General features: G+C 37.1%; 1 protein-coding gene and 1 long non-coding RNA gene across 18 annotated transcripts; one reads left to right on the forward strand and one right to left on the reverse strand.

The window, feature by feature from the left end:
* Positions 1-151,411: 151,411 nt before the first annotated feature.
* On the forward strand, positions 151,412-393,667 carry RNF180 (ring finger protein 180). Of its 17 annotated transcripts, none has more exons than XM_073995134.1 (11): positions 151,812-152,075; positions 186,890-187,024; positions 188,913-189,406; positions 198,190-198,285; positions 199,655-200,614; positions 203,608-203,643; positions 313,519-313,744; positions 335,711-335,836; positions 369,679-369,794; positions 379,204-379,327; positions 390,592-393,667. In XM_073995134.1, the coding sequence occupies exons 4-11, from the start codon at positions 198,238-198,240 to the stop codon at positions 390,651-390,653; spliced, it is 1,698 nt and encodes a 565-aa protein (XP_073851235.1). In that variant the 5' UTR covers positions 151,812-152,075; positions 186,890-187,024; positions 188,913-189,406; positions 198,190-198,237; the 3' UTR covers positions 390,654-393,667. The 17 variants fall into 17 exon arrangements, 14 of the variants coding, with proteins under 14 accessions (XP_045249696.2, XP_045249699.2, XP_045249706.2 ...); XM_073995135.1 differs by having other exon boundaries at positions 189,288-189,406; XM_073995137.1 differs by lacking the exon at positions 151,812-152,075 and adding an exon at positions 152,189-152,327.
* LOC141407141 (uncharacterized) lies at positions 381,423-386,777 on the reverse strand. The gene is made up of 2 exons (XR_012414540.1): positions 381,966-386,777; positions 381,423-381,631 (listed from the first exon to the last, which is right to left on the reverse strand). It is a non-coding gene; the product is annotated as an uncharacterized lncRNA (long non-coding RNA).
* Positions 393,668-498,915: the final 105,248 nt, after the last annotated feature.

A 498,915-nucleotide genomic window follows, 5' to 3' on the forward strand; every position in this document is an offset into this window, starting at 1 on the left:
AGAGGGTATTTCCTGAGTAATGACTTAGTAGTGACAATGTTGTCTATCTCTTTGATAGATGCAGCAGGAAGATAAGGGTGAGGGTCCCCCGTGAATCTTTGACCAGTCTGTGCACTGTGAGGATGGGGTGGAGCCATGGGAAATTCCTGCCATTTGCAGAAGGGAGGAGTCTGGCCTCTCCTGTTCCTGTGTGGAAAGCCTGCTAGCAGGATGCCGTCTTGCTTTGCTGAGAGTTATTTTTCCTTTTTCATTTTCACCCAATAAATTCTGTTCCCCTTCATCCTTCAAAGTGTCTGGGTGCCTAACTATCCTTTTTTATGTGACAAGACTCTGGTTTTTTTTCTACAACATCTTTACAGAAATGAAACAACTTAACATGCCTGTAATGAAATTCACTATCGGTAAAAATTGACAACTGTTTGCATCCATAATTTCTAAACTGTCCATTATGAATGACTCTTCCCTCAACCACTGAGCTGCAATTTTTCTATTCTGCAGCCACCACAGAAGCTGGGACCAGTAATCTCTCCCCTCTCAGCCCACAGGTTTTACATGTATACACAGTGTATGTGATAGCCCTGGTTCCATCAGGAAAATGTCATGAATGAACAGGAAAATTAGCCAATAATCTAAAACAGTAACAGCTAAAGGCTAAGAGGATTGTCCTGTTAATTCATGTTATAAGGGATCACGAGTTTAGTTTACCTAAGAAAGATTTTAAGAAATCAGTGGTCTTGAAGATTACCCCATATTCATGATTCAAAGCCCTCCCAAACTACTCTCCATGTCATTCCCCAGGATGACATTGGTCGATCATAAATCCTCTGCTCCTGATTACTAATTAGCCTCATTTGCCTGTGATTGTATTTATTTGAATATTACTTTATACGACATCTGGCCTCATAACCAAAGCAACCAGAAATGGTACAAGCACTATTGAAGGAGGCTACCTTGTCCTTTGACCTTTTTCGCTAAGATCTCACAAACTGAACAATACTACCCATAAACCCATATACTTTAGAGGGTTCCCATTACGACCCTCCTCTGGTCATGGTCCCCTCCACAGTCAAGGAGTCTGTGGAGCTAAGTGTGTGAGCCCTCTAGATAATTCTCCAGATGCCAAGGACACCAGAATTACTGGCCAAGATACCTCAGCTCATTTCCAGGACCTATGAATCCACAGACTGACCGTGCTGCCGATACATACATCCCTAAATCATATGATTCACTTTTGGGGAGGCAGTGTGCCCAGAGCTTAAATGAGAGCTGGAATGTCCACTCACATGCATTTAAGGTACCACTAGATGTGGGACAAAGTATCAATAAGAAGAGGAGAGTGGAAAATAGCCTCTGTTAAGCAAAGCTTAACTGGTGCCATTGTTTTGGACTAGCCTCCTATACTAGGCCCCAGCAAACCAGACCAAACCAAAAATGAAGTCACTCTATACTAAGTGACATATAATCAAACTGAAACTTTAAGGAAGCAAGTAGACCCCCAAAAGTCCAGTTTATCCTGAAAACAGGAGAGTCACAGCAACCAATCAGAAAGAGCCAGTCTATCTGAGTCAGTGCAATAAGGAAATACCCTCGGCTTTAACCCTTACAAAAAAAGTGACCTGCAGTTGCCTGATGTTAACCAATCTGCTTTTAAAAAGTATTCTGTTTCCTTGTTCCCACCTTGCAAAAATGAACCATTCTGTCATGCTCAGCAGAACATGCATTCTATTTTATAGAATGTGATATCATGTAATTCTAGAATAACAAATAAAAGCCAATTATATCTTGAAACTAAATGTATTGTAATTTCATCTTTTGACATCTCCATTTCAGCTCTTGCCACTACCCCTCAAATGCTAACAATGTACTTTCCACAGTATCTTACTAAAATGTACACATTCCTCTGAATTTACTGACATTCAGAATTCACATCCTGAATTCACATTCTATTTCCACTAACAAAATCTAATAATTTTCCTTCCAACAGTAAAAGAGTTTTCTTTCTCCTAGACAACACTACTCAACGATTTAGGGAGAAAAAAAGAAAACATAAAGGTGATCTAGAGGCACACAGCTCTTAAGAAATGCATACCCTTGCAACTACTATATTTCATAACCATATTTTCTTAAGAAGAAATTAGCTTGAGCCATTTTTTTCCCTCTCATCACTCATTTAGGTATGGGCAGTAATATGGCTTGGCTACGTCCCCACCCAAATCTCAAATTGTATCTCCCATAATTCCTACATATCACGGGAGGGCCCGGTGGGAGGTAACTGAATCATGAGGGTGGGTTTTTCCCATGCTATTCTCATGATAGTGAATAAGTCTCACAAGATCTGATGGTTTTATGAAGGGGAGTTTCCCCGTACATGCTCCCTCTCTCGCCTGCCACCTCGTAAGACGTGACTTTGCTTCTCCTTTGCCTTCAGACCTGATTATGAGGCCTCCCCAGCCAAATGGAACTGTGAGTCCATTAAACTTGTTTTTCTTTATAAATTACCCAGTCTCAAGTATATCTTTACTGGTAGCATGAGAACAGACAATGTAGGCTGCTAAGTTAGGTTTGGCATAGTTTACTGAGATTTGTCTTATTTTTCCTTCTGCCTCCTTCTCTCATTTCATGGAAGTGAGCTCTCCATTGTGTCAGGCAGAGAAGGCCTAGAGGAGTTGGAAAACTGATGTAGAGGCATTTTCTTTAAATTCATTTTTGTTTTCTACACTTTAGCTCTTACCCACAGACAGACCTAATGAATAAACCCATAAGTAAAAAGGCATCAAATGGCTGCAATGAATTAACATTGTGCATACTATCAAAATTGCCTATGGTATGAAGCTGTCACAGTCACATAATGAAGAAGCAGAAAGGCCAAATGTGTAGAGTGTAGGGACCTGTGCACATTGCCCAAGAAAACAGAGCCAAAATACAAGTCCAGCTCTTTCATTAATACCAGTAGTCAATCTTTCTTGATCAACAGGAAAGAAGTGAGGAAAAGAAAAGGTAATCTGTGCTTCTTACTGCTTCTAGTAAAAAGAAAAGTAAATTAAAAAAAAAACTCTATAGTAATATGGACTATATGGTAGAATTTAGCATAAAAATAAAATTATAAAGGAGGATGGAAAAGTGTACAAGGACAAGTTGGGGGGGAAAAAACTCCTGTCACATGATTTTTCCCTGACTATAAAATTATTTTCCAAGGCAGTCATATCATATATAGCAATAAGAAAAGCAAAATGATTATAGAGAAAAAGAATTATAAACGACTCATTAAACTTAGAGCAGCACTGTTTATTGCACAGCTACAGGGGCATTGTTACCATCTATAGGATGGTGCCCTTTGGTTATGCAACAAGGTTGGCTGCCAAGAGAACAAGTAGAAGAATTAGAGTAGATGTCTGTCAACGAGCTTCCCAAATTAGGGAATTAAAGAAAGATGATATCAAGAATTGTTTATCAGTAACAGATAATACATAATTTAACAGATAATATATACCATGAATCTATAATCACATGAGTCCTCAAAAGTTTATATACAATAAATGGAAAATGTTAATCATATTATGACAGAAGGCACAAGTAGGGAGGGTGTAAATGAATTCCACCAAGTCATAGGCTGGGATAATGTTACTAACTCCCAGGCCAGACCCACAATTTCTTCCAAGCATTTAGTCAACTTAACAGAGCAATCTGACTTCAGGTGAACATTTTGTGGCACCTTGATTCTGCAGGCAATTTCAACTGCTTTTAGATAACACTTCCTCCAGGCTTCAGAGGCATTGTCACTTTATGGGATGGAGGAACTAGGCTATTACATATCACAAAGCTGATGGTAGCTGAATGATCAAATTAATTCAAATTAGTTCAGATGTGAGCAAGATCCTGAATAAAAAAGACAGCCTGAAGCACTGAGGAAAAAATCTAAAATGGAAATACATTGAGTTACAAAGAGGATTTTAATGTGCTACCACTGCAATCTTATTTAATAACCTCATTAGAGAACAATAAGCAAGAATAGAAATTGGGGTTCAAAGTTTGTAGAAGATAAGGTAAATTTGAAGTCACTAAATTGAAAAAAAAAGTACAGTGAGAGAAATTTCAGGAAGGAAAGATCCATAAGCAAGAAATAAAATTAGATTCAACAGGGTATGAGCTAAACATCTGAGTCTAAGAGGAACCAAACTTTCAATACAGGCCAGAAATCTTGAAATACAAGTTTGAATGGTCATAGTAAGAGACAAATCTGCAGCCTGATACAACACTAACCTCATCCATTGTTGCCTGGAGTTCCCAAAGGGAAGGTGGCCCACTCTGTACAGTTTTAGTAAAATAGTTACTTCTTTCATAAGAATGTGACACCTCCATCCTGTCTGTCTGCACCTGTACCTCTCTCTTTCTGTTTACGGTTAGCCAGTTGGCTCCAGCCACCATTGTCCATGTCCTAGATGCAGTGTCCTTTAAGACTGGCTCTCCCAACCTTGAGAGGATGTCAATGGCAGCTGTGACTGTGAGTTTCGGATGTATGCGAACACAAGAAATGCATTCATACTCTTGTGCTTTTCTTGAAGCTGGTCTTATGAAAATGTTTGTTTTGTTTGCATGGTTTACCCTGTTTAATCAAGACTGAAACTATTTTTAAAATGGAAAACAATACTTGAGGCTATAGTGCTTTAATTCAAAAGGAGACAGTTTAATGGTGGAATTTCAAATGTTGTGATAGATTCACGGGATTAAGACACTTGGGCAAAGAAGTTCAACTGGCTCTCCTAGAAACTTCCCCAGAGATAATTGTCTTACTTGCTTACACAGAAGCCTGTTGACATTTGCTTACACAGAATGGTGAGCTATCATCAAGATGGAAAGGTGAAGTTTTGCTCCATTTGTCTTTCTATGATAGCCTGTTAGAAAAGGTACATCAGTAGTCATGACTGTCTATATTCTATGCAAAAATTAGTACCTAAAATAATCTGCCATCCCTGTCTCCAACTAAACTGTCATTTGTATTTCATCAAGATTAGGAGAAGAAACTGAGGGACACAAGGATGAGAGATGAAAAAATTTAGAGCCTACAACCATAGCCTCCAGAGAAACCTCACTGGGGGCTCTGTACCTGAGTAAGTATCACAAAGGCACAAGTCACCAGAGGAAGCCCCTGAAGGAGAAGAGGGTTATAGTAAATGGAGTTGAAGAGGCACTTTTAGCAAGTGTGACTTCCCCTAAAGCTCTGTGTTTGGAGGAGTCAACACCCTTGAGCACTCAGTTCCCCTGGCTTCCGAAAAGCCAACCTTGCCCTCTAATTATCTCAATCATAGAAGACACACGGCTCAAGAACTAAAGAAGAATGTATTCATTGTTATGTTCCATGTGCCCAGGCTACCTACCTGAGTTAATCACCTTAGTTCAAAAATGTTTTCATTAATCACTACTCAATTCTTTAATTCCAGACAGTGTAATTATCATTTCTAAGATGATTTCCTCCCAAAGTAGACATACTCCCTAAAGCCATGTAGTTTCTTACTTGTGTTTTATTCATTTCCATTTTCAATCTTCTTCCTCTTCCCCTCAATAGGTTATGAATTCCAAGACTATTCAAATGAAGTGAAGGTAATCCTCCCTTTCACTTTTGCCTTTTTTGGATAGGGACCAGACCTGGCATTCCCTGTTTTATCCTCATGTTAATTGTTCTATTTTCCTAGTCATCTGACCCTTGCCCTTATCTGGGCCTGCAGTACCAATTGGTGATTTTTTTTCATCTTCAAACATACCAGCATTCCTATGACTGCCTGCATCTCTCTGTTTTCTCATTATGTCCTTGGACAGTCCTGCCAATGATTTAACCATAGTTTGATTTAGCATGACCTCCCCAAATTGCAATGACATAAAGTCCTCCAAAAAAAGCCAGATGCTCTCCCTGGCAGTAAGAAATTTATGCCATCCATGTGGATGGTAAGAATAGTCTCTGCTGGCAGAACAGAGTTGGTGTACACACAAGACACACACACACACACACACACACGGGAGAATCTAAATGCAGTATCGGCTCTATACTGAATGTGTATCATATCCTGGTCTTACAGATCTTTCGTGTCATGTATAGTGGATGTATTCGTGTATATATGTGTATGTGCAAGTAGAAGAAACTGACTTTACCCTGGATTTTGTTCTATCTACTTCCATTTTTCTTTCTGGATGACTACTGTAATAAGGAACTTAATTCAACAAATATGTTGTGTTAGTCCATTTGGGCTGATAAAACTAACCTAGGCTGAATGACTTATAAACGATAGAAATTTATCCATCACAGTACTGGAGGCTAGGAAGTCCAAGATCAAAGTGCCGGCAGATTTGGTGTCTGATGAGGGCCTTCTTCCTTCTTCATAGATACACATCTTTTTATTGAAACCTCACATGGTGGAAAGACAAGAGAGCTCTCTAGGGTCTTCTTTATAAGCTCACTAATCTCCACCCTCATAACCTCATCACCTCCTGAAGGCTGCACTTGCAAATACCATAATCTTGCGGGTTAGGATTTCAACATAAATTAGAGAAGACGCGAATATTCAGACCACAGGGTATGTCTAGCCCTTACTAAATGTCTGACATTGTAGGTATGATGGGATACCCAGAAATGTATAAAACATAACACCTAACTTTAAGAAGATTATTTTCGATAAGGAAAATAATAGAAAACAAAAACTTCCTCAGTCTTCTAGGTTAGAGAAAGAAGGCCTTTGTGACAAGCAAATTTTAGGTTCTCATTTCAACAAGAGAGTAGAAGTATAAAAACAAATATAAAAAGATTGTTAATTTGCAAGCTGTTGGAGAAAGGTCAATAGAAGGTAGGAAAAGGATGAAAATTCTGGCTTTAATGTGCTATGTGAACTAATGCAGTTGGATTTCAGGTGGGACTGGCTCATTAGTATTGTCAGTTTCCACAGAAAAATCAAACATATTACTTTAGGGTTTAGGGTGTAACTTCCTTTCAAAGCACAAACAGTATCATATTACTACTAGTAAGGGAGAAGAAAGGCAAGCAATAAAACGATTCTGGGGAAAACAGACTAGAGCAATCATCATTTAAAGCAGTCAAACAGCATTGTAAAAATTGTTGTTTTTGAGGAGGCATTATGAACTCAAGCATGAAAAAACAAATCAAATACTCTTGCTTTTCAATGATTGCATGATACTTTATTTGACATTGGTACAAATAATTTCTTATCGAATTATAGTCCTATTAGAGATATTTGTAGCAGAGATAGCCATAAATTCTCTCATTTCTATCATTTCTGACTTTGATCTTCTTTATGGCCTAGATGTGAATAAAGGGTGTACTCACCACAGCTCTCTGCTGTTTGTAAAATGGGCCAATAGTGCTAACCGCAAGTTTCTGATAGAGTTTGGCTGTGTTGTGATCCCAGGTTCAGCCCAATTCCCATTGCCAGGGACACAACACAGATCTTATAACTGGTTTAAATGGCTAACCTCACCGAGGACAGGGTTAAGTCACCCTTATGTATACAAGAAGTAGATGACAGTGTCCTCACAGGCCTAAGAAAACAAATCTGCCTCCCGAGAAGCCATCCGCAGTACTTCAAATTCCCGTCATTAGAGTGACCCATTTCAGTTAGTTACACTGCACCTCCAGCAGACTGCCTAAGAGAGGTGACACATTTCATTCTTGTGATTAGCTTAGTGAGTTTACCAAATGGGAGAGAAAGTCACACAAAAGAACCCTGAAGAAAGGAGATACAGTTCTCTTGGGCTGACCTAGTCCTAGTGCACATTACTTACCATGTCTGTAACTCAGTTTCCTTATCTGGAAAGAAGGCCTCACATTAGAATAATAGATTTGGAAGCATTTCAAAACTCTTTAAAATCTAATGCTATAAAAAATAGACTATTAAATCCACTGTCATAGGGGGATTCTGTAAATAATCTGTGCTTCCCCGAACAATACAAAGTGTATTTAATAGTGCATGCCGCCTCCTTCTCTGGCCTTCCAGTTATTTTCCTATTTAAAAAACTTATTCCATCTTGTTTTCCCCTAGGGCTGCATTATCTAATTCCTTCAAAAAAGAAAACAAATATTGGCTTTAAGTGACTCCAAACCACTCTGTGTTTCATTGAAAGGCAAGGCCTCCCTGGAATTCCTGAAAATAACGAGTCTAATTCTCTCTTATGCACCAAACACAACAAAAATGAGTGTCCTTCCAACTGCTGAGGACTCTGTAAAGTTAGGAAGAAACCTGAAGACAAAGGCCACTCAGCTGTTCCATGCTGCTTAAGTAACTTTCTGTAACCCCTATTTGGTAGACTAGGAGTTCTGCTCAAAGGATCACATCCTTGGAGCCCAGGTCATTCCAAACCTGTCTAGTAGAGTAGCCATCCCCCATCAACTCGCAGTTCCCTATTTAAATCCAAAAGCTACAGGTTGTTGCAATAGCAGAAATAAATGTTACAGAGGTAGGACATTATATATTGTTCCAATGATAGACAAATCAGACAAATAAAACTGATTACTGTTGTGAACCCCATTTTACAGCTGAATAGAAAGGTTTAGAAAGTTTAAATTATATGTCCAAGTAATTGATGTAGAAGATAAATGTAGATTAGAGAGGCTTTAGTTAAGGGAAGAGAGAAAGAAGAAGAGGAGCAGGTTGAGAGATAAGAAAGTAGAGCAAGGGCTCTTTTGGTGAACTTACTGATGTCATCTAATATTCCCTGAAATCGCCCGGCATATTACCATGCCAAAGTGTGAGAAAGAATTTGAATCATCTGAAATTGCTTTCTTTATGAAAACTTTTAGTAAATTCACTTAAATTAACTTAGTGTTATTTAGGCCTTAAAATGAGGTGAGCCTTGTCAGATTCTGTTTTCATTGTTTGTCTGATACCCTCAGTCAGCTCACCCCAGGATGGAACCAGTGCTGCTTAGAAAGTGCAAGCTCCAGGAGATCAGAAACTGGAATAAGTAAAGAGCAAATGTCAATTGACTTGAGCTCCCTTTCCCTTTTCATGTTATCCTAAAGAACGAATCTAGGAATGTCATCATTCAATAAATTGAGATATTTACAGCAGCCTTTATAGAACTGTAAAAGATGGGTTCTCATTAAAAAAAAAAAAAAAACTGTGGTGAAAAGCATGTCAGAAGTAATAATGGTACTCAAAGATAAATGCTTGTGCAATAAAGGAGAAATGTTCATCCGTTTTATTTTTATAAAGAACTATCTTGTATTGAATATTGTTGGTTTCTCAGCTCAATAAAGCAGGAGTTGCAGCTAAGACTTTTCAATATGTTTGTCCTGTTGTTCATCAGATAACTATTGCTGCCTTAAAAGTCACCCCTAAACTTAGGAGGAAAAAACAACAATATTAATTTATTTCATAGGTCCTCCATGTCAGTAATTTGGGAGCAGTGTGGTGGTGTGGGTCTGGCTTGGGATCACTCGTGGCTTCAGTCAGGTGGTGGCCGTAACTGGGGTTCTCAAAGATTTATTCGTTGTTATGGCTGGGGCCTGAGCTGGGAATAGTGGAGCAGAATCTGGAAGAAATGGGGCTTCTCATATTCTCTCTGTGTCTCTTTGTGGTCCCTTCTCATGGTGTCTCTAGGATGACAGTTTCAAGGTAGCCAGTATTGTAACATGGCAGCTAGGAATGTAAAGGTTTATGTCCTCCGAGAAAGCCAGGGGAAATACCACGTGTTATAAACTAACCTCAGAAATCATGTAGCAAACCTTTCTCCACATTCTATTTGTCAAAGTAGTAAAAAGGAACTGCCCAGGTAGAAGTGAAAGGAGCTGGGCACATTCCTCAGCCCCCGGGCTCGAAACTCCCTGAGCCCAGTACAAACACCACCTGGAAAGTCTCCGATAAGGAGACAGCCGTTCAAGGTTACTGAAAGCGCGGGAGCCAAAAGAATTTCTTTGTTCCCCTGCAACTTTCGGGCTATAAAAAGCAAACGCACGCATTGATCGGGGCCCTCTTGTATACTGTGTAAAGGAGGGACCAAGTTCGAACTTGTAGTAAAGATCTTTGCCGCTTGGCTTTGACTCTGGACTCTGGTGGTCTTCTTTGGGGAACAAACAGGCATAACATGTGGGGGCTCGTCCGGGATTCCCCAAGCCCACCAGACCCCTGGTCAACGGATCTGCTAAGATCGATCTACTGATAGGTGAGCTGGCTCGTCTCCATTTGTCTGTCTGTGTCTGAGTGTCTGTTCTGAATCTGAATCTGTGACTCGCGAGGTCTGAAACTGAAGCTGGCACAGTCCTGGCGGACGCGCTATAGGACAGCCAGTGGAGACTGGTGGGAGACGTCCCCTGGCTCTCTTCTGATTTAAATTGTGATCTGAGTTGCCGGAGCGCGTTCGCAATCCGGGCAACAGCTGACTCTGACCCCGGTCCCCGGGTGCACGCTCGCGGTCTGAATTGCCCCGGTCCCCGGGTGCGCGCGTGCGGTCTGAATTGCCCCGGTCCCTGGGTGCGCGCTCGCGGTCTGAATTGCCCCGGTCCCCGGGGTCTGAATTTCCCCGGTCCCCGGGTGCGCGCGTGCGGTCTGAATTGCCCCGGTCCCCGGGTGCGCGCTCGCGGTCTGAATTGCCCCGGTCCCCGGGTGCGCATGTGCGGTCTGAATTGCCCCGGTCCCCGGGTGCGCGCTTGCGGTCTGAATTGCCCCGGTCCCCCGGTGCACGCGTGCGGTCTGAATTGCCCCGGTCCCCGGGTGCGTGCTCGCGGTCTGAATTGCCCCGGTCTCCGGGCTCCCGGCTTCCGGCGCCGCACTCGCAGCCCTGGTCCCCGGGCTCCCGGCTTCTGGCGCCGCGCTCCTGGCCCGGTCCCCGGGCTCCCGGCTTCCAGCGCGGATTTCCTTTACAGGGATTCTAACCCACATTCCTTTACAAAAAGAGACACAGAAAGTGAGACTGGGGAGAGGGATAGAATGAGTGAGAGAGAGACCATAAGAGATGGGAGAGGGAGAAAGTGAGAAGGGAAATCGGAAAGAGAAAGGGGAGAAAACGGCAGACGTGGAGAGTCAGAGAAAGAGACAGAAAAAAAAAAAAGAGACTGAGTATAAAGGAGAAAGGACACGGGATGACAGAGAGACAGAGAGAGAGAAAGCACGTGCGAATGAGATAGAGACTTAAAGAAGAGACCCTGTAAGTATGTCAATCAAAGATTTAGACAGAAACGGAAAGATTAGAGAGAGAGATAGAGGGAGGGAGCAGGCGGAGGGGAGGCGGGCTCGCTGAAAGTAACTTTAAAAGGCCGGGGGGGCGGACGCAAGGGCGCACTTCGCGGACTAGCCCCCCCCCCAGCCGCCTGACTCCACGGTGGCTTTACCCCTTCGGGAAATAAGACCCCCAGATGACACAGGAATCCCCAAGCTCCAGTACTGGCCATTCTCCACCAGTGATCTGTATAACTAGAAGACTCAGAGTGCTCGGTTTTCAGACAACCCCAAAGATTTACTGGCTTTACTGGATAGTGTCATGTTCACCCACCAGCCCATTTGAGATGATTGTCAGCAGCTCCTCCGAATCTTGTTTACCATGGAGGAGCGAGAGAGAATACAGGTAAAAGCTAGAAAGCTGGTCCCGGGGGACGACGGTCAACCGACTGCTAACCCTGACCTCATAAACGCGACCTTTCCTCTGACCAGGCCGGCGTAGGACTACAACACGGCAGAAGGTAGGGGACGGCTACACCTTTATCGCCAGACTCTAATGGCAGGTCTCTGGGCAGCTGCTTGCAAGCCCACTAATTTGGCTAAAATATATTCTATTTGGCAAGAAAAGACAGAGAGCCCAGCCACCTACTTAGAAAGATTAATAGAAGCTTTTAGACAGTACACTCCCATAGATCCAGAGGCTCCAGAAAGTCAGACAGCTGTTGTAATGTCTTTCATAAATCAGGCAGCCCCAGATATTAAAAAAACTCCAAAAATTAAAAGACTTGGAAGAAAAGCGGATTCAAAACCTCCTTCAGATAGCCCAGCAGGTTTATAATAACAGAGATACTCCAGAAAAAAGGCAATTTAAGGCCACTAAAAAAGTGACCAAGGTCCTGGCGGCAGTAGTACAGAAAGAACATCTACAGCCAGAGTACACCCAACCTAGGCGGCCCCCCAGGCATGATAATCTGAAAAAAGACCGATGTGCCTACTGCAAGGAGGCTGGCCACTGGGTAAGAGACTGCCTCGCTGCTGCCCAACCCGGACCTGGATGTCCCACTCCACGACTGCACTGAGGTACTAGCTCAGGTGCACGGAGTTCGAGAAGACCTGCAGGATCACCCACTTCCTGACACCGACCTCGTCTGGTTCACTGATAAGAGCAGCTTCATACATCAGGGCCAGAGATACGCTGGAGTGGCAGTGACTTCAGAGACTGAGGTAATCTGGACGGAACCCCTGCCCCCAGGGACATCGGCCCAGAAGGCCGAACTAATAGTGCTCACCCAAGCTCTTACCTTAGGGGTGGAGAAAAAGCTGACGGTATATACAGACAGCCGATATGCTTTTGCAACAGCGCATATACATGGGGCCATTTACAGGGAGCGGGGGTTACTGACGGCTAAAAAAAAAAGAGATAAAAAAACAAGCAAGAAATCCTAGCCCTGCTAACAGCCCTATAGAGGCCAGAAAAGTTAGCCATTGTGCATTGCCCAGGGCATCAGAAACTAACTACTCCAACTGCTCAAGGCAACTTTCTGGCGGACCAAACTGCAAGAAAGGTGGCGAAGGCTCCCGGCCAACTCCTTGCACTCCAGCTCCCTGACCTGGGCCCCCGGGACTTGCCATATTTCCCTGATTATTCAGAACAAGATCTCCAGTGGATTGACAAGCTTCCCCTGAAACAGATCCAGAATAGGTGGTGGACTGATACTAATGACCAAACCATCCTACCAGAAAAATTAGGACAACAAGTGTTAGAACACATCCACCGAACCACCCACCTGGGTGCTCGGCGGATGATAGACCTGATCAGATGCTCTAAGCTCAAATTCAGACATACAGCCGAGACGGCCAGCAACATCGTGACAAGTTGCAAAGTCTGCCAGCTTAACAACGCCTACCCCCAATCCCAGGCTGCAACGGGAACAAGGCTTAGAGGAACCAGGTGCGGTATCTACTGGGAAGTAGATTTTACTGAGCTAAAGCCAGGAAAATACGGGTATCGGTACTTACTTGTCTTTGTAGATACTTTTTCAGGGTGGACTGAAGCATTCCCCACCAAGAAGAAAACTACTCAGGTTGTAGCAAAGAAAATCCTGGAGGATATCCTCCCCAGGTATGGCTTCCCCGTCCAGATAGGGTCAGATAATGGGCCGGCCTTCGTCGCTAAGGTAAGTCAGGATTTGGCTTCCATCCTTGGGGCAAATTGGAAACTACATTGCGCTTACAAGCCCCCGAGTTCAGGACAGGTAGAGAGAATGAATCGGACCTTAAAGGAGACCTTAACTAAATTAACTATGGAGACTGGTGCTAATTGGGTGGTCCTTCTCCCCTACGCTCTGTTCCGGGCCCATAATACCCCTTACAGAATAGGCCTTACTCCTTATAAAATTATGTATGGCAGACCCCCACCCTTAGTTCCCGGCCTAAAAGATGATCTGCTCAAGTCTAAAACAGAAAATGTCTCTGAACTCTTATTTTCCCTACAAGCCTTGCAGAAAATTCATCAAGAAATCTAGCCCAAGCTGAAGGAACTATACGAGACCGGTCCCCCGCCAACACCCCATCCGTACCAACCGGGAGACTGGGTCCTAGTCAAGTGACACCGACAAGAGACCCTAGAACCCAGGTGGAAAGGACCACTCCAGGTACTCCTAACCACACCCACCGCCCTGAAGGTAGAAGGCATCACATCGTAGATCCACTACACCCACGTCAAGCCAGTGGACCCAACCTCCGATCTTCTGGGACCAATCACGGCGGCGGCTGAAGCACCGGACGCGTGGACTGTGGACAGAGCTAGAAACAACCCCTTAAAACTCACCCTGCGCCGGCAGCATAGCTCACTGCAAACATGCAGTTAGGTAGTCTAACCCTAACGTTAGTCGCCCTAGTGGCCACTGGAGAAATCACAAAACCAGCTCATAATCCCTTTGTCTGGAGATTCTGGCTTTATGAAAACCGAACCCACCCTGGGCAACCTCATAAGCCCGGAAAATTATTGGCCAGTGCTGATTGCCCTTCCTCAGGGTGCAACAGCCCAATTCTACTAAATTTTACTGGTTTTCAAATAGCCAAACCTATAACACCAATAATATGCTTTGAGTTTGATCAGACTAAATACAATTGTAATCACTATTGGTGGCACCAAAATGCCGGCTGTCCTTATAACTATTGTAACATCCATAGACCCCGTTATTGGGGAGAGAGAAAACAGTTAGACCCTAAGTGGCCCTTCCATCGTAGACAGGATAGAGACTTTTCATATACATAGATAGTTAGAGACCCCTGGAACTCCCGCTAGACCACGCCTCAACATGGGGCTGTATACTACTCCGCCTCCTCCACATGGCCTAGCAGTCATCTCTATCTGTGGCGAGGCCTAGTACAAGTACTGCCCCTGGTCCACAGGAATATCCAATGACAGGAAAACAGACTAACACAAGACTTACGTCCTTTCTCCTGGTTAAAGTTATTACAAGAAGGACTAAAACTTGCTAACCTTACAGGACTTCATAGCCTGTCTGGCTGCTTTCTGTGCGCCACTCTAGGGCGTCCACCGCTAATCGCTGTCCCTCCGCCATGGGGATCCTCTACCTTTGCCCAAGCTAACAACCTCCGAAACCTCTCGTATGCTCCTATCCTGAACGTGCCCCTATACCTAAACCCCAGTCAGGAGAAGTTTCCCTACTGTTTCTCAGGAACCAATTCCAGCCTCTGCAGTATCACTGCAACGCCCCCTAATATCACCTTAAGGGCTCCATCAGGCATATTCTTCTGGTGTAATGGAACCTTATCTAAGAACCTACCTAGTCCCTCTGTTAATAACCTACTGTGTCTCCCTGTCACATTAGTTCCCCGGTTGACTCTACTAACTGCTGGCGAGTTCCTAGGGTATACCGGTAACTGGACTAGTGCTGTTATTCACCCAGACCCTAGACCAAGACCTGCATGAGCCATATTTCTCCCCCTCATTGCAGGAATCTCCCTCACCGCATCCTTCATTGCGGCCGGACTGGCGGGGGGAGCCCTAGGTCACACCCTCATAGAAAGTAACAAGTTGTACCAACAATTTGCTGTTGCTATGGAGGAGTCGGCTGAGTCCCTTGCCTCCCTTCAGTGACAGCTCACGTCCCTAGCTCAGGTAACCTTGCAGAACCGGAGAGCCCTAGACCTACTCACTGCAGAAAAAGGTGGTACATGTATATTTCTAAAAGAAGACTGTTGTTTCTACATAAATGAATCAAGACTTGTAGAGGACCGGGTCCAACAGTTACGCAAGTTAAGCACTGAAGTAAAAACACGGCAGTTTGCTTCAGCTGCAGACCAATGGTGGAATTCCTCTATGTTTTCTCTGTTAGCCCCCTTCCTTGGACCCCTGCTAAGTCTACTATTTCTGCTTACCGTAGGACCTTGTGTTGTTAACAGAATTTTACAATTTATTAAGGAGAAATTTGACACCGTACAACTCATGGTCCTCAGAGTCCAATACCAACCTGTAAACGCTGAAACAGAACCAGACTTATAAGACCCAAGATTGGCTCTAAAGATACCTGAAAAGAAGGGGGGAATGAAAGGAGCTGGGCACATTCCTCAGCCCCCGGGCTCGAAACTCCCTGAGCCCAGTACAAACACCACCTGGAAAGTCTCCGATAAGGAGACAGCCGTTCAAGGTTACTGAAAGCGCGGGAGCCAAAAGAATTTCTTTGTTCCCCTGCAACTTTCGGGCTATAAAAAGCAAACGCACGCATTGATCGGGGCCCTCTTGTATACTGTGTAAAGGAGGGACCAAGTTCGAACTTGCAGTAAAGATCCTTGCCGCTTGGCTTTGACTCTGGACTCTGGTGGTCTTCTTTGGGGAACAAGCAGTCTGGGCATAACAGAAGGCGAGGGACAAAGACCCCCAGTCTCTCAATAAAGTGACAACATCACACTGGAAGAAGAACATGTGAGATTTTCCATCTTCTGAAAATATAACCCACTACATACTGATTCTTAGAATTTGAATTCAAAATGCAATCAGCTGAAATCTACAAATCACATAACATTTACAGACATTAGTGAGTTATATTGGATCTGCACTTCTCATTATATTTGTGGTAGCCCTCAGCATCTGATACAGGGCTTTATTCAAAGTGTGATACAGGGCTTTATTCAAAGTGTTTGCTTGGCAAGTATCTATGGCCTTGTCACAATGCTGTTTAGCTAGAAAAAGAAGGCACAGATAGTTTCTACTCCTTCTTAAGTTGTTGTGTGAACAGGTTTAACCTCTCCATGCTTTTACTAATCTGTAAAATGAAGACAATATTAGCTCTCTTTCCTATATCACATAATTTATGAGAATAACCCACGTATTCATGTCCCACACAAATTTGGAATTACAGTAGGAAACCTAAAATGGTAGCAGAACCATATTCTCTTTGTCTCTGACGCCATTTGTAGAATTTTAGAAATTCCAACCTAATTGAAATTACGGCGTTACTTTGGAAAATTCCAGGGGCCTGACTGGCATGCACTGTCCTGCATTGTATTTCCTTCTTTACAGTTCCTGAATGTGATGTCTTAGGATGATGTCACTTTGCTCAAGTGGGAACACCACTAGCCATCTCTATTAGTTCAATCCATTCATAAGGAATGTTGCTTTGTGCTCTCTAGGACTCAGCCGGGGGCTGTGACAAAGAGAAATCACACTAGCAAATGTCATTCTGCTTTCAAAATCACCTTTCTCCTTTAACAACTGCTTGCCCTGCAACCATATTCTTGTATATTGACCCCTGATACTTTAGTAAGAACTTCTTTCCAGTAAGCTGTTTACTCTCCATGTGAACAGAAACCCAGCTGGCCTGCCTTACAGCCTGTCCAAGCACAGCCAGACACCTCAGTCCCCAGATTAGTTTAGGCTTTGCTGATTTCATCTTTCATGCCAATTCCAACTGATGAAGCATAGCTGACTGGAGTAACGGAGTAACCTAGAGTAGAGAGTCCAGGATCAGGAAGAAGAGTTCCTTGATCAGCTAATATTGTCTGCCAAAGGCACAGGAGGAAGAGAATGGCAAGAACAAATCTCAGTGTTGTTAGAGCTAAACACAAGCCAAGGAGAAAAGGTGCAGCAATATTCCTGGCCTGCAGGTTGAGTGAGGATGACAAGAGAGAATTGCTAAGTTTGTATGAAAGCTACAGTCATCGTTGGGGGAGAAGAAGACTAAAACAGAAGAAAACTGTGTGACTCACGAAAATGATAAAGTGTTTTTCAAATAAACTATTTTTCCTAATTATGAAATTAGTCGGTTACCATAAAACATACAGAAATATGAAAAAATATAAAGACATTTTAATTACTTATTGCACTATCTTCCATTGCCAGTATTTGTATGTATTTCTTTTTAGACTTTTTCTATGCATACACATAGTTTAATATTTTTATTTTAACTTATAATCAGCTTCAGTATTTTCCTATGACATTATATAAGGAGTTGTGAATAGCACTATTATCTTTTATTATATAAATTTACCACAACTAATTTAATTAATATTTTATTCTTAGAAATTTGGATTGTTCCTAATTTTGCAGTTAACACAAGGATAAACCATGGCAGGCAGAAGTCAAAGATGGTCTCCAAAAGTCCCGGTCCCTGGGGTACACAGAGTTATCCAGTCAAACACTAATCTAGGTGCTGTTGTAATGGATTTTGCAGATGTAATTAAGGTCTCAAAGCAGTTGACTATAAGATAGGGAGATTATCCTAATCAGCCCGACAATAACATTAGCCTTTAAGCCTCGGTCTAGAGGTCAAAGATAGGGGAAATCAGAAATTCAAAGTACAAAGGGGATTTGACACACAAGAATTTCTTTGTCACTGGAGGTGGGAGACGCCGCATGGCAAAGAATGTAGGTGGTCTCTACCGGCTGGGAGCAGACCGCAGCTGACAGCCTGCAAAGAATCATGGACCTCAAACTGCAGCCACAGGAACTGAGTTATGCCAACAAACCGAATGATCCTGGAAGCAGATTCTTCCCCAGAGTCTCCAGACCAGAACTCATCCTGGTTGATACCTTGATTTCAGCTTTGCAATACCATGAGCAGAGAATCCAGTCATCTTGTTGTAGGCTTCTGACCTATATAACAGTGAGCTGATAAATGAGTGTTGTTTTAAGCTGCTAAATTAGTGGTAGTTTGTTATACGCCAATAGATTACTAATATAACACACTTATACACAAATTCTTATGCATATCTCAGATTGTTCCTTTTTTTTTTTTTTTCTTTTGAGACAGAGTCTCACTCTGTCACCCAGGCTGGAGTGCAGTGACGTGATCTCGGCTCACTTCAACCTCTGCCTCCCGGGTTCAAGCAATCCTCCCACCTCAGCCTTCCAAGTAGCTGAGATTACAAGCATGCACCACCATGCCTGGCTACTTTTTGTATTTTTAGTAAAGACGGGGATTCACCATGTTGGCCAGGCTGGTCTTGAACTCCTGACCTCAAGTGATCCCCCTGCCTCAGCCTCCCAAATTGCTAGGATTACAGGCATGAGCTACCTTGTCTGGCCTCAGATTATTTCTTTAAGATTTATTTCTAGACATAGAATTACTAATACAAAGAATTTCAGTACTTTGATTCCATATGCATTATCAAATTTTCTTCTATAAAGGTGTGACAATTTACACTCTTACTATATATGAGTTGTTTCACTCTACCTTTACCACCTCTGAATGTTATCATTTTTAAAAATAATCCTTCCAAATTTACCTGTATTTCCTTCTAGTTTTCTTATGGTTTGATTTTAAGTAGTTAACATTTTAATCCACTTAGAATTTAGGTATCAAGTATGTGGTAGGGGCTTCACTTTTTTCATTTCATCTCTCATATTATTAATATGGGTATTTTATATTGAATATTAAATTAATTATTTAATAAATCCTTTTTTCATTAATTTATGACACACCTTTTCAAAATCTAAATTTTTATATACCCTAATGTTTGTTTCTAATTCATCTGTTCAGTTCTACTGATCCCATAATATTTATGTTAAAGTAATATATGTTTGAATGAACATTAAGCAGCTTCTATCGACAGACTCAAGAGTGTGGTACATTTGGAGGATCAGCAGAAGAGATTTTATAAGGGAAACACAGAAACCTCCAAAAGCAAGGAAAAGTCATAACAGGACAACCTATACCTTAGAAATGCATCTGAAAATTGACAGAAAGGCCTGTTACTGGGCAGCCACTGTGGTCTCACTTCCATTGGCCATGTGACTTCAAAAGACTATTTGAGGATCTAGGATGGCCCATTGTAGAAAAGAACCTCAGGTTTTTGATTTCTAACAACTAAACTAGCTAATGATATATCTTCAACCTCCTTCACCCTTCTAAATATTCCCAGCTATTGAGTACCTTCAGCTCCCTAAAGCTGGTTCTATTAATATTGATTTGCTTTTTCTTCCTTAGTAATATAAATTATGGCTCTTAGCTTGTTACTGAGCTAAGATGAGTTCTGTCTGAGTATGGGATAAAGATTACATTTTCCAAAATTCCTCAGAGATAGGTAAAGTCACGTGACTAAGTTCTGGCCAAAAGAATATAGGCAAGTATGTCATATGTGGTATCCAGTAAGTATCCTTCAAGAGATGAGGTTCATCCTTCACTTTTTCTTTCTACTTCCTGCTTGCTAAACTGTGGAGTGATGGTTATAATTCAAGCAGCCATCTTGAACCATAAGGTGGAAGCCACATGTTGAAGGTGAAATAATAACAACATAGAAGGACCTGAGCTCTTAATTTTCATTGTGACATCATACAAGCTCTTTACTGCTTATCTCCTATCTTTGCTTACCAAAGAGAGAAATATACTTTATCTTATTTAAGCTGTTGGTATTCCTAGTTTCTATTACTAAGCAACAAATATAACCATAACTGATTACCACTACCCACAAGATGGAACAAAGAGTCTCTGGCTATCTCCGCTAGAAAACCCTTATTTCCTCCAGATTTCTCACATTGGAGTATTCAATACAGTCCACCAGAACCTACCTTTTATTCTGTCTTTTTCAGTGTGAGGGATAAAACCCTATGCCTTCTTTCAAGCCAGTACCAGGTTGTCTGTTTTATATGACTACATAGGTCTTTTGATTCAAACGATAGCCTAATTACCTATTTTGACGTATTGTACAAACAGATTAATACAGTAGATTCTCAGTGACACAACAATATCCAGAACTTTGAATCAAAGAGCACTGACAGGCCAATAAATAAAAGGCACTGCTGTAATAAAATAGAAGCTTAGAACCAGTGTATATCAAGACAGAAAAATGTTATTGCCATCAAAGATACGTATTGTGTTCAATTTGAGTTGGAGAACAAGGGTTAGTGCACAGTTGGAGTGAAAAAGAAACAGTTGCAAGTTTTCCAATCACAGGCTGAAATGGTGGCTGTCATCTAAACATATCTCAAAGCATTTTATGGTACAGCCACATATATTATGAATAGCAATAGGAAAGAGATGACTTGGCAAGGCAGAAGGTAGGATGGTTAACATAGATGAGCCCCTTTCCATTAATACTCTCCCTTGGATGAGGCACATATGAAATCATCTATAGCTCAAGAAAATATAGTTTCTGGAAATTCAAGTGCCCACAACTAGCTGAGTGTCTTAAGTTTACAGCTTTTGATCAAGCTGATTGTATTTTTTTTCTAAATAAATCAAAACCAAATATGAATCCCTAAGAGAGAGTAAATCTGAGAATATCAAAATATTGATTTATTACGATACAGTGTTCTATTAGTATAATCATGACACCTAAAATTGATCTTATAGATTCAAGTACTAATACAGACAACCTAGAATTCTAATTTCCAAGGCAACTATTCAAAAACTCATTGAAAACATTGCTTCTAATTCTCATAATTAACTCACATCACTATCCAGGCCTTTTTAGTATAGTTTAACCTTATGGATGTCCTATGTATAATGACCTTGTACATCAAACAAGTTATAATTATTAAAAATATGCTCTCCTTACTATTAGTACTTCAAAAACATGTATGACTGCCAACAACAATTTCTATTAGGCATGAGGCAATTAGAGTTAACACACTGGAATAATACAAAAGCAAATAAAAATGTGGTTTTAGATAACCTGGGAATCCTTACAACAGGGATTATTTCTACAAGGCTCTTGAAAGGACAGGAAATAGCTCCCAGGACCACATGAATGAACTTTTGAGTACTCAGGACTCCAAGATGAGCATACAGCTGTAATATTATATGTAATCTACTTTGAAATAATTCAGTACAAACAGTGTTACAAAATGTGAGAATTAAACCTAAACTACAATCTAAGGCATTGTGATATGGTTTGGCTGTGTCCCCACCAAAAATCTTATCTTGAATTGTAATCGCTATAATCCCCACCTGTCAAGGGAGAGACCAAGTTTGGAGGTAATTGAATCATGGGTGCAGTTTCCTTTATGCTGTTCTCATGATAGTCAGAGTTCTCATAAGATCTGATGGTTTTGTAAGTGTGTGGTAGTTCTTTCATTCACAGGAAGGACTGCCACTTTGTGAAGAAGGGGCCTTGCTTCCCTTTCACATTCCGCCATGATTGTAAGTTTTGTGAGGCCTCCCCAGCCATGCTGAACTGCAAGTCAATTAAACTTCTTTCCTTTATAAATTACCTCGTCTCAGGAAGTTCTTTATAGCAGTGTGCAACGGACTAATACATATTGTTAGCATTTGAAGTAATCAGGAGTTCACCCTCCAGGACTGGGGTTGCAACAAGACCCTCAAATATCAATATCTGAATCTGCACTAGACAGTTTGTATAGTATTACAAAGAACCTTACAAGTACATTTTCACTGCTGAAATTAGTGATGTTCAAGATACGTGTTTGGCTTGGAATTTTATACAGGCACCTCTGCCCTTCATGAATGAAGTCAAACTCTGAGCTATATGAGCTATTTATCTCCATATCCTTGTTTGGATCTTCCTAATTATTTCTGTAGGTAATTACTATTTTCTATTTTCAACTGCCCACGTTTCATGTCTGCTAAAGGGATTTCACACATTAGAGTCCTTAACTTCTAAGGGCTCAAACTCTTAAAACTACCCAGTGCTTCCCTTTACAGTTGTAGCATGAAGCCTAATATCTCTGAAAACTCCAGAGCACCCACACCTTCATTCTTCTTTCTTCCTTGTCAGGGATTGTTGTGAAATTATTGGACATCATCTTATGTTTCTTTTCTGCTTTCAAATCATAGATAAGAATATGTTTGTCATCAGGGAGAGTCACATGATGAGGTTGGAGTAGTTTTCTCCACAAAACATTGTTGAAATCAATTAAAGAATACCTAAATAAATGGAAAGATATTTCATGCTCATAAATCAGATGACTTGATATTGTTAAAATGGCAATACTCTTCAAATTGATCTACAAATTCAATGCAATCCCAATCAAAGTTCTAAGTTGGCTTTTTGAAGAAATTGAAAAGCTTATCCAAAAATTCATATAGAAATTCAAGGGACCCAAAGACTCAAAATAATATTGAAAAAGAACAAAGTTGGAGAACTCACATTTCCCAGTTTCAAAACTTGCTACAAAGCTACAACAATTGGCCAGGTGTGGTGGCTCATGCCTGTAATCCAGCACTTTGGGAGGCCGAGGTGGGCGGATCACAAGGTCAGGAATTCAAGACCAGCCTGTTCAATATGGTGAAACCCTGTCTCTACTAAAAATACAAAAAAATTAGCTGGGCATGGTGGCACATGCCTGTAATCCCAGCTATTCAGGAGGCTGAGGCAGGAGGATTGCTTGAACCCGGGAGGTGGAGGTTGCAGTAAGCCAAGATAGCGCCATTGCACTCCTGCCTGGGCAACAGACTGAGACTCCATCTCAAAAAAAAAAAAAAAAAAAAAAAGCTACAACAATCAAAATAGTGTGCTACTGGCATAGATATAGTTACAGATATATATCAACAAATATAATTGAGAGTCTAGAAAGAAATTGTTACTTTTTAAGGCAATTTATTTTTAACGTAGGTGTCAAAACAATTGAGGACTGGATTAAGAAAATGTGGCATATATCCACCATGGAATACTATGCAGCCATAAAACATGATGAGTTCATGTCCTTTGTAGGGACATGGATGAAGCTATAAACCATCATTCTCAGCAAACTATCGCAAGGACAAAAAACCAAACACCGCATGTTCTCACTTACAGGGGGGAATTGAGCAATGAGAACACTTGGACACAGGAAGGGGAACATCACACACAGGGGCCTGTCGTGGGGGAGGGGGAGCGAGGAGGGATAGCATTAGGAGATATACCTAATGTAAATGACGAGTTAATGGGTGCAGCACACCAACACGGCATGTATATACATATGTAACAAACCTGCACATTGTGCACATGTACCCTAGAACTTAAAGTGTAATTTTAAAAAAAGACAATTGAGGTGGAAAGAATAGTCTTTACAACAAATAGTGCTAGGACAACTAGATATACATATGGGAAAAAAATGAAGTTGAACAACTACCTCATATCACACACACACAAAAAAAATGAACTCAAAATGTTTAAAGACCTAAATTTAAGGGCTAAAACTATAAAACTGTTAGAAGAAAATATAGGTATAATTTTCATGGTAAGACAACTTATAGAATGACAGAAAATATTTTCACATCATATATCTCATAAGGGACTTGTATACATTCTATAAAATTAATGAACCTTGAAAACAAAATCTTTCACAAACAGTGAAAGAAGTCAACCACAATGAGTTGATGGCTGCACCACACCAACATGGCACAAGTATACATATGTAACAAACCTGCACATTATGCACATGTACCCTAGAACTCAAAGTATAATAATAATAAAAAAAAAACAAAAGAAGTCGACCACAAAAAAGCACATAGTGTATGACTCCATTTATGGTGTAGTGCCCGCACAGGCAAATCTATAGAGAGAGAATGTAGGTTAGTGGTGGCCTAAGACTCGTGGGGAGGTCACTGGGGAGGAGAAAAGAGTTGGAAAATGGAGGATGACTGCTAATGGGTACAGCGTTTTTGATGGGAACGATAAAAAAAAGTTCTAAAATTGATTGTGGTGATGTTTGTGCAACTGTGAATACACTGAAAACCACTGAATTATATACTTTATGAACTGGAAGCTATGTTAATAACAACTCAAAAAAGCTATTATTAAAAAGTTAGGAATGCACTTTTGAATATCCTGTCCCTAACTAAAATAAAATAAAAAGACCAAAAAAATGGTCAATTTTATGGGAAAACAAAATTGTGTACTATTGTTGCTTTAATTTTTAAGATATTTTATACCAAACACACACACACACACACACACACACACACACACACACAAAACTCTGGTGAGCACAGTAGGATACCTTCAAAGTAACAGACATATCAAACTCTGTTTCATCCTGTATCCATACATTTAATGGTGAAACCTGTTTCCTGATCCAACAGGGTTAGCTAATGCTTCTGACAGAACATTGCCATTTTCTCCAAATGAATGATTCATGTAAAGTCCTTGTCAGAGCACCTGAAAAGATTTTTTAAAAAGCAGGGTTTTCACTGGGTTTATAGGAAAAGAGTGTTTCAATGTTTTGTGCCTGCTGGCTAACAAAAAAATGCATTATGTGGCAGTGTTTGGTTCATAAAATATTTCATTTTTACAGTTCTTGTGATAGCAGTGTTGTAGAGTAGGAAACTCAGTTTCTATCTTTTTTTAGTTGCCAGAGGCTTCTATTTTGCCAATGTAATCTGACAATTATGAACAGTTGATTGGCCAACTCAATTTACAACACATCAAATAAGGTATGGTGCAAGATTTCTCTGTAATTCTATATTGTACATTCTGTATTGCACAATTCTGTATTGCATTGTTCAAGATGAGCACAATGCAATACAGAATTTATTTGTTTCTGTATAAAGCTGTTTGTCAAGTAATGAGTTTGACTAAATAGGAATCTCATCGACAATATTTATAGATGAATACCTGATTTGCCACAGCTACTTTCAAAACAATGTCTCAGATATTCCAGAGATTTATAATTCTCAAGCACCAGTACTTTTAAGATTCCAATCATTTTAATTAAAAATGTACACCAATATAAATAAGGTCTTATGTATTCCTTTTTCTGTGCTTGCTATGTGATCTTAGACAAAATTAGATACCTTTCTAGACCTCAATTTTCTCATAGATAAAATGAGGAATTAAACTAAATGATTTAAAAATTCCATACTGGTTCTAATTATTCATAAATCCCTTCATTCAGGAACAATTTTTTGAGAACTGACCCACATTAGCCAATGCACTAGGCAAGAGGTAAAGCAACGTGAGTGATTTATAAGACTAAACATAAGACAAATAAAATGAGAGTTTGATCTCATAAAGTCTTTGAGCAGTATATGAAGTCTCATGAAAGAGATATGACCAAGGTTAAGAAAATAAAGAGCATGACTGACTTCATTCTAAAGGAAGCTTTCAAAAATTTCATGAAGAAAGGGACAGTTGAGTTCAAAAACCTTTAAGAAGAAATGGGGCTTAGACAGACAGAAATTGAATCAGGAAGGAGTAATTATTTAGCACATGCAGACCATAGTTGAGTGCACATAACAAAGCAATATATTTCCCCCCAATTCAGCCCCAGCCCTTTCCTTGGAAATTTGAATTCATATAACTATTTTTATGTGTAAATATAGTTACAGTTTTTCATGGGCCTAAAAAATTTACCATTTGTGAAAGTCTTAATTTTTTTTTAAAGAACAGAGATAATCATGGCCTTAGACAGCTTCATATCAGTTGGCTGTTGCATTGATTTTCCCTCTTGTGACAATCACAGGCAAGACACAGAGCTGCTAATATCTCTTGGCAGACAATGACTTGAAAAGAGTGCTAGTATTTTGTATAAAGATCAGCATATGCTACTCAAAAAATAAAAAAATACTTGTCCTTTTCTGGTTCAAAAGAATGCCATTGTGGAATATCAAAATTTACTACATTATACTATGAGTAAGAAAGGTGGAGAGTCATGGGCTATTTATACATGTGTAGCCATGAAATCAAGACAAATGCATTTTATATAAAGCCTTGTAGAGTTTTCTTTATAGACACACACACATATACACAGACATAAATATATGTATATTCACTATTTTATATTATCTCATTATGTCCTCCCTACACGAATGAGGTAATGACTACAATTACCCTTTTTTTGATGAGGAAATTAAAGCACAACAGGGTTAAATAACTTGATCAAAGTTGCTACTAGCAAATAGCAGAGCCAGATTTCGAGTCTATGGCTGTCTGATTCTAGAACATGCACTTAATTCCTCTACACCTGAGCGTCACTATCTATTTGCCTAATTAACAGAGACATTGCAGAATTCTGCACCTGTTTCACTACAAGTATAAAAACAATATCAAGCCAACCAAAGGATGAGATGCACTTATAATAGTTTCTTCACCTGAGATTTAGTCTCCCAGGTGCAAATAATCAAAAAGCATATTTAACATACCAGGAGACTTCAATAGAAAGCTCGGTGGCAAGATGCAGATATACATTGGATAAAACCTGAAGCTTATTGAGCCATATACGTATTTATAAGCCTGAAGATGTTAACGCTAGCAAAGGGATTAAAACAAATGAGATGGTACTTTAAAATATTCCCTGGAGAGATTAAGAAAAATAAAAGCTGTCATTGGGAAATACACACACACACACACACACACACACATACACACACACACACACACATAGATACCAACACACAGAGAGACAGACAGAGAGAGAGGCAAAGATAATTTTTAAAGTCAGAAGCTATTAAGCATAGTTCTCAAAAATTGAATTGTTACTGAAAAAAAAATATTTCAGCAGTCAGGAAGCAATAAAAAGTATCCGAATAATAGTAACGGTTGTAAAATCTTCCAAGAATTCAACCATTGAAGTAGCTGACAAAGAATAGCTGGTATATTGGAAACTGTCAGAATTAATAAAAGTTTGTGACTAGCATTATAAGGTCAGAAGAATTGGTAAGCATGTTTACTGATTTACTCAAATTATCAATAAAAGAAAACCAAAAGATTAAATATCTTGATATTCAAATACCTAGAAAAAAGAACTGAAATTTTGGGGAAATATTAGATAGTAAAAATATAATTGCAGTTCAGAGACTTCCTGAATCTATGTGGAGATTATTTTCTATGATAAATAAATATCCGTGTTAATGCAAATAGCATCCTTAAGGTAAATTGTTCTATTTCTACTACTTAAAGCATCCTATAGATAAAACGAGAGGTCTGATCTCATAAAGTCTCTAAAGTCTCTAAAATGAAGACTTTATTTAAATAAAAACTCTAAAGTCTCATAAAGTCTCTAAAATAGGTGAAAAATACATGATTTTGATAGCAATAATTATGTATACATTTATAAGCATGATGCTCCCAAAAGAAGTTGTATCAAGACTTTTGGCCAATTGATTGGTCATACTATCATTATACAACCATCATTTAATCTGAAATTATAAAATATAGTAACAATGAAAGCCAGCATTGAAAAATTACATGAAGGTATAAAAATTACCTATATTTCAGAGTAAAAAGAGAAGACAGTAGAATCTCTAAATAAAATGGATAATAGACACACTTTTAAAACATAGGAAGGCCAATACTTAATTGTTATTGTGGCAACTGAAAATGGAGTCCTATGAGCCTAACTCCAATCTCTGCATTCTCGGCTATGATTCATGTGCTTTCAGCTAGTTACTTAAAACTCCAAACTTCACTTTAATAATCTGTTTTTAAAAAGTGATAATAGCATGCAGAAATAAATTGAAGTAAAATATCAAGGGCTTTCCCAGAATGCCTGGCACATAGTAATGCCAAACAAATTTTAGCTATCTTCCTCCCAGAAAGAACTTTCTGTTCAAAGTTCTTTCTTCTGGAAAATTGGAAATGTGGTATAAGTTATAGACTTTGAGAGGCTTGTAGCCTTGTTCGAATGATGAAATATATACTCAGGGAACAGTTAAAGATTATGAGCGTTTTATAATAAATATAAGTACTAACTGTTCAAAAAACAGAGAAATCGAAGAAGGCACAAATTGTGGTTAACTATAAGGCTACAAGAGCAGATAAGACCTAAGAAGGATCCTGATGTACAAGCAGGTTTGGATATGTGAAGGGGAAGGAGGAGCCTTTTCCAAGTCACAAGAGCAATAGGTCTGGAAATTGGCCCTCCACCTTCCTGGCACAATCCAGCCAACCCAAAGCTTAGCTTCGGGGAGCAACAGCACCAGACACCATCTGCTTGTCAGACTTACCTCAAGGGGGCTTTCATCTATCTCAGTCAGCTTTACCAAATCCCCCTTCCCAATGCATTTGCCTGCCAGGGTCCTCACACTCTCCAAAACTACTTCCTGCCTTAATGAAATTTATGAAGAGAAACATCAAAATTTGTTATTCTGAATCAAGAGGTTGGGGATGTATCAGAATTCCTAGGGGACAGAAGAGCACGTGAGGAGGATCTAGCATAGGTAATTCTGATACCCCACACTCTAAGAACATCTGACATAAATTTTATGCTAAAGAAATCAACAAGAGTCAAACACTAGCAAGACATCAATAGAAGTCAGACATATTAATAGATGTGGAGGCAAAACAGACAGAATAGCAGGAACCAATGATGTGTGGTCATCATAAAGAGCTGAAGAACATCTCAGGCCAATGGCATCTGTGTGGAATATTTAAAAATTGATATATGGCCCCAGAATACCAATATTTTATTCAGTACTTTTCAACAGAGTGTGACCTATGCAGCTGAAATTACCAGGCTTCTCTTTCCAAGTGAAAAAAGTATGCATTCAATCTTTTCCCATCCTAAAACAGGATTATAAATGACAACAGACCTCTCAAAATCATGGCTTCAGTTACATAAAAATCAGTCTTATGTACAATGTGGAGATGTCAGTTGGTCCTGTATCTGAGATTCAGCCACAGCCACATACAGATTATCAGGCAAGGTGTGCAAAAATGGTGATCATGACAGGTAAGTGTTTACAAAATGAGAGTTCCCTCCCTTGCAGACAACTGTGCAGCAGCATACAGAGGTGAACAGTGATGCTATACATAGCTCCCGCTAACTGATATGCCTATCAAGTATGTTTCCATCCTAAAATGAATGCAAATTGCCCTGAGTACTTTTTAGCCTAAATTTAGATGTAAAAATATGGTAATGGATGTGCTTTCTTTCATATCTAAATATATTGCTGCTGACCCTGCATTATTAGGGCACACACTTGAGGCCAGCTCTCTCAGTGTCACTGATGGATTTGCAGGTCACCTATAACCAATAGCAGAAATCAAAACAAAACAAATCAACCTAACCGGAAATGGAGCTTATGGAGGTTACAGTGAGATTCTAGCAATTTCTTCACCCCTGAACTTATCCCCATTCCATTGCCACCCCTAAGACTTTTAAATCAGGGAAATAACATTGTCCTTTGAGAGTTCAGCTCTCATATTAACACACAGTTGCACTGAGCAGAGAGATGCCAAGCTACTTTTGAGATAGAATGGCCTTTAGATCCACAGGATCTCACTAGGTGCTGAGATGAAGTGAATGTTTTCAACCTTCCACACAAGAGAATTTTCAGTTTTCTGGCTCAGGTTCCCCATAAGTAAAGCTCACCCTCTTAAGTGGCTTAGCCAGACCTATTCTAGGCTTACAGTGTTGCAGAAAAGGAAGAATGCAAACAAAAAAAAAACCAGGAAAGTGAAAGTAAGGCCAAGAGTAAAATGGAAGGATCCTTGCTTGCTAGATGAATGCCCAAGCTCCCATTCTTCCTTTCATATGAAGAATTTGCACATGGCATTAAAATGTTGGAAAAACCTTTGGATAAAACAGAAGGAGAAGAAGTCAAGTAAAGATCTGCAGATGGACCAAAATGTCAGATTTAACAAAAGTTTGGGGATTTCACATGAGAGTCTCTGAGAAAATTGAAGGATGCTAAAGAACTGCAAAAGAAAGAGAAAGAGTTTTGAAAAGTGTTTTTCTGAGTTTTAATTTGTATCTTATTACTGTTCTGTGAGAGATACAGAAAAAGAAATAATATTTTCAAAGGTGATTTTTGTAAAGGTGACTATATGCATAGAATGAGTCACCTGAGACCCAAATAAATTTTCATACCTATAATCTGATTAAATATATTAACATATGTAAAAAAGATTACTTTTTAATGTAAAGCTTATCAAAAGTAGGACTTTAAAAAGTAGGACTAGTCAGGCATGAAAACATACGAATCTAAAAAGGAGATGCTCCAAGGCTGGTGCCTAAAAGCCTGCTATAAGAACTTCCCAAGAAGGGAGTGTTGGCCCAAGGACTGCCCTCTCTGGTTCCTGGAACAGATCACTGTTTTTGATGACCTAATGATTTGGGTTATGACAGTGTGATGTCATTCATATTTAAATCCTGTAAATGATCCTCCTTGTTCTGTCTCCGTTCTCACCAAACAATATTTTGTATCCTGCCTAGGGGTCTCAATTTTCCTACCCTATGGTACCTCAATTAGAATTTCTCACTTCAAAAGCAACAGAAAACCCAAGTCAAAGTTGTTTAAAGAGTAAGGGAACACACATATAAAAATGGCTAAAATTAAAAATCTTAATAACACAAAATGTTGACAAGGATGCAGAGAAACCAAATCAGTAATCTATTCCTGGTGGGAATGTAAAATGGCACAGCCACTCTGGAATACAGATTGGAAGTTTCTTTTAAAACTAAAAGTGGACTTACCATATGACCCAGCAACTACATCATTAAGCATTTATTCTAGAGAAATGAAAACATGTTCACACAGAACTTTGTATGCAAATATTTATGAAAACTTATTTGTAAGAACCCAAAACTGGAAACTACTCAAATGCCCTTCAATGGGTAAATGGTTACATAAACTGTGGTGGGTTCACACAAGGAATACTACTCAAAATTAATAAGGAATGTATTATTAATACATGAAACAATTTAGATGAGCTTAAAGACAACTATACTGAGTGAAAAAAGGCATTCTCAACTGGTTGTATACTGTATAATTCCATTTATATAATACTCTTGAAATTAAAGTATGGTAATAGAGAATAGATTAGTGGCTGTGAATAGCTGAGGATGAAGGATGGGAGTCTTGTTGGCTACAAGAGGTAACACAAAGGAGCCTCATAGGGATGGTGCAGTTATGTGTCTTAACTTTGGTGGTAGTTACATAAAGCTACCTGTGTAATTGAAGTTCATCAAACTGCACACTCACGCATGCACACAAACACGTGTGATGTATGTATAACATAAAATCAGAATGTGTTCATGGATTATACCAAGGTCAATTACCTGGTTTTAATATCACACAATAATTATGCAAAATAACATTAACGTTGTGAGAGGCTGAGTGAACGGCACATGGGCATTTTTATTCATTTATTTGTATCTTGCTATAAATCTATAATTATTTCAAAATAAAAAGTAAAAGAAATACTAATTCAAAACCTATGTTTCTTTATTCCCACTGATTTATTATATACTATGTCAATAGGAAAATTGAATTGAGAGAGAAATTTGGGTCTAATAGGTAAATAAATAAATAGAGTTATTGGTTCAAGTGAATGGAAATCCAAACACAGTGTGGGCTTCAAGTTTGGCTGACCCAACAGCTTAATGTGTCACTGAGGACCTATTTTCTTTTCATTTCTATATATTCCCTTCTTCAACGACTGTTTCATTCTGAGTAACATTTGGGGCAATGTGTTCCATTGTACATGTTCAGTGGAATGGAACATATTTCTAAGATTCCAAGAGGGATTCAGAAATTCTTCCTAACTGGACTGCTTAGGTAAGGAAATCACATATTCTGATTCCTCAGACCATTCAAATTTCCTATTTGCCTGAAATTATTGTTATTAATACCTCTCCCTTTTCAAATGCCTTAATGGAATATGTTATTTTCTCATTAGGCCAAACATGGTCTACACTGAGAACTGATCTTCTGGACTCCAAAGGCAAGTTATGGCTTCCTAGCCAAACTTCAGGTATTACTGGGAAGGTATTACTTGTTGCTGAGTTAGCAATTAAAATTTTCCACTAGATATGAACCATTATGTTTCTGGTGGAAAACTAATAAATTGGCCTTCTGCTTCATACATTAATTTCTATGAGCTTGATTAATGTGAAACATACCTGAAAAATAAATTTGTTTTCAGTGCTCATAATTTTGGAAACTGAGCCTCTAAAACTGATATTTGGCCACTAGTAAATTCATGAAGATGATGAATACTACTTGGAAAATAGCCAGCTGGCTTTTCCCTAGCGATTCTAACTTTGCTGTTGCATATTTTCTCCATTGGTACAAGTTTGTTTAAAAATCTTAATTAAAAATGAAGGGAAGGAATAAGCAAATATCCTGTAAAGTTAAAACAGAGGAGATAGTCTCTTTGAATATGTTAAGTGGCATAAGCAAAAAGCTGCTAAATTGTTGTATAAAGAATGAAATTCAACATACTTACTAAAAACAATGCAACAAACACTTTAGGTCTAAGCCAAATCGCTCATGCATATCCTAAAAGAATAATATATCCTGTTAAAATTATATTATCTTCCTGTCAGAAGGAAATTATTAATTATTTAGAGCCATGAATACATTTTTAATATTTGTTTATGTTGAGCTTTGACACATACATTTTTATTTTTAAAACAAGGTATCTCCAATTTGATAGTCAGATATAAATTATTACATGGCAGATTAAGAACATTAGAAAAGGTGCTGAACCTCAATTCTCTCACCTTGAAAGTACCTGGATACTGCAACTGTCTCATAATGGACTCCCTTATTTCCGACCCTACACGTTTCTGTTTCTTTATAAAGCTACAAGTTCATCAACCTATCCTAGAAACAGAACCAAACTGACTCTGTAAGCCCCTTTTATTCACCTACAAACTTGCTCTTGCCTTATGAATTCCATCCCTGCTATGCTATCCTATCTTACTCATCTATGACCGAGTCTTTACTTTCTAATGGCTTTGTCTGTCTGTGCTAAATTGTAGAAACCCAGCTTTGCCAAGGAAGAGAGTTCTTGGGAGAACTTGAGATCTCTCTGGCATCAGGGGTCATACATGAAGAAAAAGACTGACAACAGCTTCTCATCTGGAAAATGCTAAAAACTGGAGGTTGGCCAATGTGGCCTCTCAATGGAAAAACAGAGAGAGGGTAGCAGTGGGAAATCTTACACTGTGATTATTTTGTGTGGCTAAAATGTATAAGTTTTTTGCGATCCAAGTAGATCCCATAGAGAGTAGCTAGGCTCAAGCTATTTTGAATTTATTTTGCACAAAAGGGTGGCCAACAGATGTCAGAGAATCCAGCTCATCAACAATGCATTTCATGAGAGGGGTTGTTCTAAGAGTTCACTAGAATATGTTGCTTATATCACAGAACTATCTACCATGGGAATTTTTCAGAATATCCATAGAATCCATGTCCATACCCAATTTAATAGCCAGGCTTTTGATGCCTACTATGTAGGCAGATTACAATAGTACCAGTAAGACCATTACTCTTGTTCCTCAAATACTTCTTTTCCCTCCCAGCCTCAAAAGAGCCAAATCAGCAAAGAAGAGATGGGAAGACGAGTGAAAAACAAAACAAAAGAAAACAAAAAATAGGCCACACGCACCTCCTGCCCTGTGGCAAGTCCCAGTCAGGGGTGAAAGTCACGAAGGGAAGAAGAATTTTGAATTGAGTGTGAGCTTAACATTTACACTTAAAATGGACAAGACCTTTTAATGTCTGAAAATGAACTGTTATTATGGAAGCCATACTCATAATAGGATATAACAGAAAGGCTAAGACATCTTTCCAAGATATCATTAGGGGCAGGGAAAAGAGATTTGAAAGTAGCAGTTGGTCAAAAATAAAGCCATTTTCTGTCTGAACCCCACCAATTCCAGATTGTTCCATTAAACAAGGAATACTCACATGCACACATACACATAGTATTCGGACTGATTTTTTTCATTTACTACCATATCATGAATAATTCTCATAACGTTAAATATCCACATCCTTTTTCTGACTTTGCAATATTCCTTTTCAAAAATACACTGTAATATATTTTACTGATTCCTTATTATTGGACATTTAGGTTATTTCCCCTAAGTTTGCTATTACAACCAATGCTATAAAAAATAACTTTATATTAAAGATTGGCCTCTAACCATAATTCATTTTTTGGAAAAAATCTCTCAAAGTGAAATTATTAGATCAATGAGTATAATCATTTTTAAAGCCTTGGATATATATTGCCAATTTCAAAATGGATAATTTAATAAATGTATATTTAATTAATATCTATATCAATAGCTTCTCAAATTCTGCTAAATTTATATGCATTTTGTCAAAATTAAAAGTTAAAAATAGAATATTTACGATAACAAAAATTATGTTGTATAGCATTTAGCTAAAGAAAAATTCAGCTCACAGAGCAAGATGGCCGAATAGGAACAGCTCCAGTCTCCAACTCCCAGCACGAGCGACACAGAAGACCGGTGATTTCTGCATTTTCAAATGAGGTACTGGGTTCATCTCACTAGGGAGTGCCTGACAATCAGTGCTGGTCAGCTGCTGCAGCCCGACCAGCGAGAGCTGAAGCAGGGCGAGGCATCGCCTCACCTGGGAAGTGCAAGGGGAAAGGGAATCCCTTTTCCTAGCCAGGGGAACTGAGACACACAACACCTGGAAAGTCGAGTAACTCCCACCCCAATACTGCATTTTAAGCAAACAGGCACACCAGGAGATTATATCCCACACCTGGCCGGGAGCCTCCCTCATTGCTAACACAGCAGTCTGTGATGTAACCGCAAGGCAGCAGCAAGGCTTGGGGAGGGGCGCCCACCATTGCTGAGGCTTAAGTAGGTAAACAAAGCCGCTGGGAAGCTCGAACTGGGTGGAGCTCACAACAGCTCAAGGAAACCTGCCTGTCTCTGTAGACTCCACCTTTGGGGACAGGGCACAGCTAAGCAACAACTAAAGCAGCATAAACCTCTGCAGACACAAACGACTCTGTCTGACAGCTTTGAAGAGAGCAGTGGATCTCCCAACACGGAGGTTGAGATCTGAGAACGGACAGACTGCCTGCTCAAGTGGGTCCCTGGCCCCTGAGTAGCCTAACTGGGAGACATCCCCCACTAGGGGCAGTCTGACACCCCACACTTCACAGGGTGGAGTACACCCCTGAGAGGAAGCCTCCAAAGCAAGAATCAGACAGGTACACTCGCTGTTCAGCAATATTCTATCTTCTGCGGCCTCTGCTGCTGACACCCAGGCAAACAGGGTCTGGAGTGGACCTCAAGCAATCTCCAACAGACCTACAGCTGAGGGTCCTGACTGTTAGAAGGAAAACTATCAAACAGGAAGGACACCTACACCAAAACCCCATCAGTACATCACCATCATCAAAGACCAGAGGCAGATAAAACCACAAAGATGGGGAAAAAGCAGGGCAGAAAAGCTGGAAATTCAAAAAATAAGAGCGCATCTCCCCCGGCAAAGGAGCGCAGCTCATCGCCAGCAACGGATCAAAGCTGGACGGAGAATGACTTTGACGAGATGAGAGAAGAAGGCTTCAGTCCATCAAATTTCTCAGAGCTAAGGGAGGAATTATGTACCCAGCGCAAAGAAACTAAAAATCTTGAAAAAAAAGTGGAAGAATTGATGGCTAGAGTAATTAATGCAGAGAAGGTCATAAACGAAACGAAAGAGATGAAAACCATGACACGAGAAATACGTCACAAATGGACAAGCTTCAGTAACCGACTCGATCAACTGGAAGAAAGAGTATCTGCGATTGAGGATCAAATGAACGAAATGAAGTGAGAAGAGAAACCAAAAGAAAAAAGAAGAAAAAGAAATGAACAAAGCCTGCAAGAAGTATGGGATTATGTAAAAAGACCAAATCTACGTCTGATTGGGGTGCCTGAAAGTGAGGGGGAAAATGGAACCAGGTTGGAAAACACTCTTCAGGGTACCAGCCAGGAGAACTTCCCCAACCTAGTAGGGCAGGCCAACATTCAAATCGAGGAAATACAGAGAACGCCACAAAGATACTCCTCGAGAAGAGCAACTCCAAGACACATAATTGCCAGATTCACCAAAGTTGAAATGAAGGAAAAAATCTTAAGGGCAGCCAGAGAGAAAGCTCGGGTTACCCACAAAGGGAAGCCCATCAGACTAACAGCAGACCTCTCGGCAGAAACTCTACAAGCCAGAAGAGAGTAGGGGCCAATATTCAACATTCTTCAAGAAAAGAATTTTTAACCCAGAATTTCATATCCAGCCAAACTAAGTTTCATCAGTGAAGGAGAAATAAAATCCTTTACAAATAAGCAAATGCTTAGAGATTTTGTCACCACTAGGCCTGCCTTACAAGAGACCCTGAAGGAAGCACTCAACATGGAAAGGAACAACCGGTACCAGCCATTGCAAAAACATGCCAAAATGTAAAGACCATCGAGGCTAGGAAGAAACTGCATCAACTAACGAGCAAAATAACCAGTTAATATCATAATGACAAGATCAAGTTCACATATAACAATATTAACCTTAAATGTAAATGGACTAAATGCTCCAATTAAAAGACACAGACTGGCAAACTGGATAAAGAGTCAAGACCCATCAGTCTGCTGTATTCAGGAGACCCATCTCACACGCAGAGACATACATAGGCTCAAAATAAAGGGATGAGGAAGATTTACCAAGCAAATGGAGAAGAAAAAAAGGCAGGGGTTGCAATACTAGTCTCTGATAAAACAGACTTTAAACCATCAAAGATCAAAAGAGACAAAGAAGGCCATTATAATGGTAAAGGGATCAATTCAACAGGAAGAGCTAACTATCCTAAATATATATGCACCCAATACAGGAGCACCCAGATTCATAAAGCAAGTCCTTAGAGACTTACAAAGAGACTTAGACTCCCATACAATAATAATGGGAGACTTCAACACTCCACTGTCAACATTAGACAGATCAACGAGACAGAAAGTTAACAAGGATATCCAGGAATTGAACTCATCTCTGCAGCAAGCAGACCTAATAGACATCTATAGAACTCTCCACCCCAAATCAACAGAATATACATTCTTCTCAGCACCACATCGCACTTATTCCAAAATTGACCACGTAATTGGAAGTAAAGCACTCCTCAGCAAATGTACAAGAACAGAAATTATAACAAACTGTCTCTCAGACCACAGTGCAATCAAACTAGAACTCAGGACTAAGAAACTCAATCAAAACCGCTCAACTACATGGAAACTGAACAACCTGCTCCTGAATGACTACTGGGTACATAACGAAATGAAGGCAGAAATAAAGATGTTCTTTGAAACCAATGAGAACAAAGATACAACATACCAGAATCTCTGGGACACATTTAAAGCAGTGTGTAGAGGGAAATTTATAGCACTAAATGCCCATAAGAGAAAGCAGGAAAGATCTAAAATTGACACTCTAGCATCACAATTAAAAGAACTAGAGAAGCAAGAGCAAACACATTCAAAAGCTAGCAGAAGGCAAAAAATAACTAAGATCAGAGCAGAACTGAAGGAGATAGAGACACAAAAAACCCTCCAAAAAATCAATGAATCCAGGAGTTGGTTTTTTGAAAAGATCAACAAAATTGACAGACCACTAGCAAGATTAATAAAGAAGAAAAGAGAGAAGAATCAAATAGACGCAATAAAAAATGATAAAGGGGATATCACCACCAACCCCACAGAAATACAAACTACCATCAGAGAATTCTATAAACACCTCTATGCAAATAAACTGGAAAATCTAGGAGAAATGGATAATTTCCTGGACACTTACACTCTTCCAAGACTAAACCAGGAAGAAGTTGAATCCCTGAATAGACCAATAGCAGGCTCTGAATTTGAGGCAATAATTAATAGCCTACCAACCAAAAAAAGTCCAGATAGATTCACAGCTGAATTTTACCAGAGGTACAAGGAGGAGCTGGTACCATTCCTTCTGAAACTATTCCAATCAATAGAATAGAGGGAATCCTCCCTAACTCATTTTATGAGGCCAACATCATCCTGATACCAAAGCCTGGCAGAGACACAACAAAAAAAGAGAATTTTAGACCAATATCCTGATGAACATCGATGCAAAAATCCTCAATAAAATACTGGCAAACCGGATTCAGCAGCACATCAAAAAGCTTATCCACCATGATCAAGTGGGCTTCATCCCTGGGATGCAAGGCTGGTTCAACATTCGCAAATCAATAAACATAATCCAGCATATAAACAGAACCAAAGACAAGAACCACATGATTATCTCAATAGATGCAGAAAAGGCCTTTGACAAAATTCAACAGCCCTTCATGCTAAAAACGCTCAATAAATTCGGTATTGATGGAACGTACCTCAAAATAATAAGAGCCATTTATGACAAACCCACAGCCAATATCATACTGAATGGGCAAAAACTGGAAAAATTCCCTTTGAAAACTGGCACAAGACAGGGATGCCCTCACTCACCACTCCTATTCAACATAGTGTTGGAAGTTCTGGCTAGGGCAATCAGGCAAGAGAAAGAAATCAAGGGTATTCAGTTAGGAAAAGAAGAAGTCAAATTGTCCCTCTTTGCAGATGACATGATTGTATATTTAGAAAACCCCATTGTCTCAGCCCAAAATCTCCTTAAGCTGATAAGCAACTTCAGCAAAGTCTCAGGATACAAAATTAATGTGCAAAACTCACAAGCATTCATATACACCAGTAACAGACAAACAAAGAGCCAAATCATGAATGAACTTCCATTCACAATTGCTTCAAAGAGAATGAAATACCTAGGAATCCAACTTACAAGGGATGTAAAGGACCTCTTCAAGGAGAACTACAAACCACTGCTCAGTGAAATAAAAGAGGACACAAACAAATGGAAGAACATACCATGATCATGGATAGGAAGAATCAATATCGTGAAAATGGCCATACTGCCCAAGGTAATTTATAGATTCAATGCCATACCCATCAAGCTACCAATGAGTTTCTTCACAGAATTGGAAAAAACTGCTTTAAAGTTCATATGGAACCAAAAAAGAGCCTGCATTGCCAAGACAATCCTAAGTCAAAAGAACAAAGCTGGAGGCATTACGCTACCTGACTTCAAACTGTACTACAAGGCTACAGTAACCAAAACAGCATGGTACTGGTACCAAAACAGAGATATAGACCAATGGAACCGAACAGCGTCCTCAGAAATAATACCACACATCTACAGCCATCTGATCTTTGACAAACCTGAGAGAAACAAGAAATGGGGAAAGGATTCCCTATTTAATAAATGGTGCTGGGAAAATTGGCTAGCCATAAGTAGAAAGCTGAAACTGGATCCTTTCCTTACTCCTTATATGAAAATTAATTCGAGATGGATTAGAGACTTAAATGTTAGACCTAATACCATAAAAACCCTAGAGGAAAACCTAGGTAGTACCATTCAGGACATAGGCATGGGCAAAGACTTCATGTCTAAAACACCAAAAGCAATGGCAGCAAAAGCCAAAATTGACAAATGGGATCTCATTAAATTAAAGAGCTTCTGCACAGCAAAAGAAACTACCATCAGAGCGAACAGGCAACCTACAGAATGGGAGAAAATTTTTGCAATCTACTCATCTGACAAAGGGCTAATATCCAGAACCTACAAAGAACTCAAACAAATTTACAAGAAAAAAACAAACAACCCCATCAAAAAGTGGGCAAAGGATATGAACAGACATTTCTCAAAAGAAGACATTCATACAGAAACAGACTCATGAAAAAATGCTCATCATCACTGGCCATCAGAGAAATGCAAATCAAAACCACAATGAGATACCATCTCACACCAGTTAGAATGGCGATCATTAAAAAGTCAGGAAACAACAGGTGCTGGAGAAGATGTGGAGAAATAGGAACACTTTTACACTGTTGGTGGGATTGTAAACTCGTTCAACCATTATGGAAAACAGTATGGCGATTCCTCAAGGATCTAGAACTAGATGTACCATATGACCCTGCCATCCCATTACTGGGGATATACCCAAAGGATTATAAATCATGCTGCTATAAAGACACATGCACACATATGTTTATTGCGGCACTATTCACAATAGCAAAGACTTGGAATCAACCCAAATGTCCATCAGTGACAGACTGGATTAAGAAAATGTGGCACATATACACCATGGAATACTATGCAGCCATCAAAAAGGATGAGTTTGTGTCCTTTGTAGGGACATGGATGCAGCTGGAAACCATCATTCTTAGCAAACTATCACAAGAACAGAAAACCAAACACCGCATGTTCTCACTCATATTTGGGAACTGAACAATGAGATCACTTGGACTCAGGAAGGGGAACATCACACACTGGGGCCTATCATGGGGAGGGGGGAGGGGGGAGGGATTGCATTGGGAGTTATACCTGATGTAAATGACGAGTTGATGGGTGCTGACGAGTTGATGGGTGCAGCACAGCAACATGGCACAAGTATACATATTTAACAAACCTGCACGTTATGCACATGTACCCTAGAACTTAAAGTATAATAATAATAATAAATAAATTTTACAAAATAAAGAAAAATTCAATGTTAAATTAAAATTCAAATTTTCAATAAATGATCAAGGTAATCATTTATGAAAATAAACAATTAAAAATAAATATAATAAATACAATATATTATATAATAAATAATTCAAATCTACCTATAAACTGCCAGCTTCAAAATAATAGTCCTCTACATATTTATTTAACTTCTGGGCTTTTGGGTAAAGTCGTTTTAATGATACCCACTCTGAATATCTATTTGAAATTTCCTCACCTAGAAACCCAAAGAACAAGGTCTTTCTTCCATGAGCAAAGACTTTTTTGGTAATAGATAGGCTCCACGAATACTTGGGTCAAAAATAAATGTCACACCCAAATGATCAAAATAATCAGACTGCAGTAAAGCCGCGTGTGTTTTCTGAGGAAAGAAAATATCTGTGATGAGATATGGTTAAACTGGCTAAGTGCCAAGCATAAAGTGTTGTCATGTTTTCTGAATATAAACAGAATAGTTCAATAATCATAATTATTGGTCTGTGAGCAATAGCAGCAAATGTTTTAAAATTAATATTGTTTATAAGCTATGTGTAAAGTATTTTCATGTATGCCATTTCACTTGAATGTCATAACACATCTACAAGGTAGATTGTATTATTTTTATTTTTTTGTAAGTGAGAAAACTAAAGCTCAAAAAATTAGTTGGCTCACTTATAGACAAGCAGCTCTGGGACAAACATAGCCAGGAGTCAAAACTGTACCTTAATTTTAAGTTCAGACTTTTTCTACCATGGCACTGTGCCTCATGGTAAATATATTTATTTGTTTGTTTGTTTAAGGAATAACTCATTGAACATCACTGTGTTCCAGGAATTGTTGTCAATGCTGGTCCACAATGGTAAAGATAACAGAAAAAAATCCCTTCCCTCTTGTATCTTGTGATCACCGGCAGGAAGTTGAGGAAGAGAGAGATAGCAATTAAAAAATTATTTGTAATATCTCAGGGAAAAGAGAGTGCTGTGAAAAACAAATCTGCATTAGAGTAGACAGAGTGATTAGAGGTGCTGATATGGTCTGAATTGGTGTCCCTGCCCACATCTCATATTGAATTGTAATCCCAGTGTTGGAAAAGGGACCTGATGGGAGGTAATTGGATCACAGGGGCGGATTTCTCATGAATGGTTTAGGACCATCCCCATTGGTACTGTACAGTGAGTGAGTTCTCATGAGATCTGGTACCTCTCCCCTCTCCCTCACTCTCTCCTGCTCCAGCCACTTGAGGTGTAATCTCTGCCTTTGCCTTCCACCATGATTATAAGTTTCCTGAGGCCTCCCCAGAGGCAAAAGCCACTATGCTTCCTGTACATCCCGTGGAACCGTAAGCCAATTAAACCTCTTTTCTTTATAAAATACCCAGTCCCAGATATTTCTTTATGGCAATACAGGAGCAAACTAATACAGAAATTCATACTGAGAAGTGGGGCATTGCTATAAAGATATCTGAAAATGTGGAAGCAACTCTGGAAATAGGTAATGGGCAGAGGTTGGAAGTTTGGTTGGCTCAGAAGAAGACAAGAAGATGAGGGAAAGTTTAGAATTTCCTAGTGGTTTGTTGAATGCTTGTGACCAAAATGCTGATAATGATATGGACAATGAAGTCCAGGCTAAGGAGCTCTCAGATGGAAATGATGAACTCATTGGGAACTGGAACAAAGGTCACTTTTGTTATGCTTTAACAAAGAACTTGGAGGAATTGTGCCCTTGCCCTATGGATGTGTGGAAGTTTGAAATAGAGAGTGATTATTTAGGATATCTGGTGGAAGAAATTTCTAAGCAGCAAAGATTTCAAGAATTGACCTGCCTCCTTCTAACAACCTATGCTTATAGGCATGAGCAAAAAAAAAAAAAAAAAAAAAAAAAAAAAAAAAAAAAAAAAGACCTGAAACTGGAACTTATATTTTAAAAGGAAGGAGAATGTAAATGTTTAGAAAATTTACAGCCCAGCCATCTGGTAGAAAAGAAAAGCGTGTTTTCAGGGAAGGAATTCAAGCAGGCTTCAGAAATTTGAATAAATAAAAAGGAGCCAAGTGCTAACATCCAACACAATGAGGAAAAGGTCTTGAAGGCATTGAAGAGACCATCCTGGCAGCCCTTCCAATCACAGACCCAGAGGCCTATGAAGGAAGAATAGTCTCATAAGTCAGGCCCAGGCTGCTACCACCCTGCACAGCCTCTGGAGACTGCTCCTGCATTCCAGTCACTTCAGCTCCAGGCTGAAAGTGTCCCAGGCACAGCATGAGCCACTGCTTCAGAAGATGCAAATGGTAAGCCTTGGAGGTTTCCACATGGTCTTAAGCCTGTGGGTCCACAGACTGTAAGAGTTGAGGCTTGGGAGCCACCACCTAGATTTCAGAGAATGTATGAAAAAGCCTGGATGTCCAGGCAGAAGCCTGCTGCAGGGGTGGAGCCCTCATAAGAAGCCTCTACTAGGGCAGTGTAGGGTAGGGGGATGTGATGTGAAGTCCCCACACAGAGACCCTACTGGGCACTGCCTAGTGGATCTCTGAGAAGAAGGCCACCATCCTCCAGACCGCAGAATGTTAGAACCACTGACAGCTTGAACCATGCACATTGAAAGCCACAAGCACCCAACACCAGCCCACAAGAGCAGCCACAGAGGCTGACCCCTGCAAAGCTACCGAAGTGGAACTACCCCAAGGCCTTGTGAGCCTACCCTTGCATCAGTGTATCCTGGATGTGGGATGTGAAGTCAAAAAAGATTATTTTGGAGCTTTAAGGTCTTATAACCTTAAACTTGCTGGGTTTCAGACCTTCTTGAGATCTATAGTCCCTTCCTTTTGGCTGATTTATCCCTTTTGGAATGGGAACAATTACCCAATGCTGATACCCCCATTGTATCTTGGAAGCAACTTTTTTTTTTTATTGCATCACGGGCAGAAAGGACTTACCTTGTCTCAGATGAGACTTTGGACTTTGGACTTTTGAGTTAATCCTGGAATGACTTAAGACTTTGGGGGACTGTTGGGAAGTCATGATTGTGGTTTGAAATGTGAGAAGAACATGAGATTTGGGAGAGGCCGAGGTGGAATGATATGGTTTGGATCTGTCCCCACCCAAATCTCATGTCAAATTGTAATCTTCAGTGTTGGAAGAGAGGCCTGGTTGGAGGTAATTAGATCATGGAGGTGGATTTCTCATGAATAGGTTAGTACCATTCCCCCTTGGTACCATATAGTGAGTGAGTTCTCATGAAATCTGGTTGTTTAAAAGGTATGTGGCACCTCACCTCTCTCCTTTTCTTCCTCCTGGTCATGCCATATAAGGTGCTGGCTCCCTCTTCACTTCTACCATGATTGTAAGTTTCCTGACGCCTCTCCAGAGGCAAAAGCCACTATGCTTCCTATACAGCCTGTAGAATTAAAACTCTTTTTTATATAAAATATCCATTCTCAGGTCTTTCTGGATAGCAATGCAAAACAGACTAATACAGATACCATTTAAAATTCAGTTCTTAAGGAAGTTCTCTTGGATGAGCTTGACCATTGAGCAGAGACCTGACTCTGAGAAATCAAGCTAGGAAGATATCTGGGACAAGATAATTCCATGAAGTGTGTGGGAATCCCCTTTTTAACACGAGTTACTCTTCTTACAGGATAAGTAATAACAGTCTTGCCTTCTATTAGCTTAATAGTTATTTCTAGAGGCAGGGAAATGCGTTGTTTAAATAAATAAGACTTATTGAAAGAAGGCAAAGATTAAATAGCATATTCACCACCCAGATGCAAAAAGTTAAAGCTTCTGGGATTTCTACCTCTAACTAGTATGGTTTTTAAATACGCATAACGTTTTCTTGCCAGACAGCATTGGAGAACTCAGGTTTTTGGTTTTTTTTTTTCAAGAAAATCTCACAAATTATGCTCAGTTTCAGATTAATTTAATTTAATCCACAATCTTGTAAATATCTTTTAAAGACATTTACTAAGAGATAAGAAGGGGTTTCTTAAATATATCTTTTTATTTCTTGTGTTTTGTCCATTTTTACTGCATCTATCTTTTTTTTTTTTTTTTTTTTTTTTTTTTTTTTTTTTTGAGACAAGGTCTCACTTTGTCACCCAGGCTGGGTGCAGTGGTAACATCACAGCTCACTGCAACCTCAAATTCTGTGCTGAAGTGTTCCTCCAACCTCAGCCTACTGGTTAGCTGGGACTATAGGTGTGTGCCACCACACCTCGTTATTTTTTTTTAAGATACGGGGTCTCACTATATTGCCCAGACTGGTCTGTAACTCCTGGCCTCAAGTGATCCTCTCAGCTTGGCTTACCATGGTGTTGGAATTACAGGCCCAAGCCACCATGACTGGTCTCATTTTCATTGATCTTAAAAAAAGATTATAAGCATTCTTCACTAGATGTCATAAGTCCTCAGCATCAGGTAATGAGATATAATTTTACATACCTGTTGCTTTAGTATGAGATATTAGAGCTCTTGATTATCCAATTACTTGGATAAATGAAATAAAGAAGATTATTATCCCTAATAATTTAGAGAAAGCTTTATAGAAATAATTGTTGGAGATACTAAATAAAAGAATGGTGAAGAGATGACAAAGTTTTAATTTTCTTATATGGAAGGCCTTATGATGTAGGGTCTGTGTAGCGGCTAAAATCCATAAACATATTATTGCTACCTTTTTTTGAGCTCTTACTCTGGAACAGGTCATATGCTAAGCACTTCACCTGCATTGTGGCAGAACCCCCTAACAGTCTTCTGAAGTAATTACTATTAATATGGTTTTCCTTCTACTGATAAAGAGAGGCTAACTTAGCTTACCCAATGTCCTATAACTAGTAAATGGCACAGCCATGATTTGAATTCACTGCTACAGCATAGGCTCTCACAGAACCTGCTAGACTGACTTTCTACAAAAGTCTTATTCCCAGCCTCTCTACTGGTGTTCTAACAACCAGGAAGTTGACTAAAAGCAACATCAGATTTAACAGCCACACATAATCCATTGTCCTCAATTCAAGAAACCTCAAGATAGGAAATGGAGCAAGATTATGGAATAGAAAGCTCTACCAATTGTCCCCTCTGCAAGGACACCAAGTTAACTATCTACACACCACACACACACACACACACACACACACACACACACAGAGAGAGAGAGAGAAAAAAAAATAAAAACCTTTATGAGAATCAAAGATTAGGTGAACACTCATAGTACCTGGTTTTAACTTCATATCATGGAAAGAGTCACTGAAGAGATAGAAAAAAACAGTCCTGAATCACTGACACCACCTCTCTCTTACCCCTGGCAGCAGCTGTGTGATGAGGAGGGCATCTCTGGACACTGAGGAAGAACACATCAATTGTGAGGCATTGAACTCAGTGACATTCTATTAGAGCAGAAAGGAATATTGGACCAAATTTAACTGACAGCCACCCACAAAGGGAGTATTTAAAGCAGCCCTAGCCAGAGAGGAATCACCAATCCCTGTGGTCCAAACTTGAGTACCTGCAAACCTTGCCACCGAGGGCTACAACATTCTGTGTCTTCAAATAAACTTGAAAGGCAGTCTAGGCCATAAGTACAACAGTCAGGTGAGTCCTAGTGTTCAACTAGGCCCAGAGGCAATGGACTTGGAGGACACAGAACCTACTGAGATACCAGCTAGGTCAGCCAAGGGAGTACTGGCATCACCCCAGCCCTAATCCTAGGCTGCACAGTTTGCATCTCCAAAGAAGATCACTTCCTTCTGCTTGAGAAGAGGAGATGGGGGAGTGGGGAGGACTTTGTCTTGCATCTAGAATTCCAGCTTGGTGACAGCAGGATAGGGCACCATTCAGATTCATGAAGACCTTATTCCAGGCCCTACCTCTCAGATGACATTTATAGGCATACTATGGGCAAAAAGTGAACGTGTTATCTTAAAGGAAAGGGTCCAGTCCTCCCAGCATTTATCACCTGCTTACCGAAGAGCTCTTGGACCATGAATAACCAGCAGTAATACCTAGGTAATACATTGAGGGCCTTGGGGAAGCCTCTGACACTTGCTGGCTTCAGGTGAGGCTCAGCACATTACCAGCTGTAGTGGTTACAAGAATAAAACTCCTTTAGTTTGAGAAAACCTGAGGGAAATATAAAGGGGACTTTGTCTTACATTTTAGGTACCAGCACAGCCACAGGGGGTGTGGAGCACAAATCAGGATGTTAGGACCCTCAGTTTCAGAACATGACTCCTGGATAGCATTTCTGGACCTGCTCTGGGCCATATGGGAGCCCACTGCCTTGAAGAGTGAGTCCAAGGCCAGGTAGCATTCACAACAAGCTGTCTTAAGAGCCCTTGGACAGTAAGTAAATATCGGTGGCAGTCTGGCAGTACTCCTCATGGCCTGGGGTGGCAATGGCTATGGGGTGAGGCTCCTCTGCCTTTGGAAAAAGGAGAGAAGTAGTGGGAAGGAGTGCATCTTGTGGCATAATGCCAGCTCAGTCACAATACAATGGAACACCAGGCAGACTTCTAAGGTCTTTGACTCTAGTCCCTGATTCTTGGATAGCACTTCTGGATCCACCTGAGGCCTGGGCGACCTTGCTGCCTTGAAGAGAAGAAAACAGGCTGGATATCTTTTCCACTTGCTGATTAAAGACCCCCAGGGACTTCAGCAAACATAGGCAATAGCCAGGGAGTGGTTACAGCAGGACTTGGGTGAGACCCAATGCTGTTCTGGCTTCAGGGATGACCCAGAACAGTCATATTAGTGATGGTGGAGAGATGGGTGCTGTATCTCTCCACCCCCAGATTTGGGTGGCTCAGAGGAGACAGAGAGACTCTGCATGTTTGGGGGAAAGTAAGAAAAGAGAACAAGAATCTCTGTCTGAAAATCCAGAGAATTTTCCCTGACCTGGTTCAAGACCATCAAGGCAGTACCTCTATGAGTCTGCAAGAACAACAGTGTTACTAGGCTTACCATGTCCCCTAAAGCAGATACAGCTTAAATCATAACATCCAACTCCTTTCAAATATCTGAAAAGCTTTCCCAAATAAAATGGCTACAAATAAGCCCAGACAGTGAAGACTACAATGTATACCTAACTCCTTAATGCCCAGACACTGAAGAACATCCATAGCATTAACATCATCCAGGAAATCATGACCTCACCAAGTGAACTAAGTAAGGCACCGAAGCCCAAACCTAGAGAAACAGAGACATGTGACCTTTCAGACAGAGAATTCAAAATAGCTGTGTTGAGGAAACTCAAAGACATTCAAGATAACACAGAGAAGGAATTCAGAATTCTATCAGATAAATTTAACAAAGATTGAAATATCTAAAAAGAACCAAGCAAAAATTCTGGAGCTGAAAACTGCAATAGGCATACTGAAGAATGCATCAGAGTCCTTTAATAGCAGAATTGATCAAGGAGAAAAAAGAATTGGTGAGCTTGAAGAAAGGCTATTTGAAAATACACAATCAGAGGAGACAAAAGAAAAAGGAATAAAAAACAATGAAGCATGCATAAAGGATCTACAAAATAGCTTCAAAGGGACAAATCTAAGAGATATTGGCTGTAAAGAGGACCTAGGGAGATAGGAGTAGGTTTATTCAGAGGGATAACAGAGAACTTTCCAAACTGAGATAAAGATTTCAATATCCAATATGAAACGGTTATAGAACATCAAGCAGATTTAACCCAAAGAAGTCTACCTTGAGGCATTTAATAATCAGACTCCCAAAGGTCAGCAACAAAGGATCCTAAAAGCAATAGAGAAGAAACAAATTACATATAGGAGAGTTCCAATATGTCTGGCAGCAGACTTTTCAGTGGAAATCTTACAAGCCAGGAGAGAGTGGCATGACATATTTAAAGAGCTGAAAGAAAAAAAAAAAAAAACTTCACCCTAGAATAGAATATCCAGTGAAAATATCCTTCAAATATGAAGGAGAAATAAAAAATTACTCAACAAACAAAAGCTGAGGGATCTCAATACCAGATCTGTTATATAAGAAACACTATAGGGAGCACTTCAATCAGAAAGAAAAGGACATTAATGAGCAATCAGAAATCATTTGAAGTTTCAAAACTCACTAGTAATGGTAAGTACACAGAAAAACACTGAATATTATAACACTGTAGCTGTGTTGTATAAACTACTCTTATCTTAAGGAGAAAGAATCAATGATGAACAAATCAAATATAACTATAGCAACTTTTCAAGACATAGTACAATAAGATATAAGTAGAAACCACATAAAGTTAAGAAGTTGGGGGATGAAGATAAGGCATAGACTTTTTATTAGTTTTCTTTTTGCTTGTTTGTTTGTGCAAATAGTGTCAAGTTGTTATCAGGTTGGAATAATGGTTTATGGGATAATATTTGCAAGCCTCATAGTAACCTCAAACCAAAAAAAAAAAATGGAGACACAAAAAATACAAAGCAAGAAACTAAATCACATCAGAAGTGAAAATCATCTTTACTAGAGGAAGACAGGAAGGAAAGACAGAAGAGAAGACCCAAAAACAACCAGAAAACAACAAAATGGCAGGAGTAAGTTCTTACTTATCAATAATAGCACTGAATATAAATAGACTAAACACACCAATCACAAGACATAGACTGACCGAACTGATGAAAAGACAAGACTCATTGATTTGTTGCCTACAAGAAACACACTTCACCTATAAAGATACACATAGACTGAAAATAAAGGGATGGAAAAAAATATTCTATGCCAATGGAAACCAAAACAGAGAAGGAGTCATTATGCTTATATCAGACAAAATAGATTTCAAGACAAAACTATAAGAAGAGACAAAGAAGGTCACTATATAATAATAAGGGGGTCAATTCAGCAAGAGGATATAACAACTGTATATACATATGTGCCCAACACTGGAGCACCCAGATATAGAAAGCAAATATTACTAGAGCTAAAGAGAGACATAGGCCCCAATACAGTAATAGCTGGAAACTTCAACACCCCACTTTCAGCATTGGACAGATCATCCAGACAGAAAATCAACAAAGAAACATGGAACTTAATCTGCACTATATACCAAATATATCTAATAAATATTTAGAGAACATTTTACCCAAGAGCTGCAGAATACACATTCCATTCCTCAGTGCATGGATAATTCTCATGGATAGACCATATGTTATGTAACAAAACAAGTCTTAAAACATTTTTTAAATACTAAAATAATATCTAGCATCTTCTCTGATTACAATGGAATAAAACTAGAAATAAATAAAACTGAATTTTGGAAACTATACAAATACATGGAAATTAGTATGCTCCTGAATGTCCGATGAATCAATAAAGCAATTAACAAAATTGAAAATTTTTTTGAAACAAATGATAATGGAAATACAACGTACCAAACCTATGGGATACAGCAAAAGCAGTACTCAGAGGGAAGTTTATAGCTAAAAGTGCCTCTGTCAAAAAAGAGGAAAAACTTCAAATGAACAATCTAATGATTCATCCTAAAGAATTAGAAAAGCAAGGGCAAACCAAACCCAAAATTAGTAGAAGAAAAAAAAAAAAGGATTGGAATAGATATAAACAAAATTGAAATAAAAAACCACAAAAGAACAATGCATAAAAATGTTGATTTTTTGAATAAACAAAATTGGCCAACTTTAAGTAAGACTAACTAAGAAAAACAGAAAGAAGATCCAAATAAATAAAATCAAAATGAAAAAAGAGACATTACAACTGCAGAAATTCAAACGGTCATTAGGGCTATTATGAGTCACTAAATGCCAATAAATTGGAAAATCTAGAATAAATGAATAAATTCCTAGACCTATACAACCTACCAAGATTGAATCATGAAGAAATCCAAAATCTGAACAGACCAATAATGAGTAACAAGATCAAAGCTGTAATAAGAAGTCTCCAGTAAAGAAAAGGCCAGGACCTAATAACAATCCTACTCAATAGAACTAATAACAATCCTACTCAAACTATTCCAAAGGCCAGACGTGGTGGCTCAGGCCTGTAATCCCAGCACTTTGGGAGGCTGAGGTGGACAGACCACTTGAGGTCAGGAGTTCGAAACCAGCTGGCAAACATGGTGAAACCCCATCTCTACTAAAAATACAAAAATTAGCTGGGCATGGTGGAGGGCACCTGAAATCCCAGCTACTTGGGAAGCTGAGGGAGGAAAATCACTTGATCCCGGGAAGCGGCAGTTGCAGTGCACGCCAGTGTGGGTGACAGAGTGAAACTCCATCTAAAAAAGATAATAATAAATATAAAAAAAGATTCCAAAAAATAAAGGAGAAGGGAATACTTCCAAACTCGTTCCATGGGGCCAATATTACCCTGATATCAATACTAAACAAAGATATCAATAATAAAAACTACAGACCAATATCTCTGATAAGTATTGATGCAAAAATTGAGCAATATATTAGAAAAATCCTTCATCATGACTAAGTGGGATGTATCTCTAGGATGCAAGGATGGTTCAACATTCAAAAATCAATCAATATGATACATCATATCGACAGAATAAAGGACAAATACTATATAATTATTTCAATTGATGCTGAAAAACCATTTGATAAAATTCAACATCCCTTTATGAGAAAAACCCTCAAAAAACTGGGGATAGAAGGAATATACCTCAACAAAATAAAAACCATATAAATCAGACCCATAACTAGTATTATACTGAATGGGGAAAAACTAAAAGCCTTTTCTATAAGATCTGGAACACAAAAGGATGCCCACTTTCACCGTTATCCAACATAGTATGGGAAGTCCTAGCTAGAGAAATCAGACAAGAGAAAGATATAAAGGACATCCAAATTGAAAAGGAAGTAGTCAAATTATCCTTGTTTGCAGATGACATGGTCTTATATTTGAAAAAAGCTACAGACTCCACAAGAAAACTATTAGAAGTGATAAACAAATTCAGCGAAGTTCCAGGACACAAAATCAGCATAAGAAGTCAATAGCATTGCTATAGGCCAACAATGAACAATGTGAAAAATAAATTAAAATGTAATCCCATTTATAATAGCCACACATAAAATTAAATACCTAGGAATTAACCAAAGAAGTAAAAGATCTCTATAATGAAAACTATAAATCACTGATAAAAGAAATTGAAGAGGACACAAAAAAATGGAAAAATATTCCATATTCATGGATTGGATGAATTAATATTGTTAAAATGTTTATAGTACCCAAAGCAATCTATAGATTCAATGTAATTCCTATTAAAATACCAATAACATTCTTCACATAAATAGAAAAAACAAATCTAAAGTTTTATGGAACCACTAAAGATCCAGTATAGTCAAAGCTATCCTAAGTAAAAGGAACAAAACTGGAGGAATCATATTACTTGACTTCAAATTACATTACAGAGCTATTGTAACCAAAACAGCATAGTACTGGCATAAACACAGACATATGTCAATGTAACATAATAGAGAACCCAAAAACAAATCTATGTACCTATGGTGAACTTATTTTTGACAAAGGTATGAAGAACATACATTGGGAGAAAGACAGTCTCTTCTATAAATGGTGCTGGGAAAACTAAACATCCACATGCAGCAGAATTAAGCTTGAGCCCTATCTATCACCATATACAAAAATAAAATTAAGATATATTAAAGACTTAAATGTAAGACTTCAAAATATCAAAACACTACAAAAAAATTGGAAAAAATCTCCAAGACATTGGTCTGGGAAAAAATTTCTTGAGTAACCCCACAAGCACAGGCAACCAAAGCAAATGGGATTACATCAAGTTAAAAAGAGTCTAAACAGCAAAAGAGATAATCAACAAAGTAAGGAGACAACCCACAGTATGGGAGAAAATATTTGCAAATTATCCATCTGACAAGGGATTAATAATCAGAATACATAAGGAGCTCAAACCAATTCTATAGGAAAAAAATCTAATAATCTGATTAAAAATATGCAAAAAATCTAAACAGACATTTTTCAAAAGACATACAAATGGCAAACAGGCATTTTAAAAGGTGTCAACATCACTGACCATCAGAGAAATGCAAATCAAAACTATAATGAGATATCATTTCACCCCAATTAAAAGGGCTTATATCCAAAATGTGGCAGGCCAGGTTTCCATTAGCAACCAGAACAGTCAGTTTCCACTAACCCTTTACTATAATGCTGGTGAATGTACAAATTAAACATTAAAGAACTGGAGAAATTGATACCTGAGTACAAGGGCTGGAATGTGAGAACAAACTCATTACAACTCAGCCTGGGTTTTCTCAGACCCTAAAGTCCGATCAAATAATAAAATCTTTCTTACACATACACCTCATACCAGGGCCCACTTAAGATTAAGAAATTTTCCAACACTCTGGAAAAAGCTTTCCAGACCCTAGACCCTAGTTAAAGATTAGATACAGATCACATGAGACAGTCCCACTTGTAGGTACACTTGTAGGTACACTCCCAGACATACGCAAAGAGCTTAGAATATATATAAGCACTGGAGAAAAATGTATAACTTTGAGTTGATCTGGTAAGTTACTCCAACCTTATCCCTATAACTAGTTGCAGAAATAAACTTCCTTCTTTCCCAGTCTGCTTGGACCATGAGAATCTTGTTCTGTCCAGGTACAAAAGACAGGCAATAACAAATGCTGGCAGAATGTAAGAAAAGGAAACCCTTGTTCACTGTTGGTGGGAATGCAAATTAGTACAGTTTGGAAGTTCTCCAAAAAACTAAAAATTGAGCTACCATATGACACATAAATCCCACTGCTGGGTATATCCAAAAGAAAGGAAATTAGTATATCAAAAAGATACCTGCACTCCAATGTTTATTGCAGCACTGTTCACAATAGCTAAGACTTGGAAGCAACCTAAATGTCCATCAACAGATGAATGAGTAAAGAAAATGTGGTCCATATACATAATGGAGTACTATTCAATCATAAAATAGAATGATATCCAGTCATTTGCAACAACATGGGTGGACCTGGAGATCATTTTTTATTATGTTAAGTGAAATAAGACAGGCACAGAAAGACAAATATTCATGTTCTCACTTATTTGTGGGATCTAAATATCAAAACAATTGGGCGCATGGACATAAAGAATAGAAGAATGGTTCCTAGAGGCTGGGAAGGATAGTGGGGTTGGGCAGGGAGGTGGGGTTTGTTAACGGGTACCAAAAAAAAAAAAACAGAAAGAATGAGTAAGAGCTACTATTTGATAGCACAATAGGGCGACTATAGTCAATAATAACTCAACTGTACATTTTAAAATAACTTTAAGGGTATAATTGGATCATTTGTAAATCAAAGGATAAATGCTTGAGGGGATGGATACTTTATTCCCCATTACGTGCTTATTTTGCATTGCATGCCTGTATCAAAACATCTCATGTACCCCATAAATATACATACCTACTATATACCCATAAAAATTAGAAATAAAAAATAGAAAAGTCTCTTACTTTTCAAAGAAATGGCAGTGAACTTTGGAATACAGGAGTATACCTGAATTTTATTTTAAAAAACTCTCAAAATTCAGAGATACTCACCTGGATGTCTCAAGTAGTTCAGTGAGTTCAATGTATGCAAATTGGAAAGACAAATAAAGGATCAACCCCCTTTGGGAATTAAGAAAGACTTGCTGAGTTCTGGCTAGGACTAGAACAGATTTATAAAAGGCACAGCCCTGCCCTACTGCTTGACTGAATGATGGGAGGCAAAAGACAATGACTCTGTCCTTCCCAACATGATGCCTGAGACATAGTCAGCACTCACCTGTTGAGGAAAGGAAAGGGGGCAGAGCAGAAACCCCTATAAAGAAGATAAACCTAGAGAGAGGATAAGACTTAAAACCACTTATGGAGTAACTCATCACCCAGTACAGAACTGGCATAGGCTATTTCAGCCATCCTGAGGCCCCTGAGCCAACTTCAAAGGCAGGAGAAAGCAGTGGGTAATCCCTGACTGCTGAAAGCCAACCTAGACTCAAGCCTGAATAGCTTTCACTGTAGATCTTTGCTTCCCTATCAATACATGGCCTGATAGTGTCTCTTCTAGGCTCTGGGGAAGAGTTCTGACAAGCTTTTATCATGCATTAATTTATTGTCTTTCTCCTGAAAAGAAATATTTTCCTGACAAGTTAAAAATCTCTCTCTGCAATAAAAATGCCTTCAGCCTTTCTGAGCCATCACTGTATTTAAAGATTATGTTCTGGAAAGATGCTGAATCGAAGTCTTACAGACATTTGCCAGGCCAGCATCTGCCCATCACCCAGAAGCTGCAGTTATTACTTAACATTCCAAGTGGGATATAAGTGTAACCCTTGGCAACCAGAGAGGATTCTCAGTTTCTCTTGTCCTGGGCTCCTGGTGATAGCAGTAGAAGGAAGACAAACTCTAGGCAGACAGGGGAGCATCCTCAGTGAAACCCAACCTTCAAAATAAAGACAGGTTAAAGCCTGAAAATCAACCTACAAGTTTTGGATAAATCTATGGACCAGATTGAGAACCTCTCTTCATGATTAGCATACTTTCTTCTGATTAATCCCTACCCTTCACCTATTTTACATATACCTACCCTTGCCTAATTGGTTTTTTACACTTCCATGCCCATCTTTGAGTGGTGGCTTTTTTTATGCTTTTTTGTATACTCAAAAACCAACCACCACACACTCCCCCATTCTGAGCCCATAAAACCCCTGGACTCAGCCACACTTGGGACAGCTACCCAACTTTGGGTAGGGGGCTATCCCCTTCAAGTCCCCTTTCCACTGAAAACTGTTCCATCACTCAATAAAACTCTCTGCCCTGATCACCCTCCAGTTGTCAGTGTAACCTCATTCTTCTTGGACATGGGACAAGAGCTCAGAACCCATTGAACAAAGGTACAAAAAAGGCTGTTACACTCAGCCCTCTACTGGCATCTGGTAGACACCCCATGCAACAGGAAGCAGCAGTGAGGCCAGACAAGCCCAGGAACAGTGGGATGGAGTAGGGCAATAGGAATGAAAGAGCTCTTAACATGCCCCCATTCACCAAGGTGCAGGCAGCAGGAACAACACTCACTTTGGGGCTCCAGGGTTGCTGACGTCTTAACATTTTTCAGGTGCTACTGCATTCCCCTCATCCAGATTCCAGTGTTCAAGGTGGAAGCAGGTTGTGGCATGCTCACCCCAGACAGGCTGGAGCACAATCAAGCACAGCCCACCAGGCCAAGTGGGCGGGGTACCTCCAGCGGTGATTTCAGAGCTGAGTAAGGCTCTGGACAGCTGAAAGCCCTGGACCATGAGGCCCTGGACAGTGTGGTCCAGCTGGCAAAGCAGCACTGAAAAACTCCTGCATCACTGGTCTGATAATGAACAGCCCTAGAAGAGAAACCCCAGAGGAGAGAAGGGTCTTATAGGTGTGTCTATGTGTTTGTGTGTTTACACCCAAATCTTCTCCTCTACCCCATGTTTTCAGAAGACAGTGGCAGTTATAGTATAAAGTCTGCACAGTTGTATTACCAGGTACTAGAAGCAGTCTAGAAGGATATGAATGATGAAGACTCCAGAGGAAAAACAGATAATAAATATTCTGGATGATTTTCAGGCAGAAGCAAAGAGAAAGAGGGGGAGCTTTGTCTCTTTTCTTTCTCAACTATATGCTTATGAGGGTATATGAGGGAAATTCCCCCCAAAAAGTGAATCATTGAACAAAAACAGATAAAAGCTCAACAATAAATCTCATTAGTGGAGATCCCAATACCTGGGAACTGCAAAATTGAAACATTTCCTATAGCGTTTTATAGCACTAATTACCACAGTGTTCATGTCACACACATAAACATCATTAAAATCAGCAGGAGGGAAGCTTCTTCATGAGCCAGTGAGGAGAGATCAGCAGCAAATATTTCATTTTCCACTGAGGTTGATATTAAAGGCAGACTTAATTTGTGCCAGAACGAGATTTTACCAAGAGTAAGACCATGCTAGCCAGCAAAGTAACTGTCTTAAATGCTGGATTCTATCCAATGACTATTAATTGGCACCTCTACTATTTTCCAGGCATATGCTTGTTGCTGAGACACAGCCTTTGTCCTCTAGAGCTCTCACAATTTGTCTGAGTTCATCATCACAAAGTCTCTTTATCATCCCTAAGTATGCTCCCGGCTGGAAAATAATTTGAGCAAATGAACTCTTTTGAGTAGCATGTATTAGGGTTCTGTGGTTTTAGACACACACACACACACACACACACACACACACACACACAAAAAAAAAAAAAAAAAAAAAAAAAAACACATACGTAACTCACTTTTAATCAGAGGAACTCTTTTTTCAAACAAAATATACATATAAACCAGTCCTTTCAATATTTTTGCAAGATATATAAGTTTGCTTTGAACCCCTGAATTTCCCACCCTGTGGCAGTGCAAAGATACCTGTGACTTCCTGGGACTGGGTGGGGCATGGTATACTTTGCTTGGAGACAGACACCTCCAGTGAAAATGCTGCTTATGTTCTGTGTTGTGTTGATGTGAAAACATTCTTCTCATGATTTTCAGCACTCACCATACTCACACAAATCATTTGGGGTTAATTGTTTTCAAATTATTGAGGAAACATAAAAGTTGGACTTCAAAAATTATTCCTTCTAGAAAGTTCTTTCTTCTGCCCCTCCACAGGGAACTTTCCACTATTCTTTCACCACAACAGTTTCCAACCTCATACTATTTTGCTAGCACCTTTCTTTACCCCCTATGATAGTTCATTTTATGTGTCAACTTGACCAGGCCACAGAGCGCCCAAGTATTTGGTTAAACATTATTCTGGATATGTCTCTCAAGGGTATTTCCAGATGAGATTAACATTTTAATTGCTAGGCTGAGAAAAGCAGGTTGCCCTCTGTAATGTGGGTGGGCCTCACTCAATCCACTGGGGACCTGAATGGGACAAAAAGCTGAGTAAGAGAGAATCATCCTACCTCTAACTGCTGAGACAACTCAGGAAACCCAGGAGTCCTGGGCAGACCATCAAATTAGGCATCTGTCTGTCAGCCAGTAGACAGCAGTTTCCTAAAAGGTTGAGGCACAGAAGTAAAAACTAAACAAAGATCTAGAAAAGAATAAGTTGCTATAAAGTGAGATAAGGATGAGGCTGCTGGAGGAAACTGTGGGAGCAAAAAACCTCAAGTGCACCCTAAGTGGAGTATGAAAATGGAAAGGGGATTCCAGCATTGGTCTGCTGCTAGTCCCCAGGTCAAGTGCCTTACAGAGAAAGTAAATAAGTCTTGATCTTTTTTTAGCCTGTACCATTCCCACTGTGAAACCAAATAGTACTGTCAATAGAGGACTTATGGCAAAGCAATTCAGGCTATAATGCAAAATGTATCTATAGGTAGTAGAAAACATAGTTGGTGAAATATGCATAAGGTATTTCAGTAATATTTACATTTTATACATTCTATTTCATAATTAAAAAGATGAAATCCGGGTATGGTGGCTCATGCCTGTAATCCCAGCATTTTGGGAGGCTGAGGCTGCAGGGTCACTTGAGACCAGGAGTTTAAGGCCAGCCTGGGGAACATAGTGAGACCCTATCTCTATTTCAGAAAATAAATGTTGTTATCAATATTTTTAAAAAATAATGATGATACAAATGGAATAAAATAGTATGTTGAAAGGGGCCAGATGGTCTTAGATTCATTGGAGAAGTTTTGGAGGTTTTCGGTTTTGTGTTTACATTTTTCTTCTAGCGTTTCTTATAAACTATCATAAGCCTCCTTAACAGATTTCCCTCCTCCTCAGAGCTCATTTGAGTCTGACCTGAAAACTACATTATCATACTCAGACTATTAAACATTCAAAGTTTAACTTATTCTACAGACATCTTTAGGCAGCAGAGACAACATAGTGTAATGACTAGAAGAATAGATTTTGGAACCAATCTGCTTGGGTTTAATTTTAAGCTCTACCACTTACAAGCTGTGTGACCTTGGACAAATTACTTAATGTCTCTGTGCCTTAGTAAAATAAAGGTAATAATAATACCTACCTCCAATATTTATATTGATGATTTAGTGAGCTCATCTTTATTAAGTGCTGAGATAGTGTCTGGCTCACACAAAATGGAATTTTAGTGTTTATGTGCCAGTCATTATGTTGGCTGGTGAACACATGGTACTTGTTTTCATGAAGCTGACATTCTAATAGCTTCCAGTGGTCTACAAATAACTAGCTACAGGAAGAGTTTGTTTTCCCAGGACAGTTGTTACCTGGAAAGAGTCCTCTAAATGGAGGAAACAAAAATTCATAGAATAAATATAGTCAAAAAAAAAAAAAAAGTTTTGGCCCGGATTTAATCTTTAAAAAGGAAACTCGGAGTCATGATAAAATGTTATTTTATCTTATGTTTAACAAAATGTAGGTTATAATTGCAACAAATGATAAATTTTGTGTTAGGTTTTTTATGGGTAATTTTTTTCCACAAAATATATAGTATGGCAACCTTCATATCCCATTAGAATTTTTATAACATTTTTGTAAAGATGAGCTCATTTGTAAGAATGTTGGCCAGCTTCACCAATTTTCTAATGCCTGGGTATGCAAATTATTCTCCTTTGATGCTCTTGTCATCATCCTTGTTAATTTTCTCTTAGCTTTCATCTTATGAATAGTTTTGTGTTTATTTCAGCATTTATCTGGACTTCATGATTTCCTATATTTTGGGGTTCATGAAATTTCACAGCAGTTCATTAACATCATATCTACATTATATTATGGAATGTTTATAGCATCCAACAACCAGAGGGAAAATGTCAAAGATATTGTGGTGATAGGTAGATATTATTTATGATAAATGAAGAGAAGTTTTAGAAGAGTTGGGGTTAATATTATAAACTGTCAGCTAATTATTGACTCTATTCATGTTTTATAATTTTTGTTTCCCCTTATAGACTCATGACTTCAGAGACTAAGGTTATTAATAATCACGCTTTTCATATTAATAAAGGTAGACAAAATAAGTATAATAATCAAAGTATGTACCAAGTTCTATAGGAGTAAGCAATAAAAAGCAGTTTATTCTACCTGGAAGAATTGAGCCTATTTTATGAGAAAGCCAGTGTCCTTGAGCTAAAAATGACAAATTGAGTAGTATTTCAACAAGACACAAGCATTCTCAAATTAATAAAGGCAGAAGAGGTCATGTTATTTTTAGAAAATCATAAACAATCTGCATAGGAATTGTTAGAGGGCTGTAAATGTGGATTTGGGATGGAGGTAATGGAATAAGAAATAGGTATGAACAAATGAAGAAAATAACTATGGTTGCAATGTAAAGATTACATTAAAAAGATAGACGATTGAGGCAAGAAATCATATTAGAAAGTTATTTAAATAATCCCATCATGCCTGAACCATGGCTTCCCTAAGAACCCTGTCCTTTCTTTATTTTTTGTTCTTTGCCTCTCTCTCCCTTACTCTATCCCTTTTCCTTAATTTCCTCCCCACTCCCACTGTTCCACCTTACTTCTATATATAACTCTATTCCTTTTAATCTTAAATGTCCAGTAGGTTCATATTGCCCAGGGAATAGCAGACAAGAAGGAACAAACGTCATTCAGGTCTGCTGAGCCACCATTTGAAGGGAGCAGGAAGCAAGGCTTTCAGTGAGCTTCCACATTCCAAGCTCTAAGCTGGCACTTGACATATCTTATTTCAATTAATCTTAACATGCCTATGAGTTAGGAACTCCTGACCTCACTTTTTAAACTGAGGCTTTGTTGGTGAGACATGAATTTACTTCCAGGTCTACTTGACACTGAATCTATGCATCTGAACCACACTTGTACTAAGTAGTGAAGGACAAATGGGTAGTAGAGTGAGGCCTCCACTGTTAGCATACTGAATTGAAAGAGAGATTTAGGCATTAAAGAAAACAACATAATATTCTAAGCCACAGGTGCTTGCTATTTTTTTTTTTTTTAATGTTACTCTTGATTTTTTTCCCCCAAGTCACATGTAGAAGATTGGTCTAAGTTGAATGAATGAACTTCCTCAAATAAACTTCCTCCATGGAATTTTTCAAGAAATCACAACCCAAACTCTATATGTTGATAGCATTACTGCTTGCCTATTTCTTACTTATCCCAGGTTTATATTGTTTTAATAATTATCTAATTGCCTTAAAGCCAAACACAATGACTTACACCTATAATCCTAGCACTTTGGGAGGCTTAGGTGAGAGGATCACTAAAGTCCAAGAGTTTGAGACCAGGTTGAGAAATATAGCAAGACTCCATATTTACAAAAAAAAAAAAAAAAAAAAAAAAAAAAATTTAAGAAAAATTACATTAAAAAAAAAAAAAGCAGAAAATCCTGAATTAAGTTCCCAGGGTAAAAATTTTTGAGGTAAGTCAGAAGAATAAAAAGAGAATGCCTTATATTTAAATTCAAGAATTCATTCAATAACTATTTTGAGTGCTGATATGATTTGGCTGTGACCCCACCCAAATCTCATCTTGAATTGCAATTTCCATAAACCACATGCATCATGGGAGAAACTTAGTGGGAGGTAATTGAATCTTGGGGATAATGGTTTTACAAGGGTCTTTTTCCCCTTTGCTTGTCACTCATTCTCTCTCCTGCCACCCTGTGAAGAGGTGCCTTCTGCCATGATTGTAAGTTTCCTGAGGCCTCCCCAGCCATGTGGAACTGTAAGTCAATTAAACGTCTTTTCTTTATAAATTACCCAGTCTCAGATATTTCTTCATAGTACCATGAGAATGAACTAATACAGTAAATTGGTACTAGGAGTGGGGTGCTACTGTAAAGATACCCAAAAATGTGAAAGTGACTTTGGAACCAGGTAACAGGAAGAGGTTGGAACAGTTTGGAGGGCTCAGAAGAAGACAGGAAGATGTGGGAAAGTTTAGAACTTCCTAGAGAATTGTTGAATGGCTTTGACCAAAATGCTAATAGTGATATGGACAATGAAGTCTAGGCTGAGGTGGTCTCATATGGAGATGAGGAACTTGTTGGGAACTGGAATAAAGGTGACACTTGCTATGCTTTAGCAAAGAGACTGGAGGCATTTTGCCCCTGACCTAGAGATCTGTGTAACTTTGAACTTGAGAGAGATTATTTAGGGTATCTGGCAGAAGAAATTTCCAAGCAGCAAAGCATTCAAGGTGTGACTTGGGTGCTATTAAAGGCATTCAGTTTTATGTATTCATAAAGATATGGTTTGAAATTGGAACTTTGGTTTAAAAGGAAACAGAATATAAAAGTTAGGAAAATTTGCAGCCTGATGATGAGATGTAAAAACAAAAACAAAAACATTTTCTGCGGAGAAATTCAAGTCAGCTGCAGAAATTTGCATAAGTAATGAGGAGCCAAATGTTAGTCACCAAGACAATGGGAAAAAAGGTCCCAAGGCATGTCAGAGGTCTTCATGGAAGCACCTCTCATCAAAGGCCCAGAGGCCTAGGAGATAAAAAGCTTTTGTGGGCCAGGCCTAGGGAGTTGCTGCTTTGTGTAGTCTCAAGACTTTGTGCCCTGTCTGCAGTCTTGGCTAAAAGTGGCCAATGTAGAACTCAGGTCATTACTTCAGAGGGTGCAAGCCCTAAGCCTTGGCAGCTTCCATGTGGTGTTGGGCCTGTGGGTACACAGAAGTCAAAATCAAGGTTTGGAAACCTCCATCTAGATTTCAGAGGATGTATGAAAATGCCTGGATGTTCCAGGCAGAAGTTTTCTGTGGTGATGGAGCCCTCATGGAGAACTTCTGCTAGGGCAGAGTGGAAGAGAAATGTGGGTTCAGTGCCCCACACAGAGACCCTACTGGATACTGTCTAGTGAAGCTGTAAGAGGGCCACTATCCTCCAGAAACCAGAATGGTAGATCCACCAACAGCTTGCACCGTTTACCTGGAAAAGCTGCAGACACTCAATGCCAGCCTGTGAAAGCAGCCAGGAGGGGTGCTGTACCCTGCACAGCCACAGGGGTGGAGCTGCCCAAGGCCATGGGAGCCTACCTCTTGCATTAGTGTGACCTGAATGGGAGACACACAGTCAAAGGAAATCATTTCGGAGCTTTAAGATTTGACTGCCCTGCTGGATTTCAGACTTCCAGGGGCCTGTAACCCCTTCATTTTGGCCAATTTCTCCCATTTGGAATGGGTGTATTTACCCAATGCCTGTATCCCCATTGTATCTAAGAAGTACCTAACTCGCTTTCAATTCCACAGCCTGACAGGTGGAAGGGACTTGCCTTGTCTCAGATGAGACTTTAGACTTGTACTTTTGGGTTAATGCTAGAATGAGCTAAGAGTTTGAGGGACTGTAGAAAAGGCATGATTGTGTTTTGAAATGTGAGGACATGAGATCTGGGAGGGGTCAGGTGTAATAATATGGTTTGGCTGTGTCTCCACCCAAACTTTATCTTGAATTGTAGTTCTCATAATCCCCATGTGTCATGGGAGGGACCCAGTGGGAGGTAATCGAATCACGGGGGTGCCAGTTTTAGAATGGGGCTTTTCCCCCTTTGCTTGTCTCTCATTCTCTCTCCTGCTGCCCTGTGTAAAGGTGCCTTCTGTCATGATTTTAAGTTACCTGAGACCTCCCCAGTCATGCTTAACTGTGAATCAATTAAACTTCTTATCTGTAAATTACCCAGTCTCAGGTATTTCTTCATAGCGGCATGAGAACAGACTAATAGAAGTGCCTACAATGGACCTGGCACCATATGAAGCTCAAGGATAGCATGATTGATTATAAATCAGTCACAGTTTCTTTCTTTGTGGTGCTTATATTTCAGTAGAAGAAAAGTGCATCCCTAACATATATAGTAATTAAGCAATAGTAGGAAGATATCAGGAGAGGTAGGTGGATGTCTTCAAAAGAGAGAGCCTTAGCAAGTAGACTTTCTCCACCATTTCCAGTTTTTCATTTCAGAAATATCCTGCTCATGCATCCACACATTATACTTTAGATTAAGGTAGTCTCCCATAATGCCCGGGGGAAAGATGGCATGGGAACTGGGGGGAGAGAGAGAGAGAGACAGAGAGAGAGAGAGAGAGAGAGATAAGAAAAAGAAGAGTGGTAACAAAGGGAAAAAATGGGTTATCTGGTTCCTTTGGGCCATTCAGTTAATAGAAGCCTACAATTCCCTAGAGGAAGATGTTACATCTCCAATTGCTGCCTCTTATGTATTGTCTGGGAAGCTAAGTCCAGTGGACCTGAAGGATACCTGCCATGGTGAGCGGAACTGATCTCAGGCTCGGTGCTGTGGAGGGGCCTGAAGGTTGCCCTCACACTGCTCACACTCCTCACTAGGGTGTTACTCTCCTGGCTCTAGAGACACTACTAGCCTAAACTACTTTCAGAAAATTATGAACAGTTAATGAAAATTGAAATTCACTGCAGGAAATCCAAAAGCTGACAGAAGAAGCCCAAGCTAAAATCTAGAAGAGGTGAATTCCACTAAAGAAAAATTGATGGAAAAGATATATGAGAAGATGGAAAAGATATATGAGAAGACTTAAGAAGATAATTTAGAACACAAAGAAGATTTTCTAAGTGTTAAAATTATGACATTTTAACTTTAAAAGTCAAAAAACAAAATGGCATTCACTGATGAGAATCAAATTTGTACTCTGGGAAGACAAAAAGAAAAAAAATAGTTCCTAATATATAAACACAAAGATATTTTAATTGTGAAGGAAAATGCAAGACCCTGGAAGGGCAGATGGAATAGTGATATGGACAGGAGGCAGGGAAATACTGGGTACAAGAGGGCGGTCCCCTCAAGCTTGGACCCATGGTACAAAGTGAGAACGTGCATTCCTGTTTTCCCACCCAAATGTTGCCTTTGCCAAAGCCATCCTGGCCCATGCTGCCCCCTATCCTGTAACCATAAAAACCCCAGACCTCACCAGTGGAGCAGAAGAGTGGCAGAGCAGCAGAAAGTGAGAGAAGAGAAGAAGCAGCCAGACGTTGGAGAGAAGCAATTCGACTTCAGAGGGATGGTTTGATGGCAGAACCTTGGAGAAGAGTTCAGCCAAGGGCAGCTGAATTCCAGGGAAGGACCACCTTACCACTGCATCCCCTTTTCAGCTCCCCATCCTGCTGAGAACAACTTCCACCACTCAGTAAAAAATCCTCCACATTCACCACCCTTCAATTCGTTTGTGCAACCTGATTCTTCCTGGACACTAGACAAGGACCTGGGTGCAGGTACAAGAAGTTGTCGCCTGGACCATCCACTGAGCTGTTTAACACTTAAGCTTTCCGCAGATGGCAAAGCTAAAAGAGCACACTGTCACACATGCCCTAGACACTGCCACGGTCCCACACACAGTTCTGCTCCTGCTGATTGCCTAGAAGCACTTGTCCTGGTCTCTGTACCCACTCACCTGAGCGCTTCCCCTTTCACAAGGGGTTGAGAGCTGTGAGCTGAGTAAATGAGCCAACCCCTTTGTGAGTCCTACAAAGGGGACAGGGAACTATCCGATTTCAACAGTAAGGACAGATCCAGAGGAGAAAGGAGAATAAACAGGGAAGCAATAATAAAACAAATAAATAGATAAAAATTATTTAAGTAGCAGCCTCTTGGTGTCTAAACATTCTTGAGCCTAAGAGAGCTTAGGGACTGAGGCCGTGCTGTCCCTCTCCCAGTTGTGAAGAGGCAGCTCCATGTGGATTTTCTACTTCCAGTTAGGACAGAGTAAGCAACATCACATCCTCTCTCTCTCCCTCTCACTGATTATAACAAAAAACCCTAGACAGGATGCATAAATAGACTAACTGAGGACTGAAAAGTAAATAAGAGCAAGCAGATTGAAGAGAAATATAAAGCAGAAAGAATAAGCAACAGGCAGAGATTTTCTTTAGGGCTGTTTTCTTCTCCCATGCCTCTGGGCTTAGACTCTAGAGCAGCCAGAATCCTGGAACTGCACAGAGGGTATAAGTGGAAAAAGCGCCAAGAGAAATCCTCTTTCTGGCTGGAGGACCACAGAGGAGTTTAGGAGGGTCGCTGCAAGGCAGAGGCTCTGGGGAGAATCCCGAAGTTACCCCTCATCCTTTCACTGTCTATGATGTTAATTTTATGTGTCAATTTGCTTGGGCTAAGGGATGCATGCTGGGAGTATCTGGGAGGGTATTTCTGGAAGAAATTAGCATTTAAATCTATACACTAAGTAAAGAAGATCTACCCTCACCAATCCATTGGAGACCCACCCAAATAGAACAAAAGAGGTGGAGGAAGGGTAAACTCCATCTTCTTGAGCAATGATATCCATTTTCTCTTGTCCTCAGACATCAGAGCTCCTGGTTATAACAATGGTTCCTCTGTTTCTCAGGTCTTTGGACATGGACATTCAGTCCACCAGCTTTCCTGATTCTCCAGCTTGCAGACAGCATACCCTGGGACTTCTCATGCAAGCCAGTTCCCATAATAAATCCCTTCTCATATGTGTGTGTGTGTGTGTGTGTGTGTGTGTGTGTGTGTGTGTATGTGTATATATATATGTATGTATATATACACATACACACACACACACATGCACATATATATATCCTCATTTGTTTTTTCTGTCTGAGAAACCCTGACTGCTCACACGATGGAATGCTACACAACAGTAAAAATGAATGAATGGAGCTACATATGCCAATATAAATAAATCTAAAAGCTATCATGTTAAACTAAAACAGCAGCAGAATCATGAAACAGCCATTGCAAAATTATAACTGAGAAAATAAAATAATTTGACCTAACCAACTCCATCTTGCTTCTGATCTCCAAGCTGTCCTTGTTCATTCCTGGGTATAGGCTGAACCAACTTTGGGAGGACCTTAATTTATAGTTTGAAGCAAAAATGATAATGGCCCTTTCCCAAAACAAATCCCCTTATTGTCTGGAGAATAGTCTACCTTGGAGGACTAATAAATTAGCCAAAAGACTAGAAATTATGGTATAGGAGTCATGCAACTAAAGACCACAAGATTCTGACCCTCCTCAAATTGCTCCTGGGAATAACATCATTATTGTAAAACCTAAGGTCAGTGCTTGAGATATTTTGCAGACTCCACACTTGATGGATCAGCTGGCACCACCCAGATCAATAAACTGGCCCGACTGATCTTGTGGCCTCATCTTAGGAACTGACTAAGTGCAAGAGGACAGCTTTGACTCCCTGTGATTTTATCTCCAACCCAACCAATCAGCACTCCCAACTCATTGGTCCTCACCCACCAAATTATCCTTAAAAGCTCTGATGCCCAGTGGTCAGGGAGAGTTATTTTACAGATAACAAAACTCTGGTCTCCCACAAAGCTGGTTCTGTGTGAATTACTCTTTCTCTGTTGCAGTTCCCCAGTCTTGATAAATCTGCTGTGTCTAGGCAGTGGGCAAAGTGAATGGTACAAGACCATGTGCATAACATCTTAAAACATCCAAAGCAATTCTACATTTTTATTAAAATAAATGCATGCAAAGGAATTAAAACCATGAACTCAGGGTGGTGGTTATGTCTGGAAGAGGTAGGAGAATGTGACTGATACTACATAAAAGACTTCAATGAAAGGTATATATATATATTTTTTTTTTTTTTTTTTTTTTTTGAGACGAAGTCTTACACTGTCACCTGGGCTGGAGTGCAATGGTGTGATCTCGGCTCACTGCAACCTCTGCCTCCCAGGTTCATGCAATTCTCCTGCCTCAGCCTCCCAAGCAGCTGGAATTACAGGCACACAGCACCACACGTGGCTAATTTTTGTATTTTTAGTAGAGACGGGGTTTCACTATGTTGGCCAGCCTGGTCTTGAATGTCTGACCTCATGATCTGCCCACCTCAGCCTCCCAAAGTTTAAGCTAGGTGGGAGCTACATCGTTGTTATATAATTATTCCCTATATTTCTTCAGTATACAAAGTGATACTAATTTTACTTACAAACATTGATGCAAAAATTCTAAATAAAACATTAACAAATTAAATCCATGAGTATATAAAAAGAATAACATACTATGAAAAAGTGTTTATTATATCCATCAATATAATTCATTACATCAACATTTAACTGTGTATTTGAAGAAAAACGACCCCTCAGAGTTTATTCCAGTAATGTAAGGTTGAATCAACAGCAGGAAATCCAGTAACATAATTCATGGCACCAAAGAAAAGACAAATCCTATATGATTATATATTATAAATGTCATTTGATTACATTCAAAGGCTAAATAGATATAGAAAAACTAAACATATTATTTTAGAAAGCCATTTACTCCTCCAAAACAGAAGTTTTATCTCCTTGAAGTCTGGGTATTTGGTAAAAAATAAAAAAAGAAGTTTAAAAAATTATATATTTACCAAAAAAACAAGAGCCAACATTACAGTAAAAACAAAATGTTAAAATCAAGAATAAATCAGAAACAACTTTATTGCCATTATTTTTTAATATGGTTTTAGAAGTTTCAAGCTAAAGCACTGAGACCAGAGTTGAAATGATCAATTCATATAAGTAAGAAATAAAAAATAAGATCCTACATCCCCAACCAATTCAACAGATCCCCTCTTGGCCAAGAGGACCCAAGGGAAATCTTGGAAGCCGTGTTCCCAGCAGCCATGACAGTATGGGAGGCCAGACAGCCTCATTATACAAACAACTGACCAAAAGATTACTGGATTCTCTTGACAGCCTGACGCCGCCCCGGAACACAATGGTCAACCACCACCAGGAGGCACCAACCATGGGTAGTACCTGCCTAGATTTAGATCTCACAGCCAGATCTCATGGCCCTCAGCCAGCTGACTGCACATGCTTTTTGTAACTGGGATTGTTGTGAAGTGCTATGGAAATAAAAATTTCTGAAAATAATAGAGAAATTTAAGAAACAGGGGAATAATGAAAGAGATATTTGCTTTTCCAGATATTAAAATTTATTTCAACTACAGAAGTGTACACTTAAATATGGTTAAGATAATAAACTTTTTATGGTTTTTTAGCACAATATCACATATATCTCTTAGGGATTGTGTTAGCCAATTCGAGTGTTGATTTAAAGATCTGCTCTCTCATCTGGGAGATTTTCAGAGTACATGATACAAAGCCAGTATGCTAGCTTTGTGACACCCTGATGGGAGTACAGGACAAAAGGCATCTCCCTCAGCTATCTGTCCCCACTTTAAAAGAAATCTGTAAAAGTCCCACCCAACAATTCTATTTGCATTTCACTGACTAGATCTGAGTCACTTGGCCATACCTATCTGAAAGCAAGGAAAGAAAATATAATTTTCTATTATAGCTAGCCTCACTGCTACCCCAGGGAAAATTAGGGTTCTGTTAGTAAGGAAGAAAAGAATACAAGACATTGGGTAGGCAGCTTGAAGTCTGCCATTCTACTGTAATAAATATAGCACAGTACTAACATAGCAACAGAGAAATAGCTGGGCAGAACAGAGTAGCAGTCTTGAAATAGATACAAGTATATATGAGAATCAAATTAGATATTATATGTCAGCTTAGAGGGGAAAGATGTTTTGTTTAATACATAAATGGTGCTGGCATAATTGGCCTCTCTGGAGGAAAACAGTTAAACACCCGTTTTACATAACATATAAAAATAAATTACTAATAGATTTGTAATTTAAATGCCAAAAATGAACAGGAAGAAAATTTAGAAAATAAATAATTTTAGAGTGGGAAATGTTTCCTAAGCAGAAAAGGAAATGTAAGCATTACACAATTTGAATCCATGAAAATGGAAAATCTACATGGCAAAAGAGCCCATAGACAAACTCTAAAGATGATCAATAGATTTGAAAAAAAGAAAACATAGCACATGTGAGAAACACAAATTAGTATTTCTAAAATATCCAAAGCTCCTGCAAAATTATAAGAAAATCACAAACAATAACATAGAAAAATAAGCAAGGGATTAAAAACAGACAATTCATGTAAGAAGAAATTCAAATGGCCAATAAATACATGTAAAAGGAAATATCAGCTGAAAACTAGATGTGGGAGATGATAAGTAAATAAATGAGATGTATTTTCTACCCTGCAGATTCATCTTGATTAAAGTATGCAAAATCATTTCGTGTTGGTAGGCAGTAGACATTCTCAATATAGCTCATGGGGCTAAAGTGCTATGTCTTTTCTTTATGGGAAGCAATATAGAAAAACCTATTACAATTACACATACATATACTATTCGAGCAGGCATGCTCACTTTTGAAAACCTCTAACACTTAAAACATCAGTATAGAGGAATATGTTAGAAGATAACACATAGAAATTCCAAGGTTGCTCATAGTGGCAAAAACTGAAAACAATGTGAATGTTAACAGGCACATTGTTAAATAAATGTCATTACCTCCATATTATAAATTATCATGCAACAACTAAAAAGTGCATGAGATTGAAAAAAAATGTCAGGTTTCAGAGTAAGATATATAAACTATTCCCATTATGGTTTTAACAAAATGAAGAAAACTCATCCCGCAATTGTATACGTGTTTGGTGTATTTGTTCAGACATGATGAATGATGGGGAAGGACACAAATCATATTGTTTACAGCAAAGATTTCAAAGGAGTGGAGCTACAGAGAGGATACAGTGCAGAAAAATTGATATTTTGTGTATTCATCTTTGGATTCTTTTTACTTTCTTCAATGGATATATATTACTCTGGGGATTTAAAAATTAATTGTGGTTTGACTGCCCATGTCACCAAAGCAATGAAGTTTGGTCAAATTATAATTTTAGTTTTTCCTACAGAAAGAGTTAAACAGATTTTTTTTCACCCAACATTTGTCCCCTAAAATTGGTTTTATAGGTTGACTTATGTTCCTCAAAAAATATATGTTGAAGTCCTAACCCCCAGTACCTCAGCATGTGTCTTTATTTGGAAATTGGGTCATTTCAAGCATAATTAAGATGAGGTCATATTGGAGAAGGGTGGGCCCCTAATCCAATATCACTAGTGTCGCTATTGGAAGATAGCCGTGTAAAGAAAAAAAAACTGAAAGAATGGCATGTGGAGATGGAGGCAGAGACTGGAATGATGTCAACTGGTGTTCCTACAAGTCAAGGAACACCAAGGATTTCTAGCCATCACCAGAAGCCATGGAACAGAGATGCTCCCTCTTAGAACCCTCAGGAAAAATCAACCCTGCTGACCCGTTGATTTTGAATATCCAGCATCCAGAATTGTGAAAGAATAAATTTCTGTTATTTAAAGCCACCTGGTTTGTGGTACTGTTATGGTAGCCCTAAGAAATGAATACAATGTGTAAATCTTTATTTCTGCTTAACATTAACTACGAGCATGTTTCAATGCATATGAGAAGCATTATCAATGGATTTTCTTTACATTCAAAGAATTTAAGTTGTTTCTAGAAACAAAGATTCTCGGTGGCTTGCTTTGAAAATTCTTATTAGAAACTCTACATAAGACAGTTCTAACTTCATTTTTCAGCTCATATAAGAAAAAGAAAAGATCTTCAAGAAATGTATTCCCAAAACAATGATTCTATATGTTCAGCATTATATAATGTTATTATTTAAAATTATCTTAAAGATTATATTCTGGTTTAGCTTAACTGAATACAACTATTTAATGTGTACCCCCCTCTACTGCTAGGCACTGTTATTGAGGCTTAGGATATAAGAATAAACAAGAAAAATTCATTGATTTAAGATGCTAACAACCTAGTGGAGAACACAGTGCTATGGCAGGGATAAGAATAGTAGGAAATGGGAGAATGGCCACAGCAGAGGGTTGAAGTGAAAATTTTTAGGGAAGACTTTCCCTAAAGAAAGTAACATCTAGACTGAAAAAGAAAGAAAGAAAGAAAGAAAGAAAGAAAGAAAGAAAGAAAGAAAGAAAGAAAGAAAGAAAGAAAGAAAGAAAGAAAGAAAGAAAGAAAGAAGGAAGGAAGGAAGGAAGGAAGGAAGGAAGGAAGGAAGGAAGGAAGGAAGGAAGGAAGGAAGGAAGGAAGGAAGGAAGGAAGGAAGGAAGGAAGGAAGGAAGGAAAGAAAGAAAGAAAGAAAGAAAGAAAGAAAGAAAGAAAGAAAGAAAGGAGGGAAGGAAGGAGGGAAGGAAGGAAGGAAAGAAAGAAGAAACAAGCAAGTGAATGGGGATGCATTGAAGGGAAGTGTATTCTGAATGCAGGGGTCAACATGTGCAACTACTAAATGATAAGTTAACTACTAGAGGTTACAGTGCATAGCCCGCTGCAGGAATGTCCTTTCACAGTGGTGAGAACACAGAGTGTGCTGGAAGACATAGTGAGTTAAGTCTGAAAATTAATTGCAACTTTTTAAACTATGTTAAAGATTTTAGACTTTGTCCTGAGGGTGGCAGAAGGAACAAACCTGAGAAAAGTAATCCAGGCAAAAAATGTTGGTGCTGGAACTAGGAAGTAATAGCAAGGACAGAAAATACGGAGTAGATGAAAATAGGGTTGGAAAATAGAATTGGTTTGATAATTGAATGGAAGAGTGTGGAAAAGAAGGATGAAGGTCAGGTTTTTGGCTAAGGCATCAGGATAAATACTGAAACCATTTCCAGGAAAGATGTATAACGTGTGTGGGCTGGAGGATGAGGTCAGACAGCCCTGAAAAACAATCTAAGGAACATCTGGCAGAGAAGGAGACTTAAAAGATGTGAAGAAGAGAGGGCCAGGGAGATAAGAGGAAAACCAGGACGATATTGCACTTTAAAACTGGAGACACAATGTTCCAGGAAAAAGCGAATGGTCCACGGTATAGATTGTTTTCAAAAGGTCACATTAAATAAGAATTGAGCATGTTTACTGGATTATGCAAGAAAATGTTGGCTAGCACCCTAGCAAGAGCAGTTGTAATGGAGTAGTAGGAATAGAAATCAGATTGTTGTGGGTTGAATAGTGAAAAGGAGGGGAAACCAAGAGTCAGAAGCTTCAGTTTTAGCAAAGAGGAAGAGAGGCTAGGTGCTGATTGCAAGAAGCTAAATAAGTTTGTATGTTGCTGGTAAATCAAGTTTGGTGGCTCCCTTTACATGGGAGGAAACAAAGTCACAGAGAAATGATAGAGAATGTTTATCTCTAAAGAGGTATATCAGTTATCATGTTGCATTGAAATTTTAGTGCTTCCTTTGTACTTTTTTGCATTTCATGTTATTGTATTTTTATAAATTTAAGGAGTACAGGTGCCATTTTGTTATGTGGATATATTACATAGGGTAAAGTCTGGGCTTTTAGTGTAACCATCGCCTGAATAATTCATATGGTACCTGTTAAGTCATTTCTCATCTCTCATGCCCTTCCCACCCTTCCTGCCTTCGTGTCCAATGTGTATTATTTCACATTCTATGTTCATGTATACACATTATTTAGCTCCCACTAGTGAGAACACGTGGTATTTGACTTTTGTGGTCTGAGTTGTTTCACCTAATATAATGGCCTCCAGTTCCATGTATGTTGCTGCAAAAGACATGATTTTGTTCTTTTTTATGATTGAATAGCATTCCATTGTTGACATCTGCCACATTTTTAATTCAATCATCCATTGATAGACACTCAAGTTGATTGCATATCTTTGCTATTATGAATAGTGCTGCAATAAGCATACAAGTACAGGTATCTTTCTGATATAATGGTTTCTTTTCCTTTAGGTAGATACCCAGTCATGGGATTGCTAGATAGAATGCTAGTTCTATTTTTAGTTCTTTGAGAAACCCCCCTACTGTTTTCCATAGAGGTTGTACTAGTTTACATTCCCACCAACACTGTGTAAGCATTCCCTTTTCTCTGCATCCTTGCCAACATCTATTAATTTTTTGTCTTTTAAACAAGTGCTTCCTTTATGTTATAAAAATATTACTGTATAGACCAGTGAGTCAGTCAAGGTTATGTATTAAGTATATTTTTTTAAGTATATACTTTCCTTTCAAACAATTTGAATTCCAAGGAAAGAAAAAAGGCAAAATGTTCCACACCCAAAAGTGACAGGAGCAGGTCTCCAAATTGTATATGGAAGGTTATAAGATACTAAACAGTGCCTAAAATGAAATGAAGACTATCAGGTTCTATAAATGTCCGGTGTGTGTTATCTGAAATCAAGTAGGAATAGTCTACAATTCAAACTAATAATAAAAACACATGCCAGGTGCAGTGGCTCACACCTGTAATCCCAGCACTTGAGAGCCCTAAGTAGGAGGATCTCTTGAGCCCAGGAGTGTGAGACCTGCCTGTGCAACATAGATCTCATCTCTACAAAAAATTTTAAAAGTTAGCTGAGCTTGGTGTGTGCCTATGGTCCCAGACACTTGGAAGTCTGAGATGGGAGGACTGCTTGAACCCAGGAGGTCAATGCTGCAGTGAGCCTGGGTGACAGAGCAAGACCCTGTCTCAAAATAATAATAACAATAACAACAATAATAATAAACATGATATGGTGTTTCCTGCCTTCAAAGGCTTTTGGGGGCAATCTCCTAAAGTACCAGCAGGTGGGGATGATATTACAAAAGAGAACGGCAATCACAACAGTGACTTGCAGTCACCATCAACACATTGGAATGAGATGTTAACAGATCAGTAATGGTGGTACCTCCTAAACATACCTCCAAGTATGCTCCAGGAAATGTGACCTTCCTCACTTTCTCTAAGGAAAGAAGTTTCCTTTTCTTTGAAATATGGGATACAGTGATTGAGTTGAGAGACACAATCATTAACGTGTTTTGGTTTCCCTCATCTCAAATTTTGGAAATGTGGTTACATCATTTTTACAATTAATAATATATGTGTAAATTAAAAGAGGATACAAATGCAATCAGGTACCACCCCCCCCCAACACACACTGTACATCCAGAGATTAGCTTTAAAATAAAATATGATTTGGCTGGGCTTGGTGGCTCATGCCTATAATCCCAGCAATTTGGGAAGCTGAGGTGGGCAGATCACTTGAGGCCAGGAGTTCAAGACCAGCCTGGCCAACATAGTGAGACCCCATCTTTACTAAAAATATAAAAAATTAGCTGAGCATGGTGGTGCATGCCTGACATCCTAGCTATTCAGGATGCTGAGGCAGGAGAATCGCTTGAATCCAGAGGTGGATGTTGCAGTGAGCCAACACCACGCCTCTGTACTCCAGCCTGGGCGCAAGACCCTGTCTCAAATCTCAAAAAAATATATATAGAAAATGGCCGAATAGGAACAGCTCGTCTCCAACTCCCAGCACGAGCAACACAGAAGACAGGTGATTTCTGCATTTTCAACTGAGGTACTGGGTTCATCTCACTAGGGAGTGCGAGACAATCCGTGCTGGTCAGCTGCTGCAGCCTGACCAGCGAGAGCTGAAGCGGGGTGAGGCATTGCCTCACCTGGGAAGCGCAAGGGGAAGGGAATCCCTTTTCCTAGCCAGGGGAACTGAGACACACAACACCTGGAAAATCGGGTAACTCCCACCCAAATACTGCACTCTACCAAGGATCTTAGCAAACGGGCACACCAGGAGATTATATCCCACACCTGGCCTGGAGGGTGCCACACCCACGGAGCCTCCCTCATTGCTAACACAGCAGTCTGCGATCTGGCAGCAAGGCAGCAGCAAGGCTGGGGGAGGGGGACCCGCTATTGCTGAGGCTTAAGTAGGTAAACAAACAGCAGCTCAAGGAGTCCTGCTTGTCTCTGTAGACTCCACCTCTGGGGACAGGGCACAGCTAAAAAACAACAACAACAACAACAACAACAAAAGCAGCTGAAACCTCTGCAGACGCAAATGACTCTGTCTGACAGCTTTGAAGAGAGCAGTGGATCTCCCAAAACGGAGGTTGAGATCTGAGAAGGGACAGACTGCCTGCTCAAGTGGGTCCCTGACCCCTGAGTAGCCTAACTGGGAGACATCCCCCACTAGGGGCAGACCGACACCGCACACCTCACATGGTGGAGTACACCCCTGAGAGGAAGCTTCCAAAGTAAGAATCAGACAGATACACCCACTGTTCAGCAATACTCTATCTTCTGCAGCCTCTGCTGCTGATACCCAGGCAAACAGGGTCTGGAGTGCACTTCAAGCAATCTCCAACAGACCTACAGCTGAGGGTCCTGACTGTTAGAAGGAAAACTATCAAACAGGAAGGACACCCATACCAAAACCCCATCAGTATGTCACCATCATCAAAGACCAGAGGCAGATAAAACCACAAAGATGGGGAAAAAGCAGGGCAGAAAAGCTGGAAATTCAAAAAATAAGAGCGCATCTCCCCCTCCAAAGCAACGCAGCTCATCGCCAGCAACGGATCAAAGCTGGACGGAGAATGACTTTGACGAGATGAGAGAAGGCTTCAGTCCATCAAACTTCTCAGAACTAAAGGAGGAATTACGTACCCATCGCAAAGAAACTAAAATTCTTGAAAAAAGAGTGGAAGAATTGACAACTAGAATAATTAATGCAGAGAAGGCCATAAACGAATTGACAGAGATGAAAACCATGACACGAGAAATACGTGACAAATGCACAAGCTTCAGTAACTGACTCGATCAACTGGAAGAAAGAGTATCAGCAATTGAGGATCAAATTAATGAAATGAAGCGAGAAGAGAAACCTAAAGAAAAAAGAAGAAAAACAAATGTACAAAGCCTGCAAGAAGTATGGGATTATGTAAAAAGACCAAATCTACCTCTGATTGGGGTGCCTGAAAGTGAGGGGGAAAATGGAACCAAGTTGGAAAACACTCTTCAGGCTATCATCCAGGAAAACTTCCCCAACCTAGTAGGGCAGGTCAACATTCAAATTCAGGAAATACAGAGAACGCCACAAAGATACTCCTCGAGAAGAGCAACTCCAAGACACATAATTGCCAGATTCACCAAAGTTGAAATGAAAGAAAAAATGTTAAGGGCAGCCAGAGAAAGGTCGGGTTACCCACAAAGGGAAGCCCATCAGACTAACAGCAGATCTCTTGGCAGAAACTACAAGTCAGAAGAGACTGGGGGCCAATATTCAACATTCTTAAAGAAAAGAATTTTAAACCCAGAATTTCATATCCAGCCAAACTAAGTTTCATCAATGAAGGAGAAATAAAATCCTTTACAGATAAGCAAATGCTTAGAGATTTTGTCACCACCAGGCCTGCCTTACAAGAGACCCTGAAGGAAGCACTAAACATGGAAAGGAACAACCGGTACCAACCATTGCAAAAACATGCCAAAATGTAAAGACCATCTAGGTTAGGAAGAAACTGCATCAACTAACGAGCAAAATAACCAGTTAATATCATAATGGCTGGATCAAGTTCAGACATAACAATATTAACCTTAAATGTAAATGGACTAAATGCTCCAATTAAAAGACACAGACTGGCAAACTGGATAAATAGTCAAGACCCATCAGTGTGCTGTATTCAGGAGACCCATATCACATGCAGAGACATACATAGACTCAAAATAAAGGGATGGAGGAAGATGTACCAAGCAAATGGAGAACAAATAAAAGCAGGGGTTGCAATACTAGTCTCTGATAAAACAGACTTTAAACCATCAAAGATCAAAAGAGACAAAGAAGGCCAATACATAATGGTAAAGGGATCAATTCAACAGGAAGAGCTAACTATCCTAAATATATATGCACCCAATACAGGAGGACCCAGATTCATAAAGCCTTAAAATTCTTAGAGACTTACAAAGAGACTTAGACTCCCATACAATAATAATGGGAGACTTCAACACCCCACTGTCAACATTAGACAGATCAACGAGACAGAAAGTTAACAAGGATATCCAGGAATTGAACTCATCTCTGCAGCAAGCAGACCTAATAGACATCTACAGAACTCTCCACCCCAAATCAACAGAATATACATTCTACTCAGCACCACATCACACTTATTCCAAAATTGACCACATAATTGGAAGTAAAGCACTCCTCAGCAAATGTACAAGAACAGAAATTATAACAAACTGTCTCTCAGACCACAGTGCAATCAAACTAGAACTCAGGACTAAGAAACTCAATCAAAACCACTCAACTACATGGAAACTGAACAACCTGCTCCTGAATGACTACTGGGTACATAACGAAATGAAGGCAGAAATAAAGATGTTCTTTGAAACCAATGAGAACAAAGATACAACATACCAGAATCTCTGGGACACATTTAAAGCAGTGTGTAGAGGGAAATTGATAGCACTAAATGCCCACAAGAGAAAGCAAGAAAGATCTAAAATTGACACTCTAACATCACAATTAAAAGAACTAGAGAAGCAAGAGTAAACGCATTCAAAAGCTAGCAGAAGGCAAGAAATAACTAAGATCAGAGGAGAACTGAAGGAGATAGAGACACAAAAAATCCTCCAAAAAATCAATGAATCCAGGAGTTGGTTTTTTGAAAAGATCAACAAAATTGATAGACCGCTAGGAAGACTAAGAAAGAAGAAAAGAGAGAAGAATCAAATAGATGCAATAAAAAATGATAAAGGGGATATCACCACCGACCCCACAGAAATACAAACTACCATCAGAGAATACTATAAACACCTCTATGCAAATAAACTAGAAAATCTAGAAGAAATGGATAATTTCCTGGACACTTACACTCTCCCAAGACTAAACCAGGAAGAAGCTGAATTCCTGAATAGACCAACAGCAGGCTCTGAAATGGAGGCAGTAATTAATAGCCTACCAACGAAAAAAAGTCCAGGACCAGATGGATTCACAGCTGAATACTACCAGAGGTACAAGGAGGAGCTGGTACCATTCCTTCTGAAACTATTCCAATCAATAGAAAAAGAGGGAATCCTCCCTAACTCATTTTATGAGGCCAACATTATCCTGATACCTAAGCCTGGCAGAGACACACACACAAAAAAGATAATTTTAGACCAATATCCCTGATAAACATTGATGCAAAAATCCTCAATAAAATACTGGCAAGCCAGATTCAGCAGCACATCAAAAAGCTTATCCACCATGATCAAGTGGGCTTCATCCCTGGGATGCAAGGCTGGTTCAACATTCGCAAATCAATAAACATAATCCAGCATATAAACAGAACCAAAGACAAAACCACATGATTATCTCAATAGATGCAGAAAAGGCCTTTGACAAAATTCAACAGCCCTTTATGCTAAAAACGCTCAATAAATTTGGTATTGATGGAACATATCTCACAATCATAAGAGATATTTATGACAAACCCACAGCCAATATCATACTGAATGGGCAAAAACTGGAAAAATTCCCTTTGAAAACTGGCACAAGACAGGGATGCCCTCTCTCACCACTCCTATTCAACATAGTGTTGGAAGTTCTGGCTAGGGCAATCAGGCAAGAGAAAGAAATCAAGGGTATTCAGTTAGGAAAAGAAGAAGTCAAATTGTCCCTCTTTGCAGATGACATGATTGTATATTTAGAAAACCCCATTGTCTCAGCCCAAAATCTCCTTAAGCTGATAAGCAACTTCAGCAAAGTCTCAGGATACAAAATTAATGTGCAAAAATCACAAGCATTCTTATACACCAATAACAGACAAACAGAGAGCCAAATCATGAATGAACTTCCATTCACAATTGCTTCAAAGAGAATAAAATACCTAGGAATCCAACTTACAAGGGATGTAAAGGACCTCTTCAAGGAGAACTACAAACCACTGCTCAGTGAAATAAAAGAGAACACAAACAAATGGAAGAACATACCATGCTCATGGATAGGAAGAATCAATATCGTGAAAATGGCCATACTGCCCAAGGTAATTTATAGATTCAATGCCATCCCCATCAAGCTACCAATGAGTTTCTTCACAGAATTGGAAAAAACTGCTTTAAAGTTCATATGGAACCAAAAAAGAGCCCGCATTGCCAAGACAATCCTAAGCCAAAAGAACAAAGCTGAAGGCATCATGCTACCTGACTTCAAACTATACTACAAGGCTACAGTAACCAAAACAGCATGGTACTGGTACCAAAACAGAGATATAGACCAATGGAACAGAACAGAAATAATACCACACATCTACAGCCATCTGATCTTTGACAAACCTGAGAGAAACAAGAAATGGGGAAAGGATTCCCTATTCAATAAATGGTGCTGGGAAAATTGGCTAGCCATAAGTAGAAAGCTGAAACTGGATCCTTTCCTTACTCCTTATACGAAAATTAATTCAAGATGGATTAGAGACTTAAATGTTAGACCTCATACCATAAAAACCCTAGAAGAAAACCTAGGTAATACCATTCAGGACATAGGCATGGGCAAGGACTTTATGTCTAAAACACCAAAAGTAACAGCAACAAAAGCCAAAATTGACAAATGGGATCTCATTAAACTAAAGAGCTTCTGCACAGCAAAAGAAACTACCATCAGAGTGAACAGGCAACCTACAGAATGGGAGAAAAGTTTTGCAATCTACTCATCTGACAAAGGGCTAATATCCAGAACCTACAAAGAACTCAAACAAATTTACAATAAAAAAACAAACAACCCCATCAAAAAGTGGGCAAAGGATATGAACAGACATTTCTCAAAAGAAGACATTCATACAGCCAACAGACACATGAAAAAATGCTCATCATCACTGGCCATCAGAGAAATGCAAATCAAAACCACAAGGAGATACCATCTCACACCAGTTAGAATGGCAATCATTAAAAAGTCAGGAAACAACAGGTGCTGGAGAGGATGTGGAGAAATAGGAACACTTTTACACTGTTGGTGGGATTGTAAACTAGTTCAACCATTATGGAAAACAGTATGGCGATTCCTCAAGGATCTAGAACTAGATGTACCATATGACCCAGCCATCCCATTACTGGGGATATACCCAAAGGATTATAAATCATGCTGCTGTAAAGACACATGCACGCGTATGTTTATTGTGGCACTATTCACAATAGCAAAGACTTGGAATCAACCCAAATGTCCATCAGTGACAGACTGGATTAAGAAAATGTGGCACATATACACCATGGAATACTATGCAGCCATCAAAAAGGATGAGTTTGTGTCCTTTGTAGGGACATGGATGCAGCAGGAAACCATCATTCTCAGCAAACTATCACAAGAACAGAAAACCAAACACCGCATGTTCTCACTCATAAGTGGGAATTGAACAATGAGATCACTTGGACTCGGGAAGGGGAACATCATACACCGGGGCCTATCATGGGTGGCGGGGGGAGGGATTGCATTGGGAGTTATACCTGATGTAAATGACGAGTTGATGGGTGCTGACGAGTTGATTGGTGCAGCACAGCAACATGGCACAAGTAAACATATGTAACGAACCTGCACTTTATGCACATGTACCCTAGAACTTAAAGTGTAATAATAAAAATAAAATAAAATAAAATAAAGGACATACCTTAGGACAATAAAAGCCATGTATGACAAACCCACAGCCAACATTATGCTGAAGATGGAAAAATTGAAATCATTCCCCCTGAAAACCGGAACAAGACAAGGATACCCACTCTCACCACTTCTATTCAACATTGGAAATCTAAGCCAAAGCAATCAGACAATAGAAGAAAATAAAGGGCATCCACATTGTTAAAGAGGAAGTCAAAATGTTGCTGTTTGCTGATGATATGATCGTATACACAGAAAACCCTAAAGACTCATCCAAAAAGCTCCTAGAACTGATAAATGAATTCAGTAAAGTTTCAGGATACGAAATTAATGTACAGAAATCACTAGCACTGCCATATACCAACAGCAACCAAGCTGAGAATCAAATCAATAATTCAATTTCTTTTACAATAGCTGCAAATTAATTAATTAATTAATTAAGGAATATACCTAACCAGGGAGGTGAAAGACCTCTACAAGGAAAACTACAAAACACTGCTGAAATAAATCATAGATGACACAAACAAATGAAACACATCCTGTACTCAGGGACAGATAGAATCAATATGGTAAAAATGACCATACTGCCACAAGCCGTCTACAAATTGAATGCAATTCCCATCAAAATACCACTATCATTCTTCACAGAACTAGAAAAAACAATCCTAAAATTCATATAAAAGCAACAAAGAGCCCATATAGCCAAAGCAAGACCGAGCAGAAATAACAAATCTGGAGGCCTCACATTACCTGACTTCAACCTATACTATAAGGCGATAGTCACCAAAACAGAATGGTACTGGTATAAAGATAGGCACGTAGACAAATGGAAAAAAATAGATAACTCAGAAATAAAGTCAAATACTTATAGCCAACTGATCTTGGACAAAGCAAACACAAACATCAAGCTGTGGAAAGGATACCAATGTGTGGATAAAGAAAATTATACACACACACACACACACACACACACCATGGAATACTACTCAGCCATAAAAAGGAATGAAATAATGGCATTAGCAGCAACCTCGATGGAATAGAAAACCAAACATCATGCATTCTCACTCATAAGTGGGATCTAAGCTATGAGGATGCAAAGGCATAAAAATGATACAATAGACTTTGGGGACTCAGGGGAAAGGGTGGGAAGCGGGTGAGGAATAAAAGACTACACATTGGGTACAGTATACACTGCTTGGCTGTAGGGTGCACCAAAATCTCAGAAATCACGACTAAAAGAACTTATCCATGTAACCAAACACCATCTGTTCCCTAGAAACCTTTTGGAATAAAAAATCAAAATAAAAAAATAAAACAACACACACACACACACACATATATATATATACACACTATATATACATATATATATATATATATAGTGTGTGTGTGTGTGTGTGTGTGTGTGTTTATTTAAGGTAAATTCTGGTGTTTCCAATCTGTGGGATTAGAATTGTTCACAGATGTATGGCATCTGTAACAACAAACTTCTATAGGGATGTTTAGGAGGGATTTTTTGTTTAATTTTGTTTTGTTACTTGTTTATTGCCTTGCCTAATAGTTCCTATATAATTTAGTGTTAAACATAATTGCACTTGGCTGTATAAGAGTTTGACAGGCTGATTTATAAACATAATTTTATTGGTTTGTTGATTGGTTGGATGGGTGGGTGTTTAGGGGCTTATAGATTGATATTTTCCTAAAATCAGTTTCTGGGTTTACAAGTAATATTTTGAATGTGCCAATTTTGTGTAACATTTTGAGGGAAGGATTTCTGGAACTACCCTAACTGAATGATAAATAGGCCTAGTAAATTATTGCCTGAAATTATTTTGTGTGTGAAAAGGCAACTACCAGCAAAAGCATTCCAAAGACAAAGGAAAAAGAAAACTAAGACTTTTTAGTGAATATAAACATGTACACATACATTTTTTAAAATCAAATTTATTTTATGGATTAATTTTCCAGTATCCCCCTTTATTTTAAGGGCACAATAATTTAAGGGCACAATAATCATCTCCTGTTTAATACTTCTAAACCTGATTTTCTTAAGAATTGGCTCTTTCTCATCTCATAGACTTCAGGCCTTCTCATTAGGAGCTTGTGCAGAAAATGTAATCCTAGGAAAAGTAAAAAGACAGAGGATTTCATTCAACCATTGGGGTCTATTAAGAAGTAAGTTTTTAAACTAAATATTTTTTGTATAAGACAAGCTATGGCAAGCGCTAAAAGGCACAGCTGTTGAAAACCTTGCTAACTTTGTCTCTTGACAGTGTTTCATAGCATTGCTTATCTGATACGGTGTCTAACATTAAAAGTTCTTTGACCATACACAGAGTATGGAATGTCCATATTCCAGGCAGTGGAGAAAAAAATTGCTTGTGCACCCTGCAAACTTCTCTGTCTGAAATGGGAGGACAGACTAATATCTGGGCCAGCTGTTTTTCAGCCTTGCTTGATAAAACATAGCAATTACGTGAAATTGGGGTAATGAGGCTGCTGCCAGCCAACCGTGGCATATTTTATTACATCTAGTTTTCAAAGAAAGTAGAATTAATATATCAAAGCAAATGAGTGTTTGAATGTGGCTTATTTTTTTATTATTTAAGAAGTTATTTTGGTCTTTTAGTCTCCTGTGATCTTTATTCTGAGCTACTGTCTACATTATAAGCCCTGTCTCAGAAATTGTACCCACACTTTGTATAGGAGATACTGTTTCCTACTTTGAAGCCTCTATGAAAACAGTGAAGACCTGAGTAATGATAAGTTCATGCTGACTCTCAGTGTCACACAGGTTAAAAACAAGTTATCTTCAAGCCTGTGATTTTACCATTTACATTTCACTCTTAGGCATCTGTCAATGAATGTTTTCTTTCCAAACCAGAGAGGTAAAAAACAAAATTTCTTTTAAAAGATAAATTACCCCTTGTATTCAGTCTCACCAAAACTACAATGTTTGGCTTCTATTTGTTACCTGAAGAAGGTAATTCCCTGGTATTTTCACCCTATCATTTAGCTGAAGCATTCGCACTTATGCACCGTATAGATAAAGCAATTTCCTACAGAATTCAGGCAAAAGATGTTTTATTTTACCTGAATTTCATCAGATGAGTGCTTTGGACTATGGGTTTTGAGGATATTACCACAAAATCATTTTCTAAACCATCTTATGTTCTGTTGAAATGTACTTCAAATGTTATATTCTGTGGAAGCTTACAATCCCTTGAGGGGAGGTAACAATCAGAGCAGTCTGATTCTATATAATTTGATCAAGGGATTAACTACTTGTATCTTAAATTCTAGATAACTGAATGGAAAGGAAAACTTGCAACCATTTAGAAGTCAGCTGGTGGGGAAACCACTGATGGAGAAATTACAGAGTGAGGAGAGGTTTTCATGAGTAGAAACAGCTGCAATGCCTTTTTAACAGCAGAACTGAATAATGCCCGGAAAAGTTTCATGATATGCAATGTGAGGCATTATTTCTAACATTCTGAAATATATCCTGTGGTTTGACTATTTGTGCAGAACCACATAGTAGTACAGTAAATGAATGGAGCATTAGAAAGGAAAATATAAATTTTGAAAGTAATTTCTAAAGCTTACAGGTTACATGTTATTTGTCAGGGACTATTGTGATCATTTTACATATACATGTTTTAGTTCATTTAATTCCCACAATACTCTTTTATTTTTATTTATTTATTTGTTTGTTTGTTTGTTTGTTTTGGGGGTGGGGGGACGGAGTCTCGCTCTGTCACCCGGGCTGGAGTGCAGTGAGGTGATATGTGCTGACTGCAACCTCCGCCTCCTGGGTTCAAGCGATTCTTCTGCCTCAGCCTCCCAAGGAGCCAGGACTACAGGCGCGAGCACCACCATTCCCAGCTAATTTTTGTATTTTTAATACAGACGAGGTTTCACCATATTGGCCAGGCTGGTCTCGAATTTCTGACCTCGTGATCCGCCCGCCTCGGCCTCCCAAAGTGCTGGGATTACAGGCTTGAGCCACCGCGCCCGGCCCCGCAATACTCTTATAAAATAATTTTATGCTCGGTTGCAGTGGCTCACACCTGTAGTCTCAGAACTTTGTGAGGCCGAGGTGGGCAGATCGCTTGAGCTCAGGAGTTCGAAACCAGCCTGGGCAACATGGCAAAATCCCATCTGTACTAAAAAAAACAAAAACTACCCAGGCATGGTGGTATGACCTTGTAGTCCCAGCTACCAAGGAGGCTGAGGTGGGAAGATCACTGGAGCCCGGGAAGTTGAGTCTGTCGTGAGCCATGATAGCACCAGTGCACTCCAGCCTTAGGCGACAGTGAGACCCTGTCTCAAAAATAACAATAACAATTTCGATTGTTACCTCAATTTATTTCATTTTTTAAAATTTCACATATGATGTACACACAGAAAAATGAGTTTGGACAAACACAAGATATAGAACAGAACAATTCATCATCCCAAAAAATAACTTCATGCCTCCTCCCTGAACCACCATCTCCAGCGATAACCGTCTTTCTAATTTCTATCACCGGACTTTAGTTTACTGTTAGAGAAGTACATGTAAATGAAATGATACAGTTTGAACTGTTTCATGTCTGGCTTCTTTTGCCTTAATTGGCGTTTTGTTTTGTTTTGCTTTTTGAGATGGAGTCTCGCACTGTTGCCCAGACTGGAGTACAGTGGCGCAATCTCAGCTCATTGCAACCTCCACCTCCCGGGTTCAAGTGATTCTTCTGCCTCAGCCTCCCAAGTAGCTGGGACTATAGGCACACACCACCATGCCTGGCTAATTTTTGTATTTTTTTGGTAGAGATGGGATTAATATTTTTAAGATTCACCCATGTTAGAGCATACATCAATAGTAAACTGTTTTATGAATATACCACAATTTATTTGCCCATTTTCCAAATTGAACATTTGTGTTATTTCCAGTTTTGAGCTATTATGAACAAAACTGCTGCCAATACTCTGATACAAATCTTTTTTTGGACATATGATTTCATTTCTCTTGTTCTAGGATTAGAATTATTATGACATAGTTTAGGTGTTTATCTGGTACCATATCAAATTGTGAGACATTTTCCCCAAAGAGTTGTATCATTTAACATTTCCATCAAGTATGTATGAGAATTCCAGTTGCTCCATATCTTCATCAATACTTGGTTTTGTGACCTTTTTTAAATTAATTCATTCTTAAGGGTTTGTTGTGATATCTCATTTTTTCTTTGAATTTATATTTCCTTTATGATTAGTGATATTGATTATATTTTAATTTGCTCACTGACCATTGGTATTCTTTCATTGTTAAGGGTCTATTAAAGTCCTTTGTCTATTTTTTATTGAGGCTGTTTGTGTTATTATTATTGAATGCTAAGGCTTATTTGTATATTGCAGATACAAGTCCTTTGTCAGAGATATGTAATGTGAATATTTTCTTTCTGTATGTGGTTCAGCTATTCATTACATTAGTGGAGTATTTGAATGAGCACAAGTGTTTTATTTCAATGAGGCCAACTTTGTCTCCTTTTTTCTTTAAGGGTGAATATTTTCAGTGTTCTGCATCCAAAAATTTTTCTTACACTGAGGTAATGAAGATATACTCCCATGTTATGTTTTATTTTAGAAACTTCATAGATTGAACTTTTATGTCTTGTTTATTATCCAATTCAATTGATGTTTTTTAATGTATGGTTTCAGGTAGCTGTCAAAGTTCTTTTTTTGCATATTGATATTCAGTTCTAGCATCATTTAGGGAAAAAAGGGTTTTCATCCATTAAATTGCTTTCATACCTTTGTCAAAAATTTACTGGAAATTTAACTGTGGTGTCAGTCTATTTAGGGGTTTTCCATTCTCTTCCATTCGTCTATCTTTATTCTGTGTTAATTTTATTTTTCTTTCAGAACTTTACAGTCTAGTTTCGTTTTCATCTGGCTTGCTTTATTTCTGATGAGAAGTAGAGATTGTTCTTACTGTTGTTCTCCACCAGGTATCTTTTTGTCTAACTTTTTACTTATTTATTTATATATTAGATTCAGAGAGTACATGTGCAGGTTTGTTACATGGATATATCACATAATGCCGAGGTTTGGGCTTCTATTGAAATTGTCACCCAAATAGTGAACATAGTACCCAATAGGTGGTTTTTCAAGCTTTACCTCCCTTCATCCGTCCTCCTTTTGGAATCCCTAGTATCTATTGCTTCCATCTTTATTTCAATATGTAGCCATTGTCTAGCTCTCACTTATAAGTGAGAATATGTGATATTTGAATTTCTGTTTGTGTTAATTCACTTAGGATAATGGCCTCCAGCTGCATCCACGTTGCTGCAGGAGACTTTATTTCATACTTTCTTGTGGCTGCATAGTATTCCATGGTGTCTATATGCCACATTTTCTTTACCCAATCCACCACAGATGGGCACCTGGGTTGATTCCATGTCTTTGCTATTGTGAATAGTGATGCAATGTTGGAGTGCAGGTGTCTCTTTGATAGAACAATTTATTTTCCTTTGGGTAGATACCCAGTAATGGGATTGCTGGGCCAAATCATAGCGCTATTTTTAGTCCTTTGAGAGATCTCCAAACTGCTTTGCATAGGGGCTGAACTAATTGCCACCAACTGTGTATAAGCATTCCCTTCACTACTCATCCTCATCAGTATTTGTTATTTCTTGACTTTTTAAAAAATAGCCATATTATTAAAGATATTACATCATAGACTGCCATGAGACAGTATCTCATTGTGGTTTTACTTTGCATTTCTCTGATGGTTACTGATGTTGGGTATTTTTTCATATGTTTGCTCACCACTTGTATGTCTTCTTTGAGAAATGTTTGTTCGTGTCCTTCGCCCACTTTTTATTGTGTTTTTGTTTTGTTTTGTTTTTCTCTTCTTGATTTAAGTTCCTTGTGTATTCTAGCTATTAGTCTTTTGTCAGATGCATAGTTTGAAAATATTTTCTCCCATTCTGTAGGTTGTCTCTTTACTGATAGTTTCTTTTGCTGTGCAGAAGTTCTTTGCTTTAATTAGGCCCCAACTGTCAATTTTTGTTTTCGTTGCATTTGCTTTTGAGGTCCTAGTCAAAAATTATTTGCCTAGGCCAGTGTCCAAAAGAGTTTCTCCTAGGTTTTCTTCTAAGATTTTCATAGCTTGAGATTTTACATATAAGTCATGAATCCATCTTAATTTTTATGTATGGTGAGAGGCAAGAGTCAATTTAATTCTCTTTTGTAAAAATTTGTGGGTATATAGTAGATGAATCTATTTATGGGTTACATGAGATATTTTGATACAGGCATGCAATGAGTAATAATGAAATCAGGATATGTAGAGTATCCATCACCTCAAGCATTTATCCTTTGTGTTAAAAACAATGCAATTATAGTCGCTCTGTTATTTTAAAATGTACAATTAAATTGTTATTGACTGTAATCGCTCTATTGTACTTGCAAATGCTATGTCCTATCATTATTTCTGTTTTTGGTGCCCATTAACTATCCTCACCTTGTCCACATCCCCCTACTACCATTCCCAACCTCTGGAAACCATTCTTCTACTCCCTCTAGCATTTCTTGTAAAACAAGTCTGGTGTTGCAAAAATCCCTCAGCTTCTTTTTGTTGAGAAAGTCTTTATTTCTCCTTTATGTTTGAGGGACATTTTTGACAGACATTCTATTCTATGGTGTAAGGTTTTTTCTTTTAGCACTTTAAATACATCATGCCACTCTCTCTTGACCTGTAACATTTCCACTAGAAAGTCTGCTGCCACATGTATTGGAGCTCTATTGTATATTATTTGTTTCTTTTATCTTGCTGATTTTAGGATCCTTTATACTTGACTTTTTGGAGTTTATTAGATGCCTTGAAGTCTCTTTTTTGGTTAAATCTGCTTGGTGTTCTAATAACTTATTTTATTTGGGTATTAATGTCCTTATTTGGGTTTTAGAAGTTCTCTATTATTATTCCTTTGAATAAGCCTTCCACCTCTATCTCTTTACCTCCTCTTTAAAGCCAATAATTCTCAGATTTGACCTTTTGAGGCTATTTTATAGATCCTATAGGCATCTTCATTCTTGTACACTGTTTTTTTCTTTCTTCTCTGACCGTGTATTTTCAAAAAGCCTGTCTTCAAGCTCACTAATTATTCATTCTTCTTGATCAATTTTTCTATTATGAAACACTGATGCATTCTTCAGTGATATGGTTTGGCTTTGTGTCCCCACTCAAATCTCATTTTAAATTGTAATCCCATAATCCCTACATGTTGTGGGAGGGACCCAGTAGGTCATTGAATCACAGAGGCGGCTTCCTCCATGCTGTTCTCATGATAGTGAGTGAGTTCTTATGAGATCTGATGGTTTTATAGGGGGCTTTTCCTTGTCTTTGCTCAACACCTCTCTCTCCTGCCACCATGTGAAGAAGGACATGTTTGCTTTGCTTTCCCTTTCACTATGATTGTAAGTTTCCTGAGGCCTCTCAGCTATGTGAAACTGTGAGTCAATTAAACCTTTTTTCCTTTATAAATTCCTCAGTCTCGGGCGGTTCTTTATAGAGGCATGAGAATGGACTATTACATTTAGCATGCCTGTTGAATTTTTCAAACTCTGGAATTTCTGCTTAATTCTTAATTATTTCAATTTCTTTGTTAAATTTATCCGATAGGATTCTGAATTCCTTCTCTCTGTTATCTTGAATTTTTTTGAGTTTCCTCAAAAACAGCTATTTTGAATTTTCAGTCTACCACGTATCTCTGTCTTTCCATAACTAGCCCCTGGTCCTTTATTTTGTTCACTTTGTAAGGTCATGTTTTCCTGGATGATCTTGTTGCTTGTGGATATGTGTTAGTGTCTGGGCATTAAACTATTAGGTAATTATTGTAGTCTGCATGGTCCAGGCTTTTTGTACCCATCCTTCTTGTGAAGGGTCTCCAAATGTTTGAAAAGACTTGGGTGCTGTGATCTAAGCTGTGTGTGTTAAGGTGAGTCCCAAGACCAGTAGCACTGTGGTTCTTGCAGACACATAGAGGTACTGCCTTGATGGTCTTGAACAAGATCCAGAGGAATTCCCTGGATTACCAGGCAAGGACTCTTGTTCTCTCCTTCCTTTACTTCTCCCAAACAATTGAATTATCTCTTTCTCTGTGCTGAGCTGCCTGAAGCTGGGGAAGGGGTAAAACATCCACTCATGTGGCCACCACCACTGGGATTGTGCTGGGTCAGACTTGAAGCCAGTACAACACTGGGTCTCACCCAAGGCTCACTATATCCACTACCTGGCTACACCCCATATTCACTCAAGGCCCTGGGTTCCAGAATCAGCAGGTGCAAAAACATCCAGGCCTGTGTCCTTCCCTTCAGGGTGGCAAGTTTCCCCATTTCTGGGACAGGTTCAGAAATGCTGTCCAGGAGCTAGGGCCTGGAATCAGAAACCTTAGAACTACCTGGTGCTCTATTCTACTGTGCCTAAGCTGGTACCAAAACCACAAGACAACGTTTTTCCTAGTCTTCCTTCCTATTTCTCCAGGCAGAGGAGTCTTTCCCTATATCTACCACCACCATGCACCCATGAGGGGCACTGCCATGGTACCACCAATGTTTCCTTAAGGCCCACAGGTGCTTCAGTCAGCTTGGGGTAAATGTTGCCAGGCCTGAAACTCGCCCTTCATGGCAGTAGGCTTTCCCTCTGGCCAAGGGTAGATCTAGAAATGCCAACCAAGAGTCAAAGTCTGACAGTGAGGACCCCAAAAGCTCACCCAGTGTTCTTTCTCACTGTGGCCAAGCTGGTGCCTAAGCTACAAGAGAAAGTCCCTTTATTCTTCCTTCTTTTTTTCTGAAGCAGAAGGGGTCTCTCCTCATAGCCACCACAGCTGTGAATACACTGGGTCATACTTACAGCTAGCATGTCTGAGTCTCACCCAAGACCCACAGCACATACCACCTTGTTACTGCTGCTGATTATTCAAGGTCCAAGAGCTCTTTCATAAGAAAGTGATGAATCCTGCCAGGACTGGGTACTTCCCTTCAAGGCAACAGGTTCTCTTCTGGCCCAGGGTATGTCTAGAAATGTCATCCAGGTAGCTAGGGCCTAGCTAGAATGGAGGGCCTCATGACTCTGCCTTGTGTCCTATCTTACTGTAGCTAAGCTGGCATCCAAGATGCAAGACAAAGTCCTCTTTATTCACCTCTCTCCTCAAGAAGAAGGAAGGGGTATCTTTTGGAGTTGTGAGCTGGGATCCCTGGGGTTTGGTGAAAGATGACATAAGCATTCCCTTAGCCACCCTGTCTATTGTCTTACTAGATCTTGTGCCCCCTAAGTCCAATGGCTTCTAGTCCAGCACAGCACTAGGACTTGCCTAAGGGTCGCAGTCCTTGTAGCACCGATTGCCTTTCAAATTTACCTAGGACCCCAGAGCACTTTAACCCATGATGGTGGGGCTTGCTGAAACTCAAGTTGCAACCACTGGAATGGGCAATTCCTCTTTGGCTAGGGCTGTTCTAAATACTCCTTCCATAGTCACCAGCTGATTTCTGCCTGGTGTTGGCAGCACTTAGTTCCAATGTAAAGTCCCACAGTCACTGCACTCTCTCTCTCTCTCCCAAGCTCACAGTCTCTCTCCATGCAATGTAGTCAGTGCCAGGGGATGGGGGAGGAGTGGTGTTGGCAGTCCAAGACTATAATTCCTACCCTCTTCAGTGCCTCTTTCAGTGATATGAAGTTGAAACCAGGTACTGTGATCACTCATCCAATTTTTGGTTCTTATGAGTGTGCTTTTTTTGTGCAGATAGTTATTAAATTTGTTGTTCCTGTGGGGAGGATGATCAGTGAAGGCTTCCATTCAGCCATCTTGCTCTACCTTCTTTCCTTTCTTTGTCCTTTTTAACTGTTGCTTATTTAAAGCCTATTCTATGTGATACAAAAATAGTAACCCCTGCTCTTTTTTGTTTTCTGTTTGCATGATAGATGTTTCTCTGTCCATTTACTTTGAGTCTATGGGTGTTATTACATGTGAGATATAGGTCTCTTGAAGACAGCTGAAGGGCAGGTCTTGTTTTTTGTCCTATTTGCCAATCTATACTTTTTTTAAGTGGAGCATTTAGGCCATTTAGGTTCAAGGTAAATATTGATATGTGAAGTTTTGTTTTTGTCATAGTGTTGTTAGCTAGTTGTTTTGTAGTACAGTTGCCTTATAGGGTCTGCAAGCTTTGTGCTTATGTGTGCTTTGTGGTAGCAAGTATCATTCTTTTGCTTTCATGTTTAGAACTTCTTTAATCATTTCGTGTAGGGCTTGTCTTGTGCTAATGAATACTTTTACCATTTGTTTGGGAGACTTTATTTCTCCTTTGTTTATGAAGCTTAGTTTGGCAGGATATAAAATTCTTGACTTCTTTACGAAAGCTAAAGGTAGGTCACCAATCACTTCTAGCTTGTAGCTTCTAGCTTGTGAGGTTTCTGCTGAGAAGTCTGCTGTTAATCTACAGAGATCCCTTTTATAGGTAATTTGGCCCTTTTCTCTAGCTGCCTTTAAGATTATTTTTCTTTTCTCATTTACCTTGGATTGTCTGATGACTATGTGTCTTGAAGATGATGATCTTGTATAATATCTTGTAGGAGTTCTCTGCATTTGTTTTAGCTGCATATCAACCTCTAGCAAGATTGGGGGAGTTTTCCTGAATTATATCTTCAAATATATTTTCCAAGTTCCTTACTTTTTTTTCTTCTTTTTCAGCAATGCCAATAATTAATAGGTTTGGTTGCTTTACGTAATCCTATATTTCTCAAAGGTTTCATTCACTTCTTTTAAATTGCTTTTTTTAATTTTTGTCTTACTGGGTTAATTCAGAAGACTGCTCTTTAAACTCTGAAATTCTTCTGTTTGGTCTAATCCATTATTATGGCTTCTAATTGTATTTTTAAATTTTTCTAGTGAAATTTTTAATTCCCAGTGTTTGTTTTTTTCTTAACACAGCTATGTTGCATTTTATATCCTGGATTATTTCTCTGTTTTCTTTGTACTGGATTTTAATTTTAACTTTTCTCAGATTTTATTGAGTTTCTTTGCCACCCATATTCTGAATTCTATATCTGTCATTTCAGATATTTCAATCTGGCTAGCATACGTCACTAGGGAGCTAATACAACGCTTTGGAAGGGACAAAACACTCTTGTTTTTTGTATTGCCAGAGTTCTTACACTGATTCCTTCTCATTTGAGGGAGTTGTTGTCTAACACCAAAACAGAGATGCTTCATACATTTTCCAGTATTATAGTTGTCTGTTGTGTGAAGGTAGTCTGATACCCACAATTTGGTCATATTTGGAATCAAAAGTTCTTTTGTTTAGATTTTATAATGGAAGAAACTGAGCCAAAGAGATGTTTAGTAATTTACCAAGGCTCTTACAACTTGGCAAAGTCAGAATATAAATTGATTCAATCTGGCTCCAAAATGTGTGCTCTAATGGAAAGACTGACAATAGTGTTTTGGGATTCTTTTATATCACCTAAATTTTATGAAATTAAAATGAAAAATAATTTACTTTAATATGGTAGGCCATGGATAGGTGAAGAACATGGGATTATATAACCATGGCAATACCTGCAATAACATCTGTTAGTTCCTTCTCCAGATAAAAAGAAAGGGAAAAGATAACAACAAATAGTTGTTTTGTTTTTGTGATTTTGTGGCTTGCTCAGTTTATGCATTCTACTATGAGCACTAAACATCAGGGTCATTTCCATGGAAAACTAGAGAGATACCATGAGAAGCTGTATCAATTCACTCATTTGTATCCTTGCCACTTATTCTGTTCCCTAGTCCAAAAATAAATCATAGTGAAAGCAACTTCAGGCCATGTGTTGTCATTGTTGTCAGCCTCTTTAACTGGATCAGTCCTTTGTAGTCTTGTCTAATACATCTAGGCTCAAAATTACATCATTAAATTATTTTGTAATTTCTCCAAAAACTGCAAATTAACTAGAATTCTAGAACTTAGCCTTAGAGATACTTTCCATAATATTACTAGGCTTGGAAAAATTTCTAGTTTCACTGCTCGCAATACCATTTAATTTTTTTTAAATGAAATGTCACAGGTAAAATAGGACAAAGTTTCTCCGATAATGGAAAATGTAGATTTTTATCTCAGCATTACATTCTTAGACTCCATGAACTCAGATTTTTCTTGTGAAATTGCAGGTCCTTCCCTTGATTCATTATTTATAAATTAATATATATTTGAAGGAGATATTATACGTCACAGAAGCTACTCTCAAGAAGCAGAAAAAAACTTCCATATAATCTTCAAGATAGCACAAGATAATGCACATTGTATCAAACTTTTCTTAAAGAAAACAAAATAAATGACCTTGGTATAATCCAAACTATGAATATATGATATTCCTAGCCTTGATGGGAATAACTGTAGAAAAATCATAATTATAAACTGACAAAGAACAAAAATTGTATTACTTTGAACAATATGAGATTTATATTGCAGATAAGTTATTGTACTCATTTACTTTAATCATTAGTTTTATACAAAAAGAGGAGATATGTAATACTGAAAAGTTAAATAGTGAAAACCCTTGGTCCAGGTCATAAACCTAATGAAAAACGGACTCACTCTTCAGGTGCAACACATTAAAGGTTTAAGTGTGACTAAATAAAAGAAACATGCCTTGAGGTATCTGCCTCCCCATAGCTCTCTTCTCTAGGAACTGCCTGTTAAAATTGCAGGCGCCTTCAGTCAAATTTGTGCCATGTGGTCTCAACACCACAGCTCACTGAATTAGGGGTATGCGTTGGACTGAAAGTATCCAATGCTTTAACCAGCTGGTGATCAATCATATTGTCTATACTTAAACTAAAAGGCACAAGTTGTCGGGTGTGGAAATGATATATGTGATTGAATTAGATGTACATAGAGGCAACCTGAGGTAGTCATTTTTAGCCATATGTACGCCAACAACTAAGCAGGTGGTCTGTAGTCAGAAGCAGAAGGTGGAGCACGTACTTAGACACAAGCAAAAGCAAAAGAATAAAAGCTTCATAAAAGGTGGATGAGGAAGTCTTGGTCTCTAGTTTTCCAGTTCCTGATTTCACAAGCCTACTTGTATTTCACTTTTTATACACTTAAGGCTGCCTGTTGAATTCTTAAAATTAATCTCCCTTCACTGGAACTAGCTTGCATGGCTTCCTTGCAATAAATATTCCAAAAGATGCTTAAGCACCTAGTTCTGATTGTCCTTTAAAAAAATCAGTGCAAACTGGCCTACATTTTAAAAGTTTCTTTGGAAGTGATTATCTCCAAAAGCAAAGAGGTAGCCCATCCACCTTCCTAAGCGAGCTCCGTGGTCCCTTACAATATAAATGATCCAACATAATTGACCATGTGCAAGAAACAAGCGGCTATTTTACATTGCTTCACTGATTAAGAAATCAGGACAAAGAAACTGTGAATACCAAGTAGCTATTGGTGCTTGAGAATTGGCATAATGAAATCAAACTTAGTGAACTAAAATGGAGATGGATCTGTTATTTGGTTCTTGTTAGAGACATGTTAATTAACTTTTTCTTTCTATTAACCAACAGTTATATTAAAATGACAGTGGTTTTGCTCTTCTGTCTTTTATTCCTGTTGTAACAAGCTTATAATCTTCTCTAACAGGAATGTCTATGTTTACTCTTGTGATCTCATTAGACCTAAATAATGTCAAATGTTAATGTACCAAAACAGAATTTGAAATAATTTATTTCCCCTACTTTATTGCATTTCCAAGAATTGGAAACAATCAGTGTAACTGGCTATTTGCACCAAAAACACCTTCCTTGAGAGTACTCCATCAGTTGACTCTAAATCTAATATACTTTTTGCACACCATTGTTAAGTTTTCCAGGCATCGTCCTATGTAGCATCTCATGTTGTCTTCAGTGGGAGAAGGAGATAATCCTATCTCTATTTGCAAATGAGAAGATAAAGGCCAAGAAATTCCAGTGCACTATTTATCTGTGAGCTACAGCAACAAATTACCACAATATTGTGGTCTAAACAATGTAAATTTATTTTACATTTCTGTAGGTCACAAGGCCAACCTGGCCTCACCAGGCTAAAAGCAAGTGTTAGCTGGGCTGCATTTCTTTCTGAAAGATCAAAGGCAAAATCCATTGTCTTTCTCATCTAGGTTATTGGTAGAATTCAGGTCCTTTAAAGACTGAGATCCCCATTTTCTTGAGGACTGTCAGCTGAGGCCCATTCCTGTCTTCTGGAGGCCAACCACATTCCTTGACTCATAGTCCCTTTCCTCCACCTTCAAAGCAAGCAATGAGAGACTTGTCCTTTCACATTTTGAATCCCTCCTCCTTCTTCTACTGTCTTATCTCTCTAACCAAGTTGGGAAGCATTCTCTGCCTTTAAGGGCCTACATTATTAAATTACATGCACCTGTATAATACAGGCTACTCTCTCCATCTCAAGGTCTGTAACTTAATCATGCCTCCAAAGTTCCTTTTGCCATGTAAGATAACACAGTCACAGGTTCTGAGTATTAGGGCATAAACATTTTTGGAGGTGCCATTATTATGCCTAATATATTCAGTGAAGGCTAACTTAGGTCTCAGAGGCTTCTTCTCAGGCACAAACTTTACAAGAATCTCCTTTCAACATGATTTAAATAACAAAAATAATATTCTAATAATGTTATAATATTTTTAAAGTATTCTAAGACCTTGGAAGCCAGAAAACATATCCTAAACACTTCTAAAAGCCTTCTGCCTACAAGGTGGAAAATTTTTCAAAGTCATAAGCTAATTTGGTATTCAAAATAATAAGAGTGCTTAATTTCACTATATTGAGAAGTCTGAAAATACATTTTCTAGTCTCTGCATTCTAAACACTACACCTATATTTTATTTTCCCCCACTACATCCCTAAATCAGAAAAGCTATCAAAATTATTTAGGTATTGCATGTGCAGTTCCTTTAGTTTTCAAATAAACTCATGTTTTCAAAACTGTCCTGTTTATGTGGAATTTTAGTGCCTCTTCTGGAATGGATACTATCTGGTGTGCATGCAAAAATCTTTACATATTGTGCCCACTCCCATATGTCTATCCACATATCCTTATGGAAGAGCCTTTATTTCTTTGACTCTAATCTTCCTAATCCTTCTTAACCTAATCTTGCTCCTTGCCTAGGCCCCTGACCAACCAGCTAAGTCATTTGCCACAGCCATGTGTGTCCTGCCTGAGGTTTCTTCTCTTACATCCAGAGCTGATGAGGTTCACTATCCAAAGCTCTGCCTTTTGGAGGGTTTCCCCCATACCACAGGCTTTCTGAGTCATCTCTGAATGCAGCTATAGTTCAAAATCAGTCAATTTTGTGTTTGCACCAACATAGCAACTCAGCCAATCCATGAACCAAGTCCTGTTTATGTTTTCTTTTAACACTTCTGTCCACTGGATGGATGGAATGCCCATTAAAGTCATCTGTTCCAAGCTAAGGTATAAGTATCTGAACAACTTACATAATAGAGGAGTGTACACTACCTCTTTGGGCAGTTTGACTATGCCTCTGGCCTTGCTCAAAACTCTCAAAAGTATTATTTTTCTCTTACAATGGATCCTACCATCTTACTTACAGTAGATTGCTGCTGGGCCCTCCTAACTTTGTGAATGAGAGGATTTGATAATCTCCCAACTCATGATGGGTAACTCCAGCTATATGGTCACTTCATGTTCCATGCTTAGATGCTCAGTCTCTCCGAAATCCCAGGGGCATCCTAAGAGTGTTTTATAAATGGTGTACAGCTCTTTGCAGAAGACCAAATAGCCTGTTTCAGAATTCTAGGGTTCTGCTCTGCCACTCTTGAATTGGGACTTTTCTACTGTCATCTTTTTCTACCACAGTTATCTCTGATACCATGGTTTACACGACCTAAATGGCAGACATGTTTATACTGTGTTTTTGATGTGCTACACAGTCTTTTCTTGCTCCATATCCCATTCAAAACTAGTAGAAGTTCCTCTCACCTGATAAATGGCCATGGCAGTATTCCCAAGTGCTACCTCAAAAGCAACAAAAAGGAATGCCAGGCATTTTGCTTCTCTCTTAATGGTAGGAGGTACAGGATACAGCATCATATCCTTTGCTTTGGAGAGAATGTCTCAGCATGCTTCAGCTTTCTGCACCCCTAACCTCTTCACCAATGTGGCAGCCCTCTGAATTTTTGTCATATTTATCTCTCACCTTCTGGTGTACATGGGTTTAATAAGGTATTCTAAAGGCTATGAGCTTCTTGCTCTTCAGGTCTATTAAACACATTGCCATAGATATATTGGATGAAAGTAATGTTCAGAGGAATGTCCAGCCTAGCAAGTTCCATTTAGATTATGTTGTGCAGCAGGTGGAAGAATTAACATTGACCTGGAGACAGACCGAGATAGGCACTTTTGATATTCAATGTGAAGGTGAATCATTTATTCTTCTTTGGTGGTATGGAAAGAATCCATTCACAAGATTGATAGCTGCAAACTATGTCATAGAGACTTCCTTTAGGGCTAGTACTTGGTTAAGTGCCTGGTAATCCACTTTGATATGTCACAATTCATCAAGTTATTGCAAGTTTGATACTAGTAAATTAAATGAAGATATGATTGAGACCACAATCTCTGCATTATTTTGGTCTTTGAATATGGCACTAATCTCTGTCATTTTCCTTGGGATGCATTATAATTTGACTTACTGTATTGGCAGAGATAGGGAAGGAACAACTTCAAGGATTCTGCTTGGCTTTTCCTGCTAAAATAACTGAGTTTACAGGTCAAAGAACAAATATGAGTGTTCCATTATGAATATATATTTAGGAATGAAAGAAATTGCCACCCAGTGGATCACCATGGACCTAATGGACCCACCATGAGACAAATGTGGGATAGAACTCCATTTATTACTAGAATTGATATGTCCTTATTCTAACGGGGTCAATGATTGTGGTCTGAGTTCCCTGGTGTCAATGTAAATTCAAACCCTGTATCCAGTAGCCCTCAACAGGTGTGAGTATTCTCTTTCCCCTAGCTTATTTTTAACCTAGTAAATGGCTACAAGTGTCTTTGGGGAAAGGAATGGGGCAATCAAATGCATACATTACTGTATATATTTGCCATAGTGTTGGAGGGTCCTTCCTTGTGGGGACCCAGACCTCCTTTAGTTAATGAATTCTGAGTACAGGAATTGGTTCAGATGTAGAAACTGCTAAGGCATTCTGACGTTTCACTGGAAAGTTGACCTCAGCCCTCTGCTTATCCAGTTTTGATTTTTTTTTTTCTGGAGATATATATGGTCTCAAAAAAAGTTTAACTTTGACCTGACCCCTGTGGCTATGGAGGCTCTAGACCAGTGCTGCCCAATAGAAATACAGTGTGAGCCACATATGTACAAATAAATAGGTAAATTATTTTTATAGACTTTCACCCAAAATATACAAAATATTATCATTTTACATGTAATCAATATAACAAATTATTCATAAAACATTTTGCATTCTTTACTTCTTAGTAAATCTTCAAAATCATTGTGTATTTTACAGTTCTGACATATCTCAGTTCAGACTAGCCAGGTTCCAAAGTCTCAGTAGCCACATGCGGTTAGCTCTCTATTGGACATTACTGTTGCAGACTGTAAGTTGCATCACATAATGTCCCATTTTAATTCAAGTGGATTGAAAGAGCAAATTTGGACTTTAGTCCCTTCATATCAATCAGTCAGTGACCACCCCAGGAAAGGAAAGTGGGTGTGAAACTTCCTAGACATCTCTGGGAGAGGCACCTCTCACCAGTCAATGGTAATTCTCTGAAGAAGGTCACAGCTATAAGCCATTATCCAAGCATTTTCAGTTTTTAAGGAATGGGTACAGTGGTTGGAAAAGGAGACCTGGGTGGTAATCCTACAGTGTTCATTATAGCATACTTACGTTAGCTAAAATAATTTTTGTAACTTGCATCCAGAAACCTTACCATGTAACAGAATACCTAAAGTGTGGTTTTATCTCATGCCCTTATTTTTAAGAAGCCTTTGCAATGTGAGCTATCCCCCAGATCTTCAAGTGCTGGGCTATTCTATTAAATGGTGAAGAAGAAAACAAAATGATCCTAATTTATCCAAATGAATAAGTCTGCCAAGTGCAAACAAAGCCTTAAGTTAAAGTTGGGGCTCTAAATACCTGGTCCCAGCATCAGTAGCATCTTGGAACTTGTAGAAAACATAGATTTGGAAACTCTGGGGGTACATCCCAGCAATCCCTGTTGCAAGCAGCCCTCCAAGTGATTGTGTAGCCCGAAAAGTACTGAGTGAAATGCATGTCTCTCTGGGAATGCAGCCTCAACCCCAGCACGGCAAAGGCTTTGACACATGTAAAGAAGGCAGACTAGCTTCCTACATTGATACCCCTAATACTGTGTGCACTTTCCATGAGAGACATAGGACAGGGAAAAGGCCTTCATATTTGATACATTAATTAAAATAGAGCAACTTACCACTCTGTACGGTAGATTGCTTGAAACTAGTGTTCTGTTTTTCAGAGTGTATGGAACAGAAAATGATTTTGAATTTTTACCTGATGTATTTCTGTGGAAAAGTGCAGACCAGTATGACACCTGCTGGTGCAACAGGCCTAACACAATGTGACAAAGAAACAGAAAGGACAGCCAAAGAGCTATGCCTAACCCCTCTGCCAAGCTGCCCTAGATTTGCTCAAATTCATGGCCAGGTAGATCTGGGGAGGTGACAAAGTGCTGATTTGTTTTTCTACCCAGGAATGCAAGTCTCCCAGCCAAGTCTTAAAGAACAAGCTAATGATCAAGAGATAAAATAAGTTAAATCAGAGGCCAAACATAGAAAAGTCATCAAAACAGAGCCAAAAGGCCCAAAGTACATTGAGAATTGTCCTTAACATCAAAGAAAGAACATTTCAGTTAGCTGAGACTTGTAGTCACTTAAGGATTAATCATTGAAGCATTACTTGTTTATAACACATAGGGCAGAATTATGACAGAGTGTTTAGATATTGAGTTTAATTAGCATAATGCCAATTTCGTTGTTCACAGTTCCCATCCATTACTATTGTGTTCTGATTCCAACACATCATGAAACTCTGCAAAAGTTGTTGCAAATATTTGCAGATATATCTACTCTAAATATTTACAAAAATATTAAATAGGCAATAAAATGTTAAAATACACTTTTCCATGTATTATAGCTTTGTTAACTATCCTGATGACCCTATTCAGTATTGTAGTTCATTAAACACTGACAAATAAAGGTTGCCACATATACCTTGGCTTGTTAACCAATCTTCAAAGAACTAAAACACAAAAATGTCCAACATTTAAAAGCCATAATGAAGACAGACATGTGTGTGAGAGAGAGTATTTTAGGTACTGGCTGTATTTCTGAATTATAATCATGACCATTTCCTAGGATTGTATTGTTTTTCATGTGTGGTGATACCATTAGCAGGGGTTACATAAAGATCAATCTGAATCTCATTACCTCCATTTGCCAGTTGCACGGCCCTAAGCAAGCCATTTCACTTCTTTGTGACTCAGTTTCTTCCTTTGTGAAATAAGATGAAGATAATGTCCCATTGGGAAATTGACTTACAATGGAAAGAAAGGGAAATGGATCCTGGGATGGCAAAATTGAGATGACCACTTCAATAACACCTGTCTTCAAATACTCGAATGTTTGACAAATGAAAAATAAACCCCATTCATTTTGTGAAATCTCACACAAAATAACAATAATTAGTGTACAGAAGTTACTGGGAAACATATTCTTAATAAACACAATAAATAACTATATAATTATTACAGTCATCGACAATGAACAGACTGCACCAAAAAGTGAGGATGTCCTATCACAGTTTCCAAGGTTAGATGAATACTTGCCAGTAATATAATACAGAGGATTTTCTGAGCTGGGCAGAAAGGAGGAGCAGATGAAATCTAAGGTCCTTTCCAACTCAAAATCTATGGTACATTCTATAAACATTCTAGCTGAAAACTATGTGTTGTTGCTGTTACTGTTTTTTTAAGTAACTTTTAAAGATATGTTAGTATTTCTGAAAGGCCTCTGTCGGGCTTATAAGGAAACTGGATATGAAATTTTGACCAGCTTATCGGCTGCTATGGCAACCAGAGAGAGGGGCATAGCAGAACAGATTGGCTAGTGATTAGAGAGTTGTTAAAGAGCAATTACTGAAATGAGGAAAAAGTTGATAGTATGCAATAACAATATCAGAGCAGTGTGGTTGACCCATCACGTTAAGATAAAAAAAAAAATCAGGATTGGGTATACAACCACAAAATATGACAGAAATTTTAAATACAAATGCTTACCTAAACAAAGGGAACAAAAATATAAAGCATGATAAATAAGTACTGGTGCAAGATTATGGTTAGAAGTTATTGAAGGAAGTTGTTATGAATCAGTAAGTATGATTTTTTTAACACAATGATTCACAAACAGCATTTATTTCCTGTTAAATGAATATTTAAATGAGTTGAGTATGACTTCAGGAGCTATTTGGAAATACAAGTATGGATGCTTGGATGATGCAGCATAAATGGATATTGAAACCCTCTCATCTGCACAAACTCCCCATCCAATTTTAGTCAAAAACATACTGGCCAAGATAAAATTCAGCTAAATCTAAGCAATCATCTAAATGTGTCAACAGTCATCTGGATGAGAGAAAAAACTATTTTGATTTAATGGAAACAGATATTAAACTTATTTCAACATAATTATTAATAAATTCTCCTCAAATAAACCTTTATCCATATACTTAACTATTTTCTAAATACAAAATAATGAATTGATCTAGATTTGAAGCTATTTCATGGCTGGGCAGAGAAATTTCTGAACTTTCTAAAACTGTTTACAAAATTGATGACTATTTGCTTTTGCTTAGGGAAGATGGCCCATAGATCCCATCAGATTTTTTTAAAGAAACTGTGACTCATTAAGAGCACTAAGTGATGGGAACTGAAGCCGATCCCATTCACTTCAGAAATTTATACCCTGAATCTTGGGCTAACTTCAATATTTCTGTACAACTTATGAGAAAAGGAAACCATACTTCAAACTAGTTGCTAAAATGAGGTCCAGAAGTGATGCATGGGTTATAAAGAAGGGGTTTTTACACACTTGCAGCTGGCACAGACAGATTAGAGTAGCCTTCCCTCTTACACTGAGCTCAAAGGAGAAGCTTTGTCACTGGACCACCACTCACCATTAGGGGCCACTTCAAGTATTGTAGCTTGAAAGCATATTCCTAAACATACTCAAGAAGACATAAGAGGAAGGTAGATGTATTTCCATTACACAAATTAATAAAAATAATGTGGGAATGTACCTCTGAATTAGCCAATTAGAGTTCAGAAGAGCAGATAGATAAAGGCAAATAGAGGCAGAATTACCTAAATATTGGAAATGAAAAACCACAAAAAAATTTAGATTTATGGAATTTGTCTAAGTTCTCTGAAGCTAAAGTTATCTTCTTTTCAAATTACATCAATGCTTCTGGTTAAGAAAACAGCTGGGAATGAAACCGTTGTGTCCATAAGCAAGATATTAGAAGTATCACAGGAAAAAAATGTTTCTGATGCATATGAATACTGAGCACATACGCTTCTGCAGATGAGTTATCTGTTTCTGCTCAGCAATACAGGTGCCCTTTCAAAAGACCTGTGGACAAACATTTCCTTTATGCCATGTGATTACCTCCACCAAAGCATTTTCCAGTAAATTTTAGAATATGAATTGCCCTTATGCCTACAGCCATGACTGAACTTAATCCCATTCTAAATGTATGTTTGTTGCTGAAATCCCAACCCCTATTACCCCACTAATAAGTTCTTTTCTTTTTCTCTGTCACTACTTTTTGTTCTCTTCCTGCTCCCCAAGTTCTAAAGCTCCAGCATTCTGCAGCTGGCTGGAGACTCTCTGCCTCCCCCAAGGCACCAGCCAACTACTAACCACTGCTAACTCTGGGTCTTCAGTTCCTCAAGAGAGTGAGGCTGTCTTTTCTTTCTCTTGCCACTCTGAGACTACCCTACCTCCTCCTAGGCCAGACTTTCTAAGTATATTGAAAGTCTGCCTGTCCCCACTCCTAACACCTCTGTAGTTATTCAATTAACGTTTAACATTGCATTCTCTAGACTATTTCTGTTTTCATCTTTTATTATTCTTTCCTCCAATTTTTGCCAAAACATTTATCCTAAAATGTTAAAGACTGAACTAGCTGAAGCTGATCAACAAAAACATTATGATAGGGTGTTTTCATGTCCTTAAATCTATACACCATTGCTGATGTGTTTGATTTAGTAATAAAATACTGAAATGTTTAGAATTGCCCAAGGCCATTAGTCCCTTTATGCCACCAATTTTTCCCATCTTTTAGCTGAGTATTTTATTCATTTTTGTCTTCCTACTTATGTTTTTAGATCTACTCTATTTCATGACTCAGAGCCCAGATATGCCATGAAAAGAATTCTTAATATTATATTGGTCTTAGTTTTAGAAGGTAATGTGAAATAACCCTTTTTCTTATTTCTTCTCTTGGTGAAGTTTCTTTTTTTAGTGGAGAAAAGGAGATAGGCTTTAAATGAGGTTGTAGACAGATACTATATTAAATAAGGAGTCTTTCCTGTAGAAGCTTACCTTCTCAAAGTGCCTTTATCTTTTATCTTAAGTACAAATAATTTTTCTGAGTTTGGTATTACTCATGAGCCTGATTACTATTCATAACAGATTGTATTTTCCAAAGATGGTCATAAAAATATCTCACCTCACATGCTTTTAATGCAATGTGACCTTGACATTCCTTCATCATTGCACATCAAAATGTGTAAATATATATATAATGTATATATATACACACACACACACATATATATATAAATACACACATACCCAACACAGGAGGTCCCACATTCATAAAGCAAGTTTTTAGAGACCTATGAAGAGACTTAAACTTTCACACAAAAATAGTAGGAGACTTTAATACCCCATTGAGAGTATTAGACAGATCATCGAGGCAGAAAATGAACAAAGTTATTAAGGACCTGAGCTCAACACTTGACCAAATGGACTTGATAAACATCTCCAGAGCTCTCCACCCCAAAACAACAGAATATACATTTTTCTCATTGCCACATGGTACATACTCCAAAATCGACCACACATTCAGACATAAAACATTCCTCAGTAAATTCATGAAAATTGAAATTATACCAACCACACTCTCAGACCACAGTGCACTAAAGATGGAATTCAATACAAAGAAAATCACTCAAAACCATACATTTACATGGTAATTAAAAAACCTGCTCCTGAATGACTTCTGGGCAAATAATCAAATTAAGGCAGAAATCACAAAGTCACTTGAAACTTCTTGAATTTGAAAATGAGAACAGAGATACAACATACCAGAATCTCTGGAACACAGCTAAGGCAGTGTTAACAGGGAAATTTATAGCACTAAACACCCACATAAGAAAGTTAGAAAGATTAACAACCTTTCTATTAACAACATCACAACTAGAACTACATCACAACTAGAAGTAGATAAACAAGAGCAAACCAACCCAACAGCTAGTAGAAGACAAGAAATAACCTAAACCAGAGCTGAACTGAAGGAAATTGAGATGCCAAAAATCATTCCAAAAATCAGCAAAGACAAGAATTGGTTCTTTGAAAAAATTAATAAGGTAAATAGATGACAGCTAGACTAATAAAGAAGACAAGAGAGAAGATCCAAGTAAGCACAATTAGGAATGACAAAGGGGACATTACCACTGACCCCACAGAAATACAAATAATGATCAGAGACTACTATGAACACCTCTATGCACACAAACTAGAAATCTAGAAGAAATAGATACATTTCTGGACACATACATCCTCCCAAGAGTGAATCAAGAAGAAACTGAATCCATGAACAGTCTAATAAGCTCTGAAGTTGAATCAGTAATAAATAGCCTACCAACAACAACAACAAAAATCCCTTGACCAGCCAGATTCATAGCTGAATTCTAGCAGATGAACAAGGAAGAGCTAGCACCATTCCTACTAAAACTGTTCCAAAATTGACAAGGAGGAACTCCTCCCCAACTCATTCTATGAGACCAGCATCATCCTGATACCAAAACCTAGCAGACACACACACACACACACACACACACACACACACACACAAACTTTAGACCAATATCCTTGATGAACGCAGATGCAAAACTCCTCAAGAAAATATTAGCAAACTGAATCCAACAGCATATTGAAAAGCTAACAATCCACCACAATCTAGTAGGTTTTATCCCTGGGATGTAAGGTTGGTTTAACATCTACAAATCAATAAATGTGACTCACCAAATAAACAAAACTAAACACAGAAATCACATGATTATCTCAATAGATGCAGAAAAGGCTTTCAATAGAATTCAACATCTATTCATGTTAAAAACCAGGGGTAGTCTCTTCCATTATCCCTTGATTTAGCTGTGGGGTAAAATATTGGAGTACATAATGCAATGTTGAGTCCAATACCTGGGTCAGTTTCCATGGCTGTCCTTGGAACTAATACTTGGAGCATGAAATGACAATAAGGTGCAACATGTAGACTAGCTCTGGGTGGCATGTCTTCCAATAGGGTCTTCTGTTGTTTTCTGTATCAACAATTGATCACTGAAAAGAGAAAATAAATGGTAAGGAGAAAGTTAGCTTTCCACCCAAGTAGCCAGTGAAGTAACTAAAACCAGAAAGCATACAGAAGAGCAGGCTGAATCCACTTGATATAAAGTAATAAAAAGAAAACTGCTCTTCAGCATCCCCACCTAATTGTACAAAAAACTTCTAAAATGAAATAAATGCACTGCCACTTCTGGCTTTTTAATAATGAATTTCCATTAGTTACTGAGGAAAGAAAAAGGACCTTTGCCTCTCCCTGAGCTGAACACTTATGGACAAAACATGAAACAGTTTCCTCCTCAATGTGTTTAAAAGCTAAGCACATGTAGCCAAAAAGTGATAGGGCACAGAAGAGGCCAATACCAGTCAATAAAAGGCGCGGGTTTTGTTTGGTTTAATGAATGAAAAACCATTGATGATGACCTCAAAAAGAGTTATTGTAGAGAAAAGACTGGATTATCTTTCTATTTTTCTCTATAGAAAAAGATATCACAAAATTATTATATGTAGTGGCAACCAAAGAGTATGCAAACAGAGAAGGAAACTATTGTAAAGACTTTTAGGCAGTTACTTAATTTTAAAAAATCATCCTATTTTCCTCTATGTTTTTTGATAGTTATAGTATTTGTCACCTTTAAAAAATCTGTGCTTTATTGTGGATTATTTTATCATCCTAGATTAATGTCCTCTTTTATTTCTAAACGTTACTTCCAAATAGGTTATTCATTGAAAAATTATAATTTTTATAAATCATTTTATGTTTTAAAGAATGGAATTCCTAGCTTTGAAAGGCCCAAGACAGTAGTACTTATTGTATCTCACTTATCTGAAGAAATTATTTATTTAAATAACAAATAAAAGTCAAACAGCACAGAGGGAATAAAGCTCATATAATAAGACACAATTTCTTCCCCTTTAAAAATGAATGCAATCTGATATGAACAAGCCATTCAAATACTTAATAAGGTTCCGCGGAAGAAATAAATACGTACCACATTGACAGCAAGCTTTGCATCTGTATTTTACATCAGATTAATTCTTTCATTAAACAAATAATTGTTGACCTCTGCATAGACAGGGCATTATGCTGCTGTGGAGCTATAATGATTTTTTTTAACTGTAATGTATTTTATTCACTACATTAGTCAGGGCTCTCTTGCTTGCCAGTGACAGGAACCCAATTCAAACTATCAATATAAAAATATATATATATAGACTCACATACTTGAATAAGAACCCAACTTAAGAATAGATCTATCAAAATTATTAGAAATTTCCTCTATCTCCTTACTGACTTTATTCTTAGACTGGTTTAGTTGGCTGAATGGCCACCACCAGTTCCAACTTAGGACCTCAGTGAAAAGTCAGTGCTTTTCCAAGAGTCCCAGCTTAAGTCCCAGTGCTTGTGTCCATTGGCTGTGATTGATTCATTTATGTTATGTGATTATTCTTAAACCAATTACTATGACTGAAAGGAACCAATATACCACTTTAACAAGTTCATGTCTGCCCTGGAACCAAGAGAGGAGTAAGCCTCACCCAAATGACCAGGAATGAAATAGTGGACCAATGCTTCTTCAATTAAAAAGAGGGAATGGATACCTGAGAGGAAAAAATAATACCTGTCCACTACAGCTATATGCAAGGAGCTACAGAATAGAGTAAGATATAAGTATGTAAACAACTATAAGGTATCTCTTTGTCTCTCTCTGTCTCTCTGCTTCTCTATCTATCCATTTATCTATATCTGTCTATATACACAAACACACACAGTGGTGCATATTAAATGTTTAACTGGCTCTGCAGGGGAAAATAAGTTCTGATTTATACTATTTTCTGATTTCCATGGTGTCATGGTGTAAATACTCTCATTATAGCTGATTTCATGTACCAATGTGATGTCACTGAACATGGAATTGAGAAGATGTATCCACACATTCAGCTCTTCTCAGCCAGTATGAACTGTCTCCAGCATACCATTGCCATAATTAAAGATAAGAGGGGAGAAGTTTGAATCTAAGTGAACAGAAGTAGTATATGGTCTGACCCTTGCAGGATGAGTAGAATTTTTGTAAACCGATTATATGTGTAGTAGTATTAAAAATAATTACAGAGGCAGATCAAAGAATCAGAGTTGGAAAAAATGACAGATGTTTTCTAGAACTCAAAATTGGTTCCAAATATTTAGTTTATATGAACTTGAGCCCCATATCAAGAGAATTTGACACAGCATTTCATGGGGAAGGGGTAGTTTTGGTGGGGAAGAATATTTCTATGTTCTCAGGGTCTCATAAGAGTTTAGAATCCATTTAATTGCTCTACCTTTCAAAGTCATTGTTTTACTCTCAACCCTCTATTTTCAGACCTGATTTATGCATAACTGTGAATAAACTACACCCACTTCAAATTCTTTTTAAAATGTCCTTTATCCCCAAGAGTAATGCACTGAGAGAAATATGTCATATTCCTCATAGATTTAGATCTATGCCAGTAGAAACATCAAAAGCTTGTTGCATAAACAGATAATATAGACTTCTGGTTTCAGCCCTGACATATAAAGAGCTTGAAAGTCGTTACTCCTGTCCTTAAAAGAAAAAGTTGAAAGAACTAAAAAATCAATGATTTTTCTTAGACCCATCAGGAACGGAGGTTACAGGCAAGCCACCATCCAAAATCTGTAAAGAGAGAGATGAATCCAGAAAGTGACAGCCAGGATCTGTTTACCTGGAGCAGAGCTACTGGATCCATAAACTGGCAAACAATCTTAAATGGTAATAGTGATGATTTACTGGAGACTGATGGCAGATTGGCATAAGAGTAAGAAATTCCTGGAGACTACAGTCTTAGGGCAGACCTATACTTTCTTAGGTTTACCTCCAGAACCTCACCAGGTTCTCACATGAAGATCTAAAAAAGATATCCTCATGGCTCTGTCAGGGGGAGGGAAATAATAACCAATGTGAAAAAGGCCCAGAGTCTTCTCCTTAACAAAGGCCTACTCAACGAGGGAAAAGACTGCCAGAGCCATATCCTAGCTGCGGGAAGGATGGGAAGAACATTCCTTACCTTTCTGCACACTCTAGCCTTTCTTTCTCATCTAAGGGGAAAATAAAGGCTATACAATGGAAAAATAATTGTGAAGGTCACAGATAAGAGACACAAGGCCACTAATTATATTACAGAATTCTTTTCTCTCCCCTATGCCTTAGCACCACACCAGCAGGGCTCCAGAATAACAAGAGTAGATTATAGCTAAAGAGCTGTGGAGACAAACTCTCTCTGATGAGGTGTGCACAGGAAAGCTCAAAGTCAAGAGAGGAGACAAAACACGGACACTAGAGGAATTTGAAGGCTCTGAAACCTGTAGCGATGGCAAACAGCAAGTACAGCCCCAATTCCTAGCTAGATTATCATAAGTCCTCACACTAAAGGTCTGTTTAGCTCAGTTCCTTTTCCTGATACAAACATGTCAGACTTTCAACAAAATGTTACATGGCATGCCAAAAGCAGGAAAAAAAGACACAGTCTGAAAAGACAAAGCAAGCATCAAAACCAAATTCAGAAATGGTATATGTTGAAATAATCAGAAATGGAATTTAGAGTGGTAACTGTGATTGATATGTTAAAAGCTCTTATGAAAAAAGTAAATAATATGTGAAAACAGATGGTTAATGCAAGCAGAGAAATGGCAACTCTAAGAAATAATCAAAGGGAAATGCTAGAAATCAATGACATTGTAATAAAAATGAAGAATGCCTTTGATGGAATCACCAGTAGATTGGACATGGGCAAATAAAGAACCAGTGAGCTTTGAAGGTAAATGAAGAAGTGATACACTCAGGACTAGACCTAAGCAATGGATAGTTCAACTCTTGCTGAAAGCCCAAGAAGGCATCTGATACGGTTTGACTGTGTTCCCACCCAAATCTCATCTTGAATTGTAAGAAGCCCCACGTGTCAAGGGCATAGCCAGGTGGAGATAATTGAATTATCAATTATATTGTCAGTTTCCCCCATACTGTTCTCATGGTAGTGAATAAGTCTCACGAGTTCTGATGGTTTTATAAATGGGAGTTCCCCTGCACAAGTTCTCTTGCCTGCCACCATGTAAGACGTGACTTTGCTCCTTATTCACCTTCTGCTGTGATTGTGCACCCTCCCCAGCCATGTGGAAATGTGAGTCAATTCAACCTCTTTCCATTATAAATTACCCAATCTTGGGTATGTCTTTGTTAGCAGTGTGAGAACAGACTAATACAGCATCCTTTACTACCCAGTAGTTTCAGGGCCCATTTCTGATAAAAAGGGATAGTGGGATGGAGTAAGCAAAGTCAAATTTGACACTTTTTCTAGCCCTCTTGTACTACATCAGTGTCTTTGTGCTCCCTCCCCTTCCAACTCTCATACAGCATGATTTCTGGGTCTTAAATTAGGCATTTATAATGTTATACAAATAAAACTACGTTGCCATATTATCTCTCTTGGAGGGTATTTGCATTACAAGCTTTATCTAATTGTGGATTTAAGGCTTTGCCTCCTATGGAAGGAAGAGCAGATTCCAGAGAGGAAGTGGGAGATGGAGGGCCTTTTTCTTAACTCTGGGAATCACATCTCTGCCCCATCCATAAGTCAGCCCTGTGGGAAACTGTAATGTGCATTGCTTTCCAGGCACAGGTGAGAATGGAGTTCTGAGAACAGCAGTATGAGGAAGGTGAGTAGTGGGGGCTACAGGGTAAGATTGGCCTAAGCCTTGGGGACTAAAGAGCCAAGTCTTCTGTGGTATCAGAACCACCTCCTTAAGTTGTTAAATCCAATGACTGGAAGAACCTGGAGAGAGTTTCAGGGTGATGCCGGGTGAGAAAATCAAGCCCCATGTGAAAAGATTACATAAATTTCCATCATTCCACTGAGAAAAGAGATGGCAATAAGGATTTTTATCAGTGTGTAAAATGAAAAAACTATGGCCAGCTAGTCCTTTGCCAGAGGACAGAATTCAGAATTCAGCTTTGGAACATAATGTGATAGATTCAGAGTACATATTGTTACACCTTTAAATAAGCTACCTGAAAAACAGTGGAAACAATCCAATTATGAATGATTTTATTCTTTGTTTGTTTGTTTGTTTTGACACAGAGTCTCACTCTGTTGACGAAGTTGGAGTGCAGTAGTGCAATCTCGGCTCACTGCAACCTCTGCCTCCCAGGTTCAAGCGATCCTACTGCCTCAGCCTCCCAAGTAGCTGGAACTACAGGCACACACCACCACTCCTGGCTAATTTTTGTATTTTTAGTACAGACGAGGTTTCACCATGTTGCAGGCTAGTCTTGAACTCCTGACCTCAAGTGATCTGCCTGCCTCAGCCTCCCAAAGTGCTGGGATTACAGGTTTCATCCTTTTCTGAATGCCAGAAGAGATATTTAAACTAGATCCCAAACCTTTGATCAGATGTAACCTGGCCTACGTTCTGCTAACAATTTGGTTTTATTTCATCAAGAAACTCTGGCAACTAATACGTTCATCTGTCAAATGCAAATAGAGGGAAACCACTCTGCAAAACTATTTGCTACTGAGTCATTATCATTAAGAAGCCAGTCCGTCTTATACCCCATCCAAAGAGTGCTTGATTATTGACAAATCAAAACTACCACAATAATAACAGGCTCTTACCTATAAAACAATCACAGCACATAACTCAAGGATAATGCTATGACGTTCTTCCACTGGAAATATCCTACTGATGCAAATGGAATCCCTGCTAGGAAGCACTGCCAAATACTTTGAAAAGAGAAAATGGTTCTACTAGCTGTCTCCCTTTCTTGATCGGCTTCAACTACAGTATCTCCTTTAGTGTGTTCAGAGAATCAGCATAAATGTATCCAGTAATCCTTAACAGTAACTCTGTTTTTTTTAATCTATTTATCTATCTAATGTGTTATAGGTCCATTATGTTTCATCCAATGGCTTGCTTTCATGAGACTATGCTTACCTTATTTTTTGTCAATCTTTTAAAATTGTTTAAATTGGAGAGCTGTTTTAGTTAACTGTTGCACGCAGAACCCAATAATTTTTCAAACTTAAAATGTTTTATTTTTCTATGCTACCCCCCAAAACATTATTGACCTTGAATCAATGTCTCTTAAATACATCTCTCTAGCCTCGTACCTATATTTTTTAAATTACAGATTCTGATACAGCAGATACTTTTAGATGTTTTAAGATTCTTAGACTTAGTTCAAAAACATTCATTCAACTCTTGCCCTTGCACTCTAATGAGAATAATATATCAAAAGGACAGCAAAAGAGAAATGGGATTATTAAACCTCAACATGAAACAAAAGATATGGTATGAAATATTTATAAGTAGAACAAGGAGCATTGATGGGAACAGAAGATGATGAGGATGATGTCTAAAATAATTAATGTTAAAGAAACCATCCAGGAAAATTAACTGAATGATTGCTCTCCATTGCTATGAATGAATGATAGTGGGAACTGAAGGAGATTACAGGTAAATGTGGTTTTATTTACCATCGTTTTAAAGGTAGTTTCAAATTCAATGTCCATAATAAACTGCTCATGCTTTGGGGATACATAGAGACTGAGATACATGTTGCGTTTGTTCAGAACACTTTAATGGGAATGTTCCCCTTACTTGGTAGTGCAAATCTGGCAGGCGTAACCAATATAGCCAGTATCTTCCGTAACTAGATACTGACTTAAAACCTACACTTCCCCCTCCCTCCCCCCTCCTATGCAGCCATCACCAAGTCCTAAAAATCTCATGAATCCATTCCTTCTTTCCATTTCCACTATCACTAACAAGAGAAATCCTGGCTACCATCATCTTTTACCTGCATTACTGCAATGGTTTCCTAACTGGTTGCCTATAAGTGGTTCTTACTACCATCTATCAGCAGCCAAGTGCTCCTCTTAAACTGCTCATCTTATTACATTCACTTTTTTCTTAAAATAGATCCATATTTTCCTGTTACTTTTAGCATAAAGACAAATTGCCTGCAACTCTTTGCATGATCTGGCCCCAATCTACATCTCCAGCCTCGCTTTGCATCACCTTGCCTCCTCTCACTGTCTCTTATCCAGCCACACTGCCCCTCTTTGAACCCCATGTTTGTGTCATGCTCACTCTCTGCACAGGACCTTTGCACAAACCATTCTCCTCTCCTAGGAAGCTAATTTGCCCACCTTTAGCTAGTTAATATCTACATATTTTCAGCTCTCAGTGATGTCATATGCATAAAATATTATGAAAACAATAGAGGAGGCAAACAACCCATTCCAGATGGAAATCAAAGACTTCCTAAAAGTCCTGGGCCTCTAGTCTGATTGATCTTGGAGCTGAGTAAGGTGAAGAGGGAAGGAAGAGCATTCCTGGCAAGGGAACAAGGGAACAATAGAGTCAGTGAAACAGAGAAATTGGTACTGTCAGAGCCAAAATTAGCAGAAGAGGTCAAAGGGAGATAAAGTTGTAGAAGTAGAGGGCTACTTACATAGAGCTAAAAGTCTATGGAAGAACTTTAGAGGGTTTGAGGAAAGGGAAAAAGAATATTAGATTTGCTTTGAGCGATTTTCCCATAGTCACCAGGTAGTTACAGAATTTGGACTACGATTTCATTTTTCTAACACTCAGACCAAATGTTATTCACCAAACTCAGCACATCAGAATAACCTAGGAATTGTTAAATGCAGATTGCCAGACCTTACTACTGGAGTTTCTGATTCACTGTGTTTGGGACGGGGCCCAAGAATTTACATTTTTAGCAAGTTTCCAGGTAATACTAAAGCTCCTAGTCCAAGGACTACACTTTGATAATCACTGCACTAAATGTTATAACTTGACAACTGAAATATAAAGCCATTCAAAGAGATTTAACTCTAAGAAGAATAAGAAAGAAAAACAGAGGCACAGAAATGCCAAAACAATGGAAAACCCAAGAGCAATTTTTTTCTTAGCAGTAAACATAACTTTAGGCTGCAAATTAACTAATCTCCTTAAATCTCATTTTCTTACCTGTAAAACAACATCATCAAGTCAAATGGGCACTATAGTTCCTTCCAGTTCTAAAGGTTTACAATCCTATGATTTAGCTTCTTACCTGTATTTTGCTAAGGTTTTTTATTAAGCTATTTGTTATTCCACAAATATACATGTGGGTAAAAATAATAAGAAGAAAACAGACTAAGAGACTTTTGGGAAATACGAGTTAAACCAAGAATTCTAACAAAAAGAAGCTGAATCATCATGTTAATCACACATACGTATGAAAGATGGTTATCAATAAAATATCAACAAGAAGAAATTATGTAGTTTGCTAAAATTCCTGAACTTTTAAATATCTAACAACTGAATTTTTAAAAAATTTTAGATTTGGGCCGTACATGTGCACGTTTGTTACATGGGTATATGGCATGATGCTGAAGTTTGGAGCTGTAATGATCCTGTCATCCAAGTACTGAACATAGTACCCCATAGGTAGTTTTCCAACACTTGCCTGTCTCCTTCCCTCCCCTGTTTTGGAACCCCCAGTGTCTATTGTTCCCATCTTTATCAGGTATTCCCAATGTTTAGCTCCCACTTTTCTGTTTCTGCATTAATTCGCTTAGGATAATGGCCACCAGCTGCATCCACGTTGCTGAAAACAGCATGATTTTGTTTTTGTTTCTTTTATAGCTGCACAATATTCCATGGTGTATATGTACCATATTTTTTTTATTCAGTTCACCATTGATGGGCACCTGGGCTTATTTCATGTCTTTGCTATCATGAATAGTACTGCAATAAACATACAAGTTTAGGTGTCCTTTTGGTAGAATTATTATTTTCATTTGGGTATATACCCAGTAATGGAATTGTTGGGTTAAATGCTAATTCTATTTTTAATTCTTTGACAACCGATTTTTTAAAGCATCTTTCTAAATGGGTGTTTTTATCTGAAACATAACCCAAGTGTTATTTTCTCTTTACCAAACATCTCAAACTATCCTTCTTTGCCAGAAATGCCATCTTATTAGCTAAGATTCCCATGGCGAGACAAATTTTAAAGTACCATCCAAATAGTAAACAGTGTCCGGAGTCTATGTAATATTCATGAAGGATAATTTTCTTTCCAAATGAAACATTGAAAAATGTTTTAATAAGAGTTTACATAGTTCCAATTTTCTTATTTTTTTTGCTCAAATGCCATGCTTTTTCAATTAGTTATTTAAGACCACCAGATTGTTACATTTTTATTTTTTACTGATTAGATAATTGGGAATTAAATAGTATCTGATATTTTCCCTGTAGGTATTGATTCTCTTTTCAATTAATGCTCTCTAAATAATTGTCTTTGTTGTTCATATTAAATTGGCAGCTAGATTCTAAACAAATGCTATTAACTTTGTCATAACCCTAAAATTAGGAGAAATTAATAATGGGTTGGGGGCAGGGTTGGGGATACAAAAGATGGACAGCAGTGACTCTAAGAAATATGGCATTGAAATTAGGACTAATTCACAACTTCAGGGGGGTCTACTTTTCTGTCAATGAAAAAGACTTGTTAATTCATTGCTCACTTCTATCTGTCACGTGTACCTGTCTTTAATTTGACCCCTCTATTTAATAAGAATTCTTTGCTCTTTTCAAAGGCTTTCTCTTAAAGTGCACTTCTTATGTTCCCTTTGGCCCAGAAATGGCCACCTTTTTCACAATTACATACTCTTGAAGATACCTGATGATGATGATGAAATTCCAGCTCTTTGTGGAGGTTTTTACAGATTACAAGTGACAGAATCCTACCTCAAACTTGATTACATAAAATAGAATAATTTCTTGGAAGGATGCCAGGACACTTCTCAGAAATGGAGGAAAAGCTGCAGGATCAAGGAAACTCAGATGACATTAGTGACTGTTACCAGAGGCCCAAGCACAGCTTGTTTTCTCTTCCTTCCTCTTTTTTCTGAGTTCTTCTTTGTGTACCTTCATCCTCGGATACTGCAGGAAGGCTTTCACCATACCGGACCTAGACTGGCCCTGGCTGGGTCATGTGCCATCCCTTGGCCCAATCACTTTAGCAAAAGGAACATAATATAAGTCCAATCTAGGCCACATTCTCATTCTTATGCCAATGAAAATGTCCAAAGGGGAAGTACCTTGACTAGTAACTTTCTGGTTATATTGGGAGGAAAAGTCAAAGAAAGATTTGTTTGTTCCCAAACAAATAAAACAGTATTTCCATTACTACTGCAGTGTAATCAACCACTCCAAATTTAGTGGCACAGAACCACCATTATATTTTCTGTACCCAAGTGTAGTACACATGATGTATTTCTGGAAGATCATATTTGAAACTAATTCCATTCAAGAAAATCCAGAATATTTTTTAAAATTAGGTATCCCTTATTATAAAAGCAACTCTAATAAAGACTGTGCATAGCAAGGTACCTGTAGATTTGATACCTCAACTTACAGCCAAAGTTTTACCTTTAAGTCAAAACTGCAAAGGATATCTTGGTGCTATTAATAAAAATAATAAACAACAAACAGTATAACACTAAGGGAATTGATAGCTACCTAGGAGGCATTAACTTGGAGTATAGTAAACCCAAGGACAATGAACCCCAACTGCACATTCATTACTTTGACATGTTCAGCAGTGAGGTGAGATAATCAATTATTAATGGTAGCACTGAGAACAAGGGCCTCACAACGCCTTTATGGTTATTAAATTTTATTTGGTGTTTGTTATCTCAAATTGCTTTTGTGTTGCTTGCTTATGACCTTCCTATTGCTCTTTTGGGTGTGCTAAATAGTCAAGCATTTCTAAAGAAAATTGTTTTCTAATCAACTGAATGGAGGAAACTCTTCAGGTACCTATCTGAACATAATTTTCTTTGTGGTTCACAAAATGATATTAAAAGAGAGATCAGCCTACAAAAAGACATATCATTCCAATTCACCTTTTAATGATCCAATATGAGGAACTGCATTTTTATTTGCCTACTAAAGACTTGCTGTCATTTCACTAGTATTTTATTCACAGCAATTAGATAATGTAATTTATGCCCCATAATACTAAAATAATGCACTATTAAGCTTTTCATTTTTTAAGAGCCTACCTTAACCTTCATCCTTCAGTACTTCTTTAGTATACTGTATACCTTAATAAATTCTCAAACATTGCTCTGATTCTTACACTTAACCGTCATTTGGTGCTATTTCATTCAGAAGAAACACAACACTGGAACGATGGAAAGCACACTAACCCAAGTAACAACTGACCATCTTTCAAGTCCTGTCTTTGTTTGGGTTAAATTAAGAGGAGTAAAAACAGAAAATTCTAGATGGAAAGGAAAGCATGTTGTTCAAAGCCAAGACAGACAAAAGAGAGATTGTCTCTTGTTTTATTTCCATCCTTAACCTTGGCAAAATAAGAGAGATTGTCTTTTTTCTTAACCTACGACATGGGTCCTCTGGCAAGGAGGAGCATAAAGGGCAGCAGTTATTTCTGAGAACAGATGTAGAGGTAGAAGTATTTGTCGTCTTATCACAAATATCCACTGTGTCCTCATTATACATCTGCCAGTATGAATTACAGGTAAGGGGACTTGAACGCCTTTCTGTGTTTTGCCTTATCAAGAATGATAAAAAGTGTCAAGATAGAAGTTAGGACTCAATCTCAGGAGTGATACAACAATTTAAGGATTTTGAGAATGCCAAATATTAACAATCAGTGTTAATAATAATAATAAACAGCAGCTAACATTTTTTGAGCACTTACCATGTGCCAAATACTGTTTTAAATACTTTACTTAGATCCCCTATAAGCCTCAACACAGACATAAATGCTATTGTTATTCCCATTTTTCAGATGCAGAAACTGAGACACCAACATATTCAATCACTTACCCAAGGATACACTTAGAAAATGATGAAGACAGTGACAAGTGAAAAGAAATGCTACAGAAAAGGGAGGAAAAAGAACAAAGTGAGTAATCAGAATTTTATCAGATATCAGCTTTGGCTCTTTTAGTAGGTAGTAAATATATGGATTTTCTGGAAGAGAAGTAATATTTTGTGCCCAAATAATAGTAATGTTTGAAAAACAATAGATATGAGGACTCTTGTTACTAACAAATCAAATGGTGACCATTTATTGGTATCTTCTATCTACACAGCTATGTGCATACACATGCACATTTAATCTGCAACACAATTAATCTGTAATCTCCTTTGAGAAAAGGAGTATGAGGGCAATGAAGCTCAGAGTTACTGGGAAATCATTGAAAGTATGCTAAGTCTCATTCTTCCTGCAGATTCCTGTGGGGATATATGACACCCACAGAAACGAACTGGAAATTTTCTCCAGGGATTATACAGTCCTGGAAGGAAATCTAAGACTTGAGACATTGATGGACTTTAATCTAGCCTTCCAAACAAAGGTTGGAATTTTAGAAGAGAAAATCCATGGGGAATTTAATGGTTATACAGATAACTGATATCAAATAATGAGATATGAATTTCTAGAAAACAGTTTACGTTTCTTTAGTGTTAGAAACACTGTTGAAAGAGTTGTTAGAAAGAGATGAGTACTCCAAGAATGTGTTTGCCAAATGATTTGTAGATCTGATCAAAATGGTATTAAATTCAAAATTGAAAGGAGAGTTTACCATTATAAAACTAGAAACCATCTAGATGATTCAATATTGGAATACCCTGCACCTAGTGGGGAAAGTAGGTTTTCCATACACAAAGCCCTTCCTAGAATTTTTTGAATTTCAAAAACTTAGATTGAAAAAATGGAAAAAAGTATTATACTATCTTACAAGAATTAAACCTTAGGATTCAACATAGAAGCATTATTGATTAGAAGCAATCCACTATAGTAAAGTCTAAAGCAAAAGCAGGAAATGCTGACATGCAGAGTCCAAAGGTAAGGCTGACATATCCAGAAGTTGAATTAGGAGCACTAAAGGAAAAGCAATCACAATCTATCATTTCATTATAGCTATCACCATGTTAGAAGTGTATGTTCATCATTCTGTATGCAGCTAATGGTTAGTCATTCTTGCAAATAAAATAAATATTCATAGCATATAAGCATATGTACATTACATAAATTATATGAGTAGTGTTCCAGGAAATAACAGGTTTGGAAGCAAGTAAGTCTGTAAATTGGCAATTTTGGCATGCAGTTCTGTATAGAACGATAAGATTCAAAATTTTAATTGTTCAAATGCTATTCAATTGCTACTTTAATTGTTCAAAATGCTACTTATTTACTTGCATATCCCTGAGAGTATGAATATTCACAGTAGACTATAGTTCTTCATAAATGCTATAATTTCAATGTTTATTTAATAACCATATTTTTGATATCTATAATGAGTAAGCAGTGTAAAGAATGTTAATCTTTAATAATAACTTCAATTACAAAACTTCCTAGGAAATCTGAAATCTTTTTCTCAAATCCTGAAGATAAATATCTGTTGGAATTTGAAAACTCTAGGAGAAAGTCTAGAATGGCAATTTAAAAAAATACTGAGTGTCATGAGTACACAACCAGGTAGTATGTAATAATTCACTTCTACTATCACTTATCTCTATTTGAACTACCAGGTCATTTTATTTGTAGAGTAGACTTCATTGGGGCCTTTTAAAATGGCTTTGGTCCATAGAATCTAGTCGAATGCTCAAGTTAAGTTGGGATTTTATTCAACAAAGATAATTATAAATTTTTATCATCACTGATAATTTGTGGGAATAAACTTATGTTTAGAATATTATATACATTGTTTAAAAGAAATGATCTTATTAGAAAGGAGGTTAAGAGGCATTATGCATCACAATAACAAAAACTTGAAAGAAAATCAATAAACTTAAAAGTAGAGACATATATTTTTGTAAGGACAAAAGAATAAATAAATATAAGCCAAATACTGTGGTAATTCATTACACACCACCCAATTGGTATGAAAATGAATGATACTTCCTGAAGACAGTTTCTAAAAATGATATAAAGACAAAATAAAATAATAAACAGTTGCACTTATCTGGAAATTCCTTCAAAGTTTTATTTGTTTACAGTGCCTGAGTATAACAATAAACACACACACAAAAAAAGCTATCTTTAACCATTCTGAACCTTGCTTTGCTAATTCCTTTATTTCTCTAAAGTGAGAGGAAACAAACTGTAGAAAATGGATTTGTACCATCTCTTTAGTTTTTTTCAATATTTTTAACAACTTTATTGAGATGTTTTTGACACCCAATAGACTGCACACATATAAAGCATACAATTTGATAAGTTTTGACATATGTAAGCACCCATGCAACTATCACCACAACCTAGATAAATGAACATGTCCAATAGTTCCAAACTCCTCATACTCCTTTGTGATTCTTCTCTTCCACTCCTCCTGACACCCTTCCTCATTCTGACAAATACTGATATGTTTTTCTGTCACAAATATTTGTATGAATTTAATAGAATTTTATATAAATTAAGTCATATAGTATTATTATTATTATTATTATTATTGAGACAGAGTCTCACTCTGTCACCTGGGCTGGAGTGCAATGGCATAACCTCAGCTCACTGCAGCCTCCACCTCTTGAGTTCAAGTGATTCCCCTGCCTCAGACTCCTGAGTAGCTGGGATTACAGGCGCCCGCCACCATGCCCGACTCATTTTTGTATTTTTAGTAGAGACGAGGTTTCACCATGTTCAACAGGCTGGTCTCAAACTCCTGACCTCGTGATCTGCCAGCCACAGCCTCCCAAAGCACAGGGATTATAGGCATGAGCCACCACGTCCAGCCACTATTCTTTTATATCTGGATTATTTCACTCAGCATAATTATTTTGAGATCCACAAATGTTGTGTGTGTCAATGGTTCATTTTTTAAAATTGCAGGATAGTAGTCCAGTATATGGATATGCCATAGCTTGTTTATTCATTCACTTGTTTATAGACAGATACTTTGGTTGCTTCTAGTTTGGGGCTATTATAAATAAAGGTGACATGAACATTATTTCGGGTTTTTGTATTGATATATTTTCATTTCTGATTGAATATCAAAGCATAGAATGGCTGAATCATATGGCTCACATGTGTTTAACTTTTCATAAAACTGTTGATTTGTTTTCCCAACTGGTTATATTATTTTACACTCAAATTAGATGTATGAGTGTTGCAGTTTCTCCACATTCTCACCAACACTTGGTATGGTCAGTCTTTTGTCTTTTCACTTTTCACCATTCCAATAGGTGGATAGTGGTTATAATTGCATTTCCCCAGTGACTAATGATGTTGAACATTCTTCTTAAGTGCTTGTCATTTGTGTATCTTCTTTAGTGAAGTGTCTTCAAATAATTTGCCCAGTTTTTTGTAGGGGTTTGTTTTCTTATTATTGAATTTTGAGAGTTCTTTATATATTCTGTGTAAAAATCCTTTATGAGATTTTCAAACATGTTCTCCCAGTCTGTGACTTGTCTTTTTATTTTCTTAATGATTAGTTTAACCATGTTTTTTATTCTCTTAACAGCACAGAAGTTTCTAGCTTTGAAGTTCTATTTATCAAAGCACTCTTATATTGATTGTACTTTTCATGTTGTACCTAAGAAATCTTTGCCTAACCCAGGTTAAAATACTCTATAAGTTTCAGAATTTTAGGATATAAATCTGCACTAGTTAGGGGTTCCCCAGAGAAACATAACCAATTATAGATATTATATGTATATACACATATAATTCTACATATACACATACAATAATCTTGTATACATATAATTTATATGCAATTCTATGTATATCTACATATATGTATACCTATACCTACACACATATACATACACCATTATATGTATACACATACACCTATATATCTATATGTATACACAGAGAGAGAAAGAGCAAGAGAGAACCAGGAAGCCAGTGCTGTGATTCAGCCTGAGTTTGAAGGTTTGGTGGTTGGGGATGGTGGGGAGGGTGATGATGTAAGTCCTGGTCCAAGTTCAAAGGCTCAAGAATGAGGAGCCCCATGTTCGAAGGCAGAAAAAGATGAATGCTCAACTCAAAGAGAAGAGAGTAAATGTACCTGTCCTCTGTCTTTTTGTTCTATTCAAGTCCACAACAGATTGACAGATGCTTACTCAAATTAGTGAGGGTGATCTTTATTCAGTCTACCAATTCAAATGCCAATCTCTTTCAGAAATACTCTCACAGACACACCCAGAAATAATGTTTTACTAACTATCTGGTCATCCTTTAGCCTAGTCAAGTTGACACATAAAATTAGCCATCACAATATTTCCATCATCCAAGGTAAGTATCAAAGCTTATTTTTTAATATATTGCTATCCAATTGTTCTAGCACCATTTGTTTAAAAATAACTATCCATTCTCCATTAAATTGTCTTTGGACCTTTGTTTAAAATGAGTTGCCTATTCCAGTGTAGGTCTATCTCTAAACTCTCTATTCTACCTCAGTGACCTATCTTTCTGTCTTTACAGTGTTATTACATTGTCTTGATTACTGTAATTTTAAAATAAGTCTTGAAATAAGGTGGTATTAGTACTCCAATTTGTTCAATTTTCAAAGTTTATTTAGCTATTCTAGGAACTTTTCATTTTCATATGAATTTTAGAATCTGTTTATAAATTTTTTTAAAATGTGTGATTGAGATTGCATTAAAACTGTAGATCAATTAATTTTGGGAGAAGTGAGTGTTAACAATTTTGAGATTTCCACTTCATGAATATTTATTTATTCAAGTCTTCTTAAATTTTTCTCAGCAATGATTTGTAATCTTCAGTGTATAGGTCTTCCTGCAATGAATAATCTACTGTCATCCAATCCTGTGTGTGTGTGTGTGTGTGTGTGTGTGTATTGCAAACACTACAGTGAAATAAATAAATAAATAAATAAATTTTTTATTTCAAATACTATAGTTTTCATCTCTAGAAGTTAGATTTTGATCTTTTAAAAATGTTCCATCTTTCAATCCAGTTAAAATAACTATTTTAGTGTCCTTGCTTGCTAATTCTTGTTTGCTAACAATTTTTTTAGTCCCTGTTGATAGATTTGTGTCTCCCCTATGGGTTGTATTTTTTTACTTTTTACATACTAGGTAATGCCAAACATTGTGAATTTTTTTCATTGGGTACTTTTGATATTTTTGTTTTTATATAAATGTTCTTGAGGATTTTTTCCTATGATTCAGTTAAGGTACTTGGAAACAATTTGATTTATTCAGATCTTACTTTAAGATTTATTAGGTGAAATGGAGCAGTATTTAGTTTAATTATTCCCCACCACTGAAGCAAAATTTTTCTGTATACTCTACCTATTGTCTTCTATAGTTGGAGGTTTTCGAATCTGGCTGGTGGTAATACAAACTATTTCTGGTCCTGTGTGAGTGCCTGGCACTGTTACCTCTAATTCTTTCAGCCGGAATTTTTTTTTTTTTTTTTTTACCACAACCTTGAGCAGTTCGCACTAGAATCAATAAAAGGTAGTTACAGAGAGCATTCTGAGAAGATGGCATAGTAGGAATCTGTCTCCCCATCTAAACAACAATTACATTGGCAGGATCTGTCTAATGTAACTATTTTGGAACTGGAGTCTAGTGAAAGCTTGTAACTTTCAGAGGAAGACTAAGATGGTAAAATGTGATTACTTTTGGTCAATTTCAGCTCTTAATACAGTAGCAGCTACCATCCCCCACCCTTCATCCTCATGGCAGGCAGCTGTGTATGTGTTTCTCATGCAGCTTGCACACATGTTAAGGGAGCCAGGGTAGGTAAAAAAGGATCCAGTTCTGCAAATATCAGGGATCTGTGCTCTTATCACTGATTGCCACTATTGACCACAGAGGTGTGGACAAAGAGGTAGTGACCATTATTCTTGCACCTACCCGCATTGTTGCAAGCCCCGCCTCCTCTAGCTAAAGTGACTTTCAGGAAATTTAAAAGGCGGTGTCTTCCTCTCCTTCCCTTCGTTTTCTCTTTTTTATATTTTGAGAGCCATACATTGACAAGTAGGACATTTAAAAGCAACCACATATATGAGGGAAATTAGAAATCACCATAAATACCCAGCAGAAAGCATAGGCTCAGAAAATGCCTGAGAAGACCTTAAATTTACATTCAGGCTGATCCTTGGCACAAAGATATCCTAAATAATCAAAAACAAAAACAAAACACAGCAAACTCTGGAAAGGGGGTAGATTCTGATTTCTAGAGTTATCACACTTTTAGATTCAAATCTCCATAGTTAAAAAAAAAAATCAAAAGTCATACAGAGATACATTAAAGTATGGCCAATTGAAAGGAAAAAAATAATCCAACAGAAACTTTCCCTGTAAAAAAGACCTGATGGTAGATCCACAAGATAAAAACTTTAAAATAACTGTCTTTTAAAAAGGCTCAAAGAACTGAAGGAAGATACAAAGAAAATCAAGAAAATTATGTATGAACATAATTTAAATATACATAAAGAGACAAACACTTAAAAAGAAACCAAAAAGAAAATATCTGAGCAATACAACAAATGAAATTATTAAATTATTAGAGATATTTAAAGGTAGATTTGAGCAGGCAGAAGAAAGAATCAGTGTACTTGAAGATAGGACAATGGATCAAGCCTGAGCAACATGAAGAGTAAACGTTGAAGAAAAGTGAACAGAGCCTAAGGAACATGTGGAACACCATCAAGTGGACCACTCTCTGCACTGGGGAGCTGAAGAAGAAGAAAAAGAAAAAGAGGCAGAGAGAATATGTGAATAAAAATTAACCAAAACTTTCCAAACATGATGAAAGTCATGAATATAAACACACAAGAGGTTTAATGAACTCTAAACAGAGTGAACTCAAAGAGACCCACACTGAGATACATACTCAAACTGTTGAAGGCCAAGGACAAAGATAGGATTTTTAAACCAACAAGAGAAGTGACTCACCATATAAGAGGAATCCTAAATAAAGTTATCAGCAAATTTCTCATCATACACTTCAGTGGCCAGAAGGCATCAGACTGATACATTCAAAGTGCTAGAAGAAAAAAAACCATCAACCAAGAATATTACATCTGGCAAAACCGTATTTTGAAATGAAAGAGAAATTAAGATATTCTCAGATAAACAAAAGCTGAGGGAGTTTATTACCACTAGCCCTGCCCTTCAAGAAATGCTAATAAGAGTCCTGCAGGTTTAAATAAAAGAATAGTAGACAGAACTCAAAGCTTTATGAAGAAAGATCTCAGTAAATGTAAACACACTGACAATTATAAAAACTAGTATAACAATAGTGCATAACTCTTTGTTTTCTGCATGATTTAAGAGACATTTTAAAAAATAATTATTAGCCTAAAAATTAGTACTATTATTACTGTGGTTTGTAACCCCACATTTTGTTTGTTACATAATTTGAGAGACAAATACATTTAATAGAACTAATAGCTTATATTTGAGAGCACACACAGAAAGATGCAATTCTGTGACATTAACAATTCACAGAGGTGGAGACAGCTGTTAAATTAGCAGTTTTTGTAAGACATTGAAGTTAAGCTGGTATAAATTCAAAGTAGGGGGTTACAAAATTAGGATCTGAAGTATAATCCTCATGACAACCACAAAGAAAATGCTATAGAATATATAAAAAAGAAAATGAGAATTTATTTTAAATGTCTCACTACAAAAGAATCAACTAAACAATAAAGAAGGTAGTAATGCAGGAAATGAGGGACAAGAAAACAAATACCAAAATGACAGAAGTAAGTTCCTTCTTATCAGTAATTACTTAAATATTGCTGGATTGAACTCTCCAATCAAAAGACAGAGATTGAAGAAATATATGTTTAAAATGTGATTCAACTATATGCTGTATACAGGAGACTCACTTTTTATCTAAAGACACAAATAGGTTGAAAGTGAAAGTATAGAAAACAATATTCCATGCAAAAGCAATCAAAACAAAGGAGATGTGCCTATACCAGTGTCAGACAAAATAAACTTTAAGTCCAAAGTGTTACAAAAGACAAAGAAGGACATTATATATTCATAAAAGATTCAATATAGCAAGATGAAATAATAATTAGCATTTATATGCCTAGTTAACAGACCATATATTATATGAAGAAAAAAATTAACAAAACTGAAGAGATAAATTGACAGTCTACAATAAATAGTTAGAGATTTCAATATCCCACTCTCAATAATAGAACAACCAGACAGGAGATAAAGAAGGAAGTAGAAAAATTGAACGACACAATAAACCAACTAGATCTAACAGACATATACAGAACATTCTTCTCAACAACAGAATATGCATTCTTCTTAAGAGCACATAGTAGATTTTCCAAAATTGACTATATGTTAGGTCACAAATTAAGTTTCAATAGATTTTAAAAGATAGATATCATGCAAAGCATCTTCTCTGACCATGACAGGATGAAATTAGAAATCAATAACAGAAGAAAACTGAAAAATTTATAAATTTTTAGAAATTAAACAACATACTCTTAAACAACTAATCAATGAAAAAGAAATCACAGGGAAAATTAGAAAATACTTAAAGATTAATGAAAACAGGTTGGGTGCAGGTGGCTCATGCCTGTTATCCCAGCACCTTGGGAGGCCAAGGCAGGCAGTTCACATGAGCTCAGGAGTTCAAGAACTGCCTGACCAACATGGCAAAACCCCATCTCTACTAAAAATACAAAAATTAGCTGAGCATGGTGGCACATGCCTATCATCTCAGCTACTTAGGATAGAAACACACTAAAATCAATCACATTTCTATACACTGATGATGAACAATCTGAAAAGAATATTAAGAAACAATTCAATTTACAATAACATCTGTCTTAGTCTATTCTTGCTGCTATAACAAAATACCTGAGACTGGGTAGTTTACAAAGAACAGGCATTCATTTTCTCATATTTCTGGAGCCTGGGAAGTCCTAGATCAAAACACCAGAAAATTCAATGTCTAGTGAGGGCAGCTCTCTACTTGCAGGATGGTGCCTTTTGCTATATCTTCACACGGCAGAAGGGGCAAACAGCTCCCTCACATCTCTTTTATAAGAGTGCTAATTCCATTCATAAGGATGGCCATCATGACTTAATCATCTCCTAAGGACTCCACCTCTTAAGACTATTACATTGGCAAGTAAGTTTCAACATAAATATGTGTCTATGGGGGAGACACATTTAGACCACAATAGCATTATAAAGAATAAAATACTTAGGAATTAACCAATTAGATGAAAGACTTGTAGAGTGAAAATTCTTTTTAAAATTTTTGAAACAAAGAAGACAAAAATAAATGGAAAGACATCTTTTGTTCATGGACCGGAAGGCTTAGTATTGTTAAGATCTCAATACTACCCGAAGCAATCTACATATTTAATTTAATCACTATCAAAATCTCAATGACCTTTTTTACAGAAATAAGAAAACCCATCCTAAAACTCATAACTATATGAGTTAGTATCTCAAAGGACCCCAAATAGGCAGAACACTCCAAGAAAAGAAGAACAAAGCTAGAGGAATCACACCTCCTCATTTCAAAATTTATTACAATGATACAGCAATCAAAACAGTGTAGACCTGGCATAAAGACAGACATAGACTTTCGGAATAGAATACAGACTCTAGGTACAAACCTTTACATGTATAGTCATATTATTTTCAACAGAAATGTCAAGACCACTTAATGGAGAAAAGTCCATTTTTTCAACAAAGGGTGTTGGCTAAACTAGATATTCTCATGCCGAAAAATGAAGTTGGACACTTACCTAACACCACATAAAAAAAAAAAAAAAAAAAAAAAAAAAAAAAAAAACCTCAAAATGCATCCATGACTATATTAATCTGTTCCCACATTGCTATAAGGAAATACCTGAGACTGGGTAATTTATAACAAAAAGAGGTTTAATTGACTCACAGTTCTGCATGGCTGGGAAGGCCTCAGGAAACTTACAAACGTGGCAAAAGGCACCTCTTCACAAGGTGGCAGGAGAGAAAATGAGTGCAGCAGGGGAAATGCCAGATGCTTATAAAACCATGAGATCTCATGAGAACTCACTATCACCAGAGCAGCGTGGGGGAAACTGCCCACATGATTCAATTTCGTCTCACCAGTTTCCTCTCACAACACCTAGAGATTATGGGGATTACAATTCAAGATGAGATTTGGGTGGAGACACAGTCAAACCATATCAAAGACCTACATGTGAGACCTAAAACGATAAAACTCTTAGAACAAAACACAGGGCAAATGCTTCATGACATTGAATTTGACAATTATTTCTTAGATTTGACACCAAAAGAAAAAAATAAACAAATTGGACTTCATAAGTTTTAAAATGTTTGTACATCAAAAGACACTATTGATAAAATAGAGTGTCAACCTACAGAATGGGAGAAAATATTTGCAAGAAGACATTTGCAAATTACATATCTTTTAAGGGATTAGTATCCCGAATACATAGAGAATTTCTTAAATTTCACAACAGAAAACTACCTGATTCAAAAATGGGCACATGACTTCAGTAGACATTTCTCCAAAGAAGATATACAAATAGCCAATAAGCACATGAAAAGATGCTCAATATCACTAGGAAAATTCAAATCAAAACTACAATAAGATACTACCTCACACTCATCAGGATGACTACTAACAGGAAAAAAAAATAAGTGTTGGTAAAGATGTGGAGAAATTGGAACACTTGTGTACTGTTAGCGGGACCATAAACTACTACAGCCACTGTGGGAAACAGTACAGCAATTTCTCAAAAGTTAAAAATAGATTTACCATATGATCCAGCAATTCCAGTTCTGAATATGTACTTAAAATAACTGAAAACAAAGTTTCAAAGGGGTATTTGTATATCCATGTTCATAGCAGCATTATTCACAATAGCTAAAATATGGTGTTAAAGCAAACTAAATATGGCCTGAGAGGACTTCATACTTCTATATTTGAGTCCTCGTGGACCAACTGCAACCTAACTTAGTGGGTAGACAAGATTGAAAACTTGAATTAACAGTGTGCACCCATAACAGTGGCTGAGTCGTGAAAAATCCTAACAGCCATACTTCAACCAGTAATACACTGAACTGTGTTCAAATAAGGTAAATGGCAATCTGTAACCAACCCAGCTGTTTCTGTACCTTACCTCCGATTTCTGTAGGTCGCTTCTCTTTTTCTGTCTATAAATTTGTTCTGACCACATGGTCTCCCTGGGGTCTCTCTGAATCTGCTGTGATTCTGGGGGCTGCCCAATTTGTGAATCATTCATTGCTCAATTAAACCTCTTTAAATTTAATACAGCTGAAGTTTTTCTTTTAATAATGAAAGCAACACACACACATTATATACACACACACACACACACGAATATTTCAACCTTAAAAAAGAAGGAAATTCTGGCATATGCTACAATGTGGATGAACCTTGAGGACATTATGCTAAATAAAATATGCTAGTTACTAAAACACAAATATTATATGATTCTACTTATCTGAGGTATTTTGAATAGTCAAAATCATAAAAAAAAAAAAAAAACCCAGAAAGTAGAATGGTGGTTTCCAGTAGGAGGAAAACAGGAATTATTGTTTAATGGGTATATAGTTTCAGTTGTGCAAATTAAAAAGAATTCTAGAGATAGATGCTGGTGATGATAGCATGACAATATGAACATACTTAATATTACTACCCTATACACTTAAAATGGTTAAGATAGTAAATTTTATGTTATGTGTATTTTATCACAATAAGAAAAATTGGGAGAAAGAGGAAGTTATGGAGAGGTTGATTTGAGATCAATAATACTTTATAATACTTAAAGGTGATGTAAATGGAATGGATGGCCTTTTAAGGTGGCATGATGAGATCTCACAAACTGAAAACATTATAGCAAAAACTGGAAAGCCATTTATTGAGGATTTTATGGTAGAGATTAATCTTTTATTATTTAGAATATTGTGTTAGATTACTTTTAACTTCTTGGATGTAAGAAGACATGATTTTTGATAACCATAGAGGTGAGCCAGAGTTCAATATATTCACAGATAAAATAAATTAGATGCACTCTTACCCCACTGAGTAAATAATGCAGCAAATACACTTTCACTACTAAGAGTTATAGTAAGAGTCACATTGTTTAAATCATTAAGCCTTTATTTCACCAAAAATATTACTTTTCCATTTAATATAAAGAGATTTTCCAATACCTTGAAGTATAAACCTTTTGATTTAGTTTTTACAGTATCACCTGAAAAAACTGCTATGCATAGCAATAATAGTGTGGGCTCATTAAACCAAATTATAGGTAAAAACAACCTTAAAGAAGGGATCAGGTCTGTGTGATACTATTTTTCAGAGGCTCTGGAGCCCCCAGAATAGATCTTTCCAAGATTTTCATCATGAATTGCAAAATATATATAAATACCTCTAATGTGAAAGAGACAGGGCTAGAATATCTGAGAAACTGGAAATGGACTGAGGGAGGATCTGTCTACATGGGTGATTAGTCTTTAACATTCCTGCTGTATCATTCATGTTCCTGGCAGGAAATGGAAGCCACACATGAAAGGGCTTCGGAGAAGAAACTTAAATGAAGGTCCTATTTATAGAGGTGTGAGTAGTGTGATTATTATAGCTTCACACTATTATCACCCTTAGTCCTGAAGCAGCAAAGAAGATGTGCCATCTGCCAGGAGCTATGGCTGTCAAGTAATGCAGGACTGCCACACTATGCTGTAGTCATGGAGGGAGAGAGAGGAGAAAAGATCTCAACCTCTTTTTCCTTCCACCCTCTGATCACCAGCCAATGCTTGCAACCGGAAGCCATAGGACAGAGAACCCAGGTAATGGTCTGTGGACATCAGCCTTCCAGGGTACAGAACCCAACACACAACACAGAAACATTTCAAAGAATAAATTCAGAAGAGTGTGGTGGAGACGAACCAAAACACTGGGACCTCAGAGAAGAATCCAACAGCTGGAACAGGGAGGTTCATCCACGTTGTAGCATATGCCTGTACTGACACATTAAGTAGGCACAATGCTTTGGCACCCATACACTCAGTTGTGAGTCACCCTTTCACACCTTTTTTTCTCACATGCAGTTGTATTTACTTCGTAGCATATCATTATCTGAAATTATCATACTTGTTTATTTAATGTTTATTACCTGTCATCTCCTCACTAAAGAGTATGCTCTGTGAGACAAGAACTTAATTGGACACACTACTGTGTCTCTAGCACTCAAAACAATTGGCACATAGGAAATATTTAGTAGATATTTCTTTAAAGATCTTTTGCCTACGTAGAAGCTTGAATGGCTGTCATTTTCTATCTGAACTTCTTGGAAAAGGGAGGCTCCAAAACACTTTCCTATATGGAAAATTATTTAACAGCTAAATAAAGGTTTATAGAGTAATACAGCTAATGGAAACAACATTTAAGCTGGATTAGAACAAAACACATAAAGGACCAAAATTCATGGGCAAACATTTGCCTAGAAATAGGCCTGGGGTCAATAATTCCTGATAAAAAGTTTCGACCCATACCAGGGAACCACACACTGTAAATCTCCCGAATAGGTTTTCGTTCCAAACTAGTACAAGAAGCCAGAAAGTCTCAACACAGATAAACTTCCAAACAGCCTTTGATATGAGACTTGCCAAAGAGCAGCAGTGGGGAATGAAGTCCGACAGCTCTTCAGACAGAATCTTCTTTGGCCATCTAAATTAATGTCAAACAAAATAAAAACCTAGGCAGCCATTTACATAGCCCAGAGAGGAACAGACAGCCCTTTTCTTGCTTTATTTGGAAGTATCTAGAAATTAAGACATTTATAAAATTATATAATTTTAATTTATTCAACATAAAAGTGACCCAAATGAAAAGTTCATTATTGTATTTAGCATAAGTGGTATTTATTTATCAAGCACATACTATGTGATAGTAACTGTGATACCAAGCAGACAAAAATAAGTACAATCCCTGCCCTCTTGAGGATTACAATCCATGGCAGAAAAGATATGAAAGCTAATAATCAGTTTCATGACAAAGGCTATAAGAAAGGTATAAACAAGGCATGATGAAAATACAGGAAAAGGAGCAGTAGGCACTGCCCAGAGACAAGGGCTTCGCAGAGGGGATGACATTTAAACTGAGTATTAAAGGTTATGTAGAAATATTTTTAGTTTAACAAGAGGATTTGGGAAGACATAACAAGCACACCCTAACACTGCCAGTATTTGCAAGTGTGCTTATTTGCAATTGTGCTACCAATTGTTGCTGCTAGCAGCTATTATAATTGTGATGAAATAAGGAGAAAAAAAACAGGTGAATTTAATTCATAACAGTCATGCCACATGAAAAACAGATAAATACAGCTAGAGCTATATGTTTTACAACAGTTCAAATAGAGAAAAGTAATAGGACAATAAAGTCATCACATGGCAAAATGGGCATTTAAATCTCGAAGCTGCACTGAAGTCAGAACCATGTTCAGGTTGCAAGTGATAAGAACTTCTGCCACATTGAACTGATGTTCTTAATCTGACCTCATCCAGTTTCATGACTCTAAGTACCATTTTTAGGGTGTGTCACCAAACATTGTATCACTATCCTAGTTTTCTCCTCTGATCTCCTCTTTGGTATATGTCCAACAAGCATCTCAAACTAAACATTTCCAAATAATAACTTTTGTTCTCTCTACCTTTACTCCTCCAACCTGGCCTTCCCAGAGACTTCTCCATCTCAATAAATGACTTCAGCTATTAAATTTCTCAGCCATCCAGTTATCCTTGAGTCCTCTCTTTTATACCCCTCATTCAATCCATCAGCAAATCTTGTCTTCAAAATGCACCCAGAACTGGACCATATCTCACTACCTCCATTTTACCATGCTGGTCCGAGTCATTGTTACTCCTTGCCTCCTAATATGTCTCTCTGCTCATCCTCCTCGCCTCCTAATATGTCTCTCTGCTCGTCCCTTGCCACACCTATAATTTATTATTCATGCAATCCTCAGAGTCATCAGTGTAAATATGCATTGCCACATATCCCCTTTATTCAAAACTCTCCAATAGTTTCCAGTCTGATTCAGATATATTTGTCTCTCTGTGTGTTTGCTCCCATCTCTGTGTGTGACTCTGTACATTGTCTCTGTATTTGTGTCTCTTTTCTCTGTGTATGTCTGTGTGTGTGTGTCTGTCTGTGCCTGTCTATGACTGTACATATGTATCTGTGTGTGTCTGTCTCTATTCTCTGCATTTGTTTGTGGGTGTGTGTCTTTGCATGACTCTGCATGTATGTATGTGTCTCTATGTGTATCTCTGTGTGTGTCTCTGCGTCTGTGTATACATACATATATGTATGTGTATGTCTATACGTATGTATGCATGTATACCTATGTATAAAATTACCCATCTGGCCCTGTGTGCTCTGCCCTCTCCTGTCTACACGCAGCTTTCTGGCCTATGCACTACTCTCCCTCTCAGTCACTGCTGCAGTGAGGCAGCCACACGGCCGGCTTGATGTTCCTCAAACATTCCAACAGCCTGTTGCCTCAGTGTTTACTGTTCTCTTTGCCACTTCCTTCATGTGCTTTACATCTCAGGGAGGTCTTCCCTGACCTTATCTAAAATTTAAATGCCCCTTCCCCACTCCATATCTCCATTCCCAGCTATATTGCTTGTGTAATCTTGGATTTACTTTTTCCTGTTATGTATGTCTTGTATGTCTCCTCCCGACTGTTCAATGAGCGCACAGATTTTTGTGTGTTTCACTCACCACTGTATCTGCAGTGCCTCGTATTTCTTCCACATAGGATCTTCTCAATAAGTAGTATTTAATTTTTTTAAATGCAGCTTTTCATTACACACTAGCATCTGGAAAGGCATGCAATTCTATTTCCAAAATTCATTACAAACATTTGCTAAACATTCAGGCCAGAAGGGGGCAGCAAAGCTTCACCAGCCCAGCAACCGGCCATCATGCTGGGTCAGCAATTCAGAGGGGCAACTAACGGAAAATTAGGCAAAACAGCTTTCACCAGGGAGTCTGAGCTGAAGGAGGTAAGGCCAGAGAACTCAGCTGGTTAGGACTGCGCCCTGGCTGAAAAACAGAAAGACAGATAGGAAGAGACAGAAAGGCAAGGCTTGTCCAGGAGAATGAGACCCACATTAGAGGTTCACAGAATGAACATTCAGGTGGTCAGGGAACCTAATCAGGTGCCAGAAAATTTGGCATATTATCTCAGCAAACTCACGCAAACCTTTTGGCAATGTCTACAGGGAGGTTTCCCTTTCAGATAACAAGTCTATTTATCATTATAGCTAGAATCCGGTAGCCAAAATACACCTACCCCTATTAAGACAGGAGATTTATGCCAGTCCTAACAAGTGTGTCACCAAGAAGACAAAAATAAGTCAAGTACAATCCCTATCCTCTTGAGGATTACAATCCACGGCAGAAAATATATGAAAGCTAATAATTAGCTTTCCCTGAGGGCCATGTTTCTTTTCGTAATTGCACTGCCACATCTCATACTTTGTTAAATAAAAATAAAGATGGTAAGTGCTTTGGTCTAGGTTGCTGCAGTAGAAAGCCAGATGTAGAAGGAACTGTGACTCTACCTCTCATGCAGGCCTGAGTCTGGAATGTGTTCCTCCTGTGGGGTTGCACTTACTCTGGATTTTTCCAGAAAGACTGTCTATAGGTGCCTCCATGCTGTGTTCCTGTGAGGGAAGCCCCAGCTGTGTAGCTGAGTCTGTGGTGGAGTGCCAGAGAGGAACAAGGACCCGTTCTCCAAGCCCCTTCACCATCACAGAGGCTGCCTGCCTGATGGGGTAGAGATGCAGACTTTCCCTACTGCACCCAGCACTGCAATTGTGTCTCTGCTGTCAGAAACTAACCACTAGTGGAAAAATCTGGAACTTGAGGCCTGCTTTTCAGATTCTTTTGTTCTATGGGGTGATCCCTTGATGTGCTGCTCTTCCCCTTCCCCTAGGGATGGGGCTTCCTGAGAGCTGGACTGCTGTGATTGTTATTGCTCTTCTGGGTCTAACCACCCAGTGGGGCCACCAAACTCCAGGCTGGTGCTAAGGAATGGCTGCAAAGAGTCCTGTGATGTGGTCCGTCTTGAGGTCTCCCAGCTGTGAATACCGGCACCTGCTCTGGTGGAGGTGGCAGGAGAGTGAAGTAGATTCTGTGAGAGTCTTTGGTTGCAGATAGGCTTAGTGTGCTGGCTTTCTTGAATGCTGATTATGCTGGTGGTGAAGTTTTCATGTGGACAGACTCAGGGCCTCTGGTTAGCCAGGATACTGCAGGTGGTGGTATTAACTGTTGTTTTCTCCTTCCTGGGAGCAGGGTCATTCTGTCATGAGTTGCTGTAAAGGCCTGAGTTGGTTGGCCTTCAGCCAGGAGATGGTGCTTTCAAGAGAGCACCAGCTGTGTTATTAGTAGTTGGATATAAGCCTCCCCTAAGTTGACCAGGTTAGGTACTCTGGTTACTCAGGCAATGGATGGGATGATAAAGCTCTAAAGTCTGAGCTCAGACTCTCCTCTGGTGGGCTTGCCATGCCACTGTGGGGATTGGGAGGGTGGTTCTCAGACCAATGAGGTTATGTTCCAGAGAGGAGTAGTACGGCTGACTCTGCTTAGCAGTATTGTTCACCAGGTAGGTGGGGAATAGCTAGTAGCAAAAGGTCTCAACCATCTCCCACGCAGTTGGCAAGGCTGGTCTCGCTCCCACAATGTCCAACTAACAATGCCAAGTTTAGATCCAGGCAGCTTGCTCTCCTGAAACTCAGACCTTGCCCCAGGCCATAAACTACCCCACTTAGCAAGGAAGCACTGCTTTCAGGCCTTGCCCCTCCCCATCTGCCAACAAAGTTGGCTGTAACTCCTGCTCTTGTATCTGCAGCAGTTCCCATTCACCCCCAGATTCTGTCAAAAAAGTTAGTGCCCAGTTAAAATTATGGCAAAATTCAGTTGGAAGCTTCTGAGACCCTGTGACCCTTCCCTAATTCTGCTGAGTGCCTTCCCTGAGGACTCCTGTGAAATACAATCAGGGATGGCTTCCCTGTGCTCAAGCTGAAGGATGGGAGTGCCTACAAGGTTCTTCCCATTGTTGCTTTTACTTTTATATTTCGCACAGCTCCCTAAATCCATTCCAGCTCTAGATAAGGTTAAATCCTTTTCTGGTGATCTGTATTTTCAGATTCCCCAGTGGGAATATGTGTTTGAAGGCAGGTTTTCCCCCTTTCAGACTATGGAAACTCAATAGTTGTTCATCTGTCTCATGGAATCTGCAGTGACGCGTGCTTCTTTCAAAGATCTGTGAATTCTTTAGGTTTTCCCGGTATGCTCCTGCAGTGGTTCTTGGAGCAAAAGTTCACGGTGTGAATCTTCACATGCCATACTGTCCATCCGAATAGGAGGTACATGTTAGCACTATCTTCTGTCCAATATCTTCCCCCTGTGAAAGGAAATTAAATGTTGACACCCCAAACTCATTTAGCCAGAGGGAAAAGTCAAGCTAGGAACTGGGTCATGCAAACCTGTCTCCACCTTTTGATTCCTAAATAAAATAGCTACAAGATGAAAAGCTACCCACCTTCCCCATGTTTTGCCAACAAGGAAATTCCTGGTGAGCTGTTACAACTTCACCATGGCAATGCTAATTGATAGCTTATCTTGACAGGTGCAGTCACCCAGGCTGCCAGACACAAATGTGTATCAGATTGTTCCCCTACCCCATTTTGTCTGTATTATCTTATGTAAGATGCAGATTCCCCACATTTTTCCTTTGCCCCTTTCGTTTAAGTGAAAACTGTGTGCTTCTCAATATCCTGCCCTTTCCCCTTTAAACTTGGAACCCCCAAAATCATCTTCGGAGAAAGGCATAGACCTGTCTCCTGTGAGCGTCCTTAACTTTGGTGAATAAATCTCCAAAAATGATTAAGACTTGTCTCATCATTTTCTTTGACCCCCTCATCATGACTTTTCTATAGGCAAAGGTAAGGACAGGGATAGTCATATCCCCTCCAATAGTCCTTTAGGTCTCATGCTAAAATATCGAGAGGAGAATGAGAGGATTAGGCACAAGAAAAAGCAACAGATGATAAAATATTGTTGTTTCATCTGGGCCAAGGAACCCATCCTCAAACCTGCTATCTTCTGGCCAAAATATGGATCAGATGAGGATTGGGTCTGTCAACTTTTAATTCAGTATGTGAATGACAAAATTCCCATTTCGCAGGGATTACTTTTTCAACGTTTCTGTGGCTTTATTGCATCCGTGACAAATCTGAGCCCCATGGATTACCATTTCAGCTCTTCTTTCATGACACCTTCATTCCTTTTGCTCTTTGTCCTGTGACCATGCTCACTGTTCCAATCCTGAACTTCATGTAAATCACATCAATTTACTGTTTTTGTTTCTCTTCTTGGGTTGCTGATCATTTTTAAGAAAATCTCAAAACCCACCTACACATTTCTGCCATCATTCAAGCCTCAGCTGGCTCCCTCTGACATTTCATAATCTTTGATTTTGTACTCAATTAACTACACATTCACCACTTATACTGAACATTTTTTATTTTTGCCTGTCAAATGTCCATTTCCATTTGTTTTGATAACAGCACCCCGATATTCCTTTGGGTAACTACGCCTATGTCACTTTCAACCTTTGTGGTCTGAGTAGGGGACTGATTCCCTTCTACCCATACACACAGTTTTATGGGTAAGCAAATGATATGCAAAAGACCAACTTGCTAGTTCTTTCTCTCTGTGGGAATGAGCATGTGGTCCAAGTCTTTACTGGAAGCTCAGTTCCAGAACTTTGCTGGAACTAAAGAGGTATTCTTTTTGCATAGGGGTTGCTAAACTGGTTGAATTTAAACCTGGAGCTACTAGTGGCCACTCTTGCCACTGTATAAACTGATTCTGCCTAAAAAGGAAGCCAGCACAGAGAAATAGAGGGAAAATGGTGAAAACATATTGCTGATGGTATCATTTTGTTGTTAAGAACAAATAGTTCCCCTTCAAAGGGTTTCAATTCCTAGTTATTTTTTCTATTCTAAAAGGTAATCATACCCATTCATCTATCAGCCCTCCCTATCTCTGCTATGCCCAAACACTCCATGATGTACCAGACCTGTCCTTCCCATCAAACGCCCACCCTTGCCTCCTTTGATGGTGTCCAACAGTATCCTAGATTACCCTAGATTGGAGTGAGCCTAGGTTGTACGGTCCGACCCCAGCTCACAGTGGGAGAACACAGGAACAGGGTCTGAGTTATGGATTAAAAATCTCCTGCTCTCCTTTGTTTTGTGTGCTCTCCCTTGCCTCTGCCTTGCATGCAAGAGGCACCCTTCTATAGAAGTAAATTTCCTTGCTGGGAAAACTTTTGCCTGAGTGCTAGTTTCACTTTGTGGCACCAAATCTTTGTTTCTAACAATTTGGGGGCCTGCCCAGGATTCCCATTTTCCTCTGGGGAAGGGGTCTCTGGTCATCTCCCATGGGGAGATGCATCCCACTGCCTCCTTACAGTGGTCTCAGGGGCTAGAGATACAGCCACCACCCGCTGTGATGAATAAACCCGGACTCTCAGCAATGTGGGAAGGAAAGGCTTGCATACAAACACCATGGTGACCAGATAACTTCGTGCACAGCCCAAGGTAAGAAAAGCTGCAGAGGGGCAGCGAAGTATTTCCTTGGTAGTCGAGATATCTTGAGGTTGAAAGTGTGCGTAAATGATCACTGCTTGTGGTGCTGCTTGTGTGAATGGTGATAAGCACTACTGTTGTGTGGGGTGAGTGGGTTCTATCTGTGGTTCTGTGGTCACTTCATATGGCTTAGGGTGGATCCTGCCATGGGGCTTATATCAGCATGTCAATGCTAAGAGGGATCTAATTTCCCACAAGGGAAGTGGCCAGATGGGACGAAGCAAATGGAAAGGAGTGCTAGAAACCTCCAGTAAGGGGCGTGAGCCTCTAGAGAAAAGGGAAGGCAAGAGATCTCTAGTAAGAGAGGTTGGACCACACACACACTCAAGGGAGCATCCAAAACCTCCAAGATTGGAAACACTCCTAATACAACAGGCAAAGGTAAGGAAGGGGATAGTCATATCCCCTCCAATAGTCCTTTAGGTCTCATGCTAAAATATGGAGAGTAGAATGAGATGACTAGGCACAAGAAAAAGCAACAGATGATAAAGTATTGTTTCATCTGGGCCAAGGAACCCATCCTCAAACCTGCCATCTTCTGGCCAAAATATGGATCAGATGAGGATTGGGTCTGTCAACTTTTAATTCAGTATGTGAATGACAAAATTCCAGTTTCGCAGGAAGAAAGAGACTATGCTGTCTGCTGGAGAAAAGAACCTGTTCTCCTCTTTCCCTTAAAGAATGCAGGGGAAGGATCAGATTTCACACTCCCCAAAGTAGGCGTAGTAAAACCAACTGCTAGGCAGAGGACTCCCAACTCCTGGGATTCTCTAAACCACCTTCCCCTGTTTAATTCTCCCCTTCTTGACCTGTCCACTTTGTAGGCAGCTGCTGTTGCCCCGGACCCAGTCCCGGATCCTTCTCCTACTCCTATTATTCCTCCCCCTTATAAGTGTGACTCTTGGGAATTACCGCCACCCCATGAGCCTGCTCCTTGTCAGCCTAAGTATCCTTCCCTAAAGGGACTGCAACATGAAGTAGAGCAATATAAAAAAGATATTCAAAATCTTCCTTTCCCCTCTACCTCTAAGGAATCAGCTCCAACTATCTTTCCTTTGAGACAGGTGCCCCAAGGAGGAGGAGCTATTGGCTTTGCAAATGCTCCTTTGACTATTTCAGAGGTTCGAGGTTTAAGAAAAGAACTTAAGCCACTGCTAGATGACCCATATGGGGTAGCAGACCAAATTGATCAATTCCTAGGTCCCCAGTTATACACCTGGGCTGAATCAATGTTCATCCTGTGTATCTTCTTCTCAGGGAAAGAAAGGGCGATGATTTGCAGGGCTGCTATGACAACTGGGGAATGTGAACGCCCTCCCAGCCAAAACGTTCCTGCAGCAGACCAGAAATTCCTGGCCCAAGATCCTCAATGGGAAAATAACAATGCAGTACACTGAGAACACATGAAAGATCTTAGGGAAATGATAATTAAAGGAATTCAGGAGTCAGTGCCCCTCACTCTGACTCTTTCCTGAGCCTGTGACATACAATAAGAAAAAGATGAAGGCCCCATGAAATTTCCAAAAAGACTAAGGGAACAAATGAGGAAATATGCAGATTTAGATCCAGAAGACCCTCTCAGGCAAGGAATGTTAAAGCTACATTTTGCCACAAATAGCTGGCCAGACGTAGCAAAGAAGTTGCAGAAACTAGAAAACTGGAAAAACCAGTCCATAGAGGAACTCCTAGGAAAAGCCCAAAAAGTACATGTGAGGAGAGATGAAGAAAAGCAAAAACAAAAACCGAAACTTATGCTATCCACCTTCCAACAGATGGCTTCAAGCCTATATGTTTCTAAACAGAGACTCCAGTCAGGGCAGGAATTATAAAGGGTCCAAACCCCTGTTTAGAGGACCCAAGCCTCCAACTAGGGGACCCGGACCCTCAGTTACCAGGCCCTCTAAAGAGTATGGGGGAGCAAGGTCAAAGAATCCCAAAACTGAGGGAGAGGAAGAACTCAGGATAGGTGCTTCAAATGTGGAAGAGCAGGCCACTTCAAAAGAGAATGCCCCCAGTGGGAAAAGGAAAAAGAAATTGTTCCGCTCATGGCATTCGAGGAGGAATAGGGAGGCCAGGGGCTCTGTCCTTTCCATCTCAAGTCCCACCAAGAGCTCTTGATAAATTTAGAGATGGGACCCAAACATGAGCTATCACCTTTTTAACAGATTCAGGGCTGCTGGTTCCTTTGTTTGCTATTGGCCCTCTAATATAAACTGCTCATTAGAGGAACTTCTCATCTTAGGGGTGAAAGGAGAAGGATTTAAAGCCAAAGTTTTAGAAGAAACAGAAGTTAAATACAAAAATCAATCAGCCAGTATTAAATTCCTGCTAATCCCTGAAGCAGGAACAAACCTGTTAGGAGACCTGATATTAAAACTAGGCATAGGCCTGCATGCCTGCCCTGAAGGATTTTTCACTTCATTGAACCTGCTCACTACCACAGAAAAAAGTTACATTCATCCCAATCTGTGGTCAAAAGAAGGGAACTGAGGGAAACTAAGAATGCCCCACAATTCATACAAAGTTGAAAACCCCTGGGGAAAGCAGAAGGCAATATCCAATTCCTCTAGAAGGCACCATAGGCCTGAAAACTGGGACTGAAGGTCTTATTCAGGATAAGTTACTTGAACCCTGTATGTCTCCATATAATACCCCATATTACCTGTAAAGAAATCAGATGGGTCATATCAACTAGTAAAAGACCTCCAGGCCATTAACCAAATAGTCCAAACCATTCACCCTATTGTCCCCAATCCATATACTATCCTCAGCAAGATTCCATATGACCATCGGTTGTTTACAGTAATAGATTTAAAGGATGCCTTTTGGGCATGTCCCTTAGCTGAAGATAGACAAGACATATTAGCTTTCGAATGTGAAGATCCTCAGTCAGGGCAGAAGCAACAATACTGCTGGGTGGTCCTGCCCCAAGGATTTACAAACTCTCCTAATCTGTTTGGCTAAATTCTTGAACAAATTTTAGGGAAGCTATCTGTCCCAGAGTCTATATGCATGCTCCAATATGTAGATGACATTCTTGTGTCTGGGGAAAGTCATAGAACAAGTATCTGATTTCTGCATCAGTCTTCTCAATCACCTGCAAGCGGAGGGATTACAGGTATCAAAGGGGAAGCTCCAATTTGTATAGCCTGAAGTCAAGTATTTAGGGCACTTGATAAGTGCAGGTAAGCGAAGAACAGGACCTGAAAGAGTCAAAGGAATTGTGTCCTTATCCCTGCCTAGTACAAAACAAGAGCTTAGAAAATTTTTAGGGCTACTTGGATATTGCCGCTTGTGGATTGATTCATATGCTCTAAAAGCAAAGTCTCCGTACTCCAAGCTTACCCAAGAAAAACTTCGCCCCCTCCTTTGGGCCCCAGAGGAAGTCAATGAATTTAAAGAATTGAAACACTTACTCATAACTGCCCCTGTTTTAGCTCTGCCTTCCCTCAAACAACCATTTCACCTGTTTGTCAATGTAAATAGGGGAGTAGCTTCAGGGGTACTTACCCAAGAACATGGGGGCCACTGGCAGCCCATGGCCTTTTTGTCAAAAATTCTAGACCCAGTAACCTGTGGATGGCCCAAATGTATTCAAACTGTAGCGCCCACTGCTTTGTTGATTGAGGAAAGTAGAAAGGTAACCTTTGGGGGAAAATTAATTATTAGCACACCTCATCAAGTTAGAACAATATTAAACCCAAAGGCAAGTAGATGGCTTACAGGCTCAAGAATTCTAAAACAAGAAGCCATTCTATTAGAAAAAGATGACCTCACTCTCACCACTAACAGTGCCCTTAACCCTGCTGCTTTCCTAACTGGGAATCCAAACCCCAAAGATCCTGAACATGATTGTTTAGATCTCATTGACTACCATACTAAGGTTAGAATTGATTTAAGAGAAACCCCTTTTTAAACAGGACGTCATCTTTTTATAGATGTCTCCTCCCCGGTGGTTGAAGGAAAAACACACAATGGATACTTTGTCATAGATGCAGTTCTTGCTGAAATAGAACCTGGAAGATTGCCAAATAATTAGTCCGCTCAAACTTGCAAATTGTGTTAAATCAGACTCTAAAATATTTACAAAAGCAAGAAGGTACTATCTATACCTACTCCAAGTACACCTTTGGGGTAGTGGACACCTTCGGAAACATTTGGACTGAGCAGAGCCTAATTAACAGCAAAGGGCAGGACCTTGCCCACAAATAATTAATTACTCAAGGTTTTTTTTTTTTTTTTTTTTTTGAGACGGAGTCTCGCTCTGTCTCCCAGGCTGGAGTGCAGTGGCGCGATCTCAGCTCACTGCAAGCTCCGCCTCCCGGGTTCACGCCATTCTCCTGCCTCAGCCTCCCGAGTAGCTAGGACTACAGGTGCCCGCCACCGTGTCCGGCTAATTTTTTGTATTTTTAGTGAAGACGGGGTTTCACCGTGTTAGCCAGGATGGTCTCGATCTCCTGACCTCTTAAAAAGCTTACAATTACCAGAAGAAATAGCTATTGTGCATGTCCCAAGGCACCAGAAAAATTCTACCTTTGAAATCTGAGGAAATAACCTTGCTGATCAAATTGCAAAACAAGCTGCCCTCTTTCAAAAAGCAACTCTCTTCCACCTGACTCTCGTATTTCCCCACTAGCTGCAATCCCTATCTTCTCTCCTGCCGAAAAGGAAAAATTAGAGAAACTAGTAGCTAAGGAAAACTCAGAAGGGAGGTGGGCATTACCAGACCAAAGGGAAATGCTTTCCAAACCACTTATGGGAGAAATCCTGTCCCAACTACATCAAGGGACTCACTGGAGAACTCAAACTATGTGTGATGCAGTTCTCGGAGTCTATGGATGTATAGGAATTTATACCTTAGTAAGCCAAGTTGTGGACAGCTGCCTAATATGTAAGAAAACTAATAAACAGACCCTAAGGAAACAACCTTTTGAGGGCAGAAGCCCTGGATTAAGGCCATTTCAAAGTATTCAAGTTGACTATGCTGAAATGCCCCCACTAGGTAGCCTTAAATATCTAATGGTAATAGTAGACCACCTCACTCATTGGGTGGAAGCCATTCCCCTCCCCAGTGCAACAGCTAATAATGTGGTTAAAGTATTGCTAGAGAACACAATACCTTGGTTCAGGCTACTAGAAAATACTGACTTAGACAATGCGACTCATTTTACTGCAATTATCATTAAAGGGCTTACTCAAGCTTTAGGAATCAAATGTGAATGTCATAACCCCTGGCATCCATCCTTATCAGGAAGAATAGAAATGATGAATCAGACTTTGAAGAATCCTCTAACTAAGTTAATTTTAGAAACTCTATTACCCTGGACTAAGTGTCTCTCCGTTGCTCTACTCAGGATCGGAACTGCCCCGCAAAAAGACGCTGGCCTATCCCCTTACGAAATGCTCTATGGGTTACCATACTTAAGCTCCACTAGTGATATTCCCACTTTTGAGACCAAAGATCAATTCCTTAGGAACTACATACTTCGTCTATCTTCTACCTTATCTTCCCTTAGGACTAAAGGTCTCAGCACAAACCCCACTTCTTGAGTTTCCAGTTCATCAGCACTGGCCCCGAGACTACGTCCTCATTAAGAGCTGGAAAGAAGAGAAACTTGAACTGTCCTGGGAGGGACCATATCTAGTGCTCCTAACAACTGAAACTGCAGTCTGAACCACCGAGAAAGGATGGACCCATCACACCTGAGTCAAGAAAGTGCCGCCCCCTCCAGGGTCATGGGCTATAGTCCCAGGGGAAAATCCTACCAAATTAAAGCTAAGGAAAGTTTAGCTCTCTTTCATTTATTCTTACTCCTCTTCTTTCCTTGTTCTGTTGCTAGCCACCTCATTATTAATGCAACTAGATCAGACTCACCCCAAACCATGACCTTTGATGCTTGTTTAGTTATGTCTTGTGGGGATCTCCAAAGCCAGAGACAGCTTGCAGCAGCAGGGAAATATCTCTGCCCCATCCACAGCAGGTGCTTCTCCCATTTTGTCATACTTGGGAATGTGTCATTTGGACCACTCAATGTCAAGAATGGGTCCCCTCAGAGGATTTCCCGCTAGCAGTTCTAAAGCCCTATAATCATTTTACTAAAGGAAGTGCCCCTCCCAATTGTCAACATAACCAATGTAACCCAGTGCAAATTTCCATCACCATCCCAACTCTCCAAGATTCCTCCCCTACCCTGAACTGTTTTTATGGTATGGGAACAGATGTAACAGGAAAAGACCCTATAGGATTCTTCGCGTTGCACCTCATTACATCCTCATCCCTCACATTTCCACCACTATCCTCTTCTAAGGATCTTCTCCACCTAATGACAAAACCAACGTAGCTATTTTAGAAGTTAAAAATTTAAAACAAACACTGGCAATTGAAACAGGATACCATGATGCAAATGCCTGGATGGAATGGATTGAATATTCTGTTCGCACTCTAAATAAAAGCCACTATTGCTGGCCGGGCGCGGTGGCTCAAGCCTGTAATCCCAGCACTTTGGGAGGCCGAGGCGGGCGGATCACGAGGTCAGGAGATCGAGACCATCCTGGCTAACACAATGAAACCCCGTCTCCACTAAAAAAATACAAAAAAACTAGCCGGGCGAGGTGGCGGCGCCTGTAGTCCCAGCTACTCGGGAGGCTGAGGCAGGAGAATGGCGGGAACCCGGGAGGCGGAGCTTGCAGTGAGCCGAGATCGCGCCACTGCACTCCAGCCTGGGCGACAGAGCGAGACTCCGCCTCAAAAAAAAAAAAAATAATAAAAAAAATAAAAGCCACTATTACGCTTGTGCACAAGGTAGGCCAGAGGCCCAAGTTATCCCCTTTCCACTTGGATGGTTTTCTGACCAGCCAGGCATGAGCTGTATGGTGGCTCTTTTCTAAGACCCCACAGCCTGGGGTAATGAATTCTGTCAAATTCTCTCTCTGCTATTCCCTGAAGTTCAACATCCTGCAGGTCAGCCCCTGAGGGCCATCCAGCCTCCATCTCCAGATGCCAATTTTACCTCACATCTCTCATGAAAGGGACATTTGGCGTTTCTTGGATACCTGAAGGGATGCAGTGAGTTTAAATATTTCCAATAGTTTACCAATCAGTCTGCCCTTGTTCATGCCCGTGCTGATGTATGTTGATATTTTGGTGGACCTCTACTGGACACTCTGCCAAGTAACTGGAGCAGCACTTGCGCTCTAACTCAACTGGCCATCCCTTTCACTCTGGCATTTCATCAACCAGAAAAAGGGAAACCACAACACCGTAAAATGAGAGAGGCCCCTCATGGATCTTTCATCTCTCATGTTTATATAGCTGCAGTTGGAGTCCCACAGGGGGTACCTGATAGATTCTAAGCCCAAGACTAAATAGCGGCAGGATTTGAATCATTATTTCCATGGCTAACTATTAATAAAAATGTAGATTGGATAAATTACATCTATTATAACCAGCAGCGATTACTTAATTACACTAGGGATGCTGTCAAAGAATTAGCCAAACAATTAGGGCCTACTAGCCAGATGGCTTGGGAAAACAGAATGGCCCTACATATGATATTAGCAGAAAAAGGTGGAGTTTGTGTTATGATAGGAACCCAATGCTGCACCTACATTCCCAACAATACAGTCCCTGATGGAACAATTACAAAAGCTTTACAAGGTCTTACCTCCTTATCAAATGAATTAGCCACAGAATCTGGGATAAACGACCCTTTCACAGGATGGTTAGGGAAATGGTTTGGTAATTGGAAAGGACTCATGGCCTCTACTATTACTTCTCTTGCAGTCACAATTGCTGTGTTTATTCCTGTTGGATGCTGCATCATATCCTGCATTCATGGACTAGTCCAAAGACTTATAGAAACAGCTGTTACCAGAACCTTCCCTAGTTCTTCCCAATCCTATACTAATAGATTCTTTCTCCTGGAAGAACAACAAAGCTGAGTCATATTAGGTAAGTTTGAATAACAAAACGTACAAATTCAAGAGCGGGAAATTGTTGTTAAGAACAAATAGTTCCCCTCTTCAGCGGGTTTCAGTTCCTGATTCTTTGTTCTATTCTAAAAGGTAATCTTACCCATTCATCTATCAGCCCTCCCTATCTCTGCTATGCCCAAACACCTCAGGAGGTACCATACCTGTCCTTCCGGTCAAACGCCCCTTGCCTCCTTTGATGATGTCAACAGCAGCCAATCGGAATTAGCCTAGATTGTGTAGTCTGACCCCAGTCCACAGTGGGAGGACACAGGAACAGGGTTTGCATTAGGAATAAAAAAACTTCTGCTCTCCTTTGTTTTGTGTGCTCTCCCTTGCCTCTGCCTTGCATGCAAGAGGTGCCCTTCTATAGAAGTACATTTCCTTGCTGAGAGAACTTTTGCCTGAGTGCTAGTTTCACTCTGTGGCATTGAATATTTGTTTCTAACAATAAGAACACTTAGATCCACACATGCCACACGTGCCTGAAGCTATCATAGGCTTATCCATACAAACTAGTGAATATTTTCCTTGGGCCAATTTGAGTTAGGTTTCTGTCATTTCACTGAAATGAGTCCTAACTAACACACTTCTGGATGGAATGGATTGAGCAGTGCCTTAGGCGCTGTTTTCTTAAAGATTGTCATTAATACTAACAACAACAGCTGATATTTATTGAGTGCTTACTATATACCAGGTATCATTTTAAGCACTTTGCTTGAATAAAATCGTTAAAACCTCACAATAACTCTATGATGTTACTATTATTATCTCCTGTTTACAGGTGAAAAAACAGAGGAACAGAGATTAAGAAACTTGTCCTCAGGTTATACACTTGTAACTGGAAGATTTGAGACTCAAGCCAGGGAAGAGTTCCGCACCTGTGCTATTCTACACTGCCTCAAGAGTCAGCAAATCCAGTCGCCTTTTCTTATTCTCTTTAGCCTCTTTGCCCAGTTCGACTATCCATTTGCTCTTCAAACTTGCATAGAAAGCTTTAGCTTTCCAGTCCTTCTATTAGGAACTTCATTAGGTTTTCTTTTGCCCTGCCTCCTAAATCTAAGGTTTTCCTAATAATTCTCTACTCTTTTCTTGGTAATCTCACATACCTTTGTGCATTAACTCAAGCCTCTAATTTTGAACTTCCTGCTGTCTCCAAATAACCCAAATGTCCTGCTAGGGCCTCAAATGGCATGAATTGCATCACACAATGTTGAGTTTGTAGGAAGAAATTAAATTTTTATTATTATTTCAGCCTTGGTTGGACATTATAATTTATGCCAGAGGTTATAAAATCCAACCGTTAGGTAATAAGATTATTGACACAGGTGCTTTGGGAGGACTAAGGATTCAGCTAGCCATTATATCTGGTGTGATGAGAGATGTTAGTTAATATTTACATACTAATTACCTAGCAGTTAAAATAAATCTGTACTTATGTTGTATCTTATAATCATAAAGCTGAGTTTTTGTCTGTCTTTTTACTAAAATGTAAATGATCTTCCCTGAAATACTGAAAATAATACTCTTCATTTGTACCTTGGAGATGATGAATATTTGTTAAGATGTTTATTAAAGCAAAAAGTGTTTCTTCTCTTCTGGTTGTAAAATGACTGGGGAGGTTGTTTTTAGTTTATCACACCTGTGCAAATTAATTCCTCTCTAGGGTCATGGCTTCTCATATTTGGCCTTTCTTTAGAATCGTCTGATATCCCACACCAAGAAATTCTGATTCAATTGTACCAGAGTAAGAATAGGGCACTGGTATTTTCACAAGCACTCCAGGTTATTCCAATGTGCTTCCAAGCTTGAGAATCATTGCTCAGAAGGTACACTTTTTAGGGTTGCTCAATAAATATGGAACACCCAGTTAAATTTTACTTTTTAGTAACCAAACATTTTTAGCATGTTTTATACTAAGAATTAATTCACTGTTTATCCAAAATTCAATTTTAACTGGGCATCCTGTGTTTTTATTTGCCAAACTTGTTAACTTTATCATTTATCCGAGTTCATCCCTGTGATTTCATCAGAAATGAGATTATATTACATTACTGAATCAGAAGCATCAAGACTATCATCTTGTCTTTCTTCTTTCAGGCCTGTTTGTAATAAATCTTGTACCTCCAAAAGTTTATTTCTTTAAAAAGGAAGCACTGCAAATTCAGCCAGGAGGCCAACATTTTCCTTTAGAAGTTGCCCACATTCTCCCTGTTGTGTGTTTCCCAGGTGGTTCCCTCAAAGGAAGGTCAAGTCTCTCTCAGGCTTCAAAGCTCTCTGACATTTCTTGCCGTCTCATCTTTCTGATTCTAGCTAGAGAATGTTTTCTGCTTTTAAAGGTTCATGTGATTAGGCTGGGCCTGCCTAGGTGATCTGAAATAGTCTCCCTATTTGGGTCAGTAACTTTTATTACATCAGTAAAGTCCCTTTTCTATATACTGTAACATCTTTACAGGATCCAGAGATTAGAATGTGGACATTTTGGGGGATACATTCTGCTTACTACAGTTGTTACGGATGGCACTTTCACTTCTCTCTTCGACAGATTCTCTGCCTATCCACTTTGTCATAGAATACATCCTCCAATTGCTTCCTGAGAAAGAATGCATGAAAATACTATTTAAACATTTGTATATTTGAAAATGTCTTTTTAGACCTCATACTTCATCAATTTCAAAATTGGAAATCATTTTTTCTCAGAATTTATCTTTTATGTTTCTGTCGAGAATCCAATGCCATTCTGATTTCTAAATCTTCATAAATCATCTCCTATTTTTTCCTCCATGAAAGCTATTAAGATCTCTCTGACTCATGTGGTTTGAAATTTCACAACTTTGTTATAGATAATTTTTATCTATTAAACTGAGAGCTCATGTGCTTCTATCCTTTAGTTCTGAGAACTGTTGTCCTGGTTTTCTGGTAATTATCTTTCTTCTCTTTTCTCTACTAGCTGTTAGATATTCCACCTTTCCTTGCCTAACTGCCCTGGCTAGTGCCTCCACTATAATGTTGAATAGAAGTAGCGACAATTGACATCCTTGTCTTATTCCTGATCTTAGGTGAAAATGTTCATTCTTTCAAGATTAAGTATGATGTTAATTATGGATTTTTCATAGAGGCTCTTTATTAGGTTGAGGAAGTTTCCTTTTATTCCTAGTTGAAGTGTTTACATCAAGAAAGGGTGTTAGATTTTGTCAATTGCTTTTCCTTCATCTTTTGAGATGATCATGTGGTTTTTGTCATTTAGTCTACTAAAGTAGTGCTTACATTAATTTTGTATGTTACACTAAACTTCCATTCCTGAGATAAATCCTACTTGGTCATGTTGTATAATTTTTTTTAAATGTTGCTGGGTTTGGCTTGCTAGTATTTTGTTGAGGATTTTTATGTTACTATGCATAAGGTATATTGGTCTGTCGTTTTCTTGTGATGTCTTTCATTTTGTTCTTTATTTCCTTGTATTTCCAGATGGGAAGTCACTGTATACAGCCCTAATCTTAGGACAAGTTTCCAAATAAGCCACTTTAGGCAAATAAAAATTTCTGTATCTAGCAGAGAAACAAAGCTATATATTCTTTTGAGGTTCCCTCCTAGCTTCCTTCCCTCTCCTCAAGCCAACAAACTTGTTTTTTATATTCCAAATATTATTTATAGTCGTTTGATCATCTATGAGGCACCTGCAAGTCAACATTTACTGCAAGCGGCCCCCTCACTCCCTAAATAAGCAGTTTTGATTTAGCTCCAGTCATCAACTCACCTCCCAACTGTAATTTATCAAGCGTAGTGTCAGTCAGGTGCACTTCAGTGGTTAATCTCCTTGCACACCGGTGGAACTTTAGGCACAAGAAGGTAAGCAACGAAGATAGTGATACACAAAGGGAAAACTAAATCCAGGTAGTGATATACAAAGGGAAAGATAATGATATACAAAGGGAAAACTAAACCCAGCTTAGAAAGTCCTAGGAATGGGGATGGGTGGCTGGGACGCCGGCCTAAGATTTTAGCAGGGAACAGACCCAGCAGTTGGATGGGATCTCTGAACTCCAGAAAAGGCCGAGTGAGGACAAGAAAGACCACACTGATAATTTCTATGGCTCTGGTAAGGGGATGACAACGGAGAAAAACCTTCCCACGGTTCCGTCTGGCCCGCGGCGCTTGTCTGCCTGCGCGAGGTCAAAGCCCGGCGCCGCCCACGCGCGGCTCAGGTGGGAACCCGCAGAGGTGGGGTGAGCAGGGCAGCTGGCGGCGGCGGGCTAGCGCCGGGGCGCCACGTCCGAGGCCGCGGGGTCTGGGCTGCCGGCACAGCTAGAGCGCTTTCCGCGGGGTTTGGCTCCTGTCGCTTCCCGTCTCGCCGAACCGGCATCGCCGCTGCTGCCGGAGTCGCAGCGACTCCTCAGAGCCTGGCTGCTGGCGGCCGGGAGCGCCGGGAGGGGGCGCGAAGCCGGAGGCTCCGGGACGTGGACACAGGTAAAGGCCGGCGGGTCGGAGTCGGGCGGAGCGCGGCGGCGGCGCCTCTCGGAGGGGCCTGGCCTCGGCCGGGCCCTGCCCAGCCGCGGTGGCCCGGGTCTCCACGTTGGCCCAAGCGGGGACGTGCCAAGGGGCTGGGCTAGGGCTGCCGCTGGCCTGGCCGCCTCTCGCCCGGGCCTCCGGTGACGCGGCGGCGGCTTAACTTTCGCACCTGAGACTCTCCGAGCGGCCTCGGGGCGCGCCCGCCTTGAGGTTGGAATCACACGGGGTGGAAAAAGCTGAGCCCTAGAACGCGAGGCGCCGGAGGCGTGGCGGAAGAGGCCGGGGAGGGTAGGGTGGGTGCCAGGGGTCCAGTACTGAACACTCTCCAGGTCTGAGGTGGGGAAGTGCGTCCTGTTTAATTTCGGAGCTTGTGGGGACCACACACGCCCTTCCACGGCCAGTGCCTTCCGCACGGATCCACTTTCCTTTGTCTGGTCCATTTCAGTATTGGCGTCGCAATTGCTTTTGTTGCAGCCTTGGGTCCGGAGTGTACGACTTTCTACTAGGCAGAGGTCATAAGCTCTGAAATGCATCCGGGCGGAGGTGGGGAGATTGTCCTTTGGTGGGAAATTACTAGTGCTGCTATGAGCACTAACACGTATATACTACCTTGTTTTTTTTTTTCGAGATAGTGCTCATTATTTTCGTAGCATCTAAGTGCTTTCGTAAGTGCAGCTGTGAGAGCTTTCATTAGTTAACTTCAAAGGTGCATTATGCGGACAGGTTACTATTATCCCATTTTATAGACCAGACAGCTGAGGCATCCAGGAGGAAAAGTGATTATATCAAAACTAAGCAGTCAGTCCTTGTGGAAGCTGTGATTAGAACTTGTCTGACTAGAGTTGTCCTTGGTCCAGTTGGTCTCTTAGCCTCAAACAAAATTTAGCTGTCAAAGATGGACGATCTGATGCTCATTGTATTTTTATTTACTAATTGTTAAAATCTTTCTTAAAAAATAGAGTCGAATCCTTTCAGACTCCTGTTATAGTACCCCTAAAAGTGATACTTGAAAGATCATAATCACTCTGGTTTCAAATGAGTGGTATCATTTGAGTCGTGGAAAGAAGTAAAATTCCGTTGTCTTTTGTCTGTCAAACTTTTATCTCCTGTATAAATGTAGTGCCACTGGCAGCCCGAAGATACTTGGTGACAATAGCAGAGACTCTAAATATTTAATAAGTAGAATCGAGGAGGCGAGCTGTTAGATTTCTCGAAATATTTGAGCAGCAAGTTTTTTCTCATAAAGAATAAAAATTTTAGGAGGATAGTCATTTGAATTACTTTAATGAAAATTATCTCGTAATTGTGTGCGTGTTACGTTGTACTTTATCTCTCTGGAACCATAAAAAATTTAGCAGTTTCCCTAGGGTTTGCTCTTCGTTTTGTCAATGGTATTTTGTTAGTCCATTTTTCTTCCTCTCTCATTTTTTATGTGTTTGGTTTTTCAAATGAAGATTTTTTTCTTCAAAAATTCAAAAAATAATATTGAAAAAAACAAGCTTTCTTTCTTGATAACATAGACTTAATGAGCACTTTTTTGAGTGTGTCTGAGGACCGACACCAGCCTCTTTAATAAGCACCTCATGAAGCAGGAATTCTTCCAGGCAAGAATGCAATACATTAATCATTTTAATCTATTTCTGTAATATTTTATGACATAGCTACCTGAATAATAATGCTTTTTACTCTTACAATGTCTTTTCATCAAGGAGCATAAAGATTAAAAATTTCGCTTAAATTTTGCTAACTACATAGTACAAGGGGGCAGTATGCTTAGACTTAATTGTTGCTTTCGTGGAATAAACACAATTCTCTGTCTCTTATACCACCTCCATTTGGCCATCTGAAAAAAGGATGGTGATCTGTCCTTCCCTTCATAGGGATATTTGGGGAATTAATGAAGTAATATCTCGAAAGCAGTTTGAACTCCACGGAAGAAAGCAGCTTTGTAACTTTGAAATGTGATTGCAGAGTCTTGAAACATTTTCCCTCCTTGAACATGCTGCTGTTTATATTTTTAGAGAGTGGTCATTCCAAGTAGTCACCTCAGGAGGCTAAACACTTATTCCCGTAGTGCTGCTGCCATTCATAATTATTTTGTATTTTTTGAAATTTCTAGTCAGTTTACAAGCAAAATAAAAACATTTCATGATAACGTTCATAAACACTTGTTTTTTTCTATTTTTTATCAAAAATCTAATTCAGCTTGAGTACCTGTTTTCTTTGCTAAATTTGGCAGAATGATTTCTACATGGTTGTAAAACTCAATTCTACCTTCAAGATTTTACCACTATTAAGGATATTTAAAGGATTGTCCTGATGGCTATGAAGGCAGTTTCAAAAGGGCAGTTTAAAAATAGTTTAAAATAATGACAGACATTATTAGAATAAGTTTGCAATCTTCCCAGAAGTCTACTACAAAGGGGACAATGCTTACCTGTAGGCTGAAGTTCTGTGCGTATGTGTACGTTTGTATGTAGTCTCTATTGTAACCCATCAATTATCTCTTTTCATCACATTGATTTCTTAGAAATTATGTATTTTACTTACATATTAAATAGAGTACATTAAGTAGATCACATCATACTGGAACAGTGTTAGATTGGGAGTATATTTCATAGAGAAGTTTGAATTTCACATAAATTTAAATTTAAATCTTTGTAACAATTTTGAATACTAAAATGTGGCTCCATATTATATGTTTTGAGTGTAATACAGCCGAGGCAATATAGCCTCAAAATATAAAATTGCTATTTTCAAAAAAAGTTATTAAGTTGTGTGTGCAACCGACTTTCCTGACCACACCAATGTCAAAATAAAAAATTTTGACAAATTAGTTTAAATATCAAATTGGTTTTTATTAGCAATTCTCAAATTGGGTAGCATCTCATTCCATAAAATAGAATTCCATGCCTTAGGCATGGCAGAATAGTTGGTTTTTTGTAAGGTGGGAACAAGGAAACAGAGTAATTTTTAAAAGTCTGTTGGTTAACATCAGATTACTTAAGGTTACTTTTAAGTGTTAAAGCAGAAGGGACTACTTACGCCAGCTCAGGTTTACTAACCCCTTTCCTGTTGCAGTGAATCTCCTGTTTTCAGGAAAAACTAGTTTGGTCTTTGACCTACTTCCTTAAAGTTTCAGTTTGATTATGTGGCACTGAGCATGAGTGACTCCCTTTTGGTTTGATCTCTTGGGGCCTAGTGGAGGAGCTCCGTCTAAAACAACGTCCTGTTGTAAATTTTTATTTAACAATTCTATCCTTTCAGTAAGCTTTCACCTAAGTGAGAATGTGACCAAAACTTAGGGCATGAATGCTACTGTCAGTTACTATCATTCTGGGTTTTCAGTCTCAACATGTCACTAATAGGTTAGGTGTCCTCATTATCATAGGTTTCTTTGAGTTTTTATCATATCAGCTGGAGAGAGATCATTGACATTCAGCAGATTGCTGCATGCAGTCATTTAAAACTTTTGAGAGAATGCAGCACACTGGGGAGACTGCTGTTATGACTATCAGAAAGATAATACCAAGAGTTTGGAATGTGCTCCTTAATCAAAGTTCCCATGAACCAAACCAACTAAAATTGAACAGATCAAAGAATGAGACAGACAATGAATCCACTCATTTTAACCAAGTAGCCTGTTCTTTAATTTTTTTTGCAACTGAGTCTCTATAATATCGGAATTTATCTGTGTGCAACAATAAGTGTTACCAACTGCAAAGACTCCTCTCTCTTTGACCAGTAGAAATCTAGAGCAATTCTGTTAATATCTAGTATAACTTTAACAAGAGAATTCAAAGAAGTCTTGTGCAGCTATAGCATTGCAGTAGAATCTTCTATAGAGGCTATTGTGAGGGATAAATTATAATCAGTGCTTTGTTTGTATTACTCCAAGCCATAGGAAAAGGGACCTAACAAAGCCCATCCAAAAGGGTTAATGCATCTTGGCAGTGTTGTCTTTAATCTATGACATAGGTTAGGAGGAGTGAGCCAGTGTTCCACTTCTGGATTATGGAGTGAAAACTTACCATTAAGATTTTTAGCCTACATTGGCCCTTCATCCTTTACCTGTCAAGGCATGAGGTTGCCTGTGTATAAGGTTGGCCACAGAATTATCCACAAATAATGATATACCCTGTGGGTGCACATGAAGACTGCTTTCCAGTTCTGTTGTTCATGGATATATTGCTTGGAATGGTGGATTTAGCAGTTTCTAGCCAAGAAGCTGAAGCAGAGTTTATAAGTTAAAATAACTGTAATATGTTTGCACATAAGTCAGTTTGCAAGAAACTTTATTCAGGCTTTTGGTACAATCCTGTCTTATGATACACTCATTTGGACTTGGTTCTTGTATCCCATGACTGGATTAAATTAAAACAGGGAGAGAGAACAAGTGGATCTAGAAATCTGACTCTATAATAGGGACAATTTGAACAAGCAGTTGTGTTAGGGATGTTTTTAAGTTAGCCACTGAGTGGACTAAAAGATATTTTAAGTTATGTAAAGATTTGGGTTTGGCAGGACAGATCCAACACTCTGTGAAGTTACCTACAGAAGCAACTGGTTGTGACAATATTATCCTGCCAAGCGGAAAAGGCATAAGTAAGGAAAAATTAAGAGGGATAAGAGTCTTATTATGATGGAGGATGTTTTTCTGATGTCTTGGGGAAAGCCGTCCACAGTGTGAAGTCATCAACTTCTTATCCTGGTTAACGTGATTTTTTAAGGTCTGTGGCTTAAGAAGAGAAGCAAGTGGCATCAGGAGGTGGTCTTTTATGAGGGAGATGTGAATCCAGGGGTCAACACCTTTGAGTTTAGCTGCAATGTCTGTAGTCAAGAGCACTTGGTAGGGTCCTTTCCAGGGGATTCAAAAGCAGTCTTTCTTTGATGGCATTTCTGGAACACCCAATCACCAGGATCCAACAAGCCTTTTTGGATCTGTGTCTTGAAAGTCTTCCTTTACCTGTTGGTGATAACTTTTAGCATAGTGCATTAAGAATGTACAGTATTGGGTCATTTCAACATCGGTCAATTAGGGATATACATTTGGTGTAGTAGCCAAAGATATAGACTAACCAGCAATAATTTCATAAGAAGTTAACTTGTGTTTTCCAGCACTGTTGCTCTGAAGAGTCATAAGAGCCAGAGACAGAATTTTAGGCCAAAGAAGTCTAGTGATTTCAGATAAGTTGGAAATTCTGAGGTTAAGTATCCCATTAGTTTTATCAACCTTACCAGAGGACTGAGGGGGATAAGGACAATGATAATGCTAGACTGTTTGTAATAATTTAAGTAGTGCATGAATTACTGTCCAGTAAAATGAGTGCCTCAGTTACTTGAAATGGCATTCAGTATACCCCAGGTGTGAAGTACTCCTTTTGGCAGTTTTGTTTTACAGTAAGGTCATGTCAGCCTTTTGACCTGGGAAGGCCTGAGCCCATCCATAGAACACACAGATTATAACAGGCACATACAGACTATTGCAAGTACATGCTTGGTGGGAGTGGATGAAGTCTAATTGTACATGTTCAAATGGGCCTAATGGTTGGAGTGAGGGCCGGTCATTCCAGGGGAACATAAAGAGACTTTCTTGGATTATGAGTTTGCCAGGTTAAATATTGATTTTAAATAGCTTTTATAACTTTATAACAATTTTCCCATCAAAACTTTTTGATCGTTTGATCTCTCTTGTCAGTACCATTATGGATAAGGGAATGTAAGAGGCATAACAAATACCCCTTAAATGACCTTTGGAGTACCAAGTAGCTGTCTTGGCCTTCCCAGAACTTGGAAAGGAAATTACAAGAACATCCTTCTCATACATCCTTCTCATTCCCAAAATTCATTTTAATTTGTAGAGGCCTTCTCCCCCTCCCCCCCAATAACTAATAGCATCTGGTTGTAGAGAGGCAAAGTTAAGTAGCAGGGAGCATGCCTTACTGTTTCCAGCTGTTGGATATAGACAAAAGACCTCACAGAGTTGGGTAACATTTTTGGCACGAACATCAGTTGAGGCATTTACCTGATATTCAGCCTCAGTTCTCCTTGTTTGAGTCTCTTTTTTTGTAACAGTAATCTCTTTGGGCATCAGTATCCAGCAAGGAGGTTATCAACTTGCGGGCCACTTTTTGTTGGTATGCCTGAAGGAGTGAGGAAACCTCTTTGCTTCCAAAGTGTTTCAAAATCATGAACCACTTCAAATGCATAGTGACTGTCAGTGTAAATGCTGACAGACTGATTTTTAGATAAAATGCAGGCACAGGTATGTGTGCGAGTATTCTCCAATGCCTGCTTTAATGTACAAAAAAGATCCAAGGTTTTGAATCATTGGACAATTCTAAAGCAGGGGGCTAGGGGTCGTTGTACTACCCTTTTTCATTCTACAAAGCTGCCTTATGTCCCCCCCTCCCCGCCAGCTCCCGCAAGGAATGGGTTTAGGAACTGAATTTTTAGTGAGTTCAGTAAGTTGGGATGCTAAGATTAAACATTTAGGAACCTGTAGATGGCAATATCCAACTAACTCTACTAACATGTTGTCTCTTAGTTCTGGGCCTGGGAAAATCATGGATAAGCCTAAGTTTATTAGGAGACTTAGATACTTACAGCACTTAGATCATGCCTTAAATAGTGAATAGTATCTGATGATAAATATAATTTTTCTATGGAGACTTTGTGTCCTTTCTCTATTAACTGTTAATAGGTAGATGAAGTACTCTTAGGATGCCTCCTCAGTGCATGAACAAAGAGGTCCTCTATGTATTGCGGGAGAGTTGACCCTTGATACTGGAGGGTGTGCTCAAGTCTTGATGGAGCACTTGAGAGAAGTAGGAGGGGGCTTCAGTGAACCCCTGAGGCATGACTGTCCAGGTGCATTGTTGATTATTCTAGGTGAAAGCAAATAGATATTGACTATCATGGTCAGTGGGAATGCTAAAAAAAACTGAACATAGTTCTACCACTGTGAACTGTTTAGAATTCGGGGGACCTGGGGCAAAAGATTATTTGGGTTTGGAACCACTGGGAAATGAAAAATAATTATCCTGGTAGTGACTCTTAGATCCGGAAAAATTGCCATCCTTGCATCCTTGCCTGTTAGGTTTTTGTCCGTAAGTATACAACAGACTATACAAAAAATAGAATCATATTAACCAAAACCAAATATCCTTGATACAGTATATATTAACAATTTACTTAAGGTTTTTCTTTTCTTTTACAGAGATTATTTAATTACTTGAATTCCCAGCCAAAGTAGAACCCACCCAATAACATTTAAATGAGAATCATTTTACATGTTTCTTGAATGTATATACAATTTTTGTTGTCATATTTTTGTAAATAGCCATTTAATTTCACTATACTTTTATTTATAATTTATCGGGAGAACCCGCTCCCGATGTTTAATGTGGGTTCTTTTCTATTTCCTAAGTGTCTTGGCTGGTTTGAGAAATAAAGGGAAAGAGCACAAGAGAGAGAAATTTAAAGCTGGGTGCCCGGGGGAGACATCACATGTTGGCAGGATCTGTGATGTGCCCCAGTCGAAAAACCAGCAAGTTTTTATTAGTGATTTTCAAAAGGGGAGGGAGTGCACGAGTAGGGTGTGGGTCACAGAGATCACATACTTTACAAGGTAATAAAATATCACAAAGCAAATGGAGGCAGGGCAAGATCACAGGACCACCAGATGGGGCGAAATTAAAATTGCAAATGAAGTTTCCACACGCATTGTCATTGATAACATCTTATCAGGAAACAGGGTTTGAGAGCAGACAACCTGTCTGACCAAAATTTATCAGGCGGGAATTTTCCTCGTCCTAATAAGCCTGGGAGCGCTACAGGAGACCGGGGCTTATTTCATCCCTTCGCTTAGACCATAAAAGATAGCACGCCTTAAAGGGGCCGTCTATAAGCCTACCTTCGGGGCGCATTCCCTTTCTCAGGGATGTTCCTTGCTGGGAAAAAGAATTCAGCGATATTTCTCCTATTTGCTTTGGAAAGAAGAGAAATATAGCTCTGTTCTGTCCCGCTCACTGGCGGCCAGTTCAAAGTTACCGCTCTTGTTCCCTGAACATCGCTGTTATCCTGTTCTTTTTTTAAGATGCCCAGATTTCATATTGTTCAAACACACATGCTCTACAAACAGTTTGTGCAGTTGGCACAATCATCACAGGGACCTGAGGTGATGTTCATCCTCCTCAGTTTATGAAGAAGATGACAGGATTAAGAGATTAAAGACAGGCATAGAAAATCACAAGGGTATTGATTGGCGAAGTGATAAGTGTCCATGAAATCTTCACAGTTTATGTTCAGAGATTGCAGTAAATACAGGCATAAGAAATTATACAAATATTAATTTGGGGAACTAATAAATTTCCATGAAATCTTCACAATTTATCTTCTTCTGCCGTGGCTTCAGCTGGTCCCTCCGTTCGGGCTCCCTGACTTCCCGCAACAATAATTGACACATTTTTGACACGTATATTGTACATATTTGGGGGTACAGTACTGATACATGTACATGTTGTATGATGATTAAATCAAGGTATTTATTACCTCAAAGATTTGTCATTTCTTTATGGTGAGAACATTCAAAATTCTCTCTTCTTGGTTATTTTGAAATATATGCAATAGAGTATCATTAACTATAGTCACCTTGGTATGCAGTAGATCATCAAAACTTATTCCTTGTACGTAACTGCAAGTTTGTACCTATTGACCAATCTCTCTCCCTCTTCTTTTCCCTTTCCCCTTTCCCTTTTCCCTCTCTCCCCTTTTCTACTTCCCAGATTCTGGTGACTGCTGTTCTCTGTACCTCTATGACATCAACTTTTTTTTTTTTTTTTGAGATGGAGTCTCAGTCTGTCACCCAGGCTTAAGTGCAATAGCGTGATCTTGGCTCACTGCAACCTCTGTCTCCCGGGTTCAAGCGATTCTCCTGCCTCAGCCTCCTGAGTAGCTGGGATTATAGGCATGTGCCACCACGCCCAGCTAGTGTTTGTATTTTTAGTAAAGATGGGGTTTCACCATGTTGGTCAGGCTGTTCTTGAACACCTAACTTCGTAATCCTCCTGTCTTGGCCTCCCACATTGCTGGGATTACAGGCATGAACCAGTGCGCCCAGCCTGACATCAGCTGTTATCAGTTGCATATGAGTGAGATTATGCAGATTTTGTCTTTCTGTGCCTGGTTTATTTCACTTAATATAACGTCCTCCAGACTCATCCATGTTGCCACAAATGGCAGGACTTCATCCCATTTTTTGACTGAATAGTGTTCCATTGTGTATATATACAACATTTTCTTTATCCATTCATTCTTTGATGGACACTTAGATTGATTCCATATCTTGGGTATTGTGAATAGTACTGTAATAAACATGAGAGTGCTGATGTCTCTTCAGCATACTGATTTCATTTCCTTTGGATATATACCTAGTAGTGGGATTGCTGGATCATGTTGTAGTTCATTATTAATTTTTGAGGAACCTCCATACTGTCTTCAATAATGGCTGGACAAATTTACATTCCCACCAAGAGTATATAAGAATTCCTCGTTCTTCATATACATTCCAGCATTTTTTTTTTGTCTTTTCAATAATAGCCATTCTAATTGGGGTAAGATGATATCTCATTGTGGTTTTAATTTACATTTATATTTCCCAAACAGTGATCGTTGAGCATTTTATCATATACCCGTTGGCCATTTATATGTCTTCTTTTGACATCTATTCAGGTCTTTTCCCCATTTTTGATCAGATTATTATTTTGCTATTGAGTTAAGTTCCTTGTATCTTCTGGATATTAACTCAGATGCATAGTTTGCAAATATTTTTCCCATTCTATAGGTTCTCTTTATCGATTGTGCCCTTTGGTGTGCAGAAACTTTTTAGTTAAATATAATCCTGCTTGTCTATTTTTGTTTCTGTTGTCTGTGTTTTTGAGGTCTTATCCAAAAAAATCGTTGCTTAGACCAAGGTCATAAAGCATTTCCCTCATGTTTTCTTCTGGCAGTTTTATAGGTTCAGGTTTTACATTTAAGTCTTTAATCCAGTTTCTTTTTCTTTTTTTTTTTTTTTTTGATGGAGTTTCACTTTTGTTGCCCAGGCTAGAGTGCAGTGGCATGAACTTGGCTCACTGCAACCTCCGCCTCCCGGGTTCAAGTGATTCTCCTGCCTCAGCCTCCCAAATAGCTGGGATTGCAGGCATGTGCCCACCACACCCGGCTAATTTTGTATTTTTAGTAAAGAAGGGGTTTCTCCATGTTGGTCAGGCTGGTCTTGAACTCACGACCTCAGGTGATCTGCCTGCCTCAGACTCCCAGAGTGCTGGGATTACAGGCATGAGCCACTGCACCTGGCCAATCCATTTCCATTTTGAGCTGATTTTTTTTATATATGGTAGAAGACAGGGGTTTAGTTGTTCTTCTACATGTGGATATTCAGTTTTTCCAGTATCATTTATTTAAAATACAGTCCTTTTCCTAACATGTGCTTATTATACCTTTATCAAAAATCAGTTGGTTGTATGTGGATTTATTTCTGTGTTCTCAATTCTCTTCCACTGGCCTTTCTATTTTTATAGCAGTACCATGCCATTTTGATTACTATAGTTTTGTAGTATAGTTTGAAGTCAGATAATATGATCTCCAGCTTTATTCTTTTTGCTCAATATTACTTTGGCTATTTGGGGTCTCTTGTGGTTCTGTATGAATTTCAGGATTTTTTTTCATTGTAGGGATTGCATTAAATCTGTAGATTGCCTTGAGTAGTGTGGACATTTTAACAATTAATCTAATTCATGAACACAGAATATCTTTCTTTACATTTGCATCCTCTTCAATTTCTTTTATCGATATTTTGTAACTTTTACAATAGAGATTTTTCACATGCTTGGTTAAATTTATTTCCAGGTATCTAATTTTTTGTAGTTACTGTAAATGAGATTGCGTTCTTGGTTTCTTTTTCAGATAATTCTCTATTGGCACATAGAAATGCTACTGAATTTATATATTGATTTTGTATCTTAAACAACTTTACTGAATTTGGTAATTAGTTCTAACAGTTTTTTGATGGGACTTTTTAGGATTTTATACATCCTGGAAAATTTTGAGAAGAATTGGTATTAGTCTTGAAATGTTTGATAGAATTCAGCAGTGAAGCCATCAGATCCTGGGCTTTTACTTTGATGGGAGACTTTTTATTACTGATTCAATCTCCTCATTTATTATTAATCTTAATGTAAAGGTTTTCTGTTTCTTCATAGTTCAGTCTTGGTAGGTTGTACGTATCTAGAAATTTGTCAGTTTCTTTTCAGTTTTCCAATTTGTTGGTGTATAGTTTTCATAATATTTTCCTTTGTATTTCTGTAGTGTCATTTGTTATATCCACTTTTTCATTTATAATTTTATTTGAGCCTCCTGTCTTCTTTTTCTTACAAGTTCTGTCAAGTTTGTTTATCTTTCCAGAAAACCAGCTCTGTTGTGCTGATCTTTTGTATTTTTCTTTTTAATCTCTTCACGAAAAAGTCCCTTTTTGCGAGGAATGCCAGGTACCTCTAGTCAGCCATCTTGGTGACATCACTATTAACAAGGTGTTTTCTTGCTTTCTTAGATTTTAGAAAATTTTTGAGCAATGATGGCTGAGTTTCATAAAAAGGCTGGCTGAGGAAATTGGAACTCCTGGGGTTTTTAAATCTTGATAAATTTTTCCATAGCAAGCAGAAATACTGGAGAATATTCTGTTAGTAATTGAACTGTCCTTATGTTCTATAATCTCTTTACCTGATTAGTTCACTGATGGTTCGATATCTGGAAAACCTTAGAAACAGCCACAGCTGTTTAAAAGCAGCTTTAAAACATCCTTGATAAAATTGCTGAAATAAACAGTGAGGCTTGTTCTGAATGAGAATTGCCTAGCCTATTCAGAAACCTGCTGAAAAAATGTATCCTAGAGGCCAAAATTGATGTATGGATACATATTTTGGGCAGCAAGGAATGAATAGAATAGATCTGTGGGCCAATGGTATTATAGGTAAACTGGGGGCTGTTTACTCAAAGTTTGTTTAATAGAGTTAGAAATTAACTGCATGAGGAGAAGTTCTGTCTTTCTGGCCAAATTTTGCTCAGATCTTTGGTTTCAAGGTGGAATTTGTTATTTCCCAGACTGTTTTCTGATGATACGTAAAGTGTATAATAGATATTTATATAGCTACATGTGTCTGACTTAGAACTAATAAGGCTGTAGAGTCAGAAATAAAGCTTTCTCTGCTCAGGTCAAACATTATACTTACTGCTAGCCAAACAACCTTACACTTTCCCAACTTAGTGTTTTGGCTTATTTATTTTCCTTGTTTTAGATGTCCGTATCTCTTCATTCTACTTGGCTAATGCTGTTTAAATCCCCTCTATACTTTAAGACCCAACTGGAAGACTACTCTCTTCACTGACTCCCTAATTCTTGTTTCTTGCCCTTAGTTTATCTGATACTGCTTAATTACTAGTTATTTTCTGTGTTCTTAATTATTTCACTTAGTTTGGCTATGAGCTTGTTCTCTATTTAGATTTTTTTCAAAGGCATAAATTATGCCATATATATATATATATATATAAAAGTATTTTTTTCTTTCTTGAATCATACGTAATACCTAGAACAGTGGTTAACAGTGGTGTAGATCAGCTTATAAGATTAGATCTACAGAATAAATTTATTACTCTGATACTCTGGTATAAGGCATAATTTATACTTAGTAATGTCAGTCAGTGTTCTGGTAGAAAATAGATGACATATTCAAATGAGGTAACCGAGATGAGTTTAATTTACATAGGTGTCTCTAGGTTAAAATAAACCAACAATGGGTGGTGAAGCACCCCAAGACTAGCAATAGTGAGAGTCATTATCATCCCTAGGCCTGAAGAGGCAAGAGAAGGACCATTACTGAAACTCACATGGAAACTATGTAGAAAAGGCTGCCTGGGGCTGAGTGTGGTGGCTCACACCTGTAATCTCAGCACTTTGGGAGGCTGAGGCGGGCGGATAATGAGGTCAGGAGATCGAGACCATCCTGACTAACATAGTGAAACCCATCTCTACTAAAAATACAAAAATTTGCTGGGCGTGGCGGCATGTGCCTGTAAGCCCAGCTACTCTAGGAGGCTGAGGCAGGAGAATCGCTTGAACCAGGGAGTCGGAGGTTGCAGTGAGCTGAGATCACACCACTGCACTCCAGCCTGGTGACAGAGCTAGACTCTGTCTCAAAAAGAAAAAAAGAAAAGAAAAGAAAAGAAAAGAAAAGGCTGCCTGACAAGAACTCTGGCCTTTCTGTGATCTGACAGGGGAGCACCAGAGGGAATACATACCCCCAGCCTCACACTCTTGTAGTCCTTTCATCTCCACTTGATACTTTCCACTGGCAGACAATATTAGAAGCCAAAAGGCCAGAGAGCCTTGTTGTAGCAGTCCAAAAGTCAACCTCCTAGGAATTAGAGGAAAGTTAAGAAAGTAAAGAGTAGACTCTGGAATGTGGAGCAAGGAATATCCAGCACTGTAATCATATCAAGAGAGTGTTTCAGTTACAGTTAATGTTTTATGCCTTTTTGTGCTGTTTTTATTTCTTGAAAGGCACCTATGTTTTTCTGGTCTAATTCAGTTACTAACATCCAAGAACATGGTATGATTGATACATTGCATATGAAATACAGCTACTGTCCCCTTTTCTTGTGGTATTAACTTGTGTAGTATTGTTAAATGTGTCTTCTTAATTTTTTTTTATATTTTTCCATTGCTTATAGAGTGAGTAGGTAGAATACATGGAACTGTCCACATAGCCATTCCAACTACATGTTTTTTCTTAATCAGTCAGGATTGCTCATTTTTCTTTTTGTGTCATTTTCATAGACAAGTGGTTTTCAGTCTTGTTGTGTATATGGTCCTCAATGTAGACATTTTGATTCAAGCAGGTTTAAGATGAGCCCTGAGCATCTATTCTTTAAAAAAAAAAAAAAAAAACCTTTCAGATATTTCGGATGCACAGTAAATGAGAACTGCTTGCACAGGTAATCATTTTGACCCAAGTGGTGTTGCTGCTCCTTCCACACTCCCCAGTATATATCATACTTTTTAGTAACTGAGGCTTAAACGGAAATCTAATGCTGCTTTATGTGCTCTTCAAAGCAAATGTTTTATATTTTTCATATTCACAAATACTTATGGAATAGAAAATATGTGGTTTGCAGATTCCTAATAAAACAAATAAATTAAAAAATTTTTAAATAAAATATTTCAAATTTACAATATAGAGAATAATATACTGAACATCTGTGTGTTCTCACCACTTAGCATTAGAAAATATTAACATTTTACTATTTTTCCTAAAAATACAGATAAAATTTAAGCCTCCTTTGATTTCTTCTAGAAGTTACTATTCTAAACTTGGTGTCTGTCATTCCTATGCATGTTCCTATGCTTTTGCTACACATGCATGTATCAGTAAACAAAATATTACTTTGTTTTACATGCTTTAAACCTTTTCATAACTCTTACTATGCTGTGTTATTCTTTAATGTGTATATTTCTGCAGCCTTTTTACTTAAAATAACTGATTTTTTTCTAGATACATATAGCTTTATTACTTTTTATTGCGATGTAGTATTCCATTGTATGAATGAACAAATATTTATCAAATCAATTGATGCACATTTGGGTTGTTCCCAGTTTTTTATATTATTGCAAAGTGTTGCTAAAATGAACATTCCCATATGATATGTTTCGTTATTCGTATACAAACCTAGAAGTAGAACTGCACGTCCACAGATAGACCTATTTTATTTTACCAGACCTTACCAAATTGCTTTCCAAAATGGTTGTGCCTAGTTATACCTCCCTGTAGCAGTTTTTGAGATTCTTGTGGCTTCATATCATTTTTATAGTTGGTATTGTAAGACTTTTTAATTTTTCCCAGTGTGATGGGTATGAACTGGAACCTTGTTTTATTTTTCATTTTCCTGATTTCTGGTGAGGTTGAACACTTTTTATGTAATTGTTGGTCATTTGAGTTTCCTCCCCTAGGAACTGCACTTCCACACTCCTTGTTCATTTTTCTGCTGGATATTTTTCTTTTAAAAAATTTGTAGAATTAATTGTAGCTATTAACCATTTGCTTATATTTGCAGATTTCTGCTTCCAGTCTGTGGGTTGTCATTAATTTTGTCTTTTCTTATACTGAAGTTAAAATTTTATCAGTGTATCACTTTGCCACTTTATTCTACTCTGTTTTTTGAAACTTGACCCAGCATATAGTCACAACTTTGAGCTCAAGGTTTGCAGCTTTCTATAATATCTTACTTTCAAAAATTGTTTGTAGATAAGGCAGGGTATAAATAAATAAATAAGTAAACATGCCATACAGTTTCTCATTAAAATTTATGTAAAATTATGAATTTTTAAAAAATTATATGAGGGAGTCTCCTGGTTCAGAAATGGCAGCTAGCAGCCTCCAATGTACCCTTTTCTCATTTTTCATTAAGTTCCTATGAAGATGTAGAATAAAATCAAAATTTACCACAAAACCAAAATTTAAAAACTTCAGAAACACAGAAAGCAGGAGGCAGTACCTTAATTAAGAAGCATTTGGCCTTAGGTTGAGAGGAATTTCTCTACTTTAGCGCCTGCATACCCCACCCTTGCCTCAAGATATAAACAACCTGATAAATACAGGCTAAAAGGCATTATTCTTCCCCTGTAGTCAGTTCCTTCACAGAACTCTACCAACAGCAAAATGGGAAGACATCCCTTTTCGCCTCTCAGATACTACTCTGGGAGGCAGAAACTGCTGAATTTCTTTCATTTCCTGTGTTCCCAGCAAATTTCAGGAAGCAACTAGGCAGAAGGGGAATTTGTTATGGTGTAGTAGGGTTCTCTAGAGGGACAGAACTCATAAGATAGATGTATATATGAAGGGGATTTTATTAAGGAGAATTGACTCACAGGATCACAAGGCCATCTGCAAGCTGAGGAGCAAGGAAGCCAGTCTGGGTCCCAAAACCTCAAAAGTAGGAGAGCCAGCAATGCAGCCTTCAGTCTGTCACTGAAGGCTTGAGAACCCATGGCAAACCACTGGTATAGGTCTAAGAGTCCAAAAGCCGAAGAACTTGGATTCTGATGTTCGAGGGTAGGAAGTATCCAGCATGCGAGAAAGATGAAGGCTGGATGACTCAGCAAGTCTGCTCCTTCCACGTTCTTCTGCCTGCTTTATTCTAGCCTCGCTGACAGCTGATTAGATGGTGCAACCCAAATTAAGGGTGAGTCTGTCTGCCTTTCCCAGTCCACTGACTGAAATGTTAATCTCCTTTGGCAACACCCTTACAGACACACCCAGGAACAATACTTTGCAACCTACAGTCCAATCAAGTTGACACTCAGTATTAACCATCACACATAGGTACCACAAAGCACTGGCAGATCTGACACAAAAAGAACCCTGTTGATTATGCGTGGTATCAATGGCAATTACAGTTTTTTAAAAGGGTTTCCGCTCCCAGAAAAATAGGTAGGCGATAAAGGGTATTGAAAAATGCCCTCGCTGAAGAATATTGAGCTAAAAATCAGGTAGTAAAGGCCTGTTAAGGATAGGTGAACAAGACGGAGTGCATTGTATGTCAGCAGCCTTTGCCTAGATAGGAGCAGATGGGCAGGAAAGTGATCATGGGTAGTTTCCCTCAACTTGTCTGTCTGACACCAAAGTTTGGGCAGATCTCTCTGTAATCTCCCGGTGTATGCGAAGATAAAGAAATAAAGCAGCCTGAAATGAAACCTCTGAAATACTGTGGAACGAGGGAAGATTTATTAATGAAAATAATTGTAATAAAACATTAATTTCAGTAATTTGACTGATAGTGGTTTATGAACACCGTGTTTTATATCAGTAGTGCTCAAACTGTGTCTCAGGGACTCTGCAAATAGTGAAATATTTAACCCCTTAATTTCTTTGGTCAGGTTGACATTTTGGGGTTCCTTATAAGATTTTGTATGAGGGAAAAGTGCAACTGCTGCTTTCTTAATATGATTCACAAAGAAAATTATTTTAAAGAAATTTCACAAAATGAATCAATCCAATTGGATTAGAAGATCTTCACTGATCACCATTAAATATTTTATTGTGAAACTAGGAGTGCTGAATTTACTGAGAGTCATGAGGAACTTCAGAATGTAGGAAACATTAGTGTCTGGAAACATTTAAAGAAAATAAGCTAAATTGCATACTTCAGGAGCCTCCAGGGGCCTCAGTGAATGAGAAGACAGAAGAAACAACTGGGACAGCTTGGCTGTTTTAGTATTATAACCTAAATCTTTATCTTAGTGTAAGATCTAAGAGTATCACTGAATTTCAGGGAGATACATGCTAAAGAACTATATAGAACAGCTTTCTCCAGAGGCATTTGCTGCCAGATAGTAGTAAGTTTATAGGAAAATAAGTGATAGCAAATTGGGTATGTCTTGATGCAGATTCCATATTCTCAAAGAAAGGGAGAAAAGTACGCAAAAGCAAAGAAAAAGTTTAAAAGTAAAGAAGGCTGCCAGTATTCATATGGCAAGATAGTAGTGTGTGCAGAGTTTTTTCAGACCCTGTCAATGTATTGGACCCTGTTTTATTTTTAGAATGGCTAAAGGAGAGTACTTCCAATGTCACCCAAAAGGTGATCAATACTGAATGTAGATCTTGACTTTCCACCTTGGAGCTAGTTGCTGCTTCCTTGCCTTACCTTCTGCTACTGTAGCCAGCTAAGATGCCAGCAGGTTGGGGTGGACGACCAATGATGTTTGTTGCATCCTCCATTCCAGTATGTGCCCATCAGCTTAGAATTCTGTCAGAACTTCAGTGCATCTTGCTCTTCTCATCCTTAGAAATCTCAAGACTACAAAATAAGAACATCCTCCTCACAAAGTGGTGGGAATAATTTGAGAAGTCACTTAACTTCTAGGACTCAGTTTCCTCACCTATAAAATGGAGTTAACAGTCCCTACCTCATAGGAATGTCTTGATTAAGGGAACTAATGCCACTTAATAAGTACTACACTAAAACATTATAGCTAGTTTTAAAAATAATATGCTTTGATTTCATGTTTTATATGTGGAAATTTTAGTTTTGAATATATGGAGGATATACCACTTTCTGGCCTATTGCCTATTAAAAAGGGATAAAGTGTACCTTTTTTTTTTTTTTTTGACACAGTCTCTCTCTCTTGCCCAAGCTGGAGTGCTGTGGTGCTATCTTGTCTCACTGCAACCTCAATCACTGCAACTTCAATCAATTCTCATGTTTCAACCTCTTGAGTAGCTGGGATTACAAGTGTGCGCCACCACACTTAGCTAATTTTTGTATTTTTAGTAGAGATAAGGTTTCACCATATTGGCCAGACTTGTCTTGAACTCTTGGCCTCAAGTGATCTGCCTGCCTTGGGCTCTGAAAATTCTGGGATTACAGGCATGAGCCACCGCGACCAGTTAGAAAGTATACATTTTTTGATAGATAGTTTCATAAACAGCATAATAACATATAGTCATCAAACCACATATCATGTCCTGAAACTCAGACTGTGTTCTTTAATGGATTTTCTAAAACATCAATCTCTATAATAGCTTTATTAGGCTGAATTGGGCACCCCCAAATTCATGTGTTGAAGGCCTAATTCCTAGTACCTCAGAACATGACTGTATTTGGAGGGTAGGGATTTTAAATAGGTGATTAAGTTAAAATCAGTTTGTTAATGCGGGCCCTGATCCGATCTGACTGGTGTCCTTATACAAAGAACAAATTTGGACACATAAAGACCTACTGGGTATGTGTTCCTACAGAAGACAGATCATGTGAGGACACATTGAGAAGACAGCCATCTGCAACCCAAGGAGAGAGGTCACAGAAGAAACCAAACCTGCTGATGTCTTGATTTTTGGCTTCTAGTCTCCAGAGCTGTGAGACGATAAGTTTCTGTTGTTTCAGCTACCCAGTCTGTGGTACTTTGTTATGGTAGTCCTAGCAAACTCATACAGTTGTCCTGTTTTTAGTGATTTTGGTTTGATCTTTGAGTGTAAGTGGTAACAGCCTTATTTGCCCATTATAGAGTGCTTTATTATCTTTTTTTTCTAATTGTTTTAGCATCTATTGATGGTTTTATCTAGATCCATTATTTCATCAGGGGTCAAAAATGGTAATTTTAATATAATCACCCTTCCTTTTTTTAGCACTGTGCTTCTATACTGAAGAATTTTTGTTCACCAACTATTTGGTTACTGTGAAATTGTCTGTATTGCAAAGGTACAGTAAATGCTTGATTGGATTCTTTCTCTTTAAATTCATTTTTAGGTTCTGACATCTTCCATATCACCTGAGAATCCTAAATTTCAGGTTTGGGGATTTGAATTTATACTATTAGGGTGAGCCAAAGACTTCCAAACTGAGAAATATATAAAGTATCCCTGGGCTGGTGATACCTTTGAAACACCTGGCAGATACATTGTGAAACTCTGTTTCGAGGAGGGACAGGTTCTCAAGGTCCCATGCTAGTCTCATGATAAAGGTAAGTTTATTTCCCAAGCTGCAGAATCCATGAGGAAATGAATGAGAGTTAATATATCCCCAGAAAATTTAGGTAAACCCAGATCTCAGTCTTTGGTCTTTTCTCTGTCCATACTCACAAACTTGTAGATATCATTTATTTTCATGGCTTTAGAGAACCATCCCAAATTTAAATCTTTTTTTCAGAGATCTTATACCTAAGTATGTCACAAACCAACTCCTGGCTGTCCTTTCTGCTTCACTGGCAGCCTTTCCCATACCCATTGATGGCAGTTTCATCTTTACAGTTGCTTATGACAAAGAATTTGGAGATCCTTAGCTCCCTGTAGACTCAACTCTACATCCAATCTGTCTGGAAATCATCTCTGCTTTACTTTCAGTATATATCTAGAATTTGACCATAACTTAACACCTTCACTGCTATCACCTTAATCTGACTTTTGGCTATATTCCTGTAGCAGCATTTTTCATCATAATAGGGTTTGTCTGATAGAAGAGTTAGTTGATACTTTTCATAAACATAGTCCTGTTTTACACTCAGAGAGTTTTATTTAAAAATAAATATAATAATTCATTTAAAAAGTACTGCTTTATCTCATTTTCTTTATGTAATTATGAGTAAATTAAGAGTTTACTAGGAAAAGGGCAGAAGCTTGTAGAAGTGTATTGTATACTAGGACAAGCATTTTGATTCAACCAGAATCATATGAGTATGTAAATCATAATTTAGTTTCTAATTAGGTTTTTTTCCCGTGTAATACAACCTAATGTACTTAAACATTGGTTTGACTCTTAGGTGAATTTATATGAAGTAAAGAATGTGGTTTGTACCTGATATGTTTGAATTTCCTTTCAATGCCCAAAGAGAGAACAGTAGCTCTAATTGCCATAAATTCATTTCAGCAAGATATATACTCACATACAAGACTGTCTGTGGTATTGAGGGGGACTACAAAAACTTGAGCTACTGCTTATACCCTTTCTCTGGGAGCTTACAAGTAGAGGAAGAATCAGATGTACACATTAGTGTGGTATCTGGTGACTCAAAGACATAAGTACTACACAAAGGCATAGGTAACAGATGAACGAAGGTATCAGATGAACAAAGGTAAAAGCTGTTTAGGAACAGAGAAACAAAAGTTCTAGAAATGTAAAACTCTCTTTTGGGGAAGATGGGGGATAAATAAGTAAACAAGCCCAAATTTCTTGGCTTCCCAAGCAGTGCTTTATTGGTCACTGTTTTATCTGCTAGGAGATACCTCGTTTTTTTTTTTTCCTCCATTATCTGGCAGTTTTTTGGAGCCATATCTTTTGGGTAACCTAGTATAGTTGCGTCTCTATCAAACAAAATGTCTCTGTGTGTGACAATTCCTCTTCCCTGAAGTAAAAATGATTTTGAAGCCAAGTCAATGTGCTTGTCTGTGAAGCCGCCTTTCATCTGAATCCTTTCTTGATTGCTGATACATCAAGAAGAATATATGTATCTAGTAAGAGTATAGCAAATTAGACAAATACTTACTATCCACACTTGGTTAAAACAATGCTTTATGTCATATTAATATATTTCACATAAGGTAAATATGTTTTAGCCCATATTTCCCCTTCTAAGACGTCAACCTGAGAAGCAGTTGGGGGGAAGAAGGCTCCATTTGAGTTCAGGCTCAAGTCTTTATTTAGATGTTTTCCTTTGAGAACCCTGACAATTTTTGCCTGTTCTCTCCCAGTCAACTGGCTTAGAACCCCTCTCACCCTCTCATATGCTTTCATAGCACATGTCTTTGTTATTCTTTATGTTCTGTGACAAAATAATAGTTTTTCAGCAAATAATTACTGAATAGTAACTGAAAAGAAATTTCCTGATTTTATTTTCTTCTTTACTGTATCTTTATGGTCCAATCAGAAATATTATTGGCACCTTTATTAAAATTGTATTTAGATGTGTCATGTCCTGGATTGCTCAAGAATCTCCAAAAATAATGAAAACTCTTCTTTGGAACCAGAACTTGTGTACTCATCATATGGTGATTTCTGAAAGTCCCTTATAAATACTGACATGCACACACCATTTTGAAAAGTGTATTTCAGCATTTTGTACAATTCTCTTAATTCTGCATGCAATTTCTACCTTTCATATATTTTTCCCATAAGAAAGTAGTATGTAAAAAGTCAGTGAATGTATGGGTCCTGTTTATTGTTACTTTCATTCGTCTTTAAAATTCATTCTTTTATGAAAGAGAAGTAGCAATTAAAATGGACAGAACTAATCAGAACACATGTCTGCATTTCTTCAGTAGTATTTTATAATTCTTAAAGGTGTCACTTGTATTGAAAGACTGCAGTGGGCATTCAAGTCTAAGTGCCTGAGATATGTTTGTAAGAAAAAAAAAAGGAAAAATGAGTCAGTTTACAAGAATAAAATGCTATTCAACTTTAATTGAAGTGTGTGACTTAAGAACCTATGGGACAAGATATGAAGTACTGGTAGTAAGTACAATGCGAAATTCATATTACTTTTTGTCATTAAGGTTGTTTATTATGCATTGCACTATGCCTAACTCAACAACCCAGAGAAGATAGAAGAGAAGTAGAGATAAGGAAGGTGAGAGGTGGCTAGATGGAGATGGGAAAAATACTTATAGATGTGAACACCAAATTATATGCAGAACCATTTAAACTGTTGAAGTTGACTTCATCATGTTCAAACACAGAAGTATGTAACACCAACAATTATTTAAGAAGACTGTGGTCTCTCTTTCTGTCATTTGTGTTGGACAGTTTGAATTAATAAATTAGCAGTTTCAAATGCAGTTTTCATTAATGCAGCGTAGAATTATAAAATGACAGTTTAGAAATCACCTGACATAATCTGTTTGTGTAGATGAAGTATCTGATATCTTTCACAAAGATTGAACAGTAATATGAGAGGGATCCTGGATTACAAACTCTGTCACCAAATAATACCGGTACTTGAAATATTCATTGAACTAAGTAAGGCACATACATTCCATCGGCATCTAGCCATAACTGTGAGAAGCTGTTTTAATTTCTACTTAATATAGGATTACTTTCTGTGTCCTAAGGTATTCTTAAATGAGTCACAAACAGATTTGGTGATTATCTGTTGTTTTGCAAACTCAGCTATTTTACGTTTTTGCAGTATTTCACAGATCATTGACTATAGTGTTGCTAGCATTTCTTTGCTGTGGCCTGCTTGGATTTGGACTTCTTTTATTTCAGTTCTTCCGTACTCACAATAGACATCAAGAAGATTCAGTATCAGTAGGGTGAGCTGACATGTAATCAGTTTTACAAAATAATTAATATCTGGGCAGCTCATCTGACAGAGTTATTATGTATGGTGTTCTGCTCATGTGAACAGCCACGGATTCCAAGGCCCACTTCAACAAAGCAGTTACGGATTATTGTTGGGATTGCTGTGCCCTGTATAACAATGAGATTTCCCTTACATTAAGAACATGGTATTTATTTATATCTACAAAAGGAATGCTCTTTCTCATTTTCTGGAGACATAAGGTACTGAACACTTATAGTATACAACCTTTAGGTGATTAATTATGCTAAACTTAATGGTTACAAATACATTATGGTGCTTGTAAGCAAACAAAATATATGTACATATTTTTAAGTGCCCAGGAGGTATGGATAGTTTTTTTTTTAAGAAAGACAAAATTTAGAAATATTATTTGCCCTGAGATGGTTTGAACTGGCTAAATTATTTAAGCATTTTATTTTCTAAGTTGGTATACTTTGCTCCTTTTATAAATTTATCAATTTTACCTCACTTGAATTTTTATCTTAAGAAATATATTGATAATTGCTAAGGGAGCTCTAAATTCTTTGGTCATTTCTCTTCTTGATTTTTCTTTCTTGTTCACTAACAGGATTTTTACCCTTTGAGAAATATTTAATTTGGTGGGGTTTTTTTTGTACCATGACTTTATGCATGTGGTATAACAGAAAAGACACATAATAAACATGAGCATTCTAATAATGACAAAATTGGGAGGACTGTCTTGAGTTCTATAGGTACTGTTACGGACTGAATTGTGTCCCTCACACCCTGCCTCAAAATTCATATGTTAAAGGTTTAACTCCCAATGTGACTGTATTTGGACATGAGGTCATAAGGGGAAAATTAAGGTTAAATGAGGTCACAGGGTGAGACCCCAATCTGATAGGACTAGTGTAATTATAAGAAGAGGAAGAGACATCTGAAATATACACAAACAGAGGAAAGGACATGTGAGGACTCAGCAGAAAAGTGGCCATCTGCATGCCAAGAAGAGAGGTCTTACCAGAAAGAAACTCTGCCAATGCCTTGATCTTAGACTTTCAGCCTCCAGAACTATAAGACAAAAAATTTCTTTGGTTTAAGCCACCCAGTCTGTGGTATTGTGTTATGGTAGCCCAAGCAGAATAGTGCATATTTTGGTACTGTGAATTGGTATTCTCCTGTAACAATCACATAAAAATGTAGAAACACTTTGGAATTAGGTAACGTATGGAAGCTGGAAGAGTTTTGGTGCATCTGTTAGAAAAAACCTAGATTGACTTGAAGGAGTCATTGGTAGGAATGTGGATGTTAAAGATGATTCTGGTGAAGTCTCAGATAGAAATGAGGACTGTGTCATGGGAAATTGGAAGAAGGTAGTCCTTGTTATAAAGTGGCAACAAAATAAAAGAAAAACCTTGGCTGAATTGTATTCTAGTGCTTTGTGGAAGGTAGAACTTGTGAGTGATGACCTTGAGTATTTAGCAGAGTAGATTTGTAAGCAAAATGTTGAAGATGTGGCCCACTTTCTCCTTACCACTTACAGTCACCTCAAAAGGAGAAAGATGAATTGTACAAGGAATTTTAAGCTAAAGGGAACCAGAAATTAAGATTCTGAAAATTCTCAGACTGTTTATATTGTATAATAAATATTGGAAAGCATGTTCTGGAGAGGACACTCAATGTATGGTTGGACAATCTTTCCATTCATAAAACTGTGATGGGATTATAGCAGCAGAGATACTGCCATTTTGGATTAAAGGAGACAAGACAGGACAAAATAAAGGAAGGCTTTCAGACTTCTGGGATTCTACAGAAAAGGACCACAGGCCTATCTGGCTATGAATATGCCTTATCAACTTCAACAAAAGATAAGGACCTGAAGATGATACAGAGATGCCTCCATAGGCCCAGAGCACACAGACTCACAGGGCTAAGGCTGTTTCTTCCTCAGTTTCAGAGTATAGGGCCATCTCTTCAGTTTTAGTGGCTGAATATTTGTATACTTGTGTCCATAGCCTTAGGGGCAAGGCTGCCACCCAGAGCTAAGGGAGCAGGCCTACCATCTCAGTGGGCCAAGAAAGCAAAGCCACTGTTATGGTGGGCCTGTATGTCAGACCATTAAGCCAGAAAGGATTATTACTGTGCCTTAATATCTAATGGAATTTGTCTTGCTACTTGATGAACTTGCTTGCGACCTGCCACCCCTTTCTTTGTTCTGATTTCTTCCTTTTGGAATGATTCCGAATGGCAACCCTATGCATGTGCCACCATTGTATCTGAGAAGCGTATACATTGCATGTTTTCAGTTTCACAGCTGGAGAGGAATTTTGCCTCATGATTAGTCATACCTTGAGTCTCATCCATACCTGATTTAGATGATATTTAGATGAGACTTTGGATTTGGAGTTAATGCTAACGTGAGTTAAGACTTTTGGGAGCTGTTGGGATGGAGTGAATGCTATTTTGCATGTGAAGAGGACATGAATTGGGGGGTCCAGAGGGAGGAATGTTACAGATTGAATTGTGTCCTCTCCCCTAAATCCATATGTTGAAGTCCTAACCCCCAATTTGGAGATAAGGTTTTTAAGGAGGTAATTAATGTTAAATGAGGTCAAAAGGGTGGGGCTGTAACCCAGTAGGACTCCTGTCCCTAAAAGAAGAGGAGACACCAGAAATACACATGCACAGAGAAAAGGCCATGTGAGGACACAGCAAGAATGTGGCTGTCTGCAAGCCAAAATGAGAAGCCTCACCAGAAAACAACCCTGCCAGCATCTTAATTTTGAGTTTCCACCATTCAGAGCTTTGAGAAAATAAATTGATGTTGTTTAAGCCCCCCAGTCTGTGGTATTGTGTTATTGAAACCCAAGCAGACTAGTACATATATCATACTGACAAAGTATAACTTTTTTTACATTTAGAAAACCAATGTTGATAATAAAATTTCGAAAGAAGGGTGTAAAAACTCAAGACAAAAGTAAACTTCTCCTTTTTTTGTTAATGAATGCCAATAACTTTGAGTAGATGGTATTGTTATTAGATGTCGAAATAATTAGTTTTTTAAATTCATAGACTATTTTTAGACTAGTCTGTTTATAGAAAAAATGAGTGGAAAGTTACAGAAAGTTCCCATTTGTTTCTGTATGGAAAGTACAGAGTACTTCCTCTTACCCTCCAGTTTCTCCTATCATTAATGTCTTGTATTAATGTGGTATACTTGTTACAATTGATCAATGAATATTAACTAAAATTAATAATTTACATTAGGATTCATTCTTGGATTTGTATAGTTCCGTAGGTGTTAACAAATGTATAACATCATGTATCCACCATTACAATATCATACGGTATTTTTTCACTGCCCTAAAATTCTCCTACATTTCACCTGTTCATCCTTCTCCTCCTCCCACAGATTCTTAGATGTTTATACAAAGTGATGAAACTGCTAGAAAGCACTAAAGTTGGAAATTGTCTTTCTTTACTATTCTGATAGAAAATATAGACTATTTTACAAAGGTCAATGCATGAAATACAAACATATTTTTTCTGTTGTCTAATGACTTTAAAGACTAATATGTCAGTGTTTAATTGGCTTATTTTTTTGCTATTGAATTTTAGAAGATTATTATATATTTTTATATTAGCACCTTATCTAAATGGTTTCAAAATATTTTTATCCCCTTCCATAAGTTGCCTTTTCACTCTGTTGATTGTTTCCTTTGTGTGCAGAACTTTTTGGTTTAAAGTAGTCTTACTTGTCTATTTTTGGTTTTATTACCTGTCCATTTTGTGTCAAATTCAAGAAATCCTTGCCAAACCCAATGCCAAAAAACTCTGTTTTCTTCCAGGAGTTTTACAGGTTCAGATCTTATCGTTTAAGTATTTAATTCATTTCGAGTTGATTTTTGCATATGGTGTAATATAGGGGTCCAATTTCTTTCTTTTTTTTTTTTTTTTTGCATGTGGGTGTCCAGTTTTCTCAGCATCATGTGTTGAAGAAACTGTCCTATTCCCCCACTGTGTTCTTGACACCTTTGTCAAAGATCGCTTGATCATATATGCCTGATTTTGAGATAGCAAACAAGCAATTAAAAATGGGTAATAGACTTGAATAGACATTTTTGCAAAGAAGACATATGGCCACTAATACATGAAAGTGTTCTTAATATCAGTAATCATCAGGGAAAGGCAGTTCAGAATTACAGTGAAATATTCCCTCCCATCTGTTAGGATGTTATCAAATAAACAAAATGTAAGTGTTGGCCAGGATGTAGAGAAATTTTGTACACATTTGATGGGAATATCGAATGGTGTAGTCACTGTTAAAAACAGTATGGAGTGGCCAGGCACGGTGGGTCACGCCTGTAATCCCAGCACTTTGGGAGGCCGAGCTGGCGGATCATGAGGTCAGGAGTTCGAGACCAGCCTGACTAACACAGTGAAACCCCTTCTCTAGTACAAATACAAAAATTAGCCGGGCATGGTGGCGCATGCCTGTAATCCCAGCTACTCAGGAGGCTGAGGCAGGAGAATCGCTTGAACCCAGAAGGCGGAGGTTGCTGTGTGCACTCTAGCCTGGGCAGCAGAGTGAGACTCCATCTCAGAAAACAAACAAAACAAAAAACAGTGTGGAGGTCTTCAGAAAACTACCACATAATCCAGCAATCCTATGTCTGATGTATATACAGAATAATTGAAATAACAATCTCAAAGAGATAACTGCATCCTCATGTTTATTTCAGGATTATTCAGAGTAGCCAAAATAAGGAGAGAAAAATCCAGGTGCCCATTGACAGATGAATGCTTGCAGGAGGTGTGGCATATATATATACAGTGAAACATTCAGCATCGAAAAAGAAGGAAATCCTACCATTTGTGACAACATGGATGAACCTAGAGAACATTATGCTAAGTGAAATGAGGCAGTCACGTAATGGCAAATATATTATTTTACTTATATGAGGTTATCTAAAATAGCCAAACTCATAGATGTAGGGAATAGAATTGTGACAGTCGGAATGGGGAAAGGAAATCGGTAGCTGTTGCTTAATGGGTATAAGGTTTTAGTTATGTAAGATGAATAAGTTCTACAGATCTGATATGCAATATATTACCTATAGTTAACAATACAGTATTATACACTTTAAAATATTTTGAGGATAGATTTCATTTTAAGTGTTCTTAACCAAAACCAAACCCTACAAAGGACAAGGAAATTTTTGGAAGTGATGGATATATCTAGTACCTTGATTGTGGTGGTAGAATCTTGGACATATACATATGTCTAAACTCATCAAAATGTGTATATTAAATATATGCAATTTTTGTATACCATTTATATCTTAATAAAGTTTTTTTAATAAAAGAATTAACATCAGTCAATATAAAGGATAGCAAATCACAAAGTTACCTGTTTTGAGAGGTTCTCAGCTTTACGTTAGATCTTTCTATCTTGGCCCATTCCCAGTTGCTTAGGATTTGGATTGTGAAAGTCTTCTTTAGCGTTTAACCAGTTCTTTGGTAGTGACAAGGGCTGGTACTATTTATCCACATATAAATTTATCTGTGTTGTATATCACTTTAATAAAGAAAGATCAGCCTGGATTCATTTCCACACTTTCTTGTTCTCCAGTTTTTCCTTGGTAATGGATAAGTAATCCCCATATGGGCAATGGTGTGAAAACACATCTGTGATTTCTTGTCTCATTGCAAGGACTTGACTTTTACCTACCCTAAAACCTTGGCCTTTTAACCAGGGCCCAATAATAAGAGTTGTCACTGTAGACACTGCCCCATATTGGGCATTCTTTACCTACTGTTATCAAACAGAGGCAAGCATAAGATTATATTGATGAGAGGAAAAGAGGGAAAGGAAAAGAGACACACTTTAAAGTTACAAGTTTTAAAAGAAATTTTCATATTGAAATATACATATAGAAAAATGAACAGATCACAAGTATACAGCAAATGACTTTTCACAAACTGAACGTGTATTTATGTATGTAAAATAGCAGTACCCAGAGTAGGAAAGCTAATAGTATGTTAGAAATTAGTGTATTTCTAGTATCACAGAAGCTTATCAGGTATTATGTTGACTTATTTATAAATTTAACATTGTATCCCAGGAGTTTTTTTTTTTTCTTTTTTTTTTTTTTTTGAGTAGTACAGTTTCTCCTTCAAATAAGGAAAACTATATAGGAAAATATTTTCCATGATCTTATCCTCACCAGTTATCCTAGTGAGAAATGTACATATTGGGTGTAGAGTGTCTTCTGATTGATTAGTAATACTGAGAGTTATTTCATGTAAGTCCAAAAGTTGAATTTAAACATGTTTAAACCAAGCATATTTACTAATATAGGAAAAGTTTTATATACCAAGTATATGAAAGTGATGTAGTGAAAATCATTTTAGTAAGTAGATAGTTATTAACCACCTCCTGTGTAGTTAGGAAATAAAGAAATACCATATCAAAGGGGTGTTTTGTGTGTGTGTAATGTAAGTTTTGTTTATTCATACATGTGTTCTCTCCAGTTCCTCAGCATCAGGGAACAAACTTGCTAACTGTTGTTATTTATGTGAGTAAGTCCTCACTTAATGTCATTGATAAGTTCTTGGAAACTACAACTTTTATTGGAATTTAGTATAATGAAACCAATTTTACCATTGGCTAATTGATGTAAATAAGAGTTAATTTCCTATGGCATATTTCTGGTCACAAAAACATCATCAAACTTTTAAGTAAAGACCAAAACACTTCTAATATTAAGTATTAAAGTAAATGTAAGCTTTACAGACATTTAAGAAATCAAGACATTTAAGAAAATAAGATCAATATTCACCCAGTTATTCTACTTCAGGGTTGCAGCTGGCAGAAACCTAATCTGTCAGCTCAGGGTGCAAGGTGGGAACCAGCCCTGGACAGGGCACCATTCCATCACAGGATGCACTCACACTGTCTCAGATTGGCACAATTAAGACATGCCAGTTAATCTAATATGTACATCTTTGGGACATGGGAGGAAACTGCAGTGCCCACAGAAAACCTGCACAGATATGGGGAGAGTATGCAAACTCCACACAGACAGTGGCTCTGGTCAGGAGTTGATTATTTTTCTCATAATGTTACAATGGAAATTGACTTTCCTTTCCTCATCAATTTTATAACTAGGTGATATTGAATAAAACAATGTTATTCAAGGGCCTGCTGTATTTCTAACAAGATGGAAACACCTGTAACCTAAAAACCAAAAAATGAAGTCATATATTAACAGGAACTTAGTTTGTTTTTTGTTTCTTTGTTTTTTTTTTTCCCTCACTGTTTAACGCTTTCTGATGCTATATCTCTTATTTACTAGCATTAGCTAGGAGTTGTGCTACAAATTTGGATAATAGGAAAAATAGTGAGCGTCATTGTATTCTCCCTGATTTTAATGGAATGATTTTAAAGTTTCACCATCAAGTAATATATGATTGCTAATGTTTTTGATAAATTCCCTTTCTCTCAGGTTAAGGAAATTTCCTTCTGTTGCTAGGGTGGTGGTTTTTGGTTTTGTTTTTCATTTCTGACTAAATGTTGAATTTCACCAAGAGTTTTATTTTTTGCAGTTTTTAAGGTGAGCATGTTTTTCTGTTAATCTTCCATTTCAGTATATTGAATAATTTTTCACCCAATTTTGACCATTCTTGAATTCCTGAAAGTAATCTTACTTGGTCAAAATGTATTATTATTTTAATTCATTGATGGATTCTGTTGGCTAATATTTTATTTAGAATTTTAGCATCTATGTTTGTAAATAGATTGGTTTATTTTTTTCTCATACCTTGTCTAGTTTTATATTTCCTTGTCTAATTAATATGTCAAAGTTATATTACTCTTATAGAATTATTTGGAGGAGCTGTTTTTTCTTTTCTGTATTCTGGACTACAGTTTATAGGTTATAAAGATTATTTCATTAAAGATTGGTAAAATATGGCAGTTACAGCATTTATGCTTATATCCCCCTTCCAACTTGCTTTGGAGAAGATATCTGAGTTCTGTTTCAATATTAAAAATTGTTTTGTTTTATTCGTATTTTCTAACTTTAGGTTAATTTTAATTTATAATTTTGTCCACCTCAAGTTTAAATTTATGAATAACAAATAAAAAGGTCAGCAAAGACTAAAGACCCAGGAATGTGGAATTATTACTGTGCCAAATGCTGGTATTTTACCATAAAGTGTAGCAAATAGCAAAGGATAGACAAATAAATGCAACTTTGTTATGGAGATTATCATTCCAGTGCTTGGTATTATAAAAAATTTCAACTTAATCTGTTATAAATATGTTTCTCCATAGGGACTCATCTATCATTCCTAAATATTTTGAAGAATGTTATTGAGAAGTAAGATTTTCAAAAACAACATTTTTGAGACAGCTGTTCTGCATAAAGTAGCATTTTTCTAAATGTGGTTCATGCCCCTGATGTCTGTGAGACCTTGTCAAAGAATCTGGTCAAAACTGTTTTCTTGGTAATATTAAGATGTCGTTTGCCTTTTTCACTGTGTTGACATTTGCACAAATAATACAAAAGCAATAGTGGGTAAAACTGCGGGTCCCTTAGCAAAATCAAGGCAATGGTGACAATCTGTACTGGAAGTCATTTTATTCGTTACCACCATACAGATGCAAAAAACCTGTTTATTGAAGCAGTAAATAATATTTTATTAAATCTTTACTTTTAAGTACATCTTTTAAATGTTCTTTGTGGGAAAAAATGAGAAGAACCCATAGAGCACTTCTGCAGTCTACTGAAGGCCGATGATGGTCTTGAGGAAAAACCCATGTTCAGTTGTTTTGGTTGAGAGTTGAACTAGGTACCTTTTCATGGCACATTATGTTTTACTTGAATGATTGGCAAACTGTGTATTCAGACATGGATATTTGGCAGTGTTATAAGTGATAAATTTGAACTTTATGCAAAGATTTATATCCTAGAAACCCTGAATTAGAATCTCTTAGATTGTGGCCCACTGACTTGTATTTAAGTAAATTCAAGGGGTTCCTTATTCTGTATATTTGAGGAGATGACATTGAACCGAGATCTAAATGATGAGAAAGGAGCCAACCATGCAGAGACCCAGGAGAGGTGAGGAGGTCTAGACAAATGTTATCCAGTAGAAATACAATGCAAACCTTATCTATAAAGCCACACAAACAAGTACAAAGAAGCAAGTTAAATTAATTTTATAATACATTTTCCTTAACTTGGTATATTAGAAGTATTATTTCAACATGTACTTAAAAATACTGAGATATTTTACGTTCTTTTTTTCTACCAACACTTCAAAATCTGAACATCTCAATTTAGATAAGTCACATTTCAAGCACTCAATAAGCATGTCTGACTAGTAGCTACTGTGTAGAATAGCTCAGATCTATGAAGAGTGAACAGCCAGTACAAAGGCCCTGAAGGAGATTCGTAGAGAGATGTGCATTGGCATTTGGAAATTGAAAATATTGGATTAGAGCTTTGGAACAAGACCAAAACAGATCTATGGATGTAAAAATCATTGATACAGAAGAATTATCGCACAGAGTGAGTATAGTTTTCAGTGTTTAAATGAAGACTTACAATAATCTCCTACAGGCTTTTTTTCTACTACATAATTGTACCCCAAGAAAGCATGAAAAAATTTCAGGGAGAAGAGGGCAGGTATCTCAGGGTTGGAGGGCACAGGCAGATGTGGAGTTTCTCCATATTTGATTTTGATATGACTCCTCCCTACAGTCCCTATCCTGGCTGTGGACCACTGGTTAAAAGGGAGGTGAAGATAAAAGAGGCTAAGAAGGATGTAGAGAGGAAAGAAGAATACTAAAGAAGTTGTGTTAGTGCTTCAACAATGAAGAAAGAGGAGGGCAGGACATTTGCAAATTAAGCAATTTTTTTTTTTTTTTTTTTTTTTTTTTGAGAGAGTTTCACTCTTGTTGCCCAGGCTGGAGTGCAGTGGCACGATCTCGGCTCACTGCAACCTCTGTCTCCTGGGTTCAAGCAATTCTCCTGCCTCAGCCTCCCGAGTAGCTGGGACTACAAGGCGTGTGCCACCACACACGGCTAATTTTTTGTATTTTTAGTAGAGACGGAGTTTCACCATGTTGGCCAGGCTGGTCTCGAACTCCTGACCTCAGATGATCCACCTACCTTGGTCTCCCAAAGTGCTGGGATTACGGGCGTGAGCCACCATGCCTGGCCAAATTAAATGATTTTTGGTGATCATTGAGGTTGCAGTTAAAATGGAGTGGTCAACTGGGCTAAGATGCATTCTGAAGATGGGTCAGTAGAGACAAAACTGCAGCTTATCTACTTGAAGGTCTGAACTAGAGGGGCTTGCTTTGCCCTCAGCCAGAGTTCTTTAAGTCCTGCCTTTAAAGTTGATTACTGTCTGTCCATGTTCCCTCTCTTATAGTTGCATTTTACTTCATTGTTAATTGTATACACGTCTCTGTGTTCACTCTGACCATACTATAGATTCCCTTGGGGATTTTTTTTTTTTTTTTAAATGTCCATTTCTACCTCCATCCCCATCTCACAATCAGTAAAAATTTCTAGGAGTGGGACCTAGGCATCACTGTTTTTTTAAAGCTTCCCAAGCGATTCTATGTGCTACAGTTGAAAAACTGCTGATCTGTAGCATAGTGAGCACCTCTGAGACAGAAAGTAAGTTTTACTCATTTTCGTGTTCCCAGAGTTTGACTCATTGTCTGGCACATAGGTAGCTTTCAGTAAGTGTTGGATGAATGAGAAATGAATGAACAAATGAAATGTGGCCAGGGAACTAGGCAGGCCCATGTGGGTAGCCTGATAAATTAATATTGCCTTTCTTTATAATGGATAATTACCAGACAAGTTATTTAACACCCTGTACCTATTTTGGAATTGTTAGATATTAGTGTGAAACTATTATCCCAGATTGGTTTAAATCAAAGTAGTGACATAAAATCTCAGGTGCAAAAATAGATTGCAAAATTGGTGGGGCTGTTCTCTGAGTCTTGCTTGATTATATACCAGAGGTAGTATATAGTTAACTGTACCAAAAAGTACAATATAATGGAGACTGTTGCTTTGAGGATAAAGGATTTTTGCTATCAATTTAAAGTAGACACTTCCAACTTTCACAGAATTAACAACACGGTAAATCTTATTTTTAAAATTTAATGGTATGACTATTCAAAACATCCTGCTTATAAGAATATTTAGTTCTTTGTCATGACTTTTTAAAACCGCTATAGGCCAGATGCAGTGGTTCACGCCTGTAATCTCAGGACTTTAGGAGGCTGAGGCAGGGGGATTGCTTGGAAAGCCAGGAATTTGATACCAGCCTGTGCTACCAAGCAAGACCCTGTCTCTACAAAAAAAAAAAAAAAAAAAGCCAAGCGTGGTGGTGCACTCCTATAGTCCCTGGTACTCAGGAGACTGAGGCAAGAGGATTGTTTGAGCCCAGGAGTTCGAGTCTATAGTGAGCTATGATTGTGCCATGGTACCACAGCCTGGGTTACAAGAGTGAGACCCTGTCTAAAAACAAACAAACAAAAAAACTCCTGCAGTAACTTATTGAATTGACTCTACAGATTGCGTTTACCACTTTTAGTGAGAGTCAAGTGAAAAACAGTAGATATAAAACTTTTTGCACAAAGAAAATAACCTGGTAAGTCACTAACATAATGCATCATCATAATTAATTGGAATTTTCAATCTCAGATGTAATGTATAGAGTACCCCAGACCTAAGACCTGATAACTAGTATGTACCTTAATAAATGATAGTTCACTGCTTTATGCTCCACTTGTAGCTAATGCTGTGCTAAGGATTTAGAGAGTCCAGTTTATCTGACAGTTTAACAGTCTAAAAATGCATTATTGTTTCCACAGATGAAAAGAAGCAAAGAATTGATAACTAAAAATCATAGTCAAGAGGAAACAAGTATTCTTCGTTGTTGGAAATGTAGAAAATGTATAGCAAGCTCTGGTTGTTTTATGGAGTATCTTGAGAATCAAGTGATTAAGGTGAGTATTGGTAACTTCAGTCTTTGTTTCCTGGTAGAGGAGTGCTGTGGTTTATCCACACACATGCATACTTATTCTTCTCTACCTTATTAAGAATATTTATAGTTCTTTGTCATGACTCTTTGACTCTTACCTTATTTCACCTGACCCACTGAAAACATTCTAAAGTGGTATTCAAAAAGCATCCACCTTCCACAGTTAAAATTAATTTTGCCTTTAATTACTAATGTTAATATGACATCAGTGTTTTAAGTGCAATGTTATAGGCATAAGCTGAAGATAATAGTCAATGTTTTTTATTACCACTATGAGTGAGCCTCAGTAATCACTGCACAACTAAATTCAGATTCCTAGTAAGAATTGGAAACTTGTTGTATAGGTTCTTTTTTTTTTTTTTTTTTTTTTTTTGTATTCACTATGGGCCTAGAAGAGAAAGTTCATGTATAATATAAAAGTAACCCATAGGAAAACCTGAATAATATTCAAGTGTATGTTTGTTCATCCTGGTAAAAAATGAGTGTTTTTTAACAACAAAATAAAAATTCCTTCACTTCTCTAAGAGTAGTATCAAAGAGGCATGAACTAGAAAGTAATTAATTAATGGAGTTTGGAGGGAATTCTGAATTTAACAGAGAGAGTGACTGTAATCACCTGTCATTGTTTTCTTCTGCTTTTTTGAGAGACATACTCAGCTTTTGGTTTTTGTTTGTTTCGTTGTTTTACCTCAGTTATATTTGTTAATGATGGTTTCCCTTCTACTTTAACAAATTAGCCAGTCTAAACTGATAATAGTAGATAACTTTGATTGGATACTTACTACATGCCGAATACTTATTTTTTTGAGATGGAGTCTTGCTCTGTCGCCCAGGCTGGAGTGCAATGGCGCGATCTTTGCTTACTGCAACCTCCACCTCCCAGGTTCAAGTGATTCTCCTGCCTCAGCCTCCCAAGTAGCTGGGATTATAGGCTCCTGCTACCATGCCTGGCTAATTTTTGTATTTTTTAGTAGAGATCGGGTTTCACCATGTTGGTCAGGCTGGTCTCGAACCAAATACTTTTTAATGACTTGAAATAACATTTTAATTGGGAAAAAATACAAAACTTTTTATGCTAAGAGTATTTTGGTGGATATAACTTATATGTAATACAAAAATTAAATGCACAGCTTGATAAGTTTTATCAGCCCTGCCATGAATCAGATCAAGATATGCATTTGCATCACCTGAGGAATTTTTGTCCTGCCCTTCTGCAGGCAGTGGTCTCCTCACTGACGTCTTTCACCATAGTCTAGGTTTGCTTGTTCTTTACATTCCTTCAAATGGAATAATACAGCATGCACTCTTTTGTGCCTGACTTATTTTTGTCAGCGTAGTGTTTTAGAGATTTATGTTTTGCGTGTGTCAGTAGTGTGTTCCTTTTTTCTCCTGAGCCGTGTGCCACTTATGAATATACCACAGTTTATCAATTTTTTTCTGCCCAAGGACATTGGCATTCATTCCGGTTTTAAGTTATGAATAAAATTGCTATCAAAATTTTTATAATTTTTGTGATCATGTTTTATTGTTTCTTTTTAATATATGCATAAGAATAGATTTTTGGGGTCATGGGGGTAGATATAGTTTAATTTCTTAAGAAATTATTAGTAGTTTTTCAAAGTTTATGTTCACTTCTGGTGGCAACAGATGAGAATTCCAGTTACATCTTTGCCAATACTTAATATTTTCTGTCTTTATAATTTTAGCCATTCTGATAGATGTATAGTGGTATATATATCATTATAGCTTTAATTTTCATTTCCTTGGTGACTAATGATGTAGAGTACTTTTTTATGTACTTGCTGGTTATGAACTGTTTTAAATGCTTTTTAAATATTTTTCATTCCTTACAGTAACTCTTTGAGGAAGATAACCTATCATCTCCATTTGCTAGATAAGGAAACTGAGGCACAGAAGATTAGGTAATTTGCCCAGGTTCACACTGCTACTAAGAAGTGCAGCTGCAATTGGACTGGGCAGTGAGGCTCCAGAGCCTGTGCTCATAACCTCCACACTCTCTTTGCTGCGTTTGCTCTTCCTTCAGGATAGCATACAATGTCACTTCTCACTAGAGTGGCTGATCCTTTTATTTAGCTGGAGAACTCCCACTTATTCATTCATTAAAACATACTTAATGAGCAAGAACAGTTCAAGCACTGCTGTAGGATGTATTGGAATGGATAGTGGAAGAGTGGTACAGAGTTGAAAAAATATACTCTGGTCCTTAGGATCTCTAAAGTCTTGTTGAAAATAGGCCAACCAGTATAGCCTGATTTGAGGAGTACTCTAAAAGAGGAATGCAAACAAAATTCTGCCTGGGCTGGTCACAGAAGACTTCGCAGAAAAGGTAATATGTGAACATATATATGTTTGTTTCTTACAGATTTTAAAGTATACTTTGTAGACCATAAAATTCACCCATTGTTAGATAACAACTTAATGATTTTTAGTTGTGCAACCACCACTATATTACAATTTTGAGCTATTTTCATTACCCCATAAAGTTTCCTCAGGCCTCTTTGTCCTGCTCCCATCCCCAGGCAGCTTACCAATCTTATTTCTGTCTCTGTAGATTTATATGTAAAATAAAATGTATAAACATAATAAAATATGTAAACCATGGAAAATACCTTATAAAATAAAAATACATTCATTTATATAAAATTGCATATGTAATTTAAAAATATGTAAAAATTATATACTATATTATATAAAATACACAAATTATTTTAAAATGAAGAAATAATTCAATATCATGGTTAAGTCTTAGCAGAAGGAGTAGTATAAGCAGTGACTCTGAGGGGGGCTTCTAAAGTAATGTTAATGTTAAATTTCTTAATCTTGGTAGTGGGCATATTGGCATTTTCTTTAAGTTCCCTTTAAACATATTTTATATTTTATAAATCTGTATACATTATCAAAATATTAAAAATGAACATGAAAGGATCCTTTAAAGGAAACCACAGAACAAATTATTAGAACCCCAAAGTAATTTTATCAGTACTGTGCTGAAAGATTGCTAAATTTATCACCTATTAAAGTAACTATACAGTTAAAAATAAGCCATATATGTAATAAGTGTTTTGTTTCTGAATTTTCTGTAAATGAAATTACACTATGATTATTCTGGAAATTGCTGTTTTTACTCAGTATTACCATGTCGAGTGTAGATTTAGTTCATTTCCACTTCTGTATAGTATTCCAGTATAGTATTCCAGTATATTAACATATCTCAAACTTCATAATTCATTTTGTTGATAGTCATTTGACTTACATCTATTTATCTTGCTCTTATAATCAGTGCTGCTGTGAACTTTCTTATGCATATCTTTGCACACATGGGCATGAGTATTACTCTAAATGGAGTTCCAGCATCATAGGGTATGTGCATGTTCAACTTTACTGGACAATGCTGTTTTCAAATGACAGTCTCACCAGCAATAGTTCAGCATTGTTGTGATTTTACATCCTCACCAAAATTTAACATCTCATTCTCAGAGGTCAAGTGTGTTTTCTGCAAAATGTCTTCTTTTCTTGCCTGTTTTTCTATTAGGATGTTTTGTTTTTGATATTTGAAGATTCTGTGTTCTAAATACTAATCTTTTTTTGGTTATTGTGTTGAAACTATTTTTTCCAGTTTATGTAACTTATATTTCATTCTTGTGGTGTCTTTGTTGAACAGACATTCATAATTTATGAATGTATTAGTTCTGTCCTTTGTGTGTTGTACTGTTTAAGAAAATCTCTATCGTGAGGGGAAGATGTTTTTTCCTCTCCTTCTACTGAATATCAAAGTTGAGATAGGCAAGTTTCCTTGTGTGCCCTTCTGAGAAACAGGTTTCTCGTTTACCCTCATACTGAGGTTATAACCAGCTTTATGTAGGAAGTTTCTCTGTAGGTTCTTTCCATCCCAAGGGAGCCCATGGCTTTATCTCCTGTATTCCACATGCAGACATGAAATGGCTCTCAGAACAACATAGAGGATAAGGAAACTGGGGAAACAACATCAATAGCTGTTGACTCCGGGACCACACTTCTTTAGCCCTGACCATTGACAGGAAATTTTTTGTAATGTTGAGCGGATGTATCAGATGTGTCAAAGTTAGGTTGGTACGGAATTTGAACTGTAAGGGAAACTGGGACATTTGAGCTTTAGTTATCTAGCCACTGGCATGCAGTAAGACATGAGAAAGGGAATTTAGAATGGAGTTTCCAGACAATCTACAGTGCCCACAAGGAGAAAAGGGGACTTCAACCTTGCCTTCAGGCCTGAGATAGATGAAATGTGGGCAAAAACCAAAAACAAAATAACAACAATAAAGACCCTAAAGATGTAGAAATAAAATAACAGAAATGGTCTCCATTTGTGCAATCTGTGTTAGGGAGTGACGTCCTTAGTTTTAGTTAGTTTTGTTGGTTTTGGACATGTGAAGTTTATATGGCCTGTAGAATATTCAAATATTTTAGGAAGCTGCTGGGTTATGTGGATATGGGATTCAGAAGAGAGATCTGAACTAAAACTGTGGATCATCAGCATGTAAATTTTAGGTAAAGCTGTGAGAGTAGATGAGATTACCATGCAGTGTATGAATGGAGTGAGAGATAAGTAGTTCCTATCATATAGGAACATTTATAGGATAGACAAAAAGAGAAGCTCTCACAAAGGAGAAAAGAGTGAAAAAATAGAACTGAAAATTAGGATACAATATTATGGAAGTCAAGGGACAAACATTTTCTAGAAAAAAAAGTGTTGATTATTCATGTTAAATGTTAAATGAGATCTAAAAGATCAGACATTGCCTTCAGTGTGCAGACTGTATACTGCACAATTCTAGGGGGAGCTAGTTTGTGAAAGGTTTGCCCTGGATTTGTGCAGAGTTAGCATACAAACTATATATCCGTATGTAAAGACCCTAAATGAGAGTTAAAAGTGTCCATTGGTTTTAAAAGAAATCATTGGTCAACATTCATTGTAGTTGTGAGACTTTTAGGGACAGTTACCAAATTCCACTGGGTTCAGGTAATTGGGAGCTGAGGGATAATAAAACACTTAACAATAAAACACTTTAATTATTAGGTCATGACTTCTTCTGTCACCAGGCTATGAAGTATTTCATCTGTATAACACCATTGCCAATGGATTGGCTGACATGAATAGGACTGATGAATGTTGAATTGATTATTGCAGTATATACCTCCTCCCTCATGTCTTTTGGTTAGAAAATTTGCTTGTTTTCTCTCTGGCTTTATTATTCTGGTGGTAATTTTCCTTCAATGGCTGTAATATTGAAAGAAATATTTTTATTGCTTACTACATTTTTAATACTTTGTGTTCCCTTTTCTTAGTGACAGTATTTGTTCCATGCTAGTCTTACCACATGCTATGCTATGGACTGAATTGTGTGCCCTCCAAGTGCATGTTTTAAAGGTGCAGTCAGTGTTACTGTATCTGGAGATAGGGTCTTTAGGAGTTAATCAAGGTTAAATGAGAGCATAAAGATGGGGCCGAATCCAATAGGACTGTGGCTCTATAAAAGGAAGAAAAGAGAAAGAGATCCTGTGAGGACACAGTGAGTAATCAGCCACCTGCAAGCGAGAAAGAGAGCCCTCGCCAGAGCCAGAACATGCTGGTACCCTGATCTCAAACCTTCAACGTCTAGAACTGAGAGAAAATAAATTGCTATTGTTTAAGTCATTCAGTCTCTGGTATTTTGTGATGGCATCCCAAGCAGACTTAGACCGCACAGGTCCTGTAATAGGAACTGGAAATTCAAAGATGAGCAGAAGAGAAATGGTATGTCCTTGTGAAGGTTTCAGGATTTATCATTTAATTTTCTATTAATATTATAACATTTATAAATATATTCTAATTATAGTATAATTAATCATATTAAAAGTTTGATATTTATAACTTAATATTGAAATAATTTAATACTTGTAATATTGACCAGTTATATAAATATCAAATATTGATTATACATATAGATATAAATTATTAGCTGTTTCAGTGGCAAAAAGGAAAAGTATAGGAAGCCATAAGAGTAGGATATAGATAGGGTGCTGGACCTAACTGTAAGGTTTTTCTGAGGAAGTGACTTGTGTGGAGAAATGATGGATAAGTGAGGACAGTACAGGTGGGAGAACATTCCAAGATTCAGGACCAGCATGTTCAAAGGCCCTGTGGTGGATCCCCAGTTTACTAAAAGAGATTGCCATGATTGGAGTTCAGAGATGAAGAGGAAGTTTGGCAAGATCTGAGAGTAGAAAGTTGGGTACTGTTCAAATCATGTATGGTCTTGTAAGTCAAAGATTTTGATCTTTATCCTAGGAGCTGGGAAGTTAATGAGAGGAAGTAACATGACTTTTGAATTTTGAGATTAGTTTGGTAATAGTGTGAAGAGTGAATTAGAAAGGTACCAAGAATTGAGGGAGGGAGCCTGTTTGCTTTTTAAGTGAGGTTTTCATTTTTTTCAATTCATTGTGACCTTTTGATTATAAAAAGTTTTTAACCCTTAAAGTACCTTCTCAAAGTACAAATAGACAAACTAGGCAGTCCAATAGAATTTTGGCCTTTACATTTGTGACACTTTAGACAATTAATAATGTTGATTTAAATAACATTTTGATTACATAATCTTTTTTTGGGACGGAGTCTCGCTCTGTCGCCCAGGCTGGAGTACAGTGGCACAATCTCGGCTCACTGCAAGCTCCACCTCCGGGGTTCACGCCATTCTCCTGCCTCAGCCTCCCTGAGTAGCTGGAACTACAGGCGCCCACCACCACGCCCGACTAATTTTTTTTGTATTTTTAGTAGAGACGGGATTTCACTTGTGTTAGCCAGGATGGTCTCAATCTCCTGACCTCGTGATCCGCCCACCTCGGCCTCCCAAAGTGCTGGGATTACAGACGTGAGCCACCGCGCCCAGCCTCGTTACATAATCTTTTCCCTGTGGTGTTAGCTGTGGTAGTCAAGTAATATAGTTGGTTCGCATTTAAAGAATTAGCTGAGGGAATGTTACTGCTTACATTGGAAATGCCAAGGGTTAAACATCTTCCAAAATTTTATATATTACCAACTTTTTGCATATAACTTGTTACACTTAATTAAAAATATTAAAGATCACATAATGATAAAAAATAAGGCATCAAATTTGTAATTTTAAAATTCAGTGATATTTTTCTGTTATAGCAACTGAGAATATTCCCAACACTTAAAGAAAAAATTAAAATAACAATACATTGGCTCCCTTTGCTGCTTGAACAAATTATTTCATTTACAAATATAATTTTGTCAACATTTTTCTGACATTATTATGTGAAATTGCTATTATTTTCTCCTCCTTTTCCTTCCTCCTTCCTTCGTGTGGGAAATTTGAGACATAAAGAAAATCTGTCTGGTAATTTTTTTTAAATCCTAGTGAAACAGTTCTAATTTTCAGTCAAATTTTTCCTGAGGAGATTAACTTGTTGTGCTAATACTTTGATGGCTTTAAATTCCTTAAATTGGGTTGCCTCCAGTTTCATCATTCATCTTAAAATATGTCCATCAAAAATTGTTTTATCATTTATATATTTGTGTGCTTTTACAAAATTAACTGACTTAAAACTTAGAAGCAATGGTTCATCCTCTTTACTTGTAGAATTATATTGGAAATAAATATTACAAATAAAAAATACATGTTTTCTTAGACTGTGTTGGTAAATACAGGTGAAAGTAGTTGGCAGTTTCATTTATAATTGAGGTGTCTGTGTTTTCCCTGGTCCGTATGTAAAGTTTTCAGAAAATGAAACAATGCTATAAATTCAACCCAGCTTTTTATGCTTTCCTACCTGTATCAATTGCTATTTCTCTTTTTTTTTGGTTGTGAGGAGATGAAAGTATACTTTAAATTTTAGCTATTTAAAAGAAACAAATATATGCTGTTTTATATTATTTTTTCTCAAATGAAGGAGGGTGGGTTGAGGGGTACAAAAGCAGAATCAGCTGTGGAATTTTTTCTAAACATACCTCTCCCTACATAAATTTATTTTAGTTAATTTAAAAATAAGATATGCTTCAGTTTTAGTTTTATAAGCTTAGAGAAGAATAGCAGTATCATGCCTTAAAACATACACAGGCTGGAGATATAAGAAAGTTTATTGCCCTAAAAACTATAGTATTTTATATGGCATAAGAGGCAATGTGGAAGCTTGGGATCTCTTATTTCAGTGTTGTTCTCTGTAAGACAGTAAAAACTCTTAAGACAGTGCCTGTGCATAGTGAGCACAATATAAATATTTGTTATTTAGTGAAAATAAGAATAAGTACATTGGGCAACAGAGTGAGACTCTATCTCAAAAAAAAAAAAAAAAAACTTCCACCTACAACTGTGACTCCAGTGTTTATTCTCATAGGAATATTCATAGAGCATTTCCGAAATTTATAGTGGGTAGTGGTTTTTTAGTGTTATGATCAATACTGTGTGATTAAAAAATGATAAATTTATATGATTAAATGAAATAATGAAATGTACATAGTAAAATAAGACATAGAACAGTGAAATATTAAAACATTAATACAAATGATAGAAGTACCTTTATGCAACACAATCCCTGGCATATTAATAAGTATGTCTCTACTTGCTTTGTGTGGTCAACACTGTATTTAGTAATCACTGAATAAATATTGATAGGTTGAGTGCCGTTAACTATTTTGACATTGATAATCTATTGTTCTTTCTACCAGTGTAGAAATTTCCTCCCTCCCTCTGTCGCTCCCACCCTTCTTTCCTTCCTCTGTATGTAGACATAATCTTGAAAAGTCAGAGCAAAATTCTGGATCTGATAATGAAAAGGTTACTTCGTTTGCCAATTTCAGTTTGTATTCTCTATAAGATTGTTTTAAAGAATTCATTAGAGTTATACTAATCTTCATAACTGTCAGCTCCTAATGAAAGGAGCTAGGGTGTATGATATGGATGTTTCGCAAAATTAATTCTACTTTTTCAAAAACTTATCCATACCTTTATTTTGTTTCTGGGGCAAAATAGATAAAGCTATACTGTTTAGTTTTATTGAGTCACTTCCAATATGTTTCCCAATGTTCTTTAAAAATTTTATGTATGAGTTGGAGAGAAAAGCTAGTCATGACTGAACTGTTATTGTAAATAAATCGCTATTAGAACTTAGAAAAGGCAGATGACAGAAGCACACAAAATCGAACACTAAAAAATGATGTCTCTGGGTTCTTAACTTTAGTGTATATGAAAATCATAAGTAGGAATTTATAGACACTCTTAGGTGTAGCCCACAAGTATAAATTTTTAGTAAGTAACCCAACTCACGTCTAATGTTAGTGATCTAAGGACCATATTTTTTGAAATACTCCTCTAAGGTGGCTCTTCACAGAGTTCATGATCTTGATGCAGGCTCTTTTCTTCAGTGCTAGTCAAAAGAGAACCTTTAACTTACCAGAGTGTTGATATTCTCTCTCAAACTCTCTGTAGAAATTGGCATCCACAGATTTCTTAGAATAATTAAAGTTTGGAACCCTAGGATTATCAATGATTGAAGATGCCAGAATTTCTCTTTTGAGGGGGAAAATCTGATAACATCAGTTTATATTTGTATTATGTTGTGGGTTTATTAAAAAATCATTCTAGGGTGTTTGTTTTCATGCAGTTTGCTTGCTGCTGAACAGTGGAGATAGAATGTGACTTTTAAGTTTCTCTTCTCTTGCTAAAATTGAAGAATTTACCTCTCAAAAGGTAATATGCTTATCCATATACAGACTTGCACTGAAGTACACCTCTTCCCACCCAGTTTATTAGATGAATTGGTAAACTTACTTAGAGGGCCAATTTCAAATGAAGTTTTGAAGATACCCTTATCCTGGTGTAGGGGATGGCACTGTTATACAACTAACAGTTTCATATGCCCACTGTGTAGTAACAGACGAATACACTGAGTAGCAGGATTTGCAGCAGGGAAAGAATGTCATGATTGCAAGGTGTCCAGTGAGGAGATGGGAAGAGACCCTCAAATCCTTCATCTCCCTGAGGAGTTCTGGGCTGGGATTTTTAAGGAGACCATGGAGAGTGAGGAACTGGAAAATTGGGGTGGCTGATTGGTTGGGGAATGAGGGATGAAATCATCAGGATGTGGAAACTACATTCTTTGGTGAGTCAACTTCTGGTGGTATCCTTCATTCAGAGCAGCTGGCATCAACGGGATTTTTCAGTCCAGCTGGTGTTAATAGTTTCATTGGTATTCAGGACCTAGAGGAGTATCTCAAAGGGAAACTTTGAGTTTCATAATGTTGAAGTTGTTACCTATAGAGCAGTTAAGGGAAACTGTAATCTAGGATCTGTGGGATTTGGGGCAATAGGCACCAAATAGCCATGAGGAAGCAGGTCAGAGAGCAAGAAGACCTGGGGATTAATGCTCAGTGTGCTGCAAGCTTGGCTTATTTTTGTTTGTCCCCTTGTTCTTCCTTGGTTAATTTATAAAGTTTATAAGGACAGTTTTAGCATCTCTCACATAAGAGTCTTATGACATACTTTATGCGAGGTCAGAAAATCCCTCCTAGGTTATTGACCTGCTTCAGGGGAGAGGGCAGGGGAAAGGTTAGTAAGACCTTCCTGCCTCTGCTGTTTTTCAGTATGCCAAGGAGGCCTATTTTGGGGTAGTGTGTCCTGAATCCCATCATTCTACTCCCCCATCTTTCTGCACATTCATCTAGCATCTTGATAGAGAATGTGGCAACTTTATTCTGTTGTTAGTAGAATTCAGATAGAATAGAGATTTGGGGCTGGAGAAAGTTGCCATGAAAGATACTATTTTGTCTCACATGCAGAAAAAGGCACTAGATGTGTTCATTCAGTAACTGACTGCTAAATTGTAAATTTCATTTGATGACCTCAGTGAGATGGAAGGGCTTTGTCTTAAATCACGGGTAGTTATTCTCTGAAGAAATTTTAAAAAGATCTTTTTTGTGGGCTTGTTTTTTTATTATGGGAGTTAGGAAGGAAAGCAGTGTATATTTGCTTTATAACTAAAATAGACTGTATTTTTGAGTTTTACTTAAATATGAAACCTGTGAAATAAATTCTGAACTGGTAATTAGTAATATCATTTATTTTTATTTAACAGGATACAGATGATTCAGTTGATGCTCAAAATATTTGCCATGTGTGGCACATGAATATAGAAGCCCTTCCAGAATGGATAAACTGCCTGATCCAAAAAGTAAGTTCTTAGTTTCTGAGTAAAATTAAGAATATACAACCTTCAGAATGTTTTTGTCCTCCTTTTAGAGCTGTTTTTCTTAGATGCATTGCTTGGCCAACCTCTTACTGTTCCTCACTCCCATTACCCCTCTTCACACTTCTTTTCTCCTTTCTCTGCTTTATATACCTATCTGTATTTTACACACACATATACACACATGTAATATATGTTACTTATACAGAAGCATATGTATGACATAAATATATATATTATACATGCACATATACATATTTACCTACATACACATATAGCTTATTTAACTTGTTAATTGCCTAGCTCCCACCCTAGAATATAAGCACCATGAAGTCAGGGACTTTATATTTTTATTCATTTGTATTTCCCAGCACCAAGAATAGGTCCTGTTCAATAAATGGAATATTCTGTATGTGTTATTCATATCTATATATACACACATAAATGCACAAACATACAAAATAAATAGGATAATTAATGACCTTCACTGGTATAATCAAAATGAAAATTCTACACTTTAAAGGATCCTTAATGAAACATTATAAGAGCGAGAACTGACCTATGTATAGTTATTTTTTACAATTCAAAACTCCTGTCTTAGAAAATTATAAGTAGTAGGACTTTGGAAATATATAATTACATTTCTCCACTGAGCAGCTTAATTTTTTGTTAAAAAATAACATTTGATATCCCTTCTCACACTGTAACAATTTTCTAGGAGAATGCCAGTGCACTGTTTATAAGTGTCCTGAACTTAAAATATATTAGGACACTGCAGATATTTCACTATCTCAGTTGAAAAGATAATTTTAAGACAGTTCATTATTAATTTCCAATCCAAGCATAGAAAATGCACTGTCTGATGTATGCAATCAATATCTTTTGGTTGTATGTAAAAAGCCAGGAAGAGCTTTATTCTCTTGGTTGGGTAACGTTCCCTCCCACAGTGCTTGGTATGCAAGAAGTGTATCAAAACAGACACTTTTCTGTGAGATTTTACTTGCAAATTAAGCTCTGTCCACTGATTCGCTTCCTGGTTCCATAGCATATTTTTCTTTAGTTCACACTGTATCCATATTTAACCTATTGTTCAAGAGACTCTCATTTAGAATTCTTAGGAATATTGTTTGCTTGGGCATGATTTGCAATGTGTTATTCTAAAACTTTGGCGCCGCTTATCTTTACTTATTGGAAGGCTTATTTTATTTGCTGTTCAGTCTACTAATCAGAAAACAGAAAGCTAGCCTTTCTGTGGCATAGAAAACTTTCATGTGGCTGGCTGTAAAGAAAAAAAAATTCTCTTCGGTTTCTTTATAATGAAAGCACTGTCTTTATTTTTCTTTGTTACCTGTAGGCCCAGTGGACAGTTGGAAAACTGAATTGCCCTTTCTGTGGGGCCCGTTTAGGGGGCTTTAATTTTGTCAGCACTCCAAAATGTTCCTGTGGCCAGCTTGCAGCTGTACATCTCTCCAAGAGCCGGACCGATTATCAGCCAGCACAGGCAGGCGGACTAATGAGACCATCACTGAAATACTTGTCACATCCTAGAGTTCAGTCAGGTTGTGACAAGGAAGCTCTGCTGACAGGTGGTGGCTCTAAAAACAGAAATCACAGGCTTTTAAACATGGCCCGAAATAATAATGACCCTGGAAGATTAACAGAAGCACTCTGCCTGGAGGTGCGATCAACATATTTTGAGATGAAGAATGAAAAACTGCTCTCCAAAGCATCAGAACCAAAATACCAGCTTTTTGTTCCCCAGCTTGTGACTGGCAGATGCACTACAAGAGCTTTTCATAGAAAATCACATAGTCTGGATCTGAACATCAGTGAGAAACTGACTTTATTACCCACTTTATATGAAATACATAGTAAGACTACTGCCTATTCCAGACTAAATGAAACGCAGCCTATTGACCTTTCAGGCTTGCCTTTACAATCTAGTAAAAATAGCTGTTCCTTTCAGAATCCATCCAGTTTTGATCCTAGTATGCTGCTGCAAAGATTTTCAGTGGCCCCCCATGAGACCCAGACACAAAGAGGAGGAGAATTTCAATGTGGTCTAGAAGCTTCTTCAGTGTACTCTGACCATACTAATACTAACAATCTGACTTTCCTGATGGACCTGCCCTCAGCTGGCAGGAGCATGCTGGAGGCCTCAGACCAGGAAGAGCACCTCTCCCCTCTGGACTTCCTGCACTCAGCCAGTTTTTCATTGGGCAGCATTAATCAGAGGCTCAATAAGAGAGAAAGGAGCAAGTTGAAGAATCTAAGAAGGAAACAACGAAGGCGTGAAAGATGGCTACAGAAACAGGTAATATTTTTCAAAAGAGTTTACTAAAAAATCTGTATTATAAATACTGGAGTTTGGGGAGTGGAGCTAACTTTCAACATCTGTATAATAAAAACTTGGTTTTAATAATTCTGGAAATGCTATTTCTAAGTGCACTCAATAATCATGCAGCTGTATTATAATTGGCATGTATAACCCAGTCTCTATGCTTCATGCATGTTTAGAAAAAAACCTCTTTTTCCCAATTCTGGTAATATTTTAGAGGGATATTAATCTCTAATTAACACTGGATTGTTTTTTACTATATTTTAAATGTTTTACATGTTAGGATTGTTTTGCAGTGGTTTTATTTTGGGTTAAAAATGTTTTTTTTTTTATTTTGGGTTGAAAAAATGTTTCTCTAAGTAAATTCAATCAGGTGACAAAGTCATTCACTTTTCATCACTTTATAATAGGTTAAGTGGGTATTTCAAGGAGCCTTAATCATGGGCTCACACGATCTAATTATGATTAACTGTGCTAAATTGTGAAAATTATCTAAAGGCTAGTTTACCCTTACTGTAATTTTGTAGGAGACTATGCTTCTCTATGATTTGATCTACTTCAGTGCCCATAGTAATATGCTCCAGAGTAGGATGTGTGAAGGAACTGAACAGTAAATGTTAGGTGCTATGGAAAGAAAGCAATTAAAGCCAATGGATGAGATGCTCATGAACATTTGAAAGTTTGAACCAATATGTTTCTGAATAAACTTTTTTTTTTGCAAACTGACTTTATTATCTACTTATTCATAATAGTGTCCTTATTAATCAGTGTGTTGTATATTAACAGAACTAAAATATAGAAAGCTGCAACTTGATATATTAGTTTTTTCTTTTAAAAATTGTTAACTGAGTCAAATGGTATTTCTAGTTCTAGATCCTTGAGGAATCACCACACTGTCTTCCACAATGGTTGAACTAGTTTACAGTCCCACCTGCACGTTGTGCACATGTACCCTAAAACTTAAATTATAATAAAAAATTTAAAAAAATAGTTAACTAAACTTATGGCTTATGATTCTAGTTTTGACTCAATATAATAAAATTACTGCATTGAATGTTTCAGATTGAGTGTTTTTGCCATCTTTCAGTTATATAGTATAATTATTTCTATAGGTAATTTTTTATTATATTTTTGGTTGCTAAAATGCATTTCAGTTTGGTTTGTTTACAAGTGATAGTGTAATGTGACATCAAAGCATATATTACAGAATGTAAAAAATGAATGTGTTTTAGCATCATTATAACATACTTCATAGTTTAACTTAACTGAAACTGCAAAGTTCAAATTTTTCATTGAGACTTGACCTATTTATAGGTAAATTGGAGATGGTCATAAGTTAAGTGAATATTCAGAAAGAATATTTTCAAAGTGATTAATGTAATGTAGAGGGCTCTAAAATAATTCTGTAGCAAATAGAAATGTAAAAGAAGTATGAAAATTATACTTCATACTGTAAATATATGCAAATAACATCTTTGCAATTTAAAAATGTGTTTAATTCTTAGGCTAGGTAGTTTTGAAAACCTCAGCTATATGATTGATCATTTTCCATCACAGGAATACTCGTACACAGTTTAGAGCAAAGCAAGTATAAAGTTAAAGTGTTTTTTTTTTTTGTATAGATGAAGTTATTTGTATTCATTCACATACATATGATATAGCTTAGCTAATTGATCAGAATTAATGAGTCTTAGACCTGTTGTCACAGGTCAGTATAGGAAGTGACATGGCAGGATCCTACTGAGTTTGGTAGCACAGAAGCTACAGGCAAACAAATACCCAGTGTTTATTTAGCACAGAAAATTTTGAAGTGTATAGCAGCACAGAAATTTTGTGTTAGTGATGTAAGTATACATCGCAGTTAGAACCAGAATAATTACAATTTTTAAGTCTGTTTTGCTAATTCAAGCAAAAAGGCAAATCCTAGAAAGAGTAAATATCTGAGACAAATTAATGGCATAGGTGTGCAGTTTCATTCCATATTTAATAAAGATTGTGTGAACACTTATTAAATGCTTATTTGGGATACTGTGTCTGAGTAATGACTTCAGTACAGATCGATCTTGCCTTTTTTTAAATGAGGATAAACATATAATATGTAAAGTAAAAGTTACTATTATTAATGATAGTTTTAAGTTTAGAATAATTGGTTGATATATCTGGATTTCTGACTTTCACTTGAGGTTTTTAATAAATGTTTGTAAGCTAGACATCTTTCAGTGATCTATACCATGACAGAAAGCATTAATGACAGTACAAAAAGTTATTTAAATATTTGAATCTTAGGGATGTAAATGAGATGGATATTGAAGCAGACATTACAGCCAGTTTTCAGGGTTTTTGTTTAGCAAAAGTTAATTGAGCATCTACTTTGGGGAAAGACATAGCACTGAACCACATTTAACCAGCAAACTTCTTTTTTATCCAGCATAGTCCTTTTGTTTTTCATTTTTATTTTTTAAATTATCATGCGATAAAATTATTCTCTACATACAGCTTTGTGACTTAAACACATGTAAAGGTTTATATGTAATGACCAACAGAATGGGCACACAGAACATTTTGATCACTCCCAAAACTCCCTTGTGCTATGTGCCTTTATAATCACGTGCTCATCCCGTTCCTAATCCCTGAAAACCACTGATGTGTTCTCCATTATTTTTGTCTTTTTGATAATGTTGTACAATATTAATATACTGTTAAATATAGAATCCTATAGTATACAACCTTGAGACTGGCCTCTTTTACTCAGTAAAATTGCCTATGAGATTCATGCAAGTTGTTGCATGTATTTATAGTTTGTTGTTTTTCATTGCTCAGTAGTATTCCATTGTATGAATGAACCACAATTTATCCATTCAGCTGCTGAAGGACAAGCAGGTTGTTCTAGGTTTTGACAATTATGAGTAGAACTTTTACAGACATTCATGTGCATATTTTTGTGTGAACCTAATTTTTTATTTCTCTAGGGTAAATACTCAGGAGTGGGATTGCTGGATCATATGGTAAGTATATATTTACTTATATAAGAAATTGTCAAATTGTTTTCCAGAATGGCTGTACAATTTTGCATTCCAAGCAGCAAAGAGTTCCATTTGCTGTGTATCCTTGAAAGCAAGCACTGGTATTCTCAATATTTTAAAATTTTAGTCATTCAAATATATAGACATTTGTATCACATCATGATTTTAATTTGCTTTTCCTTAAGGATGCTGAACATATGTGCTTATTTTCCATTTTGTATGTATTCTTTAGTTAAGTGTCTTCAAATCTTTTGGGTTGGTGTGGCAGCTCATGTCTATAATCCCAGCATTTTGAGAGGCCAAGGCAGGAGAATTGCTTGAGTTCAGGAGTTCAAGACCAGCCTGGGCAGCATCGCAAGACCTTATCTCTACAAAAAAAATCAAAAAAATTAGCTGGGCGTGGTGGTGTGTGCCTGTAGTCCTAGCTACTTGGGAGGCTGAGATGAGAGGATTGCTTGAGCCCAGGATACCAAGGCTACAGTAAGCGATGATTATACCACTGCACTCCAGCCTGTCTCAAAAAATACAATCTTTTACTCAGTTTTTAATTGGGTTATTTTCTTCCTTTTAAGAGTTCTTTATATATTTTGGATACAAGTCTTTCAATGGATATGTGATTTGTAAATATTTTCTCTCAGTCTGTAGCTTTTCTTTTTATTCGCTTAATTATTTTTCCTGTAGAGCCAACCTGTTTAGTTTTTATGATGTCCTATTTCTCAAAAAACGTTTTAATAGATTATGCTTTTGTTGTTATATCTAAGAACTCTGTCTCATGCTAGGTTATGAAGATTTTCTCCTATGGTTTTTTCAAAAAATTTTATAGTTTTAAGTTTTACGTTGAGAATTAAGATTCATTTAAAATTAATTTTAATAAGTTGTGAGGCTTAAGGGGTTTATTATTTTACATAGAGATGCTCAATTGTTTCAGCACCAGTTGTTGAAAACAATGTCCTTCCTTCATTGAAATGCATTTGCAGCTTTGTCAAAAATCAGTTGTCTGAAAATGTGTGGGTGTATTTCTGGACTCTCTTCTGTACAGTTCATCTTTTTGTCTGTGCTTTTGTTAGTACCCCTTTTTTCCTGTGACTTTATTACTCTTTTTCAAAATGGTTTAGCTATTTTAAGTTTTTGACTTTCCATGTAGAACTTAAAATCAGTCTGTTTATATTTATAAAACATCATGTTGGGATTTTGATTGCAATTATATTGAAGTTATAGATAAACCTGGAGAGAGTTGAAATCTTTACTATGTTGACTCTCGTAATATGTGAACATTGTCTTTCTTTTTATGTCTTTTTATTTAAGTCTTTGATTTCTTTCATCAGCCTTTTGCAGTTTCCAGCATTCATAACCTGTGCATGTTTAGTTAGATTTATACCAAGCATTTTTTCTTTTGAGAGGAGTTCTTGTTATTTAAAACGTTTTTGACTTACAATTATTTATTGCTAATGTTTAAAAACACTATTTTTGTTTTGACTTTGTATCTTGTGTTATTAAGAGTATACATTCTTGATGTCTTTTGTCAGATTTATTCCTATTCTTTTTAATGCTGTTGCTAAATGCTAATGTTTTATTAAATTTTAGTTTCCAATTCTTCATTATAGTATAATGCTGAATGAAAATGTTGAGAGCAGAAATCCTTGTCTTTTTCCTGATATTAGCAGGAAAGCATGCATTCACCGTTGAATATAATGTTAGTTGTATGCTCTTTTTCAGGTTGAGGACATTTTCTTTCATTTCTAGTTTGCTGATAATATTCTCATGAATGGATGTTGAATTTTGTAGAATGCTTTTTCTGTATGAGTTGATATGATCGTGTGTTTTCAATGTTAATATAATTCACTATCAAATATTGAGCCAGTCTTGCATTCCCACCATAAACTACACTTTGTTATGCTATATTATTATGTGTATTACTAGATACTATTTGCTAATCATTTTTGAGGATTTTTTTATGCCTCTGTTGATGAAGAATATTAGTCTGAAATTGTCTCTTCGTAATATCTTTGTCTGATTTTGGTACCAGAGTATATAATACTCTGAGTATATAGAGTATTATACTCTCTCTATATAATATAGAGTATATAATAGAGTATATAATACTCTAAGAATATAACTAAATGAGTTAGTTGTCTTTTTTTGTGTTTTCTGGAAAATAATGAGGATAACTTTTTTTTTTTTTTTTAATTGAGATGGAGTCTCACTCTGTTGCCAGACTGGAGTGCAGTGGCACAATCTCGGCTCACCGCAACCTCTGCCTCCCAGGTTCAAGTGATTCTCCTACCTCAGCCTCCTGAGTAGCTGGGACTACAAGCGCACACCACCACATCCAGCTAATTTTTTTTTTTTTTTTTTTGTATTTTTAGTAGAGATGGGGTTTCACCATGTTGGCAACGATGGTCTCGATCTCCTGACCTCGTGATCCACCTGCCTCGGCCTCCCAAAGTGCTGGGATTACAGGCATGAGCCACCGCACCTGGCCGAGGATAACATTTTTTTACTTAAATGTTTCATAGTGAAACTACCTGAGCCTGGAGATTTCTTTGTTGAAAGGCATTTCACTATGAATGCAGTTTATCTAATAATTACAGGACAATCCAGGTTATCTACTTCATATTGGGCAAATTTTGATGTTGTTTTTGAAGAATTATCCAAGTTGTCAAAGTTACATATGTAACATTGTTCATAGTATTCCTTATTTGTTATTATTTTAATATCTATTGGGTCTGTAATGATAACCTCTTTTCAATCCTGATAATGATGGCGTCTCTCCTTTTTTTTCAGTCTTGCTTAGAGGTTTGTTAAGTTTATTGATATTTTCAAGGAAACAACTTTTTCAGTTGTTTTTATTGTTTTTAAAATTGTTTTACTGTTTTCAAAATTTGTTTATATATAAATATGTATATATTTACATATATTTCTTCTCTTTACTTCCTTTGCTTTGAATTTATTTGTCCTTCTTTTATAATATTTTTATGATAGAAACTTCTATTATTGATTTGAGATTTTTTTCTTACCTTATCATTTAATGCTATAAATTTACTGCATTAGCTGTATACTATAAGTTTTATTATGTGGTATTTTTATTTTAATGCAGTTAAAACTTTTTCTAATTTGTTTTGCAACTTCATTTGGTCCATCTAGTTTATCTAAGTTATTAGTGTAATTAGGAAATTGCCAATATATCAGCATTTTGAGAAAATTAATAAAACATTTAATCCTAGAGCAAAACATTTTTTTCACTGAATTGAGGGAAACTAAAGCTACCATTAGTATAGTTGCTTAGTATTTCTTAGTATTTCTAAATAATTCTATTTAAACAGCATTTCATTCTACTGTATTTGCATTTCTTACCTTTTGGCCTATTTAATATGAATAAAAGAAGATGTCTCTTTAAGGCCAGAGGACGCTGTTGTGAAAAGAGGGAGTTTTGCCTTATGTGTCTGTGGAGTATTGTACTTGAAAATTTAAAATAATTGACCATATATCATGGTTTGTAATAAATCACTGAGTCATCTACAATAATTCTGTTACATTATTTTCAGTGAGCTAAATGAATTAAGGTACTTATATTATTAAAAATGTATGATTTAGACACTGGGGATAATAGAAGCCAATAAGTTGTATTGAAGACCTGCTTATTTGGTTTTATCTAGCAAAGACATATCTTCCACAAAGGCACTAAGTTTCATTTTCATAGATCTGCATATAGGGGTCATTTTGAAATTTTTACAGTTTTTAAAGGAGCCCATTTAATATTTCATCTCTCGATTCATCATCTTAAAATCTTATACAAATCACACTCCCAATATATATTTGATTATCTATGTAGTGGAAATATTGGAGAATTATTCCCCATTCATTCTTCTCTTCCTCAAGGAGAAAATTAATAGTTATTGAAATGAAAAGCTGCAGTAATGAAAATGTGACAATTTTGAGTTTATAATACGTTTCTTATGGTTTTATTAAACATAGAAAGTCACAAAATAGTCGTTTAGTAAAGAAGACAATCAATAGAGTAAAAGAACATCGTGACCTTTAGTCATATATTGAAACAGATAGGTGTTACTGACTCTACTTTCTGTCAAATTATTATTTCAGTGTAAGTTTGTTTGTTTATTTTATGATTGTAAAAATACCTAGGACATGCTCAGTAAGTTGATAATTCTAATTTTATTCTACCTTCTAGGAAGTCATCATCTAGAATAATAAGATATAAATGTGCAGTCAAGTTAAATAAATAAAACTAAATATCTTAATTTGGCCTTTCTGCTAGCATACAGCTAAATGAGCAGGTATGGAACAAAATAACTAATGATTGATAATGCCTTTACCTGAAGTAATTATATAGATCTAGTTTTCTGATGCTTAGCACAGTACTTTGTACATAATAGATGCTCAAGTATTTTTTAAAGAGTCTTTTTTATTTTAGGATAGTTTTGGATTTATAGAAAAGATTTGAAGATAGTACAGGGAGTCCCCAAATGCTCCACCCATAGTCTCCTGGATTGTTAATATCTTACATTAGTATGATACATTTGTCACAATTTATGAACCAATATCAATACATTATTATTAATATTTATACTGTATTCAGATTTCTTTAGTTTTTACCTAATATTCTTTTTTTCGTTGTTTCAGGATACCACCTTACAATTAGTTGTCATGCCTCATTAGTTTCCTCTTGACATTTTCTCAGACTTTCTCTGTTTTGATGACCTTGGCAGTTTTGAGGAGTACTAGTTAGGTATTTTGTAAAAGACCCTTCAACTGAGATTTGCCTGATGTTTTCGCCATGATTAGACTGGTCTTATTGGTTGTGTCATGGGTTCCCAAAACTACTCCCGTATTTGATGATTCACTAAGAGGACTCATAGAACTAAGCAGAACGTCATACTTCCAGCTATGTTTTATTACAACAAAAGGATATAAACCAATATCAGCAAAGGGTGGGGTGCATCGGGTGAAATCTGGAGGAAACCAGGTGCAAGCTTCCAAGAGTTTTAGCCCCATGGAGTTATACAGAATGTGCTGAATTCCCCCAACAGTAAGTTATGACAACAGGTGTGAAATGCTGGGCACCAGGAAGGTCATTATAGACCAAGTAGCAAAGGTTTTTACTGGGAACTGGTCACATAGGTACCCTCTATCTGGCACATACCAAAATTCCAAACTTCTGGAAGGAAAACAGGTGTTAAGCATAAATCACATTGTACTGTTTAGGCACGGTGAGTCACTATTATCAATTAGGATGATGGGAGCTCTCCCAAAATTCAAGTTTCTGGATGACACAAGGGCCAGCCTTGTAAGTGAAGACAAACATGCTATATTATCTCTTCTCTGCACATGAATTTCGGGGAGGAAGACTACAGAGATAAAATGCCATTCTTTATTAGAAGAACACGTACTATCAACATGAGTTATCACTGTTGATGTTAACTTGGGAATGTTTTGTAACAGAGAGGAAAAATAATTGTCATGCTTACATATCTCTTATATTAGTTTTCTATTGCTGCTATAACAAATCATTATAAACATTGGTTAAAATAACACAGTTTTATCGTCTTATAGTTCTGGAGGTCACAAGTCTGAAAATGGGCCTTATGGGGCTGATATCAATATGTTGACAGGGCAATATGTCTTCTGGAGGCTCTGTAGTAGAATCTGTTCCTTTCTTTTTCCAGCTTCTAGAGCCTACCCTCATTTCTTGGCTTGTGGCCCCCTTCCAGCCATATGGCATCACTACAACTCCTGTTTTCTTTCATCTCATCTTCTCTCTGACCCTTTTAAGGACCCTTGTGATTACATTGGGTCTACCTGAATAATCCAAAGTAATTTTCCCATCTGAGGGTTCTTAACTTAATCATAGCTGCAAAGTTCCCTTTCCCATGTAAGGTAGTATATTCACAGGATCTTAGACTAGGACATGGACATCTTTGGGGAGTCATTATTCTGCCTACCTCACCTTTCTAGATGCCAGTTATTTTTCTGAGTGCATTATTTCATTTAATTTGACACAATTTTAGAGATAATTTCTATTATCCCTATTTTATAGATGGATAAACTGAGTCTCAGAGTGGTTAAATAACTTCCCTAGGCCTACAAACCTAATATGTGATCATAGACCTGTGTCCCAAAGTTTGTGCCCTTAACCATTACTCCACAGCCTTTCAAGAAAGAAAGTTTTTCTCCCACATATTTTATCTTTTTTTGATGATTCAGAAAACATTTTACTATCATATATCTTTATTCTTCATTCATCCTTTCCTTCATGTAACTAATGATCACTTGGTAGTTTACTCTTTGCCAGAAACTGTGCCAAATATTGAGGATACAACAATGAATGAAATATTATCCCTTCCTGGAAATGGAAGTAGATAGGGGGAGACACATGAATTTCAGTAATCATTTGCTTGGGTATTTGCAGAAATGTCATATCATAGAGAATTTTGGACCACAGTTTACTTAATATGTGATTGCTTTGGCCAAGACCTTAAGATGCAACTGAGAATTCTAAAGTAGTCACAAAGGAGCAAGCATGATTGGCTCTATAAGATTTCCTTCAGTTGGTCTAGGCTGGGCTGTGTGTGTGTGTGTGTGTGTGTGTGTACATATTTATATCTCAAGTTATTCCAGGGTCAAAAAACTATTGAAAGGAAGAGAGGTCAACAAAAAGGAATTAAAAGAGGTTTAGACTTGAGGTGATAAGAGTCCTTGACAAAAGACTTATTAACAGCAGCAAAGAGAATTCTGACGGATGTTATAGAGGGAAAGACAGCTGATTTCAGTGGTTGCCAGGCAGAGAAGGGTAGAGAAAGAACCATACTGGGAGAGAGAAAATATTTTGATCCTATGCTGTCCAACACCTAATATAGGTCCTGGCACCTAGTAAAATGGTATAAATATTTATGTCCAAGTAATGTTTAGTTCATTCATACAGCTTTTCTTACCCTGCTATTGAGAGAATGAGAGTTTTGATTACGAGCAATGGGGAAAGAGAAAATGGGAGGGAGAAATTCTAGTGGTGAGATGATGACAGCAGGTTAATATTTAATGAGCTTTACTATATGCTGGGTACAGTGGAAGGTATTTTACTTGCATTACCTAATTTACATGAGCTACTAGGTCACTGGAGTATAGGAAAGGTTTGAGAAAGGAGCACTGACCTCCTCAGGCACTGGGGTGAAATGTCAGTTGGGAGGTAGGAGAACAGCAAAGATGCATGCATGCTGTCTTTCCCAAGTGCGATGGTTTGAACGTGTCACCTCCAAAATGCATATGTTGCCTATGTGATAGTATTCAGAGATGGGGCCTTTAAAAGGTGATTAGGCGTGAGGACTCCTTCCTCATTAATGGAATTAAAGCCCTTTTGAAACAGGCTGCATGCAGCATTCGGCTAGCTTGCTCTCTTACCCTTCCACCTTTTGCCATGTGAGGATGCAGCAAGAAGGCCCTCACCACAGCAAATGCTGGTCCCTTGACCTTGGGCTGCCAGCCTCCCAAACTGTGAGAAAATCATTTTTTGGTCTTAATAAATTACCCAGTCTTGGGCATTCTGTTACTAGCAACCTAAAAGGAGTAAGATGCTAAGTTTTACGTAAAACCAGCTTGTTAGGGGAAAAAAAATCAGAATCATCAGCTAGTCTCAGAGTAGTAACACACACAGAAAACTGGAATTAACCATTTTGGTCTGAGCTTAGTGCTAGCTGTGTTTGATGAATAGAACTAGGTGATACCTTCAGCTCTTTTGGCCTTATGCATAGGAAAGCCTGTCTTTTGTACATTCTAAATCTGCACAGTTGGCTTTATTTACCATGTCAACCAAGATAAACACTGCCAACCTGTTTTTCTCTCTCATTGCTCCATGTCTGCCCTTACCCATTTTTAAAACCATAGTCACTTGCTAGCAGTGCTTCCTTGTCCTGTTTAAACCTCCTTAAAACTTGTCCCATGTGGAGATGCAAATCTTACCTACTCTTCTCACATGTGGAGACCTCACAATATCAGCCTCCATGTGCCCCCAAACTGGGGTGGTACCTAGAATCCTCTCCTTGGCTCAGCATACCAACTAATTATCCCCTGGGATTCCTTTTTACAAAGTAATATTTTAAAGTTTATATTTAATCTTAGAAGCAATATAATAGTGTCAGAGAGCTGAAAACTGAAAAATATATTTAAGCATCAATCATTAAAAGGCCAAATTTGGCGAGGCATGGTGGCTCTTGCCTGAAATCCTAGCCTTTGGGAGGCTGATACAAGAGCACTGCTTTGAGCCCAGGAGTTCAAGGTCAGCTGGAGCAACATAGTGAGACCCCCATCTCTACAAAAAATGTATACTTAGCCGGGCATTGTTTTGCAAGCCTATAGTCCCAGCTACTGGAGAGGATGAGGCGGGAGGATCGCTTGAGCCCAGGAGGTTCAGAGTGCAGTAAGTCATGATGGTACCATTGCACCCCATCCTGGATGATAGAACAATACCCTGTCTCAAAATAAAATAAAATAAAATGCCAAATTTGAGGGAGTTGTTATCTATGAAGGGGAAGGAGAATGTATTCTGGAATGCTATTAGTTATGTTTTATTTCTTAAGCTGGGCGGTATTATCGCAGATGTTATTTTCTGTTCTATTTTATGTCTCCAGTATTTTGTAAAACATTAAAAAATCATTTTAAGTCATTACCCTAATAATACCCTTTTTATTCATTACTTTGGTGCAGAATCTTAGATCGCTCACCTTTGTTCTCCTTGTAAAGCTAGAGGGAAAATCTCCAACAGATCATGTAGCCAAGTATTAAGAGGCTCAATTTCAAAATAATGCTGTTTAAATAATCTATCAGAAAAAAAATTGAATAATAATCCATGACCAAAACTTTCTATTATTCCTTTTTTTTGTTTTTTTTTGATTTTTTAGACGAGGTCTCACTCGGTCACCCAGGTTGAAGTGCAGTGGCGTGATCTCAGCTCACTGCAACTTCTGCCTCCTTACCTCAAGGGATCCTCTCACCTCAGCCCCCCAATTAGGCGCGACTACAGGCACACACCACCAAGCCCAGCTAAGTTATTTTGTATTTTTGGTAGAGATATGGTCTTGCTATACAGGCTGGTCTTGAATTCCTGGACTCAAGCGACTCAGCCACCTCAGCCTCCCAAAGTGCCGGGATTACAGGCGTAAGGCACCGCAGCTGGCCTAAAACTTTCTACTAAAAAATAATTACATATCTGTGCTGTCCTGAAATATGCTATTTAGCTCTTAAATTCTGTGCTTTTGTGACCCTCTCTGAAGTGCTGGTTTATAACGGTGAAATGGATCATCTTGTTTTTCAACACCAGAGGGCACCAAATTCCCTTCTGGAGCAAAACAATCAAAATAATGTTTTCCATCAAAGAACTTCATTTACTGGGGTAGAATATGGATTGGTGTATTTTCAGTCGTTTGATAACCGAAAACGTAAAAGATTTTGTGCTTTATGAGAAAGGGTTTAGAGAATCGTAATAAGGCTTTCTCTTGCTATTAATCTGTCTCTAGCTAAGAATCTGTCAATGCTTTTGCTAAACTGCTTTTCAGGGACATTTATTGTATGTTTGTCCAGAGGGAATAAAACAACTACTCTGGGTTAATACTTGGGATAACTTATTTTTAAGGGTTAGGGTTAGACACATCATGTATTCTGGTTTCAAGTTTCAGGTAGCATGTGTAGTTTTCTGAAAATAGGCATTTCCTCTAAATTCAGCATAAAATCAGTAGCAGGTATTGTGCTTCAGTGTGGATTGAGGTGCTGGTAGAGAGGAGTGAAATGATGTTAGCTAGTAGGTTGCAGAACCATTCATATACATTGATGTTCAGCAGAGTTTCTTAACTTGGGTTTGGTAAATCATCCTTTTATTCATCAATAAAAGTGATTGGAACAAAGTCACACCAGTCAATGACTTCTTGTCACTAATTATACCTTTTTTTGTCCAATGAAAACATTTAAAGATATTTTTGCATTGTACATTAAGTTGTTTCTGGTTGCTGAATTTTTTCCCTTTTATCTCTAGCCACAACAATGGATAGTCTATTTAGGTTGTCTGATCCGTAGGAAATACAAATGAGGCAGCTTCCATAAAGGAGCAGCATAATCCAGTGGGATAAGTGCCAAGCATGTATTTTAAGGAAATGAAGGGACTAGCACTCTCTATGTACTTTGATAGTATGTTCATTTGCTATTGCCACTGTCACAAATTAACACAAATTAACACAAATTAAGTTGTTTAAAACACACACATTTATTATTGTTCTGTAGGTAAGAAGTGGGAAATGGTTGTCATTAGACTAAAATCAAGGTGTTAGCAGGACTGCATTTCTTTCTGCAGGCTCCAGGTTAGAGTCTGTTTTCTTGCCTTTTCTGGCGTGTAGAGCCTGAACCTTGGCTCATGCACAGCTTCCATATTCAAAGCCAGCAATAGCCGGTTGAGTCTTTCTCACAGTGTCATCTCTTTGTTTCTGACTCTTCAGTCTTCTTTTTCCTCATTTAAGGACCCTGTGATTACACTTGGACCCACCCACTTCATCCATGATAATCTCCTTATTTTAATGTCAACTAGTTAGCAGCCTTAATTCCATTTGCAGTCTCAATTCTCCACTGCCATTTAACATAATAGATTCACAGGTTCGAGAGATTAGGATATGGGCCTCTTTGAGGGGAGGGAGGGAAGTAATATTCTGCTTACCACAGATAATTTTGGTGGAATTCTTGAGTCAGGCCAACCTTGAAAGAGAAGAGGTAGATACTACTTGCAGGTCTTGACAGCTTCTAGAGAAATTAATGTTTTCTCTAACCTTCTTTGGAATTTCCACATTATTCACTTCTCTAGTTTTTCTTGGGGTTCCAAAAATGAGTATGTGTTCTGGGAGGCATAATTCATTATGTATCTACCATTAGTATCATAATTTGACAGAAATGATCAGATTAGTCCATTAGGTCTTGCCTAAGTAGGACAAAGGGCAATTAAGTTTACATGGCAGAGCTGGATCAAGAAAAGTAAAAGGCACAAGGCATTGTTTGAAAAGGCTCAGTGGGCTCTGAAAAGAGAAAGCCGCATGAAAGCAAGGGCTGCTTAGGTAAAAGGTGTAGCACTAAAGATAATATTGACCTACCTCACAGTGTTGCCTGGAGCCAATCTGAGTAAAGAAACATTAGACAATAAATCACATCTTCTTGGTACATAAATAACATCCAGGTAGCACAAAGCTATGCCAAGACCTTCAGACTGCTGGTGTCCATTTTGGTCCATAGAAGTAATGACAGTCACAGACTAGAGGTGTATTAATGACAAAGACAATAGATTTCATTTGGGATGCCTGTGTGTGTGAGGTTTTTGTACTTATTAATGAGCAACGTGCCCTGAAAATCCAATTTTCCTCATGTTATTTTGAATAAACTAAGTATGTGCAAGACACTCCATTTATCCTCAAATGGTGGAAATTTAATGAAAACTAGATGCCACACACTTGCTGAGTTTGATGAGGAAGAGTTGTGCTCTCTTTCAGTTAATTCATTAGTTATATAGGTCCCAAATCATTATGCGAAATGTTGAAGCCAGAAGTTTGAGTTAGCCTTTAAACTAATCAGTAATAGTTTGGGGAATAGTGTATGTTGTGATATGTTTAAGATTCTCTTCTTACTCAGATGCTAATTGCTGAGTTTTGCTCTACCAGCAAGCTCTGGAGAATTTTGTGCCATCTCCTTGATGCAGTGCTATCATCTTACCTATATTAGGTGAATACGTTTATTATTGGGGTTAAGCCTAAGGAAGAAAGAAAATAAAGCAGTGTTCCAGAGCAAAAAGCCTTTGCAGCCACTACAGACATTTATGAGTCAAAGAGTAGTGCTCATCTCAGCACACATGAAATTATAGGAAAATGTTCCTTTATTTTAAGTGACCAGTCTTTGTGTTAGGATATTTTGCTTTTTAGTAACACTTAGATTTTATTAGTTTGGAACTAAACACTCGAGAAGTCAAAAATCTTTGACTGCTTGATTGGCACCTAATAGTAACTGTTGTCATACCAAGTGCCAGAGGCTTCCTGTCTATTAGATAGTAATAAATACTGAGAATGTAATGGCTTCACCTTTATAAGGGTCCCAGAGCATGGAGGTTTATATTTCTAGCCTTGTGATAGAGGATAGAGCTTTACCTTAGGAACATATTTAGGGAAGAGATGGATATTTTCATCTCTTTGGATTGGTTTCTTTATGCCTTACAGAAATGTGTAGTGCAGTGGTTCTCAAATGTTCATCTGTGGACCAGCTGCATCAGAATCACTAGGGGAGATTTTTTACAAATTCTGCAGACATTGTGAGTATTATAAGTCTGGGATAGGCCCCAGACAGTTTTTTTTGTTTATTTGATTCTAGGCTGGAGTGTAGTGGTGTGATCAGAGCTCACTGCAGCCTTGAACTCCTGGACTCAAGTGACCAGACAATTTGTATAAGCACTCCAGTTAATCCAAGTGTGTAGCCAGGCCTGGTAACTCTTACATGTTTGTTCTAAAGTCAGCTGCAGTTAAAGTTTAGGAGAATATTTTCTCCTTAATGTTATTAGACTAATATCTGTCAGAAGTCATAAGATTGATATTGATGAATGAAAATGAATAAACCTTCTTAAACGGTATGCCACCTCTAAAGGATTGACTTCAAAAATATTTTTACATGGGAGTCAAAGAATGGCAATAATAATAGATAGTAACAGCAGTGGTAACAAAAACAATAAACATTTACATAGTGTCTACTATGTGCCAGGTACTGCTCCAGTCCCTTTGGATATATTATTCACTCAATGTTCACGGCAGCCTGTAAGGTGCTTACTTTATTATTACCATTTTACATATGGAAGTTAGATATTTTGTCTGGGGTCACCAAACTAGTAAGTGGTGAAGCTTGAAATCAAACCTTGGCCATGAGGCTTAAGAAGCTGTGCTCTTAACCAGTATGCTGCATCCTCTGCTTATCTCATGATTTCGTTATGCTGTGGAGGTCCATAATGAGAAGCAACATAGTTAAGTTGGTTTAAACCGTGGGCTTTTGGGGCAGACACTGCACAGCACTGAAAGGAATCATTTAGGTGAATTAATTACCCTTTCTGGGGCTTAGTTCTCTCTTCCAAAAAAATGAAATGTAAAATGTATTACTATAAGGTTGTTGGTAAGGCTAAATTAAGAAATGTTTACAAAGTGTTGAACACATGGATCTTACATAAGTCCCCAATCATTGATAGCTACAATTATTATAAGTGTTAAAGCATTAGACAGTCAAGAAGCCTAAAAAATGAAAAATTACTGGCCAACAGGACTGTCTAGAATGCATTGGTAGGTTAGATTTCAGCAGTTACAGGGCTCTGTAGCAAATACAGCAGCCAACATAAATAATTTTTAAAGAAGCTAGAAATGAAATAAAAAGTAATGTAATGAGAAATTAATAATTACCATTGAGAAACATAATTACAAATGACAAAAAGGTACAGCTTTTGCTTATGGACTATATACATACATTCTTTCCTAATTATCATAAGAATTGTGTGCAAGCCTCTGAGAAGAAACTGTAGACCAATGTGTATTGAGTAATATACGACAAAATTTGTGAAGGAAACTGATAGGATTGGGAGCTGCAAGAAGCCAAAGATTGTCCACTGTGCCCATGGAATTGCCATTGTTTTATTCCTTTACTTCCCTAATAAACTTACTCTAGGAACTTGCCCCAAATTCTTTCTTGTGCGAAGTCCATTTAAAAGAAAAAGAAAAATTCAATAACCTTTCTGAAGATTGCAGAGTCACAGAATGTTGGAACTGGAAAGGAACACTATGCCTGGTTCTTCTTCACCACCACTATAATTGAGACCCACTGCCCTAAATAATTTCCTAGCACTCCAGATGAATGTCCTGGTCTGGTTCAGAAAACGTATCATACTACCTGGCTTGTAATTGGAGAGAGGCAATATAGTATATTGGAAAGAAAATTAGAAATGTCAGTAGTTTGAGATTGGAGTCCTAACTCCCCTTTTAATTTAGCTGTATGCTCTTGTGCAACATGCTTAATTCAGCTGTCTTGGTTTCTTCTGTGTATTTACTACCTTGTCCACAGAAACTAATAAATAAATCTCATTTTTTTTTTTCCTGTTAAAGACTAATTAAAGTTTACTAACCAAGCGCAGTGGCTCATGCCTATAACCCCAGCACTTTGGATGCTGAGGTGGGCGGATCACTTGAGAACAGGAGTTCAAGATCAGCCTGGCCAACATGACAAAACCCCATCTCTACTAAAAAATACAAAAATTAACTGGGTGGGGTGGCATGTGCCTGTAGTCCCAGCTACTCAGGACACTGAGGCAGGAGAATCACTTGAATCTGGGAGGCAGAGGCTGCAGTGAGCCAAGATCATGCCACTGCACTCCAGCCTGGGCAACAGGATGAGACTCCATCTCAAAAATAAAATAAATAAATAAAGTTTACTAACATGGTCAGTGACAATACTATGACCTTAGGCTTTCTAATTCATAGTCCTATATAGCTGGGCTTTCCAAATGGCAGTTACCCCTTCTTATTTTACCTTAATTCTACATAATGATTTTGTTTAAGATATTCCTTTAAAGGGCTATGTCATAATGTTAAGCAAAAAACAAAGCAGGGGGCAGATACAGTAGCTTACACTTGTAATCCAGTACTTTGGGAGGCCAGGGCAGGAGGATTGCTTTATCCCAGGAGTTTGAGACTAGCCCTGGCAATGTACCAAGACCCAGTCTCTACAAAGAACAAAAATAAAAAAATTAGTTGGGCTTGTTGGCATGTACTGTAGTCCCAGCTACTCAGAATTCTGACGGGAGGGTCACTTGAGCCTGGAAGGTCAAGGCTGCAGTGAGCCATGGTCGTGCCACAGCACTCCAGCCTGAGCAACTGGACGAGACCCTGTCTCAAACAAACAAACAAACAAAAATAAAACACCAAACCAGAATATAAGAGTATCTTTATAGATAATTAAATCATCGATCACAATCAAAAGAATTGCAAGAAAACATCAAAGATTTACAAAGATTTTTTTTCTACCAAATACTTAAAATAAGCATGAATTTCTTTTATTACAATAAATAAACAGCACTATTTACCCTTAGGATAAATATATACATTTGCCAAGGTAGCCATACTCTGGGACAGGTTTTACACACTCATTTTGTGAAAATAGCTATTCTCATAGTGATACTGGATCCACCTACAATTCCAAAGTTTTCTAGGATAGACAATGCCGTGTTGAAGTTCTTCCAACTTTGCCTGAATTTCTATCTAAATTTATAGCATCATTTAGCCAATTGCCAAAGCTAGAAACCTGGGAATCTTTCATGACTTTATTTCCTTCGTTATCCACATATAATTAGTTATCACATTTGCACATAATTGGTTATTTTTAACCCCTTTTGCTTTTAAACTGTCTCTTTTCTTCTCTACTCCCACTGTTCAAGATCCTAGTTAAAACCCTTACTATCTCCTTCTTGAATTACAGTTAAACTATACTTGGTTATGACAGTTTTTTGCCTATAAATGTATGATCACCATTTATGAAGGATAGTGTCCAAATTCATTCATGTTTTAGCCCCACCCCACATTTCCTTTTCCATCTTCTTTCACTTCATGTTCCTCACCCCTTCCTGCCACTTCTCTTTGGTCCAGGCTTCTCTTATTTCTCTGAAAATGGCATGGACTTTAGTGCATCTGTAAGTGGTCCCTCTGTTTTGCTTTCTCTACCTTATATTCTTCATTTAGGAAGTTACTCATCTTTCATGACTGAGTTCAAATATTTAACTTTGATTAACTTACCCAGGTGAATTTAGCTGCTTCCATGTCTCCTAGGCTCTTTGTAACCACCCTGATTATAACATGTACTATGTTGTAAGCTTTGTGTGCATACTTCAGAATTATTTATTGTTTCTTTGTTGGATGTAAAGTAGTTTCTAATCCCCCCTCTTTCTTTTCTTTCATGACTGAGTTGGAGTATTTTATTTTATTTATTTTTATTATTATACTTTAAGTTCTAGGGTACATGTGCACAACGTGTAGGTTTGTTACATATGTATACATGTGCCATGTTGGTGTGCTGCACCCATTAACTCGTCATTTACATTACGTATATCTCCTAATGCTATCCTTCCCCCCTCCCCCCACCCCACAATAGGCCCCAGAGTGTGATGTTCCCCTTCCTGTGTCCAAGTGATCTCATTGTTCACTTGGTGTTCACTCATAGGTGTTCACTCACCTGTGAGAACATGCGGTGTTTGGTTTTCTGTTCTTGCGATAGTTTGCTGAGAATGATGGTTTCCAGCTGCATCCATGTCCCTACAAAGGACACAAACTCATCCTTTTTTATGGCTGCATAGTATTCCATGGTGTATATGTGCCACATTTTCTTAATCCAGTCTGTCACTGATGGACATTTGGGTTGGTTCCAAGTCTTAGCTATTGTGAATAGTACTGCAGTAAACATATGTGAATGTGTCTTTATAGCAGCATGATTTATAATCCTTTGGGTATATACCCAGTAATGGGATGGCTGGGTCAAATGGCATTTCTAGTTGTAGATCCTTGAGGAATCGCCACACTGGTTTCCACAATGGTTGAACTAGTTTATAGTCCCACCAACAGTGTAAAAGTGTTCCTATTTCGCCACATCCTCTCCAGCACCTGTTGTTTCCTGATTTTTTAATGATTGTCATTCTAACTGGTGTGAGATGGTATCTCATTGTGGTTTTGATTTGCATTTCTCTGATGGTGAGTGATGGTAAGCATTTTTTCATGTGTCTGTTGGCTGTATGAATGTCTTCTTTTGAGAAGTGTCTGTTCATATCCTTTGCCCACTTTTCGATGGGGTTGTTTGTTTTATCCTTGTAAATTTGATTGAGTTCTTTGTAGGTTCTAGACATTAGCCCTTTGTCAAATGAGTAGATTGCAAAAATTTTCTCCCATTCTGTGGGTTGCCTGTTCACTCTGATGGTAGTTTCTTTTGCTGTGCAGAAGCTCTTTAGTTTAATTAGATCCCATTTGCCAATTTTGACTTTTGTTGCCGTTGCTCTTGGTGTTTTAGATATGAAGTGCTTGCCCATGCCTATGTCCTGAATGGTATTCCCTAGGTTTTTTTCTAGGGTTTTTACGGTTTTAGGTCTAACGTTTAAGTCTCTAATCCATCTTGAATTAATTTTCGTATAAGGAGTAAGGAAAGGATCCAGTTTGAGCTTTCTGCTTATGGCTAGCCAATTTTCCCAGCACCATTTATTAAATAGGGAATCCTTTCCCCATTTCTGATTTTTGTCAGGTTTGTCAAAGATCAGATGGCTGTAGATGTGTGGTATTATTTCTGAGGGCTCTGTTCTGTTCCATTGGTCTATTTCTCTGTTTTGGTACCAGTACCATGCTGTTTTGGTTACTGTAGCCTTGTAGTATAGTTCGAAGTCCGGTAGCGTGATGCCTCCAGCTTTGTTCTTTTAGCTTGGTATTGTCTTGGCAATGCAGGCTCTTTTTTGGTTCCATATGAACTTTAAAGCAGTTTTTTCCAATTCTGTGAAGAAAGTCATTGGTAGCTTAATGGGGATGGCATTGAATCTATAAATTACCTTGGGCAGTATGGCCGTTTTCACAATATTGATTCTTCCTATCCATGAGCACGGAAAGTTCTTCCATTTGTTTGTGTCCTCTTTTATTTCACTGAGCAGTGGTTTGTAGTTCTCCTTGAAGAGGTCCTTTACATCCCTTGTAAGTTGGATTCCTAGGTATTTTATTCTCTTTGAAGCAATTGTGAATGGGAGTTCATTCGAAATTTGGCTCTCTGTTTGTCTGTTATTGGTGTATAAGAATGCTTGTGATTTTTGCACGTTGATTTTATATCCTGAGACTTTGCTGAAGTTGCTTATCAGCTTAAGGAGATTTTGGGCTGAGATGATGGGGTTTTCTAAATGTACAATCATGTCATCTGCAAACAGGGACAATTTGACTTCTTCTTTTCCTAACTGAATACCCTTTCTTTCTTTCTCTTGCCTAATTGCCCTAGCCAGAACTTCCACCAGTATGTTGAATAGGAGTGGTGAGAGAGGGCATCCCTGTCTTGTGCCAGTTTTCAAAGGGAATGCTTCCAGTTTTTGCCCATTCGGTATGATATTGGCTGTGGGTTTGTCATAAATACCTCTTATTATTTTGAGATACGTTCCATCAATACCGAATCTGTTGAGAGTTTTTAGCATGAAGGGCTCTTGAATTTTGTCAAATGCCTTTTCTGCATCTATTGAGATAATCATGTGGTTTTCGTCTTTGGTTCTGTTTATATGCTGGATTACGTTTATTGATTTGCATTTGTTGAACCAGACTTGCATCCCGGGCATGAAGCCCACTTGATCATGGTGGATAAGCTTTTTGATGTGCTGCTGGATTCGGTTTGCCAGTATTTTATTGAGGATTTTTGCATCAATGTTCATCAGGGATATTGGTCTACAATTTTCTTTTTTTGTTGTGTCTCTGCCAGGCTGTGGTGTCAGGATGATGTTGGCCTCATAAAATGAATTAGAGAGGACTCCCTCTTTTTCTGCTTGTTGAAATAGTTTCAGAAGGAATGGTACCAGCTCCTCCTTGTACCTCTGGTAGAATTCAGCTGTGAATCCGTCTGGTCCTGGACTTTTTTTGGTTGGTAGGCTATTAATTATTGCCTCAATTTCAGAGAGACTGCTATTGGTCTATTCAGGGATTCAATTTCTTCCTGGTTTAGTCTTGGGGAGAGTGTGAGTGTCCAGGGAATTATCCATTTCTTTTAGGTTTTCTAGTTTATTTGCATAGAGGTGTTTATAGTGTTCTCTATGGTAGTTTGTTTTTCTGTGGGGTCGGTGGTGATATCCCCTTTATCATTTTTTATTGCATCTATTTGATTCTTCTCTCTTCTCTTCTTTATTAATCTTGCTAGTGGTCTATCTATTTTGTTGCTCTTTTCAAAAAACCAGCTTCTGGATTCATTGATTTTTTTAGAGGGTTTTTTGTGTCTCTATCTCCTTCAGTTCTGCTCTGATCTTAGTTATTTCTTGCCTTCTGCTAGCTTTTGAATGTGTTTGCTCTTGCTTCTCTAATTCTTTTCATTGTGATGTTAGGGTGTCAATTTTAGATCTTTCCTGCTTTCTCTTGTGGGCATTTAGTGCTATAAATTTCCCTCTACACACTGCTTTAAATGTGTCCCAGAGATTCTGGTGTGTTGTATCTTTGTTCTCATTGGTTTCAAAGAACATCTTTATTTCTGCCTTCATTTCATTATGTACCCAGTAGTCATTCAGGAGCAGGTTGTTCAGTTTCCATGTAGTTGAGCGGTTTTGATTGAGTTTCTTAGTCCTGAGTTCTAGTTTGATTGCACTGTGGTCTGAGAGACAGTTTGTTATAATTTCTGTTCTTCTACATTTGCTGAGGAGTGCTTTACTTCCAACTATGTGGTCAATTTTGGAATAAGTGCGATGTGGTGCTGAGAAGAATGTATATTCTATTGATTTGGGGTGGAGAGTTCTGTAGATGTCTATTAGGCCTGCTTGGTGCAGAGTTGCGTGCAATTCCTGTATATCCTTGTTAACTTTCTGTCTCGTTGATCTGTCTAATGTTGACAGTGGGGTGTTCAAGTCTCCCATTATTATTGTATGGGAGTCTAAGTCTCTTTGTAAGTCTCTAAGGACTTGCTTTATGAATCTGGGTCCTCCTGTATTGGGTGCATATATATTTGGCATAGTTAGCTCTTCCTGATGAATTGATCCCTTTACCATTATGTAATGGCCTTCTTTGCGTCTTTTGATCTTTGATGGTTTGAAGTCTGTTTTATCAGAGACTAGGATTGCAACCCCTGCTTTTTTTTGTTTTTGTTTTTCATTTGTTTGGTAGATCTTCCTCCATCCCTTTATTTTGAGCCTATGTGTATCTCTGCATGTGAGATGGGTCTCCTGAATACAGCAAACTGATGGGTCTTGACTCTTTATCCAATTTCGCAGTCTGTGTCTTTTAATTGGACCATTTAGTCCATTTATATTTAAGGTTAATATTGTTATGTGTGAACTTGAGCCTGTCATTATATTAGCTGGTTATTTTGCTCGTTAGTTGATGCAGTTTCTTCCTAGCATCAATGGACTTTACATTTTGGCATGTTTTTTCAATGGCTGGTACCAGTTGTTCCTTTCTATGTTTAGTGCTTCCTTCAGGATCTCTTGTAGGGTAGGCCTGGTGGTGACAAAATCTCTTAAGCATTTGCTTGTCTGTAAAGGATTTTATTTCTCCTTCACTTATGAAACTTAGTTTGGCTGGATATGAAATTCTGAGTTGAAAATTCTTTTCTTTAAGAATGTTGAATATTGTCCCCCACTCTCTTGGAGTTTCTGCCGAGAGATCTGCTGTTAGTCTGATGGGCTTCCCTTTGTGGGTAACCCGACCTTTCTTTCTGGCTACCCTTAAGATATTTTCCTTCATTTCAACTTTGGTGAATCTGGCGATTATGTGTCTTGGAGTTGCTCTTCTCAAGGAATATCTTTGTGCCGTTCTCTGTATTTCCTGAATTTGAATGTTGGCCTGCCTTACTATGTTGGGGAAGTTCTCCTGGATGATATCCTGAAGAGTGTTTTCCAACTTGGTTCCATTTTCCCCATCACTTTCAGGCATACCAATCAGACGTAGATTTGATCTTTTCACATAATCCCATATTTCTTGGAGGTTTTGTTCATTTCTTTTTACTCTTTTTTCTCTACATTTCTCTTCTCACTGCATTTCATTCATTTGAGCTTCAATTGCTGATACTCTTTCTTCCAGTTGATCAAGTCAGTTACTGAAGCTTGTGCATTTGTCATGTATTTCTCGTGTCATGGTTTTCATCTCTATCAGTTCTTTTAAGGTCTTCTCTGCGTTGATTATTCTAGTTATCCATTCATCCATTCTTTTTTCAAGGTTTTTAGTTTCTTTGCGCTGGTTACGTAATTCCTCCTTTAGTTCTGAGAGGTTCGATCGACTGAAGCCTCCTTCTCTCAACTCGTCAAAGTCATTCTCCGTCCAGCTTTGTTCCGTTGCTGGCCATGAGCTGCGTTCCTTTGGAGGAGGGGATGTGTTCTGATTTTTTTAATTTCCAGCTTTTCTGCACTGCTTTTTCCCCATCTTTGTGGATTTATCTGTCTTTGGTCTCTGATGATGGTGACGTACTGATGGGGTTTTGGCGTGGGTGTCCTTTGTTTTTGTTAGTTTTTCTTCTAACAGTCAGGACCCTCAGCTGTAGGTCTGTTGGAGTTTGCTTGAGGTCCACTCCAGACCCTGTTTGCCTGGGTATCAGCAGCGGAGGCTGCAGAAGATAGAATATTGTTGAACAGTGAGTGTTGCTGTCTGATTCTTCCTCTGGAAGCTTCGTCTCAGGGGTGTACCCCGCCGTGTGAGGTGTGAGGTGTCAGTCTGCACCTAGTGGGGGATGTCTCCCAGTTAGGCTACTCAGGGGTCAGGGACCCACTTGAGCAGGCAGTCTGTCCGTTCTCAGATCTCAGCCTCCATGCTGGGAGAACCACTGCTCTCTTCAAAGCTGTCGGACAGGGACATTTACATCTGCAGAGGTTTCTGCTGCTTTTTGTTTAGTTATTCCCTGTCCCCGGAGGTGGAGTCTGCAGAGACAGGCAGGCCTCCTTGAGCTGCGGTGGGCTCCACCCAATTCGAGCTTCCTGGCAGCTTTGTTTACCTACTTAAGTCTCTGCAATGGTGGGTGCCCCTCCCTCAGCCTGACTGCCGCCTTGCAGTTAGATCTCAGACTGCTGTGCTAGCAATGAGGGAGGCTCTGTGGGCATGGGACCCTCCGGGCCAGGTGTGGGATATAATCTCCTGATGTGCCGTTTGCTAAGACCCTTGGTAAAGTGCAGTATTGGGGTGGGAGTTACCCGATTTTCCAGGTGTTGTGTGTCTCAATTTCCCTTGGCTAGGAAAAGGAATTCCCTTCGCCCTTGCGCTCCCCAGGTGAGGCTATGCCTCGCCCTGCTTCAGCTCTCACTGGTCGGGCTGCACCCACAGATCAGCATCGACTGTCCGACACGCCCCAGTGAGATGAACCCAGAACCTCAGTTGAAATTGCAGAAATCACATATCTTCTGTGTTGCTCACGCTGGGAGCTGGAGACTGGAGCTGTTCCTATTCGGCCATCTTGGGCACCCTCCCCCCCATTGGAGTATTTTATTAAAGATGACTCATTAAACTTAAATCCCCAAATAATGAAAAATAAAAGAAAAATTGAGAACACATTTGAGTGTATGGGTGTTGAGGTGTGGGGACGAGCATTCTCAAGTAGAATATTGTCTGTTTTGATGTTCAAAAAATATTTATACATAATAAAATCTTTTATTTAAAAACCAGTATTAAAGATAAGAAAAATTTTTAACAAACTATAAAGAATAATTTTGTTAACTATGTTTCATTAAGAAGATGTAAGTTATGAATTGCTAGTGGTAATGCTGTAGAATGGTTGCTTGCACTAATGATAATTTGTTTGTTTTTTTTTAAACACTAAATTCAGAACCCTGAATTCTGAAACTATTTGTAAGCTGTATCATTAAAAAGAGAAAAGTGGTAAGCACTTTATACATATTATTTCTAATTTATCCAGTAGGTCTGTGACATAGATGTGCTTATCTATTTATTTATCATTTGAGGCAGAGTCTCGCTGTGTCATCCAGACTGGAGTGCAGTGGCACGATCTTGGCTGACTGCAACCTCTGCCTCCCGGGTTCGAGTGATCCTCCTGCCTAACCCTCCCAAGTAGCTGGGACTACAGGCACATGCCATCACACCTTGCCAATTTTTGTATTTTTAGTAGAGATGGGGTTTCACCATGTTGGCCAGGCTGGTCTCGAACTCCTGACCTCAGGTGATCCAACCGCCTCAGCCTCCCAGAGTGCTGGGATTACAGGCGTGAGCCACCATGTCTGGCCTTTTCCCATCTTTATAGGTGAGGAAACTGATTCACATACAAAGAAATAAAGTAGGTTAAAATCTTAATTTGGGGGATATAACTCTAAAACCAATATATTTGTGCTGACGAAAAATATATTTATTTGCTTTTATTAAAGTAATTCTTATTTCTTTTAGGCAAAACAGAATATTCAGATAAGTAAGAAAACCTCCATAAATTACTCACAATCTGCTATTCCTATATGTGAATTTATTTAAGTGTAATAATTTTGTGTATGCTGTTCTCTAGCCTTTTGTTCTTAGCAGTGTTCTCTGGACATTTTCCCATGTATTTTTTCTATAGATACACCACAATGTATTTAATTTATTTTTTATTATTTGTTTTTATATTTTAGAGACAGGATCTTACTCTGTCACTCAAGCTGGAGTGTACTTGTGTGATCAGAACTTACTGTAACCTCCAACTCCTGGACTCTAGCAATCCTCCTGCCTCAGCCTCATGAGTCGGTAGGACTACAGGCATGTGTTGCTATACCTTTTTTTTTTTTTTAGTTTTTGTAGAGATGGGGTGTCTCACTATGTTGCCCAGACTGGTTTTGAACTCCTGGCCTCTAGCAATCCTCCTTCTTCGGCCTCCCAAAGCACTTGGTTTACAGATGTGAGCCACCACACCTGGTCAACCAGTTCCCTTCTTTGATCACTGTTATACTTTTTGGCTGATACAGCCTATTCTGTGTGTGTGTTTCATTTCTATATGTCTTCTCATTTCCTCAAGATGAATTCCTCAAAGTGACTATTGCTGGGTGTAGTGTTGCTTAGCTTCATACTTTTGCCACCCTCCGTTTGTTTCACTTGTCACTATTCCCTTTTTAGCTGGCCATCTCATTTTTGGCCAGGGAGATCAGCATCTCATTAGTAAGAGACTCTGAGGTTCTTTTTTCTTTTTTTTTTTTAACTTTTGTGGGCTTTTTATTTTAAGTAAGTAAGAACACTTATATGAGATTTACTTTCAGCAAGTTTTTAAGCATGTAATACATGGTCATTGATGATACATATAATGTTATACAGCATCTCTTTAGAGCTTATCATCTTGCTTACCTGAAACTTTATAGGCATAACATTGATTAACAACATCCCATTTTCTTCTCCCCCTACCTCCTGGAAACTATAATTCTGCATTTCGGGTCTGTGATATGGTTTGGCTCTGTGTCCTCATCCAAATCTCATCTCAAATTGTAATCCCCACGTGGGAGGGGATTACAGGGAGGGACCTGGTAGGAGGTGATTGGATAATGGGGGTTGATTTCCCTCTTGCTGTTCTCATGATAGTGAGTTCTCACAAGATCTGGTTGTTTGATAAGCGTCTGGAGCTTCTCCCTTCTTTCCCCTGTTGCCATGTAAGACATGCGCTACTTCCCCTTTACCTTCCACCATGATTGCAAGTTTCCTAAGACCTCCTAAGCCACGTGGAACTGTGAGTTAATTAAACATTCTTTCTTTAAAAATTACCCAGTCTCAGATAGTACATTTATAGCAGTGTAAGAAAAGACTAATACAGAGAATTGGTATGAGCAGAGTAAGTTACTGCTATAAAGATAACCTGAAAATGTGGAAGCGACTTTGGAACTGTGTAATAGGCAGAGGTTGGAACAGTTTGGAGGGCTCAGAAGAAGACAGGAAGATATGGGAAAGTTTGAAACTTCCTAAAGCCTTTCTGAATGGTTTTGACCAACATGCTGATAGTTATATGTACAGTGAAGTCCAGGCTGAGGCTGAGTTGGTCTCAGGTGGAGACTAACAACTTACTGGGAACTGGAGCAAAGGTCACTTTTGCTATGCGTTAGCAAAGAGACTGGCAGCATTTTGCCCTTACGCTGGAGATCTGTGGAACTTTGAACTTGTGAGAGATGATTTATGGTATCTGGCAGAAGAAATTTCTAAGCAGCAAAGCATTCAAGAGGTGACCTGGTTTATTCTGAAAGTGTTCAGTTATATGCATTCACAAAGAGATGGTTTGAAATGGGAACTTATGTTTAAAAGGGAAGCAAACTATAAAGGTTTGGAAAGTTTGCTGTCTGACCATGTGGTAGAAAAGAAAGACCCATTTTCTGAGCAGGAATTTAAGCTCACTGCATAAATTTGCATAAGCAATTATATGAATATTAATAACCAAGACAATGAGGAAAATGTCTCCACCGCACGTCAGACATCTTTGTGATAGCCCCTCCCATCATACGCCCCAGAGGCCTAAGAGGGAAAAATGGCTTCGTGAGCCATTCCAGGCCCCCTGCTGCTCTGTGCAGCTTCAGGCCTTGATGCCCTGTGTCCCAGCTGCTCTAGCCCCAGATGTGGCTAAAAGGGGCCAAGGAACAGCTCAGGCTGTTGCTTCAGAGGGTGAAAGCCCCAAGCCTTGGTGGCTTCCACATGGTGTTGGGCCTGTGGGTGTGCAGAAAAGAGTTGAGCTTCGAGAACCTCTGCCTAGATTTCAGAGTATATATGGAAACGCCTGGATGTCCAGGCAAAAGTCTGCTGCAGGAACATAGCCCTTATGGAGAACCTCTACACAAGCAATGCAGAGGGGAAATGTGGGGTTGGAGCCCCCACACAGAGTCTCCACTGGGGCACTGCCTAGGGGAACTGAGAAGAGGACCACTGTTCTGTAGACCCCAGAATACTAGATCAATTGACAGCTTGGTGCCATCCTGTGAAAACAGACACAGGGGCTATACCCATTAGATCCACAAGGGCAGAGCTGCCTAAGGCTGTGGGAGCCTACTCATTGCATCAGCATGCCCTGGATGTGAGATATGGAGTCAAAGGAGATGTTGGAGCTTTAAGATTTATTGACTGCCCGGCCAAGTTTCAGGCTTGTATAGGGCCTATGTCCTCTTTTTTTTTTTTTCTTTTCTTTTTTTAGCCAATTTCTCCCGTTTGTAATGGGAACATTTACCTAATGCTTGTACCCCAATTGTATCTTGGAAGGAACTAACTTGTTTTTGATTTTACAGGCTCATAGGTGGGAGGGACTTGCCTTGTCTCAGATGAGGTTTTGGAATTGGAGTTTTGAGTTAATGCTGGAATGATTTAAAACTTTTGGGGTTGGCTGCAAAGGAATGATTGGTTTTGAAATGTGAAAGGGACATGAGATTTGGGAAGGTCCATAGGCAGAATGATACGGTTTGGCTGTGTGTCCCCACCAAAATCTCATCTCAAATTGTAATCCCCACGTATTGAGGAAGACACCTAGTAGGAGGTGATTGGATTTTGGGGGTGGATTTCTCTCTCACTGTTCTTGTGATAGTGAGTTCTCGTGAGATCTGGTTGTTTGATAAATGTCTGGCACTTTCTCTCTGTCTCTCTCCCTCCTTCTCCTCCCTCCCCCCGCCCGCCTCGCTCTCTCTCCTGCTGCTATATACAAGGTACCTTTCGTCCCCTTTACCTTCCTCTGTGATTGCAAGTTTCCTGGGGTCTCCCTAGCTATGTGGAACTGTGAGTTAATTAATCCTCCTTTCTTTACAAATTATCCAGTCTCAGGTAGTATCTTTATAGCAGTGTGAGAACAGACTAATGCAATCTATGAAGTTGATGATTTTAGATACCTCATATAAGTGGAACCATGCAGTATATGACTTTCCACGACTGGCTTATTCACTTAGCATAGTGTTTCAGTGTTCAGCCATGTTTTTGCATATTGCAGAGTTTCCTTCTTTTTTTAAGGCTGTATAGTACCCACTATATCTATATCCCACATTTTCTTTATGCATTAATCTGTCAATGGACATTTGGGTTGTTTCCACAACTTGCCTAGTGTGAATGCTGCTACAATGAACATAGGAATTCTAATATCTATTTGAGATCCTGATTTTAATTATTTTGGACAAATACTCAGAAGTGGGATCGCTGGATCATATGGCAGTTCTATTTTTAATTATTTAAGGACCCTTTATACTGTTCTCTATAGTGCTCTACCATTTTTCGTTATCATCAACAGTATGCAAGGGTTCCCTTTTGTCCACACCCTCACTAACATTTGTTGTCTTTTGGTTTCTTTTCATAATAGCCATTCTGATAGATGTGAGGTGATATCTCACTGTGGTTTTAATTTATATTTGTCTGTTCTTTAGTGACATTCAAAATTTTTATATACCTGTTGTTCATTTGTATGTCTTCTTTGGAAAAATGTCTATTCAGTCCTTAGCCCATTTTTTAATTGGGTTATTTATTTTTTACTACTGAGTTATAAGAACTCCTTATATATTTTGGAGATTAACCCCTTATCAGAGATATGGTTTGCAAATGTGTTCTGCCTTTCTATAGATTGCCTTTACACTCTGTTGATTGTTTTCTTTGCCGTATAGAAGTTGTTTGAATTTTATTAGTCGCACTTATTTATTTTTGTTTCTGTTGCCCATGCTTTTGTTGTCATATTCATGAAATCATTCCTAAGGAGATCCTGAAGTTCTTAACATTCAATAATCTCATTTCATCATTCTGAGATATTAGTTTAACCATTAGGTGGATGAAATGGCTAATAATTTTGAGGAATAATTTTATAATATTCATGCTTTATGGGTGTTTTGTCTGATTTTGTTTTTGGAAAATTTATTATTTCTTTTTCTAGTTGAATATAATTTCTTAAGGAAAGTATTTGAGTATCATTTTGAGCCATGTATATGGTTCTCCCAACAGCATCTTAGATGTAGGTACTTTATAAATAGTATACTTCAGGGCTTGCTACTCAAGGGATTCATAGACAAGTGGCTTCAGCATCACCTGAAAATTTGTCAGAGACATACGTATCTCAGGCCTTCTACCCACTGAATTAGAATCTGCATGTTAATACATTCCCCAGGTGATTCATATGCTCTTTACTATTTGAGAATCATTGCTTTCAGCTATTTTGTTCTCAACTTATTTCAGCTTTGTAGACAGCTTACTTTGCTCCTAGTAGTAATTGCTTTTGCTGCACGTTACATTTTCCTGTCTGCTAGTAGATACTGCCCTTCTTTTGGAAAAGCTTGGTTTTTACAATGTGTCTGGTTTGAAAGAAGAACAGAGTAGTCTGTTTCATAAGTCAATTGTCTTTTGAAATAACGTTTCTCAGTTGCATTAAAGGTGTTGTATTGATTATGGCATTTTAGACATAGCTGAATTATTAATTTGGCTGCATTTGGCAGATAGAAACATTTTAAAATCAGCGATTTTATGAAACGTGTTTTATGTCATGAGTCTGTTCTTGTCTTAAATATATGATAGTGCTAATAAATGTATCTCTTTGGAGATAAATAATGATCATCTTAAAAAATAAGCATTACCTTCATCTGAAAATGCTTACTTTGCAACTTCATTGTTTCAGGGGAACAAATCTGTACTTTGATAAAAGTTCTACTTGGCATTACAATTGTTTGCTAAATACAACAAAATATACTTTTAGATGTTACCTTTCCAAATATTTAATTAAATATCTAATGTACTGCTTACTATATACAGGTATTCCTCACTATTTAAACTCAGAAACCAAATGGGTTTGAACATATTTTCAGAAATACACATTTGCCTTGTGTAGTCTTGCTCTTCACTCTCTGAACTCATTAACTGAGGAACTAAATAGATATGAATAGGAAGGGTTCCCCATGCCCTTCTTCCACACAAACTGTCAGCACAATAAATATCCATAGACTATAATATATAACAGCATTTCCTTGTTTGCTTTTCTCAAAATCTTAACAAAATGTTCTCATAGTACATTAAATATAGAAATGCCCTATTAACCATATCTTCTTTTTGAAGACTCAAAGTGCAGATCAGTATAATAAAGGCTCCAGTAGGTCCTCTGTTAATTAAATCTGATAAAATTTGCTTTATCCAGCATTTTTTGCACAACTATATGACAAGGATTAGCAGGCCATATGCCTAATGAGGAGGACATAATATATTTATAATAGAGTCTATGAAAGCCTTACCTAATATGAACCTCAGATTACTTAAAATCATTACTAAACTTTGTTATTGGAGTTAAACATGCTAACATGTGTACCTGATATACAGTCATTGGTTTTAGCTTCACAGTGGAAATTAGGTGACAGAGTTACTTCAGCACTTTTAACAGTGATGATTCCCTAAAAGTGTTGTTTTACAGTATCCTGTGATATGCCTTCTGAGATGGCATCACTGCTTACTTACCCCCTCATTCACTGTCCTATACCTACAGTAGTCTTCTCACCATCTTCCTAGCATACCAAGCACTTATTGTTTCTTCTGCCTTGGAAGGCTCTGCCCTGAGATATCCACATAAGTCCCTCACCTCATTCACATCTCTACTCAAATGTCACTTCCTTAGACCCCTATTAGACTACCCTTTCTGAAGTAGTGACCTACCTACCTTACATCTACATTCTTAATTTCTCTACTTAGTGTGGTTTATTTTTCTTCATAGTACATACTCCCACCTAATACATATTTTAATCTTTTTCTACCCTACTAGACGGTAAACCTCACAAGAAAAAGGTGTTTTTGGGTTGTGTTTACTACTGTACAAATAAGAATTCAATAGTATTGAATGAATGACATTTTATTAAGTATATATAAATGAGATTCATATGTTGGTATCTCCCAGTTGTATTTTTTAACATTAGATACATAATTTTGGAACTATGTAAATATAATACAGATACCATTGTGGCAGACATTGTTAGATCACTAACTTAGCACCTATTTCCAGCCTCCTTCTTTGCCTGCCTTTACTATAGAAGACCCCTTCCCAAAAAACAAAGGCACAAATTCTAAGTATTTTACTCATTTCGCCAGTCTCCTTGTAGTAGGATTGACTGTGTGGCATTATTCAGATCAGTGAGAAATAAGCAGACATCTGCTGGGGCCTTCTGGGAAAGCTTTCTCTTATGTACAAAAGGGTCAGATGTGGCTGATCCAGACAAGTTTTCTTTCTGTCTTAAACAAGAACCCAATGCCTAAACCTGTGGAAGCCAATCTTGTGGCCTACAAGTTCAGACATTTTAGTACATAAGGAAATGAACCCCTATTAATTTGAGGTACATGTGATAACTTATTCTATTTATTGCATTTGACAGCTTTATTAACTAATAGAAAAGTCTGTGGAAGGAGGGTATGCTCAGTATTCGGCACACAGTAGATGAGTCTTATACATCAATTTGAACAACTATCTATGTACTAAAATATCCTCATAAGAGCTAAGGAAACCAGGTGAAAAGCCATAGTACTTGGTTGTAGCACAATAATAATAATAATTTTAAAAAGACTCATTGAAGAGGGTAGGAAGGACAATTTTTCATTACCCACATTACTCCTCCCCAAACCCTAGGCAGCACAACACAGAGACAGATACCATTTTCCTGGGGGAAAAAGAGGGAAGTGAGCACACGACTTTGCCATGGATGCTAACACCAGGCCTACCACAGCACTGGGCAGAACCCCACAGCCCCATGTTCCAAGCTGGTACTCACTGACAGATCCTCTAAAACCACCCTCAAGCTTACATGGTTGACTTGGTCTCTAGTACCCCCACCCTCCTGCACTGGGCTGACTCCATTGGCCTCAGGTTCCAGAAAGCCCTCAGTGGCAGGCAGCTCTCAGAGGCCCCAGCCTACTGACACAAGCCAGTGCTATGCTGTTTACATCTGTCCTAGGCTGCGGGTCTGCCCTACTGCTGTGTCTGCCATATTGGGCTCTGGGCTTCTGTCAGCCCTGAACTGATCATGGCTGCTTCTGGCATCCCAGCACCACCTACATCTGCCACAGAGCTTTCCCAGACAAAGCCAATCTGTGAAGACTGGAATAAGTACCTCCTACTTCAACTGTGCAGAGATCAGTGCATGAGAACGGCGATCAAGAACAATCAGGGAAATGTAACATAACCAGATGGACAACATAAGGTGTCAGTGACCTTAATGAAATGGATGTATGAACTGCCTGACAACTCACAATCACTGTTTTTAAGAAGCTTACTGAACCTCTGAAAATACAAAGAAACAATTAAAAAAACTGAAGGAAACTATAAGTGACCAGGATGAGAAATGTAATAAGGTGAAGTAATAAGACTATAATCAAAACAGATATTTTGGAGCTTCAAAGTTTTGGGCATCATCAAAAAAGCAAATCTTCAAGTTATAGGAGTTCAAGAATGAGAAGAGAAAGATAAAGGGAAAGAAAGCTTATCTAAATAAATATTAACAGAAACCTTTCAAACCTGGAAAAAGACGTAAATATCCAGGTAAAGGAAAGACAAAGGTCTCAAATGAGATTCAATCCAAATAAGACTACCTTAAGACATATAATAATCACATTATCGGGATCCCAGATCAAAGATGGCCAAATAGGAACAGCTCCCGTCTGCAGCTCCCAACAAGATCAACACAGAAGGTGGGTGATTTTTGCATTTCCAAATGAGGTACCCAGCTCATCTCATTGGGACTGGTTAGACAGTGGTTGCAGCCCAAAGTGGGTGAGCCGAAGCAGGATGGGGCATCACCTCACCTGAGAAGCACAAGGGGTTGGGGAACTCCCTCCCCTAGCCAAGGGAAGCCCTGAGGGACTGTGCCTTGAGGAACAGTTCTCTCCAGCCCACAGTCGTTGCAACCTGCTGACCAGGAGATTCCCTCAGGTACCTATACCAACAGAGCCCTGGGTTTCAAGCACAAAACCGGGTGGCCATTTGGGCAGACACCAAGCTACCTGCAGGAGTTTTTTTTCATACCCCAGTGGCACCTGGAATGCCAGTGAGACAGAACCGTTCACTCCCCTGGAACTGAAGTCAGAGAGCCAAGTGGTCTAGCTTAGTGGATCCCACCCCTATGGAGCCAAGCTAAGATCCACTGGCTCAAAATTCTCGCTGCCAGCACAGCAGTCTGAAGTCGACCTGGGACACTTAAGCTTGGTTGGGGGAGGGGTGTCAGCCATTACTGAGGCTTGAGTAGGCGGTTTTCCCCTCATAGTGTAAACAAAGCCGCCTGGAAGTTTGAACTGGGTGGAGCCCACTGCAGCTCAGCAAATCTGCTATAACCAGACTGCCTCTCTAGATTTCTTCTCACTGGACAGGGCATCTCTGAAAGAAAGGCAGCAGCACCAGTCACAGGCTCATAGATAAAACTCCCATCTCCCTGGGACAGATCAGCTGGGGGAAGGGGCGGCTGTGGGCACAGCTTCAGGAGACTGAAATGTTCCTGCCTGCCAGCTCGGAAGAGAGCAGCGGATCTCCCATCATAGTGCTCAAGCTCTGCTAAGGGACAGACTGCCTTCTCAAGTGGGTCCCTGACACCCGAGTCTCCTGACTGGGACACACCTCCCAGCAGGGTGGACAGACACCTCATACAGGAGAGCTCGGGCTGGCATCTGATGGGTGCCCCTCTGGGACAAAGCTTCCAAAGGAAGGAACAGGCAGCAATCTTTGCTGTTCTGCAGTCTTTGCTGGTGATACCCAGGCAAACAGGGTCTGTAGTGGACCTCTAGCAAACTCCAGCAGAGCTGCAGCAGAGGGTCCTGACTATTAGAAGGAAAACTAACAAGCAGACAGGAATAGCATCAACATCAACAAAAAGGACGTCCGCACAGAAACCCCATCCGAAGCTCACCAACATCAAAGACCAAAGGTAGATAAATACACGAAGATGAGGAAAAAGCAGGACAAAAAGGCTGAAAATTCCAAAACCAGAATGCCTTTTCTCCCCCAAAGGATCACAACTCCTCACCAGCAAGGGAACAAAACTGGATGGAGAATGAGTTTGATGAACTGACAGAAGTAGGCTTCAGAAGGTGGGTAATAACAAACTCCGCCAAGTTAAAATAGCATATTCTAACCCAATGCAAGGAAGCTAAGAACCTTGAAAAAAAGAGGAATTACTAACTAGAATAACAAGTTTAGAGAAGAACGTAAATGACTTGATGGAGCTGAAAAACAGCACAAGAACTTTATGAAGCATACACAAGTATCAATAACCAAACCGATCAGGTGGAAGAAAGGATATCAGAGATTGAAGATCAACTTAATGAAACCAAGTATGAAGACAAGATTTGAGAAAAAAGAATGAAAAGAAATGAACAGAGACTCCGAGAAATGAGACTATGAAAAGACCAAACCTACATTTGATTGGTGTATCTGAAAGTGAGAGGGAAAATGGAACCAAGTTGAAAAACACTCTTCAAGATATTATCCAGGAGAACGTCCCCAACCTTGCAAGACAGGCCAACATTCAAATTCAGGAAATACAGAGAACACCACAAAGAGATTCCTCAAGAAGAGCAACCTCAAGACACATAATCGTCAGATTCATCAGGGTGGAAATGAAGGGAAAAAGGTTAAGGGCAGCCAGAGAGAAACATTGGGTTTACCCACAAAGGGAAGCCCATCAGACTAACAGTAGATCTCTCTGTGGAAACCCTGCAAGCCAGAAGAGAGTGAGGGCAAATACTCAACGTTCTTAAAGGAGAGAATTCTCAACCCAGAATTTCATATCCAGCCAAACTAAGCCTCATAAGCAAAGGAGAAATAAAATCCTTTACAGTCAAGAAAATGCTGAGAGATTTTGTCACCACCAGGCCTGCCTTACAAGTGCTCCTGAAGGAAGCACTAAATATCAAATGGAAAAACCAGTACCAGCCACTGCAAAAACATACCAAATTGTAAATACCATCAACACTATGAAGAAACTGCATCAACTAATGACACTGTGAAGAAACCACATCAACTAACAGGCAGAATAACCAGCTAGCATCATGACAGGATCAGATTCACACATAACAATATTAACCTTAAATATAAGTGGGCTAAATGCCCCAATTAAAAGACATAGACTGGCAAATTGGATAAAGAGTTTAGACTCATCAGTGTGCTGCTGTATTCAGGAGACCAATCTCACGTGCAAATACACCCATAGGCTCAAAATAAAGGGATAGAGGAATATTTACCAAGCAAGCAGAAAGCAAAAAAAGCTGGGGTTGCAATCCTAGTCTCTGATAAAAGACTTTAAACCAACAGAGATCCAAAAAGACAAAGGACATTACATAATGGTAAAGGATTAATGCAACAAGAAGAGCTAACTATCCTAAATATATATGCACCCAATATAGGAGCACCCAGATTCATAAAGCACGTTTTTAGAGATCTAAAAAGAGACTTAGACGCCCACACGATAATAGAGGGAGACTTTCACTGTCAATGTTAGACAGATCAACAAAACAGAAAATTAACAAGGATATTCAGGACTTGAACCCAGCTCTGGACCAAGTGGACCTAATAGATATCTACAGAACTCTCCACCCCAAATCAACAGAATATACATTCTTCTAAATACCACATAGCACTTATTCTAAAATTGACCACATAATTGGAAGTAAAACACTCCTCACCAAATGCAAAAGAATGGAAATCATAACAAACAGTCTCTCAGATGACAGTACAATCAAACTAGAACTCAAGAAACTCACTCAAAACCACACAACTACATGGAAACTGAACATCCTGCTCCTGAATGACAACTGGGTAAATAAGGAAATTAAGGCAGAAATAAATAAGTTTTTTGAAACCAATAAGAAAAAAGACATAACATACCAGAATCTCTGGGACACAGCTAAAGCAGTGTTTAGAGGGAAATTTATAGCACTAAATGTCCACAGGAGAAAGCAGGAAAGCTCTAAAATCGACACCCTAACATCACAAGAGAACTAGAGAAACAAGAGCAAATTCAAAAGCTAGCAGAAGACAAGTAATAACTAAGATTAGAGCAGAATCGAAGGAGAAGAGACATGAAAAACCCTTCAAGAAACCAAGGAATCCAGGAGTTGGTTTTTTGAAAAGATTAACAGAATAGATAGACTGCTAGCCAGACTAATAAAGAAGAAAAGACAGAAGAATCAAATAGATATTATAAAAAATGATAAAGGGGATATCACCAGTGATCCCACAGAAATGCAACTATCATCAGAGAATACTATAAACACCTCTATGCAAATAAACTAGAAAATCTAGAAGAAATGGATAAATTCCTGGACACATACACCCTTCCCAAACTAAACCAGGAAGAAGTCGAATCCCTGAATAGACCAATAACAAGTTCTGAAATTGAGGCAATAATTAATAGCCTGCCAACCAAAAAAAGCCCAGGACCAGACAGATTCACAGCCAAATTCTACCAGAGGTATAAAGAGGAGCTGGTACCATTCCTTCCGAAACTAATCCAAACAATAGAAAAAGAGGGATTCCTCCCTAATTCATTTTATGGGGCCAGCATCATCCTGATACCAAAACCTGGCAGAGACACAAGAAAAAAAAAAAAGAAGATTTCAGGCCAATATCCTGGTGAACATCTATGAGAAAATCCTCAGTAATATACTGGTAAACTGAATTCAGCAGCACATCAAAAACTTACCCACCATGATCAAGTCAGCTTCATCCCTGGGATGCAAGACTGGTTCAACCTTCATTTTATGAGTTTTTCTTAATTCTAAAAACTAAGGCATGTCAATGAAGTTTCTGTCTCCTGTAAAATAATAGAAATTTGTTAGCTGAGCTTTCAATTTCTATGAATTTTTCACATCATTTATATCCCTCTTGTCATTTAACCATCACAACTGAAGTAGCGTTCTCTGTAAATTAGTTCAATACTAATATTTATTTTTCTTCAAAGCTCAAATAAAAACTTAAAATTTTCACAGGTTTCCCATTTTGGAGAAATAAAATTTGATCCCCTGTAGTTTAATATTTTGCTACCAAAATATAACTAAGATTGAAATTTTTCAGTCTGTAAAAATCTGATTAGTTACTCTGGTTCCTCGTTTTTTGTGCTTCATTCCGTTAAACTGTTAAAGGCAATAGAGTCTCAGGAGTTTTATGCACAGGCAAAACTGAAATCAGTAAGATGTTTAGGTAAATAATACGGTTAGTACTAGAATAACTTTCATTTTTGTGTTGAGTCTTTGTCCTGAAAGTGCTTGTAATAAGTGGAGTTCCTTCATTATAACCCCATGGTCACCTATAAAAACCCTGAATTAAAATAATATGAGCATATTAAACTTTTAAGCAAACCTGATATGTAAAAGTCCGAATCGATATTATGGCTAAAATAAATACAAATTCTTATTTCAAAGTAGTTGCCATAGGCTTCCTTGAAATAGCAAGTTTGTGTAGGCTGACAAAAGTAGACATTTTCTGTTAACCAAATATAGTTGGTTATATCTTCAGAATATATATTGAATCCATTTATTTTTCTTCATCTTCCACCACTATTAATCAAGTCACCATTGTCACTTATCTAGACCACTGCACCTGCTCGATTTATCTTCCTGCTGTTATTCTTGCCCCCTTATATTCTTCCCACCCAACCCCACCAACCCTGTAACAGTCAGGATGGTTCTTTAGACTATAAATTAAATCATGTTATCACCTATGTAAAAATGTGCTATGGCTTACCATTGCCATATAAGATATATGCCATAGGATAAAATATAAACTCCTTACCATGTCCTCAAGACCCTAATGATTCACCTGGTACCCTGCCTATCTTCTTGACTATTCCTTTGTCATTCTCCCAATTGCTCACTTTGGTTTGACTCTGCCATTCTTCTTGCTATTTCCTAGTTATTATATATAAAGGTGTAGTTCTGCCTTCTGGCCTTTGGCTGTCTGTGTGGCTGGCTCTTGTTTTTGATCAAATGCTGTCTTCTCAGGCCATTTTTGATCATTCACAGCCTTCATCTGTCTCTGCTTTATTTTCTTCATAATACTTACCTTGAAATTATTTCAAGGTAATTTGAAATAATTAAAATTTATTTGCTTGTGTGTTATCTCTTACTTTCAATATAAGGCAAACTTCATGGGAGAGAGTGTTTTGTCATTTTCACTCCAGTAACCCTACTATCTAGAACTGTGCCTGGCACATTATAGTGCCTAGCTTCATAAATGTTAGTTGAATGAGCTGTAGGCATGTAGCTGAAAAGAAAAATTTATGTAAATCTCTACTTATAAGGCAAATCATTTAAAAAGCATTAAGCAAATAATCTGTTGTTTAAAAGTTATTTATCTGCTTTATAAATCTCAATGTGTTTTAAATAGTTATCACATGGTTAGTAGTCTAAGAGGTCGAGCAGCTTAGGATAGCCATTTTAGAACACTATCTTGCATATAGTAAGCATTCGATAAATACTAGCTATTTTATTAAAGGTGAACTTATTTTTTATATTAAATTTATCCTTACCCTCTCTTCTCGAACTCCACATATATTTAATGATCACCTAACCTTTGGATATCCTGAGCTTGAAACTAGGCCCTAATTTCACTATTTCAACTCTGATAAACAGAAATTATTTCAAAATTCTATTCATTTACATAAAAGGTTGAAAAATCAAGATTATGAAGGCAAGTAGTTTTTAAGGTTAAAGAGAGCTAAACTCTTTAGGGAGCTAAACCTTTCAAGTCCACCTTTAGCTGTTTTAAGGAAGATACTAGTTCAGAAGCAATGTTGGAATGCTGACGAATGGGGCCTGATGACAGGATGAAAATGAAGATTGTGGAAGTGGTGTTTCATCTAATAATTCATCTTCCTCAGAGACTGGCAGAACCATATTGGTGCCTTATTTCTGGTAACGTATGGCTCTTCAAACAAGAATTGTTTATTTCTTCTTTTGTTTAAATAACAAAAAAGTATTTTATGCCTTGGGGAGATCAGAAAATCTCTGGCATTTTGCAACATGCTTTTTATAGAATATTATGTTTAAAAATTTAGGAGATTGGAGCTGGAGAAAAATGAATTTATAAATGGACATCAAATAAATTGAGTTTTGTAATGAAGCAATCATAAAGCAAGCCATACTATTAATAAAAATATAGGGACAGTCTCTTAAGATTATCCGTTCTTTTTATATAATCTTTTTATTTGGATATTGTGTACCAAAATGGACTTAGCTAATTATAGAGTACGTGAAGTTTATTCTATATTTGTATAAAATAATGTGCCTAAGGAAATGTATAGAACAACAGTGCAGGAGACTTTCATTCCTGTTTTTCTCCAGCCATTAATACTTAAAGGTAATTTTCTAGATTCACAGGTTTATAAGGGTCCTTAGAAAGACACTTGGTCAATACATCTGAGCCATTGGAAATGATATCTGATATCTTTATCTTTGGGGGAGGAGAGCCCCGTTTTCTTAGAAGTCACCTCCAGTTGTTCCTTAGTGCATTTTCCCCACAAGCAAATCACATTCTCCATATTTCTAAAGACACTTTTTAAGAAATAAAACATTCTGTGTTTTTAAGAAATAAAACATTAAAAAACAAAACATTTTTTAAGAAAGTAGTCAGCCATGAGGTGAATTCTGAATCTTAAATTTTTAAAAAAATTCTTAAACCATTATCTAAAAAATGTTGACATTGGTTAAAGCTTCACAATTCTTGGTATATTTTATTTATCCAGCATTTCCGAACACTCTGTGTGTCAGATACTCTTCTTAGGGCCACGAAAACAAAGAAAAAGCCGTAGTGCTTGCCACCTAGGAAAGCTGAGAAAGAGATAAAGGAAGTGATGACATCCTAATTTGGCCAGTGGCATAAAAGGAGGATGTTGGAATAACAGCAGACTTTGCATGGGAAAGGCAGAGAGTCAGAAGGGATTTCTTCCTGAGAGTCCTTGTGTGAAATCTTGTGGGACAGTTAGGAGTTGACAAGTGAGGCTGAGAAGAGAGAAAGGAGAGTGTATGGCCTTCCAGGGACTAACCACATGTTCTTGTAACATTGGTAGAATGAATATGGGGATACTTATGACTGGATATCAAGGTAGGAAGTATGTAGAGACCAAAACTAAAAGACCATATTATGCCTTGCAAAAAAATTTAAAATAAAACTAAGAGGCCAGGCGCGGTGGCTCAAGCCTGTAATCCCAGCACTTTGGGAGGCCGAGACGGGCGGATCACGAGGTCAGGAGATCGAGACCATCCTGGCTAACACGGTGAAACCCCGTCTCTACTAAAAAATACAAAAAACTAGCCGGGCGAGGTGGCGGGCGCCTGTAGTCCCAGCTACTTGGGAGGCTGAGGCAGGAGAATGGCATAAACCCGGGAGGCGGAGCTTGCAGTGAGCTGAGATCCGGCCACTGCACTCCAGCCTGGGCGACAGGGCGAGACTCCGTCTCAAAAAAAAAAAAAAAAACTAAGAAAGACTTGATAGGGTTGTGTTTTGAATTCAGTCTGGCAGAAGTATGGAGGGTGAATGTGGGAAGGGAGGTGGGTGGGTAAGGTCAGAGAAACTAGTTAGAAGTTACTCTGGTAAGAGAGGTTGAGTGACTGAAGCAATAAAATATCATGCATTGACAAATTTGAGAGCGACTGAGTCCCAGCAGGACTTGGTAACTAGTTAGATATAATGGTTGAGAGTGAGACAGAATAATTAAGTTTTTTTTTTTTTTCTTAGATGAATTGGGGTTGCTATTCCCTTGGATTGTAAAGGAGCAGTTTTGGAAGGGCAGTGAAGCAAGGAATGGTAGGCATGTTGAGATTGACATGCCTGTGGGGTGCGAGGTATATAGGAAGATATATTGAACAGTTGGCTTTATACATATGTATGTTTAGAGTTTAGAAGATATCTTTGGGCTGAGATATAGTTTGAAAAACATTTTCTTTTAAATAATAACTGATTAGTCATGGGTGACAAGGGAGTAGTTTAATGGAAGGAGAGTGGGTAATGTGAAAAATGAAAAGACTTATAGATACAGCTTGTGGAACACCATCATTAAGGGATGGAATAAAGAAAGAAGAGGTGTTAGGCTAGGCAGTACTTGTCAGAGAGTGGACTGTTTGAACTTGAAAGCCAAATAGTTGGGATATTTTTAAGTGACAGCAGACAAGAGGACAGCAGTGGGTAGAAGAAGCTTATATAGTCACATGTGAGTGTTTTGTTTGTTTGTTTTTGTCCTCAGGTAGAAGAGCACTAATCTGAAAGAAGAATTAATGGGGCAGGGGCGGGTGTAATAGTAACCACCTCCTTTCTCTTGAGGAACATGCTGTTGAAGGAGCTGTCTTTCATGAGAAGGCTGTGTAAGTGATGTGCTGGGGAGGAAAAGGTTTCATGCAAGGCAAGGAAGTATCTGCATGTCTTTGAAGAGGCCGAGAATCCACATAGTAAGGGGATTCCCAGGGCATGTTGGAAAGGGTTTGGGGGGGGAACAGTGAAAGAATGATTTAGAAAGAGCAAAGTATGAGGGTGATTTTTTGGAAGAGATCAGTTCTAGAGAAGCAGAATACTCTGCTCTAAGCCTGTTCTGATTTAGAGAGATTTCCTTAGTCATCAGACTTGATCCTGGGGAAACTAGTCAAATAGAGACCTTGTGATGTTCAACTCACACAGCTTAGCTCTGTATCTACTCACCAAGACTTCTTAGAGACTTACTTCTATTGTCTGAATTTTAATACAGACATAACTTGTTTTTTCAGATTTAAGTTAGCATTTTGTTTTATGATTATAAGAGCACTGTATGCTCATTATAAAAATTCAGGCTGGACATGGTGGCTTACGCCTGTAATCCCAGCACTTTGGGAGGCCGAGGTGGGCAGATTACCTGAGGTTAGTCAGGAGTTCGAGACCAGCCCGACCAACGTGGAGAAACCCCATCTCTACTATAAATACGAAATTAGCCGGGCATGGTGGCACATGCCTATAATGCCAGCTACTCGGGAGGCTGAGGCAGGAGAATCACTTGAACCCGGGAGGCAGAGGTGTGGTGTGCCGAGATTGTGCCATTGAACTCCACCATGGGCAACAAGAGCAAAACTCCGTCTCAAAAAAAAAAAAAAAAAATTAAAAAATCAAACACTATGAAAAGAATAAAAATCTTTGAGGATCCTAATCATCCTAGCATCAAAAAAGCAATTATTATTAACATTTTAGGATGTCCTCATTTCTTATTGACTTTACACATACACAATTTTATATACTCACACATAAATGTACAGATAAAATAGTATATATCTATAGGCACATATGTAATGTACATATTTATACATATTTATGCATATAGATATTTTGTCCAACAGGTATAATGTGACATAGTCTTGTGAACTGTTTTCCCCCTCAAATTAACTAACAGACCCTTGTGGCAGTTTTTCTAGGTCTGTGATTTACATCATCATTTTCAGTAGCTACAGAATATTTTATTTTATGGTTATGCAGTAGTCTCTATAATTATCCTTCTATTATTGAATTTTAAAAATTGTTTCCAGTTTTATATTGTAACTGATTTTAGAGTTATTTGTAAAAGAATAGTCTTTATTTTGAAGTAAATTATTTCATATTTAAGAAAGAAATTAATTTCTTCAATGTTGGGTTAAAAGTCTTGGATTTCATGACAGATGCTATCTGAGTAGGCCATGTCACTTCTCTGTCTTCAGTTTCCTCATCTGTAAAATTATCTATTAATTTAGGATAACCAATCCCTCAATTCCTTTCAGCGTTGACACTTATGTGGACTTGCCTGTTTCTCTCTGTTGATGACTGCTTCTAGAGAGGTAATTAAACATATTTGCACAGAGCAAAGGCCTTAGAATCAAATCAATTTAGGGTTGAACCATGGTTCTACAACTAACTGGCTGTATGACGTGATCAGGTTTGTTTAACATCTCATCTCTGAGCCTCAATTTCCTCATATGTAAAAAGGGAATGCTCATCCCTGCCTTAAAAGACTGTGGTAAGGTATTATATAAAATTTTCTTAGCACAATGCTTTCCACATAGTAAGTACTATTGTTTATATTGTTGTATGTTCCTTCTGTCATGATCAAATCATCTAACTTAGTTCCGTTTCCTCTTTTTTTGGGGGGGGGCTGTATTTTGGGTTGGATTTAATCCAACAGTCATGCTCATACTGAATGCAAACAAGTATTCTAATGCTCTAAATAGGAAAAAAAGAAGATATATTTCTTTGATGGCATACAGATTTATTTAAGCACATGCTGAAATAGTAGATTTAACAATTTTGGCTTTCTAGTTCTGTTGTAAAATCAAAAATCATTCACTGATCATTTGGCGGATCATATCTACGTACAACAGCAGCCTTGGAGAGAAGTGACTCTTCATTTGTCAGTTTTATCCTTTTGGATTCAGATTAGCCAATATTTTCATTCAGGAAAAAGAGATTATAAATGATGGCTCTACCATTTTTGCAAATTCATGTCAACCTAACGAGGCTTAATTTCATTTCCTAGCATCCACCTTTCAACACAGAAAATTCTCAAGCCTGGGTAATCCTGATGAGACAATCTTAGCCTTGCTTTGATAAAGCTCCTGTGAAATTGGACTGGATTAAAGAATGGTATTGCTACTTCTTTCAAAAACTTTTTTAAAGTGCTGTTTTTACATACTCCTAATACCAGTGCCTTTTATTCATTGGGTTTCAGAGTGTTTTAAATATTTTCTGTGAGGCTATAGGATGTTATTTATTTTTGAAAAGTATATCTCTTACCACACACAGTGAACTCACTGACCCTCTCCCTACCTTGGTGGTGTTTCTTTCTGAAAATGCTATTATCTGGTTGAATATTACAAACATATGTTTTAAATAGTGATTTCTTTTGAGTCTCTTATAAATGAATATCAGGTGGAAAGAAAGAAAGCTACTCAAGTGAGAACAACCAAAGTCTATTTATTCAGAATTTGCTGTAGCTAAGGAGTCATCCATCATCACTTGCATGTGGTGTTTGGCAGACCCTCAGAGGCAGGCAGATGAATGAGAATGTTTCATAGTGGAAAAAAGTGAAAGCTGTAGGTGTACCTTGATTGGATTCTGTTGGCATGGGGAAGCTTTAGGAGTTAATACAACTTCAGAGGCTTATTGACCAGAAACAAAGCTATATTGTTATTGACTTCATGGCCAGTATTATCCCTGTTCTCAAGAACTTCTTGTGAATTGTCATTTTATTGTTATACTTACCACATAATTTTTTGCATTTAGATGACTTTGGGAAGCTTTTACATCTGAGGTACTATTCCCCTGTGATCTTCCTTTACAGTGGTAACTTACTAAGGGGATACAGATTGGTTTAATCAAATGGGAAGATTAAAGGGGTAAATAACATATGTATTTCAAAGCTAGATATAAATCTGTTGGATTATCCATTCTTTAAGATTACCTTCTTCCCTTTGTTATATACATAAATAAGTAAAAGCAGTCTGGGGGAATCAGGAAAATGACAAGACCATCAATTAATGAGTGTCATCTATGCACTGGGCACTGTGCTGGATGCCTTTCATATACCAACTTGTACATTACTCTTTTCATGTTTCAAAATGGAACAGCCAGAATTAGCACCACTCTTCGAATCTAAGGAATTTTTAGAAATTGATCACCCGTCTCTGTTACCATGGCATAGAGTCCAAACTACCAATGAGTGTGAATTTGAAATATATATGATTTACTAGTAACAGGCTGTTAAATAATGTACAAATCCTCAGTTAATTGTTTCATATTGCCTAAATAGGGAAAAATTGAGACTGTTAATTTTCAGAAACACAGTGCCACTGATGAATGAGAAACATCCATTCATTCAAGAGACTTTTTCATGAGTTGCAAAGGATTTTTTTTTTATATATAATTCTCATATAGAAAATTCATTTTGACCTTGAGTTATTTATTTTGAACATTAAAGTCCTCAAAAGGGGCTCCCCAACATTTTTGTGAGCCACAGGTACTTTTTATTTTCCCTCTAACCTTCTCTACGTTCTGCAAAGGAATGTTTGTGATATGCTGACAGTGATGTTTCTGCCTAACCAAAAATTCCCACTGCAAACTATGTGCTTTTGTAGAAGATGCTGGTTCAGATATCCTGTTCTGTAGGAGTCCCAACAAGATGTAAAATAGGAGTGAATATAATGACCACAAATATGGTGTGGCATTATAGTCAGGCAGATTTAGAAATAAGTCCTGGCCCTAAAACTTCTATCTCTGTGATTCTGAATAAGTCATTTGTCGCAGAATCTGTTTCCTTGGAGGGAGCATGGTAAGGATATTCAGGGGATTAGTAAGATTATATTTATTTATTCACCTGGATGGTGGTTAGTCTGGTGTTTTCAGTTTGTTAGACTTGATTGCACATTTGTGAATTTTCTCTGTGTAAGTAATACTTGAATAAAAACAGCAGTGTGCAGGTGAATATTTCTCCAGTGAGTAAAAAGCCCCGATTTGTAACACTTGCCAGTGCCCATGGTGTAAATATTCTAGCCACACCTGAATTAATATGAAATCACCGAATGAAGAGTTGCGAAGAGATGTGCACATTTAGTTCTTTTGAGTTAGTGTGAATTGTCTCTAGCACATCACTAGATAAAATATGTTTAAAAGAAAATTAGGTAATGAACCTTTTAACTGTGATATTTTCTAACTTATCTTCCTTCAGATTTTGCTTAGCTGTTATGAAGTGAAAAAGCAATTGACAGAATGGCTTCATGAAAACCTGTTAACTTTTTTAATGTAAAACACTTCTTGTTTCCTCAGCTGCACAAAATTAAATTTTCATAATCCATAATTCATGACAAAACGTCATTGATCCACATACTAATTTTATTTTACCTATTTCATTTTACTTACCTGGTTTTTTAAATGTATTATTTGATGAAGTCGTGGGAACCCACTGCCCAGCTCAAAAACTAGAACAACCTCAGTTACATCTATTTTTTATTTTGTTTTAGTTACTTTAGTTACATCACATACACACTTGCTTACAGATGTGCAATCAGTATGTTTAGTTTTATCTATTTTTGACTTTTACATAGACAGCTTACTGTTTTGGGCTAATGTTTTGATATAACCTTGTGTTACTAAGACTCACCTATATTGTTAGTTTTTAAATTTAGTTTATTCATTTTCATGGCATAATTCTACTGGACTTTTGCCTACTGTTTGCTATGGCCTGATTTACTTAAGTCTCCATATACTAGTCTAACTTTCCTCAAAAGCAGGTATGTTGTGCTTTGTTTTGGTCCCCTTTCCCCTTTTTCACAAATTGATGGATTGTGAAATCTCTCTCCTCTCTTTTCTCTTATTGCCTTCTATCCAATATACATGTTCTTTGGCAAATGATTATGTTTTCCCCAAAGTAGGTCATAAGAAACATCTTTTTTTAATTTCTTTAATTATACTTTAAGTTCTGGGATACATGTGCAGAATGTGCAGGTTTGTTACATAGGTATACATGTGCCATGGTGGTATTTTGCACCCATCAACCCGTCATCTAGGTTTTAAGCCCCACATGCGTTAGGTATTTGTTCTAATGCTATCCCTCCCCTTGTCCCCCACCCCCGACAGGCCCCAGTGTGTGATGTTCCCCTGCTGGTGTCCATGTGTTCTCATTGTTCAATTTCCACTTATGAGTGAGAACACACAGTGTTTTGTTTTCTGTTCCTGTGTTAGTTTGCTGAGAATGATGGTTTCCAGCTTCATCCGTGTCCCTGCAAAGGATATGAACTCATTTTTGTGGCTGTATAATATTCCATGGTGTATATGTGCCACATTTACTTTATCCAGTCTATCACTGATGGGCATTTGGGTTGGTTTCATGTCTTTTCTATTGTAAATAGTGTTGCAGTAAACATACATGTGTATGTGTCTTTATAGAAGAATGATTTATAATCCTTTGGGTATATACTCAGTAATGGGATTGCTGGGTCAAATGGTATTTCTGGTTCTAGATCCTTGAGGAATTGCCACACTGTCTTCCACAGTGGTTGAACTAATGTACACCCCCACCAACAATGTAAAAGCGTTCCTACTTCTCCACATCCTCTCCAGCATCTTTTATTTCCTGACTTTTTGATATCATTAAAAAGTCATCTTAAGCCATTCTAACTGACTTGAGATGGTATCTCATTGTGGTTTTGATTTGCATTTCTCTAATGACTAGTGATGATGAGCTTTTTCACGTTTGTTGGCCGCATAAATGTCTTCTTTTGAAAAGTGTCAGTTCGGCCGGGCGCGGTGGCTCAAGCCTGTAATCCCAGCACTTTGGGAGGCCGAGACAGGCGGATCATGAGGTCAGGAGATCGAGACCATCCTGGCTAACACAGTGAAACCCCGTCTCTACTAAAAATACAAGAAAATTAGCCGGGCGAGGTGGCGGGCGCCTGTAGTCCCAGCTACTCGGGAGGCTGAGGCAGGAGAATGGCGTGAACCCGGGGGAGCGGAGCTTGCAGTGAGCCGAGATCGCGCCACTGCACTCCAGCCTGGGGCACAGAGCAAGACTCCGCGGCAAAAAAAAAAGAAAAGAAAAGAAAAGAAAAGTGTCAGTTCATGTCCTTTGCCTACTTTTTGATGAGGTTGTTTTTTCTTGTAAATTTGTTTAAGTTCCTTGTAAGTTCTGGATATTAGCCCTTTGTCAGATGGATAGATAGCAAAAATTTTCTCCCATTGTGTACGTTGCCTGTTCACTCTGATGATAGTTTCTTTTAATGTGCAGAAGCCCTTTAGTTTAATTAGATCCCATTTGTCAATTTTGGCTTTGGTTGCCATGGCTTTTGGTGTTTTAGTCATGAAATCTTTGCCCATGCCTATGCCCTGGATGGTATTGTCTATGTTTTCTTCTAGGGTTTTTATGGTTTTCAGTTGTACATTTAGGTCTTTAATACATCTTAATTTTTGTATAAGGTGTAAGGATGGGGTCTAGTTTCAGTTTTCTGCATATGACTAGCCAGTTTTCCCAACACAATTTATTAAATATGGAATCCTTTCCCCATTGCTTATTTTTGTCAGGTTTGTCAAAGATCAGATGGCTGTAGATGTGTGGTGTTACTTCTGAGGTCTCTTTCTGTTTCATTGTTCTATATTTCTATTTTGGTACCAGTACCATGCTGTTTTGGTTACTGTAGTCTTATAGTATAGTTTGAAGTCAGGTAGCATGATGCCTCCAGCTTTGTTCTTTTTGCTTAAGATTGTCTTGCTATACAGGCTCTTTTTTGGTTCTATATGAAATTTAAAGTAGTTTTTTATAATTCTGTGAAAAATGTCAATGGTAGTTTGGGAATAGCATTGAATCTAAATTACTTTGGGCAGCATGGCCATTTTCACGGTACTGATTCTTCCTATCCATGAGGATGAAATGTTTTTCCACTTGTTTGTGTCCCCTTGTTTCCTTGAGCAGTGGTTTGTAGTTCTCCTGGAACAGGTCCTTCACGTCCCTTGTAAATTGTATTCCTAGGTATTTTATCCTCTTAGTAGCAGTTGTGAATAGGAGTTCACTCGTGATTTGGCTCTCTGTTTGTCTGTTACTGGTGTATAAGAATGCTTGTGATTTTTGCACATTGATTTAGTATTCTGAGACTTTGCTGAAGTTGCTTATCAGCTTAAAGAAGTTTTGGGCTGAAACGATGAGGTTTTCCAGATATACAATCATGTTATCTGCAGCCAGGGACAATTTGACTACTTCTTTTCCTAACTGAATATGCTTTATTTATTTCTCTTGCCTGATTGCCCTAGCCAGGACAATCAGGAACATCTTGATATGTGTCAATGCCACATAGAAAAAAAATGTGTGTGGTATTCTATGAAGGTTGCCAAACAAACCTTTGCTGTTAATAGCAGAACTGAGAGTTGAAAGTGACACCAGATTCACATTTAAATATCAAATTCATTTATTGGTTATAACTATAATAGTTATAATATACAGTCTTCTTTTTTTTTAATAAAGTTATTACCATTATAGTGCATATCTTTTGTATGTAATTGAATGGAAAAATTGTTGCTAAGGGAATGACCCCAGAATATTATAAGCTACTAGTAGCCAAAAACATGAGTTTGCGCTAAAAGGGATATTGTTCACTCAAGATAATTACCTATTACCAAATTTCATCACTGTATTTCTTTGAATTGTAGGAAAAGACATAAATGGCTTTATGCTACAAGTTTAACTGCTCTAACCAGATTTTTAAAAAAAATCTTGCAACTAACAATCAAAATTTAAATAATGCAGAGTATAAAAAAACCTATTAATTCAAAATTAAGGGGAGGGAGTAGAGAGTAGGTGTAAATTGAGAAAAGGACAGGACAGATAGATGTGTATTTATTTATATATAAAACAATAAGACCTCAGTCCCTTATTACAGTTCCAAAATTCAAAAACTACTGAAAGCCAAAAGTTCAGTTTTCATAATTCACTTATTTGCAAAACCTCTACTGTTCTGAATGTATTTGGCAGCAAAATCTGACTCGAACTATTTGTTGCTTGGATTTATTCTACTTAGCATGTATTTTTATATTTTTGCTGAAGAAATATTAGTATGTTTAATTTTAGGATGCTGCATCAGACTGTGCTGAGATATTATATCATATTCAGCTTCTCTACCTGTCTGAAATTTTAAAATTTCTGAATTCTGAAACATCTCTGATCCTATGGGTTCTATTAACAGATGATAAACTGTAGTTAAGAAATTTTTCGCCCAGACCATGGTTTCTTAACCTGTTTTGTACCGTCAGTCTCTTTGGTAGGCTGTTAAAGCCTATAGATACTTTCTTTAAAACAAGGTTTTAAATGCATTTAAAAAAAAAAAAAAAAAAGGCATAAGAAAGTAATTACACTGAAAAAGTTTTCAAAATCTTAAAACTCATGATATAGTAATATATGTGCTTCTATATTAAGGCATTAAATAGAAGTATCTAGTCATGGCTCTAATTGTTACTGTAAAGTCTTTGCAATGATTAGTGTAAGTAATATTGGGGTATATCTGCAGTCACTGGAATTATCTTTGATTTCTGGTAACAGTGTCACAGGTAGTGCTGATACTGCTGTGATTTGTCTCCTGCATTTATCACTGAAGGATATGATATATTTTAAATAGAGATTAGGGAAGATAATTATGTTTGTAATTATTTTTCCTATCCAAGTTCATAGAACACCTCTACCCTCACATTGTATCCATGGGTCACAGTTTAAGAAACCTTGATTTCTTGAAACATGATTACAAATCTGTTGACCATAAATATATCTGTCTTCTCTATTAGTTTCCAATGTTGATTCATTTAGGTTCACAAGGTGGTAATGGTGAAGTTCAAATTATGCCTTTACTTTCAGCTAGCATTATTTTAGACGGTTCCTACCTTGAGTTTTACTTTACATTAGACACAGCAGCAGAGTGTGTATTTATAGGTTGAATTGTAAGTACATTACTACACTTTAGAGTGTATTCTCTTCCAGCCAGATTATAAATTAAGAAGCAATGAAATATTTTCACTTGTCTTTTCTCCTTTTTTTAGTGTCCATTACATTTCATTTCAAATAAATGAAAAAGAGAGATACTTTTTTTCCCTTTTCTGTTATAAATTTCCGTATATCTTAGGTAGAGATAATTTGCATAGAGGGGCAAGAACCTACTTGTGTATGTATCCTCTGCTGACATTTCATCATTGACATTTCTAATACTACCAGCTAAGTGATTCCTTAACTTTTAAAATCAAAATACCCCTTATACATGGAAGACAACATACCAAAGTAAGATTTTGAATCTTTCACTTTTTAAGAACCATCTAATTAATTCCAAAGGAACCAATGCATTCTAATTTCCTTCAAACGCAAAATTTAATCTCTGCCATTGCTCCTCTACGGTGCTACAGCCAAAAACCTAGTCCATCACCGTGTCATATTTGGGCTGTTGCAACAACCTTGGGGAACGTGTCCTGACTTCAGTCCCTCTTAACTTCTGTTAGTTTTATGCAGAGCTGCCAGCTCTTCCTTGAACATGACTTTTTATCACAAGAGCCCTTCTCTGGAACCTATATTGATTCATAGCACAGCATAAAAATCTGCTATCAGGGAACCCCCAACCCACTTTTATCTATTATTACTTCTAATGTCTCTACCTTTTGTTGCCTACCTACATCCAGATTGCTAGTTCCCATGTCTATAGTCTTGCTCATCCCATCCTTTCCTCTCTTATATTCTTTCTTTCCCATCTTTAATAGTCTAAATCTGTCACTTCTTTGAGGAATTATTCCAAACAGTCCATCCAATGACACATTGTCAAATTAACTCCAGCCTGCTCTAGTCACTTTTTTTTGGAAATGCCTTTAATATTTTTACACTGTCTTCATTTGTGTATTCTTCCATGGAAAATTATCATACCTCTCTTATTTTGAGACAGGGTCTCTGTCTGTCACCTGGACTGGAGTGCAGTGCAGTGGCACAGTCATTGCTTACTGCAGCCTCGAACTCCTGGGCTCATGCAATCTGTTGTAATTTTAAAAGAGGAAGTGTGTGATAGTTTTGCTCTCCCTGACATTTCCTGTGATAGGTTTGTCATTGCCAGGAGCAGCACACTTGCGGCACATTTGAGGTACTTCTGTGTTTCCTTGTGCCTCATAGAATACTACAGTCTCTTTTTTAGTATCCCTGTGTGCCCAAGTAAAAGCCTGAAAATTATTCCTATGTGGAAGTGGAAATGATTTTCAAAAAACGTTACTGAAGGCCCTGATATGTTTGTCTGAGATAAATTACTCTTACAATAAGCCACATTTAAGCTAAGCTGTGGGACATCAGAGTAAATCACATGACTTTCGTAATTGTGATGAGGACTACAATTATTCACCTCTGATACTATTTTCTTTTCTTTTCTTTTCTTTTCTTTTGGCCAGGCTCCTGAAATCTTTTATTGAAAAGAATGCCAAGTAAACACAAATTAAAGGCACTGTACATGTTATTAAGCAAAAGTGTCAAAATTATTAGACATATGATAGGATATTTACCAAAAAGAACATAAGCATTTACCAAGTTTACTTTGTAACAGCTGATATTTTCCAAAAGCAGTAATGAAAATTTTAAGGATTAAAATTGTAGGGATGAATAGTTTAGTTTAAAGCCATATTTGTTTTCATTTCAGTTGGAAATTTTTAAAGTTTCAAATTACATCACTGTGTTACTCAAATAAAGTTAAACATTTAAACTAATTACTATATCACAAATATCTATATAGCTTAATACCTTGTACATCTAAATCTGTTATCTAAATATAAGGACTATTTGCTCCAAAATGAAGGGAAAGAGTCACATTTTTAAAGATAAGTAGGTTCATTCCCATTTTTAGAAAATTCTCATAAAACCACCTTGCTGTTAATATAGGTGAAACGCATATAGCATTTCATTTCTTCTTTGCCAGTGCTAAAATAATAAAGGAAATCAGAGGTGGAAGAAGTACCTTGACCAATGCTTATCACCTCTGATATTATTTTCAAACTTCAAAGTTTTTTTTTGAAGTAAAGCTGATTTTCAATGGAGTACCAAACATTTTGGCATGTATTTGAAATAATATATTTTGGCATGTATTTGGCATGTATTTCAAATTTTGCCATGTATTTAAAACTTTAGTTTGGAACTTAAAGGTAACCATCAATTTTCAGGCACTTACTACAGGAAATGCTGCCGGCATTCATTGCCCGGCGGAAATCCATGGGCCAGGTCAACCCAGCTCTCCATAATGCCATTCTGATGAGTTACCTCTTCTCTCTCTTCCTCCTTCCCAATAACAACCACAAAAAAATTAAAAATAAAAAAAGCCTTTAGTGGATCATAAATCGGTGTATTTCACAGAAATACATGACAAGATTCTAATATCTTTTCATAGAATATTTCATGGAATAAGTGGGCAAACCATTGTATTAATATTTGCCTTGTCTATTTTTATTACATTTTTAGAGGGGACTACTGTAATTGATAGCTAGTGCCAACCAAGTGAAGAGAAGTTAAATGGTAGGCTTCATTGGTACCAGATTTTACATCACCAAAGCAGTGTGGTCTATATCCTTCTCTCTTCAATTTGACAGTAAATTGCTGGACCAGGAAAAGGGAAATTAATTGAGTAAATGCACTATTCATTTCCCTGTATAGTTATCGAAACAGTAAGCAAACCACTCAAAATGTTCTTACCTTCCTTCCCCATGAATTTCAGAGATTCTGGATTATATTTGCTGAATATGCTCATGGCCTTAAGCACATGTATTTTATGTGCCCATGTCATGCTCTTTTTGTATATAGTCTCATTTAATTCTTACAACAGTTCTGTGAGGGAAATGGCATTCTTCCCATTGTGCTGATAAGTACATTGAGACTCAGAGAGGTTAAACAATTTGTCTAAGATCACAAAATCCAGTAAGTGGCAAAATTAAGAATTCACTTACACCTTTCTGAAGCAGTAATTTTTTAACGATTTAAAACTTATTTCTGTATATTATCTATAATTTAATTGCTAGCTATTTGACTGTTTTGCTTCTCTCAATTAGCTTTTCAGTTTCTGAGGAAAGGAAATAATTTCAAAATCATTTGCTCATATTAAATTGTATCTGAAAGGAAATTCAAATAATTTTAATGAAAATAAGGAAGTGACTAAGATATAATCACAAAATACCTGATGTGTTGTTTACCCTGTACTGTTGAAATATCAGCTTATAATCATATAAATACTTGAAATTGACTTCTTTAAATGTAATTCTTAGTCATTAATTCCTACTAGAGTTAAAAAAAAAAAACAGAATAAAAATACTTGATTTGAAGAAACATTTCATTTGCTTGGTAATATTTCATGTGCTTAGTAGTGATTGATTTTCTATATCTGTGTATCTGAACTAAAAGTAAATAGCTAAATTAGAGAATGTAGAAAGTAAATTAAAAAACTACAACTAAGTGTGAACCAGATTATTGTATTAAATAAAAATCACAAAGTGTACATTGTATGAATACCTACTCTTAGTATTTTCTGGCATTTTAATTAAGCTGAACCCTCTTTTTAAGGTGGAACATTTGACATGTATATGCTGCTACTGAATATTTAATTAATACACGTTATCACTTTGTTTTTTATATTTTCTTTGATTTTCGTGACCAAAATATGAAAAGTAATTATAGTATATGTCATATAACAACACTGCATTCAATATTCACATATAAAATAGTCATCCAATAAGAAATCAACATTCTGTACTATGCAGCCATAAAAAAGGATGAGTTTGTGTCCTTTGTAGGGACATGGATGCAGCTGGAAACCATTATTCTTAGCAAACTATGACAAGAACAGAAAACCAAACACCGCATGTTCTCACTCATAGGTGGGAACTGAACGATGAGATCACTTGAACTCGGGAAGGGGAACATCACACACCGGGGCCTCTCATGGGGAGCGGGGAGGGGGGAGGAATTGCACTGGGAGTTATACCTGATGTAAATGACGAGTTGATGGGTGCTGATGAGTTGATGGGTGCAGCACAGCAACATGGCACAAGTATACATATGTAACAAACTTGCACGTTATGCACATGTACCCTACAACTTAAAGTATAATAATAATAATAAATAAAAGAAAAAAAAAGAAATCAACATTCTGTATAGGTTTGTAGCCTAGGAGGAATAGGCTATATCATATATCCTAGGTGTGTGGTAGGATATACCATCTCAGTTTGTGAAGTATATTCTATGACTTTCACACATTGACAAAATTGCCTAACGTTTCTCAGAAACGTTTCTCATACTTCATGGTTCATATGTTCCATGCATGTAGTACTATGCTGGATATTAATATTATTCATTTAATAAATATTAAATACTTACTGTATGTAAGGCCTTATGCTAAAGAACATAAGGATGAGAAAAGATAAAGGTCCTTGCCCTTGTGAAAATTATAATTTAGTGGAAGATACACATTTCAATGTAAAATTACATTATGATAAATTCTAGGAAGAGAGGTACATGGTGTTATGAAAGAATGTAATGCTGAGTTAAGGATTACATTTTTCACAACTGAATGTTTAGGGATTGGATGTCAGGATTTTTCATTGCTTTTCAAAAGCTTATTCAATAGGAATAAATCACAGAGAATTTTAGGAATATTAAAAGGGACTTCATGCATCCTTATATAAAAGTACAGTAGAGATTTAATACTAGATCTTCATAAATTAATGACAATGCAGTGTGAGGTTTAATTTCACCTTCCATTTATTGAAGCATTAGTGTACAGTACACAATGTGCTGCATTCTGTACACTAATATAGGGTTTCTCAACCTTGTCACTGTTGACATTTTGGACTGGATAATTTTGTTATAGAGGCTACCGTGCATTATACTATATGTGGCAGCATCACTGGCCTCTGCACACAAGGTGCCAGTAATATTCCCACATCCCCAGTCATAGCAATAAACAATGCTTCTAAACATTGCCAAACGTCGCCTTCAGGCAGAATTTTCCTGGTTAAAAATCACTGCTTTATTCTAATATTTTTCATCTATTATGAAGGATAGGAAACAATACCGATATGCAGAGTGTTAACAATGGGAAAATACATAAACCATAATATTTTTGTAAAAAAAAATCACACACACATCGAAAGAAAACTCAAATGGTGCTGGCCGGGCGCGGTGGCTCAAGCCTGTAATCCCAGCACTTTGGGAGGCCGAGACGGGCGGATCACGAGGTCAGGAGATCGAGACCATCCTGGCTAACACAATGAAACCCCGTCTCCACTAAAAATACAAAAAAAATTAGCCGGGCGTGGTGGCGGCGCCTGTAGTCCCAGCTACTCGGGAGGCTGAGGCAGGAGAATGGCGGGAACCCGGGAGGCGGAGCTTGCAGTGAGCCGAGATCGCGCCACTGCACTCCAGCCTGGGCGACAGAGCGAGACTCTGCCTCAAAAAAAAAAAAAAAAAGAAAACTCAAATGGCATGTAAAATATTGACAATGGGTATCTTGGTCATACAAATAAAATGTGGTTTGGGGTTTTATCCTCATTTTGTTTTTCTTCCAATTATTACCTTTTTAATCAGAAAAAGAATGTATTCTATATACTATTCCGTCATTTAAATGGAAGATATGATAAATTTTCACAGATAGGGCTATATTTTTAAATTACTTTAGAATATTGTACACTGTATCATGCTGGAAAGGCAAAAGTAAATGTTATATATATATATATGAATTTAATTTTTGATCTCCATGTAACTAGACTAAAGCAAGTACCTAATATTGTGTCTTTTTTTAAAGTAACTATCAGTATAAAGAATATCCCGTAAACTTGAGGCATTATTTTGGAGAAATTGATTGTTTTACTTTCTGCCTATTATAGTTACTTATCAAAAAAAGCGTGTTTATTCTTGGAGGGAAGATTAAAACTAGGACACCCCACAGTGGATACAATGGAGTAAACAAAATGTGACTTCTCTTAGTCACATGTTGCTGACTAGCCTAAAGAGGCATAATATGTCTCAAGATTATTTGTACTTTTCTTGGAATTTGTTTTATTTAAAGAAACAAACAATTGACAATCAAGAGTAGCAGTTATGAGTTTTTTGGTTTTTATTTTTTATTTTCTCACTGTGACACAAATGAAGGAGGATTTCACACACATTCTCAGGAACATTCCCAGGTTTATGCATATTTCCCACCTCACCAGCATTAACCCTTCCTCTTCTTTGCCAAAGAAGAAAATCAGAATGCGGTAAATTTAGAATATATAAAATACAATAGACTAGAAAAAAGGAATTTTAAAACTATTAAACACATATTATAACATCTCTTTTATTCAAAAAATATTAAGTGAATGGCTACTACGTAACAGATAATGTATTAGACATATAGCTTAAGGTATAGTAAGAGTGGCACACATTATTCAAGCCCTCTTTCACAAATATGTAAAATTCAAACTATGATAAATGCTGTGAAGGAGGACATGTTTCTGTGAGGACATGTAAGTAGGGGAGCTGTTTTAGTTTGAGGGGTCAGGGAAGGCTTTCTCAATTGAAGAAGTGTCTTTTTGGACAAGATCTAATAAATGAGTAGGAGTTAACTAGGTAAAGAAGTATGAGGGCCAAACATTACAGACAAACAGACCAATGTGTGCCAAGGTCTATATCCCAGAGAAGAATGGTACACTTAAGGAAGTGAAAGAAGGACATGATGAGGCTCAGAGGGCAATGGTATGGGTGGTAAGAGATGAAATAGATGAGGTTAGAGTGGAGTAGGAGGGACCATGATATAGATGTTGGTCTTTAGCCTAAAAATAGTAGGAATATATTGAAAGTTTTTGAACTATGGAGTGGCGTGATAAGAATGACAGTTTGAAAAAAAGCATTTTGACACAGTATGCAAAAATTATTAGATGCAAGAAATGATAGTAATGAAAATTAATAGCTTATTGAAGTAGTCCAAGTAAGAGACAGTAGTGGTTATAAACGTAGAATGATAGGAATGGAGAAATTCACAAACTAGGATGAAAAGGATTTGCTGATAAGTTGTGAAGAAATGTCAAGGATAATACCTAGGGTACTAGCTTGTGGACCTGGATGAATTGAATTAGTTAAAAAAAATTAGGAGTAGTTTGGTTTACAGTCCCACCAACAGTGTAAAAGTGTTCCTATTTCTCCACATCCTCTCCAACACCTGTTGTTTCCTGACTTTTTAATGATCACCGTTCTAACTGGTGTGAGATGGTATCTCATTGTGGTTTTGATTTGCATTTCTGTGACGGCAAATGATGATGAGCATTTTTTCATCTGTTGGCTGCATAAATGTCTTCTTTTGAGAAGTGTCTGTTCATATCCTTTGCCCACTTTTTGATGGGGTTGTTTTTTCTTGTAAATTTGTTTGAGTTCTTTGTAGGTTCTGAATATTAGCCCTTTGTCAGATGAGTAGATTGCAAAAATTTTCTCTCATTCTGTAGGTTGCCTGTTCACTCTGATGGTAGTTTCCTTTGCTGTGCAGAAGCTCTTTAGTTTAATTAGATCCCATTTGTCAATTTTGGCTTTTGTTGCCATTGCTTTTGGTGTTTTAGACATGAAGTCCTTGCCTATGCCCATGTCCTGAATGGTATTGCATATGTTTTCTTCTAGGGTTTTTATGGTTTTAGGTCTAACATTTAAGTCTCTAATCCTTCTTGAATTAATTTTTGTATAACAAGTAAGGAAGGAATCCAGTTTCAGCTTTCTACTTCTGGCTAGCCAGTTTTCCCAGCTGCATTTATTAAATAGGGAATCCTTTCCCCATTTCTGGTTTTTGTCAGGTTTGTCAAAGATCAGATGGTTGTAGATGTGAGGTTTATTTCTGAAGGCTCTGTTCTGTTCCATTGGTCTATATCTCTGTTTTGGTACCAGTACCATGCTGTTTTGATTACTGTAGCCTTGTAATATAGTTTGAAGTCAGGTAGCGTGATGCCTCCAGCTTTATTATTTTGACTTAGGATTGTCTTGGCAATGTGGGCTCTTTTTTGGTTCCATATAAATTTTAAAGTAGTTTTTTCCAATTCTGTGAAGAAAGTCATTGGTAGCTTAATGGGGATGGCAATCATTGTGGAAGACGGTGTGGCAATTCCTCAAGGATCTGGAACTAGAAATACTGTTTGACCCAGCCATCCCATTACTGGGGATATACCCAAAGGATTATAAATCATGCTGCTATAAAGACACATGCACACGTAAGTTTATTGCAGCACTATTCACCATCGCAAAGACTTGGAACCAACCCAAATGTCCATCAATGACAGACTGGATTAAGAAAATGTGGCACATATACACCATGGAATACTATGTAGCCATAAAAAAGGATGAGTTCATGTCCTTTGTAGGGACACAGATGCAGCTGGAAACCATCATTCTCAGCAAGCTATTGCAAGAACAGAAAACCAAACACCACATGTTCTCACTCATAGGTGGGAATTAAACAATGAGAGCAGTTGGACACAGTAAGGGAAACATCACACACCAGGGCCTGTTGTGGGGTGGGGGGCAGGGGAGATATACCTAATGTAAATGACAAATTAATGGGTGCAGCACTCCAACATGGCACATATATACATATGTAAGAAACCTGCATGTTGTCCACATGTACCCTAGAACATAAAGTGTTAAAAAAAAAAAAAAAAGTAGTTTGTTTATGGAGAGAAGATTGTGAGTTCAGTATGGGTGTATTGAATTGAGGTGCCTTTAAGACATCACAATGAAAATATCCAAAAGACACTTAAATGTCTAGTTTTGGAGGTCAAAAAAAAGGTCAAGGCTGGAATACGAAATCTGAAGTTTATCTGTATACAAATATTAACAGAAGCTGTCGGTCCATTGCCTAGGGTAAAGAAGCCAGCCAAAACCCACCAAAACCAAGATGGTAATGAAAGTGACCTCGGGTTGTCCTCACTCCTCATTATACACTAATTATAATATATTAGCATGCTAAAAGTCACCAGCACCATGACACTTGACAGATGCCAAGACAATGTCAGGAAGTTACTCTATATGGTCTAAAAAGGGGAGGAACCCTCAGTTCTGGGAGAAATTGCCCACCCTTTTCCTGGAAAACTCATGAATAATCCACCCCTTGTTTAGCATATAATCAAGAAATAACCATAAAAATTGCCAACCAGCAGCCCTCAGGACTGCTCTGCCTGTGAAATAACCATTCTTTTATTCCTTTACTTCCTTAATAAACTTGCTTTCACTTAAAAAAGAAGAGAAAAAAAAGAGAAGGCAGCTTAAGACTAAGCATTAAGGAACTCCAACTTTATGGAAGGATAAACAAAGACATACTTGAAGAATGAGCAAGGAGTTAGGAGAAAAGAATGTTGTATCATAAAGATGAAAAAAAAAAAAACACCTACTTCAAGATATTTGAAAAAGAGGTCAAGAAAGATAAAAAGTGAAAAATATCTGTTGGCTCTAGTAACAGCAGAAAGTGGGTTGAAGAATGTTTGAAGAAGTAAGAAAACTAAGAAAAAAAGTATGGACAATTCATTTGATAAGTTTGGCTGTGACTGGAAGAAGAAAGAGGGAGGTCACTGAAAGAAAAGGCACAAGACTAAGAAAATTTTATTTTATTTTTTGTATTTATTTTTTAAATGTGAGAAGCCACTAGAGACAAACAAATTGTAGATTCAGGAAGAATTTGAAAGGAATGGTGAAGGTTTCAAAAGAGTCATATCAGAGAGCAGTGAAGTGACTTTAATATAAGGTGGCCAGAAAAAAAAAAAAACATATTGGAATTGTTCCCACAGATTTGACACTAGAGTTGAGAACTGCCAATCTAAAAGAGTTCAGTATAGTTTAATTATTAGGAAATGGCACAGAGCATTACATGAAAGAGATTTTCAGAGAAACCCTGATTTTAGTGCTGAATTGGATGATGTTTTAAAAATTATTTATAGCCCTATACCATTCTTGGGAGGTTTCAAGGAGTATCTACCTTTTCTCTCTAAAATTAACTCAGAATCTTAACGGTTAATCATTACATACTTTTTTTTTAGTTTTCCAGTTTACTAATTTTGTCTTCTTTAACCCAGCTTTTCATATGTAAAATCTCCATTTGGGTACTTTTTTTCAAATTCACTTTTTCTTTTTTATTATGTCCTATTCTTGCCTTATCGGCTGTATTTCTTTTTTTAAATCTCAACACACTCACTTTTAAAAGTTCCTTATATATTTCTCAGTTACATGTAGTCTTCAAAAGTGAATTCTTCTATTTATACGTCTGCTTATACTTGTTCATTGGCAGTTGATTTTCTGGAATGCGTTTAATTTATAATTGTGAGTTTATCTTTAGTGGGTGGTGTTTCTGTATGTCTTGGGTGTTCTGAATTATGGAAGCAACTCTGTGGGGCCAGTTTTGTGTTTGATTTTGCTGTGATCTTATGGCTTTTACCAGTAAAAGACTTGTTTTAATGTTATTTTCTCTGTTCAGGGTTTCCAAGCTCCTTGAGAAGTGCTAATTCAGCCTCACAGCCACAAATAGTGCAGATTTGGAGTGCTAGTCCTCCTGGTGACTCTCTTTCTATCCTTTGTCCAGAGTGGCTGGCTTCTTCTGTACTGTATTCCTCAGACCAAAACAGCCTTTCTAGCTTGCTGCTATACATAGAGTGTAGAATTTTGACTCCCACTCTGTATCTCTACCATACACATCAGGGTTTTAAACCTTTTATCTAGCATTTTAATCTAATTAGCACTGGAGAAATACTTCCTGCATTGGCATGGTCCTCCATATTGACCAAAGAATTTGTGGACTGTATAAAAACTGTTCTAGTTGATTAAAATATATGGTTGGATGACTGATATGGACGTTAGCATATGTTAGAAATCCAAAACTGTCAAATTTGGAATGTGTATAAATGCACATTTGAAGCCATATTCTGAGACTAGAATTACAAATTCTTTTGACACAACAATGACATTTATAAAAATTTACATTTAAGAATTAGAAATTGAAAGAATTCTGTTACATACATGTCTGTATATTTAAAGTAACTTCCATATGCTATCTCTTAATCACTGGTGTTTTCTGATAACCTTAATATCTAAACTTTTCCCATGACATAATGTGTACTTTGTGTCAGGCATATGAAATATGTAGTACAATAAGATTTAGAGAAAAGTAGGTATCCTTCAAGTTTGTGTGTGAAGAGGTTAAACGATATAATGAAAAGAGAGGAAAGGAAATAATTTAAGAATGAATGACAGTCCACAAAGTCATATATTTAGAAAATGTACTTTTTATTACCTTTAATTAAAAGTTATTTGTACATAATACAGTGGATATAATGGGTACTTGTTGAATTAATTAATTTCTATGTTAAGGCCCGTTTCTGTGAGGAGGTAAACACTAAATCTTAATAAATGCAGGGCCTTTTTCTCTCTTTTCTCCCTGGGTCTGGGTCCTAAGATTCTAGTGCCTTCAAGTGCCAGTATTTTGGCAAGGATGAATATTTGACTTGGCTGATGCTTTCTGAGCTATAGCCCTCCAGGTCACTGTACTCTCTTCATTCTACTAAAAGATGTTTACTATTTACTCAGTACTAAATCAGTGACATCCTCTGCTGCTCCCCTACCATCCTAAGCATGAGAAAATTCTTGCTTTCTCTTTAAAGTGTATTCTGGAAGTGGGATGAAGTGGGCTTCCCTGCTGACAAAACTCCAAACCTTATGGAATGTTCTATCCTGTCATTCTCCCACCAATTGTAAGCTGAGGCAAATATGTTGCAGAGTACCTTCCCAGAGATCTATCAGCATCTTGCCCCAACCCCATAGAATCTTTATCTACTATGTGTTGAGTGTAAGGGGATGGGGAAAAGAGGAGCAGGAAAAAGACCTTCCAGATCTATTACTATGCTCAGAATCGTGGGTTTCTGAAAATCAAAGACCAAAAATTTAATAATTTAATTTCTTTGTTATCCATATACTACTGTGTCATCCATTCCTTGAGCATTTTCTGCTTCTGCCTGAATGGAGAAGAAGGGTCATGGATAACCAGAACTGGGAACAAAAACCACATTGGTATATATGTGTATATGTATATATATATGTATTATTTTTTCCCACAAAGAAATAAAGGAGAAAAGAATAAAGCAGGAAAAGAGGCCCAGGAGATTTAGTAAAGGAGAGAAAAGACTAAATGACCTCTTTACTCTTTAAAGTAATGTATGACATGCCTGTGACTGAGGATTTAATGGATCTGGAACCAGTGGACAAGTATAAGGATTGTTGTTGGGGAGGCTGAAAAATGAATTTTGTTATGGAGCCATGTTCTCTCTCAGTGATAGCTCAACGGGATTTGTCACCCACCTAGAGATCAGAAACTAAGAACTTTGATTTATTAAAAAATTTAAAAATAAATGAGGGAATACAAATCAAAATAATGTAAACTCAGGGGATACGATTATTTTAAGGCTTATAAGGAAAAATATCATAATTATTCATTATAAAACCAAGGTATCTTATTCCACTCAAATGAAAATTACTTCCTGATTATTTTACTTTCAAAATGTCTTACATTACCAACACAAGCAACTGGTTCAGGCCCTTGATATCCATGCCTTAATAACCCTCCTTCTGCCATTTAGCACTCGCATTGTTGAAGATATCTTCTCTTCATGTTTTTCTCCGTTTTCAAAGAATTCATAGGTCCTACTTGCTCAGCATGTTCACTGTAGCATCCCTAGTGCCTTGGGTATTCTTGCTATGCATGGAATTACATTTTCCCAGAATTCATGTGTTTAAACCCTAATCCCCAATGTGATATTTGGAGATAGAGCTTTTACGGTTAAATGAAGTTAGGGTCCTAATCCAATAGGATGGGTGGTCTTATTTAAAAAGAAGAGCAGTCTCTCCTCTACCCCTTTCTTTCTTACCGCCCCCCCACCCCCCTCACTGATACAACTCCGATGACTGGAGGAACATCAGGGTCTTTGGCCTCACGCCAGTAGGAGTAATGACACTGAAACACATGGAGTGGTTTTAAGGAATGAAATGTTTAATAGGCAAGGAAAAAGAAAACAGCTCCTGGTACAGAGACAGACGGAGGGGAGATCTGAACAAAGAGAAAACCCCGTGTGTAGCAGAGAAGTGGCTGCTTATATTGGGATCCTGGAAGAGGAAGTATTTGGTTTCCACAGGGCCCAGGGGATTGGTTTGACCAGGTGTGTCATTTATGTAGCCCGCAAAAACAAAAACCTGGCCCTCCCACCCTAGCGCCTTTTTATATGCAAATGCAGGCCTCCATGTCCATGATATTCTACACATGTGGGGATATGTGGGGGCGGCCATGTTGCCAGGCAAATGTTTGGGCAAGAGCAAGAGAAAGACCGTGGGAATCGCCATGTTTGGGTGGACCCAGTTTCTAATGGCCATATCAAAGCTTGCCAGCCAGCTCTAAGAGCCAGGGTTTTCCTGCTAGACAAGAAACATTTCTTGAGCTTCTTTAAAAGAAACAAAAACTTCCCGAGGACCCCCTTTCCTCTCTATCTGCCTAAAATAATTTTTTAATGACTCTTATAACACCACCATCCCCCAGTGCCCCCCGACACACATGTGAACACACAGAAGGTGGATATCTGCAAGTCAAGAAGAGAGACTTCACCAGAACCTGACCATACTGACTCCCTGATCTCAGACTTCGACTCCAGAACTGTGAAAAATAAATTTCTGTTGTTTAAGTCACCTAGTCTATACTATCTTGTTTTGGCAGCCCAACCAGATTGAAATAATCCCCAAGGCCTAGAATAATGCTTAGCCCATTCAATAAATATTTCCTGGCTGCCATGGACATTAGCTGGACTACATTGCATTCAGGAACATGATGAAACTTCCCGGCTGACAAGTAATGACGTCTGCTGTAGGCTTATACAGTCTTTGTCACAACTACCAATGGTCTCTGACTTAAAATGGTTGCATTTATGATTTTTAAACTTTATAGTGGGTTTATCAGGATTTATGCCTTTTCAACTTATATTTTTGACTTACATGTATCAGGATTTAGCCCTATCATAAGACAGGAAGCATCTGTACTTAGCTCTGCCATAGTAGCACAAAAGCAACCATCCCGAATACATACACAAATGAGCATGGCTGTTTTCCAGTTAAATTTTATTTACAAAAACAGGCAGCAGACTGTATTTAGCCCACAACTTTACAGTTTAACCCACCTTAGTTGTCCAAGGAATATTGCATGCTACTTCTTAGAAAAGCTCTCACCCAATCATACTGACAGGTGCTCCTTCCACATACTCCATGTTGTTCCCCTTGCCTCAAAATTCCTCTTCACTTTTTGTGGAAAGAAAATTGATTCCAATTTCCATTCCCTCCATGTCCAGGAATTAAGGAAAAACAAAACACAGTCCATTCCCACAGGGTCTTGTAATAGAGGGGAATATATGTAGCTAATCAATATAGTTATTGTAGGAGGTGTAAAAGGAATAGTAGGGACATAAAGGAAGAGATGGAACATTTTACATAGGGTAGAATAGTGAAAGACCTCAGAGGAAATGAAAAGATACAAGATGGAACACTATAAGAAGTGAGATAGTGGCCGGGTGCAGTGGCTCACTCCTGTAATCCCAGCCCTTTGGGAGGCCGAGGCGGGCAGATCACAAAGTCAGGAGATCGAGACCATCCTGGCCAACATGTTGAAACCCCGTCTCTATGAAAAATATAAAAATTAGCTGGGAGTGGTGGTGCATGCCTGTAATCCCAGCTACTCGGGAGGCTGAGGCAGGAGAATTGCTTGAGCAGAGTCAGAAGTTGCAGTGAGCTGAGATCTTGTCACTGCACTCCAGACTGGTGACAGAGACTCTGTCTCAAAAAAAAAAAAAAAAAAAAAAAAAAAAGAGAGACAGCAGAGAGTGGAAGGAGGAACAAGTCTAAGACAGTAGGGAAGGGGAAAGACAAGCAAAATGGAAAGTAAATGCTGAAATATAAAAAGCAGGAATGAGCTCATCCTGTTTATGTAAAATGTGTGTGTATCTAAGTTAAAATCAAGGGGAAAAGATTGATCAATATATGCTAACTTATCGAGATACTCATGGTATGTTGGTAAGGGAAAAATAAATACGCAGTGTACCATGGGCGCACATGCTTTTGTGTTTTCTGTGAGCCAAGGAAAGGTATGAGAGGAGTTACCAGTGTTGCCTCAAGGATGGTTGTCTCTGGAAGGTAGGGGCTGGGCAGGTGGGATAGAGGTAGTTATGGTGATTTTAGCTGTAAATAATAAAAACATGACTGACAGGGGCTTGGCAAGTTGATGTTTATTTTTCTCATATGATAAGTGTAGTACTTTCTGCAGTCAGGGATACAGACTAATTTTGTGTCTGCATTCCTTCTGTTCTCATGCATGTTGCCTCATTTTGCAAGATGACTGACACAGATGGAAATACCAGGGACAAATCATGTTCAAGGAAGGGAAAAGGGATAGTGTCGGCTCCTTCTTCTCCTTTCATCAGGAAATCAAAAGCTTTCACAGGAACTTTAAGCATACTTTTCCTTTGGTCTCATTGGCCAAAGCTGGGCCAACTCTATCTGAAGAATGCTTAGGTAAACAACTATTTAGGCTTTCTGCATTCTATAATGGAGAATATTTTTATAAAGAAGAAGGCTGGGGAAAGTATTGGTTTATCCAACCAAGAGTATCTGTGACAGTTTGTTTTGCCTTTATAAGTATTATATTTCATTGTTTCATTATTTGCTATGATGTCTTCATTTTACAGTAAGAAAATAAATGCCAAATTTAGAATTTGCCATCACCCAACTAGTTGACCTCTCAGCCTAAAAATGTGAGATTGCTGAGTGTCGAAATGTTATGTGAAAAAGAGGAAGGAAGAAGATAATGGAAGACAATGGCAGGGCCTGCACTTTTAACATAATGATCTCATCCACCAGTTAGTAATCATGATTTGGTCAGTTACCTGTAAACTGATTTACCTGATGTGTAAATCCTTTCCCAGAGACTACATGGCAGTTTCTCTGGACTGAGAAAGAGTGGAATTTTTTAATAGTCTCAAGAGACACAGACAGCAAGCTCTTCCAGATTCCATTATAAAAGATCTGTCCTGCAGTAGTACAGAGCATGAATTGTACACATTGTGAGAGAGGAGGAAATGCTAAGTCCAGACTAGAGATTATGAGAGCTGAACTGAGGTGGTAATAATGGCAAAAGAGAAAGGGCGTAAAGTATAAGAAAAGTTAAGCAAGAAAAATTTACCTGAACTGATGGCTAGTGAAATGTAGAAAGAGATGATAATGGAAGAATCTAAAATTATTACTAAATTTCCTCCTTAGATGGATAATAATTGGATTGTGGTAACAGTAATTAAGATTTTGGATGAGGTATAGGTTTAAAGGAAAAGTTAACTTACCTTTGAACATGTTATGCCTGCCTTTTCCTATGTGGCAAATCCACAGAGAGATGGATATCTATTTATTTAAATTTTTGTAGAGATGGAGATCTCATTGTGTTGCCTAGGCTGGTCTCAAACTCCTGGCCCCAAATTGTCTTCCTGCCTTGACCTTCCAAAGTGCTGGGATTGCAGGTGTAAGCTACTGTACCTAGTATGATGGATATCTAATAGATAGACTAATGGTTTGGGGGATTAGGAGAGTGGTCCCAGCCAAAGCTAGAGATTGAATCATTAGATTAACAGGTAGTGGTTGAAACGGTAGTAACTAAAGATATAACTACTCAGGGAGAATGTATACTGTCAGAAATGAAAAGACCCAAGGCTGGAGACCCTATAACGTACCAACATTTAATGGTTTGCTAGGGGAAAAGCCAGAAAAAGAAAGAGTTAGAAGCTAAAAGGAAACTCTATTCAAGTGGCATCCTGGAACTGGATAACTTTAAGAGTTTGGCCAATAATATTAAATGCTGCAGATTTATTGAGTACAATGAGAACTAAAAATAGAGTATTGGATATGGCAATTGGGTCATAGATTTTTGGCTATAGCAATTTTATTTTGATAGTGGGTAGTGCGAAAGAATAGACAGAAGTGAGCTGGAACTCTACTCTGAAGGAAAGGAAAGAAGTGACTATGGCTAGATGAAAATGTAGCCTGCAGAGACACGTTTTTCTGTTGGTGGTGGTGGTGGTGGTGGTGGTGTTTTTTAATAGGAAGGATTTGTACATGTGTGTCTCCTTTAGGGAAGGCCATGTCAAGAGAGAAATGATTATTTTATTTATTATACTTTTATGTTCTAGGGTACATGTGCACAACGTGCAGGTTTGTTACATATGTATACATGTGCCATGTTGGTGTGCTGCACCCATTAACTCATCATTTACATTAGGTATATCTCCTAATGCTATCCCTCCCCACTCCCCCCACCCCACAACAGGCCCTGGTGTGTGATGTTCCCCTTCCTGTGTCCAAGTGATCTCATCGTTCAATTCCCACCTATGAGTGAGAACATGCGGTATTTGGTTTTCTGTTCTTGTGATAGTTTGCTGAGAATGATGGTTTCCAGCTGCATCCATGTCCCTACAAAGGACATGAACTCATCCTTTTTGATGGCTGCATAGTATTCCATGGTGTATATGTGCCACATTTTCTTAATCCAATCTGTCATTGATGGACATTTGGGTTGGTTTCAAGTCTTTGCTATTGTGAATAGTGCTGCAATAAACACATATGTGCATGTGTCTTTATAGCAGCATGATTTATAATCCTTTGGGTATATACCCAGTAATGGGATGGCTGGGTCAAATGGTATTTCTAGTTCTAGATCCTTGAGGAATCGCCACACTGTCTTCCACAATGGTTGAACTAGTTTACAGTGCCACCAACAGTGGAAAAAGTGTTCCTATTTCTCCACATCCTCTCCAACACCTGTTGTTTCCTGACTTTTTAATGATCACCATTCTAACTGGTGTGAGATGGTATCTCATTGTGGTTTTGATTTGCATTTCTCTGATGGCCAGTGATGATGAGCATTTTTTCACATGTCTCTTGGCTGCATAGATATCTTCTTTTGAGAAGTGTCTGTTCATATCCTTTGCCCACTTTTTGATGGGGTTATTTTTTTCTTGTAAATTTGTTTGAGTTCTTTATAGGTTCTGGATATTAGCCCTTTGTCAGATGAGTAGATTGCAAAAATTTTCTCCCATTCTGTAGGTTGCCTGTTCACTCTGATGGTAGTTTCCTTTGCTGTGCAGAAACTCTTTAGTTTAACTAGATCCCATTTGTCAATTTTGGCTTTTGCTACCATTGCTTTTGGTGTTTTAGACATGAAGTCCTTCTCCGTGCTTATGTCCTGAATGGTACTGCCTATGTTTTCTTCTAAGGTTTTTGTGGTTTTAGGCCTAACATTTAAGTGTCTAATCCATCTTGAATTAATTTTTGTATAAGGTGTAAGGAAGGGATTCAGTTTCAGCTTTCTACTTCTGGCTAGCCAGTTTTCCCAGCAGCATTTATTAAATAGGGAATCCTTTCCCCATTTCTGTTTTTTGTCAGGTTTATCAAAGATCAGAAGGTTGTAGATGTGTGGTATTATTTCTGAGGGCTCTGTTCTGTTCCGTTGGTCTATATCTCTGTTTTGGTACCAGTACCATGCTGTTTTGGTTACTGTAGCCTTGTAATATAGTTTGAAGTCAGGTAGTGTGACGCCTCCAGCTTTCTTCTTGGCTTAGGATTGTCTTGGCAATGTGGGCTCTTTTTTGGTTCCTCTTTTATTTCACTGAGCAGTGGTTTGTAGTTCTCCTTGAAGAGGTCCTTCACATCCCTTGTAAGTTGGATTCCTAGGTATTTTTTTCTCTTCAAAGCAATCATGAGTTCACTCATGATTTGGCTCTCTGTCTGTTATTAGTGTATAAGAATGCTTGTGATTTTTGCACGTTGATTTTGTATCCTGACACTTTGCTGAAGTAGCTTATCAGCTTAAGGAGATTTTGGGCTGAGACAATGGAGTTTTCTAAATATACAATCATGTGATCTGCAAACAGGGACAATTTGACTTCCTCTTCTCCTAATTGAATATGCTTTCTTTCTTTTACTTGCCTGATTGCCCTGGCCAGAACTTCTATTAGTATGTTGAATAGGAGTGGTGAGAGAGGGCATCCCTGTCTTGTGCCAGTTTTCAAAGGGAATGCTTCCAGTTTTTGCCCATTCAGTATGATATTGGCTGTGGGTTTGTCATAAATACCTCTTATTATTTTGAGATACGTTCCATCAATACCGAATCTGTTGAGAGTTTTTAGCATGAAGGACTGTTGAATTTTGTCAAAGGCCTTTTCTGCATCTATTGAGATAATCATGTGGTTTTGTCTTAGGTTCTGTTTATATGCTGGATTGCGTTTATTGATTTGCATATATTGAACCAGCCTTGCATCCCAGGGATGAAGCCCACTTGATCATGGTGGATAAGCTTTTTGATGTGCTGCTGGATTCGGTTTGCCAGTATTTTATTGAGGAATTTTGCATCGATGTTCATCAGGGATAGGTCTACAATTCTCTTTTTTCGTTGTGTCTCTGCCAGGCTTTGATATCAGGATGATGTTGGCCTCATAAAATGAGTTAGGGAGGATTCCCTCTTTCTCTGTTGATTGGAATAGTTTCAGAAGGAATGGTACTAGCTCCTCCTTATACTTCTGGTAGAATTTGGCTGTGAATCCGTCTGGTCCTGGACTTTTTTTGGTTGGTAGGCTATTAATTATTGCCTCAATTTCAGAGCCTGCTATTGGTCTATTCAGGGATTCAACTTCTTCCTGATTTAGTCTTGGGAGAGTGTAAGTGTCCAGGAATTTATCCATTTCTTCTAAGTTTTCTAGTTCATTTGCATAGATGTGTTTATAGTATTCTCTGATGGTACCATGTTTGTATTTCTGTAGGTCAGTGGTAATATCCCCTTTATTATTTTTTATTGTGTCTATTTGATTCTTCTCTCTTTTCTTATTAGTCTTTCTAGCAGTCTGTGCATTTTGTTGATCTTTTCAAAAAACCAGCTCCTGGATTTATTGATTTTTTGAAGGGTCTTTTTGTGTCTCTTTCTCCTTCCGTTCTGCTCTGATCTTAGTTATTTCTTGCCTTCTGCTAGCTTTTGAATGTGTTTGCTCTTGCTTCTCTAGTTATTTTAATTGTAATGTTAGGGTGTCAATTTTGATCTTTCCTGCTTTCTCTTGTTGGCATTTAGTGCTATAAATTTCCCTCTACACACTTCTTTAAATGTGTCCCAGAGATTCTGGTATGTTGTATCTTTGTTCTCATTGGTTTCAAAGAACATCTTTATTTCTGCCTTCATTTTGTTATATACCCAGTAGTCATTCAGGAGCAGGTTGTTCAGTTTCCATGTAGTTGAGTGGTTTTGAGTAAGTTTCTTAATCTTGAGTTCTAGTTTGATTTCACTGTGGTCTGAGAGACGGTTTGTTATAATTTCTGTTCTTTTACATTTGCTAAGGAGTGCTTTACTTCCAACTATGTGGTCAATTTTGGAATAAGTGCGATGTGGTGCTGAGAAGAATGTATATTCTGTTGATTTGGGGTGGGGAGTTCTGTAGATGTCTATTAGGTCTGCTTGGTGCAGAGTTGAGATCAATTCCTGGATATCCTTAACTTTCTGTCTGATTGATCTGTCTGATGTTGACAGTGGGGTGTTAAAGTCTCCCATTATTATTGTATGGGAGTCTAAGTCTCTTTGTATGTGTCTAAGGACTTGCTTTATGAATCTGGGTCCTCCTGTACTGGCTGCACATGTATTTAGGATAGTTAGCTCTTCTTGTTGAATTGATCCCTCTACCAGTATGTAATGGCCTTGTCTCTTTTGATCTTTGATGGTTTAAAGTCTCTTTTATCAGAGACTAGGAATGCAACTCCTGCCTTTTTTTGTTTTCCATTTGCTTGGTAGGTATTTCCCCATCCCTTTATTTTGAGCCTATGTGTGTCTCTGCACATGAGATGGGTCTCCTGAATACAGCAAACTGATGGGTCTTGACTCTTTATCCAATTTGGCAGTCTGTGTCTTTTAATTGGAGCCTGTAGCCCATTTACATTTAAGATTAATATTGTTATGTGTGAACTTGATCCTGTCATTATGATGTTAGCTGGTTATTTTGTTCATTAGTTGATGCAGTTTCTTCCTAGCGTCAATGGTCTTTACATTTTGGCATGTTTTTACAGTGGCTGGTACCGGTTGTTCCTTTCCATGTTTAGTGCTTCCTTCAGGAGCTCTTGTAGGGCAGGCCTCGTGGTGACAGAATCTCTCAGCATTTGCTTGTCTGTAAAGGATTTTATTTCTCCTTTACTTATGAAACTTAGTTTGGCTGGATATGAAATTCTGGGTTGAAAATTCTTTTCTTTAAGAATGTTGAATATTGGCCCTCACTGTCTTCTGACTTGTAGAGTTTCTGCCAAGAGATCTGCTGTCAGTCTGATGGGCTTCCCTTTGTAGGTAGCCCAACCTTTCTCTCTGACTGCCCTTAATGTTTATTCCTTCATTTCAACTTTGGTGAATCTGACAATTATGTGTCTTGGAGTTGCTCTTCTCAAGGAGTATCTTGGTGGCGTTCTCTGTATTCCCTGAATTTGAATGTTGGCCTGCCTTGCTAGGTTGGGGAAGTTCTCTTGGATAATATCCTGCAGAGTGTTTTCCACCTTGGTTCCATTCTCCCCATCACTGTCACGTACACCAATTAGACATAGATTTGGTCTTTTCATGTAGTCCCATATTTCTTGGAGCCTTTGTTCTTTTCTTTTTAGTCTTTTTTCTCTAAACTTCTCTTCTCGCTTTATTTCATTCATTTAATCTTCAGTCACTGATACCCTTTCTTCCAGTTGATCGAGTCAGTTACTGAAGCTTGTGCATTTGTTCACATAGTTCTCGTGTCATGGTTTTCAGCTCTATCTGGTCATTTAAGAACTTCTTTGCATTGGTTATTCTAGTTAGCCATTCATCAGATCTTTTTTCAAGGTTTTTAGCTTCTTTGCCATGGGTTTGTACTTCCTCCTTTAGCTCAGAGAAGTTTGATTGTCTGAAGCCTTCTTCTCTCAACTGGTCAAAGTCATTCTCCATCCAGCTTTGTTTCGTTGCTGGCGAGGAGCTGCGTTCCTTTGGAGGGGGAGGGGTGCTCTGATTTTTAGAATTTTCAGCTTTTTTGCACTGCTTTTTCCACATCTTTGTGGTTTTGTCTACCTTTGGTCTTTGATGATTGTGACATACAGATGTGGTTTTGGTGTGGATGTCCTTTCTATTTGTTAGTTTTCCTTCTAACAGTCAGGCCCCTCAGCTGCAGGTCTGTTGGAGTTTGCTCGAGGTCCACTCCAGACCCTGTTTGCCTGGATATCAGCAGCAGAAGATGCAGAAGAGTGACTATTGCTGAATAGCAGATGTTGCTGTCTGATCATTCCTCTGGAAGCTTCGTCTCAGAGGTGAATCTGGCCACGTGAGGTGTGAGGTGTCAGTCTGTCCCTAGTTGGGTGTGTCTCCCAGTTAGGCTACTCCATGTCTGGCATCCCCTTCAGCAGGCAGTCTGTCAGTTCTCAGATCTCAAATTCCATGCTGGGAGAACCACTACTCTCTTCAAAGCTGTCAGACAGGGACGTTTACATCTGCAGAAGTTTCTGCTGCCTTTTGTTTGGCTATGCCCTGTCCCCAGAGGTGGAGTCTACAGAAGCAGGCAGACCTCTTTGAGCTGCAGTGGGCCCCTCCCAGTTGGAGCTTCCAGGCTGCTTTGTTTACCTACTCAGGCCTCAGTAATGGCGGGCGCCCCTCCCCCAGCCTCACTGCTGCCTTGCGGTTAGATCTCAAACTGCTGTGCTAGCCATGAGAGAGGCTCCGTGGGCGTGGGACCCTCCAAGGCAGTCGCGGGATATAATCTCCTAGTGTGCCATTTGCTAAGACCCTTGGTAAAGCACAGTATTAGGGTGGGAGTGACCCGATTTTCCAGGTGCTGTGTGTCATGGTTTCCCTTGGCTAGGAAAGGGAATTCCCTTACCCCTTGCACTTCCCAGGTGAGGCGATGCCTCGCCCTGCTTCAACTCTTGCTCAGTGGGCTGTACCCACTGTCCTGCACCCACTTTCCAACACGCCCCAGTGAGATGAACCCGGTACCCCAGTTGGAAATGCAGAAATCACATGTCTTCTGTGTCACTCACACTGGGAGCTGGAGGCTGGAGCTGTTCCTATTCGGCCATCTTGGAACCTATATTACCTATCATCTTATTTTAAAAAAAATATTTAAAAGTATGCTTATACATAGGAAAAATCTCTAGGAAGATATATACTTAAATATTAGTAATTCTGGCTAATGGATGGTTTTTATTTTTTCTATTTATATCACTTAATTTTTCACAATGAATATTTATTGAGAATCTAAATACATTTTAGACTAGTTAGTGTTATCTTTAATCCTACTACATCCTGTGATGAGTTAATGAAGAGTTGGCTGGGTGCTTTTATTACCAATATGTCCTCAAAAATATAGTCCATTTTTGGCCAGACACGGTGGCTCACATCTTTAATCCCAGCACTTTGGAAGGCCAAGGCATGTGGATCACTTGAGGTCAGGAGTTCAAGACCAGCCTGGCCAACATGGTGAAATCCCATCTCTGCTAAAAATACAAAAATTACCCGGGCATGGTGGTGCACGCCTGTGGTCCCAAATACGTAGGAGGCTGAGGCAGGAGAATCACTTGAATCCTATATATATATGTGAGATGGTATGTTAGTTTGGTTTTTGATTTGTACTTCTCTTAATGATTAGTGATGTTGAACATTTTTTTCGTATGCTAGTTGGCCATGTATATGTCTTCTTTTGACAAGTGTCTGTTCATGTCCTTTGCCCATTTTTTAATGGAGTTTTTTTCCTTGTTAAGTTTCTTACAGATTCTGGATATTAGACCTTTGTTGGATGTATAGTTTGCAAATATTTTCTTCCATTCTGTAGATTGTCTAATTAGTCTATTGATTGTTTCTTTTGCTGTGCACAAGTTCTTTAGTTTAATTACATCGTATTTGTCAATTTTTTTTTCTTTGCTGCTGTTGCTTTGTCTTTGGAATGAAACCTTTGCCAGGGCCTGTGACCACAATGGTATTTTCTAAGTTTTCTTCTAGGGTTTTATAGTTTTAAGTTTTATGTTTAAGTCTTGAATCCATCTTGAGTTGATTTTTATATTGTAAATAAGGTGTCTAGTGTTAATCTTCTGCTATGGCAAGCCAGTGTCCCAGTATGATTTATTGAATAGGGAATCTTTTCCTCATTGTTTGTTTTTGTTGACTTTGTTGAAGATCACATGTTTTTAGGTGTGCAACTTTTTTTCGGGGCTCTCTGTACTGATACATTGTTCTACGTGTCTGTTTTTGTACCAGTACCATGCTGTTTTGGTTACTGTAGCCTTGTAGTATAGTTTAAAGTAATGTGATGTCTCCAGCTTTGTACCTTTTGCTTAGGATTGCTTTGGGTATTCTAATTCTTTTTGGTTCCATATGCATTTTAGAATAGTTTTTCCTAATTCTGTGGAAAAGGTCATTGGTAGTTTGATAGAAAATAGCATTAAATCTGTAACTTGCTTTAGGCTGTATGGCCATTTTAATAATATTGATTCTTTATATCCCCTATCTATGAGCATAGGATGTTTTTCCATTTGTATTTGTCATATCTGATTTCTTTCAGCAGTGTTTTGTAATTTTCATTGTAGAGATCTTTCACCTCCCTGATTAGCTGTATTCCTAGGTATTTTTTTGTGTGTGGTTATTGTGAACGGGATTGCATCCTTGATTTCACACTACACTTGGACAGTGTTGGAATATAGAAATGCTACTGATTTTTGTACATTGATTTTATATCCTGAAACTTTGCTGAAGTTCTTTATCAGATCTAGGAACTTTTGGGCAGATACTGTGGGGTTTCTGTATATAAAATCATATCATCCATGAATTTAGTTTGACTTCCTCTGTTATTATTTGGATGCCTTTTGTTTCTCTTGCCTGATTGCTCTGGCTAGGACCTCCAGTACTATGTTGATGGTGTGAATGGGAATTCTTGATGGTGTGATGGTACTAGGCATGGTGTGAATGGGAATCCTTGTATTACTGTAGTTCTTAAGGGGAATGCTTCCAGCTTTTGCCTGTTCAGGATGATGTTGGCTGTGGGTTTGTCATAGATGACATACCTGTTATTTTGAGGTATGTTCCTTCAGTGCCCAGTTGCCTAGTTTGTTGAGGATTTTTTTTTTTTTTTTTTTTTTTTTTTTTTTTTTTTTTTGAGATAGAGTCTCATTCTGTTGCACAGGATGGAGTGCAGTGGCAAGATCTTGGCTCACTGCAACCTCTGCCTCTCAGGTTCAAGCAATTCTCCTGCCTCAGCCTCCTGAGTAGCTGGGATTACAGGCATGTGCCACCATGCCTGGCTAATTTTGTATTTTTAGTAGGGACAAGGTTTCACCATGTTGGCCAGACTGGTCTGAAACTCCTGACCACGTGATCTGCCTGCCTCAGCATCCCAAAGTGCTGAGATTACAGGCGTAAGCCACCGTGCCTTGCTAAGGATTTGTAATATGAAGGGATGTTAAATTTTACCAAAAACCTTTTCTGCATCTGTTCAGATGATCATGTGGTTTTTCCTTTTAGTTCTGTTTATGTGATGAATCTCATTTATTAATTTGCATATGTTGTACCTACCTTGCATCCCAGGGGTAAAGCCTACTTGATCATGGTGGATTAGCTTTTTGATGTACTACTGGATTTGGTTTGCTAATATTTTGTTGAGGATTTTTGCATCCATGTTCATCAAGGATATTGGCCTGAACTTTTCTTTTTTGTTATTTTATCTCCTCCTCAATTTTTTGGAATAGTTCCATTAGGAATGGTACCAGCTCCTCTTCATATGTCTGGTAGAATTCAGCGTGAACTTCTCTGGTCTAGGACTTTTTCCGGTTGGTAGGCTTTTTATTACTGACTCAATTTCAGAACTCATTATTGATCTGTTCAGAGTTTTAATTTCTTCTTAGTTCATTCTTGGGAGGTTGTATGTTTCCAGCAATTTATCTGTTTTTAGATTTTCTAGTTTGTGTGCATAGAGGTATTTGTAATAGTCTCTGAGGGTTATTTGTATTTGTGTGTGGTCTGTAGTAATGTCCCATTTGTTGATTCTAATTGTGTTTATTGGATCCTCTCCTTTTATACTAATGTAGTTAGTGGTCTGTTAATCTTATTTATTCTTTCAAAGATCAAACTTCTTGTTTTGTTGATCTTTTGTATGGTTTTCACATCTCAGTTACATTCCCTCCAGCTCTGATTTTGTTTATTTATTGTCTTCTAGCTTTGGAGTTGTTTTGCTCTTATTTCTTCACTTCCTCTAGGTATGATGTTAGGTTGTTAATTTGAGATCTTATTTTTTTATGTGGGTGTTTAGCATTATGAACTTTCCTCTTAACACTGTTTTAGTTGTTTTCCTGAGATTCTGGTATGTTATATATTTATCATAATTTCTTTTAAATAATTTCTTGATTTCTGCCTTATTCAGAAGAAGGTTGATTAATTTGCATGTGACTGTATGCTTTTCACTGACTTTAGTATCAATTTCTATTTTTATTGTGCTGTGGTTCAAGAGTGTGATTGTTTTGATTTCAGTTTTCTTGAATTTGAGAATTGTTTTATTCTCAATCATGTGGTTGATTTTAGAGTATGTGCCATATGCAGATGTGAAGACTGTATGTTCTGTTGTTTTGGGGCGGAGAGTTGTGTTGATGACTGTTAGGTTCATTTGATCATGCGTCAAGTTCAAGTTCAGATATCTTTATGAATTTTCCACCTCAATTATTTGTCTGATATTACTAGCACAATGTTGAACCTACCCCGTATTATTGTGTGGTTATCTTAAGGTTCTTTGTAGGTCTCTAAGAACTTGTTTTATGAATCTGGGTGCTCCAGTGTTGGGTGCATGTATATTTGGATAAATACATGTTGTTGTTGAATTGAACTCTTTACTGTCATGTAATACCTTGTCTTTTTTGATTGTTGTTGGTTTAAAGTTTGTTTTGTCTGCTTTTTTTGTGTGTGTTCTGTTTACTTGGTAGATTTTTCTTCATGCCTTTCCTTTAAGTCTGTGGTGTTACTAGATATAAGATGGGTCTCTCTGAAGCTATTGTAAATGGGAGTTCATTCATGATTTGGCTCTATGTTTGTCTGTTACTGGTGTATAAGAATGCTTGTGATTTTCACATTGATTTTGTATCCTGAGACTTTGCTGAAGTTGCTTATCAGCTTAAGGAGATTTTGGGCTGAGACAATGGGGTTTTCTAGATATACAATCATGTCATCTGCAAACAGGGACAATTTGACTTCTTCTTTTCCTAACTGAATACCCTTTATTTCTTTCTCTTGCCTGATTGCCCTAGCCAGAACTTCCAACATTATGTTGAATAGGAGTGGTGAGAGAGGGCATCCCTGTCTTGCTCCAGTTTTCAAAGGGAATGCTTCCAGTTTTTGCCATTCAGTATGATCTTGGCTGTGGATTTGTCATAAATAGCTCTTAGCTTCAAAGAGAATAAAATACCTAGGAATCCAACTTACAAGGGATTTAAAGGACCTCTTCAAGGAGAACTACAAACCACTGCTCAGTGAAATAAAAGAGGACACAAACAAATGGAAGAACATACCATGCTCATGGATAGGAAGAATCAATATTGTGAAAATAGCCATACTGCCCAAGGTAATTTATAGATTCAGTGCCATCCCCATTAAGCTACCAATGACTTTCTTCACAGAATTGGAAAAAATGGCTTTAAAGTTCATATGGAACCAAAAAGGAGCCTGCATTGCCAAGACAGTCCTAAGTCAAAAGAACAAAGCTGGAGGCATCACGCTACCTGACTTCAAACTATACTACAAGGCTACAGTAACCAAAACAGCATGGTACTGGTACCAAAACAGAGAAATAGACCAATGGAACAGAACAGAGTCCTCAGAAATAATACCACACATCTACAGCCATCTGATCTTTGACAAACCTGACAAAAACCAGAAATGGAGAAAGGATTCCCTATTTAATAAATGGTGCTGGGAAAATTGGCTAGCCATAAGTAGAAAGCTGAAACTGGATCCTTTCCTTACTCCTTACATGAAAATTAATTCAAGATGGATTAGAGACTTAAATGTTAGACCTAAAAACCATAAAAAAACTCTAGAAGAAAACCTAGGTAATACTATTCAGGACATAGGCATGGGCAAGGACTTCATGTCTAAAACACCAAAAGCAATGGCAACAAAAGCCAAAATTGACAAATGGGATCTAATTAAACTAAAGAGCTTCTGCACAGCAAAAGAAACTACCATCAGAGTGAACACGAAGCCTACAGAATGGGAGAAAATTTTTGCAATCTACTCATCTGACAAAGGGCTAATATCCAGAACCTATAAAGAACTCAATCAAATTTACAAAAGAAAAATAAACAACCCCATCAAAAAGTGGGCAAAGGATATGAACAGACACTTCTCAAAAGAAGACATTCATACAGCCAACAGACACATGAAAAAATGCTCATCACCACTCGCCATCAGAGAAATTCAAATCAAAACCACATTGAGATACCATCTCACACCAGTTAGAATGGCAATCATTAAGAAATCAGGAAACAACAGGTGCTGGAGAGGATGTGGAGAAATAGGAACACTTTTACACTGTTGGTGGAAATGTAAACTAGTTCAACCATTGTGGAAAACAGTGTGGCGATTCCTTAAGGATCTAGAACTAGAAATACTATTTGACCCAGCCATCCCATTATTGGGGATATACTCAAAGGATTATAAGTCATGCTTCTATAAAGACACATGCACACGTATGTTTATCGCGGCACTATTCACAATAGCAAAGACTTGGAATCAACCCAAATGTCCATCAATGACAGACTGGATTAAGAAAATGTGGCACATATACACCATGGAATACTATGCAGCCATAAAAAAGGATGAGTTTGTGTCCTTTGTAGGGACATGGATGCAGCTGGAAACCATCATTCTCGGGAAACTATCACAAGAACAGAAAATCAAACACCGTATGTTCTCACTCATAGGTGGGAATTGAACAATGAGATCACTTGGACACAGGAAGGGGATCATCACACACCGGGTCCTATTGTGGGGAGGAGGGTGGAGGGATAGCATTAGGAGATATACCTAATGTAAATGACGAGTTAATGGGTGCAGCACACCAGCATGGCACATGTATTCATATGTAACAAACCTGCACATTGTACTTAAGGTATAATTTAAAAAAAGGAAGAGTCATGCAGTACATCCTTTTTAAAAAGACTTCTTATATAATGCATAGTCATATTTACTTTATAATGTAAGCATATTCTTTAAAAATCCATGTTTATAGTTATGTATCCATGATGTGTGGGCCGACACACTTCAAAACGACCTGCAGGAATCAAGTAGTAAGTTCTCCACCAATTGTAGACTTCTAACCACCTGCCTACAGTTTTGGTTTAGGGGTTTGTTTTTGAACAACATTTAAAAAATCAATAATAACTGGATTGTACATTTAAAAATAATTTAAAGAGTATAATTGGACTGTTTGTAACTCAAAGGATTAAAAAAGTTTAAAAAGTTTGTAACTCAAACTTTGCAAAAGGGTAAATGCTTGAGGGGATGCATACCCCATTCTCCACGATGTGCTTATTTCACATTTTTGCGCCATAAATATATACACCTGCTATGTACACACAAAAGTTAAAAATAAATTTCTATACTTCAAAGAAGAAAAATATTTGAGGGGTGGCAAATAGCCACATGCTAAGTGCATTTTATTTATACTTTAATGTAATTTTAAAATTATAGCAACTATGTATTACTTTTTTTATAAATGCTTAATATGTATACTGCATTAGTATATTTTTCTACCTTAAAAATTACATTATTAAAACAAAAAGTTTGAAAAAGCTAAAGACCCGTTAACCAGTGCTTCCAATTTAGATCCTCTCCCACTTCCCACGGAATATGTATGTATTCATAAAAAACATATAACATTATTCTTTCTTCATTATTTTACAAAAATGGTATCATACTATATTAAATTGTGCTGTCGTAGTTCATTACTGATTGATTATATTGCATGACTGTCTTTTTGCTGTAAATTTTACCTACAATGAAATCCATAAATCTTAGCTGTTCATTCACTGAATTATAACAAATGCAGACACCTGTGTAACCCAATCCTCACAAAGACATAAAATGTATTACTCTGGAAAGTTTCTTTATTCCCCTCTCATTCAATTTTCGTCCCGTCATTCAGAGGCAACCACTCTTCTGATTTGTTAATCACAGATTAATTTCACTTTTCTTGTTACAAAACTAGAATCATATGCTATGTAATCTTTGTGTAAGGTTTTTAAATGTAAGTGTTATATTTTAGGGTTTCCTCCATGATGTTGAGTATATGTTTTCTCCTGGTTATTACTGAGTAGCATTTCATTATGTGAATAACTACAGTATGTTTATTTGTGCTTCCAGAAATCCTACTAGTCTCAACTATCTCTAGCCCTTTGGCCACTTGTTCTGGCCTAGCAACCACCTCAAAAATCAGTTCAGCCTGGGCTTTGCCCAGCTGCTACTCCAGCGAGCAGAGTAATAGCACTTGCCACCTGGGGCTTCTCTGTTGCCACTGAAGCATGAGATGCAATGAGACCTAGTTGGTTCTTGTGTGTGTGTAACCTGGCAGTGGTGTGGTATTAATGCTCTATGGGGAAAACCTTGGACCATGAGGAGATGGACCTCAGAAGATAAATTATTCTCCTTTCATCCTTCAGTGGCCTGTAACTCATAATGTATAAAGTTGGAACATAATCATTCATGGGGCCTTTCAAAAGATTGTACTTAATACTAATTAAAGGCCTACTCAGAAATCCATGTCCTGATATTTGTTCTCTCCCACTAACTCTCTTTTTTAGCCACCCCTGTGCTTCCTAATAAAGTGTATCTGGTAAACTTTTGCCTCAGTTCCATTTCCTGGGGAACCCCAGGTAATGCATCTTATATGCAGACATTTAGGTTAGTTTTTCCCTTTTTTTCTTTTACTTACCTGAAGTGTTTCTCTAGAGTTTTGCTAGTTTTTAAAGTATGCTGAAGTATGATTTGTTCCAATCCTCAAAGTTTAGTCTTACATATTGAGCATCTTCTATGTGTCAAGCACTCTTCTAAGTTATAGGAACACACTGATTAAACATAATATTCATGATCCCTGCTTGATGGGCAGAAGTTATATAGGAATGTTTTAGGGTTATTGATAAGCCATTTCTAGTCACTTCTGTGACTTCCATTGCTTTGCTCTGCCAGTAGCAGAAATTAAGAATATGTCTAGAAACATTAATATTGGTGTATGTGTAGTAGGTTTAGATTTAAAGACCTTTACTCCTAATATGACTACAGGCTACTTCAGACAACTATGACAGGGACTTGAAAATGGACAGTAGACTTCCTATAGAGAGGATCTGGAGGGCACTTAGGTCCACAGAAATTTCTAAAGTATGACTAACATATCATGACTAGCCCCCGATATTTACCCTATCTTACTTGCCCTGCTGCTTTGATGCTGAATGAAAAAATAGACAACAGGAAGTGGGAAATAGGTTTTGAATAGTTTAGGTTTTGAATTGTATTTAGTCCATTTCAGTTTAGTTCAAAATAAAGTGTGGGTGAACATGATTAAGTCATGGGAATATTCTTTCTTAAATATGCTCAATTTGACATTGGTGTCTTTAGGTAGTTAAATGTTGCAAACTTTATTGACTCGACAAAAATTCCATCCAAATGTTAAACAAGAAGTTTTAATCTGCTCCATGATCAATCTTTAAGGAGTGTGTGGACTCCCTGAAATTTTGTGCAATATAGTATATATAGAAACTTTGTGCATTTTTCTAGGGAGAGGATCCATAGCTTTCAGAAGAATCTCAGTAGGATTCTTTTGGGGTGAGGGGGAAGCAAGCAAAAGGTTGGATTTGCTCCATTTCCTAGGGTGGAAATAAAAAAAGGAAAATGATTAAGAGTTAATGAGTCAAATGTGCTGCTGCACAGGTAATTAGAATTTTGTTTTGCAACCTGTGCTCTCCCGTCCCAGGCTTTGGAGGGAAATGCAAAGTTGGAGCTGCTGCTGCCTCCTTTCCAAGACTTGTACTGTCTGCCTGGATATCAGGAGGTACAATTTTCTCTACTTCTCTTGAAATGGAGGTTTGATTTTGTATTGGAAAGGCCTTTCCACTATTTATGGAACTCTCACACTTCATTCATCTGTTTTTTTTTTGGTAGAAAAAGAGTGACTTTTCTAACTGTGTCCTATAAACTTACACAAAGAAAACTATAGCCAGACATTAAATTATATGATAAAATGTAGCCAGCTGTTATGAAGATAGTAATGTGTGTATAAAATATTACAAAATTCTAGTCAATAACTACTAGCTATAAATAACAGTTCAGGACAGGAACCACTGAAAATAAAGTAATAAATTTAAATTACTCTGATTATTAGTCTCATTAAATGGTCATATATGCTATTCTTAATGTTTTGTACACTGGTTGAGATAGCTTGGTTTCTCCTCATGGTTACTTTTTGATTTTAAATTTGTGGACAGATATTCTGGTAAATTTCTCACAAAAGGCCTGGTTTCTTACATTTTACAGTGTGTTATAGAAAGTGCCAAAGTCTGTATGTCCGGTCTATTCTCTCTATAAACCAATTATTTTATAGTTGTTGAATTTTATTTCTAATTTTTATAAATCCCTCAAAATTTGGCTCGAGTTTCAATTTATTAGAAGAAGAGCTTCTTAAAAGCATTTGAGAGCAATAAAAAAAAGTTTCCAGTTTTTAACTGCAACAGAAGAAATAGACTGAAGTTGAGTTCACTGTCTAGTTTCTTCAGGGACTTCAGGAGAAAGCTTCCAAACTTGGTTACTTGAAATGACAGGAAAATTAAAAAGATATTTAAGTAGCATATTTGTTTTATGGTAATGAAATTGTATTTAGTCCATTTCAAAACATTATTATATAAAAGGATATTTTATTTTTTTTTAACTTTTAAGTTCAGGGGTACATGTGCAGGATGTGCAGATTTGTTACATAGGAAGTTTGTGACACAAGGGTTTGTTGTACAGATTATTTCATCACCCAGATATTAAGCCTAGTACCCATTAGTTATTTTTCCTGATCCTCTCCCTCCTCCCACCCACCACGTATCCATGTGTTCTCATGATTTAGCTCCCACTTACAATTGAGAACATGTAGTATTTGGTTTTCTATTCCTGCATTAGTTTGCTAAGGATAATGGCCTCCAGCTCCATTGATGTCCCTGCAAAGGACATGAACTCATTCCTTTTAATGGCTGCATAGTATTCCATAGTGTAAATGTACCACATTTTCTTTATCCAATCGATCATTCAGATCGAGTCCATGTCTGCTATTATGAATAGTGCTGCAGTAAACATGCCCGTCCCTGTGTCCAGGATGGCATTGCCTAGGTTGTCTTCCAGGGTTTTTCTAGTTTTTATGTTTTACATTTAAGTCTTCAATCCATCTTGAGTTAATTTTTATATATTGTAAGGGATCCAATTTCAATTTTCTGCATATTGCTAGCCATAAAAGGATATTTTCTTATAACTAAGTCTTACTCCTTTATGCAGTGAAACTTTCTTACTGAGGGGTATTATTCCAGCAATAGAATGTAATGCCTTATTCTGCATTAAACATACTACAATGGACTGAATGTTTGTGTTCCTCCTCCCTCAGTTCATATTTTGAAATTGTTAAATGGAAACCCTTAGACAAATTTATATTTTAATTGAGGTTATTCAGCAAAGAAAAACAAACCAAAGCAAAACAAAACAAAAATGGTTCAAGAATTAGGCAGTCCCCTGAACCAGAGCAGGTTCAAAGAACTCAAGCCAATAATGTGATCTGACAGCATTTATAGAAAGTGGAAGTGCAGTGTAGAGACAACTTTATTGGTTATTGTTTAATTAGTTCCAGAGCCTCTTGCAGTTAACTAAGGCTCAGCTCCTATAGCTAAACTCCCTATTGATTTGGTCTGTTAGGCTTAGTGCAGGAGCCTAGTCCAAATCAGTAGCCTCCTACAAATTTTGTTTGACAAAATCCTAAGCCCCAAGGTGATGGTGTTAGTATGGCCTTTGGTAGTTATTAATAATTAGGTAACTGGGCAGAGCAACTATGAACAGAATTAGTGTCCTTTAATGAGGACCAAAAGGGCTCCCTTGTCCTTTGCACCATGCGAGGACACAGCAAAAAGATAGTTATCTGTCTATAAATAAGGAATCAGGCCCTCACCAGACACTGAATCTGTAAATTCCTTGATCTTGGACTTCTCAGGATCCAGAACTTTGAGATACAAGTTTCTGTTGTTTATAAGCCATTTAATTTATGGTATTTCATTACAACAGTCTGAGTAGATTAATTTTTCTTGGTAACTCAGGGTCATGATTTATCAAAATAGTCATTATCCTATGCCTATACAGCAATGATCTCAGTAGTTACTGGGTTATTATTACAAATACAAATGCATGCACACAAATAGACACATAGACACCAATTAAACATTCATCTTTTCGTCTGTCTTTAATTATTTAATTATAGAAAATGCTTCAAAACAGCTCTTTGATTTTAAAATGACAAATGTTCTTGTCTATTATTTGACATTCTGTTATATTGTTATATTATTTAAAAAGTGATTTAACTATCTAGGCCTAGCCTCTGAGACTGATTCTTAACAAGAGGTATATGTTAGTATCATCTTTTGAAAAGTATATTTGTCCAAGCCTTACACTAGAATATTTCGACTCAGTAGGCTTGTTTTGGAAGTTGGCTGTGATTTCTCTTATGCATCAAAGTGAATTTTTATGAAGAGTCAACTTTGGTAACTGCTAATTTAAGGAAATACAGTAGTCCTCCTGTATCTGTGGTTTCACTTTCCATGGTTTCAGTTACCTGTAGTCAACTGTAGTCCAAAACTATTAAATAGAAAATTTCATAAATAAATGGTTCATAAGTTTTCATAAGTTTTAAGTTGCATGCTGTTCCGTGTACCATGGTAAAACCTTGTGCAGTCCCCCTAGATCCTGCCCAGGATGTGAATAATCCTTTTGTCCAGTGTATCCATGGTATCTATACTCCCTGCCCATTAGTCACTTAGTACCTGGCTCAGTTATCAGATTGACTGCCACTGTATCACAGTGCTTGTGTTCAGGTAACCCTTATTTTACTTAATAATGATCCCAAAGCACAGAAGTAGTGCTACTGGCAATTTGAATACACCAAAGAGAAGCCATGAAGTGCTTCCTTTAAGTGAAAAGGTGAAAATTATTGGCCTAATAGGAAAAGAAAAAAAATCATATTGCTAAGACCTAAGGTAAGAATGAGTCTTCTGCGTGCGACATTGTGAAGGAAAAAGAAATTTGTGCTAGTTTTGCTGTCACACCTCAAACTGCAAAAGTTACAGCCACAATGCTTAAGTACTTCCACAGACATTTCCTGACTTACGATGGTTAGACATAATGACATTTCAATTTTACTGTGGGTTTATCTGGACATAACTCCACTGTAAGTCGAGGACCATCTGGATTTATGATGGTTCAAATTACAATTTTTAAATTTACAATGGGTTAACTGGCATATAAATTTATTTCTGACTTATAGTGGCTTTTTTGGGATGTTAGTCCTTCATAAATCAAGGAGCATCTGTATGGAATTTGGTACTGTCTGTGGTTTTGGGCATCTGCTGGTGATCTTGAATGTAATCCCCTCGGATAAGTGGGGGACTACTGTACATTGTTCAGATATCTGAGAATTAACCCATTAAGGGCCAGATCTTGAGCATTTAAGTACTAGTGAGTATGGCACAAACATTAGATTCTCCCACTTCTTCTTGCTCTCCTCTGCCATTGCAAAGCGAAGGGAGAGATGCTTTAAGGCTTCAGATGCACTATGTTGAGGATCATTTTATTCTCTAGTAAAGTGTCTCTCCATGTATTACTAACGCTTTTCCTCAGTATATCTCCTGTTCACTACCCTTGTAATCAGTAAATAGTTACCAAGTTTTATACCCATACAACTGTTTTTTCCATTGCTTTCATTCCTTATTGGTATATTTGGAAAAATTGCTACTATATGCCCAGGAGCTCCTGCCTCACTCTCAAAGACATCACAAACCCAGATATTTCCAGAAAGCTAAATTCCAGATTGTTGTAGGTCTTTTGTCTCTTTCTTACAAAACAATTCTTCTGTCACAGTACTGTACATATACTATAAAACAGTAAGGATTCATTGCTGAGTAAGAATAAATAATAGAATTTCAGAGTGTACTACTTCTCTTAGCTTTTCCTACTGAACAACAGCAATAAGAACAAATGGTAAATGAACAAACCCAAGTATGACAATTAAATTTATTCAGTATGTTGTATTTACAAACATAAATGCAAATCTGTATCAGTATTTTAATCCTCATAGTCATTATCAACTTTACTCTCAAAGGATTTGACCTGCAAACATCAAAATTTCAGGTTTGGGTTTATTTGTGAGTCTTCCAATGATCTTACTTTCAATGTTTTTATACTTAGTTCTGAAAATTAAATTAACCAAATAACTAAAAAGATGATTTTAAATTTTATTTTATGAAATGACAGATGGTTTCTGGTTAACTATGTTTTATTTTTTGTTGCATATTTGTTAAAAAGAAAATGGTTAGATCTGGAAAATGCTGTTAAACATTCCTTCTTTTAGTTTTATGTTCAGACATTTATTATTTAGCAGTGAGTGTGATGACTTTTTAAATAACCAAATTAGTTGGAAATTAGAGCTGCTTTTAACAAATTCTTAGTCATGTATTTGTTGTATGTCACATCAGAATGTGTGCGTGTGTGTGTGTGTGTGTGTGTGTATAGTTTTCAGTCTGGTTGTTATAAGTCTCATGGCAGGGGAAAACGTCACGGGAGCGCCAAATGATGACTCTTAAACCTTCTGTTTAGGAATGGCACATATCATTTCTACTTACATTCCATTGCCCAAAATAAGTCAGATGGTCAAGCTTGAGGGCTAATAGGGCAACAAAGTGTAATTCTTTTACCAGGGAATGAGAACAAATAATTGGAAGTGATAATACAACTTAACACATATACACTCTTAATATGTTTTTGACCCTCTTGGTCAAAAATATTTCTCTTTTACACATGTAAAATATTTATTCACTCCACAAAGTATATAGTCATAAGTCCCATCCCAGGCTCAAAGTGCTGAATTTAATGATAGCTGTTGTATCAAGTCTCCATATGGCTCTTCCTGATCCAGTGAGCTTCGAACTAAAAAGACAAATTTTCTGCCCCACATATACCCAATATACACTGCTGGAGCAGGAACAGGATAATCACAGTAACTCCAATTTAGAAAGGGAAAATTGGAAGCACACAAGAGTCGCTGGTCAATAGCAATTTTGAAATCCCACTGGCATATGTTGCGAAGGAATCCTACATTGTGGTAGGGAATGTTTTTTTTTTTTTTTTAGCTTGGATTCTGTTCTCTACCGTTATATTCCTAGTCCATTGTCTCTGTGTTGTTTTTTTTTTTTAACTGAATTTTATGTGGCTCATTCTTTTCCAGTATCTTCCTTGGCCACATCAGAAGATACCGAAGTATATATATGTCTTTTTAGGGCTGAGAAACTTTTTCAGGCTACTTTCATTGCCATAGAAGATTGGGGCCAAAGGGTCATTATAAATCTCAAATAGTCCAAGTCTCTTAGTCCACGCAAGAAGCTGTCATGGCAGAACTGTCTAAACCTTAGCTTTTTATGTGTTTTATTCAAGGTGTTTACATGTGTCACTAGCTATTTTGAAGATAATTATTTTGATGACATGTCCATCTTTCTTCAGACTTAATGGTTGGCCTGTTAAGCTTATAAGATTTCCATGAGAAAACATACATAGTCTCTTTTCTCCAATCTACTTTTGTCCAAGGATTTGTAGGGGCTACACTTAATCTAGATAGAACTTATTGAGTGCCACTTTTAATTTATGAAGAACGTATAACAAAGGACATCACGGTTATATACAGCCGAACCTTGTATTTTTGCTCTTTGCTTTATTTCACTTTGTAGATACCATGTTTTTAACAAACCTGGTATGTTTGTGACAACCCTGCATTGAGCAAGTCCATCAGCATCATTTTTCCAATAGAATGTTCTCTTTTTGTGTCTCTGTGTCACATTTTGGCAATTGTTGCAATATTTTAAACATTTTTGTTATAATATGTGTTATGGTAATCTGTGGCCAATGAAATTTGATATTACTATTGTAATTGTTTTTGGGGCATCACAAACTGTGTCCCTATAAGATGGTGAACTTAATCCAAAACTGTTGTGTGTGCTTAGACTGCTCTACTGACCAGCCATTCCCCCATCTCTCCCTTTCCTTGGGCCTCCCAATTCCCTGAGACACAATAATGTTTAAATTAGACTAATTAATAACCCTACAATGGTCTCTAAGTGTTCATGTGAAAGAAAGAGTCACATATGTCTCACTTTAAAACAAAAGCTATAGATTAAGTTTAGTGAGGAAGGCATGTGGAAAGTCAAGATATCCTAGGCCTCTTGCACCAAATAGTTAGCTAACTTGTGAAAGCAAAGAAAAAGTTCTTGAAAGAAATTAAAAGTGCTACCCCAGTGAACACACAAATAAGGGAAAAACAACCTCATTGCTGATATGAAGACAGTTCGAATGGTCTATGTAGAAGATGAAACCAGCCACAAGATTCCCTTAAGCCAAAGCCTAATCCAGAGCAAGTTCCTATGGTTAATTCTTTGAAAGCTGAAAGAGCTCAGGAAGCTTCAGAAGAAAAGTTTGAAGCTAGCACAGATTGATTCATGCGGTTTATGGAAAGAAGCTGTCTGTATAACAAAAAAGTGCAAGGGGAAGCAGTAAGTACTGGTGTAGAAGCTGCACCAAGTTATCCAGAAGGTCTAGCTAAGATCATTGATGAAGGCAACTAACTAAACAACACATTTTCAATGCAGACATAACAGCCTTCTGTTGAAAGAAGATGCCCTCGAGGACTTCATATCCAGAGAGAAGTCAACACCTGACTTCAAAGGATAGGCTTACTCTCTTGCTAAGGGCTAATGCAGCTAGTGACTTTAAGTAGAAGCCAGTGCTCAATTTGCCTGTTTCATAAATCCTAGGGCCCTTAAGAATTATGCTAAATCTACTCTGCCTGTGTTCTATAAATGGAAGAACAAAGTCTGGCTGACAGCACATCTGTTTACAGCATGGTATAGTGAATATTTTAAGCCCACTATTGAGATCTCCTTCCCAGAAAAAAAAAAAAAAAAAGTCTTTTCGAAATATCAGTGCTTGTTGACAGTGTACTTAGTCACCAAAGAGCTCTGCTGGAGGTGTACAAGGAGATTAATGTTGTTTTCATGCCTGCTAATAAAACATATATTCTGCAGTCCATGGATCAAGGAGTAATTCTGACTTTAAAGTCTTATATTTTAAGAAATACATTTACTAAGGCTGTAGCTGCCGTGGATAGTGATACCTCTGATGGATCTGGGCAAAGCACATGGAAAACCTTCTGGAAAGGATTCACCATTCTAGATGCCATAAAGACCATTCTTGAGTCATGAGAGAGGGTGTGAATAACATTAACAGGAGTTTGAGAAAAGTTGATTGCAGCCCTTATGGATGACCTTGAGGGTTTCAAAACCTCAGTGGAGGAAGTAACTGCAGATGTGGTGGAAATTACAAGAGACCTAGAATTAGAAGAGGAGCCTGAAGATATAGGACTGAATTGCTACAATCTCATGATAAAATTTGAAAAATGAGGAGTTGCTTCTTATAGACAGGCAATGAAAGTTGGTATCTTGAGATGGAATCTATTCCTGGTAAAGATGCTGTGAACATGGTTGAAATGACAAAGAATTTAGGATATTCCATAAACTTAATTTATAAAGCAGCAGCAGGATATAAGAGGATTAACTTCAATTTTGAATGAAGTTTTACTGTGGATAATATGCTATAAAACTGCATCGCATGCTACAGATAAATTTTTGTGAAGAGAAGAGTCTAATAATGCAGCAAACTTCATTGTTGTCATAAGAAATTGTCACAGGAAATTGTCACTCCTTCCTCCAGCAACCACCACCCTGATCAGTCAGTAGCCATCAACATCAAAAGACCCTTCACCTCCAAAAAGGATTATGACTTACTGAAGGCTCAGATGATCATTAGTGTTTTTTTAAGCAATAATGTGGGTTTTAATTAAGCATGTACATTATTTTTGTAAACACAAAGCTATTACACACTTAATGGACTACATTATAATGTAAACATAACTTTTGTATGCACTGGGAAACCAAACAATGTGTGCGTCTTGCTTTATTGCAATATTCACTTTAATGAAATGGTTTATTACTAAACCCGCAGTATCTCCAAGGTATAGGTTTACTTGATTTGGTCTTTGACTCTAGGTCAGCCTTTGTTTCTCAGAGCTTATTTAACTTTGATCTTTCACTGGTTGAGCATGAGAAACAACTGGTATCTTTAACTCTGTGGGTCCTATAATTTATAGATTCTTCTCTTCCTTTGTTGATGTTTGAAACCAGATCATTTCCTTCTGAGCTTATCTTTTTCTTGTTGTACTATGTTAAATGCAGCCAGTAGCAACGAAGGCATGTCACTGAATTCTTTTTTCTAAGCTCATTTTGCTCAATATCGCCTGCCAGTTTAATATAGGTGACAGTTTTACCATATGCCTCACCAGTGTATGAGTTCTATTTTTTATTTATATCTTTCAACCTCTAATAACAGTTTCCTAAGTCACTGTCACATATTTTAGACTGTTACATAAGTACCTCTATTCCTGATACCAGTTTTTGTATTAGTCACTACATTAGTTACTACATGTTAATGTAGTAACAGTCTCCCCCTAAATCTCAGTGGCTTACAAGCAACAGAGTTTTATTTCTCATGTTTCATGTTGGCTGCTGCTCTGATTTAGTGACTTCTTAACTAAGGATCTAGTTAAGAGATCTAGAATGATGGAGCATATGCTATAACAGATATGTCATTATTATGACCAAGGTGAAAGTACCATGGCAGAACCATGCAATGACTGTTTAAGGAAATCTGTTTATACATGGTTTTAATTGCTTCCACTCACATTCCTTTCAACAAAATAAGTCAGCCTAGCTTGATGTCAATGGTGGACACATTTTATCCTAATCCTTAAAGGGATTAGAAGTGGCTAATTAGCTATAGAAAAATCTAATCTCTTACAGCTGTATTGTATTTTCTGCTTTTTAAAAATGTAACTTGCAGTTATTGCATTTGAAAAGATCTAAGCTAAACAAAAAGGTAGATTTCTTGAAACCCAATTGCATAAGAATTGTTTTCTGTGAGATTCTGTTTATTCACATAATAGTAATATGTTTATAATTCAATCTCAGAATCCAAAACAACTGTTTGAAAGAGTATGTATTATACTGTTGATGATATCACAGTGGGAAGGCAGGTTCCAATCATAAATAATATATGTAAAAAACTGTGGAAGCTATAACAAAAACAACATTAATTTAGGTGTCTGTTTTTAGATGAAAGGGTAAAATACATAGTCTAGCCAGCATAGCAGGTAGGACATTTTGAAAAAGGAGGTAAATTTAAACTAAAACCAGAAAGATTATATGACCTATATATAAGAAGGGAATATGTACTTTTTAGTTTCCACTAAAAAGATGTGATCATAAAATGGTTAATGTAATCCAAAATATCCCCCCAAATTATTGTAAAAAGCATAACTGTGAGCCAAAGAATAGCAAATCTCTTCATGTTTTCTATCATTTCACCTTCTGTACCCTTTGTAGGCATTAATAACCAATTACGGCTCCTTCTCATCTAGTATAAGACAAGCCCTCAGATAATCTCAACCCAATATTCTAAATATGTCGGGTAGTCATTATTCACTTAATATCAGTATTGATTTAATTAGGTTGGCTTAGGACATGAAACTTATTTGCTATTTTTGACACTTAAGACTTGGTTAAACTGCTTTTAAAAGTTAGTGTTAATATTGAGACATCTGTTCTTTGATTCCACATGTATAATAGAGAAAGACGAAAGGAAGATTAATTAAAAGACATGGTTGAAATCCTTAGCCTCTAACTAACTGGGAAAACAAAATATTTTAAGGCATCCAGAGAAGACTTAAAAAGCTAAGTATGAGTGTGTTGTTTAGGATAAATCTGAGTGATGTACATATAGCCCTCAAAATATAGTTGTTCCTCAACTTACAATGGGGTTACATTCTGATAAACTCATCATAAGTTGAAGTCAAAAATGTATTTAATACGCCTTACCTATCAAACAACATAGCCTAGTATACGTTAAACGTGCTCAGAACGTGTCCATTAGCAAAATCATATAACACAAAGCCTATTTTATAATAAAATGTTGAATAGTTCACATAATGTATTGAATACTGTACAGAATGTGGAAAATGAAATGGTTGCATGGGGACTTGAACTATGGTTTCTGCAGAACATGTATCACTTTTGCACCAGTGAGAAGTCAAAAAATTTCAAGTCCAACCATTGTAAGTTGGGGACCACCTGTAATCTGCTATATTGCAGGAAACAGTATGGCTGAAGCAGGTAGTTTTCTCAGAAATGAATTTTTAGTTGGACTTTGGAAGAAATTTTTAAATTTTTGGGAAATGACTAGAAAGAACATTTCAGAAGAGCTTAATAGTATGAATCAAGATACAAATTTCAGCTATTCTAAGAAGAAACCCAAGGCTGTTTTGATTGCAGTGAAGTTATGCATAGGAAAAATGAAAGTTGAAAGTTGAAAGGTGAAGAGAGTCTAGTTTATGGAGAGCTTTGAATAACTGATTCAGTCAATCCTTATTATTTGTGGGTTCCACATTTGCGAATTTGGATACTCACTGAAATGTATTTGTAACTCCAAAATCAGTACTCACAGTGCTTTTGTAATCATTCGTTGACATGCACAGAATAGCAAAAAAACTGTAATCTTATGTTCATATTCCCAGCTGAGGTCAAACAAGGCAACAGTCTGACTTCTTGTTTCAGTTCTATTACTATAGACAAGTGTCATTTTGTAGTCTGTTTAGTGTCAGGTCACAGTTTTTGCATTTAAATGAGATGTCTTTAAACAGCAACAAACATTAAACAAAGTTATATATTGATTATTTGACAAAAACTTGGCCAGGGGCTTAGAGGAACCTAATTCTATGTTTTTCCAAGGAACAGTGGTTCAGTGTTCCTTAATTTTATATTCTGAGGAACTTTATAGAACATAATTACCACAAATAATGAGAATCAACTGAATATGTCAACTTCTAATAAATATAAAAAGTCCCTTTTATATCTTTATATTGTAGTATATCCATGTCCTCAAAGCATCTGGTACCATCCTTTTCTTTAATCTATAAATAAATAAACTTGAACCCCTGCCTATAATGTGAGAAGTCCAGCATTCACTACAATATTTCTGACAATTTCTGAGGAGTAAGTTTTGGTGGGAGTTGGTAGTGTTTCCTGTCATCTCTTATTCCAAAATACAGCACTTTGCTACCCAAGACTGGCTTCCTGTTTTACTCCCACCTTGCTCAGAGTAAAAATATAAAGGGGAATTTTTCTGTATTCTTCAGTTACCAGTAACTTAAAATTGGAATATATAACCACCTTTTACTAAAGTCTTAGAGATAACGACTAAGATGAGTAATTAATATGCAGAACTAGAAATATCTTAGAATTGAATATTAAACTTCACTTTTCCTAAAAGTTCTTCAGCTGACTCCCCCGCAGGCAAATGCATTCTTCTAGTCCTGTTCTAGCTTGCGTAGGTCCACATTTCTGCTCTCCTTCTCCTCCTGTAACTCTCTTATCCATTGTTTTATAAAGCAGAATAATTTGCCCTCTTCTGGTGTCATCCTTGCTGTCCTTAACCCTCATTCCAGCCTAATCCAGATGCCAGTCTCCACATAATCAAAAAGTCTATTAATGTATTTCCTCAAACATTAATAGATGTATTGCCATATTTTGGTGAAAATGTCGTTTAACAGTCATAGGAACAAAGGCAAGGAATGTAAAAGGCCTAAAGAATTCATGAAACTTTGACTACATGAAAATTAAAAGAGCAGTTATATACCTTCAATGAAAGGGACTCTGGCTCAGCCAGCAGACAGTTTTCAAAATGGGAAAATAATTTTCCATCTACTATATTAGCATAATTTATATGATTGGTAAGAAAGTATTTCTTGAATTCAGCAGAAAATATATTCACTCAGACTACATAATGAAAGCCATGATCCCATCAACCATTAAGAATTGATTTAGATTTATTTTATATATATGAAGGAGCCAAAACAATCTTTTCTTTCCCACTTGTTCCTATAAATATGAAAAACAGTTTGTCAGACTGTTTTTGCCTCCATAATGTAATTTTTTTTTGTTTTTTTAATATTTTGGTAGAAAATACTAATATTGGACCTTTTCACCAAATGTGGTTCTAACATTGTGGTGTGTTTGTTTTAATAATTAATACTTGGAGATCGCCTGAACTTTTAAATATTTTCTTTAATACATTGAAGTGATTTGTTTAATGTTATAATCTATCTGAATTATACCTGTTTATAGGTTCTTTATAAACAAAATGGGGATTTAGTTGCTTCTGTTTTAGTAATATATATAAATAAATTCAGCAACCACTAAAACCTTTGTATTTTAAAAAGTCATTCAGTTTTTTCTTTACCAACTCTTACCAGTTCTCAAGTTGACTGGCTTTTATATTTGTATTAATTTTTCCATTCATCTTTTGGTAAAAAAGTCATTTAACAGTCAAAGGAACAAAGGCCTAAATGATCCATAAAACTTTGACTACATGAGTTTCTTATAATTGACACTTAATAAGATCTGGCCAGATTTGTTGTAGTGCCCTTTCTCAGATGGGTATCTATGATGGGAATATTTTCAAACTCATTATATGAGACTAGCATTACCCTCATATCAAAAAACTTACAAGAAAACCACTAGTTGGTGTCATTCATGAAGATAGATGTAAAAATCCTCAACAAAATATTAGCAAACCAAATTCAACCATGTATAAAAAGAATTATTTATATACTACAACCACATAGGTTTAGTTCAGGGATGCAAGGCTGGATCCACATTCAGAAATTAATATGATTTTTCATATAGTTTAATAAAAGTAAATGTTCACAACTACTTTCATTTCAGCCACTTCCCCTAAAGATCTAGGCTTCAGGGGCACACATAGTCTACCTACCGTGTTATCATCGATGACATTTTACCAAATGTTTTGTCATTGCTTAATATATGTCTCAATCTTTTAGCCTCTGAGTATCAGTCTCCTCACTGCTAAACCAGTGCCTCATATGTTAGGTTTTTGTTGTGACCGCAAAATACTTTTGCAAAAAAAAAAAAAAAAAAAACTGTTACTGAGTAGCAAAAAAAAACGTTACTGATATAACAGTTTTTGTAGTACTTGATAACACTAGCTGCTATAACTGATAAACACCAGATCTCAGTTGTTTTATGTGATATATTTTTATTTCTCACTCAAGTGAAGTTCTCATTAGCACATAGTTCTTTTGTAAATGGTAATCCAGAGATCCAGGTTCCCTCCATCTTGTAGCTCTATCATATTTCAGTATGTGGCTTCTACTGCCACCCATCTGCCTCAATTTGGAAGGGGAAAGAGTGTGGAGGACCACTAAGGAAAGGATTTATTGTATACGGGCTAACCCTGGAAGTGGCACATCTCACTTCTGCTTACGTTCCTTTGGTTAAAACTCAGTCACATCAGTAATTCATTTCTTCTGCCACACCTAACTCACAGGAACTCTGGATATATAAACTAGCTAAGGACCTGGGAAGAATAACGAGTTTCATGAACAACTATAAGTAAATGGATAGTAATACACTTCTTATCACTTTTCGGACTTAAAAATATCAAGAAGAATTTCATGGTAGAAATTACTGATTATTTGGGTGGGGCACAGTGACTCACTATAATCCCAACTCTTTGGGAGGCCGAGGAGGGAGGACCACTTAATGCCAGGAATTCAAGACCTGGCTGGGCAATAAAGTGACACCCCATCTCTACCCAAAAAAAAGAAAAGAAAAGAAATTACAGATACTTTGATCTGAAGAATGCTAGCTATTAGCCTGGCTCTTTGGGATGTAGGAAGTAAGTTATGGTTGATATAGTTCAAATTAAATACTAACCAAACTGTAAAAGCATAGGTATGCATCAGACATTGGAATTTAAGTCACTAAGTACTTGCTTTGTGTCCAGTATGGCATGTACTGAAGTATAGTACCCAATCTTTGAGACACAAAGACCTATGGTTTTCTGCCTCCAGGTGGGAAAAAAACGGATGGAGATGTACATGAACTAGAGTGTGGGTCTAAAATTCTGAAAGGGGCCTGTAAGTTCTCTCCTCTTTCCTGTTTTATCTTTGTCTAACCAAAATACCTTCCTGTTTCTCAATTCCTCCAAAGTCTTTACTGTTTTAGAAGATGTTTGCATAAACTGTTCCTTTTGCCCAGAATGGTCTTTCTCTTCTGTTGTTTTCCTGGTTAATGTGTGCATACCATTCAAATCTGATATGGTCTGGTTTAGTGGACATTTCTTGGGAAACGTCAGTACCAATTCCTACCATCTTCTACCAATAATCTCCTGATTTTCCATTAGAAAATTCACCTTTCCCCCATTTGTAGCCATAACCATGTGCTCTGATTAGATTAAATAATTCAGTGTCAATTATCTCCCTGAGGATAGGGTTTTTCCTAAGGATAGATAAACAAACCCTCTTCAGGCCAGTGAAAGAGAATGGTTATCCGAGATTATGCAAGAGCCACCAGAAAAGACCCTCTTTATTTCTTTGGGTAGTATGATGGTACAAGTATGCGAGAGTTGCGGCTGCCAGAACCATTTGAGGGTGCAAGGGAGAGAGAATGAAGCTGCTAGACGTTAGGAAAAAACTGTCATCACAGATAGCAGAACAAGAAAATTCAGGTTCTTGGAGATGTCCTGTAGGCTACTGAGTCAATTCTTACCTGAAACTAGATATACTTCTGGATTTTTTCAGTTTATTATACCAACAAATTCCATTTTAATTATTGAGCCACACTGAGTTCCATTTTCGGCCACTTGTAACAAAAAGATTTCTAACAAGATCTCCACTTAAATAGCACATCCTCACAGATGCCTGTCTGGACTAGAGACTAATTAGAGTTCCTCCGTTTCATGGTTTCTTAGTACCCTCTTATTCTCCTCCATTAGCCTAAAAGTTCTATGCTATATTTTCAGAGCCTGGAACAGTACTTGGTATGTAGTAGACACTCAAATATTTGTTAAGCATATATAAAGATAAGAACCTGAATTAGGAAGTAGCAATAAAAATAAGGGAAAGCATCAAACCACATGGAAGTGGAGGGGAGCATCTCTGTCCAATAAGACATTTAGCATCAAAAACTGTGTTGGTGGGGTTCATTGCAACTTGATACTTTGCAGTGTTGTCAGTCATTCAGCATCAGTAAGGCAACATAGCTTGGAGTGGTTCCGTTTCACTGATTGTTGGTAATTATCTCTACTTTTCTGTGCTGGAAAACACCCACACAGGAACAGGAGTAGATGGTACCAAAATCACAATACCAGCTGCAGTTCCCTTAGACATGGTTGCATGTGTGTAGGCCTGGCTCAGATTGCAAAGAAAACACAGGAACCTCAAAAGCTGCTGCCATGTTCATTGAGACCTCACATCTGGGGTCTTCTAGTAGCTCTTCTCATTTTAAATGAAGTTATTTATCATATGAGCTGTAAATAAAAGCTATTTATCTATAACATGGAACTATATCTGTGTGTGGCTTTTTGAAGTAAATTCAGATTGAGTATCCCTTATCTAAAATGCTTGAGATCAGAAGTTTTTCAGACTTTGGGTATTTTCAGAATTGTGAATATTTGTATGTACATAGTAAGATATCTTGGAGGTAGGACCCAAGTCTAAACATGAATTTATGATTCATATACATATTATACATATAGCCTGAAGGTAATTTTATTTTTAACTTTTTTTTAACTTTTAGGTTCAGGAATACATATGCAGGTTTGTTAAACAGGTAAATTGTGTCATGAGGTTTTGTTGTGTAGATTATTTAATCACCCAGATAATGAGCATGGCACCCAGTAGGTAGTTTTTTGATCCTCACCTTCCTCTCTCCCTTTACCCATAAATAGGTTCCCCTGTCTGTTCCCTTCTTTGTGTCCATATGTACTCAATGCTTAGCTCCCACTTGTAAGTGAGAACATGTGGTATCTCATTTTCTGTTCTGTGTTAGTTTGCTTAGAATAATGGCCTCCAGCTCCATCCATGTTGCTGAAAAGGACATGATCTCATTCTTTTTATGACTACATAGTATTCCATGATGTATGTGTACATTTCCTTTATCCAGTCTACCATTGATGGGCATTTAGGTTGATTCCATGTCTTTGTTATTGTGAATAGTGCTGCGATGAACATAACATGTGCATTTGCCTTCATGGTAGAACAATTCATATTCCTTTGGGTATATACTCAATAATGGGATTACTGAGTTGAATGGTAATTCAGCTTTGAGTTCTTTGAGAAGTCACTAAACTGCTTTCCACAATAGCTGAACTTGTTTACGTTCCCACCATCAGTGTGTAAGTGTTCCCTTTTCTGTGCCACCTTACTAGCATCTATGATTTTTTGACTTTTTAATAATAGCCATTCTGACTGGTGTGAAATGGTGTTTTGTTGTGGCTTTGATTTGCATTCATCTAATGATTAGTGATGTTAAGCATTTTTTCCAATGCTTTTTGGCCATGTGTATGTCTTCTTTGGAAAAGTGTTTGTTCACGTCCTTTGCTCACTTTTTAATGGGGTTGTTTTTTGCCTGTTGACTTAAGTTCCTTATAGAGTCTGCATATTAAACCTTTGCTGGATGCATAGTTTGAAAATACTTCCTCCCATTCTACACGTTGTCTGTTTACTCTGTTTAACAAAGTTTTTGTACATTGAACCATCAGTGAGCAAAGGTATCAGGTATCTTAGCACTCAAAATGTTTCAGATTTTGGATTTTTGGATTAGGGATGCTCAACCTGTACTAAATATTTTTTCTCCTCTGTCCTTCTAAAATCTATAGCATGCCAACATTTTTTTACTACTTCTTTGAGCTTTTATTTATTTGGGTCTCAGATAGATAGAATTTATCATTATTTAGATCCTAAGTTGAATTTTTACCCTAAATAGTATTATTTACTATTAGCATTGATATTGACAATATTGCCAATTAAGTACTTATAAACTTTAATATAGTACCTAATAGTAGATGTCTAGTACTCAAATCTTCTTTGCTTTCCATCTCCTCATGTGTCAGTTTTTATTACACCTTTTGGTCTTAAGATCCCTTTACAATTTTAAATTTTTTTGAGAGCCCAACAAACTTTTGTGTACCATATTAGAAATTGAAACTAAGAAAGATTTAAGATATTTATGCATTCATATAAAGATAATAAGCTATCGCATGTTGTATAACTACTTGAGAAGAATGCCATTGTTTTACATTTTTGCAAATCTCTTTAGAATTTGGCTTAATAGAAGACACATGTATTCTCATACCTGCTTCTGCATGCAGTCTACTGCCACTTGTTGTTTTGGTTGAATTATGTCAAGAAAATCCAGCTAGACATGCAGTCATAAAAGGGAATAGTAGTATAATAGCTTTTCAGGAAAATTGTGGACATTTGTCTTTGATAATTACAGCAAAACTTGACAAGTACTAGATTTTAAAGGCTAGTTGCAATGTAGTCTTGACACCTGATATTAACTTTAAATACTGTATTACATTAAAATCCATGGGTCTGTCTTTGCACTTTGAGTGGTTCATTTACCCATGCATGATTTTTATAACATCGTGTATTAGACATTTAGAAGATATTCGTTTACTGAATTATCTAACTCTTCTAAATGTTGACATATTTTATTATGCAGTATCAAAAAGTATTTGTTAACATCACCACCAGTCTCTTAACAAAAGTTGTTAAGTATTGGGAAGCTGTAAGCAAAAGCAAATTTTACAAACTTCTGACTTTTGCTTGAAAGTTCAAATTTTGTGATTTTGATTGGCAGCAAATACTGTCAGTTGTTTCCCTTGGAGTGACAGATTTACTTTGTTCTTTTTTGTGAAATTGTCTACCAAATAACCAAATCTGAATAATCAGCGTGTCTGACAATTGTTTAAATAAAAATGGTGTTCTATGAAAAAAGAAGCTAATGCAGGAGTTTGAGACCAGCCTGACCAACATGGTGAAACCCCTTCTCTACTAAAAATACAAAATTAGCCAGGCATGGTGGTGCATGCCTATAATCCCAGCTATTTGGGAGGCAGAGGTAGGAGAATTGCTTGAACCTGGGAGGCGGAGGTTGCAGTGAGCCAAGATCGTGCCGTTGCACTCCAGCCTGGGCAACAAGAGCGTAACTCTGTCTCAAAAAAAAAAAAAAAATGCTTTTACTCAAAATAACCATTATGCTTTGGTATACAGCTGAACTGCTTTATGGTACTTCCCATTTCTGTCACTTGCATTATTAAAAGGGCAAAAACAATAAAAATACAAATTAATATTTTTCCAGATTGATTATGGATATTCTTAATACCAATGAGCTTTTCTTTTTTTCCCACAACTCAGTAAAGTTTGGCCTGCTGCCTTGATTCACACTAAGGCACTAACAGTTTAACCCACTATTACTTCTGCACCATCAGTACAATTGCCAACACAGTGAAAATGGCAAATAACATCTCAGTATATTATTTTGTTGTTTTTATTTTGTTTTTTGTTAGAGACAGGGTCTTGCTATGTTGCCTAGGCTGGAATCAGATTTCTGAGCTCAGTCCTCTAGCCTCAACCTCCAGAATAGCTGAGATCGCAGGCACATGTCACTGTCCCCAGCTTTTAATATTATTATGAGAATACTTTTGCCCTCAGGAATCTGTGAATCACACTTAAGAATTGTTATCCTAAAGCACCCATTTTACCCATTAAATATTTGTCTCCCACAAATACCCTATCATTTTATTTTGCTAGAGAGGAATGTGATTTTTATAAACTCATACAAAGATACTACAGAAAGTGAGGTGTCCCTTTCTGGTAATGTTTGTACTGCAGAAGAGGCTTAATTACAGAGGACAATGTGCGGTCTGAGTGATATTTATTCATCCATGCACAATTTGTTGAGAACTTACTATGGTGTTGTAATACACTGTGATATTTAGGGTTTCAGGTAGTGACATTTTTGTGAAATTGTCCCTGCATTCTTCAGATTGCAACAGATACAAGATTTTGGATATTATATAGCTTAGGTCACGTATTTTTAACTATTAAACTCGAAATAAAAATATATAAATCAAACACAATTAGTACTTGATATAATCTTTAAGTCTTGAATATATGAAATATAATTGTGTTGATGGAGAAGGCAATTTGAATGCTTATCCTTTACTTCTACGGTATATTTCTGTAATCCAAGAGAATATTGTTAAGTTTATTAATTTTGCACTGAAATATAGCTATGTCCCTCAATGTCTAAGGGGGATGCTTCCAGCAACCCTTCACACCCCATGGCAAATACTAAAATCCACACATACTCAAGTCCTACAGTAGGCCCTGTTGGGATCCAGATATATGACAGGTCAGCCCTTCATATCCACAGGTTTTACTTCTCACAAATACTGCATTTTAGATTCATATTTGATGGCAGATGCAGAACCTGCAGACATGTAGGGCCAACTATATTTATTGAAAAAAATATGGATCCACATATAAGTGGATCCACCCAGTTCAAACCCATGTCAACTATATAAATGTGTGTGTGTGTGTGTACACACACATATACAGGCATACCTCAGAGCTATTGGTTTGGTTTCAGACAATCACAATAAAGCAAATATCGCAATAAAACGAGTTGCATGAGTTTTGTTTCCCAGTGCATATAAAAAGTTATGTTTATACTGTTCTGTAGTCTGTTAAGTGTGCAGTAGTATTATGTGTAAAAAATGTATGTCTTAATTTAAAAATACTTTATTGCTAAAAATATATGATAGATACTAAGTGAGCACATGCTATTAGGAGAAGTGATGCCAACAGACTTGTTTGTCACAGGGTTGCTACAAACCTGTAATTTGTTTTTAAAGCAATATCTGCAAAATGTGATAAAACCAAGCATGATCAAGTGAGGTATATATATTTTTGTGTATGTGTGTGTATATATATATATGTGTGTGTGTGTATCTATATATACACAATACACACACAGTAGTCCTGCCTTATCCACAGAGGATATGGTCTAAGACCCCAAGTGGATGCCTGAAGCAGCAGGTAGTACCAAACCCTATATATATATATAATGTTTACACACATATGCTCCTCAACTTTCTATGGGTTTATGTCCTGATAAACCCATTGTAAGTTGAAAACATAAGTTAAAAATGCATTTAATACACCTAACTTACCAAAAAATCGTTGCTTAGCCTAGCTTACCTTAAATGTGCTCAGAACATTTCCATTAGCCCACAGTTGGGCAAAATCATCTAACACAAAGCCTATTTTATAATAAAGTATTGACTATCTCATGTATTTATTAAATACTGCACTGAAAGTAAAAAACAATGGATCGATGGGTGCTCAAAGTATGGTTTCTACTGAATGCATGTAATTTTGACACCATCCTAAGTTGAACCATTTTCAGTTGGGCACCTTCTGTGCTGTGTGTACTGTATGTGTACTGTATTTTTTTCCTATATATACAACCTGTGATAAAGTTTAACTTACAAATTAGGCACAGTAAGAGATTAACAATAAAAAAAGAACAATTAACTATATTCTGTAATAAAAGTTATGGGACTGTGGCCTCCCTCTTCTGTCTCAAAATATTTTATTATACCATACTCGCCCTTCTTCTTGTGATCTGTCAATCTGATAACTGAGACATGTATGAAGTAACTAACAGGTGGGTAATATATACAAAGTGGATATAATGGACAAAGAAATGATTCACATCCTGGGTAGGATGGCAGAAGATTTCATAATGTACCTAGAATGACACACAATTTAAAACATGAATTGCTTATTTCTGGAGTTTTCCATTTAATATTTTCAGGTAAATTTTCAGGTGAAACCACAAATAAGGGGGAACTATTCTATATACACACATACATATATATATATAAAAAATAAGACTAGGTGAAAATTTTCACTTACTTTATACAACTTTTTTAGACAATTTTTATTGAAAGCAAAGTGATACTTATTCTGTTTCTTTTCAACTGAGAGTTAAAAGTGGGATTATACAGTCATAGATTGGGTTAAGAAAATGTGGCACATATACACCATGGAATACTATGCAGCCATAAAAAAGGATGAGTTCATGTCCTTTGTAGGGACATGGATGAAGCTGGAAACCATCATTCTCAGCAAACTATCACAAGGACAAAAAACCAAACACTGCATGTTCTTGCTCATAGGTGGGAATTGAATAATGAGAACACTTGGACACAGGAAGGGGAACATCACACACCAGGGCCTGTCATGGGGTGAGGGGAGCAAGGAGGGATGGCATTAGGAGATATACCTAAGGTAAATGACGAGTTAATGGAGTTAATGGGTGCAGCACACCAACATGACACATGTATACATACGTAACAAGCCTGCACATTGTGCACATGTACCCTAGAACTTAAAGTACAATTTTTTTTAAAAAAAGAAAATTTTAAAAAAGTGGGATTATAGAAAAGGGTATATTTTAGAAATAATAAATGTATCATACTGCTGGAAAACAGCAATATACATCAGTTGAACAGACTCAGGGATTTCTAGGCAGTAAGAAACAATTGTATTTGCATTTATTTAGAAAATGAAGCAAATTGATCTTTTAAATGCCCAAGAAAAAAAAAAAAAACTGATGTAGAATTGAGAGTTCTCATCAGAGACCTGGAATAATTTCAAGATCAAAAATCAATTAGGATACATGACATTATGCATTTGACAAAACCCATAGAATTGTACAACAAAAAGAGTGAGCCCTCATGTAAACTGTGGACTTCAGTTGTTAATAATGTATTAAAGTTCGTTCATCATTTGTAACAAATGTACCACACTAACGTGAGATGTTAAAAATAGGCAAAACTCTGTGTGTGTGCATGTGCATGTGTAGAGAAAGCATATGGAAATTCTCCGTACTTTCTGCACAATTTTTCTGTGAACCTAAAACTTGTGTGTGAAAAAAAAAAAATAAAACCTTTGTACCTATAGAAAGGTTACCTTGAGGTTGAGTCCTCGGCCACATGCTTATAATGCATATACCACAATAAAGGATCCTAACCACATTTTGGACAATAAAGATTGTTCTTTATTTCATTTAAAAAATGTTATAGCGGCCGGGCGCGGTGGCTCAAGCCTGTAATCCCAGCACTTTGGGAGGCCTAGACGGGCGGATCACGAGGTCAGGAGATCGAGACGATCCTGGCTAACACGGTGAAACCCCTTCTCTACTAAAAAATACAAAAAACTAGCCGGGCGAGGTGGCGGGCGCCTGTAGTCCCAGCTACTCGGGAGGCTGAGGCAGGAGAATGGCGTAAACCCGGGAGGCGGAGCTTGCAGTGAGCTGAGATCCGGCCACTGCACTCCAGCCCGGGCGACAGAGCCAGACTCCGTCTCAAAAAAAAAAAAAAAAATGTTATAAAAGACACCACTGGAAAAATTATTAAAATTGGATGTACTATACAGTATACTATTGTGTTAATGTTTAATTTGCTGATTTTGATCATTGTGATGTGCAGTGTGATTATATGAAATAATATGAACAAGAAAGAGAATACAATAAAGGCAAATGTTAACAATTGATGAACCTTAGTGTAAGGTAGGGTTCTTTTTATTATTCTTTGTGCTTTTTCTATAAACTTGAAATTATTTAGAAATACACTTTTAAAAAAATTTAAAATACTAATGTTTTTCAAAGTCTAGAGCTTTCCTCCTCCTATTGGGTGGGCTGGCTGAGGTCATAAGTATATCATGTACACTGTGAGTAATGCAGAATATATGATTTAAGCTCCTGAGAGTATTATCCAGTTGAGGAAGAAGTGTTTCCTTTTAATAGGTGAGTGAGGAGTGGCATACAAGTTATAGGGATGCCTAGGGCCTTTTATTATGAAAACAAACTAGCAGCAGTCAAAACAAAACAAATATTATGTACAGTTGAATCTTTATTTTTACAAGATTTGGCAGGTGTCAAAAGATCTAGAAGAATGAGACTGTGGGGGAACTTTGTATTCATTAAAATGATCTGAAAATTGTTTTAAAAAATCAGCCAGGTAGCAGGAATATAGGTAGTGATATGAATCATCAGTTTTCAATGTGTGAGGCAACAGCATCAGCATTACCTGGGAGAACCTATTAAAAATGCAAATTCTCAGGCCCCATCCCAGACCTACTGAAGCAGAAACTCTAGGGATGGACCCAACATTATATAATCTAACAAGCTTTCCAGCTGATTTTGATAGGCAGTAAAGGTTTAGAGCCACAGGTGTGAACATTACAATTGTTACTAGATAACCTGTTGAATAGTTGGCCTACTCTTGATCCTGCCCTTCCACTTCCCATGTAAAGAATAGCTAGCTTTGACATTTACACTCTGATAACACCATGGGAACTCCTTCCTAAATTCAAGGACCTGCCTGGTTCTTGGAGCTGGAAGGAGAAGCAGAGTCTGGAAATAGATTAGTGGTGGGTACGGAAAGGCAGTTCTCATGAGTGAAGTAAGTCCTTCACTCCCTAGGAAAACATTCTATATTTTAGCAATTGTGAGAATCCTGAGCCTGTATGCTTGCTTCCCACTTAAAATACAAAAGATACATGTTTATTGACATATTTCGTTCATTTAGGATTTGCAGTCAATTTCCTCTATTCAGAGTAGTGATCTCTTGCAGAAAAAGACCTACACAAGTGAGGGAATCTGTGTCAGCTACCTATACTAATAAACCTAATCCCTTGTATATAAAAATAAAGCAAATATCCATAATGTAAAAGAAGAAACAAAAAACATGACACAAGGAAAAACAGATCCAGAAAACAAAAGGGATATTATGAAAGCTCTAATTAAGGCCAGGCGCGATGGCTCACGCCTGTAATCCCAGCACTTTGGGAGGCCGAGGCGGGCGGATCATGAAGTCAGGAGTTTGAGACCATCCTGGCTAACATAGTGAAACCCCGTCTCTACTAAAAATACAAAAAATTAGCTGGGCATGGTGGCGGGCGCCTGTAGTCCCAGCCACTGGGGAGGCTGAGGCAGGAGAGTGGCGGGAACCCGGGAGGCGAAGCTTGCAGTGAGCCAAGATCGCACCACTCTACTCCAGCCTGAGGGACAGAGCAAGATTCCGTCTTTAAAAAAAAAAAAAAGAAGAAGAAAAAAAAAATTAAAATTAAAATCATGAATGGGCAAAAGCTGGAACCATTCCATTTGAAAACCGGCACAAGACAAGAATGCCCTCCTCTCACCACTCCTGTTCAACATAGTATTGGAAGTTCTGGCCGGGTAATCAGGCAAGAGAAAAAAAAAAAGGAGGGGGAGGGGGGCGGCATTCAGATGGGAAGAGAGGAAATCAAAGTGTTGCTGTTGCAAATGACATGATTCTATATTTAGAAATCTCCATAGTCTCAGCCCAAAACCTCCTTAAGCTGATAAGCAACTTCAGCAAACTCTCAGTATAAAAAATCAATGTGTAAAAATCACAAGCATTCCTATACACCAACAATAGACAAACAGAGCCAAATCATGAATGAACTCCCATTCACAATTGCTACAAAGAGAATAAAATACCTAGGAATACAGCTAACAAGGTACATGAAGGACCTCTTCAAGGAGAACTACAAATCACTGCTCAAGGAAATAAGAGGACACAAACAAGTAGAAAAACATTTCATCCTCGTGGATAGGAAGAACCAGTATCATGAAAATGGCCATACTGCCCAAAGTAATTTATAGATTCAGTGCTATTCCCAAACTACCATGGACATTTTTCACAGAATTAGAAAAAACTACTCTGAATTTCATATAGAACCAAAAAAGAGCCCGTAGAGCCAAGACAATCCTAAGCTAAAAGAAGAAGACTGGAGGCATCACGCTACCTGACTTCAAACTATACTACAAGGCTACAGTAACCAAAACAGCATAATACTAGTACCCAAATAGACATATAGACCAATGGAACAGAGACCTCAGAAATAACACCACCCATCTACAACCATCTGATCTTCGACAAACCTGACAAAAACAAGCAATGGGGAAAGGATTCCCTATTTAATAAATGGTGCTTGGAAAACCGGCTAGTCATATGCAGAAAACAAACTGGACTCCTTCCTTACACCTTATACAAAAATTAACTCAAGGTGGATTAAAGACTTAAATGTAAAACCCAAAACCATAAAAACCCTAGAAGAAAACTTAGGCAATACCATTCAGGACATAGGCATGGGCAAAGATTTGATTATGAAAACGCCAAAAGCAAAAAAAAAAAAAAGAAAAGAAAACGCCAAAAGCAATTGCAACAAAGGCTAAAATTGATAAAGAGGATCTAATTAAGCTAAAGAGCTTCTGCATAGCAAAAGAAACTATAATCAGAGTAAACAGGCAAGCTACCAGAATGGGAGAAAATTTTTGCAATCTACCTATCTGACAATGGTTTAGTATCCAGAATCTATAAGAAACTTAAATTTACACGAAAAAAACAACCCCATCAAAAAGTGGGCAAAGGATATGAACAGATACTTCTCACAATTTTATGCAGCCAACAAACATATGAAAACAAGCTCAACATCACTGATCATTAGAGAAATGCAAATCAAAACTACAGTGAGATACCATCTCATGTGAGTCAGAATGGTGATTATTAAAAAGTCAAACAATAGATGCTGGTGAGGGTGTGGAGAAATAGGAATGCTTTTACACTGTTGGTGATAGACACATATATATATATGTATGTATGTATGTATGTATGTATGTATCAGAATACTATTCAGCCAATAAAAGGAATGAAATAATGGCATTCTCAGCAACCTGCATGGAACTAGAGACCATTATTCTAAGTGAAGTAACTCAGGAATGGAAAACCAAACATTGTATGTTCTCACTCATAAGGGGGAGCTAAGCTATGAGGATGCAACGGCGTAAGAATGACACAATGGACTTTGGGGACCCAGGGGGAAAGGGGGAAGGGAGTGAGGGATAAAATTGGATTCAGTGTGTACTGCTCAGGTGATGGGTGCACCAAAATCTCACAGATCAGCACTAAACAACTTACTCATGTAACCAAAACCACCTGTTCCCCCAAAACCTATGAAAATAAGTAAAATAACAAAATAAAGAGGACAATAAGGAATATGAAAAAGCATTATTAAATAAGCCAAAGAATGAAAATAAGCAGAAGAGTAAAATCTAGTTAAAATGCATAGATAACAGTTGTAAAGAACATGTTCCTGACAAGTAGACTCAGAGAGCAGTCTTTGTGTTTGGAGTTGAGAATATAATGTCTTGTTTAGGAGGAGGAGATTACAGATACTGAACTTCAACTATTTTTCGTAACAGTTAAGATTAATCTCAAGAATACAAATAGGATATAGGCTGGGTGTGGTGGCTCACGCCTGTAATCCCAGCACTTTGGGAGGCCAAAACAGGTGGCTCACTTGAGCCCAGGAGTTCAAAACCAACCTGTCCAACATGGTGAAACCCTGTCTCTACTAAAAATACAAAGAATAGCCGGGCACCATGCCACATGCCTGTAATCTCAACTACTTGGGAGGCTGAGGCAGGAGAATCACTTGAATCCAGGAAGCAGAGGCTCAGTGTGCAGAGATCACGCCACTGCGCTCCAGCCTGGGCGACAGAGCAGGACTCGGTGTCAAAATAATAATAATACAAATAGAATAATAACAGTGAAAACTCATAGTATGTTTTATATTATAAGCACTATTTTAAATGCCTGGTTTGAGAAAAATGTTCTCAAGGCTTTAGCAAAAACTACAGAACCTGTAGAGAAAGAACAGAAGGGATGGGGGAGGGTAGAGAAGGATGGCCGTGGCTAACATTTTTTGATAATTAATTACTATGTGCCAGATATCATACTAAATGTATTAAGTGGATTACCTCATTTAATCCTCACAGCAGTTTCACAAATAAGGAAATTGGGAGTTATAGGAATTCTGCTAACAGACCTTCTACTATTAATACTAACCTCTGAGCTACCTCTTTCCTAACTACAGTAAATCCTCATTTATGTTGCTTAAAGCCACCATTTCCAAGAACCTACTGGTGATGTTTTAGGTGGATGCAAAGGTAATTGCAGTTTAGTAGCAAAAACCGCAATTACTTTTGCACCAACATAATATCAGTGACTTTAAGTGAAATAACACCACCAATTTTACCATAGGCTAATTGATATGAATAAAGAGTTCAATTTTTACAGCCTATTTCTGATCACAAAAGCATCACCAAACTTCTAAAGATCAAAACACCTCTAATATTAAATACTGAAATAAATGTGAGCTATACATGTATTAACGAAAGATAAATAAAAACAAGATAATTACTGGAGCCTGTCCTGGCAGTTCAGGGTACAAGGCAGAAACCAGGCCTGGATGGGACACCATCCCTTCACAGGGCACACTCACACACACCAGCACTCACCCCAACTGGGACCATTTAGACACACCAGTGTACCTAACATGCACATCTTTGGGATATAAGAGGAAACTGGATTACCCAGAGAAAACACACACAAACACAGGGACAACATGCAAACTCCACACAGACAGAAACTCCACACAGACAGCAACCCCAGCTCGAAATCAATTTTTTCTCATCATCGTTATAAGACCATGTTGAATGAAATGACATTATTAAGAACCTGCTGTACCTTTTTCCTAACAATTCCATTTGGGAGGGGAGACAGGCTCATCATGTTTTCCCATAGCAAGGCTAATCCCATAATTACTCTGAGATTTGCTTTGCTTTCCTCCTGACACCACTTAGACTTTGACTCTTTCTTTGAGGTCCAGGAAGACACAAAATATAGAATAGAGAATGTTCCTTGCGCAGTATGAGAATGAAGTATGATGCCTTCTGCCTTCACTTTTCATCATGCATGGATGCTCATATTAAAACTCTATAACCTTGTGACAACCAGCTTATTTGCTGTGGTAGGAATGGGGTAGATAGAGAATCTACATAATTCTGGGACTGGTATACCTAACACCTATCTACTGTTGATTAAGCCAAAATACAGGTATACTTAATAGGTTTAGGTATATTAGGTTTAGGTATATTTTAGCACTTAGCACGATGTCACAATACTAAAAAGAAAAGTAGGCTTCTGGGTTTTCATGTATATTTTTAGTTTCTTGACTTTGAAAGGTAGCATTTCTGTTACTTTGAATACGCCACAAACAGATTATATGCTTCTCAAATATTTTCGTTCATTTTAACAAAATACAAAAGCTATCTTAAGGAAACCAATCTCACACTAAGAAAAAAAGTTTTCTTGTGTTTTGCAGACTTTGAATAATGAGATGAGTACAGATGAAGACAATGAATATGCAGAAGAAAAGGATAGCTACATCTGTGCAGTGTGTCTGGACGTTTATTTCAACCCTTATATGTGTTACCCTTGCCATCACATCTTCTGTGAGCCCTGCTTGCGGACTCTGGCCAAAGACAATCCTTCCAGCACTCCATGCCCATTATGTCGGACAATTATTTCTAGAGTCTTTTTCCAGACAGGTAACAATTCTCTTTCATTAACATGATTGTCTGATTATTCTACCTCTTGGTTATAGTTCTAAAGGTACTTTATAAATTATTAAAAAGTTACTGATAAATCACATATACCATAATTTGTTATTCTCCACTTTATAAAACAGTACTTACCCAACTTATAAAACTGTTAGAATCATAGATGAGAATAGAGCCTCATCTCTAATTCCCTACTCTGCACTCAGATCCTTTCTAAAACACTGTAACTAGTTGTTCGGCCTTGGACATTTCTAGTGTTAAGGAAGTTCCATTTGAAGCAGTGCTGTTGATTATTTATTCCTCGTATCTGCCTTCCACTACCCCTTATTCTTTGGCTCTTGTTATTTCCTTTGGAGTCACAGAGAATAAATCCATAAATATCTATCTAAGTACAATTATTACATCTTTCTCCCAAACTCAAAATTTTCTCAACCTTCTTAATGTTCTTAAGGTTAAGGTCCTTCTCTTTGGACAGGAAAAAAGTCAAATTGGAGCAATGATTTGTTGACCTAATTTTCATGTAAAGATGTAATACAATATTTAAAACATTAATGAAGAGATAATGAATGTGGAACATAGAGAATGACTAAGGGTAGAATGATAGAATACACTACTATGTGCTAAATGTTAGGTGGGAAATTTTCTATCTTCACATTCTCCTCTCAGCTGTAAAGGAGCTAAATGAGGATCCGAGTATGTACTACATTAATAGTAAAACTGAAGAGAATAAATACATGGTGCATCTTTCTTCCCTCAAGGAAATCCAAGGACCCACCTGCATGGGAGAATCAGATTATTAAAGTAAACTTTGACTGTCCTACACAACCAGCTGCATGAAGGCTTGCAAACCTTTATAGGCTCAGTAATCAAACAAAGAAGAGAAACTAAAGCTGTGCCTCTCTGTTCTACCTAGTGCATGTAGACTGCAGCACAAAATTACCGCACTGAGCTTAGGCAGATCTAGAGCCAAAAGGACTTGCCAAGCACAGCAACTCTACCCCAGTCGAGAAATGTGGTCAGGACACCAGGCTGTCATCAGTCTCACCAGACAGTTCATTTACTCCTTTCATAGGGAAGACCATAAAGGGTACAGAAAGGAAAGGATGCACTTCCATGAGAGGGTCAAACCTTACTGGAAGTTCTTCTCTGGCCTCTGGCTGGAATGTTGAGATGTGGGAGAAAAGAATTATTTTCTAATACCAGATCTCTTGCTGTGTCTTTTGGGGTGACAAAAAAGAGGAGCACCAGTGACACCATTTGGTCAATGTTATCTCTGGTCAGCTTTACAAGCAAACATTTACTGAAAACTTGTTTTGATAGGAAGCGTCTAGGCAATATACAGTGTTTAGGCAGATGTTGTCCCTGCCTTCCATAATCTCACTTAACACTGGTAAGGGTTATAAAATTTATTTTCTTCAGGTCCTAAAACAATAATGACTCAAGTTTTTCTTGGTTCATTTATTAAAACAAAAATTTCATATCTTCCTTTATTTTTAAAATCAGTTATTCTAAAATAAATCACATTGGGAATACTTATGGTCTTTTCCAATGTAGACTATATTTGGTTGTGTGCTGTCATTTACAGGCTGATAGTAGGAATATTCTACTTACTTGTTTATACTCTACCTCAAAAGGATTTGAGGTGATTTGTAAAATACATTTAATGAAGTAGCAGGACAAGGGAATTATGAATTGACATAGATTATAAAGATCAGGTGAGGGTAGGTAGACAGATACATAAGCATATGATCCTACATAGTATTTTATTTTTAATGGCAAAAACCATAATTACTTTTGCACCAACCTAATACTACAATTAGATGAAGTAATTGCTTTTAAATTTGCTTTTTCTGATTGCCTAAAGGAAAATAAAAGTCAGTACACAAAGGATTCTCGGGATCCATGAAAAAAAAAAAAAGCATGCCAATTCTTCAGGATAAGCAAAGGTTTTTCTGGCAATTGTCTTTAAACAAATTTTTTATGTTATTTCTCCTCTAGGGCATATTGGGAGAGAGACTAGGCAATGTCCTCAAAAACATCGTCAGAGCAAATGCACTGCCAGGTTTTCTGGTGTTTTATCTTAAGGTATTTTTTGGTAAAAGCTGAGGTAATATCATAGTATAAATTAGGGAAAGTAACATTGTTAGTAACCAAAGAATGTGGTTTAGTTTTCTTATAAAAATAACTTAAAATTATATAGATAATACAGTTTCGTTATAGGAAAATCAGAAACTATAAATAAAATGTAAGCTCAAAATTAGCTGTATTTCTATCATTTAAAACTAATATCCTTCCAGAATATATCAGAATCAGATTATATTGTACATATGGTCTTTAAGCTGTTGTGTTTGTTTAACTTAAAGTTCTTGTGATTATATTATGGCCCTGCTTAGCCAGCCTACTCTTTTGGGAAATTTAGTTTATTTATTTATATTTATCTACTGATATATGTGGATAAATATTTGAACGCATTACAGAGTACTTCCTTGAGATGAATTTCCAGAAGTAGAAATGGTAGTTAAAGCCTACATATTTTAAGGGTACATATACATTGCAAAATTATACTGAAATTATTGTAAGCAGAAGTGTGTGAGGGCTTGTTGTCTCTAGAGTCCTGACTATCCTAATTTTCCTTTTTAAATTTGTGACCAGATTTTTTATATTTGGTGTCAGCTTTTGTCATATATGGTAATAAATTTTCCTTTTTTGTCATTTGTACTTTAATTTTGTTTATGGTATTTTTTGAATGTGCAGGACTTCTACATTTGTATGTAGAAGTGACCTTTGCCAGGTAGTGATCTTGCCTTTATTATTTATAATTTCAAAGTTAGTTTTAGGCCTTTCCCACTACAGAATTAATTAAACATTCTCTTTCCCTATATTTGTTTAAGGTTTCAGTTTGTCCTCATGTCCCCACATATAACTCCTGTCCATTTATTCTGGTGCATGGTTTGGTAAATAATAAAGTACATTTTTTTGATTCCTTAGGCATGTGTCCTGGCAGCATTCATTGAACAGTCTACTGTTACTATGATGACTGAATTGTATTTCTTTAAAAAGCAATTACAGTAATTTCTAAAACGCTCTTTAGCAGCTATTCTTTTCATCTTTATCTTGTCCTATACTTTTACTCCACTTTTATAATTATTCTAGCATTTATGTTTTAATTGCTCATGAGTGAATTAAACTTAATTTGGGGATAATTGACATTTTAATTGACATTTTTATAATATTGAGTCATTGTTGTCATGGTATACCACCTCTCAATAAAGTTCCAAAATTTCCTTCCTAAAGACTCTGCACATTTATTAGTTTTGTACCTATATATTTTTGTTCTTGCTATTGTAAATGAGATTTTCTTCCCCTCATTTAGTTTTTGCTTTTTTTGATATTTTAGGAAACTTAGTTTCCCAGTGTTAGACTTTTCTGTTACCAGTCAGCTTACCCTGGGAGTTATTTATTAAACGAATTAGTTAGTTATGTCAGCTACCTCAGTTGTCACCATTCAAATTGTGTATAAACCAGGGACTGTTATTGTCATGGGGCCTTTTTAAAGATTAAAGTGGGAAAGCTGTCATTTTCTAAAGATATGTGTGGAATAAGGGATTAGTTGTAACGGTTCTATTATAGTAGCTCAATGAATAGAAATATAATGAAGTTACTCCCACATTTACTCCATTCAGTGTGCTTTAGAAAATTAATGACTTTAAAACTGAACTATAACAAACTAATTTCTTGTTTAAATTACTTTACACTGTTAGCTGTTGAGAAGTTGATGTGGGATAAGATATGTACAGAAAAGGGTAGAAACATTAATATCTATGTTTTTAATGGAAGTCAAGGTATACTGTTGAAAGTTGATAAAAAAAAAAATTCATAGTGTTCACTGTTGGTTGCTAATTAGTATGCATAACCTCCTTCTTTCTTCTCAACATAACCCTGAGTATTCAACTCTTCCAACACAGACCAGGTGACTCTTGGTAGCAGACCCCATCCTCTGCTCCTGGGTAATCTATCCCCTTTGCCAATAATTGGTTCACAGATAGGCATGTGGTCCAGTTTGGGTCAATGAGATGAGAAGGTTTGTCTTTCCTTTTAAGACATGAAATGAAGAAACCATTTTCTCTCCCTTTGGACATAAACAAGAAAGTATATAACAGAGATAGCTACAAGTAGCTGTCTTATGAGACTTAGTATGAAGTCTTATTTTTGGATTGTAGAACTTAGGACAGAGGTGAACATGAGGTCTTGAAGACACTGTTGGACCAGTGACTCGGCCAAGTTTGAAGCCCATGCTTTAATACATGAAATATTAAATTTGTTAATTAACTAAGTCAGTTTGAGTAAACTTTCATTAGTTTGAACCAAGAGCAACGTAACAGATAAAAGCATATCAGTTATTTGATAGGTGAGAAGGGAGGAAGGTAGTTTAAAAAAACTTATATCCCCTTAGAACAACATTAATAATGAAGTTTATAAATGAAGAAATAATTCTGGATTGGTGCTATAAGAAGCTCAGTGGACACTTCCCCAGCAAAATCAGCATTTAACTGGTGAAAATATTTTTTTAAAAAAACAGATTAGAAGTAATCCTAAACACATACAGCAAATGAAGCATTTATTCAAAAATATCTACTAAAATCTACTGCTATTATAGGTAAGAATGAGAGCCTATAGCATTTGAGACAGGACCAGCTTTCAAACCCATCACTGCTAGCTCAATGTGACAAAAGCTTTAATTCAAGTGGGTACAACTAGGAAGACTGGGCTCCCTCCGTCCATTCTCCCACTCCCTAGTCTGGTGCTATAGTTTCACCACAGGGGAAGTAGACCACTGATATCACTTATCCTCTCAGCTTCATGTTGCAGAAGCTGTATTCCAGGCAGGCGCAGCCAAGAGCACTGGAGCTCCCTTCCCCACCTATCCTCCACTTGTAAGGTGGAAGTTTTACTCCAGGCACATGAGTCTTAGTATCCTTAGCCCCGAGCTCCCTCACCCCGGTTTGCTAATAGGGCAGATGTTCCAAGCCAGGAGAGCCAAGCCAAACCAAAGAAGAACAGGAGCTACCATTCCTGCCCAGTGCCTTACTCATAAAGCAGGAGTGTTATACTGGGAGAAACAGACCACTGTCCTTGTGCCCAGCTCTAGTGCAGTGATGCAGAGGTTCTGCCAAAGGGAGGAGACAGACACTAAGAACAGAAAGCTCTGAAGCTCTATTTAAAGGAACTGATTTTAATTAGAACAGGATGTAGGGAAATTCTTGCCTATGAATTGTGTGTTGTTGAAAACAGTGGAGTTTTTGATGGTAAGCAATTTAGGGGAGACTGGTAGCTCTAGTAGCAAAAAGCAAAATAATAAATAAACTAGAAGATAATCACAGAAAGAGACAGCTAAGAAGAGCCTTCCTAAGGTGCAGTAAACCTCAGACTGGCAGCACAGGGCTCCTGCCAAAGAGATGGACTTTAAATGAATCAGACTATAGAGCACGTTATGCCCCAGGGAATTGTTAGAAACAGTGGAGCAATCACCAAGCAATTAGTAGAATCTAACAGCTGAGTGTGATACTAATAAAGACAGTCCAGACAGAAGCTTAAAGGAGAGATTATGGAAAGAGACAGTCAAAGAACCTGGCTAAAGCTGTGTGCGGTCATCCTTGGTGATCAGGGAGACTGATCACACATTCCTCAGTCTGTATTCTGGAGTATCATCAGAGGCTGCACACAGTAGGAGAAACAGACTTCCCTAAACTAATTCATCCACGTTACCAAACATAAAAGAAAATAACTAAAACCTCCAGGAGGAGAGTCCAGAAGGAATCCCATACATCTATGGTTAATTGATTTTTGACAAGAGTTATAAGAATTAGCCTTTGTGTCATTTCAAAACAATGGCACTGGGACAACTGGATACCCACATGTAAAAGAATGAATTTGGACCCCTACCTCGTGCCATGTATATGTTAACTCCATATAGAAAAAAGAACTAAATGTGAGGGTTGAAAATATAAAACTCTTAGAAGAAAACATACATATAGTTTTTTGTGAACTAGGATTAAGCAGCAGCTCCTTAGATATAAGACCTGATATATGAACAGCCAAAGAAAAAATAAGAGTTCAAAGTTGAAAGCTTCCTTGCTTTAAAGAATTTATCAAGAAAGTAAAAAGACAACCACAGAATGAAAAGATATATTTGTAAATCATGTGTATGATAAGGATCTAGTATCTGGAATATATAAAGAACTCTTATAACTTAATAAAAAGACAAATAACCCAATTGAAAAATGGGCAAAAATTGAATAGACAGTTCTCCAAAGATGATTTAAAAATGGCCAATAAGCATGTGAAAAGATGCTCAACATCATTAGTCACTAGTGAAATGCAGATTAAAAGTATAATGAGATATCACTTCATACCCACCAGCATGGCTACAACCAGAAAGATAAAAACAAGTGTTGGTGGGGATATGGAGAAATCAGTACTTCTGTATATCGCTGGCTGGAATTATAAAATGTTCAGTCACTTCAGAAAACAATAAATTTCAACATGGCAGATTCCAGGTATGCTTGTGGGTTGGGAAAGTTCTGGAGTGTCCCAAATTAACTAGAGTTTTTGTTGTTGTCTGTGGAAATAAGAAGCCTCCCAGTGTATGTAGAGCTGAGGAAGACCTTAGGATAAGTGGGACACTTCACATTCATTGACTGATAACCTCACATCTTTTCACACTTGGAGCTACCACATTTTAGATGTGGGCCTGTTCCGGGAGGTGCCATGTGCTTCCCAAAAGAATCTGCAGGCCAAGAAAGGGAAAAGGGCACAATTTAGAAACGTTTTGTGGAATGGGGTTATCCAGGTGAGGGGATCCCTCCCACAAAGACATCATTGTCTTGGGTTGAGAGGATCCATTATCTGTTCTTGTTGACTTTCTGACTGCAGCATTCAAACCAAGCATGCCATTTCTCCCATTGTGTACTGACTCTGGAGGGCATTCCTATCTTCCTGCAGGCATTGCTACTAACAGACCCAGTTTCAGCTGTTCAGATCCCAGTCCATAGTCACACAGAAGATAGGAGTGTTTCATGGGTTGCAAAGGGAGCCACGGTCATTGCAACATGCCTCCCCACAGTGAACTTTCTCACTGCTGTCACCCCCACCCAATTCACAATACACCCATGCCTCAGCAAGGATGATTCCCTTTATTGTTACATTATTTTCCTCCCTTAACTTCCCTCTCCCTTTAGACCATACACCACCCCCCAACACCAGTACTCATGGGCCTTAACATAGTGGAACCAGGTGCTGATGAGCAGATGTATGGGTGAACTCCACTGGAGAAAGGAAAAGGAAATAGCTAATTCTCTACCTTGTCTATGGAAGTCCCAGACTAGGTATGGAAATTACATTTAAACTAACTAGGATTTTAAGTGATGGAACAGAAAAATACCAGGGATATTATGACTGTCACAGTAATTGGAGCATGCTCCTAGCATCTAGACAGCAGGGTAGGGATGACATATCCTGCAGCACTTGGCCAGTCCCACACAATGAAGAATATCCTGAGTTCTGTCTGATGTTCTGATGTCCTGCTGGACATTATCCAAGATATACAACTCATTTGCAAGAATATCACGTGTCTCTTCTTATCCACTATGACAATTTATCATTTGTCTTGGTCTATTGTCCTTATTCCCATTAAGGCCATTTCACACTTTCTCTTATTTTATACCAGTAAGTCTGGTCTGTTAATTCTAATGCTAATAATGGTTTTATTCTTGCCTCCGTATATACCTCTACTCTTCGTTTTTCTGTTCATCTTGTACTTTTAGTCTCTGTTTCTAAAAGCCATACTTGTCACGATACATTCTAGTGTAGTCATTCTTAAACTTACAGAATTGAATATTTTTAAAATAAAAAGGAATAGCAAAATAAGCATGGTAGTTAGAGCAGTGTTTCTCAAACATTTCTATACCACTTTTACAATTTTCACTAAATCCACATACCTTGTGATTTTTCTTAAATCTAAGGGTTTTCTTTATATCAACAGTTTTTTTCTTAAGTACTTATTTTAACCTCATCCTTAGCAATATATTTGTGAATTTATGGATTTGATATTTAGTTTATATATTTTTTCTAATACCTCAAGTAGGTAAATGAAAATTTTTAATATGTTCATTCAATTCAACCCAAAATTATCTCACATATTACTCGTGCTTTGCAAACCAATTTTTGAAACACACTGACTTATATACATGCAGGTTTCTCTCTAGGGAAAAAAAAAAAAAAAACCTGAAGACAGAAACACTTAAAACAATCCCTGGAGTTTAGGGGTAAAGATAGAGGAGTAGAACAGATCATTCTATCATTGTTGTTTTTTTAAGCTGTACTGTACCACTTGATTTTTTCAAAAAACCATCAGAATGAGTTACTTTTACCCTTTTAAAAAAGTAAATAAACCAAACTGCAGCATTAAATGATGGTGGGCATAGAGGGTGAAGTCCTATATCTTTTCACACAGAACACAGAGAGAATCATCACTTGTTTGAAGCCAAGGATGGATTCAGTGATTACCTTTTGTGAAGCCACCAATATATCTCTATTCATAGCTTTCAAAAGACTTTTCCTAAACCCTTAAGCATAAATTTATATAAAAATAATTATAAGCATCATAAAAGTATAAAATAGCATTTTGTATCATAGTAAAAGCTCAATAAAGTTATAGTTTAATTGGGATTACTTTAATAGATTTCCTTATTTCTGTAACAGTGGGCAAACCAGTTATTCTCGGACACAGAAACAGTTACTGAAATGATTTTTCAGTGCTCCAGAGCCATTAATGGACATCAGTAAGCACAAGGTAAACATAACTTCCTGGGGCAAAAAGCTTGGATAAATGTTCTAACGTAAGGAAGTTTTCTAATACTACAGATTTCTCCTAGGGGAAAGGGTTTAAAAATGATTGCAACAGCTTTTTATTCTAGTAAAAAAAAAATTATACTGAATTATAAGTACCAAATATTGTACTACCAAAAACTAAATGAAATTAAAATGGACAAATTTTAACTAAATCTGACTTAATAGAAACTCCTAAATATTAACTTTTGCTAAGCATATGTTGCTTACTATAATGACTTACATATTGTAAAATCTATAACTCCATTTTGACAAAGTGTCAGGTAAAGAAATTTTGTTTTTTGAAGTAAAGCACTCCTCAGCAAATGTACAAGAACAGAAATTATAACAAACTGTCTCTCAGACCACAGTGCAATCAAACTAGAACTCAGGACTAAGAAACTCAATCAAAACCGCTCAACTACATGGAAACTGACAACCTGCTCCTGAATGACTACTGGGTACATAACGAAATGAAGGCAGAAATAAAGATGTTCTTTGCAACCAATGAGAACAAAGATACAACATACCAGAATCTCTGGGACACATTTAAAGCAGTGTGTAGAGGGAAATTTATAGCACTAAATGCCCACAAGAGAAAGCAGGAAAGATCTAAAATTGACACCCTAACATCACAATTAAAAGAACTAGAGAAGCAAGAGCAAATGCATTCAAAAGTTAGCAGAAGGCAAGAAATAACTAAGATCAGAGCAGAACTGAAGGAGATAGAGACACAAAAAAACCCTCCAAAAAATCAATGAATCCAGGAGCTGGTTTTTTGAAAAGATCAACAAAATTGACAGACCACTAGCAAGACTAATAAAGAAGAAAAGAGAGAAGAATCAAATAAATGCAATAAAAAATGATAAAGGGGATATCACCACCGACCCCACAGAAATACAAACTACCATCAGAGAATACTATAAACACCTCTACGCAAATAAACTAGAAAATCTAGAAGAAATGGATAATTTCCTGGACACTTACACTCTTCCAAGACTAAACCAGGAAGAAGTTGAATCCCTGAATAGAACAGTAACAGGCTCTGAAATTGAGGCAATAATTAATAGCCTACCAACCAAAAAAAGTCCAGGACCAGATGGATTCACAGCTGAATTCTACCAGAGGTACAAGGAGGAGCTGGTACCATTCCTTCTGAAACTATTCCAATCAATAGAAAAAGAGGGAATCCTCCCTAACTCATTTTATGAGGCCAACATCATCCTGATACCAAAGCCTGGCAGAGACACAACAAAAAAAGAGAATTTTAGACCAATATCCCTGATGAACATCGATGCAAAAATCCTCAATAAAATACTGGCAAACCGGATTCAGCAGCACATCAAAAAGCTTATCCACCATGATCAAGTGGGCTTCATCCCTGGGATGCAAAGCTGGTTCAACATTCGCAAATCAATAAACATAATCCAGCATATAAACAGAACCAAAGACAAGAACCACATGGTTATCTCAATAGATGCAGAAAAGGCTTTTGACAAAATTCAACAGCCCTTCATGCTAAAAACGCTCAATAAATTCGGTATTGATGGAACGTACCTCAAAATAATAAGAGCTATTTATGACAAACCCACAGCCTATATCATACTGAATGGGCAAAAACTGGAAGCATTCCCTTTGAAAACTGGCACAAGACAGGGATGCCCTCTCTCACCACTCCTATTCAACATAGTGTTGGAAGTTCTGGCTAGGGCAATCAGGCAAGAGAAAGAAAGAAAGGGTATTCAGTTAGGAAAAGAAGAAGTCAAATTGTCCCTCTTTGCAGATGATTGTATATTTAGAAAACCCCATTCTCTCAGCCCAAAATCTCCTTAAGCTGATAAGCAACTTCAGCAAAGTCTCAGGATACAAAATTAATGTGCAAAAATCACAAGCATTCTTATACACCAGTAACAGACAAACACAGAGCCAAATCATGAATGAACTTCCATTCACAATTGCTTCAAAGAGAATAAAATATCTAGGAATCCAACTTACAAGGGATGTAAAGGACCTCTTCAAGGAGAACTACAAACCACTGCTCAGTGAAATAAAAGAGGACACAAACAAATGGAAGAACATACCATGCTCATGGATAGGAAGAATCAATATTGTGAAAATGGCCATACTGCCCAAGGTAATTTATAGATTCAATGCCATCCCCATCAAGCTACCAATGAGTTTCTTCACAGAATTGGAAAAAACTGCTTTAAAGTTCATATGGAACCAAAAAAGAGCCCGCATCTCCAAGACAATCCTAAGTCAAAAGAACAAAGCTGGAGGCATCACGCTACCTGACTTCAAACTATACTACAAGGCTACAGTAACCAAAACAGCATGGTACTGGTACCAAAACAGAGATATAGACCAATGGAACAGAACAGAGTCCTCAGAAATAATACCACACATCTACAGCCATCTGATCTTTGACAAACCTGAGAGAAACAAGAAATGGGGAAAGGATTCCCTATTTAATAAATGGTGCTGGGAAAATTGGCTAGCCATAAGTAGAAAGCTGAAACTGGATCCTTTCCTTACACCTTATACGAAAATTAATTCAAGATGGATTAGAGACTTAAATGTTAGACCTAATACCATAAAAATCCTAGAGGAAAACCTAGGTAGTACCATTCAGGACATAGGCATGGGCAAAGACTTCATGTCTAAAGCAATGGCAACAAAAGCCAAAATTGACAAATGGGATCTCATTAAACTAAAGATCTTCTGCACAGCAAAAGAAACTACCATCAGAGTGAACAGGCAACCTACAGAATGGGAGAAAATTTTTGCAATCTACTCATCTGACAAAGGGCTAATATCCAGAACCTACAAAGAACTCAAACAAATTTACAAGAAAAAAACAAACAACCCCATCAAAAAGTGGGCAAAGAATATGAACAGACATTTCTCAAAAGAAGACATTCATACAGCCAACAGACACATGAAAAAATGCTCATCATCACTGGCCATCAGAGAAATGCAAATCAAAACCACAATGAGATACCATCTCACACCAGTTAGAATGGCAATCATTAAAAACTCAGGAGACAACAGGTGCTGGAGAGGATGTGGAGAAATAGGAACACTTTTACACTGTTGGTGGGATTGTAAACTAGTTCAACCATTATGGAAAACAGTATGGCGATTCCTCAAGGATCTAGAACTAGATGTACCATATGACCCAGCCATCCCATTACTGGGTATATACCCTAAGGATTATAAATCATGCTGCTATAAATACACATGCACACGTATGTTTATTGCAGCACTATTCACAATAGCAAAGACTTGGAATCAACCCAAATGTCCATCAGTGAAAGATTGGATTAAGAAAATGTGGCACATATACACCATGGAATACTATGCAGCCATCAAAAAGGATGAGTTTGTGTCCTTTGTAGGGACATGGATGCAGCTGGAAACCATCATTCTTAGCAAACTATCACAAGAACAGAAAACCAAACACCGCATGTTCTCACTCATAGGTGGGAACTGAACAATGAGATCACTTGGACTCGGGAAGGGGAACATCACACACCGGGGCCTATCATGGGGAGAGGGGAGGGGGGAGGGATTGCATTGGGAGTTATACCTGATATAAATGACGAGTTGATGGGTGCTGACGAGTTGATGGGTGCAGCACAGCAACATGGCACAAGTATACATATGTAACAAACCTGCACGTTAAGCACATGTACCCTAGAAGTTAAAGTATAATAATAAAAAAAAAAAAAGAAATTTTGTTTTTTTGTTTAATTTTGTCTATTTTATATGCTTGTGTCATCAGGCTGCATATTCATCGGAGATTGGGACTTCTCAGACTAGATTATAATCTTTTAACAGTTCACTAGGAAAAGATGAAAATCAGATTCAAATATACTTTGTTTCCTCCATGTTTCCGTGAATTTATTCAACCATCCTTGCATTTGTTACATAAATCCCACTTGGTCATGGTGTATCATCTTCTTGATGCGTTGTTGAAATCCGTTTGCTAGTACTTTGTTGAGGATTTTTGCATCTCTTTTCATCAGGGCTGTTGGCCTTAAAACTTTTTTTGTGATTGTCTCGTCTGGTCTTTATTTTTTTTTCCCCTTCTAATTTGGGATTTAGTTTGTTCTTGCTTTTCTAGTTTCTTGAGGTACATCATTAGGTCATTTATTTGAAATCTTTCTAGTGTTGTGATGTATGCATTTATTGCTATGAACTTGCCTCTTAATACTGCTTTTGTTGTGTCTTGTAGCTTTTGGCATATTATGTTTCTATTTTCACTTGTTTCACATACTTTTAAAATTTAAATTTCTTTCTTTATACGTTTGTCTTTGAGGAGCATATTGTTCAATGTCCACATATTTATATAGTTTCTAATGTTCCTCTTTTTCATGTCCAGTTTTATTCCATTGTCACCAAATAAGCTACTTGACATAACTTCAAGTTTCAAAATTTTGTTATACTTCTTTTGTTCTAACACATGGTCAACCCTAGAGAATGGTCCATGTGCTGATGAAAGGAATGTGTAATCTACTGCTGTTGGGTGACATGTTCTGTAAATGTCTGCTAAGTCCATTGGGTCTGTGGTGCAGCTTCAATCCAATGTTTGTTAATTATCTGTCTAGATCTGTGCAGTGCTGAAAATGAGTTATTAAAGTCTCCAACTGTTATTGTATTGAGATCTATCTCTCTCTTTAGATCTAATGATACTTGCTTTTATCTGGGTGTTCCAGTGTTTGGGTACATTTTTATAGTATTTATAATTATTATATTCTTGTGCTGAACTGATTCCTTTATTGTAATATCGCTGCTTTTCAGCTTTTAACTTGAAGTCTGCTTTGTCTGATATATCTATTTCTGCTTACATTTGGTTTGTGTGGAATTTTTTTTAATTTATTTACTCTCGGTCTATCTGTATCTACATGTGAGGTTAGTTTCTTGTATGCAGCATAGAGTTAGTTATTGGGGTTTTGTTTTATTTGGGTCCATTCAGCAAGTCTGTATCTTTTAAATGAGGAATTTAATCCATATACATTCAAGGTTATTACTGATAGGTGAAAACTTACTCCTGTCATTTTATTGACTTTTTTCTAGTTGTTTTGTATATCTTTTGTTCTATATTTCCTCTCTCATTGTTTATTTTTGTGGTTGGGTTTTTTTGTAGTGAAAAGCTTTCTTTTCTCTTTCTTCTTTGTATTGATTCTACCAGTGAGTTTTATACTTTCACATATTTTCATGATGGTTATTGTCTTTTCACTCCCAGATACTAGACTTTCTTGAGCATTCCTGTGAGACCAGTCTAGTGGTGATGAACTTTCTTAGTTTTTGTTTGTCTGTGAACGATTTTATTTCTGCCTGGACCTGGATGTCCATCTGTTTCCCAAGACTTGGGAAGTTTATTCTGTTATTTTATAAGTTTTCCTAATCTTTTTTCTTCTCCTTCTGGAATGCCTATATCACAAATATTTGCTCAGTTAATGTTGTCCCATAAATCCTGTAGGCTTTCTTCATTCCTTTTTCTATCTTTTTGTCTCCCTCTGTTATTACAAAAAAAAAAAAATTGTTTTCAGGTTCTGAAATTATTTCTTCTGCTTGGTCTAGTCTCTTATTGAAGGTCTTTATTTTATTTTTATTTCATTCATTGAGTTCTTCATCTCTAGGATTTCTATTTAGTTCTTTAAAAATATTTATCTCTGTTGAATTTCTCATTCAAATCATGAGTTGTTTTCCTGATTTCATTGAATTTTTTTTATCTGTATTCTCTTTTATCTCACTGAGTTTAAGATTGTTATTTTGATTTATTTTTCTGGCATTTCATATATTTCCTTATGATTTGATCTCTTACTGGAGAATTATAATTTTCCTTTGGAGGTGACATGTTTCTTTACTTTTTCATGGTTGATGTTTCTCTACATCGATTCTAATCATCTGGTGGAAAATTAGCCTCTTTCAGTTTTTTGGAATAGGTTTTATATGGAAAGACTTACTTGTATAAATGGTCTTAGGGTGTCAGTTCGATGGGGTACATTGGCTTTGGTTCTAGGTGGATACAGTTGTCTTCATATAGTTTCTTCAACTGTAATCCACACTACTTGTGTTTGTGAGTTACTCGTACTGGCCTATTTGTGGTGATGGTGTTGCAGCTTTGCCAGGGGTGGACTCACTGGGCTGTTTCTCAGGACTGGGTCATGTGTGTACACACAATGAGTCAGCCAACTTGGAGTCTGGCTTACTGGGGTTTGTGTCACAGTGCTGTTACTCTGGCTGGGAGCATGGGCATGCAGTTGCACAGCCAGCCTGGGGATGTGCCTACCAGGAGCAGCTCATTGGGCTGTTTCTAATGCCTGGGAGGCAGGCGTACAGTGGCTCAGCTATCCCAGAGACATGTCTGCCAGGGACTTCCCATCATACTATTTCTCAGGCCTACAACATGGGCACAAGGTGGCTCAGATGACCTGGGATGTACACACTGGGGGCGACCCACAGGATGTTTCTCAGGCCCAGGACACAGCTGTATGGCTGTTCAACTGGTCTACAGGTGATTCTGAGGGTTGGGGAGTGGCCCATGGGGCTGTTTTGTAGACCTGGAATGCAAGCCCAGGGTTGTTTAATACGCCTGGATGCATGCTCACCAGAGGCTTCCTACATGGCTATTTCTTGATCCTGAGACATGGGTGCACAGCTGCTCAGCCAGCCTTTGGGCATGTCCGCCAGGGATGTAGGTATGAGGCTGCATAGTTAGCTCAGGGGCATGCCTCCCCAGGGCAGCCTGCAGGCCTGTTTCTCAGGCCCATATTAGGGATACAGGACCACTGGGGGCATGCCAGGGCTATGCTTCAGGTGACGGGTGCTATATGGCTGCTTCTCAGGTCCTGAGCATGGGTGTGTAGCCCTTCTGCTGGCCCAGAGATGTATCTGCTGCTTGGAGGCTCAGGAGGTCTCTTCTGCTTAGGGGATGACATGCAGTAGATTGGCCAGCTCAAGGGCAGGTTGCCCTGGGTGGAACTGGCAGACTCTTTCTCCAGCTGAAAATGTGACAGCAGGGGTTGATTTGCCTACTATGCTTATTCAGAGTCACGGCCAATTCATGCCGCTGGAATTGTGGTTTTCAGCCACCTGTGTAGGCTTTGTATAATGAAGATGGGGCCCCAATGCTGGAGAGATAGATGCAGAGGCTACTGGTCCCCAGAGTAGTGTACTCCAGAGGCAGCTCTCATCTGAAGATGATACCATGCTGCAGCAGCTTGGCTCACAGGGGGTTGGTAGGAGTGGAGCATGCACCCTTTGTCCTCCTAATCTTGGGCAGTGCAGCTGCATAAATTACTGGAAGCTTTCCAAACTGGGATCAGGGCTTGCAAGGACTATGGAGTTCTCCTATTGCAAGGACTGATAGGTGTTTGTCAGGGAGACGAGGGTCAGGGAATGATCTTTGGCTTCCCTTTTCCCGACATGGAAGTCCATCTGGACCCCAAACAGATCTGATCTTAGTCGGGGAGATGGGGGTGCAGAAGTCAGGTGCCTCCACACTGCCCTCCTGGACTTCCAGTGACCACAGGTGCATCTCCACTCCTGTGCTGCACTCCAGCACTCGGCCTTCAACGCTCAAGTCAAATCCTAGCTGTATATTTGTTCCCTTAGTCCTTTCCCATGAGGAGGTGGGAGATGAATGCCAGGTGTCTGTAGTCAGCTATCTTGCTGATCACTCCTCCAAGTTTACTTCCAGAAGATACATACATAAGCATTCGTCGGCATGGGGTGAGATATTCCTGGTTGGTGTCTCCTTTCCCAGCATATGAAGTATGCTGTTTTGGCCCCAGATCCCACAGGGTGTGCCGTTACTAGTAAACCTGGCAGCTATCACTTGGTGAGCACCTGCTATGTCTCGAGAGCTGGCTCTGAGACTTAAACTGTTCTAATTTCTGTGATTCAAACTGATAATTTTCTGTTGAATATAAGCTTTAACAGTAAACCCAAACTTTTCACTAACTTGTGTTGTTCACCTTATAAATAAGTATTTTGAGTGCCTCACATGAATACAAAATGAGTTTCACCAGAAGGGTCCCTTGCAAGTGAAACTTTCTTACCCTTGTAAAGGTACAAAGCAAGCATTGCTCGTGAAGCCCCGAAGATGGTTTTAAGACAGTTTGTGAATTTTTATTGACACAGAAGGTGGGTCAAATGCCAAATATATTAACCCCTCTCCATTCTTACTTAAGAATAGCAGATGTACTTAGCACAGCATCCTCACTGAACCATACTCTTGCCTACTGTTCAACAATACAAAGAAAACTATTTTAGTTATATACCATTGGAAAAAAATAGTAAAACCAACGTATTAAAGGATAAGAGTGAAATGAGATTTAAAGTTCTAAAGATCACCTCACAAGATATTACTAAACCAAAAGCTATGTTAAGTATTGAGGATTTAGCATCAGCTGGTAAACATTATTTTGGTAGAGGTCTCCCTTTTTACACAGATCACTTACTGGGACTCTGATTCCTAGTCTTGTCTATTCCTTGCAAATGTGTCCTTTATTGTACATTAAGTTCCTGGAGCCAAAGAATGCCTATAAATAAGCATATGCAGCACATATTGAAACTTGGGATAGTCAGATCTCCTCTCAAGGGCAGGACCCATCCTAAACATAGGTATATAATGCAAAACTCTTGAAGTAGTCTAGCAGTAGTAGTAGTAGTAGTAGTAGTAGTAGTAGTAGTAGTAGTAGAAGAACACATTATAAATTTATCAGATCATTTTTTTGCAGTTTGTATCTCCAGGAAAAAAAATAATATATCCAACAACAAAGAACAAAGAACGGAATTCTGAGGAGAAAAAGCCTTCAGAATTATGAGATAATTTTAAATGGGTAAACAAGGCCATCAGTAATCTGAATGAGATGGCTAGACATACATCTCCTAGTCTTTTACATTTGAACATAATACTATTAGGTCCACTTAAATGACTGTGCCTTATATTTATAATAATGTTCTTATCTTCCCCTCCTGAATAAGACTAGGGCACCCTGAATAAACTTATCAAAACACTTGTAACTTTAGAATTATCTTTTTACTAGATAGGATTTAATAATACTTTACCTATCATACAGCTTTAACTCCTGCATTTAGCAGAATGCCTAAAACTATTCTCAACATATTTACTTATATAATGAATTGTTTACATAAAAAGTTACCAAAATTTAAGCATAATGCTGAAATCGAAGTTGCACCACCATATTGATGAAGTCTGTGGTTTAAAGTTATCCTAATATGTGTGGTCGTTCTTTTATAAATTGTGATATAATACCGTGAAACCTCATGGTAATACATCCTGTAATAATGTGAATTCTGATCTTATGTAGTTGGTGATTGCCTCCTGCCCTCAGGCAAATTAAGACTAGAATTATTTTATTCTAACAGTCACTGATAGTGTCACACAAAAATGCTGCTGTTTCCACTGCCACTACAACCACATTTAACTAAATGTATAATTGAAATACACTTGAGATCTTTCCAGGATATTGTTTTTTTGTCTTTTTCTAGCATACTCAACAATATTAAATACTGATTAAATGCAATAAATTATGTGTTTAAATAAGCATCGACAGCCTAATAGGTAGCATCGGCTGAGGAGGAGATAAAGGTAGTTTTCATCACCTTTTACTCCAAGCTGTACATCTTAGTCTGCCTTCAGATTTTTCTTAATGTTTCTTCCAGGTAATTTTAGGAAGTGTAGTATTGAATATTGTATGTTGCCAAATTCTACATTTCCAAATTCAAATGTCACTGGAATGGGGCAACACAGAGCTACAGAAAGAACGATATCCTTGGATAAGGTTAGTAAAGTTTTATAATGGAATGAGATAAACCTTAACATATTTAAATAAATTCAAATAATTTAATTACAGAAAAGGACCATTTCATCTAGTTGTTATCAAATCTATCTGTGCATCAGAATCACCCAAGCAGCTTGTTAGAAAGCATAGACTCCCAAGTCAAATACACAGCAATTGTGCTTGCACATGTCTGGGTGAGGTGCTAGAATTTGTCATTTTAACAAGCACCCTAGGTGATTTTGATATCCAGCCAAACATTCTGGAATCGCTGATCTAGTACAATGCCCTACAGACAGCAATTACATTTAATTCATCTCTGTATTCCTAGCTGGATCAGCAAAGTGCCATGCATATAGCAGGTGCAAGATAAATGTCTGCAGGAGATACAGCAGGAAGTTGGTACAAAGAGAAGTTCTGTGACTTGTGGAAGGCCCTCCAGTTAAGAAGCGTTGGAAACCACTTCTTATTTGGCCCAGCAATGGAGGGACAAGGGCTTCTGGATCCTCTTTTAACCATCTTTCCAAACAAGTATACTATATTACATCATCCAAAATTGGTCTCATGAGATTATAGTAAGCACATGCAGTTGTATATGTTCAACGGTATGTTGCAGGTACGATTCCTATCTCATCTTGCAAATTTCAATATAGCAGCTTCTCTAATAGGTGTTATAAAAATATTTCTAACCCTTGCCTGCTTCAGTGCTTTAATATACGAGTTTAAGTAGCTTAAAAGTACATTGTGTAGTTAAGTTCCTTGAAGACAGGAAACAAAATGTCATGGACATCATTATTACTTTCACTTCTCTCATCTACCCCCTAGAAAGTTTGTGGCCAGTTATCAAAACTGCAGGTATTAGATGACTTTTACAATGTCCTTTTGATCTGCTGTACTAGAATTCAATTACATTTCCAAATAAGTTCTCAGTATTAAGAGAGGGTAATGCAATGGGATTCTCCAGTTATTGCTCAACATTTTAGAACATGGCTACCAATTTTCCGGAAGGAGGAGGAAGAGGGAGAGGAAAAGGAAGGGAAGGGAAGGAATAATAAGAATCCCTAAGTTGCAGACTCTTCACCTTCGTTTGCATTATGTGCCATATGACACACCACATGGGTCTCATTTCCAAGGGCATTTAGAAAGTTGTGAGTCAATTTTCCCAAGAGTTAATACAATACCACTTATTTGGGGGGATTTTTAACCTCTCAGAAAATACCCTGAATCTTAGTTGTTAAGCCCTAAGAAAAAGACCATATTACTGTAAATGAATGTTATTTGATAACTTCTCTCATTTTCTTCATCAATATGAATGACACTGACAAGCCCCTTTAACCAAGTGATAGTGCCATAAGCATCTTACACTAAAGGGCTGTAAATGGGCAGTGGGAAAAGTGGACTTTAATAAAACAGCTATGCATTGCTGCAGAAACCGTTGAGAGAATATCTAACTTGAAATGATTTAACTCTTAAACATATGAAGGATTTTTAAATGCACTACAGTCATATCAACCTCTAGCATACATGATGAGCATGAAAATACCTTTTCTCTAACTTGTATGCTGGTTCGTGGGTGTGCGATTGGGAAGGGAGTTAGAGTTGCAGGGTTAATAGATAACTTCAGTTGCCTAGAGTAGTGTATTTTTCACATTTTCCCTTTTGTTGTTAATTGTAAACTTTGTGAATCAGTTTTCCCTTTAAATTTCTTAGGTAAAAATCAACCCAAGGCAGTGATTAAGAAAAACTGAGAAAATTTAATTCAAATCACTTGAGCCAAAGCTCAAGGCAGTGAAGTAGGATGGAAACTGAGGAAATGCTACAGGTGATCATTGCGGGATGAAAGTAAGAGGGGATGGTTGACGGAAAACCTAGTTTACTTCTCAGGTTAGTAACTAGCTCTGCACCAGCCAAAGAGGTTGTTCTCCATTAAACGGTCCAACTCAGATCATGCCTTGCTTTCTATGGCTCAGATATAAAGAGTTTCTACCATTTAAAGTGAATACCATCATATGTGTTCTCCAGTTGGTCTGTGTGTACTTCAAATGACTATTTCCTTTTTAACTCATTAGTAAGCTTCTGAATGGTTATTTTCACGTTTTTAAAATTACCTCAAATATATAGCGATAGACTCAGGTGGTCAACCCATCACATATAGATTGAAATAGATTATGAAGTTTAAAGTTCTATGAGTGTTTTTCCTTTTCACTGTCACTCCTGAGCCCAGATTACACTCTAGCTATTCTATTGCTACACTCATAACACGTTATTCCCCTTTTTTGTCTACCTGTGTATTTCTTTTAGACCACCAGTCCACAACCTTTTTGGCATAAGGGACCCGTTTTGTGGAAGACAGCTTTTCCAAGGATTGAGCGGGGAATGGTTTCAGGATGAAACTTTTCCACCTCAGATTATTGTGCATTCGTTAGATTTTTTTTTTTTTCTTTTGAGACATAGTCTCACTTCTTCACCCAGGCTGGAGTGCAATGGTGCCATCTCAGCTCAGCTCACTGCAACCTCCACTTCCCAGGTTCAAGCAATTCTCCTGCCTCAGCCTTCCAAGTAGCTGGGACTACAGGTGCCTGCCACCACACCCAGCTAATTTTTGTATTTTTAGTAGAGATGGGGTTCCACCATGTTGGCCAGGCTGGTCTTGAACTCCTGACCTCAAGTGATCTACCTGCCTCAGCCTCCCAAAATGCTGGGATTACAGGCGCATTCGTTAGATTCTTATAAGGAGTGCAATCTATATTCCTTGCATGTGCAGTTCACAATAGGGTTCACTTCCTATGAGAATCTAATGCTGCCACTGATCTGACAGAAGGCAGAGCTCAGGCAGCAATGCTTACTTGCCCATGGCTCACCTCCTGCTGTGTGGCCCAGTTCCTAACAGGCCATGGACTGCTACCCATTTGTGGCCCAGGGGTTGGGGACCACTGTTTTAGACTACAGTTGTTTTAAGGTCAGGGACGATGTCTTATTTACCATTATATACTCCATAGTACTTGACATAGGAGCTACTCAGTAGATTTATGTTCTATGTGTAGGCATGTCAGAGTTGCACCAAATGTGAACTTGGGGAAATTGTATTTGCTTGAGTAAAAAAAAAAAAGTTGAATCTACTTTTGTCTTCACTGACTTAAAGAGGTCTGAATTGTATCAAATAGTATCAAAATACTACAGTATTCACTTGTCATTTTCTTGCCATTTTACTCAAATTGGTTTCAAAATCCTATTTTCTTCTGCTTTATTCTAGAATTGAACAATGCCACAAAAACATTCTTTACTAAAGAATATTTGAAAATAAAACAAAGCTTTCAGAAATCCAACTCTGCAAAATGGCCCCTACCAAGCTGCAGAAAAGCATTTCATCTTTTTGGAGGTAAGGAAATCTAATGCCAAAAGAAATGTCTGGTAATTTTGTCTAAGGTCTCTTCTTAAAAGTAACTTCCTCCTGTCTCAGAAATATTAGAGGAAATATATTTCTGTATTAATCAATTTTAAATAAGGATTTTGCTAAGTATCTCCTTGCTGAAAACTACAGATGTACAAAGGAAGAAAATGAAGACTATACAATAAAAGCAAATTCGAAGACTCATGACTAAATAGACTTTGCCATGCTTTCACTGTTTAGTACATAGATAATGAAAATATGTCTCAAAAGTATCAGATTTGACAAAAGTCATATTTATGGCGGCGGCGGCCCATCTGGAGCGGCTGCTACTATGAAGCCAGCTGCAGTCGGGGAGGCGTAGCCAGGGCTGCACACTCCACAGAGCAGGTGGGAGCCACGAACAGGCGGGAGCCCTGCCCACTTCCAAGTTGACAGGGTGGGAGCCCTGCCCACCCAGGCAAAGTTGCAGCCACCCAGCCATGGCTGCGGACCTGGACATCCCTGTACTCTTGGGGACTGTGGAAGCCCCCTTGCCCCTGAAGGCTCAGAAACGCCCACTCCTGCTGCTGGGCCTCTCCATGCTCCTGGCACCCACTCCAATTTCAGAGCAAAGTTGAGGCCAAGCCCAGGCATTGTCACAACCCAGCCAGGTGTGCACATTCTCAGGGCAGTGCTGACATGCCAGCCCTCTGCTGCCTTGGCCCACTCCAAACTTTGGGTACTGACAAGCATGGGAGGAAGGCTGAGGGGAGCTGAGGGCAGCTCAGCACAACCTGCAGGCACCTCTTGGCAAGAATAGCTTGGGCACTGTGGGCACCATGGATGGCAGGTTGATGGTGGCAGGAGGTAGACAGGCTCCTGGGCAGAAAGGGGACAGGTCCCTGGTAAAGCCCCACCTTCAAACCTGTAGACTGGGGGCTGGGCTGTCAGTTCTATGGACCAGAGTGAGAACTTATGGTGCTTTTTCCAGGACTGCCCATGGCTACCCATGAACCAGTCAGTACACACTTCCTCCCCTCTTTAGCCCATAAAACCCTGGACTCAGCCAGACTCAGGCAGACAGTGAGACAGCCTACCTGCCAATACAACCTGCCTGCGGCTAGGAGCTGCCCACTCTGAGTCTCCTCTCCACTGAGGGCTGTAGAGACGGCGGGACAATCTGCCTGCGGATAGGAGCTACCCACTGTGGGTCTCCTGAGATCTGTTCTGCCACTCAGTGAAGCTCCTCTCCACCTTGCTTACCCTCCAGTTGTCTGCGTACCTCATTCCTCCTGAACGTGGGACAAGAACTCAGGACCTTCTGAGTGGCAGGACTAAAAGAACTGCAACACAATAAGGGCTAAAACACACCCCTCTCCCCTGCTCACCACGTTGAGGGTGACAAGACAAGAACAGCTGCAGCCCTTTGGGGAGCCCAGAGGTAGAGAATCCCTGAGCCAGGGCTGTGACACCCTCCTTGGGGTTCTGCAGTTCCTGGAGTTTCCAGGCTTCCAGGCACCACTGTGTTTCCCTAGTCCAGACTTGGGTGCCCACAGCAGAAGCCACATGAAGTATATCGCATCCAGCCGCAGCCTAACACAGAGCCAGCACCTGGAGCTCCCTGCCCCGCCACAGCAGCCAGCATGCCTGGCTGTGCAGAGTGGCTGGACCTCGCGCTCACTCAACCACACACCCCTCGCCATTCTGCACCTGGCTTGTGCTTGGCAGATGTGGGATCTGAGCCGGTAGTAAGAGCCAAGCACAGCCTGCCAGACCAAGTGGGAGAACTAGCCCAGCAGGCACAAGCAATACTCAGGCAGAAGATGCCGCCAGCTACAGAGGTTTCTGGCTGGCGAGGTGTCACCCTAGGGATCCTGTGACAATATTGAACAAAGGCACTAGTACTGTGTATAAAGATTCCTAATAATGCATTCATTAGCAGAAGCTAAGTTTATTTAGTTTTAATATTTTATAGTTGTCCCACAAGTTTAGAACGAATAGAAAGTAACAGAGCCTTGGTGGCAGGGTGTCTTAGAGATGTGCAGTGGTTGAGGAATACCACTTTCTGGCTTTAGGTCTAAGTATCAACATGACTTCAGAGGTGTCATAGGATCTTTTTTTTGATCTGTAAAATAGGAATAATTATTTCTTCCCCACCTAACTAATATAGTAGTAAAGATAAATGGGCTAATGTGAAAGTACTTTCTAAATTATAACTAAATTAACTATAAAAATATAAGGAATAAAGGTAATACAGTATCTAATACCTTTTTCTGCTTTGGGAATTTGTTACTGTATGAACATACAATATGGACATAAATATAATTTCATCTTTTATAAAACCATAGTTTATCAGAGCATGAACTACTGTGCAGTTTTCATTATTTAACAATTATGACATTACGGGACCTGGTAGAAAAGTCCAGATATGAGGAACTGTGATCTTTAGGAAACAGGAAGAACTTCTGCATAAGACCAACAAGATCAGTACAGCAATAACCTACACCAAAATGAGATGGAAGCAGAGCCCCTATGATTGTGGCAAAATAAAAATTGGTGCATGAAATTGGTACTCTCAAAGAAAGTAACATAAGAATATAACTTTACACAGCGATTTGAATGAATAAAAGTTTAAGGACATTATATAAGGACATACTACTTTATAAAGTGGTAACTGTAAAAATTTAATATCTAGAGATTTGGTACAGATAGGTTTTATTGTTTATTTTTTCTTCGCTTATTTTATTTTTTTGAGACAAAGTCTGGCTCTGTCGCCCAGGCTGGAGTGTAGTGGCACGATCTCGGCTCACTACAACCTCTGCCTCCTGGGTTCAAGCAGTTCTCTTGCCTCAGCCTCCCAAGTAACTGGGATTACAGGCGTGTGCCACCATGCCAAGCTAATTTTTGTATTTTTAGTAGAGAAGGAGTTTCGTCATGTTGGCCAGGCTGGTCTTGAATAATGAATGACCTCAGGTGATCCACCCGCCTTGGCCTCCCAAAGTGCTGGGATTACAGGTGTGAGCCACTGTTCCCGGCCATAGATAGGTTTTAAATAGGTCACATTTAGCCCCCAAAATATGAAATCAAATATAAGAAAACTAGTCCTAAAGGATTCATACCAAAGAAAAGAAAGTTTATCATTTTAAGCGTGTTCTTTAAAACAGTCCCTTGTATTCTACCTTCTACGCTACACCCAAAGTTTTAAAAGAATGGAGTACCTTCTGGATAACTCCACACTTTCCCTTGTCTTCTTGTATTCTGAGGTAGTACAGAAGCTATAATTTAAGCAGTTGCTTCTTTGTGATTTCATCTTACTTGTCTTCCCCATAGGAGTTCCAAAGAACTTAAGTTTTTAAATGTGTGTTCATGGAGGAGGTTCAAAGTAGCATTATTACACCACCCAACATAAGAAATACATATATTCTACCAGGAGCTCAGCTGAGCTGGGCAAGAGCTGAGTTATTAGGTGTCTGGAGTAGCCGATTAAAGTATCAAGCCAAAAATGAAAGAGTTAAGCCTTTAATCATTTACTGCAATAGTGTAAGCAAGAATCTAAAACCAGAGGAAATGCTGACTCCTCCTGTTCAGTTTTCTCATGCAATAGTGCACACTGGTCCAGGGCCACATAGAGCAGGGCAGAAGGAAGGATTCACTCACTATGGAGAATGTCCCAAACAAAAGGCTCCAGCAGTTTTTCAGACCCTGAGGTCAGGAGGCATGGCAAAGAGGAAAGGCTAGGAGTGGGAAAGCACTGGGCACTGAGTCAGAGTGGAGAAGAGTGTTTCCCCCTCTCCAACCTCCGTAAGAAAACCTTTGTAGAGGCACAGAAGGAACTCTGTCCAAGCCCTCAGGTAACTATAACTAGTAACGAAGTGCTGGGAATACAAATATAAATATGTGAAAGTGTATATGCAGCCAGGGGAGCCTGAACTGGACTGCAGCTCCCTTCAGAGATTGTAATGCACTGGTTGTACAACAAATCTGACTTTTCCCCATGAATCCTGCCAGATAAAGCCTTTGTAATGGTCTGTTGAGGCCTAAAAAAAATCACACACAGGATTTTAATCAGGAACTGGACTCCTCAATTACCAGTATTATTGAAGTACCTTCTGTAGTTCTATTTTGTTTACCCTGATTCCCCTGAATTTTGTATTATTTCTTTGTATAAGTATACATATGTACATTTAATCATGTTATTTAATTTTGCTTGTCTTTTAACTTTTATAATGGTAGCAATGTATATATTCTGCTTTGCTTTGTCATTCAATATGAAATTCATCCATTTCAGTAAGTGTGGCCACATTCTTTTTACTTCTACACTGTAGTCAATTATGTGAAAATACCCCAACCCAACTTATCTATTCTCTTTTTGATGAAAATTGAGTGGTCCAATTTTTATTATAGAGTGTTGCTATAAACACTCTTGTGATACTCCCAGAGCATAAGAGTTACTCTAGAATAAATGCCAGGTAGAAACTGGCTGGGTCATAGGAAAAGCATGTCTTTAACTTCATCAACTAACCAAAACCGTTTTCCTAAATCGTTGTGATGATTTATCACCAGCTTTGTCTACCACATTTGATATTTTCAGTCCTTTAAATTTTACTAATTTGATAGGTATAAAATGATATCTCATTGGGGTTTTAATTTCCATTACTGTGATTGTTGATGGGGGTTGAACATAGCTTTGTAGGTGTACTGATCATTAAATTTCATCTGTGAAATGCCTTTTTATGATTTTCTGTTGGTTGTATTTTTTGTTGTTGTTTGAAAGTGTTAAAATATTTTCTAGTGACTTTTTTTCTGTTAATTATATGAATGGCAGCTATTGTCTCCCAGTTTGTGGGTTCTTTTTACTTTGATATATTTTAATGAATTGTAGTTCTTCAATTTCTTCACCATCTTTCTGGTGTGTACTTGCTTAAGAATTTCTTCTCTTTCCCCAAGGTCATAAAGATATTTTCCTATGTATTTTTCAAATAGTTTCAAAGATCTTTGAAACCGATTTGTGCTGATTTTTTTTTTAATTGATTTACTTTCTTTGTTATAGTTAGAGACCCAGTTTCTTTGGATTTTTTTTCTACTACCATTTGTTGAAAATAATGTATCATTTCCTCACTGATTTACAGTACTAATATGTCATACTTTAATTTCCACATGTGGTCCGTTTTGAGGTCTTTCAGTCCATTGGTATAATTTTTTATTCCTATAACAATACTATACTGTTTCAGTCACTAAAAACTTAATAAGTTTTGATATCCCCTCTTCCAATTTGTTTTGCTGCAAGAGTATCTTGGCAATTTTTTGGCCCTTTGCCCTTCCATATAAATTTTTAAATCATCTTGTCGAGTTGCATGAAAAACTATGTTCTACTTGGGAAATGGGGTCCTATTAAATGTATAAATCAATTTGGGGAGTATTGATTAGAGTAAAAATTCTTCTATCAATATGGTTTATCTCTTCATTTGTTTAGATCTCCTTTGATGTCCTATAGTAAAGTTTTATAATGTTTTTATAAATATCTTGCACATCTTTTGGCTAGATTTATTCCCATGTACTTGCTATGTTGTCCTCTTCTCTCCTTTTTTGAAACTTTGGTGCAGAAAAATTGTCCCAGTCACACTTAATTTATGGCATACCATCATCACTGTTCCACATACTCATTTGTTTTCTTTTTATCCCCATATCCTTCTTTCTACTTCACTCTCATCCCATAGCCAACCATTACATTGGGTTTACTTAATGTGTGTCATTTTATGTTCTTATAGAATGTATATTGTTTCTGCGCATATATTTTTAATTTATGAAAATGGTTTTATATATTGCATTGTTTCTTTTTCACCTAGCACTAGCCTTTAGATCCATCCAAGTGGCTATGTGTACCTCTAATCTGTGATTTCTAATTAATGCTCTACTAAGGTATGCATTTGCCATATTTTATCTATTCACTATCTAGAATACTTCCAACTCTCTGTCACAATAAATAACACTCTAATGAATATCCTAGTGTGGACTGTGAATATCTCTTTGGTATATAGACTCCAAAGCAGAATATCTGGGTCATAGTATATGAGTATGCTTGACTAAATATTGCCAACAGTTCTCCCAAATGACTAGCCTAGACACCCATTACCAGTGTGTAAGGTTGGGAAAAATTAGCACTATGGAAAATGTTGGCAGGAAATGAGAATTAGAAACTCATTTTAATTTGCATTCATCTGGTAATAGTTTAATGTCATTTTAAATACTTCTTAGCCTTTCAGATGCCTGTTTTGTAATTAATTTGCTTATTTTACTAAGGGGGTTTCTACCCTTATTAGTTTTATAAAATTTCTTTTATATTCTAGATATTAATCTTTTATCTACTTTAGACATTACAAATTTCTTCTGGCATTTTTATCATCTACATAGTGTTTGTCCATGGTATCTTTCATTGTAAGGAATTCTTAACTTTGATATAATTAAATGTTTTTCACTTTGTGTCTTAAATTTTTATTTAGGTTCTTCCCTATTCCCAGACGACAAAGGTTTTCACTTTGACTTTCTTTTCTTTTTGAGACAAGGTCTTACCCTGTTACCCAGGCTGGAGTGCAGTGCTATGATCACAGCTCACTGCAGCCTCAACCTTCCAGTTCAAGCAATTCTCCCACCTCAGACTCCCAAGTAGCTGGAACTACAGGAGCACGCCACCATGCCTGGCTCATATTTTTTTGTAGACACAGGGTCTCACTATGTTGCCTAGGCTGGTCTTGAACTCCTAGCTCAAGCAATCCTCCTCCCTCGGCCTCCCAAAGTCCTAGGATTACAGGCATGAGCCACCATGCCCGGCCTCACTTAGAGTTTTTAAATATTTATTTTGTAGTTTTACTTTTTAGGTCTTTATCTAGAATCCTCCCCTTATGTTTTGTTACAAAGTGTTCAACACCTGTCTTTTTTCATATAATAGCTTACTTTTCTGAATATTATACAATCTTGCTGAGATTTTTATATGGTTTCTTATTGTTGTCTAGAAATATATTGATATTGGTATGTTGATATCATAGTTAACAACCTTATGAAATTACTTTAAGTCTAATTATAAGGTTTTTGTGGCTTTCAGTGAAGACAATATCATCTTAAATAAGGACAGTTTTATATCTTTCAATTTAATGCATATGCTTTTTTCTCTTTGTACTTGTCAGACTTTCTGAGCTAGGACTTCTATTTGATTTTGAATGGAAAAAGTGATCATAGCATCCCTGATTTTAAAAGGAATGCTTTTAATATTTACAAATAAGTATAATTGTTGCTCTGTATTTTTGGTAGGTACCCTTCATCAGGTTTTAAGAATGTTCTCATCTGTTCCTAATTTCTAATACCTGTAGTTTTTCTTGAATGGAGTTTAATTTTGTGAATGGTTTTTCAGCATTTCTTGAAATGATCATATGGCTTTACATCCTCCATTTGTTAATGCACTGAATCATATTAATAGATTGTAATTGATGTTCTAATGTTAGGACATTAGAACACTGCTAGATTTGGTTTGCTAATATTTTGTTTCAGAATTTTACTTATTTATGAGTAAAATTTTATTTATTTTTTTATACTGTGTTTTGTCAATTTCTTCCTAAGTCAGTTTATATAACTTTTGGCTGATAATTTTTTTGTTTCAAATTTCTTGGCCTTTGTTTATAATATTTTAATATTTTAATCTCTCTTGTATGTCTAGTTATGTCCTTTGAGTTCTGATTACTCATATTTTTCTGTGATATTGCTATTTGTCAATTTTATTATTCCATTTAAATTACCAAATTTGAGAATTGACTATTGTATCTTTGTTTTTGTACATTCATTTCTGTTCTTTACTAAATCCTTTCTGTTACTGTCTTTGGATTTATTTTGTTATTTTCATACCATATTAAGGTGACTTTCTTAGTCAATTTGCATCCATTTTACTTTCTTTAAATTATTACTTAAGGCTATAAATTTCCCTTTCATGACTTGTAGAATTTTTTATTCTTTATTTCTAATTTTTTTTAATATACCACACAATCACATACTGGTTGAATCATCTTGATTAAAAATAACAATTGTACAAAATCAGGGTTATATTGGAAAATTAGCATCTGTGATTTCAAGTTATACCACACTATTTCATGTAAGACGCCATCTACACAACATTAATAGGTTCCCTAAGAAATTTACTTCTCGGCTTAGTTTTTCATGGTTGGTAGGTGGAAGTAAGGTGGAAAGGGGGATCTTGTGGGGAAAAAAATAGACATTCCCATGAATGCCTTTGGCTCCACAAAATTAGTGGGATTTTTTTCACACACACACAAAATTGCAAAGACAAACAATTATAGATTTTCCAACCAAAGAGGCTTGTATAAAATCTTGAACTCAGGTATAAAACTAGCTAATACTTGTCCTTTTTGCCCTATGAAGATAATTAATAAGTAAGCAGACATGTTTTAAATTTTTTTCTTCTTACAAATACATATTTGATGTATTAATATATAAAATGGGTAATACGAAAAGGAATGGAAATAATCTAGATAAATGTGAGCTGGCACTTTTTAATCTCTCATCAGATGCTAGTTGCACTGATGACTCTTTCAATTGTAAATCCTCTCCCTGAAATACCTGCCATTTCCAGGCATTTAATCCTGAGTTTATTTGAACAGTATCCAACTGATATGGTTTCCATCTATGCTATGTTAATTTATTCCCTGAGAAACCAATCATTCATATATATAATTACATGTATATGTATGTACACATACATACACAAAGCAAAGTAGCAAAGAGATTTCACTAAAATATTTTTGCAAAAAGTTCTACATTGTTGAATTTATTTTCTAAACATACTCAAGTCAAAGGAATTTTTAACAAAAATTAAAAATTCCATGTCTTAATTTTACTCACTGTAAGAAAAACATGCAGCTGAAATGCCGGTGTCTGATATATATTTATGACAATCCATCCATTTTTCATGACAGCCTGGGGAATTATTTTATTTGGTCATTAGTTTGTCTGAAGGTGTTAGACTGATGCTGCAAGTTTAAACATGCTCAGTATAAATCAAAGAACTCCACATGGAAAAGAATGATTATCTCTAATAGAAAACAAAACAGTACATGCTCACACAGCATGAGTGTGAATATAACCCAGAAATCCACCTTCTCAGAAAGTTGGAAGTAAGTCAGAGAAAATTTAAAATATGCTGTAGACGTGGGACTGCCTTGGAGCACAAAGGTACATTAACCTTTACATTTCCTCTGAAACCACAACAGTTTTGTTCACAAGATAATTTTTTGAAAAGGCCTGCAAATTCTGAACTTCTTTATAGTTTGGCAGAATCAGGTTATATTTTTGTTACACAGTTTACTTATGAGTTTAGAATTTCAGAAGCCTTTTGCTTCTATATTAAGTTTATGACCCAAATCACTTATAATGCAAATTGTACATTTTGTTCAAGTATCACCACTTCATAACTTATTTTAAAAATTATGAGCAGTGTTTCATTCTCTCCTCCCTCCCTCTTCCTTTACCTCCTTCCCTCTCCCTTTACCTTCCTCTTTCCCTCCAACTCTTCCTTTTGCACATACACTCACAATTTTTGTTCTTTTCATTATTTCACATATATAGAACTTGCTTGTTCTATATGAAATTGGATGTTGGTGGGATATGATGCCTTCATTTTAAAATACTTGCATTTATAAAAGTACACATGTATGCTTGTGCATTAAAAATTCAACCAGTAACCACAAAACTTCTGAAGTTAGCACAATAAATAAATTCTCCTAGTGTGAAAGGGTGGTGGCCACATAGTCCTGACCTTGGCCCAGAGCCCACAATTTTAATAATGTGTCCCAAAATAGTGCTTTACCTAACTACCCTGCAGAATAAATGACACCAAGTAAAAGTGTTCAAAGATATAAGAAGATGACTGATACTAGATTTTTTAAACCTTTTAGAAGGGGCAGAAAGGAAGTGAAGGAGCTCAGCATCACTTTTAACTCAAAATGGACTATTGATATCAATAAATGGTGTCATTTAATTTTTAAAATATTTCAGAAATGTTCAGGTGTTCTAAAGTTTGATCACTGTGTGACTACCTTGTTGGAGCCGTGGGCAATATATGTACTCATTGTGAATCATTCTGGGAAATTGTGGTCAGTCTGGTACAGAATATGAAGATTGAGTATGTAGGCCTTAAGTGAGATGATGGAAAACCTACTCCATTTCTGCGAGACCTCATGGTAGGTGTAGGTTTATCCTATTCTACAATCATGAAGCGTAGAGTACTCTTGGGGATGATGGTGGATACTCACTCCTGGGATACAGAGGTGAGCAAGTAGTACAAAGGTGTCCTCAGGATTAATCCAAGTCTGTGCAATAGCTGCAGGTTATTCTTGATGTTGTGTCATACCTTTTATCCCAAGTGATCAAAAATGTTATGAAGAGTTATAGCAGATCTCATCTATACAACATTTGAGACACAGTAGCAAAAGGGAGCTCAGGGCTGTCCTCTTCTGCTTCAACAGTAAAAGAGTAGAAATCTCATTTGATCAGCAGCTGCAAAGATGGAAATGGCAGATCAGGAGGCCAGATTAGAGGGATGAATGTGACCCGATTCTGAGTACAACAATGAGAAAACAACCACAGAACCCTGAGAAAGAGCAGGGGCATATACAAGTCAAGTGTATTATTTCTGGCAACAACTGGAGTGGGAATCTGCTTCTGAGTAGGATATAGTAAATGGTGGCAAGCCATCACTCTCAGTGTCAATAACTGGGGGGAAATTATAAATTACAAAAATCATATTTAAAAATAAATTTAAGAGAGATGGAACTGAAGACTAGGTGAATTAAAACTCCAGTATGGTCAAAGCCCCCTAGGAAAGCTAATATTGCCAGCTCTTTGCTTTCCTGGGAGTATTTTCTGAGTCTGAAGATTAGTCTAGCCATGGGCAGAGGACTTTATGAGGGGGAATAGAAATCAGCAGAAGTTTTGATAACCATAGAGACTGACATGTCTCTATGGTTATCAAAGAGGAGTCCAAACATATAGCGAATTTTCTACATGAGACATTTGCTAAGAGCTTTGGGAGTAAAAAAGGCTAAAACAGTTGGCTAAAAAAAGAATGAAATTTCTTGTAGTCTCAGAGTTTAGGAATCAAGTTATCCTACAGGGAGAGTATATACTATAACAGATACATAGTAAGAATCCTCCTTCAGATATATCTCATATTTTAAACCTATATAGGATGGATGGCTAAAGAGCAACATCCACAACCTCTGAAAGGCGCAGCTTTCAGATTAGAAGAGCTAGGGACCTTATAAACTGTTAAGCAAAAAATGCAGAGAACCATGCTCTAGTAGGGAGTCCAGACCTGAAAAACAACACTCTAAACACTAAAAATTTTCTGCAGTCCCTTTGTGAACTCCGTAGTGCTTTGGAATAAAGTCCCATTAAAGGAATAAGGCAGCAGTAAACACAGTATAGGTCATGTGTCCTTAAGACATTTGAAATTAGATTGAGTATAATGAAAGTGCAACCTAACTTCAAACCCAATCCTGCTTATTTATTAGATTGAGGGGATGAGCCTCTCACTCTATCAGCCTGAAAAAAGAACAGTCCAGTCCTCTCTGAAGGGAAATATTAACTTCAGTCTCCATGGGTCTTTCATACAATAAAAAAAAAAAGGGTTAGGAAAATGTGACCAATAATCAAAAAAGAAAGTATAAAATAGAAACATCTCTCCTCATTAATCTAGATGTTGGAGTTAGCAGACTTCAAAATATCCATTAGGAAAAAGATATTAATGAAAATAGATAAAAAGAATAGATAAAAAGGTAAAAACAGCCAATAGAAAATAGAAGCTATAAAAAAAGAATGAAATAGTCTGGGACTACAAAGTGCAATAGCTGAATTAAGAATGCATTATATGGATTTAACAGCATACTGTGTGGGATATAATCTATTGAATATGTGTAACTGGAGACCCTCAAGGGGCAAGAAGGGAATAGAAAAATATATCTGAAGAGCCAATTGTCAAGAATTTTCCAAAACTGAAGACAGACATCAGTACATATTGATAAATCTCAGCATAGCCTAATTAGGCTAAATTGAAAGAAAACCATATCTAGAGACATCATATAGAGCAAACTGCTGAAACCCAAATATAAAGAAAAAAAGTCTTTAAAACATCTAGAAAAAAAAAAGTTACCTTCCAAGAAGCAAGGATGACTGACTTGAACAGAAACACCACAGGACCAGACAGTGGAATAATATCTTTGATGTGCTCATGGAACATTAAAGATGCTATTTAATGATTACTGCTAACCAATAATTCTTTATCCAGCAAAAATATCCTTCAAAAATGAAGGTAAAATAAAAACTTTTCAGGTATCCAGTAGACCTACACTACAAGAAAAACTAAAGGTAGCTCTTTAGGGCAAAAGAAAAGGATCCTAGCTGGAAGCACAGAACTTCAGCAAGGAAGAACACCAGAAAGGATAATTATGTGGGTAAATACGAATAAATGTTATTTGTTTATAACAATAATATCTGGTGAGTTTAAACACAGAAAATGAAATATATGACAGTTATTGCAAAAATGGTGAAAGTAGTAAATGGAGTTAAAATGTTGTAAAGTTCTTACATTGTTTGTGACAAAAATACTAATTTAGAGTATACAGTCATAAATAAAAGTTGCATACTCACTGGAGGAAACTACTCAAGGAAAATGAATAAATGTATAAAAAGCTAATAAGGACACTACCTCTCTGGACTTCCTCCCAAAAACCCATAATCCCAGTTGACTCATAGGGAATGTATAATGACTCTAATAGTAATGTATTAATATGGGCTAACTAGTTGTTAACTACTATATTAATGTAATAAGGGAAATTGAGTGTGAAGTATACAGGAACTCTCTACTGTCTTTGTAACTTTTCTGTAAATATAAAATTATTCTAAAAACATTTATCAAAAACAAACAGCTAATACAGAATGGAATAATATAAAATATTTGGTTGATCCATAAGAAAGCAATAAAAGAAATACAAAAGAATAAAGATCAGATACAACAAATAAAAAATGTAAACATTAAAAATTCATACTAAAATAGATTGGCAGATGGGTTAAGAAAAGCAAGAACCAATTATATGTTGTTTATAAGATATGGCATTTAAATATAGAGGCACAGAAAGGTTGGAAGTATATAAAATTATATATGTGTAAACAGTAATCAAAGCAGCTATGGCTATGTTAATATAAAAAATTAGACAGGAATTACTGGAGAAAAAAAGGAACATTTCATGGTAATAAAAGAGGCAATTCCATAGGAAAACATAAAACCATAAATTTGTATGCAACTTAAAGTTTCGAAATATATAAAACAAAAGTTCACAAAATTAAAACAAGAAATAGATATAAATCCACTATCACACTTGGAGATTTCAACATATCTATCTCAGGAACTGCTAGAAAAAAAAAAAGAAAAACATACTTACACAATGATGGTGTACAGAATCCTTCACCTGTGAAGAATAGTGGCTATTCTGAAAGGTTGGGGCTTGTGTTATTAGTAATGGTCTGCGTGTTCAAAGTCATTGCTTTGGAGTGGAATTGCCTATTCTTTTCCCTTTCACTTCTTCTTCCTGTACTGTAGCACAGTGGTTGCCCTTCACTTTCTGAACCCAGAAAAGGCCTCTTTTAGCCAATTCACTGTTCTCATTCTCTTCTGCTTGTAACAGGTTAAATAATAGTAACCTGTCATACATTTCTGAGTTCTACTTCATCTGTGCAGCTGAGTTGATTGAATAAATGAACTGAGACTTCCAGTCTGTAGGCTTAGTTCTGCGTCTTTATTTATATGGATCCCAAGATGTAAAGTAGAGAAGGGAACAAGAAGCCCCTCCTTCTTCAAGCCAGTTTACCAATAAGCCTTGCATTTGGGGGATTACGAGGGATTGCCTATATTAATAAAATCAGTGTTTTGTTTCTCATTTGGCTAGTGATCCATTCATCAGAATCTAGATAATGCAATTTGCAATGTGTAACTTATAAACTTAACTTATAGCCCCCTAAAGGGCTTCTAGCCTACCTCATCATAGAGAATTATCCACCTGAGTTTATGCACTCCAGCACTCTTCTAATTTAGAAAAGCAATGAGAGCTTTGAAATTAGGGATCCCATACTGCCCAACTCCAGCAAGCACCTTTGGCATGGTTGTATATGAAGGATGCCCTCCGGAATTCTGCACTGCACAGCAGAAGTGTCCATATATGGCACTCTATGTCATATCCTCTCTCCTGATAAATGGTTTCTGCTTAGTTTTGGCTTCTTGATCCTGAGGAGTACCTCTCCACTGGGAAAGATAACTATCCATAGGGGTATTTCTTGGTCTCTGGGCATAACTTTATCAGGAAATACCATAATAACCCCAACATTGATATAAGAGAAAAATAATGGAGAGATACTCAGTAAATAAAATATATTTAAAATGTATTAATTAAAGATGGAAAGAGATGCAGTCTATAGTCTAAGCAATTTCTTAGTGGCATTTTCCACAATGTTCAGATCTAAATGATTTGAAAGCTAGGATTTATCTTTAAGGCTGGGCCACTTCCAATCAACCACACTCATAGCACCTGTCATGACAGATGCAAAAAGGAAGACATTACAAACAGTTTGCTATTCTTCATGTAAGTTAAGGATTGGATAATTATCTAATATAACTCACATTACTGACCAAAACCCTACTACAAAATAATGGCCTGAGCCATTATTTTGAATACATGTAAATCTTATAAATTTATTTTAGAACCAAAAAAATCCTTAAATTTGGAAGGAATTTTTGTTCTGATTTTTTTATATGTGTGAAGTACAATTATATTGGCAGTTAAAATATTTTTCAAAATGACATAAAATAACCAGCTTCTAGGAAATTACAGTTTGCAATCTTTTTTTTTTTTTTTAGAGTAAGTGAAATGTGAATTTCTCAGATTAATTTCAAATCAATCAAATGAGCATTTAGTTTGATAATACTAATAAGGAGGTAAAGAACTTCCAGGAGAGACAACCGTCAGCATTCATAATCTTAATCTAAAATTTCAGGAATTTTGCTTCCCAAAATAGACCAACTACAAAATAAGACCATTATTATGAAACAGAACTTTTCATCTTATCTTGGAAAATTCCAAGGTCCTCAACTCACATTGGCAGACAGAAAAACAAAAAATGCATGAGGTGAGGGAAGACAAGAGCTAAGGTTTGGTTTGGTTTTTTGAAACAAAACAATTCTGGCTACTAGTTTCTTTTTTTTTTTTTTCTTTTTTTTCTGAGAGAGTTTTGCTCTTGTCACCCAGGCTGTAGTGCAGTAGCACAATCTTGGTTCACTGCAACCTCCACTTCCCAGGTTCAAGTGATTCTCCTGCCTCAGGCTCCCAAGTAGCTGGGATTACAGGTGCCCACCACCATGCCCAGCTAATTTTTGTATTTCTAGTAGAAACGGGGTTTCATCATGTTGGCCAGGCTGGTCTCAAACTCCTGACCTCAAGTGATCCACCTGCCTCGGCCTCCCAAAGTGCTAGGATTACAAGCATGAGCCACAGTTCCTGGCCTAGTTTCTGTTCTTTCATGCTTATGACCTTGACTAAGTCCCAATGCCCAGACCATATCCTGGACCAGTTAATTCAGTATCTCTGGAGATGGGTCTCAAACATCAGTATTATTTAAAGCTCTGCAGATGATACCTATGTGCATCCAAAAAGTCAAGGTTACAATTACACTGCTCTAAAACATGATAGGACTTGGGAACATAAGAATAGAATTGTGAACTCAGAATGGAAAGGTACCTTGAAAGATTATTTTGTTTATTCTCTGACTTGTCTATTTTCTGCATATCTGAACTATGACCAAGAAAGAATAAGAAGAAATGAAATGTTAAAAATAAAAGAGACGAACAGTGTTTGCCTTATACTGAAATAAAGTTAACTCTGGCATGGTATAATGATACTTTAATAGTGCATGGCTATTGTCCATTTGTTTCATATAGCAGATGCAGATTTGGTTGGAAACTACAATGCAAATTTAAGAAATCTAAGTAATTGTACAAACTGAAGTTTAACCAATATGCTGAGAACAATAGCACCCTGGGGAAATGACCATGGGATTTGTGAGACCACAAAGTGTTTATAGGACTTCAATACTGTATTCAAGGCCTTAAATTTATTTGCTTTTGTCTATAAAAAATTACCTTCAAAAAACTCTGTAAAAAAAAAAAAAAAAAAAAAAAAAAAAAAAAAAAAAAAAGAGGAGTGGTTTAAAATAGATATCAAGGTAGTCCCAGAAGAGGAAAAGAAATTCCAAAAAGTAAGGTAACAACTACCTGGAGAAGAGGGAAGGGGCAGTTCTAACTTCTTTCTTTTGGGGACTTGAGGAGTATGTTAATGATCTGAAGATAGGCTTAAAAGTGTCAGACCTTTTTTGCCAGCTGGTGGAGCTACTACCATGATTTACCATCCCATAACTGTAGCTGCATCTTTCATTGTTGCAGTGCACATGAAGTAGGACATATTTATTATGACTTAAAACAGATGAATATTAAACGAGATGTATACTCATAAATAGCAGCTATTAGAACATTCATTAAAATAGGATAATATGAAATGTTTTAATATTTACAGATTTATAATTTGCAGTTGAAACCCTGCAAACAACTGAACAGTTTAAACGTTGAAATCTTTGCCTTTACCAGTATCAGGACTGTGTTATTAACAAAAGCGGCTTCAGATGTTATTCACTCAAAAATAAAGTGTTGCAGAAAAACTTCATAACTGTGCTGGCAATGAAGTGGTTTTTTTGGCAAAATCTTACTCTACATACATGTTTTAACTTTGCTAAGATTATATTGTAATAATTCAAGATGTTGTTGAGAAATAATAGATACTACTACTTTGTGAACAAGACCATTATTTTGTTAATAATAAAGGTGCTACTGCATTATAGTATCACTTAAAATATATATCTTATGCATTTCTGATGCACTGAAATATTGTATAGGTAGCTGGATATAATGCAAGGTTATGTATGAATTATAGATTTTATAATATAAATCTAAAAATATTTCATTTTGTTCTATTAATTTTTTCTTCAATACTACACAAAAATATCCTTTTTTTCTAATAGCAAAGAGAGAAAACAATAATACATGCCACAGGTGCTGTGTATTCTTTTGTTACTTTTTTCTGGCCTGAGAAAATCAAAAGCCATAGGATAATTTCTAAAAATATTCCAAAGATAATTAAAGAGAGAGAATTTCAATGAATTGAAAAAACTCTTGAGTTCACTGTGAAACTTACACTTTCAAGTTATTTTCTTCTGCGTTCCTTAGGGTCCTAAGAATTCACACATAAAGGATACATTAATATTCACTTTTAAAAGAGATTATGCAAACAACTGGTGGCCATATAGCTTTTTCAAGCTGAATCTGATAATACGACTTCCTTTCTTTTTTTTTTTTTTTTAAATTATTATTATACTTTAAGTTCTAGGGTACATGTGCATAACGTGCAGGTTTGTTACATATGTATACTTGTGCCATGTTGCTGTGCTGCACCCATCAACTCGTCAGCACCCAACAACTCGTCATTTACATCAGGTATAACTCCCAATGCAATCCCTCCCCCCTCCCCCCTCCCCATGATAGGCCCTGGCGTGTGATGTCCCCCTTCCCGAGTCCAAGTGATCTCATTGTTCAGTTCCCACCTATGAGTGAGAACATGCGGTGTTTGGTTTTCTGTTCTTGTGATAGTTTGCTAAGAATGATGGTTTCCAGCTGCATCCATGTCCCTACAAAGGACACAAACTCATCCTTTTTTATGGCTGCATGGTATTCCATGGTGCATATGTGCCACATTTTCTTAATCCAGTCTGTCACTGATGGACATTTGGGTTGATTCCAAGTCTTTGCTATTGTGAATAGTGCCGCAATGAACATATGTGTGCATGTGTCTTTATAGCAGCATGATTTATAATCCTTTGGGTATATCCCCAGTAATGGGATGGCTGAGTCATATGGTACATCTAGTTCTAGATCCTTGAGGAATCGCCATACTGTTTTCCATAATGGTTGAACTAGTTTATAATCCCACCAACAGTGTAAAAGTGTTCCTATTTCTCCACATCCTCTCCAGCACCTGTTGTTTCCTGACTTTTTAATGATTGCCATTCTAACTGGTGTGAGATGTTATCTCATTGTGGTTTTGATTTGCATTTCTCTGATGGCCAGTGATGATGAGCATTTTTTCATGTGTCTGTTGGCTGTATGAATGTCTTCTTTTGAGAAATGTCTGTTCATATCCTTTGCCCACTTTTTGATGGGGTTGTTTTTTTCTTGTAAATTTGTTTGAGTTCTTTGTAGGTTCTGGATATTAGCCCTTTGTCAGATGAGTAGATTGCAAAAATTTTCTCCCATTCTGTAGGTTGCCTGTTCACTCTGATGGTAGTTTCTTTTGCTGTGCAGAAGAACAAAGCTGGAGGCATCACGCTACCTGACTTCAAACTATACTACAAGGCTACAGTAACCAAAACACCATGGTACTGGTACCAAAACAGAGATATAGACCAATGGAACAGAACAGAGTCCTCAGAAATAATACCACACATCTACAGCCATCTGATCTTTGACAAACCTGAGAGAAACAAGAAATGGGGAAAGGATTCCCTATTTAATAAATGGTGCTGGGAAAATTGGCTAGCCATAAGTAGAAAGCTGAAACTGGATCCTTTCCTTACTCCTCATACGAAAATTAATTCAAGATGGATTAGAGACTTAAATGTTAGACCTAATACCATAAAAACCCTAGAGGAAAACCTAGGTAGTACCATTCAGGACATAGGCATGGGCAAAGACTTCATGTCTAAAACACCAAAAGCAACGGCAGCAAAAGCCAAAATTGACAAATGGGATCTCATTAAACTATGACTTCCTTTCAAATGAGCACTGATTTTGTTGGAAACACAAGCAGCAGAGCTTTGAGGAGATAAGACATAGCTGAAGCAGTAGTGATTTTTTTAACCCTCAAGAGAAAATCTCTCAATCAGATAAAAAATTTTTTCTAAATTTAATTGTCATTACATTAATGGAGTCTGGTATGTCTGAACAATATTTCCTGTTGGGATGATATTTAAAATATTAAGTACTAGTAACAAAATCTGTATGTAAGTCTAAAATTATAAAATAGATTTTTTATTCTCTAAATGGCTATTTATAAAACTGATTACCAAGTGATATTACTTATTATTTACCATGTCAAGTAATTTGTATTTGTAGATTTAGAAAGTATAGCATTGTTTTGATATGAATATTGCTACTTAAATACCTTGTCTGAGACATGATCCAACAAGAGAGTTTCATCCAATAAGCTTGAGTTAAGATTTTAACTACCTATGAGTCATTTTCTCCTTAATTCCTCTTTTGTTTCAAAAAGGTTGCTAAATAAGTAACCTCCAAAGTATTTCCTAAAAGGACACCTGTTAGTCAGTTCTAACCCAACACTGCTTGCTATAAAACTAAATCAACACTGCTGAACATTTAGCATACCTAACCAGAAGTAAGTCCCCCCCCCCGTTTATTATATCAAAAAATGTCCCCTTATATTTCCAAATGTCTGTCACCACCATTCCTTGAGAACAACTGAGGCTACAAATAGACATAAACATTAATTAGGGTTGCTTATTCTTTTAATGCCAAAGAAAAGATTTTAAAGTAAGATATATTTCTGTATTTAGAGAGAATGGATAAAATGATTTTTAAAAATAGCTGTCTTCTCAAAAAGCAATTGTTTGGAATTTTTAATACAAAATGACAGGCTACTGAAAGAAGCTTTTTGAATTGTCTTAATGTTTGAAATACCTGAAATTCATGGTACTATCACAAATACATAAACAGAAACTGGCTGAAGACTCAGCTCCATCACATATGTAACCCATGGCAAATCAACTAAACTCAAAGCTAGAGCCTTCCTTTTTTAATCTGTAAAATGGGGTCACATATCTATCTTACATGACTGTTAGTTATGATCTAATCCAGTCTGTTCCACAACCTAAATGAGACTCTTTGATGTATTTCCTGACAAAATATAATTTTGTAATATGTTACACGTTAGGTTAAATTTAAAAGTTAAAATCTCTAGGCTATATTTGCTGTTAAAACTTTACCAATGAATTTGTTTTTAATATATAGCTATATAATTATAAATAGACTAATTGGTAATATCTAGTTTATTCTGTATTCCACATTAACAGAAGTAAAGGAAAAACATTTTCTGCTTATTACAGAAAAACTAAGTTTTGCTTCATTCATGGGGAAAAAATCCTCAATTTTGAATATAAAATGACTATTGGAAAATGTAATTGAACATAAACTGAATGCTATTAAAGTAAAACGAATAAACAAAAATTAGAGATTGTGTTTACCTCAACCTTGGAAAGCAACCATTCAGTCAAATTAGTATCACTAATGGATTGCATAAGTGCTGTTTGCTTATCTTTTTAATATTAAAATTGCCTTCTGGTATTTATTATATTAATATATGTACTCTGGAAACAAAGTAAAAAATAAATCGTGGTTAGCCTAATTGTGTCCAATTTGAAATAGTATAACATAAACCCAGAATTCATGAATATAAATATAAATATTAATGTTATATGTTATATAACCTAGTGACAAGTATTATAGCCCCCAGAAACTAAGGAAAAAATTAAAATATGTAAATCCATGTTTACTTTTGGTATTTAAAGTCATAAAAGTTAAAAGACATCGTATAACCACAAAGTAAGTCTTGATACATTTTAAAAGATTATATCTTCTCTGACTGCATGGAATGAAGCTAGAAATCCATATAAACAGAAAACTGAAAATTCACTAAATATGGAAATTAAACAGCACACTCTCAAACAACCAATTGGGTCAAAGAAGAAAGCACGAGGGAAATTAGAAAATACACTGATATGTATGAAAACAAAAATATGGCATACCAAAAATTTACAGGATCCAGCAACAGTAGTGCTAAAAGGATATTTTATAGCAGTAAATGCCTCCATTAAAAAAGAAGAAAGATCTCAAGTCAACATAATTTTATACTTTGAACTAGAAAAGTAGCACTCTAAACCCCAAGCTAGCATAAGGAAGAAAATACATGATTAGAATAGGGATTAATGAAATACATAATAGAAAAATAGAATCAACAAAACAAAAATTTGGCCAGCAAAACATCAAAAACCTGGGCAAGCTTTTACCTACACTGACAAAGATAAAAGAGAGAGGATGCTTATAAATAAAATAAAAAATGAGAGTGGAGACATTACTACCAATTTTACAAAAATAAGGATTATAATACTATGAGCAATTATTTACCAACAACTTAGAGGACTTAAGTAAATGCATGAATTTATAAAAACATACAAATTATCTGAACTGAATCTGGAAGAAATAGAAAATCTCAACAGAACTATAACAAGTAAAAAGATTGAGTCAGTAATCACAAACTTCCTAAGAAAGAAAAGTCCAGGACCAAATAGCTTCACTGATGAATTCTGCCAAATATTGAAAGAAGCAACACCAATCCTCAAACTCTTCAAAAAAAAAAAAAAAATGAAGAAGAAACACTTCATGATTCATTCTATGAGGAGGACAGCACTACCTCAGTATGGAAGCCAAAGTTATCACAAGAAAATAATTATAGACCACTATCCCTTTGGAATATAAATGCAAAAATTCTCCACGAAATACTAACAAACTGATTCTAACAGCATATTAAAAGGTTTATGCATTATTGCCAAATGGGATTTGTCTAGGAATGCAGGCATGGTTCAACATAAGAAAATCAATGTAATGTACCACATTAATAAAAGGGGGAAAGGGAATTGTTTTACTTGATACAGAAAAGCATTTGACAAAATCTAGCACCCTGTCATGATAAACACACTCAGAAGACTAGGAGTAAGACTACTTCAACATGACAATGGGCACTTAGGAAAACCTCATAGCTGACACCACACATTTGTGAAAAACTGAAAGCTTTCCCCCTAAAATTAGGAACAAAATGAGGATGTCCAGTTTAATCACTGCTGTTGAACATTGTGCTGGAAACTCTCGCTGGAACTATTTGATTTATTTATTTATTTATTTATGCCATAAATAAATGGCATCCAAATTGGAAAAGAAGCAGTAAAACTATCTCTATTCAGATGTCCTAATCCTGTATATAGAAAATCCCAAAGAATTCAAAAGAAAGCTATTAGAGCTAATTAATTTAGCAACATGGCAGGTTATAAGATCATCACAGAAAAATCACTTGTGTTTCTGTACACTAGGAATGAACAATCCAGAAAGGACACTAAAAGCAATTTGGTTTACAATGGCATCTAAAAGAATAAAATACCTAGGAATAATTTTAAGCATGGATGTTAAAAACTTGCACACTGAAAACTATAAGATGTTGCTGAAGGAAATTAAAGAAGACCCAAATAAGTAGAAAGACATCCTGTGTTGATGCATTAGAAGATTTAATACTGTTAAGATATCAGTACTACCCAAGGCCATCTACAAATTTAACACAATTCCTATCAAAATTTCAACAGCGCTTTTTGTAGAAATGAAAAGGATGATCTTCAGATTCATACAGAATTTCAAGGGTCCTGCATAACCAAAAAAAAATCCTGAAAAGAAGTACAGTGTTCATAATATCAAAACTTACTACAAAGCTACAGTAATCAAAACAGTGTAGTACTGGCATACAGACAGACATACAGACCAAGGGAATAGAAAGTACAGAAATAAATACATATATCTATGACCAGTTGATTTTTGACAAGTCTACTGATGAAGTCCATTCATCTGGGAAAGAATAGTCTCTTTAATAAATAGTGCTAGGTTAGCTGGATTTACATATGCAAAAGAATGAAGTTGGACCCCTTAACTACAAGTTGATCAATGACCTAAATATAAAAATTTAAAAACATAAATCTTGCAAAATAAAAAGGGGTAAATATTTACGAACAGTGGAGTCTTAGATATGACATCAGAATCAGAAGCAACAAAAGTAAATTGAACTTGATCAAAATTAAAAATTTTGAAAGGAATCACTTGAGGCCAGGAATTCAGGACCAACCTGGGCAACATAGTAAGACCCTGTCTCTAACAACAACAACAACAAATTGTAATTAGCTGGACATGGTGGTGCATGCCTGTAGTCCTAGCTACTTGGGAGGCTGAAGAGTAGGAACATTTTTTCAGCCTAAGAGGTTGAGGCTGAAGTGAGCTATTGCTGTGCCACTGCACTACAGCCTGGGTGACAGAGTGAGACCATCCCTGAAAAAAAAAAAAAAAAAATTAAATGTGGTGCAAGGGACATATCAAGAAAGTAAAAAGACAACATGGGTACATACAGAATGGAAGAAAATGGTTGCAAATCATTTCTGATAATGGCTTAATATCCAGCCTATACATATAAAATGTTAGCAAGGAGAAATTGGAACTCTGATACATTGCTGGTGGAAATGTAAATTCTTCAAAAAGCTAATCATAGAATTACCATATGACTCTACAGTTCTGTGTATACCCAAAAGAATTGAAAACAGGGACTCAAAAAGATATTTGTATGCCAGTGTTCATTGCTACATTATTCACAATAGCCAAAGGTAGAAACAACCTAAATTTCCATTAGCAATTGAATGGATAAACAAAATGTGGTATACAATAGGTAAAAAGGAATTAAAGCCATAAAAAGGAATAATATTCTGATACATACTGCAATATGGATGAAGCTTGAAGACATTATACTCAGTAAAATAAGCCAAACACTAAAGGCCAAGATTGAGTGATTCCACTTATATGAGATATCTATAACAGGCAAATTCATATAGGTAGAAAGCAGAATAGAGATTACCAGTGGCTGGGGAAAGGGACTCATGAGTTACTGCTTAATGGCTACAGTTTCTGTTTTGGATAATGAAAAAACTTGAAAATAAATAATGGTGATGGTTGTACAACATTGTGAATGTAGTTATTGCCACTGAGTTGTACACTTAAAATTAGTTAAAATGACAAACATTATGTTATATATATCTTACCCAATAAAAACTATTTTTAAAAAAAGTGGTATTCAATTCTTACCTGGTTATTGAACCAAAACAAAAAAATTTGTAATGTAGCCTGATAACTTTAAAAATTATACTGAAATTTAAGATGTTATAAGTAATGTACAATAAATTTTAACTTATTCAATATAAAAGGTTAGCTTTCAGAATTAATACTTTTTACTCTAGGAGCCTGGGGATATAGGAGAAAAGATGAAATTTAAAATCTCTTTTGCGTTAACTTTTTAAGTATATTAACAGTAACTCTATACCTAGTTGTGACTATAAATATATCGTTCCACCTCTGCTAAGACCTACTTATATCAATCAACTTTTGACACAACAAAATTCTTATGTAATATGAAGCAGTAAAATATTGTGCTTTAACCTTTTATCCATCCCATCATATGTGAAAGATAGGACATGTCTCATTTTTAATACTAATTTCAAGACTCTCTGAATTAGCCTCTAAAGAACCTACAAAATGCCTTTCAAATATATTCATATTAATTTTCAATTCCTGCCGAAAATATATTTGAAAGCCTTGATTTAGGACAGTCTCAAAAATATGCTAATTATTCATTTTATTCTCTAAAGTCAATCCTTTTATGCAGGTACTCGTCCATCCAAAAACATTTATTGAATGCCCACCATTAGCACAACACAACCTACCAAAATTACAAAAATTCGTGATTAGAGATAGTTTTTCTATCTCTGAAACAACTCAAAGTAATAGAGTTCACTTTATGGTCTTTGATGGTGAATATAAATTTGAATCATATTCTGTAGGGAAAAAAGTCATGTTTTTTCTAGGATATGAGAGAGAAATCACTCTGATGTAAAATTATTTCTACAAAATAGAATTGAAGAAAAGACAAGAGTATCTTTGTAATTTTTATAATCTAAACCTGATGGCAACTTGGAGATTTTCTTCACGGGTCCTTCTTCCTCTTTGATTTCACCACAATGAATTTCTCCAAGAACTTGTTTTTTCCATGTGGGAAAAGAAGTCAGATTCAAGTTTCATTTTTATCACCTGTTTCTTCCACAGTTTTATTAGTTACTTCATTGTTTTCAGTAAGAATTCATAGTAAGATTAAAATTTTCCCTGAACTGCCAGGTGCTCCACCCCACATCATCCTAAACCTTGGAACCCAACCTAAATCACGATGACAGAGCAGCCCCTGTGTGGTATATTGCTGGTTATTGTGGCAGAGGAAAAGAGACTGCTGCAAAGCAACTTAAATGGATAAATGCCTCTACCCAGAAACAACACACATAACTTTGATTGGACAACCATTTTCACTGGTCAAGTCCCATGGCCTTCATAACTTCCAGGGGACAGGGAAGTACAAACACACCATGTAATCAGAGACTAGAATATTTCTGAAGAGCCTTAAGGGAACAATTATGAAAGTTTTCGTCCAGTTTATTTGAAAACTTGGATATAATGGATAATCTTTTATAAAAAGTTATTAGCAATGGCTCGAGAATAACTAGAAGACATCAAGAGACCAACAAATATTAAATAAATTGGTAGGTATTTTTAAGTCTGCCCATAGACCTGAAAAAACTACAGGCCCAAGTGGTTGTATAGACTAGATTTATCAAACCTTTAAGAATTCTATTTTTATGCAAACTGTTTGAGATACTAAAAGAGATTACAAGATTACCAATGTCTAGAACTGTTAATGGCTTGAGATTTTACCCTATTTGTAAGCTAACAAGTTATCTGGCCACTGTCATAGTTGGTGGCAGAAGACAAAAGACTTATGTGTTAGAGACAAAGGATGGTTTGTTACTCACAGTGGTAGCCAGAGTAGCAGCATTTGTGATGGATACCTGAGCCTCATTTCTTATAGGGTATCATAATATCCATATATGCAGTGGGGTGTGTTACATGGGAGAACTCTAAGCTTACAAAACCCAAATCTTTTATAACAGGCATTAAAAATGCTGTGTTCTAAGAATACAAACAAACCTATACTCTGCTCCAAAGGGAGACACACTATCTTCCAAGACAGTTTACTATGCAAATCTTTCAAAACATAGTCCAGAACAAAGGCAGTTAGTACTTATGCTTGCAAGATGTGCACACACAGAGAGATCGATGGAAAATTGTCACCCAATAGCTAACATGTTTTATGAAGCCAATAAAATCATGATACACAAACCAGGTAAAAGTAGCATAAAACAGAATACTATAGACCAATCTCCCTTTTAGCATATGGATTAAAATACCATATAAAATAGTAGCAAGCTGAGTTCCTCAGTATATAAAAACCAGTATTAAGGACATGTGGAATTTATCCATATGAAGGAATGGTATATATGAGGGAGGAAAATCAATTTAATAAATTTAATATTATTCAACAGTAGAAAAATTCACAGGTTGAATTTATCACATTAACAGATTAAAGGAGAAAACCATATGAACGTCTTCAGAGGTAAAGAGAAATTATTTTGACTTGTGAATAATGAGTATGTGGAATATTGGCACAAGAATTCAATTCTTCAGATTCCTTGAAGCGTACAGTTTTCACTGCAGTATGCCTTTTTTCACTGGATTGTATGGCAAAAAAGTGAAGTATGTGTCTTTATTATGTCTCTTTAAAATAGCATGGTTAAAATGAACTATAGCATAGTTAAAATGAACTAAGAATACTGAGTACTCTTTAAACTGTGTCTTAATAGCAAAATAATTACCAGCTTATCACAAAGAATAAGTTATGATTATGCCTGTAAAAGTGAATTCCTGGTGCAGAAGCTTCTCTTACCATTAACTCCAATCCAAATTTTTTAAAATGAAGTGGTTATATATATTAAAATATATACATTGACTACTATGTTATAATAGTTCTAAGTGTATTATCTCCTGTACCATGCATTTTAAATGGGGACAAAAATTGGTACTTGGTGGACAAAAAAAAATCTTGGATATTAGAGTGGTTTGCGATCCTCATAAGCTCAACCCTACCAGACAAAATCTTACATTTATTTGCCCTGTTAGAAACTAGAAATTTAAATTTAATAAATTTAACTTATTAATTTAAATTTAAATTTATTGATTAAAATAATTTTTTAACTTTTGGGTTCAGGGGTACATGTGCAAGTTTGTTGTATAGGTAAACTCATGTCACAGGGATTTGATACACAGATTATTTCATCACTGAGGTACTAAGCCTAGGAACCAATGGTTATTTTTCTGCTCCTCTCCTTCCTCCCACCCTTCACCTTCTGATAGACCCCAGTGTCTACTGTTCCCCTCTTTGTGTCCATGTGTTCTCATCATTTAGCTCCAGCTTATAAGTGAGAACATGATATTTGGTTTCCTGTTCCTACATTAGCTTGCTAAGGATAATGACCTCCAGCCCCATCCATGTTCCTGCAAAGGCCATGATCTCATTCTTTTTTATGGCTGCATAGTATTCCATAGTGTATATTTACCACATTTTCTTTATCCAGTGTACCATTGTTGGGCATTTAGGTTGATTCCATGTCTTTGCTATTGTGAATAGTGCTACAAAGAACATACATGTGCATGTGTCTTTATGATAGAATGATTTATATTCCTTTGGGTATATACCCAGTAATGGGATTGCTGGGGTTGAATAGTAGTTCTGTTTTTAGGACTTTGAGGAATCGCCACACAGCTTTCCACAATGGTTGAACTAATTTATAATTTACACTCTCAACAGTGTATAAGCATTTCTTTTTCTCTGCAATCTCACCAGCATCTTTATTTTTGGACTTTTCAATAGTAGCCATTCTGACTGGTGTGAGATGGTATCTCATTGTGGTTTTGATTTGAATTTCTCCAATGATCAGTGATATTGAGCTTTTTTGCTGTTTCTTGGCCATATGTATGTCTTCTTTTCAAGAATGTCTGTTCATGTATTTTGCCCACTTTTTAAAGGGGTTGTTTTTTTCTTGTAAATTTAAGTGCCTTATAGAGGCTGGATATTAGACCTTTGTCAGATGCATAGTTTGCAAAAATTTTCTCTCATTCTGCAGGTTGTCTGTTTATTCTGTTAATAGTTTCTTTTGCTGTGGAGAAGCTCTTTAGTTTAATTAGATCCCAGTTATCAGTTTTTGCTTTTGATGCAGCATTGCTTTTGGCATCTTCATCATGAAATCTTTGCCCATTCCTATGTCCAGAAATCAATTGGACATATCGTGTATATTGTCTTCCAGGGTTTTTATGTTTTGGGGTTTTACATTTAAGTCTTTAACCCATCTTGAATTGATTTTTAATATGGTATAAGGGGTCCACTTCAGTCTTCTACATGTAGCAAGCCAGTTATCCAAGCACCATTTATTGAATAGAGAGTACTTTCCCCATTGTTTGTTCATGTCAGCTTTGTTGATAATCAGATGCTTGTTGATGTGCAGCCTTATTTTGGGGCTCTCTATTCTGTTCCATTGATCTCTGTTTTTGTACTAGTAGCATGCTGTTTTGGTTCCTATCACCCTGTAGCATAGTTTGAAGGCAGATAGCATGATGCCTCCAACTTTATTCTTATTGCTTAGGATTTCCTTGGCTATTCAGGCTCTTTTTTGGTTCCATATGAACTTTGAAGTAATTTTCTCTAGTTCTGTGAAGAATGTCATTGGTAATTTGCTAGGAACAGCATTAAATCTTTAAATTGCTTTGGACAGTATGGCCATTTTAATGATATTGATTATTCCTATCCATCACATGGAATGTTTTTCCTTTTGTCTGTATCATCTCTGATTTCTTTGAGTAGTGGTTTGTAGTTTTCCTTGTAGATATCTTTCACCTTCCTGGTTAGCTGTATTCCTGGGTATTTTATTCTTTTTGTAGTAATTGTGAATGGGAATTTGTTCTTAATTTGGCTTTCTGCTCACCTGTTGTTGGTGTATAGGAATGCTAGTGAGTTTTGCATATTGAGTTTCTATCCTGAGTATTTGCTGAATTTGCTTATCAGCTTAAGAACTTTTAGACTGAGACTATGGGCTCTCTAGATATAGAATCATGTTGTCTGCAAACAGGGATAGTTTGACTTCCTCTCTTCCTATTTGGATGTTCTTTCTTTCTTTCTCTTGCCTGATTACTCTGTCCAGGACTTCCAGTGCTTTTCAAATAAGAGTGGTTACAGAGGGCATCCTTGTCTTATGATGGTTTTCAAGGGGAATACTTCCAGCTTTTGCCAGTTCAGTATGATGTTGGCTGTGGGGTTGTCATAGATGGCCCTTATTATTAAGGTATATTCCCTCAATACCTAGTTTGTTGAGAGTTAACGTGAAACGATGTTGAATTTTATTGAAAGTCTTTTCTGCATCTATTGAGATGGTTATTGTCTTTAGTTCTGTTTATGTGACAAATCACATTTATTGATCTACATACATTGAACCACACTTGAATCCCAGGGATAAAGCCTACTTATTTGTGGTGAACTCACTTTTTGATGTGCTGATAAATTCAGTTTGCCAGCATTATGTTGTGGATTTTTGCATCGATGTTCGTCAAGGACATTGGCCTGAAGTTTTATTTTTTTGTTGTTTTGTCTGCAAGGCTTTGCTATCAGGATGATGCTGGCCTCATAGAATGCATTGGAGAGGAGTCTCTCCTAAATTTTTTTGGCATAGTTTCAGTAGGAATGGTACCAGCGTTCTTCGTATATCTTATAGAATTTGGCTGTGAATCAGTCTGGTCCTGGAATTTTTTTGGTTGATAGGCTAATACTGATTCAATTTCAGAGCTTATTATTGGTCTCTTTAGGGATTCAATTTCTTTCTGGTTCAGTCTTGGGAGTGTGTATGTGTCCAGGAGTTTATCCATTTGTTGTAGATTTTCTAGTTTGTATGCATAGAAGTGTCCATAATATTCTCTAATGGTTACTTGTATTTCTGTGGAGTCAGTGGTGTAATAATATCCCCTTTGTGTTTACTTGGATGTTCCTTTTTCTTGTTTATTAGTCTAGTTAGTGGCCTATCTGAATTTTTTCAAAAAAAAAAAAAAAACAGCTTTTGGTTTTGTTGATATTTGAATGGCTTTTTGTGTCTGTCTCCTTCAGTTCAGCTTTGATTTTGATTATTTCTTGTCTTCTAGCTTTGGGGTTGGTTTGCTCTTGTTTCTCTAGTTATAATGTTAGGCTGTTAATTTCAGATCTTTCTAACTTTTTGATGTGGGTGTTTAGTGCTGTAAGTTTCCCTTTTAACTCTTCTCATTAGTTTCAAAGAGCTTCTTGGTTTTTGCCTTCATTTCATTATTTGCCCAAAAGTCATTCAGAAGCAGGTTAATTTCCATTCCAGAAGCAGGTTAAATGTATAGTTTTGGGACATATTCTTCTTATTAAATTCTGTTTTTATTGCATTGTGGTCCAGGGGTGTGGATGTTTTTATTTCAGTTTTAATTTTCTGGGGACTGTTTTATGTTCAATTGTGTGGGCAATTTTAGAATATGTGCCATGTGGCAATGACAAGAATGTATATTCTGTTGTTTGGTGGTTGCAAGTTCTGCCCATTTGGTCAAGTGTCGAGTTCAGGTCCCAAATATCTTTGTTAATTTCCTTCCTAGTGATCTAATACTTTCAGTGGGGTGTTGATAGCTCCCACTATTAGTGTGAGGGAGTCTATGTCTCTTTAAAAGTCTCTAAGAACTTGCTTTATGAATCTGGGTGCTCCTGTGTTGGGTGCATATATATTTAGGTTGTCTTCTTATAGAATTGAACCCTTTACCATTATGTAATGCCCCTCTTTGTCTTTTTTAATCTTTGTTGGTTTAAAGTCTTTGTGTTACTAGGATTGCAACCCCTGCTTTTTAATGCTTTCCATTTGCTTGGTAGATTTTTCTCCATCCCTTTATTTTGAGCCTGTAGGTGTCACTGGATGTAAGATGAGTCTCTTGAAGATGGCATACCATTGGATCTTGGTTCTTTATACAGCTTGCCATGCTGTGCCCCCTTTTTTTTTTTTAACTGTGGTATTTAGCACATTTACATTCAAGGTTAGTATTGATATATGTGGATTTGATCCTGTTGTTAGTTGTTTATTATGCTAAACTATTTGTATCGTTGCTTTATAGTGTCACTGGTCTGTGAACTTAGAATTTTTGCAGTGGGTGGTAACAGTCTTTCCTTTCCGTATTTGATGCATCTTTCAGGAGCTCTTGTAAGGATGATATTATGGTGACAAATTCCGTCAGCATTTGCTTGTCTGAAAAGGATATTATTTCTCCTTTGCTTATGAAGCTTAGTTTGGCCATATATGAAATTCTTGGTTGAAATTTCTTTTAAGAATGTTGAATATAGACCTCCAATCTCTTCTGGCTTGTAAGGTTTCTGCTGAGAGGTCCACTGTCAGTCTGATGGGCTACCCTTTGTAGGGGATCTTTCTCTCTAGCTGCCTTTAACATTTTTTCTTTCATTTCCACCATGGAGAATTTTATGATTATATGTCTTGGGGATAACCTTATTAAATATTTTGCATTCACTGGATTTGAATGTTGGCCTCTATAGCTAGGTTGGGGGAGTTCTCGTGGATGATCTCCTGTAATATGTTTTCCAAGTTGCTTCTCTCCCCAACTCTTTCAGTAAATGAAATACAAAATATATTCAAGCGCTTCAATAATAGTTTAGATAAAGCAGAAGAAAGAATACCAGAACTTGAAGACAGGTCTCTTGAAATAACCCAGTCAGACAAAAATAAAGAAAAAAGAATTTTAAAAGGATGAACAAAGCCTGTGTGACATATGAGACACCATAAACTGACCAAATATTCAAATTTTTGGTGTCCCAGAGATGAAGTGAAAAATGAAAGGTATAGGAAACATATTTAATGAAATAATAGATGAAAGCTTCACAAGGCTAGAAAATTATTTACATATCAAGATACAGGAAGCTCAGAAATCCCCAAATAGACATACTGCGAAAAGGTTTTCTCTGTGGTACATATAGCCAAACTATCAAGAATCAAAGAATCTTTAAAACAGGAAAAGTATCTAGTCACTTACAAGGGAACCCCAATCAGAAAACATTGGATTTCTCAGTAGAAACCTTATAGACCAGAGAATAGAATGACATATTCAAAGTGCTGAAGAAAAAAAATGGCAGCCAAGGATATTATACATGACAAAGTTTTCCTTCAGAAATGAAGGATAAATAATGCCTTTTCCAGACAAGGAAATGCTGATGGAATTCATCACCACTAGGCTGGCCCTGTAAGAAATGCTTAGGGGAGTCCTACACCTGGAAGCAAAAGAATGACATCATGAAAACACTTGAAAGTAAAACCCAAATGGTAGAACAAACATACAAATAAGAGAAAAAATACAAAGGATACCACTACAGAGAACCACCAGACTACAAAGATAAACAATAAAATATTACATATATGCCATAAAAATGTACAAATATTGTGTGGCAGTAAAAAAAAGTTTTTTAATCAGATATGATAGAAAGTCAACCAAGATCAATTAGAAATCATTTTAAAACCTACTTGAAATGTAGCTCTACAAATTAATTTAAAATATCACTTACTTCATGTTTATCTTTTTAAATTTCATGTTTTGAACCTATATAAGCAAATATAATTTCCAAATAAACTTAATACATAAAAAATAGGATAGTTCTTGATTAAAGAGTTTTGACTTTAAGCGACCATACTAATACCCAGGTAAATGCAACCTTGCCATCAGAATAAGCAGCCTGACCTAGAGCATATTTAACATTACTCAATTGTTGTAACAAATGAACCAAAATCTGCCTCAAGCTAGAGCTTCACAGAACTTTTATCACCAGAATTGCTAGCAAGTACCAGAATTACATTTTTCTGCCTAGTTTATTATGCTGTCCCTGCTTCCTAACACGAATAAACACAGAAATACTTAAAGTAGAAAGTAGATAAGTAAAAAGCAAAAGATTAATAGGTTATCAGTCCTCAGAAAATTGAATTTTGTTTTTTAAATGACTTTGAGTTTATATATTGGTCAACCAAAAAAAAAAAAAAAAACAAGTTGCTATTAAGCAGGTTTTTTCTCAAGCTCTAATTAGCATTAAATATACAAAAGAAAATTGTATTTCATGGTGTAATATTTCTCAGAAATGTCATATTCATTTAGTAATAAGTAGACTATAGTTTACTTTCAAGATTTGCTTTTTCTCTACCAACCAATCCCCATGCTTTCAATTCTCTGGAAATTAAAGCTAAATTTCTTTAAAGGAGTATCATTACATCTGTCCAGTTTATTCGATGCTAAAACAAAATAAGATATTATTCTTAGAACCTTGCTCAAAGAATTAAACTGAATGAAATTCTCATAAGATACAAGGTTAAGTGGGTGATCAGAAGTTATAAAAGCAGTTGTAAAAATAAAACATGAATAAAGTTTAAATTTAGAAAATATTCTCTTGAAAATAATTACATTTGATTCCCACAAATTTTTGAAGAAATCAGATAGCAGAAATGAGAAATTCATGACCAAAAGAGATAAATGTCTTGCCCCAATGAAGTGGCAGACCTAGGCAAATCTCCTGACTTAATATCCTGTGTTCTTTGCTACCCTGCCTTTAATGCCCTGAACTAGAAGAGGCTTCTAATAGTTGCTTGTCGTTGAAAAAACTGTCGGGAAGCAACATAAATCCACTCAGTGAAATCAAGATATGCTTTGTTTAATTGTACTTGTGTTCATGTTGCAGGTTCTTTTCTGAGCACTAGCTTGAATTTAATGGGCTTTAATATGTTCATACATCTTCTAGGTTTCCACAGACGTGCAGCTCCAGTTACAAGAAGGCAGTTCCCGCATGGTGCACACAGGATGGATTACCTGCACTTTGAGGATGATAGCCGTGGATGGTGGTTTGACATGGATATGGTGATCATATATATTTATTCAGTGAACTGGGTCATTGGATTCATTGTTTTCTGCTTTCTTTGCTATTTTTTCTTTCCGTTTTAGGAATTTTCTTACCTTACTACAGTTGACCAATCATAAATGATGTAAATAACAATTGCTTAAACATTTTTAAAATGTGCTTTGAAGTTTTTTTAATGTTGCATTATACAAATTGTTGGTGTTTATACAAAGCCTGAGAATAATGAATTCATTTATTAATGTTTTTCATGTAACAAACTAAACCTTATTCAAGAGCTAACCTACCCACCACTTAGCAACAATGCACTATTAATTTCATAGTTGTTCTTGGGTTAGGGTTTGGGGCTCTGATTTTATAATATCACTAATACTTATTTTGATTGTAAAAAACTGAAGTTTTCTCTCCACTTAAAATAGTAAAAATACAAAAAGAAATGATAATCTAGGTAGATTTTATCTTTACTGATAAAATATTTAATCAATCACCACTTATTCTCAGGCAAATTATATGTATTAAAGATAAACCATATTCTCTGGGAAATAATGTAGCAGGGTATGTTCAGTTTTGCTTTCTAATTATCACTACTTATATCCCTTTCTATTACCAAGAAAACTGACTATTCTTTTTGTACAGATCTAATTAGTGCAACATTTTAAATTATTATAAACTGAATAGTAAATACAAATCATGAGACTAATCTCTACGAACAGACACTTTAGAGAGCTATATTAACACTTTCCAGATAGAAGGATTAATCACCTGAAGACATAAAAAATTTACCGACTTTTTGTAGTCTAAAAGAGCAGTGCATGTCCAAAATGTAGTTTAGTGATTCATTTAACGAGGAGATGGTCAAATATATTGTAAATGTGCAATAAAGAGTGGCTTTTAATTTTTTTTAAGTTTTTAAATGTCTGAATAAAGAATTGTTAGAAATAGGCTTATGGATTTATAGAAAGAAAGCCTGACATTTTTAATTACAGTAATCATTAATTTTTTCATTATTAAACTTTAAAAATAGGAGACCTGAATCATTAGAACGTGGGATAGAATTGGGGCAGGTAACCCAATTTGAAAAATGAAAAACTGGAGCAGAGACTTAAGCTTATTTATTCAGTTATTCTGGTGGTCTTTGTGAAACCTCGGACAAAAGTTTTTATTATGAATTACTCATCCAATATTACTACATTGTGATGTCATATATCTGGTAATTCAATAAGCATACTTTTACATAAACTAGGTGACTCTCTCATGGCACTAAAAATACTACCACTATCCAAAAACATTGGGATCAACTGGACTTTAACAGTTTCAATCTATGAAAAGCCAAAATTTAGGCTAATTGCTACTAACTGTATTTCAATAAAAGCACTTGACTGTTGGTATGTGATGTTCTAAGAAATCTAGAAGAATGGTACTGATTTCTATTCTAATGCTGTTCTTATTATTGTGTTTTAAATTATATCTATTACAGAAAATAATAGTATATACTAGACATCAAATCTAGAAATCAGAAAACTAAATGTAATTTAGAAACACAGAGATACCTTTATACTCATAAATGGATATTTATAATTACTAATTGCTCAAAGTAAACATAAGGGAAAATATCAGCCCTCTTAAAATATATAACAAGATTGAAAAATTAACACACACCTGAGGAGTTGCATTATTTTAAGAACTTTAAATTGCAGCCATTACCTAGGCAACTTCTGGTTTATACACTCTAGAAAATATATCTTGATTCCTTCCTAAATTTCAATAAAAGCTTAGTTTAATTATGTATAAACTAAATAAGTAGTATTATATATACAGATCTCTCATAGAAACAAAGTTGATTCCCAGTATATATTTGTTAGGTCAGTGATACATATCCGTTTATAGATCTCAATCCACTAAATATTTATGATACCCTTAAATAAATATGAACCTTTAAATGAAGAAAGTATTATCTGGAAAAGCATTCAAAATGGATTGAGTATATACATCTTGACTAATAACTTGATCTGAAAATTATAGAATATTAAAATAAGTAAATTCATGAAATTATAAATTACTCATCTTACTTTAAAATATTCTTAAATTTTATACAAGTGGAGATAAAAAACTGCTAAATATTAAGAAGTATGGCATTTCCTAGATCCACCAGCTTATGAGAAGCCAGATAAAATCTCAGATGGAAAGAAACAAGTTTCTTCTGGTACGTAGCACACAGTAGCCATTCAAAATAAAATACGTGGATGAGCTTTAGAGTAAAACAAAAAATTATAATGCTCTTCCTTAGCATGTCTCACAGTAAAAACTCATTGTCCGATAAAGAACCAAAGAAGGGAAAAGAAGAAAAATGTTAAAGTTAACAAAGTATAGTACTTGTCCCAAGTAATATTATTTAATAAGCTTAATTTTATGAGTTATTACCTATAATAATTTCTATTTCTACCAAACTTAATTATGGTAAAGGTTAATTTTAAACATGTTCACACATTCTTTTAAAAAAATGCCCTAATTGAGGTACATTTCTGAATAGTTTCAGCAGATTATTTTTTAATTTTACAAAAGCAAATTCACAAATCCAGATCCATTTATTTTATACTTAGCAGAAGATAGGGGAATTTAAATTAGACAAAGTTGAAAAAGAATCAGAATTTATATTTTACAAAGCTACCAGTATGAATCCAACAAAATCAGGAATGGGAAAAACATTTTCTGTACCTGCTATATTATTAATGCCACTCTAGTATTATATGCTAAATATGAAAGCAGTGCTGCCATCAGATTCACTTCTGCCTTGGAATCTTGCTCCTAAGTTCTATGGCATAACAAAATTCCAGTTAATAAAATTTTCATTTAAATGTCTTTTGTATGGCTAAATACACAGATTCTTAAACATCTAATTTTTATATGGATTTCTCAAAGAATGCCTTATAGAAGAGCATTCTCTGACTGAATGCAATTACAGTTAAAGTCTTTGATTCTTCACAGAATTCTGTAGTTGAAGCCAGAGAACACTGTCATTTAGGAAAGTGTTCCTAAAGGTTTGCATGCTTTAACATGCTCAATTCTTACTTCTTGAAGTGTTTGATTGTCAGTAAATTTTCAAAGAACATTAAAGTTCTACCAATGTATACTTTTTTCCCAGAATGCATTTATTTTTCTTGTGCTTTTTCTTGAAGACAATACCTATAATAGTTACTTTACACATTTCAGTTTTTACTTTTTCTTGCATAGATCCTGGAAGAACCATCATCAAGAAGTATCTTTAGACCATGGTATTATCATATTACAGTAACAAGCATCTACTAAAATATGTACTTATCTTACATCCATGCTTCTATTGTAGGGTCAGGAAAACAAATACTTTACCATTTCCACTGTCCTTGAGGATCTCTCATATTGTACAATAGATATACTTTGATCATTATTTTTCTTATTTCAGTACTTCTAAAAGTAGTTTTTGGACTAGTATTACAAACTTATGGGTATTTCTCTTTCTATATGTTACTATTAATTACTGTAAAACATGATCCTTCTAAACTTCCCTCACTCTTTCACATATCAAGTCTAAGAACCTCATCTAGAGCATGTCCAGTAAATAAAGAGAATAGTTAAGTAACTGCCCACTACAGTGAATTTTTATTACTGGTAACAGCCTTGCAAGAGACAAATAGTGTTCTTCTAGAACCTGATAAATATTTTACTTGCTTTACAAGAGTCACCTTGTCTACCAACAAAACTATTCAGGGGAAAAGGGAAGTGAGGGAAGACAGCAGCTAACATTTATATAACTTCTGTATGTTTGCTGGTTACATTAATGTGTTATTTAATCTTCTCAATACTCTGTATCAGATGACATCCTCATGTTACAGATGAGGAAGAGAAGTAATGTAACCAAAGTCACACAAGAAGGATTATTCTGTCATATTCTAAGACCTTTTACTCTTTTCACTATACTGTCAGTAATATCTGGTAACTTGATGAAGTTCAATATTCACTGAGGAAGTTTTGGTAACACTGCCAGAGAAGCATGAGGAATAAAAGATGGTCTGGATTAAGAATGCAGGAGTATGATACTTGTACTTTGTTTTTGACAATTTTCATTGCTTGTAACAATGAAAAATTTTAATATTTGCAGGAGACTAATATGAAATGCTACATTTTATAACTTTTATTCTGCTGGCAACTTTGATTTCTGGTAGCTGCCTAGAATGCTTTATTAAGAAGGATTCTGAGGTTACATCCAGGATCCAGGGGGAAAAAGTTTTCTGGATCCACTGGCATTGCCCCTCAAATATAGGGGAAGGAGGGTCTTAAGGGAAAATAAGCCATCTCTGATATTTCCCATCCTTGGATAAGGGCACAGAAAATCATTCATGTTTTAGAAACTGGTCTTGCCATTTGTTAAGGGGAACAAAATGTAGTTTCCTGACTATAATTAATAATACTATGATATAGTCCAATTTAGCTGTGATATAATTAATAAACTACTTTCCAGTAGTTTATTACTAAACATCTCATTTTGCCTTAAAACAGAAGCTTAATAGGAACCTAATTGTGAATTACATCGATTTTTAAATCATAATGATGTAGCTATAGTGTAGTTTTCTCATTTTAGAAAAATGTGAACTGTCATTCAAAAAATGAAGTAGAGTTCTGATTTGTACATTCTGCAAAACTAAATGGACACTACTGGCTATTCTGATTCCAATATTGCAAGTAAATTGGGCAGACAGGAATATAGTACAGAAATCAACCTAGGTTCCGATTTGCAAATACTACAAAACTAAATGGACACTACTGGCTATTCTGATTCCAATATTGCAAGTAAATCGGGCAGACAGGAATATAGTACAGAAGTCAACCTAGATCAGAAGTCAACAGCAATGCCTTTTAAACCTTCATATGCCTACATTAAATCTTGGTAAAATGTATATTTTTATTCAGAATGTGTAGGGTAGACCTGAGATTCTGCGTTGCTAATAAGCAGTCAGTGATACTTGTTTGCTGCCCCATAGACCACACCTGGGATAGCAAGAAACTAAAGGAAGCACATCTGAAAAGGTGGCCATGAATCTTGCTTTCTTATCATTAACTGTCCCCAAAAGACAAATTTCACATTGTTTTTGCATTTGAGAATTACATAATACTGGTTATCCAATATAAAGGAAGAATAATGAATTATGCTATAAATAATTTCATATAAATCTATTGAATAAGTTTTTAACATTATCTGGCACATATTAAAGTCTAGGTATCAATATATAAGTATTTTATTTAAAATCTGTAATTCAAACTTTTTCTTTTCTTTAAACAAAAAAAATTATTTTCCCACTCTTTTCCTGTTCTCTCTCTTTACCCATTCTTTCTGTGGCTATCTCTAGCTAGACTCTATTCAAATAGAACAAATGTGAGATTATATATAGTCACTTATAAAACCACATCTGGAAATAGAAAACAAAATACACTCTGGCACGTCTGCTCACTTCTAATTTTTAGTACATATTATAACTGCAAAAATTAAGAGACCTTATCATCATCTTGGGTTATACGACTAAAATTCACTTTATCTTTCTTTCCTCATTTTCCTCACCTGTAGAACTGTGCATAACACAAACCTTCCCATAATTCTGCTGCCATAAAATTCAATTTACAAGAAAATTGTGAATTGAAACACCTATTATCCATATATTTTCATGGTGATTCTTCATAATATAAGGAGAAGGAGCTACAGTTGTTCAGTGCTAAATATATGCCAGGTACTATACAATGCTTTGCACACAGTATCTCATTTCATATAACAACCCTAAAATACTTTTGTTAACACATCCATTTTATAGACAAGAAAATTGGAGCTCAAAAAGGTTAAGTAGCTTTCTTAAAGTCCTATAGCTACCAGTGGTACAGCTAGGAGTCAAATCCAGGTCTGACTAGTTCTTGAGGCTATATTCTTGTCACTACATACAGCTACAAAGTTCATTTCCTGATTTAGTTTTTCTTTAACAGTAACAAAGTAAAATGAAAATTCAGTTAAACAAAAATTCTACCATAGTGAAATTTCTAGGGGTCCAGTGATCTATAAAATGTCAAGATTCCCCTTCCAAGGTAAAAGATAAAGTGCTGCATCTAACCTTCCTGCCACTAAAATAGAGGCACAATGCCCAAGGGATCCTCTTTAGATTTTGGATATAAGATACACCTTATTGGGGGTGGCTATTCTGACCCATTTGCCAGATCATGCAAAGAGGTGGCAGTATAGAATATGGCCCAGACAAAAGAAGGCTCTTCAATATGTTCATGTTGCCATACAAACTGCTCTGTCAATTGGGTCACATAATCTAGCAGATCCAATGGTACTTAAAGTATAATTGGTAGATGAGGTTGATATTTGGAGCCTTTGGCTAGCTTCACTAGGTAAATCACAGCAGACCTTTAGGATTTTGGAGCAAAGCTACACCATCCTCTGCGGATAACTACTCTCCTTTTGAGAAAAAGCTTTTGGCTTATTACTAGGCCTTAGTACAGACAAACACTTGATCATGGGCCACTAAGTTACCCTGCTACCTGAAGTTCTCATCGTGAACTGGGTGTCGTCTGACAAGATATAATGTTGAGTGTGCACAGCAGTACTCTGTGTTATCAAAGGGAGGCAGTATATATGAGATCAGACTTGAGGAGGCCCTTAAGGCACAAGGAAGTACATGAGGAAGTTGCCAGTATGTCCATGGTCCCTATTCCCCCTACGTTACCTTCTCTCTTTCAATCCATACCTAAGTTGTCCTGCCTAAGACAAGTTGACTAAGGAGGGAAAAAAAGGAAAAAAAACCCTCAGGTCTGGTTAACAAATGGTTCTACATTGTATGCAAGTACCACTCAAAAGTGTACTCTGCAGCCTTACTCTGGGCCTCCCTGAAAGACTGTAGTAAAGGAGAATCCTCCCAGTGGGCGGAACTTCAAGCAGTGCCCTTGCTTGGTTATTTTTCCAAAGAGAACAAAACAGCCAGAGATACCAGTCTGTAATGGATTGACTTTGACAAATGGTTTGGCTGAAGGGTCAGGGATTTAGAAGGAACACACTTGAAAAATTGTTGGCAAGGAGGTTTGGGAAAGAGGAATCTGGATGGACCTCTTCCAGAATGGCACCCAGAAATATTTGTGTCAATATGAATTCTCACTAGAGAGTTATGTCAGTGGAGGAGAATTTTAACAATAAAATGGGAAGAGTGACCTGTTGTGTAGACACCAGTCAGCCTCTTTCCCCAGCTACTCTAGTTATTACCAAAACACTTTGTTCAATGGGCTCGTGAACAAAGTGGCCATGGTGGCAGGGACGGAGGGTATGCATGGGTTCAGCAACATGAATCTCTACTCATCACAACAAACACTGTTGAGGACCTAGACTGCCAGCAGCAGGGACCAACAATAAGTCCCTGATATGGTATTTCCTGGGGTAACAGGCTGGGGGCAGGTTTATTAGGCACTGGACTGCTTTCTCATGGAAGGGGAAGCATTTTGTTCTTCGAGGAATACACTTTTACACTGAATATGATTTTTTCTTCTCTGCATATGATTCTTCTGCTAAAATGACCAAGTATAGACCTACAGAATGCTTTGTCCACTGTCATGTATCCCACTCAATATCAATTTTAATCAAGAACTCATTTCACAACTGATGGAAGTACTGATCTCCTCATTTTCCCCATAATCCCAAAGCAGCTGGTCTGACAATTGTGCAAAGGCCTTTGAAGACCCAGCTAAGGTAACAAGTGGTGTTACTTTGCAGGGCTGGGGCAGTGTCCTCCAGAATGCGGTATGTGGTCTAAATTAGCATGTAGTATATAGTGCTGTTTTTCCCATTACCAGGATTCACACACCCAAGAATCAAGAAGTGGAAACAGGAGAGGCCTCTTTACTACTCCTAGGGATCCACCACCAAAATTTCTTCTTCCTGTCCTCATAACTTTAAAATATGCTGGCTTAGAGGTCCTAGTTCCAGAGGGAGGAATGCTTCTACTAGAGGAACAATGATTCCACTAAACTGAAAATTGAGACTGCCACCTGGTCGCTTCGGATTTTTTATGCCTGTGAATGAACAAACAAGGGGGTTTCTGTAATTGCTGAGGTAACTGCTCCCATCATGAGGGGACTGGGTTGCTACTACACAATGGAGGTAAGGAAAAGTATGCCTGGAATACAGAAGATCTTCTAACATGCTTCCTAGTATTCACATCCTGTGATTCATATCAACAGAAAACTACAAAAAAACAATTCAGGCAGGACTGTAATGGCCCAGACCTTTCAAGAATAAGGGTTTGATTCCGTCTTAGGTGACTGCTGAGGGCAAAGAATATGGAATGGATAGAAGGTGGCTGTTATAAATGCCAACTACAATTCCATGACCAGTTGAAGACTGCATTAGTTACGACTTTGCTCTTGATGTGAATGTTTGTATAATATTAAGTATTTTTGTTTTCTTCTCTCCCTTATCCTCTTATCTAACACAAGATGTGTTAATAATAGCTAACTTTACATCATGAGATGTTTTTATGGTAGTTAATCTTGGTATTTAAATTTCAAAACAGAAGAGGAACGTTACCCGAGGATTTTGTATCCTCTTTTGAGGAAAAGGTTGGCATGTTTGCAGTTGTATATGGGAGAGTAGTATCATATAGGCAGTATGTTTTAAGGAAATATGTATGGGTACCAAGTTGACAAGGGTGGTCTGTGATGGCTTTGTGATGTGTCAGCCTGGCTAGGCTAAACTCCATTCCCCAGAATTTCCTTTTCCCAGTGCACAGTCAACTTGGTAAAGAGCCATAAGTCCCTTTGGGGAAATACTGAAAGAAAAGTTAACAGTATAAATTTTTGACAGTGGAGTGGGTTTCTTTCTCAAGGGGTTCTGAGTCTGTTAACTGACTCAACTTAGGAAATGAAGGAATTAACTCTATGTTTTGGAAATTCAAGCCAGACTTCTATTTAGTAGACCTAGAACTCCTCTGCTTATACAGATCAAAAAAGAATTTAATAGGTTAACCGTCTATTTCCACTCTTGGGACATCATGAGAACTTTGATCATCATGAGAACTAACAGCAAAATCTCTTTGAGTCAAACTATTCTGGTTACTTTTTTTTTTTTTTTTTTTTTTTTGAGACAAAGTCTCACCCTCTCACTCAGGCTGGAGTGCAGTGGTGTGATCTCAGCCACTGCAACCTCCGCCCCCTGAGTTCAAGTTATTCTCTTGCCTCAGCCTCCCAAAGTGCTGGGATTACAGGCGTGAGCCATTGAGCCTGGCCTCTGTTTACTATTTTAACTCTGCTATCCATTATGGCAACCCTGCCTATCTTATCTTTGGCAATTAAGTGTCACCATTTGGCCCTTAACATCCCAGAATCTATTATCTCTATTGCATTTAGGTATCCTTGTTCAATGGTAGCAGTTTACTTTATAATTTCCAACCTACGGAGAAGAGAGACTACAGAGATTTTCAAGGATGCGGATGCACCTCCACAAATTTATTTTTCACAGCTGTGGTGAAAGGTATGTTTTTCCAGGACTAGAGAGCAATCTTGCATGGTAAATACACTCCAACATTGCAATCTCAAGCCTTTAGCTACCTTCCTCTATAATATAATAAAGCATTTCAAACTTATTTAGTGTAGGCCACCATTTTGTTCCAGGCAACTAGCCAACCATCTAATTAAGCCCTTCCTAACTCCTTGAGCTCAAACATTGAATCTCAGAATAGTGAGCCTACAAATTCAGCCTGATGACCTTATATTCCTTACACTTTGATTACACACCAATATCCATTCTCACACATATCTCCTAGATTTCTATCTATATAAATGGAAAAAAAAAAAGCCATGCACTGCTTTTGTTGTATATCACACCTCTTCATGAGTCATATATTGTACCTCATTTTTTGAGGGCTGCTTCAATTTGAGTCTAGTTATAGAAACAAAAAGGGATGTTGGGGTGTGGGTCCTGTGGAGCATCAGGAGTACCTTGTAAGCAACTTCCTGAAGACTAAGCTCTCGTTTTTTTGGTTTTTTGGTTTTTTTTTTTTTTTTTGGTTTTTTTTTGTTTGTTTTTTTATCTTGCCCAAATTCCTGTCTAAGGAGTATGGGGAGTCATGACCTACAAACCATAAATTCTTATCAGACGGGTTTTATTTAACCCTGTATATTGTGATTTGCTTTCCAATCTCTGGCATAACAAGGAAGAAAATCAAAATATTTTACCCCAAAACATGTTTCTCTGCCATATCTTGAAATGGTCCTGCAGAGCCGTCCCTTGTGGGAAGAACCCACATTCTATCGAGAATCCCTTTTCCCCTTGTTTTCCTTCCCTCCTTTCCAGATCCAGGAGATAATCAACTAAGATCCAGGCACCCTTTGAGGTCTGATAAGAAACATTTTACAACCTGTTCTCTCTGAAGTCTGCTATCTAAGAGCTTCCTCCACACAATAAAATTTGATCTCCACAATCCTTTATCTTAACCTGAACACTTCCTTTCTACTGATCCCAGGTCTTCAAATAAACTCAACCAATTGTCAACCAGAAAATGTTTAAATTTACCTGTAGCCTGGAAGCCTCCACTTTGAGTTGTCCCCCCTTTCTGAACCAAACCAGTATATTTCTTAAATGTATTTGATTACTGTCTCATGCCTCCCTAAAATATATAAAAGCAAGCTTTACCCCCAACCACCTTGGGCACATGTTCTCAGGACCTCCACGGACCATGGTCTCTCATATTTCACTCAAAATAAATCTCTAAAAATGTTTTACAGAGTTTGATGCTTTTTATCAACAATCAGGGGAGGCCATTCCAGGTTATTCAGGTAAATGGGGACTATCTTCCCATATTAATCAGGGTTCTCCAGAAAAACAAAATATATACATATATTTATGATATGTATTATATCTATATTGTTTAAATGTATATATTTATGATATAGTATAAATATATAATTTAAAAGGAAATGGCTAACATAATTATGGAGGCTGGCAAATCCAAAATCTGCAGAGCTGATACCCCAGTTCTAGTGCAAAGGTCAGAAGCTGCTGTAGAACCAGAAAAAAGAGCCAATGTCCCAGTTAAAGTCTGAGACTGGAAGGTTGTTGTAGAACGAGGAACAGTTGATTTCCCAGTTCAAAGGCTGTCAAGCAGGAAATTATCCTTCTCGTAGGAGCGTCAGCCTTTTTTTCTGTTTAGGTCTTCAACTGAGGATTGTAGCCCACCCACATTACGGAAGGCAATCTGCTTTCCTCAGTCTACTGATTTCAATGTTGATTATCCAAAAATGCCCTCACATAAACCAGAAAAATGATAAACCAAATATCTGGGCACCATGGGGCCTAGTCAAGTTGGCACAGTACACTTCCTCAGGGAGAGGTGAAAAGACTGGTTCTATGAACAAAGATTCAATTTCATATGGGAAGCCAAAATCCCCAGCTTTATCAGAATCTACCCATATTTCCCCACTTCCATTTGTAGAAGGCCATTTCTTCCCAATCACTGGCCAAACTTTAACAGAAGTGGTTAGGAATTCAGTTTGCCACTCACAGGAGGAAACTGTGACTTTCATTTTCAGAAACCCCAGCCTTATAGCTACAGGATAGTTTTTTTTTGTTTGTTTGTTTGTTTGTTTTTTTTTTTTTGAGGGAAAATGTAGAAGTTTTCAGAACATTTAGCTAGAAATTTAGAGCCCTAAGTTCATTTTTCTATGGTCACTTTCTCTAGAGCAGTTAGGAATAACCAAAACAAAACAACTCCATTACACTCCTTATTTTGACTAAAATGTTCTCAAGTGATTCATGCTTAGACATCTTGAATCTCACCTTCAGGCCGGGCGCGGTGGCTCAAGCCTGTAATCCCAGCACTTTGGGAGGCCGAGACGGGTGGATCACGAGGTCAGGAGATCGAGACCATCCTGGCTAACACAGTGAAACCCCGTCTCTACTAAAAAATACAAAAAAACTAGCCGGGCGTGGTGGCGGGCGCCTGTAGTCCCAGCTACTCGGGAGGCTGAGGCAGGAGAATGGCCTGAACCCGGGAGGCGGAGCTTGCAGTGAGCTGAGATCCGGCCACTGCACTCCAGCAAGGGGGACAGAGTGAGACTCCGTCTCAAAAAAAAAAAAAAAAAAAAAAAAAAAAAAAAAAAAAGAATCTCACCTTCTATAGGTATTTAATTATAGTATCCAAAGGTGATAATTTGAGCAACTCTTTCACCACATCATGCCATGGACTACCAATGTCTTGTAAACCACTAGAAACAGGCTTATTAGTACCTTAAGTTTTATCACATTAGAAAAACAATTCCAGAAAATCAGAACCAATTCAGAGAACTCATCCTTAATATCTGTGCCTCCGGATCCACTTTTGATACAAAAATCTGTGTCAGAGTCCAACCAGACAAGCAGAACCAGTAGGAGATATCTATCTAATCTATACATATATGTGTGAATATACACATACATATAACAAGGAATTGGCTTACAGTTTCGGAGACTGGATAGGAAAATCTGGAGTCCATAGAGCAGAGAAGATCACAAGAAGACTGAAGCCTCACAGACACTGGCTGAAGCTGTTGTCCACAGGTTTAACTCTTTTTCCAGGAGAGGTCGACATTATCTTTTAAGGGCTTTCAGCTGAGTAAATGAGGCCTACTCAGGATAATCTTCTTGACTGATTAGGAACTTTAATTCTTCACAGCAGCAGCTAATTAGTGTTTGATTCAATAATTAGGAGAAGGTGTGTATAGATCACAAAACTGCTGGTGCTCTCTTCTGTCTTCCAAATCTTGATAGAATATATCTTATAGCTCACTTATCCAGAAACTTACTGAAAAAGAAATTCAAAAGAATGCAGTTTTTTAGCCTAGCCAAGACAACATACCACATAGCCATCACATATGCTATGCTCAACTAACTGCCCTTTCACTAAATTTTATCCTTGGCCTATTGATACAAAATTACCAAAGTATAATTTAAAAATTATAGCATAACTTATAATGATTATTCTCCAGTACCATAAAAGTGTTTAGATGTCCTGTGTAGGTGGTTTGATTATCTATTGCTGAGTAACAAACGACCCCAAATTTAATGGCTTAAAAAACATTTCATTATATCTAACAATTTTGTGGGTCAAAGAATCAGACAGGGCTCAGTTGGATGATTCTTCTCTTTCAACAGAAGTTAGCTGGTGGAATCAACAGAAGTTAGCTGGTGGTATTCAGCTAACAAACTAGTCTGGAGGATCCAAGACAACTTCAACTCATGTAACTAGTATCTTAGTAGGGATGGCTGAAAAACTAGGCCCAGCTGAGAGGGTCAAATAAAGCTCTAACACATGATCCCTCTCACATAGCAGTCTCAGGTACTTGTTCAGAATTAATATCAAAAAATCAAAAATTTTTAAGAGATGAGGTCTCACTCCATCACCCAGGCTGGAGTAGAGTGGCACAATCCTAGCTTCCTGTACCCTCGAACTCCTGGGCTCAAGGAATCCTTCCACCTCAGCCTCCAAATACCAATAAATTATTAAAGCTAATTGTAAGTTATAGTGTAACCAACTAATAGCCTATTTTTATACATGCTGTCTTCTCTTTATCTTTGCTGATGCTATTTAGTTTTCCTTTATGAAATAAAGGAATTAGCTCCCTTTATGGTTTTAACTTCCTTAATCATATTTCTATCTACTTTAAAGCTTTCATATAAAACGGTACTTCTGAACCCAGTAAAACTCAGCAATAACACATACTTACAAGGCCCGCTAATTCATTCTTGCATTCAGCAAACAAAAACAGTACACATTCAATAAATATTCATTGAATAAATGAATGCATACTTACTCTATAAATCATGCTCAACTGAAGTTTTCTCCATGATCTAAAGCCCACTTAAGTGCCAACCACATATCCTGAGGATTTCAGAATGAAGTTCTTATGAACTAAGATTTCAGAATGAAGTTCTTTTGACCTAGGAGTTTATATACTCCTTCTAATTTAAAAATAATGTTCAGAAATCTACCTGGTATCTGATTATTCAAATAAAAGCTAAAACTGCTGCTGGAAACAAAGTTTTCTACTGATATGCTTCTATTGTCATTGATTTCAGAGATAATTCGTATATATGTATGTGAGCACATTCATTTCTACTTGTGGCTACTAGAAGGCTGAAAGCAGAGAAGAAACTAAATTAAACTAGCACCACCACAGTTCTTTCTACCACATAAACCTGCACTTATGGTTTTGTTATTTATTACTTCCAATCTAGACACTAATTGGGTGTGTCTTTTTCTTTCTATGATATGAAAACGCACACATGGCCTCCCTAGAAACACACCTTTGCCCTAATTATCATATGTAGATCTTTAACTGAGAAGAGACAGGAAGACTTAAAGGATGATGTGTTTTACTTCCAAAAATGATAAACTTAAAACTGTCAGAGATGAGGTATAATTAGGAAAGACCATTATTTTATCAAGCAATTAACCAATTATAAATTCATTATGAATTTGGTCTCATCTGGTTTTAAATTATCACGAACTGAATTTTTATCATAGTTTATTGATAAGCACTACAATATACCCTCACATTTATTTCTACTAAGACTAAAGACTGCTATAATTGAAATAACAGATAAGCAAACTACGTAAGTTCACACTGTCTGTTTCATTAAAATGAAAAACTCAGGACTTCTAAAAAGAAAGTACTTAATATCCCTTTGTATACAACTTCATCATCATCTTTACTGGAACAAAGAATAGTAATGATCAGTGTTATATACACATTTATCTTATTTTCTCTTATTCTGAATCAAGTATGAGTGACAATAGAGAGTGAAATTAAGTGGCTTTAAAACAATGGAAGGAAAAGGACACGTATTTCATTCAGGAAAAAAATGATTAAAAGCAAAAATGGATAATGTATAAATAAGTACTTTGAAAAGGTGAGCATGGAAGTCATTTAATCTGGAAACAGTATGCAGCATATATATGTAAATCACAAACATGTTCATAAGTGTACATAAATTGTTTCCTGTGTAATACACTACTTATTTTAATCTTAAAGAAATACCAAAAATTTTCTTTTCTTAAAGAAAAACTCAAAGCCTCAGGCTTCCAATGTGTCTCCAGATAACTAATATAGTATCCACAAATATAGATACAAACACTACAATAGGTTCTGATTAAAGAGAAACAACACAGAGACAAAAAAAAATCTGATTTTCACTATAATTGGTACATTGGTAGAACAGAAAAACTGGACAGATGTGGGATTTTGCACAAAAGCAGCGAAGTATGAGAAAAGGAATAATCAGAAAATATAAAAAAGACTGGGGCAGGGGGTGAGGAGTGAATGAGAAGCACATATGGCTGACCATGAACAGATCTGCTAGCAGTGATGACATGGCAATCAGGGCAATCAGTAATGGCGACAGAGATGACAAGGAGAAGACTCAGCCAATGGAAAGATGCCAACAATGAAAAGAAAGAAAATGGTTTCGCAGTAGTATAGAAGAAAGAAACAAAGCCACATGTACTTTTTATTTTCCCTCTACCAGTTTATGTAAAAGACCAAAAGCAACCAGATTCTAGAAGGAAGGGAGGCAAGGAGGAAAGGAGAAATGGAGGGAGGGAAGGAGACAGGAAGAGAGGGAGGGAGGGAGAGAAAGAAGGAGAAAGAGAGGAATGAAAGCAAGCAAGAGAGAGAGATACTTCGATGGCCTAATACTTTAGGTTGACCAAAGATGGTCATGCAATCACAATCTGCAATCTAAGTGAGGAGGTTCCAATTCTGGGTTAGAGATAAGCACACCCCACCCTGTATATCCCAATGAATACATCAATAAAACCTGAACAGCACAGATGAAACAGATATATGAGAGATTTTGAGTAGTAAACTGTTGCAGCTGGATTCTGGAAAAAGAACAGAATTTGAAATATCGCTGAACTGATAGTGAGTTTACTAAATTTTTTTCCTCCAGTAACTCTCAGCCTAACTTTAACATACAAGAAGTGGGCAGCAACACATAAGCAGAGAGAGCTCCAAGTGAACCCACTAGCTCTGGCTGCAAGCAGAGAAAAAGAACTACAAAAGCTCAGAGAGACTGCTTCTTTCCACCACACCAAGCCCCCAAGCAATACAGTGGTGGTGTCAACAGGCAGAGGCAACAGGAGACTGCAAGAACCAAAACTGTAAAAGAGAGGAGCTATGTTTCAAAGAGTGTATGAAAACTCCCCATTCCTTTTTTCTCCCTTAGTTCCCCCTCCCCACTACCACTTGACCCTTGATGCGGGATACCTGAAGAAGTCTATGGCAATGTGTGGTAACCAAAGTCTTGGCTTTCTGGCTGAACAACTAAAAAGAGGAGTCTTGAGGAACCAGAAAGTTTGAAGGAGATGGTGGAGAGGTGAAAGCTCAGGAAAGCAAACCCACAAAGTCACGTATGAACTCCTAAGCTCACACTAGAGCTGCATAAGTGTGCACCTGATCCTATTCAGCATAATGGTGACTGAAAACTGAACAGATAGACCATAGCCAAGGTCCAAGACTGACCACTGGGAGGCACACATCCAGGAAAGACACATAGTACTTATAAAGACTTTGCAAATGGAACTGATATTGAAACCACAGTCTGCAGAGGAGGGTTGGAATCAGTGGCCTGAATCTAAGCAAGTTGACTGCCTGCTAGAACAAAACTATTTAACATTCTCCATAAAAATGAAATAAGATCATATTCTTATAAGATCAGATTCAAAATGTCCAGCATAGCCTAGTAATTTGGGGTAATAAATTATTAGGTAACTAGAATTACCTCGTTCTTTGCTGGTAACCTGAAATTACCCGGCAAATAACTAGGAAAATGCCAAAGCACCAGGGAAAAGATAGCAAAGGATGCCAGTGTTAAAATAACACAGATGTTGAACTTTTCAAAGATTTTAAAGCAGCCATTATAAAAATGTTCCAGCAAGCAATCAAAAGAATTCTTGAAACCAATGAGAAAATAGTAAATCTTTGCACTGAAATTGATAATATGAAAAAAACAAAAGAAAAGTTTGACCTAAAAATAAAATTTAAAAAAATTTAAAATTCACTGGGTAGCAGAGAAGGAAGACAAGGAGGAAAGGAGGGTGGGAGAGAGGGAGACTTTTACTAGCAGAATGTCAGTAACAGAAAAAAAAATCAGTGAACTAGCAAGTATGTTTGTTCTGAATCAGTCTGGACAAAGAGGAAAAAAATATTTTTTTAAAGAACTGAACAGAGCCTCATGGACCTAAAAGACTATAACAAAAAGTCTAATTTTGTGTTATCACAGTCTCAGAAATACAGAAGAAACAGGGTGATGCTAAAAAAAAATTTAAGGAAATAATGACAGAAAACTTTGCAAATTTGATGACAGACAAACATAGATTCAAAAGCACAGCAAACCCAAAAAGGAGAAATCCAAAGAAATTAGGCCTAGGCACATCAAAATCAAACTGCTGAAAATAAAAGACAACCAGAGAAAAACAATGCTGTATACATAAAGGAAAAATAATTTTAAAGACTAAAATTTTTCATCAGAAATCCTGGAGTTTAAAAAGGAGTAGAACAAGATATTTAAAGAGCTGAAAGAAAAGAACTGTCCTCCAAAAACTCCATGTCCAGCAAAAATATTATTCAGGAATGAAGGCATTCTCAGATAAAGAAAAATTATGATAATTCACTGTCAGCAGTCATGCTTTCAAAGAAATTCTGAAGCAACTTCTTCAGACAAAAGGGAAATGAGACCAGAAAATAAATTTGGAATATCATAAATGAAGAAAAAGCAATAGAAATGGAAAATATCTGGGTAAATAGGAAACTATATTTCTTTTAATTCTCTAAAATATGTTTAAACGTTGAAAGAAAAATTATAATACCTTGTGATGAGATTTATGATGTAACTGTGTAATGTATAAGAACACTATAACATAAAGAAGAGATAATACATAGTACTACATAGTGGGAAAGTTTCTGTATTCCACTTTAAGTAACAAGAATATTGATTCTAAATAGTCTGTGAAAAGTTAAGTACACATACAGGAAGCCCTAGAGCAACTACTAAAGAAAATATAAAAACACTACACATTAAAGCTGGACACTAAAAATATTCAAATAACCCCAAAGAAGGCAAGAAAAGTAAAACAAAGGAATGGAAAACAAAGAGAATAAACAAAAAATACTAAAATTTTAAAAATACTCCAAACATTGAAATAATTAGAGGCAAATGCAACCTACAAAAGGCAAGACAGAAATTGTGGAATGGATCTTTTTTAAACACATGAACCAACTATACACTTTCTATAAGTAACTAACTTCAAATATATAAAGACATGGTTCAGTTAAAAGTTAAAGGATAAAAAAGATATACCATAAAAACACTAGTTAAAAGAAAGCTAGACTGGATATACTTATATCAGCCAAAGTATACTACAGAGCAAAGTGAATTACCAGTGACAGAGATTCTAAACTTTTTCCATAAAATCCCAGATAAATATTTTAGTCCTGACAAGCCATATAGTCTCTGTTGCAAAAGTATAATTCTGACACTGTGGTACAAAACAAACCACAAAAAAAATACATAAATGAATAAGCTTGAATGTAGTCTAATAAAATTTTATTTACAATAACAGATGGCAGGCTGGATTTTGGCCTGCCATATTTTGAGCCACAGTTTATGGAGCCCAATACTTTATGTAAAAGTAAAATGGTCAACTGGTCAACAAGATACAACGTTGCAAATGTATGTACCTATCAACAGAGCTACAAATACATGAAGCAAAACCTGACAGAACTAAAAGAAGAAACAAAACCACAATTACAGTTGGAGAGTTGAATATTCTTCACTCAGAGAGACAGAAGTGGTTAACAGAAAATTTTTAAAGGATAGAGAAGAACTGAACCTAATTGATTTAGTTGACATTTACAGAATATTTCACCTATAATAGTGGGATATATAATATATTCTATTCAAGTATACATGGAACATTAATCAAGGCAGACCATATCCAGGGCCATAAAAATCTTTCAATATCAAAGAACTGAAATCCTACAACATATATTTTCTAACTATAATTGAAATTAAACTAGAAATCAGTAATAAAGGTAACAAGAAAATCTTAGAAATAAAATTACTTCTAAATAATCCATAGGTCAAAGGAATTCTCAAGGAAAATTTAAAAATATTCTAAACAAAAATAAGAATATAGCATATCAAAATCTGTGTGATACTAAAGTATTGCTTAGAGTGAAACTTACAGCATGAAATGCTCATATTAAAATAGAAGAATGATCTCAAATCAGCAAGTTAAGCTTCCACCACAAGAAGCAAGAAAGAAGAGAAAAATAAACCAAAGCAATGTAAAGAAGATAGTGATATAAATAAGAGCAGAAATCAGTGGAACTGAAAGCAGAAATCAATAAAGGAAATCGATGAAATAAAAAGCGGATTCTCTAAAAAGATCAACAAATTATTGTTAATTATCAAGAAAGTCTGACCAAGACTAAAAGAAAGAAGATACAAGTTACCAATATCGGATGTAAAAAAGGGTTTTTACTACATACCCTACAGACATTGTAAAATATAATAAAGGAATACTATTAAAAAAAACTCTACATAAGGAAATTCAACAACTTAGATAAAATGAACCAATTCCTCAAAAACCACAACCTGCTCAAACTCACCCAAAATAAACTAAACAGTATTATATTAAGAAATTGTATCTGTAGTCAAAATCCTTCCAAAAAAGACATCTCTAGACTCAAATGGTTTCACTGGTAAACTACACCAAACATTTCATTTTATTTTATTTTATTTTATTTTATTTTATTTTATTTTATTTTTATTTTTTGAGACGGAGTCTCACTCTGTCACCCAGACTAGAGTGCAATGGTGTCATCTCGACTCACTGCAACCTCCACCTCCCGGGTTCAAGCGATTCTCCTGCACCAGCCTCCTGAGTAGCTGGTATTACAGGCACCTGCCATCATGCCCAGCTAATTTTTGTATTTTTGTAGAGACGGGGTTTCACCATGTTGGCCAGGCTGGTCTTGAACTCCTGACTTCAAGTGATCCGCCCACCTCGGGCTTTCCAAAGTGCTGGGATTACAGGTGTGAGCCACCACGCCTGGCCTCCAAACATTTTAAAAAGAAGTAATATCACTACTGTATTCCAGAAAACAGAAGAGAAAGAAATACTACCTATTTTATGGGACCAGCATTACCTTCATATTAAACCAAAGACAGTATAGAAAAAGAAAACTACACAACAATATTCTTCATATATAAGTGGAAAAAAAATCCTTAACAATATCCATTCAAATCCAGCAATACACCAAAAAATGAATTCACCATGATTAAGGTTTATTCTAAAACTGTAAGCCTGGGTCAACATTGAGAAACCAATCAATATAGTCCACCATATCAACAGTCTAAAGAAGAAAAAAATACATGGTCCTTCAATTAATATTAAAAAAAAAGCTTTTGACAAGATTCAAAATTCATGATTTTTTAAAAACAGTCTCAGTGACTAGGAATAGAAAAGGACTTCAACTTCCTATAACTTGGTAGATGATAAAGTTCATCATTTTTTAAAATCCCATAAATAAAATCATACTAAACAGTGAAAGACTGAATGTTTTCCTCCTGTAATGGGAAAACAAAGCAAAGACAAACACATTCACCAAATTCATCATCATCATACTGGAAGTCCTAGCTAATTTAATAAAGCAAGAAAAATAAATAGGAGGAAACTAAATTGTCTCTGTTTGCAGATGGCATGATTGTCCATGAGGAAAATCCCAAGAAATCTACACCAAACTGCTACCATATCTGAATATAGCATGGGGACAAGATACAACCAACATGAAAAATTGACCATATTTCAATATACTATGAATCTAAAATTGGAAAGCAAATTTTTTAAGAAGGACCAAACGTCTCCAGAAAATACTGAAATACTAATTATGTAAAAATGGTAAAGTGAATTCAGATCTCACCAATTACGTGAACTAATTTATGTGTCTGTGTATTCTATGCAATTTTATTACATGTGCAAATTCATATTACCACCACAGCAGTAAAAATATAGAACGGTTCCATTACAAGGACCTTTAGTGCTATCCTTTCGTAGGGACAGTCTTCCCCCACGTTGGCAACCACTAATCTGTTCCCCATCACTATAATTTTGGCATTTCAAAAACGTTATATACATTGAATTATATAGTATATAACTTTTTGAGATTGGCTGTTTCCACTCAGCATACTGCCCTTGAGATCCATTCAAATTATTGTGTGAATAAGTTATTTCTTCTTTTTTTATATTAGAGTAGTATATCAACAACCTGAATGACTTTTAAAGATACACTGAAAGTCTACTTTCAAAAGGTTATATACTGTATTATGACATTTATGTGGCATTATCAAAAAGAAAAAATACATATATAGTGATTGAAAATAGATCGGTGGTTGCAAAAGGGAGGGAGATATGACTATATACAATAGCATGACAGAGTTCTTTGAAGGGTGATAGGAGGTACTACAGTTTCTTTAACCATTCACCTATTGAAGGACAGTTGGGTTGTTTTCAGTTTTTGCCTATATTGGAAAAAGCTGCTATGAACATTTTGGCATAAGCTTTTGTGTGAACATAAGTTTTCATTTCTCTGAGATAAATGCCTAAACATGCAAGAGCTGGGTCATATGATAAGGAGTAATTTTCTAGGGAAGAAAAATTTTGCCATATTCTATTCCAGAGAGGCTATGTGTTCCTACCAGCAACATGGTGTCTTCCATCATCAACAGCATTTGGTGTTATCACTATTTTTTTTTTAATTTTTAGCTATTCTAACAGGTATCTAGTGATATACATTGTAGTGTTGTCATTCCCTAATGGCTAATGATATTGAACATCTTTTCGTGTGATTATCTTTCATTGAACATTTATCTTTTATCTTTGATAAGCCGTCTGTATATGTCTTTTGTCTACATTTTAATTGGGCAATTTTTTCATCACTGTTGAGTTTTGAGAGGTATTTGTATATTCTAGATACAAGTTATTTGTTAAATATGTGTTTTGTGAATATTTCCCCCCAATTTGTAGCTTGTTTTCATCCTCTTTACAATGTTTTTCAGATCATGAAAGTTCTCAAATTTGATAAAGTCCAATTTATAATTTTCTTCCTTTTTTGGATCATGCTTTTTTCAAGTCTAAGGACCCTGCCTAGTCCTTGGTCCAAAGATTTTCTCCTATGTATTTTTCTAAAAGTTGTATAGTTTTACGTTTTACATTTAAGTCTTTGATCTATTTTTAGTTAATTTTTACATAAAGCATGAAGCTTAAGTCAAAATCTACTGAGCATATGTGTGTGGTTTATTTTGGGGTTCTCTATTCTGTTCCATTTATCTATGTATTTATTCCTCCATTAAATACCACTGTCTTTATTACTGTAGTTATGTAAAACCTGAGCATCAGTTATTCACCACATTTTACACTTCTTTAGCAAAATTATGTTGAGTCTAGATTTTTTGCATTTCCATATAAATTTTAGAGTAGACTTTTTTACATCTACAAAAACCTTTCCAGGATTCTGAAAGATACTGAATTAAACCTACAGATCAATTTGGAGAGAAATGACATCTTTACTATGTTGAGTCTTCCAATCCATGAACATGGTACATCTTGCTACTTAGTTAAGTTTCCTTTGATTTCTTTCATCAATACTTTGTAATTTTCAGCATACATATTCTATATGTACTTTGTTAGATTTGTACTAAGGCATTTCATTCTTTGAATAATTTGTAAGTAGTATTGTGTTTTTAATTTTGGTTTCCACATGTGCATTGTTAATATATGGAACTGTGATTGATTTTTGTAGCCTGCAACCTTGCTGAGCTCATTTATTAGTTCTAGAGATATTTTTTGTAGATTTCTTGGGAATTTTTTATGTAGACCTTCATGTCATCTGCAAATAAGTATAATTTTATTTCTTCCTACCTAATATGTATGCCTTTTTTTCTTGCATATTGCACTGGCTAGGACCTCTGGTGTTGTATTGAATAAGAGAGGTGATAGCAGATTATCTTTGGTTTATTTCCAATATTGGGGAAGAAGATTCAGAAGTATGATGTTAGCTTTAGGTTTCTGTAGATGTTCTTTATTAAGTTGTGGAAGTTTTCCTCTTCTTCAGATTTGCTGAGAATTTTTACCAAAAATAAGCAATTTGTAAAATGTCTTTTCTGCATTAATTAATGTAATTTTTCTTCTTTAGCCTGTTGATATAATGAATTTTATTGACTGATTTTCAAATATTGAACCAGCCTTGCATACCTGGAATAACCATGATTAATGATGTTTTATAATTATTTTTGTACATTATGAGATTAAATCTGCTAACATTTTGTTGAGGATATCTGTGCCCAAGTTCACAAGATATCAGTCTATAACTGTATTGTTTTGTACTATCTTTGTCTGGTATTTGTATTGATGTAATAATACCCACATACAATGATTGGGAAATGTTCCCTCCTCTTCTATTTTGTGGAAGAAATTGTACAAAATTGGTGTTAATTTTAATTTCAATGTTGAATAGAATTCCCCAGAGAAATTATGTTGGCCTAAAGATTTCTTTTGGGGGAGCTTTTAAATCATGAATTCCATTTATTTGAAGGGTATTGGATTAATACTGTATTTCATCTTGGATGAATTTTGTATTTTGTAGTTTTCTAGGAATGGATTTATTTATTCTAAGTTGTCAAATCAAATTTATCTATGTAGAGATATTTGCTATATTCCCTTACTATTCTGTTAATGGCTATATAATTTATAGTAATATCTTGTTTCATTCCTGATACTGGTATTTTGTGTCTTGTCCTTCTTTTATCTTTATCTGTCTTGGCCACTGGTTTTTAACAGAGATGAAAAAGGAATTCGATAGTGAAAGGTTAGTCTATACAACAAATAGTATTGGAACAATAGGACATCCATATGGAAAATAAAATGGATTTCAACATATACAAAAATATCTCAAAATGAATCTCACAACGTATACAAAAATATCTCAAAATAAATCTCAGATCTAAATGATATAAAACTTTTAGAAAAAATAGAAAATATTTTTGTTAACTGAAGTCAGACAAATAATTCTTATACATGATACCAAAAGCAAGATCCATAAAGGAAAATAAATAATTAAATTTTATTAAAATTAAAATATTTTGTTTATAAAAGATATTCAATGAAAAGAATGAAAAGATGCAGACTGATAGACATATCTATAAATAACTTGAATGAATTTCCTGTATTCAAAACATTCCAAAAAGTATCAATACTCAATAGTAAGAATATATATATATATATATATATATATATATATGGACAAAAGACTTAAATGCTTCACCAAAGAGGATATATGGATAGAAAATACATAAAAAGATGCTCAACGTCATTAGTCTTAAGAGAAATGCAAATTAAAACAATGAGATACTACTACTGACCTATTAGAATACATAAAATAAAAATACTGGTAAGAACAGCAAACAGTCAAAACTCTCATACAATGCTGGTGAAAATGTAAAAATACTACAGATCCTCTGGAAAAAGTTAGCAGCTTGTTGTAAAAATAACATACACTTACTATGTTACAAGGCAATCCCACTCCTGGCCACCTATTCCAGAAAAAAAAAAAAATGAAAATTTATATTCACATAGACATCTGTACAAAATGTTTATAGCAGTTCTATTCATAATTGTCAAAACTTAGAAATAACATAAAGGTCTTTCAGTGGGCAAACAGATAAACAAACTGGGTTACTTCCATACAATGGAATGCTACTCAACAATAAAAGGTATCAAACTTTTAACATTGAACATCTTGAATGAATGTCAAAGGTATCATACTGAATGAAAGAAGGCTACTTTCAAAAAGTTATGTGCTGTATAATTATATTTGCATGACATTATCAAAAAGAAAAAAACTATAGTGATTGAGACTAGATCAGTGGTTGTAGAACTTAAGAAAGGAGGAATACAGGACTGCATTATAAAGAATAGCATGAATGAGTTTTTTGGGAGATGATGGAACTTTTCTATAACCTGATTGAGGCAATGGTTACATAAACCTATGCATGTACTGTTAAACTTCATTTAAATGTGTAACAAAAAAAACAATTTTATTGATGATTTTTTGAATAAATAAATAAAACAAGGGAGGAAAGATAGAAGGCAGTCACTGCATGTGACAACAAGGATCACTCATAACATGATAGAGTATTGGCTCTCAGCTAGTGTTGGCATTTTAAAGCTATAGCTCAGTAGAGAACAAAAAGAGTTAAAGCAAGTGCTCTAGCAACTATACCTAAATTCTCAGTCCATCTTTTTATACGGAAGCCTATACTGGAATAATTTTTAATGATGAAATTGGAAAAAATTAAAGCATCTGACAATACCAAATGAGAAAAAATTGAACCTTATACACTACAAATGGAAGTGTTAATTTGTATGACCACTACAGGGTCATAAAATTTTGTAAAAGTGAATATGTACATGCCCAGCAATTCCATTTCTATGTGTTGATCCTAGAGAAAGTTGGTGCTTCTATAGACAATATCGTATGTGAGAGGATATACCCATCAATGCTGTTTATAAAAGGAGAAAATTGGAAACAACCCATATGTCCACAATTAGGTGAGTGGATAAATGAATTGTAGTATATACTTACAATGAAGTAAGTTTCCAAAAAAGGACATCTGGTCCCGAGGGTTTTAATAAAGACCTTTATGAAATGCTTTAAAAAGAATTAACACTATTTCTACGCAATCTTACCAAATAACAGATGAGGAAGAATGCTTACCAATTCATGTTATGCAGCCAATATTTCCCTAATATCAAAACCAGAAAAAGATGACAAAAACAATACCTACAGACTATTATGCCTCCTGAATATTAAATATGGACACACAGATCTTTAACAAAATATTAAAAATAAAACTCAGTAATATATTTTAAAAAGTACACCTTCATCAAGTTACATTTATTTCAGGGGTGTAGGATGGTTCCCATTAACAACATAAAGAAGCAAAATTACATGATCTTATGAATTGATGCAAAAAAATGCATTTGAAAAAATTCAACACTCAATCCTGATTAAACACTCTGAAAATTTAGAATAGAGCAGAATCTCCTTAACTTAATAAAGAGCATCTACAAGAAATCTGCAGCTAACATCACACTTAATGGTGAAAGCATGTGTGTTTTGCCCCCTCAAATCAGGAGAAGGGAAGTATGTCTGCTCTCACTTATTTTACAGTGTTGGAAGTGCCAACCAGTGCAATAAGGCAAGAAAAGGAAATAAAAGGCATACAGACTATAAAGGAAAAAATTTTGCATATTTACAGATGGCACATGGTTTAAATCTGAAGAAATATACAAATAAACTCCTGGAATTAACTAGTAAGATTACAGGATACAAGATCAATGTTCAAAAATCAATGATATTTCTCCCATCCAAGTACTAAAAAGGCCCAGCCCTGCTTAGCTTCTGAGATCAGACAGGATCAGGCGCATTCAGGGTGGAATGCCATAGACAAAAATCAGTGATATTTCTATAAAAATGTCACAACCTCTGATGTTTTGACTTTACAATTGTGGAAATGGTATGCATTCCCTATGCTCATTGACCTACAATGGGGTTATATCTGGATAAACCCATTTTCATCATAAGTTAAAAATACCTTAAGTAGAAAATGCACTTTCAACTTAGAGCATTTTCAACTTATGATGGGTTTATCAAAACATAACCATATCATAAACTGAGGAGCATCTGTATAGCAAAGAGCACACGGAAACAAAATTAAAAATACAAGACCATTCACAATTACACATAACAATTAAATACTTAAGTATAAACCTTAAAAAAATATGTACAGGAGTTATATGCTGAAAACTACAAAATACTGATTAAAGAAATCAAAGAAATATATAAATAAAGTGGAGTGGCTTACCACATTCACAGAATGGGAGATTCAACATAGTGAAGAGTCAGTTCTTCCCAAATTGATACACAGGTTTAAGATAATTCATGTTAAAATTCAGCAAGATCTTCTACTGTAGACAAGCTTATTCTAAAATTAATATGGAAAGGCAAAGCAAATAAAATAACTAAAACAATTTTGAAAAAGAAGAAAAAAGTGGTCTCAAGACATGTGAAATGTAATAATCAAAACTATGTAGTATTGTTGGAAAAGAACATAAACCAATGAAACAGAATAGCAAACCCAAAAACAGACGCACATTATTATGGCTAACTGATTTTTTTCACAAGGGTACACAAGTAATTCAGTGAAGGAAGGATAGCAAATTAAGTTGGAGGAATCAGATGTTCATTGTCAAAAAAAAAAAAAAAATGAACTTAAACCTAATCCTCACGCCTTATACAGGACTTAATTCAAAATGAATTGCAGATTCAAATATAACACATAAAAGTATAAAACTTTTGGAAGAAAATGTAGGAGAAAATCTTCACGTTGGTGAAAAAATTCTAAACCTGACACCAAAAGCATGATGCATGAGAGAAAAAAATCAGTAAGTAGGGCTGAATTAAAGGTAAAAACTTGTTCTCTGTGAAAGACCCTATTAAGAAGATGAAAAAGCAAGTTAAAAACTGGAAGAAAACATTTGCAAACCACATATCTGACAGAGGACTGATATCTAGAATGTATGAAGAAGTTTTGAAACTCAACAGTGGAAAAACAATACAATTTTAAAATGACCAAGAAAAACATGAACAGACATTTCACCAAAGAGGAGATACAGATGGTAAATTAGCACTTTAAAAGATTTTCAACATCACTACACTGCTTGTGGGAATAGTACAGCTACATTAGAAAAGAGTTTGTCAGTTTCTTTCTTTCTTTTGTTTCTTTTTCTTTTCTTTATTTCTTTTTTTTTTTTTTTTTTTTTTTTTTTTTTTTTTTTTTTTTTTACGTTTCGCTCTTGTTGCCCAGACTGGAGTGCAATGGTGTAATCGCAGCTCACTGCAACCTCCGCCTCCCAGGTTCAAATGATTCTCCTGCCTCAGCTTCCCAAGTAGCTGGGACTACAGGCATGCACCACCATACCCGGCTAATTTTTTGTATTTAGTAGAGATGGCATTTCACCATGTTGGTCAGGCTGGTCTTGAACTCCTGACCTCAGGTGATCCACCCACCTCAGTCTCCTAAAGTGCTGGGATTACAGGCATGAGCCACTATGCCCAGCCAGCAGTTCCTTAAGGAATAAAATATGTATTTACCATGTGCTCCAGAAATTGCACTCCTGGGCATTTATTTTAGAGAAATGAAATTTTACATTCACACAAACACATACACAAAATTCTCATAGCAAGTTTATTTTTATAGCCAAAAACTAGAAGTAAGAAACAATCAAAATGTTCTTCAGTAAGTAAATGGTTAAACTGGTGTACAGTAGTCCCCCTTCATCCATGGTTTTACTTTCCACAGTTTGAGTTACCTGCAGTCAATTGTGGCTTGAAAATATTAAATGGAAAATTCCAGAAATAAAAATTTCACAAGTTTTAAATTACACACTCAGTAGCATGATGAAATCTTGCCTGTTAATCACTTAGTTATCAGATTGATTGTTGCAGTATCACAGTGCTTGTAACACAGGCACACTTATTTTAATGTTTACTTTTATTTGTTATTGGTACCCTTATGGTAAACTAGTAACCCTTATTTTACTTAGTAGCCCAAAAGCACAAGAGTGCTACACCTAATTTGTAATTTACCATCAATATGTATGTATAGGAAAAAACATAGTATATATAGGGTCTTGTACTATCTGTGGCTTCTCAGTCATTAACTGGGGATCATGCAATGTATCCCAGTTGGATAAGAGGGGGACTACTATACATCCATACCATGTAATATTACTTAGTAATGAAAAGAAATGAGCTGCTGATACATGCAATAACTTGGATACATCTCAAGGGCATCATACTGAGTGAAAAAAGCCAATCACAAAACATCACATTACTTATAATTCCATTTATCTCGTATTTTCAAAATGAAAAAAAAAAAAAAAGATACAGATGGAGAACAGGGTAGTGGTTTCCAGGTATTAGAAATGGTGAGAGGGAAAGTGATGGGTGTGACCATACAGAATAGGTAACATGAGGGAGGTCTTTGTGATGATTGAACAGACACTTCTCAAAAGAAGACATTTGTGCAGCCAATAAACATATTTTAAAAAGCTCAACATCACTGATCATTAGAAAAATGCAAATCAAAACCACAAATGAGATACCATCTCATGTCAGTCAGAATGACGATTATTAAGTTGTCCAGAAACAACAGATGATGATAAGGTTGCTTTTACACTGTTGGCGGGAGTGTAAATTAGTTCAATCATTGTGGAAGACAGCATGGCGATTCCTCAAAGATCTAGAAGCAGAAACCCCATTTGAACCAGCAACCCCATTACTGGATGATACAGTTTAGCTGTGTTTCCATCCCGATCTCATCTTGAATTGTAGTTCTGATAATCCCCACATGTCATGGGAGGGACCTGGTGGGAGGTAACTGAATCATGGGGATGGTTACCTCCATGCTGTTCTCATATAAGTGAGTTCTCATGAAATCTGCCGATTTTATATGGGGCCTTTGCCCCGCTTTGCTCTACACTTCTTGCGGCCACCATGTGAAGAAGGACATGTTTGCTTGACTTTCCCCCATGATTGTAAATTACCTGAGGCCTCCCCACCCATGCTGAACTATAAGTCAATTAAGCCTCTTTCCTTTATAAATTACCCAGAGTTGGGTATGTCTTTATTAGCAGCATGAGGGCAGACCAGTACACTGGGTATATACCCAAAGGAATGTAAATCATTCTGTTATACATGAATACTTATGTTCACTGCAGAACTATTCACAATAGCAAAGACATGGAATCAACCCAAATGCCCATCAATGATAGACTGGATAAAGAAAATGTGGTACATATACACCTTGGAATACTATGTACCGATAAAAAGGAATGTGATCATGTCCTTTGCAGGGACATGTATGGAGCTGCAAGCCATTATCCTCAGCAAGCTAACACAGGAAAAGAAAACCAAACACCACGTGTTCTCTCTTGTAAGTGGGAGCTGAACAATGAGAACACATGGACACATGGTGGGGAACAACACACACTGGGGTGTGTTGAGGAAGGTAGTAGGAGGGAGAGCATCAGGAAGAAAAGCTAATGGATGCTGAGCTTAATACCTAGGTGATGGGTTGATCTGTGCAGCAGACCACCATGCCACATGTTTATGTAACAAACCTGCACATCTTGCACATGTACCCTGGAACTTAAAATTTGAAAATATATGTATATAACAAAACGACGATGAATGAAATGTTATTCAGGGATTCGCTGTACTGTTATTCTTGGGAGAGATATGTATGCATATGTATATGTACCTAGATACAAACAGATATAAAATCTACATGATAAGCTCCTCATGGGTATAAACCATGCCGTATTTATTTTTTTAATCTTCAGAACAAATTATAGTGCCTAGTATACAGCAGGGATTCAATAAATTTTTGATGAATAAAATAATAAATTATAAACTAAGATAATATTTTATCAGTGATCTTATTGGCTTTTCTGAAATAATAATCTTTTCAGAATCATAGGCTTATTGAAGAATATCAAAGCTATTGTTTTAGAACATAATTCTAGAATTTACTCCCAAGGCATTGTTAGTGACTAGGAATATTTTTCCATTTTCCTGCCCGTTAGTGTTACCACAGTAACTCAATCTATTCAAAATGATACTATTCAAACTATAAAGACGCTCCATGAGATAATGGGTTCATCATGCATGTACTATCCAGGACTTTCAATCTTACAATATTTCTTATAATATTTAGATGAGTTGTTAAAGGTGCTAACAAGTGAAAAATACACAACAGTTAAAAAAAAAAGATGGTAACTTTCTGGAGGGAAAGCCACTTACGAAAAACTTCAGTCTTTGATCTGCTAATTAATATTACAGAAAAGGAGCCATTCTACATTCCATACTGCCCAAGATAGGATGTCTTACCAATGTACATGCATAATTCCACCTTTGTGAGAAACAAAAAGCAAATAATCAAAAAAAAAGAAAAGAGCCACTCCTATACTCCTAGGTAAATACCGAAAAGAAATGAAAAAGACCCATACAAAAAGTTGTACATTAATTTTATTACACCATTATCTATAATAGAATAAAAGCAAAAATAAATGTCCATCAACTGATGGATAAATAAAATGTGGTTTATACTATAATGGACTATTATTCATCAATAAAAAATAATGAATTACTGATACATGCTACAACATGGATAAACCTGAAAATATTTGGTGAGTGAAAGAAGACAATCACAAACATTACATATTATGTTATTCCATTTACATGAAATGTGAGAGTAAGTAAATCTATACAGAAAGAGTAGACTGGTGGTTGCCTAGGAATGAAGGTGTTTTGTGAAAATGTGAGGTAATTGTTGATAAGTACAAAGTTTCTTCTTGAGATGATGAAAATATTCTAAAATGAACTATGGTGGTAGTTCAGAACTCTGTGAATATATGCTAAATCATTTAATTGTGTATTTTAAATGGGTAAACTATCTGTGAATTATATCTCAATAGAGCCATTAAGTTTTTTAAGTGATATTTGGAACTTTTTCAAGAGAGCAAGATCCAAGTAAATTATTTCTGTGAGGAGCTACATCACTGATGTTTGCATATAACTATATCTTCAGCACATTACAGTACCTACAGTTAATGATGATGACTTCGTGTCATTAAACAGGATAAACTTTAGTGATACATTTGAAGGCAGAAAACAAGATAGTATATTATAGTAAGTTTTCATCCAGAAGGATAAAATTTGAGTTCTGGTATGAAAGAGTTAATCCTAACTGGAAAAATCAGGCTTTTCCTAATGGTAGACTTGGAGTCTAAATCACTGATGATTTTCCTGCAAATATATTAGTAGATAACACTAAATAATACAATAATTTATATACACAGCAGTTTCATGATTACCTGAGACAGGGCACATGCAAATGCTTGCCCAATAACTATTCACTAAGAAAAGCTGACAAAGTATTTCTACAGGTCTGAAGCTCATTGATTTTGGCATCTTATCAGTTTCCCCTTCCCAACCCAATTAATTCTGAGAGCCAGAATGATGCCCGAAAGAAAGAGCTAAATTTATAAAACTCTTGGAAGAAATATAGGCATAAACCTCTGTAATATTGCATTAAGAGATTGTTTCTTGCTATTACAACAAAAGCACACTCAACAAAAGAAAAACATAAATTAATTGGGTACTAAAAATTAAAAACTTTTGTGCTTCAAAGACCACCATCAACAGAGTAAAATGGCAAACTACAGAAAGGGAGAAAATGTTTGCAAATCATATATCGCTGATAAGAGACTTCTATCTAAAAATACCAAGAGGTCCTATAACTCTATAATTTAAAAAAAAAAAAATTTTAAGAGCAAAATACATGAATAGACATTTCTCCAAAGGGGATATACATATGGCCAATAAGCACAAGAAAATATGCTCAATATCAACAAACATCAGAGAAATGCAAATCATAACCAAAATGAAATACTACTTTTCATCTATTAGAATGCTATTAGCAAAATGACAGATAAACAAAAAATGTTGGCAATGAAGTGGAGAAATTGAAACCTGCATACATTGCTGGGAGGAATTTAAAATGGTGCAGCCACTTTGGAAAACAGTCTGTCAGTTTCTCAAAAGATTAATCTTAAGAGTTACCATATGACCCAGCAAATCTATTCATAAGATATAGCCCAAGACATACAATATATGTCCACATAAACAATTTTATATGAATTTTCATAGCTGCATTATTCATAATAGTCAAAAAGTGGGAAAAATCCAAATGTCCACCAACTGATGAATGAAAAATGTGTTACATAATGAGTGTTATTCAACCATAAAAAATGTGATACATGCTACAACATGGATGAACCTTGAAAACATGCTAAGTGAAAGAAGCCAGTTAAAAGGCCACATATTGTATGATTCTATTTGTATGAAATGTACAGAATAGGCAAATCCAGAGATAGAACATAGAGTAGTGGTTGCCTAGAGCTGGGGGCTTTGGGAAGAAATGCTGACTGATTGGTAACAGATACAGGGTTCCTTTTCGGGGTGAGGAAAATGTTCTAAAACTGATTGTGGTAATAACTGCACAAGTCTGTGAACATACTAAAACCCACTGAATTATATACTATAAATAACTGAATTGTATAGTATGTAAATATGTTAATAAAACATTTTAAACAAAACTTGATGTAATATTTTATAAAAGCAAAAATTTTTTCTTTAAGCTTTCTTGCCAGATGGTCTCGTTCTTTTTTCAGCCTCTTATTAACTATTGCCATTTTAATACTCTATAATATGTACAGTGTAATGATACCATAGATTACAATATTGAATTACTAGTTCATCGTATATTTTTGTTTAAGAGTTATACAAAGGGAGAGAAGTACCTCAACCCTCTAAGTCTACTAGTTTTGCATCATTTACCTAAGAATTCTACAGCAGGATTTGGGCATAAATCCAGCCAACAAGGTACTACCTTATTTCTTAAACAAGAAAAAAAAAATTATATACTTAAATATTGAAATTAAGGACTCACCCCAAAATAACCATATAAATCTAAAAATAATTCTAATTTTTAATAGAAAGTATAATTTTTCTAGACCAACACTTTGCCAATCTCACACTGTTTTAAAAAGGATTTAAAAAGAATTTAAAAATTTAAAAGAGAATTTTAAAAATCACCCTTATGTACTAAAAATTTTAAAGTTTTATATATTTAAAATGTTTCAATCTTAACTCATATTTAAATACAGAGTTTTCTTTCAGTTCCATGATACAAAAAAAAATAGCTGATGAGTACATCAATTAGTATATATACATACTTCCCATCTGGAGACGGTACTTACAAATTCCATTTTCAAGTGCTTCAAGCAGCTCAGCACCTTGTCACTCTGACAACTAAACCTGTATCCACTATGGGAAGAATAGCCAAAAGATCATGTAAAGTGAAATTCCCCACTGGATGTATTCGATCTGATATAAGAGTGCCTATAGCAATATAAGAGAAAAAAATACGAACTTTAATATTGTCCATAAAATACCACCTTTATGACTCAATACTATGTTCAAAACTACAGTTATACACTACATTGCCAAAAGTTCCTAATTATTTCTCCAATCTTTTCTCCACATTTACTTCCATCTTAATCATGTGATTATATCCAACCTACTCCTTTTTAAAAGATTTGATTTCATGTTAGCTACCATTTTCTCTTTACAGAATATTCCAACTGAAAAACTACTATTTCTACTCTGGCTTTCAGACAGAATCATGCCAAAGCAAAGATGTTCTATTTTTAAAGATCTCCACAGAAAGGAATTCAGAAACTTCCTAAGTAAACAATACTAAAGCTGTACACATTTCAGTCTTAGGAAATTTTTCCATAAACTAAATTATCCATGTGGAAGATTAAGATCACTTGTATTTTCAGTGAAAATGGCATTATAAGAAGTTTATTATTAGGATGTTACATGATGTAACATTCCACATATTTCATTTTATTTTATTTTATTTTTATGAGACAGAGTCTCGCTCTGTCACCCAGGCTGGAGTGCAGTGGCCGGATCTCAGCTCACTGCAAGCTCCGCCTCCCGGGTTCACGCCATTCTCCTGCCTCAGTCTCCTGAGCAGCTGGGACTACAGGCGCCCGCCACTGCGCCCGGCAAATTTTTTTGTATTTTTAGTAGAGACGGGGTTTCACTGTGTTAGCCAGGATGGTCTCGATCTACTGACTTCGTGGTCCATCCGCCTCGGCCTCCCAAAGTGCTGGGATTACAGGCATGAGCCACCACACCCGGCCTCCAGTATTTTAAATAATCAGTAACCTAGTCACAGCATCTAAAGCTCTGGATTATGGCACATAAATCAAGGTTGCTTTCAACAAAAGAGTTGGTTTTAATTTTCTATTCTCTACAGAGATTCTTAATACTTTGTCCCCTACCGAGGACAATTTCAGATGATTACAACAGTACACAAAAATACTAAGATTAAGGAGGAGTCTCTCCATTCACCCTGCTAGATTTCTCTTACCACTTCCTCTTATTGCACAGGTAAAAAAAAAAATAAACCTGGCAAAAGAGCAAAAACCTAAATAAAAGATTTTGAGGCAATATAGGGAAGAGACATGGTCCTGGAAGAGAAGTGACATGGTAACCAAGGGCCCAATGGGCCTTACATGTCCAAGCATATTCCCTCCCCTACCTTTTTTCCTCCCTTAACAAGCTGATTCAAGTCATGTAGCAGGAAAGGGGGCCTTGCCTAACTTAACTGACCAGGCTGAATTCCTAATTATAAAAGGAAGAACCTAACCATTTATCTCTTTGAGTCATGCCCTCCAAGGTCACTGAAACGAGACTGTGGCATTCCTGATAAGAACCTGACCAGATTCAGTGGCTGAAGACAAGACGGACTCCAGCACTGACATTTTACTGACTTTTTCCTCATTATAATCTCATTGTAATACTAAAATCTCTGCTCAAGATGGGGCATATCCACCATTTTCTGGTCATGTGATGCATGTTAAAACATGATGTCCCACTACACAAGCATGGAAAAGACCCTGCCTAAACATGCTTGTATATCATTGCTTTTCCCATCTTAACTTCCTTAAAATGACAACAGCCTAGCCCCTTGGGGAGCTAGCACCAGAATCCCCTTCCTATATGCTGCTCCCTTGTGATCGTTTAAGCTGCAAGCCTATTAAACACTGCCTGAAAAAAGTTTATATTTGGCCTGGTATTAATTTATATTTACATGAGGGCCAAGAACTTGAGGTCCAAGCTACAGTAACAATTTTCAGTCCACTGCTTCTTATATAATCAACAATTCACTGCACACCAAGTTTAAAATAAATAACAAGGCTACATCTTCATTCAAAATCTTACTGAATACAAAAGTCATAATTTTTAAAACCTGATGCTTTAATTTTCAAATAAACTGAACTAATTGTGTATGCTGTACCAGAGAAAAGCAGAAAATGAAGAACTGATCTCATGAAGTTCATGGAATGGATTTCTAAACAGGACTTTGCATGTAATAAAAGCAGTCTATGGAACTATAAGTTTTAAAAACTACTTTTAGTCCTTTTAAAAGTATAACTGTTTATTTTTAACAAACTACATAAGAAAAATCACCTAAATTAAATAGTGCTACATCTCCACGAGTAGCTTCCAACATTGCACTAGTTACCAAATTTCCAAGATTGCTCTCAGATTTTCTTACTGTAATTTCACAGTCATCTAATTGCATATCAGTTGGGCACAGAACTTCTTCTAACATATACTAAAAGAAAAAAAGGCAGGGAGGGGGGCAGATTCAAGGTGGCGGAATAGGAACACCAGCGGTCTGCAGCTCCCAGTGAGATCGAGGCAGAAGGCGGGTGATTTCTGTATTTCCAAATGAGGTACCTGGTTCATCTCATTGGGACTGATTGGACAGTGGGTGCAGTCGAAGGAGGGCGAGCTGAAGCAGGATGGGGCATCGCCTTACCTGGGAAGCAGAAGGGTTGGAGAATTTTCTCCCTTACCAAAGGGAAGCAGTGAGGGTCTGAGCCTGAGGAACTCTGGAACAGATACTGGGCTTGTCCCATGGTCTTTGCAACCGCAAACCAGGAGATTCCCTCTGGTGCCTAGTACACCAGGGCCCTGGGTTTCAAGCACAAAACTGGGCCACCAATTGGGCAGATACCAAACTAGCTGCAGGAGCTCTTTTTTTTTCCCCCGTACCCCAGTGGCGCCTGGAACGACAGCAGGACTGAACCGTTCCCTCCCCTGGAAAGGGGTGCTGAAGCCAGGGAGCCAAGTGGTCTGGCTTGGCGGGTCCCACCCCCAGGGAGCCCAGGAAACCAAGGTCCACTGGCTTGAAATTCTCACTGCCAGCAGAGCAGCAATCTGAGCTCCATCTGGGATGTTCCAGTTTGGTGGGGAGAGGGGTGTCCGCCATTGCTGAGGCTTGAGTAGGCAGTTTTACCTTTGTTTACCTTCACAGTGTAAACAAAGCCACTAGGAAGTTCTAACTGGGTAGAGCCCACTGCAGCTCAGCAAGGCTGCTGTGGCCAGACTGCCAGATTTCTCCTCTCTGGACAGGACATCTCTGTAAAAAAAAGCAGTAGCCCCAGTCAGGGGCTTATAGCAGACTCAAATGTCCCTGCCTGATGGCTCTGAAGAGAGCAGTGGACCTCTCAACACAGTTTTTGAGCTCTGCTAAGGGTCAGACTGCCTCCTCAAGTGGGTCCCTGACCCCTGTGTATACTGACTGGGAGATGCCTCCCAGTAGGGGCTGACAGACACCTCATACAGGAGAGCTCTGGCTGGCATCTGGCAGATGCCCCACTGGGTCAAAATTTCCAGAGGAAAGAACAGCAGAAATCTTTGCTGCTCTGCAGCCTCTGCTGGTGGTGCCCAGGTAAACAGCATCAGGAGTGGACCTCCAGCACACTCAAACAGATTGGCAGCAAAGGGGCCTGACTTTTAGAGGGAAAAGAAACAAGGATTAGCACGTCCGCTCAAAGACCCCAGCTGAAGGTCACCAACATCGAAGACCAAAGGTAGATAAATCCACAAAGATGGGGAGAAACTAGTGCGAAAAGGCTGAAAATTCAAAAAAACAGGACACCTCTCCTCCTCCAAAGGATCACAACTCCTCACCAGCAAGGGAACAAAACTGGACAGAGAATGAGTCTGATGAACTGGCAGAAGTAGGCTTCAGAAGGTGGGTAATAACAAACTCCTCCAAACTAAAGGAGCATGTTCTAACCTAATGCGAAAAACTAAAAACCTTGAAAAAGGTTAGTTGAATTCCTAACTAGAATGACCAATATAGAGAAAAACATAAATGATCTGACCACAGCACAAGAACTTTGTGAAGAATACACAAGTGTCAATAGCTGAATTGATCAAGTACAAGAAAGGATATCAGTGACTGAAGATCAACTTAATGAAATAAAGAGAGAAGACAAGATTAGAGAAAAAAAAAAAAAAAGGAATGAACAAAGACTCCAAGAAATATGGGACTATGTGAAAAAACCAAATCTATGTTTGATTGTTGTACCTGAAAGTGACGGGGAGAATGGAACCAAGTTGGAAAACACTCTGCAGGATATTATCCAGGAGAACTTCCCCAACCTAGCAAGATAGGCCAACATTCAAATTCAAGAAATAAAGAGAACACCAAAAAGATACTCCTCGAGAAGAGCAACTGCAAGACACATAATCGTCAGAGTCACCAAGATTGAAATGAAGGAAAAAATGTTAAGGGGAGTCAGAGAGAAACATCGGGTTACCCACAAAGGGAAGTCCATCAGAGTAACAGCAAATCCCTCTGCAGAAACCCTCCAAGCCAGAAGAGAGTTGGGGCCAATATTCAACATTTTCAAAGAAAAGAATTTTCAACCCAGAATTTCATATCCAGCCAAACTAAGCTTCGTGAGTGAAGAAGAAATAAAATCCTTTACAGACAAGCAAATGCTAAGGGATTTTGTCACCACCAGACCTGCCTTACAAAAGCTCCAGAAGGCAGAACTAAACATGCAAAGGAACAACTGGTACCAGCCACTGCAAAAACATACCAAATTGTAAAGACCATTGACACTATGAATAAACAGCATTAACTAATGACAAAATAACCATCCAGCATCATAATGACAGGATCAAATTCACACATTACAATATTAACCTTAAATGTAAATGGGCTAAATGCTCCCAATTAAAAGACACAGACTGGCAAATTGGATAAAGAGTCAAGACCCATTAGTGTGCTGTATTCAAGAGACTCATCTCACATGCAAAGAGACACATGGGCTCAAAATAAAGGGATGGAGGAATATTTACCAAGCAAATGGAAAGCAAAGAAAAGCAGGAGTTGCAATCCTAATCACTGATAAAATAGACTTTAAACCAACAAAGATCAAAAGAGACAAAGAAGGGCATTGCATAATGGTAAATGGAACAATGCAGCAAGATGAGCTAACTATCTTAAATATTAATACACCCAATACAGGAGCACCCAGATTCATAAAGCAAGTTCTTAGAGACATACAAAGAGACTTAGACTCCCACACAATAACAGTGGGAGATTATAACACCCCACTGTCAATATCAGACAGATCAGACAGAAAATTAACAAGGATATTCAGACTTGAACTCAGCTCTGGGCTAAGCAGACCTAATAGACATTCTCAGAACTCTCCACCCCAAATCAACAGAATATACGTTCTTCTCAGCACCTTATTGCACTTATTCCAAAATTGACCACATAATTGGAAGTAAAATACACATCAGCAAATGCAAAAGAACAGAAATCATAACAGTCTCTCAGACCATGGTGCAATCAAATTAGAACTCAGGATTAAGAAACTCACTCAAAACTGCACAACTACATGGAAACTGAACAACCTGCTCCTGAATGACTACTGGGTAAATAATAAAATGAAGGCAGAAATAAAGATGCTCTTTGAAACCAATGAGAACAAAGACACAACATACCAGAATCTCTGGGACACATTTAAAGCAGTGTGTAGAGGGAAATTTATAGCACTAAATGCCCACAAGAGAAAGTAGGAAATATCTAAAATTGACACCTCAACAACAAAATTAAAAGAACTAGAGAAGCAAGAGCAAACAAATTCAAAAGCTAGAAGAAGACATGAAATAACTAAGATCAGAGCAGAACTGAAGGAGATAGAAACAAAAAAACACCGTTCAAAAAATCAATGAATCCAGGAGCTGATTTTTTGAAACCATCAACAAAATAGATAGACCACTAGCCAGACTAATAAAGAAGAAATAATAGAAGAATCAAATAGATGCAGAAAAAAAAAAGGTAAACAGAATACTAGAAACACATCTATGCAAATAAACTTTAAAAATCTGGAAGAAATGGATAAATTCCTGGACAAATACACCCTCCAAAGTCTAAACCAGGAAGAAGATGAATACCTGAATAAACCAATAACAACTTCTGAAATTAGGGCAGTAATTAATAGCCTACCAACCAAAAAAAGTCCAGGACCAGATGGATTCACAGCCAAATTCTACCAGAGGTACAAAGAGGAGGTGGTATCATTCCTTCTGAAACTATTCCAAACAACAGAAAAAGAGGGACTCCTCCCTAACTCATTTTATGAGGCCAGCATCATCCTGATACCAAAACCTGGCAGATACACAACAAAAAAAGAAAATTTCCGGCCAATATCCTTGATGAACATCGATGCAAAAATCCTTGATAAAATACTGGCACGCCAAATCCAGCAGCACATCAAAAAGCTTATCCACCATGATCAAGTTGGCTTCATCTCTGGGATGCAAGGCTGGTTCAACATATGCAAATCAATAAATGTAATCCATCACATAAACAGAACCAATGACAAAAACCACATGATCATCTCAATAGATGCAGAAAAAGCCTTTGACAAAATTCAACAGCCCTTCATGCTAAAAACTCTAAATAAACTAGGTATCAATAGAATGACTCTCAAAATAATAAGAGCTATTTATGTTAAACCCACAGCCAATATCATACTCAATGGGCAAAAACTGGAAGCATTCCCTTTGAAAACCAGCACAAGACAAGGATGCCCTCTCTCACCACTCGTATTCAACATAGTATTGGAAGTTCTGGCCAGGGCAATCAGGCAAGAGAAATAAATAAAGCTTATTCAAACAGGAAGACAGGAAGTCAAATTGTCTCTGTTTTCAGATGACATGATTGTATATTTAGAAAACCCCATCATCTCAGCCCAAAATCTCCTTAAGCTGATAAGCAACTTCAGCAAAGTCTCAGGATACAAAATCAATGTGCAAAAATCACAAGCATTCCTATACACCAATAACAGACACACAGAGAGCCAAATCATGAGTGAACTCCCAGTTGAAATTGCTACAAAGAGAATAACATACCTAGGAATACAACTTACAAGGGATGTGAAGGACCTCTTCAAGGAGAACTACAAACCACTGCTCAAGCAAACAAGAGAGGTCATAAACAAATGGAAAAACATCCCATGCTCATGGATAGGAATAATCAATATCGTGAAAATGGCCATACTGCCCAAGGTAATTTATAGATTCAATGCCATCCCCATCAAGCTACCACTGACTTTCTTCACAGAATTGGAAAAAAAACTACTTTAAACTTCATATGGAAACAATCAAGAGTCTGGATAACCAAGACAATCCTGGGCAAGAAGAATGAAGCTGGAGGCATCATGCTACCTGATTTCAATCTATACTACAAGGCTACAGTAACAAAAACAGCATGGTACTGGTACCAAAACAGATATACTGACCGATGGAACAAACGGAGGCCTCAGAAATAATACCACACATCTACAACCATCTGATCTTTGACAAACCTGACACACACAAGCAATGGAGAAAAGAGTCCCTATTTAATAAGTGGTGTTGGGACAACTGGCTAGCCATATGCAGAAAACTGAAACTGGACCTTCCTTACACCTTATACAAAAATCATCTCAAGATGGATCAAAGACTTAAATGTAAGACCTAGCACCATAAAAATCCTAGAATAAAACCTTGGCAATACCATTTAGGACACAGGCACGGGCAAAGACTTCATGTCTAAAACACGAAAAGCAATGGCAACAAAAGTCAAAATTAACAAACAGGATCTAATTAAACTAAAGAACTTCTGCAGAGCAAAAGAAACTATCAGCAGAGTGAATAGGCTGATACACTCTACAGAATGGGAGAAAATGTTTGCAATCTACCCATCTGACAAAGGGTTAATATCCAGAATTTACAAATAACTTAAACAAATTTACAGGAAAAAAAGCAAACAACCCCATCAAAAAATGGGCAAAGGATATGAACAGATACTTCTCAAAAGGAGACATTTATGCAACCAACAAACTTATGAAAAAATACTCATCATCACTGCTTATTAGAGACATGCAAATGAAAACCACAATGAGATACCATCTCATGCCAGTTAGAATGGTGATCATTAAAAAGTCAGGAAACAACAGATGCTGGTAAGGATGTGGAGAAATAGGAATGCTTTTACACTGTTGGTGGGAGTGTAAATTCAAGCATTGTGGAAGACAGTGTAGCAACTCCTCAAGGATCTAGAACTAGAAATACCATTTGACCCAGTAATCCCACTACTGGGCATATACCCAAAGGATTATAAATCATTCTATGATAAAGACACATGCACATGTTATGTTTATTGTGGCACTATTCACAATAGCAAAGACTTGGAACCAACCCAAATGTCCATCAATGATAGACTGGATTAAGAAAATGTGGCACATATACACCATGGAATACTATGCAGCCAAAAAAAGGGATGAGTTCATGTCCTTTGCAGGGACATGGATGCAGCTGGAAACCATCATTCTCAGCAAACTATCACAAGATCAGAAAACCAAACACTGCATGTTCTCACTCATAAGTGGGAGTTGAACAATGAGAACACATGGACACAGGGAGGGGAACATCACACACCGGGGACTGTTGGGGGGTGGAGGGCCAGGGGAGGGATAACATTAAGAGAAATACCTAATGTAGATGAGGGATTCATGGGTGCAGCAAACCATCATGGCATGTATACACCTATGTAACAAAACTACGCGTTCTACACATGTACCCCAGAACTTAAAGTATAATTAAAATAAAATTAAATTTAAAAAAATAAATTATAAAAAGAAAAAAGTTATCTAAAAACCAACATTTCTCATTTTTTAATTACTTTTTCTCTTCTTGATCATTTATTCACCTCCACCTCAAAATCAGATAAATTTATCACAATTCTTCCTCTCCAAATATGAAAGTACTAAAGGGATATCAAAATACTTCATATTTCAACAATTATTTACTTTTCAGAGTAAATAATTTAATGAGCCAGGTTATCATAAATTTTAGGAGCCCCTATCTACACTTTCAAGAACCAGAAAACTATTACAAAATATCTAATATTCACGATACCAAGCGGATCCAAACATGAAGCCATCCATTAATATTTAGACCCTAATCAAAACAGAGTGCTCCATTCCCACAGAGCTAACTGAGGCACCAGAAGTTATATGTGATAATGCATGAATAAATATAAATAGAACCTGGCTTATATTGTGCATCAGCTCTTACAAATGTCACACACTCACATGCCCACGTGCACATGCGCACACACACACACACACACACGGATTTTCCAATGCGTAGGGAGCCCTGGAAAAAAGACAAACCTCAAGGCTTCAAATGTGTGTAAAAGTTTAAGTGGCATGATTACAAATCACTCAATATTTCAGGTAGTTAAGAAGGACAGAAGGCAAGAAAAAGTACATTTTCTCATTACAAGCTGCTGTAAAATTCACCTTTTCCATTGTTAACCCAGTGCTTCTTAAATTTGAGTACTAATCCCTTTATTCGATAAATAAATAATTGCAGAGTTTGAGTGCTTAAAAATGTTTTCATAATGATAGCTAATGTAAGTTCAAACATTAAAGCAGATCTAAATTCCTGTTACTTATAAAGCCAAAATGAAGTATAAATTGAATATGCAAATTAAAATCCAATAAATCTAAAACTAGCAATAATTTATTCTGATTAAATATGCCTTCTACAGTGTTGGTTAGTCATTAATCATATGCCACTATGTTAACGTTTTGTCCAATAAATGTGAACCTGATCAATCTGTACTTTGCTAAATAATATAAGGAATATTCACGTACCTGTATGTTTTGAGTAAAATCTTTTACTATTGCTTTAATATATGAATCTTCTTCCAAATAATTCAAAATGTCCACTTTCTCAAATACATATTGGAAAGATGCACCAAAGAGTCTTCTTATATTTATTTTTGTTAAGTTTTTAAAATCGGATCCACATTTGACAATCCAAGTTTCATTCAGCTTACTGATTCCATAATCATGGTCATGGCCTCCTGGAATCAAACTGACCCCTTCTGCTCTTTGGGCAAGTCTTGTATCATTTCCCCATTTCATATGAGTTATTGCAATAACCAGATCTGCTCCTTCTTCTTTAAGTTCTACTTCCCTTCCTTTTATTAGCGACTTCAACATAATTCTTATAGTTTACCTTTAACTTAGTAACTGTAGCCAATGTATCTAGCCAATCTTCTTCAATTAATCCCATTAATCCAACTTGTATATTGTTCCAATTAACTGGTTTTTTTTTTTAGTGCACCATGTCCAAGAGGTTCAGAAGTAAATCTGTCATAGACATTACTGAGAAACCATGTAAAATGCATTTGTTTCATGTACTCTTCCAAAATACCCGCATCGAAATCAAACTCGCTGTTTCCTAAAAATAAACACAAAAGGTTTTAAAATTAATTCATAAGAATGTTATTCCATTTTCATATTTAAATATTGTTCTCAAAGTAGTAAAGTTTCCTATACTTGCAAGACTATATGTTAAGAGAATGCATTTTATCATACACTGCATTTGATTTTGCCAATATTTACTTACAAATGATAAAAGATTTTAGAAGCTTTTATTATACAAAATTTCTCTGTAATCCAGGTAGCACTACATTCTAAAAAAAAAAAAAAAAAAAAAAAAAATCTGAAGTAGGATGGAAAAAATGCCTTACAATATGGGGGAAATGTAAAGACATGATGAATCTTAGGTAAATAACATGCTAACTTAAATATTATTTTTAGTAGGTGTAGGCACACTGGCCTACTTTATAAAAATACATATTGTTATTCCTAACTGAAATAATTTTTTTAATTCATTCATAGTCACTGCAAAGGACTAAAAAGAAATCCTGATGTTTTTCTCCTGCATTTTCTGAAATAGTTTTATTCCTTATAAGGGTAAATAAGTGCTGATTTTCACTTTCAAAATCAGTTTTGAAATCACTAATATGAATTATTACTAAAACTAATCCTGTGGTAGGGTCCTTTGTAAATTTTTTAAAGATGAATAATATTCATAATTTTCCATTGATTGAATTTTTTATCATTTAATATTTTAAAGCATCAGATTTACATGAAGTAGGATGCTTGAACAATAGAGTGAAAAATATAAATATGCATTTTAATTAAACAGCATGATATAGAAAACCAACTATTCCGAGAAAAATAAAAATAAAAAATTTTTATTTTGAAAATATGTGGACAAATGATATGAATGTATGTGCAGTTTCTTTTAAAAATCAGAGATCTTTATGAATTATATTTGCCTTTTTACACCCTTAGGGCATTCTGTAATCGTTAAGTTAGTTCCAATCTTTCATCACTGATACCTCTGGCATATCTTTTCCCCACAGCACTTCTTGGGAAAACACTTCAGTGGGACCATTAGGGATTATGAAGTAGGAGTTGAAGAATTACAGACAATTACCTATAATAACACTTTTGATTTCCACAAATCTTATGAAGATATGAGTGTAAATAATCAGCAAGAGTGGAAATAATTGTAGCAAGACTATAAGGTTAATATACGAAAGTCAATCACTTGTCTATACACAGTAGTCCCCCTTTATCTGTGGGAAATACATTCTAAGAGTACTAGTGGATGCCTAAAACCACTGTACTAAAACCTATATATACTGTTTTTTTCCTACATATACACATCTATCAGAGACTTTAATTTACAAATAAGGTGTAGTGAAAAATTAACAACAACAACCAATAATAAAATAGAACAATTATAACAATATGCTGAAATAAAAGTTATACAAATGTGGTATCTCTGTCTCAAAATATATCATTGTCTGTACTCACCCTTCTTCTTCCTGTGATGATACAAGATAATAAAATGCCTACAGGATGAGATGAAGTGAGGTGAATGATATAGGCATTGTGATATAGCCTTAGGCTACTACTGACCTTCTGACAAGACATCAGAAGGAGGATCATCTGCTCCACATGATCCTAGATCATCAAGTCATGACAGTGTTGATGCATGGAAGTCAGAAGCAGACTATGTCCATGACTAAAGGGCAGTAAGTGTATATAGTGTGAATACGCTGGACAAAGGGATGATTCACATCCCAGAAGGGATGGAGTGGGATGGTGCAAAATTTCATTATGCTGCTTAGAACAGTGCACAATTTAAAACTTATGAATTATTTATTTCTGGAATTTTCCATTTAATATTTACAGTCTATAGTTGGCAACAGGTAACTGTAGCCACGGAAAGTGAAACTGTAGATAAGAGGAGACTACAGTGCTAGCAATGAAGAACTGGAATTTGAAATTAAAAACACAATGCCATGTACTAAAATAGGTATAAAACTAACAAAATGTGTATAAGATGTATGATATCTATATGAGGAAAACTACAAAACTCTGATAAGAGGAAAAAATAACTAAATAACTGAAGAGATATTCCATGTCTATGGATAGGAAGACAATATTGTCAAGATGTTAATTCCAGGCATTTAATAACATCCAATTCCAATGACAATGCAGAAGCAAACTGGCTTCAGTCCTCCCCAACCCTCCCCCACCCCCAGAAAACCAAAAACCAATATATAGCACAAGATTATAACTAGCAATATCACAGAACTCAAACATAAGGATAAGACAGTCCCACAGTTACAGAACAGTGAAAAAATTCTGAGCAGACAGTAAGAGAATCAGACTCCCACATCCACAATGCTCCTACCCCCAACCTGCTGACACCAAGTGTGCAAAAAATGTCCCCCACCCTAGTTCTATTTCTACACTGGAAAAATGATACTGAGTTAGACAACCAGCTTCCCCACCATCTTGGGTTGCCTAGCAAGAGACCTGTCTTTGCTTTAACTCGTGGGAAGCATCAGGAGTGCCTGAAAGGGGAAATATCCCTGAGAATAATCAAAGTAGGCAGACAGAACTACCATCCTCTAGCCCTAGAAATTCTGCTCTGTAACTCGATCAAAGGAGATGCCAGATCGGAGTGACTGTTCAGTAGCACCACACTATAGGAGGTTTGTTACACAAGTCCCTGGACACAAACTTCTAGTCAGCCTTCTCACACTATGTGATAGCACAATTAGAACCTCCCCAATTTGGGACAGGAAGTACTCTGATTATTTACTATACTGGAACCAAGACAAACCTGGGCATAAGATGCCATCTAGTGCTAAGAAGGAGGAAGTGACCAAGCAGAAAGTAAAAACAATCAACAGATAAATTACAAAAAAAATCTCAAGGCAAACATAGTCAATAAAAAACAAATCAAGCCAAACAGAGAAAACTGGAATAACTAATCTTTCAATGAATACACAAATGTACATCCACAAGAAACAATGGCAAACAAAACCAATACCTCCCAAAACAGACAAAGCAAGAGACCAGTAATTGATCCAAAGAAGATAGTGATATGTGAACTCTGACCAACAATTCAAAAACAAAACAACACAAAAAAACAATTTTAAGGAAACTTAGTGATTTCTAACATAATACAGAAAAGCAATTCAGAAATTTGTCAGAGACATTTAATGGAGATTAAAATAATGGGCTGGGTACAGTGGCTCACGCCTATAATCCTAGCACTTTGGGAGGCTGACGTGGGCAGATCACCTGAGGTCAGGAGTTCAAGACCAGCCTGGCCAACATGGTGAAACCCCATCTCTACTAAAAACACAAAAATTAGCCAGGCGTGGTGGCAGGCGCCTGTAATCCCAGTTACTCAGGAGGCTGAGGCAAGAGAATCACTTGAACCTGGGAGGCAGAGGATGCAGTGAGCTGAGATTGCACCACTGCAGTCCAGCCTGGACGACAGAGCAAGACTCCATCTCGAAAAATAATAATAATAATGTAAAAAAATCAAACAGAAATCTTGGAACTGAGAAATCCATTTGTTTAACTGAAAAGCTCACTAGGGGCACTCAACAGCAGAATGAATCAAGCAGAGGAAAGAATCAGTGAACTTGAAAACAAGCCATTGAGGGGCACAGAGCAAGATAGCCTAATAGAAGGCTCCACTGATCAGAAACACAAAATTTATCAAATATCTACACAGACACAAAAAAAGCACCTTCATAAGAACCAAAAATCAAGTGAGCACTCACAGTACCTGGTTTTAACTTCATATGGCTGAAAGAGGCACTTAAGAGGGTAGGGAAAAAGTCTTGAATTGCTGATGCCACCCCTCCCCCATTTCCTGGCAGCAGCCATTTGTCATGAAGAGAGAATCTGTGCACTTAAGAGAGGGAGAGTGCAGCAATTGTGAGACACTGTGTTGAATTCAATTCTGCCCTATCAGAGCAGAAAACAACACCAGACTGAACTCAGCTGATACCCACCCACAGAGGGAGTATTAAAACCAGCCCTAGCCAGAAGGGAATCACCCATCCCAATGGTCAGAATGTGAGTTGTGGCAAGCCTTACCACCACAGGCTAAAGTGCTCTAGGGCTCTAAATAAACTTAAAAGGTAGCCTAGGCAACAAAGACTAACTTCTACATGAGACCTACTCTTGAACTGACTCAGAGCCAGTGGACGTGGAAGAGGGTGGCACACAACCTACTAAGATACCAGCTGGGGTGGTTAGGGGAGTGCTTGTGCCACCTCTCTCCCACCCCCAGGCTGTACAGCCCACAGCCCCCCAAAAAGACCCTTTTCTTCCACTTGAGGAGAGGAGAACGAAGACTAAGAAGACATTGTCTTGCATATTGGATATCAGCTCGCCACAGTAGGATAGGGCACCAATCAGAGTTGCGAGGCCCCCTTTCCAGACCCTAGAGCACAGACAACATTTCTAGACACACTATGAACCAGAAGGGAACCCATTGCCTTGAAGGAAAGGAACAATCACCTGCTGACTAAAGAGCCCTTGGTCCCTGAATAACCTGCAGTAACATCCACATAATACACTGTGGACCTTGGGTGAGACTCCAAGACTTGCTGGCTTCAGGTGAGACTCAGCACATTTCCAGCTGTGGTGACTACAGGACAAAGTTCCTCCTGCCTGAGAAAAGCAGAGGTAAATTAAAAGGAACTCTGTCTTGTACCTTAGCTCAGCCACAGGGCGGTAGAGCAACAGTTGGGCTCTAGCAGTCTGCAATTCCAGGCCTTGGCTCTTAGATGGCTTTTCTGAACCTGCCTTGAGACACAGGGGAGCCCACTGCCCTGAAGAGTGAGCCCTAGGCATAGCAGCATTCACCATGAGCTTGACTGAAGAGCCCTTGAGCCTTAAGAGAACATTGACAGTAGCCTGGCAGTACTTCTCATGGGTCTATGGTGGTGGTGGCCACAGGGTGAGGTTCCTCTACCTGTGGAAAGGGGAGGGAAGAGTGGGAAGAATTGCAGTTCATGGTTTTAGCACCAGCTCAGCCACAGTACTAGAGAACACTGGATAGATTCCTAAGGTTTTTTACTCTAGTCCCTTGTTCCCAGATGGCACCTCTGGACTCACCCGGGGCCTAAGGGAACTCACTGCCCTGAAGGGAAGAACACAAGCATGGCTGGCTTTGCCAGCTTCTGATTGTAGAGTCCAAGGGCCCTGAACAAATATAGCCAATAGCTAGGCAGTGGTTACAGTGGGCCTTGGGTGAGACCCAGTGCTGTGCTGGCTTCAGGTCCACCTAGCGCAGTCCCAGTGGTGGTGGTCACAGAGGTGCTTGTGTCACCATACCCCCAGCTTCAGGCAGCTCAGAACAGAGTGAGAGACTCATTTGTCTGAGAGAAAGTAAGGGAAGTAAACAAGTATCTCTGCCCGGTAATCCAGAGAATTGTGCTGGATCTTATCCAAGACCACCAAGGCAGTATCTCTACAAGTCTGCAAGAAGCAGTGTTACTGAGCTTGAGGTGTTCCCTAATGCAGATACGACTGAGATCACAACACCCAAGTCCATTCAAATACCTGGAAAGTTAGGATGGGTACAAACAAGCCCAGACTAAGACTACAGTAAATACTAACTCTTCAATACCCAGACACAGACAAATACCAAAATGCATTAAGATCATCCAGGAAAACATGACCTCACCAAACAAACTAAATAAGGCACCAGGAAACAATCCTGGAGAAACAAACACTTGTGACTTTGCAGACAGAGAATTTTAAATAGCTGTGTTGAGGAAACAAACAAACAAAAAAAGTAAATAAAACAGAAGGAATTCAGAATCCTATCAGATAAATTTAACAAAGAGACTGGTATAATTTAAAGGAATCAAGCAGAAATTTTGGAGTTGAAAGATGCATCTGACATACTGAAGAATGTGTCAGTCTTTTAATAGCAGAATTGATCAAGAAGAAAACAGAATTGGTGAGCTTGAAGACAGGCTATTTGAAAATGCACAGTCAGAGAAGATAAAACAGAAAATAATAAAAAATAATGAAGTACACCTGCAGGATCCAGATAATAGCCTCAGAAAGGGGAATCTAAGAGTTATTGGCCTTAAAGAGAGGGGGGAGAAAGAGATAGGGATAGAAAGTTTATTCAAAGGGATAATAACAGGAAACTTTCCAAACCTAGAGAAAGATATCAATATTTAAGTACATGAAGGTTATAGGACACCAAACAGATTTAACCCAAAGACTACCTCAAGACATCCAATAATAAAATTCCCAATGGTCAATGTTAAAAAATGATCTGAAAAGCAGCAAGAGAAAAGAAACAAATAACATACAATGGAATTCCAATATGTCTGGCAGCAGACTTTTCAGTAGAAAATTTATAGCCCAGGAGAAAGCAGCATGACATATTTAAAGTACTAAAGGAAAAAAACTTTTACCCTAGAATAGTATATCCAGTGAAAACATCCTTCAAACATGAAGGAGAAATAAAGACTTTCCCAGACAAACAAAAGCTGAAGGATTTCATCAACACCAGACCTGTCCTACAAGAAATACTAAACTGAGTATTTCAATAAGTAAGAAAGGGATGCTAATGAGAAGAAATCATCTGAAGGTACAAAACTCACTGGTCATGGTAAGTACGCAGAAAAACACAGAATATTACAACACGGTAACTGTGGTGTGTAAACTACTCTTAAGCAGAAAGACTAAAAAATGAACCAATTAAAAACAATAACTATAACATATTTCTGTTCAGATCTGTATTATGTCTTTTCTTCTACTAATTTTGGATTTCGTTTGCTCTTTTCTAGTTCTTTAAGATGCTTTGTTAGGTTCCTTAGTTGAAGTTTTTCTTCTTTTTTTCATGTGGGCATTTATAGCTATAAGCTTTCCTCTTACGTACTACTTTCACAGTATTGCATAGGTTTTGGTATGTTATATTTCCATTATCATTTGTTTCAAGAAAAAAATACAAAAGATTAATGAGACAAAACTATATTTAAAAAAAATAAAATTGACAAACCTTTAGTCAGACTTACTAAGAAAGAGAGAAGTCTCAAATAAATCAGAGATGAAAAGGGAGACATTACAACTGATACCACAGTCATTTAAAGGATCATTAGTGACTACTATAAGCAATGATATGCCAAATAAATTTTTCAATTTCCTTCTTAATTTCTTCATTGACCTACTAGTCATATAGAAGCATGTTGTTTAATTTCCATGTGTTTTTGTAGTTTCTAAAATTCCTCTTGTTATTGATTTCTAACTCCATTGTGGTCAGAGAAGATACTTCATATTATTTCAGTGTTTTGAACCTGGAAAATCTAGAAGAAATGAATAAATTCCTAGAAACATACAGCCTACCAAGATTCAGACCCAGTGCTGTGCTGATTGAACTATGAAGAAATCCAAAACCTGAACAGGTAAATAACAAGTAACAAGATCAAAGCCATAAAAGAAGTCTCCCACTTTAAAAAAGCCTGGGACCCAGTGCCTTCATTGCTAAAACAAACGTTTAAACAAGAACTAATATCAGTCCTACTCAAAGTATTCAAAAAAAAAATAGGAGGAGGAAATGCTTAATACTTGCAAACCCATTCTATGAGGCCATTATTACCTTCATACCAAACCATAAAAAGACACTTCAGAAAAAAAAAAACAAAAAACAAAAACAAAACAAAAGGAAACTACAGGCTAATATCTCTGATGAATATTGATGAAAAAATTCTCAACAAAATACTAGAAAACCAAATTCAACAACACATTGAAAAGCTCATTCATCATGAGCAAGCAGAATTTATCTCAGGGATTCAAGAATGATTCAACATGTGCAAATCCATCAATTTGATACATCATGTCAACAGAATGAAGGACAAAAATCATATGATTATTTCAACTGATGCTGAAAAAGCATTTGATACAATTCAACCTCCCTTGAGGATAAAAATCCTCAAAAAACTAAGTATAGAATGAACATACCTCAACATAATAAAAGCTATATATGTCAGACTCATAGCTAGTATCATAGTGAAAGAGGAGAAACTGAAAGCCTATTGAGGATGCCCACTTTCACCATTGTTATTCAACACAGTACTGGAAATCCTGGCTATGGCAATCAGACAAGAGAAACATATAAAGGGCATTGGCAAGACTGAATCAGAAAGAAATTGAATCCCTGAACAGACCAATAATAAGCTATGAAATTGAGGCAAAAATAAACAGCCTACCAAACAAAAAAAAAAGCCCAGGACCAGATGGATTCACAGCTGAATTCTACCAGATGTACAAAGAGCTGTACCATTCCTACTGAAACTATTCCAAAAAATGAGGAGGAGGGACTCCTCCCTAACTCATTCTACAAGACCAGCATGATCCTGATACCAAAACCTGGCAGAGAAACAACAAAAAAGAAAATTTCAGGCCGATATCCCTGATGAGCAATGATGCATAAATCCTCAACAAAATACTGGCAAATCTAATCCAGCAGCACATCAAAAAGCTTTTCTACCATGATCAAGTAGGCTTTATCACTGGGATGCAAGACTGGTTCAACATATACAAGTCAATAAATGTGATTCATCACATAAACAGAACTAAAGACAAAACCACATGATTACCTCAATAGATTCAGAAAAGGCTTGTGATAAAATTCAACATCTCTTCATGTTAAAAAATTCCCAATAAACTACTTACTGGAAAAACATACCTCCAAATAATAAGAGCCATCTATGACAAACCCACAGCCAACATCATACTGAATGGGCAGAAGTTGGAAGTATTCCCCTAAAAAACTGGCATAGAACAAGGATGTCCTTTCTCACCACTCCTATTCAACATAGTATTGGAAGTCCTGGCCAAGGTAATTACACAAAAGAAAGAAATAAAAGTGTTCAAATAGAAAGAGAATAAGTCAAAATAGCCCTGTTTGCAGAAGACCTGATCCTATATCTAGAAAACCCCATTATCTCAGCCCAAAAGCTTAAGTTGATTAACAAACTCACCAAAGTGTGAGGATACAAAACAAATGTGCAAAAATCACTACCATATCTATACACCAGTAACAGTCAAGCGAGAGCCAAATTAAAAATGAACTCACATTCACAATTCCCACAAAAAGGATAAAATACCTACAAATACAGCTAACCAGAGAGGTGAAAGATCTCTACAAGAAAAACTATAAACCACTGCTAAAGGAAATCAGAGATGATACAAACAAATGGAAAGGATTCCATGTTCATGGATAGGAAGAATCAATATTGTTAAAATGGCCATACTGCCCAAAGCAATTTATAGATTCAACACTATTCCTATCAAACTATCATTTAGATACTTCGCAGAACTGGAAAAAATGATTTTAAAATTCATATGAAACCAAAAAAGAGCCCAAATACCCAAGGCAATACTAAGCAAAAAGAACAAAGCTGGAGGCGTCAAGCTACCCAACTTCAAATTATACTATAGGGCTACAGTAACCAAAACAGCATGGTACTGATACAAAAAAAAAAAAAAAAAAAACAGACACATAGGCCAATGGAACAGAATAGAGAACCCAGAAATAAGATTGCACACCTGCAACTAGCTGATCTTCCAGGAACCTGACAAAAACAAGTAATGAAGAAATGATTCCCTATTCAGCAAAAGGAGCTGGGAGAACTGGCTAGCCATATGCAGAAGATTGAACCTGGACCCCTTTCTTACACCACTGACAAATATTAATTCAAGATGAATTGAGGACTTAAATGTAAAACCCAAAACTATAAAAACTCTGGAAGACAACATAGACAATAGCATTCAGGACATAGGCATGGGCAAAGATTTCATAATGATGATGCCAAAAGCAATTGCAACAAAAGCAAAAATTAACAAATGGGATTTAATTAAACTAAAGAACTCTGCACACCAAAATAAAGAGTTATGTTCTTTCACAGAAACAACTATGTTGTTACTATCAACATAGTAAACAAACAACCTACAGAATGGGAGAAAATTTTTACAAATTATGCATCTGACAAAGGTCTAATATCCAGAATCTATACAGTACTTCAACAAATTTACAAGAGGAAAACAACCCCATTAAAAAGTGGGTAAAGGACATGAACAGACACTTTTCAAGAGAAGACATACATGCAGCCAACAATTAGATGAAATTAAAAAGTCCAACATCACTAATCATTAGAGAAATGCAAATCAAAACCACAATGAGATATCATCTCACACCAGTCAGAATAGCTGTTATTGAAATGTCCAAAAATAGCAGATGCTGGTGAGGTTATAGAGAAAAAGGAACAGTTTTACACCATTGGTGGGAGTATGAATTGGTTCAACCATTGTGGAAGACAGTGTGGCAATTCTTCAGAGACCTAAAGACAGAAGTATCATTTGACCCAGCAATCCCATTATTGGGTATATACCCAAAGGAATATAAATTGTTCTATTATAAACAAACACGCACATGTATATTCATTGTAGCACCATTCACAATAGCAAATACATGAAATCAACCTAAATGCCCATTGATAACAGACTGGATAAAGAAAATGTGGTACATATACACCATGGAATACTATGTAGCCATAAAAACGAATGAGATCGTGTCCTTTGCAGCAACATGGATGGATCTGGAGGCCTTATCCTTAGCAAACTAATGCAGCAACAGAAAACCAAGTCACATGTTCTCACATATAAGTGGGAGCTAAATGATGAGAGCATATGGATGCATAAAGGGGAACAACACACACTGGGGCCTATTGGAGGGTAGAAGCTGGGAGGAGAGAGAGAATCATGAAAAATAACTAATGGGTACTAGGCTTAATACCATGGTGACAAAATAATCTATACAACGAACCCCTTTGACACAAATTTACCCATGTAACAAATCTGCACATGTACCCTGAACTTAAAATAAAAGTTAAAAAATAAAATTAAAAAAAATTAAAAGAAAGCAAGGGTATCCAAATGGAAAGAAAGAAGTCAAATTATTCTTCTTTGCAGTTGATATGATCTTATATTTAGGAAAACATAGGCTCCACCAAAAAACTATTAGAACTTATAAACAAATTCAATAAAGTTGCAGGATACAAACTTAACAGACAAGAATCGGTAGCATATCTATATGTGTAGAGCAAACAATCTGAAAAATAAATCAGGAAAGTAATTCCATTTATAATAGCTATAAGTAAAATATCTAGGAATTAACCAAAGAATTGAAAGATCTCTACAATGAAAATTATAAAATACAGGTGCAGGAAATTGAAGAAGACAAAAAAAGTAAAGATATTACATGTTCATAGACTGGAAGAATCAATATTGCTAAAATGTCCATACTACCCAAAATAATCTACAGATTTAATTCAATCCCTGTCAAATTACCAATGACATTCTTGCCAGAAATAGAAAAATTATCCTAACATTTATATAGAACTACAACAGACCCCAAATAGCCAAAGGTGTCCTAAGCAAAAAGAACAAAACTGGAAGAATCACATTACCTGACTTTAAATTATACAACAGAGATATGGTAACCAAAACAAAATGGTATTATATGAAAACAGACACATAGATCAGTGGAACAGAATAGAAAACCCAGAGATAAATCCTTGCATCTATAGTGAACTCATTTTTGACAAAGTTGCCAAGAAAGTACATAGAGGAAAGGAAAGTCACTTCAATAAATGGTGTTGGGAAAACTGAATATCCATATGCAATGGAACGAAACTACACCCCTCTTATCATATACAAAGATCAAGTCAAAGTGGATTAACAACTTAAACCTAGGACCTCAAAGTTTGAAAACACTGTAGAATCTCTCCAGGACATTGTACTGAGCAAAGATTTCTTGAGTAATACCCCATAAGCACAGGCAACCAAAACACAAATAGACAAATGGGATCACATCAAGCTAAAAAGTTTCTCCACAGCAAAGGAAACAATCAACAAAATGAAGAGATGACCTACAGAATTCAAAAAAAATTGCAAACTATTCATCTGATAAAGAATTAATAACCAGAATATATAAGGAGGTAAACAACTTTATGGGAAATATATATAATAATCTCATTGAAAAATGGGTAAAAGAACTATATAAACATTTCTCAAAAGAGGACACAAATGGCAAAGAGGTATATAGAAAGGTGCTCAACATCACTGACCATCAGAGAAATGCAAATCAAAACTACAAGGAGTTATTATCTCACCCCAGTTAAAATGGCTTTTATCCAAGCCAGGTAATAACAAATACTGGTGAGAATATGGAGAAATGGGAACTCTTGTACATAGTTGGTGGGAAAGTAAATTAGTAAAACTAGTATGCAGAGCAGTTTGGAGGTTCCTCAAAAAAAAAAAAAAATAGAGCCACCATATGATCCCTGAATCTCACTCCTAGGTATATACTGAGAAAAAAAGAAATCAGTATATTGAAAAGATTTCTGCTCTCCCATATCTAGTGCAGCACTATTCACAATAGCCAAGATTCGGAAGCAACCTACGTGTCCATCGACAGATGAATGGAGAGAGAAAATTTGGTCCATATACACAATGGGGTATTACTCAGCCGTAAAAAAAGAAAAAAGAAATCCTGTTATTTGTAAAAACATAGAGGAACCAGAAGGTCATTATATTAAATGAAATAAGCCAGGCACAGAAAACATCACATCTTCTCACTTATTTGTGGGAGCTAAAAATTAAAACTATTGAACTCATGGAGACAGAGAGCAGAAGGACGACTAAAGGAGGCAAACATTAAAACTATTGAACTCATGAAGATGGGAGAGTAGAAGGATGGCTATCAGAGGCTTGGAAGGGTAATTGTGGGTAGGAGGGATAAGTGTGGATGGCTAAGGGGTACAGAAAATTGAAAGAATAAGACCTAGTATTTGCTAGGACAACAAGGTGACTATAGTCAATAACAATTTAATTGTAAACTTGTAAAACAACTAAAAGAATATAATTGGATTGTTTGTATCACAAAGGATAAATGCTTGATGTGATGGATACCCCATATGCCCTGATGTAATTACTGTGCATTGCATGCCTGTAACAATATATTTCATGTAACCCATAAATATATACACCTAGTGTACATTCACCAAAATTAAAAATTTAAAAAACAGGTTATCTGAGAATACATGGTACGAGTAGAAAAAAGAATAAATAATAAAAAGGAAAAGAAAAGGCTAGGTGACGTAGCTCATGCCTATAATTCCAGCACTTTGGGAGGCCAAGGCAGGTGGAACACTTGAGCTCAGGAGTTTAAGAACTGCCTGGGCAACAGGGTGTAACCCTGTCTCTACAAAAAATATAAAAATTAGCAGATATGGTGGTATATGCCTGTAGTCCCAGCTACTCAGGATGCTGAGGCAAGAGAATTGCTTGAGCCCAGGAGGCAGAGGTGGTAGTGAGCCAAGATCATGCCACTGCATTCAAGCCTGGGAGACAGAATAAGACTCTATCTCAAAAAAAAAAAAAAAAAAAAAAGAACAGAAAGCCTAAAATATTGTTTAGAAAAATTACCTCAAAATACCACATCTAAGAATTACTGGTGTTCAAGATGGAGTTGAGCAAGAGCAAGAGCAAGGGGTAGAAAGCTTATTCAAAGTAATAATAACAGAAACCTTTCCAAAACCTGGAGAAGATTTAAATATCCAGGTACAGGATGATCAGAGGACACCAAACAAATTTGACCCAAATAAGCCTATCTGAAGGCATAAAATTCAATTCTCAAAGGTCAGTGAAAAACAGAGGATCCTTAAAACAGTAAGAGAAAAGAAGCAAATAACATAAAGGAGCTCCAATTTGTCTGGCAACAGACTTCTTGATAGAAATCACGCAAGCCAGGAAAAAGTGGGACAACATTTTCAAAGTGCTGAAAGAAAGAAAACTGGCATCTAAGAATAGTCTATCCTGCAAAGCTATCATTCAAATATGAAGGAGAGATAGTCATTCCCAGATAAACAAAAACTTAGAGAATTCACCACCACCACCAAATCCATCTTGTAAGAAATGCTAAGTTCTTCACTAACATGCAAAAAAAAAAAAAAAGTGAAGATACAAAATCCACTGGTAACAGTAAGTACTTGGAGAAATATACAATACTCTAATACTGTAGCTGTGGTTTACAATCCACTTATAACTCTAGTATAAAGCCCAAAAGAAAAATTATCAAAAACAATAACAGTTACAGTTAAGAGATAGACTAAAAGCATGTAAATTTAGACAACATAATGTCAAATGTTGGAGGGTGATGAAGTTTGTTTCTATTTCTTCATTGTGATCTAACATAAGTTGCCATCTCTTTAAAATAACTTCTTATATCTATAAGATATTTTTGTAAGCCTTATGGTAACCACAATACAAAAATCTACAATAGCTTTATTAAAAATAAAAGGCAATTATTTAAAATGTACTACAAGAAAAAATCACTTAACCACAAAGGCAGCCAATAAGAAAGGAAGAGAGGAAAAAATAAGTTACAAGACAACCAAAAACCAAGCAACTAAATGGCAGTAATAAGTCCTTATCTATAGTAACAATGAACGTAAATGGACTCAATTCTTCAATTAAAATGCATAGAGTGACTGAATGGAGGAAGGAACGAGACCCAACTATAGGCTGTCTACAAGAAACCCACTTCATCTATAAAGACACAGAGTGAAAGTGAAGGAGTAGATAAAGATATTCCATGCAACTGGAAACCAGAAAAAAAAAAAAAAAAGAAAAAAACTCAGGAATATCTATGTGTATATCAGACAAAAAGAGACTACAAATCAAAGACTATAAAAAGAGACAATGAAGGTCACTATATAATAATGAAGAGGACAATTCAGGGAGATGATATAACAATTATAAGCATGTATGCACTAAATAATAGAGCTCCAAAGTATATAAAGCAAACATAAGTATATCTAAAGGGAGAGACAGACTGCAATATGATAACAGTAGACGATCTCAACAGCCCACTCGTAGTAATGAATAGAGAGTTCAGAACAAAAATCAACAAAGAAACATTGGTGTTAAGCTGTACATTAGACCAAATAGGTCTAATTGACATTTACAGAACATTTCACCCAAGTACTGCAGAGTACACATTCTTTTCATCAACACATGTAACATTCTCCAAAATGGACCACATCTTAGGCCACCAAACAAGTCTCAACAAATTCAAAAAGGTAGCAATTACATCATGTATCTTTTCTAACAACAATGGAAGAAAACCAGACATTAATAAGAAGAAGAACGCAAGAAACTAGAAAATCAAGAAAAAACCAAATGCAAAACTAGTAAACACTGACATCAAAAAGCAGAAAGACTTTCAGATAAACCCAGCAATGCACCACAAGAAACTAGAAAATCAAGAAAAACCAAATGCAAAATTAGTAGAAAGAAAGAAACAATAAAGATCAGAACAGAAATAAATGGCATTGAGATCTGAAAAATTACAGAAAATCAACAAGATGAAAAGTTATTTTTTGGAAAGATAAACAAAATGAAAAATCTCTTAACTGGACTGCTGAAAAAAAAATAAAAGGTGGGAAGGCGCCAAATAAGTGAAATTGTAAACAGAAAAACTGAGACATAATTGAGAAGACAGAAATATAAAGAATTATTAGAGGCTATTATGAACAACTATATTTCAGCAAATTGGAAAACCTAGAAGAAATTGATAAATTCTGGGACATTCACAACCTACCATGACTGAACCATGAAGAAATAACCTCAACAAACCAATAACATGTAACAAGATGAGGCTGTAATAATGTCTTCCTTCAAGAAAATCCCAGGACCCGATGGCTTCACTGTGAAGCTACCAAACGTTTAAAGAAGAACTAACATCAATTCTACTCACACTGTTCAAAACAAAAAAAAAAAAAAGAAATTTACAGGGAAGGAATACTTCCAAACTAATTCTACAAGGCCAGCATTACCTTGATACCAAAACCAGATAAGGACTCAGTGGAAAAAAAAAAACTACCAGCCAATATCCCTGATGAACATATATATGCAAAAATCTTCAACAAAATACTAGCAGATCAAATTGAACAAAACATTAAAAAGATTATTCACCATGATCAAGCAGGATTCATCCCAGAAATGCAAGGATGGATTGACATATGCAAATCAATAAACATGATACATCACATTAACAGAATAAACAAAAATCATATGATCATTTCAATAGGTGCTGAAAAATCATTTTATCAATGATAATAATTCAACATTCTTTATGATAAAATCTCTCAACCAAACTGGGTATGGAAGGAACATACCTCAAAACAATAAAGGCCATACACAACAAACCCATAGCTAACATTGTACTAAACGGAGGGAAATTGGAGGCTTTTCTTCTGAGATCTAGAACAAGACAACGATACCCACTTTTGTTCACCATTATGCTGGAAGTCCTGTACAGGACAATTAGGGAAGAGAAAGAATTAAAGGCATCCAAATCAGAAAGCAAAAAGTCAAATTAGCTTTGTTATAGACATGATCCTATACTTAGGAAAACCTAAAAACCACCAAAAAACTGTTAGGATAAACAAATTCGGCAAAGTTACAGGAAACAAAATCAACCTACACAAATCAGTAACATTTATATACACCAATAGCAAAAATAAAATCAAAAAGAAATCAAGAAACAATGTAATACAATAGCTAAAAAGAATATTAAAAAATTAGAAAGAAATTTAACCAAAACATGAAATTTCTATCTAAAGAAAATTTTAAAACATTGAATTTGAAAGTTGAAAAAGAACCAAAAAAAAAAAAAAAAAATGGAAAGACATTCCATGATCATGAACTGGAAGAATTAATACTGTTAAAATGAACATACTACCCAAAGCAATTTACAGGTTCAATTCAATCACTATCAAAATACCAATGACATTCATCACACAAATAGAAAGAACCCTAAAATTTATAATGGAGCCACAAAAGACCCTAAAAGGCTAAATCAATCTTGAGCAAAAAGAACAGATGAAGGCATCATACTTCCTGACTTCAAAATATACTGCAAAGTTCTAGAAACCAAATCAGCATGGTCCTGGCATGAAAATAGACACATAAACCAATGGAACAGAATAGAGAACCCAGATATAAATCCATGCATTTACTACCAAATAATTGTTTACAAAGATACCAAGAATACACAATGGGAAAACGACAGTCTCTTCAATAAATGGTGCTGAGAAAACTGGATATCCGGATGCAGAAGACTAAAACCAGACCTCCATCTCTCACCATAAACAAAAATAATATCAAAATGGATTAAAGACTTAAACGTAATACCTGAAACTATGAAACTACTAGAATAAAACTTTGAGAAAACACTCCAGAACATTGATCTGGGCAAAAATACTTGTGTAGGACTTCAAAAGCATAGACAACCAAAGCAAAAATGTACAAATGAAATTAAACTTAAAAGCTTCTTCCCAGCAAAGAAAATAATCAACAAAGTGACGAGACAGCCCACAGAAAGGAAGAAAATATTTGAAGGCTATCCATCTAACCAGGATTTAACAACCAGAATACATAAAGAGTTCAAACAACTCAATAGCAAACAATCCAGTCTAAAAATGGACAAAAGATCTGAATAAACATTTCTCAGAGAAGATATGGAAATGGCCAAAAGATATATGAGAAAATGCTCAACATCACTAATCATCAGGGAAATGTGAATCAAAACCACAATGTGATATCATCTTACCCCAGTTAAAATGGCTTTTATCAAAAAGACAAGAAATAGATGCTGGTGAGGATATGGAGAAGAATGAACTCTTATACTATATTGGTGGGATCATAAATTAGTACAGCCACTATGGAGAACAGTATGGAGGTTCCCAAAAAAATTAAAAATAGAACTTCTATATGATCCAGCAATTCCACTACTGTGTACATATCCAAAAGAAAGGAAATGAATGTACCAAGAAGATATCTGCACTCCCATGATTATTGCAGCACTATCTACAATAACCAAAATATGGAATCGACCCAAGTGCCCACCAAAGATTGAATAGGACTGGGCATGGTGGTTCACACCTGTAATCACAGCAGTTTGGAAGGCCAAGGCAGGTGGATTGCTTGAGGCCAGGAGTTTGAGGCCAGCCTAGCCAACATGTCAAAGCCCCATCTCTACAAAAGTTAGCCAGGCATGATGGTGCCTGCCTGTAATTCCAGCTACTCGGGAGGCTGAGACATGAGAATCGCTTGAACTTGGGAGGAAAAGGTTGCAGTGAGCTGAGACCATGCCACTGCACTCCAGCCTGGGTGACAGAGTGAGACTCTCTCTCAAAAAAAAAATAAATAAATAAATAAATAAAAGAATTAATGGATTTTTTTTAACATTATACGTGCGCGCATACACACACACACACACACACACACACACGGGAATATTATTCTGCCATAAAAAATAATGAAATTATGTCATCTGCAGCAACATGGATGCAACTGGAGGTCACTATGTTAAGTGAAATAAGGCAAGCAAAGAAAGACAAATATTGCATATTCTCACTCACATGTGGCTGCTTAAAAAAGTGGATCTCAGGAAGAAAGAGAGTAGAATAGTGGTTATCAGAGCACTGGAAAGGTAGCAGGGAAGGGGAGATAAAGAGAGGTTAATTAATGAGTACAAATATATCAATGCAAGTTCATCAATTATAACAAATATACCACCCTGGTTGGGGATGTTGATAATGAGATGGCTATACATGTGTAGGGACTGGAAGTACACAGGAAATCTCTACACATTCCATTTGATTTTGCTGTAAACCTAAAACTGTTCTTTAAAAAAGTCTGTATTGTGAAAAAAATGTTAACAGTAAAAATGTGTACAAGTCTAGTAGACTGCTTTAAACACCACAATTTCATTGATTATAAATATGGGTAATCTCACTTAGAAGATAGTGAAGATAGTGACGTGAAATATCCCCCATTATTACTTATGGCATAATTATTAAGCCTGCATACTAACATTGCATAATTTATGACACACCTTGAGGTAATCTGATGACCTTAAAAACAGTGAATAACCTGTAAATACCTTCATTCACGCCAGGCACTATTCTTGGTATTAGACATATCGCAGACAAAAAAATCTTTACTCTCATGGAATGAGGAGAAACACGCAATAAACAAAGTGATTAATTGAAATGTATCCTCTATTAGAAGCTAGTAAGTGCTATGAATAGAAGCTAAACAAGAAAGGCAACTACAGTGCCAAGGTAAAGGGTATTGTTTGAAATAAGGTCTTCTGAGGAAGCCACTCCAAGGTGACATTTAAGCAAGAAAAGTTAGCTGTGTCAATATGTGGGAGAAGAGCTTCCTAGGCAAATGAAATAGCAAAAGCATAGACTTCAAGTTGATAATATACCTGTTGTGATTAAGAAATATAAAGAAGACTGACAAACAGCTGCAGCAAAATCAGTGCGTTACAAGACAGTAGTAGATGAAATAAACAAAAAAAGTAATGGAGACCTATATCAGATAGGGTTTGACAGACTACAGAAGGGTTTGATTTCTACTCTGAAAAAGTTCAGGATACACCAGTTTTTAATTTAAAAAATGACATTATCTAACATTTTTTAAGATTTATGTGGAAAAAATGGCAGAAATAGTCTATAGGAAGGAAAGGGCAGAAAAAGAGAAACCATTTGATAAGGTATTATAATAATCCAGAAAAGAGACAGAGGTGCTTACAGCAGGGTAATAGAGTGGAGGTGACACAAAGTAGACAGGTTTTAGATACTTTTATAAAGCAGAGCCAACGGGAGCTGCTAGCAAATTGGTAACAGGGTTCAAAGAAGGCTGTAAGAGTTCAAAGAAGTCAAGAATGACACCTAACATTTTGACTTGAGTAACTGAAAGGATGAAAAAGATGGAGTTGTATTAACTAAGAAAGGCACATCTACAGAAGAGAACATTTTGTCAGGAAATCAGTTTATTTTGGACTTACTAAATATCAAAGTCAAGGTGTCAATTAAACATTTGGTTAATCAGTCTGGATTGGAGGGGAGATGTCTAGGTTGAATATATGCTTTTGGAGTCAGCAAATATGAAGTCAGAATTTGGATGACATCACTAAGGGAGTAAATATAGATAGAGAAAAGAAACAACAACTGATTCTGAGATGGTCCAATATTTAGAGGTTAGATAGATAAGAAGCAACCAGCAAAAAAATATCAAGAAGCAGCAGCCAGTGTGACTGGAAGAAAACCAGGAAAACCAAGTGAAGAAAGTGTTTCAGAGAGAAAGGAGGATCATCTGTGTCAAATGCTGCTGATACAAAAAGTACTGAGAAGTGACCATTGACTTTAGCATCATGGAAATCACTGAAAACCCTGAAAAGAGCACCTAAAACCTTCATCTCAGTTTAAATGTGTTCATTTTTCCTGCATCTAAGATCTTAGGAATCATGTATAAGTGAAGGAATCCTCGGCAGAATAAAGAAAAGTCCTAGGTAGGTAGGTGTGAATAAAAGTACATCTGACTTTCTTCTGGGTCAATATTTACCAAACTGTATTCTATGAAATCTCAGCTCCTCAGGATATTTACAGATTCTACATAATTTTTCAGTCAAGTTTGAAAAACAACAAGTTAAGCAAGAGTTAATGTGTTTTCTTTATTCACCAACTTCTCTGCATTAATGAACTATAATATGAATATCCAAACCAGGGATAACTAATAAACAATGTTTTGCAAATTCATTTGGAAATAGAAACATTTTATACAAAACACCTAGTGGTAATAATATTTTGTAAAAGCTGCTTTGAGAAAGGTTACCCTGAGCCTCACAACTAATTCAATTCCTTGCCAAAAAAGAAAATAATATTTAAGCTACTCTATGTAAACTGGATTTTGAATTCTTTCAGTACTTTAATAAAATTTACCCTAGCTACCCTCCACCAATAATGTGTCAACTACTTGAAATACAGTACTCCTTCAGGAGCCTGAGGCTCCCAAGCAAATCTAACTGTGTAACAAGATTTATTTATTTATTTATTTATTTACTCTGTCTTTTCTTAAATTGACAAATGAAAATTTCATATACTTAACATGTTGAAATAAGTATACCTTGTGAGATGACTAAATCAAGCTAATTCACATATGCATCAAAACAAGTTTTAAAGAATTTAAGAGAACTGAAATCATGTCAAGTATCTTTTATGATCACAATGGTATGAAACTATAAATCAATAACAGAAGAAATATTGAGAAATTCACAATATACCAAATTAAACAACATACTCCTAAACAGCCAATGGTCACAGAAGAAATCAAAAGGAAATAAAAACTTTATGACAAACACAGAAGCACAACATACTAAAACTTATAGGATCCAGTGAAAGCAGTCCTCAGAGGGAAACTTACAGCAATAAACATCTATATCAAAAAAAAAAATAAAGATCTCAAATAAGCAGTCTAATTATATCTCAAGGAACTAGAAAAAGAAGAACAAACTAAACCCAAAGTTAGCAGAAGGAAGAATATAGCAAAGATCACAGAAGAAATAAATGAAATAGACTATGAAAACAATTTTAAAATTCAATAAAACTATGAAGGTTTTTTAAATAAACAAAATCAACATATAGCTAGCTAGACTAAGAAAAAAAGACTCAAATAAATAAAATCAGAAATGAAAGTGGAAACATTACACCTCACACCACAGAAATACAAAGAAGAATAATAAACAATTATGAAAAATTATGCAACAAAAATTTTATAATCTAGAAGAAATTGATAAATTCCTGCACATATATAACCTACCATGACTGAATCATGAAACAAAACCAGAACAGATCAATGATTAGTAAGAATACTGAATGAATAATAAAAAGTCTCCCTTCAAATAAGAGCCCAGGACTGGACAGCATCATAGCTGAATTCTACCAAACATCTAAAAAAGGACAAATCGCAATCCTTCTCAAACTCTTCCAAAAAATTAAGGAAGAGGGAATACTTTTAAACTTCTTTTACAAAGCCAGGATTACCCTGATAACAAAGCCAGACAAGGATACTACAAAAAAAAGACAATTACAGGTAAATATCCCCAATGAACATTGATGTAAAATCCTTAGCAACATACCAGCAAACTGAATTCAACTATATATTAGTAGAATCATTCACCAAGAATAAGTGAGATTTATTCCTGGGATGCAAGAATGGTTCAATATACACAAATTAATAAATATGATTCATCTCATTAACAAAATGAAGGATAAAAACCATATGATCATATCTATAGATGCAGAGAAAGCATCTGACAAAATTCAACACCCTTTCAGATAGACACTCTCAACAGAAGAGTTATAGAGGAAATGTACCTCAACACAGTAAAAGCCATATATGATGAACCCACAGCTAACACCATATTCGATGATGAAAAGTCTAAAACTTTCCCTCTAAAATCAGGGAAAAGACAAAGATGTCCACTTTCACCACTTCTTTTCAACATAATTTTGGAAGTTCTAGAAAGAGCAATTAGGCAGAGAAAGAAATGAAAGACATCCTAAATAATAAAGTAGAAAGTGATATTGTCTCTGTTTGCTGATGACTTTTTCCTACACATATATATATAAAAAAAAAAAAACCCTAAAGATTTCACCAAAAAAAAAACTGTTAGAACTGATAAAAAAAAAAATAAACTGATCAAAGTCGCAGGATATAAAATCAACAAACAAAAATCAGTAGCATTTCTATACACTAATAAAGAGATAATTAAAAAGTAAATTTTAAAAAAATCTCATTTACAATAGCAATAAAAAAAATAGTATAAATTTAACTAAGGAGGTACAAGACATGTATACTGAAAACCATAAAACATTGATGAAAGAAACTGAAGAAAACAAAAATAAGTGCAAATACATCCCATGTTCATGGATTGGAGGAATTAATTTTGTTAAAATATCCAGACTACCCAAAGTGACCTACAGAATCAATGCAATCTCTATCAAAATCCAATATCATTTTGCACAGAAACAGAAAAGATAATCCATAAATTCATATGGAATCACAAAAGACCTTGATAGACAAAATAATCTTGAACAAAAAGAATAAAGCTGGAGGCATCACACTACCTGACTTCAGAATATATTACAAAACAGTTGTAATCAAAACAGCATGGCGCTGGCATAAAAACAGACATGTGGACCAATGGGACACAACAGAGAACCTAGATATAAACACATAAATATATAGTCAATTGATGTTTTACCAAGATGGCAAGATCATAGGAAACCAAGGGGTTAATCTGATCAGGTCTGCCAAACAGCCTGCTCTGCTTGCTTTTGGTCACCTTTTTTTTTTTTTTTTTTTTTTTTTTCATTTTATTTTTCCATGAAGCTGAAGGCCACAGTAGCTAAAGGTCACATTGCTGAATACTGAAACTTTCACTGACTACCTTATAGATAACATTTATAAGTCACCATGGTAATAGCTGCTTCAGTTGTTTTTCAGTAACTTGGGGTAGCTCCTGTCAGATTCAAAGTGGTTTAGACGGGTGATCCTTCAACTGTGCCTGTGCAAGTGCCCAAGAGGTGACTTTTTGATGTCTGAGAGCCAAAAACTCCACCCTCAGATCATGGTAACACTGCTATTTTCTGTACATATGTCCTGTGAAATGCCATGTGGTTTGGCTATGTCCCCACCCAAATATGGTATGGCTATGTCCCCACCCAAATCTCATCTTGAATTGTAGTGCCCATAATCCTCATGTGTTGTTGGAGGGAGCCAGTGGGAGGTAACTGAATCTTAAGGGTGGTTACCTCCATGCTGTTCTCATGACAGTGAGTTCTCACAAGATCTGATGTTTTTTGTTTTTTGTTTTGAGACAGAGTCTCATTCTGTCACCCATGCTGGAGTAGCAGTGGCACGATCTTGGCCCACTGCAACTTCTACCACCCAGGTTCAAGCGATTCTCCTGCCTCAGCCTACCAAGTAGCTGGGATTACAGGTCCCTGCCACTGCACCTGGCTAATTTTTTGTAGTTTTTAGTAGAGATGGGGTTTCACCATCTTGGCCAAGCTGGTCTTGAACTCCTGACCTCGTGATCCACCCACCTCAGCCTCCCAAAGTGCTTGGACTACAGGTAGGAGCCACCATGCCTGGCCGATGTGATGGTTTTATAAGGGACTATTCCCCTACTTTGCTCTGCACTTCTCCTTGCTTCAGCCATGTGAAGGACATGTTTGCTTCCCCTTTTGCCATGATTTTAAGTTTCCTGAGGCATCCCCAGACCCGCAGAACTGTGAGTCAATTAAATATCTTTCCTTTATAAATTATCCAGTCTCAGGTATGTCTTTATTAGCAGCGTGAGAACAGACTAACATACCATGAATCCCGACTACACTTGTGAAGAACAAGCCTGTTACTACTTCATTTTTCCTCACTGCCAATCACCTTTCCCCAGGCCTTACACCACCTGCTTCTCTAACCCATAAATATCCCTAAGCCTTATCTTCAGCGAAGTGGATCTGAGAGTTGTTCTTCCACCTCCTTGCTCAGTAGCCCTGTGAACAAACCTTTTTTCTCTTGCAGAAAAACCATTGTCACAATTATTGATTTACTGTGCACAGGCAGAATGAACTTGAACCCGGCTGATAACATATACACAGTGGGGAAAGAATAATCTATTCAATAAATGAAGCGAGAAAACTAGTCATCCATATGCAGAAGAATGTAATTAGACTCTTTATCTTACACCAGGAACAAAAATCATCTTTAAATATATTAAAGACTTAAATGTAAGATCTGAAACTGTAAAACTATTAGAAGAAAACAGAAAAGCTCCATGACATTGGTCTAGGCAACAATGTTTTGGATATGACCCTGAAAGCTCAGGCAACAAAAGCAAAAACAGGCAAATAGGATTGTATCAAACTAAAAGGCTTTTGCACAGCAAAATAATATAAAATAAAATAAATAAAATTTTGCAAAATAATTAACAAAGTGAGGAGACAACCCTCAGAGTGGTAAAAAAAAAAAAAAAAAAAAAAAAAAAAAAAAAAATTTGCAAACCAAAATGTGGCATCTGTTAGTTTTTATTACCTTAATCTTCTTTGTTGACTATATCTGGGTAATTCTGTGTCACCAAAAAATAATAATAATAATAACAATAAGGAAGTGTATTGTCAGACACACAAGAAAAGCAAATCAGTGTTGTGACCTCAAAGTACAGTTTCAAAGGTCATTACCAACAGCAGCATTTTTTTATCTTTTAAAAACATTATGCTACATATCATTGCCATTTTCATATTTTGGGGTTTTACTACTCTTATACAATGAAATCAATGAAAATGTCATCGAGCCACTGAATTTCCATTATCATATCTAAAAAGGTTTTAAGATGACAGTTGTCACTATTTTCTGTTTTATCCCCGTGCTGACACTTGAAAGAAGGTACTAGGATCCCTCTAGTCAAATTGCTCAGTTTCTTGTTGGTAATCAAACAGCAGCTGTACCAAAGGAAAGCAAAGCTAGGACCTAAATCAGAATCATAGTTGGCACATATATGATAACAATATTGCTTGTATTTGCTTTCTCAGTGATGAATGAGGGGATGAGGAGAAATTATTTGACTGGCATTTTTCTGTAGTTGAATAGAAGACAGCTTTTTTGCCTTCACGTTTAGGAGAAGATACTAAAATACTGGATGTTTATCCTATCTTAGTTTGATTTGGAGTAATAAGAGAGGAGAAGAGGATGGACTTTGCCTTTTTCAGTAGTTTTTCCCAAAAAGGTGATATTGCCAATGTTTCTATCAATTTTACATATAATATGTGTCTATGAAACTACATACCTCACTTAACTAACTAAAAATCATAGTCTATTATGTAAAGCCAACAAAATAGTGTAACAGTTTTAAGTTCAATAATGTTAGTATTGTTTAGAAATATATTGGAGGCAAAGTTCAGTTGATGACAATTGTGTGTATGTTACTGATTCTCTAAATTATTTTTAATAAGAAAATTGTATTATCACAAAAAAATTTGCAATCCATACATCTGATAAAGGGTTAATATCCAAAATATGTAAGAAACTCAAACAACTCAATAGCAAGAGACCCAATTTAAAAGTGAGCAAAGAAGCTGGGCACAGTAGCTCACACCTGTAATCGCAGCACTTTTGGGAGGCTGAAGCAGGTGAATCACCTGAGGTCAGGAGTTCAAGACTAGCCTGGCTAAAATGGTGAAACCCTATCTCTATTTAAAAAAAAAAAAAATAGCCAGGCGTAGTAGCGCATGCCTGTAGTCCCAGCTGCTTGGGAAGCTGAGGTAGGAGAATCACTTGAATCCAGGAGGCAGAGGTTGCAGTGAGCTGCGATTCTGCCATTGCTCTGCAACCTGGGCAACGAGAGTGAAATTCTATCTCAAAAAAAAAAAAAAAAAAAAAAAAAAGTGAGCAAAGGATCTGAACAGATACTTCTCAAAGAAAAGACATCCAAATGCCCCACAGACTTATAAAATATGCTCATCATCACAAATCATTAGGGAAATCCAAATCAAAACCACCACAATGATATATCATATCATCTCACCTGTTAGAATAGCTTTTATCAAAAAGAAGAAAGACAACAAGTGTTGGAGAGTATTAGGAGAAAAGGCAATGCTTTTATACTGTTAATGAGAATGTAAATTAGCACAGCCATTATGGAAAATGGGATGGAGGTTCCTCAAAAAACTAAAAATAGAACTATCATATGATTCAGCAGTCCCCTTTCTGGGAATATATCCAAAGGCATTGAAATCAGTATTTCAAAGGGATATTTACACTCACATATTCATTACAGCATTATTTACAATAGCCAAGATATGGAATCAACCTAAGTGTTCATCAAAGGATGAATATATAAAGAAAATGTGGTATCTACAGACAATGAAATACTATTCAGCTTTAAAAAAAAATGAAATTCTGTCATTTGGAATGATGTGGTAGAATCTAGTGCACATTATCATGAGTGACATAAGCCAGGCACAGAAAGACAAACGCTACATAATCTCACTTACATGTAGAATCTTTTAAAAGTTGAATTTACAGAAATAGAGAGTAAAATGACAGTTATGGCGAGTGGGCAGGGAGAACAGGGAGTGAAGTTGCTGGTCAAAGGGTACAAAGTTTCAGCTAGACAAGAGGAGTAAGACAAGAGGAGTAAGTTTTAACATCTATTGCACAGCAGCATGACTATAGTCAACAATAATGTGTTATACACTTCAAAATAACTGAGAGTAAATTTGAAACATATCACCATAAAAATGTTAAGTGAGTGAGGTGAGAGTTATGTTAATTAGCTTGATTTAATCATTCCACATTTTATACATATATCAAAACATCACATTGTACTCCATAGACTATATTAGTCAATTAAAATACTAATTTCAAAATTAAAATTTTTCTAAAAAATAAAATATGCATAACAATTTGTAGTCAAAAATATACGCATAACCTCATATAATTATTTGGTGATGAGAACACAAAAGATGAAGAGGTTGATTTGAGTAATAATAAAACTCCAGTCTCCCACACAGTCAGCTCTGCATGAATTACTCTTGCTCTATTGCAACTCCCCTGCCTTGATAAATCGGCTCAGTCTTCTCTCCAGTGATGGATCCAGAGGCCAGCCCAAGCAGCTGCCTAGTTCTCTTGGACTAGGGGCTGACTCTGGTACTGTCTCCATGGGCTGGGCACTGCTGACCCAATGTGCATGGATTTAACTGAAAAACAGAAATAGTCCTGGGGAGTGTTGCATAACTATCCCCCTATCACAGGGTGTCTGTAGCCCCATGGTGGGGTGCCTGTCTGTAGCCCCAGTGTGAGGCGTCTGTATTGATTCAGCTCCTTTGGGGGTGTAAGTTGGCTTTCCTTAATTAATAGGAAGAGTCTTGGTTCAGGAGACTTGTCAGTCAGGAGGATTTCAAGGAGATTTCCCAGATGGAGAATAAGAGGATAATTTGGAAGGGAAACCTCTGGAATTATTGGTTAGGAATATTGATTTGGAAGGCCTTCTGTCTGTCTTGTCTTTGCATGTATGTTAGTATAGGTGGAGGAGATCTCTGAAGGAATTACTGACAGAAGTTCAGCAGTCCCAACTCAGAGAACCCTCATCTATCTGGTCACATTCAGTGAGTCCTGAAAGAAGTTTAACAGGCCTGATTTGGGTGACTGCTCTTCATCTTGCCCAGAGACCACCCATTGAATTCCTGGTCAGAGGCCACCCCTCCCTGCTTTGAGTGAATCAAAGACAACAGGGACCAACAAAAAAAAGTTTGAGCCTTGCCAGGTCAATGTTGGGTGCTGAACAAGATGACTAATGTCTGCTTTGTTATTTGTATTTTGCTTTGGCTGGGATGGAAAATGTTAACTCAGTTCCTCACACAACCCGTTGGGCAGCATCTTGAAAAATTGAAAATCTTTTGCCTATGGTTCCCTAAAACAGAAAAGGGTGATTTTCTTCTATAAAGTGGCTTGTACCCCACAGCTATGGTACAGTGGGTACGGTCATCAAAAGCCACTCCATTCTTTCTGGAAGCTGTGGAGAAAGAGAATCCAGAAACCTGGTATGCTGGCAAAAAGAGTAAGAAATTCTTACCAGCTAAGTTTCTGGTCTTTCTCTCTGTCTGTCTTTCTGTGTGTGTTTGTGTGTGTAAATGGTAAATGTTACTATTTGTCTCCTCTGCAAGTGTTTAGTAGAAAAAAAAAAAAAGGATTTGTGAGACTAGACTTAGGCAGTAGCAAATCTGGTGCACTTTGTACTAAGAATTTATCTTTCTATGATGGAGAGAGGGGCATCACAGGATAGAACATGGGGTTAGGACCTCTATAACCCTACTTTCCAAGCAAGGCTGGCATGCTGGTCAGTCACAAACTTTGCTGTGGGTCCCTGAAACCAATACTGGATGAAATTTCTCTGTCTTGTTTTGTGTCCTTAAGAGTTTCATTTTGTAACCAGGTGGGGATACTTTCTCCTGGTTTCTGCTATCCAGAAGACAAGAATTTGGGGGTCCATGTTGTAGTTAGTCCGAAAAATTATCATAAGCAGTTAAAAGCCTTTTACAAATTTGAAATTGGCTGCTCTAGACTTCTGGGAGAGCAACAGAAACTGCTGAATGCTGTGTAGCTCAATAACTAAGGTTTTGTCATTTTTGACAATGGCAGCCTGGGTTCAATTCTTGGCTTAGGAAGTGAACCCTTTCTGGTTTGTTGTCTGTGTAATTTTTATGCCATTTATTAATTCTTTTCCCCCATGAACCGATTCTGATTTCCTGTCTTTATTTTTCCCTTCTCTGAATTAACTTTGGGTAGATTCTAATTCTTATAACAAGGAAACTGCTTACCATCTCTTTGAGACACCTTATCCATCCATGGTTAAGTCATAACCTTAGTTAAAACATACTAATTTCAGGTAGGAAATAGCCTGTGGTAGAATTCAAAAGTCAGAAATATTGTCTGTCCTGGCTAGAGTCTCATTATAAGAGATTTTAAAAGTTTTTTTAAAAAAAGAGCTCTATGGTTAAAATCCACTTAATTAAAAATGGATATCCAAGTTATGTGTATTTAAAAGGTCTTTATCTTTTTCCTCTTCTTGAATTGTGCTTTTCTAAAAAACATTTTCTCCTCAGTTGACTGAATTGTTTTTCTCCATGTTGTCTTCTTGCCACTGCTGATGCCCACATGAGAGAACCTAAGACAATTACTAACAACCTTGGATTCCCAGGGAAAAACAGAGGAGGCACCACAGAGCCCAGTTTTGGAAAAACCTCTGTTTTCCTCATGAAGCTCCAGTAATTAAAAATTGATAGATCCCTCTCAAAATCTAAGGCTCTGCTCTGTTTTACACTGTGTTAGCTGACAGTTTTGACTTTTGGGGGCATCAAAAATTACTTTGCATTATGGGAGAGCTTTTAGCCTTGGTGTGTAATAACTAGGTAGGAAATATAAGGGATGGCTAACGGCAGTTTTGGAGGGATATTTACCTGTTTGCACACTTGGATCAGAGAAGCATGCTCTTGGCCACCTGGAATATATGGAAACATCCCCACCGCCCCCTCTCCCACTGCCGCCACCTACTGAGAGATGAAACCTCTGTGGGGAATGGGCTGATTACAAAATGGACTGATTGGCTTTAGCTTGTGATGCAATTAAATGCATGATAGAAGCATTGCACTATCTTCTACTGTAGTGTTTCCCTCCTTTTTGGGGGATCCAGAATCCAATATAAAATGGTACCCTTAATTTTGGGGATCTGGTTTTGCCTTCCAGCTATGCCTGCTTACTAGGCCCTAGAAACTTCAAGCTTTCCTGGCCATGTTCCTCTAAGGGCTCTAACCTTAAGCAGTAATCCAATTAAGAAACTGGCAACTATTGGATCTTCTGCCTATCTCTCTGTGTATTTATATATGTTGTTTACATATAAAAAAGCTCTGATTAATTGGCTTAGAAAAATAAATGCTTAAATCATATTTTGTCAGGAAAAATAGGAACTTTAATGCCTTTTTGTTCACATGACTTTAGTAATCTGTTGGAAATAAAGACAATGTTAAAGATTACTGGTAAAATAAAAATGCCTTTAAATTTTAGACATTTAGTCTAAATGAAGGTCAGATATGAGATTTGCTAAAATCTTTAAGAACATAACCTGCTTCTTTGACTTTTGAAAATTGTTTGATTTACCTACTTTGGAGCATTAGATTCTAGATAAGGCCTGGAGACCTGTGGAGTTAGCCATGCCCCCTAGCTATAATGGAAAAAGTCAGACCTTATCTGCACTTCTGTCTGATCTTCTAGGCTCCACACCTAGTACATAATTAAAATCATTTACCAGGTTTTTCGCCAAAAATAAAAGTTGTTAAGAGTTAACATTGTAACATGTTATTGAGACTACTGGAGAAACAGTTTCACATACAAGGTATGTAAGGAAAGTAGAATATGTATTTGGTAAAACATTATAAGGCATGGGAATATGGTTTTGTTAAAGGGAATATAATTTTGTCTAATTCAGAGGGTTTTAAAGATTGTCCTGATGTAAAAGAGTAGCAGGACAAAATTGAAGGTTTAAACAAGTTGAAAACATTTGTGAAGGGTTGGTCTTGTAAAGAAAGTTCTGTGGGTATAAGCAAGTTGGCTAAGACTTGAATGGGATTATTTAACTTATTTCAATAGGTTGAACATTAAAATAAAAGCACACTAATGCTGGGCCAGAATTTGGGCCCATGTGTCTGAATCACAGGGTTTTCTTAGAAAACTGATCTGCTATTTAACAGAAAATTGTAAAGGTTTCTAAAAAGTTGATGAAAATCTTACCTTATGGTCAAACTAATTAAAACTGGATAGATTCATAAAATTTTATTTAAAAACTAGCTATAGCATTAAAGATGCACTAATGCAAACATGAAATTTGGTTTCCTCTTTTGAAAAAAATTTTTGTGTAATATTGAGAGACAATGGAAGATTTTTGTTTGCCTTTTGAGTAAACTACAAAAAATGGGGAGGGAGAGAAGAGACAGATTCAGCTGGCCTCATGCTATCTTCCTTGGGTCTTATTGTTCAGAAGGCAAAGTCTCCTCTCTCAGGGTAAAGGTTTTTCTTTTCCATATTGTCAGACTTATCATTTTGGCCAAATGAATGATGTATGATGACCTGGGATTCTATTTTATGATTTCCAGTGCTTTAAACCTTAGGTATTTGACAAACATTCCAAAATCAAATGATAAATTATGTCTCTTTCTAACCTAATCTTTTAGATATTAGGCCCTCTGAAGTCCAAAAATGACATCTGGCTTATGTGCCATAAAAATCATACAGGAAGCATTGTCAGATATGAAATGGTGTTTCACTTTCTTTGGGCTGTATTTGTGTAAATATGTTATTGGTATATGTTCCAAAATTATGTGAAACTCCTATAATTGTGATATGACTTACTGTATGTTGCCAGTAATAATTGTTATGTTAAATCATTGTGTGCCACAGAGGTAAGAAATTTCCTTGTCAATTGTGTCTTTAACTGTGTCTGCCCTTTTTGTCATCCACAGAAAACTGTTGTCTTGCTTTGATCCTCTTTAAATGATGGTTTTAAAATCAGCTATGAAATTCTAAGTTATTCTTAAATGCAGGTTTCTGATAACTTGGGAGACTGTGACATTAGAATAGAGGAAAAATGCCCAAATAGAATACTGAAGTAATCTTTTTTGACTTTTCACTTAAAATTTTGCTAATCCTTCTTTGTTTTTCAGAGCCAAGAAAACTTTTCTTTTGAACTACTTTCAGCTTTTAACAATTGAGTATGCTCCTGTAAACAATTTTAAAGCATATTTGTTTCTCTCTACCAGCTTTCTCCAGAATTGGGAAACTATTTGTGAGTATTCTTAACTTATGGCAATATAGTTGTTCACATAAGTGCAATAAGAATGTTTTCTTTTGCGACAGGATGTAATTGGAGAAACTGGTTATTTTACCAAGGCTTTGACAGGAGTGGTGTGCTTTCCTTTAAAGAATCAAACTTGATTTATGCAGCCAATAAAAGCCCCTTGGGAAAACTGGCCTTGTAACTTGTCTACACACTCCCTGTACAAGGTTCTTGATTGGTGCTAAGTACAGAATGTCACTTTCTAACAGGCCCAGGAGCCCCAGGTTATCTTGGGACCTCAAAAGAGGAATTTATCAAATTCATAGGTATTTGAGGGTACAAAACCATGGCTGGGCTCAGCTGCAAAAAAAAGTCTTATCTGAGATTCCTTATGAAACAGAGTTCCATCAAAGCCAACTTTAAAAGCCTATGTAAAAAATAATTATTCTTGTTATGTTTTATGTAAATAATCCAGCCAAGTAAATATATTTTGCAAACAAATCAGTCCAATCACGATTTGTTTTTAATAAAAATGGGGACTGGAGAGAGAAAAATTATGTTTCAAAAAAAAAAAAAACTACAATACACCTGTTGTTAGTTGTTCTTGGGTTTTTTCTCCAGGTTGGACTAAATCCTAAACTCTTTGTAAGCTACAAGTCCCCAAGCTGATGCTTTCAAATCTTTACTTTTAAAACCAGGAATTGCACTCCTTACCATAGTACTCATTATTTACCTTATTGCTGTTCCCTTAAATGCTGTGCTAGAACTATAGATGACAATACTAACACCTTTGCCATGCAAGCCCTGGAATACTGTCCAGGTCTACATGAGTACACTCAGACAGTTTCAAAGCAGTTCCAATCCTCTCACCTTGGAGTCAACACCTACCCCCACTATGCCCCTGGTCAGCAAGAAGAAGTTAGAGCAATCTTTGCCCTTTCTTCAACTTAATTAGCCAACACCTTAAGGTTAAGGTGTTATAAAACCCAAAGGGAGGGACTGAAACTGCCATTGCAAAACAGTAACTGAGACAGTGAAAGAGATCTGACCTAACCAACTCCATCTTGCTTCTAACCTCCAAGCTGTCCTTGTTCACTCCTGGGCATAGGCTGAAATAACTTTGTGAGGAACTTAGTTTATAGTTTAAACAGAGATGATAACAGCCCTTTCCCCTAAACAAACCGCCATCTTGCCTGGCTACTAGGCTGACTTTGTAGGACTAACAAATTAGCCACAAGATTAGAAATTATGGTTTATGAGTCAAGCAGCTGGAGGCTACAAGACTTTGACCCTATTCAATTTGCTCCTAGGAATAAAATCACTATTGTAAAACCCGAGATCAGTGCTTGAGATAATTTGCAGACCCTGCACTTGATGGATTAGCTGGCACCACCCAGGTCGATAAATTGGCTCACCTGACCTTGCGGTACCCCCACCCGGGAACTGACTCAGCGCAAGAAGGCAACTTTGACTCCTTATGATTTCATCTCTGACTTGACCAATCAGCACTCCCAGCTCACTGGTTTCCCTTAACCCACCAAGCTGTCCTTAAAAACTCTAATCCCTGAATGCTGAGGGAGACTGATTTGAGTAATAATAAAACTCTGGTCTCCTACAAAAAAAAAAAAATCTAAAGATTAGATTTTAAATCTAAATCAAATTTACTTTTTATTTGGACATCAGACTTACTGCTAAAGTAGCTGAAGAATATAGTTTACTTTAGATATGAAGTTAGATATCAAACTTGAATTTAGATATCAGTGTTATGTTTTAAGTTTAAGTGTGTGGCTTTTTATTTATATTTTTTTAAAGACTGATAGGTTACTTTTGCCTGGTCAGGTTTTCTGAATGCTTGATCACTCTCACTATACCTAGGGAGCTCATTCCTTAATGCCAAGTCGCTTTTGTTAAAATCCAGACCAATACCAGCTAGTTTTAAAAAGGGAGAGACCAACGAATAACTCTCTGGAATAACCTGATAAGAGAGCAGATGCAACACATCATGCTACTACTTTCACCCACCAACACTTGCTGAGGTAAGTGCTTTTACTTCCCAAAAGAGAGAACGAGACACTCAGTTTCCTGGGAATCCACAGGCCATAGGGACAACTCTAACTACAACTCCCCATCATTTGCTTGCACTGAATCCTACCTGGCATAACACTGGTAAAAGAAAAAAGATAAGAAAGGCAGCAAAACTTACCAAAGAACAATCTTCAAAAACAATCTTCCCACAGTACAGATTAAAATTTTGTACAGTATTTCTTCAATGATTAAAATAAGAAGAAAGGAAGGTCACAAAGGACAAATTGTTTCAATGTAGGAAAAAGATAGTGAGAAGAGAGTGAATGAAAAAAGTACATGTAATATGCTCCATTTGTGTAATAAAGGGAAAAATAAGCATCACTATTCACATTTGTTTATGTTCACTCATAAAGAAATCCTGGAAAGAAGCCTAAAAAAACTTAAAAAAAAAAAAAGTTACCTGGAGGCACAGGAACGAGCAAAAGGGGCCAAGCATTAAAAATAGCCTTTTTTTTCAACTCCATAACTAAAATTTTTTGGATTTGGAACCACATGAATATATAATTTATATGAGAAAGTTAAATACAATGAATAAAATAGTAACACTTAATAAAAACACAAATTCAGTTATCCCAAAAAACAGTTTGTTTCAGAGAATACAAATTATCATTTTTGGTCTTAAAACATTTTTAGAACTTAAAAGGAACTACAGTTGAGTTTTTTCTCTGTACAAATATCAATGAGCAGAACAATCATCTACTGAAACTTTCATATGCTGCAAGTTTATTTCTGAAATATGACTCAAAAAATAGGGAAAATTAAACAAAATGTAATGGCTATTCCACTAATTTTGAACTGAACAGATGTTTATATTGTAATGTCTATGATAAAAAATACAAAGCAAAAATATACTGGAGGGGCACAGCTAAAGCTACTTGAAAACAAACTAAGGATTTTGATGATGATAGCGTATTCTCCTTGAAGTTAAGAAATCATAATATATCCACATTGTATTTAACAGACACTAAGTTCTTTAGATAAGTGAAAAAAAAGTCCTAGACAGTCTTTTTAGTCCTCTGTTTACCAAACTTTCATCAACAAGTGATTCATATTATGTGCGCTTTTAATGAATAAAATTACATCTTTAAATGTTCTATCACTTAAAAGTGAAATATACTACTAAATTTCATCACCTTGGTATCAAGTTCCATTAAAATGAATTAGATTATTCAATCTGTATCTCCGAATTAAAGCAATAAATGGAAACAAAAAATACAACCTAATAAATCAAGGTTGTGTACTCCACTATCAGTTTAGACAGGACAAATTTTTTAAATCTTAAGGAAAATGTTATCTTTAAATATGGGGATAAAGTAGGCAACATCAAAATCCTATTGATTTTCAAATTCTGGAGTACATGTTTAAAAACTTTGTCAGTGAATTGCTTGATTGCTGTTCTAACCAGAAACTCAGTTTATCTTTTATTTACATTAAATGAAACTATATACCCTAAATAATTCCCATAATTAAGCTACATTACAATGTTCTCCAAAGCATTTACAATACAATACAACATAATACATAAAATGCAATGTGCAATCCTTGAAAATTAGATTTGCAAAGCATTTTAATGAGGTTATATGCTGGATATCTTCAGTAGACTCCTAAATTTACTCTCTACCTTTTTCTACTCTGCTCTGGATCAGGCAGGCCAACCTCCATGGACTGCATCAACTGGCTCCCTTATCTGTTGGCTTCCTTTGGATTAAACTAATGGTAGACACAGCCAGGAATTTGAGAGCAAATGGTAGAGGCAGAAAACAGGGTCATGGATTTATTCCCCAAACCTCCTTCTTCCTTTTTGGGTCAATGTAGATTGGCTGTAACCCTCTACCAAAAGTCATGTATCCTATCAGCTGACCTTTCCACAGGCTCTTGCCTTTGTTTTTCAGGCTTAGAAATGCCTCTCTATATACATCCCATACTAGCACTAATAGAAACAAAAATGTAAGCAATGTGTGTAATTTTAATTTTTCTAGTAGCTACATTTTAAAATGAAATAGGCTAATATAATTGTAATATATTTTATTTGTAATATACATCCAAAGTATTATCATTTCAGATGTGAAAAGTATAAAAATCATTAATGAGGTATTTCACATTCTTCTGCTTTCACCCTAAGTCTCAGAAACACAGTGTATATATTAAACTTACAACACACCTCAATTTGGACTAGCCACATTTTATGTGCTCAATTATATTATCCCCTCCTGATGATTTCCTTCCTCCTCCCCATCCCTTTGTAAACAGTCTTTTTATGAAACTCTCCTTAATTATCCTCATGGTTGTCTCAACTATTTTCCCCCAGGATGAAACTAATACACATGGGGAATTCCTTGAAATAATGTTCATGAAAAACTAGTATGCGAAATTGTACAATTACACTATCATCTTAACTACACAAATAATGAACATAAAAGAAAATGAAAAGAAATATCACAAGATGTTAACCTAAACTGATGGTACCATTTCTTGGTATATTTTTGCACTCTCTAAATTGCATTAAATTCATAAAAACAATTTAAAATGTCAAAACAAAAATGCAGTATAATACTTTGCAAAACTGATCAACTGAATATAACAAACAGGGACTGTTTGTTCTCACCTTCTTATAATAGAACCTACTCATAAAAAGCCTATAAAAGGAAATTGAAATCATTCAAATATAGATTTGTGGTATAAACAGAGTGTCAAATGAAGTGAAAACAATATCACTGGAGGCAAATCTATACATTCCTCAGAAAGGGGAGTCAAACACTAAAGAGCTCAGAGTATGCAGTGAGTATATCAGGTTTTCAATATTTACAGGCCCCTTCTTTCACAATATAGGCCAGTAGAAAAAGTCAGGAGATATGGCCCAATTCAATGTGTGGACTAAAATTGGTTACCAAATATCCACTGCATTTAAACATGGAACATTTCTAGATTTTAACATATTAGTCCACATGGTAATGAGTTCCAGAATTCTGTGGCAGACAAAACAAAGAACATGGTAAGTAGGTTAAGATGAAGAGAGAAGAGTTATATCCCAGGGCTGATTCTACTTCTTTTCCTCAATCTTCTCTTTCAAAGTGAAGTGCAAAGTGCATTCAGGGCTTAACAAGGATGGTATAAATGACAGAATTCAATGTAACCATTTCATTCTTTACCTACTTGGCTTTTCCATCCTACCTACTCTTAAAACAGACATTCCCTAACATATGTGTGAAATATTTCAACATCCTTTTGTTCCCCAGATCAGCCTCTCTGAACTCCCAGTTTTAGTCTAATAACAAAAAATAAAAGCAATCTAAATATCTAAAAGATTAAATAATGAAATATCACCCATTGAATGGAATGATATGCATTTATAAATATTTTTAAATTATTTCATACACAACAATGTGAATGTACATAATACCAGTAAAGTTTATACATAAAAATGGTTAACATGGTAAATTTTATGTTATGTATATTTTACCATAATAAAAAATGATTATTCCATAATATGGAACCAAGTGAAAACATTATATCGTGATGAACCAGTGGGAACAAATAATTAAACATTGGGAATCAGTGGTTTACTATATAAAATATAGAAAATCTCATGGAAAAAAACCTCTTATACCATTCAGATACAGCCACTATTAATCACTATATATCCCTATAATGGAATGGTGGTTAGATATAGAGATGGATCCCTATTAATCTCAGTCTCTATCTAAATTCCCTAATTATCTCTTCACATTAGCCAAATAATGTCCAAACCATTATCTTTTCATCAAAATCCAACATATTTCACCAACAGTTCAAATATCCTTTTTTTAAAAACCTGTTATCTGTTCATCTTAATAAAAACAGCTAAAATGTACTGAGTGTTTACTATGTGCCTGGCATTATTACATTTACTTTATTATCTTGTTTAATCCTCATAAATATCTTGTGAGGTAGGGACCATTATTTTCCTAATTTTACAACTGATAAAAATAAGGGTTTGAGTGATTATTCAGTTTTTAAAAAATAACTAGAGGATAGTGGAATCATGATTCAGACCCAGGCCCAGTTAACTCTAAAGTTCACAATCTTAACTATTCTGATAATACTTTTCACTTTTGTATAGACGCAATAAAATATCTTACCACATACAATCAAACCTAGGTTTAATTACAATTTTTTAGATTCATTGAACAATACTGTTACTGGGTTCCTAAATGCTCTGTCTCAGTGCCTATATGCCGATAAACAGAATTATTCAATTCCTCTTACATCAAATAATCTAAAACTAGTCCTTAGTTACATTATAAACTTCAAATAAAGAGTAAAAATAATAGCTTACAAATACTTACCAAAAACTACAAAATGTACTCCCAATTCATTTAATATAGGAATCATATACTTTCCTTTCATTATTGTACTTAAAACCAAAGGATTTCAGCAATTGCCACTAAAAATCAAAAGTGGATTCAGGAAAATGAACTTTTTCACAGTTGTTGCAAGTCTAAAAAATAATCATTTAATGTGCTGTAATGTTATGCCTTTATCACAAAGAAAATATTTTAAATAGTAACATGAATTTTTTCTTAGAATTAGAATAAAAACTAAAGTAAGTTTGAGAATACTTTTTAAAAAATTTTTCTAAGAGGCAGGGTCTTGCTCTGTTACCCAGGCTAGGGTGCAGTGGTGTCATCATAGCTCACCGCTCAAGTGATTCTCTTGGGCTCCAGTGATTCTCCCACATCAGCCTCCCAAGTAGCTAGGACTACAGGTACATGCCACCACATTCAGCTAATTTTTTTTTTTTTTTTTTTTTTTTTTTTTTTTTTTAGAGATCGGGCCTTGTTATGTTGCCCACGCTGGTCTCAAACTCCTAGACTCAAGCAATCCTCCTGCCTTGACCTCCCAAAGTGCTGAAATTATAGGTGTGAGCTACCATGCCCACCCTTCAAAAATGTTTTTAATAAGATCACTTCCCACATAACCAACATACCTCACCTTTTAGCATATTTGCATTCTCAAAGGATAAGTTAAAAAAAAATTCTTAATCATATTTTGGATTGAAATATGAAATGTATTTATAGCACAGAAGATATCCTTGAATTATAATTTGAAATCACTTGAATTATAATTTGAAAGAAAACACCTTAAAATATACAGGAAAAAATACAAATCCTTCAATATAAATAATGTCCCCTGAGAACTAGATGAAAGATTTTCCTGATGTCTTACTAGATATTTAAAATTAACTTTATTGCATCAAATTTGACATAAGATAATCCCTCTCTGCAACTTTATAATCCAATGTTCCAATGGTAAACAGCTCTACTCAATCTCATTACTGAATACTTCCTTCATCCTACTGCTTCCCCCTGCTTTTCACTGAAATCTGAACATCCCCTGAGGAGAGCATTAACTATGCTAGCCCTCTGTAGGGGCCACTACCCATTCTCTGATTCCCCATAATGGACAGAACAGGGAATGAAGGGAGGGGGAGAAAAAAAGGCAGGCATTCCCCAATTCTAATTTCAGACTGGACAAAGACTCTCCTGCATTGTATGCCTCAGAGTACCTAAATCTAACACTCTTCGTGCCAGGGAATTCTGATGTATATCTCATAACAGCCTTAGCTTCGGGGACCAACCTGTATATTTTGAAAAATCTACCCAGGTAATTCTTTTTTTTTTCCTTTGAGACGGAGTCTCTCTCTGTCGCCCAGGCTGGAGTGCGGTGGCCGGATCTCAGCTCACTGCAAGCTCCGCCTCCCGGGTTCACGCCATTCTCCTGCCTCAGCCTCCCGAGTAGCTGGGACTACAGACGCCTGCCAACTCGCCCGGCTAGTTTTTTTGTATTTTTTAGTAGAGACGGGTTAGCCAGGATGGTCTCGATCTCCTGACCTCTTGATCCGCCCGTCTCGGCCTCCCAAAGTGCTGGGATTACAGGCTTGAGCCACCGCTCCCGGCCCTACCCAAGTAATTCTTATCTGCTGCTTTCTCTCAATGAAAATCGCCCTTCATTTCCCCACATTTACATGACTTACACCTTTCCCTATACTCCATATTCTGCCACCAGCTTGGTGACTTTAACACCTTACAGAAGAAGCCTCAGTTGGCTCCTCTTCCTTAATGAACAGCTCTAGTTCACTTCAGCAACTCACTTTTATGACCACACTGGCTATCAAAAAGGGAAGATCAGGCCAGGCATTATGGCTCATCCCTGTAATCCTAGCACTTTGGGAAGCTGTAGTGAGAGGATTGCTTGAGCCCAGGAGTTCAAGACCAGCTTGGGGAACATTGCAAAATCCCATCTCTACCAAAAACACAAAAATTATCCGGGCATGGTGGCACATGCCTGTGGTCCCAGCTACTCCGGAGGCTGAGGTGGGAGGAACGCTTGAGCCCTCGAGGCAGAGGTTTCATTGAGCCAAGATGGCCCATTGCACAGCAGCCTGGGTGACAGAGCCAGACCCTATCTCAAAAGAAAAGGTGGGTTGTTGGGGGAGATCTTTTAAAGGTCCTACCTGGTTCCTACATATCTTTCCAGTTTATTCTCCTCCTTTAAAATGCACTCTACTCACCTTGACCTTGGAGAAGCTCTCCAAAATCTCCATTTTATACTTGTTGCTCCTTCAAACCAGAATATCCTTTCCTAATCCAATCCAGGATATTCTTACTCGGTCCCTAAGATTTTGTTTAAGGCCTGCTAGCTCTGTGAAGAATTTGCTGATATCCTCATGATATAAGTACGGCATTTAATCTATTTACATGTCTTCTTCCAGTCGCCTAAGACTATTTAGCTTCTGAGGATAAATGCTTTTGTCTCAGTTAACTTTAAATTCCCAATGCTTTTAAATTTGTGGAATACCTAAAACTCAGTATGTATCCAATAAATATATCCCAATTTTACATTTCTCTGTTATAAAACTTATCCACTCACATGTTCTCAACTATGGTCTGTATTTCCAAAATTGAAATCTCAGCTCAATCACCAAATAATTAGTGAATGCAAGTACTGTGCTATAAAAGGTATAATGAATGCTACCTAAACTTGAGCTTAAAAAATCTGGTTGCAGCCAAAGTAAAACATCTGGTCTTAGGTAGAATGTGATAGGTTGTGACAGACCACATTTCCACATCAACAAATAAATTAACAATATTTTTTAAGACATCATAGAACTAAGGCAGTAAAAAGAATTAAGTTACCTGAAATTCCAGAAAGTAGAAAACCTTTCTGAGGTAAGCAATCTATCACTGGATATTTTCTTCTCTGGGGATATTTGTCTTATTACAGATGGATGGGAACAAAGAAATGAGCTTGGTCCACAAAAAGTGACTTTTCTAGAAAAAAAAGAAGCCAGCAATGTGTTGGTGATCATACAAAGCTGGTGTAACGACTTGGAAATTTCAAGTGTCCTAATATGTGGCTAATTAATCACAATATATTTGCTATATTCTGATGCTGTCTGTAGAGGTAGGAAACTTCTATAAAATAGAATGAAATTTTCTGTAGTCTCATAGTAGATCGGAGACTACTTTTTACTAAAAGACCAATACCTGCCAAATCTATAAATAGTATGGGAGGTCAAAGAGTAAAGTTCCAAAGAGTAGACTGAATCACCCAATCTTTCAAGGTTAATGAGGTAAAGACATAGCAGATTCTCAATCAAAAATACAGAAAGGTTAAGTCTAAGGAATAAGGAAGAACCAAAGACAAAATGAATTTTACTAAAACTGCAATCAAAACTGACTCAGCTGATAGAACCGAAGTAATCAGCCCCTAATCTTATCTATATGACAAAGGAAAAGGGAATTCGTTTCTGGAAGATGAAAAGCCTCATCTAGAGCTTCTATAGTTCTTTTATGTATGTCTGGCATAAAATTCAAGATTACTAGGCACATGAAAAGGGACAAGACTGAGAAAAAATACAAATTACCAATAACAATTAAAAATCAGAACATCACTCTAAATCTATAGATTTTAAAAAGGTAAAAAAAAATTATATTTATCTATCAATAAATATAATTTAGATAAAATACACAAATTCCTTGAAAAATATAACAGCAAAAATGGCACAAAAAGATATAAAAATCTGAAGTTTCCTGTATCTATTAAATAGATTAAAACCATAATTTAAAACTTTTCAACAACAAAAACACTAGTCCTAGATCGTCAACGGTGAATTTTCTTAAACATTTTTAAGAGGAGACAATACTATTCTTACAGAAACACTTCCAAAGAAGACAAAAAGAGTAACACTTTCCAACTCAATTAATAATGTCAGCATTATCTCAATATCAAAACTTGAAAGACATTACAAGAAAATTTTAGACCAATGTCCCTTATGAACGTAGTCACAAAACTCTTAAACAAATTCTAGCAAATTGAATCCAGTATATATAAAAATAATAAGACATCATAAGCAAGTAGGGTTTATTCTAGGACTTCAAGAATGGTTTAATATTTAAAAAATAAATATAACTATCACATTAACATAATAAAAGATAAAATAATGATTTCCTGCACCTATCTTAAAAAGGTACAGAAAAAGCATATGAAAAATTTCAACCCCTATGCATGATTTTTAAAAAAGAATTATCAGCAAACTAAGATTAGGGAGGGTTAGGGGTAGAAGACCCTTTGGGTAGAAACTGACCATATACATTGTTTATATCGCCATATAAAATGTATGTGAAAATGCAAAAGTCTAGTAGACAAGTAAATACTAAAGAACTAGAAAACAGACTCATATGGGTGTGCATCAAGACTTTTTATAAAGCTAAAGTAATTAAGACAGTATAGTATTGTCTAAGATTAATGGAAGAGAGCAGAGTCCGTCACTAGACAAACAAATACACAGCCACTTGATTTATTATGAAGGCACCCCTGCAATTCAGTGTGGGAAATGAGTCTTTTCAATAAAGGTGCTGGTGCAAGTACCTATAAATATATAAATATGGATATAACTATAAATATATATGAATGATACAAAGGAAAGAAGGTGACCCCTACTTCAACCATATACAAAAATTAACTTAAGGTGGATCACAGATCTAATGTAAAAACCAAAATAATAAATGTTCTAAAAGAAATCATGGAAAAATATCTTCATAGCCTTGGTGCAAAGATTCCTTAAGCCAGAGCAGAAAAGCACAAACCATAAAAGACAATATTGGTAAACCAAGTTCCTTTAAATTAAGAACTTCTGCTGATCGAAATACACCATTAAAAGAGTGAAAAGGTAAACACCAAGTAGAGAATATATCTGTGAAACACACATTCAACAATGGAATCATATCCAAAACATTGAGAACTCTTACAAACCAACAAAAAAAGATAACCCTATTTTTAAAAGTCATTAAAAGAAAAAAAGGCTTAGCCAAAATACAAATCCAACTGTGCAATAAACATGAGAAAAATGCTCATTATCATTACTCAATGGGAAATGCAAATTAAACCCATAATGCCATGCCACTACACACTCACCAAAATGGTAAAATTAAACAGACAGTACCAAATGGCAAGGATGTGAAAAATTAAAATTCTCATACATTGCTGATGGAAATATAAACTAGTAAAACTATTTTGGGAAAATGTTTGTTAACATCTACCAAAGCTATACATATATCTATGTACGATACAAAAATTCCACTCTTGGGGATATACCCAACAGAAATCATTGCTTCTGGCCATCAAAAAAATTACTCAAATATGTTGATAGTAGTAATGCCACAATAGCAAATACTGGAAACAATCCAAATGCCCTTCAACGGAACAGATAAATAGATTACAGTATATTTATAAGTTAGAATACAATTCAGCAATTAAAAAAAAAAAGAACAAATTACTAATCGGGGCAATGATATGGATGAATCTCAAATAAATAATGTTGAGTGAAAGAAGCCAAACATAAAAGAGCACATGGTATATGACCTACAGTGATAGAGAAAAGAATAGCAGTAGATGACTGGAAGGACATAAGGAAGTCACGTAGTGTAATATTTCATATTCTGGAAATATTCCATATTTTGATCTAGGCATTGATTATATTAGTAAAAAAATTACTGAACTCTACACTTAAGATCTGTGTCCTTCAGCATATTTAAGTGATGGCTCACTTTTTAAAACTGAAAATAATACACATGTACTATGTAAGATAGTAGAAAATATATGAATACAAAAACTGAGCAATATAGAAATTCAGGACAGTTATATCTAAGGTGGAAGGTAAAAGCCAAGGATAATGCCTGAGTCTTGAACAAACAGGAACTGGATAATAAAAAAATAGTTAATATATAATCAAAATTATCTAGTAAAGAAGTACAAGGCATATGTGATGACTGATGAGTGTTCCACTAAAATGGTCTGACTCAGTTTCTCCTAAAGTTCACTCTTTCTATCTGAGGACTATATTTTAAAAACAAACAAATGACTGAGAAGAGTGGACTGCTGCAAATCTCTTTTATGTCTAACTTAATAGGGGGAAGTGAAGTCTCATGTCTGCTGCTGCATTCAATCTATTGGAGTAAGTTGTTTTGGTTAAAACATATGAAGAAAATCTGGTCTCATATAAATAGCTAAATAGAAAAATATTTCAATAACATTTCCAGATAACTGTGGATATTTTTCTTTGACATGATACCAAAATTCAACAAGACAATTTCTCAACAAGTAGTTTCAATGTGCTAATCTCAAACCACATCAATTAAATTTTCAAACTCTGTACACACATGAAAAAAAAATGGCAGTGGATAAGGTAAATAGCATCTATTAGGTCTGTTGATAAAAATAGTTTTGGCTTTTAAGTTTCTCTAAAAAGAATCTCAGAGAGCACTCTAAGGGTCCCTGGACTATGCTTTGAGAACTGCCAGTTTATATTTACAATCCAGGTGATAGCTCAGAAGAAAACAAGCACGTGCTCTACATGGTACACATTTTGTCTAAATAACCCATACTCGTCTGTCAACCCTCAGCTTAAACATTCTCCAGAGAAGCATTTCCAGATCCCTCTCCAATCAAAGAAGTGCCATGTTAGGCATTCTCATTGCACAGCACATGATATTACTTTTATTTATGAGATGTTTTTGTCAGCCTAATGCTAGTCTGTATTTTCCACAAGGGCTGAGATCATTGAGATAATGTCTAATTTTGTTCCTGGTTACATCCCCAGAATCTCTCTCTCTCCCTAAGATCTATTCTCAATATAGCAGTCAGAAAGTTCCTTTCATAATCTAAGGCATTATATCATTCCTCTGCTCAAACCTTCCAGTGGCTTCCAAGCTCATGCAAGGTAAAAGCCAAAATTGTCAACATGGCCTACGCAGCTTTGTATGACCTGATTCCTGGTGCCTCTCTGATCTCACCTTTTACTAATATCTCCACTACTCACTCTGCTGCAGCCACCACAGCCTCCTGATATTCTTGGATACCACTAATCACATTCCTACCATAGAACCTTTACTCTTGCAATTTTCTCAGCCTGAAACACTTTCCTATAGACAGCCAAATATCTCACACTGCCTCTCTTCACTCAGATCTCTCCTCAAATAACACTCTATCAGTGAGGACTTATCTAAACAACCCTTTTACAAATAGCAACTATCCCTGCCCTCAACTCTCCACACTTCCTATTCTTACCCTGCACTATTTTCCTCCATAGCATTTATTACCATCTGACATATTACAGTAGTCTCCTCTTATCTATGGGGAATATGTGGATGCCCCAGTGTATGCCTAGAACAGTAAATACTACCAAACCCTATACATACCATGTTTTTCCGATACATACATATGTTTGATGAAGTTTAATTTCTAAATTAAGCACAGTAAACAAGCACTAATAATAAAACAGAACAGCCGGGCGCGGTGGCTCAAGCCTGTAATCCCAGCACTTTGGGAGGCCGAGACGGGCGGATCACGAGGTCAGGAGATCAAGACCATCCTGGCTAACACGGTGAAACCCCGTCTCTACTAAAAATACAAGAAAATTAGCCGGGCGAGGTGGCGGGCGCCTGTAGTCCCAGCTACTCAGGAGGCTGAGGCAGGAGAATGGCGTGAACCCGGGAGGCGGAGCTTGCAGTGAGCCGAGATCGCGCAACTGCACTCCAGCCTGGGCGACCGAGCAAGACTCCATCTCAAAAAAAAAATAAAAAATAAAAAATAAAAATAAAACAGAACAATTAAAACAGTATGCTAGCATCACTACTTTTGTGCTTTGGAGCAATTATTAAGTAAAATGAGGGTGGCTTGAATACAAGCACTACACTACCACAACAGTTGATCTGGTAACCAAGATAACTACTAAGTGACTAACAGGCAGGTAGCATGTAAGGTGCAGATACACTGGACAAAAGGATGATTCACATCCCAGGCAGAGCAAAGTAGGATAGCACAAGAGTTCGTCATGCTACACAGAATGGCCCTCAATTTAAAATTTACAAACTGTTTATTTCTGGAATTTAACATTTAATACTTTTAGACCACGGTTGACCATGGGTACCTGAAACTATGGAAAGCAAAACCACAGATGGTGGGGGGTGCTTTATGAATTTTCTTATTTATGGTCTGCTTCCTCAACTAAAACACAAGTTCCATGAAAGCAGGCATTTTTTTTCTCTTCTGTTCCCTGCTATATCCCCACTGCCTAGAATAGTGCCTAGTACTGTAAGTTCAAGCATTCACACATATTTATTGAATTCTTACCAAGTACTCTACACCTAGTAAATGGTATGCTCTCAATGAATTTTAGTTGAACCAAATGAACACTGGATAAGTGTTCAGATAAGAACACTTATCTGTTTCAATACACAGATAAGTAAGCCCAGTATAGAAAGCTGCCAGAAGTCTATGCACCTAGACTTCTCCAGAGAAAGAACTCACACTGGGTCACCCGAATCCTCTGGGACCCAAGCTGCTACAGCACAGCACTATTTTGAGAACAAAGTCACTGCTGGAGTGTATACTGCCCTGGGGCCCAACAGCCCCTGCAACTCCACATGCCTGGGGCCCTACCAGCATCCCACCATAGCCACACAAAAAGCTGCAGCACGACTCCAGCTAGACCCAGCAGTATAGCAATCACATGGCACCAAGCTTACCCAGCACCCTAAACACTCAAGGAACCGGTGATCCAGCACAGCAGGAAAGCCATCCCCAAGACTTGGGGAGCCAATGCAGGTGCTCCCCAGAACCTGGCAGCTGGCTGCCAGCTGCCATCATTGATCCTGCTCCCTAAACTAGCAGAGCTGCCCATGCATTGCATGCATGCCCCAGCAACAAATGACTAGCCCACCCAACATTGAAAGCTGCCAGTGATCCCACACAGGTGACTGGTAGAGCATGACTGCCAGGGACCAAGAACCAGCCCACCTTATTTTGACCAACACTGGCAACTCCAGTTCCACAATCAGAGGACCCATAAAGGCCAGCACACACCCTCTTCAGGGCCTGAGAACCAGCCCACCTGGCAGCTGCCAGCTTCAGTAAAGACATGCTGCTGCCTCCACAAACACCCACAGTCTAAGCCACTGAGACATTCACAGACACCACTGACATAAATTACAGCTGAAGAAATCCCATGGAGACTACACGTTGGCACCCACCCAGAATCAAAGCCAAAACACCCTACCCAACCAGCACTATAGGACGCATCTACAGGAAAAAGTCTTTCCCTACAAAAGCTACTCCCATAAAATCGGAGGACGTGATTGCAGGTGTGTAGCTATCAACATAGAAACACAAAACACATGAAAAAGCAAGGAAACAGGACCACCCCAAAGGAACAAAATAATTATCCAGTAACAGATTGCAAGAAAAAGGAAAGCAAAATAATGATCTTATGGAAATTCACTATGAAATGACTGAAAAGGAATTCAAAGTAATAATCTTGTGGAAATTCACTGAGACACAAGACAATTCAGTGAAACCCACAAAACAATTCATGATCTTAATGAGATATTCAACAAAGAGATAGTAAAAAAAAAAAAAAAAAAAAAAAAAAGGCAAAGGCAAAGAAAGGACATCTTAACTTGAAGATCGGTCTTCTGGTATAATCCAGCCAGGCAAAAATGAAGAGAAAAAGAACTTTAAAAGCATGAAGAAGGCCTAGGACTTATGGGACACTGTTAAGTAAACAAATACCCACATTATGGAAGTTCCAGCAGGAGAAAAGACAACGAAAGGCAGAGAAAATTAATTTAGTGAAATAATAGGTGAAAACATCCCAAGTCTAGGGAGAGATATGGACATCCAGATCCAGGAGCTCAAAAGACTTCAAATAGATTCAACCCACCCATATTTATTGAATTTTTACCAGGTACTCCATACCTAGCAAATGTTATGCTTTCAATGAATATTTGTTGAACCAAATGAATACTGGAAGAAACTGTTTCAATACACAGATAAGTGAGCCTAGTATAGGAAGCTGCCAGAAGTCTATGCACCTAGAATCAAAGCACATTAGAGTCAAACTGTCAAAACTTGAAGACAAAGAGAGAATTCTAAAAACAGCAAGAGAAAGCAGTTAAGTCACATATAAGGGAATCTCCATTGGAGTAACAGTGGATTTCTCCACAAAAACATTACTGGTCAGGAGAAAATGCAAAGATATAGTCAAACTATGAAAGAAAAAAAATCATCCAAGCATCTAAGGATAGCATATCAAGCAAAGCTATCCTTCAGAAATTAAGGAGAAATAAAGTCTTTCAGACATGCAAAAACAAAGAATTCATTGCCACTAGACTGGCCTTATAGGAAATGCTGAAGGGAATCATACATAGGAAGAGAAAGAACAATAACTACTATCATGACAACACATGAAAGAGTAAAGCTCACTGATGGAGCAGATGTACAAATGGAAAAGAGTTAGGAATCAAACCTTATCACTACAGAAAACCACTAACCCACAAAGATAAACAATAAGAGATGAAGAAAAGAACAAAGGATGTACAAAACAAACAGAAACAATTAACAAAATGATAAAAGTAAGTCCCGATTTATCAATAACTTTAATGTAAATAGATTATATTTGCCCAATTAAAAGGCTGACTGAATGGATTAAAAAACAAAACAAAACAAAACAAAACAGGAATTTGAGACCAGCCTGACCAACATGGTGAAACCCCATCTCCAATAAAAATACAAAAATTAGCCAGGCATAGTGGTACATACCTGTAATCCCAGCTACTCGGGAGACTGAGGCAAGAGAATCGCTTGAACCCAGGAGGTGGAGGTGGCAGTGAGCCGAGATTGTACCACTGCACTCCAGCCTGGGCAACAGAGTGAGATCATGTCTAAAAAAAAAAAATAAAGAAAAAAACAAGCTCCAACTATAGATACACATAGACTGAAAGCACAGGGATAGAAAAAGATATCCCACACAACAGAAAACAAAAATAAGCAGGAACAGCAACATTTACATCAGGTAAAATAAACTGTAAGTCAAAAACTTTTTAAAACGATGACTATCATAAAATGACAAGAAGATTAACCCAGCAAGATGATGTAACAATGTTAAGTATATATGCACCCAAAACCAAAGGACCCAGATACATAAAGCAAATGTAACTAAATCTAAAGGGAGAGGTAGACTCCAATATAATAACAGTTCAGGACTTTAATACCTGAGTATCAGTATTGGAAGATCATGTAAACAGAAAATCAACACAGAAACATCAAAGTTAGAGTGCACTTAGACCAAATGGACCTCACTGACATTTATAAAACATCTCATTCAACAGCTGCAGAATGTACGTTCTTCTCATTAACACATATAACAATCTCCAGGATAGATCATATGTTAAGCCCAAAAACAAGTCAACAAATTCAAAAAAGTAGAAATCATATCAAATATCTTTTCTGACCACAATGAAATAAAACTAGACATCAATAACAAAAGGAACTTTGGAAACTGTACAAACACATGAAAATGAAACAACGCATTCCTGAATGATGAATAAGTGAAAGAAAAAATTTTAAAAAGATTTTTAAATTTTTCTCAAAATAAATGAAAACAGAAACACAACATACCAAAACTTACAAGATAAAGCAAAGGCAGTACAAAGAAGAAATTTTATAGCAATAAATGCCTGAATTTAAAAAGTGAAAGATTTTAAATAACCTATACCTTTAGTATATATAAAAAAAAAACCCCTCAACAAATAGGGTACAGAAGGAGCATACCTCCAAATAATAAAGGCTACATAAGACAAACCGACAGCTAACATTATACTGAATGCTAAAAAAAAGTTCAAAGGTTTTCTACTAAGCCCTGGAACAAGACAACGATGGCCACTTTCACCACCTAAATAACCTTCTTGATGCACCTCAAAAAACTAGAAAAGTAAGATAAAAACAAACTCAAAATTAGTAGAAGGAAAGAAATAATAAAGATCAGAGCAGAGATAAACAAAAAAAGACTAAAATCGTCAACAAAGCAAAACGTTGGTTTTTGAAAAAACTAACAAACTTTTATTGAGAATGACTAAGAGAGAAGATTCAAATAAAATCAGAAGCAAAAAAGAAGATATTACAACTGATAACACGGAAACACAAAAAAATCATTACAGACTATTATGAACAACTATACACTAGCAAACTGGAAAACCTAGAGGAAATGGATAAATTTCTGGACACATACAACCTACCGAGATTGAACCAAAAAGAAACAGAAAACCTGAACAGAGCAATAACAAGTAGCAAGACTGATTCAATAATAAAAGATTCCCTAGCCCCAGTGACTCAGGAGGCTTAAGCAGGGGGATCGCTGGAGCCCAAGAGTTTAAGGCTGCAGTAAACTATGTTTGAAACACTGAACTCTAGCCTGCGTGACAGAACAAGATCCTGTTTCTAATTAATTAAATAGTCTCCCAACCAACAAAAGCCAAGAACCACATGACTGTCACAATTGAATTCTATCAAATTTGAAAGAAGAACAAATACCAATTTTTCTAAAACTACTCCAAAAAATATATATGGAAAGGAATTCTTCCAAACTCATTGTAACAGGCCAGCATTATCCTGATAACAAAACCAGACAAGAACGGAACACAAAAGAAAATGATAAGCCAATATCCCTGATGAATATCGATGCTAAATTCCTCAATAAAATACTAACAAACTGAATCCAACAACACATAACAAGGTTATACACCCAATCAAGTGGGATTTATCTCAGGGATGCAAGGATGGCTCAATATATGCAAATCAATAAGTGTGACATCACAGCAAAAGAATAAACAACAACAATCATATAATAATCTCAATAGATGTCAAAAAGCATTTGACATCAAAAAAAAAAAACCTCAACAAATTGGGTACAGAAGGAGCATACCTCCAAATACTAAAGGCTATATATGACATACCCACAGCTAACATTGTACTGAATGCTAAAAAAAAAAAAAAAAAAAAAAAAAAAAAAAACGTTGAAAGCTTTTCTACCAAGTCCTGGAAGAAGACAAGGATGGCCACTTTCACCACTCTTATTCAGCATAGCACTGGAAGTCCCAGTCAGAGCAATTAAGCAAGAAAAATATAAAGGACATCCGAATTGAAGAGGAGGAAGTCAAAATATCTGTTTGCAGAAAACGTGATCTTATATATAGAAAAAGCTAAAGGCTCCATCAAATAAACTCTTAGAGCTAATAAAAAATCAGTAAAGTTGCAGAATACAAAACCAACATACAATAACTAGCAGCATTTCTATACACCAATAATGAACAAGCTGGAAGAGAAATCAAGAAAGCAATCCTATGTATAGTTGCTACAAAGCATATAAAATATTTAAAAATAAATTTTATCAAATTTTATTTGATAGTCTCCCTGTAGAAAGATCTCTACAATGAAAACTATGAAACACTGATAAAGGAACTTGAAGAGGACACCAAAAAATGGAAAGAAATTCCATGACCATGAATTGGAAGAATTAATATTGTTAAATGACAATTGTTAAATTGTTAAAACGACACACTACCCAAAGCAATCTACAGATTCAACTCAATCCCCATAAAAATAACAATGACATTCTTTGCAGAAATAGCAAAAACAAACCTATATTTTGTATACAACCACAAAATACCCCAAATAGCCAAAGAAACCCTGAGCAAAAAAAAAAAAATTAAATTAAATTAAAAATAAGGCCAGGGGCATTACACTACCTAATGTCAAAATATACCACAAAGCTAAAGAAATTAAAACAGCATGGTACTGGCATCAAAAGGGACACACACACCAATGGAACAGAATAGAGAACTCAGATTTAAATCCATGCATTTACAGCCAAATCACTTTTTACAAATATGCCAAGAACACTCACTAGGGAAAGGACAGTCTTTTCAATAAATGGTGCTGGGAAAACTGGATATCCATATGCAAAAGAATAAAACTAGATCTCCATCTTCCGTCATATACAAAATTCTTATTAAAATTGAATACAGACTCAAATGTAAGACCTCAAACTATGAAACCACTAGAGGAAAACATCAGGGAAATGTTCTAGAACATTGTTCTGGGCAAAGAGTTTTTTGGGTAACACCTCAAAAGTACAGACAATCAAAGCAAAAATTAGCAAATAAGATATATCAAGCTAAAAAACTTCTACCCAGTGAATGAAATAATCAACAAAGTGAAGAGACAGCCCACAGAAAGGAAAAAATATTTGCAAACTATCCATCTGACAAAGGATTAATAACCAAAATATATAAGGAACTCAAACAACTCATTAGCCAAAAAAAAAAAAAACAAAAAAAAAACAAAAAAAAACTGATTTTAAATAGGCAAAAGATCTGAATAGGCATTTTTCAAAAGAAGACATACAAATGACCAACAGGTATATGAGAAAATGCTCAACATTACTAATCATCAGAGAAATGTGAGTCAAAACCACAATGTGATATCACCTTAACCCAGTTAAAATGGCTTTCATCAAAAAGATAGGAAATAATGAATGCTGGTGAGGATTTGAAGATAAAGGAACTCTTGTGCACTGTTGGTGAGACTGTAAATTAGTACAGCCACTATGGAGACAGGCCCCAGTGTGTGATGTTCCCCTCCCTCTGTCCATATGCTCTCATTGTTCAATTTCCACTGATGAGTGAAAACATGCAGTATTTGGTTTTCTCTTCCTGTGTTAGTTTCCTGAGAATAATGGTTTCCAGCTTCATCCATGTCCCTGTGGAGGACATGAACTCATCCTTTTTTATGGCTCCGTAGTATTCCATGGTGCATATCTGCCATATTTTCTTTATCCAGTCTATTATTGATGGGCACTTGGGTTGGTTCCAAGTCTTTGCTATTGTGAACAGTGCTGCAATAAATAGACATGTGCATGTGTCTTTATAGTAGATGACTTATAAACCTTTGGGTATATACCCAATAATGGGATTGCTGGGTCAAATGGTATTTCTGGTTCTAGATCCTTAAGGAATCGCCACACTGTCTTCCACAATGATTGAATTTACACTCCCACTAACAGTGTAAAAGCTTTCCTATTTCTCCACATCCTCTGCAGCATCTGTTGTTTCCTGACTTTTTAATGATTGCCATTCTAACTGGCATGAAATGGTATCTCATAGTGGTTTTGATTTGCATTTCTCTAATGACCAGTGATGATGAGCTCTTTTTCATGTTTCTTGGCCACAAAAACGTCTTCTTTTGAGAAGTGTCTGTTCATATCCTTAGCCCAATTTTGATGGGGTTATTTTTTTTTTTCTTGTAAATTTGTTTAAGTTCCTTGTAGATTCTGGATATTGGCCCTTTGTCAGATAGATAGATTGCAAACATTTTCTCCCATTCTGTAGGTTGCCTGTTCACTCTGATGATAGTTTCTTTTGCTGTGCAGAAGCTCTTTACTTTAATTAGATCCCATTTGTCTATTTTGGCTTTTGTCACTATGGCTTTTGGTCTTTTAGTCATGAAGTCTTTGCCCATGCTTAGGTCCTGAATGGTATTAATAGCCTAGGTTTTCTTCTAGGGTTTTTATGGTTTTAGGTCTTACGTTTAAGACTTTAATTCACCTTGGGTTAATTTTTGTATAAGGTGTAAGGAAGGGGTCCAGTTTCAGTTTTCTGCATATGGCTAGCCAGTTTTCCCAACATGATTTATTAAATAGGGGATCCTTTCCCCATTGCTTGTTTTTGTCAGGTTTGTCACAGACCAGATGGTTGTAGATGTGTGGCATTATTTCTGAGGCCTCTGTTCTGTTCCATTGGTCTACTGGTCTATATATCTGTTTTGGTACCATACTGTTTTGGTTACTGTAGCCTTGTAGTATAGTTTGAAGTCAGGTAGCATGATGTCTCCAGCTTTGTTCTTTTTGCTTAGGATTGTCTTGGCTATACAGGCTCTTTTTTGGTTCTGTATGAAATTTAAAGTAGTTTTTTCTAATTATTTGAAGAAAATCAGTGGTAGCTTGATGGGGATGGCATTGAATCTGTAAATTACCTTGGGCAGTATGGCCATTTTCATGATATCGATTATTCCTATCCATGAGCATGGAATGTTTTTCCATTTGTTTGTGTTTTCTCATTTCCTTGAGCAGTGGTTTGTAGTTCTCCTTGAAGAGGTCATTCACATCCCTTGTAAGTTGTATTCGTAGGTATTTTATTCTCTTTGTAGCAATTGTGAATGGGAGTTCACTCATAATTTGGCTCTCTGTCTATTATTGGTATATGGGAATGCATGTGATTTTTGCACATTGATTTTGTATCCTGAGACTTCGGCGAAGTTGCTTATCAGCTTAAGGAGATTTGGGGCTGAGACGATGGGGTTTTCTAAATATACAATCATGTCATCTGCAAACAGAGACAATTTGACTTCCTCTCTTCCTATTTGAATACACTTTATTTCTTTCTCTTGCCTGCTTGTCCTGGCCAGAACTTCCAATACTATGTTGAATAGGAGTGGTAAGAGAGGGCATCTTTGTCTTGTGCCAGTTTTCAAAAGGAATGCTTCCAGTTTTTGCCCATTCAGTATGATATTGACTGTGGGTTTGTCATAATTATTTATTTTTTATTTGTATTATTATTTTGAGATATGTTCCATGAATACCTAGTTTATTGAGAGGTTTTTAGCATGAAAGGCTTTTGAATTTTATCAAAGGCCTTTTCTGCATCTATTGAGATAATCATGTTGCTTTTGTTATTGGTTCTATTTACATGATGGATTATGTTTACTGATTTGCATATATTGAACCAACCTTGCATCCCAGGGATTAAGCCAACTTGATCATGGTGGATAAGCTTTGATATTCTGCTGGATTCAGTTTGCCAGTGTTTTATTGAGGATTTTCGCATTGATGTTCATCAGGGATATTGACGTGAAATTTTCTTTTTTTGTTGTGTCTCTGCCAGGTTTTGGTATCAGGATGATGCCAGCCTCATAAAATGAGTTACGGAGGATTCTATTGTTTTTTTTTCTACTGTTGGGAATAGTTTCAGAAGGAATGATACTAGTTCCTGTTTTTACCTCCATTAGAATTTGGCTGTGAATTCGTCTGGTCCTGGGCTTTTTTTGGTTGGTAGGCTATTAATCACTGCCTTAATTTCAGAACTTGTTATTGGTCTAGTCAGGGATTTGACTTCTTCCTGGCTTAGTCTTAGGAGGGTGTATGTGTCCAGGAATTTATCCATTTCTTCTAGATTTTCTAGTTTATTTGTGTGGAAGTATTTACTCCCTGATGGTAGTTTGTATTTCTGTGGAATCAGTGGTGACAACCCCTTTATCATTTTTTATTTTGTCTATTTGATACTTCAGTCTTTTCTTCTTTATTAGTCTGGCTAGCAGTCTATCTACTTTGCTGATCTTTTCAAAAAACCAGCTCCTGGATTCATTGATTTTTTGAAGGGTTTTTTTGTGTCTCTATTTCCTTCAGTTCTGCTCTGATCTTAGTTATTTCTTGTCTTCTGATAGCTTTTGAATTTGTTTGTTCTTGCTTCTCTAGTTCTTTTAATTGTGATGTTAGGGTGTCGATTTTAGATCTTTCTCACTTTCTCCTTTGCACATTTAGTGCTATAAAATTCCCTCTAAACACTGCTTTAGCTGTGTCCCAGAGATTCTGGTACATTGCATCTTTGTTCTCATTGGTTTCTAAGAACCTATTTATTTCTGCCTTCATTTCATTATTTATCCAGTAGTCATTCAGGAGCGGGTTGTTCTGTTTCCATGTAGTTGTGTGGTTTTGAGTGAGTTTCTTAATCCTGAGTTCTAGTTTGATTGCACTGTGGCCTGAGAGACAGTTTGTTATGATTTCTGTTCTTTTGTGTTTGCTGAGGAGTGCTTCACTTCCAATTATGTGATCACTTTTAGAATAAGTGCGATATAGTGCTGAAAATAATGTATATTCTGTTGATTTGGGGTGGAAAGTTCGGTAGATGTCTATCAATTCCACTTGGTCCAGAACTGTGTTCAAGTCCTGAATATTTCTGTTAATTTTCTATCTCATTGATCTGTCTAATATTGGCAGTGGGGTGTTAAAATCTCCCACTATTATAGTGTGGAGTCTAGTTCTCTTTGTAGTTCTCTAAGAACTTGCTTTATTAATCTGGGTGCTCCTATATTGGTTGCATATATATTTAGGATACTTAGCTCTTCTTGTGCATTGATCCCTTTACTATTATGTGATGCCCTTCTTTGTCTTTTTTGATCTTTGTTGGTTTAAAGTGTGCTCTATTAGAGGCTAAGATTGCCACCTCTGTTTTTTTTGCTTTCCATTTCCTTAGTAAATATTGTTCCATCCCTTTATTTTGAGCCTATGTGTTTCTTTGCACATGAGATGGGTCTACTGAATACAGCACTGTGATGTGTCTTGACTCTTTATCAAATTTGTAAGTCTGTGTCTTTTAATTGGGGCCTTTAACCTGTTTACATTTAAGGTTAATATTGTTATGTGTGAATATGATTCTGTCATTAAGATGCTAGCTGGTTACTCTGCCTGTTAGTTGATGCAGTTTCTTCATAGTGTTGATGGTCTTTACAACTTGGTATGTTTTTGAAGTGGCTGGTACTGGTTTTTCCTTTCCATATTTAGTGCTTCCTTCAGGAGCTCTTGTAAGGCAGGCCTGGTGGTGACAAGATCTCTCAGCATTTGCTTGCCTGTAAAGGATTTTATTTCTCCTTCACTTATGAAGTTTAGTTTGGCTCGACATGAAATTCTGGGTCGAAAATTCTTCTCTTTAAGAATGTTTAATATTGGTCTCCACTCTTTTCTGGCTTGTAGGGTTTCTGCAGAGAGATCTGCTGTTAGTCTAATGGGCTTTTCTTTATAGGTAACCCAAACTTTCTCTCTGGCTACCCTTAACATTTTTTCCTTCATTTCAACCTTGGTGAATCTGACAATTACATGTCTTGGGGTTACTCTTCCTGACAAGTATCTTTGTGGTGTTCTCTGTATTTCCTGAGTTTGAATGTCAGCTTGTCTTGCTAGGATGGGAAAGTTCTCCTGGATAATATCCTGAAGAGTGTTTTCCAGCTTGGTTCCATTCTCCCCATCACTTTTATGTACACCAGTCAAACGTAGATTTGGTCTTTTCACATAGTCCCATATTTCTTGGAGGCTTTGTTCATTCCTTTTCATTCTTTTTTCTCTAATCTTGTCTTCATGCTTTATTTCATTAAGTTAATCTTCAATCTCTGATATCCTGTCTTCTGCTTGATTGATTCAGCTATTGAAGTTTGTGTATGCTTCACGAAGTTCTCGTGCTGTGTTTTTCAACTCCATCAGGTCATTTATATTCTTCTCTAAACTGGTTATTCTAGTTAGCAATTTCTCTAACCTTTTTAAAGGATCTTAGCTTCCTTGCACTGGGTTACAACATGTTCCTTTAGCTTGGAGGAGTTTGTTATTACTCACCTTCTGAAGCCTGCTTCTGTCAATTCGTGAAACTCATTCTCCATCCAGTTTTGTTCCCTTGCTGGTGAGGAGTTGTGATTCTTTGGAGGAGAGGAGGCATTCTAGTTTTAGGAATTTTCAGCCCTTTTTCACTGGTTTGTCCTCATCTTCATGTATTCATCTACCTTTGGTCTTTGATGTTGGTGACCTTTGGATGGGGTTTTTGTGTGGATTTTTGTTGTTGTTGATGTTGATACTATTTCTTTCTGTTCGTTAGTTTTCCTTCTAACAATCAGGCCCCTCTGCTGCGGGTCTGCTGGAGTTTGCTGGAGGTCCACTCCAGACCCTGTTTTCCTGGGTATCACCAGCAGAGGCTGCAGAACAGCAAAGAATGTTGCCTGATCCTTCCTCTGCAAGCTTCATCCCAGAGGAGCACCCACCAGATGCCAGCCAGAGCTCTCCTGTGTGAGGTGTCTGTCGACCCCTGCTGGGAGATATCTCCAAGTCAGGAGGCACGGGGGTCAGGGACCCACTTGAGAAGGCAGTCTGTCCCTTAGCAGAGCTGAGTGCTGTGCTGGGGGATATGCTGCTCTCTTCAGAGCCATCAGGCAGGAATGTTTAAGTGTGCTGAAGCTGTGCCCACAGCCGCCCCTTCCCTCAGGTGCTCTGTCCCAAGAATATGAGATGGGAGTTTTATCTATAACCCCTGACTGGGGCTGCTGCCTTTCTTTCAGAGATGCCTGCCCAAAAAGGAGGAATCTAGAGAGGCAGTCTGGCTAAAGCAGTTTACCGAGCTGTGGTGGGCTCAGCCCAGTTTGAACTTCCCAGAGGCTTTGTTTAAACCTTGAGAGGAAAACTACATACTCAAGCCTCAGTAATGGTGGACGTCTCTCCCCCCACCAAGCCGGAGCATCCCAGGTTGACTTCAGACTGCTGTGCTGGCAGTGAGAATTTCAAGCTAGTAGATCTTAGCTTGCTGCACTCCATGGGGATGGGATCCACTGAGCAAGACCACTTGGCTCCCTGGCTTTAGCCCCCTTCCAGGGAGTGAACAGTTCTGTCTCACTGGCATTCCAGGTGCCACTGGGGTATTGAAAAAAAAAAAAAAAAAAAACTCCTGCAGCTAGCTCGGTGTCTGCCCAAATGGCTGCACAGTTTTGTGCTTGAAACCCAGGACCCGGGTGGCATAGGCACCTGAGGGAATCTCCTGGTCTGTGGGTTGCAAAGACCCTGGGAAAAGCATAGTGTCTGAGCCAGAGTGCACTTAGTCCCTCAAGGCTTCCCTTGATTAAGGGAGGGAGTTCCCCAACCCCTTGCACTTCCCAGGTGAGGCAATGCCCCACCCTACTTTTGCTCACCCTCCATGGGCTGCATCCACTGTCTAACTAGTCTCATTGAGTTGAGTCTGGTACCTCAGTTGGAAATGCAGAAATCACCCACCTTCTGCATTGATCTCATTGGGAGCTGCAGACTGGAGCTGTTCCTACTCGGTCATCTTGCCCAGGTATATCATCTGTTTTTTTATACTACCAGTGGTCAATCTGAGAATGAAATTAAGAAAACAAATTCATTCATAATAGCATCAAAAATAACAAAATATTTAGGAATAGAGTTAACAAAAGATGGGGCTTACTGGTTTACCACAAACTACAAAATATCATTGAGAAAAATTAGAGAAATTCTAAATAAATGGAGAGATAGTGTGTATTTATGGATTTGAGACTCAGTATTGTTATGACGTCAGCTCTCTCCAAACCGATCTATTCAATACAATTCCTATTAAAATCCATTCAGGTTATTTTGCAGAAATTGAGACACCGATTCTAAAATTTATATGAAACAGGAAATGACAAGAATTGCCAAAAATAATTTGACCAAGAAGATCATTTGTTTTTAGTTTAACTAACATATTTTTCTTAAATTCTATGAATATATTTCTAATAGTTGCTTTGAAACCTTGGTCTCTGCTCAGTCAACATCTGACTCACTTGGAGTCATTTTTTAATTGACTCCAGTTTTTCCCGAATATGGGTCCCATGTTCCTCTTTCTTTGAATGTCTAAATATTTGGTAGGAAACTAGATATTATATAATTATATGTTGCAGTGACTTAGAATTTTGTTGTGTTTATCTGAAGATTATTCTTTCATTCTCTTGGGTAATTCACTTGCTTGGATTCAAATTGCAAACTTTGTCTTCCTTGTATTATACAACTACCGATATATGCTTTCTGGTCTTATGGTTTGTGTTATTGCTGTGTTAGCCTGGCTCCTGGTGTAATCCCTGTGCCTGGGTAATTTGGCAGTCATCCAAGGATTTGGACCAACATTATACACTGTACTCACATTTGAGGGTTCATTCTAGACTTACCTTGTTTTTAGGGAGACCCCCTCACCGATTTCAATATACTTTGCCATCCTCAGCACTGTCCTCTGATATTTCACACCCTGAATTTTCAGCTTTATCCTATCCAACCTGCACAGAATTGGGAAATGCACTCTTTTTTTAAGGCAAAAACCTCAGCTCTTATGCTGTTAATCTCTACCTGTCAAGTCTCTGTCTGCTTTTTGCTATATACCCTGGCATCTCCTCCACATATGAGTACTTTAGGTATTTAGGCAGTGTTTATACTCAGATTTTGGGTCTTATCCTGTGTTATTGTCCTATTCAGAATTTTCCCTTTAAATTTCCAGTTGCTTTTTCAATCCAGACATCTGATCTGGCACCTTGAATTGATAAGGCTTTGGTTTACTTGTGGTTTTCTAACTCAGTAGTTTCAGGAGTAGAAGAGAACCATTAGGCCAAGCCTTTGTCAGGCCAAGCCAAAACCTTGCAATTCTTACTGCTTCTAGTTACACTTTTTCAAAGAAAACTTTTCTCTAGATTCTATTTCATATGCTTTCCAGTATCTTTAATTTATTTCATTTTAAGACATTGTATTCCATAGTAATTACTATGGTATGATTTACACTAAACATTTTGGTCACTGACTGGAAATTTCCCCTCTTCTTTACTTTAAATTTTCCAGTGTTTAGAAGTTCTTTTAAATTCAATTTATGGTCATCATACTTGTACTGCCCTCTAACGTCAATAGCAATATATTTAAATTTCCCATTTGACACCTATGGCATATAAGAAGATTGTCAGTATGAACAGTCTGAATGCACTCAAGAAATTTAAATGGTATAGAGAATTTTTAAGTGAAAATAAAACCAAATTAAGTTTGGTCTGCTTTTCATTATCACCATGCACCAGCCAATTCTAAACAATGTCAGTAGTTAAACACTACTCTTCTCTTTTTGTAAGCCATTGCTGTCTTAGAACATTTAACCCCACATCCTCCTCCTCTCTCTCTGTTTCTTGTAACAATATCTGATATTTGGGGTCTACATTATTATTGTATTACTATATTTATACCACATAACTGTTTTCTTCGACGTAAGTTAATAACCAAGTGTACCATAATCGCTTACTTCTAAGTTTGTTTGAGCCAGTTTCAATGCTTACCCCCATTCATTTTATGTTCTTGTTCTCAGCTTTGGTTAATATAGTCTGAGGTTTGAGATTTAGATTATTTGTACTGTGTTATATTTATACCACAGATTGACTCTTTCAAGGTTAGTTATATAATCAAGGTGACCACAATTAATCACACTTAGCTTTGTTTTTCAGACTTTTCCACTCTTCAGCTCTTCATTCTGCTTTACCTATCAATAATTTTATTTTAAAAAATATGTCATTTTATATCAGAAAATGTCTTTTATTTTATTTATTTTATTTTATGAGACAGAGTCTCTCTCTCTGTTGCACAGGCTGGAGTGCAGTGGCACAATCTCGGCTCACTGCAACATCCGCCTCCTGGGTTCAAGCGATTCTCCTGCCTCAGCCTCCCAAGTAGCTGGGACTATAGGCAAGCACCACCACCCCCAGTTATTGTATCGTTAGTAGAGACAGAGTTTCACTATATTGGCCAGGCTGGCCTTGAACTCCTGACCTCATGACCTGCCCGCCTCAGCCTCCTAAAGTGCTGGGATTACAGGCGTGAGCCACCACACCCGGCCAAAAAATGTCTTTTACTTTCATACGTAAAAGATAGTTTAGTTGGGTATAAAATTCAGAAATTATCTTTTCTCATCATGACTTGGTAGACCTTGCTCATTATCCTCTGGTATTTAATATTATAAAAGAGAAATCTAAAGGAATTAACCTATTTTTCCCACATTTCTACTTATAGGAGTTTTTGTCTTTATCCTAATATTAGAAATATTTTTCCAGCATGTATGTGGGTATAGGTCTGTTTTTATTTATTTTCACCTAGAATGTGATGAGCTTTTTCAGTCTTTTTCTCTCAAAGCTTTGAGATTGGTGCTTGATATGGTTTGGATATGTGTCCCCACCCATATCTCATGTCCAATAGTAATCCCCAATGTTGGAGGTGGGGCCTGGTTGGAGGTGATTGAATCATGGGGGCAGTTTCTCATGAATGATTTAGCACCATCCCATTGGTGCTGTTCTCATGATAGTGAGCAAGTGAGTTATTGTGAGATCTGGTTGTTTAAAAGTGTGTAGCACCTCCCCTGCCCCCTCTTCCTCCTGATCTGGACTTGTAAGATGTTCCTCCTTTGCCATCCACCTTGATTGTAAGTTTCCTGAGGCCTCCCCAGAAGCAAAAGCCACTATACTTCCTGTAGAGACTACAGAATCACAAGCCAATTAAACCTTTTTTCTTTATAAGTTACCCAGGCTCAGGCATTTCTTTATAGCAGTGCAAGAATGGACTACTACGGTGCTAAAGAAGCTGTTAAAATTTCAACGAAAATAACAAAATAGAAGAGGGCATTTACTTGGAAAGTGAGTTAAATTTCTCCCACAGGAAACTGATAATGGGAGAGGAATTTAATTTTTTTATTTTAATTTCTAGGAAATTTAAATGGCTAATTTTATATTACTTGTATGATATTATTTTCTAGTGATATTCTTTTTTCTATGAGCTCAGTTGGACAATGTTGCTAATCATAAGTTGAATTGGGAAATAGAATTAGAGGTGAATTCTTATTCTAGTGTTTAAGAAAACCTCCAATTGTTTAGCTATTATATTGTGTGGGTTTTGATCACTTTAGAATTTCAGGAGACAGGTCTAATAGGAAGAAACAGTGACAAAAACTTAGGAAGCAACATACAAATTTATGTTATCTTTTGAGCTGATATTCCTTTAAGCTCTGTCTCTCCAAAGGAAATAAAATCATGCCTTTGATAAAATCAGTGGACTACTTTTAAGTTCATTAGTTAAAAGAAAAATTATTTTTTAAATGGGAATTTTGGCCGCTAGAGAAAAGAAATTGAATGTTCACCATTTCTTTGTGTGTACACACTCTTCATGCCACTTTCAGAAACATGACTGTTATTATTGATCTTCTAGTTGGTAACGCTCACTGTACCTAGTCAAAATGGGTACACACAGAAATGTGGACACTTTTATCATCTTTTATATTGCCACATGATTACAATATTAAAGAGGCCTGTGCTGGTTCTCCCAGCCTTCATTTTTCCTCTCTCGCTGCATATGTATGATATTCTAATATTTCTTAGTTCCTCTGAAACAAAATAATAATTTTACTAAAATGAGAAATACAAATTAAAATATAATAATTGTTACTGCCATATATCTTATCAAAAAAAAGTTATTGGTGAGTGAAAACAAAAATCAAAACTGGAAAACAATTTATAACAAATATATCAAAATGTTAAAATTCTTACTATATTCAAAGCTTAACCAATTTTTTAAATGATAAAAATACTTGAACTACCATAAATAGGAAAAAATGATCAAAAGAAAATGTACAATACAAATGCATCAGAAACAAAAAATACTCAACCTCACTAGTAATTAAAGACAAAACAAATAAAACAGGATGCAAATTCCTATCATTTAGGCTTATCAGTTGCTACAACTGATGGGTGGGGAATATTGATAATGGGGTAGGCTATGCATGTTGGGGCAGGGGGTATATGGGAAATCTCTGTAGTTTCCTCTCAATTTTGCTGTGAACACCAAATTACTCTAAAAAATAAAGTCCTTAAAAAAAATTCCTAATATCAAAACAGCATAGGGGAGACAAAAATTCCACTTCCATCCTTTTAGAGTCCTGGCTGAGCCTGATAATTAAATTGATATAAGAAAGACTAATAGGAGAAAAACATACAAATGTATTTAATATAGTTTTACGTACCATAGGAGCCCTCAAAAAGAAATGAAGACCCAAAGAGCACTTAGAGTCAATCACTTACATACTATACTGAATTACATAAAGAATAGTAAGTTATAAAATATAATAAAGCAAAGGAGCTTGGGCTAAAGTAAGGTTAGTTTAACAAGGTTTGTTTGTATAGATTTCCCTTGGTGTCAACTTTCTATCCTTGATGATATGAACGTTGTTTTCCTTTTGGTAGAGGGAGAACATCTTTCACATGGGAATTTCATCTCCTGCTTTTAAGAAAAAGAATAAAAGGTGCAGTGGCTCAAACCTGTATTCCCAGCACTTTGGGAGGCCAAGGTGGGCGGATCACGAGGTCAGGAGTTCAAGATCAACCTGGCCAACATGGTGAAACTCCATCTCCACTAAAGATACAAAAAATTAGCCAGGCAAGGTGGCGCATGCCTCTAATCCCAGCTACTAGGGAGGCTGAGGCAGAAGAATCGCTTGAACGTGGAGGCGGAGGTTGCAGTGAGCCAAGATCACGCCGTTGCACTCCAGCCTGGGTGACAAGGTGAGACTCCATGAAAGAAAGAAAGAAAGAGAGAGAGAGGAAGGAAGGAAGGAAGGAAGGAAGGAAGGAAGGAAGGAAGGAAGGAAGGAAGGAAGGAAGGAAGGAAGGGAGGGAGGGAGGGAGGGAGGGAGGGAGGGAGGGAGGGAGGGAGGGAGGGAGGGAGGGGAGGGGAAGGGAGGAAAAGAAAGGCAGAGAGATCTTCTTCTACTTGCTGTTTTTTAAGTTCCCTTAATTCAAAATAGTCAATATCCTAGATCAGCATATTTTGGAATGGCAAACTCTTTTTTATTTGTTTGTTTATTTGTTTGTTTGAGACAGAGTCTTGCTCTGTCACCCAAGCTGAAGTGCAGGGTCACGATCTTGGCTCACTGCAACCTCCACCTCCTGGGTTCAAGCAATTCTCCTGCCTCAGCCTCCTGAGTAGCTGGGATTACAGGTGTGTGCCATCATGCCAGGTTAATTTTTGTATTTTTAGTAGAAGCCGGGTTTCACCATGTTGGCCAGGCTGGTCTCCTACTCCTGACTGTGAGTGATCCACCCACCTCGGCCTCCCAAAGTGCTGGAATTATAGGCATGAGCCACTGCTCCAGGCCAAGAATAACATTTTTTTTAAATTATTATACTTTAAGTTCTAGGGTACATGTGCACAAGGTAGAGGTTTGTTACACAGGTATACATGTGCCATGTTGGTTTGCTACACCCATCAACTCGTCATTTACATTAGGTATTTATCCTAATGCTATCCCTCCTCCAGTCCCCCACCCCTCAACAGGCCCTGGTGTGGGATGTTCCCCTCCCTGTGTTTATGTGTTCTCATTGTTCAACTCCCACTTACGAGTGAGAACATGTGGTATTTGGTTTTCTGTCCTTGTGATAGTTTGCTGAGAATGATGGTTTCCAGCTTCATCCATGTTCCTGCAAAGGACATGAACTCATCCTTTTTTATGGCTGCATAGTATTCCATGGTGTATATGTGCCACATTTTCTTAATCCAGTCTATTATTGATGGACAGTTGGGTTGGTTCCAAGTCTTTGCTATTGTGAATAGTGTCGCAATAAATAGACACGTGCATGTGTCTTTATAGTGGCATGATTTATAAGCCTTTGGGTATATACCCAGTAATGGGATTGCTGGGTCAAATGGTATTTCTAGTTCTAGATCCTTGAGGAGTCGCCACACTGTCTTCCACAATGGTTGAACTAATTTACACTCCCGCCAACAGTGTAAAAGTGTTCCTATTTCTCCACATCCCCTTCAACATCTATTGTTTCCTGACTTTTTAATAATCACCACTCTAACTGGCATAAGATGGCATCTCATTGTGGTTTTGATTTGCATTTCTCTGATGACCAGTGATTATGAGCATTTCTTCATGTGTCTGCTGGCTGCATAAATGTCTTCTTTAAGAAGTGTCTGTTTATATCCTTTGCCCGCTTTTTTATGGGGTTGTTTGTTTTTTTCTTGCAAATTTGTTTAAGTTATTTGTAGATTCTGGATATTAGCCCTTTGTCAGACGGATAGATGGCAAACATTTTCTCCCATTCTGTAGGTTGCCTCTTCACTCTGATGATAGTTTCTCTTGCTGTGCAGAAGCTCTTTACTTTAATTAGATCCCATTTGTCTATTTTGGCTTTTGTTGCCATGGCTTTTGGTGTTTTAGTCATGAAGTCTTTGTCCATGCCTATGTCCTGAATGGTATTGCCTAGGTTTTCTTCTAAGGTTTTTATGGTTTTTGGTCTTATATTTAAGTCTTTAATCCAGCTTGAGTTAATTTTTGTGTAAGGTGTAAGGAAGGGATCTAGTTTCAGCTTTCTACATATGGTTTACCAGTTTTCCCAGCACCATTTATTAATTAGGGAACCCTTTCCCCATTGCTTGTTTTTGTCAAGTTTGTCAAAGATCAGATGGTTGTAGATGTGTGGTGTTATTTCTCAGGCCTCTGTGTCATTCCATTGGTCTATATATCTGTTTTTGTACCGGTACCATGCTGTTTTGGTTAGTGTAGCCTTGTAGTATAGTTTGAAGTCAAGTAGCATGATTGGGATGGCATATTCTTAACTCTTTGAATAGCAAAGATACAATCAAATGAATATATTAAATGAATGTTGGGTTTAATTAGTTGAAAACTTATACATCTTATGGTTGCAGTTTAATTAATCTGATATAGCATGGAAAGCAATTTGGTAATGTATATTAAGCATTTTAGGCTATTTATATGGTCTTAAAGGTAGACTTCATTTTTTAAATGTCTCATGGGGACATATTGTAAAACGAAGATAAAGACTTCTTGTCCACTAGGTTATTTATAGTAGAAATATTTGGAAACTTTCTAAACATATTGAAAATAAGTAATTATTGTTATCCATACCAAAAATATTATACAGTCAATAAAATGACTTTTTGAGTAATCTTAAACGAGCAGGTCAGGGACAATGCATGGCTAAATTGAAAAGTAAACCACAAAATGGCATACATATAACACAATATTAAGTCTATATTTCAATGGATATTCTTTTAAAAACCATAGAAAAAAGATTAAAAGAAAATACACCGCCGGGCGCGGTGGCTCAAGCCTGTAATCCCAGCACTTTGGGAGGCCGAGACGGGTGGATCACGACGTCAGGAGATCGAGACCATCCTGGCTAACACGGTGAAACCCCGTCTCTACTAAAAAATACAAAAAACTAGCCGGGCGAGGTGGCGGGCGCCTGTAGTCCCAGCTACTCGGGAGGCTGAGGCAGGAGAATGGCGTGAACCCAGAAGGCGGAGCTTGCAGTGAGCTGAGATCCGGCCACTGCACTGCAGCCTGGGTGACAGAGCGAGACTCCGTCTCAGAAGAAAAAAGAAAAAAAAAAAAAAAAAAAAAGAAAATACACCAACATGTTATCTCTGGTTGCTTCTGGTTGTTAAGCTTACCAGTGATTATTTTATTTTTCTTCTATTTTCTTCTAGTTTTTAAACTGTAAGAATGTTTTACTTCTCTTAACTTTAAAAATTTTTTGTAGATAATTTTAGGTTTTCTATGTTGAAAGAAGAATTCCTTTCCAATCCTTATTCATTTTATTTCTTCTTACATTATCATGCTGGCTAGGATCTCAAATACAATGTTAAATAATGTTTAAAGGCAAGTAGTGATGGCAGGCACCATTGTACTTTTTTAAATCTTAAAGGGAATGTTTTTAGTGCTTCACCACTATGGATATTTGCTCTAGGTTTTTTGTAGATACCCTTTCTAAGATTTAGTAATTATTTTTCAATTTCCTAGCTTGCTCATAAAGTATTTCTATTTATTTGCTTCAATTATATTAATGATTTTATCTGATAAAAATGTCATATAATTTTTCTCCTTTAATCTGATACATAAAATTACATTGACTGCTTTTTTATATTAAATTAACCTCTCAGACAAGGAATAAGCCCAATTTGTTAATGCTATATTACCATTTTCATACATAGATTCTGACTGCTAATGTTTTGCTTAGGATTTTTGTAGCTATGTTAATAAGTGAGATTGTCCCTAAATTTCTTTTCTTGTACTATCGTTTTCAAAATTATGCTAGTGCTGTAAGATAAGTCAGGAATATTCTCTTTATCTATATTCTGGAATAATTTGCTTAAGATTAGAATTATTATTTGCTTAAATGTTTGATAAAACTTGTCTGTAAGCCATTTGGGAATTGTATTTTTTCTTTGTGAAAAAAATTTTTATCTTAATTTCTTAAAGTAAGCTTTTCTAAGGATTTTTTTATGTTATTGAATTTGGGAATGTGGTTGGCATAAAATTGTTCTTAATATCCTCTTCTTTTCTTGTTTATATCTGCAACATCTGTAGTGATTATCTCTTTTTTGAATCAGTAACATTGTTTATATATGCCTTATCGATTTTGCCAGAGGCTTATCACATATATTAATTATTTTTAAAAACACGATTTTTTCTCTTTGATCTAGTGTCAGTTTGTTTACTATTTTATTCACTACTATTCTTATCTGTTATTTTCTTGCTAACACTTTTTGAGTTTTTTCTCTGATATTCTTTTTCTAACACCTTGACTTAGATACTTAGCTTATTAATTTAGTCCTTCTATTCTTTTTTATTTTCTTTCTGAACTTTTATTTTAAATTCAGGGGATACATGTGCAGATTTATTACCTGGTTTTATTTCATGAGGCAGAGGTTTGAGGTCTAAACGCTCTCATCACCCAGGTACTAAGCATAGTACCCAACAGTTTTTCAACCCTTGCCCTCCTCTCTCCATCCCCTCTCTAATAGTCACCAGTGTCCATTATTACCATTTTATGCCCATGAGTATCCAATGCTTAGCTCCCACTTGTGAGAACATGTAATATTTGGTTTTCTGATCTTGCATTAATTTGCTTAGGATAATGACCTCCAGCTCCAACCATGTTCCTGCAAAGGATATGATTTTGTTCTTTTTTATGGCTGCATAGTAGTATTCCATGGTGTGTATGCACCACGTTTTCTTTATCTAGTACACCACTGATGGGCACCTAGACTGATTCCATGGCTTTGCTATTGTGAATAGTGCTATGATGAACATATGAGTACATGTGTATTTTGGTAAAATAATTTCTTTTCTTTTAGATATATACCCAGTAATGGGATTGCTATGTCAAATGATAGTTCTAAGTTCTTTGAGAAATCTCCAAACTGCTTTCCTCAGGGGCTGAACTAAATTTACATTCTTACCAACAGTGTAGTATGTGTTCCTTTTTCTCCACAGCCCTGCCAACATCTGTTGCTTTTTGATTTTTTAATAATAATCATTCTGACTGGTTGGAGATGGTATCTCGTTTTGACTTTGATTTGCATTTCTCTGATGGTTAGTCATGATGAGCATTTTCTTCATGTTTGTCGGCTGCTTATACGTCTTCCTTTCAGAAGTGTCTGTCCAAGTCTTTTGTTCATTTTTAATGGAGTTATTTATTTTTTGCTTGTTCAATTATTTAACTTCCTTATAAATTCTGGATACTGGACCATTGTTGGAGGAATAATTTGATCATGTTTTCTCCTATTTTGTAGTTATCTGTTTACTCTGTTGGTAGGTTTTTTTTGTTTTTGTTTTTCTGTGCAGAAGCTCTTTAGTTTAATTAGGTCCCGCTTGTCATTTTGTTTTTGTTTTTGTTGGAGTTACTTTTTTTTCTTTTTTGAGACAGAGTCTCACTCTGTTGCCCAGGCTGGAGTGCAGTGGTATGATCTTGGCTCACTGCAATCTTTGTCTCCCAGGTTCAAGCTATTCTCCTGCCTCAGCCTCCCAAGTAGCTGGGATTACAGGCACCTGCTACCATGCCCAGCTAATTTTTGTATTTTTAGTAGAGACGGGGTTTTACCATGTTGGCCAGGCTGGTCTCGAACTCCTGACCTCAAGTGATCTGCCCACCTTGGCCTCCCAAAGTACTGGGATTACAGGCATGAGCCACTGTGCCCAGCTTGGAGTTACTTTTGAGGGCTTAGTAATACATTCTTTCCCAAGGCCATGTCCAGAATGTTTCATAGGTTTTCTTCTAGGATTCTTTTAGTTTGAGGTCTTACATTTTAATTTTTGATCCATCTTGCATTAATTTTTATATGGTGAAAGGTAGGGGTCCAGTTTAATTCTTCTGCATATGTCTCACCAGCTATCCCAGAACCATCTGATGAATACAGAGTCTTTTCCTACTTGTTTAACTTTGTTGACTTTGTCAAAGATTACATGGCTATAGTTGTATGGCTTTATTTTGGGGTTCTCTATTCTGTTACATTGGTCTATATGTCTGTTTTTGTAGCAGTACCATGCTGTTTTGATTACTGTAGACTTGCAATATAGTTTGAAGTCAGGTAATTTTTGCTTAGGATTGTTTTGGCTATTTGGGCTCTTTTGTTTGGTTCCTTATAAACTTTAGAATAGTTTTTTCCAATTCTGTGAAAAATGGCATTAGTAGTTTGACAGGAATAGTGTTGAATCTGTAGATTGCTTCAGGTAGTATGGCCATTTTAATGATATTGATTATTTCAATCCATGATCATGGAATGTTTTCAATTTGTTTGTCCAAGGTTGACCTTGGGCAGTCTGGTGACCATATGCCTTGGTGATGTTTGTTTTCTATAGTATCTTGCAGATGTTCTCTGGATTTCTTATATCTCGATGTCTACCTCTCCAGCAAGAGTAGGAAAGTTTTTTTGAATTATACCCTCAAATATAATTTTCAGTTCGTTTGCTTCTTCTCTCTCATGAATGTCAGTAATTCACACATTTGGTTGCTTTACATAATCTTACATTTCTTGAAGACTTTTCTCATTTTTTAAAATTCTTTTTTCTGGACAGGCATGGTGGCTCATGCCTGTCATCCCAGCACTTTGGGAGGCCAAGGCATGTGGATCACCCGAGGCCAGGAGTTTGAGACCAGCCTGGCTAACATGGTGAAAACCCATCTCTACCAAATATACCAAAATTTGCTGGGAATGATGGCACGCGCCTGTAATCCCAACTACTTAGGAGACTGAGGCAGAAGAATCACTTGAACCTGGGAGGGGGAGGAGGAGGTTGCAGTGAGCCAAGAATGTGCCATTGGACTCCAGCCCCAGCAACAATAGTGAAACTCCATCTTAAATAAATTAAATAAATAAATGAACTTTTTCTTTAGTTTTGTGAGATTGGGTTAGTTCAAGAGAGTGGTCTTCAAGCTCTGAAATTCATTCTTCTACTTGGTCCAGTCCATTGATAAAGCTTTTAATTGTATTTTGAAATTCCTTAAGTGAGTTTTTCCATTTCAGCAGCTCCAATGGATTAATTTTTAAGATGTTTATCTCTTCCTTTATTTCCTGGATTGCTTTAGAAGTTTCTTTTTGTTGGTTTTCAAGTTTGTCTTGGATCTCAGTGAGCTTCCTTGCAATCCATGCTTTGAATACATTATCTGTCATTTTTGAATTTTCATTTTGGTTAGGGATAATTGCTGGAGATCTAGTGCAATTCTTTGGTGGTGTCACTACATTCAGATTTTTCATGGTGCCAGAATTCTTGCATTGATTCCTTCTCATCTGGAGAAGCTGGCACTTCTAATTTTTGTAATTATTTTTATGTGGGTAGGATTTTTTTCTTTTTCTTTTCTTTCCTCTTTTCAGTAGGGCACTGTCATGGGGGCTGTTTACCAGTGTTCTCTTCTCCAGGGTCTTGGGTGTCCTTCATGTTTCAGTAGATTCCCATTTTTCTTTTTTTAATTAAAGTTCACAGAGTTGGTCTTTCTGTACTAACTTGCTATTTCCAAGTGGCTGAGGCATGCTGAAAGCCTCCAATCCACCATCTTGGAAAAAAATTTTGTTTTTATATAGGCATTTAAGGCTCTAAATCACCCTACAATTATTATTTTGGATGCATTGAACAAGTTTGGATATATAATATTTTCATATCATTCAAATGGAAATATTTTTGAATTTCTATTATGAGTTATTTGACACATTAGCTATTAGAAATGTTTTTTTAAATTTCCAAGTATATGGAATTTTGTAATTATCTCTTGTTTGTGATTTATAACCTAACTGCCTTGTAGTCAAAGAATGAAGTCTATATGCTGCCAGACTTTTGAAAATTGTTGAGAATTGCTTTGTGGCCCAGCATGGGGTTGACATTCCTAAATATATACATTTTATAGTTGCATATCCTGGGCATATGGTAATTTATTGTCCTATTCAGATTTTCACTCTTACTGATATTTTTTACAGTTTGATTTCTGAATTATTGAGAAAAATATATGTTTAAAACCTTCTATTATGATTATGGGTTTGTCTATTTCTCCTTTTAATTATCAATTTTTTGCTTTACATATTTTGAGGTTTTGTTATTAGATAGCTTCCTAGTAAATTAAAGTTTTTACCACTATGGACTGACTCTCATTATTGTATATTAATGTCTCTTATTTTAAGGTCTATTTTGCCTGATATTAATATACCTATTAACTTGATTTTGGTTATTATTTACATGTAATATATTTTATCATCCTTTAACTTTCAACCATTCTTCATTTTTATATTTAGATATGTCTCTTGTAAATAGCAAATTTTTTAGCTTTTTATTTTTATGTAATTATAGATTCACAACTAATTGAAAACATCTTACAGAGAGGTTCTGTGTACCTTCACCCCATTTCCCGCAATGGTTACATCTTATAAAACTGTAGTTTAGCAAAACCAGGAAACTGACATTGGTATAATGTGTGGATATAGTTCTGTGTCATTGTATCACATGTGAAGTTTTGTGTATCTACCACTGCAATCAAGATACAGAACTATCCTATTATCACAAACATCTAAACAGCCAAATGAACAAGATGACAGCCAATTGATATTAAGCAGCCGTTGTCAGTGCCCCTTCCTTCCCTCCTCTCTAGCCCTCCAATGTGGCTGGATGGCACATAAATAAATTCTCATATGGGCAAACGTGGTAAGACTAAATTCAGAAATGTCTGGTTCTAGGGATTCAAATGGCAGCATTAGGACCCCTGTGTGGGCTTCATCTTGTGGGCTTCACTGAGAGGCAGGCTTCCTTTATGTTGTGGGAAACAGGCTACAGGAAGCTTCTGGCTTCCACCCCCTGCATAGTTAGTGAGTCTGGAGAAAAGAGTTAGGTCTCTTTGGACCAGTCACTATATCTAGGGGACAGGTGCTTTGATTATCCAGACTAGATTGAAGGCCTTCTTTTATGGTGTGGGAAGTGGAATCCCATAACCTTAGCTCCCCCATCTTCCCACCAGAATCATATGGAGAGGAAGAAAGTGAAAATAATTGTTTCTGTTACCAGAAGAGAGAAGGCAGGCAGAAGCAATGGCTGCTCACTGCACCAGTGATTATGATACATAGCCTGGGTTGGAATCACTGTTGTACACATTCTCCTAGAGAATGACTTATGAAGTTAAGGGCTTAAACTTTCACTTCTACCAGAAAGATTGTCAGACATGTATCTTGACCCCTAATCTGTTTACTGAATTCTAGATGTAGTATATATAATTACCTGCAGGACTCTTTCCCTAAGAAATCTCATTATTACCTCAATTTAGCACATCTACATCCCACAAAACCAGCTTCTCCTCTGGTTGTTGATATTTCAGACAATGATTCTACCATTATTGAGCCTCCTAAATATAAAACCCTGGAGACATTCTTCAAACCTCCCTTTCCCATTATTCCAAATTCTATCAAGTCTTCCTTCATAATGTCTTTCACAACTCCCCCTTTCCTTTTCCACTGCTATTTTTAAATTCCAGCCTCCATTATTTTACAGCAATAATGTTTCTCATTCTAGTCTCTACTTTATTCATTCTATACACTAATGCCACATTAATCTTCTCAAAACATTGCTAGACTTTCACTTTCAAAATAAAAAATATAATCAATTTTCTCTATTATTTATATGATGAAGTCCAAAATACTTAGCCTAGTATTTCAAGATCTGTTATAATCTGGCTCCAATCCACTTTTCCAATCTTCTTGATTATTTGCTTATATATACCTGCTGATCCAGTCAAACTGATATAATTGTCATTCCCCATGCATAGTATGTATATTTGAACCCTCCTCTTATGCATACTGATTCTCCTGCCTTGAATGCTTTCCTTATCCTTTTCTCCTTATCTAAAATCCCATCTCTTTTATTCAAGAGCCACATCAAATTTTATCTCTCCCTGAAATCTTTCTTTACAAATTCAGCAACATGTTGGCTCTCTCCACTAAACTTTTGCAGCACTCTGGCCCTCTACTCATTTTAGCAACAAAATGTGAGTCCTTTCCTTCCCCAACCGTAGTCAAATACTGTGTATGCCACAAACCAACTCATCTCTCTCTACTTCCAGCTCCCCAGACACTCCTGTCTAACATAGATAGTGCACAAGAAATTCCCACACCTAAAACTAGTCTTGTTGCCAAGGGTGGGAAGCCTGGTGTAGATAAGCTTGTGTACCGATGAGGTCATTGAAATACACCCTTTCTCTGCTCCCAAGAATGTTGGCATTGTTCACATCACTGAACTTCTGCTTCAGATTTTTCTTCAGGTTCTCCAGTTTCTTCTAAAAATTTGAGCCCAGCTCTAAATCTCATTATACTGCTCTGTGACCTCAGAAGCTTACTGAGCTCTTGTTAGCTTGATCCTCTATTCCCTTGTGTGCTGGGAGACTTACTCCCAACAAACTTCTCTCACAGATGCATCTAACATACTATACATATTGCTTGCCATTTCTACTTCTGTTACAGTTAGTTCCTCTTAGGCAGGGTGTTGTGGGAAGTCAGGGACCCTGAACAGAGGGACTGGCTGGAGCTGAGGCAGAAGAACATAAATTGTGAAGATTTCACAGACATTTATCACTTCCCTAATAATACTGTTATAATTTCTTATGTCTGTCTTTACTTTAATCTCTAAATCCCGTTATCTTCGTAAGCTGAGAATGTACGTCACCACAGGACCACTATTGTACAAATTGATTGTAAAACACGTGTTTGAACAATATGAAATCAGTGCACCTTGAAAAAGAACAGAATAACAGCAATTTTCGGGGAACAAGGGAAGATAATCATAAGGTCTGACTGCCTGCGGGGTCAGGCAGAATAGAGCCATATTTTTCTTCTTGCAGGGAGCCTATAAACAGACGTGCAAGTAGGACAGATATCACTGAATTCTTTTCCCAGCAAGGAATATTAATAATTAATACCCTGGGGAAAGAATGCATTCCTGGGGGGGGGGGTCTATAAATGGCTGCTCTGGGAGTGTCTCTCTTATGTAGTTGAGATAAGAACTGAAATAGACCCTCATCAGTAATTCTAATTTTGCCTTTGCCTTGTGATCTTTATTGCCCTTTGAAGCATGTGATCCTTGTGACCTACTCCCTGTTCGTACACCCCCTCCCCTTTTAAAATCCCTAATAAAATCTTGCTGGTTTTGTGGCTCAGGGTCGTCATCATGGTCCTACCAATATGTGATGTCACCCCCTGAGCCCAGCTGTAAAATTCCTCTCTTTGTACTCTTTCTCTTTATTTCTCAGACCAGTCAACACTTAGGGAAAATAGAAAGAACCTAGGTTGAAATATTGGGGGCTGGTTCCCCTGATAGCAGGGATCTATCTTGTTTGTCTTTGTGTTCTCAGAAACTAGCATATAGTAGGTATATAAGTCATGTTTTTTAAAATAAACTTTTAATTTTTGAATAATTATAGAGTTATGAAAAAAAGTTGCAAAAATAGCACAGAGAATTCCTTTAATCCCTTTGCCCATCTTCCTTCAATGTTAACTTCTTATGTAACCATTATACACACTTATCAAAACTAAAAAATTAATATTGGTACAGTACTATTAACCAATGGTACAGAATCCAGATTTCACAGATTATCCACAAATGTCCCTTTTCTGATCTAGGATCCAATCAAGGATACCACATTGAATATAATCATTTTGTCTGCTTGGTTTTCTCGAATCTTTGACAGTAAATCAAAATAATCTTTCCTTGTTTTCAATGACCATGACTTTTGTGAAGAGCATTAGTCATGATTTTGGGGAATTTTCCTTAACATTAGTTTTCTCCAATGTTTCTTTTCCCTAATTTATTTATTTTTCTTAAATGACAAATAAAAATTGTATATATTTATTGTGTAAAACAGGATGTTTTGAAATATGTATACATTGTAGAATGGCTGAATCAAGCTAATTAGCAAATGTATTATATTGCATACTATTTTTGTGGTGAAAACACTTAAAATCTACTCTCAGTGATTTTCAAGAATACAATGCATTATTAACTATAGTCAACATATTGCATACTAGAGCTCCTGAAATTCTTCTTCCTATCTGACTGTAATTTTGTACCCTCTGACCAACATCTTCCCAGCACCTCTTCCCTGACACCCCAGCCCTGGGTCATATTTTTTGAACCAAAGAAATCTCTGCTAAGTTAGACCTCTTTAGATATTTGTGCTAATATGAATCATGCCAATTTTGTCCAGTCTCTTTTAACATGGCAAAATGGACAGTCAGTTCCCCATCAAGAGTCAGTTCTCCTTGTCCCAGTTCTGTCTAGACTCTGTTCCTCCTTTTCCTTATAAAGTCTCACAGTCAGGCATGATTTATGACAGAATTTTCTCTCTTAGATTCATGTCTATTTGTATGGCTCTAAAGGTGGAAACTGTGTCATCTAATTTCTTAGACTCTATTGTATAGCCTAAAGCACTGAGTACACCAGCCATTCAATAAAGCTTTGTTGATGTTGCTCTGAGTTAATTGTATGTCTTAGCCCATTTTGTGTTGCTATAAAAGAGTGCCTGATATTGAATAGTTTATAAAGAAAAAAAGTTTCTTTAGCTCATTTTTCTGCAGTCTTTGAAGTTGAAGTGCATGGCCCTGGCTTCTGGCAAGGGGTTTTATGCTACATTGCAAATGGCAGAGAAGGTAAAAATGGAAGTGAACATATTAAAAGCAGGGGAAACCTGAGGAACATCCTGGCTTTGTAACAACCCACTCTTGTAGGAACTAGCTCATTCTCAAGATAACTGATCCAGTCTCCAGAGAGTGAGAACTCACTCACTACTGCTAGAACAATACCAAGCCATTCATGAGGGATCTACCCTCATAGCCCAGACACTTCCCACTGGGTCTCATCTCCCAGTATCACCACACTAGAGATCAAATTTTAACATGAGCTTTGGTGGGGACAAACAAACCATATCTAAACCATAGCATTGTATAACACTAAAATACATTTTAACATTTTAATGAATTCATTATAATCAATTGTCTTTTAGCCTTGTAATGAAGAATTATATATCAATCAATCATTCAATTCCTCATTTCTGATTTCTCAGTATATCCCTAGATTGATAGATTCAGATACTTCCCCTAGATGTCTAGTATTTTCCAATCTACTTATCTAGTAACTTTTCCATAATTTTTATTGCAGTTATAACTATGGAGTAATAAGAAAGATTCAATTTATGAAAAGAAGGAGTTATTAGCTCTTTTAACTGCACATCAAAAAAAAAAAATAAGTCATGATAAAGTCCTTTCCTTTTGAAATTTCTGTATTAATCAATCTTTATTTCTGTCTTATCTATTTATATCTCTTTTTAGTCCTGGTCTAAAGCTTATTTTAGAGGGAGTCAAGATGGGCAACTAGACACAGCTAAGAGGAACATTTCCCAATAAGAGAGTGGGACATTAGGAAGACTGGCACATGCTGAGAAGACCTTCAGAGGAAAGGCATTGAGAGTGGATGGAGGGAGGACACAGATGCTAAACTGAAAGGGGAGGAATCTCGGAACCCTGCATGGGGCTGCTGAGCACTAGGATCCATTCCTGGCCCCCATAAACTCCTGGGGAAGGGGTAAGCGGAACAGTTAAGGAGTGGCCCACTGTCGTTTTGGACCTCTGGAATCCTAGCTGCAGGAGAATCCACAACCCCCACTTGAGCTGGCAAGTAAATCTGCTTAGAGTGGTGGCAGGGGCAGGACTTCAGCCTGTGTAGAGCCCAGAGGGTTTGGCATGGGAATGGCTGTAGTGGAACACAGCCAGGGATACCCTTTCCCCAAGGCTTGCCAAAATCTTGTAGGTGGCTTTAGCCTTTGAGTGACTGTCAGACCTGAACAGAGCAGGGAAGCCTTGCCTGTGAGACAGGGCCAGTCCGATCTGAGTGACCCCCTGTCTGCCAGCCTCTTCTAGGTCCCCAGCCTGGCTATACTCACCTTCAGTGCAGCTGCAGATGCCAAATCACAGTGCTTCCTGGAGGCCTGCATCATAGCTCCTTTGTCAGGAAGCTCATACCTAACCATTAGAGAACTCCAGTAGACGGGCTTCTGCTGGCAAGAACAGCCCACTCACAGCCTCGTCCCACTGCAGCCTCCCCTGCCATGTTCTGGCATACCCTGCCCATGGACCCTGTATTAGTCTGTTCTCATGCTGCTAATAAAGACATACCCAAGACTGAGTAATTTATAAAGGAAAGGTTTGATTGACTCTCAGTTCCACATGGCTCTGGAGGTCTCACAATCATGGTGGAAGGCAAAGGAGGAGCAAAGTCACATCTTACATGGGGACAGGCAAGAGAGCTTGTGCATTTATAAAACCATCAGATCTCATGAGACTTATTCACTATCACGAGAACAGTATGTGGGAAACCACTCCATGATTCAATTATCTCCACCTAGACCTGCCCCTGACACATGGGGATTATTACAATTCAAGATGAGATTTGGGTAGGGATACAGCCAAACCATATCATTACCACTTCACCAGCATGTGCACAGGAGTACCTCGCCTCTCCTCTCCCAACAGCAAACGTGTGCACACGTACCCCACCACCCTACTGCCATTGGATTAAGCACACCCCATCACCCTGACCATCCCTGCCAGTGCTCCACCCCCACTGAGGCATGGGCAGCCCTTCATGCCACTGCCACTGCTGTTGACTTTCGTGCAAGCACAGACACTTGAATCCTGCCCTCGCTGGTATCACAACACTGCCACAGGCACATACATGCACATAGACACCACTGCCTTGCTTCTGCTGGCCCCCGACACCAGCTGATGTGTGTGCACACCACTGCATGGCTGCAGCTTCTGGCATTCACGAGCGAGCATGGATTTTGCTGCCACTGCCCCTACAAAGTGCTTTAGCTGGCATCTCCCATCAGAATGTTGTGGTCAGTGGAAGAGAACACCTCAATCCTGCCAGAAAAACAGGTTTCTAACTTTGAGAGGCCAGAGGTCAAAGCTGGGGGCCTGGTACCAGCCCCCCAGAGTTAGAGAATGCAGGCCAGGAATGCTGAGCTGAGCTTTGGCCCCCTGAAATCTTCCAGGTTCAAAGTCAGTTGACTGAACCCACCTTATACCACAGTCAAACCCCTAAGGACATTAAAGAAGATTAAAAACAAAAAACACCCATCCAGAAGACAAGAACTTCAAAGATTAAAGTGACATCAGCCCAGATGGATGAGAAAGAACCAGTGCAAGAACTGCGGCAACTCAAAAAGCCAGACTGTGTTCTTACCTCCAAACAACTACAACAATGATTTGTAAGCAGGCTAAAATGGCTGAAATGACAGACACAGAATTCAGAATACGAATAGGAACAAAGATCATCAAGATTCAGGAAAAAGTGGAAACCCAATCCAAGGAATCTAGGGAATAAAATCAAATAATACAGGAGCAGAAAGATGAAATAGCTATTTTAAAAAAGAGCCAAACTCATCTGATAGAGCCGAAAAACACTACAAGAATTTCATGGTACAGTCACAAGTGTTAACAGCAGAAATGACCACGCTGATGAAAGCATCTCAGAGCTTGAAGAGCAGTCTTCCACATTAACTTAATCCCACAAAATGTTTTCAAAAAAGAATAACAAAACCTCCAAGAAATACGGGATTATGTAAAAAGATCAAATCTACAACTCACTGGGGTCCTTGAAAGAGAGGGAGAGAAAGCAAGCAACTCGGAAAACGTGTTTAGGGATATCAGCCACAAAAATTTCCACAACCTTGCTAGAAAGACCAACATTCAAATTCAGGAAATGCAAAGAATCCCTTCAAGACACCATACAAGATGACCATCCCCAAGACACATAGTCATCATATTCTTCAAGGTCAACATGAAAGAAAAAAAAAAGTAAAGGCAACTATAGAGAAGAGGCAGGTCACCTACAAAGGGCACTCCATCAGGCTAACAGCAGACCTTTCAGCATAAACCCTACAAGCCAGAAGAGATTGGGGGTCAGTATTCAACATTCTTAAAGAAAAGAAACTCCAAGAATTTCATATCCAGCCAAACTAAGTTTCGTAAGTGAAGGGGAGATAAAATCCTTTACAGACAAGCAATTGGTAAGGGAATTTATTACTACAGACCTGCCTTACAGGAGATCCTCAAGAGAGTGCTAAATATGTAAACAAAAGACCTTTACCAGTCACCACAAAAACACACTTAAGTACATGACTATTGACACTGTAATGTACCTAGACAACCAAGTCTGCAGAATAACCACTAACAACACAATGACAGGACCAAATTTGCACATATCAATATTAACCTTAGACAACCTACAGAATGGGAGAAAATATTTGCAAACCATGCAACTGACAAAGGTCGAACATCCAGAACCTATAAGAAGCTTAAAAAGCAAAAAAACGAACAATGCTATTAAAAAGTGGGCAAAGGACATGGACACTTTTCAAAAGAAGGCATGCATGCAGCCAAAAAGCTATGAAAAAAAGTTCAATATCATTAATCATTAGGAAAATGCAAATCAAAACCACAAGATACCATCTCTCATCAGTCAGAATGGCTATTAATAAAAAGGCAAAAAAATGGATGCAGGCAAAGTTGTGGAGAAAAGGGAATGTTTGTGGGAATGTCAATTAGTTCAGCAGTGGACTATGGAAAGCAGTTTGGTGATTTCTCAGAGAACTTAAAACAGAACCAGCATTCAACCCAGCAATCCCATTATTAGGTATATACCCTAAGGAGTACAAATTGTTCTGCCATAAAGACACATGCACACATATGTTCACTGTAGCACTCTTCACATGTAGCAAAGATATGGAATCAACCTAAATTCCCATCGATGGTAGACTGAATAAAGAAAATGTGGTACATATACACCATAGAATACTCTGCAGCCATAAAAAGGAACAAGATCATGTCCTTTGCAGCAACATGGATGAGGCTGGGGGCCATTATCCTAAGCGAACTAATGCAGGAACAGAAAACCAAATACTGCTTGTTCTCACTTAGAAATGGGAGCTTAACATTGAGTATACATGGACACAAAGAAAGAAACAAAAGACACTTGGCCCTACTTTGGAGGGTAGAGGTGGGGAGGAGGGTGATCAAAAAACTACCTACTGGGTTACCTACTATGCTTATTAGCTGGGTAATGAAATAATCTGTACACCACACCCCCGTGACATGCAATTTACCTATATAACATGTGTACACGTGCACCCCAGAAACTAAAATAAAAGCTAAAAAGGAAGAAATACAGACGTGAATATGAAACATTTAAATTATACATTCTCTGAGGTCACATCCTATGTCTCTCATGTAATCCTACCACAAGTCTAAGCACACAGTAAAGGCATATTTTTTATTTATATATTTTTATGTATTTATTTTTCGAGACAGAGTCTCACTCTGTTGCCCAGGTTGGAGTGCAGTGGTGCAATCTTGGCTCACTGCAACCTCCATCTCCCGGGTTCCAGCAATTCTCCTGCCTCAGCCTCCCAAGTAGCTGGGACTACAGGCACTGGCCACCACGCAGGCTAAATTTTTGTATTTTTAGTAGAAACAGGGTTTCACTGTGTTAGCCAGGATGGTCCTCTCCTGACCTCATTGTCTGCCTGCCTTGGCCTCCCAAAGTGCTGGAATTACAGGTGTGAGCCACTGCACCCAGCCACAACTTTTTAAATGAGCAAAAACTTAATAAAAACCAACATTGAGTAATATTATATGATTCCACTTATATGAAGTACCTATAGGGGGCAAATTCATAATAACACAAAGTTACCAGGGCTAGGGGAGAGGAGAACAAGGAGTTATCCTATGGGTACAAAGTTTCTACTTGGAATGATAGAAAATGTTCTGGAAATGGTTAGTGGTGATGGGTGCACAACATTGTGAATGTACTTAACACCTCTGAATTGTACCTCTAACAATGGCTAAGATGGTAAATGTTGTTATGTATATTTTACTACAATAAAAATTTAAATAAAAATGACAAATACTGAACTCTAGTTAATAATATGCATTCTGAAATATTTGAGGGGCTATGTACTGATATACATATGCAATTTAAAGTGTATATAAAACAACTCAAGATGGATTGATGGATGGATAGATGGATAGGTATGTGATAAATGAATTAAAGTATTAATGATAGAATCTGTACAAGTACTTATGATAAAATTTTTTTAACTTTTTGTATACCCAAAACTTTTTCTTATAACATATTAGAAAGAAACTAAAATCATATTAGCAAACTTTAACTGAGAAATATTTTTAAAAGAATGAGTGGGAAGATAACTATATATCTAGTTGAAAAGATTGTATATTGCCAGGATTTTAATTAGTCCAATATTAATTCATACATTTTACACGGTTTGGAATTTTGATTTTAAAAGTGATTCTGAATTTCATTCGAGAAATCAAGCTTTGCCTCCATCACAACAGAAGTATGCCATTATAATGTATTTGACATATGTAGTACTATAGTTAAAACATTATGGCATTATGTAGCAATTAAAATATAATGGAATAGAAGACATAATCTTAATTTACATGCTAGAATACCTATGAGCTTAATAGAAGATAAAAGAAATGCTAATTCTTTGGGAAAGGATGGCTTTTTAAATGAATGTTAGAATAAAATCAAATAAGAACTTTACCTCACATCATCTCCCAAATTAAATTATAAAAGGGTTAAAGAGTTTATTTTTCAAAATAGAGGCAGTTACTGCTTTAGGCAGTTATGATATACACAGATAATACTTAACACAGCATTGTGAAAAGTTAAGAATGCCAGTATGAAAAACTAGAATAATGTATAATAAATAGTTAATTTATTTTCAGATGATGAAAACCATTCTACTAAGAGCAATCAAAGAAATCTAAAGGATACGAATAGTATATTTGGCCACTGGAAAAAAAGCGAATTTCTATGTCTTCAAAAATGTTATAAACAACAGAAAAGAAAAATGTCAAAATTGGAAAAATACTTACAATATATCTGGCAGAAGAGTTACTATCCTTAATAAAGGCAGAGATCTTTCAAATCAGAAAACCAAAGCAAAAGGCCATAAGACTTACACATATAAGTTGTCAAAGCATCAAAAGACAATAAACTCATAAAAATCTCTCTCTCATTACTATGGAAAACTTTACACTAAAAATGAGATGCGGCTGGGGGAGGTGGCTCACATCTATAATTCCAGCACTTTGAGAGACCAAGGTGGGCAGATCACTTGAGCCCAGGAGTTTGAGACCAGCCTGGGCAACGTGGCGAAACCACATCACTACAAAAAATACAAAAACAGCAGGGCGTGGTGGCCTGCACCTGTGGTCCCAGCTACTCAGAAGCCTGAGGTGGGAGGGTCACTTGAACATGGGAGATCAAGGCTGCGTTGAGCCATGATGGTGCCATTGTACTCCGACCTGGGCGATGGAATGAGATCCCATCTCAAAAGAAAAAAACTTATTTTTTTATACTTTTTTTGTTTATATTCACACAGATTTTTAAAAGCACCTTTTCTGAGATAGTTTTGTTAAATATGTTTCTCTTGTTTTGCCATTAAGGGTGATGCTGTGGTGAGCATCCTCATACATCTTGCATATCCTCTGATAATTTTCTCAGGATAATTATTCACATTGATGGTATTTTCTTCTATTGATGATGTTTTATTCCTTACATTGGTGGGTAAACGTGTAACAGTTTGCTACATAAATATCTTTTAAGATGGAGGCCGAGACGGGCGGATCACGAGGTCAGGAGATCGAGACCATCCTGGCTAACACGGTGAAACCCCGTCTCTATTAAGAAATACAAAAAACTAGCCGGGCGAGGTGGCGGGCGCCTGTAGTCCCAGCTACTCGGGAGGCTGAGGCGGGAGAATGGCGTAAACCCGGGAGGCGGAGCTTGCAGTGAGCTGAGATCCAGCCACTGCACTCCAGCCTGGGTGACAGAGCGAGACTCCGTCTCAAAAAAAAAAAAAAAAAAAAAAAAAAAGATGTCA

Source organism: Macaca fascicularis, chromosome 6 (genome assembly GCF_037993035.2).
Source record: "Macaca fascicularis isolate 582-1 chromosome 6, T2T-MFA8v1.1".
Classification (NCBI taxonomy): domain Eukaryota; kingdom Metazoa; phylum Chordata; class Mammalia; order Primates; family Cercopithecidae; genus Macaca; species Macaca fascicularis.

Bases quoted from the DNA above. Each gene is read 5' to 3' on its own strand.
- RNF180 (XM_045393761.3), top strand. From the start codon at position 151,528: ATGATATACAAAGGGAAAACTAAACCCAGCTTAGAAAGTCCTAGGAAT. The intron at 198,286-199,654 runs GTAAGTTCTTAG...TGTTACCTGTAG, and splicing joins TAAACTGCCTGATCCAAAAA to GCCCAGTGGACAGTTGGAAA. The intron at 335,837-369,678 runs GTAAGGAAATCT...TACATCTTCTAG, and splicing joins AGCATTTCATCTTTTTGGAG to GTTTCCACAGACGTGCAGCT.